The sequence below is a fragment of the Bombyx mori genome, chromosome 20 (genome assembly GCF_030269925.1).
Source record: "Bombyx mori chromosome 20, ASM3026992v2".
NCBI lineage: Eukaryota > Metazoa > Arthropoda > Insecta > Lepidoptera > Bombycidae > Bombyx > Bombyx mori.
This window is the reverse complement of record NC_085126.1, coordinates 5,863,642-6,394,872: the sequence shown is the minus strand read 5'-3', so window position 1 is coordinate 6,394,872 and position 531,231 is coordinate 5,863,642. Positions and strand designations below refer to the sequence as shown.

General features: G+C 37.0%; 22 protein-coding genes and 10 long non-coding RNA genes across 76 annotated transcripts; 13 read left to right on the top strand and 19 right to left on the bottom strand.

Annotated features, from left to right (window-relative positions):
- Positions 1–5,849: 5,849 nt before the first annotated feature.
- LOC134198701 (uncharacterized) lies at positions 5,850–30,763 on the bottom strand. Its single transcript, XM_062674333.1, has 12 exons — positions 30,395–30,763; positions 28,555–28,737; positions 27,589–28,453; positions 24,895–27,502; positions 23,614–23,761; positions 22,976–23,147; positions 22,749–22,888; positions 22,171–22,335; positions 17,550–17,631; positions 14,822–14,867; positions 11,635–12,282; positions 5,850–11,402 (listed from the first exon to the last, which is right to left on the bottom strand). The coding sequence occupies exons 1-12, from the start codon at positions 30,535–30,537 to the stop codon at positions 9,976–9,978; spliced, it is 6,627 nt and encodes a 2,208-aa protein (XP_062530317.1). The 5' UTR covers positions 30,538–30,763; the 3' UTR covers positions 5,850–9,975.
- On the bottom strand, positions 15,622–17,534 carry LOC134200755 (uncharacterized). The gene is made up of 2 exons (XR_009975804.1): positions 16,101–17,534; positions 15,622–15,804 (listed from the first exon to the last, which is right to left on the bottom strand). It is a non-coding gene; the product is annotated as an uncharacterized LOC134200755 (long non-coding RNA).
- A 632-nt stretch (positions 30,764–31,395) lies between the features above and the next one.
- Positions 31,396–34,099, top strand: LOC134200754 (uncharacterized). Its single transcript, XR_009975802.1, has 4 exons — positions 31,396–31,690; positions 31,863–31,934; positions 32,390–32,510; positions 32,602–34,099. It is a non-coding gene; the product is annotated as an uncharacterized LOC134200754 (long non-coding RNA).
- Positions 34,100–34,599: 500 nt separating this feature from the next.
- LOC134200750 (uncharacterized) lies at positions 34,600–37,356 on the top strand. The gene is made up of 2 exons (XR_009975797.1): positions 34,600–35,399; positions 35,880–37,356. It is a non-coding gene; the product is annotated as an uncharacterized LOC134200750 (long non-coding RNA).
- On the bottom strand, positions 37,345–41,553 carry LOC134200751 (uncharacterized). The gene is made up of 2 exons (XR_009975798.1): positions 38,774–41,553; positions 37,345–38,293 (listed from the first exon to the last, which is right to left on the bottom strand). It is a non-coding gene; the product is annotated as an uncharacterized LOC134200751 (long non-coding RNA).
- A 3,500-nt stretch (positions 41,554–45,053) lies between these two features.
- Positions 45,054–72,698, bottom strand: LOC110384711 (uncharacterized). 8 transcript variants are annotated; one of them, XM_062674353.1, is made up of 11 exons: positions 72,370–72,698; positions 67,246–67,952; positions 66,519–66,593; positions 56,869–57,010; positions 55,393–55,549; positions 53,918–54,057; positions 53,074–53,238; positions 50,717–50,798; positions 48,692–48,737; positions 47,670–48,356; positions 45,054–46,963 (listed from the first exon to the last, which is right to left on the bottom strand). In XM_062674353.1, the coding sequence occupies exons 2-11, from the start codon at positions 67,457–67,459 to the stop codon at positions 45,336–45,338; spliced, it is 3,336 nt and encodes a 1,111-aa protein (XP_062530337.1). In that variant the 5' UTR covers positions 67,460–67,952; positions 72,370–72,698; the 3' UTR covers positions 45,054–45,335. The 8 variants fall into 8 exon arrangements, with proteins under 8 accessions (XP_062530337.1, XP_062530338.1, XP_062530335.1 ...); XM_062674354.1 differs by having other exon boundaries at positions 67,246–67,785; XM_062674351.1 differs by having other exon boundaries at positions 67,246–67,714.
- On the top strand, positions 58,840–63,767 carry LOC105841505 (uncharacterized). 2 transcript variants are annotated; one of them, XR_001139603.4, is made up of 3 exons: positions 58,840–58,971; positions 62,942–63,225; positions 63,562–63,767. It is a non-coding gene; the product is annotated as an uncharacterized LOC105841505 (long non-coding RNA). The 2 variants fall into 2 exon arrangements; XR_009975803.1 differs by having other exon boundaries at positions 62,942–63,767.
- Positions 72,699–74,862: 2,164 nt separating the features above from the next.
- On the bottom strand, positions 74,863–94,985 carry LOC101743023 (uncharacterized). The gene is made up of 9 exons (XM_012689691.4): positions 94,602–94,985; positions 88,805–88,949; positions 87,369–87,525; positions 86,265–86,404; positions 84,179–84,346; positions 83,425–83,506; positions 82,725–82,770; positions 81,135–82,073; positions 74,863–80,769 (listed from the first exon to the last, which is right to left on the bottom strand). Exons 1-9 carry the CDS (start codon positions 94,624–94,626, stop codon positions 76,988–76,990), a joined length of 5,484 nt encoding a protein of 1,827 aa, XP_012545145.2. The 5' UTR covers positions 94,627–94,985; the 3' UTR covers positions 74,863–76,987.
- LOC101737437 (uncharacterized) lies at positions 93,848–156,930 on the top strand. 3 transcript variants are annotated; one of them, XM_004925264.5, is made up of 25 exons: positions 93,848–93,918; positions 120,369–120,537; positions 124,069–124,223; positions 125,027–125,167; positions 125,910–125,991; positions 127,107–127,202; positions 127,714–127,931; positions 128,928–129,153; positions 129,820–129,935; positions 130,566–130,814; positions 131,567–131,718; positions 132,320–132,450; positions 133,807–133,892; positions 134,604–134,765; positions 135,371–135,559; positions 136,772–136,887; positions 137,812–137,957; positions 138,315–138,632; positions 139,248–139,384; positions 140,757–140,892; positions 141,680–141,776; positions 143,308–143,391; positions 149,257–149,372; positions 149,567–149,660; positions 156,409–156,930. In XM_004925264.5, exons 2-25 carry the CDS (start codon positions 120,405–120,407, stop codon positions 156,566–156,568), a joined length of 3,540 nt encoding a protein of 1,179 aa, XP_004925321.1. In that variant the 5' UTR covers positions 93,848–93,918; positions 120,369–120,404; the 3' UTR covers positions 156,569–156,930. The 3 variants fall into 3 exon arrangements, with proteins under 3 accessions (XP_004925321.1, XP_062530331.1, XP_062530332.1); XM_062674347.1 differs by lacking the exon at positions 93,848–93,918 and adding an exon at positions 110,962–111,101; XM_062674348.1 differs by lacking the exon at positions 93,848–93,918 and adding an exon at positions 110,964–111,101 and having other exon boundaries at positions 135,437–135,559.
- LOC101742880 (uncharacterized) lies at positions 99,585–107,640 on the bottom strand. 2 transcript variants are annotated; one of them, XM_012689693.4, is made up of 3 exons: positions 107,309–107,640; positions 101,886–104,155; positions 99,585–101,755 (listed from the first exon to the last, which is right to left on the bottom strand). In XM_012689693.4, the coding sequence occupies exons 1-3, from the start codon at positions 107,340–107,342 to the stop codon at positions 101,750–101,752; spliced, it is 2,310 nt and encodes a 769-aa protein (XP_012545147.2). In that variant the 5' UTR covers positions 107,343–107,640; the 3' UTR covers positions 99,585–101,749. The 2 variants fall into 2 exon arrangements, with proteins under 2 accessions (XP_012545147.2, XP_012545146.2); XM_012689692.4 differs by having other exon boundaries at positions 99,585–104,155.
- On the bottom strand, positions 136,155–137,275 carry LOC105841507 (uncharacterized). The gene is made up of 2 exons (XR_009975806.1): positions 137,093–137,275; positions 136,155–136,348 (listed from the first exon to the last, which is right to left on the bottom strand). It is a non-coding gene; the product is annotated as an uncharacterized LOC105841507 (long non-coding RNA).
- On the bottom strand, positions 141,137–150,531 carry LOC134200756 (uncharacterized). Its single transcript, XR_009975805.1, has 3 exons — positions 150,171–150,531; positions 147,893–147,982; positions 141,137–141,404 (listed from the first exon to the last, which is right to left on the bottom strand). It is a non-coding gene; the product is annotated as an uncharacterized LOC134200756 (long non-coding RNA).
- Positions 145,515–147,829, bottom strand: LOC101737294 (uncharacterized). Its single transcript, XM_004925263.5, has 2 exons — positions 146,168–147,829; positions 145,515–145,955 (listed from the first exon to the last, which is right to left on the bottom strand). The coding sequence occupies exons 1-2, from the start codon at positions 146,609–146,611 to the stop codon at positions 145,590–145,592; spliced, it is 810 nt and encodes a 269-aa protein (XP_004925320.1). The 5' UTR covers positions 146,612–147,829; the 3' UTR covers positions 145,515–145,589.
- A 1,167-nt stretch (positions 156,931–158,097) lies between the features above and the next one.
- Positions 158,098–175,246, bottom strand: Psi (P-element somatic inhibitor). Of its 3 annotated transcripts, none has more exons than XM_012689660.4 (15): positions 174,767–175,246; positions 173,773–173,888; positions 173,070–173,215; positions 172,524–172,662; positions 171,699–171,807; positions 171,151–171,285; positions 167,778–167,948; positions 166,743–166,949; positions 165,883–166,042; positions 165,032–165,192; positions 164,275–164,439; positions 162,759–162,951; positions 162,116–162,270; positions 161,614–161,789; positions 158,098–159,310 (listed from the first exon to the last, which is right to left on the bottom strand). In XM_012689660.4, the coding sequence occupies exons 1-14, from the start codon at positions 174,848–174,850 to the stop codon at positions 161,619–161,621; spliced, it is 2,112 nt and encodes a 703-aa protein (XP_012545114.1). In that variant the 5' UTR covers positions 174,851–175,246; the 3' UTR covers positions 158,098–159,310; positions 161,614–161,618.
- Positions 175,247–175,916: 670 nt separating this feature from the next.
- On the top strand, positions 175,917–204,538 carry LOC101736883 (protein DEK). 5 transcript variants are annotated; one of them, XM_021347418.3, is made up of 16 exons: positions 175,917–176,177; positions 177,462–177,615; positions 185,213–185,307; positions 187,162–187,263; positions 187,920–188,032; positions 188,567–188,702; positions 188,946–189,074; positions 189,662–189,824; positions 191,110–191,268; positions 191,631–191,716; positions 192,158–192,316; positions 193,321–193,428; positions 198,907–199,018; positions 199,450–199,637; positions 200,817–200,969; positions 202,260–204,538. In XM_021347418.3, exons 1-16 carry the CDS (start codon positions 176,136–176,138, stop codon positions 202,272–202,274), a joined length of 1,914 nt encoding a protein of 637 aa, XP_021203093.2. In that variant the 5' UTR covers positions 175,917–176,135; the 3' UTR covers positions 202,275–204,538. The 5 variants fall into 5 exon arrangements, with proteins under 5 accessions (XP_021203093.2, XP_021203092.2, XP_062530344.1 ...); XM_021347417.3 differs by having other exon boundaries at positions 193,318–193,428; XM_062674360.1 differs by lacking the exon at positions 202,260–204,538 and adding an exon at positions 201,768–202,111.
- On the bottom strand, positions 200,837–204,900 carry LOC134200752 (uncharacterized). The gene is made up of 2 exons (XR_009975799.1): positions 203,359–204,900; positions 200,837–203,078 (listed from the first exon to the last, which is right to left on the bottom strand). It is a non-coding gene; the product is annotated as an uncharacterized LOC134200752 (long non-coding RNA).
- A 2,730-nt stretch (positions 204,901–207,630) lies between these two features.
- LOC101742588 (uncharacterized) lies at positions 207,631–225,735 on the bottom strand. Its single transcript, XM_012689699.4, has 15 exons — positions 225,448–225,735; positions 220,206–220,439; positions 219,351–219,525; positions 218,967–219,119; positions 218,407–218,552; positions 217,907–217,997; positions 216,653–216,816; positions 215,866–216,008; positions 214,601–214,689; positions 213,224–213,302; positions 212,453–212,597; positions 211,070–211,974; positions 210,087–210,192; positions 209,542–209,644; positions 207,631–208,257 (listed from the first exon to the last, which is right to left on the bottom strand). The coding sequence occupies exons 2-15, from the start codon at positions 220,377–220,379 to the stop codon at positions 208,064–208,066; spliced, it is 2,667 nt and encodes an 888-aa protein (XP_012545153.1). The 5' UTR covers positions 220,380–220,439; positions 225,448–225,735; the 3' UTR covers positions 207,631–208,063.
- LOC101736757 (protein SREK1IP1) lies at positions 220,726–224,460 on the top strand. Its single transcript, XM_004925259.5, has 3 exons — positions 220,726–220,945; positions 221,756–221,925; positions 222,535–224,460. The coding sequence occupies exons 1-3, from the start codon at positions 220,832–220,834 to the stop codon at positions 222,683–222,685; spliced, it is 435 nt and encodes a 144-aa protein (XP_004925316.1). The 5' UTR covers positions 220,726–220,831; the 3' UTR covers positions 222,686–224,460.
- On the bottom strand, positions 225,526–265,911 carry LOC105841503 (uncharacterized). Of its 6 annotated transcripts, none has more exons than XM_062674362.1 (9): positions 265,560–265,911; positions 265,199–265,283; positions 238,488–238,616; positions 237,808–237,967; positions 229,652–229,818; positions 228,420–228,611; positions 227,322–227,483; positions 226,258–226,397; positions 225,526–225,892 (listed from the first exon to the last, which is right to left on the bottom strand). In XM_062674362.1, exons 5-9 carry the CDS (start codon positions 229,763–229,765, stop codon positions 225,775–225,777), a joined length of 726 nt encoding a protein of 241 aa, XP_062530346.1. In that variant the 5' UTR covers positions 229,766–229,818; positions 237,808–237,967; positions 238,488–238,616; positions 265,199–265,283; positions 265,560–265,911; the 3' UTR covers positions 225,526–225,774. The 6 variants fall into 6 exon arrangements, with proteins under 6 accessions (XP_062530346.1, XP_062530348.1, XP_062530347.1 ...); XM_062674364.1 differs by having other exon boundaries at positions 265,684–265,911; XM_062674363.1 differs by having other exon boundaries at positions 265,697–265,911.
- LOC101736613 (coiled-coil domain-containing protein 103) lies at positions 233,654–236,018 on the top strand. Of its 2 annotated transcripts, XM_038018083.2 has the most exons (3): positions 234,509–234,625; positions 234,763–234,910; positions 235,886–236,018. In XM_038018083.2, exons 2-3 carry the CDS (start codon positions 234,768–234,770, stop codon positions 235,995–235,997), a joined length of 255 nt encoding a protein of 84 aa, XP_037874011.1. In that variant the 5' UTR covers positions 234,509–234,625; positions 234,763–234,767; the 3' UTR covers positions 235,998–236,018. The 2 variants fall into 2 exon arrangements, with proteins under 2 accessions (XP_037874012.1, XP_037874011.1); XM_038018084.2 differs by having other exon boundaries at positions 233,654–234,910.
- On the top strand, positions 253,345–324,342 carry LOC100127051 (high-affinity octopamine transporter protein). The gene is made up of 21 exons (XM_038018155.2): positions 253,345–253,709; positions 282,746–282,848; positions 290,255–290,316; positions 291,016–291,129; positions 292,206–292,368; positions 305,141–305,188; positions 306,171–306,248; positions 308,454–308,576; positions 309,068–309,199; positions 309,669–309,731; positions 310,077–310,254; positions 310,933–311,066; positions 312,244–312,383; positions 313,499–313,602; positions 314,475–314,599; positions 314,934–315,046; positions 315,719–315,856; positions 316,175–316,274; positions 316,453–316,553; positions 317,810–317,977; positions 318,721–324,342. Exons 2-21 carry the CDS (start codon positions 282,785–282,787, stop codon positions 318,817–318,819), a joined length of 2,247 nt encoding a protein of 748 aa, XP_037874083.1. The 5' UTR covers positions 253,345–253,709; positions 282,746–282,784; the 3' UTR covers positions 318,820–324,342.
- Positions 324,343–324,825: 483 nt separating this feature from the next.
- Positions 324,826–325,684, bottom strand: LOC134200759 (uncharacterized). The gene is made up of 2 exons (XR_009975808.1): positions 325,232–325,684; positions 324,826–325,151 (listed from the first exon to the last, which is right to left on the bottom strand). It is a non-coding gene; the product is annotated as an uncharacterized LOC134200759 (long non-coding RNA).
- A 222-nt stretch (positions 325,685–325,906) lies between these two features.
- LOC101736356 (dystrobrevin beta) lies at positions 325,907–353,291 on the top strand. Of its 2 annotated transcripts, none has more exons than XM_062674358.1 (21): positions 325,907–326,238; positions 326,532–326,735; positions 327,583–327,799; positions 328,232–328,317; positions 328,950–329,101; positions 329,272–329,380; positions 330,504–330,670; positions 330,744–330,871; positions 331,215–331,318; positions 332,058–332,149; positions 332,457–332,495; positions 333,219–333,331; positions 333,720–333,891; positions 337,133–337,233; positions 337,822–337,937; positions 338,973–339,035; positions 340,417–340,512; positions 341,870–341,920; positions 345,107–345,189; positions 346,506–346,552; positions 347,506–353,291. In XM_062674358.1, exons 2-20 carry the CDS (start codon positions 326,561–326,563, stop codon positions 346,518–346,520), a joined length of 2,079 nt encoding a protein of 692 aa, XP_062530342.1. In that variant the 5' UTR covers positions 325,907–326,238; positions 326,532–326,560; the 3' UTR covers positions 346,521–346,552; positions 347,506–353,291. The 2 variants fall into 2 exon arrangements, with proteins under 2 accessions (XP_062530342.1, XP_004925313.1); XM_004925256.5 differs by having other exon boundaries at positions 325,908–326,238; positions 337,822–337,910.
- Positions 334,439–336,739, bottom strand: LOC134200749 (uncharacterized). The gene is made up of 3 exons (XM_062674365.1): positions 336,499–336,739; positions 335,228–335,416; positions 334,439–334,634 (listed from the first exon to the last, which is right to left on the bottom strand). Exons 1-3 carry the CDS (start codon positions 336,701–336,703, stop codon positions 334,579–334,581), a joined length of 450 nt encoding a protein of 149 aa, XP_062530349.1. The 5' UTR covers positions 336,704–336,739; the 3' UTR covers positions 334,439–334,578.
- An 853-nt stretch (positions 353,292–354,144) lies between the features above and the next one.
- LOC101742153 (facilitated trehalose transporter Tret1) lies at positions 354,145–382,487 on the bottom strand. The gene is made up of 7 exons (XM_038018150.2): positions 382,292–382,487; positions 366,720–366,949; positions 365,499–365,822; positions 364,772–364,907; positions 357,232–357,455; positions 355,677–355,871; positions 354,145–355,200 (listed from the first exon to the last, which is right to left on the bottom strand). Exons 1-7 carry the CDS (start codon positions 382,362–382,364, stop codon positions 354,943–354,945), a joined length of 1,440 nt encoding a protein of 479 aa, XP_037874078.1. The 5' UTR covers positions 382,365–382,487; the 3' UTR covers positions 354,145–354,942.
- Positions 382,488–394,650: 12,163 nt separating this feature from the next.
- Positions 394,651–413,948, top strand: LOC110385458 (disintegrin and metalloproteinase domain-containing protein 10). Its single transcript, XM_021348882.3, has 13 exons — positions 394,651–394,939; positions 395,561–395,755; positions 396,302–396,411; positions 397,592–397,829; positions 398,577–398,772; positions 403,882–404,042; positions 404,917–405,114; positions 406,488–406,596; positions 407,550–407,661; positions 409,033–409,188; positions 410,774–410,936; positions 412,446–412,618; positions 413,841–413,948. The coding sequence occupies exons 1-13, from the start codon at positions 394,768–394,770 to the stop codon at positions 413,937–413,939; spliced, it is 2,082 nt and encodes a 693-aa protein (XP_021204557.1). The 5' UTR covers positions 394,651–394,767; the 3' UTR covers positions 413,940–413,948.
- On the bottom strand, positions 413,947–426,801 carry LOC101736097 (uncharacterized). Its single transcript, XM_004927467.5, has 10 exons — positions 426,450–426,801; positions 425,354–425,659; positions 424,628–424,744; positions 423,787–423,904; positions 422,606–422,815; positions 421,855–421,931; positions 420,118–420,266; positions 418,928–419,094; positions 417,881–418,075; positions 413,947–416,225 (listed from the first exon to the last, which is right to left on the bottom strand). The coding sequence occupies exons 1-10, from the start codon at positions 426,594–426,596 to the stop codon at positions 416,005–416,007; spliced, it is 1,707 nt and encodes a 568-aa protein (XP_004927524.2). The 5' UTR covers positions 426,597–426,801; the 3' UTR covers positions 413,947–416,004.
- Positions 426,802–428,031: 1,230 nt separating this feature from the next.
- On the top strand, positions 428,032–429,770 carry LOC101736232 (splicing factor 3B subunit 5). Of its 2 annotated transcripts, XR_009975796.1 has the most exons (3): positions 428,032–428,195; positions 428,301–428,883; positions 429,518–429,770. XR_009975796.1 is itself a non-coding variant. In XM_004927468.4 (2 exons), exon 2 carries the CDS (start codon positions 428,307–428,309, stop codon positions 428,562–428,564), a length of 258 nt encoding a protein of 85 aa, XP_004927525.1. In that variant the 5' UTR covers positions 428,036–428,195; positions 428,301–428,306; the 3' UTR covers positions 428,565–428,643. The 2 variants fall into 2 exon arrangements, 1 of the variants encoding a protein (XP_004927525.1); XM_004927468.4 differs by lacking the exon at positions 429,518–429,770 and having other exon boundaries at positions 428,036–428,195; positions 428,301–428,643.
- Positions 429,605–452,065, bottom strand: LOC100101185 (mRNA transport regulator 3). 14 transcript variants are annotated; one of them, XM_062674143.1, is made up of 5 exons: positions 451,939–452,065; positions 451,220–451,333; positions 431,369–431,486; positions 430,904–431,063; positions 429,729–430,212 (listed from the first exon to the last, which is right to left on the bottom strand). In XM_062674143.1, exons 3-5 carry the CDS (start codon positions 431,470–431,472, stop codon positions 429,736–429,738), a joined length of 741 nt encoding a protein of 246 aa, XP_062530127.1. In that variant the 5' UTR covers positions 431,473–431,486; positions 451,220–451,333; positions 451,939–452,065; the 3' UTR covers positions 429,729–429,735.
- On the top strand, positions 434,285–488,673 carry LOC101736363 (putative divalent cation/proton antiporter TMEM165). 2 transcript variants are annotated; one of them, XM_038018137.2, is made up of 5 exons: positions 434,285–434,464; positions 437,497–437,634; positions 472,978–473,331; positions 480,314–480,587; positions 481,485–488,673. In XM_038018137.2, the coding sequence occupies exons 2-5, from the start codon at positions 437,506–437,508 to the stop codon at positions 481,553–481,555; spliced, it is 828 nt and encodes a 275-aa protein (XP_037874065.1). In that variant the 5' UTR covers positions 434,285–434,464; positions 437,497–437,505; the 3' UTR covers positions 481,556–488,673. The 2 variants fall into 2 exon arrangements, with proteins under 2 accessions (XP_037874065.1, XP_037874064.1); XM_038018136.2 differs by lacking the exons at positions 434,285–434,464; positions 437,497–437,634 and adding an exon at positions 452,129–452,369.
- Positions 488,674–491,927: 3,254 nt separating this feature from the next.
- Positions 491,928–501,868, bottom strand: LOC101741614 (uncharacterized). 6 transcript variants are annotated; one of them, XR_009975792.1, is made up of 8 exons: positions 501,600–501,868; positions 500,924–501,120; positions 499,900–500,274; positions 499,381–499,525; positions 498,436–498,580; positions 497,283–497,416; positions 496,902–497,029; positions 494,254–494,278 (listed from the first exon to the last, which is right to left on the bottom strand). XR_009975792.1 is itself a non-coding variant. In XM_062674329.1 (7 exons), the coding sequence occupies exons 1-7, from the start codon at positions 501,724–501,726 to the stop codon at positions 497,001–497,003; spliced, it is 1,152 nt and encodes a 383-aa protein (XP_062530313.1). In that variant the 5' UTR covers positions 501,727–501,868; the 3' UTR covers positions 491,928–497,000. The 6 variants fall into 6 exon arrangements, 4 of the variants coding, with proteins under 4 accessions (XP_062530313.1, XP_021207415.1, XP_062530314.1 ...); XR_009975793.1 differs by having other exon boundaries at positions 496,902–497,026; positions 501,600–501,867; XM_062674329.1 differs by having other exon boundaries at positions 491,928–497,029.
- Positions 501,869–520,193: 18,325 nt separating this feature from the next.
- Positions 520,194–531,116, top strand: LOC134200747 (uncharacterized). The gene is made up of 2 exons (XR_009975791.1): positions 520,194–520,702; positions 530,998–531,116. It is a non-coding gene; the product is annotated as an uncharacterized LOC134200747 (long non-coding RNA).
- The last annotated feature ends 115 nt before the right edge of the window (positions 531,117–531,231 follow it).

Sequence of the window (531,231 nt, the reverse complement as noted above, 5' to 3'; positions counted from 1 at the left end):
CAATGGGTACGTCTTTGATGTTATTTTATGTGCTTATAATCGATTAAAATCGATTGATTAATGATAATAGTTAAAATGATTTATTTATATGTTTTATTTATATACTTAAAATGTTTACTTAATACGTAAAAGGTTTTGATGCTGGCAATATTTTTCCCGCAAAAATAAAAATCTTGTTTTTTTCAATAGAGTTACTTTTTTTAAACTACTTATTGTAAACTGTAGTGGCGCTTATTTGGAAGAAAGTAAATGCATATTTATTTATGACAAAATTAATGCACTAAGTATTTTTTCTCTAATCTATTGTCCGCTTTGGGCCTGAAATGGGCATTCCCCTTTCAACAGAAGAAGTTGCGTCTCTGGTTTATTTAACTAAGACTAAGTACTCTCGTCAATAAAGATGTTACTGGAGTCCATAGACATCTACAACGTAAATGCGCCACCCACCTTGAGATATAACTTCTAAGGTTTCAAGTATAGTTACAATAGCTGCCCCACCCTTCAAACCGAAACGCATTACTGCTTCACGGCAGAAATAGGTGGGGTGGTGGTACCTACTCGTGCGGACTCACAAGAGGTCCTACCACCAGTAATTACGCAAATTATTTTACGGGTTTGATTTTTATTACACGATGTTATTCGTTCACCGTGGAAGTCAATTGTGAACATTTGTTAAGTACGTATTTCATTAGAAAAATTGGTACCTGCCTGGGATTCGAACACCCCGTGTATCGCTAAATCAGATACGAATGCAACAGACATCTGTACAACGGACGGCGAAGTGAAATCTGTAAACTGGAATTTGTTTTTACATTTTTACAGATTTAATAACAGAGTAATAAAAGAAAAAAGAAGCGACAATTATTTCAAACCTAATTGCTCCAGTGTGGTTTGTGCAGACCATTTTACCGAATCTGACATGTATTTAATAAATAAAACAATTTGATGAGGATTATGTTGTTGTGATTTAAAAAGCTCTTATCCCTTTTCCCCACCGATGTGCAAGGTACAATATAGCTAACTCAGGTATAATTATCTATAGTTATACAATATTTGTTGTTAATCATAAGGAATTAAATTGAAAAAATTGAATGAATATGAATTAAAAAAACATAATAAAAAATAAATTACTCAAAATATTCTTACAAAAAAAGTATAAAGTGCGACTCCGTAATACTCTGTTCGGAGCAGTAGTCTTAATATCGTAAGTTTAAAAGGGCGTAAGTAAAATGCTATGCGTGTAAATTTTTGATTTATTTTTAAGGAGATAAGGTTAAATTTGGAATAAAAGTTATTGTAAAAGACTATCTTTTTCTGTCATTCATGGCGTAAGGTCGTAAGTGAATGTTAAAATAATCTAAACTGCACTTTATTGCTTGGGGAAAAGGCATAGTTTAGGTTACAATTATTATATTATACATCGTTTTTCTCCACTTGATGGTGTAGTCAGATCAGTTAGTCGATGCCATTTTTGTGTTTGGTTTTTGTATGTGATGCGTTATCTAGTGGTAATATATCGATGCCTCCACCACTCAAGGGGGCAATTAAATTTTTCTTCGCTATTGAAGACCGGCAACATTTCGTCACTTTCACACTTCTTTTATTGCTGTTGACAGTGAAATTCAAACTGAATGTCGTGAGCCAACAATTTCATTTAAAATATTCCAAGAGGAGAAAGGGTCGTTATCAATACGTGATAGCTGGTTTGATGATGATGCTACTGTTTCTTGATTTCCTCTTTCACAAACAAATCTATAAACATTTCTTGAACTCTCTTTTTTCGTAGATTGTACATCGTTTTGGTCGCTAAAAACCGTTAATTTGTAGCGAGGATTTTTTCCACTGCTGCAAACCGAGTTTCCAATTCTTCCTTCAAATCTTTAATGCCCATAAGAGCAGCTGGACAAAACGGTTCGTCGAATAATTTATTACAAGCTGTTAAAAGGCACCTTGTCATAACTATGACAGCGCTGCCGGTTACATACTTTCCCCGCTCATGGTCCTTGTGGCGTCATCAAAGGGCTTGAGAATTTTTTTAGGTCTTCAAACAGCTGCCATTCCTCTACTGTTATTGGCGGGAGATTTTTATTCAGAACTGCAACAGTCGCTCTTATAAATTGTTGAAGTTCAACAAATCTGTCTATCATATGGTAGGTAGAATTCCACCGCGTAAGCACTTTCTTTCCTTTTAGGAATACCACTGGGATTTTCCAATGTTTGCGCCTTCAAAAGCATTTCTAGGGCACTGGTGCTAGTTTTAAAATGTCTGACATTTTTTTTTAGTTTCTCCAAATTACAGGAGACATTGAGAGCATCCTGTACAATAAGGTTCAATGTGTGCCCATAACAACCATAATGCTTCCGGCCGATTTCCGATATAGCTTTCTGTATGTTAGCGGCATTATCAGAAACGACGAAATTAATTTTATGATAAAGGTCCCATTCATTAACAATTGCAAGTAATTTTGATTCAATATTTGCGCTACTATGGGTATCTTCAAAAATTGAATATCAATGACTTTAATTCATATTGCTCTGTTATAAAGTGCCCAGTTACCGCTATGTAACTCTCATTTGCGCGTGAGGTCCGTGGTGTCACAAGTCAGTGGTTAGGAACACTTATAAATAATTAAGCGATCCAAGGTTATTTAGTTCTTCTTGTAATTTTCTTTGGAGTTCTCGTATAGAGCCGGAATCATTATGTTAGAAATTATTTTACGGCTAGGTAATGAGTACCCCGGTATCCAACTTGCAAACTTTTTGAACGCTTGCTCTTCCAACAATGATAATGTTGGGTATCCGTCATAGAATAAATTTTAATAAGTCGCGGTCAATATTTTTTTTTCTTTTTCTTAACAGCTGTTATTTTTCGTGCTGCACCATACCTTTCTATTCTTTGTTGTTGAGACGCAGCTCGCGGTACCAATATAGGTAGACCAGATTAAGGGACTACCGACGGCCCTGTGGCATTGATGGGTAGCTCTACAATTTTGTTTTGCGAACTGCTTGGCTTGGCTGAAGGTTGTATCAATGCAGGCGTTGGCGGTGATAAAGCTGATGACTGTCGTAGCTCCCTCAACGTTGAAATTTGAGTTGAAGTCACCCTTTTATAAGCGTCCAAATGTCGCTTGCGTAAATGACTCTTCAAATTGCCCGTTGTTGTTTTGTAACTGTATAAATCACCAAACAGTGTACACCTCGCCTTTTTCGTCAAGGATCCTTTTTAAAAAAGTCCCAGAGTAAACTAGCATTGCTACATTGTGATTTATTTATATCTACTAAACCTAAATTAAACAAAACTATTTGAAAACACTATGAAATCTAAACTTAATCTATATTAAACAACTATACACTTTATATTTTTAACTATTCAATTGGCAATTAAACTTAAAAGTCTTAAAGCTTAACGTCGCGTCTTTAATACACTTTAATGCTAAACATGTGAGTCGTGAATAACCGGTTCAAGGCCACAAAATTCGACGTCAATTTGCACCCATAATTTAATTTTTTAAATCTTATCTGAAGAGTTTTAAGGGCTAAAGTCAAAGGTCAAATGCATCTCATTCGTGTGCGCGAAAGAGACAAAATGATGATTGTCTATTTCGATCGAACCGATGTTCGCGCTGCGTGCCGCGATAGCTTGCGGCCGAGCGGTACGAAGTTAAACGAATATTGCCGAACGTGGTGTGATTTGTGTTCGTGATCGGGGGAAAACGTGATTGAGGTAGTAAATATTTATAATAGTTATTTATAGGCGAAACTAGCCAACATCTATTTTACTTAAAGATTATTTCAATAACCATTTAAGTTCTGCAACGACCGAGCAATATCACCCGCTCGGTGGAAGATCTTTCTTTCGTCGTCAAGGGCTTATAGATATTGTTTCAAAAAGATATTGATAGAAAATTTTATCGGACGAAGGGCAACAGTATCCAAAATTATACTGTTATAAGTGAGACCTTACAACTCAATCTCATGTCTCGAGGGGGATGGCATCCTTTACGTTTGTAGATGTCTATGGGCTCCGGAAACCACTGCAGGTGGGCCGTAAGCCCATCCACCCATCTAATCAATAAAAAGAAAACAAAAAAATTGAATTGCGAGCTGAGTTTCAACGGTTGAGCTTGAATCGCCTAACAACTGTTGAGAAACTATTATATGATTTTATAAACACAAAGAAATAATGTCAATGTAGACATTTAACTGCCAATGTTCAAGAGCTCACGCAGATCTTCAGCTTGACAAAAAACCTTCATCGTCGAATTTTCTTTTTCTCCGAGACGTGAATGAATGATGAAAACATTGTAGATGGCCACATAATTCGAATGACGGGGCCCATGTCGTTACTCCACAAATGGAACTCAATACACTTTTTTTTCCTATCTAAGCTGATGGTCTAGAGAGACCATATCAGCGTAACATTAACTAGTAGGTGAGCTCACCTCACTTACTAGTTAGGGGCTAACGATATTGCTAACACGAACCCTAGCAAGAGCCGTACTTCGCAGAATCTACCACCGGATCGGAAACGCGATCCACTGAGAAGATCCGACGAGAAACTCAATGGGGTGTGTCTGTGGGTTAATTTACTCGCCGAGCACTTCGTCGCAAGCGACGGATTCGACGAGAACGATGACCGGTGCTTGGGGTACCTAAAAACGCCGTGAGTGGATCGGGAGGATCCGACATAACGTGTTTTGGGCGACGTCGACTGTTTTCGATTTGGTCCGCAGGATCAGTTATGTAATTTCCGGTGGCCACGATGAGAGGATTCTCATGTCATACCGCTTTTCGAAGTAGTCAGTACACAACAACTGGAATCAGTTCAGCTTTCTAAAGTGGGAAAAATATGAACATGTCAAACTAAATTAAATATTTACAATTTCAGTATTATTAAAGGTATTATTATATTAATTATCTACATTTATCCCAACCAATCAATAAATACAATCACGAATTCATTCATGATTTAATTAAATACACACCAGAAGTACAGTCAAGTTGGGTAACTTTTAATTTCCGTATAACTTTACATAAAACCTGTTTGCAAGATTTATATATGTATATACATATTTTTTTCAAGAATTTTTTGTTTGGTTACTTATTTAATTATATGAAACGGAACTTGAGATATTCAAAATTTCAAATTGTCAGTTGTCAATAAGTTTTCAAAACTTTAGCGCCTTTTCTCTTCGTGGTGATCAACAAGAAAAAACAGAAATCTGAATGAAATTAGAAAATGTATGTAAAACACTGTTTTTTTTTTTGTTTCTAGAGGTGAAATATTTATTCAACTTGCCTTTTTTCTTATAATTTTGTGATTTTAAAATATTTTTTGACCAAAATTGATTATATATTGAAAAGAATATTGTAAATTTATTTTAAGTTGGTGTAACTTTGAACGATTCAATGTTATCCAATGCCAATTTTATTTTTAAGGTTAACTTTGTCATATTGAGTTGTAATTTATTATACTTTTCTTCTACTGTTACAGGTTGATAAAATGCCACGAAAAGCAAGTGATTAAGCCCGGTGTGCGTAAATATGCCGTAAAATCAAATTATACCACAGCTATTTTAGAGGAAGCCCTAGATAAAATCCGATCGGGAGCCTCAACTAGGATGAGAGCTTCAGAAAGGTTTAATATACCGCTCGTAACTTTATTTTATAAATTAAAGCAAAAGCATACCAAGGGTGTTGGTAGACCAATTGCACTGTCGAAATCTGCGGAAGAAAGTTTTAAGTCTCATCTGTTAGTCGTGAATGATATTGGAATACCAATAAGTATGTTTGATTTTAGGGTTATTGTAAATAAATATTTGAACGAAACGAAAAAATAAAATAAATACTTTAGAAGAAAATACTACTCTTTATTGGATAATTAAGTGTTGGCAACTCCAAAGATTGGCAGAAAGTGTCCAAACTGGTAACACCAAATTTACGGCAAAGCTTAATAATGGTGCAGAGTGCAACGTCCTTCCAAAATTCATAGTACAGAAAACTCAAGTTTGTACACAACCAAGTTGCACTAAAAATTTAACAAGTTTCTCAAATAACAGAATGTTAGTACCTACTTGGAGAAGTGAAGTTACAATACAAAATAAAAGGGAAAACTGTTAAAATACTATTTAAAGTTGTAGCTGAAAGAGTCACACCAGTCTTAAGACTAAACAGTTGTGAGAAGTTGGGATTAGTCGCACGGGTTGAAACATTGAAAGAAAGTTCAACCAATGATGACATATTTAAAAGGGTACGTTGGTACAAAAAATTTGAGTATGATATTGACCTCATAGAAAACCCTAAATTTGAAATTAAACCGATAAGAAATGTTCCACACGCCATAAGAAATGAAGTAAAACAAGAATTAGATAGAATGGTAAAACTGGATGTCATCAAACCTGAAACAGAACCGACAACAGCAGTGAGTCCAATGGTGGTGATCAGACAAAAATGAATATTGAGAATATGCATAGACCCATCAGATGTGAACAAAAATATTTTAAGAATACATTTCCCACTTTCAACAATAGAAGAGATAGCAGCTGACGTCAAAGGATCAGCACGGCACTAAAGGATTTTGGCAAGTTAAATTATCAAAAATAACACAAAAGATACTGCCTTTTATATACCTTTTCTACATCTGAATGGAAGAGATAATCATTCAAAAGACTCGTTTGGAGTATCGTCAGCACCTGAAAGTTTTCAAGGAATCTTGGCTAATCTTCTTAGCACATTCAAAAATGTAAGAGTATCAATCGAGGATATCTTTATTCATGCCAAAGAGGAGGAAGAGCCACAGAAAACGGTCAAAGAAATAATAAGAGACATTGAAATTTTCTGGTTTCAAACTTAATCAAAGTAAATGCATCTTTTAAGTCACAAGTTTCAACTGGGAATTCTATTAAGATGAAGCACTCAATAAAATTAAAATTTTTTTACAGAATCCATCAGTGTTAAAATTATATGATGTAAACAAACGAGTCACACTAAGAGTGGATGCAAGTTTAAAGAATCTTGGTGCAGCATTCCTTCAGGAAAGGCAGCTTATGGAGCCAGAACATTGACTAAATCTGAACAAAATTATGCTCACATTATGAAGGAGGTATTTGCTATATACTATTTGGGTGCAAAAAGTTCCATGAGTAGGTCTATAGCAAATACTTATTATCGAATCAAATCACAAGCCGCTCGAGACAATATTCAGAAAAAAAATACAGTCAGCCCAAGCTAGACTTCAACGTATAATGCTCAACCTAACACCATATTCACCAAAAATTACTTTTAACAAAATCATATAAATACCATTAGCAGACTTTTTAAGCCGTGATTATGACACTTCAAAACTAACGAGTATTAGGAATAAAACCAAAAGATTTGTTTCTATTCAATTTCATTCATTCATTCAATTACTTCAAAGGTCTAATTTTCAGAGGTCACAAAATTATAGTGCCCAAAATACAAGTACCCCAGATGCTAAAAAACATAAACCAAGGTCAGCTTGGAATTCAGAGCTGCTTGAAAAGAGCACGCCAATTGCTCTATTGGATAGGAATAATCAATCGTTAATAGATATTGCACAAAAATATAAAATCTCCAAATTATTCCTTCATAGACACAATACTTATATCATGAAAAAGCAAGGTGGCCATGCAGCATTAGCTACGGATGTAGGAGAATACCTAATACAATATACAAAATATGTGTGTTCTGAATGGGGATATCCCCTTGAAACAATAGACTTTATATTATTAATAAAGGGATACTTAGACAACTTAGGAGTAGTGATAAAAAGATTCAAAAATAATATGTCAGAGGTCACAAAATTGCAGTGCCCAAAACACAAGTAGCTTAGATGCTAAAAAACATAGACCAAGGTCAGCTTGGAATTCAGAGCTGCTTGAAAGAGCACGCCATTTGCTCTATTGGAGAGAACTAATTAATCGTTAATAGATATTGCATAAAAATATAAAATCTCTAAATCAGTCCTTCATAGACACAATACTTATGTCATGAAAAAGCAAGGTGGCCAAGCAGCATTAGCTCCGGATGTATGGGAATACCTAATACAATATACAAAGGTGTGTTCTGAATGGGGATATCTCCTTGAAACAATAGACTTTAGATTATTAATAAAGGGATACATAGACAATGTAGGAGTAGTGATAAAAAAGATTAAAAAATGTTACGCCTGGCCCTGCCTACACTTGGAGAGCTCTTCCCTTTCCGCACCGATCCGTCGCCGTCGAGCCGGGGGCCGGAGGCGGGAATACGCCCGTACGTCCCGGCCCCTGTAGGTGGCGGCCTCCCCCCGGTGAAGGTCAAGGGGCGACCTGAGGGGGTGAGGCCGCGCGGCGCGCTACCAGCACTCTAGCGCGATGCCGTGGAGTGATTAGAGCGACCGGTCGACGGTGTATCGCGTCCCGACCCGGCAGGCTGGTTCTGGTCCAGCGGGGTATTCCGGGACACCAGCGGCACCGTCTGGGCGGCCCGACGGGCTGCCGTACCGAGACGGCCGACGTTTCAGAGCCTTCGATTCGCCTCGAAGGCTCCGTCGGCTGGGCGTCCTTGGGGTGAGCCGCGCCGTCTGGTTGTAGTGTTGACCGCGGTAGCCCCCCTACCTCATCCTGGTTCTGACCTCGGAGGGGATCGGACGTCGGGTGTAAGAGTGCAGGGGAGTCGTTTAGTGGGTGGGTCCTAAAATCCTTGGGCCCGCGGTCTGCTCACAACACCATGCAGACCGTTGAGTCTCACATACCCCGCGCGCCCCTTTTGCGCGGGGACCTCGTAGGAGGTTCGGCCCTCTACCCGAAAAAAAAAAAAAAAAATGGCCCTACCTACACAAAATTTTTTTGGAAACGACATAAACTTACAATTACCGGTAGATTAAGCCAAAATATAAAACGTTCAAGAGCAGCAGTCTCGCCAGAGATGATAAAGGCATATTTCGATGAACTAGAAGTACCACTACAAAGAATTCCTTGAGATAACATCGTCAACTATGACGAAACTAACTTGGTTGATGTCCTTGCTGCCATATGAGGTAAATAAGGCACAACGTGGAAACAAAATGGGCCATAAGGTTCTCTTTATAATAGTACCAGATCTAGTTGATTTGATGGATTAACATTTGAAGACTAGGGAGGACTATTGTATTCGATTTTTAAAACTGGCACAAAAATTCTTGTAGGCGATAATCTCGCCTCTCACCTTTCAATAGATATAATAAAGGAATGTGAAACACGTAATATTAGGTTCATTTTTTACCTGCCAACTCTAAGCACCTTACTCAACCATTAGACGTAGCTTTCTTCAGGCCGTTGAAAAGTGCTTGGCAGCACATACTTTATAATTGGAAAAAGACCGACGGGAGAATGCAAGCTACTATACCCAAAAACATATTTCCATCGCTTCTTAAAAAACTTATGAAAGAAATAGAATCAAACGTCAGTAAAAAAAATACAGCTAGGTTTTGAAAAGTGCGGCATAAGTTCGGTAAATAGAAATAAGGTTTTAGATAGATTGCCAAGCACAAATCCAGAAGCTAGAAATTAAAACTTCAAAGAAGTAATTGATCAAACGGTTCTTTCTATGCAATGAGGAACACAGGAAGTTTTAAAACATCCTACAAAAAAAAAAATGTTATTCCTGGAAGAAGTGTAGAAAATATAATCTTGACAGAAGAATCAGAATATCCTGATAACACAAATGAATGTGACAATGAGAGTAATACAGAGAAAAATCTGGATAATAATTTAAACATATTAGAAGAAACTGGCCCCAGTAACGTCAAAAAAGCTGATAGAAAGTTTAACGTGGTCAACCAACCCATTGATTTTTTTTGTGTGTGTTACGTGTGTGACCCAATATGCTTCTAGTGTGGGAAGGGTTTGCATTATTAATACTTTTATTAGGTTTTGAGATTGCTTCACGTTTTACTATCCTTCCGGGGCTGTCGTGGTTGTTTTCAATGATAAACTAAGGAGATTTATCTATTTCTTTCCGTTTAACTAACGTTTGTTGAGACGCAAGCGACGCCAAAAACATAAGTTTTTTAGATTTTTCGGTAACATGATTGAAAATTGGCTCTATCACTAGAGTCTTTGCATTAGATGTCGTATTTATAATTTCATGTTTGTCGGTCTGGTATTGTTCCTGTGCGAATACCGGTTCAACGATTTTACTTTCACTGTCGATTACGATGTTGTTTGCCATGATAGGGCTGTCACTCGCAGCGGAATAATTTCGCTCACTCAACAGTTCGACAGCTGACACCATTTTTGTTGTATTTTGTGCAGGAGACCTACAGGGACGGATTTTGATTTCATCACTGGGATTACTTGTGTTTGTGCTTGGCTTCAGTATCCGAGACGATGCACCAAAAGTTACTCTGGAAGGATTATAAAAACGTTCTTCTTCATCCATTTTTACTACCATTTTGTTGAGGATGTCGTGGGTAAGAAAACCATCATTCACAACTGAAAATTCTTTTCTTGGTTTCTTTTTGGACGAAATACCGGTTTCTTTTTCTTTACATGACAGGGTTGAATTGGGTTCTGGAGTTGTTATGCTTTCATTATTAGTTCGCACGGTAAGGGGAGGCACTTCAATTGTCAGCCAACTTTGATTTGAGCAAGGAACTTCTGTTATATTTGGTTGATTGATCTTCCTGTTTATTTCCATCGCATCACCACAACTTTCTTGTGTTAAATTCGATGTGTAACATTTCGATAGCGACATTAAATGATCAGGATTGACTAAACGAATATTTGTAGAGCTCCGGGAAGCGATTGTTGAAGGAACTCGCGTCGCAGTGTCGCTAACGGCGCCGCGGTCTGGAACATTCGAGTTCAGTTGGTCGCAGTCCTTCAAGTACACTGTACCGTTGAACAGTTTGGATTCAATCGCCTTCATTACATCAACAGTGATCGGCCTGCAAGCATTGAGCAGTACCCTGTTACGCGGCGAACTTAAGAATGCATCCGTTAATCTTTTTAACTTCTTGTTAAAGTCCGGATTCTTGCAAAGCTGTGTAGGATCATACGAACGATTTCGGGGTTTATGAAATAAGTAACTAGACATTTTCACTTTCATACTATCGTCTGTTCTAGTTTCACTTTGTGCACCGGATTTACTTTCTAAGAACAAAGTGTTGTTCATTGTATTACTGATGTCAGAATTAATTCGATTCGTAATCTTATTAACATCAGTTTGTATTTCCGAAATGTTCAGTTGTTTTAAACTGTCTTTTAAGTTACAACCCTGCAGCTTGTTTTTTGACATTTTCATTGCATCTTCTTTCAAATCAAAGAGACATTTTAATTCAGAAGTCGATGCACTATTTCCATATTCACAACTTAACCGACTTTGTAAAGTGAAATCGTTTTTGGTCTGAATAACGTGCACTGCAATAGTAAATAATTATTAACTGAAAGACTGCCGTTACATTATGCAATATGCTGAGGAATACATTGAAATTATTAAAAAAAAACTCTTTTCAATATCTTAATATCATAATTATCTGGTAAATCTATTATACTGAGTCATATATAAATGTTAGAATCGCAGAAATGTAACTAATTTGTAAAATAAAATCAAATTTTTCATTTACTAGAAGTGTTGTAAATTAAAACTCACCTGTATTTACATGATCATTTTCAATAGACTGGACTTTGTTATCAGCAAATTCTATTACGTTATCAAAAATATTCAAATGCAATTGTTCTTCCATTTCAGACTTTAATATTATATTTGTCTCTTGCAAGACTTTTTCTTGTATATCTTCTGCATTAGACACATTGTTGGTGTCATCTCGATGACATTTAGTTTCTTCTACAATCATTGGTTCATCTTCACATACTTTTGTAGATGTTAGATCTTTACTATCATGGGTATCATGCACGTTGCCGTAAACACAGACAATTTTCGGAACTATTTCATTTGAATTTTCGACTGTTTCGCGAAGGTAATCAAGAGTTGGGGAAATATTTTGATTTTTTTCAGTCTTCACCACATCTTCACCAAAATCAGTATTGCATGTTTCATTTTTGATCAATTGTTCTGTTTTCCCGGTGTGTAAAAGTAATGGTATTTTAATAGTTTGTAATGGGTCAGCCAGATCTTCAAAATCTCTAGGTTCGGATTTTATTTCAATAATCATCATTCCATTGGTTTCAGTGTTCTCTTCGCTTCTTCTCCCGAGCTTCGTTGTTTCGTTGTCCAAATCTTGGTCCACATCTATCGTTTCTATGAAAGGTTCAATGACTTCTAAGTCTGGTTGAGATTCTGGAAGAGTTAATTACCATGTCAGATGATATTTCAACTTAGAATTTAATGTAGTCATTAATGTTAGTAGTCATTAGTGTTTTACTAATGTTTTTAAGTATTATTGTTTACTAGAGTGTAGACTGTTACAGTACCGTGCAGTTTAATGACCATTGCTGCACACATCCTGAGTTTGAAACTAATTCGCCTGTCCTAATTTTTTGTTTAAGCGAAATTTAAAATCCCATTCCCATTAGACAAAAATATTTAGTGCTACTGAACGTGGATATTTAACTACGCTAGTTGACTAGTCCATACAGTTTAAAAACTCGAAGACAAATTTCCAACTTTGTTACTCAATTTCACCTTTATTGTAAAAACAAAAGAAGCCTTTTGATAAGTCAATATTGTCAGAGCAATATTGCCGCACTGGCGGGGCGTTCTTATGCGTTTGTATTTCGATCAGATCACGTGATCTTTTTGAAGTCTCCCAAATCAGTTAGGCCGGCGACACTATCGCGTTTACTGCGTTTTCGTATAACTTCAGAGTTCCGAAAGCAATCAGAAGTTCTTGGGATCTTTACGATATTTTTTAAAATATTTTATATACGTTTACGGAGATCAATTTTTGTGAAATAAAAATGATTCAAATTATTACACACATAAAGTCGAACTATACACGCGAGCAAAAGTTTGGAATCACTTACTTGAAATGGGTTCCATTCGATCTTGCTTACTAAATAAATTCTTAATTATCATAAATTACATCACTTTAAAGGTTCAACTGTCAACTTTAAATTGATACCAAATTCATTCTAATCAAGCCAGAAGTTAAGGAGCTATCCCGGATTAAGTGAAGGAGGTAGGAAAACAAGGAAATATGGAAAAATAATGAATGAATAAAATAACAAAAATTAGTAAATAATTTTTTTATTTAGCCTTAAAATTAAGTATCAGTAGTTTGTGTTCCCTCCCCTCGCCCTATTAACTGCTCGAAGACCATAATTCAAAGACCTGATCAGCTTCTGAATTGATTCTTGTGGGATACCTTCCCGCTCCTCAATCAACGCCGATTTCAGCTTATTCAGACATGAAGGAGCAGAAGTTCTGGCACGAACCTTCCTCTTCAATTAATTCCACGCGTGCTCAATGGGATTCAAGTCAGGGCTGAGTGCTGGCCAGTCCAATGTAGCGATACCGACTTCTTTGAGGTATTCAGTTGTTACACGGGCACTGTGACAACGAGTGTTATCGTGCATAAGGTGGAAGTCATCACCGATATATCCCGCATAGGGAACGACATGCTTCAGCAGAATATCGGAAATGTACCGGTCCGAAGTTAGACGGCCTCCTCATCCCCCGCCAGGCACGAAAACAAGCTCGGTTTTACGGTCGAAGGAAATGCCGGCCCACATCATACTAGAGCTGCTCCCATAAGCCACTGCTTCAGTGAAACAGCACTGCGCAAATCAATCCCTAGGCCGCCGGTAGACCTGACCTCTTCGGTCACTACCGTGTAAACACATCCTGCTCTCCTCGGAGAACAGGACTTGCCTCCATTGCTCAACTTCCCAATCAAGATGGGTGCGAGCAAATTGAAGGCATGCTTGTTGGTGAGCTACCAACGGGGCTGTGGCAGGCCTTTTTGGAGTCGGATCCAGTTGCTTGAGTCGTCGACAAACTGTTCACTCGCTGGCTGCTTCCCCACATCTCGGAGCTCCTATTGGACGTCGACACCAGGTAAATGCCGATTTTGGAAAGAGGTTGACATGATAAAACGGTCATCCCTCTCCGATGTGCACCGGCGCCGTCCAGATCTTGGTCTCGGAATAAAGCCACCAGTCTCCCAAAAACGCTTGTAAGCTTTCGAAACACAGGACTGGCTTATGTGGAGCCGACGAGCGACAGCCCGCTGGCTGAGCCCTTCTTGCAATAGGGCTACGATTTCAGCTGCTTTTGTAGGTGTTGTCTCCATTGTCGTACAAGGTAAAGGGTCAAAAGTAGCGGAGATGTGTACCGGTCAACAGGTGAAAGTCGACTGATAAAGAAAATCCGACAACAGGTGCTTTTATAGGGGTCAATAGATCGCAACTCGCGACGTATCAAATAATTGAAACACGTCTTTTTCGTTATTCCTTCACTTAATCCGGGATAGATTCTTAAATACTGGCTTGATTTTAATGAAATTGGTATCAGTTTAAAGTTAAGACTTGAACCTATAAAATGGTGTCATTTTTATAATTATTAAAAAAAAATTTAGTACACAAGATCGCGCGGAACCAATTTCGAGTAAGTGATTCCAAACTTTTGCTCGCAAGTGTAGATGATACGGATTTTTATTCCCAGCCTTAGGTAAATTATCCGATATCTACCTCCTCTATTCATAAATACATTGTGCAAAATTTAATTTTAATTATCTACTTGAATGTTCTTGAATCTTGTAATCGGATCTCGTAATTTAAATAACATTTTGTGGTTTTTACTACTCTCTCTCTCTCGTCGTCACTATAGTTACTGTTATTACGTAAACATTAAAGTCTAAGAAAATCAATAAACTTGCCAGTGTCTATAGTAGCTTCCACGTTGTTCATCCATTTCTCCTTTTCCTGTGAATTAAATTTAAACTGATGAAATCTGCATTATTTTCTACTAATACTGTACAGGGTGTCCCACAATGAGCATAATATCAAGTCTAAAACTGAAAACAGTGTTCTATTAGGATAATCGATTCCACCATTTAAAAAAAAGGTCAGTAGTCTTCGATCAACAATAGTAACTAGATAAAGGGATACGTACAAAATTAAAGCAAAAACTGTCCGCGTGAATATATACTTATATAGCTACATTCGTTTACTAACAAACGGAGAAAAAAGTTTTGAAACACTTTTACGTTCAAACTAATTACAACTATGGCACCTAGTAATAAAGTCACAAATCTCTAAAATATTATCTAATACTTACGATTATTCGTCACATAAAACGAGCAAAGCAATAAATTACTCCTGTCACTTACTAATAAAAAGACATATTTTAAACAATTTTTAATGTTAAATCAATCTTAAGCGGCAACAAATAAAGTAACTTTTCCCTTAATTGCTCTGAGAACTAACATCGTTTTGCTTTATTTATTTTTGCTTTTTGAAATGCCGATTTCTATTTACTACAGGAAGTAAGGGAGTCGCGCTGAACACTAAAATAATTTATTAATGAATTAAAGTAAAAGTTTAGTTGTTTACTTTTTATGTTTTGGAAATGTATGTTTGTTAGTATCTATACATTTCTTATTATTTTATTAGCGTTACGTTTTTGTGTAATATATATTTTTAAGTTTTCGCGACCAGTGCACATAATAAAACAACGTTTAAACGGTTTCAAGCGCGGTATTTTTATTACAATGTTTTGGCCACGTTTCAGTAGCCGTGAGCACGGAAGGCAAAGATGTCCAGTGTCAATAAGCGGAGATCTTAGCTGGCTTATAAAAGTCATCTCTTGTTTCTCTGGCGACAATCGAGATCCATTCTGCACACGTGATTGCTAGGAAAGCTAAAATAAAAATGGAAAGCTAAGTATCTAATGAGAGTCCAACAAACAGACACAAAGGCAGCATTAAACAATTTTAACCAACTAATTTTGAAGTACTGCTAACAAATTTTAAAAAATTATTATAACACAAATCTACTCCATGCATTTACTGTTCTGTTAAGCAAAAATTTGTCCATGTGTTGGCCGAGCCTTGGCCAACATTTGTAGCGGTGGTTAAAAATCGGTAATTTTGTTCAAAATTTAATATTATTTATAAGTTTAAAGCTTAAAATATAGTTTATACTTCATGTACTTACCGAAAGTAAGATACTCCGGCCGTTAAATTGCTTTTTCGGGCCTAATTTTTGCAACTTTTAAATACATACTGCGGTATTGTGAGACGGGTTGACATTGGCTGTGTTTGAAGTGAACTAAACAAAATAAGAGCTCACATTTCAAGTGAGCTGTTATTTGACGAGACGGATTTTATGCACCGACCCGAAATCTAGTTAGTATTGTTGATCGAAGTCAGTAGTAATGAAAATAGTTTCATATTAAATAATATTTGAACACAACGAACTAACTATTCTTCTGATGACCCTAGAATTATGTTTTACGTCAGGTGCCGTTATATGAGTCGTATTAAAAATAAGGGCGGCCTTATATCAAGAGATGTAATTTTTAAAACATAATTGATAACATCTATTAATAAATAAAAATTGTAAGAATCCCAGAAATTCTAATATCTTGTTTTCGGAAGGCAGAAGTAATACGAAAAAAAAGTGTAAACGCGATAATTCGGCCAGCCTATAGTAGGTTCTTTGAACTCAAACATTTGAACCATGCGTGTGATGTCAGCCGATGGAAATATGTACTATAAAAATACACACATTAAGACACCGCCACGCCAAACAGCTTATTTTGTCTTTTCAATAAGGATGATATTTAGTAACATTCGCACGGCGAGTTAAAAATTTCTTTTGAGTTTTTGAACCTTATGCACCTAGTGATACGGTTGCATTTTTTTGACGTATTAATTGTTTGAAATGAGTTGAACGAATTCGTTATTGTCTATCTCGTTCTGATGCATTTAATTGCAGAACGGCTAAACAGTATTTTTATTGTGTAAAAATTCAGGGCTGTCATCGAATACTTTAAATAATTACTAAATTATTTTTTATGTCAAATTACATCTTTGATTTTTTTAAACATTTTTAATGTGATCTACATTGTTGATACCACAGCCAGGTTTTTGCTTGACTATCCCATTGTGGCACACGCTGTATACACCCCAGTCAATATAGACGTTTCACTAAATAAAACGTACTATTTTAGATTACTTAGATCTACTTGATACATTACTTAACTATATAAAAATGGTATCGGTAGAGAACATGGTGAATAAATAACATAAATGAAATGGAATTTCTTTACTTCAAATTGCGGTGCACCTTCAAACGTGACAAGTATACAAGTACACAAGTATACAGCATGCAGAAGGCGTCTTCAACATCATGTGGCTTACGGAGTCTTCAGCAGTCAGCGACTTGGCTGTGCTCCTGGCATTGCTGATGTCCATGAGCAACGGTGACTACTTACCATCAGATGAGCCGTACGCAAGCCCGCCTACAAAGCCAATAAAAATAAGTCAATCGAATGGAATGAAAGATAAAGATTCTGATATATACTACAGAATGATCGCAGATGGAAAGAAGAAACAAAATCATACGCATTCAATTCATAAGGTACTATGATTTAAGACTTACGAAGTCTTCAGACATTATGACAAGTCTTTTCTCGATCAGTTCTCGCCATTCCGGAAATGCACTCGTTATTATTGACGGGTATCTGGAATAGAACATTCCATTGATTCGCTCTTTATGTTGAGATAAACGAACCGATATCATCTTGAACAGCCACTCCCGCTGGTGAGCATCGGCAATGCCAAACGACACTTTAGGAATGACGTCGTTTAGGGTCAAAATGTAAGAGGTAGCTATAGATGATAACTAATACATAATAATATAATGACCATTCGTACTGTTTTCGATAGGAAAGTACTCTTTTAAAGGCGAGTTTTTTTTGTTTATTTATTTATACTGTTTTTCAATTAAATTTAAATTATACTGAATTTTAATATTTGAATCTAAAAATATAATATAAATGTATAATGATGAAGTTCACAAATAACCGTTTAGAAAAAAAATTGTGACCATTAACTTTGGACCAACCTTTAGCATAAAACACGACCTGTTTTACCGATAGAGTAAACCTATCCTTTTATCCTATTTAGTCCTTGTTTGATCTTTGTCTTTATTTTTTCATACAAATATATACCTATAGACATCTACAACGTAAATGCGCCACCCACCTTGAGATATAAGTTCTAAGGTCTCAGTATAGTTAAAACGGGTGCCCTACCCTTCAAACCTAAACGCATTACTGCTTCACGGCAGAAATAGGCAGGGCGGTGGTACCTACCCGTGCGGACTCACAGGCGGTCCTACCACCAGTAATAATGGTGCCATTATTACCAGTAATGCCAGTATTACCAGTAATACCAGTAATAATAAAAAAGTTAACGATGCAAGAGATTCATTGCGATTTGGGGGCAACATTAGGAGTCTGCTCCGCCGTATTCCACAGTCGTAAGGTGGGCTTCTCGACTTCGGGTAGGCAGAACGAGCACGGAAGACGAACGTCGTTGCAACCGTCCATCTACGTCAGTTACCCAAGAAAATGTTGCGAAAGTCGAGAAAATTGTATTGAGTGATCGAAGAGTCACCATCCGATACTTAATTCAAGAAACGGGTATTTCATATGGAAGTATTCAATTCATACTGAAACAATCTTTGCATATGACAGAGTCTCTGTAAGATGGGTGCCGAGAATGTTAACCGACAGTCGGACACAAAATCGACTTGACATTTCGAAGATATTGGTAGACAAGTTTCAAGAAGATTCTGGAAACTTTTCGTTTCATTTCGTAACAATGGACGAAACATGGGTCGATCGTTTTGATCCCGAGACAAAACAGCAATCTACGCAATGGAAACGGCCACCATGACCGACCCCGAAGAAGATTCATGCCGTGGCATCGGCTGGCAACGTTATGGCCTCAATATCTTGGGACTCAGGAGGGATATTGTTGATTGCTTACTCGGAGCGTGGAACCACTATTACAAGTCAATATTATGCGGCTTTAATTACCAAGTTGAGGAATGCCATCAAAGAGAAGAGGAGAGGGAAACTTCGAAGGGGCGTGCTGTTTCATCACGACAACGCACCCGAGTACATGTCGGCAGTTGTGATGGCTGCCATTCAGCAAGCTGGCTTCGAATTGGTTGATCAACCCCCTTATTCACCAGATCTGGCGCCTAGCAATTTTTATCTGTTCCTCTAATTGAAAGAATACTTAAGGGGAAACAGGTACGAGGACGATAACGAGGTGATGGATGGAGAGGAGAACTTTTTGCAAGGCCAAGACCAAAGCTTTTTTTTGAAAGGGATAGAAGCCTTTGAAAAGCGCTGACTCGCTGTGTAGATGACTCGGAGACTATGTAGAAAAATAAATTATTAAGTTATCAATAGTCATCATATTCTATCTCATTCTCACTACTTTTTAATCCCCCCTAGTACTAATACACAATGAATAGTTAGATGTCTTGCCAGGATGCCGCGGCATATATACTGCGGTTATGAAAGAGCAACTAAGGAGAACCGTTGACGGTATTTGTTTAAACAGGACCTACTTCTGAACGCGGCGCGCGTAAAGCTTTCAAAGGTGCTGTATAACGATGAAAAGGCAGAGTTGTTGGCCGATGCATTGCAAGAACAGTGCACCACCAATACTCAAACGCGTGAACCCGGAACAGACCGAGTTAGTCATCAGGGAGGTCGAGCGCAGAGCTTCCCAGCCACCCGCGGACGCGTTACCCCCCATTAACATTGACGAAATAAAGTTAGGAATCGCGAACTTACAACCACGGGAAGCGCCCGGATCCGACGGAATCCATAACCACGGTTTAAAATTTTACCCGCCCAACTAATAATCATGTTGGTCTCCGTTTTAAACCTTACGGCATACACAAAGCTGAAAAACCTAAAAATGAGCCCACAAGCTACCGCCCGATCTCCGCCCCTTGCCAATGATAGGCAAGTTATACAAGCGACTATTATGCAAACGCCTCTGGGACTTCATCACCTCGAAAGGCATCCTGATCGACGAACAGTTCAGCTTCCGCGCGGAGCACTCTTTCATTCAGCAAGTCTTAGGGAGCACATCTTAGTAAGGCTAAATATACGTAAATCCTTCCCCACGGAAGCTCTCTTCTCCGATATCACGAAAGCGTTCAACAAAGTCTGGCACAACGGTTTAATTTACAAACTGCATAACATGAACCCATTGAAGACACAGGTTTGCGCGTTCACTGCGAAGAAGGACCCTTTTGTCATGGCGCCGGAATTTCAAGGAGTATCCCTGCAGCTTTCCGCGAGTATCGGGATTCTGGGGGTCGATATTTCGAGCGATGTCCAGTTTCGGAGTCATTTGGAAGGTAAAGCCAAATTGGCCTCTAAAATGTTGGGAGTTCTCAACAGAGCGAAGCGGTATTTCACGCCTGGACAGAGACTTGCGCTTTATAAAGCGCAGGTCCGACCTCGCGTGGAGTACTGCTCTCACCTCTGGGCCGGGGCTCCCAAATACCAGCTACTTCCATTTGACTCCATACAGAAACGGGCTGTTCGGATGGTCGATAGTCCTGCGCTCGCGGATCGCTTGGAACCTCTGGGTCTACGGAGGGACTTCGGTTCTCTCTGTGTTTTATACCGCATGGTCCATGGGGAATGCTCTGAGGAATTATTCGAGATGATTCCCTCATCTCCTTTTTATCATCGCACCTCCCGCCATCGGAGCAGAGTTCATCCATATTATCTGGAACCGCTGCGTTCATCGACAGTGCGTTTCCAAAGATCTTTTTTGCCACGTACCATCCGGCTTTGGAATGAACTCCCCTCCACGGTGTTTTCCGAGCGCTATGACATGTCCTTCTTCAAACGAGGCTTGCGGAGAGTACTTTATGGTAGGCAGCGGCTTGGCTCTGCCCCTGACATTGCTGACGTCCATGAGCGACGGTGACCACTTACCATCAGGTGGGCCGTATGCTCGTCTGCCTACAAAGGCAATAAAAAAAAAATAAAAAAAAATGGACGTCAAAGTTATCGGTGTCAGGAACTGGAAGGAGAAAGCCCTGAACAGAGCAGTCTGAAGAGATATACTGGACCAGTCTAAGGCTCATCCTGGGCTGTAAGGCCTGAGATGATGATAGCATAGTCTTGTGCTCATCATACGAGACTTCTTGTCGAACCGTTCGTTTCGGTACCAAGTCGAGGGAACTTGCTCTCTCACGACATATCTCAGTCGGAGTTCCAAAAGGCTCTTTTCTCTACTTTCTAACCCGCTACTATTAACGAATTACGCCGGTCGCCGGCGACCCGCTTAGCCTTTCTCGCGAATAATACGGCTATCTACTACTCTAGTAGGAAGATGTCGTTCATGCATAGTAAGCTCCAGATCACGGCTATCAACGATCGGACAGTGGTTCCGGAAGTAACGCATCGACATCAACCCCACGAAAAGCACAGCCATGTTCTTCAAAAGGGGTCACCCGAGAGGGAGGGTCCAAGAGAACTACTGCTAGTATCTCGTCACGAGTTAGGCGCGGTAACTCCATACCCACTATTAAAATATTTGGCCAGCCCATGCCGTGGGCTTTGAAGGCTAAACACCTAAGCGTCACCCTCGACAGAAGGTTGATATTCGGGCCTCACATTAAGTCAGTACGCTACCGAGCCGCGTTTCTACTTGGTCGATTCTACCCTATGATCTGCAAGCGAAGTACATTGTCCCTTCGTTACATGGTGACCCTCTGCAAAAACTTGCATACGTTCCGTTATGAGTCATGACCTATGCTAGTATTAACTCTCTGTATGGACCAGTCCTACATACCTCGCGCGCCCCCTAGGCGCGGGGATCTCGTAGGAGGATCGACCCCAGACCGAAAGCCACTGGCTGCTTTGTGATGTTCGTATAGTGCCGCACTCCGCCACTGTCTGCGGGCAGGGTGATAGGCAGTTCGTTAATTAGGGATGTCGCCACTAGCGTTTAAAATTTATATATTCCTTTTTTGGAGTCCGGTCGCTTATTAAACAAATAAGTTGCGTACGTACATACGTTAATCGTACTATTTGTTTAAGTTTAACTTGATGGTCGCTTTCGTTTAGACCCCCGGTAGGCAGCAATGTATGACAAATAAAACCCAACGGTGGGTATTCTTTCTGCAGCTTAATGACAAACATAACTTGAGACCTGTGGAAATGTAAACTTACTTTTGGGCCACAGCTCTCTGTAATTTGGTTGCGCTTTGTATAGACTCGGCCGACGAAGGAGAGTTCTCGCGGGAGGCGTACCAGTACTCATATAGCGATTCCCTGGTCACCTCCTTCAGCTGATACCAACGCTTCTGCAGTAGCATCGGTGAGCACTGACGACCCCTGTAAAAGAACTATTAATTTTAGGAAATACAATATAATGGTGTACTTTACTGGTATACTCTTATGTGTCCCAAGGTTAAGATACCGCCATACCTGTATTTTGGTATTATAAAATCAAGAAATATTTATAAAATTAGGAATGCACTTGTCATAGGGTCTAATGTAACCTTGCGTGAATAGATAACACTATCCTGTTTTATTTTTCCACGAAGCAGGAACACACGTTCCGTTTTGAAGGATGAACAGTCGATCTGCTATAGAATAAAATTGAGACTGCGAACTAATGTCTCAAGATGGGTGGCTATTGACATACCACATCGATAACGACTCTGTCCCTCTTCCGTTGAAGGAGCTCATTAGTGTTAGGACCAGGCTTCGTAGGCGTTTTAACAGAAGGCCGTCATTAAACTTACCTCGAGTTGTAGAGGGCGGTGGCCGCAGTCCAGGCGCCGGCCAGACTGTCTCCGGACCTGTCCTCTATGTCAAACTTCGTCACCAGCTCGAAGAGATCAATCAACGGCTGACGATCCTGAGTTTGACATCTCATACCATCCTGTAAATTAGATATCACGAAGTTCTATTGCATAGTTTCCAAATTTTTATTTTAGTATTTATTGTACTTGATATTCAGCCAACTTACTTTTTCAATTAGATCTATTTTCTCATGGACGAGAGCAAAGTCAAATATAATCCAATCCGTCTGGGACATTCGGTCCTTAGCCAATACATTTTCACTCTTATCGTCTGCCGCATAAAGTGTCTTCAGCTTGTTGAGTACTACAGTTTTCATGTGGTACCTGTTAATCTTATACCTTTAAACGAAAAAGATTTATTGGTAAAATTGCTTTAATATCATTTGACTATGTATGAGAAGTGTGGTTGAAAGACCAGAATCAGTGAAATCATTTGCCGCCTCTGATGAATAGCGATATACTAGAGTCTATTAACTAGACTGTCATATATATCCGATACTGATTTAAAAAAATACTATATGAACTAAATCAAGAGGTTTTTTCACATGACCAATTTAATAACAGTTTTGTGCTATCTGTTTAACAGTTTGTTATGTAATGTTATAAGTTGGGATCAAGAGATTGTTCGCTACCTAATGAACAATAAAAGATAAATAACAGATTACATCAATACAAAGGTTATAAATAGTTATTTCTTATTTCAGTTTTAAATTCTAGAGTTCACCATATATGCATTGAGTAAGTCTACTTATATGTCAACCAGGATAAAATGACCTATATATTATTCTTTTAAACAAATACTTACCACGGGAATCTGTTAGTTTCAAAATGAGTCTTCATATTTCCCCTGAGTTCTTTACTTGATTTCATTTCTTCTAACAGTTGGTTCTCCAAAACCAATAAATGATTCTTTTGATGTTTAGAGCTTTCCAATGCAAGGTTGTGTAGAATATCTAGTTAAAATTGAACAATTTAGTTATACTATGTCTGAGTAAGTTTAACATTGAGATTTAGTTTATTTGTTGAAACATATTCACATACAGTCTTGCACAATGAAAAGTATTTCTGGTCCCCATTTGTGATTTCTGTCTTTCTCTGTGTAATCTGTATCTTATATATTCTATAATTTTTTAAATCAATAAAAAGTCAAATAAAAAAATACATGTGTGCAATTCACACGTGGTAGAAGTGAAACCTTCCAAAATTAAAATACAATTATCCTAAACGTCTTAAGTATATGTAAAATGTTGTCATTAGTAAATAATTGTAAGGTAGCGCCCTCTGTGAATTGATATTTTAATTTCACGTATAATTCTAAATTAAAATTCACTACAACAGCTTTCATACACACGTTAGTATTAAAAAATCTCACAGATGGCGCTGTATTAAATAGTATGTATATTTCTGTCTCATTCTTTGCTAGCTTCATCCTACACATTTTTGTATTTGTGTCTCTTACCTGTCGTTTTTTCCGTTGCATCCGGTTTGAAATCGCAACGATTCTAAAGAAGTTTTCACTTCAAAAAGTTTTATTGAACTATTAAAAAAAAAAAACGTGTGACACTCGGGGACTGCCGCTGTAAAGCTGCAATAACTAATATGCTCTACCTCGTCCAATTTTGGATTGGGAGAAATGTAAATTGCTACCATGACTACGTGTAGGCCATTTCTATGTTTGCATAAGCACGCACAAATATCTCCAACAAATAAGCGCCTAATATTAACATCGCTAACGTGTGCAATATTTATTTTAAACACCCGTCACTCCGCCTACATGTAGCTCGCGTTCAACACATTAACACGTTGCGCTTGTGTAGTGTTTGTGAATAAGCGCGCGGCGTGATGTCGCACTGCATGCGCATCATGAAAAGTCTGCCCATCTCTCTCTCGCGCGGTCTAGCTTATGAGTGTGAAGGGGACAGATGTTTATAGATATAGCGTGGTCTTATTTTATTATTGTTTTAATATTAAATTATTATTGTCTAATTATTATTGCATAAGTTGATAAAAAAAATGCTATGCAATAGCTTTACCGCGCTATTCCCCGAGTGCCACACGTTTTTATTTTGGTAAATAGCTACCCCACCTTTTGGAACAGTATCTCGATTGAATTGAGCAATACAATTGAAATCAGGTATTTCAATCGGATCATCATGCGCCGCTCCTAATAATTCTTCGTCTTCTTGTTCTTCATCGTTTTCTCGGCACAACTGTGTACAAATTTGTAAAGTTTTCTCTATGTCCAAATTTGATTCAAATTCTTTCTTACGTTCTAATATCGTATCTTTGTTGTCCTCGTATATTTGAATAAACTTATTTTCAGCGATAATATCATTTTCTTCACTTTGAAATGGAACATGCAACAGAACCATCTCACGCCTATAATCGTTGTAATTTTCAGCCATATCGTAGTTCTTGTATCTTATTATTCTTGCAGTATCTCTTTTACTGTAAGTCCCCTTTTTATTTATGTAATATTTTGCAACAAATTGTGCTAACGTAACATCGCGGAGCTCTTCAGGTCTTTTCTCGTACTTATCGAACCAATTCTCTTTCCCAACGTTCGTACAGTCATCGTCTAAAGTTTCAAGTTCCTTCATAGATTTTCTAATTCTTGCGCGTTCAGTAGGCAATACCGTTGGAATGTAGACTGTCGCCACCGATGACTTAGCCACAGGTTCTCTTAATAAATACCAAGCAGCTTCTTGTGCCGACATTTCAACAGACTGAAGTATATCAATACTCACTTTGTTCGTGATATCGACAATGTCGAATTCTGGATGCTCGTCCATTATGTCAATTATTTGTCTTTGCAAATTACTAATCCCTCTATTATGCTTATTGGCATATTCAACAACATATGTTGCACAAGCATATTCATCTAGTATAATCTGAAAGTCCATGTTCGATTTAAAATGATGTAATACGAACGGATTGAAAGAGTTGTGCCATTTTTCTGCTGGTGTTCTTTTATAGAATAATTTTGGTCTATTGATACCAGCACGAATAATATTGTAGTAATGATCATCAGAAATAATATAATTATGCGAGTAAAATTCATCAAAATTCGTGTAGTCAAAATATTCGAGATTATTTCTTATAAATTTAAATCGTTTCTTATATTCTTTGAAAAGTGCTTCTGAGTAATCGGGATCAGTGTCTTTCATAGGTATCAAATAAACAGTTTTTTTTGTTGGCATAAATGGTGCGCCAAATCTACATTCTTGCTTTTTATTGGGATTCATTTTTTTATAACACGTGGATGTGTGTTTGTGTGTTACTAGTTTTATATTTCCAGACGCCTCTGACGCTGACACAGAAACCAATTCGTCAATTAATTTAATAACTTCAGGATCATTGCTCAATAAATCTTCAGGAACATTTTCCAACCAAAGAAGAATATGTGCATGTGGGCTACCAAGATGTTGAAATTCTATTCTTTTGAAATAATGTACTACTCTATATTTTCCGAATGGACTTCTTTTCTTTGATTGCAAAACTTTTAATAGACAATTTACCTTTTTATTAAAATAAATAGCACAAGTTACGGCATCTTCATTCACAAGTTGAGCTTTATACATATAACTTATTTCTGCTAAAAACTTATCTGAAATTTCCGCCCCCTCGTTTTTCAATTTGTACAATAATTTCAACAAATTTTCCCAGCCCGTTTCATTGGCGCTTAGACCCATAAAAGCAGTTGGTGGTCCTAATTGCCTGATCATTGCAAAAAGATCTTTTTTGCGATCTGACCAAAACCAAGCGGAATTTGGTATGCAGCGAAGGAATGCGAGATTTGTTTCTAAACAATTATTTATATATTCTTCAGATTCAATGGTGTCTTTCGTAATTGAAGTACCTTGTCCGACATGCTTAAACGCAACGTTGACACATCCACTAACTCGCAACTTCATGATTTTAGCAGCGATGTATAAGAGGTGTTGTGGGTCAGTAGCGCGCCTATCAGTACGCCGGAGTTCGCTGGTAGCTTGCATGAATGGAGTAACAGTAACACCATCTCTATATGTTCGAAACTGACCGCCGTAGATTGTCGGAAAAGATAATTCTTCCGCATGTTCATCTATTAAAATACTGGCTGGCCTGTTATATTCACCGGGTGCTAGACTCAAAAAATAATCATCATTCCACAAAAGAGTTTGTTGCTGCGCAACTAAATTGTCTTCAATTGGCACGTGTTCACTTATTTCATCCATATTCAATTGCGAAGTACGTTCATTGTCGGTAAAAAAAGACTCATCGATTTTAATGTCATGATAAATATAAAGAGGCGTAGATACTAAATACGACAACCACTCTTCAATATGACTCTTATTCACAAGCCCGTGGACATGACTAGTTTTGTGAATCAACTTCTTTTTCAAATGCACATAAAAGCAATGGTCGTCTTGAATTTTTCTTGGCAATTGTTTCACCATTGTATCGACTTCGATAGGAACATTAATTATCTGGGCGTAAATACCATACTGATCATTAACGTGTCTCAGCCTACGAATTTGCATGAACGCTAGTCTCGGTGAAATCAATCGTTGCTCGATAAGGTTTAACGTTGGTAAATGTGATGGAATTTTCGGATATGCAAAACCATTGTAGGTTGACATAAGAGGAATTTTTTCTTTTTCCAAAGATGTATAGCACGTATAGCAGACTTGAACTATTTCACCAGGGGTATAATTCTAAAAAAATCCAATTCATATTATCTAGATATAGAAACAAAATATAAAGTTAATAATTTAAAAAAAAACTATATAATTAAGATTACCTGCAGGATTGTTTTCAAAATACTCTCATGTTTACTGGTCGACATTTTCAAGTCTCTTTTCCACCATAGTCTGTCGCAAATAATACAAGAATGGCCAAATGAATTACTCGTAAAGTCTTTATAAAAATCAATATGACTTGTGCTGTGTTTACGATAATTTGTGTAAACTGGAGTAGTACCATCAACAATAAAATCCATAATATTTTCACCAATTCGATCTTCTCTATCAATCTCAATTTCATTTTCATGATTGTTATGGTTATCTTCGGTAGCATCTTCAACATAATTGTCATGCAATAGTTGAATATTGGCATCAACATGGGCTTCATTTTGGGTAGCATCTTTTATTGGCTTCAATAAATCTGATACTTCATAAAAAGGTGTGAAATGTTGTTCACGAAGATGAAGATGAATCCAGTTTTGTGCATCATTCGCTCTAAAATGCCAAAAGATAGTGTCTTCATTCTTTGTAGTTATGTTGTAAAAACAATAATGTACACAAACATTTTGATTGTACATTTTTGAAAATAAGTACAAACAATCCAAATCTCCGTAATCATTAGTGCTTGATAGAATCTTATATGCTTCTTGCGGATTGTGGCAGGAGTTTAAATAGGGTGAATCGCGTAACTGATTTCTCAATTCACAGCTCTCAATTTGAAGTTGCAAAACACTTATGAGCGAGTGGAATAGGCAATCGCCATCGCCAGGAATTCCCGTGTTCCTGTGTAGAATAACTTCGGGAGTAATGCATTCATTACGCTGTTCATAAATTTGATTTTCCTGTAGCGTTACATTTTCTGTATTTTCAACAGCCCTATCTTGCACGACATTCTCTTCATTACTGCACAATTTTCGTCTTTTCCTGTGAAAAAAATGAGGAAATCGTAAAGTTAAATAAGATTGAGGCATATTACTACTACATATTACTACAACTTGTTTTTACATATTATTAAATCAAATTACATATCCACGTAGGATTTTTCTGCTTTACGTTGACGAAATTCCCTTTGACGTTCAGCATTTGTTTTTGGTACTTTTTTTCTTTTTTTTTTTTCTTCATTTTTCTTCAAATCTTTCTGACGGTGATAATATGCTCTTTGACGTTCACATTTTCTTTTTCTTTTTAGCTCTTTAAGATTTTCTTCTCTATAAAACGAAGATAGCTAGGTATAAATAATTAGGTATAAATAGTGTAATTACTAATTAATTAATTACACACCAAAAAAATTATTCATTAAAAAATTTGAACAAAAAGAACAATATTAAGAGTTTGATTATCGAATTTCACGCGATGTATATTTATATACATATAATATCATACTTAGTCTGGTCATAAATACTGTTACAATTAAAAATAAACAAAATATTACATTTGAATTTGGAATCTGTCATTTTTATATGATTGCTCATTGAGTTCTCTCATTTTGGCGCTAATACATTGTACAATATTTTGCGATATTAAAATGGAGTGGGGTGATAAAGGGAACCGAATCGCTGTGATTGCATTACACAAAGTAGGTATGAAGCCAAATGCAATTTTTAAAACTTTCCATACGTTTGGTATTAGTAATATTTTTGTGTACCGGTCTAATTAATAGGTGCAATGAGACCTCCTGTTTGTGACAGAAAAAGATCTGGCCGTCCACGCAGTGTTCGTACGAAAAAGGTGGCCAAAGCAGTAATGGAAAGAATTCGAAGAAATCCTGTCCGAAAGCAAAAGATTTTATCTCGGGAGATGACGATAGCCCCTAGAACCATGTCGCGTATTTTAAAAGATGACTTAGGACTTGCAACCTATAAGAGACGTACTGTCATTTCTTACCTGATAATTTAAAAGAGAATAGGGTGGTAAAATTGAAACAACTACTGAAGCGGTATGCAAAGGGAAGTCAGAAATATTTTGTTTACGGATGACAACATTTTTACAATTGAGCAACATTTTAACAAATAAAATGACCGTATTTATACTCAAAGCTCTAAGGAAGCTTCCCAATTAGTCTACAGAGTGCAACGTGGGCACTATCCGACTTCAGTGATGGTTTGGTGGGGTATTAGCTATGAAGGAGTGACTGGGCTATACTTTTGTGAAAAAGGTATCAAAACATCGGCACAAGTGTATCAAGATACCATTCTTGAGAAGGTAGTGAAGTCCCTTAACAGCACCATGTTCAATAATCAAGAATGGTCCTTCCAGCAAGACTCGGCGCCAGGTCATAAAGCTCGGTCTACGCAGTCTTGGTTGGAAACGAACGTTTCGGACTTCATCAGAGCTGAAGACAGGCCGTCGTCTAGTCCCGACCTTAATCCGCTGGATTATGATTTATGGTCAGTTTTAGAGAGTATGGCTTGCTCTAAGCGCCATGACAATTTGGAATCCCTAAAGCAATCCATACGATTGGCAGTGCACAATTTTCCCATGGAAAGAGTGCGTGCTTCTATTGATAACTGGCCTTAACTATCAAAGGACTGTATTGCAGCCAATGGAGACCACTTCGCATAAGCTTTTTATACTTTAAATTATTTTATATTTATGTATTAAACTAACACACTTAAATGTTATTTGCCATAGAATTTTTTTTGTTTTCTTTTGTAACAGTATTTATGACCAGACTAAGTATTGATTATCTTTATTATTATTTATCTATACACTGTACGTCTTGCCGAAATCTGTGATTATAGAAATATAATAGACTTTGGCAACAGAATCTTATTAGTTTACAAACTTATAATTTTAATTATCTATAGTCGAATTTCGACTACCAGGGAACCACTAGTAATAATAAAATATATGTAGAGTACTCACTCATTTTCTTTCACAATTTTTTCATCACTTTCTTCATTAATAAATGCACTTTGTATATTCATATTTAAAACACTATAGACACAAATTTTACGCGTACAGCTATAGCCAGGGGGGTGCAACTCCCATACAAAGGCAAATAACATACAACTAGCGTCATCTTACTCCTGTGGCGACGTCATTTTTGTAACTTTTAGGCATTAATGATCTAATAAACTCACTAGATGGCAGATATGAGTTCTGACTCAATAAAAAATGTAGCGTACTTTGAAGCAGTGCTTCCACTTTTAGGGAATTCTCCCTTTTTTAGGGAAAAATAGCTGATATTTTGGATGATAAAGACAATTTAAAAAATACCAGGATTTAGGATATTTCGGGGTGAAAAGCAAAGCCTATACTAGTAACTGTTGTGAATTTTAAAATAAACGATAATTAAAGTAAAACAATGAACATTTTATTTTATGGAGAGAGAATGACATTAAGTCGAGTTGACAAGTAAAAGAATAAAACAGAGTTGTGTATAAAAACTATAAAGGTTTGATTCAACAGTAACCCTCTAGTAAAGTAAATCATAGATTAAGCCACTGCTTTCTCTTAGGGATTCCCCAGAATCCCAATAAGTATAATCCGCCAAATTTTTATTTACCTATTTTCGTTGATGTCACCAGAACTTACTTGTATTGTAATATACAGGTACTTCATGTACCATGAAAGATTATCATGGTAATTTCATTTACGAAAACCTTGTAATTGTCATTTCACTTTTGCTAGCAGTTCCTTCTTCAAAGACTGAGGTGGAAAGATTATTCAGTGTTCTCAAATTTAAAAACTGACAAAAGAAACAGGCTTTCTAATGAAACCCTGAACGGCTTGCTTCATAGAAAGTTCCCAACTTTGCCAGCAAACAATTGCTCAATTTTAGAACCGAACAGTGTTAGGTTGTGCAGCAAAAGAATATAAAAGCAATGCGTCGACTTCCTTGAAAATTCTAATCCTGTAGATCTATGATCTTCTGGGGGCGTTTATATTATATATACCTACATTAAATAATATGCTGTGGTTTATTTTCTGTATTTTATTTACGCTTTCTATATAAAGGATTTATGAAAGTTGTCTAGGAAATTTTAGGGTAAATTCAAAAGAAACTAGGGTAAAATGTGTTAAAAAAAACGTAAGTGGAAACACTGCTTTGAAGTTTTCAAAATTCCAGGGCCGTAAAACAATCTCAAAAAAAAAAAAAAAGTTTTCAAAATGTCGTAACGATTTAATTTTTTAAATCGTTTTTTTTTTGGTCTTGGTGTGAGTTATTTTACGTTGTAGTATTAATTTAGAGCAACTTTTAGCTTTATGAGAATATTAGACGATTAGACATTGAGAAACTCTTGAATTCTCTTTAGACATAACTTGGCTCCAATACTTTTTTCTTCGTTAGCGTTTCGTAAGCCTGTGTCACTATTTTCATTTCTTACAGAATGTTTATTATTAAAAATCAGCATGCCTCGAAGATCGAAAATGAAATGCTATTTCGGATGCCTTGATAACGGTGAGTTTACACTATTTTCCTGGTATTTGCTAACAGAATTATTTATTATTCATAATATAATTAAATGAATTAGCACCAACTAATGGTCCTTCCTATTTCTGCTGCCTAGCTATCATATATGTTAAGTTTTGATCAAAACAGTCGGTATTAAGTCTCGTACTATCACACACACACCTCAGATAATAAAATTGTCTCGAGTGGGTGGAAGTATTTATGTTTTGCAACTCAGCGTATTATATGCTTATTGTCAAGTGGGCCCGAACTAGTTTTTTGGAATGATCAATCAGTCATGCTTTCCTGTTTAAATAAAATACAGCACAATTGATCTCACATCCAAAGTTAGATGATGGCATTCACGTTTTGTTTCCTGGTGTTTGATAACTAAGTTACACCAAGTGGCCTGTGACCATGTTCATCCTTCTACCCAATATAAAATAATGTTTTTATTTTTGTAGACAAAGGTTTGATAAAGACAAAATTTTATGGAAAAATTATAAGGAGCACTGAAATGTCTGAAACATGAAAAGATTGATGCACTATATTTGAACCAGAACGTGTTATGTAATATATTAATTTGTAAGTAAGATTACATTAACACTAAATTTTTCATGGTCGTATTTTTTCAATATTTGTTACATACTTAAGATACTTTGTTTCTCCGTTTCAGAAGAGAAACTGATTCAGCAAGGAACGTGAACTCTCAAGGGATCTTAATATTTTTTAAATATGTTTATAATTGATAAATTAATAATTGAAATAGTTCATAAGAACTAAATTGACGCCAATTTTGTTTTAAAATAGGTTGTTTAGTTCTTATAGTTATAGTATTACGTTTGAATAGTTGTAATTAGTAAGTTAGTAATATATGAAAATACTGATATAAATTTTTGTAAATAACCTTTTGTAAATTCTACGAGAAGATGATTTTAATTAATGATCAAAAGTCAACGGTCTTTAAAAGCATTATTTGCAATTATTTAGATTAACTGTGGAATATATTTGCTAAGTTGTGTTTTCTGTATGAGCAGATATAAATGAAAATGCCCAAACATGATTATGTTTCTTACATTTTCATTATGTGAAATCAATATGCTTGTGACTGAGTATATTAATAATTTATTAAAACTTAAGTGATAGACAGCAACCCCTATGGCACTGCTGAAGTTTATAAGCACTGGTGACCACTTATCATGGGCTGGGTTGCGTGCTCGTCTGCTGTTGAGTGCAATAAAAATTTTCGAAACCCTTTCTATTATTTAGATGTAATATTAGTGTACATTTAATTTGGATTAAAAGATAAATTTACATTTTATGTTTGCATGTGTATGTTTATAATTCATTTGCATGTAACGAACACCAGTTTCTTTTGTAACAAAATGTAAACTAATGGTTTGTAATGAATGTAATTAACTTTAAGATGATTTTCTTTCAATCTGCTGTTTGTTTCATCTAGTATTACCAAAGCTAAAGCATCAGAAACGTCAGAATAGAAATAATTTAGATAGGGAATAAAAGTATAACTAATGTAATCATGTCTAAGATTACTATAAGCGTCATTAAGTACAAACTATCAATATTTAAGAGTACTTTAAATCATCATTACATTTTTTAAACATTTTTTGTTTTTCAAATCATGTAATAAAACGTTTGTGCAGAACAAAATGTCACATGTTATGAACATGATTGTGGGTTAATCGTTTCTTAAATTTCTAAATGTTTATAAGAATGCAAAGAATAATTTAGTATTCACTTTAGTGTGTGTATTATCTCTACAATGCTAGTTTAAATGACAATTATTGTATGACGAAGCATAGGTAGTGTTTATAGATGTAATATTTTCATACAAGGTCATGATCTGTCACGATCAACTTTAAGCAAGAACTGCTATAGTTAAGAAACAAATTTATTAAATTTAATTCAAATTGTCTACTATGTTTGTAATGGAAAGCTGACATGTTTATATTTCGCACAAATGACTTAAGTGACATTGAATGATTTGATTATCTAGACTTAATTAACTTTTTCGATTTAATGTTATTAAGTACTCTAGTAGGATTAATCTAGAGGAGTTATTGTTATTCGAAATTTTATACAATTGTACGTTCATACTATCTTTTAACAGTAAATTGTTTGTAATATAGGGAAATTAAATAGCTTACAGAGAATTACAGCTTTTTATTTAAAAAAACTGTTTTCTCTCTGTATGAAAAGGTCTTATCGATTAGAATGCTGAACACAATCAAACGTTCTTTAATATTTCATAAGTACTACCGGGAATTTCAGCGATTCTAAACGATAAGATTTTTTCATAAAGAGAGTTAATTATAAAAAATATTAAAATTACTAAAAAAGCCACCTGGTGAGGGGTAGGGAGACTAATAATCGACAGCAGCGACGCCTGCTGTCCCGGGCTCTAACTAAAGCAAAAATAAAAATGAGAGTTGCGCATGGGTGAATGAAGTTAGCCCCTCAAAAAAAATTTTTTTTCCTGTTTTCTACTTATTTTCTATTAATTCGTTTGTTCATCATTTGTTCTTGATTGTTCACTGTTAATAATTGTTTCTTCCCCATTTATTTATTTTAAAAAAAATATTAAAAATATATCTAAAAGTTAGCCCCTCGATTGCAATTTTTAATATTTTTTCGTCCTTAATTACTTGTAAATATTCATTTTCGATTGTTCTTATATAAAATACGTTTGTTCTCTTTCGAAATTACTCATTTTTTGTTTAATTAATTGTATTAGTTGAATAAATGTATACAAAATATGTGTACTGCGCATGCCATAAGTGTATAATCTATGGCGCATGCGTCAACTATAATGCCTAAACTTTCTACGCGGTTTTAATCGTGAAAAAAAACAATTATAAATCCTGAAGGATCAATTAATTGGTATACAGTTTAATTAAAAAAATTAAAAACAAAATAAATAAAATAATGTGCATTCGCGTAAAGTTAGCCCAAATACATTTTTTCCATCCTCCTATATACCTATCGCTATGAAGGTATAAAAAAGATAGGTTAAGAGTTCACATAGGTTATATAAACAAATAAGTAAATATGTTCATTATTTATCTTTCAAGAGATAATGTAGGTATACATTATAATAACATTTTGACACAGTCGAAATTATATTCCTAACATTAGTAAAATAACATTTTAATATTTTTTTTATAGGTTATGTATTGAAATTGTTGGAAAATTATTTCATGTTTTAGCTGGAAAACTACATGGAGAATTATATGCAATACAAGATAATGAGCTCCATTAAATGAATTCGAATGAAACCAAACTGTTTACCATCCAAATTCGATTGTCGGGCAGATAGAAAACGAAAATTCACTCATAGTGAACCTCGGCCTGCATTTGTGAAACGGCAAAGACTCACTATTATCAAGGAAATTAAAGAGACAACTAAAAATGAGATGTGTCGTATTATTATACCTTTGCCATCTTGTAGTCAAGGTAGGTGTAACTGTCAATAATTAGTTACACTCACAGATCTCCTAATCAAATAACAATATCAGAAAAAATGAGAATAGTTAGTTAGTTAGTGGAAGTAGCCAAAATGGGCAAGTGGATCTCAGTTCCTATTACATAAGGTACTAGGAAGTTTGTGAAAATGAAAATTTATCACAGTGTAATATCACTTACTTACTTTAACAGTGAAGGAAAACATTGTGATGAAACCTGCACACCTAAATGTTCTTAGGATTTTCTTAGGTGTGTAATCCACCAACCAGCACTAGGCCAGCGTGGTGGACTAAGGCCTAAAAACCCTCTCAATGGTAGTGAAGGCCAGTGTCCAGCAAGGGGATATATTATATGGGCTGATGATGATGACTAGGAAGTTAAATACTACTACTATGACAGTACACATATAATCCTATATATTTACAAACTATACGTTTGTTGGAAATTGCTAACATTATTTCATATTTCCAGATGTCCAGCCACTTGAAAATAGGTGTAGTAATGACAAAGCTATCCAAGTAGCTCCAGCACAGGAACACAAAGGCAAGGCAAGTGTGTATTGCCACATCACCCCTTAATATATCTGAAGCAAGTATAAGTAAACAATCAGAACCAGCAAAAAAAAAAACTGTTGTTCCTGAGGACAAATTTGACAGTGATGAGTCAAATGCACCAGCAACGGAAGGATCAACTGTTGACTATGGGTTATAGAAGAAGAAGATTAATTCATATTTATTTAAATTAATATTAATGAATATTAATTTAAATTATCGTGCAAAATTCGTGGTCAAAACATGTGTATTTTATAAATAAATATTCATTCTCAGTATTAATGTTGTTTTAATCATCGATTGAAAAATTGGTTCTTAATGAATTTAGTTGGAGCTAAATGCTGCTTGGAGCTTAATACTTTCGAATAACATAAACACGTGACTTTAAGCATAAACATATTTTTTAGGTAAATACTTTATTTAGCTTTGCTGGATTTATCCAAGATTTCGACATACCAAAATTTCATACAGGAACGACAGATAGATAGCTATCTGATTGAATACCCTTGTAGAATTGAGCTTCGAAGAAAAGTTTATTCTTATTCTTTATTAGACTTTATTCTAGTTGCAGTGTCGGTTAGAGAAGCTGTGCAAGCTTCTCTAACCGATACTGCATGGAATAAATAGTCATTATAATTATAAAATATATTTCTGTTTACATACCATACAATTTTCATAGTTCAAATATGAATTTGGATTGATATGAATTTATTTCGATTATCAAAATAATTTGTATTAAACATTTATATTTCCTCAAAATTTCTATTTTTATAATAATGACTGTGACCACCCCATAAATCACAAAATTAAAAATATTAAAGATAACTTATTTTTAAATCATATACATATTAAAAATTATAAACAGATCGCGAATTAAAATATTATATTATGCCTATCATTCTTAAATAATTCAGTAATGAATTTTCGCATCGCCGCGCCGTATATAATTAATATGAATAATAGGGTATTGCCCACTGTGCTAAAAAAAACATAAATTATGTTTTTTTGATAGATCTACAAACAAGCAAGTGAGTAATGCTATGTTTCCATAAATAAAAAGGCAAAAAAAAAAATAAAGAAAGATATTATGCACAAGTTCAAATGCATATGTATTGTGCTAAAAGTAAAACTTGCTACTTTTGTGTAGCATCCAGCAACTTTGAAAAAACTAATCAGGTCACTATAATTAGTAGGTATTGATTTTGATTCCGAGTAAGTTGCACAGTTGTTAGATAATGTAGTTTCTTTTTGGAAGAATAACAATTTTCTAATCTTACACAAAAATGTAATGTTAAATATTTAAAAAAAACTTTATACCTATTTTCCTTTTAGGGAGTACAAAATATTGATGTGTACAAAGTGAATGTGATTTAATAAAAATAATATTTCAATTTAAATTATGTTTTATTAAAAATTATTCTTAACATACAGGTACAAAGGTTACATAACATTAATATTTATTCCTTTTCATATATATAAGCCCATATTTAGCACATTTGTGGAAAACAGAATCAAAATAATAATGAGTTGCTAGCCATAGAAGACCAGCATAAAAGTCTTATTAAAATCTGTTCAGTAGTTTTTGAATGAAGAGTGAAAATACTTACAAAACTTCCTATTTATAAGTAAGGATTACTTATTTAATTAAAGAGTTTTGTAGGTGGCAAACTATCTAAAAACTTTCTATTTTCCACCAAGTTGACATCAATTATCCTTCCTGCATATATATTTATTGTATTGTTTTTTTTATAGTCTAACAAGGGGTGATATTACATTTGCAATTTCTGGGAGTTTGTTGAAAAATATATTGCTTGCTTGACTTACAGATAAATCGAAATCATCAGCCAATTGAGAGAATGTTCTATTTAATGTTATTCTCATCAGACATAATATAATATTTTGTTCAGAAACATTTGTATGTTTCTCAATCAAGCCTATTATGAAACATAATTCTTGTGGAAGACCAATATATAAACGTTGTTTATTTTTCACTTTAGATAAAGTTGTTAACACATTCATTTTTTCAACTTTTTAGTCTTCTTGAGAACTATAGTCTGAAGTGCACAAGTCTTTGATGGAGTGGAGATATAGAGAGATAACTCATAGTCAACAGTTGATCCTTCTGTTGCTGGTGCATTTGACTCATCACTGTCAAATTTGTCCTCAGGAACAACATTTTTTTTTTTTTGCTGGTTCTGATTGTTTACTTATACTTGCTTCAGATATATTAAGGGGTGATGTGGCAATACACACTTGCCTTGCCTTTGTGTTCCTGTGCTGGAGCTACTTGGATAGCTTTGTCATTACTACACCTATTTTCAAGTGGCTGGACATCTGGAAATATGAAATAATGTTAGCAATTTCCAACAAACGTATAGTTTGTAAATATATAGGATTATATGTGTACTGTCATAGTAGTAGTATTTAACTTCCTAGTCATCATCATCAGCCCATATAATATATCCCCTTGCTGGACACTGGCCTTCACTACCATTGAGAGGGTTTTTAGGCCTTAGTCCACCACGCTGGCCTAGTGCTGGTTGGTGGATTACACACCTAAGAAAATCCTAAGAACATTTAGGTGTGCAGGTTTCATCACAATGTTTTCCTTCACTGTTAAAGTAAGTAAGTGATATTACACTGTGATAAATTTTCATTTTCACAAACTTCCTAGTACCTTATGTAATAGGAACTGAGATCCACTTGCCCATTTTGGCTACTTCCACTAACTAACTAACTATTCTCATTTTTTCTGATATTGTTATTTGATTAGGAGATCTGTGAGTGTAACTAATTATTGACAGTTACACCTACCTTGACTACAAGATGGCAAAGGTATAATAATACGACACATCTCATTTTTAGTTGTCTCTTTAATTTCCTTGATAATAGTGAGTCTTTGCCGTTTCACAAATGCAGGCCGAGGTTCACTATGAGTGAATTTTCGTTTTCTATCTGCCCGACAATCGAATTTGGATGGTAAACAGTTTGGTTTCATTCGAATTCATTTAATGGAGCTCATTATCTTGTATTGCATATAATTCTCCATGTAGTTTTCCAGCTAAAACATGAAATAATTTTCCAACAATTTCAATACATAACCTATAAAAAAAATATTAAAATGTTATTTTACTAATGTTAGGAATATAATTTCGACTGTGTCAAAATGTTATTATAATGTATACCTACATTATCTCTTGAAAGATAAATAATGAACATATTTACTTATTTGTTTATATTACCTATGTGACCTCTTAACCTATCTTTTTTATACCTTCATAGCGATAGGTCTAAAGGAGGATGGAAAAAATGTATTTGGTCTAACTTTACGCGAATGCACATTATTTTATTTATTTTGTTTTTAATTTTTTTAATTAAACTGTATACCAATTAATTGATCCTTCAGGATTTATAATTGTTTTTTTTCACGATTAAAACCGCGTAGAAAGTTTAGGCATTATAGTTGACGCATGCGCCATAGATTATACACTTATGGCATGCGCAGTACACATATTTTGTATACATTTATTCAACTAATACAATTAATTAAACAAAAAATGAGTAATTTCGAAAGAGAACAAACGTATTTTATATAAGAACAATCGAAAATGAATATTTACGAGTAATTAAGGACGAAAAAATATTAAAAATTGCAATCGAGGGGCTAACTTTTAGATATATTTTTAATAATTTTTTTAAAATAAATAAATGGGGAACAAACAATTATTAACAATGAACAATCAAGAACAAATGATGAACAAACGAATTAATAGAAAATAAGTAGAAAACAGGAAAAAAAATTTTTTTTGAGGGGCTAACTTCATTCACCTGTTGCGCATCTATCTCAAATATATTAAGTGTATAATCTATGGCTATAGCCGGATTTTTTATTAGACGAAGTCAACTGACGTTTACTGTGTTGTCAGTTTTTGATGAAATAAAAATAGTGTTGTGACAAAGTGAACGTATGAAAAAACTCCTGAATTAATGAAATTGCCTCGATTGTCTAGTGAATAGTTGGTGTGCCGAATTGCCGATATCGGGTACGGGGTTCGTATTTTAGGCGTGCTTTGTACATACCAACGAGTTTTCGACGAAATATTATGTTCCTATAGTATCTACCTGTACTGAATACCGAGTGTTTTAAACATTAAGAAAAATATTGCGAGGAAGCTTGTAAGACTGTCCTATTTCCAATACATCATATAGTTGAAATTATAGACGTATAAAATATAACAATTATGGGTAGGTAATGAAAATAAAAAAACTGATACTACTAGTAACATATATTGGAGCACTTTAATACAATTTTATTGTAAAATATAAATAATATTCTTTTATAGTTTGAAATTAATGATTAACTCTTCACACTCATTGTTCATTCATGTGATTGAACGAGAACTGAACGCATCACTATTACTTTAAATATAGCAACATTATTTCACAAAGTGACATTAGCTACTGTCAGCTGGCTTCGTCTAATTAAAAATCCGACTGTATTCACCAGCAACCAACGGGCAGCGCGATCAGATTTCAGTAGTAGTAGTTTTATTTTTCCAAATGGAAAGGCAAAGGCATCACACCATACAACCTAATCTTTTATATAAATTAAATGTATTATATTTTTTTTATGAAATATGACATTAAAAAATGAAATGAAGCTGACTAATTTAATATGAAACATGGCATGGCATAGCATGGCATGGCATGACATGAAATGAGATGATATGATATGGGAGATTTTTATGAAAAATGATAATATGGAGTGAAATGAAATGAAGAATTTGAGACATTAATCAACTGGGATGAAATTAATTGAAATGAGATGAGATGATATGGAATGAAATATAATTTCAGTAAAATGGTGGTCGTATAAAGAGGTTTTTTGGAGGATCCCGAGAAATTACGTCCAACGGCTTTGTTCCATTTTCCCACATTTATGCACTCTCACAGATATTAAACAGTTAATAAACCACCGTTATTACACATTTAAACCTGAAGAAACACTAAATAGACAAAATAAAACAAATCGCTCAACTTCACATCTCGCGCTCCCGCCAAAAGTCCGATCAGATTTCATTTCACGAATCTTTTTTTAAGGGATTCTAGGACCTGGTAACTAAGACCTTTAAGTCCCGTCTTATTTTAATTTATATTCTTATTGTTATGAAAAATGTTAATATGAAATGAAATGAAGATGATTAATTTGAGACGTTAATCAACTAGGATGAACTTAAATGAAATGAGATGAGATGGTATGGGATGAAATATAATCTCAGTAAAATGGTGGTTATTTACTGAGATTTTCTTAGTGGACTTTTTGGAGGATCCCGAGAAGTTACTTCCAGCGGCTTTGTTTAATTTTCCCACATTTATGCACTTTCACAGATATTAAACAGTTAATAAACCACCGTTATTGCACATTTGAACCTGAAGAAACACTAAATAGACAAAATAAAACAAATTTAATACACAACTTCACTCCTCGCGTTCCCGCCAAAAAGTCCCTTTGACGAACCTACTGCTTGACTCAGTGTGACCAGATTTCATTTGACGAATCTACTGCTTGTGGAGGTTAAAATCATGGAGTTAATAAGTACCTACAACTGGAGTGCTGTCTGATGCCGAGAAATCGGTCTCGAAAGAGAATACTTTTTGGTCGCGGTGTCCTTGTCTAATGTGGTGACCATATAAAATTTATTTATAGGATAAAATTATACACATGCATCAGTTTTGAATTTACCTTAAGTAATTCTGTGTAACCCTATGTAAATACAAAACACGTGCTTGCAACGTTTTATTTATGTAAATTCAATTCTAAACATTGCTTCGTCGTCATGGTGCCTTTTTTCGACGTTTTTTTTTGGAAGTTGCTGCGTTGTCGAAAATCTAGCACTGAGTTTTATTACAAACATCATTACCTCAGTGCTATTACTTAAACTTCCTCAAACTCATGTTTAACGTCCGAATACTCAACCGCGACTTAAATATTATGTTGAACTTAATTACGCAATTCCTACTTTAGTGTACTGGCTAAGTGGGCCGTGCAAATTAATATTTGACACACTGAGTGAGACACTGCAACACACATGGTCTGCGCGTATCGGGTGCTCTTTTCCTACATTCACATCTTCAATTGATTTAAAATTACTTGTATTTTTACTTCTGTGCTATTATCATGACACGTGTATATTAAGTCTACTAGTTACATTTTAGGAAATAAAACACAATGGGTAATAAAATGAAATGAACTGAAATTCATTTATTTGTTATATGTAAACAATTAAATAACTCTTAAATGACAAGTCAATACACATAACACAATACACATAGTACTTGATCTCTATTTACAAAATATTGGTTATATTATTATTATTAAGTTCAGTAAATTTTCTGTAATCTTATAATATAACATTTCCTCTATTTATTTTTAAGTAAATTCTTTTTTTTCAACGAAATACATAATTTATTTTAATCAATATCTAAGTGGACCATGAGTATCATTAAAATTTCGCAATTTAAATTTCAATTCAATTAAAAATCGCCATTTTTCTTTAATAAATCTAAAATCGACTTTATATTTACAATCACTATTTCACGACTTTTAAGTTTTTGTTTCAATACCTTAACATCTTGTCGTAATTTTGCTTTTCTCGGGGTATTTTTTTTTTCTTGCGTTTGAGTACTTGATTCTTCTTGTTTGACCTTTTTAAAGGACATTTTCCAGAAATTCCAAAGTCATATTTACTAGAAGATCCTCCTCGTTCGCTTAACGTCAGGCAAATGATATACATGCTTGCGTGCGACGCTATTCAATACAATAAAAAAAGTTCAAGAAATACCACGTGATGGCTCTTATAATATGAAAAATACATTGCAAAATTATAGTTTTCACGATTGTTTTTTCAAATTTAGTATATGACATAGATTAAGTACAATTTACAAGACAAATGGTATTAAATATTATAATGAGAAAATATATCTCACATTTTAAAAATATATGCTCACACTAGTAAAAATTTTATCAATGAATCTGACATATGGAAGGATATTCCACAAACTGGAGAGGATTCTCGCTTAAAACCACTTATATTAAAAGTGTTCACCATGATTACACGGAAACTTTCACGATTTTCGAAAAAAAAACAAGCCACAAGCTGTATCAGTGCCATTTTAACTTCGCACTACAAACGTAAATAGACGCCATTTTTCTTTTAATCCATTCATAGCTCTTTTTCGGTGATGCCAACAATTAATCTGGCTTCCCACCAAATTCAACATGAAAACCATCAGAAATCTACGTACCTACCATAAAATTTTCCATTAAACAGAGTTCTTATTAATATAGAACAATATTTTTTTTGTTAATGAGCTTTATTAATATATGATGTTCTATTAAAAATCAATATATATCATATAATCAATACTTCTTATATAATTTATTTTAATAAATTGTCATCATCAGAAAATAAATTCACCATAACTTTGTACGTTTATGTTGAACCAATTTAATTTTTGACGTTGATGGAAATTCTAAATTGTCGCAATATTTTCTAGTTAAGTTTAAGTCACATCGTTTAAATAATATGTATTTAGATATATTATTGTCATAAAATGTTTAAAATCCTGTAAAGTGGATTGATTTTAACCTTTTCAATAATTTTCAACAACGCCCAAGCTACTAAAAAATCCACTAACCACTAAAAGCCATTTTTGATAACTAAGACGGGGGTCCAAATTCCGAGATTTTATGGAAAATCCTCTAAGCTAGCAACACTGCTTTTTGTTTGTAAAATGTGCGAGAGGGACACCACCACTTAATAATCATTCTCTTTTCAGACCGTTTTTCCTTACATCTTTTGCTATTTAAAAATAAACTTTAAGCCATAGAGATAAAGTATATTTTTAGTTTTTATGTCAAACGAAGTAAGCACTCCAGTTAGAATAGTAACTCTATGGTTAAAATCTACTGAATTCTACCAAAAAAGAACAAGAAATACTAAAAATCTATTTTCTTTTGCTGTCGTGTCACAACGTAAAAACATAAATGTTTCCTTGATTAAACAATCTTAATATATATAAATAACGTGTCATGTTGTTTGTCCGCGATGGTCACCTAAATTACTAAACCGATTCTACTTTTTTTTTAAATATGTATTTTGTTCCAACTTGGGCCATAGTATGGTTTTTATTTCGATTAATGGTCGCAATATTTATTAATAAACAATAAAATGATTCCTTATGGTCCAGGAGCCAAGTACAATTTCGGTGAATTATTTCCTCTCGAGCGAAACTTCGTAAAATGCATTAGGGACCTATACTATGAATACTCGCGACCGTCAGCTGCGACTCCGTGGGTGTGGGCGGGCGGTGGTAAAAATGATTGATTTTCATTGTTATTTTTGAGCAACTCATGACAATAAAAGTTAATTAATTAAAAAAATATGCTACAATACATTATTCATTAATCAATTTACTCTTACCAACATTTCTTTCATTATCAAACTTTCATATTTCTTATCAAAACAGTCAAATCAAGCATACTGAAGAATAACTTAAGAAACGTTATTTCTTCCCGGACGAAAATTTATAAGAGGAGTGTTAACATACTCTAGTAAATAATGAAAGAAATCAGCTAGCTGTAAGTCAAGGGAAAAGTCGTCAGCTGATAAGATTCAGTAGGTGATAGATGCTGCTGCGTTACACCTTTCAAGGTACCAGCTGACAAACTTTCCACTGAGATACAGCAAGCTGACATTAATTTTCATTCATAGTAGAATATAAACGATCACCAGGTAAATTTTTAGTTGAGAGGAAATCATTGAAAATATAATTTTTTTTTCATGTTCAAGCAGCCAGCTGACGTTTAATCCACCATGTTATGGCCAGCTGACTTTTTTTTTCCTTCAAAATACTAGGTTAACTATAATCTGACAAAATTTTAAATGGGAGGAAATGACTGAAAAAACTTTTTTTTTTCTCCATGCGTGGGAGGCTACCACTGCCCGCCCCACGGAGTCGCAGCTGACGGTCGCGAGTATTCATAGTATAGGTCCCTAATGCATTTTACGAAGTTTCGCTCGAAATTTTCACCTTTATTATTTATACTGTCATATATTCATAAATCAAGTTTGGAATAGAGAAAAAGTTTTTCTAATTTCGGTGAGTTGTTACAGTGCCGACTCGACAACAAGTAGTGGGTTGATTTGTTATGTATCCAATTCGACGATCGGCGTGATCTATTGCGTTGATGCACCGTTTATAATTTGTTCTCAGATGGACGTCCGGGATATGTACCATAGCTATTAACTGGTATGTTTACATTATCATCCATCACTGTATTCTGATCAAACACAATGTCAGTCTCGTTAGGGTACTATGTAAGTATATCACTAAATTTTTTTACACGTGGTTTACGTGTTTGACCCAATATGCGTCTACTGTGGGGAGGGTTTGCATTATTTATACTTTTATTTAGATTGAAGTTTCCGTCAACTTTTACGATCTTTCCAGCGATCTCGTAGTTATTTTCTACATTAACGTAAGAAGTTTCATCTATTGCTTTCCGTTTATCCAACGTTTGTTGAGACGCAAGCGACGCCAAAAACATAAGTTTTTTAGATTGTTCGGCAACATGATTGAAGATTGGTTCTATCACTAGAGTCTTTACGTTAGATGTCATATTTATCATTTCATGTTTGTAAGTCTGATATTGTTCCTGCGCGAATACCGGTTCAACGATTTTACATTCACTGTCAGCCACGATGTTGTCTGTAACGTTAGGACTGTCACTCGCAGCGGAATAATTTCGCTCACTCAACAGTTCGACAGCTGACACCATTTTTGTTGTATTTTGTACAGAAGACCTACAGGGACAGATTTGTATTTCAACATTGGGAATACTTTTGTTTTTCTGAAGAATGAATTTTTTTGCGTTTGGCTTCAGTATCTGAGACGATGTACCAAAATTTACTTTGGAAGGATTATAAAAATGTTCATCCTCATCGATTTTCAGTAACATTTTGTTGAGGAGGTCGAGGGTAAGAAAACCATCATTCACAACTGAAAATTCTTTTCTTGGTTTCTTTTTGGACGAAATACCGGTTTCTTTTTCTTTACATGACAGGGTTGAATTGGGTTCTGGAGTTGTTATGCTTTCATTATTAGTTCGCACGGTAAGGGGAGGCACTTCAATTGTCAGCCAACTTTGATTTGAGCAAGGAACTTCTGTTATATCAGGTTGATTGATCTTCCTGTTTATCTCCATCGCATCACCGCAACTTTCTTGTGTTAAATTCGATGTGTAACATTTCGATAGCGACATTAAATGATCAGGATTGACTAAACGAATATTTGTAGAGCTCCGGGAAGCGATTGTTGAAGGAACTCGCGTCGCAGTGTCGCTAACGGCGCCGCGGTCTGGAACATTCGAGTTCAGTTGGTCGCAGTCCTTCAAGTACACTGTACCGTTGAACAGTTTGGATTCAATCGCCTTCATTACATCAACAGTGATCGGCCTGCAAGCATTGAGCAGTACCCTGTTACGCGGCGAACTTAAGAATGCATCCGTTAATCTTTTCAACTTCTTGTTAAAGTCCGGATTCTTGCAAAGCTGTGTAGGATCATACGAACGATTTCGGGGTTTATGAAATAAGTAACTAGACATCTTCACTTTCATACTATCGTCTGTTCTATTCTCATTTTTTTCAGCAGTTTTACTTTCCGCGAACAAGTCGTTGTTTGTTGTATTGTTAATATCAGAATTATTTCCAGTCATCACTTTACTGATTTCAGTCGGTCGTTTAGCAGCGATTTCGGAAACGTTCAGTTGTTTTGAGCTTTTGTTATTTATGTCATTACGATGCGACTCGGTTTTTGACATTTTCTCTTCGCCTTCCTTTAAGACAAATGGTTGCTTGGTAAATTCAGAAGTTTGTGTACTATTTGCATTTTCACAATTTGTATTCGGTAACCTGAATTCATTCTTTATCTGAATAGCGTAAGCTGCAATAGTAAATTATTATGAATTAAAAAAAAGGTTTGTCATTATTTTAAACACTGCCAATATTCGATGAGCTCTGAAAAATGTTTATTAATATTAATAAAAAAGAAAACACCCTTCAAATATTTTGTTTAGAATTGATCTTCCCGATATAACGTCTTGTCCTATTACATAAATAACTTTTTTTATTGCTTAAATGGGTGTGTGGACGAGCCCACAGCCCACCTGGTGTTATGTGGTTACTGGAGCCCATAGACATTTACAACGTAAATGCGACACCCACATTGAGATATAAGTTCTAAGGTCTCAGTATAGTTAAAACGGCTGCCCCACCCTTCAAGTCGAAACGCATTACTGCTTCACGGCAGAAATAGGCGGGGTGGTGGTACCTACCCGCGCGGACTCACATGAGGTCGGTCCTACCACCAGCAATTACGCAAATTATAATTTGGCGGGTTTGATTTTTATTACACGATGTTATTCCTTCACCGCGGAAGTCGATCGTGAAGATTTCTTAAGTACGTATTTTATTAGAAAACTTGGTACCCGCCTGCGAGATTCGAACACCGGTCCATCGCTAGATACGAATGCACCGGACGTCTTATCCTTTAGGCCACGACGACTTCATAGATAATAAAGTTAATCTACTTTGTATGATAAAAACAAAGAAGTGGAATAAATTACAAATGGTGTAAATATAAATATCACCTGTATTTACATGGTCCTTTTCAATAAACTGAATTTTATTATCAGCAAATTCTATTCCATTATCAAAGATATTCAAATGCGATGGGTCTTCTGTTTCACATTTCAACATTATATTTGTGTCTTCCAAGCCTCTGTCTTTTATTGCATTAGAAACATTGCTAGTTGCATCGTCTTGGTGAAATTCAATTTCATTTCCTCTCATTGATTCATCTTCAACTACTTTTGTAGCTGTTGGTTCTGTACTTACTTGAGAATCATGCAAATTTATAATTTTACTTAACATATCGACGTTGCCGTAGACACCAGCAATTTTCGGTACTATATCCATATTCAATTTGGCTTCTGTTTCATTTGAATTTTGGGTCGTGTCGCGAAGGTGATCAAGAATGGGAGAAATATTTCTATATTTTTCGGTCTTTACCACATCTTCACCAGAAACATTATTGCATGTTTCATTTTCGATCATTTTTCCTGTTTTGCCAGTGTGTAATGGTATTTCGGTATTTTGTAATGAGTCAATCAGATCTTCAAAATCTCTAGGTTCGGATTTTATTTCAATAATCATTCCATTGGTTTCAGTGTTCTCTTCGCTTCTTCTCCCGTGCTCCCTTGTTTCGTTGTCCAAATCTTGGTCCACATCTATCGTTTCTATGAAAGGTTCAACGACTTCTAAGTCTGGTTTAGATTCTGGAAGAAAAAATTAGAATGTTAGTTGGTATTTTGTAATTGATTGTTATTTGATTTTAAGAGTCTACAATTTCCCGTGCTTACTGGTCTTTGCCGTCTGGCTTATAGGTCGCGTGTTCGCGAGTCCGAAAACCATAATTTTTATAAATTTACGCAAAAAAATATGGTATATCAAAAAGTTTTAAATTTATTAAGTGTAGAACAGTGTAGCTTTTAATTATGTAGGTAAAAAAAGTGATATGATATTTTATACAAAATATAATAATATTATGTAGGTGATACGAAGTTCACCGAGTCATCTAGTTGAATATATAATGAAGTGTAAATAAACTTGCCAGTGTCTATCGGAGATTCCGCGTTGCTCATCCAATTATTCCTTTCCTGTGAATTAAAATTAAACTAATAAGATCTGTACATGTAGTATTATTTGTTACTAACACCGCTCATGTCTCAGCCAGCCAATACAGAGGTCGCTATGAGTTTAGTTATTAATAAATAAAATGTACCACTTTACCAGATTATTTAGATCTTTGTTATAAGTAGATGCAAAAATTGTGTAGACAGTGAATCCGAGTAAGCAATTTTAAAATTTAGGTTAACAGCAGTGACTGGGCGCGAAAGTCCAATTAAAAGCGAAGTTAAATAATAAATGTTAAATAAGTATACGACGCGGATGTCTTAGAGACTTACTATAACTTAAATAATATTGTTACGCCGGTAAAAGTAACGCCATCTGTCGTCGAATAGTAGTAATGAAGATCAAAAGAACTAGTAATATCGAGAACACTCGAGAAGTGTAATGCTTCTATAATAATTATTTTTTGCTTAGGTGGGTGGACGAGCTCACAGCCCACCTGGTGTTAAGTGGTTACTGGAGCCCATAGACATCTACAATGTAAATGCGCCACCCACCTTGAGATATAAGTTCTAAGGTCTCAGTATAGTTACAACGGCTGCCCCACCCTTCAAACCGAAACGCATTACTGCTTCACGGCAGAAATAGGCGGGGTGGTGGTACCTACCCGTGCGGACTCCCAAGAGGTCCTACCACCAGTGATTACGCAAATTATAATTTTGCGGGTTTGATTTTTATTACACGATGTTATTCCTTCACCGTGGAAGTCAATCGTGAACATTTGTTTACTACGGTATTTCATTAGAAAAATTGGTACCCGCCTGTGGGATTCGAACACCGGTGCATCGCTACATACGAATGCACAGAACTTCTTATCCTTTAGGCCACGACGACTTTCGGTTCCCTCTGTATTTTGTACCGTATGTTCCATGGGGAGTGCTCTGAGGAATTGTTCGAGTTGATACCAGCATCTCGTTTTTACCATCGCACCGCCCGCCGCCGGAGTAGAGTTCATCCATACTACCTGGAGCCACTGCGGTCATCCACAGTGCGTTTCCAGAGATCTTTTTTGCCACGTACCATCCGGCTATGGAATGAGCTCCCCTCCACGGTGTTTCCCGAGCGCTATGACATGTCCTTCTTCAAACGAGGCTTGTGGAGAGTATTAAGCGGTAGGCAGCGGCTTGGCTCTGCCCCTGGCATTGCTGAAGTCCATGGGCGACGGTAACCACTCACCATCAGGTGGGCCGTATGCCCGTCTGCCTAAAAAGACAAAAAAAAAAAAAAAAAGAAAACTATTAAACAGCGGAAATGAATACCGAACCGACCCGTCCCATCTGGAATGTTCTCGATAATTGTAGAGTTGTCGTATCGACAGTAGAAGCGTTGCAAAGATGACACGAAGCAGTTAGTAATCGGTTTTACTCGAAACGGAACAGCGAACGGATCATCTATGTGTTTAGTTCGAGTTTTTTAACGTTCTCGATAGCGTAAGAGTTAACTCAAAATTTTATGGAGCTGGAACGGCTCTAACGGCGCCGCGTGTCTGGTTGAAGTGTTGACCGCGGGGACCCCCCTACTCTGACCGGGTTTTGACCCCGGACGGAGATCGGACGTCGGGTGTAAGAGTGCAGGGGAGTCGTTTAGTAAGTAGGGCCCTAAAATTCCTTGGGCCCGCGGTCTTCTCCCAACACCTTGTAGATCGTTAAGTCCCACATAGTCCCCGCGCGTCCCCTAGGCGCGGGGACTTCGTAGGAGGATCAACCCCGGCCCGAAAAAATAGGCAGCGAAGCGGAAGAAGTGAAGTGCGAATTGTAGTGTCCCTAAGGCGTTTTAATTATTAAAAGTCTATTTAACACTTAAAACGCCTAAAATTATTTGTACTTCGGTGGAAGTTTTATTTATCCCGAACCCCAGCGCGTAACAATATTATGTTTAGTTAGCGTATAAATTAAAGTTAACAGACACAGTTAACAACAGATATGTACTAAGATTTCGGACTTACGAGGTCTTCAGACATTACTACAAGTCTGTTCTCGATCAGTTCCCGCCATTCCGGAAACGCACTCGTTATTATTGACGGGTATCTGGAATAGAACATTCCAGTGATTGCCCGAGGACCACATTATTGCAGTCGTTCCTTAACATAGACAATGCCGGGGACATAGCCAATCCTTGTGGACTCGTTTGAAAATCAACGCATTTGAGGTGAGTTAGCTTCAGAGGTCCATGTATTGGGGCAATAATGAGCACTAGATTCAGTTGCAGGTGTTAGGGATCAACTCTTCTAATAGTGGGATACTAAAGATAAACGGTTCCTTCGAAAACTTATGGAAATTACGGTACAACACATGACATAAACAACATCTCTGTCCACACCTACTGTCCGCGCGCGAGCTCCGAGGATTTTTAAGGAATGTTGACGTAATGAGCTAGTGTTGTAATTAGTCGATATTGCGCTATCGATACTAACACCTCTTAAGCCTCCGTGCGAGTGTAAATTATAAAATAGTTTTATGAGGCTATTATGTACTTGAAATAAATAAAAACAATTGATCACGTATGAATTTCATTTAATGAACTGATTTTAATTGAACAAAATGAATGCGAAATCTTATTAATTACTCTCGCAATCAGTTTAATCAGTAGTTGAAGAATTTGATGTACTTTCCTCTTGATGTCACTCTCCTCACACACTTCAATAATAAATGATTTGACAACCTTTTCCTCTAATGCTAAGACATGTTTATTATGCTAGTGCTCGCCATTCCCTTTTCATCAAATTAAATAGATATTTGTGCAAACAAAAATACTTATAAGTGTAAGACTATGTATATTAGAAATCACACGTAATTAACACTGCTATCGCAAAATTAAAAACAACGAGTCGGTAAGCGTACTCTCACGTTAATGTCAACACTAGTACTGGGAGAGTGCGGGGTATGAAGCGACGGTCGGGCGCGGTGCACGCCCGCCCGCTTCCTCAGCCCCCGAATCCTCGGAGCTCGCGCGCGGAGTATAGGTGTGAGCTACTAATATCTTCAAACGTTATGTGTGATAAGGATCTTTTTTTATTTTATTTTTATTGCTTAGACGGTTGGACGAGCTCACAGCCCACCTGATGTTAAGTGGTTACCGGAGCCCATAGACATCTACAACGTAAATGCGCCACCCACCTTGAGATATAAGTTGTAAGGTCTCAGTATAGTTACAACGGCTGCCCCACCCTTCAAACCGAAACGCATTACTGCTTCACGGCAGAAATAGGCAGGGCGGTGGTACCCACCCGCGCGGACTCACAAGAGGTCCTACCACCAGTAATAAATCGTCAACATATTTCCCTATACATTTAAGAAACACAATAAATAACAATGGCAACATTCCCGCTATCTATTGGCGGGAACGCGAGACTTGAAGTTATGTTAATCACTACATAGTCGTTTTCTCTGTCCCTATATCCCTATGTATGCTTAAATCTTTAAAACTACGCAACGGATTTGGATGTGGTTTTTTTTTTATAGATAGAGTGATTGAAGAGGAAGATTTATATGTATAACTAGCTGATCCGGCAGACTTCGTAGTGCCTCAATCGATAAATAAAAGACAAAAGGAATCCGTCCGATGGTTGGTACATCAAAGGAAAAACAAAATTGTTATTTTTATTTAATTCCGAGCATTTTCATTCATTTATTTACCTTTTAAACCTTCTCTGGACCTCCACAAATAATTCAAGAGCAAAATTAGCCAAATCGGTCGAGCCGTTCTCGAGTTTTAACGAGACTAACGAACAGCAATTCATTTTTATATATAGAGAAGAAGAAGATAACATCCATTAAATAGTGGAGAAATACTGTTATTTTTGAGGTTTCTAATGTGATGTCGTAAATAAACAATAATAAAATTTCATGTTTCCGAAGCGAAGCGAGAGCGGGTCGCTAGTTGTTAATTAATTATTAATTAATTAATTAATAATAAATATAAAGAGGAAAGATTTGTTTGTTTGTTTGTTTCGAATAGGCTCCGAAACTACTGGACCGATTTGAAAAATTCTTTTTGCATTAGAAGCCGACATTGTCCCTGATGAACATAGGCTACTTTTTTTTTGTTTTTTTTTTGTTTCATGTGTGTTTTAATGTTTCCGAAGCGAAGCGAGGGCGGGTCGCTAGTTGTTAATATAATGTTTCTTTTATTCCTTTAGATTACTTTCTTGCTTGCGTATTACTGTCTATTACGCATTTAACTTTAAAATAATACTCACTCAACTCTCATACTCAATATCTTTCAAACCCCCAATCGTTGATGAAGACAAATTCTCCCCTAAATGTTTTAATTTCGAAATGAGCTTTGAAGATGTTTACATACTTCTGGGCCACAGCTCTCTGTAATTTGGTTGGTCTTGGTATAGACTCGGCCGACGAAGGAGAGTTCACGCGGGAGGCGTACCAGTACTCATATAGCGATTCCCTGGTCACCTCCTTCAGCTGATACCAACGCTTCTGCAGTAGCATCGGTGAGCACTGATGACCCCTGTAAAGGAACGATTCATTTAAGGCAATACAATTATACGGTTACAGCGAGCAGGTATGTAAAATGTCAGAAACTGTTATATTTTGGGCACTTTAAGGCATGGTAATATTCGCTAAAAATTCTGCAAGACTCAGTTCCTCAGCTCTGTCTCAGATCACCTGGTCTTTTTTATTTATTGCTTATATGGGTGGACTAGCTCACAGCCCACCTGGTGTTAAGTGGTTACTGAAGCCCATAGACAACTACAACGTGAATGGGCCACCCATCTTGAGATGTAAGTTTTAAGATCTCAAGTATAGTTACAACGGCTGCCCCGCCCTTCAAACCGAAACGCATTACTGCTTCACGGCAGAAATAGGCAGGGTGGTGGTACCTACCCGCGCGGACTCACAAGAGGTCCTACCACCAGTAAACCAGTGGTCTACTCCTATACGAGTGTTGCGACTCACGGTTCAAGGTGAGTGCAGGCATTGCGGTAGACAGCGGCTTGGCTCTGCCCCTGGCATTGCTGAAGTCCATGGGCGACGGTCACCACTCACCATCAGGTGGGCCGTATGCTCGTCTGTCTACAAGGTCAATAAAAAAAAAAATTAACATTCCATCCACGTACTCTGGTTATTTCTTAACGCCACGTGTTTCATGGGCTCGTTCCTTCATCTATGCAATTGAAAATAATTACCTCGAGTTGTAGAGGGCGGTGGCCGCAGTCCAGGCGCCGGCCCGACTGTCTCCGGACCTGTCCTCTATGTCAAACTTCGTCACCAGCTCGAAGAGATCAATCAACGGCTGAAGATCCTGAGTTTGAGATCTCATACCATCCTGAAAGTTAGATATCACGACGTTCTATTGCTTGAATGGGAATGTGTCGTCGAAGCCCATAGACATCACAGCATCAATACCGCTACCCACTTAGAGACACGAGATCGTAGTCTCTATTATATTATTTAACGACTGACCCATCATTCAACTCTGAACGCATGCTTGTGCTTTGAGACACAAATCGGCAGATTTTATTATTATTATTATTGCCCTTGTAGGCAGACGAGCGTACGGCCCACCTGATGATGAGTGGTTACCGTCGCCCATGGACTTCAGCAATGCCAGGGGCAGAGTCAAGCCGCTGCCTACCGCTGATGTTTGGAATGGTGTTGTTACCAACCCGTGCTGGCTCACATTCAGTAAAGGCGGGTAGGTTAGATTTTTGCGCCGAAATACTAATTCAAATTTAAATTCAAAATCATTTATTTCAACTTGGATGTCATCAAAAACACACTTGTTGAATGTCAAAATGTAAAAGAAAATGTTAACTCTACCAAACTCTACTCAAAGAATGTTACTGCAAATTCTCTTATTTCAATACCTAAGGTACACTTTTACAACACGTATTTCTTCAAAGTACCAATAGTACGAATTTAATGGCAAGTAATGGCGCGTTAGTTATTTAAATAAATAAAAAAATGATATTCAAATGTTTTCGATTCAAAACGTTCTTTTTTATAATAATTAATTTTCTACATAAACTCTTAAATCATGACCTAGAATACTATTTACATATTTAACAAATTGAGAAATTACGCAGATGGCATCGAAAATATAACCAATGATCCTCACACTAGGCATAGTCTGTATCGTGAGTAGCAAAATACGATTTACTATGTATATAATCGACCTCAAAACGACATCATTATTATTAATAATTATTACACTCGAAAACATGCGTTACAACTACGATCAACAATAGTAATTACTATTGTTGATCGAAGCGTTACAAGATTTGATATATAATAAAAAAAATTGAATATGGAATTGTATTTATTTTATTTATTTATTTATACTTATTGTACACAAAAAGAAAATACAATAAAAAACAGATTTAAAGAATGTCTAAATACTTTGTACAAAGGCGAGCTTAACTTCATGAGTTTTCTTCCAGCAAACCATTAGTAGAGAGAAATACGATGTATAAGAGGGGAATAGTGTACTATATAAAAGGAATTAAAGCATGATTTTTAAACTAAGGTTTAAAAAAAAAAGAAAAAATCTAATATAAAATGAAAAATACATATAAATAAACATACATAAAACATTAACATTAATTGTAATTATAATTGTAATAGTAATGTAATTTGTTTTTATGATATTCGGCCAACTTACTCTTTCTATAAGGTCTATTTTCTCGTGGACGAGAGCAAAGTCGAATAATAGCCAATCCGCCTGCGACATTCGATCGTTAGCCGGCAAGTTTTCGTTCTTATCTTCTGCCGCGTAAAGCTTCTTCAGTTTGTTCAGTACTACAGTTTTCATGTGGTCCCTGTTAACAAATTGCTAAGAACGTTAGATGTCCGTGGGTGTACCAACCAGATCTACAGTAGGCGTGCGAGTTCATGTCCATCCTGAGGAATGCGGTAGTGCTGTGACCTAGTTAATTATGGTAATGTCGATAATAACTACCGATTTAGACAACAGAGAGAAAAATATTTTTTAAATTCCAATTCAATCACTATCAAATGAAAAGACAACCGACAGATCAGAGTCGAAATCAGTATGTATCTTTTTTCAGTAGGTTTTTTTCTATCTGAACTTGTTGGAAGCGGAGTAGTCATGGTTAAATACACAATAGCGTTAGCGTAAAATTTCGATATCGATAAGCACGCGTGACAACCGTCAAGGACAACACTCAGCGTCAGACAAATGCGGGGAGGCGGGCGAAGGTGGGGGCGAGCTGTCCCCTGCGCGTCGCCTCTGGCCCCGATGGACATCAACTCGTGCGCATACAGTAGACAGGATTCTCTTGCGCAAATACTTTTACGGATCCGGATCTAAATCAATAAGTCAATAAAAGAACAACAAGGCTCGGCAATCTGTTACAGTGTTGTAAGCGAGGTTTTTATTTAAATATATATATTTTTGGTGGTAATTCAAGTACTGTGTGCTTAGTGTAAACAGCGCCCCTATCGGCAAACGTAGGCAAACGTTCCAACTCCATACAAATTCGAGTTAACTTTTACGCTATCGAGAACGTTAACAAACTCGCACTAAGAAAACCGTTTCGTGCCTTGTTCTAATACCGGTCACTCACATTCGCACGAATACGCAAACCCGCAAGTGTAGGACGACATTTGCAAATGATTATGCAAAGTTTTCGCTGCATTCGTGGTTTTCCAAGCTGCGTCGGTTTTTTAACAGACATCAAAGCGCGCGAACCGCGATCCTTCGCGTAGTCTCCCACACATTCGTGTGACCAGTTGCGCCCAGGATTGCGAAGGCAACGGACGTTTCGCTATTTTCATAGATCGTGACGTCTACTGTGTAGCGTATCTTCATCAAAAAGAAATCCCATAAAAACAGCATGGCTGTTAATGATGTCTGGGAAAGAATTCAAAACTCTTTTTCTCTTCAATGTTCTATTGACGAATTAAAAAGGAGGAGAAAATCGTGAGACATTCGTAAACAAGTGTAGGAGGAAGCGCAAACGGGTTCGCAAATTGAGTACCGAACCCATTTGCACAGCCGCTAAGTTTGCGAATGAATGTTTCACGGCCCTTCACATGAGTGGCCGGCATAATGATATCTACCGCGACAGTCGACTGGTACAGCTTTATCACAAGTACACAATCCGCAATCACTTACCACAGCAATTTGTTGCTTTCGAGGTGCGTCTTCATATTCGCCCAGATTTCGCTATCCGGTTTCATTCCGTGTATCAATTCTGAAGCCAACGACCGAATCATTCGACATTTGCAGCTGTCCAATATAGTATTATTCTGGATATCTAATTGAAAATTTATCATTTTAATAACATACTAATGTGGGAAACGGAACGTTTAGAGTGAAAGGGATGAATGTATGAGGAAGAAAGGGACGGAGAACAAAAGAAAATGGCGATCGGGCAATAAGTGTGTGAACATTTTACGTGTGTGATATTAAATTTAGTTACTTTTCAAAAAAACTGTTATTTACTTTGAGCTAACCCCACACTTATTTTTAAATTTACCGTTAAAATTGAAAGATTTCAAATCAAGATCATACAATACGAAAACAATAATAATGCGAAATTACAAATGTCGTTCACACCGCACAAAAAGCGATCTCTTCCAATAAACTATTGATCTATAGTAAAAACGCAGTGAGAAAAGTCTAAGGTGGACTGCTATGCAAGGTGCAATTAACATTAGGTTCAATTATATTTCTTGTAAATTAATGAAATTGTAAGCTAGTAGTTAGTACCTATATCTATAATATAAATATAGGTATGTATCTACTATATAAATACACACAATACATAAATTAATATTATACAAAATACAAATTTTGCAAAATAATTGATTAAATAAACTATGGAATATATAAATATCATGGTTATGTTACAGATCATAATTAATACTTATTATATAGTTTTGTATTTAAAGGTATAATTGAGTCGTCTATTATCAAAGGTGGCAATCTGTGCATTTGGACAAAAACATGTTATTGATATGTCAATACAGATTTATTTGTTATTATTGTTATTTATTTATCTAAGATGTCGTTCAGAAGAGTTTTGTGACTGCCAATGGAATACAAAGTCAATAATTCGTTTTTCTGATTTACCATAATTGTCCAAAAGTCACATTGCCGGCTTTGATAATAGTCGACTCAATTATTGGATGCTTATAAAATTCAGTGTATACACAAGCGAAAAGATACATCTATTCCATTCTATTTCCTATTATATTTCTAATGCCTAACGTATTAATTTAAACTATTGGTAATATCTGGATCCCATACAAAGATGTAATTGGCAGTTCCACGAATATGTTTTATGAACATATTCTGTAAATGACAATGTTAAATACACTGTACGCTTTCTTGACAAAAAAATGCCGCCGCGGCGTAAGGCGTCCGATAAACTCGTATAGTGATGCAAACTCAGAAGTCGTCGTGGCCTAAAAGATAAGACGTCCAGTGCATTCGTTTTGAACGATGCAACGGTGTTCGAATCCCGTAGGCGGGTACCAGTTTTTGTAATTAAATACATACCTAACAAATGTTCACGATTGACTTCCACGGTGAAGGAATAACATCGTGTAATAAAAATCAAACTCGCATAATTATAATTAGCGTAATTAGTAGTATATTAGTAAATGGTGGGACAGTCGTTGTAACTATGAGACCTTAGAAGTTTAGAACTCATATCTCCAGGTGGTTGGCGACATTCACGTTGTAGATGTATATGGGCTCCGGTAACCACTTATCACCAGATGGGCTATGAGCTCGTCCACACATATGAAATAAATAAAAATTGCCGGTGTTGAAATCCCGCCGGCAATAATCAAATTATTCCTATTAAAAAGTACCTAATGCCCTCACGATCGATGAATCTATGATGAAGAATTAACATAGAAAAAAACTCTCAACATTTATAAATTGTTATATTATTATAATTTTTGGCGTATTATAAGTTCAGAAAACCTTGGATAATCACCGACCTGCTTTTTTCTACCGCGACACAGAAGTGCGTCCCACTTTTAAGATTGATTCGGACGATATACAAGGAAATGTTGACTTTGACCTCATTTTTATACAAATCAGACTGTGGCCTTATCTTCCTGCGCCACATGACATCATATTTGGTCACTTGGGCAAGTTTGTGTGGCAATTAACATTATAATACTTGGTATTACAGCGGCGTGGTCAAGGAAAAGTGGCAGTGTAGTTTCTGGTAGGAATGAGATGTCTTTTAAGGGATAAAAGGTAGCTATATAACTCTCCTAGCTTCAAAATCATGTTAATTCGACGTGAAACAAAGAATAAATAAACAAACCGATTTTTAATATTTAAATAAGTTTAAGTAATAAGAGTCTGGATGATATTTATTTTTTAAATGCCGTTGCCTATTAATGTTCTGTTACGTTATTTCCAATGTTTATTGAAAGAATAGTTCTCTGGAGAGGTCACCCCGCGTTCCGCCATGTTCATGTCGGCTTTTTTTTTCCTTCCTAGCTGAGAGCCTTGATAGGCTATTTCAGCGTAACCTTAATTAGTAGGTGAGCTCACGGGGCTCAAACCTGATGACGTTGCTAACACGAACCCTAGCAAGAGCCGTGCTTCGCAGAATCTACCACCGGATCGGAAACGCGACCCACTGAGAAGATCAGGCGAGAAACTCAATGGGCTGTGTCTGAGGGTTAATTTATTCGTCGAGCCCTTCGTCGCAAGCGACGGGTTCGGCGAGAACGATGACCGGTGCTTGAGGTACATAAAAGCACTGTTAGTGGATCGGGAGGATCCGAAATGACGTGTTTGGGGCAACGTCGACTGCTTTCCATTCTGTCCGCAGGATCGGGAATGTAGTTACTGGCGGCGACGATGAGAGGGTTCTCGTGTCGTGCCGCTTTATCGAAGTGGCACATCGACGCCGACTGAAGATACTTACTGATGGACTCTAAGTCCAGGTCTCATGTCGGTGTTTTTTTAGAATAACAAATTCTTACGCCATTGCGCCGTTTATCAAAGACCAGCCAGTTAAAGCTCCTAAAAAGGTTACAGACCGTAGTTTGTGTTCAATTAATTTTCTAAAATATCATTATCAATCTTTCCATGCACTCTTAGTGAAAATGTTTTACATTACATAAATTTACTCTTAAGGAAGAAAAATTCCGATTGTAAAGAGTCAGTACCTTATATGTATAAAGGATAAAGCGCATGGTATATTCACATGAAGTTTTATTTATTTATTTTTATAGCTTAGATGGTTAATCAAAGCAATAAAAAATCAAAGGCCTGGAGAAACACAGTTTTAGAAAGTAAAGTGAAAATAAATGTATTAAAGTATGTAAGAAAGTGTTGCATAGCTTGTTATTTCCATGCAGTAACTCATTTCAGTGCACCATATTTAAATAACTAAATATTTAAAACATTACCCATTAAGAAACTCAAGAGTGAGAAATGCATCCGTTTTATGAGTGAGAAATGCATCCGTTTTATGAGTGAGAAATGCATCCGTTTTATGAGTGCCAGAAACTGACACATTAGACGAGAAAAGTACAGCCAGAAAGCCAAATATCTTGAACAAAGACTTTGATTCTAACGAAGAAATAAATATAAAAAATACAATAAGTACTAATGTAATAAGTACTGATCAAGACCCCTAAGCTCTGAATCTGTACTGAATTACCACCTCAGGTAAAACAAAAATTCTACAGAGTAATGGGACTGTTTAATGATACACAGCAAACTTTATAGAAGTCAGGTAAATGAAGTGTTCATTCTAGAACATAATGGTTGTATGAAAAAAAAATAGTCTCTTGAAATGCATAGAGCAGTTGCAGGTAGTAGTTGAAGTGTTAATTTATCAGTGTGATAGTAATATGGAAATATTGGGATAAAAATTTCCAAAAATCCCTCAATATACTTCCCATGAAAAATCTGTATACTACACAGAGTTTCAAAGTATCTGCCTTAACAAATAGGCTTCAGCATGCGAGCAATGTAGTAAAATGTATTTCTTAAATAGTCTTAAGCTTAGAAAAACATATTGATAGTAGATGTGCTAGATGGTGATAGAAGATATAAAACAATTACAATGACACAAAGCAAAGTCGTTACTACCAGCCATGCTAATCAGAAGTGACAAAGGAAAGCCAGCCTCTGAGGAGTCACATCAGATGGATCCACACCTCTCATCAACAACTAAACTAAAAGTTTATTGAATTAAATGTATTTAAAATACTTATCGAAATAATTGCAAAAAATTCTAAACATTTTAGTCGATGTATCATTGAATTAAATTTGATTTGATTAAGCTTTGATTTACAATAATGAAACACAAAAATCAATCTAAAGTTTCTACAATATTAACTGTGGAACAGCCCAGTTCAATCTTGGAACTCAGATGCCTTTTATTTACTTTGCTTGTTTCGTTGAATTATAGTTTGGGATTTTTATTAATAGCTAATCAACATACTTAAAGATGCAGTTAGCAGACCCCTGACTTTAATTTTTTTTAAAGTACATACGTTTTGTTAATGTTTCAGAATAAATAAGTTCGAGTTTCTATTCAAATAAATACTTACGAACAATTGATTGTTCTTTACTACTCTGCAATTTACTTTCTTCTAGAGCTTCTTGTATTACTGTCAATATTTGGTTTGTGACAGCAGTGATATGAGATGAATATTTTGATGGCTTAGTTTTTACTCTATCAGTTTGACAATGAAATTTCGAAGGAAGACATCCAGGTTTCAGAGTAATTTTTTTTACATAGCCCATTACATGATATCGCATGTAGTTTTCCATGTCGTTTGGCAGCTAAAATACAAATAATTCAGGCACTTGTAATAATAACCTACAAATATCGTACGTAAATATTTATTATTTAGGTCTTGCCGATATATATTTTCATGAACTCAATTGACTACAGCATCAGTGGTCGTAATACTCAAAATTAACAGAGGTCATTCATATGATGAATTCAACACTTACATCGAAGTGATCTTCACAAAAGTAGACAGGTGAAGTCACAGACATATTTTGGTGGTTTCGCCTTGCTAGGTCTAACCATTTTCTTCTTATATCTGCTTTACGCGGTACATCAATGAATAATTTATTTGGAGAAGATTTAGAAGTATTCCTACATTGGGGTACTACACACCAACGATATTTTTTTCGTTGCATTACGATTAATTTACTTTAGTAACTTTATTTACATAATAACTTTCACCGTTTAATATCATTGAATACAGAAATGCTACCCACGAATGACGTCAACACTAACATGTTCCTGCGTCACATTAGATGGGGTTGCCAGAATATTATTTAATATTCGTACACAGCTTAGCACTGAGACAGGCTATCGAGGACAGCAGTGAAGCAGTGCCGTAATGCATGTTAATAATAATACTACTTCAAATTAATGGATATAGCAAATTTTATAGCACTAACAAACTTCACACTGTTGATGTATGTTATGCTACAAAAATAACAATCTTCAACATTTGGTTTTTAACTATTCTAAGAGAATTTATGTCTTGTTTTTTTGACGGAAATGCCTAGAACGAAATTCTGTGATGGTGCTAATTTAGTGTTTCTTCTGGTTCAAACTGGTAGCAATGGTAGTTTATTAGAAGTTTAGCATGTATATCAATGCACAATATGGCAGCTGGATGTGGCTTCTAGGGTTCTTCCAAAAAGCCCAATTCTTAGTAAACTTCTATGATTTTACTAGAACATTAATTCATTTGATCATGTTTCTCATTCCACTCCATTACATTTAATTTCATCCCAAATAATAACAAGTCCAAACAAAGGGATATTTCATTATGCTCCATTTTTCATACAGCAAAGAATATAAATATGTATGTAAAACTGACCAAATAGTAAGTTTTTACTGGTGGTAGGACCTCTTGTGAGTCCGCACGGGTAGGTACCACCGCCTTGCCTATTTCTGCCGTGAAGCAGTTATGCGTTTCGGTTTGAAGGGTGGGGCAGCCGTTGTAACTATACCTAAGACTTTAGAACTTATATCTCAAGGTGGGTGGCGCATTTACGTTGTGGATGTCTATGGGCTCCAGTAACCACTTAACACCAGGTGAGCTGTGAGCTCGTCCACCCATCTAAGCAATAAAAAATAAGAGTAAAAAGGAAATGTATGCATGTAAATTTGCAGATATTTATAAACTTGACGCGGGCAGCAATGACATCTCAAGTTTTTTTTTTTGGTCAGGAGGAAATCTCCGGACTTCCGCCCTCCACTGGGGATGGTGGGCGGTCCATCTCAGAGTCGAACTTACTAAAACCTCCTGTCGCTCAACAACCAGCATCCAAACCTCGCATGAGACAGAACTCATGAAAAGGCAAAGGGGGAAAGTGAAGCGTTTAGTGCGGAGCACATTTCTCCCATCACCCTTCCCCTCAGGACGCCGACGGACCAGCGATCGTCGGCGCCACGACCACCAGCCCTCTCGGTCGGCAGGCTGTCCGAAGCCCGCCTAGATGGCGCCGGTTAAAGTGAGTTATCCTACGGAATACCCCACTGGGCCAGAACAAGCGTGGGTCGAGAATAGCTGGCCTTCCATGCTCTTGCGTAAAACGCGTGGAGATCAGCTTGCACGTCGTCTTCTTAGGCCCCCCTCGCCGGTCCCCAGACCGACATGTGAGGGGGACCCGAAACAGTGGGCCAGGGCTTGGGCGAGATCCGCCTCCCTGGCCCCCGCGCGACGGCGGATCTCAAGAAGCTTAAGGTGTTGTGTAAATAATAATCTCACCCTGGCTTGGTAATGATTTCTGGTACCTTCTTAAAAAGACGAATTTGGCTTGTATCTACAGACATCGATTTGTTTTCAGATTGGATCTCTACTTCAAGTTATTTTGGTTCAGGTAAGCTTTAATAATTTTCTTAAGTACGTTTTAGGCCTTTTCTTAAAGCATAATGTAAACATTTTTAAATATAGAAATTGTATCCGATGAGGATTAAAAATAATTTATTTATGTTTTTGTTTAATTAAAAATAATTGTTCATTGTATTAATAATAAAAGATTTTGTTAGCCTATCTGTATGTTTTTTTTATTTTATTTTAGTCCATAGTTCAAATCCCGGAACTTTTCCCGTTACTTCCCCATTATGGATAAAATGGCAGGTCCATATTATAATATCTTGACGCAAGTATACAAAATCAATCTACCTACTCCGACCACTAGTCATGACAGGGTGTATGCAAGTTTTGTTGATTGTCACCTTATTACGAAAGGACAATTTACTTCGCTTGCAAATCATCGGATAGAGGCGTCCTAGTATGAAAGCGGTACGGGTCCTTCAATTTGGGCTTTAAAAATGTATTAGTAATTTTATATATGTAATAGTTTTGCTCGGGGTGTCGCTCGTATTATAGCGTATATAACTAGTCAGGTCATAAGTATTGTCACACAGTAAAAACTTTTCTTTTAGAATGCTGGCCACAAAAAAGTTTATTAAATTCGAATTTCGAACTGTTCATGAAAATAAAAATGTATAACTTTTAGAATTTTACTCATTTTTAAATATGGAGTGGACGCTTAAAGAAGACCGTGTTGCAGTTATTGCGTTGCATCGTTGCGGTTACGCGTCAATTCAAATTTTTAACATACTGAAAATTTTGAATATAACCAAAAGATTCGTTTATCGTACCACCAAACGATACAATGAAGACTCTAGTGTAGATGACAGGTCAAGAAGTGGTCGCCCTCGGTCTGTTAAGACTCCAGCAGTGATAAAAGCTGTGAAGGTGCGAATTCAAAGAAATCCCAAACGTAAGCAGAAACTGTTGGCCCTTCAGATAGGGTTAAGCAGAACCACGATGAAAAGGGTTTTAAATGAAGACTTAGGGTTTCGGGCATATCGAAGAAAAACAGGACATCGTTTGAATGCTCGTCTAATGGACCTGAGACTGAAGAGATGCCGCGCTTTGTTGAAGCGGTACGCGGGAAAAAAATATCGGGAAATTCTTTTTTCGGATGAAAAATTTTTTACCGTACAAGAGAGCTACAACAAACAAAATGATAAGGTGTACGCACACAGTAGTGAAGAAGCGAGCAACCGTATTCCGCGTGTCCAACGAGGTCATTTTCCATCCTCGCTCATGGTATGGTTGGGAGTTTCTTATTGGGGCTTAACAGAGGTACATTTTTGTGAGAAAGGTGTAAAAACGAATGCAGTTGTGTATCAAAATACAGTCCTGACGAACCTTGTGGAACCTCTTTCTCATACCATGTTCAATAACAGGCACTGGGTATTCCAACAAGATTCGGCGCCAGAGAATTCCATAGAGCGAAGAGCACACAAGACTGGCCGGCGGCGCGTGAAATCGACTTCATCCGGCACGAAGACTGGCCCTCCTCCAGTCCAGATTTGAATCCGTTAAATTATAAGATATGGCAACACTTGGAGGAAAAGGCGTGCTCAAAGCCTCATCCCAATTTGGAGTCACTCAAGACATCCTTGATTAAGGCAGCCGCCGATATTGACATGGACCTCGTTCGTGCTGCGATAGACGACTGGCCGCGCAGATTGAAGGCCTGTATTCAAAATCACGGAGGTCATTTTGAATAAACTTTAGTGTCATAAGAATCTATGTTTTGTTAAGTTCATTTTGGTATATGAATGGTTACATAATGAATAAACTTGTTTCAATTATTTTACATTAAACATGTGACAGAATTTATGACCTGACTAGGTATATATCCCGTTTTCTTTTGTAGAACAAGTATGTTGTTTAGTTTTTACTACTAATTTGGCTTTCCCGGGTGGTGACCGATATGGAAGAAATACACGAATTTATATTATTAACTCTATTAACTAACTTATTATTGACTCATGCCGATCACTATAACCGGCGTTAGCTGAAATTAGTAATAATATTTACCAAAGATTCCCCACCTATCAACAGATTTGAAGCAATTATCATCAGAAGCGTTAAGTAGGATTCATGTCTTGTTATGGCAATTCATTTCTAATAGGCATAATAATTTGAAGTGATCTATTTCACAAATAATGCCACACATTTTAGATATATATTAAATTTTATAGATAATTTTTTTAACTATAACCAACACGTTGATAACGAAGGAATAATTCATGAGAACCGGCTGAAAAACAGCGCCTATACACGATGGGTGATGTGCGCACTGCAGCATGATTCTTCCTGTCAAACACTTTGCAGCGAGGCCTGACGTAGCAAATGGGTTAGAAACTGCCATATTTAGTATTGAAATTTAAATGCTCATTAAAAGTTTTTTTTTAAATAGAAATATTAACTTTCGATTCTTATTAGAAACATTAACACCAAAATGGTATTAAAATTTTAACCCAATTTAAAAAATAAAGAAGAGGGGTTAAACATCTATACAAAACACCACATACATGTTGGAGTTTGAATTACTTTGAATGTTTTTGTAATGGCAGGCAGCACTTGTCACATGTGAAGTGACAGTTTTCGAATATCGGAATGTTTCTTTAAATGTTTTACGTTGACTTGTCTGACTGACTTGACTATAACAGTTGATCGTCTTCTGTAATAACAACTGACTTCTCATCTAGACACGGACAGTGAAACATCCTAGCGTTATCCAAATATAAAATATTGTAAATAGTGCAGTGTTTGTAATATATATTATTATTAACCGTGAAGTCAGTGTTTTAAAATAATCCCTAACCTCCAGAGCTCAGTCCCCTCAATTATAGCCGTCTAAGATTACATTTATCTTGTTATTATAAATGACTTCAATTAATAAAAGTAATGGATATACAAAAATGTTCGGGTACTTACTATCATAACTTTTATTATTATATCCAATTAAGGTACTCTCTTGTACATTATTTATTACATATTTTTGTAAGCCATCTGAAAAAAAAAAAAAAAAATCTTTTATTGCTTAGATGAGTGGACGAGCTCACAGCCCACCTGGTGTTAAGTGGTTACTGGAGCCCATAGACATCTACAACGTAAATGCGCCCATGCCACCATGAGATATAAGTTCTAAGGTCTCGAGTTTAGTTACAACGGCTGCCTCACCCTTCAAACCGAAACGCATCACTGCTTCACGGCAGAAATAAGCGGGGTGGTGGTACCTACCCACGCGGACTCACAAGAGGTCCTACCACCAGTAATTACGCAAATTATAATTTTGCGGGTTTGATTTTTATTACACGATGTTATTCCTTCATCGTGGAAGTTAATCGTGAACACTCGTTAAGTACGTATTTCATTAGGAAAATTGGTACCCGCCTGCGGGATTCGAACACCGGTGCATCGCTACATACGAATGCACCGGACGTCTTATCCGTTAGGCCACGACGACTTCAATCTCGATATGTCGATATATCGATATTTTTTAATAAAAATATCCATATCGATATTGATATTTCAAAAAATATCGATATGATATAATTTATTGCATTTCGGACATCCCTAATATTAATATTATGATGCATGAAGATGATATGATCAGTATTAACGACGAAATTAATTGATTACCAAATGTTCAAATACTTACGATGATCATATTCATGATTTTGTACAGTGGACGCATTATTATGTAGCACATTTAATGTTCGGCGGCGTGCACGAAATTCCCGTACACGTTCCGTTGAACTTTTTGCGACTTTACGAGCATCTGCGACATTCCGAAATTTTGCTATTTTTTTCATATTTTTCTCCTTTTGCCTCTGCCGATATTCACGGCACTTTTCGGCATTCGTTTTCGGCATACTTCCAGAGTTTTGTTGAAACGGTCCAAATGCTTATAAAACGGTTTCAGGTGAAAAATACACCACTGCTATTTTACTTTTTTCCTTTCCTGCTTTCTAATCTTTATTCTCTCGAAAATCCTATGTATGCACATAATATATCTTCTTACTTTTGTTTTTATTTCGTTTAATGCAGTTTTCAATCACATCGGTGAAATGTTTTCATTTCAATAAATTTAAATAAACCTTTTCGTCAATCGACGACTAAATGGCAGTCTTTGGTGAAAAACAAAGTAAAAAACTTTGAGAAGAAACGCTGCTTTGAAATAGATGCGCGACGCAATGAACTGAAACACGCCCGCCTTCTGCTATCGCTTGTAACTATTGTAATAGAGTGCTCACCTGCCCGCAATGTGCACTAACGTTTAAGAATAAGATCGGCTATGTTAGCCACACACGAGCACACCGTGACAATTAGAAACGGAATTGAAGTGGTCGCCGTGGCCGAAATCGGCTAAGAAGAGAGTAGTAGTATGTATAAAAGGCTTATTACACTGGGCTAAATTTAGTCGACTGAATTCAGTGAAGTGTAATATAGCATTCAGTAAGCTGGCATACTAAATTCAGTAGCAAGGATGGTTTCTGACTGACTAAATCATTTAGAAGCCTAATTAGAAACACATTTAGGAAGGTGTAATTGCATTTAGTTACTTAATGATTTCAGTCGTCCCATAGGTCTCCCTGCGTAAGGACGATTTAGTTTGTTTTTTACTTCCGAATAAAAAGTATTTATTTCAGTCACCTTTATTTAATGTGCCAGACATTTATAAATAGCCCGACATGTTTCAGGGATATTTTTTGTCAGCAGGGGTTGGGATATTAGAGAACTAAATTTTAGATCTCGATACGAATTTCCTGTTGCAAGAAATCTTAATGTTACAACCAATCTTTATACTATCGTAGGATTAGATATGTAATAGATATATATACCTATAATAGACTATCGTAGGACTGTATCCTGCTTTTGAACGGTGTCACAAGGTTTAATATTAGGTCAAACGATCTCGAATCCATTCGTAAATAATTTCTGAAGTCTGCTGATTCTAAATCACTCATAATGTTCATATATGCTAACTTTCCGCGCAGCAATAAATATTAATCTTCTTTTTATTTTTATTTTTATTTCAATTGAGCCGACAGCGAGGGTTACGCTAAGACCAATTTTTTGTTGTCTAGACAATACAGGGGCCATCCTCTTACACACACGACACGTCCAACTTCGTCGCGTTTAAACTAACAATTGATTCAGTAACTGAATTAAGAACAGTGAATCAGAAGCTTCTAACTTGCTTCTGAATTCAGTCGACTAAATTTAGCTAAGTGTAATAAGTCTTTTAATATTGCCGCAACAGCACTCTTTGTTAAAAACGTTCCAGATAATTTTGTTATTGTAGTATTCTTTTCAAACATAAAATTTCAATAGTTATTTTACACTCAGGATATTCGCTTCGACACATTCCATAATTAGCCAAATTTCTTCGTTTCGTATTTGCTCTAGGAACCTCTGACATAATTTAACTGAATGTTTGAGGTCATTGTCATATTGGAAAACAACATATTGGCCAATTAAATTAATTAGGAATCGCATTTTACTGTAGCATTTTCAGATAACCTTCTTTATTCAGTTTGCCGTAAACTTTTATCTAATGTTCAGACTTATTGTTACCAAAGCATCCCTAAAGTATTAAGCTACCACCCAGATTCCTAATAGTAAGCACAGTAGCATACATGTCTGTAATATCCAAAAATCTGAAATTTGGACTCATCCGTATAAAGGACTTTTCCAGTCTTCTGCCATCCAATTTTTGTGCCTATTAGCCCATTCCAGTATATTTTACGTGGCCCGCACCAACTTGAAGCCTCTTCAGGTTATTCAATCCCGATTCTGCAGGATAGCCGTCGGAGCACCATGGTTCCTGAGGAACGTAGACCTCAACGATGACCTGGAGCTCGACTCTGTCAGTATCTACAATCAGCATCATTGAGCCACTTCGCGAAGGCGGCACGACATGAGAACCCTCTTGTCGTGGCCGCTGGAAACTACATATCCGATCCTGTAGACCGAATGGTAAACAGTCGACGTCACCCAAAGCACGTCATTACGGATCCTCCCAATCCACTAACGGTGCTTTTAGGCACCAGAAGCACCGGTCACCGTCCTCGTCGAACCCGTCGCTCCCGACGAAGGGCTCGAGGAGCGAATGAAGCCATAGACACAGCCCACTGAGTTTCTCGCCGGATCTTCTCAGTGGGTCGCGTTTCCGATCCGGTAGTAGATTCTGCGAAGCACTGCTCTTGCTAGGGTCAGTGTTAGCAACACTCCGGTTTGAGCCCCGTGAGCTCACCTACACACGTTGGAGCGAAGCTGAAATAGCCTCTCAAGACTATCAGCATAGGTAGGTAAAAAAAAGTCTATTTTTCTTATGAATACTAGTTCGTCTCGGTTTTTTAAACAAAACTGGCTTTTCTCGTGTTTCATTTAATTTAGCGGCAATTTGGGGCGCAGTCGGAAGTCGATTGGGTTTCGATAATGTTTTAACAAAGCATCTTGCTGCTATGTCGTAGATTTGGGACGTCCAGATCTCTTCTGGTCTTAATTTACTCCAGTACTTCGTTTTCGTGCAAGAGTATTTATGTACACCTTTACATGAAACACCAACCATTTTTGCAATTTGGCATATAGAATATCCTTCCTTGGCTAAACTTTGCTTTATGGTCCGTCGATTTGGAAGTTCACAGTTTTTTTGTAGATCATGATGATATACTCATAAATAGAAAGCTTTTGCAAAGTTGCGGACACTCACGGTTTACGAGATATAATTTTTTAAAGTTTCGATAAATATTGGAAAAATCGTCAAGGTAAACGTCACAGCTGACGTTTCATGTTCCATTCACGGTAAACGTGTATTTTATGTCATGTTTTTACCTATATATATTTTTTATTTTAATAAATTCACATAATAAATTTGTTGGAATTAATGTGCACAGTAATTGTTGCTGTAATAAGCAATTATATTGACTTTTTTACACAGAAAGTAACAACCTTTTTATTACACTGTGGAACGGAACGTAAAATGGCGCTTTTTTTTTTATAGCGTCTTTTTATCTGTCTGTAATAAAATATCTTGTTCAATAAGATTAAATAATAATATAAAATTGTAAAATTGCTCGTGTTTTTTGGTAATACAATTGGATAAATATTCGAAAAATATCGAAAACCAAATCAGAGCACCCCACTTTCCACCTGGTCTTGTCTGCCCTACCCCTAGTGTTTAGAACAAACCGGAGGCGCGGAGGGAGAGCAGTCCTCACCCGCTGTGATGGAGCACGGAAACAGTGCGAGGCGGAGCGGCTGAGGCTGGTCGTAGGCGACCATCAAGCCGAAGCTGCGGAGCGGAACACGAGTGACCGTGCTTCGGCACGCAAGGGCGGAAAGGCTGCTCTTCCCGCAGCGCCGGAAATAAGACGAATTCAAACTTAAGCTCCCTTCGAGTTTGATTAAATAATGCAATTTTAATTAAAAAAAAATTACCAGGGGGATCTGCAGCTTGGTGATGGTGCAGTGGTAAGCCCTTACAACCCTCCCTCCTCGACTCAAAAATAATGGACCATAATTGAAATTTTAACGCTTTTTTTTTATTGCTAGATGAGTGGACGAGCCCACCTGGTGTTAAGTGGTTACTGGAGCCCATAGACATTTACGACGTAAATGCGCCACCCACCTTGAGATATAACTTCTAAGGTCTCAGTATAGTTACAACGGCTGCCCCACCCTTCAAACCGAAACGCATTACTGCTTCACGGCAGAAATAGGCAGGGTGGTGATACCCAACCGCGCGGACTCACAAGTGGTCCTACCACCAGTAATTACGCAAATTATAATTTTGCGGGTTTCATTTTTATTACACGACGTTATTCCTTCACAGTGGAAGTCAATCGTGAACATTTGCTGAATACGTATTTCGTTAGAAAAATTGATACCCGCCTGAGATTCAAACACCGACGCATCGCTCAACACGAATGCATCGGACGTCTTATCCGTTAGGCCACGACAACTTTTAAACGACTATGTTGACTAAATAGTGCTATTTTAACTTCAAAACATTAACCGTGGAGATCTTTATAACCATGGAGCTCCGCGGAGTGGGTATAGTGCAGGGGGTTAGCCCTTACTCCCCCCTCCCTCCTTTATTTTGACTAAATAGTGCTATTTTAACCTCAAAACATTAACCGTGAATATCTTCATAACCATGGGGTTCCGCGGGGTGGGAATGATGCAGGGGGTAAACCCAACCCAAAAATCGACAGACCATAGAGGAAAGTTTAACCAAATGATAAACAATATTATATGTTGATGGTGAACTATAATGGTGTTTATAACTTATCATTTGGTATAGATAATAATGACAGTTTAGACAATATTGATAATAATGAAGATGGTAGTTGCTTCTTCAGTAATAGAAAGTAAATGAAAACTAAAAAATCTAAGTCTAGTAACTAAACATTCATTGATGACAAGTCATTGATGTGGTAGAGTAGTATGATGTGATAGAGTTAACATTTTCTTTTACATTTTGACATTCAACAAGTGTGTTTTTGATGACATCCAAGTTGAAATAAATGATTTTGAATTTGAATTTGAATAACATTCAGTTTACTTTCCACGCTCAAATAAATTGATAATGCAATCAAGGATTTCATAATATTGTAATTGTTGCAATCATACAAAGCTATTCTTAGCTACACAAAAAGTAAATTGCGGAAATTGTAAGTTAGGTAGTTTGTTAAATAAGTTGACGATATTCCTACCAATAAAATAGCAATTATGAATTAGTTAAAAGTTTGCAGATACAGAAGAATCCTTCACTCACAATCAAAAATGCCATGAGAACCAGAGGTCTGGTTCATTACAGTCATATATAATACGCCTATTATTTAAGAGTTACAATCATAACTTTGTAAAGAAACCCAGCACTAAACATCAAAGACGTCAATTTCTCACTGATTTAATTTTCACTATGTTTTCACTACATTCGATTCTGACGTTGGATTGCTCGAAACTACATGTTACATTCATAATATACTTATTTCGTAAATATTGCAATTTTATCATGTAAGTAGGTGCATGAAATCGAAATTTTATTAAAAATTGACTTTGTTATTTAATTTTGTTGATCTGACATTTTTTTAAATTTGATTTGAGGCAAAGGGAACATGGCCCATAATACATATCTTTTGAAACAAATATCGATTTTGGTTCATTCTGAGCTCTTTCAGACACTAAGTCCTTAGTAAGATTTACAAACACTGCAAAATTGCATACGTTCCACATGACCTATACAAGTGTAAGATTCACTAATGCGGCCTACACGCACTTGAATTCTCTTCAGGTCAACCAATCGCGCTTTTGCCCGATATCTGTTAGAGCAACATGATACGCCAGGAATAAAGTTTCACGACGATACTGCATTAGTTACACGAGCATCTGAAGACGGCGTCAGAAAGTTTCTTAGAGAAAGCGGCCCTTTGCGATAATCCTCTTAATGTAGTAGTAGTAACCAGTGGATGAGAAACTTAGTGAAGTTTCTTCGCCGGATCTTCTGAGGGTCGCGGAACTGATCCAATGATTGGAGATGATAGATTCAGCGATTTGGCTAGTGGTAGAATGTCCTCCAAGGATTAGCCCCTACCCTAGAGGACCTCACCTACTAGTTAAGGCTACGCTGAAAATTACTGAAGGGTTGAATGATTTTTCCAGAATATGAGTAATGTAGCTTAAAATAACTATGCATTCTCCACTAAAAACACTTGCCTCAACAGGTAATTTATGTAAACTCCAAACTTTAGCAGTTGCATTAAGAAAAGCAGCGCCCACGTTCCTACTCGAATTCAATTTTGATGCATCAGTGTAAAATGTATATACCAGCCAGGCAATTTCTCAGTAACAATTTTATAAGAAATTAGAATTAATATCAAAGTTGTTTTCATTTAAGCCAATATCTTGTACAATTTTAGGGACGTGGTAGAGAGCATTAAGCAGTGTCTCATAAATTGTTAGCATATTAGATTACACAGCTGATGTCGAGAGGAATGTAATTTTTTCCAAGCTTTTAAGAAGGAAGGGCCAATTTTTATTTCTCTAATATTAGTTTATACTGATATTAGTAAAATTTAACAGTGGAGTCTAAAAGTTCGGCGACTTTTGAAATAGCCATATCAGGAGTGGGCGTCAGGAAGATGGTCTTTTTGTAAGAAATAAGGTGGGTATGTATTATCTTGTGTAGTTTGGTCTAACAGGTTTGGATGGGGCGATAAAGGAGTTATTTTACTGCGTTAGCATAAGGTCGTCTGATAGGTGCTAAGCGGTTAGAGGCTTCTTGGAATGATATGTTTTCAGCGGACATAAGTGTTTTGATTTGATATTGTCGCATGTATTCCGGGCTCGTTTTGTCAAGGGCCGAGTGATTAGCATGACAAAAGGCGCAACACATAGCATCGACATAGGCATATCGGCATAGGAGCGACATCGCATGTCTCTGCAGGATGGTCCTCTGAGCACTTGTGGCACCGAGTTTTCGACCTACATTGTACTTGTACATGTCCATACCTACAGCATTTGTAACATTGGACTACCGGGTATTTATAAAATTCGACAACAAGGCTATTATGGAACAGAAAGTTGTTATGAGGCAGTTTTTGACCATTAAAAGTTAAGACAACAGTTTCGCTGGGCCTCCACTCCGTAGTACCTTCTGAGCGAACTTTGTAATTCAGATGTCTTTCCTTGATTAGTTTTCCGTAACCGTGCGATGTTTCAGTAAACTACGTTATTTCTTTATTTGAAAGATCCGTACATATTCTTCTAACAATTCCAAAAAGTGTAATATTAAAAGTCGGTATAAATGCGTTATACAGCTATTTATGCTTTTTTTTAAAAGGGAGTAGTTATGAAAATCATTTGCTCCCTACGGTGTGGAAAATTCTATCGATACACGATTTCTGCCAATCCACTTATTACCACCGTTTTCAGATATTGTATTTTATTTTTATATAAAAATTGTCCGAATTTAACTGGGCGGTAACTCCTCGAACTGTTCTTCGTGATCGACGAATTCGACAAGGAAGGTGACCGGTGCTCGAGGGGCCTAAAAGCACCGAGAATGGATCCGGAGGATCCGACAAGACATGTTTCGGGTGACGGCGCCTTTGCGTTGCCCCTTCACCTAGGTCAGATATGTAAGTTTTTTCATGAAATACGGACTTAACAAATGCTTACGAATAATTTCCACGATGTCGGAGTAACAGCGGGTAACAAAAATCAAATAGCTCAATAAAAAGTTCTGAAAACAATTATAACATGGATATAGTTGGATTTTCATTTATTATTTACATTGAAATTACTTAAAATAGTTATTAAATAAGCCAGTGATGCGCAAACGGAGGGTCGCGACCCCTGTAGGGGCGCCAGAAGATTGTTGGAGTTCGTTATATTTTTTTTCGGTCGATTTAGCAGCCAGTGTTTATCTACGGATCGCCGAAATATTTCTCTCTACTGAAGAGGCCGTAACCAAAAAAAGTTTGCGCACCACTGGATTAAACTCATACATAATAAATAACACAATTTATGTGGCCTCACTCATAGAGTCCAGCACTAAAACTAATTTAATAAAAATAATTATCACAGTAAAAACTACATAGGTACACATTAATTACATTACTTACTTTAAACACGTATTTGTGAAGAATTATTATTATAACAATTTTTCATTTTAGAAACTAAAGTAAAAAAAATTATCGACAGAATGTTCTATCTGGTCCGTACGCATTTTATTGCTTCAACGACAGACGTATACGCAAGTATGGTTCACCTGATGTTATAGTGCCTCCGTCCATGTGAATTGAAAATGCCAGGGGCATCGGCCACGCCCGATGTAAGGTATTTTATTCTGCCATTTAATCTTACAACACTGCTGCAAATAGTAATACAAAAATCCGATAAAGCGGCCGTTAGCTATGATCAAGTGAATAATAATTGCCGGTATGCCCGATATCAATCTCAGATGATTGGAAATGAATCATGAACTCAGACAAATGATGTACATATAAGTGTAAAATCTAGTTTGTTCAAGTATTTTACAGGATTAAAAATTAGAATGGAATCTCAGTAGATATATTAACTTTTGGTACACTGACAGTTCCAAAACTTGTTTAGAAACTGGCGCTAGCGTGTATTCCAATAATTATTACCAATCAATTGTTCAACTAGAAAAAAAGGGCACTGAAAAAGAAATAATTGGACGCGAGCCATGTATATATGTAAATATTAATATAGTTGGTCTCTGGTGCATTGTAGGTGCATCGACAGACTGCGCAAAAACTAAAACCTTGTTAAAATGGAGAAACACTTTGGATCTAAGACACACTAAAAAAATGTAATTATAAGTCACACAGAAAAGGTCAACAGGCTTTGTGAAAATAAGCAAACATTGAGGCGATCGCTGTCCACTTCGGTACCGGAGACCATCTCTGCAAGATGATGCCGAAGATTCTAGCTGTGGACTTAGCATAAAACAGGTAGAAACAATGCATCACAACTCTGTAAATTACACAGCTTAGGAAGAACCACAAATTTTATTTTGGGGGACGGATGCCGGAACTAAGGTTGTATAAGATTCTAACACCCGATGTAATGGCAATATTCAAGCCAGTGATATTTGGGAAAGCGTATTTTATGATCAAGATTAAACACAAGTATCCTAGAGATAAATAACAGAAGATAAATTACTTTTCTTAAACCTGAAGAGGGAAAAGGTACTGAGAGATCACTTCATCGGGGAGTTCATTCTAGACATTGATGGTGAGAGAGAAAGAGATAAATATCTAAGAAGCTCTAGTCCGGATGAACTCCACAACGGCAACAGTTAGTCCTGTGTAAACAGGAAAAAAAAACAACGATTGAGAATTGGGATTGTTGACAATTCTGATGGAATTTGAATATCCCACCAGGGTAAAATCTGTATGAAATTACAATTCCAAATAACAAGGTCTAGAGTAGAAAATTGCTCCTACCTGGACTTTTAAGTAACCACTACTTATTTTTGACTCAATATACATAGATGACAGCAGTTCAGTTTCTCGATACTTAGGATCTCACGAACTTTCAAGAACTTCTGGGTCTACAAACGGTACTTTAATTTTCTAGTTTTGTAATGATGTTCGGTGTGATTGAACATTACTGATGTTCATGAGCAATAAGTAATCACTGACTATCAGGTGATCGTATATCCGTCTGTCGTCAAAGCTAATAAAATAAAAGATTAAGCCAAACGCGGCTCGCCCTTTTTATTCAAATAATATCCAAGGATTAAGACATTAAAAGCAAAATGGAGCCACCAAATTGGACAATTTTGACATGTATGTGAAATATTTCACAATAGACATCTACTATCTCTTACAATTTCGTCATTGTGATGAATAATAGCATGTTCATTAGACTCCTAAAATACAAATTTCATCATCACTACAATCAGATGTGAAGAATTCAGGAGCTGGGTCAACATTATCACTAACTTCTATATTTTTGGTAACTTCTTCAGATAAACAAGAGACTGCTTCTTTTGTATCTGATACAATATTAGTCGATACGTCGATCTGGTGATTTTTAGTTGTTTTTTCATCCATGTATACTGGAACACTACTGCATGATTTATTCAATTTTACTTTTTTACTCAGAGGCTCATCATCAGACGAATCAGTAGCTTCCGAAGTAGTAACATTTTGTTCTTCATCATTATCACTATCTTCAAGATATTCTTCTTCCATCGAATAGTCAGAATCTACTAAATCTATTTTTGCAGGTTCATCGTTTAACTCCTGCTGTTTTAATCTATTATATAGTATATTTTGCTTAAATACATTTTTTTTAGGAATTAATCGTTGTCTTTTCGATCTGTATTGAACCAATGGTTTTATTAGTTTCAATGATTTAAATTTACTATCTTGAACCAGTTGATATTTTGTAATACTATCAGCGGGCTTATGGATTGCATCTGTTATACTATCATCATTCTCGTCTGTTAAGTCAATGATTTCTTTTGTTGCTTTGAGTGGATTTTTTCCTAAGCTAACATTTATTGGTAATATAACACCAGTACTACAATTATATGAAAAGAATGAAGCATTATTTTGAACAGCATATTTTAATTCAACGTATGATGTGACTGGACTGTAATCAGCTGGATCAGTTACAAACAATGGTGTTTCTGAAACGTGAGGCACTAAATCCGGGATCGTATTTATAGCTGAGAGCGGTGGTACTGCGTGTTGTGTTGAATCCGATATAGGTTCAGATGCAGATATCGTGTCTTCTGTGGAAATGCCAGACATTTCCATTAAATCTGATAATAACGAACTTCTTTCTGGTTTTGGAGCGGGAACATCAACATTTTGACTATTGCCAACACTGGTGTTTAAATTTGAAGATTCTGCGCGTTTTTCGAGTTCCTTACAGGAATCATTCGCATCAGATGTAACATAGGATTCAACACCTCTATCAATGCCAGGAAGAGGCCCGATAATACTATCGGTAGTAAGAATGTTATCGTCTGTTTTATCGATTTGAGGCTCTTCTCTGTTTAAAATGACAGTCTCTTCTAATACTTCCGAAGATTGATCCGATACATTTATAGTTGCGTCACTGGTATTTTTACTACTTGCAGTAGATGTGGATGCGGTGTTTGATGTAGTGGGACAGATCCCAATATCGATAAGTTGCTTTTGTATTGACTCCATGATAATGGGTATCGATGATATTTGTTTTGCATCTACTACGGTGCCTGGTTCAACAGACGCTATTAATTCACCATTTGGTAATAAAACAAGTTGTACACCCTCGGGCAATGTCTGGGCAGGACCATCATTTCCTGATTCTTGTTCAGATTTTTCTTGACAAGTAGAATTGTAACTTTTACTTTCTATCGGTAATTTAATATTTGTAACCATAATAGTTTTCTGACCAAGCTTAATGGCTTTACCATTAGGAATATTCAGAAGAAATTTGCGATTCGAAACATGTCTTTTGGGATCAATTGTACATTTACCGTATTTTTTTAAAGTATTAAATTTTTTCGCACTAGCCGCTGGCGGTAACTTTATATTATCTTTTACAATTAAACAGGGTTTTTCATTAGCATTTTTCTGTTTATCTGAAGTTTGTTGAGAGCCAACCGACGCCATCAACATAGGCTTTTGAGACTCATTGGGCATATTATTGATGATTGGTTCAATTACCAGAGTTTTCAAACTGGATTTCGGTTTTCTCACTGTCTCTTCGTTATGAGTTTGTAGAACGATTTTAAAACAATTGTCAGGTTGTTTATGAACATAAGAACCCTTGTCGTCGATAAGGTTAGGAGTAGATTCGTCTGTGGTGGAATAATTGTGCTCGCTCAATAGTGCAACAGATGTTGGTTTATTCTGTTTGTTTGGATTATTCTGGTCGGTATTAATAGATTTAATTTCTTCTTGAGCTGGAACAATACTTTGGATTTCTTTTTCGGCAGAATTAATAGTTTCAATATCTCCGTGATCAGGATCAGCAGCTTGGATGTCTTTTATGGGTGTTTTGTGGTTTTGTTCATCCCTGGGAATTATTCTTGTGATAATTTTTTTGTTTGGAATTGATTCTTGTGATTTTTTTACAGCGCCACCGATATCGTAAACAGTTTTCTTAAGTTTATCGTGTTCGGCTGCCCTTATTGCATCTTCTATTAATAAGTTAAGAGCGCTCTTGCAACAGCAAATGCAGTCGTCTTTCTCACAATGGTGCCTGTTATTACGCCTTGTTTTATTGTTCAACATGGAATCAATGCGATATCGAGCCCAACAACAGAATTTGGGCTTCCAAGGCATTTCGCGGGAATTTGAAATAGCTTTCGGATTATCCGCGCCCTTTTCATTGTTTTGTTTTTTATTTATTTTCACATTATTAGTCGTAGAGTACTTATTAAAAAATTCGCCTTCGTTCATCACAATTAACATTTTGTTAAGGGTATCCAACGTCAATAAAGACTCATAATCTGTTTTAACATAGTTTTTCAGCCAACTCACTCTTGAACTTGTCACGGGCCTCCAAGACTTTGATACTGCAGTGTCTTTTTTTTTTTTTTTCGTCTTCTGCATTTCTTGGCACGTCAATTGTGAATAAGCTTCGACCCGAGTATCAGCAAAAGAGCACTCTTGTTCTTGATTATTAAGAAACATGTTTGTCCCTTCGGGTAGATCAATTACAGGATCTTCGAATTTCTTAATTTTTTCGGTTGGTTTGTCAACCAAAACAACCTCTGAGTTAACCTCAACTTTAATTGAAGTAATTTCTTTAGATATTGCTTCCGTGTTCGGAACAATCTCAGAACCAACACGCATAGTATTGGAAGTTTGTACTCTTATGGGAGGAACTTCGGCTGTGAGCAATCGCTGATTTATACGACGAACCTCTGTTATATCTGGTAGATTTATTATTTTGTTTCTCTCGATTGTATCATCGCAAGCTACTGGAGTAGTATTTGGGGATGAACTTTTAGATTCCGTCATTGAATTATCTATTAAGCTCTGGATGGCCATTGTCGATGGTGCTATTGAAAGTGTTCTGTGATTGGTATCCTCGTTTCTGACATTAGGTATGAATTGATCGCAATCTTTCAAAAACATTGTACCATTGACGAGTTTAGATTCGAACGCCTTCATTACATCAATGGTCATCGGTTTACAAGCTTTGAGCAGTGCTCTGTTACGAGGCGAACTTAAGAAGGCAACGGTTAATCTTTTCAATCGCGTATTAAAATCCGGATTCTTGCATAGTTTTATGGGGTTATAGGAACGATTTCGAGGTTTTTTTAATAAATAGCTTGATATTTTTACTTTGAAACTATCATCTATTTCATCTTCGCTTCCGCTGACTGCGTTCGTTTCCTGTTCGATTAATGAATCGTCATTTATTGCTTCCCGTACAGATGTATTATTTAAGTTAACTTTATTAACATTTTCTATCGGTTTACAAATAGGTTTGCTTTCTGCGATAATCAATTGTATTAAACTTTTGTCCTTCACGGATTGGTAAGATTTGTCCTTTAATGTGTCCATTTCATCTACCCTTGTTGTATAGACGACGGGGTCCATTAATAGTTTGTAATCGAATTTTGTTGTACCATCTTCATCTTCACAATTAGGTGGTTTATTATCAGCCTCGGTCTTGATTGGAATGGATGCAGTAACTGTGGAGTAGATGTTCATAGTGTAGCGTGATTTTTGTGTATTTAAAAATTTGTACCGTATCAAAACCGAGTATTTTTATGCCATTGGAATTTCGACCTGACGTCTTAAGATGACGCGTTCGTATTGGCATCTATGGTTTTAATTACGTTTTGTCTCTTATTTGAGAATTTTGACAGTGCGTCCTGTTTTTGAGGCATTGTATATGATTAGGACAGCCTGTCTGTTGTTAATTGAGTAATATAATCATTACAAAGTGATTACCGCAATCAACCTGAAGATGTAAGGTCGAAGACGCAATATTATTTTATATAGCGTCTTCCAATATCTAAAAATATCATTAATAATATAGATTTCTAAAACTTACCAGTGCTTGTGTGATTTTCTTCAATATACTCTATTCCGTCGTCAACAAGTTCGATTCCGTTTTCAAAAAAATCAAAATGCAATCTGTCATGTATTTCAGGTTTCGATAATACATCCAAACCTTGTACGATTTTTCCTGTAGCGTTCAAATCATTATCATTTTCAATTTTCGGTTCAGAAACTACAACATTATCAAATTTTTGGGATTTTCCATCAACTACTTTCAATGGTTTTAGAGGTTCTTCGCTTTTAAGTTTATCGTCAGCATCTATTCTGATTATGTTTCGACTTTCGTCATTGATATTATCGTCACCGTGCTCTTCTTGCTCTCCTGGCAAATCAATACGTTCTGCAGTACTAATATAAGGTTCTTCACCCGTTTGTGCGTCGATGTCTATTATGGCATCATTCATGTTCAGAATTTGACTAGACAAATCGACGTTACCAAAGACTTGTACAATTTTTGGTGCTCCTTTATCACAGATTTCAATGTCGTTTCGGGCATTAAAATCAACACTTGTATCTGGAGGGTCTTCAATTCTATCAGGAAGTTCTTCAGTAACTTCTGGAGGGTTTACATTTAATTTCAAACGCTGTTCAGTTACTTCAGAGAGATTCACAGTAGCTTCAGGAGGATCATCATAAGTTTGTAAATCATTTTTATACTTCCCAGAATTCTTATCTGAATAGGAATTTTCACTATCTAATAATGTAGTCTCCGTCTCTACACTATGTATGGCTAATGGTAATTTGTGAGTTTCTACTTTAATCACATCTTCCTGTTCAGATTCTTTAGGTTCTAGCTTTACTTCAATTATTTTTTTGTCAGTTTGCACGTTTTCTTCGTCGCGTTTTTTATTATCTGTTTCACTCTCTGAATCTTGGTCCAGTTCTATGGTTTCTATGACAGGCTCAATGATCTCTACATCTTGTATCGATTCTGTAAATATGATAACGATGTAAATGTTTTAAAATATTTTCACGCAATGTTCCAAAATAACTATAATCTGATGAACTATGATGATACTTTAATTTAAGTGATTTTACATTGAATTATGTATTATAGTGATTTTAGTAGTGACTTATCATGAAAAGCTTTATGATCGAAGTATGAAATTTGTTCAATTTGTTTTATTGGACCAATAATACAACTGTGAGTGCCAAATGATTTTCCGGTAGACTCTACAGCATAATGCTTTGCTGCTACGTAATGCTATTAGTTTTTTAATTGCGAGCTCCTTTGTTTTTCTCTGAGTTTAAAAGAGGCTCAACTTTTACAAGTTATTTTAAATACTACATGGACGGGACACGAATGGATTCACGACGTGGAAGGACTCGTAGGAGCTTAAGGAAACTAGGATCGCAGACTCAGCTTTTTTCGAGAAGGCTCACAAAAAATCTTCTGGTCTTAAAAGGTAATTTTCACACCGACATCCGTGATTACTCCGAACAATAACGGGATATTATTACGACGTTTCTTTGATAAATTATATCGTGTTTGTATAAAAGTTCTTTCCGTTTCTGCACTAACTCAGTAGATTCTCTTTGATAGGAATGTTAAAAAAAAAATTCTAAATTAATATGGACCCACCTGGTGCCAATAGAGTCTTTGGACTATTCATCCATTTCTTCGTTTCCTGTTGAATAATATTCATTTATTAAAATCGGTTTTCGTTATAATGTTTTGCTTAATGTTCTACGATAGAGGGCCCACTTAATGTCAAATGTTTACTGGAATCGTTCGATGGAACGAAAAATGTTGATTAACAATCTGATAAAGCCAAACTAGCCAGGTCCCCAGGCCTACCCCTATCCCTACTATATGAACCCATATAAACATGTATATTATACCGAACGACACGATTTGGTTAAGTAAATTTTTTAAAATATGTTGTAATTCAATAATATAACTATTAGATACTTTATCCCTCAGACACAGCCCACTGAGTTTCTCGCCGGATCTTCTCAGTGGGTCGCGTTTCCGATCCGGTGGTAGATTCTGCGAAGCACTGCTCTTGCTAGGGTTCGTGTTAGCAACGTCGTAAGGTTTGAGCCCCGCGAGCTCACCTACTAGTTAAGGTTACGCTGGAATAGCCTCTCAAGGCTATCAGCTTAAGTAGGAAAAAATAATAATTAGATACTACTATCAGATAATAAGGCGGCTTGATTTCTTGGTGATGCTTCCCAGTTGTAACTGTATTTCGAATCGAAGGCGATAAAGACATGATGCTTAAAAAAACTTATTGAATTTTCAGTACAAATGTTTGATATGATTGAGTTATGCTACTTACAAACTCCTCGGATAGTATAATCAATCGTTTCTCGATTAATTCCTGCCACTCCACGAACGGACTCGTTATTATGTTCGGATATCTGAAATAAACGATATCAATTTATTTTTATTTTATTTTTTTATTGCTTAGATGATGGGTGGAAGAGCTCACAGCCCTCCTGGTGTTAAGTGGTTACTGGAGCCCACAGACATCTACAACGTAAATGCGCCACCCACCTTGAGATATAAATTCTAAGGTCTCAAGTTTAGGTATGTGAAACTTCCGACATTTTATAATATTTAATTATTTCTAGATAAATGTCTGTATGAAGAAAGCAATAAGATAAGTCTGCTGATGTGCGCGTCTGCAGAAACCACTTTACAAATCTTAGATCATTAGTTTCTTGAGACTTAATTTTTAGACATCCGATGGTTACTGGTGGTAGGACCTCTTGTGAGTCCGCGCGGGTGGGTACCACCACCCTGCCTATTTCTGTCGTGAAGCAGTAATGCGTTTCGGTTTGAAGGGTGGGGCAGCCGTTGTGACTATACTTGAGACCTTAGAACTTATATCTCAAGGTGGGTGGCGCATTTACGTTGTGGATGTCTATGGACTCCAGTGACCACTTAACACCAGGTGGGCTGTGAGCTCGTCCACCCATCTAAGCAAAAAATAATAATAACAAAACCCGCGCTTGCCCCCCTGGTGGAACTGGGAAGGTCTTCGGGTCCTCAGGAACCCCCAAAAAAAAAAGTTAATCATTTTTACTTACTTCTGTGCTATTTCTCTCAATAACTTGGTCGGCTTATTTTCCTCTGCCTTCGCCAAGAGACGAGAGTTCCCGCGGTAGGCGAACCAGTAGTTATAAAACAGCTGCCGGGTCACCTCCTTTAGCTGATACCAACGTTTCTGTAATAGCATCGGTGAGCACTGGTGACCTCTGTAATGAGGCCGTTTAAGTTAATGTTACAAACAGGATTACGGTTCAATTTCTTAAGCGTTAAGTTAAATTTTACTATTATTAATATACTAACCGTACTCGCCCGCTTCGCTGGGCATTTAAATTTAACATTATTATTTATTGCCATTATTATTAGGGAGTCCAAAACTCATATAAATATTAGCCTATCCATTAAGTACATGTATTTCCTACATGGATACCAAGTTTCAAGTCAATCGGATGCACGGTTCAGTAGTTATAACGGAACAGCCGTAAAAACCACTGTAGATTTATATATTAGTATAGACTAGGTTGCTGTTATAATACTACACTAGCTCGCACGCTAATATACTATATAGTATATCGAATATGAGTCTATTTGGTTTAAGGAACATTTTTGCAACTTTAACAGGGGAGTCAAAGAAAGTTAAAATTTTTGAAAAAATATCATGGCATAAAAAGTTCTTCAGCTATTTCAGTGGAGTAAACTCAAAGTTCAATAAAAAAAACACCCAACTGTTGATGCTAATACCAAATGAAACGGACCTTTAATTACATAGATAAGATAAGATCTATGCGTTCCTAAGCGTATCATTTGATTTTGATGAACTATGAACACTTGGTGCTGCTGTCGTTAGCACTCTACGGCAGATTTCCCTATGCTAATAGCCTTGCGAGGCTATATCAGCGTTACCCAACGAGTAGAAGAGCTCACGGGGCTCAACCCTGGCGAAGTTGCTAACACTGACCCTAGCAAGAGCAGTGCTTCGCAGAATCTACCGCCGGATCTGAAACGCGGCCCACTGAGAAGATCCGGCGAGAAACTCAGTGGGCTAGTAAAAGCTCTATGTTCGCGGGGTCTATACAATATGTCCGTGCACCAGTGTTGGAGACTTAATGGGGTAAAATATGGGGATTTTCATCGATTAATCACTATCCCAATTTTCTCTTGGCCCCTCCATACTAGAACGGCTCTTTCTACCGCTTCACCTAGCCCATGCATCAGCCCGCTGAGTTTCTCGCCGGATCTTCTCAGCGGGTCGCGATTCCGATCCGGTAGTAGATTCATTCGCGAAACAATTGCTCTTGAGTTGTTAGGTCTCCTTTGGAGGCGCTCGGGCAGTTGTTAGCAAATCCCGCCCCTCTTGGCTGAGCCTGTGCTGGAGCTGTCCTGGTGAAACTGGAAAGGCCTTCGGGCCACCAGTAAACTTTCAATCATAAAAAAAAAACTAGAACGGCAGCCATTTTGTTTTTTTTACTTCGCAGCTCAGGCGTCTGCACTGATATAATCATTGCTATCGATGTAGACGTCTTATGAAGACGAAAGATGTGTCATTTGAAAGCTAAGAAAAAAAAGCAATAAAATCATCATCAATGTGTATGTATGTACCGGTTAGATCCGCGAATAATGAAATCGTTAGCCGCTAATATAGGAATCGGGTCGCATTTTTTTTCATCCGCGAATAGTGCATACGCGAATAAAAAGCTTTTACTGTGCTTAAATTAATACAAAACGAAAAGAAAAAAAAATCAATAACATCACTTACGGAAATTAATTTAAGTCATTCAAGTACATATGGCTTTTTTTTATAGCTTAGATGGGTGGACGAGCTCACAGCCCACCTGGTGTTAAGTGGTTACTGGAGCCCATAGACATCTACGACGTAAATGCGCCACCCACCTTGAGATATAAGTTGTAAGGTCTCAGTATAGTTACGACGGCTGCCCCGCCCTTCAAACCGAAACGCATTACTGCTTCACGGCAGAAAAAGGCATGGTGGTGGTACCTACCCGTGCGGACTCACAAGAGGTCCTACCACCAGTAATTACACAAATTATAATTTTGCGGGTTTGATTTGGCTATTAGCCGGTCTGCGAATTTCTTATTAGAGGCTGTAACAGATTGACTCTCACTCACTTCGAGTTGTAGAGCACGGCGGCCGCGGTCCAGGCCTCCGCCAGACTCTCTCCTGATCGATTTTCTATGTCGAACTGCATCACCAGTGCGAAGAGGTCAATCAGGGGCTCGCGATCCTTACTGGGTAACGTCATTTGATCCTGAAACAGAATGTTCGGTTCTCATTACCTAATGAGAATAGACAAGATAACCCTATGCAGTAATATTGCATTGTTATTCCGGTACAGGTAATGCCATCTGACGTCAAATATCAAAAACAGTTATCGAAACCACTAGAACATCTTTTGAATGTTCCAGAACATCGCAGGAATGGTCAACGCGACTATATAATCATGGCTAGGGCCCTGAAACTGTGATACTTTAAGACAAACAATTTTTTTGAATGGAAACTAGCGACATCTTGTAGCGGATGCCTCTAAACTTGTATGTTGTTAAAGCTAAGGCATTTAATTAATGTTTAACTAAACACAGAAACTAAAAAAATAATAAATCATATGTACAAGTCTTTATTTGTTATAGACAAATTGATTAAATTTTATCACATTGTGATTTCTGAAAATTTACAAAATTCCTCATTAAAAATAAAAAGGATAGGTAATAATATGTTACTGCCATCTACAGGAGCAATGACAAACTAATCGAAACGAAGCCATCTAGTGGCCGACGCCCGTAAACATTTTGTTGGATGCTTGACTTGCTTATCTATAACTAATTTACGTGTATTATCTATGAACTTCACTTTTAATTAACATTTTTGTTTATGTTAATAATCTGTCTATATTCTATATTAATATATAAAAATGAATTGCTGTTCGTTAGTCTCGCTAAAACTCGAGAAAGGCTGGATAGATTTGGCTAATTTTGGTCTTGAATTATTTGTGGAAGTCCACAGAAGGTTTAAAAGGTAGATAAATATGAAAATGCTCGGAATTATATAAAAATAACAATTTTGTTTTCTCTTTAATGTAACCCCCCCTGTCGGACGGATTCCTTTTGTTTGTTTTGTGTTATTTAATACAAATGTTTAAGTATTTTAATTATCGATTGGGGACACTACGAAGTCTGCCGGGTCAGCTAGTAATTTACTAAAGAAAAGCGACTCACTTTATCAATGAAGTCTATTTTCTCATGAACGACAATCAAGTCGAAGAGCAGCCAGTCGGTCTGGGTCATCCGCGCCACGGTCGGCACGTTTTTAATCTTATCATCTGCCGCGTAGAGTCTCTTCAGCTTCTTTAAGGTTAATATTCTCATGCGCTGCCTGTTAACAATTTTGTTTACGAATTAACACGAGAAGAGTTGAAAGGTTTATGAAGTGTCAGCATGAAAAGTTTTTAAAATTTTATGAAGTGTCAGCATGGGAAAAGTTGAAAGGTTTTTTTTAGTCTCAAGATTGGAAGAGTTAAAAGAAAAGTTGAATGGTATTTGAAGTTTCAACATGGAAATAATTGAAAAATTTCTAAGCCCTTTTCATCATCTTGACGTGTAACTATGAAACAGAATCTTGCAAACGTAATTTCCAAATTTCAAGGACCAATGTCAATACGATTCGGTAATCATTTTACATCAGATATACTGGTCAGCTCATTCACCCATTACAACATAAAGAGTGTTACTGATACCGGATCTCGCGAAATAAGCATTAACCATTCGAAACGGGTTATTGTGGAAATATTGTAAACTAGCGACCCTTCCTCGCTTCGCTTCGGAAACATTAAAACACACATGAAACCAAAAAAATAAAAATAAAAAAAAGTTAAAAAAGTAGCCTATGTTCATCAGGGACAATGTCGGCTTCTAATGGAAAAAGATTTTTTCAAATCGGTCCAGTAGTTTCGGAGCCTATTCGAAACAAACAAACAAACAAATCTTTCCTCTTTATAATATTAGTATAGATATAGAAAACCCTTTCTTGCTTCAAAGGGAAGAGTTTGCACCGAGCACGCGACGTATTATTGTTCGGTAGGTCATCTGGAGATAATAAAAAGGACTACTGTCCATTCTCAATCATACAAGTAATTCTGCCAAATTGACCAAATTAAGTTTTGTACGCACGCACATTAAGGTTCATTAACTAAATTCCCTAAAAATAAAAAAACCAAATGGAGTTTTGTTGAATTTTTTGTCGGATCAATCTGAAAGTATATTATTTATTTATTTATTTCGTTCTTTCTTTCTGTCTGATCGTGTTTTTTTCTCTTTGCGTACAGCTTGGTTATCCCATGTAACTTTGCGCCATGGATAAGGCTCATTTCTACTGCGACGTATGCAGTCTGGAAGAAAGGGTTGCTATTCCAGAACAATAGGACTTTAATTTTTTAAGATCGGGAGTGTTATCTTAATGCGCCGGCCAGCCCACCTTTAATGATTGCCAGAGCTTATGTAGCCAAGCACTTTGACACAAGACTTTCAAATGTATTGTTCCAAAATTGAAACTAAAGGAAGCATAACTGCTTCATACCACCAGTTCATTTGCATAATTCAACATAATTGTTAGTAACAAAAACCGCTAATATCAACACACGGCCAACATTACTCACCAGAGCATATTACATCCGCAACCTGTCTCCTTCTTCATCATTTCCCAGACTTCATCTTCTGGTTTCTTCTCGTGTATCAAGGACCGAGCCAACGACCGAATCATCCGACGTTTGAACTTGTCTAGTTCATCGACGTTCGAGATATCTGTTCAAAAAAAGGAAAACGTTGTCCAATTAATTGATTGTACACTAAGGCATATTAAATATCCTTAAGGGATGTACTTTCCGAAACGATAACAATAATCACTATTCCAAGTTAAAATAAGCGTAACGTTCTTTTTAGTGGGTTAACATTTCAATATTGTGCTAACATCAATCAGTAGTCTACGACTCGAGAAGCTCAAGATAATACTCCGCAGGGGAGATACACAGATGCGATGACGATCGGTTGGTGTCCTTCAGTGAGATGTGGTAAACTGATTTCTCGATGTGAGAAAACGAGGGGGATCGAGTGCGATGTGTAATAAATGGCAGCCTTTTAGGGGCGGGAATTCTGTCATTCCTAACCATGACAAAATTTGCGATTTTAAGGTCGCGACGTGAGAGCTTAAGGAGAGTTTCCTGAACCAAGAAAAGATAAATTTGATTTTCGCGGAGGAATTTAAAGATTTGGTCGCGTTGTCGCGCGTAGCCATTAGCGTTGAAAAACGCTAACTTAACAGAAAAAAGGTTTTACTCGTGCGTTGTACGTCATTGGGAATTAATTGTTTCTATCGCGAGATCGTGCGAGATACGGCCTCGTACACGTCCTTATGCTCGAACGCGGTGGCGAGTCGTTCTTCCGCAGTTGTCCACTAGCGGATCGCGTCGGCGAACGAACGGAGCCCATCAATGTTGACAGCCGAGATGAAATCACATGCTAGAGCGAAGTTACTTATAGCAGAGGGCTGGAAGGGCGGTAATCGGGCACGATATTGTAGGGGAACTTTCCCCGGCTGCTTTGCATGTGGTGCACGCCGGTTGCTGGGAACTATCGCTCCCTTAAATCTGTTTCGATTATTCGTGAAGATTAAGCGTGTAAGAGTGATATCCTATACGCTCCTTTCGAAAGCATTGAGACAGAGTGCGGTGGTCGTTGGGGGGTGAGGACTTTAATTTGCATCCCACGTGCGAGGTTACGTGCATTGTAGTTAATCTTTAGTGAGAAGAGGGCGCAGGAGACGTGGTCTTACACTGACTTGGAGTATTAGTGGGGCGGGCCTTGTATTTTTAAAGCTAGAACGTTTGGTGGTCCCTCTTGGGCCGAGGTCGACTCGGGGGCTTTAACGGGCGGGCGTGAAGTATTCGCGGCTTTTGAGAATTTTGAAGAGGTGAAGTTATTACGGCACTCCGCGGCGCGAGCACGTATTTGCCCCGTACGGCAATCGTGAAACCATCGAACGAGGCGGTAGCGGGGTCGACGACGACTGTTTACCATTCGGTCTAAAGAATCGGGTTCTGAGCATCATTATTTTATGTAGTAAGCAAAATTTTACATAAAATAATGATGCTCAGAACTCGATCCTGTATGCCGAATGGTAAACAGTCGACGTCGACCAAAGCACGTCATTACGGATCCTCCCGATCCATTAACGGTGCTTTTAGGCACCACAAGCACCGGTCACCGACCCGGTGGTAGATTCAGCGAAGTATAGTCTCCAGCACGTAACTTGGCAAGAGTCGCTAGATGCGCAGAAGTCGTTTTTTAGGTCTCTTTGGTTGTCAAGCGGGACGCGGGGAAAGACGTAGCACCGTTCCGAGCGCGCGATTGGTGAGTCAGTCGACCCTCCCCTCCCGCACCGCGTCCACGTTCCGTTCGCTCCCGGTTACACATGCGCCTACTAAAGTTTTTGTTACGAGTTGTTATTATTGTTTTAAATTTAGTTTTTGTTACGAGTGTTTCAAGTTTGTTTGCAATGCCAGGACCAAATACCAATGACCATATAGTTGATTCAGTCACTGAGCGTCTTATTATTTACGCCAATGACGACAGCGACTCTTCGTTATGTCGACGATGAGGAGCGAACTCCTTCCACCAGCTCAGGTGCTACCATAAATTTAATCCAAGGGGTAGCACTATTAGAAAATGTTAGTGACGACGGCGACACATAATTTTCAATATTAAGTATATTTTTTTACATAAACTTTTAACTTTCAATTGTATTTTATTTATAACACCTAATACACTTCACGAATTCCTCTTTTCTTTGACTTTCTTCTAAACACACTGGCTTAAAAATAAATTATAGCAAATATTTTTTTTTATAAAATTAAATTAAATTATATGCGGGAAATAAAAGTGACCATTTTTTTGTTGCAATGTACACTAGGCGCGACATTACCCCCACTACACCAAAACCTTGCCAACTTACGTGCCGCTTACTATACTGCTTTTGCTAGGGTCAGTGTTAGCAACACTCCGGTTTGAGCCCCGTAAGCTCACCTACACACGTTAGGGTGAAGCTGAAATAGCCTCTCAAGGCTATCAGCATAGGTAGGGAAAAAAAAAACTCAGAAAATGAAAATATTACGGTTATGAAGTGTTCAGGCATTGACAAACGGTGCCATCTAGTGGATGCAGAAAGTAGGTTATTTGTGTACATTCTATCTTCCATAGATACAGTCGATAAATACGGTTGCATTTTTCTCCCGAATCCTTATCGAAGTCAGTGTAGCCAGATCGCGGACGAAAAGTTCCCCCCCTCTTGTACACTAAAGTGTACGTCAAACAAAACGTTTTGAGATATGAAAATCATCGCTTATGCATTGAATAAAAAAAAAATTAGAATTGAATCTATCTAGAATTACTATTGAATCTCAATTATTTGATACAACATACGTTTTGAAAAGTAAAAAATGGATAGTAATATTTAATAATTCCGGACAAACATAGAGATACTCTAATTGTACTTACATATTTATATTACTCTTATCGAAAAAACCTCATAATAATCCAAATAAACGCCCTGAATTTTCGAGAAACAAACAGTATTAGCTAATTCAAATTTGATTACTCTATACACCAAGTCACGTTACTATAGTATGCAATAGCAGCAAGAATAGCGTAGTTATCAATAATAAATTTTTAAATACTTATTTATAAACGGTCTAAGTAATATATAAAAAACTGGTTCTAATGATTATCTTCCAGGTAGCGTTATGAGTTAATGGTATTTTTAACCGTTAAAAGCGTATATTGTCTCAGGGTCTTGAAACTGTGATACTCTATGACAATTTTTTTTTTGTATGGAAACTAGCGACATCTTGTAGCGGATACCCCTAAGCTTATATGTTGTTAAAGCTAAAGCATTTCATTATTGTTTAACTAAACACAGAAACTAAACACTTAATAAATCATACAAGTCTTTGTTTGTTATGGACAACTGATTAAATTTTATCAATTTGTGTTGTCTGAAAATTTACAAAATTCCTCATTTAAAATAAAAAGGATAGGTAATATGTTACTGCCATCTACAGGAGCAATGAGAAACTAATTGAAGCGAGGCCATCTAATGGCCGACGCCCGTAATCATTTTTGCTGAGTGCTTGAGTTGCTTATCTATAACTAATTTATATGTATTATTTATGGATTGTCGTCTACCTTACAGTACGTCTGACCTAAATATACCTATGTTACTAGGTGAAATGTCATACGTGATCTTAGAAATAACTCTACTTAGCAGATGAAAACCCACATTTTCTGAATTTTCCGTTCTATATAGCGATACTAGCCTCCAATAAACTTCCAGTCATGAGTGTCCCAACTCATTATTGTCCTTGTCTTGACTCTACTAGAGCAGAGTGACGTTAATTTTATGACCTTGAATGCCCAATTGAAGAAGAACGTTTACTATCTTGATGTGGATACCGCGATTTTATCTAACTATCTCTGTGTAACGAGGGTGTTACAGGAATAATAATAATCTGATAATTTGCGGTAGAGTAAATAAAGAATGTATGCGCAGCATAGCTGAGCGCTTCAGAGTCTTACCGGACCGGCACATACTCGTATCAACGGACGAGTTTTATTAAGCGCTCGTGTTTTTACTGAAACTAGTAGTCCTGTGGTCGTCGAAATTCGACTATAATTCATTGAAATTAAAGTTTGTACACTCAAATAGTATGCATGCGTGTGTGTGTCAAAATACATGGTAGTGTGTGTAGTATTTTTATTTATTGATTTTTTTTATTGCCTTTGTAGGCAGACGTGCGTACGGCCCACCTGATGGTAAGTGGTTACCGTCGCCCATGGACTTCAGCAATGCCAATTTTATGGATAATTTAAAAAAATATTAACATTCTGCACACTCCGTCTCTATCTTTAATCACAAGGTTATAAAGTTTTTGCTTCACGTATTAGTATATAGATAACCCATCTCTACCTGCCCCATCAAATATTTGAACTGAAAAGCACATAAACAAGTTTCAACTTCTAGTATACTGTAATATAATTTATCATTTTAAAAGCAATAAAATATATACAAATAAAAATATTTCGTCAAATTGTATTATGTACGACGAAGAACTTAAGATCAGCTCAGCTTTTAATTATCACTACATACTCGTCGTAATATAAAACAAAGTCGCTTTCTCTGTCTCTATGTATGCTTAAATCTTGAAAACTCAAAACGGATTTTGATGCGGTTTTTTTAATAGATAGAGTGGTTGAATATATGCATAATAACATCCATTAAATAGTGGAGAACTCAATAATAAATTACAGTTTCCGAAGCGAAGCGAGGGCGGTTTGCTAGTTCGTAATAAAATCACCAGAACAAAGTTTGTAAGAATTAAGATCCACAGGAAATATGTCATATATTTAGCGAGCGGGGCTTGCTTATATTTCACTAATTAATAAAAAACAAAAAAGGGTTTTACCGAACGAATACGGAATAAAACGAAATCGTGGTAATTCTAGAATATGCTAGTGCTCATGGGCCTCATGCATATTATTGATCTAAATAATTGTTTCTTTTTCACATTCCACCATTATGTTAATTCAGAATTCAGATCATCTAGCAAGGAGGTGCGCCATCATTCTATTACGAACTACAAACAAAATGAATCATTATCGAACAACATTGAAGTAGAGCGGTCGTGCTCATGTGACAACATCACGAAAATAATAATATTTAGTAAGTACAAAAAAGTTGTTTAGAATTTAGTTCGTTAAATATGCCAGTGAATGACATGTAACTAGCGTAATATTTTATCTATTGTATTTTAATAAGTCGGCGTGCTCACAATTATCAAATCCAGATGAAACTAAAATGCAACAAAAATTTCATTGTACTTTTGTTAAATAATATATTTTTATTCATTATTATATTGATATATTAATATACTAATATTATTAAGATGTCATAGGACACATTCCATTCCAACGACAGTTATAAAAATAATCTAATTTATTTTTAATATTTGCAAATTACATGTTCACTTTTCTACAATGAAGTTTAAAATAACTTTTTTGCGATAAGCGATGCAATAAATGTACCCTAATATATTTTTTATTCTGGGCTATAATTGGATAAGTTAGAAAAAATAGTTTATCCACAATTTTTATTAAGTTCATTTTTTTTAAAATCGGTATATGGCTATCGATTTTATTTTGCTCAGAAAAAATATATTTAATGTTAAATTATTATTAATTACAAAATATGTAATTTCACAGCATATTGAATTATTCGACTAGATTCAATAATTAGTAAGCGTCGCCGCGCGATTTTATTTGTACACATTTAACTTTGGTGACACGTCCGCCGCGACTCGCCGTCATAAGGAGAATGAAGACTCGGAAAAGTATCGACGTAAATACCTTTTTGATTTTTTGTAGGCGGCATTCTAGTAGAATTACTTCATTAATCACAAATAAATATCTTTAGGTTTCATTAAATTTGTTCAATAACACATTTCACTTAAAATTTACGATCACAATCTGTTCACAGCAAATGCTAACGCGTTCACGGCTGACAACAAAATGGCGTTGTATAGTTTTAGCTTTCGCGGGAAGCTACCGCCGACAGCGCCGGCATTGAGCGCGTCCGCATGAGTGCGACCGAGACAAAATATACGCCAGCTCTCTCGTTTTATTGGGTGAACAAAAAAAAAAAGTAGCTCGTATCAGCTCTTTGAGCTCTTTCATTTCACATTTCTGCTCCATTTGTCGATGTAAGAGGTTGTGTGCTTGTTAATAAATTGAAACAAAAATAATAATACAATTTTTTTCGGCAAGCATGTTTTATGAACTAGTTTATTCCTCAGGAATAGAATTGTGTTTTTATCCAATATGTGCAATTATTGTATTTGCCTAAATGGTTTTAAAAGTTTCATATTTTATAGTTGAAGGGTAATTAATATGTGTATTTCTGAAGTAGACAAAGCTATCTTTAATATGGTTCGTAATACGCGTGCTATTTATTATCATATCTGTTGGCGCCATTGCGCTTTGTAAATCATACATCTTAGATAAAAATCTTAACATTTTCACAAATAGTTGACACGGAATACATGGTTTATTCCTCAGAGCAGAGTAGGTATCTATTAAAGCTATTCCACTTTATAACTTGCAAATCACAACCATTAAGGTCACGATTTAGGTTCAAGGATGTTTGACTTGGTTCTTTGATTTTTTTTAAAGTGTTGTAACCGTGAAATCTTTTGAATTATTAATGGCGCTGTCTTCGAAATGGAGAGTGCTAAGTCTAACATAATGTAAATATAGTAGGTGTTTTTTTTTTTTTCATTGCTTGAAAACAGCAGATTCTTATTTTGTTTTGCAAGTATTTCTATGTGTGAGAATGCAATATTTTATTTCGTATTAAATACGTCGCGTCTCTGGTTTATTTAACTAAGACTACACTCGTCAATAAAGATGCTGGGACTTGTTTTTTTTATTGCTTAGCTGTGTGGACTACTTTACGGCCTATCTAGTGTTAAGTGGTTACTGGTACATATTACTGAAATAAAATAACAATTTACATTAAGACGCGCATGCTGCTACGACTCAAGGCATGAGATCGAAAGTCACAACCGTAAGTGCATTACTGTCCTGTGCTCACAAAACGCCCAATCCCCATTAATTATATAACTATACAAGCATTGCGTTTGATTTTTACTACACGACATTATTCTATCATGAAGGCAATTTTATATTACTTGAATGAGGTTAATTTTATATTGTAATTTTGATATACAGTTTTACAGATGGAAAGTAACTAGCATATTTGAAACTTTCCAAAAATTATAATAAATTTAATTTATAATAAATAATAAATTTGTATGCAAATTTAACAAATTCATGTTTCAGAATAACATTGAGTGTAATAAAACCGGCAAGTATCGTAACGTTTTAAAAAAAATCATCTTGTGAATCAGTAAATCGGTAATTTAGAAGAAAAGCTGTCGATCTCGCCCTCACGTCGCCTGAGACCGTTCACATTTGCGGTGAACTTCGCCTTCTCTTCTCCTCCCTACTAGAAATCTCTCTATACCCGTAACTGTAACGGCATATTATTAAAAAATATGTTCACGTTAATCTGTGATCTGTGGCGGATGAAAGGCGATTGCATGCAGCATAGTTGTGAATGTTGCGATGGATGTGTGGAGTAACGAGAATGGATAGAATACGGAATGAATATGTTAGAGGAAGTCTGAAAGTGGCACCTGTGATAGAGAAGCTGAGAAGTGCGCGTTTGGGATGGTATGGACATGTGATGAGACGAAATGAAAATGAGGTTGGTAAGAGAATATTAACTATGAATATGGAAGGATATAGAGGAAGAGGTAGACCTAAGAAGAAATGGATGGATTGCGTGAAAGACGATATGGGTAAGAGGGGAGTGAGCGAAGAAATGGTATATGACAGAAGAGTATGGAAGGAGAAAACATGTTGCGCCGACCTCAGGTGACTAGGAGAAGGGCAGGATAATGATGTTCACGTTAATCTGTATAAATCATAGACCTATATAATAGGGACACGACATATTGTTCTATACGTACAATTGCTTATATAAATAGCACCCATTTTGAAGGCACATACATAAACATATATCTATCTCGTTCTTACTCAGCACTTTAACTCGCAGGAAAACAATATAACAGTATTTCAGTGCGTACATAAAATGAAACATGAATATACGTAAATATCTCCGTCTCCGTCTAATGAGGCCGAAAATCCGCCATGTTTAGCGCGCCAAATGTCATTGTCACGTCAGTTCGGCCGTCTGTTTTGGGTTGTACATTATTTATTGACTATGATATCGATTTAATATGATTGATTATATAAAATTTCATAATTTATCATGCTTAAAACATACAAAAATAATAATTAAAACGTATTTTATAGGATCTCAAGAAAGTCGATGTCCTAAAACTATTATCTATATGTATTTAGATTCATTATGGAGCCCTCATCCGAAAAATCCATTTTTCGGTCGGAATCTATTGATCATGACACTAATCATAAATACCACTTTAAAATATGTCATCAAAACATATTTAGACATTCTGTTTAGATATTTCGGGAAAAAGGCTACCGACAAAATCTCTTCGGAACTATTTAAATAAAATAGTTTTATTCCGCAGTGAGTAAAACACTATTGTAAATTTGTTAAATTTTTAATAATTAAGTGATTTTAGAGAGGAAGTCACAAGGAATGACGTTTGTAATTAATGAATAAATGTTCTGTAGGTGTTTTTTTTTCACGCAGTCCCTTGATAAGTTTAAAATTTGAATCACTCTCAAGCGAAAGTGATTCAAATGGTGCGGCGCACCTTCCTTGGGGTGCGCTGCGGTAGTATGTTACGGACTTTAGAGTCAGCAAAACAATTAAAATAGATTGTAATAGTCTAAGAAAAACACGTACTCAAAATACGATAACATTTAGCATGCTAGAAATGGGCTGATGGCTTTGAACTACGCCATATCTTTATGTTTTGCGACAAACGACAACTTTATAAAATCAGTGTAGCAACTTTTAAAAATCATCATATCGTTTACTTGGCAAATTCGAAGGACGAACTTGTCTTAGATTTCACCCATCTAAATCATATCATATTTGCACATAGCAATATACCTACTTACTTCCCATTAAAGTATAAATTCTACAAATAAATAATACTCAACAATATTTAAAATAAAATGAGCCAAGAACGTTTATCGATAAAACCTGATAACATTGAAATCTTTTGTACAGCACTAAAGCCGCCATGTTTTGTGGCCAGATGACGTCACAGTGGCACGAAATTTTGGTTGACGTTTCATTTCCATAGCTTTCCTACTTCATTGGTATAAATCAAATGACAGATACTGCAGTTGTATACCTACCGTACTGTTGATTTTAATACTGAATCATTGTTTAAAGTGAACGAAGGTATTCGTAAAACATTTAGTAGTCAAAGTCAGTCATATGAGTCCATATGTAATTGTTTGGGTGAAAATTGCAGTTTTATGTGTCATATCCATCTTGTCAATATTGGAAAAACTACCATCAATAAATATATAGAATAATAGAGGCTTCACTTGTCTCTCTACTGTCGATTATATTGGGCACTGAGTACCCACTAATTTCCTGTTTGTCATGAGTATATTTCCTAATCATTATAATTTACATGACTAATTGTATGTTAATTTACCTAGGTACTACTATCACATACGTAAAGTATTATATTGATGTTTTTTATTATTTGGTATGTCTTCAAATAATTACATATCTGCTTCAGTGAGAAGGTATATATTTTTTCAGAATACCCACTTCTAGCATGCGCACATCGGAAAAACTACTGTATGTGTACTGTACATTTTGTTCATTTAAATTTTGAGACATTTAGAATGCAAACTTGTGATTTAGAAAAGCGTAAGAATAATATTTTTGGTTGTTTATAAGTTATTATTTTTTTTGCATTCAAAATAATTATTCTAAGAGGTGGAGAGGCGCTTTGAATCCCCACGGTGTCACTTTGCTACGAGAATTTTTGATTAATAGTCAGTAGGATATCAACTTAGTGCCCATGCTTAAGGTAAGCAGACCGTTTTAATAACAATGTACCTTTTTATTACCATGGCGTAACAAACCTAATCTAGAAATGGCGAAGCTATATAAATTAACGAATTTCATTTGACAAGGATAATCTTTTAATCGTTTCTTTCTTCCCTCCTTGTATTGCACTATGAAAAAATGTGGTAATGAGATAAAATCAGGACGAAAACCATCACAACGTTCAAAACTAAGGCGAAATTTTGACAAAAACGGAAGTGGGTACAGAACGTCACTTAGATGATTTTAACAGACTGCCGTACGAGTATGTATTTGTCTTATTAATTAGCAGTTCAACAACCAGCCAACTTTCTGGAATTTTCGGAAAAACCGTGATATCTAGTCCAGACACTTTCCAGTTTCGTTTTCCCACACTTGTCATTTCACAAGTCCTTACACAATTAATTAGCCACGATTATTATGAAGATACAATTACTGAAGATTATATACCTACCCGCGTTCCCGGCCAAAAGTTTCGTGTTACATTCCTCTGTACATTGTTTTTCGTTTTGTTTATCCTTGGATAGGTTAAGGGAACACCATCCAAACAGCCAAATCTTGTGTGAAAATATGTAACTTATTGATGTTTTATCAACTACAGATTGCTACAGACCCATATGTAAAAGGTCAAAACGTCAATTGAATTGTCCAAAGGCTGCCTCGTTCTTTAAGTTGGAACTCATATTTCTTTACTCCTGGCATAATTGCTTCGTAGACAAACGGCTAAGACACTATACTACAAATACAAAAGGAAAAAGGTGAAATAAAACAATTCCGTAAATTTTATTTAAAAATTAATCAAGTGGCATATATGTCCACATTTCATATTATGTAACGTTTATTGTATTTACTTATAATAGATTGAAGTAAATCCATCACTCCTCGATCAGTATTATTTAATCGTATTGATTTATGTTTTTGTGAACAAGTATACTAGTTTTTAATATAACATTGGTATTTGCATCACGTACATCAACTTCAATTGAACTAAACAATATTTGACTAGAAAATTAACTCATTTATTTATGTAAACAATAGAGCCAAAGTTATGATTAAAAAATGATGGTCTCTTGAACACACGTGTTTCACACACTCAATTTTGACAGAGTAGACAACCGAACACTAGAAACAAATGAACCTAAAGGTATTTGTAGTCGTTGTTGAATAAATTAGAACGAATAATTGCTATTTATGTGATATTAAATTTATTCATTTTATTTACTTCATAATTTAAATAACCTAACAATTCCAAAACATTAACATTAATTGCGCATTACGTCATAAGTGGCTAATGTTTGTGTTTTAGAGTACGGTGCAGTAATATTGCACACATCGATAACCATTCATCAGCAGAAGCAGGTCGCCGCTCTCGATATCGACATGGAATGCATCATCATTATGTTTAGTTCGTAGTTTGTTCTGGCTTGGAATGGCGTCACACAAAACAAAATTTCGTGCAGTCGCGTTTTGTTCAGTTTTCGCGACAATTTCAAACATTATAAGACTGTCCGGTTTTCTGTGGTACGGGATGTAGAGCCCGTTTTTGATGCAGAAACACGGAAAGAATTTTTTTTTTACTTCACATTACATTATGGAGAGTACTCAACGGTAGGCAGCGGCTTGGCTCTGTCCCTGGCATTGCTAAAGTCCATGAGCGACGGTAACTACTCACCATCAGGTGCTCGTCTGCCTACAAGGGCAATAAAAAAAAACCAGTTTATTAAAAGGTACCCACTGAGTTTCACGCCATATCTTCTCAGGCTAGTGTTTAATTTAGCAAATTCTCTCAGATTGAGCCCGTGAGCTCATCTACTCACCCGCACGTAACTGGAATAGCTTCTTAGCTACCAATGTGTAGATAGGGAAAAAAAAAACTTTAAAAGTTTGCCATCTTTTTACATACTCTACAATGACTGGAAAGCTTGTGTGTTTCCAATCCATACCCATCTTCAATGGCATCTATGCTAAAATGCAAAAGGCATGTACAACCGTGTATAAATATTATAACCAAAGCACAGCCGTCTTTGAGCAATCTCTTACATTTTGAATTTATACGCAGGCCATTAAGTAACTTATACTTGGCTATGATTGGAAACCGCACGCAATGAGGTCAGGCTTGAAGTGACCATAGACAACACTTAAGCACCGCCTGTACATAATTGGTGACAATAGTCACTGATTGAAAAAATCCGCCTATACACGATGGTTCATCTGCGCACTTTCATCACGGAGCTCCGTTTCCTGCGAGACACTGCAGCGATGAATGGGTTTTGGATAAATGGATGGATGGGAATTGGGAATTTCTTTTAGGTAAGTTGTGTCTTGATATCGATGCTAATAGTACTGCACAAGTAGTAAATTGAAGCTATTCGCAAATTGAGTCCGTAATTGAAACGGCCGTTTCAGCCGATTTCTTCAGGAATATATCCTCTCATGCTCTTTATACGTTTACTATTACTATTGGTTCTTTTCACAGGTTTATCTATGATGCCTGCACGAGATCCTAAAGTCTGTTTCTTAATTTTTTCATTTTTATTATTACCATTTAAGTAACTGGGTGAATTAGCATAAATGTCTAAATCCAAACACTCTGCAAAAGACCTTAAATAGTTTTCCCTTTTTTTCTTATGTAAATCAGTACCTATCTTGTAAAAAGTCATAATAGGGTTTATAAACATATTCGAATTTTCAATGATTTTATCAACCTTCCTTTGAGTACGTTCTAAAATTTTATTCAAATGTTGCAGTTCTTCTACTGAAAGGCTACAATTTTCATTATGGAAATTTATGTGGACTTTTTTTTTCTCGTCAATGTGTAAAGAAATATTTCGGAAATTTGGAAGGAATTCACTGGGTAGCCTCTCTGGAGATATTTCCGATAAGTTCGCTGCGACTACTCCTTGTATGACTGGTATGTCAGATGATGTATTTAATTCTGAAATGAAACTAGAGGGTATATTTTCTTGAATCTCATGAGTTGCGTTTGTAGTGGAACTACAGCTTTCCAAAGCGCTACTTTTAATAGTATTAGTAACATCTGTACACTTTTTGAAATTATTATTTACCTCATTAATTAAAAAGGCACCGATTTCGTCTTCAGTGTCAATGGGTTTGTCTACTATGTCATTGGTTTTTATGTCATCTTCAATATTAATGGTTTTTCTTCCGCTTTCAATATCAGTGGCGTCTTCAGTATCAGGAGCTAAGATTTCATCTTTAACATCAACGGCTTTGTTTTCATCTTCAATATGAATAGTCTTATTGTCGTCTTCAATATTAATGATTTCAACTTTAATATCCATAGTTTTGTTTTTATCTTCAGCAGCAGTGGATTTTTTTTCGTTGTCATTAACAATGATTTTATTTTCGTCGTTATCAATATCTATGATTTCAACTTTAATATCAATGGTTTTGTTTTCATTTTCAATATCGATGGTTTTCTTTTCTTTTTCTCTATTTTGTTCAATACCATGCTTAGTTTTAAAACTTGGTGTATTTTTTAAAATACGTCTTTTTTTTGTTACAGGTTCCGCAACGCATTTTCCACTGTGTAGAGAGTTCTCAGGCAAAATAAGTTCTTCTGGTTTGCAACAACACGTACATTTATCAATAGAACAAAAATGTTTCTTCTTTATACATGTCAAGATGCTTGCAGGTTTTTGTTCTTCTTTTAATTTCTTTATGATATTTTCACGTGCATACCAACAGCATACTTTTCCATAATATGAATCTTTTGTTTCGAAATCTCCTCCTTCGAATGTTAGTGATTGTATTACCTCACCATTAATGTCAGTTTCATAATGATTATATTGGTTGTTTTCGTTTAAAAATGAAACTTTGGATGTTTTTGGTCCTGAAACGTTTACATCCTTGTTGTTTGAAAGTTTTTTTAGGAGATAGTCATCAGCATATCTTTTAGACACTAACATTTTTTTTAATATCTCATCGAAGGATATACTTTCTTCTGGTTCTTTTATTGGTTCTTTAACGTTGTTTTCTAAATCATTATCTGTTAAATCAATGTAATCATCTGAAAAAACTGCAACAGAGTTATTTGGTTCACCTTTGGATTGTCCCGGAACACAATTATCTGCATTGCCTATCCTTCTCAAATTTGCAGGATTTAATGTTTTGCAACAACATGTACATTTATCGCTAGGACACAAATGTTTCTCCTTTATGCGTGTCAAGATACTCTCAGGTTTTTGTTCTTTTATTAGTTTTTTTATAATGTTTTCACGTGCATACCAGCAGCATACTTTTCCGTAATATGAATCTTCTGTATCGAAATTTCCTTTACAGTGTGTTTGTGATTGTATAACTTCACCGTTGATGTCAGTTTCATAGCAATTATATTGGTTATTTTCATTTAAAAATGAAACTTTAGAAGTTTTTACCGTTGGAACGTTCGTATCGTTTGGTAGGTTTTGTAGGAGATAATCATCAGGACATTTTTTAGATACCAACATTTTCTTTAATAGATCATCGAAATCAGAATTCGTTTCTGGTTCTTTTGTTGGTTCTTTAACATCATTATCTGTTGGGTCAATATAATCATCAATTGAAAACATGCAATAGTTATTCGAGTTTGGTTTACAACAACACTTGCATTGTCCTGGAATACAAGTGTGTGCATTCTTTATCCTTCTCAAAGTGGTAGGCTTTAATCTTTTGGATAGATGGGCTACGATTTGTTCTCTATTAAACCAGCAACAATAGTTAACTACCAAATTTATCTCTTGCATATTCATTTTCTGTGACTTTTTTTTTTCATGTCTTATAATATTCCCGTCGTCGTCTAAAATGTATAGATCCGTTTCAAAACGTTTTTTGACCATGCATAAGTTACTCGTGTTCTCGTAATCAACTTTTGTCGTGACCGGCCAAACTACTGGATCGATTCGTTTGTCTTCGGATGTTGGCAGTCTTCGATTGTTTTCTGAAGTTTTAAACGTCGTCGATTTTAAAATCGTATTATTTTGTGTAAAGTCGCCAACACTATTCCCAAGCGCAACAGATTCAGCATGTATTTCATCGGTAATATTTCTTTCTTTGAAACGCTTAACTGCATGTTTATTTTTATTTAAAGTAATTATTTTCTTTTTCAAATGTAAATACGATGCAAGACGGTTGTTTCTAAATACTTGCATTTTAGGTTTCTTTGGTAAAGTCGGTTTGCTTTCTTGTTCAATTTTCTGTAATGCATCCACAATGGTTGTCTTCGAAGTGTCATTGCTAAAGACTATCATATCATCAAGTCTTGTCGTATATACTACGAGATTAGGCTTCAATGGACAAACTGGACTTGCAGATAACATTTTTTCAATTGTTGAACCTGTAACAAAATTTATGGTAGATATAATTGAGGTTCGTTTTATTAGAAAAAAATAAGGTAGAAGTAAATAATTCTAAACTATGACCATCACTCGAGCGACTATACATTTACAAACGAAACTAAAATTACTTAGTACTTCAAATGTCGAGTTGATTTGGTAAATATGATTACACCCTAATTGAAGCAGAAAACAATATGAATTTGCAAATTCCCAATATCTCTCGAACAAAATTCGGGGTCAACGTACGCAGAGGTCAATGAAACAGTCCAAGTCCGCTGCTTTTGTAGGTGACACGGGTATTCAATTTAAGTATTTAGCGAAAGTCACAACGTCTGGCCGCAATTCACTAGTGTAATATTTAAACTAATATGATTATGTTTTGTAATTATCTCTCTTACGCCTCTGGAATATCTGTCACGTTCCGCTTTGACGACACAAATTTTTTTTTCGATTTTTTTTTTATGTACTCTGGCATCGCCTGTCGTTCATTTATCCAGGATTTTTTCCCTACCTTTTCACTGGTAGCCCAGGAGGCTATTTCAACTACGCCCGGGTAGATGAGTTCACGGGCTTATCCTGAGAGAATTTTCTAACACTAGCCCTAGCAAGAGTAATGCTTCTCAGAATTTACCACCGGATTGGACTCGGTGAAAGAAAATCAGTGGGCTTTGTCTACGGGATCCATGATTAGATCCTACGATAGAAACCTTCAATGGAATGCCAACAATAACCGTACCCAGTTTAATTAGATTCGGATGAGTAATTTAGGCAATTATAGAGGACATACAAACATTGACTAAAATATTCAAATGTTGACAAATAGCATGTATAAATAATAAATCGTCCATGACTACGAAATCTGTAAAGTATTTGAAACGTCGAAAATACAATAATTTAATAACAATAAATAAATAAAACCGCCAGATTAAATCATAGAAATAGTTTTAATTATACAAACATTGATTTTTGTTTTTATATTATAGCTATGCAGTATTTGGTTTTTTTGTGAGATTTATTTATTCGTCTTTCTGAAAAAACTGTGATTTTAACCGACCGCCGATGGAGGGTAATGTTTTTCGAGCGTATGTGTATTTAATTTGACCACCTACAGCCGAATAAGATTTTGACGGCTTTCGAGATAATATGTATAAATATGGGGTGGCATTACATTGGTTTCAGTAGTGAGAGTGACAACGGGAAAAAGAATAATAATACTTTTTTTTTTTTTTTTTTTTTTTATGATTGAAAGTTTACTGGTGGCCCGAAGGCCTTTCCAGTTTCACCAGGACAGGTGGGCGAGCAAAGGCTCAGCCAAGAGGGGTGGGATTTGCTAACAACTGCCCGAGCGCCTCCGAAGGAGACCTAACAACTCAAGAGCAATTGTTTCGCGAATGAATCTACTACCGGATCGGAATCGCGACCCGCTGAGAAGATCCGGCGAGAAACTCAGCGGGCTGATGCATGGGTTAGGTTGCACGTCGACCTCTTTGTCGAGTTCGACGAGTACGGTTACCGGGGTCCCTAAGCCTGCCCCTAGTATTAGAGCTGAAGGCATCTAATGCAAAGGTTATTGGATCTGATGGATCCGTAAGGACGTGTCTAGGGCGTCGACGGTGACTGGCTCCTGCATGATCAGGATTCGGGGAGTAGTCAGCGGCGGCAACGATAAGGCGATTATCATGACGCATAGCCTTATCGAAGTATCGTTCCGACGCTGACTTCATGTATTTCCGAATTGATTCGAGGCCCAGGTCGTCGTGTAGGTCAACGTTCCTCACGAACCACGGAGCCCCGACAGCTAACCTGCAAAAGCGGGATTGTAGGGAGGGTGTCTATGTGTGTGCGGGCCGCGTGAGCGAACACCACACTCGCGTAAGTCATGACGGGCCTTATGCAAGTTTTGTAAAGTGTCACCTTGTTCCGAAGGGACATTTTACTCCGCTTACAGATCATGGGGTAGAGTCTACCGAGAATAAACGCGGCACGGTCACGGACTGATTTTATATGCGGGCGGAATGTCATCGATAATAATAATACTGATGATTCATTGTATTAAGTAATGTAGAGTAAAAAACGAACTTCTCTTACGTATACCCAAATAACTATTTTTAGTTGTGGAATTAATTTACCAATAAATAATAAAATAAATGATCATTAAAAAAGCAATAAAAAATTTAAAAAAAAGAATGGCGCGAAAATAAGCACGCAAATAGATTCCACTATGTTCGGTGAATGGGGTTAAATACCAGTTTTAATTTCTCTCCGTCGTTTTCATTTAAAATATGTATTTCCGACAATTTGTATAGTGCATATAGTTTAAGTGAAATTGACACATAAATACCTATCGATTAATTGATTAATAACCTTTTTGTAAGTTTACCTCTTTGTTAGTGAATGTTTGTCTATAGTGAATATTAGAATTTATACGTATTTCTGACAGAAACGTCTTCTGTAGACATTGGCTAACATAGAAATCTTTTTCATACAAAACTTAATAAAAACCTTTTAATAACACAATACCGGGATCTCGTAGGCAGGTATCATTTTTTTGTCAAGAAAATACGTATATAGCACGTGTTGACAAACTACGTGTAACAAAAACCGAAAGCACAAAAAGTATGAAATTTAAAAGTGCTTGTGGTAGGGTTTATTGTATGCCCGAATTACCCGAACATGGGTAGTTACGACCATTTCAGATTTTTACTGAAGAACAGTCACCTGACTGTACCTTTGTAAAGGCAGAACCAACGTCATACTGTACAATTGAGAGATCGACCTCATGTTTCAAGACGGACAGTAACTTTCAGATTGTCAAATCAAAGCGCTCAGACAGCGACTTAACACCAGGCGGCCCGTGAAGTCGTTCACCCCTGTATACAAAGAAAATAAAAAACTATCTGCAAAGTTCACCTTATTGTATCTATGGACTTGGGAAACCGCTTAGCATTAAGCGAGCCTTCAGCTCACCCTTCGTTGTAAACAAATAATATGGGTTTACAGTCGCTAATAGGATTACTAGCAATGTAATAAAAATGGGTTAGTATTTGCTTATGCCTGTGACTTAATTTTAAGAACTCCCTTCATAATGTCGTAACTTAACTAGGCAACGCACTAAACCTTATAATTCAACGAATAAAAAACGTCTTAAATACCGTGCTGTTGTTTCAAATTTCTAGTAGTTTCCATTATCTCTCTCTCTCACAAACAATAATCACTATTCATTTCACGTTGTTCACTGATAATTCACGTACAAACACTAGTTAATGTTAGGGTAATCGTAAATGAATCACATGAATGTTGATAAACAGTTGGTAGAATTGTTACAACACGCAACGAACTTCGTCACTTTACTGTTTATAGTGCACTCTCTCAATTTCGACTGAATCATCGGCGGCGGCGGGCTGTGATGTCGCTCGTCTAACGCCGCGCGCGGTGCTGGGGGGATCGTGGAGCGGGCACGTTTGACCCAGTCCCCGCACACTTCGCCTTACCGATACCAAGGTTGCCAACTCAATTGCTTTTCCTTAAATTTCGGTTGAAGAAAGCATGATTGTTTCGCTACAGAACTAAGCCGTACGGATTTTATTAAATAACTAATGTTAGGTTTTTGGTCCTCGCTTAACACCAAATGGGCCCCTTATAGCAGCGTAAAGCATAGCGTAGCATATTTTTACTGTCAGCATCCATTAAGTTTATCCAGAAAGCTTTTGAAAGATATTATAAGCTGTAAAAAGATTTCCATGTTAACGTGAACTCATCACACTATTTTTGATCGTAGTTACATCTCTTTCTTAAAACCAAGTGTTAACAGAGCACATAGTAGTAGACAGTGGTCCTTGATATCGCCAATTTCCATGAGCACTGGCAATGAACACTGAGGTTAAAAAACATATATTTTAAATACTCTCTTCTCAAATACGTAAATCGATCTTAAATGAAATTTAAAAAAACATGTATTATATTTTCTAATTTTAAAACAGCGCTTCGATGAAAATATATAAGAATATAGGAAACTCAGGTAAAATGAAAAAACAATACATGGTAACACAGTCGGCGGCTTGTAACTCGACAAAGCATTGCCCCTTCTCTAGCTCTAACCTCTTCCGTCGCAAACTCGCTACACGGACGGCGGGTAAATGACCTTCGAAATAAGCACGCATGGAAGCGTGGCCAACCATATTATGTCATCATATAGATTTATATATAAAATACATTCAATGGAAATTTTCATTTACGAAGAATAAATAATATAGGGGAACAATGCGTCACTATAATTATTGTAATACGATATGGATCGCAGATTGGTGGCGCAATGTTTGTTACAATGTAATACCGCGCATTGAAATTGCACAGAATGAATTTAGGTATATTGATTTTAGATTCGAAACAAGAAGATAAAAACAAGCGCTGGAAAATCCGGCGAATATTCTTCGTCTTTTATGTCTTCGTTATTAGAGGTTCGGAGGTTTGTGGTTAGTTCATTCCAGACTTTACCACACTTTTCTAATCTGTCGAATACAAGCTCTACTAAAAGATAGTATAACGATATGTAAATATAGTAATACGAAATTATAAAAATAAGCTTATCTCGTGTCACGAAAAAATCTATGAAATCTTAAATCCTTCTTGTATTTTGTTTTCAAAGCATATCTATACAACAGAACAAGTGTGTACCATTATAATGAATGTATTTAATGATTCTCGAGATGTACTTACCCCAGGCGGGTACCAATTTTTCTAATCTTGTGAGTCCGCACGGATAGGTACCACGGGCTCACGGGGCTCAAACCTGATGACGTTGCTAACACGAACCCTAGCAAGAGTCGTGCTTCGCAGAATCTACCACCGGATCGGAAACGCGACCCACTGAGAAGATCCGGCGAGAAACTCAGTGGGCTGTGTCTGGGAGTTAATTTACTCGTCGAGCCCTTCGTCGCAAGCGACGGGTTCGACGAGAACGGTGACCGGTGCTTGAAGTACCTAGAAGCACCGTTAGTGGATCGGGAGGATCCGAGATGACGTGTTTTGGGCGACGTCGACTGCTTTCCATTCTGTTCGCAGGATCGGGAATGTAGTTACCGGCGGCCACGATGAGAGGGTTCTCGTGTCGTGCCGCTTTATCGAAGTGGCGCATCGACGCCGACTGAAAATACTTACTGATGGACTCTAAGTCTAGGTCGTCATGGAGGTCGACGTTCCTGACGAACCACGGGGCTCCGACGGCTATCCTGCAAAAACGGGATTGAATAATTTGGAAGGATTTTAAGTGAGTGCGGGCCGCGTGAGCGAACACTACACTTGCATAGGTCATGACGGGGCGTATGCAAGTTTTGTAGAGTGTCACCTTATTTCTAAGGGACATTTTACTTCGCCTACATATCATCGGGTAGAGACGTCCTAGAATGAAGGCGGCACGGTCGCGTACCGTCTTGATGTGAGGGCGGAATGTCATCCTACTGTCGAGGGTGACGCCTAAATATTTGACCTTCGGGGCCCACGGTATGGGCTGGTCGAACATCGTGATTGGACGAATGGCGGAGGCGGAGGTGTTGACGCGCCTAGTCGGGAGAGGGATGCTCAGCGTGGTGTTCGGAGGGCGACCCCTTTTGAAGAGCACCGCTGTGCTTTTCGTGGGGTTGATGTCGATGCGCCACTTCCGGAACCACTGTCCCATGGTGGTAGCTGCGGTCTGAAGTAATGCATACTTCGTACTATCGTAGACTTCACAACTTAAATGCCGTCACCCAAATAATTTCTAACACTAGGAGCAGGCTTAGGAACCCCGGGAACCGTACTCATCGAACTCAGCAAAGAGTTCGACGTGCAACCTAACTTGAACATCAGCCCGCTGAGTTTTTCGCCGGATCTTCGCAGCGAGTCTTAATTCCGATCCGCTAGTAGATTCATTCGCGAAGCAGCTGCCCTTGGGGTTATTAGGTATTAGGTCTTCTTCGGAGGCGTTCGGGTAGCTGTTAGTAAATCCCTCCCCTGACCAGTTGAGCCCATGCTCTCTCAACTGTCCTGATGAAACTGGAAAGGCCTACGGACCACCAGCAATCCTTTAATCGGATATATTGGATTCTTCTCAATCGTGTCACTCTTGACACAGTGGTCGTGATCGTCTTGTAGTGTTGGAAGGGGCAAACTTGATGCGTCTCACGATGTCCCGCCATCTCTACCTGCTCGAGGCCATTCTACTGCACTCATTTAGGGGACCGCCCACTGCAGTTTGGTCGGTCCACCGCATTGGTGACCTCCCGTATCGTATTTTTATCCGGTACTAGCTGACACAGCAGACTTCGTAGTGCCTCAATCGATAAATAAAAAACCTAAGCTTTTGTATTAAAACTTAAACCAAACAAAAGGTATCCGTCCGACGGGGGACACATAAAAGGAAAAACAAAATTGTTATTCTTATTGAATTCCCAGCATTATCATATTTATTTACCTTTTAAACCTTCTCTGGACTTCCACAAGGGATTCAAGACCAAAATTAGCTAAATCGGTCCAGCCGTTCTCGAGTTTTAGCGAGACTAACGAACAGCAATTCATTTTTATATATATTAGATTATTTAACGGATAGAAATACAATATTTCTACATATGGATAATTTGTAAAACATTTTGTGTATAAATGTTATAGAAAAAATTATAATATTCCGATCGGAAGAGTGGGCACGGCCTGAAACATATAATACTGCTTTAGCCCAAATCTAGTTACCATGACAACGTAACTTGTTTATTACAAACTCACACAGCACGTATTCATTTGTTTTTGTAAATTTAAATAAAAACACGGCCTACAGGGAACTCAACTTGTGTTTAATAACGAATATGTCTAAGTTAGACATTACTTCAACATGGCAGCTTTCAACTAAGAGCTAGTGATTTAACCAACGACTCAAAAATACAAAATAAAAAGAATGTGAAGCCTTCAAATATTACGGTATGTCGATAGTGTGCCTTTCATGAATGCTTCCGCAGAAATATTTCTTTTCGGTTTACTTTTGTATTCACAAAGTTAAACTATAATGGGATAAGTTTTATTTCGCAATGAATTTTAGAATTAATTAACTAAAATAGATACGTTCATATTGATATGTTAAAAGTAAAGATAGACTATAATTTTTTATTATACCTATTCGAAGTGAACTTCATTTCAAAATGTCCTAATTTTAGAGCTTAATAAAATCCATCTAGTGTGGAGAGTTTTTAGCAAACTGTTATGTGTAAATGTATCATGGTTAATAAATAAATTATTATTATTATTATTATTATTGTTATGCGGGAAAACCGTTAAGTTTGTGCTTATGCTTGACTGTGTGGTATCGGATATCGGTAAAAGGTGACAAAAGGATTCACTGGAGAATGGGCAACACTGTTCACTGAGTAACTAGACCAGTGATTCTCAACCTTTTTTTTGTTGCGGCACATATTTAACGATTTCAAAATTTGGCGGCACACAAAGAAAAAGATAAAAATTATATACTTACTACCGAATCACATACATTTGCCAATTTTAACGAAAGAAAAGGTGCAGTAACTACTATGCAACACCTTGTGAATCCCAACTATCACTAAAACAACACGTTTTGTACGCAGAAGTGGCAAGTGCGACTTGAGACATATTTCTATTGCTATGCACGCCGCTTCATCATAATTTGGCACTAAGAAAAACCGCGTTGCAAAGCAAATAATAAAATAATTTATTTTTTTGTGGATTTAAATATGTTCATGTTAAAAATATTTTTCTTTTTAAATGATATATAATGTATTTATTTATTGATATCAAAATACAGTTTAACTTTGTAAAACTATAGCAATTGAGTTGCTCTTATAAAGAGAAACAACATTTAAAGCTATTGCTTCACCATTATTTTTATATCTTTTTATATTTTAATATTGCAAAAATGCTCTTTATATGTCTAATGTTCTAATGTTTTTTTAATCGAAATTCTATTTGTCATCTATAGAAGAATGATATAAAAAACATATTAACCTCTTTAAGGATTAATGGTATAGAGGTTACATCTCCCCCCCTTAAAATTGTAAAGTCTTATTTAATAAACTACTCCATTACTGGAATAAGTTTGGTAATATGAAAGAGATTTGACTCAGACTTTCTATGACCTGTGTTTACTTTATAAATTGTGTTGGATATTTTGTCTACAATTTGATAAGGTCCTATTTTCAATTCATCTAGTTTTTTTCGGTTTAATCGGTTTCCGTTTTCAACAAATACCAAATCACCAACTTTTAGTTCATGTTTTCTGTTTTTATCAAACCTTTCTTTATTATAATTATGAGATTTTATACTATTTTCTAAAGCAATTTTTCTGTCTCGCAATATATAACTATCTGTTATATTCTGTTTCAGTTCATCTGGTAGAATATCAACGTTTTTTCCCTGCAGTAAATATTTTGGATCAATTTCTTTTAATTCCATCTCTAATTCAGAATTGTTAACACTCCTTATTTGGGCTTTTTTTGGCCTATCATCATTTTTAACTTTGAACCAACATTTGGATTCAGGGTGGTAACGTATCCCTTTATTCTGCTTTTCACAAATTTTACACGGACTAACTAAGGGCTTTATATTATTCTCTTTAAGCTTACGTTCGGGAATACTTATCATTTTATCAAACGTTTTTTTCTTTACCCTATGTTCTAAGCTTCTTAAATTATTAAATAAGTCTTCAGTTTCCTTTAAACTATTCCTATCAATCTTATCTGCAATAAAATTTGGTAATCCCGTGGCAATTAGATCAATTAGAGTGAGTTTATCTATGGACTTATTTATCTCTAATAGTAATCTCTCTTTCTTTACCGCATACTCCAGTAATGAACCCTGCCTGTATTTAAATAACATCGCATACCTGATTGGAGACCAACTCTTATCGGCATATGTTCTACAAAAATTATTTTTCCACGTTACCCATTCCGAATTCATTGTATGCTTTATAAGCATGGAACTATACCAGTCTAAACAAGAACCCTCTATAAATAACCTAAAGATTTCAATTTTTTTTTCATCTTCTTCTATTCCTATACGGGCACATTCTGCTTCAAAGGTAGTCATCCACTGGGACACATTAGTAATCTTGCTGTTGAATTTTTCTATGACAATATTTCCTGCCATTCTCCCTGTATTAAATGATTTTGACGAATCTTTTTTTATTTCAGAAATTTTTTCTATAATTCTTGCTAGAGATTCTTCCGAAATTCCGGTTGTTGAAGTTTGTGGTTTTGTTTGTTCCTCCAATAGGTATCCCATAAATTGCTTATTTCCATCTTCATCACAATAAACAGCCTTCATCTGTGGGTTCATGGATATCCACACCTGTCGTTTCTCATGCCGTTTTTGTAATGTAGCCTTTACTTTCTGAAAGATTTCGGTCTGTACTATTTTATCATGTAATTTTACAGGTTGTAACTTATCTGGGATCGTAAAGGTGCGGCCATCGAAATCCGTGATTGTCGTTACACAAATAGTATTTGTTTTTACATCTTCATTGGCTTTAACCATGAACTCGAATTTCAATTTATCCATTTTTCTTGGTAACTAGCTGTAGAAATGTTGTTTTATAATGTATTTATTTATTGATATCAAAATACAGTTTAACTTTGTAAAACTATAGCAATTGAGTTGCTCTTATAAAGAGAAACAACATTTAAAGCTATTGCTTCACCATTATTTTTATATCTTTTTATATTTTAATATTGCAAAAATGCTCTTTATATGTCTAATGTTCTAATGTTTTTTTAATCGAAATTCTATTTGTCATCTATAGAAGAATGATATAAAAAACATATTAACCTCTTTAAGGATTAATGGTATAGAGGTTACAGATATAATTTAATAATACACATTAACATTATTATATATTTGCAAAATTTGGCGGCACACTTTTGAAATTTGGCGGCACACAAAAGTGCCGCGGCACAGTGGTTGAGAATCACTGAACTAGACTTTTTTTTTTTTTTTTTTTTCCTACCTATGCTGATAGCCTTGAGAGGCTATTTCAGCTTCACCCTAACGTTTGTAGGTGAGCTCGCGGGGCTCAACCGGAGAGTTGCTAACACTGACCCTAGCAAGAGCAGTGCTTCGCTGAATCTACCACCGGATCGGAAACGCGACCCACTGAGAAGATCCGGCGAGAAACTCAGTGGGCTGTGTCTATGGGTTAGTTCGCTCGTCGAGCCCTTCGTCGCAAGCGACGGGTTCGACGAGGACGGTGACCGGTGCTTGTGGTGCCTAAGAGCACCGTTAATGGATCAGGAGGATCCGTAATGACGTGCTTTGGGCGACGTCGACGGTTTACCATTCGGTCTACTGGGTCGGGTATGTAATTTCCAGCGGCTACGATGAGAGGGTTCTCATGTCGTGCCGCCTTCTCAAAATGGCGCAGCGATGCCGACTGTAGATACTTACTGACAGAGTCAAGCTCCAGGTCATCGTGGAGATCCACGTTCCTCAGGAACCATGGTGCTCCGACGGCTATCCTGCAGAATCGGGATTGAATAACCTGAAGGGGCTTCAAGTTGGTGCGGGCTGCGTGAGCGAACACTACGCTTGCATACGTCATAACGGGGCGTATGCAAGTTTTGTAGAGAGTTACCTTATTACGGAGGGACAGTTTGCTTCGCTTGCAAAGCATAGGGTAGAGACGTCCTAATATGAAGGCGGCACGGTCGCGTACCGTTTTAATATGGGGACGGAATGTCATCCCTCTGTCGAGGGTGACGCCTAGGTATTTGACCTGCGAGGCCCACGGTATGGGCTGGCCAAAGAGAGTGACGGGGCTAACGGCGGAGGTGTTTGCGCGCCTATTAGGGAGTGGGATGCTCGAAGTGGTATTCGGAGGGCGACCCCTTTTGAAGAGCACCGCTGTGCTTTTCGTGGGGTTGATGTCGATGCGCCACTTCCGGAACCACTGTCCCATGGTGGCTACTGCGATCTGGAGTCGCCGATGAAGCAGCGACATCTTCCTACACGAGTAGTAGATAGCCGTGTCATCGGCGAAGAGCGCTAGATGGGTCTCCGGAGACCGGGGTATATCATTGATATACAAACTAAATAATAACGGGGAGAGCGCGGAGCCTTGCGGGACTCCGGCAGTCAGTTGACGGGGACGAGAACGAGTTCCCTCTACTCGATATCGAAACGAACGGTTCGACAAGAAGTCTCGTATGATGAGCACGAGTCTGTCTGGCACTCCCATGTTGTACAGTTTGTAAATTAAACCGTTGTGCCAGACTTTGTCGAACGCCTTCGCGATGTCGAAGAAGAGGGCGCCGGTCGGGATTTGTTTACGCCTATTTAGTCCTATCAGGATGTGCTCCGTCAGGCGGTGCACTTGTTGTACGCACGAGTGTTTAGAGCGGAATCCGAACTGTTCGTCTATGAGAATTTTGTTCGCGGTAACAAAATCCCAGAGGCGTTTCCTAAGGAGCCGTTCGTAAATTTTTCCTATCGTCGGGAGGAGACTAATCGGACGGTAACTAGAAGTTTCGTTTGTCGGTTTGCCCGGCTTATGTATACCGATAACGTCCGCTTCTTTCCACACCGCGGGAAAGATGCAGTGCGTCATAGCGGCATTTAAAATTGTAGCCAACATTGCTATCAGTTGGACTGGCAAGAGTTTTAGCGCGCGGTTGCGGATGCCGTCGGAGCCGGGTGCCTTCCTAGGTTGGAGGTTGTGGATCGCGTCTCTAACTTCGTCAGTGGTAATGGGGGGTAACGCGTCCGAGGGCGGCAGGGAAGCTCTGCGCTCGACCTCCCTGTCGACTAACTCGGTGTGTTCGGGGTCCGCGTGTTGAGTGCTGGTGGTGCACTGCTCTTGCAGTGCATCGGCCAGCAGCTCAGCCTTGTCATCGTCATCGAATGCCGGTGGTTGGCCTGAAGGGCGTACGAGGGGAGGCATAGTAGCGGTAGTTTCGGATTTGAGAGTCCTAGCTAGTCGCCAGTATGCTTGGTGGGAGGGCGCGAGTTGTTCTAAATAACTATGCCAATTATCGTTACGCGCGTCACTTAGGCGGGAGTGGACTTCGCGTTGTAGACGACGCATCCGAATCCGGTTTGAATGCGTGGGAAGACGATCGTAGGCCCGGATTGCCGCGTTCCTAACTCTTAAGAGATTCCTAAGTTCGGAGGACAGTCTGATGCGGTGGAAGCTGTCCTTCACATCGACTTCTTTTGAAGATCTAATGATCGCGGAAGAGATGTGATCGGTAATGATGTTTATGGATTCGACGGTGTCCTCGGGAGATAGATTCGAATCCGGGCCGTAAGGGAGGATTGGCGGAGCGGCTTCGGCTAGGCACGTGCCCAGCTTATTCCAATCCACCATGGTCCTCGTAACAGTGGCTGGGTTGTGAGGGCGACCGAGCTGCATAAGGACAGGTCGGTGGTCTGAGTCGAGCTCTGACAGTGCTTCGATGGAACGTAAGCGCAGAGTTACGTTCCTAAGCAATGCCAGGTCTATAGTGCTCGGACGGAGCGCGATGTTATACGGATAACATGTTGGAGTTGGGGGACCGACTACTTCAAAAGTGAGGTCGTCTATAAACGCGTCGAGACGCCTACCGTTAACGTTCGTACGATGGCAGTTCCACCTAGTGTGGTGGCAATTTAAATCGCCTGCCAGGATGACGGAGTCTCCCATGCCAAACAGTGACTCGATGTCACTGCTCAGGAGGGGCTTGTCCGGGGGGAGATAAACGGATGCGATGACGATCGGCTGGTGTCCCGTCAGCGAGATACGGCACACTGACGCCTCGATATGTAAGAGCGAGGGAGTATCGAGAGGAACAACGTGCAGAGCCCGCCTATAGTAAATGGCAGTCCCGCCTTTGGAGGCGGTGAGTCTGTCATTCCTAACCATGACGTAATTCGCGACTTTCAGGTCACGACGCGAGGGCTTCAGACAGGTCTCCTGCACTAACAAAATATCTACAAGATTATCGCGGAGGAATTCGAAAATTTGATCGCGTTGCCGCGCGAGTCCGTTAGCATTGTAGAATGCTAACGTAAGGGAATACGGTTTTTCTCTACCTTTTTGCGCCATTGATTACCGGTAAAGAATTTTTATAACGTGCGAGACACGGACTCGTAGACGTCCATGTGATCGAAAGCGGCCGCGAGCCGCTGTTCGGGGGTTACCGACCTACGGATAGCATCTGCGAACGATCGCAGACGGTCAAAGTTTACCGCGGTGACGAAGTCGCGCACGAGCGCGAAGTCGTTGACGACTGAGGGTTGCGGGGGGCGGTACGCGGGCGCGGGGCGAGGTGCGAGCAGGGGCTGAGGCGCGTGACGTGTCGCAGGCGGGAGCTGGGGTACGTTTTGTGTTCCCTCCTTCGTATACGGCAGCGGTTTTTTCCACGCCGAGACGGTGGGAACCGCAGCCGGTACGAAGGCTGGTTTCGGCACTGAAGGCGCCAAAGTCTTTGGGTCGACGGTTCGGGGGGCTGGGTGGTTCAGGCGTTTACGCGGAGCCCTAGGACATCCGCGGTAGTTTGCCGGGTGCCCTTGCTTAAGGCATAGGACACAGCTTGGGGGTTCCGTCGCGGATTCCCTAACACGCGAACATTCTGTGGTTGCGTGATCGCCGAGGCATTTCACGCAGCGGGGGCGCGCGTGGCAATTACGCGCTGAGTGGCCATAGAGCTGGCACCTGTGGCACTGCCCGGGAGTACCACGTTTATGGGGGGCTTCGATGGTGACCCCGGAGAGGCCGCATATCGTTTTGAGACATGAGATTCTTTTCTTTGCCTCCGGGGTTGATTCTAGCGCGACGAGAATCATATTGTACGGCTGTCTGCCGCGTCCGCTGTGCATCCGGTGCACACTAATTATTGGGAGGGACTGACCGATCAGATCCTCCTTTACGTAGTCTATGTCGAGTTCCTTGGGGACTCCACGTATCACTACGCGGAGTTCGCGGTCCTCCTGAAGAGCATAGGTGTGATAACCTATGTTCTCCTTTCGGAGGTAAGCAGAGAGGGCCCTATGGTCGCCCGGCGTTGCGACCTTAATCTGAATCCCATGCGCGACGTTACGCGCATGGGTATAATTAATTTTGTTGGCCTGAAGGGCCTGGGATACGCGATTCCACGCTGACTTCTCCTGGAGTATCAGCGGGGGCGGGACAACTGTTTTAGGCGCGGGCGCGGTTTTTGGGCGCGGCGGTGGGATTACGCGGCGGGCGGAGTCCGACTCCGGCGTTACGACTACCTGCGGTCGGGAGGCGGTCGCGGACTTGGTTTGCTTCGTCATGGAGCTCCGGGACTCCACGACGCGAGTACGCTTTTTACCGCGCGTTACAGTTTGGAACCCATCCGAGGTTCCGGGTTGAGGGCTAGTCGCGGACTCGAAGTCCATCTCCGATTCGGTATCGGAGCCTGAACTAGACGCTATTGAGGTCGCGACGGACGAAACTGACGTGATTGACGCGGGCGCGGGGGTAGCGGGGGCGGGGGCGTTAGACGCTACGGCGGCGGCGTGCGTACGTGCGCTTGAACACGGACCGGCGGCGGGGCACGCGAGGCATGCCTGCGAGGCATGTTTGGCGACGGCGGCGAGAGATGCGGGGGGAGAATAATTACCAAATGAGGCCCTATAGGCTTCGAATTCGGGCGCGATTGACGGATATTTTTCCCGAATGAAGTCGATGAAAAGTTTTTCCTCCATCTTTACGTGATTTTCGCCCGGGGGGGGCGGCCCCGGGACTTAAACACGCGCTCGCCTTGCGGCGAGGCCCCTGCGTCGGTAACACTAAATTGGCCGAAGCGATTCTAGGAATTTTAGAAATTTTAGTGAATAGAATAAGTAGAATAGAATTAGAGTGAATAGAACCACTGCACAGTTCCCGGGCGGCAATGCCTTGCAATTAGGCGCAGGTACAAATTCCGAGAAACACTTGGGCCACAGATGTGCCACGAACAATGATCTATTATCACCGGTAGTCACTTCCGACAAAACAATGAGCACGTCCACGCGCGTCGGTTGCTCAAATCGGAATGATGAACTAGACAATGACCGAGCTTTGCTCGTTTTTTTTTTTTTTTTTTTTTTTTTTTTTTTTTTTTTTTTTTTTTTTTTTTTTTTTTTTTTTTTTTTTTTTTTTTTTTTTTTGATTACACCATCTTGTTGTGTCTCTTTAAAGCGGCTAGTTGCCCTCAATTAAGAAAAATAGTTTTATTATTCGCCAATAGATGTCGGGAAGAGTTGATTAGGTATTGATTATTGAAAACACGAATAAAACAACATTTTCTGAAAATAAATCGTAGCTAGATCGATTTATCGCCCCCGAAATCCCCTGTATACTAAATTTTATGAAAATCGTTGGAACCGTTTCCGAGATTCAGATTATATATATTAATATACAAGAATTGCTCGTTTAAAGGTATAAGATAAGATATAACAACGTACTGTGATCCACATTCAAATTAACGCGGGTAGATTCGAATTCGATTCGATTGTGAAGTCGTCGTGACTGACCTAAGACGTCCGGTGCATTCGTATCTAGCGATGCACCGGTGTTCGAATCCCGCAGGCAGGCACCAATTTTTTCTAATAAAATAGGTACGTACTTGACAAATGTTCACGATTGACTTCCACGGTAAAGGAATAACATCGTGTAGGTAATAAAAATCAAACCCGCAAAATTATAGTTTGCGTAATTACTGGTGGTAGAACCTCTTGTGAGTCCACGCGGGTAGGTACCACCACTACCACCACCCTGTCTATTTCTGCCGTGAAGCAGTAATGCGTTTCGGTTTGAAGGGTGGGGCAGCCGTTGTAACTATAATTGAGACCTTAGAACTTATATCTCAAGGTGGGTGTCACATTTACGTTATAGATGTCTATGGGCTCCAGTAACCACTTAAGACCAGGTGGGCTGTGAGCTCGTCCACACATCTAAACAATTAAAAAAAAATCATCCTACCTGTAAATACCACTATTTCGGCCGCATAGCAGTCATGCATTCCGATTTGAATATTGGGAATTATTATCCAATATGATTGATAGTTTGGCCTCATAGGTCTGGGTAGATGTCAGAATTCACGTTATGATCTCCATGGGCTTTAACTGCTTTACCCATCCTAAAGCCGAGCATATTTTATCGACTGTTATTTAAAACATTCAAAATAATCTTGAATTCTCTTGTTAACTGTCAAAAGGTTATTGACTGCTCTACATTTATTGCAGGATTTTCAGTAGCAACTTCATTATAGTTAACTAGGTATGGGTAATGCCATTGGAAAATTTCTAACTGCGGGCAACGTTCAAGGTGCTGGCTCGGTTCTCGATAGAGTCATATCCCAGCCGAGCAGCGAAGACCACACCGTACTTTACAAATTAGCTGATTATAAGAAAGGTAGGTACTATTAGCATTGACTTTGTAAATTAGGTGAATAGGAATAATACATTCATCATCTTATTTATTTATTTGGGAAACAAACAGTACAATACAAACATATAATATTTTAAAAAAACATAGCCAAAACAATAACCAAATATGTTTCCACAATCAAAATCACATATAAGTAGAATGTGAACAAGAAGAGAAATTTAGAAATTTATAAATTTAAATAGACTTACTAGAGAAACGTGACCTAAAAAGAAATTTTATGCTTATGGTTTGCATGATACTCAGTGTAACATCGTCAAAAGCCATATAACCGCCAAATTTATTTTAATTACTCTTTCATGAAGTAATAACTTCATAAAATAATGACCTACCCAGTATTTATGATTTACTTGGTCAAATATCATTATTCGGCGCTTATCTACCAAACACTTTTGTTATAAATAATGGCTCATTTGCTTCATTCGGCAATTTAACATTCAATACATGATAGGACAACATACAAATTCATTTGTAGCGATATAAACCGGTTTTGCCTACCACTAGCGGCGGCGCGGCGTGCGGCAAAATTCAAACAACTTCCAATTTCCTATATTCAAGCTACGCTCGGACGTAAGCTGAGCGGCCTCTTTGGCGGCACATTTGAAAGCTCTACACGCATCGCGTTCGGTGTCCTTTGAACAAACAGCGCGAACGGTCCCCTTTGTCGGAATTTTTGACGGCCATTCATGTGCTGCGTCGTTCTTGAGGCGGCACAGTTCAAAGACGACTATCACATATTAACTCATGCAACGGACACGAATAGTTTTGTACAGTTCCTTGTAGACGTTATCGGTATATAGGTAAGAGCCGGGCAAACTGAAAAAGGAAACCGCGAGTTACCGACCGATTAGTTCCTCCCAGCAATAGGCAAGATATACAAACATCTCCTTTGAAAACGCCTCTGGGACTTCATTACCGAAAGGAAATTATTAATTGACGAGCAGTTTGGATTCCGTGCCAAACACTCGTGCATACAACAATTGCATCGCCTCACGGAGCATATTAACTTAATAGGGCTAAATAGGCGGAAACCAATTCCGACCGGAGTCCTTTTCTTTGAAGTCGCAAAGGCGTTCTCCGAAATCTGGCTTAACGGTTTGATTTACAAACTGTATAAACCGGGTGTGCCAGACAGACTCATGCTCATCATACGAAACTTCTTGTCGAACCATTCGTTTCGGTATCGAGTAGAAGGAACTCACTCTCGCCCCCGTCATCGGGTGGCCTGAGTAGGTACCACAAGGCTCCGCGCTCTCCCCGTTATTATTTAGTTTGTATATCAACGATATACCCCGGTCCCTGGAGACTCATCTAGCGCTCTTCACCGATGACACGATTATCTACTACGCGTGTAGGAGGAAGTCGTCATTGCATCGGCGACTCCAGATCGCAACAACCACCATGAGACATTATATCCAGAAATGGTTCATTGACATCAACCCCACGAAAAGCATAGCAGTGCTCTTCAAAAGGGGTCGCCCTCCGAATACCACTTCGAGCAGCCCACTCCCTTTTTTTTCCTATCTAAGCTGATAGCCTTGAGAGGCTATAGGTATCAGCGTAACCGAATTCGTAATCGAATCGAAAACCGAACGACTATATGAGCTCACGGCGCTTAAGCCTGGCGGAGTTAATAACACTGACCCTACCAAGAATGCTTCGCAGAATCTACCACCGGATCGGAAACGCGACCCACTAAGAAGATCCGGCGAGAAACTCAGTGGGCTGTGTCTGTAGGTTAGTTTACTCGTCGAGCCCTTCGTCGCAAGCGACGGGTTCGACGAAAACGATGACTAATGCTCGAGGTACCTAAAAGCACCGTTAGTGGATCGGGAGGATACTGTACAGCATAACACGCAAGAGTCCAATGTACAAGATATTCGCGTTTATTTGTTACCGAAAAAATCGGCTGTAGCATTACAAACCCAATTATTTAGAGCTACTCAAGGTCGTAGGACTATAGAAAACTTTGGTTCTGAGATTGAGGAGTTGTTCGTAAATCTCACGATAGCTCAGGCTAACGAGAAGCGCGATGTACATGAGGTGTTGCGTCCTCTCAATGAGAAGACTGCAATTAAAAGGCTTAGTGATGGTTTGGCCGACAAACGGCTCAGCACCATGATTGCTTCGCGACAGTTTGCGTCCTTATCTGAAGTTATTACAGCGGCGGCAGACGAGCAATCTATGTCTTTCCGCCCACAAGAGCAGGTTATGCAATTTAGAGATAACCACAATGTTAAACGTGGAAACTACAGAGGTTTCCGAGGCCGAGGAGATAGCCATTTTATAACAATAAGACAAATTATAATTGTAACTATAATTGTTATGAAAATAGCACAGGTCAAAGAACTTCACATATCGTAAATCGAGGTAAACACTCAGGCAACCAACGCCAGCGTCAGCATTTTCACGGACGTCCGATGCGTTATCAGCGTATACAGTATCACACGCAAGAGTCCAATGTCCAAGACAACTTGCGCAACGATGACGCATCGGAATGCGAAAAAACGTGCTCAAGGGACACGACTGTTTCAGCCGCTACCTGCACCTAGTCGCCCGGAGGGAGCCGACGCCGAAGTGCCACCACCACTGCAGTGGCTGTATCGAGGACACGGCGGAGCACACACTCGCGTACTGTCCTGCTTTCGCGGAGCAGCGCCGCGTCATCGTTACAAAAATAGGACCGGACTTGTCGCTTCCGAACGTCATGGCTACGATGCTCGGCAGCGGCCAGTCCACTATCTCGCAGAAGGAGCCGGCGAAACGGGAGAGGAGGAGCTCTTCTTTTCTCTCGGCGCCGTGCCACCGCCGCCGAATCGGTCGTCAGAGGAGGGTGTTCATCCAGCTCCGGCCATTGTGAGGAGGCAGTCTCCTCCCGGTGATGGTCACGGGGAGACCTGAGAGGTTGAGGCTTCACCGCACGCTACCATCACTTTAGCGCGCTGGCATGACGGATGAAGAGGAACATGTGGAAAAGCAACCCAGTCGTCGGTGTATCGCGTTCCGACCCGGCAGGCTGGTTCTGACCCAGCGGGGTATCCCGTAACACCAGTGGCATCGCCCAGGCAGCCTGGTAGAGCGGCGACCGTCGTCGTTGGTCATTGACCGTCGCCTCGACGACCCGTCGGCCGTGCGTCCTCGGAGAGGCGCTGTGATGTTGTGATGTTGACCGCAGGAACCCCCCTACTTTGACTGGGTTCTGACCCCAGACGGAGATCGGACGTCGGGTATGAGAGTGCAGGGGAGTCGTTTAGTGCGGTAGGTCCCTAAAACTCTTTTGGCCTGCGGTCTGCTCATAACATCTGCAGATCGCCAAGTCCCACATACCCCGTGCGCCCCCTAGGCGCGTGGACCTCGTACGAGGTTCGGCTCAGGCCCAAAAAAAAGGCACGATAAACACGTCATCATTTGCCAATACGTCACTCATACACTATATATCCGCCTGCAAGTCACTTCCGTGCCTATTCCGACACCTCAGACATATTTCAACCATTACAGGCGGTCTACTTTTAGAGACCTACGCGAAAGGTGGCATGACAGCCGCTGAAAAGTTAATGAGAGACGAATTCGCTGCATACATGTACGGCGGAGGGAGGGGCCGGGTCATCAATCGTGCTGAATACTTGAGATGGAAGTTCAGAGACCAAGAACAGGTGAGAAAGAATAAAATATGTATGTATCAATGTTTCTTTTTTTATAATTACAAAGCTAAATTAATGAAATCGTGATCGATGTGGTGTTAAATGGCTGCCGGAACCCGTACATATCACAAAGGACATGGCATTTAGAGGCTGGGCAAACCTTTATCAGATAACAAAATTGTTTTAAACTTTCGGACTTTAAGAGCAAAGCGAGCTAAAAATATTAATTCTAATTATTGAAGTTATACTTCTTTAGGCGCGTTATGAAAAATTGATGAGAGTGAAATTTTACGATGCGCGCGCACCGTGACACAAAATTAACAGAAATGAAGTTGCCCACTAAATCGCTCATTACAATGCGACCGACGTAACTTGGCGAGTCTGAATATAGCCGCAGGTGAACTTTCGCGCATGTACACTCGTAAAAAAAGTGTTATTAGCATTCATTTTTTAGTAATATATAAATGACGAAATTATTTTTTAATATAATTCATACTAAATATTATTAAATTGTTAACGTTAAATATTTATTAATAATTATTTAATATTAAAAAAAAAAGAAATAAATTTAATAAAAATAAAGTATAACTTCTTACGCGCGTGCATAAGTACACGCACCCTTTTATATTCAACTCTGACTATCGCAGTATTATTTGTCGGAAATAATAATATTATTACATCCTCATCGGTTTTCGATATGTGTCCGAATTTTAAAGGTAGTCAAACGTTTTGAAGCAAGTTGAAATTACTTTATAATATTTCTTTACTTAAATAGATGCAGGATAAAGCGTGCTCATAAATAAATGTGTCTTTAGGTTGTACTTCCAATTGAAGCATCGCTCTCACCTTATGACCCGCTCGCCAAATGGGAAGATCACACCGCCTGTTGGCAGATGTGTTATAGAGGAGCTCTCGGCGAATCATTGCTTCATGTACTCATTATTTGTGATACTAAGGTGAACGGTATTCATGTTTATCACTACATACCTACTATAAAACAAAGTCGCTTTCTCTGTCCCTATATCTGTTCCTATGTATGCTTAAATCTTTAAAACTACGCAACGGATTTTGATGCGGTTTTTTTAATAGATAGAGTGATTGAAGAGGAAGGTTTATATGTATAATAACACCCATTAAATAGTGGAGAAATCAATAATAAATTACAGTTTCCGAAGCGAAGCGAGGGCGGGTCGCTAGTATATAAACAAAGAAATACGCTTAAACAGCAAATCGGACTACCAAGTTATTTCATATTTTCTTTTATACGGTTGATATTAGATACTAAAGCGAAGTTTTCAAATTATTGTATTGTCATTGATCCTTGATGCGTGTGCAAATTTTCAATTTAATCTGAGGTTGAACTCTGAATGTGGTGAAAATAACGTTCAAAGATTCCGTTACTTACAATCATTTATACCTACATACACACCAATATTATAAAAACACGTTAAAAATAACACTTTTGATTTGATTTCGAAGGGTGTGTACTTACTTGCCCTTAATAAATACCTAGTTTATAACATATTTAATGTAGAAGATTAGTTTTTGAAATTGATCTGTCCTAAACTAGCACACTGTATGAAAATGCACAAAATGTTTTTGTTTCCTTCGATTTTTCAGCACAATCTCGTGTTTTACAAATATTCCAAATCGATTTCATTGCAGCTACGACTAACTATCTATTGATTGAAATTACAGATTCATACAAGATTAGCTCGAACTCTAGTAAAATGTTTTCCGAAGCTGTCACTAGATGTCGTTGAAGGTGAAGAATATTTAGGTGTGTATTCAGATGAAGTGAAAACTAATTATAGAACAATAAACAAGATTTAATGACATGATTAAAACTGAGTTTGACCTCGCGTTTTCAAAATTTTCAATGTTATTAATATGTTTTTTTTTTTAAACTTAGATGTGTGGACGAGCTCACAGCCCACCCGGTGTTAAGTGGTTACTGGAGCCCATAGACATCTACAACGTAAATGCGCCACCCACCTTGAGATATAAGTTCTAAGGTCTCAAGTATAGTTACAACGGCTGCCCCACCCTTCAAACCGAAACGCATTACTGCTTCACGGCAGAAATAGGCGGGACGGTGGTATCTTTTTTTTTTATAGCTTAGATGGGTGGACGAGCTCATAGCGTACCTGGTGTTAAGTGGTTAATAGAGCCCATAGACATTCACAACGTAAATGCGCCACCCACCTTGAGATATAAGTTCTAAGGTCTCACGTATAGTTACAACGGCTGCTCCACCCTTCAAACCGAAACGCATTACTGCTTCACGGCAGAAATAGGCAGTATAGGTATAGATAGGGTAACCTACCCGTGCGGACCCACAAGAGGTCCTACCACCAGTAATCTTTAGGTCTTGAATTATTTACATAGTACATTCAGCAGAAGCGTTTTGTTTAAGATAGAAGATCTATGAAAGTCTTATGTCCTATTGTGTGATTTTCATGAGTCGTATATCTATCTATATATTAATTTATTTATTATTATTGTTATTACAACCTAAACGTTAAACTTAGTCTTTTTAGTTTGTTCAGAAACAGACTTTCTAACAACGCAGATCAGCGCTAGCTTAGTTATTAACGAATTGTTTTATTTTTATATTTTAGATAAAATAAAATACGAGTAGGTATGGGTAAAGCACAAAGTTCATATGCGCTTCTTTTTTTTTTAACGCTGGATATCCATTTACGGATACCCGGTCGAGGGGAATATCTCTATATAATTATATACCTAAACACACGCGAGGAAAAATATTAGCCCGTAATTTTCATGTGACGTACAGTTACTCAGATTTGTCTAACAGATTAGAGCTAATTGAAAAATTTTACAGAGTAGGTACCTATGGTTATGATGAACTATATCATAAATGAATCATTACAGGGGCAAGCTCTTTACATCTGGCAATAGCGTACAGCAATAACGAACTAGTACAAGATCTAGTTGAGGCCGGAGCTGATGTCAACCAGAGAGCCATTGGTGCGTAATTAACGAAGCAATTTTTATTTTATTTTTATTGCCCTTGTAGGCAGACGAGCATACGGCCCACCTGATGGTGAGTGGTTACCGTCGCCCATGGACTTCAGCAATGCCAGTGGCAAAGCCAAGCCGCTGCCTACCGCTTAATACTCTCCACAAGCCTCGTTTGAAGAAGGACATGTAAATGGACTCATTGTTTTAATATTTTTTGTTACTACCCTCAATCGACAGTTGAGCTCGGGGTCCGTCTGATCTAAGTTTAGTTAATGGAGTCCATGGACATAACTACGTGAAAGTCATTCGCATGAGATATGATGTCAAAGTCTCAAATTGTATTATATACCTAACTACTGTCCAACTATTAAAAAACGAACGCATAACTAGTACGTAGAAATAGGCAGAATGGTGGTTACTACACGTGTGGGCTCACAGTAGGTATTCTCTTCCAGAATATATAGAACATCCAATAGAAATGTTTTGAGAAAATATTAATTCAAAAATGGTAACACAGGTAGCTTTTTCCTACCCCGCGACCAACAAAGAGTTCCGCCAGCGCGACAAACAAATTACGAAGGTCTGGCATACTTGGGCGAATACCCCCTAGCCTGGACGGCTTGTTGCGCGAACGAAGCAGTCTACAACCTCTTACTAGATTCCGGGGCAGATCCCGATGCTCAGGATTCGTTCGGGAACATGATACTACACATGGTGGTCGTTTGTGATAAACTGGTATGCTTACTTCTATTAATTCTGTTCCATTAATTTATAAAAAAAACTCCTAAATTATTTGAATTAACTAACCCAATGAAATCTTTTAACCATTTATGGCAGATATACCCAAAATCAGAACACGTAAGAGACGCAATCGTTCACTGCTGAAATCAACTTATTTAACACTAGCGACCCGCCCTCGCTTCGCTTCGGAAACATTAAAACACATATGAAATCAAAACAAAAAAAAAAAATTTAAAAAAAGTAGCCTATGTTCATCAGGGACAATGTCGGCTTCTAATGGAACAATAATTTTTCAAATCGGTCCAGTACTTTCGGAGCCTATTCGAAACAAACAAACAAACAAATCTTTCCTCTTTATAATATTAAGTATAGATTTGGAGACTATGTTTTATGGTCAATTATATATGCATTTATTCACGTTTAACGTATTAATGATAACGCATTCATGAACAATACGAATTTTGAATATGTAGTAGGTATAATTAATTTGAAATTACTTTTTAATGAGTTCGAAGGCGATCGAACAATAAATAACCTGATGGTGAGTGGTAGGTATCTGTTGTTCACTAATGTCGAACACAGCATAATAGATATGTCGGTGCCAGGAAAAGCATCATGGGAGAATCTGTCAAGTTTTTTTATTTTTTTTTATTGCTTAGATTGGTGGACGAGCTCACAGCCCACCTGGTGCTAAGTGGTTACTGGAGCCCATACAAATCTACTACGTAAATGCGCCACCACCTTGAGATATAAGTTCTAAGCTCTCAGTATAGTTACAACGGCTGCCTCACCCTTCAAACCAAGTGTGTTGCAGAGCCACATGGTATGTGGTAGGTTGCAAGTATAATAGGTTTGGTAACACACTATATTTCAGAATGGTTCTTCCACATACACATCTGTAACACCTTTCGTTCTCTTAGCCCTATATTTACCAGCTTCACATTATAAATCCCTCTATCTTTTTTAACGATTTATTTTCCTATTTCTCAGGACATGTTTGGATATGCCCTGCGTCACCCTAAAGTTCCGGCCAGTAACGGTCGAATGAATAAAGCAGGTTTCACCCCACTAACCTTGGCTTGTCAGTTGGGTCGGGCCTCTGTCTTCAGAGAGATGCTGGAGCTATCAGCCAGAGAGTTCTGGCGCTACTCCAACATTACGTGCTCCGCTTACCCTTTGAACGCTTTAGATACCTTGCTGCCTGATGGGCGAACAAGTAAGCCTTTACTGTTTGTTACATTATCTTAATTAAAACTACTTTGCGGTTTAGCCTTGCATTTTTTACTTCCGTCTTTGTTGTCTTCTATTGATTTTGAATAATGAAAGATCAACGAATAACACCTTAGTTGTCCGTGACCATGAAAACTGTAAGCTGTTCAAAACGTAGGAAATAATAAATATATTGACAGTTAAAGCGCAAGATTAAACATAAAACTTTTATTTATGTCTACGTCTCGCGAAAAGGACGGAAAATTACTTAAGCTTACTTTGATTTTTTTGTTAAGTACAATAGAAAACAGAGACGAATTTTATTCTTAAATTAATAGAATATTTACAAGTTCGCAAAACAAGACGGATTTTCTTCTTTTACTTATTCTATTCTATATTTCTATTACTTAGTTGTTAGTTTAGTATGAGTAAGACATTAGCTGTGCCACTTAATCCACCGACACAACCCGCTGAGTTACTCGCGGGATCTTCTACGTGTGTCGCAATTCCAATCCGGTGGTAGAGGTAACAAAGCTCTGCTCTTGCTAGGGAAGGCGTTATCAAATTCTCTGCGATGCCTAGCCCCGTGAACTCGCTTACCTTTTAGCTGAAGCTGTAATAGCCGCTTGAGTCTAACGAGGCTAATAAAAACAAACATTACCCTAAATTACAGATTGGAATTCGGCTTTATTCATTATACTGAACGGAACAAAGCAAGAACACTTGAACATGTTAGACGGCGGTATCATACAAAGGTTGCTTGAAGAAAAATGGAAGACTTTCGCCAGGGTACACTGTATTACATTAATTTCAATTGTTTTAAAACTTTCAAGGGTAATGTAGATAATTACACACAATGTTGCCAGCGCCCCGAAACGGGTAAACATGGTCATGTTCACTGCGCTTGTAACACGATCGAAATATCAGGAACCTCATGTATCACATACGTTACTCATCGCAGTATGAACAAGTTAAATAACAATATATACGTTAAGTATAATTGGAACGAAGTTCCTTATCGCGCGTTGTGAAAGGGGGCTAGACGGAAAAAATTCTTACGAAAAGTTGTCACGACACTTTTTAGATCCGTCATTCTGACCAATCAACGTGTAGGCGCTTATCGCGTGACATTGCTCGTATCCGATTGGTCCGCGTAATGAGTACAGTTTCTCGAGATAGCGTTTCAACAATAGTAATTTAGTTCATAGTATTGTTTTTTCTTTCTTCATAATGCCGTAATTTATTATTATAACTTAAAAAAAAATTACAATTCCTTCGCTAATTAATCGAAAGGAACTTCGTTCCATCCGGGTGTCCCTTGACACCTCTGAAGTTTTTTTATGATATTATTAAACAATAACATATTAAACTATTGAAATGATGATATGAAAATTGAACATATTAAACTCTTTTTTCTAGACGAAATTCCTCAAACGTCTCCTCATACTGATGCTGCATCTTCTCCTGCTCTCCGTTTCTGTGTACCTACGTCACAGCAGCGCAGAAGCTGATGCCCACCCCAACTGGGGCTTGGAGATCAACGACGCTAGAAGCGGACTGAGACTTGCCAGTGAACTTGGGACTATATTGAGCACATTGTGTTATATTATACTGCAACAAGGCGACGAGCTAAAGAATCAAGGATTGGTCGCTTATTTTAAGCAGTTGGTAAGTTGTACACACACAAACACCTGCAATCGCAGCATTTCGTTGTGTTAACTTATTGAAGTGAAACTTCTAATGCGACTTCCAACAAGGTTGCGTTAAACGTTTAACGCTACCATACTAGAAAGAGACAGAGCGAGAGTGAATGCGTGGCACTCGAACGCATGGGCGTAGTATGCCTGTCACAGGCCAACGCGAGCGTTATCAACGAGTAGCGTCCAATATTCTAATGAAGTATTTAAAATATATATATTATAAATGTTGAGGATCTCTTATACACAGCATTCCGCATTACAACAGCAATCTGATTTAAGGATGAAAAATAAAGAAAACCACAATACTACACATCGAAAAAGAAGTTTCACTTCATTCACGTGCACCAAATTGCACGCGCGCCGTTTTTGTCACAATCTAACAATATCACAAGATTAGTAACAGTATCTTTTAAAAAATATGACAAGAAAGTAAAATAGTTACTAATATTTCTTATCTTTATCGAGTTATCTCTATGTCTCTAGTGAATAAGCTATTCCAGATTATTGCCTTGTATTGCTTGTTTTTTTTTTTTGACAAACAACTATGGCGGTCTTGACTAATGTCCCATTGAGTTAATAAACTAAATTCGTTAGATTCGACCATCAGAGAAAACTAAGTAAAAAGTTTTCTAACTTCACAAAATCAAATTGACAATCAGGTGTGCGAATGCTGTGTGCGAGCTACAAAAGGAGAAATTTTAGCGAATCGTTTATTTTTAGATTCACGAGCCGGCCAAATTTATATTTTTGGCGTCAAACATCCTTGTGTTAGCGTGCATACCGGCCAGACTCCTTAAGGAGACCAACGTGGAGGAAGCCATACTGCTTTTCCTGCTGCCGGGATCGTGGTTTTTGTTGATGTTTTTTGCTGGGTAAGGAGCGGTATACTTGAAATACGCATTGCTTTTTTTATTGCTTAGATGGGTGGACCTACGAGATGGACCGAGGACCTGGTAAGAACCGCTGGGTCACGTTGGATGCAGGTGGCAACGGACCGGCCGCACTGGAGATCACTTGGAGAGGCCTATGTTCAGCAATGGACAGTGGACAGGCTGAGATGATGATGATGATAGATGGGTGGACGAGCTCACAGCCCACCTGGTTTTAAGGGGTTACTGGAGCCCATGGACATTAACAACGTAATATATATAAATAAAGATAAATAACTAGAACGAATATTTTACGCCATACGAACTTTCTCTACCACACACAACATAGTGATTGGTTTTTTATTAATTTTTTTCTTTCATAAAAAACTTAAATACATATGGAAATTAGGAGAGTTACGAAAATTTGCTTAATCATTCAGCTACTCTAGATATAAACATAAGTATTTTTTAGTTCGAGATACAACTATCAACATCGTGACCTATTCAAACACCTTGTCTAGAAACATCTACTTAGTTAATAATTGTTAATTCTTTTCTCTATACGCAAAATACATGATTGAAATTAATGAAAGTTCACTTGCAGCGCGGTGAAATTGACCGGTCCATTCGTGACAATGATCTACAGTATGATAACAGGGGACATGTTCACGTTCGGTATCATCTACTGTATTGTCCTCTTCGGCTTCTCGCAGTCATTCTACTTCTTGTATAGAGGTTGGTGTTTCTTTTAACTATTCTAAATACAGATAATCTATATATTAATACGTGAAGCAAAAACTTTGTAGTACCCCTTTTTACGAAAATTGCGCGGACGGAGGAGTATGAAATTTCACACACTTATAGAGAGTATAGAGAAGGAGTGCAGAATGTTAATATTTTTTTTTAAAACTATGCATAAATATACATTAAATCAATAAAAAAATCATTACACACGCTACCGTGTATTTGACACACACACGCATGCATACTATTTGTTTATTATCAAACTTTTCTTATTGCTTATAGTCTGAGGTCAAACTGAGAATAAATTAAATATTGTTTGTCTTTATTAATATTTGTCTAAAGTGTAGTGTTGGCGAATTCTGTAATTATAGAATTATAAAAATTATAGTCGAATTTCGACTACTGGGAGACCACTAGTACGTGATAAATGGCTTACTCAACGCCATTGACAGTTGATAAGTCGCTCGGTGACTTTTGATTGACGAACAAAGGCTCGCGTTGCTTCGCGAAGCCTTTCTATGTCGCAAACGCAGAACCACTGATCAACAACGATTTCAATTAAAACATGGTTTACTCAAAATTTCAGAGAATTTATAGTGGCATATAATTATTTATTAAAAATATAAAAAATCATTAAAATCTTTGACATACTTGCTGACATACATTTCACTAATAAAGTCATCTTTTAAAGTTTCACAAATTACTTACAAACTTTACTCACTGAGTTTCTCGCTGGATCTTCTCAGTGGGTTGCAATTCCGATGCGACTGGTGAAGATCAGCCAAGAACTGCTCTAGCTAGGGCAGACACTAGCAAACTCTCATATAGAGCCCCGCGAGGTCACCTACCCGTCCGCGCGTAGCTGGAATCGCCCCTTAAACTAAAACAAACTGATTACAAAAAAATCTCCATAATAATATATAAATCTACAGTGGTTTTTACGGATGTTCCGTTATAGCTACTGAACCATGGATCCGATTGACTTGAAACTTGGTATCCATGTAGAAAATACACGCACTTAATGGATAGGTTAATATTTATATGAGTGTTGGACTCCCTAATAATAATGACAATACATAATAATGTTAATTTTAAATGCCCAGCGAAGCCCAGTACGGCTAGTACTCTATAAAAAAGTCTATCCTTATGTCTTTATCAGTTTCGTTACACGGGCGTACTGATTTTATTATATTTTTCAATAATTGAAGACTCATCAAAATTCTGTCCAGCGTTAATATTATAAGTCATAACCTCTTTTCCGAATTGATGACAGAATTTAACGGACACAAAATTGAAAAATCGATGTTTGTATAATTTTTTTTATTTTTATTTTCAAAACGTGCGCAGGTTTTCCAAACGTACAGTCGACTTTGTACTCGAGCTACCCCAGCACGTGGATGGCACTATTCCAAATCACCTTAGGAGATTACAGCGTAAGGAACGTTTAATATATTTTAATACACACCGGTTTTCAAGACGGTTAGGTATTATTAATAGTGTATTGATCTTAAAGTATAAAAGGCAAGATATATGCCGGAATCGTTTCTAAAAAACGGAGAGAATATACAAAACTGAATTCTTAGACTAAAAACAAGGTTTAAATTCAGCAGACAAATAATAACAGAAATTAATAACGCCTTGAAAGACAGTGATTCAAAGCCATGAAGTAAAACGCATGCATGAGTGATGAAAAAGCAATGCTATCGATAAATTATATTATCTAATGCTTAAAGCGTTAGGCGTTGTAATGCGTTTCGGTTTGAAGGGTAGAGCAGCCGTTGTAACTATACTGAGATCTTAGAAATTATATCTCAAAGTGGGTGGCGCATTTACGTTGTAGATGACTATGGGCTCCACTTAACATCACTTAACATCAGGTGGGCTGTTAGCAGCTAGTCCACCCATCTAAGCAATAAAAAAAAGCACTGCACGCAAAGAAGCATGCGCCAGCTACCTTTATATTACATTGCGGGTTCAATTAATTTTGACTCTCTACAACCGTGATTAACTTAGCGTAGCAAAGAGCTATCCATATGCGTTTTATTAACAGGATTTAGCTTCGAAAACAATTCCTATACAGCCTTTATAGCTTTCTCTTACTGAGAATCGACACGAGTCTCAGAACTTCATTGATTTTTTTCCAGTACTCGGATCTCAGTCAGACAACATACCCTAATCTCTCGAAGACTGTGTTCACGGTGTTCATGATATTCGTGCCAATTCTACTATTGAACATGTTGATCGCCATGATGGGGAACACGTACGCCCACGTCATTGAGCAATCCGAGAAGGAATGGGTCAAACAGGTAATTATAGGAATTTTTCCTAGTTCGCGTCTTCCTTTGTATTTTTAACGGGTAGGCCCCCTACATTTTTTCCCAAGACTTAAAGTAAATTAATTGTTAATGAGATGTACATAATAATATATCGAAAGTGAGTTGATTGGGTAATTGGTACATCTAGCTATCTCTCTCGCACGCCCTTTAACAATAGCTATGACGTCATGAATAATTTCGTCGACTACCTACCTACACTGTAAATATTAATTTTATTTTGCTGAAATCTTTTTGCTTTTTTGTTATTTTAACATTTTGTGTAACATAAACATATTTTTTTTATTGCTTAGATGGGTGGACGTGTTCACAGCCCTGGTGTTGAGTGGTTACTGGAGCCCATAGACATCTACAACGCAAATGCGCTACTCACCTTGAGATATAAGTTTTAAGGTCTCAAGTATAGTTACAACGGCTGCCCTACTCTTCAAACCGAAACGCATTACTGCTTCACGGCAGAAATAGGCGGGGTGGTGGTACATACCCGTGCGGACTCACAAGAGGTCCTACCACCAGTAAAAAAAAAACTACTGTGTTATGACCAACGATCCTATGGCATTAAAGTTGAATTATTCCAGTGGGCGAAAATTGTGGTATCACTAGAGCGTTCAGTGGCCCAGGATGACGCACATAAGTACTTGCAGGAGTATTCTATAGGACTTGGGCCTTCCGACGATCCGAGATACGAGCAACGAGCGGTCATGGTCATCAAGAGCAAAGCTAAAACTAGAGCGAAACAGAAGAAAGACGCTTTAACTAATTGGAAGGTTTGTTGGAAAACTTTTTTTGTATTATCTTCGGCTTTCGCAAGCCTTGTTGAATTATAACAACTTTTATAGGCTAATCTCGTAAGTTGACTAATTGCAGACTTGTGTACTCAGTTAATTCGATGTCAGAGTTAAGGAGCACATCGCCCGGTCACCGCCCTCGCCGAACCCGTTGCTTGCGACGAAGGGCTCGACGAGTAAATAAACCAATAGACACGCCCACTGAGTTTCTTCTCAGATCTTTGCAGTGGGTTTCCGATCTGGTGGTAGATTTTGCGAAGCACTGGTCTTGCTAGGGTCAGTGCTAGCAACACTCCGGCTTGAGCCCCATGAGCTTACCTACACGTCAAGGAGAAGCTGAAATAGCCTCTCAAAGCTATCAGCATAGGTAGGTAAAAAAAAAGGAGCACATCGCAGTGTGAAATGAAACGTAAAAGTCTGGATTTTTTTTAAAGAAAATAGACGGTATAAATAGGTCCACAACATTCAGATGTCGACGAATAACATCTACTTACACTACGAACGACTACGAAAATTATAAAATATACGAAACTGCAGAATAATGCCAATAACAATGTCAATGACAAACACGAGATTGAGTCGTAAAAATAGTTTTAATGAAATTAAATTTATAATTGTTTTTTCCTGCTTAATCCTAGATAGATATACATATTTGCTGCAGGAAAATATTATAATATTGCAATTTTTTTATTTGATGCGGGCAACACTTGTAAGTCCTTTTGGTCTAGCTTTAGCATTATTAATTTATACGAACGCAGTACCTAAAATCTACAATGTTTATTTAAATGAAAAATTATTTAAATCGAAATTAGATGAAGTTGATTAATCTTAGACTTTAAGTAATTGGGATGCTATGGGATCAAATTAAGTAAAGAAAAGTCTCAGTTTATCAAACATTTAAACCTGAAGAAACATTATAGGTATTAACCAAATAAAATAATACGCCCATTATGTGCACCGGTTTGGTTTGTCACCACTCAGTCGGGCTCGACACTTCGAAGATATAAGCTTTGGTTGTATTCAGTTTTATTCACAGTTGGCTAGTTGTTTTATTAAAATCTTTGATCAACAATAGTTTATATAGTATAGTAATAGTAATAGTAGGTATATAATATATATAATAGTAGTATAATAATAGTAATAGTAACTATTGTTGATCGAAGATTAAAACACAATGTCACCGTTTTATAGCACGTCGGTAAAGTGACAATAGCAGAGTTGAGAAGACGCGGTATCAGCGGTGAAGAGTTACGTAGATTGATGTGGGGCCGTATTTCAATTTCGACACCAACAAAAGCTCCCTTGCCGTGAGTATTTTAAATGAGGAATAATATCTATCTATCTATCTATCTCTTAGGTTTATGGCGTTTCCTTTTAGATTTCGCCAATTTCAAGTGTATTTAATACTCTGCTTTCTATAGCGGGCTTCGTGAACGAGCAAGGTCACAGATATTCACTAAGAATTAAGTGAGTAGCTAAGAATGTTTGATGACAGGATCTCTGTTGATTTACCTTTAGAAAAACTAGTCTTTTGCCAACAAGAATTAAAATGTCATCAAAGTCCAGGCACAGAAGCTTTTTTGGCCATAACATCAAACTTCATAATTAATAACTAAGCAACGGGATAATGAGATAGCTCTTCAAATAAAAAAAACTCATTGTTTAATTACTACCCATTGACAATACTACCTACGTAATAAATAGACAAAATCTTTCTGTCAAATTTTTTTTTTTTAATGTTGTAATAATTTTTATAGATTATCATTTTAACCGCTTTATACCTTTTTATGATTAAATCATCCTAAAATCACACTGACGTAATATAAAAAATAAGGGTGCGTTGAGAATCCTCAATTTAGAGCAAAAGGTATTTCCGAATTTCTGTTTTGAAGTTGGTTAAAATTGTGAAATAGACCTCAAAGGAAGGCTAGGCTGTGACCATTTTTGTAAATTGATTCAGATAGGCAAACAGCCTATTGCTATGTAGGTAATATGATTCCGCCATCACTTTTATAACTCAACAGACAGCAGATCGCCAGTAACCAAGCCAGGCGCTATCGACCCCTGTCATTATAATATTAGACCTTTGTGGTGGAATTCAGTTTTGAAGGCCACAAATTATGTAAATGAATGATTCATGTCTCAAGGTCAAGTGAAGCTACAGTTACATTACTAGATGATCTTGCCTATCAGGTTTCTGTTATGTCATGCAGTTTGAATCTATTCTATAGGCGAAGAGTCCCAGCCCCGCCTCCAGACTGCGTGGTTTCGTCAGACGTGGGTTTAGCTAGTGACGTAGGGAACGGTGTAGCACCAGCTCTCTCGTCAGCTCTCAACGTCATGGCCTTCACTCACGAATTAGACATTGGCACTACTGGTGAGATTTTTGAACAGATATTTTAGATAAAGATCGATAAATATAATTAATTGTACCTTTTGTAACTTAGGTTCTTTTGTACTCATTAGGCGAAACGATCATGGGTTTCTTTTGTTCCTGCAGACAAATAGACTATCTCACGGCCCACCTGTTAAGAGATTACTAGAACCTTTAGATTTCACTCCACAATTCCCATTTACGCTAAGATATGTTGTGAGCGATTGATTAGACGTTTTGAGTTTAGTAGACGACAATGCATTAAAACTTTAATCTGGTGTCTCGAGGTTACTATTAACATATTTTTCTTTTCACTGTGAAATGGTAAAGAAATTTTCTAGAAATCAAAAATGGTTTTAGGTTCTGATCAAAAACAAACTACACCGGACTTGTTGGTCAACGGCAAAACTTCCAATGCCCCAATCTTAACTACCGGTACCCAAATGCCAAAAGTTTCAAGCAAAACTCTCGGTACACCAGTGGCACGTATTGAAGCATCTTCACTTAAGACGCCTTTGGATGTTAAATTAAACCCAACAACATTGACACAGTCCACGGTTCAGGGTAATATAGGTAATGTCAATATTCCTATAAGTGGAGTGAAAATAACAACAAATGTTGGACAAAACTCCGCGGTAGTACCTGAGATTCAACAGTCGAATGAAAATCAGAAACCTGGTAAGTCTATACGATCGGAAAGCTCCCAAATAATACGATACGATTGACACCTATCTGTAACTACCGTATTTTAACTAAAAATCTAGTGATAAATTAAATAATAGTTTAATAATATAATAAAAATCAAAAAAATAGAAAATAAATTTGAATTAGAAATAGTGTAAAAAAATTGTGAAATAAAAAATTATTTTATTGTAAAAAAACGTGTTGTGCTTTACAGGATATTATCATCTACTCATATCTGTTCATAAAATATTTATAACTACTGATACCATGCACCCCACGCTTTTTTACAATAAAATAATATTTTCTTACACTATTTTTAATTCAAATTTATTAAAATTTATTTTCTATTTTTTAGTTGGATTTTCTATAAAAGCGTATTTTGTTCGTTTTTTTTAAACTACTATTTATTTTTCATTTTTTAGTTGAATAAAAATTTTTTCAAATTTTTTTTTAATTTAAATTGTCATCGGTCCTTAATAAGTATACCAAATTTCGAGCTTAGTTAATCCGACGTTTTGAAGGGGGTCAAAATCATGTTCAAAGATTCCGTTAAAAAGGTACATACGTCTGAAGCTAATAAAAGCGTATTAAAAAATCATAATTTTGTAGAGCAAGTACACCAAGATTATCTGCGTGAACTCATAGTTCTTGCTGAGAAACCTGCAACCACTAATCTTGAACTCAAACAACTTGCTGAGAAAGCGGCTGATCTGAGAGATGTACCGGAAATTGATATTAACATCAATGTGAGTTAGGCTTTTTTTTTTTAATAATTTTGCGCTGAGTGCGCCTCCTTGAGTGAATCCTTTTTATTTATTTTCGCTTTTATTATTTTCCTTTTCAAAATAATCAATTTATATATTACTAGCTGACCCGGAAAACGTTGTTTTGTCATATAAAAGATTTCTTGGGAATTTCTAGGGTAGAAAAAAAACTAACTTATTATGTGTAAGAATGTGGTAAATAAGTGAAAGAGGCATGTAGCGCTGTGAACGATGAGGGAATATAAAAATAACAAAAACTCATTCAACCACATAATGCCTCATTACAACAACAAAAAAATGTCCAAAAAATAAAAAATAAATGTTAGGGGTGGACAACCCTTTACCAGCACTCTAGCGCGCTGCCGTGGAGTGAATAGAGCGACCGGTCGACGGTGTATCGCGTCCCGACCCGGCAGGCTGGTTCTGGTCCAGCGGGGTATTCCGGGACACCAGCGGCACCGTCTGGGCGGCCCGACGGGCTGCCGTACCGAGACGGCCGACGTTTCAGAGCCTTCGATTCGCCTCGAAGGCTCCGTCGGCTGGGCGTCCTTGGGGTGAGCCGCGCCGTCTGGTTGTAGTGTTGACCGCGGTAGCCCCCCTACCTCATCCGGGTTCTGACCTCGGAGGGGATCGGACGTCGGGTGTAAGAGTGCAGGGGAGTCGTTTAGTGGGTGGGCTCTAAAATCCTTGGGCCCGCGGTCTGCTCACAACACCATGCAGATCGTTGAGTCTCACATACCCCGCGCGCCCCATTTGCGCGGGGACCTCGTAGGAGGTTCGGCCCTCTACCCGAAAAAAAAAAAAAAAAAAAAAAAAAAAAAAAAACAACCCTTTTCACTTAGGGGTATGAAAAATAGATAGTAGCCGATTCTCAGACCTACTGAACATGCATACTTATAAAATTTCATAAAAATCGGTCAAATCGTTTCAGAGGAGTATGGTAATTAACATAGTGACACCAGAATTGTATATATAGGTAAAATAAATATATTGCTATTCTATTTGTGCTTGAGATGAAAACAAGTAAACAGTGTAACATTCTTTGATTTTACCTTTATTTGGGAATAAAAATGCAGTTTGCCTTCTAGATATATCCTGGTGGTAGAACCTCTTATGAGTCCGCACGGTAGGTAACATCCACCCTGCCTATTTCTGCCGTGAAGCAGTAATGCGTTTCGGTTTGAAGGGTGGGGCAGCCGTTGTAACTATACTTGAGACCTTAGAACTTACATCTCAAGGTGGGTGGCGCACTTACGTTGTAGATGTCTATGGGCTCCAATAACCACTTAACACCAGGTGGGCTGTGAGCTCATCGACCCATCTAAGCAATCTATGATTTAACTATATAATGTAGATGGCTGCAAAATCTGCGCGTAAAATGGTAGCGGGTGCTGTGTCGGGTTTATTCGGTGTCGCCGCTGACACTCCTGCCCCCGATGCTGGCTGGAGGCGGGATCGTCATGACAACAGCGACAGTGATCCGATATCGGGTACGATTTAAATTATATCACAACTGTCAACATTAAGTTTCCGTAACATAGAATGAATGATCGATTTATTTTCTTGATCACTATTTTAAGGGGACCAATTATTTTTGAAGTGAAACTTCTTTAGAATCGTTGTGATTTCAAACTCGATGAAACGAAAAAATAAGTCCACAGAGACACAAACACATAAATGTATAGGATTCATCCGGCGAGAGAATGAGATAGAACACATTAGACGTACTCAGTGTAGTGTTTTTGAAGTGAAACTTAAAAAAAAGCGATAAAAACTTTATTTTCTTTTAAAAACATATTTTTCTTCGGAGTGAATTTTTTTTTCCAAATGAGGATGTTCGTCTAATAATGTAGCCACATCCGAACAGCTTCCAATTTCCATTCCAGCATATTAAATTTGACTGTTAAGACGGCAGATAATGTTATTACAGAAAGTTGCGACTTCTCACTGCTCCAATAATCATCCCCTAGTGAAAATACCCTTTCAACAGCAGCGTTAGTGCCTGGACAACATAAAAAAATTCTGTTAATTTAACGTTTAAATTTTCATGTGGGATATGTTCTACTCTAAAATGCCGAAAGATTTCAAAAGAAGAAATTATACAAATGAGTACTTTCAGAATGCAGGATTTGAAAAGAGTACGGTTTGCGAAAAAAGAGTACAAAACTCAGTAAAGGAGTATAGTTGGTCACCTTACTATTCGAACCTTAAATACTTAGTGATAATAAAATGTACCGATTTAATATTAAGTTCATTTTTGCCTTAAACCCGAAACAGAGTCAGTGCTGTTAAGTCGAGCATCAAGAGCAAGACGCGCGAGGTCAGCATCGCGACGAGCCGCACCACCGCCCCCACATCTATATGTACCGGCTAGGTAAGTCACGTAGATTAGCCCTCAGAGTGGTATTATTAAGTGTATTATCTATGGTGGTATGTCACGGTTGACTTCACCGGGAGATGTTAGTGTGTCACACCTAGTGCACAGAACACTATTACTTCTAGCGAAGACCTAGTGTGTGCTTAGTGCGAGTTTTTTATAGCGTAAAAGTTAGCTCATATTCGTATAGAATGGGATCGTTTGCCGCTAGGGGCTCTGTTCTAATGCCAGCCACTGACATGCGCGCAAATATTCGTACATTGTACGAATGTTTGCGCGCATGTGAAGGGCCGTCAAACATTCATTCGCAAACCTAGCGGCTGTGCAAATGGGTTCGCATACTCAATTTGCGAACCCGTTTGCGCTTCCTCCTACACTTGTTTACGAATGTCTCACGAATTTCTCCTTCTTTTTAATTCGTCAATAGAACATTGAAGAAAAAAAGAGTTTTTAATTCTTTCCCAGACATCATTAACAGCCATGCTGTTTTTATGGGATTTCTTTTGATGAAAATACGCTACACAGTAGACGTCACGAACTATGAAAATGGCGTATAGTATATACGTCCGTTACCTTCGCAATCGTCGGCGCAACTGGGCAAGCGAATGTGTGGGAGACTACGCGAAGGTTCGAGGTTCGCGCGCTTTGATGTCTGTTAAAAAACCGACACAGCTTGGAAAACCACGAATGCAGCGAAAACTTTGCATAATCATTCGCAAATGTCGTCCTACACTTGTGGGTTTGCGTATTCGTGCGCATGTGAGTGACCGGTGTAACTGCATACAAAATTGGGCTAACTTTTACGCTATCGAGACCGTTAAAAAACTCTCACTAAGCACACAGATCCGTCTCCGTGGTGCGGGGAAGTCTATTCAATTCTTCCAATCATTAGTGTCATGACACAATGCCATAATTATCGACGAATTTGTCTATCCAAATTGAATGAGTGACCATTGCCCAGATAGATCACAAGAACGCTGTTTACAGACATGAAGTCGAAGTTTCAGTTGCACTGCAAAACCGCTGTCTTCTCGGTAGAAGGAAACACGATGGTAGTGCCCTACTGTGTGGGCTCATAATAACTCTACCAGTTCGGTTAACTAGATGTCCCTGAAAATACACCTATAATAGAAATTGCCTAAATGATTAGTAACGGAACATAAACTAAAAACAATGACCACTAGATAAAAATATTTAGAACCTTAATTATGTAATCAAATTTTAGAAGTACCTATTCGGTCAGGTAAAAATGGGAAGACGATCTAAGCATAGATAATTTATGAAGCATAGATTTTACTGGTGCTAGGACCTCTTGTGAGTCTGCACGGGTTGATACCACCACTCTGTCTATTTCTTTAAGCTCGTCCACACATCTAAGCAATAAAAAAAAGTATATGATCAAATCTACTTGTAGCTTTGCTCAGTACAGTTAAATATTTATAATGTCGCAATATTTTCAGCACATTTATTTTCAAATTTGTTTTCTTTAACTCTTTTTACAATTCATACAATCAAAGGACATTTTTAGGTCTATGTACTTAGTGGCATCTGAGAGCAGTGCTATAGAAAGTGATGCACCTTGGGATGATCAACCCAGTTCAGAGAACAATTCGTAAGTACCAAATATGTTTATACGAAATCAAGTAAATTTTACGCATATTATTACTGGTGGTAGGATCTCTTGTGAGTCCGCACGGGTAGGTACCACCGTCCCGCCTGTTTCTGCCGTGAAGCAGTAATGCGTTTCGGTTTGAAGGGTGGGGCAGCCGTTGTGACTATACTGAGACCTTAGAACTATATCTCAAGGTGTGTGGCGCATTTACGTTGTAGATGTCTATGGGCTCCAGTAACCACTTAACACCAGGTGGGCTGTGAGCTCGTCTACACATATAAGCAATAAAAAAAAAGCAGTATTTTGAAAGCTTAGCTTCTTCTACGAGGGCGGCGCTGAAAATTTCGGGAATTAACGAAGTGACACAACATTACTATTTAAAAATGTATTTATTGCTTTTCGAAGTATTCTCCGCGAAATTTGACACATATTTCCATACGATGGAACCAATCATTGAAGCAACCATTCCATTCGGAAGTTGGGGTCTCCAAAATGGCCGTTTTGTAGGCGTCCACAGCTTCTTCAGGTGATGAAAATCTCTGTCCACGCAATTTATTCTTTATTTTAGGGAAAGTATAGAAATCATTAGGGCTTAGGTCGGGGCTGTACGGCGGATGGTCTAATAATTCTATGTTTTCTTGCTCTAAAAACTCTTTTATTCTGTGCGCGGTGTGAGAACTCGCATTGTCGTGATGGAGGATGATGCGGCGGTTGCAGTTCTCTTTACGGAGTTCAGAAACGACCTGTGGCAAACAAATGCTAGCATACCATTCTGCATTAACCGTTCTTTGTCCCTCAAGAGGAATAGTCGTAACATGGCCGGTTTTGGAGACAAACGTGGCCACCATTTTTTTTGCAACACTCCGTGACCGAAACAATTTTTGTTGGCTTTAACTCATTTTCGAACACCCAAACTCGTGACTGGTTTTTTGTTTCGGGTTCGTACGCGTATATCCAGGATTCGTCACCTGATACAATGTTGTATACAGCATTTGAGGATCCTGCGTGGAATCTTTCGAGAGTTCTGACGCACCAAGTAACGCGAGCCGCTTTTTGCTCTTCACAGAGCGAATGCGGTATCCATCGGGAAAATAACTTTTTTACACCTAATTGTTCATGCAAGATTATTTGTATTTGACTCATGCCAATGTCTAAAGTTGCCTGAATTTCGCGGTATGTCACATGACGATCTTCCTCAATCAGCTTACGCACAGCATCAACGTTTTCTTGGGTGACTGCAATTTTTGGACGACCTTGACGGGGATCATCACTGAGCTTGACACGTCCACGTTGAAACTCAGCAAACCAGCGATAAATTGTGGTTTTGGATGGGGCTTCATCACCAAATGCAGTAATCATCCGGTCAACACACTGTTTTTGTGTTAAACCACTTCGAAAGTCATAATAAATCATCGCTCTTGAATTTTCTCGAGTCAATTCCATTTTCTCAATGACGAAACAAGTTTGACAAAACCTCGTGACAAGACCGAGAATCTTTTTTTAAATAAATAAATGGTATTCGATTTTTAAAACCAAGCAGTTTTCAATTAAAAAGATTTTAATATGACAGGAACAGTGGAAATATTCCATTCCCGATACTTTTAGTGCAGCCTAGTAAATGTTGAATAGCTTCTTCTAAAAACTATAATTTTGCATATATGTACACTATTTTACATTTCTACCATCATTAATGTTCGATTTTGTTCTGCTTTAATCAGTAGTGACCAAACAACACCTATCTATTCATACTGTAATGTGAGAACTGCCCTCATAATTTGACTTATTGACATAGGCAGAGGTTACAACGTGACAAGATTTTAAAATATCATGTGTATTGTAAAAGCATCTGATAGGTGACTTATCCTAGACAGCAGCATGGGGCTATGTGCCTGACATCTGAACATGAACGACAACCACCATTGAGGGGGTCACATCATCTGTAGTGGCAATAAGAAAATCTACCCATCAAACTAGAATACAGTAGACCCATGCAGAATTACAATATTTCAGATAGTATATGATAGTAGTACATACACTAAATCTTTCATTGAAATTAAATTCAAATTAACGCCTATTTTATTTCATTATAAAAATGTTGATCAAGAAAAGAAAAAACCAGCATATTAAATAAAAAAAATATTAATTTATTATTTACAATTTCAAACAAATTTCTAATTAAGAAATTTGCTTCTCTAGTGCTATACATTCCACACATCAGTTATATCTGAGTCATCCGTTAAACTATCCTTTAACCCTTTTATTAATACTTTGTTTATGAGCAGTTCCGCATGATACCTCTGTTGCTGATTCATTCTTTTCAGTTTACATGCAACATTAGCACCAATTGCATTAAATTCTCTGTCTAAAGGCTCCTCCTTGTCTGGTGGATAGTATCCTTCTTTATTTAACTCTAATTTTATTCTTTTATGACTGCTTTTCCGTATATATGTTTTGTCTTCAAATGTTTTTAATGACTCTAAACTTAGGTCAGGATCAGTTTCTATATCATGGCACTCTTGTCCAGATGACTCCTCACTTCTTTGGTTGCTATTGTTGCTGTTATCCTAAAAATGTAATTTATATAAAAATCTAAGTAGTTGTAAGACAATAAGTATCTAAAACCAACAGCAATTGAAGTAATGAATAATAAAACTTGATTTTTCATGAAAGAATAATTTAATTTTTATATTATATCTGTTTAAAGTATTTAAAGATTTTCGTTAGGATTGAGGACACAAGCTTCATAAATTTAAATTAATATAATATATGTACTTACATGATATTCACTGTCTTGAATGTTAACCTGTGTAATTTCGTTTTTGTATTCCTCAGTATTATTATCATTTCCGTCAAGAAATCTCAGTTTATGAAATTTCCAAGACGTAGGAATATGTTCGTAAGAAACTTCTCCGTCTGCGCCTATAACTTTCGATGCCAAATGTCTTCGCAAATCTTTTCTATAACAAGATCTTAATATGTTTATTTTCTGCCGCACATTATATCTTGTGGCGAGATGATTCAATTGTTTCAAAACAATTAATAATTTATCCAAAGCTGCATTTCTCTTGTATTTGTTGTTGTAGTCCGGATGTTTCGCATCCCACAGTAATGGAAGTTTATGATACAGTTTTATAAATTCATGCTCTATTTTTTGGCCTTCTGCTTCGTGTGACAAGCTTCTTCGACCAGCTGTTAAGTCAGTATCGTCGTCATAGTTCATTTTCACAAAAACAAAAACTGATAAATTTAGACTGACGACAAGTTTGAAACGATATTGATCTCACTTTTGCGAACCCATGATTAGGTTTATACCATGGAGTTAATAAAATAGTAACTCTATGGTTTATACGAACAAAATGGTGCATTTGAAGTTGACGTTGACTGACGTATTGAATCATTTAGAGATGGACATGTTTGAAGACATGTCGGCTCGGAGCACGACGTGCGCCTGCTACTCAACGTCATTGCATCTTCCAAGGTTGTCTAGGCACTCAGAGAATAATAATATCATTAGATATAAGAAAACGTGTTCTATGTGATTACAATTATTATATACCAGCAAATTGTCGCATATGTGATGAACATATGAATGCGTCACTTTGGCATCTATTATCTGAACCTGAAAATTCTACACAAACCTTTTTGCCTGAACATATAGAGGAAATGATAAAATGGTTTCAGTCAAGTCATCTATCAGGAGGTCTAGATTTCAAAGACAGACAAATTAAATGATGATCATTTTCATTATTGGATTGGATTGTCAAGAGAAAAATTTAATGTTATTGTGTCTGAAGTGCCTCTAATAAATAAAATGCCCAAGGGGCAAATTGCACTTTTTGCTTATCTAGTAAAATTAAGGACCGGAGACAGTGATGCACGCTTATCACAACTTTTTAATATACCTAGAAAAACTCTTGAGCGCAATATAAATAAAGTTAGAACACTTCTTAGCTAATATTTTTTTCCTCGACATTTGGAGCTAAATCACATAACCCATCAAGAGGTAGCAAGGCGAAATCTAATTATACCAAATGGATTATTTGGTTCTAAAGACTTTTCCAAGGCAATAGCCATTTTTGATGGCACATAGGTATATATTCAGAAAAGCAGTAACTACAGATACTAAAAAGAAACATACTCTCTACATAAATATAGAAAGCTATTGACGTACTTAGGCCATATCCTTTTTTTTAGACGGGATGCCAGTTCTTCAGTTGCTAAGTGATACTAATGCCCAAACACTACTTCCGATCACACTTAAACTAGATTTGCTACCATCGAGTTGTGTGCATACAAAACTAATTGGTGTTCTGCAATAGATGTCTATTAGCATCCTATTAATTAAAGAGGTGAGAATGTATGTAAGGATCATAGTGATCACACAAAATATGGGAATACCACTACCATTGAAGAATAGTTTACGCAAATAAAGAAATGACGAAATGACTGATTCAATTATTATTGACTTACCTACTACATCTACGTATGATTTTTTTATTACCTTTTTAAATCTTTAATTAAACATTTATTTACACATTTTTTTAATGGCCCATCCAATAATATTTGTCAACTCTGTTCCAGAGCTCTGTCCCTATAAAATAAGAGTGTAAAACTTTTTCAGTATTGAATTTAATGTACCCAAAGCATAAAATTCTACGTAATATTATGAGCAAATACTTTTCTATGATCGTCATCAAAGTTAAATGTCGGTGTATTGACAGCGAAATCATATGATTTAACCTAAAATTATTCTTATTTATTTGAACAATATTGATTTTAATTTGTTTATAATAAAGGGGATATTATAGTCTGTTATTTAAACTTAATTTCATTACTGTCCTTGAACTTAAATGAAGTGGGCCGTGCAATGTATGGAGAGTGGCCCATGCCCTTTCAGGTATATATCTACCTATAGCGGCATAGCTGATACTACTAGGGTTAGGTTTGGTTCGAAAAAAAAACGATCGTCCTAGCGGACGAAGTTACTTTACTAACTCTGCTTTTTTTTTTCTACCTAAGCTGGTAGCCTTGAGAGGCTATTCCAGCGTAACCTTAACTAGTAGCTGAGCTCACGGAGCTCAAACCTGACGACGTTGCTAACACGAACCCTAGCAAGAGCCGTGCATCGCAGAATCTACCACCGGATCGGAAACGCGACCCACTGAGAAGATCCGGCGAGAAACTCAGTGGGCCGTGTTTGAGGGTTAATTTACTCGTAGAGCCCTTCGTCGCAAGCGACGGGTTCGACGAGAACGTTGACCGGTGCTTGAAGTACCTAAAAACACCGTTAGTGGATCGGGAGGATCCGAAATGACGTGTGCTAACTCTGCTTAGTGTGCCCCGCTTTAAGTAAGCTTAAGCCATAGGTTAGGTTATAAACTAGCTTAGACGAATGTTTTTAGAAAAACAGAACCCACATAAAAATCATTTAGTGCGTAGGTATATAGCAATACAATCGTTTCATCAATTTTAGTCATCTTGATAACTTTTGATCAGTAATGCTTGATAGAAACGTATACCAGTTTTGGCTGTCTTTTTCTTTTCTTTATTACTTAGATGGGTGGACGAGCTCACAGCCCACCTGGTCATAAGTGGTTACTGGAGCCCATAGACATCCACAACGTAAATGCGCCACCCACCCATAAGTTCTAAGATCTCAAGTGTAGTTACAACGGCTGCCCCACCCTTCAAACGGAAACGCATTACTGCTTCACGGCGGAAATAGGCAGGGTGGTGGTACCCATCCGCGCGGACTCGCAAGAGGTCCTACCACCAGTATTTTTTTTGTGTTAAATTTATATTAGTAATGTACTTGATGTTTGATGATGTTTTGATGAATGAAAAGAAATTGTGCTTCGTGTTTAGAGCTGTAGGTGGTCGTAGAGAAGAGATCGCCCACATTAAAGCTGCAAGACCCTTGTGTATTCAACATGCTGCGTCAGGGAGAACGGCTCAAGTAGAACACTCATTATTTGTTGTAGGTAAGGATCTAAAGTTAACTTTCCCCTTACACGCTTCTAATTATCCTGTTACTACTGTAAAATAAAGACGAATGATTTTATTCTGATCGTCAAAGAATACTGAAAAGTTCATAAAATTTCAGTAATGACCTACCCACCAAGTCTACAAAGCAATTGCGGTTAGTTGCAATAATTTATCATATTATATCAATCAGGTCCTGGAACCGGAGCCGAAGTTGAAAGTACTCCTACTGTACAAAAATCCGAAAAAAAGGCTAGACCTAAAACAACGCGATCTAGACGAAACAGGTAACTAACTATACCAAACGATTTTAGTTTTATAATTCAACAGTGATAGGGTCATTTTTTTTTCTTTATTACTAAACAGGAATCCACTAAGTTTCTCGGCGGACCTTCTCAGTGGGTCGCGATTCCGATCCGGTGGTAGATTCTGTAAAGCACCGCTGTTGCTGTGGCCAGTGTTAGCACTCTCTGATGGAACCTATTAGCTCACCTATCGGACCGAGAACATTTTGAAAAGCCCCCTAGGCAACCAATGATTAAGTAGGAAAAAAGCTAGATAGGTGGACGAACTCGCGCCTCATTTGAGCTCTAATAAGTACCGGAGACATGAGATTCAAGTCTTAATTCAATCTTATAGCAGTTGACCCCATCATTTATAGTCGGGATGGTGTACGTCTGCGGGTTAACGTTACGCTGTGTAGTTGCACAACTATAGAAACTTAGCGATTTGATGACACACTCCGATAAAGTTTAAGTACTAGGTATAGTAGTAGTAGTAGTACCAGTAGTTATTACCTTTATACATTACTAGCTGACCCGGCAAACGTTGTTTTGCCATAATATATAAGATTTCTGGGGAATTTCTATAATAGAAAAAAAACCTCATTCAACCACATAATAAAAATTATCCAAAAAATAAAATAAAAAATTAATATTAGAGGTGGGCAACCCTTATCACTTAGGGGTATGAAAAATAGATAGTAGCCGATTCTCAGAACTACTGAACATACATATAAAATTTCATAAAAATCGGTCGAAGCGTTTCAGAGGAGTATGGTAACTAACATTGTGACACAATAATTTTATTTAAAAGATTTAGCATAAAAATATGGCTCTACCATGGTTTCAACCGGCTCTGTCCGTAAGCATATTTCGTTTATTTTTACTTTTCTGTACGTTATCAAATTGGACATCCGTTTATTTTAAGTAGGTGTTAAATTAAGATCAAAATATAATGGCTATTTTAAAATAAAATTAAACGGCAGTACCAACCTCATCATTAGATTGTAATTTCTCTTGTCTTTTTGTGGTTCTAAATGTTTTTTAGGTACCTAATAAGAATCTTGTGCCTTTTTGCAGAGCCAAGACAGAAGATGTGTATTTATGTACATCAACGAAAATTGAATTAAGACTACATAGTTACCAGTTATGTTATTGTTGCAATATTTTGCTAATGATGAGTTTTTGTTAAAGTTCCATTTTTGTTTTTCGCGCGTCGACACTTCTTTATTTAAGTATGGCAATTGACTTCTTGTAGGCATTATCACGTTTATAAAAATCCATGGAGTTACTATTCTAACTGGAGTGCTTACTTGGTTTGACATAAAAACTAAAAATATACTTTATCTCTATGGCTTAAAGTTTATTTTTAAATAGCAAAAGATGTTAGGAAAAACGGTCTGAAAAGAGAATGATTATTAAGTGGTGGTGTCCCTCTCGCACATTTTACAAACAAAAAGCAGTGTAGCTAGCTTAGAGGATTTTCCACGAATTCTCGTAATTTGGACCCCTGTCTTAGTTATCAAAAATGGCTTTTAATGGTTAGTGGATTTTTTAGTACCGTGAAACCTGGCGACTTTGCCAAAGGTTGTTAAATTTGCCATGACCCGACTTATAAGACAAAATAATTTATAACGTCAAAACTTTATGTTTCTTAACGTTTGCAATAACTTTGAAATAATTTTGAATATTTTGTTGGCAACATCTTATTTTTTTTGACAACCCAGATTTGAAAAATTGACATTTTTGGCCGTTACATTTTTCAACTGCTAAGTTCGTGGTAACTACGTGCTCCAGAACTTCAGTGTAAATAAGTGAGTTTTATGTTTTGTAGGTAAGTTAAATTTTAAAATAACATTCTTAATAGTGTTTTTTTATCAAAGTTATGGTAATTTACGTTCTATAAATTAATTTAGTCTTAAAATCACTGTTGGCAAATTTGCTAACCAGATACAAAGTTTTGGTGATGTAAACTTTGCCATGTTTTCTATGAGGCTAGGGCTGTCACAAAAATATTTAAAAAAAAATACTTTTATTGTTACTTAATTTCAAATCCAAATTATCATACTTCTATTATTTATATGGATGGATAAGTATTTGTTACTCTTTCAAGTAAAGACTACTTAACGGATTTTGCTCAAACGTAGATAACTATATCCTATATATTATTCTGATCTATAAAATAGTATCACATTAAGAGCTATTTTTTGGTCCCTTAAAAAGAAAATGGCGCGATATTTTGACCCAATATAAAATACATAATCTAGCAGAACCTCAAATTAACAAAGCCCACTTCCCCATGTTGTTAAAATCTCTATTAGAGGCTATAGAAATAAATAGTAAAGCAAATATCTGCGCTGGATTTAAGGCAACAGGCATAGTGCCTTTTAATCCCCAAACAATATTACGAAAGATACCCGATTATGAAGAGCAAAACAATTATACAATCGATACCGCGCTCTTAGATTATTTGAAAGCCAATCGTACAGCGAACCCTCTACAAAAATTAAGAAACAAAAAATTTAATATTACTCCAGGTAAGTCTATTTCCTCTCAAGAAGTTCAGTTATTCATGACGAAAAAGAAATCTAAGTTATCTAGAGAAACAAATCGAAGTAACATTAAGGAAGCTCAACAAACTTTTCTTGATCTAGAAACGAATCTTGATGCAGAGCCAGTGATCGATGAGCCTAATTCAAAAACCCGACCAAAGGTTACTATTCTTTCAGAAGTCAGATTTAGTCCATATAATTGCGCCTATGCAGATTTGACAAAGATGCTTCCACAGAATCTTAAAAAGGTAGATAAAAGCTACAACATATTCAAATCTGAAAGTAAGGAGAATCTGCCCGTAATTCAACCTGAAGAAGAATTTTTAGAGTACATAGATTACGAAAACCAAATGCCATCAACGTCTGCAGATAATAAAAGGTTGATACTTAAAAAACCGGAGTCATGTAATGCAAAAAAGAAGATAAAGAGAGACAATAGTGACGACAATAGCGAAAATAGTGACAGTTATTCCTTAAGAGATACTTCTGAAGATGAATGTTTTATACCATCGGAATCAGAGTCATGTGAAGATTTTGAAGAACAAAATGCACAAAATACAGTGAAAAAATGTGAAACTCTTCGGATTGATAGTTACGTTTTAGTTAAATTTTGTGGGCCAAAAACCAACAAATACTATGTTGGAAAAGTATTGGATATTATTGATGATTCTGGTATGTATGTTAAATTTATGAGGAACAGAAAGGAAGAATTTTATTGGCCACATATCGATGACATTAGTTATACAGTAAAAAGTGACATCGAAATTATCCTAGGAATCCCTCACGAGGGTCGAAGAGGTACTTTAAGATTTGACTGTATCGACTTTTCAAAGTATAATGTTCAATAATATGGTTATGTGCCCATCGGTATGTCATTTATGATGATTCCTAAATGATTGATGAATGGTGAATGATTTTATAATTAGGTACATTAAGTATTTTCATATTTAATGATAACTTAAAAAAATTTAACCCCAAATTTTGTCTTATGCTTGATTATGTTTCTTGTTACAACTGATTAACAAAGTCTTTGCTTTATCTTGAACACTAAATATTTTTTTTAAATTTCTTGGGCTCTTATCATTTTAGTCTTTGGTTTTACAAAATTATCAAGTTTACCTTACAAAAAAAAATTGATACTTTCCTTTATGTTATTGTGATTTATGTCGATCTCATATCCTCGTTAAGGGTTTATTTATTTATTGATAAGTTCAAAGATTTTAAGTTCCTAAACACTATCATAAGATTGGATAAGTTTATCATTGTAACTGATTACCAAAAGTACTATTTAATTTATCCTATCTTTATTAAAGCGTATTTTATAACCTATATATTTTAATAAGATAATTTACTGATAGACTTAAAGATTTTATGCTCCTAAGCATTATTTTATACTTGTTTGAATATATGGTTAAAATAACTGATTATACTATGTAGGTACCCTATATTTATTAAAGTTTTTTTAAAACCTTAATATTTTTTAATCTTGTGACAACCCTGACTCTCATTTCTATTTTGTTTGAAAAAATCTAAAAAGGGCGGCTAAATTTGCCACATTGTAGATATTTCCATTACTAGCCGAGAATATGATAAAATTTTAGTATAATTTTACTGTGACCAAGCCTGTGGCAATGACAACAGTGGCATTTTACAATAATTCCATTTATTTCATTTAAAATTTGGGTATGGCAATCTTACCAAAAGTGACGGTTAACTTTGCCATTTTTGTTTTTGCACTTAAATATCAATTATATTTAAGAAAACAATAGATATTTGGTTACATTTCAACTATGCATAAAATGCACTATCAAGCTGATTGATTGCTTTTTTATATTCTCATAGAGATTTTTTGAGAAAAACCTTTCCAAACTTTTTTATCCGCCAAAAAGTGGCAAAGTTGCCAGGTTTCACGGTAGCTTGGGCGTTGTTGAAAATTATCGAAAAGGTTAAAATCAATCTACTTTACAGGATTATAAACATTTTATGACTTAACTAGAAAATTTTGCGACAATTTAGAATTTCCATCAACGTCAAAAATTAAATTGGTTCAAAAGAAACGTACAAAGTTATGGTGAAATTAGTTTCTAATGATGACAATTTATTAAAATAAATTATATAAGAAGTATTGATTATATGATATATGTTGATTTTTAATAGAGCATCATATATTAATAAAGCTCATTAACAAAATAATTATTGTTCTATAATAATAAGAAATCTGTTTAATGGAAAATTTCATGGTAGGTACGTAGATTTCTGATGGTTTACATGTTGAATTTGGTGGGAAGCCAGATTAATTGTTGGCATCACCGAAAAAGAGCTATGAATGGATATAAGAAAAATGGCGTCTATTTACGTTTGTAGTTCGAAGTTAAAAGGGCACTGATACAGCTTGTGGCTTGTTTTTTTCGAAAATCGTGAAAGTTTCCGTGTAATCATGGTGAACACTTGTATTGTAAGTGGTTGTAAGCGAGAATCATCTCCAGTTTGTGGAATATCCTTCCATATGTCACATTCATTGATAAATTTTTACTAGTGTGAGTATATATTTTTAAAATGTGAGATATTTTTTCTCATTATAATATTTAATACCATTTGTCTTATAAATTGTACTTAATCTATGTCATATACTAAATTTGAAAAAACAATCGTGAAAAACTATAATTTTGCAATGTATTTTTTAAATTACAAGAGCCACCACGTGGTATTTTTTGAACTTTTTTTATTGTATTGAATAACGTCGCACGCAAGCATGTATATCATTTGCCTGACGTTAAGCGAACGAGGAGTATCTTCTAGTAAATATGACGTTGGAATTTCTGGAAAATGTCCTATATAAAGGTCAAACAAGAGGAATCAAGTACTCAAACGCAAGAAATAAAAAATACCCCGAGAAAAGCAAAATTACGACAAGATGTTAAGGTTTTGAAACAAAAACTTAAAAGTCGCGAAATAGTGATTGTAAATATAAAGTCGATTTTAGATTTATTAAAGAAAAATGGCGATTTTTAATTGAATTTAAATTTAAATTGCGAAATTTTAATGATACTCATGGTTCACTTAGATGTTGATTAAAATAAATTATGTATTTCGGTGAAAAAAAAAGAATTAACATAAAATAGAGGAAATATTATATTATAAGACTACAGAAAATTAACTGAACTTAATAATAATAATATAACCAATATTTTGTAAATAGAGATCAAGTACTGTGTGTATTGTGTTATGTGTATTGACTTGTCATTTAAGAGTTATTTAATTGTCTACATATAACAAATAAATGAATTTCAGTTCATTTCATTTTATTACCCATTGTGTTTTATTTCCTAAAATGTAACTAGTAGACTTAATATACACGTGTCATGAAAATAGCACTAAGTAAAAATACAAGCAATTTTAATTCAATTGAAGATGTGAATGTAGGAAAAGAGCATCCGATACGCGCAGACCATGTGTGTTGCAGTGTCAAATATTAATTTGCACGGCCTACTTAGCCAGTACATTAAAGTAGGAATTGCGTAATTAAGTTCAACATAATATTTAAGTCGCGGTTGAGTATTCGGACGTTAAACATGAGTTTGAGGAAGTTTAAGTAATAGAACTGAGGTAATGATGTTTGTAATAAAACTCAGTGCTAGATTTTCGACAACGCAGCAATTTCCAAAAAAAACGTCGAAAAAAAGTCACCATGACGACGAAGCAATGTTTAGAATTAAATTTACATAAATAAACTGTTGCAAGCACGTGTTTTGTATTTACATAGGGCTACACAGAATTACTTAAGGTAAATTCAAAACTGATGCATGTGTATAATTTTGTCCTATAAATAAATTTTATATGGTCACCACATTAGACAAGGACACCGCGACCAAAAAGTATTCTCTTTCGAGACCGATTTCTCGGCATTAGACAGCACTCCAGTTGTAGGTACTTATTAACTCCATGTAAAAATCTTGTTAATAAATGGAATAAAATTAGTACATAGACTACCGTCACATTCTTAGATAATCGGTCATGTCGACCTGTACAGGAAACTACTACTATTGGCTTTTCAATCATATAAGCTCAATTAAACAATTATGAATAATCGTTTTACCAAACTTGTAAGTTTAAAGAGTTTTAACTAATCTATATTGCTTCAAAAACCAATTTCTAATGAGATAGTATTTCGTAGACATCGGAATCAATGTTTATATTTTCAGAATATCTCCAACACCGGTACAAGAAGCGGGCAGCCCTTTGGAGCCCTGGGCCACAGCACAACTATCGAAGCTATCACGTCTCATACGCTATTCCAGCTCATCAGCAGCTTCTATCACCTCGCAGACGTCCACGGAACAGGAGCAATCGCCAAGATACTGAACTCACCAATGAACATTCAACAAATACACCTATAGGTTTCATAGACAGGGGTTCCTACATTAAAATACTTGTTATAATCAGTTTCAAGACGTCAACTACTTCTTGAAATGAAAATAGCGACTCTTTCTTTGTGATGACAATGTTATGTACCCTATCCCTAATTCACTTGTCGTTGAAATAAATAAAACAACAAACTGATTTTGCAATATTTATTAGCAACGGCGAATGTGAAAAATCTAGGGGGAAAAACAAGCGATGATAATGCAAATCATAAATGTATATACCAGAGATAAATACAAAATAATAATGATGCATAATTACACATAACAGAAGATTTGTTAATAAATTTTCAAGCAAGTATATATATGTTTTTTTAATTTCTATTTTTATCTAGCGAGTTGTGTTCTAAATGTCTAACATTTCATTTATGAATTAAAACCTTGCTATCGACCATTTAGTTGGAAAAACTATTAGTTTAATTAGGTTGTAAGAAAAACATCAAAGTACGGCACTAGCGCTCATCATTATGGCCAATTTGCATTCTCACAGCATATTTCTATAAAATTGTAAGGGACACTTTAACTATCATTTGAAAAAAAAGGTTTTAGGTAGGCGATTTAACGCAATGGTTGTTAAGGGATATCTTTAAGCAAATTCTCGGAGACCCTACACATCGTTGTTCAAAAGGGGTCACTTTCAAACAACATTGTATTTTCAAACTAAACATTTAAAAAATACGAAATGTTGATGCACCCTAACAATACTTATATAGCAAAATTTTAATTTTCAGATATAACTAAAATTACGAATATAAAATATTCCTCTTATTTATATTCTAGAAAATAATAATAGTGTAGGTTTGAAAATGACCCTGTAAATATTTTTCTGATTTTATGTATTGCAAACTTACCGAATTTATAGCATACCACCTTTAAAAACTCCACTTTCGTGTTTGCCGCCATTTTGTCTAACTCAAGCCACCATTTTACTTTGCTAAGTCCACCATTTCGTGTTTCCAATCATCCACAGCACTCATTTTTATTTTAAATTGTCTGTTTTTGTTTAGGAAATGACTGTTGTACCTTTAACAAGATCGACAAAAATCGATAACATTTAAATACAATAGACAATATGTATAAAGACAATATTGAGGCACAGTACATATTTGGTACACAGTATAACAATAACATATAATACATTCGAGTGACAATGCATATAAAACATATGTCCACATATTGTGTAGAAGTATTTGTACCGATGTCCGGTGCAAGTTCGGTCGGGGGTCCCGTGTTGCCTCTTCATTATGCTGTGGAGGGCACACAGGAAACACGGAAAAAAACGACATAGGCATTTTTTACATCATCGGAAGACGCTACTATCACGTAAAATGGTGCTACTTATAGGCTATCGTTACAAACATTAAACATTTAACAAAACACATCATGGCATAAATCAGACCTTCGGTTTTAGGGTCACTTACCTGCGGGACTGCGGAGAGAAAAATACGTTAAAATAAATGAACACACAAGTCAATCAACATACACTTTATATCTTAAAAAATAATACAAGACTCGGGATCGACGCCCTTCAAACCTCGAGCGGAAACTTGCGAAGATAAGTTTTCTTTTATTTACCCATAATTGAACAATTTTTTTTTATAGGAATGTAGATCGATTTACATTACCTCTTGTTTGTCTATACACTAAAAAAATTACATTATAATTTTATTTGTAACAAGATTTAAATTTTCAAATACATATTGTGTTTTTAAAAACTGCGGTCGATTACTACCTAAAGGAGCTGAGTCAAGAGAGATGTCGCGTAAACTTTATAAAACTAGTCGCTAACTTAAAAACTAGATACGAGTTCGTTACGCACATTCCGAGAGTTTCCTCCCTCGCACTGATATCATAGTTTCGATAAATATAAAAAACATTCAGAGTGGCGTAAATCCACTAAAACGTTAACGCGTCCTAACGACAATCGTGTAATGTGCTAAGTCACTCAATACATTTACCTCGGCTCCTCGGCGAAGTATGTCTCGCTCTCATTACGCTTTCATTCAGTGTCTCTCTCTCTCTCTCAAGCCCGGGTGGTACGCCGTTGCATTTTTTGACTTTTAAAGGCAGTGTGGCTATATTTTTAACCTGGACAGACTGGCACAACATACATGAATATTGGCACGGAAAATCAAAAAAAGTTTACACACATTTTTTTTTAAACAATACAAAAGTAGTACAGTTGTTGTTATAAAGAGTAAAAAAAAAACATATATAATAATAGACCACACAGCCACGTTTGAAATATAAATTTGATAATTGTCAGTCATAAAGATTATATACTTTAAACAGTGTATTGATAAAGTAAATGAAGTAGGATCCACAAGAAATAAAATGCTGTCTCAAACAAGTGAATTTGTGAGAAACTAGAGGTCTTACGAGAACTTACGAGGTCAGATTAAATTGTGAATCAACAATTCGTTACTTATGTTAATTGAATTTATTACTAAAACTATGAAACGTTGTTCGTTAATTATTTTCTCTTAGCATTGTTTTTACGCGTACAGAGACGTATTTTCTTTTAAATTGTTAATTAATTTATTTATTTATTGTGGATGTCTCATCTATAGCTCGCACTGTGAAGAAATGTAGAAACGTTTTTACTTATTTATAATTTTTTTTTTAATTATTAAATCTACAAGACGTGTCGCGTCGTGACAGCCCGCGCTCGACCCGTTCATTTCTGCAAACAAACGTACATGGCAACAATGGTGGAAAATATATATATTTTAGTAGTTTTACGTAGAGAGCTGGCAGCCCTGGCGCTGGTGACCCTATCTGCAACACTACATACACAATACCAAAATATCATTCACTCAGTTCTTTAAGATTTAAATGTAAAAGAAACAAGAATGCATACGTAAATTTTATATACAACAGCATACTTTTTTTAATCAAAACATGCATGTTTAATTATGAAGGCCTGCAAAATAAAATATATTATTGAAATACAATAAAAAAACTTGAAATAAAATACATGAACAATAAAATAAAAAGCATTATCTACTCTAGTTAAAACTATCACCCCATCACCTCTAAATATATAACCAGAAAGCTCTCATTTTTTTAAATATCCGCGCACACTTTCAATTGTGAATCCTAAATGCAACTGTATTAATTGGAACTCGAGAAATCGTTTGAAGTCAACATAGATGAAGAGTACACTAATACCTATTAGCCAATGAAATCATACTTTGTGATTCATTTTTAAGTCGGTGTAAACTAATTTTAGATTTACTAGAGTTTATTTAAATAAGTTAACGCGTCCCGTGTTTTCACTAGCGTATTATTCAGAAAGAATAAAACGCGTCACTTTTCTTCGGAAATAAAGAACTGTTTGTTGATCACTAGTCTTCGATAAATTACCTGTGATATACAAACTAGATAAGATTTGTCTAAAATCCGTTCATAGTGAAAATAAAAATACATGCCAAATTTACGGTTTAAAGTGCAGTTTAGAAGATCTTATGTTGAAGGCTATTTGGTTTAAGCTATATTTTTGAAACTTTACAGGAGTAAAGTTTAAAATTTGTAAAAAATATCATTATAAAAAACTTCTTCAGCTATTTTAATGAAGTAACTTATGTAATTGAAGTTCAATTAAAAACATCGAACTGTTGATGCTAATACCAGATAAAACGCACCTTTAATTACAAAGATAAATGTCGCTTAAATAAACCAGATAGTCTTTCACCCGTCGATATATAGATTTATCAAATCTACAGACGTTACACAAAAACAAAAAAAACGTTTAAACTACATTATGAATTTTTATAACAATTTTTTACACTGTTAGTGGTGCCGCTGCCTATTAAATAAATATATATATACAGAACGACAAATATATAAAAAAAGAATATAGGTAAGCCAAGCCTAATACCAAATGTTTACTGCATGCTATGTTTTATGGGAATCACATTTTTAACAGCATCTCAATCGTACCTTTACATTGTTGTGAACAAAAAATAACCCATATCATTTTTTATTAATAGAGCGGTAGTCAGTGAGACCGGGGGCAATGCTAGATATAGATTATGAATTAACCTCGTGAATTGAGATTTCGACCTTTATGTTCCAAGCTGGGTAGCAGTATTTACGTTGGGATGCACGTGAGCCGCTGTAGCCGCCCTACCCTCATCCGTTCACCCATACAGATGGGTTAAGATGGGATCGCTTAGGCAATAATTAAAAACAAGACCGCGTAACGTTACGTAGTCACAGAGGCCATTAGAATGGCCGGTCCACTCCGCAGACCGTAACACTAGCTTACTAACTTACAGCACGGTGATAGTAACAAGCTTACAGTTTAATTAGTCTATACTAATATTATAAAGAGGAAAGATTTGTTTGTTTGTTTGTTTCGAATAGGCTCCGAAACTACTGGACCGATTTGAAAAATTCTTTTTCTATTAGAAGCCGACATTGTCCCTGATGAACATAGGCTACTTTTTTTAATTTTTTTGGTTTTATGTGTGTTTTAATGTTTCCAAAGCGAAGCGAGGGCGGGTCGCTAGTTATGTGTAAACTCATAAAATAAATAATAGTTTAAAAAAACTAACAAAATACGCTTTTATAGAAAATCCAACTAAAAACAAGAAAATAAATTTTAATAAATTTGAATTTACAAATAGTGTAAGAAAAAATGATTTTATTGTAAAAAAGCGGGACGTTTTGATGGGGGGGTCAAAATCATGTTCAAAGATTCTGTTACATACTAACATACATACGTCTGAAGCTAATAATAAAAGCGTATTAAAAATACTTATAATTTGTTAACACGACGTAAACATATAGAATTATTTTTATACACGGATTACGAAAATGCCATGAGTAAATCACGTGATTAAAAAAAAACTAAACCATGCATCTGTTACTTACTGTAGGGCTGTACGTCCATTGGCCCGCGCCAGACGCACCGCACGCAACGGATTTTATTTTGCTTTGTATGTTTTTGCTCGTAAATAATAATCACTTTAAAGTACTCACTGAGTTCACTGCTGGTGGTCGGAGCCGGCCGGGTACCCGTAGGCGGAGTAGCCGGGGTACATGGCGCCCTGGTACATGGAGTACTGCGCGTACTGCGCCGCGGGCCCGGGCGGCGTGGACTCCTCGCCCGGGAGCTCCGCCTGCGACATCTGCTGCGGCTGTTGGTTTTGCTGCTGCTAAACAGTCAAACGTTTCGTTAATTTACTTTCACCTACTAGTGGTAGGACCTCCTGTGAGTCCGCGCGGGTAGGTACCACCACCCCGCCTGTTTCTGCCGTGAAGCAGTAATGCGTTTCAGTTTGAAGGGTGGGGCAGCCGTTGTGATTATACTTGAGACCTTAGAACTTATATCTCAAGGTGGGTGGCGCATTTACGTCGTAGATGTCTATGGGCTTCAGTAACCACTTAACACCAGGTGGGCTGTGAGCTCGTCCACCCATCTAAACAATAAAAAAAAAGTTTTAAAACAGGTAAGTGATCAATTTAAGATCCTAATGTGCACCTTAATTTTGATCTGTGCCTCTATGGCCTCAGCCTCCTTGACCTTCCCGATGCTGCGGTAGTACTCCGCCCACTGCACGCTGTAGTCCTGCGTGGGCTGCGGGGTGGAGGGACCGCCGCTGTCGTTACCGCCCAATGACTGATTACTCGCTTCTTCTGTAAAAAAAAAAAATCTTTAGTGTAACCTTTAAACTTTTCGTCCACCTTTACTGCTTAGTAAATACACAAGAGAAAAAAGAATAGACAAATGAAAAAATATTTATGTCCAATTAAACATGAAAGAGTTTGTTTGGAATGAACAGACATGTCTTGGTAGTCTGGAACTTTAGAAACACGAAAAATATATTACAGGACAAAAGTTGTAAAATTAAATTTTTAATAAAAATGTAAACCATAAAAATAAATCATATTTTGACTTGGTTTTTTAAATGTGTGTCCTAAATACATATAGATTTTTTTTTAAATATCATTCCTTAAAAAAAGCTATTTTCTCATTCTTAACTATATAGTATAGAGAGAAGGTCATATATAATAGTATATATACTCTCTATGTACTATTCTAAGTAAGTATTCTAAGTAATACAGAACAATTCTAAGTAATTTTTTCACAATTTATCAGTAATTTTTGTTAGTGTGGAAATGACCTTGTTGCTGATGCTGTTGTTGTTGTTGTTGCTGTTGTTGCTGCTGCTGTTGTTGTTGTTGCTGCTGCTGCTGCTGCATTTTAGCCTGTTCAATGGCTTCGGCCTCCCGGACAAGGCCCACAGAGCGGTAGTAGTCGATCCATTGTTGTGAATAATCCAGTTGACCCGTCGCTGGGTTTATTGACACTTGTTGCTGATAAAATTTAAATAACCATTAATTTTATCGTTCAATGTGGATGAGACAAATTTCAAAGGAATGCTTATGTATCTGAACAACAAATGATGCTAATGAACTTGTGTATATGTATATGTTGTAACAGTAACAAGAGTCCATAGTCACAACAATTAATGTCAAATCTTTAAGTAGCTGATTGGTAGCCTAGAATAGCATCCATCTCATCCTATCAGTGTCACGAAGAGATTAAATGGAGAATGGGCATCTGAGTATTAGCATTGTATTGCATTCACAAACCATTATTTAATTGCGGCAGGGAGTAATAAAACTTATTTAATGTAAGTGCACTAGCACCCTGTCTATTTCTGCCGTTAACAGTTATGCATTCCAGTTGTAGGCTGAGTCAGCCCATATATTATTACACAATAGAGATTTCGACTTGTTGCTTTAAGGTGAGTGATGGCCTGTAATGTCCACAGGATCTGGGAACTACATTACACCAGATGGGCTGTGACCTCATTTACACGTTTATGAAATAAATAAAAAAAACAAAAATTAAAGTAGATCCAAAGCCCTTCTGTTTTGGTACAACAGATATTCTTCACCTATAAAATAAATCACAACAAAGATTCTTCTAGTAATCGGTTCTATCTACATTTTGTCCCCACTATGAATGGAACCAAATGTTATTACACTTTGTGTTATCATGTGGGATTATGTTCATTACATAATTACTCAGTAAAATAATATCGGCATCAGGATGGGACCAATGTAAGTCCAGTGCAGTGCATATACTAAGCTAACTGTTTTGTTAATATTTGCTTGAAAACATAACATCATACATTATTTATATATTTTGTGGTAATGGATTTAGATTTAAGCATTTATTTATAATATTATTTAATAATATTAAACAATATTCTTTATTGTTTCCTTCACAGTGAATAAGAATGAAAATATTTAGAACTATTAAAAGGTGGTGCTTGATCAAATGAGTCGTTCGCTGCCGATCTCCTCTGACTATAAGTGCGGAGGCGTAGAGACGGTTAGACTCGATCTATTAACGGTGCTTTTAGGTACCACAAGTACCGACGAAGGGCTCGACGAGCGAATTAACCAACAGACACAGCCTACTGAGTTTCTCGCCGGATCTGCTCAGTGGGTCGCGTTTCCAATCCGGCGGTAGATTCTGCGAAGCACTGTTCTTGCTAGGGCCAGTGTTAGCCACACTCCGGTTTGAGCCCCGTGAGCTCACCTACACATTAGGGCGAAGCTGATATAGCCTCTCAAGGTTATTAGCATAGGTAGGAAAAACAAAAAAAAACCGGGTAGCCGTAGTACCTGCGGTCCCTGTGAGGCGGCCGGCTGGTGCCAGTGCGGGTTGTACCCCCAGGCGGCGGGGGTGCCGCCCGTGTAGTACTCGGGGCCGGGGGTGCCGCCGCCGCTGCCGGACCCGTTACCGTTGCCGTTGCCGTTACCGTTGCCTTCCGGGATAAAGTTGACAGGCTAACGACGAACAACAAAAAACATAATAAAGTTACTACAGGCTTCAAAATCTGTAAACTCGGCATGAGAAATATTTATGTAGTCGTACAGTTTTTTACATATCGACGCTTGAAAGGCAAAAGTGACTAAGCGACAATGCGTGAACTTTACAGTAGACTAATTTAAAGTTCAAATACCTGAAAACAAAATTTATTTTAACGAATCTAGCTGTAGTAGAATCTAGCTAGTAGCTGTAGGATTGAAATGATTTTAATAGACCTAGAAATATATATTTTTTGCGCATCGATTATGGTTATTGCCTATCATTTATGTACAAATCAGTGATTGTCGCTTAGTCACGTTTGCCTTTCAAACGTCGATATGTATAAATCAATTAATTTCCACTTGTACAAATACAATAAATGTCTATTTTTTTGTATTAATTTGTTCGATCACACTAAAACAAAACCTATTAGTATTTGAAAAGTGTATATTTCGAGAGGTTTCATTAACTTTTTTCCAAAACTTGTGAATTTTAATTTTTTTGATTCCATTAAAATATAAGTTTGGTCAATCAAATTAAAATTACTGGTACTTAATTAATCATACTAACCCCACCAACTTTCTCCATGATAATTCGTTTACAAGTCTCAACTGCTTCTGGATGTCCTCTGATTATAAACGTCCTTGTGTTCCTGTCATTACTCTGGCATCTCCTGTCTAGTTCGCAGTGGGCTCCGGACTGAGCGTTTATTTGCTTTATGATTTCACCACCTGTGTTCAGCAAGCAGTTTGAAAATGTCAGTTTATCACCTCTACACCAAGAAATTTATTCAAAGCATAATCGTTAGCAAATCGTCCCAGAACAACTTGGCGTCACTCGGTGGAGCAGGAGCTAGGCGTCTTGGGGATGACGTGGGGGGAGCTAGAACAGACTTGTGGCGAGTGAGCAAGTCAACTCGCACATCTCAACACAGCATCGAAATCATACTATTTTACGTCACATCAGGTGATCCGAGTGCCGTGTGCAAAGCTAGTTAAACCACACCCCCTGCAACATGTCGCCGGCGCATCTTATTTGTCGAAGTGGTAAAGACACAAGATGGCCACGCTTTGATCTATTGTTCTTCAGGCGGAGAACATGTTGAAAGGGACGGCAACTCCTGCGCAAAATTATTATTGACTAGTTTTAATTTTTACTATAAATACGATTGTGCCGTAATTGTGATACAGACTATCTGGAATACTTCAGACTGTCCAAGACTGATGTAAACGGAGGGATTTGATTCGAGCCCTACACCCCAGCAGAGGGCAATAGGAAAGAAAGAAGAGAAGAAGAAGACAATCGTTTGTGACCACGAAAACGGCAAAATATTGAAAACGTCGGAAATTATATAACCATAAAATATAAGAGAGCAATAATCTACCAATGACCCGCCCGCAATAAAAGATAAGCACACTGACCTCTGCCAATGACCAGGCCGCACTTGGGTCCGTGGATGGTGAAGGTGACGCGCATCTCTGGTCGGTCGGGCCACTGCTGCCCGTACTCCATGCCGCCCCTGTCGCCGTTCTGCTGGCCCTGACCGCGTACTGCACGGCTCCGACTGTCCTCCTCACATCTCTACTCATTAAAAACATGTTTTTTTCTTTTTATTGCTTAGATGGGTGGACGAGCTCATAGCCCACCTGGTGTTAAGTGGTTACTGGAGCCCATAGACATTTACAACGTAAATGCACCACCCACCTTGAGGTATAAGTTGTAAGGTCTCAGTATAGTTACAACAGCTGCCTCACCCTTCAAGCCGAAACGCATTACTGCTTCACGGCAGAAATAGGCCGGTGGTGGTACCTAGCCGTGCGGACTCACATGAGGTCCTACCACCAGTAACATGTTATATAAACGGGTGTTTAGATCGTTCTTGTTATGTAAAAATATATAAAAAACTATCTGTACCCGCCCGCTTCGCTGGACATTTAAAATGAACATTATTATTTATTGCCATTATTACAGTTTGACAGTACTATGTCGATTTCTCTCTTTGTTCTTCTTACTAAGGCGCCGGAATATCTAGTAGACTCTGGGAAAGACGAATCCGGACGATACTGACAATTAATCTATTTCCAAGAGACCTAAAAGGCCTATGTTTTTCATACATTATCAATAAAAAGAAGGCAAAGTTAGGCAATCCAGGCGCTTAGTAACAGAAATCGACGTAATTACTTCAGTGCGCCGCGTAGGGCACCGGTGACCTATACGGCAGTGAATGTGTTAATTAAGGATATCGTATTAATAAAGCAACTTATGTTCTTAGAACACTTACTTTGACACTAGATATAAGATCTTCGATCATCTGACGAGCTTGATCTAGCTGATGGGGTTTCCCCTGCAAGTAGCATAGTTTATCCCCTGGTTCCTCATCATGCTCTTGATTGAACTGGACCCTACATCCGGTGTCCGCTTGTATCTTCTTTATCATTTTACCCTTATGGCCGATTACAACACCAATAGCCACTTTTGGGACTAAAACCTGCATTGTTAACAAAGTGACATTGTATAATTTAATTACAAGGAATTCTTGTTTGTCTAATTATTAATAACAAGATACATGTAAACATGGATTATATAAATAGTATTTTGATCGGTATTTCTTTACGCTAGTAATGTTTGAAAATTAAAAATAATAGTTTAAAAAAACCAACAACATACGCTTTTATAGAAAATCACACTAAAAATAGAAAATAAATCTTAATGGTTTCAGTAGTTATAAATATTTTATGAACAGATATGAGAGTAGAAGGGATATTTTGATAATATCCTGAAAAGCACCCCACGCTTTTTTTACAATAAAAAAGATTTACTTTCTATTTTTTAGTGGGATTTTCTATAAAATCGTATTTCGTTAGTTTTTTTAAACTATTATTTATTTTTTAGTTGAATTTCAATTTTTTCAATTTTTTTTTTAATATTGAATAGTCATCGGTCCTTTAATAAATATGCCAAATTTCGAGTTAATCCGACGTTTTGAAGGGGGGTCAAAATCGTGTTCAAAGATTCCGTTACATACTAACATACGCACGTCTGAAGCTAATAAAAGCGTATTAAAAAAAACATTGTGGCGCATCAATAATCACAGTTGATTGTCCCGTTTGAACAGACAAAGTCTAACTTTTTTTGCTTAGGTGGGTGGACGAGCTCACAGCCCACCTGGTGTTAAGTGGTTACTGGAGCCCATAGACATCTACAATGTAATTGCGCCACCCACCTTGAGATATAAGTTCTAAGGCCTCAGTATAGTTACAACGGCTACCCCACCCTTCAAACCGAAACGCATAACTAAGTAATAGAAGCGAGGTACCTCAGCGGAAGTGGTGGCGAGTCCGTTCCCGGGGTCGGAGCCGCCGTAGCCGTCGTCGTAGGGGCGCGGCGGCTCCTGCATGTCCTTGTTGGCGAGGAGCTCGAACACGAGCTGCTTCGCGTGCTCAACCTTGGCCGGATCGCCGGATATACGCAAAGGCTTCTCCTGCGGCTGTGGCAGAAAATTGCAATACAATCACCTGTTTTGATGTTTTTCAAGTGATATTGTAACACTTACTTAACGCTTGGATTTTATTATGTTGTAACTAGCTAACCCGGCAGACTTCGTAGTGCTTCAATCGATAAATAAAAGACCAAAATTTTTGTATAAAATAAACTTAAAACAAACAAAAGGAATTCGTCCGACGGGGGACACATCAAAGGAAAAACAAAATTGTTATTTTTATTTAATTCCAAGCATTTTCATATTTATCTACCTTTTAAACCTCCTCTGGACTTCCACAAATAATTCAAGACCAAAATTAGCCGTTTTCGAGTTTTAACGAGACTAACGAACAGCACGAGTGGACAAAACAAATACCTATCATTATTTGTTTTATTATGCTTTTTCATAAAGATTTATTTATCATGAACTTTCTAATAAATACAACAAACACTGCTATTCAAACAGCTTTAAAAATATAAATACACAACAAAAAATTTACTTCTCTGATTTTTTATAACAATGAATGAACAATATATTCACGGCAGAAATAGGCAAATAGGCAGGGTACCCCCACCCTGCCTATTCCTGCCGTGAAGCAGTAATGCGTTTCGGTTTGAAGGGTGGGGCAGCCGTTGTAACTATACTTGAGACCTTAGAACTTGTATTTCAAGGTGGGTGGCGCATTTACGTTGTGGATGTCTATGGGCTCCAGTAACCACTTAACACCAGGTGGGCTGTGAGCTCGTCCACCCATCTAAGCAATAAAAACATAACAAACAGTTCGTTACTTATTTGTTGCACAGACATGTGAAGACGCTCACAGCCCACTGGATGTTAAGTATTCTATGTGTAATTACAACTTGAATGCCGCCCACCAATATCAATAAACTCGTACGCATAATTTGCATGTTGGCATAACCAAGCAGAACGGTAGTAAGTACCCGTGAAACCTTACAATACCATCAGTAATTACGTTAATTTATATGAATTGCCACCTGCCTGCAGGATCTGAACACCGGCACAATCATATCATTCTACAAAGGTAGACTGAGTGCATATCTGTTAGACCACAACAACTTACAATTTATGCTTCAATTCACATACCTACTGAGAAATAACCAGTTTTAACATTACATAACTTGATAAAAGCAATTAAGTGAACCATACCTATAATTTATTTTAAACATATTGATTTACAAATCAGTCAGTTTTTGTTTTTATTGGTTGAGTTTTATTGGATAGCCTAAACTTAGGCCAACCAGACGAGATATAGTAACCGGCAAACTTCTTGAGCAAATGACCTTGACTGCGCAGAACCGAATTTTAGATCACTTTGGTGGTGAGGATGAGGCGCGACGGCAGGGGAAATCGTATCGAGCGCGTTATTGGTAGATCAGTCGAACCTTGCGTCCCGCACCGCGCCCTCGTTCCGCTTGCTCCCAAAAGTACGCTTGCGTACAGTGGAAAGTCTATCGTTACTAATCGTTAAGTTATTTGTTATAATTGCTTGTTGACTTTGTTGCCATTGCTATTTGTTGAGTGTTTGTTGATTTTTTATAAAAAATACACTATGCCGCGACAAACTGGTGTAGTATTCATAAGAAAGGGTAGAAAAATTGTGTACGACGTATATTGCTTCATTATAAAACAGGGGAAGAATGATATGGAAAAAGTAAAACAGACTTCGGAAGCAACAAAAACATCCGTGAGTACTGTTAGGTGCATTATTAACGAAGCTAAAGGCTCTGACTTGCTCGCCGTGTTTCAGACTCCGGGTAAGAAAAGATCAGGGAAGAAGAAAGTTACCGGAATGGATAGTTTCGTTCAATTTGTAATAAAAAGATGTAATCATAATAACTACATAACAAGCAGCGAAACTCCGTACCGTAGAAAGGCTTCGAAAAATTTAAAGAAGATATAAATTTTAATGGCTCGGTATGAAGTTTACGACGAATTATGAAAGAGCTAGGTTTCAGATGAAAAAAAAACAGAAAATAATCGGAAGCTGGTAATTGAAAAAAGTTACATTCGATTACTACGAATCGAATAACTTCAAAAAATAATTAATTATAGACAAAAAAGTAGACCGAACCGACCGAGTTGCAAACTACACCGATGATCCCTATGTTGACTCATCACGATGATAGCAACTCGGGTGATAAAAACAGTGATGATGATAGTCAAGATTATGATAACGAAAAAAAAAATACAAATACCAGCTTCGCTTCAACTGAACCAAGACCTGGCAACAGCTCTAGTTTTGATTTAATAGAAGGAATATCTATTTTACCCCAAGATTAAATTATTACAATTATTAACCTATATTTTTTGTTGATGTTCTCATAAATATATAAATAAATACATATGTTGATTTTAATAATTTAATTGCATTATGACGCAGAGTAAATAATGTTTTTGTACGTGAGTGTACCATGCGCAAACTTACCCCCACTACGTCAACAAATGCTCAAGAAGTTTGCCGGCTATTATAATAAACGTAAACAAGCGGACCGTTACTGAGTTACATTGCGATAGCGAGGGATTATTATCTCTGTCCTTATCACTCGTTCGCGCAGTTATGGCGTCAGTTGGTCGACAACAGCTGTCGTTATGTGTTTCGTGGTACAGGAAAGCACTGAGTACCGCAGTTGTCAACGTTTGGTCCGCCATTTTGTGAACAAGTTCATTCCTGTTTGGATTGCGTTCGAAGTGATACATATTTTTTCGTTTCCGTATTTACTTGGTTTGTTGTTGTTATTATTCCGTTTTTGTTAGTTTCATTTTTGATTTTTGCTGTTATTGTGAGTACTTAGTTGTTGATTTTAATTATGGAATCACAGCCTGGCGGCTCTAAAATGAATTCACCACGCAAAAAGCGTCAAAAGGTAAGTTAATTTATTAATTCAATTGTACTTGAACCACTACCATAATTTTGATTTTTAAAGTTCCGTACCAAAAAAGATTCTTTTTTATATAATAAGTAATAAGAAAATAGTCTAAAATTTACCATTCCTCACCACAGCGATTAAAATTCGTACTTTGTAATAATTTATTTAAATAAAAATGTTTTTTACTCCTGAAACTTTGTTTACATTTTTTATCTCGTCTGGTTGGCCTTACTTTAGATTAATCCAGATGACGAAAAATCCTCTGCTAACTCATAATTTAATAAAAAAATATATAGATATAAGACGTAATTTAAACCAACTTTAAATGAATTTTCATTAGGTCCATCCTGTATTACGACCATCTTGGCTCCAGTTTGTTCTTGGAGTTGTTTTATTGTTTTGCCATTCTTGCCAATGATCAGGCCAACTTTGGCGCCGGGGATCATGATCTCTTCCTGTGAAAAAATATCATTTTTTTAATGCTTACTTACTCACAACAAACTAGCGGCTCACCTGCTGTTAAGTGGATACCGAAGCCCAATGATAACATAACGCGAATGCCGCCATCACACGTAATACATGAAGTTAATTGAATTGTATAATAGTATCCTTCTAAGCACATAGCTGTTTCGCGGTAGAAACAGGCAGGATGGTTACACACACTTTACCTATACAGACTTACCAAATCACTAGTAAAATGTGATTGATTTATTTATGTAAACAATAAATTAAAAACTTGGCAATTTTAAAGAACTTCAAAGCTGAATATTTTTATTTTTCAACTCTATACTGATTTGAAATACATTATCATTACCTATACTATCATACAAAAACAATTTAATTCATTTTTAGGCGCAAAAAGCCTTACCATTGCATTAGGGCCTGGCCTGCTCATGTTCATTCCAGGTTCTGAAGGGTCTTGATGTTGTGGAGCGTTCTCCCTTCCTCGATGATTCACAATTTGGTTCACTAATTCTCTAAAAATGTAAGTTTAATTAAAACATTATCATTACTGGTGATGGGCTGAGTTTCTGGGGCCTAAACATATAGATACAACCCTAGTCTGTTTCGGTTGAAACACTAGAATAACAATTATACAAAACAAATGAGGCTCATACCCCATGTATCAAGGGAGTGACAAAATTTATGTGGCAATGCCTATTGGCTTCGATAACCCCTTAGCACCAAGCGAGCCGAGAAGTCATAAACTGTTTGCCTATGCTTTAAAAATCAATGTTAAGTTGATCAAAACCTAAAATGGCAAAATTTATATATTGAACCGTTGAAATAATCTGATGGAGTTTACAAAATTACAGGAAAAGAAGACTGATAGTTGTTTATCACGATTCTTGGACTGCACGGGCATACAAAACAATGATATTTGTGACAATCTTTTACAAACCATTACAATCTTAATAATTTGAAATAATATTTTGAATCTAATTTTCTTTACTTTGTTGTAGGAACTGTATTGTAAAAACATCTTTAATTTGGTAAAAAATTATTACATACGTTTTTTTCTTCAGTTGCAATTTATTATTTATTTATAACCTGTATAATTTTTTCATATTTTTTTCAGAAAACCTGTTGTCAGTCAACAAAGTCCCTGGTATTCCTCATGTTCACAAGACGAAGACCACTCACTGCCAGGTCAGCTCTATGCAATAATAGGTAATTAAAATAGGTAACTTACTTAGCTCTCTGTATAGCATCTCTAGAACCAGTAAGCGTGCATAGCCTATCAGGATTTCCATCAGTGGGTGGTGCCATTTGTATCTTGCAACCGGATTCTGCTTGCAGTCTGGTGATTTGTTCTCCACCACGTCCAATTACTATAAATACAAACTGATATTATAATCATAGAAAACCAGAAGACATTCTACATTTAATGAGTTGTACACAAATCATTATGTACCATCTATTCATACATACATACCCTGCAACAGATAAGCTTAGTATTATGTCAATAAAATACAAACTCAGTCACATGAGTAGATATTAGACTTTGAATGTTGTGCTTCCCAACCTCATTTCCGGTATGCCCCAACTGGACAGTATCCATATTCTTAGATCAAACATTTTACATCATTTACATTAATTGAACTTGGTTTCTCAAATAAATCGAGAATGTCATTTGGAACACATTGAAAATGAGTATTGATTTTAATAGATATTTTTAAACTATCCTTAATGAATAAATAAACATACTATTATTACAAAGTTCAGAAGACCAACTTACTTAGTCCAACCATACGATCAGGTACTCTGATGTATTCATTGATGCTCTGATCGGGCAATAAATTTGTTGGTCCACTGCCAGGGCCCGCACCTGCTATCATACGTCCGCCACCACCAACCGCAACTGGCGATACACTGTCAACAAAACTGAAACACATTTTTATGATTATATTGTTTTATTTAATAATTTGATTTATATTTAGACTTCAAAATCCTAGCATATTAATGAATTTAGCTATGTTTTTATTTATTTTCTGTCTGTATATATCTGCATATTTCTCTCATCATAGAACATATCTTATGTTACACTACTCTTCTTGTGTTACATGTTGCATGCAACTGAGTTTTTATATTTATAGTTTATCCATCTATGAATCAGCAAGTTCTTACTGTAATACAATAATCTCACATCACAAGTGAGCAACAGAATTTATGTTCTTTAGGCTCCCGTGACCTCATATTGTATACTAATAGAAAAAAGTAATTAATAAAATACATAAAGTATTAAATATAATACAGTTATTTAAAGATTATTTAAAACAATTTTATGTCTAAACATGGTATAGGATTATCTAGTAATAAATTTCAGGATGTTCAGTTCAGCTACAGGATATTCACTGCTGTATATGTATAGTAGTAGCACAGTACAAGTAGTGTCTAAATCATCTGAATGAAAAATGTGGAAAAAAAGCTTTATCCCTTACTTCATAACTGGAGGTTGTGGTGTATAAACCGGCTCAACTGGTGCTAATTTCTTTGGTGTTGGTTCTGGTCCGTCTTCCAATGGCCTCTTGCTACCACCACCAATCTTAGCAGCTACCTGTCATGCAAACAAATGTCATGGACAGAATTTATTATATTACGTCATAATTTAATTGTATTCTTAATATTTTCATTGGTATTATTACACATACAATCAAAATTATCTAATGCTTGATAGCTGGATCTTTTTCTATTTCTTAAGATACCTTTGATTTTTAACATTTAGATCTAAAATAGCCAACTGAAGATATAAAATATTTATATTCAACATGTTTAATAACATGTAAACATGTTTGTATTAATCTATTATGTATACTTGGTGTTTTTGAAACACTTCACTTTCGGTTTATTTGTATATGTACTAGGATTAGGTACACATCCAATCAATATTTGTAACAAAACAAAATGACTAGGTAATCACTACTATTATTTTGAAAAAAATACTCCAAAAGCAACAATGCAAGCTAAAATTCGTATTGTATGATAACAACGCCAGCAAACAGTCATTGTAGATTGGTCAATTGAATCAATCGTTTCAAAAGTTAAAAACTGATTAATTAAAATCATTGCTGTTTGACAATAATTAGTGATCATTTGCGCATTTCATTTCTGACGTGTTGAAAGTACGTTGCGCTTAGAAACCTGAAAGTGGTTATGAAATTTCGTATTGAATTTAAGAGGAAAGAAATACAATCAAATGAATAACTTACAAATCTTATTCTAATGAGTAAACACAGAGCGAAAATAAAATTTCTAAGTAAGTAGGTTAAGTAAAAGTCTATGGCTGTAGTAATAGTCGATCGAGAAGCAGAAATTAGGGTAGATGAAAGTACGAATATCAACTTGTGAGGTTATAGAGGGTAATTTTAAAGATTAATCAACTGATACGGTGCGGGTAATAGCTAAGAAGCATTGTAAGCTGAAACGTAGAATTACCTGTCTCGCACGTTGTACAGCAGTCGCGTATCCCGCCGTTTGACTATTATTTTGGAGCGTAGCCATAGAAGAATAATCACTCATGTTTGGAACAATCTGCACTTTCAACCGCGTTTTTACGCAGCCATGAAAAAAAAAAGGTCAAAAAGACCTAAAACTATAAATTGAAACAAATTTACTCGCAATCTTGCGAGCCCAAAGAACGACGCGAACCATAGACATAAAAGATTGCGTTTCAAGATGTCGTCGCCCGGCCTTTTGTTGTAAATCAGAGATAATCTATGAGCTAATTTAATACTTTTTACGGTACCATAGACTAGTTCCTACTTATCAGTGCGCGTCAGGACCTGTCCTGTTGGTCACAAATTTTACCTTCTTACTACTTTAAGAAAATTTTAACATGTGAGAAACTCTGCTGATAGTTAACTCTTTCACCATGAGTGGATACGTAACTGGCCAAAGAATAGTGAAGTCGTCCTTTAATTATAATCTGTAAGTTGAAATCGGTGTCTATGGAAAAACTGGAGCGTTTTGTTTTAACAAAAGTATCAGTATCAATTTGAGTAGCAGTCCAAAACATTTCAAAAAAAAAGATTGTTTGAATATTTCCCGTCCCGGAAAATCATACGATTGCAATCGACCGTACAATTTTAATATAAATCATTTACTAAAACGCAGCCCTTAAACATTACCTAACATTTTTCACAATTTTTTTTTATATTGGAGTCTTATTTTAATAATTTTACATTACATCTCAAATGAAATTTTGATTCATATAAGTACAGATTACAATATTTGCTCAATAAAATTTAATCGGCATATGTACTTAAATTTCAACTTAATGGATTAAAGGCTATATGAGATTATTGATACATTAATGTAAATGCTAAAAAAATAATTATGTTAAGCAATGAGTTTTTAGAAATATCACTAGAACAAAAAAGGAATACAAACACTAGGATTAAAATATTTAATAAAATCAATATCGATCTATTTTGTTTTTTCATTTTAGATTATTTAAAGTTAAATGCTCTAAGAGTTGAAATTGTGATCGTTATGACGTCTTTTATATTTAAACTTAATGTAATTGAATCATAACCCATCGTAATAATTAAATATGAAAAGGATTTTTTTTAAACTGCTCGAATTGCGCAACTGCATTTAGTAGTGTTTATTTTACTAAATAATGAAAATAAATCGATTTTAAATTTTACTTCGCACAAGAAGCCACTCGATAACTGTTGCCTTAAGCCGCTGCAAATCTGAAAACGAAACGTGCAAGTTTTTTTTTTTCTATGTTGTGCGTGCATTTGTGTTGTCCGGTGTTTGAAGACGCTTGGAATTCGCTTTCAATTTCTTCGTAGGAAAAATGTCGGGTGATACCGATAAAGCAAAAATCAGTGACAATCAGGTATAATTGTGAAATATGTTTCAACACTTATTTTCTTTGTATTAGTGCGCGTCTATTGAGAGCTTTTAAACCAGTGAAGTGATGTTATTTCCGTGTTATATCACTAATGTTTGCCTGCGTCTCAACATGGCTGACAGAACATTCGCTTCCCGCTAAAAGCGGGAACTACGCCACGAAGGGTTGTGATCAAAGTTGAAATTTCGCAATAAAAACTGTATATGCCAACGTGATCGGTTCTTGAAACTGATTCTAATGGAATAAATTTAATGTTTTGTTATATTTCGACCACCCCCGCCCCTTAGCATTTCGTTGCAGGGCCTTTGTTAATGTGCACGATGTTGCCTATATGACATTGATGTGAATTCCGCCTGACCTTGATATTTAGTTTCTTGCGATTATTCAAATTTTTAGGCGGCGTGAGATGTTTTTGTTCCACCGATTGGCGGGCTCGCTATTCAGTATTCACGCTCGGTGCTCGAGCGGCGATGTAAATAAAAGTAGCATGCGAGGCCTTTATTGCTGACCTCCTTAAATATTTTTTCCGATGAAATTGATATATTATTCTCAGCTAATCTTAAACAGGTCATTGCGTATACCGTGTTTCGCAGATCCGGAAACGTTATTTTGCGTATTGGGCAATAAGTATATATAGCTAAGCACCTATATTTGGTGCAACATGCACGATTCTTCCTTTCTATGATCGCACATACATCTATCTATATGTACACAGCTGTATAACTTCAGTAGTGTAGGCAAATTTGAATAGAAAGTATTTCTTGATACTGTAGATATAAGGTTGAAATTGTCATGGCACAAAAGTAACAACGCCAAGCGATAGAATAGTGTAGAATTGCAGTTTTTGGCATTGTGTTATTGCTAATATTCACAACATTTCTAAGTATTTAATTTTGTTGTTTGAAAGTAGAATATTATTTAAATGTAATTAAAGTAATATAGCACAAAATATATTTGACCTTTTAATAGTTTTAGTATTGAAACTGGCTTAAAACATTGGCTTCCAAATATTGAGCTAACCATAACTTCGAATTATATTTTAAATATTCTACCAATATAAAAATAAAAACTAATATCACGAAATGAATTTCATATGAAATGTTATATATTTCACATGAAATGTTTTTTTTTGCGTAGTTCTGTTTAATTTAAGAGTTCAAAAGCCTCTCTTTATTCATTGACTTTAATATATTTGACCGAAGACTATAAAAATAAATCTTAGTTTTCTTCAAAAATAAAATTGCTTCTTAAGTAAGATTTCTTAAACAGGATGAAGACAAGAAATCCAGTACTGGCGATGGTCAAACAACTGAAGACGAGTCATCCCAGGACTCGAAGGGTGAGTCGCTGCGGTTTCAAGATTCTGAGGCCCAAGGTAACGCTGATGTAGATCAACCAGATGCAAAAGAAGAGAATCTAGAAGGTACCCCAAAAAGTCTTAAAGACCGTTCAGTGTTTTTGCATATCAGTGTTCATCTACATGGCAACTAACCTAAATCAGGCTCGAATGATTCATTTTTGTCATATTTCATTAATGTATAGATTCATGAGCATTTTGAAAAAAAAAAAGGACCAGTTTTAACATGTATCCAACTTTATTTAAAAAAATAAAGTAATTCTTATTTAAAAGAGATGAAAATATGGTTAAATTAAACCATTTTTTGCCTTTCATTGTTGCAAAAATAATATCTATTCGCACAAACAGACTGTAGATGTTGCAATATCTATATAAATAATATAGACTATAGGACTATAAACCACCCTACTTGTCCCTCAGAGACTGGTTCAGTTTTTTAAATGCTGGTGTTCCATAGAAATGCTAAGTGTATGGATGTTAAGCGGATTCAGCACTACATATGATTGAGGTTTTTATTCTGGGTCATTAAACTAAATTATAGATATACGGATACTGGAGTTTTTGTCAATGTTAAAGTAAAAAGCACAAAGATAAGACAAAAAAAAAGAAAAGCCCACTGATAGGGGTTTTCTAGCTTCCCTCAGAACTGGCTCATTTTGGACTGGTGGTGGTGGGAGTATACAGTGACATTCAACAAGTGTTTGTCTCTTCTAGTTTATAAATTGTCAAAAGTGTTTTTCTATCAACATCCATGTCTGAGTACTAGGGAAAACCAAACGGTTACTAAAACAGCCAGTTAATAAAAACTGGGCTCTGAAATGGTTTTATTGTGGACTTAAAGTGTAACGTCTGGTATCCCCTAATAACAATGAGGCCTGTTCAAAGTGTACTCAATTTTCGTGGTTATTACTTAGTTAAGGAAGACGCTGATTCATTTTTTTAAATCTCGTTTTGTGCATTTTATGATGGAACTTACAGGATTTTTTGAAAAAAAAGAAGGCTAAATTTAGTTCTAAAATAATATACAAAATAGGATCCTCCATTTTGTGGAGGACGGTGTGTCAATCATATATATTTTAGGTCGTCGTGGCCTAAAGGATAAGACGTCCGGTGCATTCGTATCTAGCGATGCACCGGTGTTCGAATCTCGCAGGCGGGTACCAATTTTTCTAATGAAATACGTACTTACTGGTGATAGGACCTCATGTGAGTCCGCGCGGGTTGGTACCACCACCCTGCCTATTTCTGCCGTGAAGCAGTAATGCGTTTCGGTTTGAAGGGTGGGGCGGCCCTTGTAACTATACTTGGGTCCTAGGTGGGTGACACATTTGCGTTGTAGATGTCTATGGGCTCCAGTTACCCCTTTAACACCAGGTGGGTTGTGAGCTCGTCCATCCATCTAAGCAATAAATAAAAAAAAATCAAAGAATACGCATCATGCTACTCTGTCCCGTAGTACTATCAAACAGAAGCAATAAGAGATGCTAAAGACATTGTTCACTATTAAATAAAAGGGTGAAGATAAGTACATTGTCAGTCAGATCACCAGATCGGAAGGGGTTACCGGAGCATTGCGAATTATGGCATCTTCATTCCGCAAATTCAAAGGAGCTGTAGTAAATATTTAGAAAGAAAATATTGTGTTCGAATAACAACATTTCGAACGCACGATTTTTTTTTGTAAATAAAAATAAGTATGATTGTACCCTCACAAATTCACAATAAGTTCCTATTTATAATCTTAATATACGAAACACACAATTACCAAATTTTATTATTAGCCCTATTTCCCTAAATGCATACTAAGTTGAATGCATAATAAGTAAAATCTAATGTCTAATAAGTAAACACATATTTATAAGCCACCGGTTCTCAAAATTAGATATAGCCTATTTATATAAAATACGTTGGCGTTTGAAGGATCCCATGTCTTGAAATTATCACTAATTTGAGATTCAAATCCAAATGTCGATTGTTTTGAAATTGTCGTGGCTTAAGGGATAAGAGGTCCAGTGAGCTCGTATCTAAAGACACAATTATGTCGTAGTTCAAATCCCCAAACAGTAAAAACTTTTCTCACTAAATATATACTTACCTAACAAATGTTGCCTAATGACATTCACGATAAAGTAAATGACATTGTGTAATGAATAAAAATGCGTAATCATGATCGGGCCGTTTTGTGAGCCCGCACGAGTAGGCCTCCACTACCTTTCCTATTTTCTTCCCGAAACAGTAATACGTTCTAATTTTAAGGTACAGCAATTACACTATACGATTTTGATTTAAAGCTCATGTCTCAAGGCGGGTGGCACCGTTTATGTAGTGATATCTATGACCTTGGTAGCCGCTTAACAGCAGGTGGGCCGTGTGCTCGTTCACCCGTCTAAAACAGATATAAATGTCTATATTAATAACTAAAAATGTCCTGTTCGCTTTGTAATGCCATTGCATACACGAAAGTTGTGTGTACGTAGTGTGAATATTATAGTAATTTTCCCGGTTTTCTCACAGTTGTAGACATAATTAAAACTTCGATTCTTTTATAATATTTTTCGTCTAACTAAGGGCTAGAAAGGAAACGAAATTAATAAAATGATAAAAATAAAAATGAGATTAAACAAACCATAAAAGTAGTTTTAATTATGTTCAAGCGTGTTCACCGTTTGTGCGACTTGTTCGCTATATTTATAGAAAAGTTTTGGGTGTTTTGTGAAGTCCTTACTAATTCATTATTGTGTACTAATGTGGTTAATGCTTATGTCGTCCGCTTGCTAATCATGGCTGGGGGGTTGCTTTCGTGGGTTCGGAATAGTAATAGATTATATTTATTTGGAAAATGTCGATGGATGTTATTAAATAATAAGGATAATTTACTTTATAAGGGAATCTTCGATTAACTTTCTGCGTATCCCGATTAAAATTTAGTAATATCATCGTGGCTTCACAATTTTCAAAGTAAACAGCTAAAAAGTCGAAAGATTTCTTATTAATAGTGCTGACGAGCTTACGGCCGGCTCGCGTAGTTACCGATCAGTCATATGCGACCCATAGCGATTACAGCGTAAGTACTACAATACAGTGTAATAGTTGTGATGCGCAAGTTCAATCTCAATTGGATGGTACAAAGACTGTCTTACTTTTCAAATACGTGGTAGGTACTACCACCCTGCCTATTTCTGCCGCGAAGCAGTAATGCGTTTCGGTTTGAAGGGTGGGGCAGCCGTTGTAACTATATTTGAGACCTTAGAACTTGTATCTCAAGGTGGGTGGCGCATTTACGTCGTAGATGTCTATGGGCTCCAGTAACTACTTAACACCAGCTAGCTCGTCCACCCATCTAAGCAATAAAAAATAAAAGAAACGCAATCCATGACTAATCCATGGCAGGATATTCATACTTACCAATGCGTAGCCTATCACTACGTTAGAAACACTTATGTGAACTTTCACCATATTATATGTTCTACCGTCTTTAGTTATTTTCTACCCTACTCGGCATTGAGGATTGTCGTAGCCGTTTGAGTCAAATCTATTCGAAGATATCACGGAACTCGTATGCTATTTTTGAACTCTTCTTATTTGACTAGTAAGACTTATATGAAAATGTGCCCACCAACAATGTTAAAATAAAAATCTGCGATTGAGCTACTAATGAATTCAGACAGATGAGCTTGAAAAATACAATGTGACTCATGTGTAGCAACAAGGACACGACGTAGTGTTTGAAACTAAAATATTTGATTATATTAAACGTTTATGTTTTTAATGATATTGTATTATATTCTAATTTAAAGTTTTGATTATTTTTTCTTACCTTATCGTTGGTAGCCTACTGGGCTATTATAAATAACTACGCGCGGACGGATAGGAGAGTTCACGGGCTGAAACTAAGATAATTTGCTAACACTAGCTCTAACAAAGAGAAATGCTTCTAGTGCAAAGAAAATACGACGATAAACGCAGTTCGTTGTGTCCAGTGGTGGATTTACACTGGGGGCAGTCGGGGCAAGTGTCCAGGGCGGCAAATTTTTGAGTGATAATATTTTTTTAAGAGTTATCAAGATTGCTCAATATAATTAATTAATAATTTTCTGTTTAATTGACAATTAAACAAATTCAATCATCCATTATTTGTGAATTATAAGTTTGGTGCTTTTGGTAAAAAATTGTAATCAAAATGACTTAATCAATTTATTTCCTTGGACATTTAAAATAATGATCGATTTTTCTATTTTCTGGAATTAAATAAATTTAATTTGTTTTTTTTTTATGTAATATAATTATGAGTGACCCTTAGTGCAAAATTTATAATTGTTAGAACAAAAAAAAAAACAAATATTTATGTTTTTGGAATATATAAGATATGATAACGTTTCTGCAATCAATTAGTTGTTTTAATTTTGAAAAACAAAACATAAACTTTAAGTTGAAGTAAAATTCCAGTATTGGGGCGGATTTTTTTCCTGTGCCCAGGAGCGGCATAACGTTTAAATCCGGCATTGGTTGTGTCTATGACATGGTTGCACGTCGAAACTTTGTCGTATTCGTTTGACGAGAATTAACAGTGCTTCAAGACCCTAAAAGCACCGAGAGTGATCCTGGAGGGTCCGATAAGACATGGTTTGAGTGACGGTGGCTCTCTGCATTTCCCTGTCGTATGGCTCTGTTCGATTTCAATGATGTAAATTGCAATAAAAGTATGTACCTATTAAACAATTTACGAAAATAAAAGCTGTGCAAACACTATCTATAAAAATGATTATTAATTCCTGGGATTAAATTGAAGTGTGCTGTTTATACGCACATCCATAACCATTATCTTTTTTTTAGTATTATTCCTATCTTAAATGTTCTATCTGCAATCGTTCATTGAAATATTATTGCGCGAGTCTATGACATATAATAAATACATGAAATACTAGCTGACCCGGTAGACTTCGTAGTGCCTCAATCGATAAATTAAAGACACATCAAAGGAAAAACAAAATTGTTTGTTTTTATATAATTCCGAGCTTTTTTTATTTTTTCTCACCTTTTAAACCTTCCCTGGACTTCTACGAATAATTCAAGACCAAAATTAGCCAAATCGGTCCAGCCGTTCTCGAGTTTTAGCGAGAATAACGAATAGCAATTCATTTTTATATATAGAGATATGTATCCCATGTTTAAAATCCAAGATACATTGTAAAGTAATTTAATTTTTTATTGGTATTACGTCTACCTAAGATGAGGTCAAGGAATGATACATAATGAATATAATAGCGAACCGAGTATTACCGCCGTCATGTATAAAAGCTCCAAGCTTCAAATTCATAAACGCAATAAACACGAAATATGTTCCAGGAAGAATGATAAATTCAGTTTGTTCGTCACACAAGTCCTGCACAGTTCTCGTGCATTGTGCGCTCTCCGTTCGCGATTTAATTTGTCTTTCGCGGATGTGCCTGCCATCGGTCCGCATAATTCAATATTTCCGCTGAAGTGTCCAGAACCCTTATAGTTGTTTGCATCAATAAAATCAAGCATTAAATGTCTTGCCTACTATAAATTCAACAATTAATTAATCTACAAATAATTGAGGCCTATAAAATCATAGGCAGCTAAATCCAAGTCTGTCAAATATTCAGGTAAACTACAAAAATCGGCCCTAAACACGTCATTACGAATCCTCCCGATCCATCGAAGTACTGCTCTTGCTAAGGCAAGTGTTAGAAACACTCCCGGTTTGAGAAGCTGAAATAACTTTGTTCGGATAGCTACGACATTCTTTATTTTAAAGCAGATTTATAAAGAATGAGAATATGTATTACTAATAATCTGAATTTTAAATGATAAAACTTCGTTTATTAGTACTTAGTACAGAGTAAAAATAAAATTTTTGAACTGAATTTGTTAAAGATTTAGCTGCATTTGTTATAACATGAAAACACTAAAGCGTGTCCAACTAACTAAACATGATAGCTCCATTGTTAATCTATTTTACGACATTAAGGCGTTTAGCTGCCTTTGATTTTATAGGCCTCAATTACCAAAAAAAATCTAAATAAGCTTTGCTAAGGATGAATATAATCGTATTTGTTAGATAAACTCTCTCAGTTGCCTATTTAACTGTTAGCATGTCCAGTTAATATAATACCAGGAACTTTATTATTAGCAGTTCGAGGTAAACATGCAATAAATGTAACATTGATGTATGAAAGCTCTATCGAACGGCTGCTTTCATCTAATATTAACGCGCAAAGAATTTCGTCACTAGTGAAAGTCCATTAAAGTTTGTTCAATGTCAGAACCGTCTATTATATAATTTAAAATTCTTTTGTCATAATACCGAAATCTTATTGGGCTTAAATTAACTGAAATGCATCATATGAACGTTGGGTTTTTTTTTATTTATTTTTTATTACGGTTACCGTAATTGTATGAATTTGGCTAACTAGGAAAAATATGTTTTCCTACTTCGACAAATTCGTGGTAAAAGATAGTGGTAAATCACCACTGTGCCCAGTTTTGCTGTGAAACCTCCATGCGTTAACAGTCGTTATATAATTCAATTTAGACTTAAAACCTCATGTTTCGAGGTGGGTGGCGGCATTCATGTAGGCACTGTCTATGGGCTCCGGATATCAAAACCAGATGAGCGGTAAGCTCGTGCACCCATCTTAGCAATCGGAGAACATCAAATTCTTAAACAGTATGTAGTTTGAGAACTTATCAGTAAGAGCATCAGAACTGAAATTATGATTATTATTATTTTATTAACAAAAAAAAAAACATATTTCTTTAAATCAAAACAAGCAAATTTTAGGTGTCGAATAAGATAGGTCGTTATCATATGTGACTAAATAACGGAGCGAGATCGAATATGCTTATCTCACGTGCTTATTAATTATCATTAAATTATATTATGTACAGTATATATGTGTATGTATGTATGTATAACCTCAGATACCGCTTATCGACTTTTGACAATTATCGGTGAAATAAAATCGTGAAATCATATGCTATTTATGCACTAATAACAGAGAGTAGAACGGGCTATAGTTTATGTAATTAATTGTAATTTTCGTATGTAATATTTTATAAATTATCACAATCGCGAAGCGTATCATCAAATGTGTAGGGGAATGTAATAAGAAAATGCATTTAACCATTGCATTTTTTTCACTACATATTATTATATAATATAGTAGTAACTATTTTATCGTAATGTACATTAAATAGTTTTCACTTAAATTTATTGTATTGTATAGAAGTCTGAATTAAATTTACAAGAATTCGGCACGATACATAAAAAACGCTAAAATTTATGATAAATCAAAACCAAATACATATATTCTGTTTCTTTACAATTCTTGGTTTTCTGTCATGGTAAATGTAATAAATAAATATAAAATTTAAAATAGATAAATAGATTTATTTTCAAATTATATTTTATATTTGATACTTTTTTGTAATTAGTTTACAGATAAGTTCAAGATTCAATTACGCTCGTGTAGTATTAAACATGTATGCGCCGCTTAAGTACCTAGGGTATTTTTACACCAAATATATTCAATATAAGCAATTAAAATACTAATGTTTATGTACGTATTAGTATGTAAAAAGTAAATTTTACAAAGTTTTGTTCTTGTCCTGACAAAATGTTGTCTTTCTTACGCAGGTGACGTAAAGACGACAGCCAACGGTAAGGATGACGAGACCGGCGGTGATGACTCCAAAGATGAAAAGGATAAAACCGATAGTGATACTAAAAAGGTAAACAAAAGTCTCAAAAACGATTTTTTTTTATCCTACCTAAGCTGATAGCATTGAGAGGCTATATCAGCTTCGCCTTAACTAGTAGGTGAGTTCACGGGGCTCAAATCTGATGACTTTGCTAACACGAACCCTAGCAAGAGCCGTGCTTCGCAGAATCTACCACCGGATCGGAAACGCGACCCACTGAGAAGATCCGGGGAGAAACTCACGAACATTAACCGCAAATGACCAATAATGAGGTTGCTGCTTTACAGGAGGATCTTGTTTTTCTTCTAATTTTCTAAGACGGACATTTATTATTAAATAACTAATTAATTATTCAATATTAATTGATTACTGGAGTCAAGTGTGACTCAAAAATATCAAACTCTATTCCCACTTAACTATAAGATGGTAAACAGTCAATATTGCTTACTTGCCTTTAATGTTTTCAATCCATTATTTAGGACATTCACACTTTCGTTCTATGAACATTATATGATTATTAAACATAAAAAAGTATAAATTGAGCTAGGTAATAATATTTGGTCAAGTAATAAATGTGTACCGGCGAAATTCTTTAAGAGACAACTTTCACTAAAGAAATGTGAATGAGGAAGTAACAAGCATCAAATGTTGTTATGAACCGGATGCAGTGAATATTTAGTAATACGTTAATGTTATGCAAAATGTATATACAAATATTATTTTTGATTGAAAAATGTAAAAATGGATATGTCGGACATTTTAGGTATGATACTTGACACAGGTTGTGGAGCAAATGAAGTGAATGCACAGTATGCAAAAATCAAAATTGATTGTAATTGGAAAATTGTTGTAACAATGATTTTTGCATTCCACAAAACCAGCTGATGTCAGCTGGCTTAAAATTGGGGCTTACGAAATATAAAGTACTAGCTTTTGCCAGCGACTTCGTCCGCGTGGAATAATTCACAAATAATGCTTTATTTTAGAACAAATTTGTTTAGCATAAAAAACGTTATAGTGAGCCAGCCCATATGCTGTGGCGGTTTTTTTTTAGATCTTTTAAAGGGAAACAATTCTGTCATATATTATTTTAGCGAAACTTTAACCGTTTCTAAACCCGATTTTGAAACATTCTTTATTGGTGCTCCGCTTGTATTAGTCTTAGCCTGAAGTTATATAGCCTATGGCCTTCCTCAATAAATGGGCTTATCTAACACTGAAAGAATTTCAAATCGGACCAGTAGTTCCTGAGATTAGCGCGTTCAAACAAACAAACTCTTCAGCTTTATAGTTATTTAAAATGTTACAACACTATTTATACCTAGTTCAGCAAATGTACATATATCGTTTTACGCTTACTAGTGTTAAGTGGGTAGTGTTTGACCACTGGTCGAAATCCGACAAGTCACTGACATCAGACACGTCAAGAGATTCATTTTATACTAATTATTATACATTTCCTCTTTCATTTTGTTATTGACATTTCGTTTTTTAAAGGTGGAAAGAAATGGTAACTGTTTCCAATTTTTTCATTGATAACACCAACAACTCGTGTATAGCCACTACAAAAAAAGAAAATAGGTTGACAGACAGAGAAGAATCTGAAACAGAACTGTTGTGTCTTCCTTTTTATGTATACATATATAAGTTACAGGATCACATTGTTCCTTTTTAGGTTTCGGGAATTGTAGAATAAATACGCATTTGCATAAGCATATTTGTTGGCTTTTGATATAATATTAACAAAAATAATTGGTAGAGCTGAATATTAGCGTTTGAGTATAGGAGTTAGGTAAGATCTGCATACATCATAACGGCAACTAATCTCAGCCAGTAACTGCTAGCGTAGATTATTTTGATTAAAATTTAAAAAATTGTGTTTAGGAGGAGAATGGTGAGACACACGATGAAGATGAAAAAGACGATGTGAAGAGTAATGATAAGGGCGCAAAGAAAGCGCCCCCTAAGAAGAAACCTAAGAAAGAGGTACATTATTCACGATCACTCAACTTTGTCGAATAGTGCATTTTAATCCGTAGTGATAGTAATGTTGTCTTATGGGAACAGAACGGACAGAGCCTAGAACTCGTATGGAATACGGCTTTGATTGAATTGATAAAGGACATTTTCACAGAATCCTCCGTTTTCTATGAACGCTATAAAATTATGAGATATCTAGAATATCCATAAATTTATTTTTTATCTTTTTTTTTATCTTTTTTTAGATTTTTATCAGCAATAAAATGAAGCTAATGTTAGTAGTTCCTCTTTTTTTTTTATTGCTTAAATGGGTAAATGAGCTCACAGCCCACCTGGTGTTAAGTGGTTACTGGAGCTCATAGACATCTACAACGCAAATGCGCCACCCACCTTGAGATATATATACGTTCTAAGGTCTCGGTATAGTCACAACGGCTGCCCCACCCTTCAAGCCGAAACGCATTACTGCTTCACGGCAGAAATAAGCAGTGTGGTGGTTCCTATCCGTGCGAACTCACAAGAGGTCCTGCCACTAGTAAAAGGTGGTATCTCTATCACAATGTTTAAAAACTCATAATTGGAACATGCAGTTTTCTGCAATAAATTGATTTTGTAATTTTGCTTGCTACTAAGAATTTAATTAATGAAATTCGTATGAGTAGGATACTGAGGAAGAAGACGAGGATGACGAAGAAGAGGAAGAGGAAGAGGAGGAGGAGGAGCCAGAGGAAGGAGATGAAGATGATGAAAAGGAGGACAAGAAAACCAAGGATAAGTGAGTACTTTGTATTAAACGAATGTATATTGATTGACAAGAGACATATTAATTAGCAAAATGTACTGATGATCGATCCATGTGAAAGTTATGAAAACAAAAGAAATTGTCAAATAAATAAATACTGCTCTACTGTAGTGTTCATATAGTTGTAGTATAGTAAGACTTACTGGTCACAGAGCTGGTCTTATAACATTGAGGCGTGTGATGTTTCTTATTCCATTATTCAAATTACTGTATACACTAAAGCAAATACTATTAAGAACTGTTGTATGACAAAGCTCACTGTTGAAGTATGGAGTGTGTACAGAGCAGAGAAAGTCTATCCAGTATCCAGCTCGGAAGTTCCAACAAAAATGTCAGTGATATCATTTTCTTTATGTTTGATTCGACAGTTAATCCCATCCTACATCAAAAAGTTTTCAATTTACCAGTACTGTTATCATACTTAAAAAATTGAATTATTCATGCATACTTTAATATATATTTTTGCAATATTCAAGAAAAATTTAGTCAATGTCTTTTTTGTTGCAGAGTGAAGAAGCCGGCAAAAAAAGCAAAGGGCGATGACGATGAAGGTGATGATGATGAAGGTGAAGAGGACGAAGAAGAGGAGGAGGAAGAGGAAGAAGAGGAGGAGGAAGCTCCTAAACCCAAGCCCAAGAGAGAGGTTCGTGTGCATTCTCTATACATTTGTATCATCTCATTTCAAGAACTCATTACCTGCCTAAATGGTTAAAATAGTTAACAGCATATTTTGGTAGTAGATACAGAATAAACTTTAGTACAGCTTTCCTAAATTCATCTGTTGAAATGGTAAAACAAATATACTTTATCTGTTTTGGCATGTTACATATTAAAAGTTGAATTAGTTGTGATTTAGGCTTGTACAAATTGTTAAAAATGTTATTAGCCTACGGAGCCGCCGGTACCGCTACCCGCTGGAAAAGGTATCCCGCTCGGGCACATCAGCAATGTGGAAGTATCGTTGTCGCGATTCAAGACCCAAGATCAGAAACTACTACATCAGTATTTGTATGGGGTGAGCTGTCATTTTTAATACGCTTTTATTAGCTTCAGACGTGTGTATGCTAGTATGTAACGGAATCTTTGAACATGATTTTGTCCCCGTTCAAAACGTCAGATTAACTCGAAATTTGGTATACTTATTAAGGACCGATGTCAATTCAATATTTAATTCAACTAAAACATGAAAAATAAATAATAGTTTAAAAAAACTAAGAAAATACGCTTTTATAGAAAATCCAACTAAAAAATAGAAAATAAATTTTAATAAATATGAAATAAAAATAGTTAAGAAAAAATGATTTTATTGTAAAAAAGCGTGGGGGGTGCTTTTCATGATATTATTAAAATAACCCTTCTGCTCATATCTGTTCATAAAATATTTATAATTATTGATATTATGCACCCCACGCTTTTTTTACAAAATAGTTTTTAATTCAAATTTACCAAAAGAAAAATATTGTTGAACACTGTTGTTGAATCGAAACATAATAATATGATTACTGAATTAAACACATTGTGTGTCAAAGCTTATATACTTACATAGAAATGCTAATTACATTAATTAATGTTAGTTAAATTAATGAGTAACTTTCTGTGCAGCAACTTTGCCTGGATCGTAATGTTAAACGCAACATCAAGAAGTTCAAAGGCTACGAATGGGCAATCGGCTCGTCCGACTACAAGGCTAAACTGGAGGAGACCACCAAGATGGAACCCAAACAGTTGCGTACAATGTGCGAAATGCTTGATTTGGATAAAAAAGGTTAGTTTTTTTGATAACACATGAAACAAATGATGATTATAAAGATAGTTTTCCAAGGAAGCCTTATATATAATCTTATTATTCGCTGAGAACGAAAAGTGATTCTAGTAAATAGTAAACTAGAATTATACAAGTTTTGATTCTAATCAGAATTGTAATTTTGTATATTATTTCGTTTGTGATTGTTGAGAATAAATGTTTGCTTTGTACAAAATGGAATGTTGTAACATTAAGATATTATGAGTATTATCCTAAAAACGAAGACGCGACAAGAAGACAAGAAGTATTTGTGTTTGATAAGTCAATAATAATAAAATGTTTTTGCACTTCATTCAATGCTTCTTCTACCACAGTGAGATTTCCGATTGCGGGTCACGAAACGAATGAATTTTCTAAATCTATAACTTGTAAGACCGAGTCGCACTACGATCAAAATCGGTTTAGATACGCACAGAGGACAATAATTAGTTTTTATTAGAAATCATACGTCTGTTGCTATAAAGTAGTTGACGCGATTTTATAAACGGTAATCTTTTCGAATTGCGAAACGGTTTCCTTAAACCTTCCGTAAAACTGGTACTATTTACAACAAAGGGCTGGTAAAATGTATGTGCTTTGATATCAAGTTTGACCTTACCTACATCTTGTAGTTCATTGTTTTGGTAGGTTTGTAGATCGTCCTTTATCTTATAGGTAACGACCTACGATAAATAGTGATCTCTGCTCGCATTGACCATTGTTGTGACATGTCATGACAGGGAAATCTTTTCATGATTAAAACTACTTTTACTGTTTAATTTAGCGTTTTTATTGTCATTACGTTTTAAATATTTTACAGTTATCGTGGTCGCGGACGTCTAAGTATTAAATATTTCTAGATCTTTACGTTTCATTTTTAACTGAAATAATAAGAAAATAATGTAATGCACTAAAAACCCTAAATTAAATAGTAAGAGTAGTTTTAATTATGTCTACGAAACGCGAAAACCGACGTTTTTTTTGCAGTTGCATTATAAATTCTACGAATTTAAAATTTATTTTCTATTATTGGTAAATAGGAAAATTACAAAAAAGGAATCTTGAAGTAATTAAAAAAAATAAAAAGATAATAAAAAAACTGTTTCTTGAAGGTCTTCATGTTCTTGATAGATGTGTGAAGAATTCTGATATTAAATTAATAATAATAGGTGTCTTCCAATTGGTTTCATCAAACGAGTGAATGGATTTGGCGTCGTTATTTACTGACGATAGTCGTACATGTAGTATATGCCGAGTGTGTGCACAGGGTCGGCGTCGGAGCTGGCGGGGCGGCTGGTGGGGTTCCTGCAGCAGCCCACCGCCAACAGTCCGCACGCGCGCGGCGTGGCGCGGCCCCCGCCCGCCCCCACCTCCACGCCCGGCGGCCGGCCCCGGAGGTCCGCCGCCGTCAAGGTGCATAACAGAGGTAACTAATCCTATCTATCTATGTCTCTGTGAAGTGAAACGCGCGATAAATTTTTTAGGCTATATATTTATGTTACCTATGAATGTGGAAGGATATAGCGGAAGAAGTAGACCTAAGAAGAAATGGATGGATTGCGTGAAAGACGATATGGGTAAGAGCGATGAAATGGTATATGATAGAAGAGTATGGAAGGAAAAAACATGTTGCGCCAACCCCAGGTGACTGGAAGAAGGGCAGGATAATAATGATGATGATGATGATGATTTGTAATGAAGACTACATAACTTGTTCATTATTTTGCAAAATGTAATCTATTTTTTTTATTTATAAGCTACACATTGTAATGAAAATTGTATTTTTAGGTTACTCTGATGAAGAATATGAAACTGATCCAGAACCGAAAGTCAAAGGGCCGAAGCCCACTAAAGAAGGTTCCGAAGATTCAGACGTAAGTTTAATACATTTTATAGTACTCATTGATTGGTATATTTAATTTACAGATGCAAGAATCGTTCATTGTGACTAAAAACAATTATATTACTATTTCAAAATAATTATTTTGACTATAACTACTATTATATATTGATATTACTATTTCAAAATAATTATTTTGACTATAACTACTATTATATATTGATATTACTATTTCAAAATAATTATTTTGAAATAGTAATATAATTATATTGTGCTTAAGATAAGTTGTTCAAGTTATTTTGTCAAAATATTAAGTTTTTACAAGCAAAAATACTGATAACTTCACTATATCTATATATCGGGAGGACATTCATAATACTGCTGAATGTGTAATCAGATAATTGGTATGTTATCATACCTTAATCTTTTGTCTTAGATAGTTTTGATATAATTAAAAAAAAACTTATGTATGTAGGGTTCATTCAACCCGAGTGGCTCGGAGGAGGCGGATTCGGACTTTGATCCTGAAGCCGGTGAGGGTGTCGCGAAGAAACGTGCGCCGCGGAGACGATCCGCCGGGAAACCCACCAAACGGTCCTCCAAGAAGGGCAGCAGCAAGGGGAAGAAAGGAAAGGTTAGCCTCTCTAGTCAGGACTCTCTTTGGTACAGGATCCATTAGTGTTTTAGGAAGTAAAACAAGTGTTAACTTGACGTGAGAACTCAGTCGATTACTTCTTCTTTTTTTAACTATGGCAATTCGCTTCTTGTACCACATATATAAACGCCGGTATATGAAAAATTAAATGAAGCGAAATGAAAGGAAGTTGATTAATTTGATACTTTAATCAATTCGGATGAAATTTTCATTTTTCATTTAGAAACGAGATGGGATGAAAAACTTTCAGCAAAATAATGGTTATTTACTAGATTCCATTGAATTTTTTAAGAAGCAATGTCCAGCGTCTTTGTTTCATTTTACCACATTTGTGCACTTCCAAAAATGATAAGGGTCAATTAACCACCATTATTACACGTTGAAACCTGAAGAAACAGTAAATTTACAAAATAAATAATTCATAAAACTTTGCTCCTCGCATTCCCGCCAAAAGGTCAGTCGACTTCTTCGGTTTCAGCAAGCCAAAAAAATTATAATAATTTAATATAATATTTTTTTATTTCGTTTAGTTATATTCATTTTAAGAATTCCGATAGTTCGAATACTTAACAGCTTATGTTATTTGTCGGAATTTTAATACTGTGCAATTTACCGCTAAATCAATTAATGACATGAATTAAAAAAAAATTAAAATACACATTTAGAAAACTTGTCGAAAAAAACAATTTATAAATAAATAAATTATAAATGTGAACTTAAACCGAAAAACTTCACTCAATCATAAAAAGATAATTTCATTCAGTATAGATAACATAATAGTTGTTAACTATAAGTGGAATCAGTTGTGATCTGACGGAAAACTTCTTCACCCAATCTATATTATATGCTCTTGACGCCATCCGTACTTTGTATAACTAACTCTCTAACATAGTAAGTGGTACCATTTCTTCGCTTTCGAAAACAAGGCGTTTTTAATACACACTTATAATTTTTTAACAATTAAATTTGTTTATAAGCAGCAGGCTAAACCGAGTCGCGGCAGACGAGCAAAGTCCGAAAGCGACGAGGAAAGTGAAAAATCTGAGAGTGAAAGCGACGCAGAGTCCGGTAGCGACGGAGAGGAATCAGATGTAAGGGGCTTTTGTATATGTTTATCAGCACTATACGATCAGAAAGATAACTTTGCAGGCGGAATTCTATAATTATGCCCATAAATCCATATTATGTGTTCCGTTTGACGTCCGAAGTCCATTATGAGAGTACATCGTATGATTTCCACTGCAGGTCGCTAAATTTGACTACTTCCGTTTCCTAAGTCCCGCCTACAGCGCCCTCTATAACGTCTGGAACCGAACCAACAAGCAAAGACAAGCCGCCATATTTGTCATTGTTGCGTCGTTTTTTCCCACGTGCAGTCGTTAATATTTTAAGAAGTTAATAATTTAAAATGTTATAAGCAACTTTCGAGATTTGAAGTAGAAAGTTTGTTTCAAACAAGTGTTATGATTATCTTCCGTTTCGTGAAACTTCCAAGGCTCTACAATGAGTGACGAGGTTATCGTGCCTTTTCAAAGTAAAATTTAAGTGAGGATAGTTCTTCGATTTCTTCGGATATTTTTTCGGGTTCGTCGGAAAATAAAATGAGGGACCAGCAAGAAAACTTCGAAAGCGTGACTGGTTGCGAGATCTGAATAAAAGGTTTGACTTACTGTCGCAATAATGGGTGAGTCATGTGAATAATATTTTAACTTCGAATCATGCTATTGCTGGTCGTGCACCAGTGGTCCCGCCTTTACACTTACAAATACCAACATCTTATAATAATAATGTCTGATCTGGTTTCAACTTCTAATCGAAATTAGACAACGACGATTTACGTCCACCACCAGACCGTCCGTTACCAGAAGCGGGTAGGTTTTGAAATTTGAGCGTTTCTATAAAAGAACTAGATATGCAAAGATTTGACTAGCCGACTTGGAACGCGGTGCGCTAATCAGAGGTTCAAAAAAAAAAAAAAAAATATTTTTTTCCTGCGTTATCTAATGCTCTTTTAGCACAGAACGAATGCGTTATACTGCCATACAAAACCTTGCCGACTGGTCAAATTCAGCGAATGTTCAGCTTAATCATTTACGAAAAGCTTAAACCGCTATTCGGTAACGATTTCGCCTATAAAAGTTTCTAACGATATCCTTCAAATAATTTTCGGTAAGCGAGCCGAGGTTATACGATAGCGTCGTAGATACCTCTTAAAGAAATTGAAGGATAGATATATCAGGGAAGATGTAGAGAAAATATCTTCTTGTGATTATATGTTTAACCCCAACTTATTATTGGCATATATACAGAAAATTGGTGGTATTGATAAATTACAAAAGCGGCACCATCTGCTACTCGCATCCGGCCCGCATCGCCGGAACCCTCGGCTTGTACTGCCAATGCAAAGCCATGTCGAGCTAGGCCACATTCCAATACATCTAAAGAGGCCGAAAACAGATATTCTGAGCGATGTTATCCAAATAATTCCTCAGCAAGAAAAACGGGGGGAGGGGGGAACAAGTACAAAGTGGAACGAAAATCAGGAAATAAAAATAAATTACTTAACAGCATTTTCAGGTGGATGTCTAAACTATATCGAAACACCTGGACTCGATCCACCAAACGTAATATTGAAATTAATAATAACTTGATGTCAATCAAAATCCTAAATTTAATTCAATAGAGTTTTAGAACCGGCACCCCCGACACCGTCTTTCATATTTCCTCTTTTCATACTTCCCAAGACCAATAAAAAATCGAACAATTTTCAACCTCAAGGCATTGAACAAGTACATAAAACAGTCGTTTTCACCTTTTCCACCATAAAAGAGTTCCCAATGTTTATAACAGATTGGAATGTCAAACTGGATTTGAGCCAGGCCTATTATCATCTATCAATGAGGTTTCTCGAGATCAGTTATCAGGGTCGTCTACTTTAGATGATATGTCTGTCGGGATCAGTTATCAGGGTCGTCTACTTTAGATGATATGGCTTAGCTGCACCACCGCGGATTTTTGCTTCAATCACAAACTGAATAGCCGAAATACTTCGCCAGAAGGGTCTGCGATTAGTGGTTATCTGCTTATACACCAGGGCAGAACACCTCCCGCCATCGGAGCAGAGCTCATCCATATTATCTGGAACCGCTGCGTTCATTGACAGTGCGTTTCCAGAGGTCTTTTTTGCCACGTACCATCTGGCTATGGAACGAGCTCCCTCCACGGTGTTTCCCGAGCACTGTGACATGTCCTTCTCCAAACGAGGCTTGTGGAGAGAATTAAGCAGTAGACAGCGGCTTGGCTCTGCCCCTGGCGTTGCTGAAGTCCATGGGCGACTGTATCTACTCACCTTCAGGTGAGCCGTATGCTCGTCTGCCTACAAGGGCAAAAGACTTGTTGAAATCTCAAGTAACTATACTGAGACCTTAGAACTCATATCTCAAGGTTGGTGGCGGCATTTACGCTGTAGATGTATATGGCCTCCAGTAACCACTTAGCACCAGGTAAGCTGTGAACTCTTCGACCCATCTCAGCAACCGGTTATGACACAGCTTGATAGACTTTCTGGGAATCGTATGGGACACCAAATCCAAGACATAGTCCCTGCCCAAGAATTTGCTCGTGCGATTTGCTGCCGGCGGTTGGAACCTAAAGCAGGCGCAAAGCCTCTTAGGATATCTCAACTTTGCGACTTTCATCACCCACCGGGGAAAGTTGCTTTGCCGAGTCCTTGCAGTACCACAGCAACAAGCTCAGGAGGTATCCTCATTTACCAAAGCAGTATTCGGACGAGGTACGTACAGAGCTGGATTGGTGGTTAGAGAAAGTCAGTCAGAGGACACCAATTCATCCACAGAGAATGGCCACGAACCACGTCATCACCGACGCGTCGGACATTCAGTGGGGAGCCCTTGTAAATAAAGAACAGAATTTTCCTACATAAAGAACGAGGGAGGAACCCGGTCACGATAATTGCTAGATCTGACTGGAAAATTGCTAAACTTAATAGACCACCTCAAAGTTGTACTTCTCCCTCACCACCTACCGGGACTGTACAACACTGAAGCCGACCACCTCTTACGCAATCGCGGCGGCTTGGAGTGGTATCTCACAGAAAAATCAACCACTAGGCTATTCTTAGCCTGTGGGGAACTTGTTCGCGTCTCGGACCACTCACGGGCAACAAACTGTTACTCAAGACTTATTGAAACTCGTGGTAGGACCTCTTGTGAGTCCGCGCGAGTAGGTATTTTGCCCTGAAGCAGTGGTGCGTCTCGGTTTGAAGGGTGGGGCAGCTGTTGTAACTATACTTGAGACCTTAGATCTTATATCTCAAGGTGGATGGCGCATTTACGTTCTAGACGTCTATAGGCTCCAGTGACCACTTAATACCAGGTGAGCTGTGAGCTCGTCTACCCATCAAAGCAAAACTCGAACGCCCGCCTCTACAACGCGTTCAGCAGATCTTGGCATTACTGACTAGGATGGCCGTTTCCGCCGCTGTCTGATATCCAGAGTGCTGGATCACCTCAACTCAACCTCAGGTCGGTACATACTAGTGGTACCCAAGTGCAAGAAGCCCCTGTGGAGGCCACACCTGAAATCACCTGCCCTCAAGCGACTCAAGAAGCTCAGAGATCTGAACATCAGTCTGGTGGACACTGACAATGCTACCGCCAGGCCAAGTCAGCAATCTACACCTGGAAGCTTGGCTCATTTTGGGTGGAACACGCTGACAGGGACATGGACATCGGCAGGAGAGAAACTTACTATTATCGTGCTGGAGAGAGTCTACGATAAGAACATACGCCCCTATTTGGAATAAGGGGTAAGGTTTTGTCAAGAAAATGTATTAATTCTCGTGTACCCGAATTAGCAAATGTAGCTAAATTTTTCTGTTATCTGTATTTATCTCATGGTCTCTCCTACCGGACCATACTAGTTTATAAGTCTGTTATACAGCGTCCGTTTGTGAAACTATATCGGATATAAAAATAGCTTCGAGCCCGACAGTGAAACATACTGAAATCTATTTCCTTGACAAAGCCTGCACCGTCTAAATTACCGATATTTGGGTCGAAAACTAATTGATCTTCACACCAACAGTCCAGTTGGACATTCGTGGCTGCTCCTGACCAATCGATCATCGATGCAGTATACTGGCTACGCAATCTAGTGAATATGACACAGCAAACCAGTGGGAATATTAGTAATCTATTCTTAGCAACTAAAGGCTCCACTAAGCCAGCTACTGCAGCGAGGATTAGTAGTTGGCTAAAAGTCTTTTAGGAGACTCAGGTATTCAGGCCTCAGTTGGAAGCTGTAGAGCGGTGGTGAAAACTTTAAACTGGGTAGGAAATTACCAAATTAATGATATTTTGCTAACTGACAACATGAGCATACTTTTAGAAAGTTTTATCAAAAACTTATTATTAATGCATCAAACACTGATATAAATTCTGAGAAATCTTTCTCAGTATTTTCGTCCTAAATCTTATTAGGTCGATTTGAATTAAGTGGGTAATATTATACGGTTACTTTCAATTAATTTAAATTATGTGTTTAATTTAAGCTTTGCTTAATTAAACACAATAAGTCACATTGTTGCTTTTTAAATAAATATTATTTTATTTCAAATACAAGCCACCAGGAGATAACAAACAGTCTCTCATAATGGACTTCGGACGTCAAACGGAACACATAATATAGAAATTTTACCTTCCAATAAAATTTGTATTATGTTTCCTAAGACGTCCGAAGTCCAGATAATGTCTTCCTGGGGCTACATCCATCATTATGAGCCGAACAATGACAAATATGGCGGCTTGTCTTTGCTTGTTGGTTCGGTTCCAGACGTTATAGAGGGCGCTGTAGGCGGGACTTAGGAAACGGAAGTAGTCAAATTTAGCGACCTGCAGTGGAAATCATACGATGTACTCTCATAATGGACTTCGGACGTCTTAGGAAACATAATACAAATTTTATTGGAAGGTAAAATTTCTATATTATATTAGGTACTTGTGGTAGGACGTGCTTTAAACTCTACGGCTAAGGTAATCGCTTTATTTTTATTTATTTTTTATTGCTTTGTTACTTGGGCGAGCTCACGGCCCACCTGATGTTAAGTGGTTACTGGAACCCATTGACCTATAACGTAAACCTTGAGGCATGAGTTATAAAGTCTCCGTTTTTACAGTACAATAACTGCCCCACCCTTCAAACCGAAACGCATTACTACTTCACGGCAGAAATAGGCAGGGTGGTGGTACCGACCCGTGCGAATTCACAATACGTCCTACCGCCACCAGTAAAATTAAATTCAGGTGGGGTCGTACTACAAGCAAAATCTCACCAGCTGTACATTGTAGGGAAGTTCCTTTAATACTTCGGAACTCATGTCAAAATAACCTGAAGTAATTAATATAATATAGTCAATAAGTTTGAACCAACATTTAATACACTGATCAGTGAATTTACTATATTTAATATGGATTTCAACGGGTGTCCTGTCTTAGACGTATTAAGCGACAGAATAAGGAAAGGTAATATAGATTTGTTTTGTTTTGTAGGAGCCTAAAGCGAAGCGAGGACGGCCATCGGTGGTAGCTAAGGGACGCAAGGGTCCGGTCGCAAAGAATTCTAAAGCAACGCCCGTAAAACGGAAAGCACCTACGCCACCTGGTAATGAGTTTATATAAATATTAGAATACTATATTAAAAATACTTCTTTTTTTACACGCTTTATATTAGCTTCACTTGAATGTATGTTTGTAACTGACTCCTTTAGACGCGATTTTGACCCACTTTAAACGACCAGATTTTATTCAAACTTTGTAGATTTATCGAGGACCGATGACAAATCAATATTAAAAAAAATAATGAAAAAATTGAAATTCAACTAAAACATGAAAAATAAATAAATACTAAAAAAAAAACGCTTTACCGCTTCACGCGATCATACTTTTCTAAAGTCGCCTGCCCCTATTAGTAGCGGTCGTGTTAGTACTTTTAAATTTCACATACGTTTTATTATTTACAACATATGAATTGTTAGAAGAATAATATAGTTCAATCTTTCTTAATTATAACCACAATAAAAATACTTAATTTAGCTAAAAAGAAGGCGGTAGCTGGTAAAGCCGCAGCAGGTCGACCGGCCAAGAAGGGGAAGAAGGCTTCGTCCGACGAAGAGTCTGGCGACGGAAGCGAGGAGGATGACGACGAGGAGGAGGCCAGCGACGACGAGAGCGGAGACGACTCGGACGCGCCGACCGACAAGAAGGCTAAACGACCGCCTACTGTAAGATTTTATTTCTGTGTTTATCGTAATCTGAAAATAACATTTTTTTATTATTATTTTATTGTTTAGATGAGTGGACGAGCTCACAGCCCACCTGATCTTAAGTGGTTATTAGAGCTTGTGTACAACGTAAATGCGCCACGCACCTTGAGATATAACTTATATGGTCTCAGTATAGTTACAACGGCTGCCCCACCCTTCAAACCTAAACGCATTACTGCTTCACGGCAGAAATAGGCGGGTGGTGGTACCTACCCGCGCGCGCTCACAAGATGTCCTACCGCCAGTCATTGCGCAAACTATAATTTTGCGGGTTTGATTTTTATTACACGTTATTCCTTCACTGTGGAAGTCAATCGTAAACACTTGTCGAGTACTTATTTCATTAGAAAAATTGGTACAAATTTTACGTACTAGTTTACAATAAGTCATATTAGATAGTCCGTATTTTATCACTAGTGCTGGTAACTAGTGTACTAAATCTTCCAGTCTAGCTGGAGCAATTTTAGATCAAAGCTTCAGTGAATACGAGGTTCCTGTAAAACTACAAATGGGGCCGTCAGCGCAAAAGTGGCCTAACCCACAATTTTTCATATTCGCGCTTTTATATTGCAATTTATTTAAAACCTAAAATTTTGATGGAAAACCGGCCTATCCCCAGTTTTACCCATAGACAACAGATTGTAAACATTATTTTCCGAGTATCATTACTGCTTACGAAGCAGTGTAAGAGTAAATTCAAACCTCTTTATCTCCATACTAACTATGATATTTTAACAAGTCATCGTAGTTTAAAGGATAAGTCGCCTGGTGCATTCGTATGTAGCGATGCAACGGTGTTCGAATCCCGCAGGCGGGTACCAATTTTTCTAATGATATCCGTACTTACTGGTAGGACCTCATGTGAGTCCGTGCGGGTATGTACCACCACCCTGCCTATCTCTGCCGTGAAGCAGTAATGCGTTTCGGTTTGAAGGCTGGGGCAGCCGTTGTAACTATACTGAGACCTTGGAACTTATATCTTAAGGTGGGTGGCGCATTTACGTTGTGGATGTCCATGAGCTCCAGCAGTAACCACTTAAAACCAGGTGGGCTGTGAGCTCGTCCATCCATCCAAGCAATAAAAAAAATATGCTTAGGCCACTTTTACGCTGACGGCCTCAAATATGACGTTTACAGGATGAAGAAATAAAGAAGTACGTGAAGCAGATCCTGGAGGGCGCGAACCTCGAGCAGATCACTATGAAGACTGTTTGCAAGCAGGTCTACAGCCACTACCCGGACTTTGACCTCGCGCACAAGAAGGACTTCATCAAGGCCACGGTCAAGTCGGTCAGTACAGAATTTAATGCTGAAGTTTCCGGCTCACGGGACGTCGTCACTTTATGACCATTCCTTTACGGTTGAAGCAGTCCGTTTATGGAATGCACTATCTTTAAGCATCAAACAATCGTCCTCGCCGGAAATTTTCAAGTTCAGATTAAAATCACACTAACTTGCACAATAATATGACTCCTACGATATAACTACAAGTTGCTACTTCTTTTGTATTTACTTGCATATTTTTAGTATTTATTTGTATTTAATCGATGTAAGTCTATCTTATATTGTATTTATTTTTCACATGTGTATACATATAAGTATATATTTTTATCTAAGTTTATTATGATATAGCACCGTCCAGTTCGCTAATTCCTCTCCCTGCAAGGTTGCCTGGAGGAGATCGCTTTTAGCGATAAGGCCGCCAATATATGTCACCGTTGATTATTTGTTTTTAAGTTTTTTCTGTACATGTGGTGTTAAATAAAGAGTTATATTATTATATATATTACACGACCTCTGTAACACGCACGGCACACATGCTTTATTGTCGACCGTTCAAACTTTGTCAAATTATTATTGTTTTGCATGTTTATATCATAAACGTACAGTGCTGGGTCAGAGCTATTGCAGTTACAATAGGTTTCTATGGTAACCGAACAAGGTTTACTCATTGTCTTTTGAATTATAGCTAAACATATAAATCTATATTTAATTTAATTGTTCCATATGACCTAGATGTCATTCGCTACCACATAATATGCATGTTTGAAAACTTTATTTATTTTTATTTTGTTTTGTTTGTTGCAGTGTATTTAAGATGTTAGGAGTTAAGGGAGCAGTGTAGATGTCTACATAGTATACCTATAGTTTATAAAGGACATAGTTATATATTATTACAATAATAATATATTATGAAAATAAAAGTTTAATTAAAAATAATAATAAAAAAAAAAAAACAATAAAATGAAGTGGAACGGATAGACACCCGCTTTACTTTACAAGGTAGACTTTTTTGCTTATTTTATTTTGCATGTTTTCCTCAAGTTTTTGTTTTACAAATACATTTATAAATTGAATACTGTTTTTCATGTACCAATAACACTTTAAATTGGATTTTATTTACAATAAATTAAAATATATATAGTTTCAAATTGTTTTATTGGATTATGAGTATTGATTGGCCCATATATTGTAACTTGTGCTCGATATATTGATGAAACAAAATTTCGAAATTGAGATCTGTATTTAATTAATTTTATAACATGATTATTGAGGATTCTTAAAGACTGTTATTTTCAGCTTATATCATCGTGAGCGACGAGCCCGGCCGCATCCTACACATCTAGTAAGAAACACCACTCCAAACGAAAATTAGATTAATTGATCCCGTACTGGCGTCGACGCAGTTTTTACACATTATAATTCTAAACGTTCTTTTTTGTTGATACGAACTTTAATTTTTTTTAATACAATACTTTTTATGTATTCAGTTCGACGCAGCATGGGTTGTAATTTTATGTTATAGGTATATAATTCCCTTAGACTAAGTTTAAAATTAAACAATTTTAGATGTGTAAGGGATGCTTTATTTTTAACTGTGCCTGTTTTTTTTTTTTAATTTGTTGAAAAGTAATTGTTTTTCTAAAATTTTTTTTTTTGTAAAATTAACATGACGTAAACGACAAAAAATGGTTTTTTTTTTCTTCGTTATTACGAATAAAATATCAGTAACTGTACGTCATTATAAAGAATATGTATAAGACATAAAATAATCCACTACATAATTAAATAAAAAGTAGAAATTATAATAATGTAATTTACACGATAAAGTGATATTTTTCAAAATTGTACTAAATGTAAAAGTTGTATTTTCTTATTACGGTCTGATTTTAATGATAAACATTGCGTTTTATCTTTTAATCTGTTTGTAATTTCGGAAGTAACTTTGGTTTCCTTTTCATCGTATTTAGAATATTTCACGCAGTCTGACACTATCGCGAGAGGTCTGTCTAGCTATCGAATTAAGATGTAAATTTAAGATGTGTAAATAAATACACATAATTTGCATGGTTATCATAATAGGGCTGTTTGTAAATTCACATTAAAATAAACAGGACTCTATTTGAGTCGTGTATTATCAAAGGTGGCAATCTGTGCATTTGGACAAAAAAATGTTATTGATATGTCAATACAGATTGATTTGAATATAATCGTCTCCTTCAAAGAATACGGTTCAAAACCTGCATTAAATAAAGGTTAATAGTTAACCTGTTATTTATCTAAGATGTCGTTCAGAAGAGTTTTGTGAATGCCAATAGAATACAAAGTCAATAATTCGTTTTTCTGATTTACCAATAATTGTCCAAAAGTCACATTGCCGGCTTTGATAATAGTCGACTCATTTGAAGCTTGTTAATATTGGTAACACGGAATGTTATGGCTCAGACTTTGTTTCCTGTGTGCATCTCGAATTTGTGGGAAAGTATTAAGTATTTGCCAAATAAACGCATTTTTGATTATTTGATTATTAAAATGATTTTTCTAAATTGTACATTTTTGTTGGTATAAGTTAGCATAACTAAGCATTGTGTTCAAATGAGCCTTGTTAATTGAATGAAGAAAATAGTGCAATAGAATAGTAAAGTAATGTAAGTAAAAAATTTACCAGAAGTAGTATCGTTTCAGAAAGACAACAAATAATTTTCTCACAAAAATTGTTATGTTCATTCATAGAGTAACACCGGATACCCTCAAGTTGGAACTTGTGTCCCTAGAGTGGGGATGGGGCATTCGATTGTGGTGACTATGAACTCCACCTAGAATCGGGTGGTGGTAGGCAGCGGCTTGGCTCTGCCCCTGGCATTGCTGGAGTCCATGGGCGACGGTGACCACTCACCATCAGGTGGGCCGTATGCTCGTTTGCCTACAAGGGCAATAAAAAAAAACATCTTTCCGAGTACAATAGAAACGAGCCGAATGACAGTTGAATTATTTAAATTTCGAATACGATCGTGTAACTGTCAGATCATTAGTTTTCAAAACAGCCCTTTGTTCCGCTTCAACAGTAAGTAGGTGCTCTCACTGCATTTTTATATTTGTGGCCGTCGCATTGCCGTGGATGAGCAGTAACGTATAAGTCGGGTTTGAGCACAACGAGACGCTAATAAATGCGTTTACAAACACAGATCTTTCCGTTCGACCATCTCTGTTTTAAAACGCATTGAAAACAACGATTTCTATCAATGTTTTGTATCGTCAAGACATACATTGGTATGAATCGCGTACGGTCCTTATTCTATCGCCAATACTATCGTTATTATGAAGAAAAAACGTCCAAACATGTTGTTTTGACGTGATGACGCCTCCCGTTTTGTTCAAACCGAATAGTGTTTAAGTTAGTTTGTAATCAACATTAAATGTGTATTTGTGAATTTTTAAACGTAATTTCGGTTGATGTTTTTTCTTTATAAATGTGTAAATGGCTGAGATCTGTAGCTACGTAGTGACACGGAGTGATAGAGTGACTGGTTCCCCCTTTTACAATTGGATATAGATAATAAAAATAAATAAAAGTTTGATATTGTTTCTTTTATTCCATAAACCGCCTGTGTATTAAAAAAAAAATTCGATGCTGGCAAACTTGATGTAATTACGTAGTTATGTTTTATTGGGTGTGCAAACTAATTTTTAACCCTTGGACTGCCATGTTGGTCACCGGTGCCCTACGTGGCGCATTTCTCGTCATCAATTAGGTGCAGTAACTTCATTCCCGCCATAAAAATCTTTAGCCAGCCCATACCGCGGGCTTCTAAGGGTATGTGCTTAAGCAGGGCGATGACATTCGAGCCTCACATTAGGTAAGTACGCGACCGAAGCCGCGTTCATACTTGGTCGACTCTACCCTATGATCTGCAAGCAAAGTAAATTGTACCTTCGTAACAAGGTGATGCTTTATAAAACTTAATACGTTTTGTCATGACCTATGCAAGTGTGTTCGCTCACGCGGCCCGTACACATCAATTTTTTCCAGGTCAATGAGGGAACTTTCAGATATTAAGCTGAAAAGAGATACTACATTTTCTCGCCGGATCTTCCCAGTGGGTCGCGATTCCGATCCGGTGGTAGATTCTGCGAAGCATTATTTCTCGTCATCAATTAGGTGCAGTAACTTCATTCCCGCCATAAAAATCTTTAGCCAGCCCATACCGCGGGCTTCTAAGGGTATGTGCTTAAGCAGGGCGATGACATTCGAGCCTCACATTAGGTAAGTACGCGACCGAAGCCGCGTTCATACTTGGTCGACTCTACCCTATGATCTGCAAGCAAAGTAAATTGTACCTTCGTAACAAGGTGATGCTTTATAAAACTTAATACGTTTTGTCATGACCTATGCAAGTGTGTTCGCTCACGCGGCCCGTACACATCAATTTTTTCCAGGTCAATGAGGGAACTTTCAGATATTAAGCTGAAAAGAGATACTACATTTTCTCGCCGGATCTTCCCAGTGGGTCGCGATTCCGATCCGGTGGTAGATTCTGCGAAGCATTGCTCTTGTGAGGGTCAGTGTTAGCAACACTTCGGTTTGAGTCCCGTGAGCTCACGCGTTAGGGCGAAGCTGAAATAGGCTCTCAAGGCTATCAGCATAGGTAGGAAAAAAATATCCAGGTCAACCAATCCCGTTTCTGCAGGATAGCCGTCGGAGCACCGTGGTATGTGAGGAATGTAGATCTTCACGACGACCTAAATGTAGTACAGATACGTTAGTATCTTAAGGACCGAGTCACACCGGAATGGCAGCGTCCGGCAGCGGCCGGCGGCGATGCCAGCTGCCTCCAGACTGCACGCGCTTAGTCTCCTCTTGACTAGTTTAGTTTCTTCATTCGGAAATGATCGTGTAATAAAAATGAAACCCGCAAAATTATAATTTGTGTAAATTGCTGGTGGTAGGACCTCTTGTGAGTCCGCGCGGGTAGGTATCACCGCCCTGCCTATTACTGCCGTGAAACAGTAATGCGTTTCGGTTTGAAGGGTGGGGCAGCCGTTGTAACTATACTTTAGACCTTAGAACTTATGGGTGGGTGGCGCATTTACGTTGTGGATGTCTATGGGCTCCAGTAACCACTTAACACCAGGTGGACTATGAGCTCGTCCACTCATCTAAGCTATAAAAGAAAGAGCTCTTCCACCCATTTATGCAATAAAAAAACGTATGTTTGGAGTGAACATGACGGAATTGGTTATTATATATGAGGGCGGCGCCGCGAGCGACCTCGTGTCGCCGTTGGCAGCCGCGGGCAGAACTACCGACAAGACGCACGTGGCGCGCGGCTGATCGCTTCACCGCGGGCGGGCGGCGGCTGTGTCGCGACCTTTTCTAGCTTTTCAAGCGATACTGATCTTTTAAGTATATAGATAAAGTTTAAAAAATTATTTCACAGTGAAAGTGCTCGCCGCGGCGCTGCCGGCCGCTGCCATTCCGGTGTGACTCGGCTCTAAGGAAGTGGCGGAACGCTACTTCGACAAAGCAGCGCGTCACGAAAACCCTCTTAACAAGGCCACCGCTAATTACTTATCCGACCGCGACGGGGTAACACAAAGCCGCCTTCACCCGAAACATGTCTTATCGGATCCCCCGAATACACGTGTTTTTAGACCTCTCAAGCAACAGTTACCATTCTCGTGGAACTAGTCGACTACGACGAAGGGAGCGAACTAACCCATAGACAACCCACTGAGTTTCTCGCCAGATCTTCTCAGTGGGTTGAGATTCCGATTCAGTGATGGATTCTGCGCAGCACTGCTCTTGCTAGGGCAATTTTTTTTATTGCTTAGATAGGTGCACCAGCTCACAGCCCACCTGATGTTAAGCGGTTACCGGAGCCCATAGACCTCTACAACGTAAATGCCGCCATCCACCTTGAGACATGAGTTGTGAGGTCTCACTTTTAACAGTACAACGGCTACCCCGCCCTTCAAACCGAAACGCATTACTGCTTCACGACAGAAATGGAGGGGTGGTGGCACTTAGCCTTGCGGACTCACAAGAGGTCCTACCACTAGTAATTACGCAAATTATAATTTATTGATTTTTATTACACGATGTTATTCCTTCACGGCGAAAGTCAATGTTAGCAAATTCTCTTAGATTGAGCCCGTCAGCTCTGGTAAAGCCTCTTAGGCTACCAGCGAATAGGTAGGAAAAAAAGTGGCGTACTGAAGTATATTTATATCGATTTCTGATACTAAGCGCCTGGATTATAAAACTTTGATAGCAGTAGTGACACGACAATACTCTTAGTTTCTCGCATTTATAGAGGAATGGGTTATGGAAAGCATCAAATTGAAAAATAATTTCCGAAATGTGAGTCGACTATTATCAAAGCCGGCAATCTGACTTTTGGACAATTATTGGTAAATCAGAAAAACGAATTATTGACTTTGTATTCCATTGGCAGTCACAAAACTCTTCGGAACGACATCTTAGATAAATAACAGGTTAAGTATTAACCTTTATTTAATGCAGGTTTTGAACCGTATTCTTTGAAGGAGACGATTATATTCAAATCAATCTGTATTGACATATCAATAACATTTTTTTGTCCAAATGCACAGATTGCCGCCTTTGATAATAGACGACTCATGTATAGTCGTTATAAAAGATACAAAAATATAATTTCATTGTCATTTATTAGTTGTTCAATATACAGTATCGTACAAAGGTACAAATATACAATTATATAAAATAATGTTTAGTATACTTACATGGCATTTCGTTAATAAAGATAATTACAACTAGAAAGGTTTTTGAGAGATCCAATTTGGATGGTTAAGTTTATTTACAATTTAAAAAAGTGCACGTCAATTATTGTTATCGGTTGTTCTTACTTGATTCCCCTCGTACTTTAAGTACTGGCAACTTCGATAATATGTCTCAAAAAATGTACTGGAAGCGACTTGTATCACGAAAATAAATACAAGAAAATAAACTTTTTTTTAAAAAAATTTTTTTATATATCAAACAGTTTGTGGACAAGGTAATAAAGACTATATTATGCTTATTTTTTTAAACAATGACTGATTGTGATCTATACTAGAAGTGTCAACTATAACTTTGTCTCTGGTTTAGGCACTTGTTTCCTGTATCCGTGCGTCCGTCTGGTACGGGGCGGACATGCCCCGTACAGGTCCGGGCGGGGTTGGTACTGGTACGCCTCACCGTAAGTTGGACTTTGGATCTGTGAAGTCGCCGAACAATTCGAACGACGATCGCTGTCGTTATCTGCGCTGTCCACGTCTCCTAAAGGAACAATAATATATTTAGATTAATACGTGAAGCAAAAACTTGTACCCCTTTTTACGAAGAATGCGCGGACGGAGAAGTATGAAATTTCGCACACTTATAGAGAATATAGAGAAGGAGTGCACAATGCTAATATTTTTTAAAAATAATGCATAAAAGATACATTAAATCAATAAAGAAAACACACACAAACTACCAAACTGTATTTGACACACACACACATATGTATATTTAAACTTTTTGTTTATTGTCAAACTTTATTTAATGCTTAAAGTCTGTGGTCAAATTGAAAACAGGTTAATATTGTTTATCTTTAATATTATTTGTCTATAGTGTAGTCTTGGCGAAATCTGTGATTAGTTTAATAGTCTTTGACAATATAACATAATAATAATGTTCAAACTTATAATTTCAATTAACTATAGTCGAGTTTCGACTACAGAGGGATCACTAGTATTTTTAAAAACGCTTTCTTTTAGCTGGACCTGTATCTTTTTGTGTGTAACCACGTGATCTTCAGGATTAGCTTGAATGTTAGTACACGTATAAACGAATGATGATAATATAATATATATCTACATATTTATTGCATAGATGAGTGGACGAGCTCACAGCCCACCTGGTGTTAAGTGGTTACTAGATATCCAATAGCCATCTAGGCCAATAGACATCTACAACGTAAATAACGCTACCCACCCTTCAAACCAAAACGCATTACTGCTTCACGGCAGAAATAGGCAGAGTAGTGGTACCTACCCGTGCGGACTCACAAGAGGTCGTATTACCAGTTCAACTAACAGTTTAACGTTTGAAAGATAAGATTATTTAATGATTTAAATTTATCAAATTTTATGTAACTTTTCTTAATCTATAGGAACATTTTTATTTTTTTATAACTATTAAATATTAGAACGAACAATATTAACTGATTCATCTGAAGCGATTTCATGACTGTACGTACACACGCGCCATCTGTTATTCGTAATGGTACACACATGTGTGAATTTCGATTTTAAATGAGTAGATCATATTTAACTTTCAAAGCAGCATTACGAGATTACAACTACATACCGATTATGTTAATACCTATAATAAAAATAATAATTATGCATGTAAAAGTAAGCAGATTAAACAACAACAAAACTAAGTTTTTTTTTGTTGTTTATGTCACAGATAACTAAACTATATAACAATCTATATACACGAATGAAACAAAAGTTAGATATTATGAAGATTTTTTTTGTCGATAATGTAACGCGATAGAAGCGTGCAAGTGCTCACCGTCACTGCTGTTGTTGCTGGGCACGTGCGCGTCCCTGAGGCGGGGCCTTCTGCGCCAGTAACGAAACTCCCTCGGCAAGGTATACGATCGTGGTAAAGATATCTAAAACCATGTCAGAATGTTAAAAAAAAACAGGAAATAACACTCTGTACCGTTTTGTGTTTTGGCTGACTGAAAAATAAGAATATAAATTAAAATAAGACTTGACCTAAAGGTCTTAGTTACCAGGTCATAAAATCCGATAAAAAAATCTATCTGACTGCAGTCCCGGGGCAGCTGTTTGGGATCGCGATCTCATGTTAAAAATGGGTTATAGATAGCCGGTGAGACCTGTACGGAACAGCGCCCCTAGCGGCAAACGTAGGCAAACGTTCCAACTCCATACAAATTTGAGTTAACTTTTACGAGATCGAGAATTTAAAAAACTCGCACTAAGCAAACTGCTCCGTATTACTTTTATAGCTAATGGTCTCCGTTAAATTTCAAGGACAAACGCTATAATAATGCAGCTTGTAAGACGTAAACAGAGAAATATTGCGAGAACCTGACTATCGATGTCGCTGGGCGGCCGCGGCGTCTCCCGGTTCTGTCCGTCGGGACTGGACTCCTCCCCGCTACTGGCCGGAGCACCGTCCTCTTTCTTCCTGTTACTACAAAAAAACAAAATGTGTGCAATTCACACGCGGTAGAAGTGAAACCTTCCAAAATTAAAATACAATTATCCTAAACGTCTTAAGTATATGTAAAATTTTGTCATTAGTAAATAATTGTAAGGTAGCGCCCTCTGTGAATTGATATTTTAATTTCACGTATAATCCTAAATTAAAATTCACTACAAGAGCTTTCATACACACGTTAGTATTAAAAAATCTCACAGATGGCGCTGTATTAAATAGTATGTATATTTCTGTCTCATTCTTTGCTGGCTTCATCCTACACATTTTTGTATTTGTGTCTCTTACCTGTCGTTTTTTCCGTTGCATCCGGTTTGAAATCACAACGATTCTAAAGAAGTTTTCACTTCAAAAAAATAAAAAAATAAAAAGTTTTCGAAAAGCCTAGAGCGGCGTACTCTTTCTGTTACTAAAAAAAAATTAGTTTTCGAAAAGCCTCACTTCCTTTGATGACGAAATAGGTTTTAATCCTTTGACTGCCATGTAGGTCACCGGTGCCCTACGCGGCGCACTGATATAATTATGTCTGTTACTAAGACTCCTGGATTGCCTAACCCTTTGCCTTCTTTTGTTGGTTAATGTATGCCTTAGTCTTTTAGGTGTGATAAAATAGTATTCTCAGTATTGATTCGGATTTATCTTTCCCAGTTCTACTAGATATTCCGGCGCTTTAGTAACAGAAATCGACATGATTACTTCAGGGCGCCGCGTAGGGCACCCGTGGCCTACACAGCAATCAAATGGTTAATTTAAATAATACTATTTTGCAATTGGCCACAGATAACATATTAATTTAAAAAGTAGTTTGTTAAACGGAAGGGAATATAAATATTTTTTTAAGTACAAAACTTACCCATACGGGGGTCCCCATTGACAGCACACTTGTCTATTGCAGCCCTCCAAATAATGGGGCGCCAATAATATCTCAGGAGTCCTGCACCTCTGCATTTTCCTGATCTGTTCCATTTTCTTTCCGGGCAACCCTGAATACACGAACCTTTCACAGTTCTGGCCATACTGCGCACCGCTCTCGTTATAACTCCGCATATTATCTATGGTCTGGACGTTCGATAAAGCGTTATGCAAGGCGGACGCGTACTCGTCTTTCCCTTCGTACTTGTACTGATTGTTTTCGCAGTAACCGGAATATTCTCCTAATTGTCTATGCTCCTCGCTGTACAGGCCGTTTCGGGGTTTGTCTATGGCGTCGTAGTTAGTACTGGCGACGTCGGCTATGTAGTTCCCGGGACTATTGAGGGTCCTGGGACTGGCGCAGTTGCTGTCGTAGGTCCTGTTGTCGATATAGTTCGGTGAACGCAGCGGCGGTCTGCCCTCGCTCCTGGCACCGGCCGGACTCTCATAGAACGTTCTGTTTTCGTATCGATTCTGTATCCTCCTCATCTTTAGATCGTTCGCGTCCTCATTGTTCTGTGCGCCGAAGTCTTGTTTATCCGTGTAGGCAGGGTAGAGGCCGCAGTTGTGAGGCAGCACCGGGTAGTTCTGGTAGGAGTGCGTGAGTTCTATGGAGGGCCAGGGCGGGGGCTCGGCGTGCGTCTTCGCCCTCGGTATCGGTTGCCTCTGGAGGCTGCTGTAGATCTCCTCGGCGGCGACGGGCGTCGTCTTGGCGAGCTTGCCCTGTTTGATCTCCTCCTCTATGACGCGCAGTTCGGCGAGCTGCTTTTGTTTCTTCTCCTGTAACTTTTGCTGTATGTTGACGCGGGATCCGACGCTTGATCCCTCGTTCTCCGACGAGCCTCCCTGTTAGGAAAGCACGTTATACTGTGTTACTATATCAAAAAAATTATTTACATGTATCGATTACATGTGTCGATTTTTGTTTGTCAATTTGTTTTTATTTATCGATCTAAATATGAATAAGGACCCCGCCGGTTATTCGCGGTAGAAATAAACAGGACATTGTAGCAATGGCGGTGGAGGAGCATGATGATGATGCTTACGTATGATGAAGATTACGATGTCTGTACTAAAACATTCCGATCTGCTGCTGAATGTGTTGGTAGAGTATTTTTTTTGGGTGGATTTGTATGTAATTAATCATTAATATTGTTTGTTTTTAATATTATTTATCTATAGTGCAGCTTTGGCGAACACTGTGATTATATTATCGAATTATAATAGTGTTTGACAATAGAACCATAATATTACTTGACGCTGGCTAATGCACAAACCGTGCCGGAGCTAAAAAATAAAGAAGAAGAAACTGTGGTGTACTGACGTGATGTGGATGTGCGCCGGCCAGCGGGCGTCTCCAGAAGGCGGCAGAGGAGTGCGCGGGGAGGGGCGCGGGGTGAGCCGCGGGGGGGTGCGCGGGGGGAGGCACGAACGACGTCGGCTTCTTCTTCTTACGGCCGTTTGCTGCACTAAACCAACACGCGCCATTATAGTCGTCTTCGGCGACGGAACCCAACAAACATTCAAAGATATCAGAAAGAAAAGGTTGTATCTCCACTATTTTAAATTTGTCCTTATCAATCAATATGTTGAAAAGATACTTCGAATATTGTATAGTTTTTGTCATGAAAGGAACAAAAATTAAATTAAAATTTAAAACATGTGTTAATATATGTTTTTTTGAATTTAAAATTAAAACCTAAAAAAAAAATCTTTTAATCATATTCACAGTCGCCGGACATAACAGAAAATGTTATTATTTATAGTGCCGATGAAGTTCTATTGTATTAATTACATTATAACAAATTATTAATTAACGAATCAATAATTTTACATTACATTGACGGGTTCACTTAATACCGTCAAATTTCCATTGCGTAATCAATTTATTTGATATGAACTAATGTGATTGTAACTATACTGAGACCTTAGAACTTATATCGCAATATGGGTGGCGCATTTACGTTGTAGATGTCTATGGGCTCCAGTAACCACTTCACACTAGGTGAGCTTTGAGCTCATTCACCCATCTAAGCAATAAGAAAAAACTTGTTAAATTTGCAAAAATTGTTTTAATCTAGGCAAATTTACTTACCTATTATTAACTGGGTTGGTAAAACGGCAGTTAAAAACACCTGGTATCGCCACATTGTCTCCGGGACTGGACGGTTTACCTGACAAGTAATGAAACAAAAACAAAGAATTGTTTTAGTGAAACTGACCTTTAAAAGCACTTTACAGTGTAATTAAAACTAATTTTACAATTTATTATCTTGCGTTTTTTATTATCAATAAATTATTTCGAACGCTTCGTTTACGTTACAGTACCCGACGATAAATACTGCACATCGGTTTTTGGAAAGAGACAATCGGCTAATTTCGTCTTCGTAGCGTGTTGTCTCTGTCTCGCAAGACATTTCAATAGTACAACTTTACATTACCGCATTCGAACAACGACTGAAAAAGGTAATAAGTAGTGTGCGACAGAGATAGTGCGCCTCTTTCTGTCTCGGTGGACATGGACGGACAATAAAAAAAAAGCGAGATTAAAATGTTTGAGTGACTCGGTGGTGTATGTAGTAATTAGCAGACATGAATGTTGCGGCGAGGGTCGTGGGTTCGATTCCCACATCGAGCAAACATTGTATGATTGATATTATTGCTTGTTTGTTTGATCTTTGTCAGGGTATTCATTATCTATATATCGACGCTTGAAAGGCAAAAGTGACTAAGCGACAATGCGTGAACTTTACAGTAGACTAATTTAAAGTTGAAATACCTGAAAACAAAATTTATTTTAACGAATCCAGCTGTAGCAGAATCTGGCTAGTAGCTGTAGGATTGAAATTATTTTAATAGACCTAGAAATATATATTTTTTGCGCATCGAATATGGTTATTGCCTATCATTTATGTACAAAGCAGTTATTGTCGCTTAGTTACTTTTGCCTTTCAAACGTCGATATGTATATATTTAACTGTATATAATTATGTTTGTCAGTCTGGTATCCATAAAACAGGGAATTCTATATTAGGGACCGGATGACCGTGCGTAATTTGTTCCCAGCTATTAATATTTATTATTATTAAAATTAGTTTTAATAACCACTGCGTTGTAATGGCTTGTACATTGCGGCGTCGTAACAAAACATTTTGATAGATAAATAAAGGAAAATGTGGATAAGCCGTAACGCGTGTATATGCTGTAAGGACACTTGTTTTTTAGTGCTTAGATGGGTGGTCGAGCCCACGGCCCACCTGGTTTTAAGTGGTTACCGGAACCCATAGACACCTATAATGTAAATGCCGCCACTCACCTTGAGATATGAGTTCTAAAGTGTCGGTTTTAACAGTACAACGGCTGTCCCCGCCCAATCGAAACGCATTACTGCTTCACGGCAGAAATAGGCATAGTGGTGGTACCTACGTGTCGACACTTATTTTCTAAAAAATAACTTGAGTGTAACTAATACCGTTTTTGCTTTGCGTCGATGCGTTAGTGCTGTTTGTGCCTTGCTGGTTCTCACCCAGCATGTACCCCAGCCTCCTCACGTGGAAATACCTGGACCCAAGACACATTAATTTATACATTTGCAAATGGAAGCTGAGGGTACAAAGAGCCACGAAGCAACGGCGGATCCAGGGGGGGGTCATGGGGGTCATGACCCCCCCTGAGCTAGTTCCAGGACTTGAACTAACTTGGACTAATTGAAGTACATCATTATTTATTTATTATCCAACTTTTGTACGCTTTACATGGCGGTTCCGTGAAATGCGACATTAATGATAACGCACCCTTACAATTGAAGTAAGTGGCTTAACTAAAAAAAAAATTAAGGAAATATGTTTTACAGTTTGAACATTTTTTTTATTCGTTTATAAAATTGGGCTCTTGTTAGGGCCAGCGTTACCAACACCGTCAGGCTTGAGTCCCGCGAGCTCACCTACTAGTCCGGTGACGCTGAAATGGGCTCTCTAGACCATAAGCTTAGGTAGAAAAAAAAAAGGCACTTTTGTCGGTCAGTGGCACAGCGAAGTGCGTCGCTCAGTCTCGCGCAGGTGCTCAGACAGACTTGATCACTCCATCTTTTCTGGCTCCGTGTTGGGGTTTGAATGTGTAAGTAATGGCAGACAACACTTGACGCATGTGAAGTGACAGTTTTCGTTTATCGGAATGTTTATTTAAATGTTATAACAGTTATTTGTCTTCTGTTATGACAATTGACAATATACTTCTCATCTAAAGACTGTCCAGTGAAACATCCTAGGGTTATATAAAAATAAAAATATTGTAAATATGTAATAGTGTAGGGTTTGTAATATATATTAACCATGAAGTCAGTGTTTTAAAATAGCCCCTAACCTCCAGAGCCCAGTCCCCTCAAATAGAACCACGTCTGACACTCCGACCTCTTCATAGTCTTCCATTCACTTTACCAATTATTATTAGCAATGGATAGATAAATATTTAATGCATGTTACTACTGTTGGTAGGACCTCTTGTGAGTCCGCGCGGGTGGGTACCACCACCCTGCCTGTTTCTGCCGTGAAGCAGTAATGCGTTTCGGTTTGAAGGGTGGAGCAGCCGTTGTAACTATACTTGAGACCTTAGAACTTATATCTCAAGGTGGGTGGCGTATTTACGATGTGGATGTCTATGGACTCTAGTAACCACTTAACATCAGGTGGGCTGTGAGCTCGTCCACCCATGTAAGCAATAATAAAAAAAAAAGCATACCTATAGTAGAGGAGCATGAATCCGATCCCAGCGATGAAGGATCCCGCGGCTCCCGCCACCAGAGAGCCCGCGCCTCTCCCTGACCACCACCACGACACCACCAGCAGTGTATTCTCTATGCACATCACACTGTAGAACGTCACCTGTACAGACACGTCTATAAAATAATAGAATTTGTGTACTCGTATTTAGCGATGAGGCCATGTTCACCTTTACCGAAAAAAAGAGAAAAAAAAACTACAATCAAAATATTCTGCGTGCGTTAAATCTGAGTAATAAATAAACATGATAATTAAGATGGTATGGAGAGAAGAGAAGCTGAGAAGTGCGCGTTTGGGATGGTATGGACATGTGATGAGAAGAAATGAAAATGAGGTTGGTAAGAGAATATTAACTATGAATGTGGAGGTCTAGGAAATAGGAAACTGATAGACTTAATTCTTTCTGCGCGCAAAGAAATATACACTTCAATAAAAAAAATTGTAGAATATTTCGAGGGTAGTTACAATAAATACCCTAGTCCTCCCTGACCGCGAAAACTTATGTATTTCAAGCGTTGCAAATAAAAAAATAAAAAAATATTAAACGAGAGAAGACAAAGCCGTGAAAGTCGTTTTAATTATGATAGAAAACACTTTTGAAATAAGATGACATTAAGTTAATTTGTCCTTTTTGTTTTTTTTACAGTTTTGTTTAAATTTTATTTAATACGCAAAATATTGTAATTGCTGTGAATGGGATCTCTTTTATGACAGGTCAAAATTAATTAAATAAAAAAATTACTCACCATTTTTTGTCTATGGTTGTGCTCATGCAGATTAACGTAAGCGAAGACGTAGAGGAACGCTATGAGGGCCGAGAGACAGGCCTTCCTCGGTCGGCTTATCCTCTCACCGTGGAACACGTTCTTTGGCGATATCAACCACAGAAACATCGATAGCCAATGGAGACCTATGTAAATGAAAGGCATTGTAAAGCTTGAGACGTGAAAATAGATTAAGAAAGTGTAATTAAAAAAATACAATAAACAGTAGATACATTTTAGGTAATTGAACTTTTTTTTCCTACCTAAGCTGATAGCCTAACAAGTAGGTGAGCTCACGGAGTTCAAACCTGACGACGTTACTAACACTAACCCTAGTAAGAGCAGTACTTTGCAGAATCCACCATCGGATCGGAAACGCGGCCCACTGAGAAGATCCGGCGAGAAACTCAGTGGGCTGTGTCTGTGGGTTAATTTACCGAGCCCTTCATCGGACGCGAGCATTGAACTATAAAAATATTGACTGACTCGATAGCGCAGCTGTTACTAACGCTGATTGCCGCGCCGGGCCGAATTTATAAAAAATAAATAATAATCATTTATAAAACGGGGTAGTTTTATAACACCCTGTATATGTATAACAGTCTCCGGTTGCGTAATATAAGGAAAACTTGGTTTGACCGTGTGTAAATAGTTATAAATTATATATTATTATGTATATAGATAATATATCCATATTAAAAAAATATATTATTTACGTGAACACCGGCTGCATGAACGAAAAAGTGTCATGTTCCGCCTGAACCTGAGCGTGCAAGCGAGAGCGCGGAACAAACGATAGAGAGGCACGTTCGGCGTTGGCTTGTGACACATTTAGTTCTCTTCTCGCGTGACGTCAGAGCTAGACGTTCAAATAGTTCTGCTACTGAGGTTAACACATAAAAATATCGTCCGTAAACCGATTCTACAGACAAACAATTTTTTTTTCAATCTGTTCGTTAGTCTCGCTAAAACTCGAAAACGTCTAGATCGATTTGGCTAATTTTGGTCTTGAATTATTTGTGGAAGTCCAGGGAAGGTTTAAAAGGTAGATAATTAAGAAAATGCTCGGAATTAAATAAAAATAACAATTTTGTTTTCGCTTTGATGTGGCCCCCGTCGGACGGATTTTTTTGTTTTATTTTAAGTTTATTTTATACAAAAGTTTAGGTATTTTATTTATCGTTTGAGGCACTACGAAGTCTGCCGGGTCAGCTAGTCATTAATAATAATACTCACCTATAACTAAGAATACCCAATATTCATAGACTAGAGCGTAGACTGTTAGCGCGCAAATTCGTGCCGATACCGTTCCCAAACGCCATAGGAACTGAAAATGAAATGAGTTTTAGTTTTGTTATTAATAAACGTTTATTTTTGTTAATATATTATCTGAAAAACTAATCAATAAGCTATATAATTAACTGAGGATGAAAGGTAATGTATTCCGAATTTTTTGTGGGAGTGACATTATTTGAATATTCGGTAAAAAAATAATCTAATGACATAAGTGTCAATTAAAACAATATAACGAAAAACGAAGATGAGGACAAGCAAATAAAAAAATAGTCTAGACGTTCTAGTATTTTATTGCAGCATCATTGGTATGTAATTAATAAGTAGCTTTTTTGTATTTTTTAGTTTTATAATATATTTTTTCTAGTACGAATAAGCAAAGGGTTTATACTCCATACAGCTTAAAATAGCCGTTGCATTTGTAATGTATCTATGTAACTAACCTGAAATATAACTCCGAGCCATGTCAATACGAGTCGGTGTACATTTTGCAGGCGCACATTTTTACTGAAGCTAGCTAAAGCCCAGCACACGGAGAACAATGACAACGATGCTGATATCACGTTTAATTCTGCGAATGCCTTGTTTGCTGAAAAGGAGCAATTTATTTAATGGGCAATATATGTATTACATCTAATAAATCTATGTATATATTATTATTTATATATATAAAAATGAATTCGTTAGTCTCGCTAAAACTCGAGAACGGCTGGAACGATTTGGCTAATTTTGGTCTTGAATTATTTGTGGAAGCCCAGGGAAGGTTTAAAAGGTAGATAAATATGAAAATGCTTGGAATTAAATAAAAATAACAATTAAAAACAAAATTGATGTGTTCCCCGTTGGACGGTTTTCTTTGTTTTGTTTTAAGTTTATTTTATACAAAAGTTTAGGTCTTTTATTTATCGATTGAGGCACTACGAAGTCTGCCGGGTCAGCTAGTTTTTAATATATTAAATGGCAAAAGTTAATAACATTAAAGCAAACTTTGGTGACCTCTTACCTGCAGGTTCATCTATGCTAGGTTCTGGAGTTATTCCTAGCTCGTTGGCGGTCTCCTGAAGATCCTGGTAGGCAGTGTCTTTGAACAGGATGTGAAGTTGGAGCAATAGCATAGGGGCCGCCTCGCAAAAGGCGTGGACTAGCCGCAGCATACCTTCATATCAGAAAACAGTAATCAGATAGTAAAATAACTAATGAAGTCTAATGCGCTGGTCGTGCCAGATACGCTCTACTTAAATTAAAAAAAATACATATTATGATAGACTTAGGAAAATCGAATAAAGAGATATCGAATTAGGAACCTTCAATTGACCCTTGATTGACCTTGTTTCAAATATTTATTATATTTTTAAGTACAAATTATAGTTACAAAAATTTTACTCACACAAATCCCTGACCTGATGTTTGACCCTTCTGAGTTCGACTGGCACTAGCAGGCGAGCATATCTCCATAGGACACCCAGTTGCAAGCAATGCAATAGGATGGGAAGCCAAGGAGGTCGGTCTTTCCTACCTTCACTTGCCCACCAAACATGCAGGTACCAACGAAGAGAGAGAACCTAATCAAATGTTCAAGAAAAAATTTTACACTGTTTTTGAGGAAGGATAATTTTTATGGTTAAGTTTTAGCATGAAAGTGTAGGAAATTTGAAATTTTTCTATATTATCATTACATATTTGCCAATTTTTTGTATCTACCAATTATAATGCCGTCCAGTTTGAAAAATACAGTAGCCGTTATACAAAACCCTATTGACAGCGTGCGTCAGATTTCTAAATGGCTAATACCATGTCTATTGTGTGTCTACCAACCCCTGAAATATGTGAGGGAAAACGTAGTTTTTGCATTATTAATCATTTGATTGAGATGTTTTCAAATACTTTAAGAATGTATTTTTATTATATATATATATATATATCTATATATCGACGCTTGAAAGGCAAACGTGACTAAGCGACAATAACTGCTTTGTACATAAATGATAGGCAATAACCATATTCGATGCGCAAAAAAAAATTATTTCTAGGTCTATTAAAATCATTTCAATCCTACAGCTACTAGCTAGATTCTACTACAGCTAAATTCGTTAAAATAAATTTTGTTTTCAGGTATTTCAACTTTAAATTAGTCTACTGTAAAGTTCACGCATTGTCGCTTAGTCATGTTTGCCTTTCAAGCGTCGATATATATATATATATATATATATATATATATATATATATATAGTTTGAAACAAACCTGTGATATTAAAAGTGAGGTGATGACTATTGATATGGCAGCCGCGAAGGTGCCCTTGTATCCTCGTTCAAGCAATGCGTAACCCATTACAACGTCGAATACAACATCGCAGAAATATCCCGCAAGGGAGATAACATTGAAGAGGACATCACACAGAGGCAGGAACTCAGCCATTTCGGTACATTTCTCGTTAGTTTTTGTAGCGGCATAGAATAAATTTTCGCCTTTTCATTACTGAAAGGAGTTACAAAATATCTTTAGTATTCGTCACTAAATTAAACGCAAACGCTTTTATTAAAGAACTAATTGAGATACATTATTTTTTTAACTTATAACCTTATATTAAAATTTAATAACTATAGTCAGTTCATTAAATACCTATCTTTGTGTATAATTTTGTTACTTTGTATTTTCAAAATATTGTTTGCGTTAAACGAAACGTTTTACCTTGTTTTAAGGCTCACGAGACAATAGACGTTAGTTCAAGGCGGTAATAGATAATAAAGTTTAAAAAAATGATACCGCTGTCAAGTGTCAAGTGTCAGTAATTGTTTGTAAAGTTGGCTGATGAAAGTTTGCTTCGTGAAATTTTTCACGCGTTTTATAAGATAAAACCTTGTTCGATAATGTCAAATTATCCTGATATCGTTAATAAAATTGGAAAAGATTCGTCGAGGGCTGCTTGCAAGAAGTGTGGTTATGCGGGACATTTAACATTTCAATGTCGAAATTTTATTAAAGTAAGTTACGATATCATTATTGTTTATTTAATTTTCCTTTTCTAATAGCCACCTCACTATATTCGTGGCCGAATCAAGTTTGAACAACTAATTGAAACAACAACTCATTTCGGTTTAATATGACGCTTAACATTTTCATTTTACAACTTACAATAAATATCAGCGTGTGAGTACGTAACTCGCGAAGTATAAAGAAGATAGCATTTAAAACAAACGGTGTTTTTCATACCAAAATGAAGTAAAGACATATATCTTGCTTAAGGTTATGTGCTTTTTTTGGATAAAAATGTAATTTATATAGCCAAATTACAAGGGTGACCATAAAGAAAAATTACAAAAAAAAATCTTGTGGTTATTAACAGTCATAGATATAGGTCACATAAATTGCAGCTTGAGCATGTTATGTGAGTGAGCACTTGTATTTGTATTTCTTGTATTTGTGTATGTCTCTTGCATTGTTGATCTATGGGTGATGGCCTTAACCACATAAGTCAGGCAATTTTAACTGTAGAAAAACTTTGATTAAATAAAAAAATGGGATTAACCTATCTATAACATTTACAATATATGTAAAGAAAGAGGACTTCCTTAAGTGCTCTAATATACAAGTGTTTTGACATACGAACCACAGAGCGTGCAATATTTTGCTTTGAGATGAAAGCAAAGTTTGCGATACGAGGATCTCATTCTACACTGCTGCATACTGTCACTGTATATACCGATGCATGCGCCCCACATGTTGAGATTGTGTTCAGTGCAACTAACGACTTTAGTAGTTATCTTTGATTTGTTAAATTATCTAATTTTCAGATAGATCCAAATAAAGAGATAGTATTGGATGTGAGTAGTACAAGCAGTGACAGTGATGATTATGCAACACCACTTCAGTCACTAAGAGAAGCAGAACTGAAACAGAAACTAGCGGAGAAACTTAAGAAAGCTAAGCAGAAAAAAAGTACTAAGAAAAGAAAGAGATCTACGTAAGAATGTTGGATTATTTTTATTCTTTATAGTTTTTTTGTGTGTCCAATAGCATAATTTGGAACAATTGATATTTCTCACCACCCCATACATCTGCTATTTGGTTTTAGACTTTGCAGATGGACTTGCAAAGCTAAATGCTATTTTTAAACAGCAACATAATGTTGTTCTGCAATATCAATCAATATTTAACTGAATGTTGAGGTTTCTATTAAGATATATGAAAAATATTCCTCTTTATTTGAATTGATTAGAGAAATAGAACAAAAATACAAAGTAGCTTGTGGTATTTGAGATATTTTCCGTTCTCTTCTGTTTAAGCTATGAAAACAATAAACCATTTTGAATTTCATCTTTCAAAATCTTTCATCTCAATAATTATAATTGTATGATCTTTTTGACTTGTGATAATTGAGTTGATAAACTCGCAGCTGGCTCGGGCTGATGTTAATCAGTTAGGACCTTGAGACTTGGAGTCAAAGTATTGATAACTACAAAATAATTGATAACTTAAGACTTCTAACTGAAATAGATTTATGTTTGAAATACTGTACTATTTCGGTTTTTTTTAGCAAATAAATAAATTGCTCAATCGTTCCTTGTGACAGATCATCAAGTTCCTCCTCCAGTAGTGATAGCAGTTCATCATCAGATTCATCCGATAGCAGTTCAGAAGAAGATATAAAAAAGAAAAGAAAGGAAAAGAAATCTAAGAAAACAAAGAAGAAATCTCATAAAAAAAAGAAAAGCAAGAAATGATTGCAAATTTACATTTTAAGTTTACATTTGTATTTAGGATTTCTTATTATTTTAAAAATAATTTCTAATGTATCGAAAACAGCTTACTGCTATCCCATGTATAAACTGCTAGATTTTTGATAGCCTTGAACTATCCTTATTTTTAAATAGTATTCAATAAATCTCATTATCTAAATAAAATCCTAGTATTCAGTTAAAATATTAAAAGTTATAGTTCATAGAAGACTGATAATGTTTAATCATCTAATTATTATTTGTGGTAAAATTTAATAAATACTTATATAGTATAGTAATAACCTTATAATATTGTGACATTTTTAATACCCTGATTTAACAAATTTCTGGGAAGTTACATTATATTTTGTATGAACATAGTTTTATATTTTAATAAATACTTCAATATCAGATTAATTAATAGTAATTTAGGTAATAAACATAAATAATCGTTGATTCTTATCATATTTTATCTCTTACCATTGATCACACTCATGCACACCAGTCATTAAACCAATACTCTGTTGTCAAAGTTAGTGCCTGAATACAGGTTAATCTAAATATAGTGTTCAAATCATGAAATTGAATTTTATCTTTTTAGTTACTTTTTTAATCAAAGATGCATTAGTATAAACTTAATCTATAATAGGCAATGATAAACGTAAAAATTAGAAAGTGTTCGATTTTTACTAGTATATAAATGTTATGCGGACATGATACTGAAAAGTAATAGAGTGCAGTTACATATTACTATTTATTAATATAGTATATATAATAGGAAAGCTGTGTCTATAGATCAAATCTTTTTTGATAACTAATGGGTAAACTAGAATGTTACATACTAGTAAACTAGATATAAACAAAATACTAATCCATAAACTTTTTGTCTGTGCACATATTATGCAAAAACTGTTTGATGGATTTTGATGGAATTTGTTATGATGAGAACTGATTACTGAGGTACAATACATAGGATACTCTTACAGCAATACTGTCTCATTCCCACGGGAAAATACAATCTGTCTACCAAGATGGTTAATGCATAGCCAATTGTACATAGTTCTTTCATGTTAGTGATTCCAACAGCATGTGCTTATATAGTTTACAAGAAGGCTACACAAATATAAAATGTTACTAATATTGTATTTCTCCTTATTCATTGGCTATTTTTCTCCATTGATAATTGCTAATATACAAGATTTTTAAATTAAGAAACATATATTTTTAGGTATTAGTTTTTTTGGAACATGCTATGCTTTTATTAGATTGTTTGATATAAAAATATGTAATATACTAAAATATTATGTTCTATGTTATATAAGAATATTTTTAATGTAAAACTGTATTTCTAAGCCTTTTAATTACAAGCAGACAAAGTTGCCGGGACAGGGATTTTATCTTATGACTATACTATGTAACTAAATGTTTATGTTATATTAATGTATTCAAAAACAGGGTTCAATGTTAGTAACCTAGGCGAATGGAATGTGTGCTAAAGTACTTGAAAGTAAAATTTATCTGAAAAAATAATCAAGTCAAAGAGTCAGAGTGGAAAGGGTTATGGTAATATGATTTGCACGAGCGTTCCTATTTTCTAATTGCAGAAGGCTCCTGAAAATGATATTGTCCAATTGGGGACCTTAAAAAGAAATTCTAGAAATGCAAATGGCTAATATATAAAACAATAAAGGTAATAAAATGATGAAATGTGTTAAAGGTTTATTACCACTTTTGTAAGGAATCGTGAATGTTATTTGAAATAAATTCTGAATTTCAGTAAATTGTTTTCTTTTTAACAATCTAAGTTTGTTGATAAAGTTACTAAAACTATTAAAGAGCTTATCATACATACACATAATGAAAATTATATTTTGTGCTGAAATCTGTCATGTACACAGCCCTGAAAATGTTTCAGAATTTCAATTAGTAGGCACTGAAGTTTTAAATAAGGTACAAAATTAGTGTTGACTTATGCTTAATACATAAATGGAACACTTTGTACCCAACATAGAATACACTGGTTATTACCATAATTTTCCATTACTGGTTTTCACCAAGGTAGAACTAGAAAAGCTATGTTTATTAAATTTTACTCGAACAGTTGAACTTATGACTCTTTATTCTCATTTAGCTAACATGACGGTGATAATTTTTGTTTTCGATCACTTTAAAATTACAATGACCATTTCTTTTTCTAATCCGTAACATATACCTAAGGGTGTACTTCAATAAATTCAACACATTCATCAGTATTTCTTCTAAATTGGCTCAATATTTACAAATGAGAATCTGTAAACTGAATTATTTTAGACTCCTTAGTATGTTGCAAATTATTTTTATTAAGTTTCATTGAATATTTTTTTGTTGTGAAGGATATACTGGAAGGAATACTGGGCTATTTAAACATTTTATAATGTATTCTCAATTGCACTCAAATTTTTTAAATGGCCAGTAAGGTGAAATAAATTAAATTAAAAATAGTAGTTAACTGGCAGGTACTGAGTTTTTTAACAGAATAATACTCATTTTTGCGTTAAAAATAAACGGGACATGCTTTAGGCACAGATTTGTAAGATCTGATAACACTTAGTGTCTGCTTACATTTCTCGGACGTGACTTCAAAAATTGACGTATGAAAAGTGGGCTAAACTTTTTCAAATTTAACCAACTTTTTAATGTTATCAGTAACTATACTGACCTAAACACGAAGAATTATAAATTTATCATGGTACATATGGGATATAAACGTATATAATATCAAGACTCACCGTTTTGAACATATTTTTGAACATTTCGTTAGACAAAAACCAGGATATGGTTAAAACTGTCTAAAACAAACACTAATGTTTCGCACACATTGTATTTAAATACATCAAGTAGGAGAGCGAGTTCTCACGGCGGTTGTTATTCACATCACATAAAAAGCTTAGAGTATTTTGGTTAAGTTATTCAAGTTACGATTAAGTTCATGTCAAAAGTTCATTGACAGTGGTGACATCTAGTTGCTGGTACGCGAAATTCTTGAAGTTCGATCGATCGCTTTGGATACGTCCATTCGTAATGAATGCTAAGAATGCGTCCTTCTTTTTTGTCATTTATTCTGTCCCTTTTATGAGTTGAATGTATGTCTTTTTGGTTAGAAAATGCTTTACGACGAGGTCTTGGTCTGTCATGTGTCGGAGTGGCTTTTTAAGTGCTGTTGTATTTGGAGACCTACAGTGAAAGAAAAGTGTGATATAAGTATTTTATAGTAATTTTAAAAGCCTATAATTACAATTTACTACTTTATATCATTAGTCTTTGACTGTAATATTTATATCACAAATAATTTCAAAAAGTGTCAGGACACGACGGACAAATCATTAGAATTTTAACAAAACCTAAATAACAGCTAGTGTGTTTCTGACATCAGATTTAAAACAAATAAGTAGGTAGGTACATATACGTTCGTGGACATCAGGTCTCAGATTGAGATGACATCGATGATGCCCACCATTTATTATTAGTCTCATAGTCTAATTTTGTCAATGCTTGCATTAAATTCTTGAAACATTAATTCATTTTTAATATCAACATACTCATCACAGTATCTGGAACATGCGTTTAATAATCTTAAGAAACCGGGCAGAGCGAAACTCAATGATGCGTCTTCCATCGCAATGATCTTGATTAATTTTAATGGATCCATTTTTAATGCTGCAATATTGCATACGGTAGCCTGTTGATTTCAATGGAACGTTAGTGATGAAATTGAATTTATTTCTTCTCCCTTTTTATTGCTAATATGGTGGACGAGCTCATGGCTAATTTGGTGTTAAGTAGTTATCGGAGACTATGGACATCAACAACGTAAATGCCACCACCTAACTTGAGATATGAGTTTAAAGTTTCAGTTTTAGAATAAATCAGCTGCCCTACCCTTCAAACCGAAAGGCATTATTGCTTCACGATAGGAATAGATAGGGTGGTAATACCTGCGTGCAGGCTAGCAAGACGCCCTACCACCAGTCGATATCGATACCAGATTTTGTCGACATTGTAGCTTTTTTCTTTTTTTTAAATCCGTGACAATATGTTTTGACATCTAAAAAGTATGATTTATTGACATTGAAATCGAAGTATAATTTGAATTTTAAAATCACTGAATCACATGATTGATGGAAGATAATTTACACTCTAGACACAGCGGTATATTGCCTGCCACTTCTTATACGACAGATAGCAGGATCGATTTACTTATAAGATACATTATAAATAAACACCATACAAAATCCAGTAATAATGTTCAAGATGCTTAGAAACGTTGAATAATATTCAAAATCACTAAATTGTATATAAAGTTTTGATCTCATTTTGACGTTTATAAATGACAATATTAATATTTCGATGGTCATATGGTTAATACTGTAACAATGATAGGGCATATCGCGAGAATGCACGAGTAGATATTAGCATCGGATATTTTTGGCGTGAAGCAAACTTGTATTCCTGCTTGAAGAGTGGTATAATCATTTTACAAAACAAATAAAGTTTTATATTTATAATAACTATAAATGGATTGGGCAATATTCACGCAGTAATAAGGTCAATCATCTGACATCATGTCGCCCAGCTAGATTAATAAAAAAATATGAATTAAAACCTCATTGAACGACGTCACATCTTCCCTTTGCTTCTCTATTGTAGTGACGAATGTTTTCGTGATCGTTTCGCACTTTTTGCCGACGCGTTTTACGCAGTTTCGATACGATTCTCGTTGTTTGACGTGGCACTTCTGTTCGATTTCGGTTGTAGCTTTTGTAGCCTGGATATTATAAATTTGTTTCACATATTTTAGGTTAAATAGCCCAAATTTATGTACGGTTAGGACGGATTATTAATGGCCAATTACACGTTTCAAATTAACTATTGTCACATGTTTAGGTTTGAACGTTGCGTTGTGTTACTTTATACTATTATTTAATTAGATTTAAATTTATATTATTTTTATGAGAAAGTTATATTCAGCTGTAGTCAATTGGCTGAAAATAACGAACAAAACTTACTTTTAAAAAATACTCAGGCGCCACTTGAAGTGCCTTGATAAGAAGTATCCCTTGCGTAACTGTACCCAACTGTACAAAGTTCAAAAATAATTGGGTAACAGCTACACGAGAACTATAATAGGTCATGAACAATAAATACACAATTGAAATTAATATCCATTGTACAATTCACTGTCCAATATATTAATGCCAAAAATATACGAGACGAAAACAGAGATATTATTAAAATTTAGGCAGAATACCTTTATCTTTGACAATCTTGCCTGCCTGTCCGCACGTAGTGGAATAATCCCTTAGTCTACCGTTGGTCGGAGAAAAAAAAACAAAGACATTGGTTCCTCGACTGGTACCTACTGTACCACATATCTATTAATTACACCAACAAGGCGATGAACATTTTCACATTTTTTTTTAAATATTTATTTATTTATTGCTTAGATGGGTGGACGAGCTCACAGCCCACCTGGTGTTAAGTGCTTACTGGAGCCCATAGACATCTACAACGTAAATGCGCCACCCACCTTGAGATACAAGTTCTAAGGTCTCAAGTATAGTTACAACGGCTGCCCCACCCTTCAAACCGAAACGCATCACTGCTTCACGGCAGAAATAAGCAGGGCGGTGGTACCTACCCGCGCGGACTCACAAGAGGTCCTACCACCTGTAAAAATATAGGTACATTGTGTTAAATTAACCTCTTTAATGTCTTTCAGCAGCAACAACGCCTTCTGGTGGTATTCGTTGTACATCCTCACTAGTGTATCTTTAATATAAAATACGATGTCCCTTTGAGTGGGTACTTCGTACGGTCCTATATTTGACGGCTTCTCGTTTTCAGGACATTTAGGTTTTATTTTCGAAACCCTTTTCGGTGTTACGGTCACGTTCTGAAATACGTAACACATCTTTAAATCGTTTCGTAGCCAGGAGTGTTTTTCTTTAAATTAACAAGAAAATAGTACTGTTATTTTAATTGAAACTTGACCTAGGTTTCATAGCGTCGGCACTGTCGCCATTTCGCTGATGGTAGAATATTCTGTTGAATACGCACTAATCTGGTATGTCGTCCTGCTTATTTTCGTCACATTGCTGTCATTTGGGCAGTCGTTAAACCATCATGTCTCGAGTTTTTTTTTGTTTTTTGCCTACCTAAGCTGAGAGCCTTGAGAGGCTATATCAGCGTAACCTTAACTAGTAGGTGAGCTCACGGGGCTCAAACCTGACGACGTTGCTAATACGAACCCTAGCAAGAGCCGTGCTTTGCAGAATGAAGATCCGGCGAGAAACTCGTGGGCTGTGTCTGAGGGTTAATTTACTCGTCGAGCCCTTCGTCGCAAGCGACGGGTTCGACGAGATGTCTCGAGGTGAGGGTGTCAATGTATGATAGGCTCCGGTACTCACTTACCGCAGGCCACGAGCTCGTTAACAGAAATAGTGAATTAAAACGGCTAGATGTAATTTCGCTTAGTTTAAATAGATCAGTCGGTACGACAAAGCCAAATGGTGCAAACTCTTGTGTGTGCAAGTCATTTGAGATAAGGTAACAAAAAATAAATATTTACGTTTAGTAATAGAATATAGTGCAACAATGATCTTTAAGAAGATTTTTTAACATTTATTATAATACTAGCTGACCCGGCAGACTTCGTAGTGCCTCAATCGATAAATAAAAGACCTAAATTTTTGAATAAGGAATCCGTCCGATTTGTCCCCCACATCAAAGGAAAAACAAAATTGTTATTTTTATTTAATTCCGATATTTTATTTATTTCTCTGGACTTCCACAAATAATTCAAGACCAAAATTAGACAAATCGGTCCAGCCGTTCTCGAGTTTTAGCGAGACTAACGAACAGCAATTCATTTTTATTTAAATAGATTATTAAGGATGCTTATCATACGATCATAAGATTTTAATTTCCACTCACCTCGTACAGAACGATGTTATCATTCTCTGTAAAGTATACATTGCCGGTTGTTGAAAGATTCGATTTCGTTGTATTCGTCTTAACTGATTCTGTTACTTCGAAGCCTTCAAACATTTCGTAGGCCACGTAACCGAGACATCGGGCGATATAAGTGATGAAAAATATCGCTGCAAATCAATTAATGAATTAGATTGGCCCCAGGGCCTTGAAGCTGCGATACTTTAAGACAAACATTTTTTGTGTATGGAAATTAGCGACATCTGTTAGCGGATGCCCCTAAACTTACATGCTGTTAAAGTTAAGGCTCTTAATAATAATTATTGTTTATCTAAACGCAGAAAATAAAAAAATAATAAATCTTACAAGTATTTTGTTGTTATAGACAAATTGATTAAATTTTATCAATTTGTGGTTTCTGAAAATTTACAAAATCCTTCATTAAAAATAAAATAAAGGATAGGTAATATGTTACTGCCATGCCGGGAGCAATGAGAAACTAATCGAAGCGAAGCCGTCTAGTGGCCAACGCCCGTAAATATTTTTGTTGAGTGCTTGAGTTACTTGTCTACATGGAGTTAATAAGTCTTGTCTATGACTAATGTATGTGTATTATCTATGATTTGTTCGTTTCATTTTGTATTCCGGATTTTTATCTACAATACCACGCGAAAAATGCACACCGTTGCGTTGTGTGTTTACCTACATTTGTTTATCAACTTGTTTTTAGTATGTTAAAATATAAAACTTTTGAAGGTAAAATCTATTTTGAAAAAATATCAAAAAGCACTACGCATATTCAATCGTTTACAAAATTGAATCACCCAAAATTTATTCATTAAGATTTATCGCTGTGAATCGCTAAAACTAAAACAGAACATAAAATTATAATACTTACCGAGCATCATATTGTAATCAAATTCTAAGTTGGAGTATAATAACTACGTATAATATTGCTTGTCGGCATTCAACTATTCAAATCCATTCGCTCATTGTTTAGGCACGTTTACGTTTATAGCGAGATAGCTTTGTTTTCATCGCTCGATTGTTGGGTAACTACTGCCTGAAGTTAGCCGTGTTTACGAACTGCTAGTCGAGAGCATTTACGATGCCTCCATATTTTTTTTTTACCTAAGCTGAGAGCCTTGAGAGGCTATTTCAGCGTAACCCTAACGTTTGTAAGTGAGCTCACGGGGCTCAAACCTGATGACGTTGCTAACACGAACCCTAGCAAGAGTCGTGCTTCGCAGAATCTACCACCGGATCGGAAACGCGACCCACTGAGAAGATCCGGCGAGAAACTCAGTGGGCTGTGTCTGAGAGTTAATTTACTCGTCGAGCCCTTCGTCGCAAGCGACGGGTTCGACGAGAACGGTGACCGGTGCTTGAAGTACCTAGAAGCACCGTTATTGGATCGGGAGGATCCGAGATGACGTGTTTTGGGCGACGTCGACTGCTTTCCATTCTGTCCGCAGGATCGGGAATGTAGTTACCGGCGGCCACGATGAGAGGGTTCTCGTATTGTGCCGCTTTATCGAAGTGGACGATGCCTCCAATGAACACTACGCTAACTCCAAATTCGTAAATTTACAGGAGGAGCGTTTAAATGAAAAAAGTTGATAAAATCTTTATTATTGCAGATATGTTTATGGTTTATGGCTTGTGTAACTAGCTGATTTACTCTTTCTTCGAACCCCATCAATAGTGATTAATTGTAATACTTTTAACATGGTGAAGCGATTTGAGTGAAAAAACAAAATTTCAAAATTTTGAGTTAGAGTAGTGTTCGTTGGAGGCATCGAAATGTGGTTCACTTTAAAAATAGTAATATTCTTTCTCGCTGAAACAATACTCTGATACTGTGCACTGGTGGTAGGGCCTCTTGTGAGTCCGCACGGGTAGGTACCATGACCCTGCCTATTTCTGCCGTGAAACAGTAATGCGTTTCGGTTTGAAGGGCTGGGCAGACGTTGTAACTGTACTGAGACCTTAGAACTTATATCTCAAGGTCGGTGGCGCATTTACGTTGGGTAATTTACGTCGGTGGGCTGTGAGCTCGTCCACCCATTTAAGCAATAAAAAAAAAGATAAGATGCTTAAATTTTTTTAACTGAATCAGATAGATGTCGTTAATAATGAGAGAGAGAGAGAGAGTTAATAATGAGAATGCTTTATTGTAGACGGTTACTGTTAAGAGCAATCTCTTCCAGACAACCATCAAGTGGACGAGCACCACTATAGGAAACAAATTACGGGTGGTTGTACCTATCGATTGAAATATAAGTACATATGAATGTATGTATTACGTGTATAATTATAGGATACGATTTCTTAAATCTCAAAGACAAAGAGAAGAACTTTTGCAATTCAGTTTTTTTTTTTATTTCCTACTATCAATTTATTTCTAATTTAAAGGGAAATTTAAAAAACTTTTATTTTTCATTTATTTTACGCAAGGCTATTTATTTACATGAGATATGACGTTCGTGGGTTAGATAATTTTTGCATTGGCAAAGGAAGACTTGAATTACTGAAAGCAACAAGATCGAATTGGAGTGCGGAGTCCTGTATTAAAAATATACTGCGAATAGATAATGGAGGCAAATTATGGTTTAAAGGTAAATGACCGGAATTAATTACCGGTATAATAAAAATAAGCGAACTAAAAATAAGCGAACAACTAATTATAATGAAATGTCAATGTGAAATTTAGTAATTGTTTCCGATATTTAAAATAGAGTTTCCGAGATTTGCTTTGCTCCCAGAAGCGACTACTTTTGAGTCGTCAAGTTATTGTTTGCACTAAAGTGCGTGTACTTGTTTAATAATACTCCTATTATGCTCCAATTTGTATAGCTTACGTATCGCATTATTGCATTACTTATTTGGATATATTTTACGATACATTTGTGAGGTTAGGAATAGGTTAGGCATAGTGTTAGGAATACCTACATTTTGTAACTTAAGGGCTATTCCAACTACGCCCGGATTGGTAGATGAGCTCACAGGGTTTAATTTGGAATTAATTGCTAAAACGAAGGCAGCGTTTTACTGAATCTGACGATCCGGCCAGAAACTCAGTCGGTTGTGTATGTGAGCTAGTTTGTACATCGCATTCGATGTGTTTGACGAGAACGGTGACCGGTGCTTTGCGTGCCTAAAAGCACCGAGAGTGGATCAGGAGGATCCGATAGGATGTGCTTAAGGCGACAGCGACTTTGCGTTGCCCCGCCCTCTAGGTCAGCCATGATCAGAGTTTATTGGTGGAAAAGTTGCCCTAGAAAAATCGGGAAAACTATTCGCACAACCAAAGATGTTGCCACTGCATCTATATATTAATACGCGAAGCAAAAACTTTGTATCCCTTTTTACGAAAATTGCGCGGACGGAGGAGTATGAAATTTTCCACACTTATAGAGAATATAGAGAAGAAGTGCACAATGCTAATATTTTTTTTAAATAATGCTTAAAAGATACATTAAATCAATAAAGAAAACATCACACACACTACATACCATGTATTTGACGCACACACGCATGCATACTATTTATTGTCAAACTTTTGTTCTTGACGTCTGTTGTTAAATTGAGAATAGAATATGGTTTGTCTTTGTTAATATTTTTTATAGTGTAGTCTTGGCGAAATTTGTGATTATAGAAGTATAAAATACAATCATAATAGTGTACAAACTTACAATTCCAATTATTTATAGTCGAATTTCGTCTACTGCGGGATCTCTAGTTCTATTAAAACAGCCATAGTGCCCAAATTACACACAAATGATATTGTAGTGTCCAAATGCCTACAACTTGCGTATTATTGCGTGCAAATAGTGTACAGCTGTTGCGATCTTCAATGAAATCAAATCAAATCAAATCAAAAAAGTTTTATTCAACATAAATGAAAGTACATACTTGTTGAACGTCAAAAGAACTACCGCCAATTCACAAGAACTAGCCTCCGTCCTGAGAAGAATTGGCAAGAAACTCAGCGGGCATGTCTTTTTTTTTTTTTTTTAATAAATTATTATTTGTTAATTTTTTAATATTACATTATTTTTTTTAAATATGAGTTTTTTACAATGAGTATTATAACGTAACAATTACTACAATATTGAAATGCCCGGAGCGAGCAATTCATTCCCACTTTGTGCAATCTTCTAGATAATCATTGACTTTATAGTAAGCTTTATTGCACAGATGTTCTTTAACAGTTTTCTTAAACCTATGTATATGTAGGTTCTGAACATCTTCTGGGATTTTGTTGTACAGGCGCACAGACAAACACCCGAATGAATTTCGTATCTTATGTAACCTACTCATCGGCACAACAAGCTTGTGTTTGTTCCTAGTATTTCTATTATGTATGTCCGACTTTTTAGGAAACTCCTCAATATGTTTACGAACATACATCAAATTTTCAAAAATGTACTGGGATGGCATAGTGAGAACTTTAATTTCTTTGGCGGATGGATTGGAAATGATTGGCGGATTGGTGATGAAGTAATGTCTATCACATAATTTCGGTTTACGACTATGTTTATCCAGCGCCTTCGTTTAATATTAATAGTTGCTATTAGTATCCTGTATTTAGTGGAAATTTTGAATTTTGCCTAATTCATGCTTATTTGGAATATTGCGAGTGCACAAAATTTTTTTGTGGCGCTGCCGGTTTTGTGCTATAACAACCATTATATAACCCAAATGGGATTTCGATTTAATACTCAATCGTCTCAAGTTCATCTTCTAAGACGTAATGCTTGGACCCTAGTAGTCATTACCGGGCTGCCGCCGCGCCATGCCGCAGGGTAACAATGATGAAGTGAACATATATGTAGGTACGTTGATAAATTGTATTATCTATGACCAAGGTTCTGTTACCATGACAACCGCTTGTATTTTTGAGTTCAATTTTTCACAACATTTATTTGACAAAGCAACATATAACAAAAGTGGTTTGTCATCAATATAAAGAAAGTAAGGTTTAAAAGTTGTTTTGTCAAAAGTTGTGTTGTTTTGTTATATGATTCAAACAAAAGTCCTTTTTGTCCTAATATCCTTGACAGCCCGGTTCCGGAAAACGTATTTTTAATAATCGTATTTTCAATCGATAGTTGCAATGAACAAGCCCCTGAACCAGGAAGACATTGCAGCGATGGAGAATCAGCTCCGGAATTGCGTAGAAGACGACAGAAAATACTGGCAAGTTAATGACGTGAAATGCGACGCTATACACACCGCCAAAACCTATGAGGAATTTGCGTAAGTATTAAAAGCAAGGTTTTACGATTATTTTTTTGTTGCTCTGGATGTGTGGATGAGATGGGACGCCTAGTGATAGTAGATAAATAGATAGTAGATAGATGAATGATAGATGTATGATACCGGTAGATAAATGATACCGCAGATCAGGGTTGTCCAGACGACGGCTTGTTGTCATGCGGCCCGCGACGAATGTTTGAATCAGAAAATAGTTTTGGATATAAATAGTTTGGATAATAGATTTTTTCGTCAAAACATATAATCAATATTTGGTATGATTCATCTTTATTCTTCTCATAACTCATCTTTATCTTTAGTGAAGCTATATTTTACTATTATTTTTTTGAAAGTATTCTTGTCTGAAAAGTGGATATTTTGTTTTTGAGTAATTTTTTTTCTGCCGCCCTTCAAACTTCGTAGTAAAGCTAATTAGCCCGCAAAAGTATGTCGTTTGAACAGCCCAACTGTAGATCAAAGACTTCATTCACTACGTGTGTACGGCCACGCTCTTTCACATAGATAATACAATTAAATTATTTTTTTTTATTAATTTGGCACCAACATGTTATACATCAGCGCAGAACATTACAGGTAACATATAATACATTGATTTCACACTAAATGTTAACACAATTTCAAGTACCGACTGCTTACATTGGTAAAAAAAGCGGTTCATTGCATAACATTAGAGAGAAAAAAATCTGTATATATAACATTGCATGAAAATTTAACATTATTACACATTTACTACCAAATACGCTATTACATAACTGATATGCTTAACTTATTATTACACTTAATATTTAAGATCGTACTCTTTCAGACCGTAGAAGATTGCAAAGAATTTTTGGTGTGGACAAATGTAATGAGCATACCTTGATATCATCAGCACCCATAGGATAATTGGCATGAAATTATAGTTCTTCTTTTGAAGACAGAGCTTCGACAGATATTTTTAAATGATTTTTATTACAGTGATCGTGTCTCTGCCGCTCACTTGAGGCCTTTAGAGAAATCCGACTACAAACAAAAGATTCGACGGACTTGGAACCAGTGCGCTACGAACACGAAAAATGTCGAAGAATAAAAATTTATAATTGGTGTTCGATTTTGAGTTGTATGATTTCCTTTATACAGGCTGTGGATAGAACTAAGTTCGTTTAGGACAAATCTCATGTTGTCCGGTTCTAACAAAATAGGTGAACCATCAGGGATTTAAGAGTAATTCTAGATAAGCTGCACGCAGATACGACTCGGAAATCTCATATGCGATACCCCAAAAAGAACAGAAAAGTTGCTCCCAATAGTCGAGGCCATTCTATATCCCGGTATGGATACCACTAACATTTTTAATTTCTGCGTTCCTCTAAAGTTCTTTTCCAAAAACCTTTTTTTGCTAGGTATCATCCATTTTGGAAATGAATTTTCGGTGTTCTATGAAAGTGGAGTGAAAAAGGAGTGATTTCAAAGTCTACATTTACCCGAGCTATGTATTATAAGTATTATTCAAGGCCAACATTAATGAACCAGTTTTGATAAGAATAACAAAGCGATTAATTCAGCATTGGATCAGCCCAATGAAGTCTAGTCTTGCGAGTACAACCTTGTACAACGGCCCTACTTATTCCAGTTGCGAAGCAATAATGCCTTTCATTTTGAAGGGAAGCGGGCGAGCCTTTATACTATAAAATAGAGACTTAGACCTCATGCCTCAAGGTGGTTGTTAATGCCTATGGGCTCAAACGTCAAATTTCGTAATGATACAATAAGTTGAAAATAAATTGTTTTTTTCGTTTATTATAAACAAGTTTAATTATAAGCAGGTGTGAGTGTTTATTGAAGTGTCATTTAGATTTTTTAGACTTGGGATTAGACATTAGGATAACTATTTCGATTTTGGTGTTTTCGCTTTCCTTCTTCGGCTGGTAGAAACGTTTATCGCTCCTGTTCATTTTGACGAGCGGTGTGGTGTACCAGCCGTACCTGAAGAGGTTATGTTTGTATCAGTCACACAGATTTCTCCATTTTGATCCACACAGAATTGCCTTTAATCTCGTATTCACTGATCGTTTGGAACCTCTGAGTGTGTTTTGTACCGAATGTATAGCGATGAGTGCTGTAGCGACGCGACAATGCCGGCGATCAAATCCTACCGTCAGGTGCCCATTTTTCTAATCAAACAAATACTTCACACATGTTCATGAATGATTACCACGATGGAGCCAAACATCATATAGTAAAAATAAAGGCTGAGAAAATTATTATTTGCAAAATTATTGGTGGTTCGGCTTATTGTAAGTGCCCACTGCGGGTTATCGCGCTAAAGCGTTCATTCTGTTTTGGACAGTCTTTCACGTCTTAAAGATCGGCATACCTTTTGTGGCGCCTAAGGGCTCCAGTGGCCATTAGCTCCAAAAAAGGGAACAAGTAATATTGTGGGAACAAATCAAGTGAAAAGAATTATTTTATATTACACTAAAAAAATGTTTAAAAATGCCTTTGTTGAATAGTACGTATGGTTAGTATTCTCTGCTTCAAGTGAGTCGTGGACAGAAAACTATTCTTACGGTTATTTTATTTACGTTTCTTTTTACGGTTTAATCTTTATTTTTGATTTAATTATTTACGACTTTGCGAACAGATACAAAAATCTTAAAAAGACACGTAAAGATAGTGATTTTTTTTGGATAATTGATATATTGTATTTAATACAATATTCAAATGTCGACGAACAATATACTAAGAATGTGTGATCACGAAAACCGTAGTGTTCATTATATTAGTTTGATTGATCTCAACGTTGCGACGTGATGACAAATAAATTACATATTAGGAACAGAATTCATTTGAAAAACGGCTTGTGAAAGAAAAAAAAAACAAACGAATGAAAATCTAACTCTTGGTTCTCAGTGGCCGGCGACGGATATTTGCTTTGTGGTCCCTTCGCCCTGGTCTGGGCGACGTTGTGATAGTAATCGTCCACTTTTTTCGTTTGCTCCTCGGATTCGGCTTTTAGCTGATCATGAGCGGCGTAGAATTTACCAGTAACAGGGATTGCTGTACGAGTTTCGTGTGGAGAGAAATTTATGTGAACAATAAGTAACGAATATTAAAAGGCTACGCTTCAAGTAATTGTATATAAAATGTAATAGACATGTTTTCACACACTTTTTTTTATTGCTTAAATGAGTGGACGAGCTCACAGCCAACCTGGTGTTAAGTGGTTACTGGAGCCCATAGACATCTACAACGTAAATGCGCCACACACCTTGAGACATAAGTTCTAAGGTCTCAGTATAGTTACGACGGCTGCGCCACCCTTCAAACCGAAACGCATTACTGCTTCACGGCAGAAATAGACAGGGCTGCGGACTCACAAGAGGTCCTACCACCAGTAAATCGCACGCGTTCGTTTTATCTAGAATTTAGAAAAGTTTAGCAGTTGATACCTTGTGATTGATACGAATATGATAATTGTTGAATTAATTAAACTATTAATCAATGCAAAGGCATTCTAAAGAAGCATTCAAAGTCTGACCAAGTCAATATAAATATGTATAAAACAAAAACAACTAACATCCGAAATTGGGTCTGTAAATTTTATAGTTCCTGAAATGTTTGACTTCCCTGTATATGATCTCGTTAAGCATGTGTATGTCGATGGCCATACGTGTGCCGAACGTGCATTTCGCGTCACCGCCCATCGCTGTAAAAGAAGAAAAAATCTCAGTTTTTAATACGCTTTTATTAGCTTCAGACGTATGTGTGTTAGTATGTAACGGAATCTTTGAATATAATTTTGACCCTCTTCAAAACGTCGGCTTTACTCGAAATGATTATTCTAAATAAAATAAAAAAAGGAAAAAATATAATTGAACAAATTTAAATTCAATTAAAAAACGAAAAATAAATAATAGTTTAAAAAAACAAAAAAAATACGCTCTTATAGAAAATCCAACTAAAAAATAATATTATTATAAAAAAAGCGAATTATGAACAGATATTATTATTTATTTATGAACAGATAGATATGAGTAGAAGGGTTATTTTGATAATATCCTGAAAAGCACCCCACGCTTTTTTATAATAAAATCATTTTTTCTTACACTATTTTTTTTCTATTTTTTAGTTGGATTTTCTATAAAAGTGTATTTTGTTAGTTTTTTTAAACTATTATTTATTTAATTAAGCCGCAATCTTAAGAAATTTCGACTGAATGTAAGTTCATGTGACATCTTTTGGACCAAAGTAAGCACTGAGCTAGAAGTTTTGACCATACTATAAGTGTATGAAAAACTATCTGTCAAAAAGCGTCGAAATTGAGCGGCGCCACCGTAGCAAGTGATGTAATTTCAAAGTTAACGCCAAAAGTTATCATATTAAAATTTCAACTCAGCAAATCGTTCCCTGATGAATCTATTTGATCAATCTATACCTAAACTATAAGCATAAATAAGTCTACTTAAAGCTAATAACTTAAGCTTAAAGTTACTATCATAAAACGGTCTACACGTGATCATAAATAAAACTCACGGTAAGAACCCGCAAAGTTTGAGACAATTTGTGAGCTTGAAATCTTTTATCCAAGAATATTATGAATACGTAACGAAATCCTAGTATTACAATTTAGATTATTCTTGTTGTGTTCATATAATAAAGTATATCATCTTGTACTGCTATCAAACCAATAATAAGATCAACGAATACACAATGTCGATTAGCATGCTTTCTAGTAGGAGGTTGTCATTGTCATTAACATGAGACAAAATGAGATTACAGCCCAAGGTATATACCACTATTTGGTAAATTGAGAAAAATCGTGTATGAAGATATGAAAGTAGTTGAAATACTAAAAGCTTAAATGACATAACCCGATATTTACCTGATTTATATCTGTTCTAAAGTAAAAATAAAAACGAAAACTATTTCCAAAAGTATGATTGATTACTGATTGATTAATTCGAATACTTCAAAGAATAGACATGATTTTATTTTGCGAACATAATTTGTCAAGATTGATTAGACGTTAAGTGATAGTTAAGAATGCAGTGAAATAGAGGTCAGTCAATATGATCTGTAATTCGAGCCATTAAATAAAAAATAAATAATAATAGGTCTAACTATAATTTTTTTTCTATTTTATTGATAATTTTTGAATACGAAATGATAAACAAATAAACATGGAATAATTTCATTTATTTTATAGCAATAAATAGAAAGCTGCCTGGCTTTAAACATAGCACAGCCTGTGCTCTTTGTGTATTTTAGTTTTTTGGCTTGTACATGTTGTTCATTGATCATAATTAGAAATTCTTCTTTATTCAAAATACAAATAACGTACAAAATACAACACATTTCATTACAGCACTTAATATATTCTTAACTTATTTGCCACATAAATGTGGACACGGTGTACGAGTTATTAGTATGAAATTAATAGGAGGCCATACTGAAATAACCCGTCTCGACAGGACGGCGCGTTGTTGTGGTTGTAATCAACAGGTGCAGATGTTAATTTTAATGGGTCGGTTAACTTTGTTATGTCCGCACTGGCTTCAATTTAGTTTTAGTTGGCGGATAGATTAGTTACCAGGTCGTAACGGTTAATATTGGCTTTGCGGACAGAGCTCTTCTAGTGACTATTAATATCCCTACACTTCGTCTTTTGGTCTGATGGTGAGTGGTTACCGCCGTTCATGGACATCAGCAATGGGGGGGGGGGGCAGAGCCAAGCCACTGCCTACCACTAAGTACCCTCTGCAAGACTCCGCAAGGACATGTCATAGTGCTCGGGAAACATCGTGGAGGGAAGTTCATTCCAAAGTCAAATGGTACGTGGCAAAAAAGATCTCTGGAAACTGTGCTGGAAACGCACTGTGGATGACCGCAGTGGCTCTAGGTAGTATGTATGAACTTTACACCAGTGGCGAACGTTGCGATGCTCATTTGTTTTGTCTATGTATTTTGTGTAAATGTATGCTCTATGTAAATATTTTAAACAAACATTAAAACTTTTAAAATTTATTTAAATAAGTGCTTATAATTCGACTAGTTTCAATTATTATTCCTGATATTTTTTTACTAAAATCTTAAGCAGCCTTTTAAGAAAAACCGTCATGACCTGTACGCAGTACCTATAGGATATTTGGTGTACTCGTATTGATCGATGTAATTACGCGGACGTTAAAATCAGAATCAAGACAGAACCGAAGTCCTGTTACTTATGGCTCATATACGATGTAAATGCCAGTATTACCATTCCAGGACAAGGGTTTAACTGAATAGTGGAATAAACAAAGAAGAAAAGGCGGCAAATCCGTTTCTCAATAAATATTAAAGTTGAAAAGAATTCCACAGTGAAATTAATATGAAAGCAATATTAAAATTAAAAAAAGAAAATCTAATAACTGAGTCTCGTCCTTATACAGATCCCTGAACCGAATTTAAAACCTCGATCGACTATACGGCTCATTCTCCGAGCGATGAGAACGCAGAAGACTTTTCAGGGTGTTAGCTGTGTAATAGTCGAAGCGGAATAAGCTTTTTTATTGTTTTAATTGATCAACGGGCTTGCGACCTACCTTGTATTAAGTAGTTATCGGAATCCATAAACATTATAACGTAAATACCACCTTTAGACTTGAGATATAAGTCTCAATATAGTTCAGCGGATATCTCACCATTTAAAACAAGAACGAACGATTGCTTTGCGTAAAAAATAGGCATAGTTACAACTAACCATTACGCGAACTACTATTGGGGTTTGTAATTATTTTTTCATGTGTTATACCTTTTTAATGAACAAGCGCCCCGCTCCGGATCCGCTCGGTTCTTTAAGAAAAATTTCAACGACCTTGTTTTATTTTTTTAAATAAAAGAACACTTATTGCGGAATAACAATAATACAGTCAAACCTGGGTAAGTGAGAACTGGATAAGTGAGAAAACTCTATAAGTGAGAGTAATAGCCAGGACCCGTCATTTTAAGCTCCCAAAACCTCTATTAGCGAGATACAGAAACCTCTGTAAGAGAGAGTCGTTTTTCCCTCATGGACCTCTGTAAGTGAGACTGCTACTTATCTATACCTCTATAAGCGACAGTCAAGCTTTATTTATCTATATTATTAGGAGGAACAAATGACAAAATAAATTACAAATTTAACATCTGCTATTTTATGACTCTTTCTTAACTTTCGTAGAACTTCCTATCATTGTTTTAGTATTGTTTTCTCGTCAATATTAAACCTATTCTATTTCGTGGAACTAAATGACGTTGTTATTTTATCGCATTCTTTTCAAATGGACACGTGTGCCTGTGTACCGTCCTGTTTGTCGGACTTACTCAATCGTTAATCAATTGCGAAAGGGAGTTCTGTTCTGCATCACGTCAAAACGGAAAATTAAAGTACTGTCATTAAGTGATAAACTTAAAATAGTGAATGCATCCGGAAAATCGCGAAATGAAATTCAGAGGGAGCATTAGTGAGAAATTCGGATTAGTGAGAAACCTCTATAAGCGAGAATGAGATTGTGCTCCCTTGAACTCTCGCTTATCCAGGTTTGACTGTAGTTAGAAAAATGCTGTCGCGACCCTTTTTTTGAATAATAATGTGTTCTACAAAGTCGTAGTACATTATTTTATTCTATCATCCATATTTTTCGCAGGGCACGCGATGTAAAGAACATTTTAGGAAACTTTTGAAATTGCAAGATCTTGGAAAGTAGGGTGTGTGTTATCGCTATATCACGAATGCAATCGATAATTTTTTTTCGCAACGTTATAATAACCCGCTTCGCTCCACACTGTGTGTACATCACAACAAAAATTCCGATCATCTATCGCGTCCCATCGATATTGCGGGCATCCGCGACACCCGACGAGACAACTATTTCATAAGACGTATAATTGGAATAGCCGCGAGATACCTGGCCTGCCTCACCCCACACCATCACGCTCGGCCGCATAAGGTGATTAGCACACGGCTTTAAATTAAAATTGCGACTTCCGTGTTCTCTAAGACTAAAGTCGCAGAGTCGCAATCCTTTTTTGTTGGGTACAATGAAGCCGCTGCCTACCGCTAAGGACTATTTTCGAACCTTATTTGGAGAATACTGGTGGAAGGACCTCTTGTGAGTCCGCACGGGTAGGTACCACCACCCCGCCTATTTCTGCCGTGATGCGTTTCGGTTTGAAGGCTGGGGCAACCGTTGTAACTATACTGAGACCTAAGAACTTATATCTCAAGGTGGGTGGCGTATTTACGTTGTAGATGTCTATGGGCTCCAGTAACCACTTAACACCAGGTGGGCTGCGAGCTCGTTCATCCATATAAGCAATAAAAAAAAGAAAAAAAAAGAATAGCACTCGGGAAAGATCGGGAAGGGTGTTCATTTCAGAGCTGAGTGGCACGGACTACTCCGCTGACCCAAAACCAGTCTGTTGAATCAGAAGCACGATACACCGCCAACCAGTTGCTCGTCAGGGACACACCGGAATGCTGGTAGCGCACCGTGCCGTTTCAATCCCGTTCGGTCGCCCCATCTTCTTCTACAGGGGTATGCCGTCTTCTACAGGAGCCGGAGTAAGACCAAACTCCTCCTCCAGCCCTAATGCATAGTTAACTTATTCATACCGATGGTGGTGCGATGACCTCCGAACGGTGGTCGGCAAGAAGTGGATGAGGAGAGCCATAGACCTGGCTCAGTGGTGTGGATTGGGAGAGGCCTATGTCCATCAGTGGACGACTGTGGGCTGATTATGATGATGATTAAGTTTATTTGATGTGGACGCATATTTAAAATAAAAAATCATAAAAATAAGAAGTAAATATTTACTTAATGATAGATACTTATACCCTGATGGTGTTCCACATTTATGCTTTTTATTTATTACCTAAGTATTCGCAATCTCTAAGAACCTGTTTTATATCAGGTCATTTACATATACGCGGACTGTAACTTCATAATTGTGAATTGATTTTGGTAAATCGATTTCTTTTTTTTCCTTTTTAGTACCTAATAAAATTTAACGGCCGTCTGGTGTAGTGGTAAGTGACATGGTCACTACACAAGGGGGTCGCGGGTTCGAATCCCGCCAAAGGAAGATATTTGTATGATAAATATAAATGTCTTTTCCAGGGTTATGGATGTATATTAAATATATGTACGTGTATAATAAAAATCTTACATTTATTTCCTTTATCTGGTACCTGTAACACAAGTTCTTTAAGAACTTAGCACGGGACCAGTTAACGTGACGTGATTGTTATTAAATATTTATTTATTTAATATATTTAGTCAGATAGGAACAGTGGTATTGAAATATAAATATACCGGTCGCAAATTTACACAGACGGTATAAAGGAGGCCTTACTTATTAAGTTCATTAAGCTTTGAAATGCAACGTTCTATTGAATCAAGTTCAATTATTGTGTTTGGATTAAAATCCTTCCAGTGATATCTTCATAATTAAAATGTATGGCGGCATTTTTAACACGGAATCCTCTTTTGGAACGAGCTCTACCAAGGGGAAGTCAAACAAACCGCCAGAATCTGTTAAATCTTTCTGTGTGCAAAGAAACGTTGATAAGTCGAAATGTCATTGAATGTTTTTCAAGAAATTTAGGTGACCATAGATAATAATAATTTAAGTAGGCGATTCTTAGCACAATATTAAAATATCAATGAATAAATACGATACCTTGGGCATTAGTGATCATAATAACCATGAAGTACCTATTTGAAAGGAAAACAATAAAATCAAAATTATAAACGTTCAAATAATTATAATTTATATTCACGACTCGCGGGAACCAAAGACCATTACAAAAAATGTTTTTTTTTTTTTAAATACAGTTTTGCACAGAAACTATTTAAGTTCATAAGATGTTGTTCAAACTTCATTAAAGCTGTTTCTTAAACTGTGAATTCGTTTGAAGGTTTTAATCGCTGTTTTGTTAGTTAGCGAAATTGTTTATCGCGTTGTGGAAAGAGCTCTCAAACAAAACGAATTTCGTTGAGATGAGTTGGTTGTTTAACAAACAAATTACCATTATTTATTTTGACTGACTCGCTAGTGCAGTGGTTAGCGCCTCTGACTGTTGCGCCGTGGTTCTTGGGTTCGATTCCTACATCAGGCAAACATTTTGTAACAAACAGTTTCTTTTTTTTTATTGCTTAGGTGGGTGTTAAGTTCCTACCGGAGCCAATAGAGCCACCTATACCTACAACGTAAATGCCGCCATCCACCTCGAGACATAAGTTCTAAGTCTCAGTTTTAACAGTACAACGGCTGCCCTACCCTTCAAACCGAAATGCATTACTGCTGCACGGTAGAAATAGGCAGGGTGGTGGTACCTATCCGTGCGGATGTTCTTGAGTCCGCGTGGGTTCTTGAGTGAAGATCGGCAAGAAACGTATGAGGAGAATCACATCAGCATCATCATCATCACCATCAGCCTTTATCTGCCCACTGCTTAACATAGGCCTTCCCCAATGCCTCCCACAGAATGCGGTCCTCCGCCTTCCGCATCCAACGACTTCCCGCCGTGCGCACTAATGGCATCGCTGGCGTTAATTGATAAGAAGCTTATGTCCAACAGTGGACGACTAAAGGCTGATGATTGATATTCACGAGGATTTTTACTACTAAACGATTTTCCTTCATCGTAGAAGTCATTTGTGAGTACATGTAATGAGGTATATCCTTAGAAAAATAATAATCACTTGAGGCATTTGAACACTGGAATAATCGCATTGCTTTATATGAGTACACAGGGCGTCTTACCCGTTAGACCACGACGAACTCAGCAATAGGAAAATTTACCTATGGTATGGAGATCTGCAAAATAGGTTGTGAAAATCTACGAAAATAAAATGTAATTTTTTCTGTAATTTTTTTTTATTGCTTAGATGGGTGGACGAGCCCACCTAGTGTTAAGTGGTTACTGGAGCCCATAGACATCTACAACGTAAGTGTGCCAGCCACCTTGAGATATGAGTTCTACGGTTTCAGTACACTTACAACGGCTGCCGCACGTTTCAAACCGAAACGCATTACTGCTTCACGGCAGAAATAGGCGGGCTTGTGGTACTTACCCGTGCGGACTCACAAGAGGTCCTACCACCAGTAAAAAAAGTTTTCACCAGTTTTCTTTAAATAAATCGATTAATTAAAAAAAACAATAAAGATATTTAGTGGCGTCGTTCCGTTAGATACCAGGGAGTCATAAATCGTTTGTCGTTCTTTTGTTTAGCTTAATTGCTTGTTCGGGTGTAAAATTGCTGTGATTTTCTCAAACGCGAAAGGATAACTTAAGTTTCAAGCCTTTTCATCGAAGATATTTCTTTTCAGGAGTTTGTAGATGGTAATGATTTGAACAGGCTCTGATTGTCTTGACGGAGCGCAACTTCAGGGGTCTGCACCACTGGGTATCACTGCGTTATCAATGTATTCGAGTGACTGACAACATCATCACGCTCGTGGCCACTCACTGTGAGCTCAATGCTCAATTGATCACAACACAATTTTCTTTTCCCTACCTAATCATTGGAAGCCAAAGGGGTAATTCCAGCTATTTACGAACTGGTAGGTGAGCTCACGGTTGATTCCAGTTTTATTTGCGCTGTGCTATTTGCATATATATTTTTAACTATACGTATGTATTTTATTGGCACTCCCTGCTGGATTAGAGCTCTCCAAAGCGAATCGTGTTCTATAGAATCAAATGCTTTACTATAGTCCACAAATGCGATGTACAAGGCTTTACCGTATTCTTGACATTTTTCTATTAGCTGTTTGATGACATGCATGTGATCAGTAGTTGAAAACCCCGCTCTGAAACCAGCTTGTTCTATAGGTTGTTGTTCGTCCATTATTCCTGTTATTCTGTTCAATAACAATTTGGAGAACACTTTATAAATATTCGACATAAGGCTTATAGGCCTGTAGTTTTCTATAATATTCCTATCCCCTTTTTTGTGTAATAGTATAATTGTGCTCTTGGTCCATTGCGATGGTATACATTCTGAGCTTAAAATAGAATTGTATATTTCCGTGAGTTTTCTTAGCTTTTCTGGTACTCTAATTGAGATTTTGATCATTTCGTTTGAAATTTGATCTGGTCCAAAGACCGCAAAAGAGCAGCAGACATTAGATGTACAACAAAGGTGGAAGATGTACTAAAGAAGATAAGACAGTTAAAATGGCGATGGACAGGACATATGACAAGGGAAAGCAGAATGAAATGGACTAAAATTATAACAGAATGGCAGCCACGTGATGGTAAAAGAAAAAGAGGTAGGCAAGCTAGAAGATGGACAGATGATATAAAGATGATTGGAGGGACAATTTGGTCCAGAAAAGCTAGCAATAGAGAAGAATGGAAGCAGCTGGAAGAGGCCTATGTGTCACAGGACACGCTGATCACTGAACCGGGAAACCCGATGTATTAGATTAGATTTAAGTTAAAACAATTTGCTATTATGTGTAAATATCGTTGTTTAGTATCAGCAATAAAGGCAATACAGGTGAGCTCACGAGCTCAACTTGAGAAAGTTTTCTAGCAATGGCCTAGCCAGAGTAGTACTTCGCAGAATCTACCACCAATACCGTCTTTACCATAAGGGCACACGGGGCCCGTGCCCAGGGCCCCCATTCTCAGGGGGCCCCGAAAGACCGACAATTTCTCTCACAGGTTTATTCTCAAAACATTTTTTCGGGCACATTACACTTTTTTCACAAATCAGTAATCAGAAGGTATTTACAAGGCATATACTATGACTATAATATAAGATTTTGCTCAACAGAAATCCCGAAAGAAACCGTTATCGAAATCGTAACCAAAAAACCAGCAGCATTCTAATATCATTAATGACATATTACATCATACTGTATTTGATTATCTACAATAAATGGTCATACTCAGTAAAAAAATGTTATTATTTCGCTTTTTTTACTTTCCAAAAGGGCCTCAAATTCTTGTGTGCCCAAAGGCCCCATCCTAGTTTAAGACGTCCCTGTCTACCACCGAATCTACTGAGAAGATCCGACGAGAAACTCAGTGAATTGAATCTATGGGCACGACACTCAACGCAGTTTCTCATTTAAGTACCCACTACTAATAATAGTAGGGCATAGGTAGTCTGTTTGCACTTTTATTTAACTCTGTATACATTTGTGTCACGTTGAAATGTTTCACAGTAATTTCATACGTTTGTATAAAAGAAGTTGTAGTTGCTATAGCCATCACAAAATGGCTAATTATGTAAAAAATAAGACGTGGCTTTTTGTAATGAACGAGTAATGATAACGCTTTATGGAATCGTATTGTATTTTCAAGGTAATAGATCTTATGAGTGAAAGCCCTGGCTTAATGCTGACATATACCAGTCGTAAGAATCGAACAAGATTACAGTGGCAAAACTCATATCATTTCTTTTTTGGATTAAAATAATTCTATTCTTTAATGAACCACAATGAAAGATCTTCCAACAAGCTTTGTTGTTACTTGATGGAAGCGACGTTCCGATAACACAATCCGATTCATTAGTGCCCAGTGTTGTTGGTAATATAGTCAAGTATTATAGTTCAATAGGATAAGTAAGTAAATTGGTTGATTTCAATATTTAGGTACGCTAAAAAAGTTTGATTATTCTGCAGTAAAGAGTAATATTTGTTGTAACAATGTTTTGCTTGATGATTTTCATTTTACACAATACCTATCTAACTTTACCACAGATTATTAGTAACTTAACTTGCCTGTACAATATTACAAGTTGTGTGGTTTTGCGGAATATATTTATTAGTGCCAAATTCCTGGATTTCGGGTCAACGGGAAATCGAGTAAGCCATAGACACAGATTAGTTAGTGAGATTCAAATATGGATGTGCTAATAATAAAAAGACGTGCTTAATTTTGTTTTTCAATTATTAATATTACTTTTTTTTCGGAAAAGTTAATTGTATATTTATACTAGCTGACCCGGCAGACTTCGTAGTGCCTCAATCGATAAATTTAAACCTGAAGAAACACTATATAGACAAAATAAAACAAATCACAATTATTCACTGGTGGTAGGACCTCTTGTGAGTCCGCACGGGTAGGTACCACCACCCTGCCTATTTCCACTGTGAAGCAGTAATGCGTTTCGGTTCGAAGGGCGGGGCAGCCGTTGTAACTATACTGAGACCGTAGAACTTATATCTCGAGGTGGGTGGCGCATTTACGTTGTAGATGTCTATGGGTTCCAGTAACCACTTAACATCAGGTGGGCTGTGAGCTCGTCCATCCATCTAAGCAATAAAAAAAAAAGAGACTTCAAGGGGACGTATCAAAGGAAAAACAAAATTATTTGTTATTATATAATTCCGAGCTTTTTTATATTTTCTCACCTTTTAAGCCTTCCCTGGACTTCCACGAATAATTCAAGACCAAAATTAGCCAAATCGGTCCAGCCGTTCTCGAGTTTTAGCGAGACTAACGAACAGCAATTCATTTCATATATAGAGATTTAAGTCCAGGTCTTTAAGTTTTTCATGAAATGAAACAAGCCACGATAACTGCTTTGTATGTTTCTGTATTATATCTGTTTGATGTCTTAGAATACCTAGGCGGCACTGAAAATTTCGGGAATTAACGAAGTGACACAACATTACTATTTAAAAATATATTTATTGCTTTTCGAAGTATTCTCCGCGAAATTTGACACATTTTTCCATACGATGGAACCAATCATTGAAGCAACCATTCCATTCGGAAGTTGGGGTCTCCAAAATGGCCGTTTTGTAGGCGTCCACAGCTTCTTCAGGTGATGAAAATCTCTGTCCACGTAATTTATTCTTTATTTTAGGGAAAGTATAGAAATCATTAGGGCTTAGGTCGGGGCTGTACGGCGGATGGTCTAATAATTCTATGTTTTCTTGCTCTAAAAACTCTTTTGTTCTGTGCGCGGTGTGAGAACTCGCATTGTCGTGATGGAGGATGATGCGGCGGTTGCAGTTCTCTTTACGGAGTTCAGAAACGACCTGTGGCAAACAAATGCTAGCATACCATTCTGCATTAACCGTTCTTTGTCCCTCAAGAGGAATAGTCGTAACATGGCCGATTTTGGAGACAAACGTGGCCACCATTTTTTTTGCAACACTCCGTGAACTAACAATTTTTGTTGGCTTTAACCATTTTCGAACACCCAAACTCGTGACTGGTTTTTTGTTTCGGGTTCGTACGCGTATATCCAGGATTCGTCACCTGATACAATGCTGTATACAGCATTTGAGGATCCTGCGTGGAATCTTTCGAGAGTTCTGACGCACCAAGTAACGCGAGCCGCTTTTTGCTCTTCACAGAGCGAATGCGGTATCCATCGGGAAAACAACTTTTTTACACCTAATTGTTCATGCAAGATTATTTGTATTTGACTCATGCCAATGTCTAAAGTTGCCTGAATTTCGCGGTATATCACATGTCGATCTTCTTCAATCAGCTTACGCACAGCATCAACGTTTTCTTGGGTGACTGCAGTTTTTGGACGGCCTTGACGGGGATCATCACTGAGCTTGACACGTCCACGTTGAAACTCAGCAAACCAGCGATAAATTGTGGTTTTGGATGGGGCTTCATCACCAAATGCAGAAATCATCCGGTCAACACACTGTTTTTGTGTTAAACCACTTCGAAAGTCATAATAAATCATCGCTCTTGAATTTTCTCGAGTCAATTCCATTTTCTCAACGACTAAACAAGTTTGACAAAACTTCGTGACAAGACCGAGAAACTTTTTTTAAATAAATAAATGGTATTCGATTTTTAAAACCAAGGAGTTTTCAATTAAAAAGATTTTAATATGACAGGAACAGTGGAAATATTCCATTCCCGATACTTTTAGTGCAGCCCTCGTAGCACCACCCCATGTTCCTGATTCATTGGAAAATAGACAGTTGCATTCTCTGAATATTGACCATTATCTTGTGATGTCAATGAGCTCTTCTGACCACAAATAGCTTACTGTAAACGTTTCCTACAACAGCAATATCGATTGCTGTTTAGCTGTTTCAAGTATTCTAGTTTAAAATTTGTTACGACTGTAAGGTGATTATTGCACCTTGGTTTCGGTCCAGTTTTGTATCTCAGGAGTAGGTATTGGTAGTACTGTTTAGATGGAGTTTGAACGAGTTCTGCTATGATTTGCCCTACCTATTCGCTGGTAGCCTAAGAGGCTATAACGCCCAGACGGGTGGGTGAGCTCATGGGCTCAACCTGAGAGAATTTGCTAACACTAGCCCCAGCAGCATGAGGTTGTAGTCGCTTCAACACCGACCTACAACCCCAACGCGTACATGGAAGTCCGGCGATTTCTTCTTTAACCAAAAAAGGTATGTACTTTTTGAAACCATTATAATATTATAAATCATTTCTGTTAAAGAATCAACGTCGCGTCATACATTAATGGCTGTGATTGGCCAACGATGACGTCATATCGGACGAACCAATCACAAATCAGGAAACGCAATAGTGGCACCAATTGTCAAAATTAAAAAAAAATTATGACCCGAAGAAAAAAGATGGACGCGCATATCAATTCTATTTTGTAAAATAATTAAAAACTAGAGGTCTTGCAGTAGTCGAAATTCGACTATAATTAATTGGAATTATAGGTTTGTACACTATTATGATTGTATTTTATACTTCTATAATCACAAATTTGGCCAAGACTACACTATAAAAAATATTAATAAAGACAAACCATATTCTATTCTCAATTTGACCACAGACGTCAAGAACAAAAGTTTGACAATAAATAATATGCATGCGTGTGTGCGTCAAATACATGGTATGTAGTGTGTGTAATGTTTTCTTTATTGATTTTATGTATCTTTTATGTATATAGATAATATAATGAGAGATTATTTGAAGAAGTAAACGCATTTATTCATCTTCTTGGCTACCTCAAGATACCTCTAAAAAATAGACGGAACAATCTCATTTTGCACTGTGCACACAGGTGTTAACTACGGAGGACATTACTAAAAGCGTTCACTTCGTGAAGATCGATAATATTCTGTCTAATGGTTTGAGCAAAATTTTCTTATTCGACGATTCATATCCTGTCTTATATTAATTTTGTATCGAAACTTCTGAACTTAGTGATTTGATAAAATTAAATTACTTTTATACACAGTGTGTTCTTTAATTAAGATATTGTATTTCATAAATTTCATATGTATTATCTCGTTTCTCTAGAGGTCAGGTCTAAATGTTACTAATGCACCACGTTACCCAGCTGATTGTAAAACTCCTGCCAAATCCTTATGTGGCATGATGAGAGGAAATGCTGCGATGACCGTGGGGTAATAAGAGATAAGGTCAGGATCAGTATCTTCGAGCTGGTATGCGGGGTTTCCTGATTGGGTTTTTAAGCAAAAGGATTTTTGAAAGAGACTTTTATTAGTTCTATTTCACAAACAATTGGATTTTGGCGGATGACTGAATACGATTGACTTCACTCTCAGTCGGTAACCAATACCAAGATATTTCTTACTCTGCTTACTCAACATCGGTGGTAGTTAAATCCCTTTTAATTATCATGGGGAGTCTGTAAAAGAGCGATATCTGTCGATATACTTTTTCTTATTTATTTTATTTTATTTATTTATTTAATATATTTTATACACACAGCTGTTAGAAGAAACACGACAATAAGGATACAGAGTACAAGGGCACTACTTATTTCGTGTTGAAATCTTTTCCAGTAGGTCCGCAGAAGGAAAGAAGAATTAGGTACACAAACCTAGTGCATACAGTAAACATTACATATTTTATAATAATACATACTTTTTTTTTATTGCTTAGTTGAGTGGACGAGCTCACAGCCCACCTGGTGTTAATTGGTTACTGGAGCCCATAGACATCTACGACGTAAATGCGCCACCCACCTTGAGATATAAGTTCTAAGGTCTCAAGTATAGTTACAACGGCTGCCCCACCCTTCAAACCGAAGCGCATTACTACTTCACGGCAGAAATAGGCAGGGTGGTGGTACCCACCCGCGCGGACTCACAAGAGGTCCTACCACCAGTAAAAGCTGCCTCGCAACCTGAATGTTGCTACCTGCCTTGAGACAGCATTGAAGACTGCCTTCTTCCCCTTCGAGACGGAACACATAATTGCGTCGTTGCCAAAACATCAGTAATACTAGAGGTGTTACGAGCGCAAGGATATCATTTCGTAGAGGAAATAAAGTGCCGTTTATTTAATTCCAAAGTCTTATATGGAGCAGAGATGGTCTATCAAACTTCATTGATGGTCACAACAAAGGTACCGATTTTCTGATTATTTGCCCGCTAAAAAAGTCCTGCACGTCTGCTTCAAAGGTAAAATATCCTTTATTTCAATACAACCGAAACTTCGACTTAATTTATGAAGGTAAATGACAGTACTAAGCTAGGTTTAAGTTCTTTTGCCTATTTAAAAATTAAAAGAAAACTTTTTGCACTGCTTCAATATCGCTTCATACTTTCACTTGTAAATTAAAAGCCGTAAGGTACAATACACGTTGTATTTTCCCTTGAAGCTATCGTGTGTACACAATGCATGTCTAGTCACACCGTGAAAGCCATCCTCCAGTGTGACTCCGACTTCGGGGTGGGACGCACGCTTCTCAAGCCGGAAAAGTTGTCGGGAAAATACGATCAGCTTATTTGATTAGTAATTCGATTTGAAGTGAAAAGACTCTCGATATTTTTGTGTCCTCGCGAGATTTCAGTTTTCGGCTGTACGCCGAGTTTTCTTTTGCTATGGAAGGTGAGTTTCATTTTATTTAACACAGGTCAAGTAATAAAAAAAACACTTTTGAAAATAAGAATGAAACTTTTGGCTTGCCCGTCATGGTGAATCTATATAAAGGCTTCGGGCAAATAGAAATCCTTGCACCCTGATAAAAATTAAAAAGCTTTTTGAAGTCGTCGTGGCCTAAAGTATAAGACGTCCGGCGCATTCGTATGTAGCGATGCACCGGTGTTCGAATCCCGCAGGCGGGTACCAATTTTTCTAATGAAATACGTACATAACAAATGTTCACGATTTACTTCCACGATGAAGGAATAACATCCTTGTAATAAAAATCAAACCCGCAAAATTATAATTTGCGTAATTACTGGTGGTAGGACCTCTTGTGAGTCCGCACGGGTAGGTACCACCTCCCTGTCTATTTCAGCCGTGAAGCAGTAATGCGTTTCGGTTTGAAGGTTGGGGCAGCCGTTGTAACTGTACTGAGACCTTAGAACCTATATCTCAAGGTGCGTGGCGCATTTACGTTGTAGATGTCTATGGGCTGCAGTAACCACTTAACATCAGGTGGGCTGTGAGCTGGTCCACTCATCTAAGATATAAAAAAATACAGCAAATAAAATTTAATTGTTATGATTCTGTGCTGAATAGCTTCTAGATCTTAGGTTACTGATGAATTTCAGATAACGACAGCAACGCATTGCGTGGGGTGGGATCGCAGAAAATACGGCTTTGAAAATAGCCATACGTAGAATTAAATTTAAAAAAAAAAAAGAATTAATCTTACCCATGGCTTAAATCAAAGTGGACAGAAGAAACGGGTTTTTAGCGCTTTTTTAGGTTGCTCATATAAATAATAGCATAGTTTTAGTATTCATTTTTGAATTGATTGCCTGAAGATAGAATTGATGACCAACAGAGATGGTTAGGAATGCTTCCTTATTTCATTAACACAAAACTTCTACACTATTTTCGCTCTCTAATGTAAGGAATATTTCTTTCAATATCTTTGTCTCGTAGGTAGCCTCTGCTGGCCGACATCTTTACACGGAAATACCGACAAGACAAGTGACAGGGAGGTACTAAAAATGTCTTGACAGAAAGTGTAAAATGGAGTCAAGAAAAAAATCGATTTTCACTACGAATACTGCTATCTAAATTGTAGCCTTAAATGGTAGATTTCCTGCCAGTCAATACAGTACGTACTATTTTATAGATATAGAAGAAGATCGATCTACAAAAATGTATTGTTGTCAACGCGGGGAAATTGTGAATTTCCTATGGCAATTACCCAAATGGGTGTTTTGGGGGGTTAAACGGAGAATTTGCGGAGAACATACAAACTACTATAGTTAATTCAAAGTAACTTCAATTAAGTGCTAGTAATGTTTGGTAATCATATCACCATTAGATGGGTCGACTATATGGGAAACTTTGGTTTTGTAAGGTAATCTATGTGTAGAGCGTGGACTGTAATTAGTACTGGTCGCTTCAATAATTCGATATAGTCAGAGAGAAGGTTATTTTTATTTTATTTTAATGTAGTTACAACACGTGCACGTACGACCTGAATTTTTTATTGACTTATAATGACCGTGTTGCCAAAGTTATTATTCTGTTTCAAAATTCAAAAAACATTCTTACAAACTGCAGATTTAGAATTGCTCTAAGCAATTTACTTTTTCTTATACTAGATAACTGGACAAGCACATCGCCGACCTAGTGTTAAGTGGTTACAGCGCACATAGACATGAAAATATATCGCCACTGACCTTAACAAATCTGTACGAACTTTCAATTGTGTTATGGTTGTCTAGTTTGTTTCTTCAAGCCGGAATGCTAGACTATTTTGTAGCAGAAATAAACAAGAGTCATTAGCAAGATTCATATCATACCACCAGTAAGAGCGGAAGATTTTTCATTTCTTATTATTACCATTGTAGGCAAAACAGAAAAAGGACCTATAACGTGATGGTGTGTGGTTACCGTCGTATATGGATTTCGACAATGTCAGAGGACACAGACAAAGCCCTCCTACCGCTAAATCATCTCATTTTTATTACACAATGTTATTCCTCTATCGTGAGCTTCAGAGAGCACGTGTCAAATACGTATTTCCTTAGATAAATTGGTATTTGCCTGCGGGATTTGAACCTTGACATAGTCTCGTCGTTTGATACGAATTTACCGAGCATCTTACCCTTGAGTTACTGATGACATTTTACATCTGATTACAACTGCTCAGCATCAAGCAAGCCAGGAGCTTCTCTCTAGTCTTTTCGTCTCTACCTATCTAATCGTTGGTAGTCAAAGGAGCTATTCCCATTATGCGCGTACTAGTAGGTGACCTAATGGAGATCAACCTGGGAGAGGTTGGTAATACTAGCGCAAGCAGAAATATTGTTTCGCTGAACCTACTACCGGATCGGAATCGCGACGAATTTGAGGTCGTCGTGATCTAAAGGATAAGATGTCGGGTGCATTTGTATCTAGCGATGCATCGGTGTTCGAATCCCGCAGGCGGGTACCAATTTTTCTAATTAAATACGTACTTAACAAATGTTCACGATTGACTTCCATGGTGAAGGAATAACATCGTGTAATAAAAATCAAATCCGCAAAAAAATTATAATTTGTGTAATTACTGGTGGTAGGACCTCTTGTGAGTCCGCACGGGTAGGTACCACCACCCTGCCTATTTCTGCCGTGAAACAGTAGTGCGTTTCGGTTTGAAGGGTGAGGCAGCCGTCGTAACTATACTGAGACCTTAGAACTTATATCTCAAGGTGGGTGGCGCATTTACGTCATAGATGTCTATGGGCTCCAGTAACCACTTAACACCAGGTGGGCTGTGAGCTCGTCAACTCATCTAAGCAATAAAAAAATATACAAACGCTAGCAAAAGCAATGCTTCGCTGACCCTACTACCGGATTGGAATCGGGACCCTCTGAAAAGATCTGGCGAGAAACTCAGTGGGTTATATCTGTGGGGTTAAATAAACACTTATGTTTAAAAAAAAGGTACGTACTTACGGGTGTAGTTCCGACACATTCTTTGAATGTCAATACCAATGAATCTTGCGGCTCTTTTGGTCTTTCTCCAGATAACAATTACCCTTTTAAATAGTCAAAACCAAAAGTATTATTACACAAAGGCAATGTTAGTTAATAAGAATAGATTTATAAGCCAAAACAGATTTGTTTCGTCTAAAATATCAGAAAGAGCTCAGCCCAAAGATATAATTGTTCGATAAAGAATTTCAATTAAAAGTTTCAAAGGTTGATAGATTCAGATCTACGCGAGGTCTTCATAACCTTTGGCGACGGCTTTTGATTGTGTTTGGTTGATTTTATAAATATCTAATCACCGTTTTTGTAGAAGTGAGCAAGTAGATTTGCTTTTTCTGTAGTCGGTGTGACCGAAACGATGATTTTTTTTTTTAAATGATTTTCGTTTTATTTATTTATTGCTTACATGAGTGGACGAGCTCACAACCCACCTGGTGTTAAGTGGTTACTGGAGCCCATAGACATCCACAACGTAAATGCGCCACCCATCTTGAGATATAAGTTATAAGGTCTCACTCTAGTTACAACGGCTACCCCACCCTTCAAACCGAATCGCATTACTGCCTCACGGCAGAAATCGGTGGGGTGGAGGTACCTACGCGTGCGGGCTCCCAAGAGGTCCTACCAACAGTAAGCAGATAAAAATGTATTGAAAGATCAATACTAATAAGAATAATTTTTTGTTTCCCCTTTTGATTCAACTTGTTTTTAATGGTCCTCACCATTATCGGCTTTTTGTTTCTATTTGTTTTTATGTTATTCTTTAAAGTTCAGATAAGCTGTAATAAATAAACATATTGTTGCAACTAATACAAAATAAGACTTCAATACGTCTGATTAACTTAAAAATTTGCACGAGGATCGAGGACTGCTATCTTATTTTTGTTGTGAAGCAGTTAAATGTTCTGGATTCCTTGGTAAGGCGGTTGTTATGGATGTTAAAATACCCCGGGCTACGCTAGTAACTTCAGTGGTCGGGATGTAAGCCTTTCTGCCGATTTATTTAAAGAGGATTAAAAACGTGGCCGTATTTTTTGTTTATTTATCGATTTAATATTAAATGGTATCCTGATTATGTTTATTGATGGTGAAAATTCGTTAACTATTTTGCTTTGCTTGACACGATGGTATCCTAGAGAAAGTAAAAGGAAAAAGGGTAGATCGTAAAAAAGATGGGACGACGACATAAGAGAAGTGGCAGGCGTCACATGGAACAGAGTGGCTCAAGAAAGACATGAGTGGAAAAGGTTGGAGGAGGCCTTTGAAGATTGGCAAACAGGTCTGCAGAAAATTGGTAAAATTCAAATGAGAGACTAGATTAAGGTTTACATTAAATTTAAGTTTTCTACATAATATATCTATACTAATATATAAATCTACAGTGGTTTTTACGGATGTTCCGTTATAACTACTGAACCACACATCCAATTGACTTGAAACTTGGTATCCATGAAGAAAATACACGTACTTAATGGATAGGCTAATATTTATATGAGTGTTGGCCTCCCTACACCAGCTGCGGGGGCGTTAATGATGAGAATCTTTGTGGGGGTGAGAAATAATAATGTTAATTTTAAATGCTCAGCGAAGCGGACGGCTACAGCTAGTTTAGTCATATAATTGTAATATGGATCTGAATAAAAGGCTATTCAATTCAATTCAATTCAATTTTGCTTTGCAATTGACATGATATTTATTACAAACAAAAATTCATACTGTTCTGTTTGGATTCCACCAGAAAGCGACATTTTCAATACGTTCTTGTTTATCACTCAAATGGATATACTGTATTGAATTAAACATGGTCACGTCGAAGTTCCGCGACGGAAACAAATGAATTTATTGAATAACGTTAAAATAAAATGGATGGGTAGTTTGATGCGTAACACTTTTGGGTAGTGTTGTGTGCATCGAAACCCCAACGTAATCTGTTTCTGTGTATATCTGTGAAAAAGCGGTTTGGGTGTGCCCCTGGCATTGATGGGAGTTATGTTTTTTTAATTGCTTAGATGGGTGGACGATCTTACAGCCCATTTGGTGTTAAGTGGTTACTGGAGCCTATAGACATCTACAACGTAAATGCGCCACCCATCTTGAGATAAAAGCTCTAAGGTGTCAGTATAGTTACAATGGCTCCACCCTTCAAACCGTAACGGATTATTGCTTCACGGCAGAAATAAGTGAGGTAGTGGTCTGTGCGGATTCACAAGAGGTCCTACCACCAGTCAACCATGAGCGACGGTATCTACTTACCATCATACAGGCCGTACGCTCAACTGCTTAAAAAGGCAATAATACAAAATCGGGAAGTTCTCTAAGAATTGGTCAGCATGAGTATTTTTTATTTATTAGCAATCTACAATCGCTTACCGGGATTAACTGGTGGTAAAACGTAGTGATATCCCACACGTCTACGGTCTTTGAACGATTAAGTTTTTTTCTACCGGGAACCGGAAGGAATAAAGAAGTTCGGAAGTATTAAGTAAAGCTCTGACAACCATTTAACATCAGCTAGTTGTGGGTAGGCCTTAAGCTCGATCACGTATTTACGCAATAAAAAAAGTCGAGACAAAAACTTTTTCTTAATAACTTGAACCTTAGTACTGGATGTGAGAAGTTTGTGTGTGAGAATGCTATTAGTACGTCTACGGTCTTTGTCTGATTAAGCTTATTTCTACCGGGAACTGGAAGGAATAAAGAAGTTCGGAAGTATTAAGTAAAGCTCTGGCAACCATTTAACATCAGCTAGTTGTGGGTAGGCCCTAAGCTCGATCACGTATCTACGCAATAAAAAAAGTCGAGACAATAACGTTTTTTTAATAACTTGAACCTTAGTACTGGATGTAAGAAGTTTGTGTGTGAGAATGCTATTAGTACGTCTACGGTCTTTGAATGATTAAGCTTATTTCTACCAGGCACCGGAAGCAATAAAGAAGTTCGGAAGTATTAAGTAAAGCTCTGACAACCATTTAACATCAGCTAGTTGTGGGTAGGCCCTAAGCTCGATCACGTATCTACGCAATAAAAAAAGTCGAGACAATAACGTTTTCTTAATAACTTGAACCTTAGTACTGGATGTAAGAAGTTTGTGTGTGAGAATGCTATTAGTAATGTATACAGTGCCTCCGAAGGCTGAGTGACCACTCAGGGCTAGCGTACTTAGATTATGTTACAGATTTCTCTCGTGCACCGGAATATTGACGTGATTGTTATTTTGTTAAGGATGGCTATGATGTTGACTTGTTGACATCTGCTCAACGACAAAAGAAAGTTTAATAAAAAAACTAAATAAAGTAAAACTGAAAGTAGTTTAAAAAGCAAACGGAACTAATTACTAGTTTATCTTTTTTTTGTTCCATTGTAACTGTTCAGGGTATTAGAGCGAAGTTGTAAAAATATTGTAATGTCCACAGTTCTTGATGAGTGTCTAATTTTTCAATTTAATCTGACTTCCTGAAATCGATGAGAATGACGTTCCAATATTCTGTTATTAACAAAAATATAATACTCGTATATACCAATGAAGCTAATAAAAGCGTGTTAAATAACGAATGTTTTTCTAAGTTTGAGCTTATGATTCTGACAACATCGCAATCTACAGCAAGATGTCACCATACCTGTCTAAAAACATGTAGCCAAATGAAGAGTTAAGATTGTGAATTTAGCGTGGAAGATAAGAAATTATTAAAGTTAAAATGCGACTGTCCGGGTTTAATTAATTTAGTTTCCCGATCCTAGATCCTAGTTATTAGATCCCCGATACTATATTTGTGTGAATACACATATATTTTTACACATATCATATACACATATCATTTTGTAATAGCGACTCATGAATATGATTTTTGCTGGCTGGCTGATAGCGTCTCATGAATATGAGTAATTTTTTTCGACTGAGTTTCTCGCCGGATCTTCTCAGTGGGTCGCGGTTCCGATCCGGTGGTAGATTCTGCGAAGCACTGCTCTTGCTAGAGCCAGTGTTAGCATCACTCCGGTTTGAGCCCCGTGAGCTCACCTACTAGTTAAGGTTACGCTGAAATAGCCTCTCAAGGCTATCAGCTTAGGTAGGAAAAAAAAGTCATTTTTTTGAGTTTGGAGAGAATACTTAAACAAAGTTCGCGTCTTTTAATATATTACTCAACTAGTTATTGTTAAAACTGTCGCATTGTAAAATGTTATTTATCTATAGTACATAGAAAATATACATATATTTACTTATACGAGCGTAGGAGTCCACGGCCCACTTGGTGTTAAGTGTTTACAGCACATAACAAAGCCTGATGACATGAGTTCTAAGTGTCCGTTCTATAATACAACTATAGAACGGATACATTGGATTAGATGTTTGTTTGGAATCACAGTGTTTGAGAAGCACTGGTAGAGCAAGATACCACTGGTAGATACCACAATCCTCCCTATTTCCGGAGTTAAGCATCATACATTTCGGTTTCAAGGATAAGGCAATAAAAATTCCAAAATTGGAACTAACATTACGGGATAATCGCTCATTTAATTTATTGTCTCCGACGTTTCAAATGCTCTACTAGTTTTCCTTTAATTCTATCTACAAATCGAGAAAACCAAAGAAAACCCTGTACCGATGCAATGTAGATTTCAATATTATGTCTAATTCTTAGAGCTAATGGTCCCGCAGTAGTCGAAATTCGACTATAAATAATTGAAATTATAAGTTTGAACATTATTCTGGTTCTATTGTCAAAGACTATTTATATTTCTATAGTGACAGATTTCGCCAAGAAAGATAAACAATATTAACTTAAGCAATAACAAATAATTGACAATAAATAAAGAGTATGTGTGTGTGTGTCAAATACATGGTAGTGTGTGTAATGTTTTCTTTATCGATATAATGTATTTTTATAGATTTTTATGCATAATTTTAAAAAAAAATTAACATTCTGCAATCCTTCTCTATATTCTCTATAAGTGTGGGAAATTTCATACACCTCCGTCCGCGCAATTTTCGTAGTAAAAAGTTTTTGCTTCACGTATTAATATATAAATTAGTATTCAATTTATAATGTGTATTGGCTCTGTTAATCTCTAAACATCGGATGAGGCATAAGCTCTTCTGGGTCTTAAGCAAGAAAAAAAACACTCCAAAATATCGAATTATCACTGGCGTCGTAACTTAGAAGGTGTCAGAATAAATATTAACCAAATTATAGGCGACTGAGAATTCAAAGAACGAGGGATAATCCTAAGTTAGAGGATCAAAGTGGAACTCGCGGAGAAGGGAAGTAGTCAGAAAACTGCTTAATGGACGAAAGATAAAACGTAACAAGGTCATTCTGTGTCTATCTGACATTATCCGTGTCATATAATTTGACGCATTCATTTTATTGCTGCGAAAATAGGAGGTTGGCTTGGTATGTGTGGAATGGAATCTTTGAAAGTCATTTTCTTCGACTTCAAAATAATTTGCACACTATCTCTATTATTTGTTAAAAATATTTTTAAAATTCTTTTTGTTAGGTTTGTTATTTAAGCGTGTGATTTTTTAGTTTGCAAACTATACCGCGACCGTGAGCTCATCCATCTACCATTACTGGTGGTAGTAATCCAGGCGGGTAGCTACCACCACCCTGCCTATTTCTGCTGTGAGGCAGTAATGTGTTTCAGTTTGAAGGGTGGGGTCGGTGGGGCAGCCGTTGTAACTATAGTTGAGACCTGAGAACTTACATTATGTTTCATGGTGGGTGGCGCATTTACGTTGTAGATGTCTGTGGGCTCCAGTAACCACCTAACATCAGGTAGGCTGTGAGCACGTCCATTCATCTAAGCAATAAAAAAAAAAAAAACAAAGAAAAAAACATTTATCTTAAATTAAGTAATCTTTAAATCATCGATATTTTAGTATATTAACTGTTACAATACATAAACTCTTCATTATTGTTAAAACTAAACATAGAACAACTGTTATACTGATTAAGACATCAAAATAAATGCAAGATAGGTTGATGAAGATTTAGTGAGTATGACTGTTCATTATTGTACGACCTTTGTTGAACTCTCAAAATACCTTTTGTTTCAATAACTGTGCACACTACACGTACTATACAGAAGCGATAATGTTAGTTGTAAAGGCTGGAATAACTATATTAAACTTTCTTAATAGTGGTCTGGATCGGTACTATCATCTTGTCTGAAGCGGCTTTCGATCTCATCTCATTAGGGGTTTTCATGTTATGGCTACTGGAGCCCTAAAAACTATGATTTTGTCAATGCACTCTCTCAAACCTTTTGCACACGAGAGTCAATTGTAAAAAAACACAGCCCACTGAGTTTCTCGCCGGATCTTCTCAATGGGTCGCGTTTCCGATCTGTTGTTAGATTCTGCGAAGCACGGCTCCTGCTAGGGTTCGTGTTAGCAACATCGTCAGGTTTGAGCCCCGTGAGCTCACCTATTAGCTCAGTGACGCTGATATAGTCTCTCTAGACCATCAGCTTAGGTCGGAACAAAAAGAAGTAGAAAAGTAATCTAAGATGAATTAAATTAAGGACAATACAGGCTTCCGGCCTACTTGTTGTCTTTTAAAGCGTAATGAGCAAACATTCCACTTGATTTCTCTCTCTCTCTCTCTCTCTCTTCGTCAACCCATGTCCACTCAATGCTGAGTGTAGGTCTCTTCATATGCACTCCATTCTTTTCGGTTTCTTGCATCCTGTCCATACCCGCTATTTTGACCACCTATAATTTCCCCGTCGCAACCTTTACCCACGAATATCGGAGTACTTCCAACCGGCCTCCGAAGCTGTCCAGTCATAGAGGACCAGCAAAATGTTTAATTGTGCACAATCGGCACTATCGTCGTATCTAGTTCTGCATTAGACCAATAATGTCTTTAGGTCTGAACTAGTTTCTGAACACATCAAAACGTAGGCTGTGGAATTTACGTTCTGATATCTATGGACTCGTAACGAACAATCACCGGATGACCTCTGAACTTAATCTTATCTTAAACCAAGTCGGACGTCGAATAGTGTGAATTAGTATCCCATAGCGTGAATTAACCTCGCCTCCGCTTTAACATATAAAGAAATGCAAATTCATATAAAAAAATTAGCTGTAGATATCTTAACTCCATCACTGCAAGCAGAGGTTTATCAAAAGTAACCGCATTCGGTCTTGGAGTTCGCAACTTTGAGCGATATTACGAAGTTAAAGACACTACAGACGTAAACTGCGCGTGTTAATGAGCTAGTGTGCATGCTTCAATGGAATTTGTACACGTTAATGACTTCATCTATGTAATTTTACTGGTAGGACCTCTTGTGAGTACTGGCAGGTACCACTATCCTTTCCATTTCTGCCGTGAAGCAGTAATGCGTTTCAGTTTGAAGGGTGAGGCAGCCGTTGTAACTATACTGAGACCTTAGAACTTATATCTCAAGATGGGTGGCGCATTTACGTTGTGATGTGTGTGGGCTCCAGTAACCACTTAAAACCGGGTGAGCTGTGAGCTTGTCCACGCATCTAAGGAATAAATAAAAAAAACAATGTGAAGACGTTCATGAGCGACGGTAGCCACTTACCATCAGGTGGGCCGTGTGCTCATCTGCCTAGAAAGGCAATAAAAAAATAGGTAACGAGGTATGTATAAAATATCACAATAAACTTGAACGGTAGTTAAGTAAAATACAATAACATTTATGCCGCCGGCGCCGGGTCGTTACCTACTACGCTTTTAGTGAGTAAAACGGCCATTAATAAATACCCTTTCGTAAATATATTTTTTAAACATGGACAAGTTTTTTTTTTATTGCCCTTGTAGGCAGACGAGCATACGGCCCACCTGATGGTGAGTGGTTACCGTCACCCATGGACTTCAGCAATGTCAGTGGCAGAGCCAAGCCGCTGCCTACCGCTTAATACACTCCACAAGCCTCGTTTGAAGAAGGACATGTCATAGCGCTCGGGAAACACCGTGGAGGGGAGCTCATTCCATAGCCGGATGGTACATGGCAAAAAAGACCTCTGGAAACGCACTGTGGATGACCGCAGTGGCTCCAGGTAGTATGGATGAACTCTACTCCGGTGGCGGGCGGTGCGATGGTAAAAACGAGATGCCGGTATCATCTCGAGCAATTCCTCAGAGCACGTTGCGTGCAGATAAAAAAAACTTTTATGGTTTTTAAGAATCACTGACTTCTTATACGCAAACGATTCTTTTCGATACAGGATAGATAATTTGAGATTGCAGTCGCTCATTTTGACACACGGCATTGAAGTTCAACTCCATTTTTCTTCTTAGTCTTATATTTTGCATAATCTGTTGTTAATTGTAGTCGTCAGCGATTTGGATTATGCTCCTGTCATTGCCGATGTCCATGTATTTAAGACCCATTGTCGATTAGATGTACAGTAGACCTTCATTGTCTAACAACATTGTCTAATACAAAATAAAACTTACCAGTAATTATGGAGGGAAGTTGTATTACAACTGTTTTGATGTTTGGGATTGTGACGCGTTTTCTTTAAATGAAGTCATCCAAATTCTGAAACTCGGATATTTCTGATTACAATAGGCTCTTAGTAATGTATTATGGTTGGTAATATAGAATTTCGACGCTATTTCATATGAACATCGATTTTTAATGTTAAATAACTTTAAACGAGCAATTCTTGTATATAAAATTTAGTATACAGGGGATTTCGGGGGCGATAAATCGATCTAGCTACGATTTATTTTTATTCGTGTTATCAATAATCAACTCTTCCCGACATCTATTGGCGAATAATAATGCTATTTTTCTTAATTGAGGGCAACTAACCGCTTTAAAGACACAACAAGATGGCGTTATCAAAAAAAAAAAAACGAGCAAAACTCGGTCATCGTCTAGTGTTAATTGCTGCTGTAACATATGGAATATCGAGGAAATTAAACATGAAACGAACACTACAAACTAACGGCCGTGTGTTTTTTAAATTTCAATTGTTTTTCCTATTTTACAATCGTTTCCATGTTCTTCGCGGAATAATGTTTATAACACTTGGTTAAACTGAATGCATGAGCTGTTTTTATCTCTATAACAGTCGAATTGGCAGCCACGGGCCTTTAATATGACAACAAAGCGAGATATATAAATTTACAGAGAACAAGTATTAGCATTATGAAATGTATAAATGTCAAATTTCAGTAAAGTCAGACGAATGTGGCCAAACTTTTTCTGATATATTCAAACCTTCGACTATGATATTTAAATGTAATTTTTTTTTAAGAACTGATTTACGAATTGATGAAGTTTTTTTCCTAAGATTTGAATTTAAACGTATTTAACGTATGTACGAAATAAGCATTAATGTAACAGAATGAATAAGTTATTATAATGAATTTTATTATTAGATAATTAATAAAAACTAATCTAAGTTTAATAGGTACTTTTGAATCTTGTTTTTTACTTTAAAGATTTTTTCGTGCATTTTTCGGAAATGTTGGTCAAAAGAACCTTATGAAATAACCTGACTAAAAGTGGACTGAACTTTTTTTTGTTAGCCTTCAAGAGAGCTAATTAAAAAAGAAAAAAAAAACAACACACACTAACTACTTTTAAGGAACTGTTTGTATTTCCAGAAAATCATTATATTGCAAAAAAATAAGTTTATTAACTGAAATATTTTACGTGTAAATGTTTCAGAATCATTTCATTACATCGAAGCCATGAAATTTTAGTTCATTTGTACATACATACACACATACATACTTTGACGATCACATTTTCACACATCATTTCCTCACCCTACTTTCGCACAAAAAGACACAGATTTTTATGTGTTTCAAGGTCAACCCTACGGTCACTTCACGGACAATTAAACAATATCTCGGTGACAACCTTATCTCTTGTAAGCTCGAATTTTTCGTGTTACGTGACGTTATTACTTTCTCTTGTTTCTCAAATTGTGTTATACTTATGTCGTGTAAAACATGAATTCATTTAAGGCATCTTAAGAGTTGAAGTGGCTAAATCCAAAATTCTGTTTTTTTGGTAAATGGCAAAATTGTATTTTTTTAAATTTTCGATTTTAATGCTTTAAGGTGTGCACTTAATTTTAAAGAGACGAAAAGAGAACTTTGTTCTTTTCTAGACTAAAAGAGACTGTTTAAATTTATAAACTGATAGAATAAATTTTTATAAGACGTTCTATGTAGTATAAAACTCACTTTCTTAAATTTTTTTGTTAAGCCACTTAAATTTTAAATCGATATAATCTACAGTCGATGCCAGGCGAAGTCTGACTTAAATTTTATGGGCGGTGAATCCAAACATCTAATAAGATTAGGCAAAGGGTTCTAATCTATTGATGTTGCACTTTTATTTGCGCGGGTGAGCCGACGAGCTATCGGACCATCAGGTGCACAGACTATATAAATTAAATTTGAGTTCCAGAGCCTAAATCGAGGTAGATGCTCAAAGTTTCACTCAGTGTGGAATTATGGCTATCCCGCTCTCACATTAGGACAGTCGACTGGTTAGCAATAGAAATAGGATAATGAAATCGACGCACGTGGGCCCATAACGTGTCCTTCATTTATTAAACAATGCTGTCTCGTCATCGTTAAAAGATAAGCTTTCATAATTAATTAAAAACGATACCAACACATGAGTGAAAATAAATAATAAATGTTTGACTATATACCGTGCGTATTAATTACCCACTAGTACAGAGGGTAACACGGTGTTAAGTAGTTACCGGAGCCAATAGACCTCTATAACCTAAATGCTGCCACCCACCTTGAGACATGAGTTCCACGTCTCTATTTTAAAGTAAAACCTTATCATAGTCCTCAACGAGGAAGATCGTGATTTTCCCACCAAATCCTCATTCAGTCATTAATCATATAAAAACCAGTTAAATGCAGTGTTTAAATGTAGGTAAACTAATAATTTAATTTATTATTTGTAGGTATTAGTAGATTATATAAGCGGTTTTATTGTACATTTTATATCTGCTTTTTGACTGTTTTTGAATGTAAATTGTGTTTTGGTGTGCAATAAAGTGTATTCTCTCTCTCTCTCTCTCTCTTGTGATCGAGACTGTTCAAGGCATGAAATTGTGATGCGGAAAACGATCAAGTTTAATTTCCTGTTTCGGAGATGTTTTTTTTTTTATTATTTTTAAAGTAGGCCTTTAATAGGGTATCCATCAATTTCAATTACTGGCATTGATGGCTCAGGCAGTTTACATTTTTATTTCGTTTACGTCACAAACGTCTTTCTTTGTGATGAGAGAAAACCTTATTGATTACATGAATTTCCCGTAACAATTTTCAATTACTGTAATCTGTAAACTTCTATTTAATGTTCTTAATCTTAAGCCATCATTCTTTGGAATGTTTTATCAAGGAACTACTTGAAGTTTTCATGCCCTTCTATTTCAGTTATAGATTTTTTTTTAAACTCGGCAAATATAATGGTATAAATATATAATGGTATAAAATGTATATAATGATAGTTATGTGTTAGATTTTTTTTTTTTTTTTTAAGTTACTAACATAGATTATAAGTAATTATTACTAACAAAATGTTATGGTTTTAAAAAAAAAAAAAACTGAAATAAAGTGTTAATAATAATAATAAATAAATGTTTTCTTAGATTTTGAGTTCCGCTGTTTTCTTATGTCATCGGATACATGAAGAATGGACAAATATTAGAAACGGGGCTATGACAGACAGACGCTCTCCACACGGATTTCCTCCCGGATTAGGAGGAGGAATCTCACACCCCCGATTACTCTCTTTAGACAACCCATACCCTGGGCCAGGAAGGTCAAGTACCTGGGCGTTACCCTGGATGCATCGATGACATTCCGCCCGCATATAAAATCAGTCCGTGACCGTGCCGCGTTTATTCTCGGTAGACTCTACCCCATGATCTGTAAGCGGAGTAAAATGTCCCTTCGGAACAAGGTGACACTTTACAAAACTTGCATAAGGCCCGTCATGACTTACGCGAGTGTGGTGTTCGCTCACGCGGCCCGCACACACATAGACACCCTCCAATCCCTACAATCCCGCTTTTGCAGGTTAGCTGTCGGGGCTCCGTGGTTCGTGAGGAACGTTGACCTACACGACGACCTGGGCCTCGAATCAATTCGGAAATACATGAAGTCAGCGTCGGAACGATACTTCGATAAGGCTATGCGTCATGATAATCGCCTTATCGTTGCCGCCGCTGACTACTCCCCGAATCCTGATCATGCAGGAGCCAGTCACCGTCGACGCCCTAGACACGTCCTTACGGATCCATCAGATCCAATAACCTTTGCATTAGATGCCTTCAGCTCTAATACTAGGGGCAGGCTTAGGGACCCCGGTAACCGTACTCGTCGAACTCGACAAAGAGGTCGACGTGCAACCTAACCCATGCATCAGCCCGCTGAGTTTCTCGCCGGATCTTCTCAGCGGGTCGCGATTCCGATCCGGTAGTAGATTCATTCGCGAAACAATTGCTCTTGAGTTGTTAGGTCTCCTTCGGAGGCGCTCGGGCAGTTGTTAGCAAATCCCACCCCTCTTGGCTGAGCCTTGCTCGCCCACCTGTCCTGGTGAAACTGGAAAGGCCTTCGGGCCACCAGTAAACTTTCAATCATAAAAAAAAAAAAAAAAAAGACAGACGCTGTCCAGTTGAAATTTTAATAGTATTTTTGTGTTTCGTTTTGCGAGTATCCCGTTTGTCTGGGAAATTCTTCCAATTTTTCTTTTTCCAAAACCTTATTTAGACTTCAAGAAAAATAGCCTCATGTATATAATATGTATTAGTTAGCACGAAGTGAAGACAAGAAGACTACAAATAAGGTTCCAGTACATACAGAGATCGTACTGTTAATACTCTCAGACACAGCCCACTGAGTTTCTCGCCGGATTTTCTCAGTGGGTTGCGTTTCCGATCCGGTGGTAGATTCTGCGAAGCACGGTTCTTGCTAGGGTTCGTGTCAGCAACGTCGTCAGGTTTGAGGCCCGTGAGCTCACCTACTAATTAAGGTTACGCTGAAATAGCCTCTCAAGGCTCTCAGCTAGGTAGAAAAAACTATCAATAATTCACTAAAATCCACGGATTAATTCACGCTGACCACGGCAAATCATCTGGATGATCAGCAAGTATGATAGCGCTTTGTATATAACGGATTTTAGTTGGTTAAATACGTATAAAACAATTCTAAACGCAACAATATTTACAATCGTAAACAAATTCGCAAAATTTTATCTTTGAACAATGTAGTGAATAATAGCGAATATTTCAATTGGAAGTAGATTAATTACTAATATAGCGTTTTATGCTTATGCATTTCACGCTGAAATTACTGAATGTCATTTACAGTAATGTTACGACGAATTCAGACGTCTCTAACACGAACTGGCAATTGCTTATCACGTTGCGCTGTGTTTGTCAGGAAACTTAATTATAATTGTTACAAATGAACAGCATTGAGATGACTTAAATGATTAATCTTAATTAATTCTTTTATTAGGTGTCTTTTTATTGAAGATGAAAGGTTGCTTGTTATTAACGGATAATAATTTTACAAACTTTACACTTCTTCTTCTTGTCATTATCGCACTCTCTCTCTTCTCTTCTCTTTTTCGACTCAGGCCTATCATACATCATCTCCGCACTTACACCCTTCACTCGCGTATTCTCTTTCATACGGGCCTTCCAATTCTTTAAAGGCCTTAACTATCTAAACCAGACATGAGTTATTTATGAAAAAAAATATATAGGGTCCCAAAACTCAATGCTAGTCGTATAACGGGCCAGAGGCTAAGTTGTACTCGATCTTGGTAAAGGAAAAAATTAAATAAAAACTTTTTTTTTTAAAGTAAAAAATCCACATCTTTTGTGTTTTTAACTACTCTGATCACAAATTAAATCCAAAATATTAATCTATACTAATATATAAATCTACAGTGGTTTTTACGGATGTTCCGTTATAACTACTGAACCGTGCATCCGATTGAATTTAAACTTGGTATCCATGTAGAAAATACATGTACTTAATGGATAGGCTAAAATTTATGTGAGTGTTGGACTCCCTAATAATAATAACAATAAATAATAACGTTAATTTTAAATGCCCAGCGAAGCGGGTGTGTACGGCTGGTTTTTAATAAATTTAAAGAACACAAAAAATAATCATGAAGAAGAGAATCTCAAAAAAGTGTTGATAGTGCTAGGTATAGCAGGGTTATGTTATGAAATTATTGCAATATCATCGTTCTTTGATGCGAGTGAATTTTTATCAAGTGAATCGGACAATTTCAAGTCGGAAAAATGACGTTTAAAGATTCCGTTGCTTAATACACTAAATATGTACATACCAAGCTTATAAGAGCGCGTAGAAAAGACTGCATTCTTTGCCCGAGTCCGATTATCAACAGCGAGAAGGAAATAAATAAAAATCAAAATGGCACTTGTACATTTATGTTGTCCTCATGAATAGTTTTCCAATAGGCGTCATAAAATAAGGAATTAATCCTGAAACGACACGACAGCCGGTCGGGATATAAACTCACAGGGGTTGTGTTGACCGTAAACTCTAATATCTTATATACAAAAGAATTTCTCAGACGAGCTTCTTTTCGAAAAATGCAATTTACCATTTTTCCAACTACCAAGAAGTGTTATTCCAACTATGAATAATTGGTCATTAAGTAATACGGATCGGAGTTTTTCTCTTACATTCAAGCTTAAGAGGTATCTTCGACCGGGCCAATAAGATCCTTAAAATTATTTTCCGTCACCGCTGGCATGACATTTGTTAGCTTGTAAGCATCCAGATTCCATAGATGCATGTCCTTGCTGAACCTTTGGCGTCACAAAATTTTAGATGGTCGGTCTACTTCTTTATATTTTTTTTATTTATTGCCCTTGTAGGCAGTCGAGCATACGGCCCACCTGATGGTGAGTGGTTACCGTCGCCCATGGACTTCAGCAATGCCAGGGGCAGAGCCAAGCCGCTGCCTACCGCTTAATACTCTCCACAAGCCTCGTTTGAAGAAGGACATGTCATAGCGCTCGGGAAACACCGTGAAGGGGAGCTCATTCCATAGCCATATAGTCTGAAAGCTAATTGGTAGATTAGCTAGATTTTTATAAGTGTCATGCGAAGATCGGAACCTGTTGTCTTAACTGATGTAATGAAAAAAATTGTCAACAAAAATATTGACTTAGAAACTTTTCACATTCATATAGATGTTGTTTTTTTCTTCTGCATGTTCTTTTAATGTTAGTTGTGGAGTTGAGTGGCTACCTCAGACCATAGACATTACGACGAGAATGGCGCAACCTATTTTAAGACTTGGGACTGAAGTTACATATTGAATAACGGATGTCTCAATCTCCAAACCGGAAAGAATGATGGCTTTGTCCCACTAATAGGCAGGCTATGATACCTACTCTTGGGGGTTTATATTTACTCCTACCACTAATAGTACTCAGGAAAAGGAGAGTTTAGTGTTTGATAGGAAAATATGTAAAGATTGAGCTATTAATTTAGGCAGTAGGAAAGTGCTAGTGATAATTTGAATAGACCGACATTTGACAAACTACGGCTGCAATTAATCTCATCCGTCGACTTATCTATATATTAATACGTGAAGCAAAAACTTTGTATCCCTTTTTACGAAAATTGCGTGGACGGAGGAGTATGAAATTTTCCACACTTATAGAGAATATAGATGAGAAGTGCACAATGCTAATATTTTTTTAAAATAATGCATAAAAGATACATTAAATCAAAAAAGAAAACATTACACACACTACATACCATGTATTTGACGCACACACGCATGCATACTATTTATTGTCAAACTTTTGTTCTTGACGTCTGTTGTCAAATTGAGAATAGAATATGGTTTGTCTTTGTTAATATTTTTTATAGTGTAGTCTTGGCCAAATTTGTGATTATAGAAGTATAAAATACAATCATAATAGTGTACAAACTATTCCAATTAATTATAGTCGAATTTCGACTACCGCGGGACCTCTAGTATTTCTAAATAAACCTGACAAAACAAACACAGGCCATTCGCTTTCCACATTTAAACGTTAAATTAATTTATCCTCCTTATTTCATTCCGGGAAGGTTATTCTTAATCGCTGTCACTTAATAAATATCATTGTTTATGAAGTATATTTTTGTTTGGGACAATGGCGTTTGCGAATGCTTTTTATTTTGGGGTTTTTTTTTTATTGCTTAGATGGGTGGACGAGGTCACAGTCCACCTGGTGTTAAGTGGTTACTGGAGCCCATAGACATCTACAACGAAATGCGCCACCCACCTTGAGATATAAGTTCTAAGGTCTTAAGTATAGTTATAGCGGCTACCCCACCCTTCAAACCGAAATGCATTACTGCTTCACGGCAGAAATAGGCAGGGTGGTGGTACCCACCCGCACGGACTCACTAGAGGTCCTTCCACCAGTAAAAACCGATTCGAAACCGCTTCGTTGGTTTAGAAGTAAGTAATTCACGCCGACGGCTACGGGTTATCGTAATGTGAATGTCTGTTACTGTCTTGAAACACCATGTATCGGTCATCAATGCCTGTACATTGAAGAAGATTTAAATAGAAAAGAGGGTAAACTAAACAATTTAAAAAACTAGAGATTATTAGAATTATTTTCTCTCAGTCGATTTGTTTACTCACACACATCTCCTGCGCTACTGAACGATCTCTCGTGTAGGTTTCAAAGGCAGACATAGATTGATTTGAGGCAGAATATAGGCTGATTTTATAAAAAATCGAAAGTTACCACCAGAGCTACAAAAGCTATCATCATTAGCCCACAGATGTCTACTGCTGGACATAGGCCTGCCACAACACCAAACAACACACCAACACAAATCAAGGTTCGCCAGGATAACCTGTCCTGCACAGCCCGCATTTGTCGTATTCTCGTGACTTTTAGCAGGTTTTCAATCCATCTCGTGGAAAGCCTATCCACGCTACATTTTCCGGTGCACGGTCGCCAATTGAGAATTTTATGGTCGCAGCAGTCTTTTAGCTATGTGCCTTGCCCATTACCACTTCAACCTCACCATCCCTTGGGCTATTTCGGTTATCCTGGGTCATTTGCGAATTACCTCATTCATGTATCGGTCTAGCAGAGAAACATTAAATAATAGCCTTCCTGTTTACGGTTTGTGGAGAAAAGAGCATGACGGTGGTCTCTTCTCGGGCTAGCTCAGGAAACACCCAAACATTGGCCATGTTTGTGTTGTTCTTATCATTTGAATTAATCTCACTTTTAAGCCGCTTACAAAAACTACATGCTTATACAAATTCGTTTAGAGCAATTTCATATTTTCCATACCTAGTGTTGACAAGCGAGTATCAATGATTTCCACCTGAAAACACAATTTATGCATTAATTTCATATAGTTCGGTTCCACACAGCCCTGTTCAAGTAGGGTGTGAACATAATTAATTACTCGCTGAGTAAGAGCACCCTTGAGGGCGCATTTTATTAAATAGCTTTAGATTTCAAAACGCCATTTTAGCTCAATTACACCTTCGGCCTTTCTGCTAATTTCCTCAAAAATTAATTGAATTAAAATGCTTAGTGATATTCAATTAACGTATTTAGTGTAACACAACTGTATGTGCTATGAAAATATGGATAAAATTGTCGTCATATATCTCATTTCCTGGCTGTTAATGCTATGCTAGCTTGCTGCAGATTAAAGGAATCTTTTTTATCATATTAGGTATCGGTGAAAATTATTTATTTATGGTTAAAACTAATTTCTTGGTGACATAATTCATTATAGTAATTTTTCCCACAATTTCTGGAGATTCTCTCCAAAGTACAACTTAAAAGTTTATTTGTCAATTAGAACACTTCACAAACACTTTAAAATTCTCAATTCGCTTCTTCCGCTTCGCTTCTGGTGATCCGTTTGCTGTTTCGCTTCGAGTAGTTCCGATTACTAACTGACTGCGTGCCATCTCTGCAACGCTTTTATCGCCGATACCAGATCTCTAGAATTATCGAGAATATTCCACACAAATCAAGTATTGTGTTTCCGCTATCTAACAATGGATGGCGTTGTACTTCTCGAGCATTCTAGATGCTACTAGATTCTTCGATATTCGTTCGACTATTCGGCGATACATAACGTTACTCTTACCGGCGTAACAATATCTAAAATGCGACTCTAGGGAACTTAAGTAAATTTCAAATCATTAAGATGGTAGGCAGCTTACCGATGGTCATCTTGGGAGTTCGCAAGGATAGGTATCATCACTTGGCCCATGTCTGTAGCGAAGCAATAATGTGTCCCGGTTCAAAGGGTAGGGCAGCTGTTGTACTATAAAACAGTGACCTTTTTTTTTTTTTATAACCGCATTTACACTGTTGATATCTATGGGCTCCGGTAACCATATAATAATACCAGGCAGGTGGTAAATTCGTTCATTCAACAGACGAACGAAAAGAAGTAGTTCCGCGAATGTCCCAATGGGGATGTTAGTAAAGACGCACTTTGTGATACATTGACCTTGGTCAATTGTAATTCCTTTAGCGACCTTCGCTGTGATGTCGTGAGTTCGGGTAATTAATAAGAATCCTTGACTGGCCGTGTACAAAGCAGACAGTATTCTGAAGCGTTAATATTTTTATAGGGTACGTTGATTTTAAACAAACACCACAACTAAATGTTAGTTGTACGTGTCTCAATGCCTAGAAAAAGTATATTGACACGTAATTTTCACGTCAATATCTACATATATAAAAATGAATTGCTGTTAGTTAGTCACGCTAAAACTCGAGAACGGCAGGACCGATTTGGCTAATTTTGGTCTTGAATTATTTGTGGAAGTCCAGGGAAGGTTTAAAAGATAGATAAATATGAAAATGCTCGGAATTAAATAAAAATAACAATTTTGTTTTTCCTTTGATGTGTCCCACGTCGGACGGATTCCTTTTGTTTGTTTTAAGTTTATTTTATACAAAAGTTTAGGTCTTTTATTTATCGATTGAGGCACTACTCAGGGCTAGCTGAGGCTGAGGGGTTAGCTAGTATTAGGAAATAATCGATCACAGACTACGCGGCAATTGAACTGATTGTTAAGATACGCAATAAAAGCTTTGTCACTATTTCACGTGTTTACCTAAATCAAAAGTTATAAAATAACTAGCTGACCCGGCAAACGCTGTGTTGCCTTAAATAAGATTTCTAGGGAAATTCTACTGTAGAAAAAAAACCTCATTTAACCACATAATACCTCATTATAAACAAAAAAAAACCAAAAAATTAAAATAAAAAATAAATGTTTGGGGTGGACAACCCTTTTCACTTAGGGGTATGAAAAATAGATAGTAGCCGATTCTCAGACCTACTGAACATACTATTGATACACAAATAAAACCAAAAAAACATGGCTGAAAAATGTATAGTATTGTATAGCTCTCAAATATATTAAGTGTATAATCTATGATGTATAGTGAGTAAGTAAGACAGGAGACCGGCTTCGTCCTTATCCCTACTACGTGATGTTTGCTGGATGAGTGGTGATACCTGGCGGGGATAACTGATCGATTGATAGTTGATCAGTAGTCGACCGGCGAGGGCGGGAGATCAAATACAATTTAAAAAAAAAATTCGTAATTAAAGGAACTTGAAATTATAAACTCTGAATAAGAATTTATCGTACTACAATTATAATATTTGATTACCATCTTGCAACCTTATTATATACCTATATATCTGTGCATAGAATAAAAAAAAGATGTGTGGTGTCGTGGGACACCGGATAGGAACGAAGTTCCCAATTATAAAAATATTAATTTAAAGTTCTATTCGAGGTATGAAGAAAGAGAGAGAGAGACAGAGAGAGAGAGAGACAGACAGACAGACAGAGAAACATGCGACGCCGCACAGCTTACAATAGCTTACTATAGCAAAAAGTGTCGTGACAACTTTTCGTAAGAATTTATAGCAAAAAGTGTCGTGACAACTTTTCATTAGAATTTATAGCAAAAAGTGTCGTGACAACTTTTCGTAAGAATTTTTTCCGTCTAGCCCCCTTTCACAACGCGCGATAAGGAACTTCGTTCCAAAATATTAATCGGGTTGGAAAAATAGGGGTTGATCGTATAAGAGTGAAAATTGAGAGTAATATGATTTTTTATTATTTTAAGTCCTGACAAAACAACATAAAAAACTTGCCAAAAAAATTAAAGTTTATAATTAACAAATAAAAAATAGGGGTTGATCATAGAGGGATGAAAGATGAAGAGTAACATTAGATTTTTTATTTTAATTCATGACAAAATAAAAATAAAAATGAAAATCTTGCCAAAAAAATTAAAGTTTATAATTAAGAAATAAAAATAAGGGTTAATCGTAGAGGGGTGAAAATTTCAGAGTAATATGAATTTTTTTATTCTACGTCATGACAAAATAAAAACAAAATTCTCGCAAAAAATTTTAAAGTTTTTAATTAGCAAATAAAAAATAAGGGTTGATCGTAGAGGAGTGAAAATTGAGGATTGTATGTATTTTTGTATGTTGTATCATAAAAAAATAGAAATTAAAAATTTTGTCTAAAAAATAAAAATAAAAATTTAGGGGTGGACTACCCCTAACATTTAGGGGGATGAAAAATAGATGTTGGCTGATTCTCATAGATACTGGATAAGCACAAAAAATTTCATCAAAATCGGTCAAGCCGTTTCGGAGGAGTATGGCAACGAAAACTGTGACACGAGAATTTTATATATTAGATAATAATACAATTGATTTTTCAATATCACGTCTCAAGCTGGACCGTGTTATTGAGGTTGTGATGCCTATGGGCTCGAGTAATCTAACACAAGGTGGATTGTAGAACAAAATAAGTATCATTAGGACTTCTTTGCTCTAATTATTCCGCGAAGTTAATATTAGTTCCTGTTAAGACATTTTTTTTATTGCTTAGATGGGTTAACGAGCTCACGGCCCACCTGGTGTTAATTGGTTCCCGCGACATCTACAACGTAAATAGCGAGACATGAATTCGAAGGTCTCACTTTTAACAGTGCAACGGCTGCCCCGCTTTTTAAACCGAAACGCATTACTGCTTCTCGGCAGAAACAGGCAGTACTTGCCTGTACGGACTCACAAGACGCCCTACCACCAGTAAAAGTCTTTAGCGTAACTGTAATTTTGTCCATAATAAGAGCAGAGGGTACGCTATGCTGACTATAGGTTCCAAATAATAACTTTTAATGTCCGAGAATGCTTTGTTAGATTAAATATTAAACACATTGTATCTCATCGTTAATATCAAATTGTGTTATAAAATGAAATTTCAGCACTACACAGAGGCACTTTACATTCTTGCTAAGTTGTTAATGGGTAATATTTATAATTTTATAGTTGTTTCGATTTTGTTTTATAGTATTATACTGGTGGTAGGTCCTCTTTTTACTGGTGGTAGGACCTCTTGTTACTGGTAGTAGGACCTCTTGCTACTGGTGGTGGGACCTCTTGTGAGTCCGCACGGGTAGGTACCACCACCCCGCCTATTTCTGCCGTGAAGCAGTAATGCGTTTCGGTTTGAAGGGTGGGGCAGCCGTTGTAACTATACTGAGACCTTAGAACTTATCTCAAGGTGGGTGGCGACATTTACGTTGTAGATGTCTGTGGGTTCCGGTAACTTCTTAACAGCAGGTGGGCTGTGAGGCCATCCACCCATCTAAGCAATAAAAAAAAGAGTTAATTTTTTTATGGAAAATTAAATTTTCGTGTGTAATAAACAAAAATAGAAATTGACTTTGTACATTTAGCATCCTAAAGTCGTCATTTATTTCATCTAATTTTATGACACGTTATGGGGTACTAGAAGACCAACTGGGAGACCAAAATACAGAATAATAAAAGACAATCATCATCGGTCCACAGACGTCCACTTCTGGGTACTTCATAGATTTGTCATATTGACCGGTCCTGTGCTACTCGCAATCAGCGGACTTTCAATTCTCATAATACTACTCACGTAACATGTAGTCGAAAAATCAGAACTAAAATCTCTCCGTAGACGTTGGCGAAACTAAATTAAATCTAGATCTGTACGTAAAGGCTGTACCGTAAATTTGTACACATAATATACTTATGCAGTTAATTAAAAACCACTCACACATGCACAGCTGCCACAAAGTTGCACACGCATCTCATAAACTTTAATAAAAATTCGAATTTTCCGGAGTCTTTTGTCAAGTCTATAATATCGTAGAGCGTCGTAGCACGTAGCATTCGTGGACGGCTCTACGAAGCTACGTAACTGTATTCAATTATTATTAGATTGAATTGTTAAGAATTTAGTCTATACTTAATATTATAAAGAGGAAAGATTTGTTTGTTTGTTTGTTTCGAATAGGCTCCGAAACTACTGGACCGATTTGAAAAATTCTTTTTCCATTAGAAGCCGACATTGTCCCTGATGAACATAGGCTACTTTTTTTTATTTTTTTTTTATTTTTTTTTTTTGTTTCATGTGTGTTTTAATGTTTCCGAAGCGAAGCGAGGGCGGGTCGCTAGTTTTCAAATAAATTAGAATCAAATTGAAACAGTCATATTGTCCAGTTTGTCTGTTTAAATGTCATAGCTATTTTAGTCAAGGAAATTTACGATAGATAATATGAGTCTATAGTTATTGTAGTCCTAAAAGTGTGTCAGTCAGTATCAGGCATAAGTTAAAAAGTATTTCTAAATATTTGCTACTAATCGTAATAACTGCTAATAGTCTTTATATTTAATTAAATAAACTAAAGTATCTGAATAAGGGCTACTTGCAGTACATTTGTATAATAATTAATCATTTAATAATATTGTGTAGGCTTTGACCTTTTCGAGTTTCGTCTCCTTGTTTTAATGGAATATTAATGACTTATAAAATTTTAGATGAGAAATATTCTATCTAATTACTTTATTTTTCTTCCCACACACTACTACTAATTACTAGGGCTTTCATTTGAGAGGTTTCTTTGACCTAAAATCTAAAGCGTAGCCGGTAATGTATTTAGGTAGATAATAATAATAATGCCTTTATTTCCCGATCATTTTACCTTTTTGACTGACGATTTAAAGTAGACTAAAAAACAATATCTACTCGGGTGCAATGAAATCGCACATCTGTACATTTTTTGAAAAATATTATTTACTTCTTTTTATTTAAAAAAATACATATATTTTTTTACATAAGGTTAAAGGATAGTTCAATGCCTATTCAATGATACCACATAAGACATGATAAGTTTACCTGCCTGCTGAAACAAAACGACAACAGCAAACTCCAAAAATTGCTCCCTCAACTCACTGCAGTTTGCAAGACCAACTGCAGGTATAAAAAGGCATGTTTTGTGTAAAACGACATCAGTTGCAAGCCAACGCTTAACCTGATAAGACCTCTAGTGACTCCAATTGCATTTGTCTGAAAAAGATGGATACTACTCCGGAAAAAGCCGCTCAAGTCGTCGCTCTAATTGAAGCGGGTCAGAACCAGAGTGCTGTAGCTCGACAACTGAATATCAGGCGATATTCAGTTCGTCGTGTGTACCAGCGCTATCGGGAGACTGGTGGCTTTGAAAGGGGACGAGGATCTAGTCGAGCAAGAGCTACAACACAGTGCGACAACAGATTTCTTGTAACGACAGCGTTGCGAAATCGTCGTTTGACTGCCGTTGAAATTGCACAGCAGCTTCAACAGGTGCGTGAAGTGGTATTCAGCAGGTGGACAGTCAGAAGGAGACTTGCCGAAGGTGGTTTGACTGCGCATAGGCCAGCAAATGGCCCTAAATTGACGCCAGCTCACCGCCGGGCTCGTTTTCGATTTGCACAAGAACACGTCAACTGGACAGCCGACCAGTGGAAAGCAGTCCTGTTCTCAGACGAGTCCAGAATGTGTCTTCATGATAATGATGGACGTGGAAGGGTCTACAGAAGGCACTCAGAGCGATTTTTCCCAATGTTGCATCACAGAACGTGTAGCATACGGTGCGGCGGCGGTGGTTCGTGTATGTTCTGGGGAGGTACCTCACTCGAACGAAAAACAGAGCTTGTCTTCATCGTTGGGGCCAATATTAGGCGACAAACAAGAGGTCTAACATCTCAACGATACATAGAGGAAGTTCTACAAGAACATGTCGTACCATTTGGCCGTTTAATTGGAAGTAACTTCCTTTTTATGCATGACAATGCAAGACCTCATACCGCTGCGATAGTGAGACAATACTTACAAGAAGTAAATGTACCCGTGATGGAGTGGCCAGCTCGGAACCCGGACCTTAATCCGATTGAATATTTGTGGGACGAATTAAAAAGAAAAATTAAAAGTCGAAATAGTGCTCCAGCTAATCTCCAGGAGCTACAAAATGCGCTCAAAGAGGAATGGGACGCCATGCCACAAGACTTTATCAGAAACTTGATAGAGTCGATGGGGAATCGGTGTGAAGCTGTAATTCGGGCAAGAGGGGGCAATACTTGTTACTAATAAATGATTTTTCAGTATTTTTTGTTTTTTTTTTTTATTAATCCCCAAATTTTAAACGGTTTAGTTGAGTAATCGTTTTGTAATAAAGATTAAATTGTTGTTGTATTTTATTTTCCTCAAGAAAGTAACCTTATCTCCACTTATATGTTATCATTGAACAGGTATTGAACTAACCTTTAACCCTATGTTAAAAAATATATGTATTTTTTTAAATTAAAAGAAGTAAATAATATTTTTCAAAAAATGTACAGATGTGCGATTTCATTGCACCCGAGTGTATATATATATAAATGAATTGCTGTTCGTTAGTCTCGCTAAAACTCGAGAACAGCTAGACCGATTTGGCTGATTTTGGTCTTGAATTATTTGTGGAAGTCCAGAGAAGGTTTAAAAGGTAGATAGAAATATGAAAATGCTCTTAATTAAATAAAAATAACAATTTTGTTTTTCCATTGATGTGTTCCCCGTCGGACGGATTCCTTTTGTTTTTTTTAGTTTATTTTATACAAAAGTTTAGGTCTTTTATTTATCGATTGAGGCACTACGAAGTCTGCCGGGTCAGCTAGTATTTTATAAAAATAAGATTTAAAAGTAAAATCTACATTTATATTACAAAAGTTTTATAAATATTTATACTACATAGTCTCTGGTCTCGGTGTGACTTTCGGCAAAGGCCTTCTCCAACTCTTCACACTGCTTTCTTTTTGCTGCTACTTTTATCCAAAGAGGTCCAGAGGTAATTTTCAGTTCATCATCCCATCTTCTTGCCTTGTGACCTTAGCTCCTTGAACCATTTCGTGGGTACCAAACAGTCACCTGTTTGTTTCTTACTACACGTAAATAGTAAATAACGGGATTTTGACGCAATTTTTTTTAATGATTATTTATTCTTATGCTAAATCGAAAACCGGATGTTTTTAAAAAACCCGTTGAAAGTATATATATACTGTTTGAATGTACTCATTTGTGTGGTAATTCACAACGTTAACAAAAGACACGCATAACGTTTCATGACGTCATCGCTTAAAGTAGGTGTGTGCGAGAGAGACAGCGAGATGTTCTCTAATTTCTTTATACCACACATCTTTCGTGGTATTTTCTTCTGCATACAAACGAATGCATAAATTGTGATACCTATGAGCTTAGCTAAGGTGCGTGTTAGGATCTTCCATCTAGATTATTATAATATAATAAAGCTATAATATATTTTTTTTGGAGCGAAGTTTCTAATTGGACGATGCGGAGGGGTACCCTAACCGGGAAAAAACGTCCGTAACGTAAGATTTTTATTAGTAATGCACAGTGTACGACTTAACTTTGTAATAAAGTACAAAAAATATAATTTTTTTTTTATCATTCATTGAACTTTAAATTAATATTTTTATAATAAGGAACTTCGTTCCTATCCGGTGTCCCACGACACCACACGTCTTTGTTTTACAAACATGCAGTATAGTTAATATGAAATATATTAATGTTTTATGTAGGTCTGGAGCAATGAGAGTATAGCAAGCGTAGTGGCCGGGATGGCGGCCATGCCTGGACAAGGGAACAGCGTGAGTGCTGGTGAAATGAAGAACACAACGCCAGGCGAGTAAATTTTCCTTTCGGTTTTTTTTTGAAAGGTTGAGGGCAAGCCGGCAGGGGCAGCCGTTGAAACTATACTTCTCAGTATAGTAAATTAAACTTATTACAATATTAAATTGTGAATATAAATCATTCTAGAACCCACTGGAACACACAACATTTTGATCAAAATCAATCCAGCCGTTTCGGAGGAGTTCACTAACACGGACAGAAGAATAATGTACATACATTAAGATCATATTACTAAACCTTGTTTTAATTTAATTAAGGAGTACAATTTCAGTATCTGTCGACTCTCAGAGCTGAGAAAACGAAAATAAACAAAATTTGAGCACTTCTTTTTATTGCTCAGGTATGTGGACGAGCTCACAGCCCACCAGGTGGTGGTGTTAAATGGTTACCGGAGCCCATAGGCATCTACAATGTAAATGCGCCACCCACCTTGAGATATGAGTTCTAAGGTCTCAGTTTAGTTACAACGGCTGCCCCACCCTTCAAACCGAAACGCATTACTGCTTGACGGCAGGAATACGTGTGGTGGTGGTACCTACCCGCGCGGACTCACAAGAGGTCCTACCACCAGTAAATGTAAATAATGTAATCAAAATAAGTCCACCGGTAAAACAACACATCAATCACACGGGGCAGTACTACTAATTATCAGGGTTTTCATTTCAGAAAGTAGACTAAAAAACAATATCTATACTAATATACTTATATAAATCTACAATGGTTTTTACCCATGTTCCGTTATAACTACTGAACCATGCATCCGATTGACTTGAAACTTGGTATCCATGAAGAAAATACACGTACTTAATGGATAGGCTAATATTTATATGCGTGTTGGGCTGCCTACACCAGTTGCGGGGGCGTAAATGATGAGAATCTTTGTGGGGGTGAAAAATAATAATGTTAATTTCAAATGCCCAGCGAAGCGGGCGGGTACAGCTAGTATTTTATAAAAATAAAATTTAAAAGTAAATTCGACATTTATACTACAAAATGTCTTTGGTCTTGGTGAAACTTTCGGCAAAGGTCTCCTCTAACTCTTCACACTGCTTTCTGTCTGGTGCTACTTTTATCCAAAGGAATCTAGAGGCAATTTTCAGTTCGTCCTTCCAACTTCTGATAATTTTCAACAGAACTCTAATTTTCATTTTTGGGCTTAAAATATTTTACGTTTTGATTGTACCACGATGCGTGGCTGCGATGATGTAGTGCTCTCGAGTGGAACACGGATCGCGGCTATCTCGCCTACCTACGGCTACCAGTAATGGCGGTTCGATATAGTGTACGTCTGTAGCATAACTTTATTAGTACAAGTTCAGTCGCTCGATTCAATTATACCTATAGGCGGATATCAAACGGTTTTAGGAATTTCTTGAGGCTGAATAAGTAATTCGTAATTCGTTTAGGTATTTACTGATTTACGATTGATACTATTTATTAGTTCCGGATAGTATTATTTTCACGGTCACTGGTCAATGTAACATTTTAAGATAGATTAAAAAAATGTTTCGTAATTATTTATAAGATTACTTATTATTTAGAGGTTTTTAAATTAAAATTGTAAGAATTTTTACCTAAAAAAAGTAAAGAGGCGAAGCGTAAGCCTTTTTTCTCCACCTTATCCCACTAGGTGATCTTGTAGCGTGCAACATTCGGTTGCACTCGGGCGTCATCGGTCGCGATCGGAGTTCCCGAACGCGCAGGTGTCCCGTGACGTCACACTGCGAGATTCGCGCGCGTCGATTTAAGTGGATTGTAAAAACGTATTGAAGTGAAACTTCTTTATCGGCGTTGGAAAAAAATTTACCGTCACATTTTTCGGTTACGCGTCACATTTTTCCGTTACGCGCCATCTTTTTTGTATTCATGTCTATGATAATAAAATCCTTTTGTTTAAACTTTATCTAATTTAACTTTTTTGTATTCATGTCTATGATAATAAAATCCTTTTGTTTAAACTTTATCTAATTTAACTTTATTTAACCAATTTCTAGAAAGTTGCATGTAGATCATTTTTCGAAAAATAAGGCCATAAAGAAGTTTCACTTCTTACGTGTGTACACTAGTACACGCACACATTTTTTTTTTATAATTTTAGTTTTAATTTGTGCCTTGTAGTGCCTAGCGACTTGTTTACTCCTTTTACGTTATAATAGAACATTGTACACATATTACATTATATATATTGTTTAATTGGTGTGTTTGACTTTTATGTGCATAATATCCCGAGAATACGAATAACTAACCACAGTGGTGACCCCGACATGATTCAGTGTACAAGTTATAAATATATTAAATCGTTGTATTAACAAGAAAGACTTAGTGATGACTTCAAATAGTGACAAGATGGAAAATGCGAGCGAGGTTTGTCGTGTTGGCGTTAAAGTCCCGCCATTTTGGCCTAACGAGCCCGCGTTGTGGTTCGTACAATTGGAAGGACAGTTCGCGCTTTCAAATATCACGGTTGATGCGACAAAATTTTACCACGTCTTGGCAAATCTAGATTATAAATACGTGTGTGAAGTTAAAGACATTATAACTAATCCGCCAACGGAAAACAAATACGAGAAGATAAAAACGGAGTTGATTTCGCGGTTATCTGCGTCCCAAGAACAACGAGTGAGACAGCTTCTTACACATGAAGAACTGGGCGACAGAAAACCGTCACAATTTTTGCGACACTTACGAAATCTAGCTGGATCAGATGTACCTGACGAGTTCATTCGGTCATTGTGGACGAGTCGTTTACCTAGTCACGTACAAGCGATTATAGCAGCGCAAGTCGATCTCCCTCTAGACTCAGTCGCTCAAATTGTTGATAAAATTCATGAGATTACGCTCCAACCTCAGAATCAAGTGGCTGCAATGTCTACGGCAGTTCCCACAACCGAAGTTTCTTCTTCTACGTTTACTATGGAACAACTGACACGCCGCATTGATGATCTCGCAAAGAAGATGGATGAGCTGTCGGCTATTTCCCATTCGCGCTCGAGAACTCGAGCACAGTCCCCGCGCTGGCGTCAACGATCCCGAAGCCGCTCCAGCGTAGATACAAGGCTCTGCTGGTACCATCGACGTTTTGGTAACAAATCTACGAAGTGCCGGGAGCCGTGTTCCTTCAGAGAGGGAAACGAAACAAGCAGTCAGTGAAGACGGCGACTCCTGACTGCGGTAGAGTGACAGCTGGCCGTGTTTTTGTAACCGATCGTAAGACAAAAGTGCAATATTTAGTTGACACCGGTTCAGACTTATGTGTTTACCCGTATAAGTGCGTACAAAATCGACAATGTGTGAAAACAGACTATAAACTGTATGCAGCAAACGGTTCAACCATAAACACGTTCGGTTGGATAAACATTTCTTTAGATTTTGGACTTAGACGTGCATTCTTTTGGCGTTTCGTTATAGCGGACGTCGGCAAGCCTATTATAGGCATAGATTTTTTGTCGCATTATAACTTATTAGTGGATGCTAGACATCACCGTTTGATAGACAATATAACGTCGCTCAGTGCTCACGCTCAGCCTGCGTCAACCGATTTGTATCAAATTAAGTCTGTTACAGGTACTTCACGCTATCATGATTTGCTTTCTCAGTTTCCGGACATCACTCGTCCGGCTGGGGACCTGTCTAAGCGTAAAATTAAACATAATACGTTTCACCACATCCGTACCACTCCAGGGCCACCAGTATTCAGTCGTCCTCGTCGTCTAGCACCGGATCGACTCCGAATAGCCACCCGTGAGTTCGAGGATATGGTAAGAGCAGGTATTGCAGTAAGATCAGACAGTCCATGGTCATCGCCATTACACTTAGTTCCGAAGAAAAATAATGAGTGGCGCGTGTGTGGCGACTATCGGGCATTAAATGCGCGTACAATACCTGACCGATACCCGGTCCGCCATATGGGCGACTTTTCACATAACCTTTTTGGGTGTACCGTCTACAGCAAAATCGATTTGATCCGAGCTTATAATCAATTACCAGTAAACCCAGCAGATATAGCGAAAACAGCTGTTACGACTCCTTTCGGATTATTTGAATTTCCGTTTATGAGCTTCGGTCTTTGCAACGCAGCTCAAACATTTCAACGCTTCATGGATGAAATCTTGAGAGACCTTGACTTTTGTTATCCTTATATCGATGATATTTTAATAGGGAGCCAGAATGAGACATTGCACCTGGAACATTTGAAGAAAGTATTTCAACGTCTCCAGGACCACGGCGTTGTTATTAATGTTTCGAAATGCGTGTTTGGTGAGCCCCAGGTAGATTTTTTAGGCTACGCCGTATCATCTTCGGGCACCAGACCGCTTCTTCAGAAAGTGGAGGCGATCCAGAACTTCCCGCAGCCGAAAACTATTAAAGAATTACGAAGATTTATGGGTATGGTTAATTTCTATAGACGTTTCATGCCTAAAGCTGCAAATATCCAAGCTCCGCTCCATAATGTTTTATCCGGCCCAGCTTTAAAACCCCGTACGCCTATTACCTGGTCAGCTGAACTGCTGGAAGCCTTTATCGCTTGTAAGAAAAGTTTAGCTGAAGCGACATTGCTAGCTCATCCTAACCCATCGGCAGCTTTGATACTCTGTACGGATGCTTCTGATAATGCAATCGGTGCCGTACTACAGCAAAAGACAGATGAAGGACAGCAACCACTCGGATTCTTTTCAAAAAAATTGAATAAAGCTCAAAGAAAGTATAGCCCATTCGATAGAGAGTTGTTAGCTATCTATGAAGCAGTAAAGCACTTTAGACATATGGTGGAAGGCAGAGTTTTCACTGTGCTTACCGATCACAAACCAATAGTCTCAGCATTCAAAAAAGCATCAGAAAACTGTTCTCCGCGGCAATTTCGCTATTTTGATTTTGTGTCACAATTTACAACCGATGTACGACATATTTCAGGAGACGATAACGTAGTGGCAGACGCTCTTTCCCGCACAGAAGCAATTACGAGTGAGCTTGATATGCATGCTTTAGCATCTTCGCAAAAAGACGACCAAGAACTACAAAAACTGCTAGAATGCGGCTCTTCACTTGACCTACAGAAAATCAACATTTCTGGTTCGGGTGAGAGCTTATATTGTGATACTCGTAGCCCTTCTCCTCGACTTTATCTGACGTCACAGTTTCGTAAACAAGCGTTCGATAATATTCACGGGTTGAGTCATCCAGGAGTAAAAGCTACTGTAAGATTGATGACACATAAATATGTCTGGCCTAGCATTAAGAAGGACTGCAGCAACTGGGTACGCACATGTCTCCCATGCCAGCGCGCGAAAATCACACGGCATATACAGTCTCCGGTACATGCGTTTATTCCTCCATCTAATAGATTTAGTCACGTACATATAGATCTCATTGGACCTCTGCCAGCTTCACACGATTTTAAATACTGTCTTACAGTAGTGGACAGATTTACACGTTGGCCAGAGGTTATGCCGCTCTATGATATCAAAGCTGAGACAGTGGCAAGAGCTTTCGTTACGGGCTGGATATCACGTTTTGGCTTCCCAGAGAAAATTACGACGGACAGAGGTAAACAGTTCGATGCACATTTGTTTAAAGAACTTTCTAGATTAACAGGAACCCATCATATTCAAACAACAGCGTACCATCCAGCCGCAAATGGTATGGTCGAAAGATTCCACCGCCAGCTCAAATCGGCAATTATGTGCCACGAGAACGATGAATGGTATGAGGTTCTACCTTGGGTACTTCTCGGAATACGTTCGGCATGGAAGGAAGATGTTGGTTCGTCATCTGCAGAGTTGGTGTATGGAGAGCCCCTACGATTACCGGGTACATTTTTCAACACCTCGACAACAGAAGTCGTAGACCATAATGATTTTCTTTCCCGTCTAAGAGCCTACATCCGAAAGATCAAACCAACGCCTGTGATACATCATGGTACTTCTCCAGTTTTCATAAGTAAACAGTTATCATCTTCAAATCAAGTTTTTCTCCGCCAAGACGCTATTAGAAAACCTCTGCAGCCGCCATACACAGGACCCTATACGGTACTAGAACGTCGAGATAAATATTACAAAATAGATATCAAAGGAAAGCCTGCCACGGTGTCATTAGACAGATTGAAGCCGGCGTACATCTTAAGCGACTCGGAATCTCACTTTGCTGATTCATCTCCAAGCATTTCACGTTCAGTGCAAAGAACGAAATCTGGACGTCAAGTACGCTTTCCCGATTTTTATCGACCGTAACGGTCTCCGGGGGGGGCTGATGTAGCGTGCAACATTCGGTTGCACTCGGGCGTCATCGGTCGCGATCGGAGTTCCCGAACGCGCAGGTGTCCCGTGACGTCACACTGCGAGATTCGCGCGCGTCGATTTAAGTGGATTGTAAAAACGTATTATAATTTTAGTTTTAATTTGTGCCTTGTAGTGCCTAGCGACTTGTTTACTCCTTTTACGTTATAATAGAACATTGTACACATATTACATTATATATATTGTTTAATTGGTGTGTTTGACTTTTATGTGCATAATATCCCGAGAATACGAATAACTAACCACAATCTAGATCGGCACAGCTAATTTTTCTCTTCCATTCTCTTCTATCAGCCGTCATCTCAACACTCACTCCTCTCTCTCTCATATTGTCATTCACACACTCCAACCATGTCTTCTTCGGTCGACCTCTTCCCCCTCTACCTTGCACTACCATTTCCATACATCTCCTAAGCGAAGCGTAAGTCGTTCATGAATTTTTTTTCAGAAAATCATAAAATAAGAACTAAAAGAATACTTTTAGGCTACCATTGATTTACTTATACTTTAGCTATAACCGTTAATGTATGGTTACAACGGCTGCCCCACCCTTCAAACCGAAACGCATTACTTCTTCACGGCAGAAATAGGTAGGGTGGTGGTACCTACCCGTGCGGACTCACAAGAGGTCCTACCACCACTAATAATTCCCACATCGAGCAAACATGTGATTCATAGCTACGAATACAAATTAAAATTAAACTAATTATTTCCCTGACAGTCCCGGCTTCTTAGATCAAAGTTGATTGCTCGGTTTTTTTTAATAACGCCATCTTGTTGTGTCTTTAAAGCGGTTAGTTGCCCTCAATTAAGAAAAATAGTATTATTATTCGCCAATAGATGTCGGGAAGAGTTGATTATTGAAAACACGAATAAAACAACATTTTCTGAAAATAAATCGTAACTAGATCGATTTATCGCGCCCGAAGTCCCCTTTAAACTAAATTTTATGAAAATCGTTGGAACCGTTTCCGAGATTCAGATTATATATATTAATATAAAAGAATGGCTCGTTTAATGGTATAAGATAAGATAAAGATTACATAGATACATACATACCGGTTGGGCCACTAAAACCGTGTTAATAACATTGTTTGTAAACAGCGGCAAGCAACAGGTCTTCAAGTAGTGGCTCGCGTCGGGGGTCGTCTCCGCGCAACGAAGATGTAAGTGTTGGATCATTTATTATTTATAAGGCACTATTTCACTATAATACTGTAGTATTGTACGTCATAAGTTATATAGAGACAGTTAAAATTTATTTGTTTTGGTTGTTATAGTTAATTTGTTTTTAAGAAACGAAAATAAATCGTATTTTCATCGGGTTTCGCAAGTCAGAGACAATTAAAGTGACTTTTACGATTTATTTTCGCGTTTTTTTTTGTCATTATATTGTTTCCGAGGTTTCAAATACTTGTTACACACATACAATACTTGTACAATGTTATTTTGGTCACTGAAGACTTAGATCCTTGACCTATAAAATTGCCGTTTAGTATACAGAAAGTTAAAGTTTTTTTTTATTTTCTTTTATTTTGTGCCAAACAAAATATCGATGTATCTCTGCCAGCGCAGTAGTGATTTTTCAATGTCCTTCTTGAAGAGGTCAAGTATACGAGCCCAGAAACTCTTCAAAGCTTCATAAAACTATATGCGTAGTAGTATCCTTCTTGGCTACTTCATTTCTCTGTTGTAAATATGTTATTCTTTAAATATTTTCAAGAACAAATAGATAAATATATGGCAAATTACAATGGAAATGTACGTACTGTGATCGAATATTAATTAGCAACCATTTTAAAAACAATACTATATGTAAGTTAAATGTTGTCCTCTTTTAAACAACTTTATATTTTATTTAACAGCAGCAGGAGACGTGTGACGCGACAATACACAAGCCGGACTCCACAAGCCCGCTTCCGCCAAGACCTCGCCCCGTCAGCTACGACAGAGACCACAGTGAAAAAGTCAATACCATAGTATGTATTGTTTTTTTTTTATAACGCATATTTCGGTCATGAAATCATAATCAAACTGTTTTTGGTATTAATATTTTTGAAGCATCCGTACACGTCCGTCTTTATCATTTTCACGCATGACTCCCGCAATCGGTGTAGGTATATTAAAATTAAATGCGCAAAATTTATACGTGCTTATCGGTTTTAGGGTGACTCCATGGGTAAATTCGCGTTACAATTGAGTCGTCTATTATCAAAGGTGGCATTCTGTGCATTTGGACAAAAAAATGTTATTAATATGTCAATACAGATTGATTTGAATATAATCGTCTCCTTCAAAGAATACGGTTCAAAACCTGCATTAAATAAAGGTTAATAGTTAACCTGTTATTTATCTAAGATGTCGTTCCGAAGAGTTTTGTGACCGCCAATGGAATACAAAGTCAATAATTCGTTTTTCTGATTTACCAATAATTGTCCAAAAGTCAGATTGCCGGCTTTAATAATAGTCGACTCAATTACCCTGTTTGTTTCTGATGGTAATCAATGCGTTCCTTTTGAAGGCATTCTTGTTGAAATGTCCACCGCTAGCAATAAGTGTAGGTAGGATAGGTAGCTAGCAATAGGCGTACTCTACCAGCACTAAGCTAGTTAATAATAGTTTGATGATGAGAAAAATTATAACCTGCCTACTTCTGCCTCGAAGCAATAACGCGTTCTGATGGAAGGGCGGGGTGGCCGTTGCGAATGGAGACTTAGAATTAATGTCTCAAATGGGTGACAGCATCTATAATCTTCGGTAACCACGGAACGGAAAGGATTTAACGGTAGGCAGTGGCTTGGCTCTACCCTTGGCATTGCTGAAGTCCATGGGCGACGGTAACCACTCACCATGAGGTGGGCCGTATGCTCGTCTGCCTACAAAGGCAATAAAAAAAAGAACAATAGGTGGGTCGTAATACATGCTGCCTGAGCAACAAAAATATTTATGCTACCTGTCTCATTTCAATTCAGGGTATACTGTAGCTAAGACTACATAATATGTCTTACCTAGAACACAGGTACTTGTTATTAGTTTCGTCTTATTTTTGTTATAGGCTAGTTTAACTGGGGCGGGCGTGCTGACACACACAGCACCTTCGTATGAGGAGCAACGCGCCAGTCCAGCGTTGCTTAGTCGAGGGGCTGGTGGTACTCCGGGAGGACGCAGCGCACGCGATGATGGCTATTGTTCAGCCAGTAGCACTCCAAGGGCTCTTGGTACGTTTTTTTTTTTTATTGCTTAGATCGGTGGACGAGCTCACAGCCCATCTGGTGTTAAGTGGTTACTGGAGCCCATAGACATCTACAACGAAATGCGCCACCCACCTTGAGATATAAGTTCTAAGGTCTCAAGTATAGTTACAACGGCTGCCCTACCCTTCAAACCGAAACGCATTACTGCTTCACGGCAGAAATAGGCAGGGTGGTGGTACCTACCCGCGCGCACTCACAAGAGGCCCTACCACCAGTAAACATGCATAGCCCACTAAGTTTCTCGCTGGATCTTCACGATTCCGATCCGGTGGTAGATTCAACGACGTTCCGCTCTTGCTAGAGCAGATGTTAGCCCGTTCTATCAAGTTAAGCTTCTTCAGTTCGCCCTCAATTCACGCTGAAGCCAGATTAGCCCATCGAAACTACTGACAAATAGATAGGAAAAAGAAAAGAAAAGGTGCTTTCTAAATAAGGCTGAGTACTTTTTAATCGGACAAGATTCAAATTGTTTGAATAAATGGATTGTTTAACTTAAGTTATCGATATTCATGGAATTAATTTACTTTTTGTTGTTTTCGTAATTGTCAGAAAAAAGTTTTGTATGAAAGAAAATTTTAAGAAAAATCCTACTATAAAAGTCGTAAGTTCTACTATCTCAGAGATAGCGTGAGAATGTATCCTATTTTCACTAGTCTATATATATAAAAGAAAGTCGTGTTAGTTACACTATTTATAACTCAAGAACGATTGAACTGATTTGGCTGAAAATTGGTGAGGAGGTAGCTTAGAACCAAGAGAAGGACATAGGATTCTTTTTATCACATTCCCGTGGGACGCGACATAAAACGTGGTAACTATAACAAAACGCAACTGACAGCTAAACGTAATTTATTCTATGGTTAATTGTGTTAATTATAGTACAGGGTGGCCCATAAGTCCTTTGAAAAGTAAAATTTGAATAAAATGAACAGGGCGCGCGTGAGCGGTGCAGGGGAAGCGGGGGGAGTAACTTCGGTTTCTGGGAATTTAGTCGCGATGGAGCGTTTTACCGGAACAGACCGTGCGTTTTGTGTGCGCGAGTTTTATAAAAACGACAATTCGGCAACCATTGCGCGGCGTAAATTTCGAGAACACAAAGGTTTACACAACTTTGACGACACTCCAACTCTTCAAACGATTAAGAACTGGGTTGCTAAGTTCGAGGAGACCGGTTCGACGTTAGATAAACCGCGGTTGGGTCGCCCAAGGACGTCACGTACGGAACAAAACATAGACACAGGGACACAGTCTATTCGCGAAAATCCGACACAGTCAACTCGTAAGCGATATGTGGCTATGATCGAAGAGTTTTTCATACCAGAATTGCAAAACTTTTCAGGCTTTAATGCCAGGACGTGGTTTCAACAGGATGGGGCCACTTCTCACACCTCTAACACTGCTATGCCCGTTATCCGTCAACTTTTTCCTGGCAAAGTTATCTCTAAGAGTGGAGACATTTCCTGGCCTCCACGTAGTCCAGATCTGACCCCGATGGATTTTTTTTTGTGGGGCTACCTTAAGGCTAAAGTATACGACACAAACCCGCGGTCAATTGAGGCCCTAAAAGAAAACATCCGCAGAGAAATGACAAGCATTTCAGCAGCGACGTGCCGCGCAGTCATCGACAATTTTAGACGTCGTTTGCAAGAGTGCCGTGATCGCAACGGATTACATTTAGGAGATGTTATTTTCAAAAAATAATTCCCGTTTTTTAAGCTTTTTATGTAAATAAAAATTTAATTCATAATGTAATTAGTTTTATTTTAATAAATTTTTTTTCATATCAAAGGACTTATGGGCCACCCTGTAGAATTTTGAAGTTGACCGGTTGATGTGTTTGAAACAAACCGTGTGGCGGAACAAAGTTCGCTGGGTCCGCTAGTAGAGAATAAAAATAAACAAACTAAAAGCAAAACTTTCAAAACATAAAACAACAAGCCGTATAAATTGAATCTAAGAATTCGCGTGCACTCACCGCCGACTGCTCTGTCGTATCCGGATATCATAAGATTTAATTTTACAATAAAGAAAACCACTTAAGGTCGTAATAAACGAACAATAAACAAAGTTTTCCAGTCGGCCGGACATGAGAGCGCAAATACAGGAAACAGGCAATAAGGCAAAGGATTGAAGAGCCCGTACACTTCTATAAGTTTTTTAATATATTTTCTGTTTAGACGATTGCAACATGACTTTTGTTAAAAAAGTAAGAAACGAAGCCGTATTTGTTCAGCATTGCGGAAACTTGTTTTGAATAAAAAAAATCTATTAAACGGGCTTATTGTGAAGTAACTATTTCTGTTTATTCAGTCTTTTATTTGGTCTTTAAAAATGCAGAAAAACGTATCATGTCGGGTACGTTTAAAATTAACATTATTATTTCTCACCCCCACAAACGCCCCCGCAACTGGTGTAGGGAGTCCAACACTCATATAAATATTAGCCTATCCATTAAGTACATGTATTTTCTACATGGATACCAAAGTTTAAGTCAATCGGATGCACGGTTCAGTAGTTATAACGGAACATCCGTAAAAACCACTGTAGATTTATATATTAGTATAGACACCTGTTCCTTATTTATTCGTATATATAAATAGGTGCGTAGCAAAATATCACGTACGTATCGTACATATCACGATTTGATGTTTCGGTATTATATAAAATGAAAAAAAGTCGGCACTACCTCAGCAGACAATAATGGAATATCCACATATTGGGTTAGGGCTGTCAATATCACTTTTTAAATGTTTAAGTAAGCTCTTCATTGGACTACAGGTAACTTTATGGAGATGATTTTAATTACACTTAATTTCCATGCTTCCATGTTCAGTATTTTCGGAATATTTCATTGTTTTAAAAAAATATCCTGAGGTACTATCGAGCCCAATTTCGAATGAGCTTAGATTCATTTTTTTAGTGTACTTAAAACAGAAAATATTGGAGACACAGTTACTTTTCCGATGTAATGTTCCAAATGTACCTAATTATTCGGTCGATTGGAAAATATCCCCAGGGCTACACGATCCCGGCTACCTATTGATTACCTTTTGATGAGCCTACAAAAAGAAACTGACAGCTTTTTTAATGTCCGTACTCTTTTATTTTAAACTAAAGAAGAACGTACGGTTTTTTAATATTTTTCTATTAATAAGATTAGTGCTTTTGTCGTTTGTCTTAGTAGACATGTATAGATATAGTGAGAAAAAATTTTCCTTCGTATGTTTTCGGAAAAGTTCGTATTTATCGTGCTGTCTCAAATAGCTTCAGTACAATGACATTATTCATTTTGACATTTGACACTAAACAATAAAGTTCCATATTAATTGATATGAAATTGTCACTTATTTAATACGAATAAAGATTAGATAAAGATCCGAGTTTTCCCGAAGGAAAATAATTTCTCATTACATCTATATGGTAAGAAATGTTTGGCGATTTTTTTTTTTCATTAAAATGATGAATTCGGTCATATCGGTAATTTCGTACCCAATCACATGTAAAGGGGTAGCGCAGCACATAGAAACTCAAATCTGATTGTCATCAACTACCTTGTATTGTCTTACAAGTGTTTCTTGAAGACCGGAATGCATAAATACTTTTTTGGTACAAAAAATTTACATACAGAGACGAAAGTTAATAATAACAGTTTAATAATTCGGTATTACACGGTCAATTTTGGCTTGTAACTGACAATAATTTTAAATTCCATGTGACGTAACACTAAAACAGTTTTTAAACAACTTGCAAACATCTATATATTAATACGTGAAGCAAAAACTTTGTATCCCTTTTTACGAAAATTGCGTGGACAGAGGAGTATGAAATTTTCCACACTTATAGAGAATATAGAGAAGAAGTGCACAATGCTATTTTTTTTTAAATAATGCATAAAATATACAAGAAATCAATAAAGAAAACATTACACACACTATATTATTATACCATGTATTTGACGCACACACGCATGCATACTATTTATTGTCAAACTTTTGTTCTTGACGTCTGTGGTCAAATTGAGAATAGATTAAATATTGTTTGTCTTTATTTATATTTTTTTATAGTGTAGCCTTGGCGAAATTTGTGATTATAGAAGTATAAATTACAATCATAATAGTGTACAAACTTACAATTTCAATTAATTATAATCAAATTTCGACTACTGCGGGACCACTAGTAATAATAATATGTTCGATGCATTGTTTTATGATAAACGAAAATCATACGAATATATAATATTCTGCACGTATAAATAATAACGAATTTAATTTAGCGTCACGATATCATTAAGTCATTCGTAATAGTAGGTATGATTTAAAAACCCGATCGACAAGGACACCACTCTATCGGCATTATAAAGCCTTCAATTATTGGAATACCGATTCCGAGGCATTCCTGTGCGGCGGGTGCTTTTTGAATTCCAATCGAGTTGGCACCTCGATGCGGAATTACAGCGGAATTTTTCCGCGTCCACATCCCTATTATGAGGGCCGTAGCTCGAATGCTTAAGACATTATTGCGGAGCGGAATGAGGATGCGACTCGGAGACCAGGTGGATAATCGTTTTGCGGACACGATCTTGAATTTATTACATTTGAGCGTTCAATTCTTTGCGGCTCTCGAGGCGAATGCTTTGCAAAACAGACGAGAATCTGAAAGTGGTTTTGTGTCATTTATTTTCGTTTAGCTTAAAGAAACGATTATGCATCTAATGATAATTTTCATTAAGCTCATTTTGAATATTAGTAATTTGATTTAGATCAATTATTTTGGATTTTCAATCAATGCATGTATTAAAAAGCTGTAGAATATGGTATTATACATTGGATAAGAAAGGATAACTTTTTTTTTTTTTTATTGCTTAGTTGGGTGGACTAGCTCACAGTCCACCTGGTATTAAGTGGCCCATAGACATCACAACGTAAATGTGCCACCTTCCTTGAGATATAAGTTCTGAAATCTCAGTATAGTTACAATGTCTGCCCTACCCTTCAAACCGAAACGCATTACTGCTTCACGGCAGAAATAGGTAGGGTGGTGGTACCTATCCGCGCGGACTCACAAAAGGTCCTACCACTGGTAATTACGCAAATTATAATTTTGCGGGTTTGATTTTTATTACACGGTGTTATTCCTTCACCGTGGAAGTCGATCGTGAACATTTGTTAGGTACGTATTTCATTAGAAAAATTGGTACCCGCCTGCGGGATTCGAACACCGGTGCATCGCTCCACACGAATACATCGGACGTCTTATCCTTTAGGCCACGACGACTTAATAACTAAAGAAGATTAATCGGAATTTCATGTAATTTTCACAGGTGGACAGATTAAATAGTAAAAGAATGAGTAGTAAATAAATATAATAACAAAGGTTCACAAATGGCTTCCACAATTAAGGTTTAACATCAAGTAAAAAAAAGTGTAACCAGGTGATACGAAATGCTAAACGCCGCTACTTTCTACATAATATATCGTCTTCTTCAGTTGCTAATATCTGGAAGTTCCTCGGAACTCTAGGTATTGGCAAACAACGTCAATACAGCTTTCAGTCCACAATTGGACTGGATGATATCAATGCGCACTTTACTACTAGTATCCCGTTGGATCACCAGTCTACGCGCCGTACTGTGGAGTTTCTGGAAGGACTATCCCCTCCAAATATCGACCCCTTTAAATTTTCCACGGTATCTATGGGTGAGATCAAAAAGATAATCCTCTCTATAAGATCCAATGCTGTGGGTCATGACGGAGTGAGCCGCCAGATGATAGTGCTCATTCTCGATTGTCTTCTTCCATCGTTACAACAATTAATCAATTCATCTTTGTCCTCTGATACTTTTCCTGTACAGTGGCGCAAAGCATTTGTGATTCCCTTACCCAAAGTCTCTAATCCGACTCTTCCTACTCATTTCCGTCCCATATCGATTCTCCCTTTTCTGTCCAAGGTGTTGGAGGCCTGTGTACATAACCAACTGTCCCAGTTTGTTCATAAGAATGGTTTAATAAACTCTCTACAGTCTGGCTTCAGACCGGGCCACAGCACCATCTCCGCTCTCGTCAAAGTGACAGGCGATGTTAGGGCTGGAATGGAGGATACTAAAGTCACATTGTTGGCTTTGGTCGACTTCTCTAATGCCTTTAATACCGTCAGTCACGAAATCCTTTTATCTATCCTGTCCTATCTTATGATTTCGCCCTGAAATGGTTTACATCATATCTTCGAGGGCGCCAGCAATCGGTCCGCATTGATGAGTCTTCGTCTTCATGGCGTGATCTAGATACTGGTGTCCCTTAAGGCGGAATTCTCTCCCCTTTGCTTTTCTCTCTCTTTATCAATCTCATAACTCAGTCCCTTCAGTGTTCGTATCACCTGTACGCTGACGACCTACAGCTGTACTCGCAGGCTACTGTGGACTGTGTGTCTGAAGCGGTTCGCAGAGTGAATGGGGATCTAGAGGCTATATGCGATTGGTCTGGTAGGTTTGGTTTGACGGTCAACCCAACCAAATGTCAGGCGATTATTATTGGTAGTCCCCGTTTGTTGGGACGATTAGATTTTAGCTCACTCCCACCCGTAACTTATAATGGAGCAATTATACCTTTGAGCCCATCAGTCAAAAACCTTGGACTGTATATGGATTCTAGACTTGATTGCGCGGTACAGGTGTTGAATGTTAGTCGGAAGGTTACTGGATCTCTGCGTGCCCTTTATCGCTTCAAGAACTTTCTCCCTTTCAAGATAAAGTTGATGCTTGTTCAAGCTTTAATCCTGCCCATAATTGACTATGGCGATGTATGCTATCTTGACCTGAATGCAGACCTTTTGAACAAACTCGACCGTCTTCTCAACAACTGCATTCGTTTCATTTTTAATCTTCGCAAGTATGACCACGTGTCTACTTACCGCTCCGAAATAAATTTTCTTCCTATACGCGAGCGCCGCAATCTACATGCTGTTACTGCGCTTCATTCTATACTAACATGCCCAACTCCTCCCTCCTATCTGACTCAGTACTTTAAATATGTACATTCTTCGCACGATAAGGACTTGTGTTCCTCTAATAATTTACTCCTTCACTGTCCCACGCACAACTCTAGTTTAGTCCGTTCGTCTTTCGTAGTTCAATCTGTTCAACTTTGGAATTCACTTCCTCTTAATGTTAGGATGATCACTGATCGCCTAACTTTCAAAATAAAGGTACGCCAACTTTTTCTGGAGAAACTTAAAAACTTAACAATTTGACTTGCAATGTGTGTTCTGTGCAATATACTATTTTCTTGTACTATATATATATGTATATGTGGTTCTATTTCTTTGTTATATTTTTAAGTTATGTTTAAGTGTGTATATGAATATGTATGTGAATATGTGAGTATATGATAGAGATTATATATAGATATATGTGTAAATTTTATATTATTATCATGATATAAAATTGAGTACGTTGTTTATATATATATATATATATATAAAATAACAACATATATATATATATATATATGTTGTTACTAACCTTATACTCTTTGCTAATTACTATATTTTTACTTGTCAAAAGTGAAGTCAGTCGCACAATAAATGTCGTTGCAACCACACACAGTTTTTCTTTACGGATAGTACGCAAACCAAATTGAACCTTAATTACATCATTCATATTGGTCCTTCGAGCGGATTTTTTTGAACATACAAGCTATCGAAGATGGACGCCGGTCAGTGAAAATATTGTTTTCCAGTAAGCCGTAAACCACATTCCAGTGATTTAAAGACAAATAATTTATACATAATTTATAAATATTACAATTTTATTCCGTTTTCTGGTTGGACGGTACTATGGATGAACTGTTGAACGTTTTAGAAGATACCGCTGCGCTCTTAAACAAAACTCAAATTAATTTGAAGAAATGTCCAAAAGCTAGATTGACAAGAGGTTATGTAGAAGCAAGAATTAAATGTATCGAAGAATATTGGACTACATTTAAGCAAACGCATCTACTATTGGTAAAAATAACACCGAAAGAACAAAGACAAGAGTTACCATATTTTCAAAATGAAGATTACTTCGTGTTCGAAGATTTGTATCTCGTTTTGTTAGCCGATTTAAAAGATCTTTTGCAATCTTTCACACAAGCAGCCGCGCCGAGTACTTTAACGTCCTCACCAAATAATTCTAAGATTATTGCGGATACCGAAAACCTTGTTCGGTTACCGAGAATCGAATTACCTAAATTCACTGGAAACTATGAAGATTGGCCTACGTTTCAAGACCTATTTACCTCCTTAGTGGATAAGAACCCGGCTTTAAGTAACGTACAAAAGTTACATTATCTTAAGAGTACAGTCAGCTGCGAGGCAGAAACATTATTAAAACCTATTCAAGTCACGGAAAACAATTAAAAAAAAGCATGGAATATTTTGAAGTCAAGGTATGGAAATAAACGATTAATAATTAACTCAGTTTTGAAGAAATTATTTAATCAGAAGAAAATTAGTTCTCAGTCTGCAAATCAATTAAAAAATTTATTAGACGTCACGACAGATTGTTTGAATAATTTAGAAAATTTAAACATACCTACGACCTCCTGGGATCCTATAATTATATTCCTTGTGATACAGAAGTTGGACCCGGAGTCTCACAAAGAATGGGAGCAGACAGCTTATTCAAAATCAGAGGACGAACTACCAACTTGGGAGAATTTAAAAGATTTCCTGCAGTCAAGATACCGTACCTTAGAACTTGTATTGTCCGTGTCAGGGACTTGTAGCAGCCGTGACAAACCTGTAAGAGAACGTTCACACTTAGTAACTGCCACAGCCACCACGTCACAGCCAAATGAAAGAACTTGCGTGCTCTGTAAAGAAAAACATACATTATGTCATTGTAAGAATTTTACCAAACTGCAACCTAAAGAAAGAGCTGATTATGTCAAGACCAACAATCTGTGTTTTAACTGTTTGGTGCCTGGGCATTCTGCTTACCAGTGTAAGTTACAAATGTCCTGTCGCTTATGTAGAAGACGGCATCACACTCTTCTCCACCGCCATCAAGACTCGGTACAAACTGAGGAAAGGAATCAACCGAATGCATCTCACCACGGGGTAGAAGAGAAAGAAGAGGTTATAAATAGCATGGTGGCGTCACATCACAATACTAAACAAAGCACAGCACTACTAGCCACAGCGATGGTTTTAGCGAGGAACGAGCATAACCAAACCGTTGTCCTTCGTGCGCTAGTAGACCAAGGTTCGCAGGCTTCATTTTTAAGCGAGAAGGCGGCTCAAATGCTCAAACTTACCAGGCAATCAGCGAGAGGAAGTATCATCGGGGTGGGATCTACTAGGACTAACGTTGATCACGTGGTTCAACTTAAGATTGGCTCCCACTGGAATCCAAGCTTCGAAATCAACATACAAGCATATGTTATGAGTAAACAGTTGACCACGAAGATCCCCTCCAAAGCTGTAACTGTCACACATTGGCCACATCTAGAAGGACTCAACCTGGCAGATCCAGACTACTTTCAACCAGGTTCTATAGACTTACTTCTTGGTGTTAAAGAGTATGCACAGATTGTGCAACCAACACTTATTAAGGGCCCTCCAGGTTCTCCATGTGCCCAAGAAACCAACCTGGGGTGGATCCTCTTCGGAGAAATCGATAATAACCGTGAAAATGAATCATTTCTGGTCCTTCATCATCAAGTCCATATAGATCATATGTTGAAATCCCTCTGGGAAATTGACAATGATAAAAAGAGAATATTAACAAAGGAAGAAAAGCTATGTGAAACAATATATGAAAGCACACATACGAGAAATAGTGAAGGAAGATATCTAGTAAGGCTGCCATTTAATACAAAGAATCCAATTTCGACTGAAGGAAATACGAAAGAAATAGCTAGAAAGAGGCTACTTCAGCTAGAAAGAAGATTTAAGAAAGAAACTAAACTGAAAGAAGATTATACAAAGGTCATGCAAGAATACATAAAAGCTAACTACATGGAAGAAATATCTAAGAATGAAATAAATGAGAGAAAATCAGTATACTTACCTCATCGCGCCGTGGTACACGCAGACAGAGAAACTTCTAAGACACGCGTAGTATTTGATGCTTCCGCGAAGGGCTCCAACTGCGTTTCTCTAAACGATGAATTGCTTGTAGGTCCGCAACTGCAAGAGGACTTAAGGAACATACTTATGAGATCGAGATTACATCGTGTTTGCTATGCAAGTGATATATAAAAGATGTACCTGCAAATATTACTTTATGAAGAAGACGCCGATCGATATCAACGCCTTTTGTGGAGAGAGAATGAATTAGACCCGATTAAAGAATATCGTATGCTTCGTGTTACATTTGGCACAGCGGCGGCCCCTCACCTGGCTGTAAGAACGCTTCACCAGGTGGCGGACGATGAAGGTCGAAATCATCCAATGGCTGTTCGAATTATTAAAGAAGATTTTTACATGGACGAACTAATGTCGGGGGAGAGCAGTGCTCCTGAAGCCATAAAGAGAGCACAAGAAGTAGATAATATTCTACAGAAAGGTGGATTTGTATTATAAAAAGGGTCATCCAATTCTGCTGAATTTTTGAAATCTATCGAACCAAACAAACGTACATCTCGAGCACAGTTGGATTTTAAATTGGATGGAAAAGTACAAGCCCTAGGTTTGATATGGAACCTGGGCACGGATCAATTTCAGTACAAGGTTAACTTACCAGCAAGGTCAAGCAGTATTACAAAGAGAGGCATACTATCTGATATTCAAAGACTTTTTGACCCACTGGGATGGATCGCCCCGAGCCTAATTTTGGCTAAGATACTCATACAAAGGCTATGGCTAGAACCGATTGGCTGGGATGACGAGATTAACCAATCGCTGTTACACGATTGGTTGACAATTAGAGAAGACTTTGAACATGTAAAAGAGATAGGTATTCCAAGATGGCTAAACACAGTAAGCACACAGATGGAAAACATCGAGGTTCATGGTTTCAGCGATGCTTCCATGAAAGCCTATGCTGCGGTAGCTTACATTCGTGTGAAGAGGGAAGATGGTTCAGTATTCACCAATCTATTAGCTGCCCGTACTAGAGTGGCACCACTCCGTACCGTGTCTCTACCACGCCTGGAGTTATGTGGGGCACTGTTATTAGCAAGGTTACTTAAGCAAATAGAAAATGCAATGCGTATACCTACTTCTAACATCTATGCATGGACAGATTCATCAATTGTTCTTGCATGGCTATCTGGTGATCCTCATAGATGGAAGACATTCGTGGCAAACCGGGTCGTAGAAATTGTAGAGAATGTAAACACACATCGATGGTTCCATGTAGCTTCGGAAGAGAATCCTGCAGACATCGGGTCGCGAGGCATGCTGCTGGCGGACTTGAAACAGAAAGAGTTGTGGTGGACAGGGCCCAAGTGGTTATGCAAAAAAGAAATAATATACAGTAAGCCAGGAATAACAGAAACAGAATTAGAAATGAAACCAATAAAATTAAATACTTACCACAATGCAGAAGAACTAAAACCTTTAACCGCTCAGTTTGAAGATTTTGATACGTTACCAGAATTACTAAAAACTATTATTTACTGTAAAAGATTTTTAAGATACAAAAGTAATTTATGTACGAGCAAGGAAATAACTACACAAGAATTTGAAGAGGCGCTTATCACATGCATTAAGTTAGTACAACAAGAATTCAAAGAAGAAATAGATCGGCTAAGAGATAAGAAACAAGTTAAAAAAAAAAGTAAATTACGATCGCTAAACGCATACCTGGATGAGAATCATATCCTCAGGGTGGGCGGTCGCCTTAAACATACTAACTTACCTGATGACCGAAAACACCCAATTATTCTTGGAAATAAGAACACCCTAGTACACTTGATCGTTGCTGACGCCCATATCAAGACACTACATGAAGGGGTTCAGTTAATGCTATGTTATCTCAGATCAAAATATTGGATCCTAAGGGCAAAATCAATAACAAAATTATGTCGTTTGCCGGTGGATTCCACTCGGTGAAAGGTCATCTTGTAATTTTGTAATTTTTGTAATTTTTAATATATATATATATATATATATATATATATATATATATATATATATATATATATATATATATATATATATATATATATATATATATATATATATATATATACTGTGTATGTGTTTGTATATTGTATAATGTAGTTTGGTTGTTTCACATTAAGTTATGCACCTACCACAGGATTCTCTACACCACCCTTGGTTGACTGGTAGAGAATGCCTCAGGCATTAAGTCCGCCATTGTACTTATGTGCATTAAGTTGAATAAATAAATAATAAATAAAAAATTTATTTGCGAAATAGTTGGTTTTTGGCCGTCTTGTAATCCCATGTATATGGGTGTCACGGCTCTAAATATTTTTACCAATGTTTTACCAATAATGCATTCTGGCTTGAAGAGTTGACAGTCTTTATTCTATATAATTAGCGGTCGCGGCTTGGCTCTGCCCTTGGTATTGGTGACGTCAGTGAGCGATGGTAACCAATTACCATAAGGTATGCTCATGGTTCGTACCAGATTGGTCATGTGCTAGTCTACCTACAAGGGCAATTTAAAAAAAATTGACTTATACCTTATATTTATGTCCGGGAGCTCATTCATATATTAGACTATAATATTATTTTCAATAACCTTGTATTTTTAGGATGACTTATTGTTTTGTATTTGTTTCAGACCACAAGCCAACGAAGGGATCTGTCGTAACCTTATCGTGCTACAAAAGTAAGTAAATTAAATCATAGAGGAGAGTTAATATAAAAACGCTTTAGGTATTTAAATATTTGTACTAAAAATATTAAAGCTATTATTACCACACACCGATGTATGTGGAAAGTTATCGAAAACAAAAAATCGTGACGGCTAATACAACATAACATTTTTGAATCTATTATTTTATTGCGTAGTTTGCAATGTAATTAAATTTAAAGTTTAATGACGTATAAAATCTACGGTTTCGCTGGAAAACGTAGGGCGGTTCCTAGTATTTGTTAGCTGTGTGCTTTTTCCATGCGTTTGTCGCTAGGGGCGCTGTTCCAATTCCATATGTAAATCTGAGATAGCTTTTACGCGAACGAGAAGTTAAAAGACTCGCACTAAGCACACTTATATTACCGGTTCACGAGATATGGCTTCATTAAATTAAGTACATTAAGTAAATTAGTAATCGTAGGTAGGGGCTTGGCTCTGCCCCCTGGCATTGCTTACGTCCATGGGCGAAGGTAACCACTCACCATCAGGTATGCTCGTCTAGTTAAAACAAAAAAAAATGTTTTTGGTGTTTTTTTTTTTTATTGCTTTGATGGGTGGACGAGCTCACAGCCCACCTAGTGTTATGTGGTTACTGGAGCTTATAGACATCTACAACGTAAATGCGCCACCCACCTTGAGATATAAGATCTAAGGCCTCAAGTATAGTTACAACGGCTGCCCCACCCTTCAAACCGAAACGCATTACTGCTTCACGGCAGAAATAAGCAAGGCGGTGGTATCTACCCGTGCGGACTCACAAGAGGTCCTACCACCAGTAAAAGGTAATTATCCAATCCTACCGTGACTACGATTTCATGTCTCAAGATTCAAATTATGTCTATGGGCTTTATAAACGTTTTTGAAAGTGCAAATATCTTCCAAAACTATTCTTTTTTTCTAATTTACTGGAGTTCTTGAATGAAACTAAACCGGAACTTCGTTGTTTTTTTTTCAGAAGAGCCTAAAGTACAAATAGAGGAAGAGTATTTTTATACCGAAGGCAGCAAACGACTTAGAGCGAACAGCAAGCCTGGTCAGTAATTTTACAATGTTAATAAACTAAATAAGATACTATTAATTGGGTACAAGTGGCATAAGTTCATCTAGGCCTAACTTAGGATTCCCTATGGTTACCAAAGATTGATATACATACTTATCAAATCAAATCAAAAAAATTTTATTCAACATAAATGAAAGTACATACTTGTTGAACGTCAAAAGAACTACCGCCAATTCACAAGAACTAGCCTCCGTCCTGAGAAGAATTGGCAAGAAACTCAGCGGGCATGTCTTTTTTTTTTTACATATAAAATTATTATTTATTTATTTTTAATATTATTATTTTTTAAATATTATTTTTTTACACTGAGTATTATAACGTAACAATTACTACAATATTGAAATGCCTGGAGCGAGCAACTCATTCCCACTTTGTGCAATCTTCTAGATAATCATTGACTTTATAGTAAGCTTTATTGCACAGATGTTCTTTAATAGTTTTCTTAAACCTATGTATATGTAGGTTCTGAACATCATGTGGGATTTTGTTGTACAGGCGCACAGACAAACACCCGAATGAATTTCGTATCTTATGTAACCTACTCATCGGCACAACAAGCTTGTGTTTGTTCCTAGTATTTCTATTATGTATGTCCGACTGTTTAGGAAACTCCTCAATATGTTTACGAACATACATCAAATTTTCAAAAATGTACTGGGATGGCATAGTGAGAACTTTAATTTCTTTAAATTTCTCCCTCAGGGATTCCCTTGAGTGCATGTTATAAATAGCACGTATAGCTCTTTTCTGCAGAATAAATATCATTTCTACATCGGCCGCATTGCCCCATAGCAAAATGCCATAGGACATGAAATATTATGTATATACGTTTGAATATATAGGTAGTAAAAACTCAGACTAAAGCCTTGTTCGGACTAGGCGAGTATTTTAGTCGAGTACCGAGTTATTTAGTAGCTAAATGTGTCTGAGCACCAAAAATTTAGTCGAGTAGGTTAGTAAATAATTTAGTCAAGTCAATCCATTTTGTTCTATTTTTTCGGGCGAGTAGCGCCTCTCACCACGCGTCCTTGCTCACTGGCTCACTGACTAAACAAGTCCGAACCTGTTGATTAGTCGAGTTCATTAGTGGCGCTTCCCAAGTGGGTATCTTTGCGCTGAATTTGAGAGTGTATTTTCGTTAACAGAAAATTCACACAACTTTCGGACATTCTCAAACTATCGAAGTACTCTTTGGGATCTCTTCCAATGCTAATTCATTCAGAAGACATTTAGTAGCTCCTAGTTTATCTCTTCTATCGATCCATTTTCGTACCCATAACTTATTTTTCTTAATCACAGAAATTTCCTCTTGTACCTCTTCTAAAATAGCCATTACGATTAGCTTAATCAGTTTATTCACTCTATTGCGTTGCAGCCTGTTCATCTTGCAAAACACCGCTCACTTGTGTACTCTACTGGACCGTAATGCGAACGATTTCTGTGCAGTAGCTAGTAGTTTAGCCACTAAATTACTCGGTACTCGACTAAAATACTCGCCTGGTCCGAACAAGGCTTAAGAGCAGACAAACTTGTTTATCATGCGAATATTGAAAGTAATAATAATAATAATAATAATAATAATAACCCACGACCAGCAGTTAAGTGCGCTAACTAGTGCATCGCCCAGTCAGTTGGATTATATATCAAACCTCTAGTATGATGGCGGTACGTGTACTGAGTGTACACGTACAGCCACAAATAGAGAAAGATGGAGAAGTCTCTCAAAAGCCGCAACCAAACATTAAGACTTACGTAACCACGACCACTCCGCCAGGACTGAACGAATGAGAAGAAGAATGATGGCGGACGAAATAAAATAACATTTATAATATACTGAAGAGTTTTGACTTGAATTCAGCCTAAATCTTCTAGATAACTTTACATACCGGTTCGTAAGATGTGCTTTGAACTGAATGAATATCTTTATTTTTGTTTAGACCTTTTTAGCTTAATGTTTTTTATTGTTTTTTATAATATTATATATTGAAAGTAATACATACATGTACATAATCATTTTTTTAAATACTATAAACATTATTCGCCATTTTAGATTTTGATGTCCAAGTGTTGTACATATGAGTTAACTGTAGTACTACTTCAAATGTCCTGTAGATATATTTTTTTCTAATTAAAGAATTGACGTGGACAAGAAAATCTGTACTGAAACTGTTATTGCAGAAACATCAGATGGCCGAGAGACATGGGGCACCGGGGCAGACTTCCTTCTGTCCATCATTGGTTTCGCGGTTGATCTGGCCAACGTCTGGAGATTTCCGTATCTTTGCTATAGGAATGGCGGTGGTAAAATATACAATTTTCTTTTATTGCTTAGATGTGTGGACGAGCTCACAGCGCACCCGGTGTTAAGTGGTTACTGGAGCCCATAGTAATCTACAACGTAAATGCGCCACCACCTAAAGATCTAAGTTCTAAGATCTCAGTATAATTACAACGGCCCGCCCTTCAAACCGAAACACATTACTACTTCAGGACAGAAATAGGTAGGGTGGTGATACCTACTCGTGCGGACTCGCAAGAGATCCTACCACCAGTAAAAGTATATATGTACCACCAGTATATATGTATGGAATATTCTGCGTGAAATAATCCTTTAATTGGCATCAGATTGTTGAATATTTATTTCTTCGATATAATTATGTGTTTTTTATGTTGTGTTATGGTGGATCGAGCTTAAATCTGATATCAGGCGGTTTCCAGAGCCGATCACAGGACAACTTTGTGCGTTTTTAATTTTACTTTTGCCGACTGTACATTTTTTGCAATTGCTTCAGGGGCCTTCTTGATACCCTACACTCTGATGCTGGTTTTCGGAGCAGTTCCTCTGTTCTACATGGAGTTGATCCTAGGGCAGTATAACCGACAAGGACCTATCACTCTATGGAAAATATGTCCATTGTTTAAAGGTATGAGAAAAATAAAGCAACGGCGCTGATATATTTATGACTAGCTTTATCCCGCGACTTCGTCCGCGTGGAATAGTTACTTTGGCATAACGCTAAATTTTACCTCCACTTCATTTACGTAGAAAGTGAAAATATTTTTGAATTATAGAATGTTAAGGAGCTATTTATACCCCTATTTTGAAACATTATTTATTGGTGCTCCACTTGTATGGGTCTTAGAGTGATGTTATATAGCCTATAGCCTTCCTCAACAAATGGGCTATCTAACACTGAAAGAATTATTCAAATCGGACCAGTAGTTCCTAAGATTAGCGTGTTCAAACAAACAAACTCTTCCGCTTTATAATATTAATATAGATACAGATGTAGTAGTTTAATTTAACCAAATTCTGAGATTCGTAGAAGTCGGTTTTGTTGTTTTTATAATTTTGTATATTATTATTTACTAATCAAAACATAACTATTTCAGGTGTTGGATTCTGCGCAGTCATGGTTGCGTTTTATGTTTCCTTCTATTATAATGTAATAATTGGTAAGAAAAACCTTATCCTTTTCTTTATTTTTGCTGAAACTTTTACTTTGGATCATAAACTCTAGTCAAATAGTTATATGACAAAGGACTCTAAATATCGACTCATTTATAGTGAGTTCTATTTTGGAGTTTATGTCTTTAATTTTTAAAGGCTAAAGCTTAGCCCACATAGGCTAGTTTCTACAAGCAAAAACTTTCAAAACACAAGCAAATTTCTGTCACATACTCGTATAGTAAGGCATCATAATTCGACGAACTGTATAATTCAAATACAGCAGTTAAAATCGACTTTCATGTTTTGTTTTGGTTGTTAAATGAATAAAAACATTTTCTACCGCGTTTCAGGCTGGGCTTTCTACTTCTTGATGTCGTCAGCTCGATCAGAACTGCCCTGGGTGCATTGCGATAATTCTTGGAACACGGAACAATGTTGGGACTCGGCTCGGTTGAATGGTACCAATCGCACGGATGTTAAATACCAAGGACCACTGTCGCATTTCACGCCCGCTTCAGAATTCTTTCAGTAAGTCTGCACAAAATACCCATACCCGATCCTGTGGACCGAATGGTAAACAGTCGACGTCGCCCTAAACACGTCATTACGGATCTTTCCGATCCATTAACGGTGCTTTTAGGTAACACAAGCACCGGCTATCGTTCTCGTCGAACCCGTCGCTTGCGACGAAGGGCTCGGCGAGTAAATTAAGCCCACTGAGTTTCTCTCGCCTGATCTTCTCAGTGAGTCGCGTTTCCGATCTGGTGGCAGATTCTGCGAAACACTGCTCTTGTTAGGGCCAGTGCTAGCAACACTCTCGGTTAGAGCCCCGTGAGCTCACCTACACGTCAAGGAGAAGCTGAAATAGCCTCTCAAGGCTAGCATAGGTAGAAAAAAGAAAAAAGAAATTAACTACTAAAGATCTTTAATTCAATCATCATATCACGTTATTTACATCTACTGACTTTGTGAACAAAACCTTAATCTTTATGCCGATTCTTCTCAATCGTGAACTGCGTTCATAATACGTGGTATAGCTACGTATATTTGTAAGGTCCATAAAGGTACTATTTTTAAATTTTGTTTGTAGGTAATTTTCATGACTTTGATTTAGATATGAACACTGATTTCATTTATATTATTGTAAAGGAATTTTTTTATCGTGTTTGTTTTATCATAGATTTTATCTAAACATGTTTTTTCTAGTCGAGCAGTCCTGGAAATGCAGCATTCGGAAGGTTTGAATGATCTAGGTTTGCCGAAATGGCAATTGGCTGCTTGTCTCGGTTTGGTCTATGTAACTTTATACCTTTCATTATTCAAAGGCGTTAAAAGCTCCGGTGAGTAATTTTTATGTAAATGAATTCCCAGAACGAGCTAAAATATTTGTTAAGGACATTTGGCGTTTGGTGCCACTCACTGTGCTTGTCTCTTATGTATGATTCACAGCTATGGCATTAGAGAAATTCTAACTAGTTTCGAATTTTTATTCTTTGTTATTTTTTTATACCTATTTAGACTAGTAAACAAGCTCATGTCCCATCTCGTGTTCAGTGGTTATTAGTGTCCATAGACATCAGCCTAAGTGTCCACTTCATCTTGCCGTTTTGAGACATGATGTTGAAGATTCAACTGTATAGTTTAATGATTTTCGGTTAAGGTGATTTAAATGTTTTTTTATTTATTTATTGCTTAGCTGGGTGGACGAGCTCACAGTCCACCTGGTGTTAAGTGGTTACTGGAGCCCATAGACATCTACAACGTAAATGCGCCACCCACCTTGAGATAAGTTCTAAGGTCTCAGTATAGTTACAACGGCTGCCCCACCTTTCAAACCGAAACGCATTACTGCTTCACGGCTGAAATAGGCAGGGTGGTGGTACCTACCCGCGCGGACTCACAAGAGGTCCTACCACCAGTACAAGTATTCTTGAGCTTATGAGCTTGATTCGTCTGTGACATTAAGCATTTAACATCATTCAAAAGCTGTCAACTGTATGTCATAGTGAACACACGTTATGAAACAAATTGTTCTTTACTGGTGGTAGGGCGTCTTGTGAGCCCGTATGGGTAGGTATCACCACCCTGCCTTTTTCTGCCGTGAAGCAGTAATACGTTTCGATTTGAATGGAAGGCAGTCGTTGTACTGCAGAAACTGAGATTTAGAGCTCGTGTTTCAAGCTGGGCGGCGGCATTACCGTATCTAGTTGATTTTTATGGGCTCCAGTGACTATCACTACATAGTATAAAACAAAGTCGCTTTCTCTGTCCCTATATCTGTCTGTCCCTATGTATGCTTAAATCTTTAAAACTACGCAACGGATTTTGATGCGGTTTTTTTAATAGACAGAGTGATTGAAGAGGAAGGTTTATATGCATAATAACATCCATTAATTAGTGGAGAAATAAATAATAAATTACAATTTCCGAAGCGAAGCGAGGGCGGGTCGCTAGTTTCATCGATAAAATTCAATTATTCAGATGTCGTTGAGCTTAAAGTTGAGCGTAATGTTTTAGGAAAAGTGGTATGGATGACAGCAACAATGCCGTACGTTGTCCTGTCGATCCTCCTGGCCCGTGGATTACTTCTGCCGGGAGCAACACGGGGCATCGCCTACTATTTGCAGCCGGAACTTACTAGGCTCAAGGATACGCAGGCGAGTTTGGTGATCATTACAGAAGCATTCATATATGTAATTGCAAAAAAAAGTAATCTGGCTCTGGATATTTTAAGCTGAAGTAAATAGTAGGTATAATAAGTCGATAGCGGCCCTTGATACGTGAACAAAATTGTAAAGTAAAGTATGTGTTTAATGTATTTGCTTTGTCTATTAGAATCTAACTGTATGTTTAGTTTATATTTGAATGCATATTAGTTACAAATATTTACTTTATACTACCTTTGGGGGACTGCTAGAGATTGCCTTAAGCATTAAGTCCGCCAATGTAAATAAAAGAATGCGAAGCGTACTAAATAAATAAAATAAAAATAAACTTCCAATAGCCCCAAGGTAGGAGCTTTTCATAATGTTCAGAAACAGCACACGAGATAAGAGCTAGAATAATCATAGCCCGAATACCCACCAATTATTTTTAATAAAAATATTGATTTCGCTTCTGTGGTTTCTGTATAACAGCTTGGCCAAGAAAGCGATAACTTTGGTACAATACCTATACATCACATTTTTCAATTAGTGAGAAGTTGTTACAATGGCCTAAATTAGCCCCACGCTACCTCTTCCCGTAGGTGTCGCAAAGGAGACTAACTAACCTCAGAATGGATTTCAGTATTCTCTGAATATGATACCAGCGCATCGCTACCACCAACCGACACTTAATGGTAGGACGTATCACAAACCTCAACGAGTACATATCACCATCATGTCAACGAGAATGCAATTTTTTTTTATTGTCCTCGTAGGCAGACGAGCACTCGGCTCACCTGATGGTGAGTGGTTACCGTCGCCCATGGACTTCAGCAATGCCAGGGGCAGAGTCAAGCCGCTGTCTACCGCTTAATACTCTCTACAAACCTCGTTTGAAGAAGGACATGTCATAGCGCTCGGAAAACACCGTGGAGGGAAGCTCATTCCATAGCTGGATGGTACGTGGCAAAAAGACCTCTGGAAACGCACTGTGGATGAACGCAGTAGCTCCAGGTAGTATGGATGAACTCTACTCCGGTGGCAGGCGGTGCGCTGGTAAAAATGGGATGACGGAATTTATGTTTGTTATATACAAACATTTTAATTTGTAATGCGTTGCTTAACAGGTTTGGGTGGATGCAGCGGTGCAGATATTTTATTCCGTTGGTGCTGGTTTCGGCGTTCATCTTTCATATGCAAGTTACAACACTTTTCACAACAATTGCTACAGGTAATTTGTTATAGCCGTCATCATTGATGCTACATAATGTTACGCCCTGGGGTTCGGGATAAAATTTTACGGAAGCGCAAAGTAGAACTGTATTAACACTTAGAACACTTAATGAACACTTAAAAATTCTTAATTCACTTCTTCCGCTTCGTGCTTCGTTCGCTGTTTCGCTTCGAGTAGTTCCGATTACCAACCGACTCGTACCATCTCTGCAACGCTTTTATAGTCGAGACGACATCCCTAGATTTATCGAGAACATTCTGGGCAAGTCGAATAGCTTCGATGTGTGTTTCCGCTATTTGACAATAGATGGCGGTGTACTTCTCGTGATTTCTCGACGTTAATAGTTCCTTTGATATTCGTTTCTGCTATTCAGCGATAGATGGCGTTACTCTTACCGGCGTAAGTAATAGTAATAGCAAAAACGCATCAGATGGAATTGAAATACAACGTAACTTGGTAATAACCACGTGGGCCCAGCAAACCCCACCGACAGCCTGTTGCTCTGCTTCGTAAACTAGCAGTCGATTTCTTCGTAAAATCAGACCAACGAGCACACTGTTGTATTACAGCATATATTGCATCGTCATCATGCATTGAAACATTTAAATTCGTAAAATCAGTATAGTGTAAGGGTTAAGTTACACACGTAATAACACACAATAATACATAATACAAGCTACATACATAATAAGTCACAATAATCAGCCAAGGTTGGTTCATATCGTTATTGAATAAATAATTAAATAATACAAACATTTTTAAAAGTGTGTGTCATTAAATTTCCTGCTTCCTTTAAATTTATTTTTAATTATTACTTTTAAATTTCCACATTATTTTATTGTTATTTACGTGCTTTCTTTTATTTTCAGGGATTGCTTGGTTACAACTCTAGTGAATTGTTTCACGTCATTCTTCTCCGGGTTCGTGATCTTCACGTACCTCGGGTTCATGTCGTACAAACAGGGTGTACCCATTTCCTCCGTGGCTACTGAAGGTTGGCGAAAGATTTGTAACGTAGGAATTAATTTAATTATTAGTAATTTTTTTTGGTTTCGCGAATCATAGACATTACTGATATGAAACGTAATAACCTACAAATAAGTTTAATGAAAAAATCGACGGTAGTTCGCACAGTATCGACGAATAATCCCAAAGCTATTCATGACCACGCAACTTGCAAAGTATTCGAAATGGCAGATAAAAATATTGACAATATTAAACGCGAGACTTAAAGTTTGTTTCGCAATAAAAGATGTAATGTAGCCTTAATAATTCTATGATGATGATCACGATATAATTCGTTATTTATCATTATTTGCGCATTTTAGGACCAGGATTGGTATTCCAAGTATACCCCGAGGCTGTTGCTACTCTACCGGGGGCGAGCTTATGGGCGATGTTGTTCTTCTTTATGCTGATCATGCTTGGACTGGACTCGGGGGTGAAGCTTTCAAATATTTTCATATTCTAGTATTCTAGTTTAGATATAGAAGTACAGACAAAAGTGATATTTCGTTAACTGTCGTAAAAGTTAACAAAGTAAAATTATGTATAGTCGTGTGGTTTAATTTAATTGCTAAAACCATTGAATTCATTTAATCAGCTTACTGTGGCTTTTTTTCTACATATTATTTTGTGGCCTTCGTCAAATAGTACAAAATACGTACTTAGCACAGTGTCCACTTGTATACCGATTAAAATGATGGGACAGCCGATTAATAATACAGTTGATGTTTCAATGTAATGTTCTATGGTGTGTAGCAACATTAATATTGTTATGTTTATTGATTATTTTTATTAGATTTGCGTATGAGCTTACTTTTCTTTTTCTCCACCTTATCCCATTAGGTGGAGTCGGCACAGCTAATTTTTCTATTCCATTCTCTTCTATCAGCCGTCATCTCAACACTCACTCCTCTCTCTCTCTCTCTCATTTAGTCATTCACACACTCCATCCATGACTTCTTCGGTCGACCTCTTCCCCCTCTACCTTGCACAACTAGGTGACTATGTATCTTCTCTCTACGCATCACATGTCCATACCACGCTAACCGTCCGCTCTTGCGTATGAGCTTACGGCTAACCTAATATTGAAATGTTGGAATTGTAACAGATGGGTGGTCTCGAGTGTGTGATCACCGGTCTTTTGGACCAGGCGCGTGCGAGCGGTGCACACTGGCTCCGCCGGGAGCACTTCACGCTGCTGGTCGTCTGTGTGTCCTTCTGTATCGCTTGCATCAATGTAACACCGGTAAATTCATACGCTGACGCCAAAAGTCTGGAGAGCCGACGTATCAGAAACTCATTAATGCAACAGAATAGGATAAGTGTATTTGTCCGGTAATAGAAACACGAAATAAATATCTTCGTTAAGTACGTATTATGTCAGTTTAAGGATCAATGAATGACCGCACGATTAGTTCGAAGGGAAGTTATTTCGACTAATCTTCAATATCCAATATTACACCAGTTTGGTTGCCAAAAAATACTTTGTATATTTTTTAATTATGGTGCAAAAATTTGTTCTACTTTTATAACAATTGAATCACATAGTATATTTAAATTCCAGGGTGGAATTTACATGTTTCATCTTTTGGACACCTACGCTGCCGGCATATCACTGTTGTGCTCGGCGTTGTTCGAAGCCGTTGCTGTCTCGTGGTTTTATGGTAACCCATGTACATTTTTAACATAAACGTTTTTTCCTTTTAAAATAAAATGATCGATAGTGAGGTAATCATACATGCTAACTGGTATTAGGATTATATAAAGAAATTAAATGAAATAAATAAATTAATGAAGCATGAGCACAATAGAGGTTCAGTCTACTTCTTAAATTGGTTTTAGGTCTGAAAAGGTTCTCTGACGATGTTGAAGAAATGCTCGGCTTCAGGCCCGGTATTTACTGGAGGATATGCTGGAAATTTGTCAGCCCAATATTCATTATCGTAAGAATATAAATTAATTTTTTATTAATTTGTGTATATATGTGTATATTTAAATTAGTCCGGTGTGTGGGTGACTCACATGTATTTATTTATTTTATAATATTTTATTATAATTACACTACACATGTTCGTCTATGCACCGATGTACTAGCGAAATATTATCGCCGCCGCTATACTGCAGTTATCGCCTGACTTTGCTTGTGAATTTTATTTAGTTTAGTGTAAATAATGTTTTGTATGATTGTGTGATAAATGAATGTGTTGATATAAAATAAAGTATGTTGTGTAGTGTAATTATAATAAAATATTATAAATAAATAAATACGTGTGAGTCACCCACACGGTGAATTTCTACTTTGCTTATATTGCTTCTTGCTGGATGATTGTTTTTAATTTCTTTGTTGCAATTATTTTTTGTTTCTCTAGTAGGTATTTTAATTTGTTTATATTGGTAGTGTACCTTTAATAATTGGTTTTTTGTTTCTATTATTTGTTATATTATTATACTATGTTCATTGGCTGTTAGTTCTTCTTTTAGTAAATAAACAAAATAATTTAATAAATAAATTTCTTTCTTTAAATTTAAACTTCTTTAATTTAAAAATAGATGAATAATATAGACTCACCACCGGTCACATACGAGCTCATAAAGCGCCCGACGTACTAGGACATATCAATGATCGTTGAAAATAGTTGATCGTCATGAACAAAAGTGAATACCTAGATATGATCAGTTGTACCGTATGGTATTCTGTCCTCTTGGGCAATAAACATTTAACGACTTGCATATGTTGTGTTGTAGTGAGCACAATTTATAGTATTAATAAGTTTAGGACACACAGTTTGTTGACATTATGTGCTACCGATCGGCCACTAATTATAATAGGCACCATATTTAAAATTATCTGAAGAACCAACAATTATTTTTTAAATAAGTCGGTAGAGGTGTAAGGAGCAGAATCTCTATATAGTGACCAATTAGAGATCTGCCAATCAAGCGGTCAGGTTATTTTTCAATTCAGTTTACGTAACGCTAGCGCAGTTTTAGTGGATTTTTGAGTTGTAATTTGTTGCTTACAGTTGAATATTTTTTAAATTTGTCCACATTTAAGACAGTTTTTTTTACACCTACCCTCCAACGTTGTATTAAGTTTCAACTCAATGGCATAAAATCTCGAAGGCATAGATTACAGAAAAACACTACATTAATTATAATAACTTATATACATCGTAATTATTATGTTACATTTTTACAGGGAGTAGTAGTTTTCGGCTTATTGTACCAGCAGCCTCTTCAGTATCAGCAATACACGTATCCGCAGTGGGCCGTGGTGTTGGGCTGGGGTCTGGCCTGCTCCTCCATATTAATGATACCTATCGTAGCTATATACAAACTGGCCACAACTCCCGGAACATTTAGACAGGTAACATCAATATGTACTTGTCATGCAGATATTGATAGTCAACTTGAATTTACGAATAACACACTGCAAACTTGAATACTTACTTGGTTATTCTTGATATCACCGAAGTCACATTGATAACACATTTCTGCAGTTTGTTAACGTGCTCTGGACAGTGGTACGACCCATTTTATAAGATTTAATAAAATCCAAATACTCGCTAGAGAAAACAAGTTAATTCCACGCTGCCGGGTCATTAACAAAAAGATATACCCTAATTTTTAATAGAGAATACGGTTAGCGCTTATATAATGAGGGGGAGAGTGATGGAAGAGATGTGCTCCGCATTAAACGCTTCACTTTCCCCCCTTTTGCCTTTTCATGAGTTCTGTCTCATGTGAGGTTTGGATGTTGGTTGTTGTGCAACAGGAGGTTTTGGTCACTTCGACTCTGACATACCCCGCCCGCCATTCCCAGCGGAGGGCGAAAGTCCGACGATTTCAACATGACCAAAAAAAAGCGCTTGTATAACGCCCGGGATCATCTTATCATGAAAAAGCCCAAGTCAAACAAACTATCAGCCTCAAAATTGTTTTATAGAAAATTAAATGGTATTCAGTACAATATTCAAATATCGACGGATAACCATTCGCCGTTCATTACCACGAACTATAAAGTAGTCGAAATGCCCTTATTTAAGCAAGATCAGACCGTAAGAGTATTACTAATTATCAAATATGTATCTATATCTATTTCATTTACAGCGTCTTGCTTGCTGCATTTCTCCTGAATCCGAACACGAAGCCATCCGAGGTGGGGCTCCCGTCAGTCGCTTCACGTGGCGACATTGGTTATATGTATAAATGCTTAGCAAGTGACCATGAATCCTTGTGTAGTTCGTCGGTTAAAGAAATAACTAGAGATCTTTTCTAGAACAATCTTCGTCACATTACACTATTTACAAGTAAAATTTAAATGTAAAGTTTTGCAGTTCATTTGGTTAAGTATAAAACGCCAATTCTCTTCTTCTTCTATATCGTTCCCTCACTACTGAGGATCGCGACCACACGCGACGTACTTCCAATGTGCTCGATCATGGGTGGCATGGACTCCATGGTACAGACTACCACCGAGTGCTTCTCTTGCCAGATCTGACCATCTGGCTGGTGTTCTGCCCACGGCACGCTTGCCTTCTATTCGACCCGTAATTTTGAGCTTCTCTAATTCATGTCTGGGAGACCGCATGATGTGTCCGAAGAAGCTCATAACACGTTCCCGAAACGCCAACTAGATTGTTAATATTTTACGTGGCATACGTACGTAATGATAAGTTAAATATTTACAAACCATGATAAGATATTGTGATGCTAAAATAAACACTTATCTGACTGAGTGTGCTTGCAAAGCGCAATGATTGTATTGTCCATGTGAAAAATGCTCTGCATTAGTTTATCATTGATTGAATAATAAAACTAATGAAATGAAAGTCGTTACGTGTAAAAACGGCTTTCTAATATTTCAAAACTTTCAATATTGTGAGCTGAGAAAGTTTCATTCAACACCGAGGGACAAAATATAGCTTCAAAATAAAATTATTTAAACTACAGCTAAACTTTATCGGTACTTTTCATTATTAGAGCAGTAATGTGTTTAAAAACCAATTTTTTTATTCAAGGACATGTATCTTAGGTATAGAAAATCTGTACTCGAAACCCAAGAGAATTGGTTTGGTCATGATAATCGCCTTATCGTTGCCGCCGCTGACTACTCTCCGAATCCTGATCACACAGTAGCCAGTTACCGTCGTCGCTCTAGATACGTCCTTACGGATCCATCAGATTCGATAACCCTTGAATTAGACGCCTTTAGCTCTAACACTAGGAGCAGGCCTAAGGACCCCGGTAACCGTACTCGTCGAACTCGGCAAAGAATTCAACGTGCAACCTTACCTAAACATCAGCTTACCTAACCTACTCTTGAGTTGATAGGTCTCCTTTGGGGCGCTCTGGTAGCTGTTAGCAAATCCCAACCCTCCTGGCTGAGCCCTTGCTCGTCCACCGATCCTCGTAAAACTGGAAAGGTCTCCGGGCCACCAGTAATCCCTCAGTCTTAAAAAAGGAATTGGTTTTAGATACCAAGGTTTTTTTTTACTGCACGCAATGAAGTATAAATTCAAATAGGTTGAAATGCGGGGTCGTTATCTCAGTCTTTGGCGACGGGGAAAAAAATGGTTCCCAAAATATGAAAGTGTTTGAGTAAATAACAAGTTTAATACATATATATTGTTACTGTTTCCTCTTCGGAAACTACTCATTTTCTATTTATTATAAGACACATATTAACGCCACATAATAAACATACAATAGGGTCTAAATCACAGTCCGATGATTTAAAAAAAGTAGGAAATCAGCTTACTTCACGATAGTCGAAATCAACGATAAAGTAAGTAAAACTACATACATAGCTTAGTACGTAGAGACCTAATATTTTTATAACTATTGTAATATTTAATTAAGTACATAGTCAAGGTCAAGTAGTTTTTTGTAGTAAGTTGTTTATTGTAGTAATTAAAATAGTTCATCAGAGTATGTTAAAAGCTTGATAGGGTTTTTGCATTTAAATTTCTTGTTTAAAACGGAAATTTATGATTGTATTAAAATTTAATATAGGCTTCACTGGTGGTAGGACCTCTTGTGAGTCCGCACGGGTAGGTACCACCACCCTGCCTATTTCCACCGTGAAGCAGTAATGCGTTTCGGTTCGAAGGGCGGGGCAGCCGTTGTAACTATACTGAGACCGTAGAACTTATATCTCGAGGTGGGTGGCGCATTTACGTTGTAGATGTCTATGGATTCCAGTAACCACTTAACATCAGGTGGGCTGTGAGCTCGTCCATCCAAGAAATAAAAAATAAAAAAAAAAACTTAATAAAAAGCTTTTTTCAGCATCCACCACGCATTATAAAATCATTGGTGGTTGTAACATGCTATAATAGAAAGTATGACGAATAAATTTATACTATTTATATATAAATATTACCTTTAACGGGAGCGTAGACGGACTCAGTGAAACGAATATCAAAATGAATTAAATTCTATTAGTGTTTTATTTGAATTTGTTAATAATTATTATAGAAGATCTAGATAGAAGATCTACTAGTGGTAGGACCTATTGTGAGTCCGCGCGGGTAGGTACCACCGCCCCGCCTATTTCTGCCGTGAAGCAGTAATGCGTTTCGGTTTGAAGGGTGGGGCAGCCGTTGTAACTATACTTGAGACCTTAGAACTTATATCTCAAGGTGGGTGGCGCATTTACGTCGTAGATGTCTATGGGCTCCAGTAATCACTTAACACCAGGTGGGCTGTGAACTAGTTCACCCATCTAGCAATAAAAAAAAACTAGAAAATACATTAATAAAAATATTGTAATTAAAATTAAAATCTGTGACGTACACAATAACTTTGTATAAAGTATCTCTTCTTAATCGGTGTATACTTTGTATCCTTTAACCTGTAATCAATGCCTGAATAATGTACACAAAATAATAGTGAATTAGAAAGATGTAGGTAATGTTAATATTAATTAGTTTTTAATGCTATTGTATACGCATGCCTTCAGTTTTTGTTTTTTGTTTTTGTGATAGTACTTATGTGTGTACAACTTCTAAAATATTCGGAAAGCTAAAATCTCTAAACTGAAAAAGAACATAAAATCAAACAAAAATTATATATCTAACACAGAATTTCGGTTCAAAATACCGTAGGTACTTTAGCGTAATAATAATGTTAACTATTTCAAGTTGCTTAATGTCGTATTAGCTGAACCTTAAGTAGAAAATTATGCCGTACTAGCGGACCCGACAGACTTACTACTACTTACTTACTAGACTGAAAATTATTTGAAGTCGATCCAGCCGTTTAGTTGTAGTATAGATAAATAACCTATAAACCGACTGCAGCGCCATCTGCTGGGCTGATTTGTGAATCTCAACCATTCAGGGTGCCACCCAAACGCATACAAAAAAATCATTCAAATCGGTCCAGCCGTTTAGGAGTTCCACTGATAACTACAAACACACGCACAGAAGAAATATATAATACCTAGCTGACCCGGCAGACTTCGTAGTGCCTCAATCGATAAATAAAATACCTAAGCTTTTCATCGCATGGACACATCAAAGGAAAAACAAAATTGTTATTTTTATTTAATTCCAAGCATTTTCTTATTTATTTATTTATTTATTAAGTTGCACCAACAAAGTGATCATCAATACAAAACATTGACAAATGGATAAAAGTTCATGGCAGATGTCACCTCAATTATAGGTGCAATCGACAGTGCATTAACATCAAAAATAAAAAAATATATACAGCCAAGATTTGAATACATTTCATTCATTGCTTAAGATTAATTTAATTGGGAGATGATCCGCGACAGATTTTTCCTGTAAGTAGTGAGACAATCAGAAAAAACATCTATTTCACTTAAAAAAAGTTCAGCGCAACCGGACAACTCCGAAGGAACATTGACGGAGACCACGCTACCGTGGACATTATTGTAGTCCCAAAGGATTCTATTTAAGGGAGAGTAAGCACCTAAATTCGAACGAGCGGGCTTTCTTATAAACGGTTTATATTTCTTCGTTCTTGGTAGGTACTTAGGGGCTGATATTTTTATCTGGGTTAATAGATTAGGTGTGTCGGTTATTCCATGAATTAATTTGTACAGAAATATACACCCCATTAGTTTTCTCCGGTTTAGAAGAGAGTCTAAATTAAAGTGGCAAAGTCTGTCTTCATAGCTGGGTAACTTCCTACCCAGATTGTAGTTGTAAGACAAGTACCATAGAAACCGTTTCTGGACACTTTCCAATCGTTTCTTGTATATTTCATAGTAAGGATTCCACACAATGCAGCAATATTCCAAGGTACTGCGTACGAGAGCATTATAAATTGTGATCTTAGTGTTTGGTTTTTTGAAATCTTTGCAATTGCGAAATATAAATCCCAATGTTTTAAAGCTCTTTCTGGTAATATTCTGAATATGTGTGCTGAATTGCAGCTTACTATCAATGGTCACACCCAGATCCCTAATAGAGTCTACCTTTTAAACCTGCTCTGGACTTCCACAAATAATTCACTACCAAAATTTGCCAAATCGATCCAGCCGTTCTCGAGTTTTAGCGAGACTAACGAACAGCAATTCATTTTTATACATACAGACTATATTAGAGATATAAAGATTAAAGTATAGTAAAAAGTGTAGCCTTAATTAAATAGCTGCACTACGTTACTGATAATGCTTATTTCAATAAACCAGTCCGGCCTAACGCGTCGCAAATTCAAGTGCAGAATAACCGGCGGTTAATCCGGTGATTCCAATTCAATTGAGAATTTGAAACCCCGTTTCTTGGTGCGGAAATGATCTAGTTTTGTGTCTAGTCCAGTGATCGCTCATCAACGAATGAAGCTTGAAAAGAAATACTTTTTGATTTAATTTTAACGAAGTAAATTTTCGATAGTAACATTATTCTAGAACTGTAGTTTTAGTTTATCGAGAGCAGAGGTAAGGAGCAGACTATTAGTGTATGTAAGAATGCGACCAATTAAGGCGGCCAAACAATAGCAAGTTATTAAATTTTTAAATGCGGCCGACTTCAATACGTTTGCAGCTGCTATATTCATATCAAACCGCTTTCTATACTAGCGCTATTTTAGTTGGATTTGGATTAACGAGAAAAAAACAATAAGCAAATACTTTGCCAAAAAACTTCCGCCTTAGTTAGAAATGATGCCGTTTAAATTAGGTTCTGGAAGTTTTTTTTAGGTAGGCAATTCATTTATAAATTTAATGATAATTTACAAAGATCGCTATGCATACTCAAAATGTTGATTGATACGCCTACGCTACTAAACTGGTTCAATCTGTAAGTAAGTGAGTGGGTATTTTGGCATAACAAAACAAAGAATTTATTCTGAATTTATCCTAAAAGAAATATCCTGTATGAAAATCATAAAATGCTTACAAAGCTCTGCGTCACACAAAGCTTTTTTCCACGATCACTTTAGTAGAAATTAATCCTTAAATTAATCACTTGTATTTATGTAATCAATTGTAAAACAATGTTAAAATAAAATATATTATGTACCTATATTTACGTAATTGTTAAAGTAGCAAAATGTAGGAAATGATTAGTTGAAAACAAATTAAACATTTGTGTCTAGTGGCAATGCTCCAGGCGAGTAAAAATATGTAAAATAAACGAAATCTTTGAATGTTGAAAATGTATATAATATAATTGAATACTCATTTATTGTATTTGGAAAAATTATGTTTAATGTAAATTTGTTGTGTTCAGTCATAAGTTAATAAATGTATTAGATAAATTCATGCGTTTTTATTTTAAACTAGCTGAACCCCGCGGTGTTAACCGCGGTTAATGCTACAGGGCGAAGTTAATCTAAAAAAGTAGCCTAAGTTATTCCTTATATTATCAGCTACCTATCAGTGAAAATCCCGTCAAAATTGGTCCAGCCGTTCCAGAGATTAGCTGGAACAAACAGACCGACAGACCGACAGACAGACGAATTTTTTATTATTGCTTTTTTAGTGTATGTACCGTGTATACATACATATGCATTTATTAAAAAGCGATTATTTAATTTTACACACAGATACTCCAACTTTATTTATTTGTATAGATAGTGGATTGGGTCACAGTGGAATGTAGTAAGAAAGTAAAGTTTTTAATTGACAAAAATCGTCAACGGTTTTTTACGATTGGGATTACGTTTTCTCTTTTTGCTACTGTTTCTTCATTAGAAATTGCCAATTAGAGACTTTTATGCAATTTGTAGAGAAAGAACAACTTTTATTTATTGTGACATATTTTAATATGAAACTCAGTTTGTTTTTGTAAGCTTTTACATCTAATTACGCAATCGATTTTATTAAAAAAAATCTTAGCTGAACTATTTACATCCTCTACATTCTACACTAATCCGAGTGAAGTCGCGAGTATATACCAGTAGTAAAGTAAATTGTTCATTTTGACTAAGTACACCAGCTTCACGGAAGAAATAGGCAGGGCGGTGGTCCCTGCGCGTGCGAGCTCACAAGATGCCCCAGAACCAGTAATTACGAACATCATAATTTTGCAGGTTTGATTTTGTTGACATAATGTTATTCTTTCACCCTGGAAGTTATTTGTGAAAATTTTTGTTACCTATGGGTATTGCATTAAAAAAATTGATACCTGCCTGCGAAATCGAATACCCGCAGAGTCGCATCGCTCGATACGAATGCACCGGCCGTCTTGGCGTTTCAAGATGGACAGCGCCACACAGTGTGATATCTTAGTCTTCTATTTACAGTTTGGCAACCGGCTCGATGCCATCGTTGCTGGTAGCAATGGAGTTTAGATAGTCATCGATTAGTATAAAATTACTTGGACTGTGTTATATGAAAACTGAAATGTAGTGAAGTTCGTGTATTAAAAACCATAATCCATTGGGGTGAAACTGAATAAATGTCCCAGTAATTGTTGAAATTTAGTGTCTTCAGTGGGTTGTTTGAATGAGCCCGAAAAGCCGCATCCAGTTATTTTGTTTCTTTTTGCCCACACTTTAAACGTTAAACGATTAATAAAGTAATATATTCCACGCTTAGTCACAAAATTAACCAAAATATTAAAACAGTTCACATTAATTCATAGCTCGTGTTCCCGCCAAAAAACCGTTTGTTGTTTCGTTTCATTTAAAATATTTTTTTGGTTGTATGGCCTGGTAATGGGACCTTTAAGCCAAGTCTTTTATTTGATTCTTACATTCTGTTGTAATAGGAAAAATGGTATGGAGCTAAATGAGATGAAGCTGAATAATTAAAGACCTCGGTCAACTGGGATGAAATTTAAAAAAACGAAAGTAAATTTTTCTTAGATTTTTGAAATACGTAAAATGAAACGTAACTATGATGGCAGGAGCTTGTCATTTCGTTGATTTCGATACATAATTCCTTAATTTATTAGCTCTTATGAATTATTAAATTGTAAAGCATTAATAATTATTCTAAGTAGGATTAAGAATAGTGCATGATATCTTTATACTGAACACACAAATTTTACTACGACTAACATAAGTAAGTGATTTACTCCCAAAGAATATTGCAAGAAAAAGCCAAGTTACTAATATTATCTTTGAATCGATCTATGAAACAAACCAGCGGTTCGTTGTGAATATATTATCGTTATGTCAACAAAATTATGAGCTAACCGATAAGCAAAGGTAAGATTTCTCAATTTTCGTTAATTTATTACAAAATTGTAATTTCGAAATACACATGAATAAGTGCGCAAATAATTTAACTTGTAAGTGGTACAGTTTCTGGAAATCTTATACAAAGAATTAATAGTAAGACGCTATTGAAAAATAGTTTATAATATTGTCATTTGGGATAATAAACAGCTTATTAATTTTAATCCAATGAATCATACAATTTTAACACCACATTTTATTATTTATATATGGTCGGTTACCTGCGCTAACATATTGTAATAAATAACGAGTTTATATTTCAGGTATTAGCAGTATTAAAACTCCTATCAAGATGTCTTTGGATCGTGAAAGTATAGGAGGTATACCTCCAGTCACCAATGTTGTTGCAGCCGCAGATCCTCGCTCACAACTTCTACAAGAAATGCGAGAACAAAACTTTGATCTAATCAGATTTGCATCATACAGAACAGCTTGTAAACTGCGCTTTGTACAAAAGAAGTGCAACTGTGAGTAATGTATAGTTAGAACAATAACAATCTATTTATTTAATAACTTATTTTCAATAATATGAACTTTTCAACATGAATGTATATAAGGGTCTCTTTTTGCGATAGTGGTTATTAGACCCTTTAGTGTTGTAAATTGATTTACATAATATATAATAACTTGGCGTCGCTTGGTGGAGTAGGAGCTAGGGGTCTTGGGCATGACGTGGGAGGAGCTAGAACAGACTGCCTAAGACTGATGTAAATGGAAAATTTTTTTGAGCCCTATTCCCCAGCAGAGGGTAATACGAAAGAATGATGATGATGATTAATATATTGATTGGCCAAAGAAATATATTAGTGACAAATACATATGGCAACATTTACTTTCAGTAAACTGAAGTCTTATTGTCCTTAATTGCATAAATACTGCGGCAATACAGAGTTAATTAATGTAATATGATTAAAAGTTCTACCTAATTCCTATAAAGCAGTCTCAAAGTTGTTCTACTTTTAATGTAAATTTAAGTGCCAGATAGAAACTAGTATCAGAGTAAACAATGTAATGCTGGAAGATATATTTTTAACATCTACTGCTGAATTTGTTTATGAATAAGCAAGCTAAACTATTTACTACAATCTTAGTTTTGAATTTGTAGTTGTTTTGTCATTTATCTTCCCCTTTCCTTGAACTTTGAGTGATGGTGAAGAACGTAATGGTTTATGGTATATGGTTAAGGTTTTAATTTTCTTCTTCCACCTGTGTCTACCCAATTGTCCCTTCACATAGAGTCCATTCCCTTACTTAATATGGTTATAACTTATTGATGTCAATTTGCAAGTTCAATTAAGGATATTTGTATTTCAGTACATGTCATAGACATATGGAATGTGATAGAAGCATTTCGTGAGAACGCACTCAACACATTAGAGCCAACGGCCTGTGTAAACGTCACAAGATTAGAAACTTTAGTGTCATCTCTATATCATAATCTGAATAAACGCTTACCGCCTGCACACCAAGTTTCAGTAGAAGCATGCTCAGCGTTACTCTTAAACTGGCTATTGTCAGCATACAGTACTGGGTGAGTGATTTATTTTTATATCTACATATATTCCTGATAGAAGTTTATAGAAGAATATTAGAATTGAAGAGATAGGCGGTAGGCAGCGGCTTGGCTCTGCCCCTGGCATTGCTGAAGTCCATGGGCGACGGTAACTACTCACCATCAGGTGGGCCGTATGCTGGTTTGCCTACAAGGACAACAAAAATAGTATTTGATAGACTATCTTAAATTAAACACCCAAAAAAGAAAATCTGTGACCTATAGTTTGATGACTCATAAATTTTTATGTTACATACATTTCAGAGGAACAAAACAAAGCATCATTTTATGCTTACATTTACATTTTCAACTTAAATACTAGTCATATCTTTGTCTTTACTCTGATTATGTCACAAACATTATGTCTTGCAATTTTTTTGTATAATCAATTATTTAAAATTATTATTTCAGTGAGAATGTGGGAAAAATCAGAGTATTCTCAATTAAAGTGGCATTAGCTACAATGTGCGCCGGTAAACTAATGGATAAACTACGATGTGAGTATTTATTAGAAAAATTAAGTAATAAATAAACGACCGCAGATAAATTAACCAATAATGTATTATAAAATTATCTATGGGAATTACTGGTGGTATGTGATGTTTTTTAATCTAATACTTGTTCGTGTAAGTGATTTTAGTGTTAGACTGTAGCCCTCATTTAACATATTTAAGCAACAGGTAATAAATACATTCCTAAACCTATGTTGGTAATTTTTAGATTATTTGAAATTTTGGGCTGAAACATTATTATGTAAATTTAGATGTATGGAAGCAGAAATATATACCATACAAAACATATTTTGTAAATGCATACACATATACACATTGTATAATGTTTTCTTCATTGAAAACTTTTAAATTTGTGTAATAAATAATGCCAATCCAGACGGGGATGGTATTTGTTATTTCAATGCTCTATTATATTTATAGTGTTTCAATAAAGAGTAATTTATCTACCTTGTTTGGTTATGTCTTATATATGTATCAAGTATATCATAAAGTTAAAATATTACAGAATTATTAACAAAACATAAACAAAATAAAGTACACCATTTTAATAAAGTAGATATTAAATAGATATCTGCTTTCTTAAATCTTTTAGTTAGTTGAGTTTATATTTTCCACAGATATATTTTCGCAATTATCAGATGGTAATGGTCATTTATTGATGAAGAGACTGTCTGACTATCTACGTGAAGTACTGGCCTTGCCTGCAGCTGTGTATGAGTCACCATCGTTTAGTTATAATGATACATTGGCACTAACTATTTTTAATCAGGTATGTAAAAAAATTGGATCCTTTTTTTGTTAAACTTGAACTAATATATATAGCATTTTTTTTAAATATTATAGTACTTCTACTGTGGTTGTGTGTTGGTAGAAAAAAAAATTCATTTCAATTATTCTAGAACTTGAATTTGACTAATACTATGTTATATATTTTTTCAGAATGGAAAGATAACAGTGAATGACTTCCTAGACACATTAATGTCTGATCCTGGTCCTCCATGCCTGGTCTGGCTACCATTATTGCATCGCCTTGCCAGTGTTGAAAATGGTAAGTAACTTATAACTAGAAATAAGTACTGAAACAATTTTTGCTATCATCAAAATGAAGCCTAAATGCATTATCTTTTATTGTGTAGAGTTGTATGAGTTCACAGCCTATCTGGTGTTAAGTGATTATCGGGTTCACATCACATAGAATGCAGTCTCCAACCTAGACATAGATGCGGGTGTGATATATATTGGAATAACTCTTATACTACCATTCAAATTCAAGCTCATAAAATATTCTTGTTTTGTAATGAATGTTATCTGAAACCAAAACAGTTAACACTCGTTATAAATATAAATAAGATTATATCAAAAGTATTCTATTTCATTTTCTTATATGCTAAACCTTAAAAAACTCGATTTAGAGTCGCTTTTTTAATGCCACGAATTTTAAACATATTGAGGAGTAAGACAGACTTATTGGGAGTGTAGATAAAATTGAATGTATATGTTACGGTAAATGTACACTCTTGGGAAATGTACACTTTTACCGGTAAATGTGCACATTTGCCAAAAATGTTAGGTATATGTGAACTGAATATAATGTATATGTACCCATATGTGTATGTTTCCCAGTAAATGTGTACTCTTGCCTTCACGTTTTGGTAAATGTATACTCTTACCTTCGTGTTTTAAGAAAAGTTACAGTAAATACAAATAAATTTGTTGTAGCAGTAAAAATATATTTAAATAAACATAATACAAAAGGCTTTAATAACGAAAATTATTTTAATTAAAAAATGTAAATGACAAACAAAACATACATTTCTTTGCATATTATATAATATGTCGTAGGTTAGGTGAGGTGCCATGCTCACATTTACCAAAACGACATGGTCATTGTGAATTCAATGTACATTTACCTTCTTTGAATTTGTAAATGTTAGATGAATGCACATTACGATAAGAAATATTTGAGAAAATATCTCTAGATTAAGTTAATGTTACCTTAAGAATTTTTTCCTTCAGAATAAGAATAATCTGGAATAAACCTCGAGTGTTATGACTTGGAATTGCTTTTTTTTTATTACTTAGATGGGTGGACGAGCTCACAGCCCATCTTGTGTTAAGTGGTGTATCAATGTTCAGATGGAAATAACAAAGTTCGTTTTTGCATTCCCCAGTGGTGCACCCGATGTCGTGCAGCGCGTGCCGGCGCGGCTCGCTCACCGGCTTCCGGTACCGCTGCACGCGCTGCGCCAGCTGCACGCTCTGCCAGGACTGCTTCTGGCGGGGCCGCCCGGCGCCGCCGCACGCCGACGACCACGAGGTCAAGGAGTACGCCTCATACGTAAGTACCGCCGGACTGCTTGACGGCGACGCGGAGAGCGAAGTTATGTGAATTGTTGAATGAATTGTTCCAGAAATCGCCGTCGAAGCAGATCGGCGCTACGTTACGGAAGTCGTTCCGCTGCGTTCCCGAACGGGCCCGAGCCCAGCTGCCGCGGTACCCCGACCAACCGGAGAGGACGCTCAACCTCAGCCATATTGTGTTAGTGCATCAAACTATTTTTTATATATATTATTATATTATATCTGTGAAAGTGCACAAATGTGGGAAAATGAAAGCCGCTGGACGTAACTTCTCGGGATCGTCCGAAAAGTGCACTGAAAAAAATCTCAGTAAATGACCACCATTTTACTGAGATTATATTTCATCCCATATCATCTCATTTCATTTCATTTAATATCATTTCACTCCATATTATCATTTTTCATAAAAATTATGAGTATATATTAAAATAAGACTTTACCTAAAGGTCTTAGTTACCAGGTCATAAAAACCCTTTAAAAAAAAGTATTTGCAATATATTATATGAGAAGTGTGTTATCAGGCCTCCGTCCCCAGTGCCGGCCCACAACGGCTTCCCGGAGTACGTGGGTGGCTACGTCAACACGGGCTCTTTGGATTCGCGTTCGTCCCGATCCACACATCGCAGTACGTATCTATATTTATCTGTACTAGTGTTCGTTCGACGAACGAAATTCGACCGTAATGACTGATACCTCAAGACTTAGATTCATTTTATACATTACATAGGCTATGTAGCTTTTACATTTTGAAAAAAAAAAAAAAATTTTTTTACTGGTGGTAGGACCTATTGTGAGTCCGCCCTGCCTATTTCTGCCGTGAAGCAGTAATGCGTTTCGGTTCGAAGGGTGGGGCAGTCGTTGTAACTATACTTGAGACCTTAGAACTTATATTTCAAGGTGGGTGGCGCATTTACGTTGTATATGTCTATGGGCTCCAGTAACCACTTAACATCAGGTGGGCTATGAGCTCGTCCACCCATCTAAGCAATAAAAAAATAAAATTAAAAAAAATACCAAATATTTTATTATTAGTAATACTAGTCTATTTCTCATCTCGTTCATATTTCCATTGGTATTGGCTTCATTTATTGTATAGACGGGTGAACGAATTCACGGTCTACCTGGTGTTAAGTGGTTATTGAAGCAAATACAAATCATACCACGGAAGTCGCCGTTTATCCTTCTTGGCTACTCACACCCGTATTCTTAAGACATTACTTTGTAACTACCTCGAACTCACTCAAAGAAATTAGTATTTTTATTTCCAAGAATAATTTAAATCAATTTGGCAGCATTTATGACATGGAACTCTATAATAAGCCATTTATTAGAATTGAGAATTAAATAATACATTTATGCTGCAGGTATAGCAGAGCATCTATCGCGTGGAGTGGACGACGAGCACCGCCTCATAGCGCGGTACGCGGCTAGACTGGCCCAGGAAAACCGGACTATGGTAGGACGTGTGAATTAGAACACATCGACGCTTGAAAGGCAAAAGTGACTAAGCGACAATGCGTAAACTTTACATGAGAAATACATGAAAAAAAAAATTTTTAACGAATCTAGCTGTAGGATTGAAATGATTTTAATAGACCTAGAAATATATATTTTTTGCACATTGAATATGGTTATTGCCTATCATTTATGTACAAATCAGTTATTGTCGCTTAGTCACGTTTGGCTTTCAAGCGTCGATATTATATTTAAAATGTACTAAAATCCGTATCTCTACTCACAATTATATGTTTTTCATTTCATAGCCTCGTGCTGGAAGATCAGCCTCCTTGACCCCTGAGTTGGTACGTAGACGTTTTGTACAAAATATAGTGATAATTCAATATTTTTGAAGTGAAACTTCTAATGCGACTTCCAACAAGGTAGCGTTAAACGTTTAACGCAGCCATGAAATAGAAAGAGACAGAGCGAGAATGAATGCGCGGCACTCGAGCGCACGCGCGTAGTATACCTGTTACAGGCCAGCGCGAGCGTTAGCAACGAGTTGCGTCCAATAGTCTAATGAAGTATTTAAAATATATATATATATTTATTTTTCTAGCTATAATTTAAAATATATATAAAATAAATGTTGAAGTTGTCGCATCGCTTATACACAGCATTCCCTATTACAAGAGCAATCTCATGTTAGGATGAAAAATGAAGAAAACCACAATACTTCACATCGAAAAAGAAGTTTCACTTCATTCAGGTGCATCAAAAATTGGTGGTAGGACCTCTTGTGAGTCCGCGTGGGTGGGTACCACCGCCCTGCCTATTTCTGTCGTGAAGCAGTAATGCGTTTCGGTTTGAAGGGTGGGGCAGCCATTGTAACTATACTGAGACCTTGGAACTTATATCTCAAGGTGGGTGGCGCATTTACATTGTGGACGTCTATGGGCTCCAGTAACCACTTAACACCAGGTGGGCTGTGAGCTCGTCCACCCATCTAAGCAATAAAAAAAAATCAAGTTGGGCGCGCACCGTTTTTTATGACCGTTTTACTAATTAAATTATGTACGTTCTAGGGTCGTTCGTCGTCCGAAGGTTCGGAAGTGGACGCGGCTCGACAACAGCGCGAGCTCATCTCACAGCTGGAGGCTAAGAATCGAGAAATTATGAGGGAAATAGCGAGACTCAGGTGGGACCTCCCGAAACTCTACATAGTTGATGTACTGAATTCAGACTATAGATTCAAACATCGTTCGTCTGATTGAATTCGATGTCTAGTACAATTAATTTTCGTTTAGTGAGTTGATATAATTTTTGCTTTGTCCATCGGGAGGGTTATGTCAGTAGTCACAAATGGCAATGGGCAGACGTGTTCTGGACTGGAGACCACGTACCGGTAAACGCAGCGTTGGGCGTCCCCTTGCCCATTGGACCGATGACTTGCGGCGATATGCTGGGAAAGATTGGATGCGGAAGGCGGAGGATCGTTAATTGTGGTGGACCATGGGAGAGGTCTACATCAAGCAGTGCAGAGATACAGGCTGATGATGATGAGTTGATATAATGTGTTGCTACAGACGCCAACAGGAAGCCGAAGCCGGTGCTGGTTCGACGTCGGCCCCGCCGCTGGTGTCGGAGCTGAGAGCCCTCAGACAACGGAAGGACGAACTCGAAGGACATCTCTCCTCGCTTCAGGACTCCAGGAAACACCTAATGCAGCAGCTCGAGGGACTCATGAGGATGCTGAAGGTAAATATTGGTTTAATAGATATTGGTTTTCAAATGTATTATTAAAATATCACGCTGTATAGTGGGTTACGTACAGAGTACAGGGTGTGGTTTTTTATAATAGGAATTCTTACATAGTGGCATATAGACCTAAAAATGTAACAAGTGTGAACATAAGTGATCTTAATCAATAGTGAATTATCTGTGCGTCATAAGTCCGTTATAAGTAACTATAAAAACATGTCTTATCTATATATATAAAAATGAATTGCTGTTCGTTAGTCTCGCTAAAACTCGAGAACGACTGGACCGATTTGGCTAATTTTGGTCTTGAATTATTTGTGGAAGTCCACAGAAGGTTTAAAAGGTTTAGGTAAATATGAAAATGCTCGGAATTATATAAAAATAATAATTTTGTTTTCCTTTTGATGTGTATCCCCCGTCGGATGGATTCCTTTGGTTTGTTTTAAGTTTATTTTATACAAAAGTTTGGGTCTTTTATTTATCGATTGAGGCACTACGAAGTCTGCCGAGTCAAATAGCTTATAATAAATAAAATATTACCACATTTAATTTAGTCGTATAATTTATTCAAATCAAATCAAAAAAAAATTATTCAACATAAATGAAAGTACAAAATGAAAGTATACAATTATTAAGAAAAAAGAAAGAGAAAAATATTTTTTCCTGTTAATTTTGTATAAATTATTATTCGGAATGTTTATTACAATATTTCTTCTTAGCGTGTCCGGGTTTGTGGAATTCTGTAAAAAGAGCAGAATTTTTTAATATTAGACATTTAATTATACTACGTTTGGAATATATTATATAACGGCCGTCTGGTGCTGTGGTAATTGAAATGGTCACTAGACAAGGGGGTCGCGAGTTCGAATCCCGCCAAGGGAAGATATTTGTATGATAAATATAAATATCTTTTCCAGGGTTATGGATGTATATTAAATATATGTATTTGTATAATAGAAAATCTTACATTTATTTCCGTTATCTGGTACCTGTAACACAAGTTCTTTACGAACTTAGCACGGGACCAGTTAACGTGGCGTGATTGTTAGTAAATATTTATTTATTATTATTTATTATATTTTATGCTTTCAAATAGAACACCTAGAATTGTCAGCATCACCACTATCGACTCGCATTGTGATACCTAATAGCTCTTATAACATAATTACTTATGTAACTGCACTTTTTTTATTGCTTATATGGCTGGACGAGCTCACGGCCCGCCTAGTGTTAAATGGTTACCGGACGTGCTTAGGGCGATGTGAACTAACTTCAGTATCAGGATAGTGTTCATAAATATAAATATTGTAACCAAAATCTAATGTATACAAACTGGATTGCGTCCATTGCGCGTCGTGGTCATTCGGTGTAATCGGAAACAGCTTGAACGGGTGATCTAGAGATCTTTCTTCTTCAGACGATTTTTCTTCGCTTATGTGTTCATTCCAATGCGGCTCGTTCTCCATACATAGTTTGAATACTCGCGCCAAATCTTGTAAACACTCATATGTGTTGCCGCCCTCTGAAATAAAATTAAAATCAGGCTTCGAATATAGATGTGTTATTTTAGAAATGAGTTTTGTATGAAATTCTGATTTTCTAACTTTAGTGAATGAATTAAAAATAAAATTCAGTATACAACCGTAATGAGTTTATTAACAATTTGAACGTGAACCGTCGATAGATAGACTCTCTATTAATGCGTATAAAATGTGGAGCGTCAGAATATCGACTATTTGCGCAGTTTGATTATAGGTATTAGATATCGGTACGTGTATCGGACGTGTCTTAACGCGAGCGTTAAGAACACATTGTTTTAAACCAAAACAATGTGTTTGCATTAATAATTTACAAGAGCAATATATTATATTATAATATTACCCGAATGTCTCGCATCTATAATGAACTGGCAAAGTCGTCAAAAGAGTTGCACATTTTTACTTATAGGTTAGGCCTTAAGCACGAAATTACGGATCCTCCCGATCAATTAACGCTGCTCTTAGGTACCTCAAGCACCGGTCACCGTCCTCGCCGAACCCGTCGCTTGCGACGAAGGGCTCGACGAGGAAGTTAACCCATAGACACAGCCCACTGAGTTTCTCGCCGGATCTTCTCAGTGAGTCGCGTTGCCGATCCGGTGGTAGATTCTGCGAAGCACTGCTCTTGCTAGGGCCAGTGTTAGCAACACTCCCGGTTTGAGCCCCGTGAGCTCACCTACACGTTAGGGTGACGCTGATATAGCCTCTTAAGGCTATCAGCATAGGTAGGAAAAAAAGTAGGCTAGTGACATTTATAAAATTTTTCAAGGGCATCCTCTATGTTAATGTTAAGAGTAGATTAAGTAGTCTAATTGTTTAATGTATATTGTGAGTGAAATTATTTTCTTATATTATAAGTTAGATTAGTTCTCGTTATCATAATTGTAAGGGACTTTGTAAACACACTCAGCACATTTGTTTGGTCGGCTTATGCTACAAGCCCGATTTTTTACTTGTTATCACTTATTGTGTATCTTTTAAGCTTATGATGTGTATTGTGTGTCTAATAAATAAATAATTATATGGTGACAAAAAATAATCGCCTCCGAAGCTAAAACGGACTCACCTCTCGAAGTAGAATCACTCAAGCCGTCATCGTGTCGCATGTCGTCATTAAAGCAGTCCGTAAATGATTTCAAATAATTTGAAGTACATTTTATTTGTTTTTCTGAAGTCACATTTCTTGCGTCCGAAATACGTGCGTCTTTCGTTTGAGGAAGACTAGTGACGTAGAACAAACCGGTAACAAAGATATAAATCGGATAGTACATCCCGATGGCACTCCGCTAAGAGGTTTGGGTTAGAATAAAAATGCTCTTTAATTTATAGTATGTACGGTTTTATGGTTAACTTTGTTATTTTTTGTTATCATTTTGTTATTGGAATTCTTGTGATTGTTGAAAAGTCATAGAATTTGTTATGCTTTAACTAAATTCTTTAGCGTCATTAAAATTCTTATTATAGTTTTATGTTGCGCCTCTTGTAAATAACGAATGCCAAAGTTTACGATTTAAATGCTTTTTTCGTGTCACACTATTTCGTATGTTATGTAGAGTATATTGTTTTTTCGCGACAAATTCTTTTGTTTATATACAGTGTGTGTTTTTTCATCATCTTCATAAAAAAAATTATAAATTCTTTTGACAATCGTCATCTTTATTACAAATCTACAGATTACATTTTTTTTGTTGTTGTTTCAGACACAACAATCATCACCGCGTTCGACGCCCAATTCGTCTCCTAGATCCACCAAAAGTCCACCTTTGCCGGGAGCTCAAACTCAACCATCTGCACCGGAAAGGTAAATAGCTAAGTAACATACTTGTATAATAAATAAATATAGCATATTTTTAATTTAGCCACCTTATTGTGAGATTATTTGTGGATATTACTCGTATTATTAAATGGTAAAAGTAGTGAACGAAACGTTTCAATGTCAAATAAATTAAACACTTATTTTGGAGGAAAAAACTTTTGAAGTGAAACTTCTTTAGAATCGTTTTGATTTCAAACTCGATGAAACGAAAAAATAAGTCCATAGTGTTTTTTTTTTAATACAGCGCCATCTATGAGATTTTTTAATACTAACGTGTGTATAATACCTCTTGTGTAGTGAATTTTAATTTAGGATTATACGTGAAGTTAAAATATCAATTCACAGAGGGTGCTAACTCATACTATAAAAGGTGATTTACCATTATTTACTAATGACAAAATTTTACATATACTTAGACATTTAGGATAATTGTTTTTTAATTTTTGAAGGTTTCACTTCTACCACGTGTGAATTGCACACATGTTTTTTTTTTTTTTTCAATATTCATCTTCCAAATTGTTAAACTGTAGACTTGGTAAATTGTATTAAAGTAATGAAAATGTTATTGAACAGAGACACGAGCGGCCGCGGCAATGTGAGAAGCGCGCCGCAAACGCCATCTCTCGGCGAGAGAGAGCGGATCGACATGACGCACAGTCTCGGTAGGCGGTCCGCTAGTTATATACAGGGTGTGACGTAAACTTGTTTAAAAATTTATCTTATAATAACTTATCTATCTATATATTGTTGCTTAGATGGGTGAACGAGCTCACGGCCCACCTAGTGTTAAGCGGTTACCGGACCCCATAAACATCTATAACGTAAATGCCGCCACCCAATTGGAAATAAAGAGTTCTAAGATATTAGTATAGTTACAACGGCTGTCCCACCCTTCAAGTCGAAACTTATTACTGTTTCACGGCAGAAATAGGCAGGGCGGTGGTATCTACCCGTGCGGACTCACAACAGGTCCTACCACCAGTAAAAATATCTTATAATTAAAAATCTTTGAATTAATGATTTATCGAAATAGAATTTGGCAACCTGAAGCAATGTAAAGGTGCAGAGAAATAAGAGTCACTATTGTCAATACCAAATGTGTCGGAAATAAATCGGCTGGATCTAGTTTTTGTTGTTGTTGAAGCAGTCATGATTTGAATACGTCTACGTAATGAGTACATGTCTTAACTCATAGACACAGCCCACTGAGTTTCTCGCCGGATCTTCTCAGAGGGTCGCGTTTCCGATCCGGTGGTAGATTCTGCGCAGCACTACTCTTGCCTGGGGCCAGTGTTACTGGTGGCAGGACCTCTTGTGAATCTGCACGTGTAGGAACCACCACCCTGCCTATTTCTGCCGTGAAGCAGTAATGCGTTTCGGTTTGAAGGGTGGGGCAGTCGTTGTAACTATACTGGGACCTTAGAACTTATATCTCAAGGTGGGTGGTGCATTTGTAGATGTTGTAGTTGTAGACGTCTATGGGCTCCAGTAACCACTTAACACCAACTTGACTGTGAGCTCGTTCATCCATCTAAGCAATAAAAAAAACTTCCGGTTTGAGCTCCGTGAGCTCACCTACACGTTGGGTGAGGCTGAAAGAGCCTCTCAAGGCTATCAGCATATAGGTAGGAGAAAAAAAACACGTCTTGATTTTAAATTGTAGAATGTCGAACATTTTTCTTATCATATTTGGTGATAAAAGTATAATTTGTAATTCGTTTTAGGTGCAATGGAGAGCATGTCCAATGAAACGAGATGTTTCCCTCAGAACCAAAGGCCTACGACAAGTAAGCTTTATTTATTGCATTTCACAAATATGTATTACTAACTATGCGAAAATTTATTGAAATTTAAAAAATACATTATGGATGTATATAAGCTACTATTTATTAATAGGCAGAACGTTGTGCCAGATAACGTAGCTTAATTCTGATGTGAAGCAGCAATGCGTTTCGGTTTGAAGGGCGGGGCAGCCGCTGTAACTATACTTGAGACCCTAGAACTTAGATCTCAAGGTGGGTGGCGGCATTTACGTTGTAGATGTCTGTGGGCTACAGTAACCACTTAACACCAGGTGGGCTGTGAGCTCGTCCACCCATCTAAGCATAAAAAAATCAGATGAACCCTTTACTGGTAACCTCAGCGGTATCCAGCTGTTGGGTTGTATCCCTGGTGTTGCCAACATCCAGGTATAGTAACCAGATTTTATCCGGTGCGCTACATTAAAAGACAAATTTATCATGATCTGAAAGATATAGAATGAAAGATAGAAGATATATCGTGATATAAAACTTCATCATCATCAAACGTAAATTAGCGTTTGCTACTATTGTGCCACGGTTACCGGGTTCGATTCCCATTCTGAGTCAGCATCGTTCTTAAGGTTGATAAGGTCTTCTATTACTCTTAATAATGAGGTAAGGCGTGTGTTTGTCGGTGTAGGGGAATGATACCCCGCCCCCCTTAGCTTACTATGCATTTATAGTAATGAGCAGCAGACGTTAGTCAGACAGTGGTTAGCGTGCAGCGAACCACCGCGGTCGCTGACGCGAATAAGCATGTAATTCTACGTAGTGTTTTATTGACCGCTCCGATGAGGTTTCCGGAGGGCAACACGCAACGGAAGCATACGCCTCCTCCTCCTTCATCACCCTAAAACATATTTTTTTTATTGCTTAGATGGGTGGACGCGCTCACAGCCCACCTGGTGTTAAGTGGTTACTGGAGCCCATAGACATCTACAACGTAAATGCGCCACCCACCTTGAGATACAAGTTCTAAGGTCTCAAGTATAGTTACAACAGCTGCCCCACCCTTCAAACCGAAACGCATTACTGCTTCACGGCAGAAATATGCAGGGTGGTGGTACCTACCCGCGCGAACTCACAAGAGGTCCTACCACTAGTAATTACGCAAATTATAATTTTGCGGGTTTCATTTTTATTACACGATGTTATTCCTTCACCGTGGAAGTCAATCGTGAACATTTGTTGAGTACGTATTTCATTAGAAAAATTGGTACCCACCAGCGGGATTCAAACACCGGTGCATCGCTTCAACACGAATGCACCGGACGTCTTATCCGTTAGGCCACGACGACTACATCATTCCCCTACATCGGTACATCTCATAATATAAAAACTATAATTTTTTTTTTGTGTGATGCAGTGGGCATAGACAATCGTAGTCTAAGGAGCGACCTTCTGTACGCTGCGGATTCTGTGACGAACGCCATGTCCACTCTGGTCAGAGAACTCAATTCAGGTCAGTTTCGATTTCATGTAGTAAATTATGTTATGTGTGTACCTAAACCTACCCTCGAATTGTGAATTATTTTTATTGTAGTTACATTAATGTTAAAAATGAAACAATAATTTGGGAACTATATTATTAAATGCAAAAGTAAAATAATGTAAAATCCAAGTTTTACAACAATTACATTATTTGTTAAAAAAGTTGCGAGGTAAACAAAAAAAAACAGTCACTACGATAAAACTGATTCTATTCCCAAATCAACAAATCTAATAATATATTATTTATATTTACCTAAACAGGAAGCATGTTCAGAAATATGATTAGGTAAAATAATTTTAAAAGTGCATTGGGCATGACATTCTTCAAAATATCTTTGTCTATTTTCTAAGCTCTATAATATTTTCGTTGTAACTTATTCCTGATGTTGCAGTCTTTTCGACAATGGATGTATATTGAATGCGCACTGCATGCTTAAAATTATTTTCAACTTTTCGAACTCCCTGTATGTAAGAGTGATACTTATTGTTCACCAGATGTAAAACCTCTTGTTATAATTAAGCATAGAATATTGTTAGTAATATTAATACAGAGCAAGCAAATAACACTAAGAAATCGTGATTGAAAAACACTTACGGCTTGAAGTATGGTTTGGTTAAGATCATGTTATTAGTATACAGGGTGTTTTGGGATCGGACACCTCAAAAACTAAATTCTACTCATGTATATTAAATTGTCGCTTTTGTTTCCAATTCCTTATTGGAAATATGAGTAAAATTTATTTCAAATTTTGTTTTATGTGTCAGTAAATGGCAACCGGCAAAACATATGCGGAAAAATACTGAACTATTGTGCCTATTTATACTATATAGGATACGCGAGATAGTAACTCTACAGTTACAAATCACACCCTTTACTTGTGAAAGCCCTTATTTTGAAATTATTGTTATAATAAGTAGATCTTCAAAACCGATTAAAATAAATAAAAAATATTAACATTTTTCTAAATTGTGTTTCCAATTAAGAAACAATAAAAAAACATGCTATGTAGGTTTAAGGTCATTTAAAGTACAGAAGTACATTAAGCTGGACCGGAAAAGCGATGTCTAAGATGAACACGTTGAGGCATTTATGAGCCTCAGTTATCACTCAATCAAGTGTTGCGTGAGCATGTCTGTCCACTCAGAGCAACCAAAAAAAGCCTTAAATAATTAGATTATGTGGAAGGGGCAGTCTCCAAAGGCACCTTCCTAGAAAACACCTCTGCATTGAATTGGCTATGTTCATAAAGGGTTTTAAAGTTAAAGTTTGAAAAGTTGTCCGTTCCGGTCTAGCTTTCAGTCACGTCAAATTGGTAAATGTTTTACAGAGGGCTCAGACACCGAAGATACGGTTAAAGGCGATTCGAGAAAGCAAAGAGGTAGGTGCCAATAGTTTGTTTAAGCTTAATGAATATTGTGTGTCCGTATATAACAAAAAATAATTACAAGGCGAATTTACATTGCGAAATTAGTGGCGTGAAATTAATTTCGTGACATATTTATATAATTACATAATTAGTAAATTATATAATAATAGTAATATTTTCGTAATGCATGCAATAATTTCATGAATGTAAATAAGTTTCGTGCCCTGCTCGATTTTTTGGTGAAATTAGTGTCATGCAACTAATTTTATAGTGTAGACGCGACGTGAAAGTAATGTCGCGAAAGGGCCTGCGCTGTGCGGACGTGTGTGTTTTGAGTTCGCGCGCGCTTCGAGCGTTGAAAATGGCAAACCAACGATGGAGTACAGATAAAAATATTGATTTCATTAATGAATATCAGCAGCAAGGGTGTCTCCGGGACCCGAAACACCTACAGTAAAAAAATCAAAATTATCTTCACTCATTCGAAAATAGTTTTTATAGCTCACAGGATCGTCATCGGCTAATTCATTGACTAACTTATCCTTAGTTAACCATCCTCGAATCTATCAACCAACGTCTTTCTTTTTTCCTGATAGTCTTTTTTTTTGAGTTTATAGGTATACTAGCTGACCCGGCAAACGTTGTGTTGCCTTAAATAAGATTTCTAGGGAAATTCTACTGAGAAAAAAAAACCTCATTTAACCACATAATACCTCATAAACAAAAAAAATATCAAAAAAAATAAAATAAAAAATTAATGTTTGGTGTGGACAACCCTTTTCAATTAGGGGTATGAAAAATAGATAGTAGCCGATTCTCAGACCTACTGAACATACTATTGATACACAAATAAAACCAAAAAAACATGGCCGAAATATGTATAGTATTGTATAGCTCTCAAATATATTAAGTGTATAATATATGATGTATAGTAAGTAAGACAGGAGACCGGCTTCGTCCTGATGAGTGGTGACACCTGGCGGGGATAGCTGATCGATTGATAGTTGATCAGTAGTCGGGCGGCGAGGGCGGGAGATCAAATTCAATTTAAAAAAAATCATAACCAAAGGAACTTAAAATTATAAACTCTGAATAAGAATTTATCGTACTACAATTATAATATTTGATTGCCATCTTGCAACCTTATTGCGGATCTGTGCATAGAATAAAAATAATAATAATCGGGATGGAAAAATAGGGGTTGATCGTATAAGAGTGAAAATTGAGAGTAATATGATTTTATTTTTATTTTAAGTCATGACAAAACAAAATAAAAAATTTGCCAAAAAAATTAAAGTTTATAATTAACAAATAAAAAATAGGGGTTGATCATAAAGGGATGAAAAATTGAGAGTAACATCAGATTTTTTATTTTAATTCATGACAAAATAAAAATAAACATGAAAATCTTGCCAAAAAAATTAAAATTTATAACTAACAAATAAAAAATAGGGGTTGATCGTAGAGGGGTGAAAATTTCAGAGTAATATGAATTTTTTTATTCTACGTCATGACCAAATAAAAACAAAATTCTCGCAAAAAATTTTAAAATTTTTAAATAGCAAATAAAAAATAAGGGTTGATCGTAGAGGGGTGAAAATTTAGGGTTGTATGTATTTTTGTATGCTGTATCATAAAAAAACAGATATTAAAAATTTTGTCTAAAAAATAAATAAATAAATTTAGGGGTGGACTACCCCTAACATTTAGGGGGACGAAAAATAGATGTTGGCCGATTCTCATAGATACCGGATAAGCACAAAAAATTTCATCAAAATCGGTCAAGCCGTTTCGGAGGAGTATGGCAACGAAAACTGTGACACGAGAATTTTATATATTAAGATAAGCATTTCTTTAGCTACATTGAATATAGCAAAATATAGCTTTGATGCTGAAGGTGCCATGGTTATTGCGATACTGTAGATTTCGCGACACAAATTTTTTAACGAAATTACTTTCGCATATTATATCGAAACTACTTTCGTGAAACTGAGCTCAACATGCATGACACTAATTTCGTAATGTAAATTCCGCATTAGAATCACGTTTAAATTCACCTCGAGTTCGAATTTGACATAAAAAATAATAATTATAGAATAACCCGCAATGTATTAATATTGATTACATTGTGACGTCACCGCTGAACTAAGGTATCTTTGGAATTGAAGACATGAGTGGATGAAGGGGATATGAAACAATCTGTTAATTTTAAGAAAACGGGCATCAATCTTTTCTTACTTATACTTTTTCTTACATAACTCCTTCATCACATGCAATCTCTAAAAATAGCCTTTAAACCCGGCGTTTTAAGGTCTAATATGTTTTATAGGCACATAACACCCTCATTCAATGTAAAAACTCAAAAATCTTAAAAATGGTATTTAACCCCTTCATCCACTCATGTCTTCAATCAATGAAACCTCCTATTAGGCTGGGACTACATTTTGAATACTGAATTGTATTGGAAATAAAATTTCTAACTAAGCAACCTTTTGAATGTTCTGTTTTCTTGAAAATTGTATAACTTCAACTCAATTTGAGGAAAAAAAACGCAAAACTTGTCAATGTTTTGGAAACTGATTCCTAACTCAGTCCTGCATGGATTTGCATGTCTTCTGAATGTGATTTCGTCCATTTTGTTCTGTATTTAGAAGTTTGCGTAACTTAGAAATCTTTTATTCGGATATGTGTGACCAAAACATTGAATGGAAAATACATACTAAGAAATAACATGAACATCACTTTGTAATATGTTTTTTGTATTTCATTAATTTTTTTGCAACTTAAAAATCCAAAGCAATTTTCAATCGAAATAAAATAACGTTTGTCATTTAGGGATATAATTTTTATTAATGAAAGAAGTTTAAAATGATTTCCGGAGTTTTAGATATTGGATCTCAAGGCTATCAGCATAGGTAGGAAAAAAACTTTGTTCATAGAAAAAAGTCTAATTATTATCACAGTTCTGTTAACAGTGGAAATTTTCATTAAAAAATTTACCTTCTTCAAAATTTACTTGAATATTTTAACACAGATCAAGGACTTAAGGATCGATGACTCGTACTAGATTTTCACTAGTTTATTACAATAGCCTAACCAGCATTCCCGGTATTTAAAAAAAAAAAACTTAGTTTTTAGTTTGGCTTGTGTCAAAAGTGGAATTTATTTTTATGTTTTAAAACTACGTTCACCATATAGATTTTGAAGAGGACGACGATAGCGACGAGCCAATGCCTAGACCTCAACCGCCGAGACACTATCTACACGATACTAATGTACAAGTAAGTTTTCTTGTAAGCTTCATAACTATAAAGCTTTTATGACACACGATTGTGAATACAAAACCCACTCACGCCATGTTTTGATTCATTTCATTCAAATTCATATATTTCACATTTCATTCTACTTGGAATTCTGTTTATGTGATCTACTGAATTATTTTTAAATTATGTAGAAAGTTACTGTGAAATCTATTAAAAAAATACTATTATTTCGTTCCTAAGCCTTAGTAGTGGTATATTCACATATTATCCTATTTAATTAATATTCCTATTTAATATAATTCCTTATCTAGTTGAATTTCAGTCTTAAGCGCTAGCTTTAAGGTATATTACCATTTCGCACGGTACGAGTTCATCAACCTTCATATTTCTGATGTTAAGCTATAATATACATTCCGAATTGAATAAATCATACTTTATTAAAGTAAATGCTCTATGATCCAGGTTTCCGATTTAGGTAGGTTTTGGGGAAACAATTAAGAGAAGATCTTTGTCGTAGCCCTGTAGTCCTGTTGTCATTCGGAACTTGCAATGAAGATGTCGCTAGTACTAGTCTACTAGTACTGATCTTGGATAATTAAAATAAAATATGGTCACACTGCTTAAAGTAAAACGTCAAAAGTCAAAAGGCCAAAGGGTCTTACGTCAATTTAATGTAATATGTTGACCGGGTAAAGTGAAATTAAATTACATAATCCTTTAAATATCTCCTAATGCGAACTTGTAGCGTGTTTTAGCTTTGCTAAATAAATCAGATCCTGTATATAGGTTGTTACATGGTTTGTTATATAGTTTGTTACAAGTCTATTAGTTTAACAAATGTTATTACGCGTAAATCATGTGAAAATGCCAATACATATATTATATCAATCGATAAACATCGTGACCAAGGATGGCGCTATCCGAGGCGGGTGGTATCAAATGTATTTCATAACGGCTATCCCAGACTTCGGACCAGAACCCAGAGTTACTTCGAAGTAGATTTAGACAGAATGGTGGTATACATGAGCGGTCAGCTCACCCACCACCAGTAAATGCGGGTTGATGATTGTGTAGATGCAGTTTGCCACAATTGTCGCCACAATTGTAATGGGCAATGTAGTACTCAAAGAACGCTGCTATTCATTCTCCTGTGAACTCCTCAGTCGATATTTACGACATTGACAGGAATAAATAGGGGTGCTGTCCTAGGTGCTATTACATTTTGCAAATTGTATATTTAGTGCACTTGACAGTATATTTATTTCATCCCTATTTTTTTTTTTTCTGCTATGTTATTTTGTCAGTCATGGTTTTGTTTTTCTTTTTATTTCCAGAGCATAAGCACCTAGTCACGAAACGTATTTTGCAATTATTTTTTGAGGTTTGTTTTATTTTTTTTCGCTTGCTTGCTTTTATGTTTTCTTTTTTTTTCATCAAAGCTTATTTATTTTAAGTTTCGACATGTTAATAGCTATGCATTTTTACAGATGATTATTTACCTATTAAAAATAATATATTAAGATAATGTTTTGCCGGTACGAGTAACGCCATCTGTCGCACTGGCAACTGGTTGAAAAATAGGTACTAAACTCCCAAATACGGGCCTGGAAATTGCAAAAACCACATCAGGCGGTTCAGATTTTTTAAAACCAAATGCCGTAAATAACCATGTTAATAAAAACACGAGTTGTTGAAGTAGTTTTAATTGTTTAATGGTGGTAGAGCCTCCTGTGAACCCGCACGGGTAGATACCACAAGTCCGCCTGTTTCTGCCTTAAGCTAATAATGCGTTTCGATTTGAAGGTAGGGACAGCCGTTGTACTGTAAAAACAGAGTTAGAACCTACGTCTTAAGGTGGGCGGGGGCATTTAGATTGCAGATGTCTATGGGCTTTTTTATTTTTATTGCTTAGATGGGTGGACGAGCTCACAGCCCACCTGATGTTAAGTGGTTACTGGAGCCCATAGACATCTACAACGTAAATGCGCCACCCACCTTGAGATATAAGTTCTAAGGTCTCAGTATAGTTACAACGGCTGCCCCGCCCTTCAAGCCGAAACGCATTACTGCTTCACGGCAGAAATAGGCGGGGTGATGTTACCTACCCGTGCGGACTCACAAGAGGTCCTACCACCAGTAATAGGTCCTGCCACCAGTAATCTCCGGCTAATAAGGGCTCCGGCGACCACTTAACATGAGATGGGTCGTGAGCTCATCCACCCGTCTAAGCAATAAGTATAAAATTTATATGACTAAGACTAACAAGACTTACTAACTAAGGCTAACAAACTTACTAAGACTAAAACTTAATAAGACTTATTTTGTACTTTTCAGGATACGCCTCCTCCGCTGCCGGCTCGCACGGGACATTACTATCCTCGGACATAACCGCACGTACTCGAACCTACTAAGCACTATGTACTATATGACTATTATATACTTAACTAGTTTTAATATATAAATACTATATACTGCAGAAGTACCGACCCTCAAAAAATCACGAACACTAGCGCCATCTATGTATCGCGGAGTAAATATTAATAGTTTGAACGATTAATTATTAAAGATAAAATTAATTCGTTTTCTCCTATTATGTGTAATAAATAAATATATATTTTGTGTTGTAGTCTGTGTATGTCCAATGAGAATGACTGCGCATATTTTGTTTTGTTGGTTCGATGATTTTTTCATAATAGATGTCGTTGTATTAGAGTTAATCCCCTGTATTCGTCGCTGTATAAAAAATAAAATGAAGATAGTATACGCGAAATTAAAAGATGCGTTCTCATATACCGACTTAAAATAAAATTTAGTTATGTGAGCTCAGATTGGAACTAATGTCCGTGATGTACATTTGAGAACAAAAATTTGGTATATTTTGTGCATCTCTATAAGGAAAATATTAATGCAAAAAAAAAAACTATTTTCTCGTAATAATATTAAAACCGACCGACTCAACTGAAGTGTAATTATTGAAAAATTTTTAAATTTATTCTATTTGAAAAATTCATTATCATTAAAAATATATATGTATACATATTTCGAAGATAGCTTTATGTTATTTGTTTTCTGTAAATATGAGTACTTAAGCTGGTACAGGCAACTTATCTAACTACTCGTCTTCTAATGTACTTAATCTACGTTCAAGTTGCGTTGCTGCCCCTGGTCCACTGCTCCAAATCAACTTGCGTCAGTTTAGGCAGTGCTTCAATACGAAATACATTTGTTGTACCATACATAGTTTTAGAATCGTCAAATTAATCTGTTAGGCTAGCAAATGCACTATTAGATTCCTTTGATACTGTTTTTTGAGTGATGTGATTGATTTAATTAATGTTTAGAAGTCAGAAAAAAATTGATGTCGATATAAACATTGTTTGAAAAAAAAAAAACATTTTTAAATGTGAGTAAAATTAATAACCAGTCTACATAATTTTAGACCCCCTATAGTACATTATTTTTTATGTTTAAACATTATGATTACGTATTTATTTTGATTTAATTGCGGTATGTGTTTGAAGAGCATATAACAAATACTACTAAAGTACTAATAAAGGATAGAAGTGAAAAAATAATATTTTCATGAATATTTTATAGTAAAGAAATTGGTTTCTGATACTAAACTACTGCTGCAATTGGCAGCTTTGCAATATACAAAGAGAGAAGCTTTAATTTGAAAGAATGGAAACATTTACTTAGTGTTTGCTTTATGTGTTTGGTAAGTCTATAGGAATACGCCGTGTCTACATTTTCGATTGCAGACCAGTTAGGGTTGTCACATCACGTTTTTAATACAATCATATGTAATTTTAAAAAATATTCAAAAATTATGTCTTTCACTCTTAGGTTGGAATGTTCAAAAACTAATTTATAAACTGAATGTCTGTGAGAGAGATTGTGCTCCTCCGGGCTCCGCTTTTGATAGTGAGAAGACATTTTTTTTTAATCATAATTTTACAAATGTATTTCTATTTATTTATCTATTCCTTCATATCAGTATATTTACATACTTCTTGTTTCGTCTTCCATTGGTCAATTCCTTCCATTTTATGTACAAATAAGTCAATTTAAACTTCCCTTCCAATGCAATTATATTAAAATTCGGTTCGTTTAAAATACGAGAGGATTGGTTGTAATATTTTAAATCTTTTTACTTATTCTGAATTCAATGCGTACGATTGCAGTCACTTTGATTAATAAATTTCCGATTTTATGCAATCAAAGAATGAATAATGAATATCCCGTAACCTTAAAAAAAAAAAAAAAATTGGCCTGCGGTACAACCCTGTTAGGCTCTACAAGTTTTTATTTTATTTATTTACTTGATACGTATGTACTTAAATGTTATACTCCGTTATATAAAAATAAATCTTTTGATTTAATTTTATAATTTTACACATGTATGGTTTTTCAAAAAGCTTTATTCAAAAGTTTTTGAAATAAAGTACTTAGGTAACGTTATTACCTTTTAAACCTATTAAATAAAATATATATTTGGTATATATATTATATTTTTAAGAATGAATAGCTAAAACTCAACGAACTTTGTTTGACGTCTGGAATACAGAACATTTAAAATCGCAATGTAGATATTTGCTAACACTAATGTAAGCTCAAATTTTGAATACCAAATTTTTTACATTACAAAAACATCACTAAAAATTAATTAAAGACTGAGGATTTGTTTTTTTTTTGACATTGACCACCGACCGTGGAAACCAAATTAACGCAACCAAATCAAATTACTTTTATTATTATTATATTATAATTATTTTTTGAAAATTTAATTTAAGTTCACACGAAAATCGATACTCCCCGATGTAAAAAATGATTCAAATAAAATCGATGCTTAAAATCGAAATGTTTCATAGACAGCCTAACCAATATCGGTACGTCTCTGGTGACACAAAATTATTGTATAAGAAAAGTTAATTACATAGTCGCTTATATATATAAAAAAATTATTGGAGTTATTTTGGAAAAAAAATTGAGAAAACTAATTCACCTTTTAAAGGTTTACAATTTGCATATCACATTGAACCGCCATAAATAAAACTAAATAAAGTAAAAAATATTTTAATAATTTTGAAGACAATGCAACATAACATGAAATGCATTATGCCTGAACTAAACCGTGAGCTAAGAGATATTCACGGAAAACAGTCTTTGTTATTTGAACCGTATTCCTATACTGTTAGATGCGCTTTTGCATACCTAACCTGTTCGGCATTACCTCGTTTTATTTTTGACACTTGAAATAAAATGGCTGCCGTATTTTGCACCTTTTTTTTTCAACTTTCGAATGTACATATAAACGTACATTGCAATATTAGTGCAATATTGTTAAAATGATTGGAATTTAGAGATTGTCTTGCCTATTTGTGATGATTTTTATTTGTTAAGTTAACACGAAGATCTGTTGTGTTCTTGGTAACGGATGGTTTTTTTTTTTGGTTTTTTTTTGTACTTTTAGGTTATGTTCCAAAGCGTTCTAGAATTTATTTAGTTTGTAATTTGTTTTTTTTTTTATAAATGGTGTATACAGTTTATGAGTAAACATGTTCAAACATAAAATTACAAAAAACATAAAATTATTTATGTATTTTAAATAGGTATATATTTTTAAAATTGAAATTTTTATATTGCTGTTCTTATATGAGTCGACTATTATCAAAGCCGGCAATGTGACTTTTGGACAATTATTGGTAAATCAGAAAAACGAATTATTGACTTTGTATTCCATTGGCAGTCACAAAACTCTTCTGATCGACATCTTAGATAAATAACAGGTTAAGTATTAACCTTTATTTAATGCAGGTTTTGAACCGTATTCTTTGAAGGAGACGATTATATTCAAATCAATCTGTATCGACATATCAATAAAAAAATTTTGTCCAAATGCACAGATTGCCACCTTTGATAATAGACGACTCATATATGAATAATTGTTGATCGAAGAAAACGAGTTTTATGGACATGTTTTATTGTGTTTACGTCTAAAACTATTTAATCTACATTTTTTACCTAATCTGTGCTCGTTCTGAACTGTGTACGCCAAAATTTTTGTATTTAAGTATATTTTGCTTAAATATGATATATATATGATAATGATAATATTTTCACAAAACTAGATAGAAACCTCGTGATACTAATGCAAAGTTTACAACTAACTGTAATATTTAATATGTAAACAACATAATTAATTTTACTTTGATCAGTAATTTGAACTATACTGAAAAGTACTTACTTGTTTTTGGATTATATTCCATCAATTTATACCTATTGCTTTTTCTTCTACAAAAAATTTAGGGTCTGCGTTTAATGTGATACATGTCATGTCATGAGTAGTTATTAGAGAAAATAAATACCTAATGAACGTTTGTTATGTATACATGCTTTCAGAAAATGTTCCGAAGCTCTAAGTGATAATGGATATTGGTTCCGATTTAAAATTATGATAAATGAGTATTATGCGAATTGCAGTCACCAATTTTCTGGTTGTTTTTTCAGTTTTTTTCTATTTATTGCTTAGATGGGTGGACGAGCTCACAGCCCACCTGGTGTTAAGTGGTTACTGGAGCCCATAGGGAGCCACCCACCTTGAGATGTTTTCTAAGGTCTCAGTATAGTTACAACGGCTGCTCAACCCTTCAAACCGAAACGCATTACCGTTTCACGGCTGAAATTGGCAGAGTGGTGGTACCTACCCGTGCGGACTCACAAGATGTCTTACCACCAGTTTGTATTTACTTACCTACTTTTATTTTAGGCAACAGTTTCAAGAAGCTAGTTATAATTCCGTTGTAGTAACTAATGGGAGGCTTTGTTTCGAAGTTTCTTCAAGTACACATCGATCCTGAATGACAATTTTTATCTTATTAAATTAAATATTAAATGCAATAATACTTAATATGAGCCCGAACTACATAAAAGACCATGTGATGTCACGTTAAATTACTGATCAAATTACCAGTACATACATACATTGTTACTCTTTAATTATATATAAAAAACCACTTACTAAATTTATTATAGGCTTATAAATACGTACATAATCTTTTATACTATAGATTTTATAGATTAAGACGTTTAGATTATTATATGTCTTAGATTTTAATTAAATAGAGGAGTGATCTTTGTTTTAGTGATGCGCCAGTAAAATTGTTTTCGTCAATCGTATATATTTTTGGGGAATTAAATAAAATAATTTATAATTTATCAGTACTGTAACGAGTATTATAACTATGTTGTGGTAAGTAGAAGGTGTTTTTCATTCGGTAATTTATTTAATCACTCCTCAGATTTAAATATTCAATTGAGTTGTAAAGAGAGCACAATTAATGTCTTTCAAAACACATTTTCTAAATTGTAATTGTGTACGTCTTCTGGTGAAAAAAAAAACTTCCATATTTGTGCGTTAAGATCACACTTGTAAGTAAGTACCTATGTAAAGAATATTTTACATTCTAATATTATATAAATTTCTGGACTGATTCTGAAAGATTGTCTGATCTGTAGAAGTCATATTGAATGATACTTTTAGATTGGTTATATTGTCTATCCTTCTAACTTGAATGAAGATAATCCATGATTGATATGTTAATGACATGGCCATTTTGCTATGTCAAATGAAAAGAAAAACTATATAAATATTTATAGAGAAGTTTTATGTAAAAACATCAAGAAACTATAAAGTAAGATGGCGTTATTATTCCATAAACGTTTTGAATTTTAAAATTTACATTTATTAGTTAAAGAATGTTTACATACTTAAAGTTTTATTGATTTATTTAACTAATTAATTCAGTATACTACTCGCAATATAGTCCCTGAAGTCACACTAGCGCCATCTTCACTTATTCAATTGCAGTTTAATATTTTGAGATACAACTTTTCTATTTGAACCACCTCAAAAATGACTCTCATCTACCTTTCATCCTTAGTAGGTACATATTAGGATACTAAAAATACATCCTAAATATGAAACGCACTATAGAAAAATGTTAATGTTTGATTATAATCGAGTGAGACAATCTTTCATACTTAAATCGTATAAGTACTTATATATTTATATATTTAAGAATATTGTCATTAAAATGTAAACATTCCATTGCTTGTGAGTTTTGTGTTTTATTTAATCGATACGATTCCATATTTGAAAAAAAAATTTAAACTAATTTTTTTTTACCTACCTTAGCTGGTAACCTATGGGTTTATGCCAGCGTCATCGTACAAGTAGGTGAGCTCACGGGGCTCTAACCTGAAAACGTTACTAACACTAGCCCTAATAAGAGCAGTGCTGCGCAGAATCTACTATCGGATGGGAAACGCGACCCACTGACAAGATTCGGCGAGAAACTTGTGCACTTTGTCTGAGGGTGACTGCGTTATTGCAGTATTGCAGTGTATTGGCTCGCACGGCATGTTTTGGAGCAAGGGACTACTGCCAGAATTTCGAATGTGGTAAACATAGATAATTCACATAAATTAGTTATAGATTTGCGGTAGGCAGCGGCTTGGCTCTGCCCCTGGCATTGCTGAAGTCCATGGGCGACGGTAACCACTCACCATCAGGTGGGCTGTATGCTCGTCTGCCTACAAGGGCAATAAAAAAAAACCGATAGGCAACTCAAACACTCAACAAAAAATGTTTACGGGCATCAGCCACTAGATGGCTTCGCTTCAATTAGTTTCTCATAGCAATATCATATTACCTATCCTATATTTTATTTTTAATGAAGGATTTTGTAAATTTTCTGAAACCACATATTCAATTTCAATTTGTCTATAACAAAGAGACTTGTATGATTTTTTATTTTGTTATTTCTGTGTTTAGTTAAACATTAATGAAATACCTTAACTTTAACAACATATAAGTTTAGGAGCATCCGCTACAGGAGGTCGCTAGTCTCCATATAAAAAAATTAAAGTATCTCAGTTTCATGGCCCTGGTGGTAAAATTAAACAAAGAAATAAGCGTGTTTCATTTATTGAGTTTAATTAAATCTTCACATTTTTTGAAAAACAAAAAAGAGTACATTGCGGCTTTTGGTTATTTGACCTTTTAGTCTGACGTAGTCTAGTAACTCAGTAAAATGGGGGGAATCCACAGATACGTAAATTGACTTAAGAATCAAGTACAGTTACATTCTTATTACACGATCAAGGCTGAAGAAACATTAAAGTGGTAAATTCAAACAATTCAGACATTATCAGATCACTCTTTGTTCCCGCTAAAATGGCCGAAATATTTCATACTAGGAACGTTTTTAAACTATTTACTTAAAAGAGGAGTAAGATACTTTAGATGAGACATTCGGAAATAAAATTAAAATAACTATAAATAGTATTTAAATCAATATAACAATACAATTCTAACCTAAAATCTGTGAAGTCAATAATATAAATAAAAATAATAATTTAATAAATTTCTAACAAGTACACAATTTAACAATAATCAATTTATGATTAAACTACGGAACGTAAATGTCAAAAAAAAAAAATAATAAAAAGGAAAATGTTGGTCTAAAATTGTCAATTTTTATAAATACCTATTCTTATAGACAGCAATACTCATAGTATATGTACCTACCTACAGCTTTATAAAAATAATTCCATGTTGTTACGAAAAATATACGAATTTATATTTTATAATTTATTAGCCTAGATCTAGAACAGTCCAATATTTATATGGAACTGAACAATAAAGTTGATTACGTACTGAAAATAATATCTTACATTAATTTTTAACAGAGCAAAGGAAATATCTGATTACAATTTAGTGACGTCTGCCTCGCAATCCTTCTGTTTCTTGCCACCTATTTCAGTGTAGATCTCGTCCAGGGTTCGCATTTTTGTCTCCGGCACCATGCAAGCTATGTACACTGTGCTGATGATGCAGACAGCCGAGAACAGCCAGAACACCATATGGAGACCCATTGAGGCCGCCAGGGGTTGGAACACGCGGAGCTCAACCGATACTAGAGCACACGCGAACGATATCACTATTGAAGTGACTGTACCGCGGAGCTAAAACAAGGAACTCTAGTTCTTATATCTAAATCTGAAGTCACCTTAAATATTACATAATAGATTTATCAAGAAAATATTTCGTAGGTATTCTTGAACTAATTTAATGAAATCATATATATAATTTCATACTTTACATTTTTACTGGTGGTAGGACCTCTTGTGAGTCCGCACGGGTAGGTACCACCACCCTGCGTATTTCTGCCGTGAAGCAGTAATGCGTTTCGGTTTGAAGGGCGAGGTAGCCGCTGTAACTATACGGAGACTTTAGAACTTATGTCTCAAGGTGGGTAGCGCAATTACGTTGTAGATGTCTATGGGTTCCAGTAACCACTTAACACCAGGTGGGCTGTGAGCTCGTCCACCCATCTAAGCAATAAAAAAAAAACACTTATTTATTACGCAATTTGTGACTTTTATAGCACATTCATGTGCCTACAAACAGATGACTAGAGATAAGACAAATGTCTAGTTACCTGGAAAGAGAACATTTCGGTCATGATAACGAAAGGCACGGGTTGCAGTCCGGCCGCATCACAATAGATGCACAAACATAACGCCGCTATCGGCAGCCACGACACGCCGGTGGCGCTGACGCTCTGCGCGTAGAACCACGCTCCTAACGCGCACATCGATATACCAGACACTAAACACGTCGTGCCGAGTAGAGGCTGAAAGTAAACACACGATACTCTTCATAACACTAATCGAGGCAATAAAGTATCTGCTAAGTTAATGTAATCCATAGACCAGTGTGCTTAGTGCGAGTTTTTTAACGTTCTCGATAGCGTAATAGTTAGCCCAATTTTATATGCAGTTGGAACAGCGTCCCTAGCGGCAAACGTAGGCAAACGATCCCATTCCATACAAATATGAGCTAAGTTTTACGCTATCGAAAACGTTAAAAAATTCGCACTAAGCACACTGAAGTCACCTTAAATATTACTTAATAGATTTATCGAGAAAATATTTCGTAGGTATTCTTGAACTAATTTAATGAAATCATATATATAATTTCATACTTTCATACTTTACACAGACTGTGGGCACAGAGCCCTGAAACTGCGATACTTTAAGACAAATATTTTTTTGTATCGAAACTAGCGACATCTTGTAGCGGATGCCACTAAACTTATATAATTTGACCTCAAATGAATTCGAGGTGGCACGCCTAACTCTATTTGGATCAATAGTACTCGTATCTTTTTCTACGTCAATATTATTTTTGTCTTGAATAATAATTTAATTATTTACCACGCGTGATTGTCACACAGGCGATCAGGGGATTCCCCGCAGCTGTGTTCTGGGTTCTTTGAGTATTACCTATACCTTCGTGCTGTGATGGTAAACAAGTATGAACAGGTGGTAAGTATTTTAAGCGAGTAGTTACTGTTATCCTGCCTATTTCCTTTGCGAAGCCTTCCTGTTTGAAGGTGGACAAACTTTACATAACGCGCTAGTGGCGTCCCCTTAGTGATCAATAGTCGTTTTTGTGTTCCATTAATCACCATACTCTCTTCAAGAAAGAATAATCAAACCCCAAATAATAATAAGAAACTTAACAGATAAAGCAATAGCACTTAGTATGGTAATGTTTGGTTGCGATTTATATCCGTTATATCAAACACAACTGAGTATTATCATGTGACGTCACACTAAGGTCTGCGCTTAATTAGCACGGGGTAACTCACGAGATCGTACAACCTAAAGCGCTATAAAAGAAAAAAAAATCGAACAACAATCATATATATTCTAATTGAGGAACTAGAGCCCCCTGAGTTTCTCGCCGGATCTTCTCAGTGGGTCGCGTTTCCGATCCGGTGGTAGATTCTGCTAAGCACTGCTCTTGCTAGACTCCTGGTTTGAGCCCCGTGAGCTCAGATACTCGCCCGGTTACGCTGACATAGCCTCTTAAGGCTAGCAGCTTAGGTAGAAAAAAAAGAGATGTACCTACCGATTACCTATTAGTCCGGGCCAGCCTTTACTAAAACTTAGCCTCGGTATAACATATCTATGTGAATAAATACTCACCTTTCTACCAGTCCTTTCGACTAGAGTCGATGCGGTGCACGAGCCGATCAGTTGCACGACGCCCAGCACCACGGCCTGCTGGTTCGCAGTCAACACCCAGCCCGAGCTGGCCTTGCTGAATATCAGCGAAGCGAAGTGTAGCACGGCTAGGCAACCGCAAAGCTCTCGAGCCAGAGTTATCACGAGGGTTATACGAAAAGCCCGGAACGTATTTCTGTCTGATACTGTAATGATATGAACAAAACATATGAGGCCGTTAGCGCAAAAGTGGCCTAAGCTTACCATAGTTATTACGGAGCAATGAGGTTTAAATTTTCATGAATTTGAAATTGAGTAGGTAGTAGGCAAAAAAACAACACGCGCAAAAAATAATGTTTACAAAGCCATCCGTTATCTATGGGTGAAACTATGCGGGTTATGCCGGTTTTGCATCAAAATTTATTATTTTTAAATAAATAACAATATACATAATTATAAGCATGATTATGAAAAATTGTGGGTTAGGTCACTTTTGCGCTGACGGCCTCATATATGCTTAGTGTGTGTTAATTGAAATAAAACCTGTGTTTCTCTTTGCACTTGGTTTCCGTCTAGAATAGTCCCAAGTAGCGACTAAGGAGTTCACCGGATAAGGGGCAGCAGCAAAAAAAGGAAAATAAGTTCCTTTTTTATCGTATCAATCGGTGAACCTCACTCACAACGCTTTACACCTGATGTTAAGTGATTACCGGAGCCGGTAAAAAAGGCTAGTAAAAGCACTCGTGTGCACAACATCCCCGATTTCCAATAATAACACAAATTTATAAATTGATAAATTCAAGTCCGTAACATGTTATCTTTGGATAGTATTAGCCGTGATATTGTTATTAGCCATTTCTTTGACGTTGCGAATACTGTGGACAAGGATCATCATTAAACAACTTTAGGCGTTTAAAATTAATTATATTCCAAAAACGATCTTGTTTACCCTTTTAAAAATACAATAGGTATTCGAACATCGCTTAATAATTACGCGATGAAAATTAAAATAATCATTCAAGATACTTATTTGACTTTGAAGTCGTGCAAATATTTCTGGAACAACTTAAGCTCCGACCTAAAACAATTCCGAAATCAAACACAACATTTGCATTTTAACGCGGACGACATAGAGCTGTGCTGTAGTTATCGATGAAGAAAAAAAAAACAAAACGTGTGCAATTCACACGTGGTAGAAGTGAAACCTTCCAAAATTAAAATACAATTATCCTAAACGTCTTAAGTATATGTAAAATTTTGTCATTAGTAAATAATTGTAAGGTAGCGCCTTCTGTGAATTGATATTTTAATTTCACGTATAATCCTAAATTAAAATTCACTACAAGAGCTTTCATACACACGTTAGTATTAAACAATCTCACAGATGGCGCTGTATTAAATAGTATGTATATTTCTGTCTCATTCTTTGCTGCCTTCATCTTACACATTTTTGTATTTGTGTCTCTTACCTGTCGTTTTTTCCGTTGCATCCGGTTTGAAATCACAACGATTCTAAAGAAGTTTTCACTTCAAAAACAACAACTAAATCGCAGATTACCGTTAAAATAACAAGAAAAATCTAACTGTGTGGCCAGCAACGTGTTTCATTGCGCAACCCAAACCCGTCTATCAACTGAACGATGACATAAATCATACTTATTTGTGTGGACAGTGGTGATTTCGGTGGAGCCAGTTCTTTAATAGGGCTCAACGTCGCTCGTATGCTCAACGTCCCACGCGAAACGATCGTGGATAAACAATTAGTTTGACACCGGCAGCTTTTCATATCAGCGTCAAAAGCTCGGATCAATTTACTTGCAAAAAACCAATTTTAACCGATTCCAATGAAGTGTATAGCATAGCATTTAGTATATAACATAATTAACAGTTGTAATCACGTATGTCTCCCTAATAAGGCGGACCACCCAGAAACATAGGCTTCTTCATAATTGTAAACTAGGATTAATAATTATTAAACATGGAATACACGCAAGAAGACGTTTTCCTTTAACACCTCCCAAAGTACAACATTACATGGCGATGGCATTTTGGTGCGTGTTACCTTAGAACTTTTTTCTAGTTAGGCTCGATTTTCAATAAGCAACTAGAATTCACTACATAGTAACTTCTAACATTTTCATTAGGCATAAATGTAAATTCGATTATGTAATCTTACGTACATTGTTTTATTTTTTATTGCATAGTTGGGTGGACGAGCTCACAGTCCACCTGGTGTTAAGTGGTTACCGGAGCTCATGGACATCTACAACGGAAATGCCGCCACCCACCTGTCTTTGTAAATTAGTTTCAAATTCATTTGAACGTTCGTCGACGATACTGTTTGAAAACTTTAACACAAACGTTGCGTGTTTGTAAACTGCGTCACTTTCATTCGTTACAATAAAAAATTTAGTTTTTTCTTTTTATTGCCTTTGTAGGCAGACGAGCATACGGCCCACGTCGCTCACGGACGTCAGCAATGGCAGAGCCAAGCCACTGCCTACCATAAAACCTACCTACCTACCTACTTTGTCGAAGTTTTTCAATGTTAAGTTCGCATTACCCCCAGGTACTAGACGCAAAATGTGGGCATATTTTGAGCTCCCGTACTATTTTGTATCTACCGTGAAACAGTAATGCGCTAAATGGTAGAATGTCCGTTTTTTGAGTTTTAATGAAATTTCCACTACCTACAGGTTACCCTCCTTCCTATAAGCACGGTATTTTACAAAACGGTTCCACTCTAACACGAAAAGAAAAAAATCCATAAAACTCTCTTAAAACGCGACACTCCTAACAATATGGTAACGAGATTTTTGTTTAAAATTATTTAGAAAATTATGAACACACAATATATGAGAATTGCCGAAATTATAATGCTTATTTTTATGTGTAATAGATAACATAATACATACAGGCATAGTTGAGATGTTTCATTTAGAAATATTACTCTCCTTTTTGTACTGACTTCGAGTCTTATATGTATAACACGGTTTCAAACAACACGGGACTTTGCAGGAATGTATCTACCGTGTTATAAGGAGGTTACCTGTACTTGTCTCGATCACTCAACATAAGTTGCGCTATAAGCTATTTTTCCTACATCCTAACAAATCTAGTATCTAGTGTGATCGGTACTACCATCTTGCCTATTTCAACTCCTAAACATCCATCCATTCTGAATAGGAAAACCGTAATACAATCCTATTAATACTTCGAACTCATGTATCTATTTACTTTTGTAATGTCTATAGATTTCGGTAAACATTAAACATTAGCAGGAGTATAAGCAAGTTTGTAAATATAAAAAGCTTAAAAATCATAGTCTTTAGTAGCTTCCTTTTGGACTTAATTTTTGTATAAAAAGATGTTAAACTTTCAAAATACTTTAATCCGGTCTCGATATATATGTACATATAAAATCAACCATCCAACTTTAGACATAGATTAACCTAACTTACCGAACTTAAAACGCACACTGTGTAGTGAGTCGGTATGGGAACAACACGAAAAGGGCAATAAATATAAATCAAAAATATTAATGTAAAAAAAATAATCTCAAATAATAATAAAAAATAATATAATAAAATAAAAATAATAGGTGTATATGTAACCTCTATACGATTAATCTTTAAAGAGGTTAACATAATATAAAGATGACATAAATAGATTTTCGAATATTGAAACATAAAAACATTAGAAAGAACATAAGAAATATTAAAATATAAAAAGATATAAAAATAGTGGTGAAGCAATACCTTTAAATGTTGTTTCTCTTTATAAGAGCAACTCAATTTGTGCTATAGTTTCAACTAAGATAAACTGTATTTTGATGTTAATAAAAAAATATATTATATTATTATATAGCTATATAATTTTAAGTAAATAAAAAATAAATATAAGAAATATAATCTCAAATATATAATAATAAATTTAGTATTCAATACCTATTCGTTAATTATTTTAATTGTCAAATCTGTATTAACATTCAGATCACGTTTACGGAAGTAAAACTAAGCGAATTATTCAAAAATATTATTGAGTTCATCATCGGCAATATTTGCTCAAATAGGTACGTTTAAAATGGATATGTCAAATACTTTATTTTAAATCTATACTAATATATAAATCTACAGTAGTTTTTACGGATGTTCCGTTTTAACTACTGAACCGTGCATCCGATTGACTTGAAACTTGGTATCCATGTAGAAAATACATGTACTTAATGGATAGGCTAGTATGTTTATGAGTGTTGGATTCCCTACACCAGTTGCGGGGGCGTTAATGATGAGAATCTTTGAGAATTTTTAATGCCCAGCGAAGCGGACGGGTACAGCTAGTATTTCATAAAATGATTAGAATAATAGTTTCAGACATTTCACGATTAAGTTAGTGAAATACTAATACATCCGTTTAATAAAAAACGGTACTAAAACATTTATGGATGCTCAAGTTAATTTGTATATTTGACAACCTACCCATAGAAATGTTCACGATTGACTTCCACGGTGAAGGAATAACATCGTGTAATAGAAATCAAACCCGCAAAATTATAATTTGCGTAATCACTGGTGTTAGGACCTCTTGTGAGTCCGCGCGGGTAGGTACCACCACCCCGCCTATTTCTAACTATACTGAGACCTTAGAACTTATATCTCAAGGTGGGTGGCGCATTTACATTGTAGATGTCTATGGGCTCCAGTAACCACTTAACACTAGGTGGGCTGTGAGCTCGTCCACCTATCTAAGCAATAAAAAAAAAGAAGTCTCAACCCTAATCTATATATATAAAAGAAAGTCGTGTTAGTTACACTATTTATAACTCAAGAACGGCTGAACTGATTTGGCTGAAAATTGGTGAGGAGGTAGCTTAGAACTAGGAGAAGGACATAGGATACTTTTTATCACGCTCCCGTGGGACGCGACATAAAACGTGGTATAAAAAAACGCAACTGATATGGAATAACAAAACGCAACTGACAGCTAAACGTAATGTAGTCTATGGCTAATTAATAAATAATAATAATAATAAATAAATAAATATTTACTAACAATCACGCCACGTTAACTGGTCCCGTGATAAGTTCGTAAAGAACTTGTGTTACAGGTACCAGATAACGGATATAAATGTAAGATTTTTATTATAAACATACATATATTTAATATACATCCATAACCCTGGAAAAGACATTTATATTTATCATACAAATATCTTCCTTTGGCGGGATTCGAACCCGCGACCCCCTTGTGTAGTGACCATGTCACTTACCACTACACCAGACGGCCGTCTATAGTAGAATTTTGAAGTTGACCGGTTGATGTGTTTGTTTCGAATTTCTATTTATTGTGCCGAGATAGGTAATCATTTAGAAAGCCATGCCGCGACCAGCACTATCAAATCTTTCCCGACGAAGCCGTAATGCAACTAGGATTCGAAACATTGCGAGTGAAAGGACTGAAGAAGAACAAGAAAATACAATAATAATACCAGCTAAAATACACGGCCAATAAAGTATCATTAAAATACTTGCTATTTTGATTTATATTAATTATCCAAATAAGAAATTGACCATGATAAAATCAAATGTCTGCTCATTTATTGCCTCTAAGGCGGAACAAAGTTTGCCGGGTCACCTAGTATAAAATAAAAGTTAAAAGTAAAAAATAAAAAAAATAAAAATATAAAATCTACCTAACGCTTGAAACTAGAACGCGATACCGTTTCGGAGCAGAATAATTATCCTAGTACCGCCGGCTCAGAAAGGAAAATACAAGAGCCTTCTAAAATATTTTGAATATCTATATTTATACTAATATTATAAAGAGGAAAGATTTGTTTGTTTGTTTGTTTCGAATAGGCTCCGAAACTACTGGACCGATTTGAAAAATTATTTTTCCATTAGAAGCCGACATTGTCCCTGATGAACATAGGCTACTTTTAAAAAAAAAAATTTAATTTATTTTTTTGGTTTCATGTGTGTTTTAATGTTTCCGAAGCGAAGCGAGGGCGGGTCGCTAGTGGAAAAATAATTTTATGAATAAAAATACATAAATAAAAAAATAATCCTTTATATAATTCTATCTAACGGTAGGCAGCGACTAAGCAACGGTAGACAGTGGCTAAGCTCTGCCCCTGGCATTGCCGACTTCCATGAGCGACGGTAACCATCCACCATCAGGCGAGCCGTATGCTCGTCCCGCTACAAGGGCAATAAAAATATACATATCAATCAATATTTCACTGTCAATTTTATTATTTGAGAAGCATCGCTTGTGCAAACATTAACGTTAGCCTCGCTACCGGCCCGAGAACCGATCGTGTTTGGAGAGCACTCTCCACATCCCTTTAACACGTCCTCTGTTTGCATACGATTAATGAAATGTTGCGTCAAGGGAACACGTGCAAACTTGACTATGATTCAATCGAAGGCAAAATATATAAAAAAATATTATTGCATAGATTGGTGGACTAACTCACAGCCCACCTGGTCTTAAGTGGTTAGTTTAGCCCATAGACATCTACAACGTAAATACCGCCACAGGCCTTGAGATATGAGTTCTAGGGTCTCAGTATAGTTACAACGGCTGCCCCGACCTTCAAACCGAAACGCATTACTGCTTCACGGCAGAAACAGACAGGGCGGTGGTACCTACCCGTGCGGACTCACAAGAGGTCCTACACCAGTAAAAATATAAAAATATAAAAAATATATAAGCATGTATCAAAGTTTATCTATCTACAAAGATATGAGTCGACTATTATCAAAGCCGGCAATGTGACTTTTGGACAATTATTGGTAAATCAGAAAAACGAATTATTGACTTTGTATTCCATTGGCAGTCACAAAACTCTTCTGAACGACATCTTAGATAAATAACAGGTTAACTATTAACCTTTATTTAATGCAGGTTTTGAACCGTATTCTTTGAAGGAGACGATTATATTCAAATCAATCTGTATTGACATATCAATACTTTTTTTTTGTCCAAATGCACAGATTTCCACCTTTGATAATAGACGACTCATATATCTCCCATCTTGAAACATGAAATGAACCCTGCAAATCGGTAATCATCAATGCTCCGCTGCGGAAATGATACCTAATCGTCCGGGTTTATGATACGCCCAACACCAGTATTTTTTTTCTTCTTGGGTCGATTGCCGAATCTCATACGAAATTCCCGGATATGTGGAACTCGGTGACCTACCGACTAACTGAATCTCCTGCACTCTCGTCCGACGTCCTACTCTAGACCGGGAAATTTAGCGTGAATTCCGCAGTAAAACCTACAATCAGACACACAGCTCTCCCTAAGAGAGTCTAAGACTGAGACCTTAGAACTTATATCTCAAGGTGGGTCGCGTATTTACGTTGTATATGTCTATGGGCTTCAGTAACCACTTAACACCAGGTGGACTGTGAGCTCGTCCACCTATTAAGGCAATAAAAAAAGAAGCTAGTATTATGTTTGTAAACCTTATGAAAAATACGACAAGACTTATAACTAAGTTACCACTTACTTAGAGTTTTGACAGCGCTGACAAATTTTCCAGATTTGCTTTGTTCCAGCTCAACTAACAGCTTCTGCAGCTCGCTGTCCACTTCGGCTTCGGAGCTATCGCGGCATCGCAGCCAGGCCAGAGCATCGCGAGCTTCCTAAGACACATATTCACCAATTTTCATTACTGTTATAATTGTTAAGTTTTTTAATATTATTAATATATTTAATATTTTTAATTTTAATATAATTCGAGATTAAAGACTAAAGTATTTTCAATCAATATGTGTTTTATTTCATTCCATTTTATTTCAATCCATCCAGCTTAGTTATGACCAACAACGAAAAGCAATCTCCATAAATTTTAACCTCATTAAAACATTCTCATAATGTCATAGTTCAAACAAAACTTCTCCCTAAAGGTCACGACACTCAGCACCGAGAAACACGATGCAAGCAGAAGAAAAATATATTTTTTATTGCTTCGATGGGCGGAAAAGCTCACGGCCCATCTGGTGTTAAGTGGTTACCTGAGCCCATAGACATCTACAACGTAAATGCTGCCACCCACCTTGAGACATGAGTTCTAAGGTCTCAGTATAGTTACAACGGCTGCCCCACCCTTCAAATCGAAACGCATTACTGCTTCACGACAGAAATAGGCAGGGTGGTGGTACCTACCCGTGCGGACTCACAAGCCGTCCTACCACCAGTAATGATTCTCTAGTAAACGTTCTCAAAAAACTCACCTCAACTTTACCACTTTTCAGTAAGTACGACGGAGTGTCGGGCATCGTCGTGAACACAAGCATGTGCAAAAGCGGCACTGCCAAACATATCCACAGGGTCGTGTAATAGCTCAGGTATTCGCCTAATATATAAACGGCTAGGTTGCCTAGGTTTTGCGATAAGACCACGAGACTTCCGAGGGTCCCCCTGATGGAATCTTCACTTATTTCCTTGATGTAGAGAGGCGTGACGACATACGAGCCGCTGACCCCTAAGCCGATGATCGCACGTGCCGTGATTAGAGCCCAGGTCTCCGTGGAATACAGCTTTAAAGCCCAACATGCCTAAAAACAAGATTATATCTAATTAAAGCTATTTGTAGCGTGCAACATTCGGTTGCACTCGGGCGTCATCGGAGTTTCCGAACGCGCAGGGTCCCGTGACGTCATGCAACAAGATTCGCGCGCGTCGATTTAAGTTGAATGTAAAAACGTAATCTATATATTAATACGTGAAGCAAAAACTTTGTATCCCTTTTTACGAAAATTGCGCGGACGGAGGAGTATGAAATTTTCCACACTTACAGAGAATATAGAGAAGAAGTGCACAATGCAATATATTTTTTAAATAATGCATAAAAGATACATTAAATCAATAAAGAAAACATTACACACACTACATGCCATGTATTTGACGCACACACGCATGCATACTATTTATTGTCAAACTTTTGTTCTTGGCGTCTGTTGTCAAATTGAGAATAGATTAAATATTGTTTGCCTTTGTTAATATTTTTTAAAGTGTAGTCTTAGCGAAATTTGTGACTATAGAAGTATTAACTACAATCATAATAGTGTACAATTCCAATTAATTATAGTCGAATTTCGACTACTGTGGGACCTCTAGTTTTAGTTTTAATTTGTGTCTTCTAGTGCCTAGCGTTGTTTTCTCTTTTTTTAGTTTATATTTTAATATTGATATATGACATATTATAGATATTGTTGAAATGGTGTGTTTATCTTTTGTATATTCGGAGTGAAAATATCCCGCGAATACGAACAACAAATAACAAACCACATTAAAAAGAATAAATAGGGACGTAACTATAGCCTTCAATTTAGAGTGTTTTATGTATGAATAATAAAACGATTATTAGCTCAAATTTATAAGACAATTTTTTATTGAAATTAATTATGAAAGAAAGAAACGTAAGACCTTTATTAGAACTATATTCAACTTACAGCCATTGAAAACGAGGTCAGCATCAGAGCCTTCTTTCTCCCATAGTTGTCAACGATGTATCCGAACAGGAAAACCGCAGGTGTACCAACCAGATAAACCACGGAAGCCATCCAGGATATTACGTCAGCGTGAACGGGTTCCGAGGCAGGGGTGTCGGAGGCCATCAGCCGGGGTCCCATGGGGGACAACCATCCCACCGCTGCACCATACGAGAATACCGGAAGAACCACTGAGGACAAAACATTAAAATCAACATTCTTATTTAGAATCTTTTGACACCAAAAGGTCGGGAATCCATGAATTTCGGTATTCCAGTTTCAATTTGAAAATGTTCAATACATATTATATTTAAATTATATTTTAACTCTTATGAAATCTATTTTTTTCTATCCAAAAACATTTAAATAGTTGAAACGGCGGAGTAAAAAGCTGAAAAACGAATTACGAATTCATTCAAGTGAAAAATTGTAATTTTTTGAATTGGATCATGTGAAATGCGTATTGTTATCAGATTATTGACGATATTAAGATTATCTTCCCGTTTTTTTCGCATTACACCCAAAACCCTCCCTCGAGCACAATGGACAAGACTTATTGTTTTTGAGCAAAAATAGTTCTAGATTAAACTTTTACGAAAACAAACAGTCAAAATCAAGCCAATCAATATCGCAATTCATAGCGCTATTCTATTTATGGCAGGATATAAATAAAAAAAAGGAAATTGACGCATCTCAATTGACTGCAAGTATAAATTAATTTCAATCTGATCTTGTCAAGAAGCAGATAACAATGAAACAATTTATCCAACAAGCTTTATCGGCAATCACCTTTTATTCAAGGGTTAATGATGATAGATTGAGCAAAACATATGTTTTCTATAATGAATAATTACGTACTAGTTATTCACGATGCATTGCAAAGTTTGTGACTGAACTTTTCTCTGCCTTTTACTTAGATTTCACAGTATAATATAGCCACTGTACAATAATGAGACAGCTCCTCACCAGACAGATAGACCTCTGTTGAATTCTCATTATGATGTCATTTGGGGCCAAAATGTACGATATCCTAATCAGATTATAGATCAACTCACGATTGGGCTGGTCCACAAGTTTAAAGTCGCTCAGCGCACTATGGAGAGAGCTATGCTTGGGGTTTCTCTGAAGGATCGAATCCGGAACGAGGTGATCCGACGGAGAACCAAAGTTATTGACATAGCACAGAGGATGATTAAGCTGAAGTGGCAATGGTCTGGACATATTAGCCGGAGAGCCGATAGGTGTTGGGGGTTAACGTGTTCCTGAGTGGAGTCCGCGAATTGGCAAACATAGTGGAGGATGCCCTCAGATTCGGTGGAGTGATGATCTATGCAGGGTGGCTGGCAAGAGTTATATGAGAGAAGCCGAGGACCGTGTTCAGTGGCGTGCATTTGAAGAGGTCTATGTCCAGAAGTGGACTGCTATAGGCCGATGACTACATAAGTTTTTTTTTTATTGCTTAGATGCGTGGACGAGCTCACAGCCCACCTGGTGTAAAGTGGTTACTGGAGCCCATGGACATCTACAACGTAAATGCGCCACCAACCTTGAGATATAAGTTCTAAGATCTCAGTATAGTTACAACGGCTGCCCCACCCTTCAAACCGAAACACATTACTGCTTCACGGCAGAAAGAGGCAGGGTGGTGGTACCTACCCGCGCGGACTCACAAGAGGTCCTACAAAGGTACAAAGACTAGTCAAATGTAACAGTGTGTAGTGTCAGATGTGACTAGCACTAACATCGTTATTGGTGATAATCTTCAAAACTCACTCAAAATACAAAACAATCACAAAAGTTATGGCCATGTGATTGTTTTAGCTTTTTTTTAGACTTCTGAACGAACTCACGGTCCACCTGATGTTAAGTTGTTACCGGAGCCCATGGAGATCAACAACGTATAAGTTCTATAGTACAACAGTTGGCCTGTCCTTCAAATTGGCCTCAACCCATGGCTTCAACTCACGTCGCGACAAAAATAGACGGAGTGGCGGTACCTACCCGTGCGTGCTCAAAAGACACCCTAACATCAATAATTCTGAGAATTAAAATTTTTGCGGGTATATTCTTTTTACAAGACGCTCATCGCGGAAAACATTCGTGAAAGTGTATTAAATACATATTCCATTAGAAAAATTAGTACTTTCCTGCAGGATTCGTACATCATCAATACAGTTGCATGGCTCTATACAAGCACACCGAGCGTCTTATACTCGACGACTTCAATTACGATACAATAAAAATAGTATTTTAGAATTACAATCAACAAAGATTTCTACTTCAAATTCTACTTCTTTTAGTCCATTAAAATTTCATAACATTAACGGCAGTAACAATAACACAAATCTAAGAATGAACCTTAATTTATTTGTTTACGAAAAGGCCTCCGCACAACAAGGCTCTGAATTGGCATTCCTGCACTTTCAATTGAGAAGGGTCGCCGTCTACACGGATTCAAGATTCAGCCGCCTGATTGAAATATTGGTTTGCAAGCAGATGTTTCTAGATAACTGTGAATTAACAACGTTAGCTTCTACATTGCTTTGAAGACGTTTGATTACTGATTTGTTTTGATGTGGAATGAGATTTTATTACGCTATGGAAAAAATATGAAGTCATTTACATTTCTTTTTTTTTTACAAGACTTCTCAGATACTGTCTTTTATTAAAATAAATTGGTCGCGTCTGGCCTTACTTCGTACTTACTAACGTTATAAATGAAGTAATAATATAAGATAAATGGAATGATGATTAATTTTATATAATACATGGAATAATAAATGGCATTCACACATTTTAAAAATATTAAAATGCGCGCCGCTCCTGCTAAAGTAATCCTGGATTATTTACGAGGAGTCGGTCCTCGTGAATAATGCAGGATTGCTACAATGTTGCGGCTTTTTAACCACAGAGAAGGTCCGACGAGAAAATCAGTAGGTCGCTTTATAGAGAGAGACAGAGATAATTTTTTTATGGCCCTTGTAGGGAGACTAGCATACGGCCCACCTGATGGTGAATGTTACCGTCGCCCATGAACTTCGGCAATCCCAGGGGCAGACACAAGCCGCATCCTACCGCTTAAGAATACACTTTATAGCACACCAAAACACAATTTACATTCAAAAAATAGTCAAAAAGCAGACATATTTGTACAATAGGCGGCCTTATCGCTAAAAGCGATCTTTTCCAGACAACCGTTTAATTTACAGAAATTCTGGAAAATAGAAAAATATTGCAGGTATATTGCGGTGTACTATAGACAATACATTACTATAGAAAACATATACATACAATAAACATATATAATATACCGTTTACATATAATATGAAATATATAGCTTCCACTATGAAATATAAAATATATGCTTTGTAGTGCTTTGTTAGAAATTTACTTTGAAATGCCGCTAACCAAGTCGAGTTTAGTGTCCTAACTATTTAGCTATTTAGATTAAAAATAAAATATTAAGCACATAATATATCTAATATTGATATCATCTTACAGCTAAAACGTGTGCTAAATATTTTATTTTTTAATAATAATAAAGTTTAATATAGATCCATATCCCAGAAACCTCAAGGTTGATAACGTTGTGGTTCTTTTTTCTTAAGAGTTTTAAAAGGATTTACCTTCCCAGTCTGTATTTCCCATGAGCCACAGCGTAGCTCAACTAGTATCAACTAAATTTTACTCTGCTCAACACAACAAAATAATCTGAACAACTCTCCTATACTTCCAACTGCTACTAGAGGGGTCTATAATGTTAAACGCATTTTAAATATAACATTTGAAGTATAAGAATCAAAATGATAAAAACATCAATTTTTATTGACTGTAATTTTTTATAACAAATTACAATTCAATTTTTCTTTTCTTTCAGTTTGCAATTAAGCTGCATTTACGGAATCTACAAATGGCGACCGACGATTTCAAGCCTACAATTAGGTATTTTTCTTTGTTTTATAAAAGCCTTTATGACGTGTCTCCAGTCACATTTTCGTTAATGAACCCATTGTTACATTAATATATTTTATATTGTATTTTATTTGCAGTTCAATAATCTCGTGTTTTGTTCGAAATAAAACAATCTATATAACGAAAAAGCAAATTGTCATAGCTGTGTGTTAATAATGATGATGAATAAAAACATTACTAAAACTTAATAGGTAACATATACTACATATTATTATAGTAAAAACACGTGTGACACTCGGGGACTGCCGCGGTAAAGCTATTACATAGCATTCTTATCAACTTATTTAATTATAATTAGACAATAATAATTTAATATTAAAACAGTAATAAAATAAGAACACGATATATTTATAAACATTAACAAAAGCAAAACATTAGGTGTACCCTTCACACTCATAAGCTAGACCGCGCGAGAGAGAGATGGGCAGACTTTTCATGATGCGCATGCAGTGCGACATTACGCCGCGCGCTTATTCACAAACACTACACAAGCGCAACGTGTGAATATGTTGAACGCGAGTTACATGGTAGGCGGAGTAGGGGTGTTAGGTTTTATTTTCGTTACAAAATTTCTTGATTTGGTCGCCGCGCTCAAAGACCGCGATAAAAGCTAGCCTATACAGATTTGAATATCTCGAGAAATATTTGGAAAGTTTCGACACTGGAATCAAGTATGACTTCCACTATGAATGTAATGCCATTAAAACCCACTGCAGAGCTCCTCAGTGGCTGACGATTCCGAACCATCTGTAGATGCACTCGCGTTAGAAGCTACACTTGAGCTGCTAGAATTCTTCTTGGGGCGGTCGGGCAATTATTAGCAAGCCTTTCCCGTATGACTGAGCCTTTGAGCCCACCTGTCGCAATTAGGTCATTCGCGATCCATTCCAGAGTAACAATAAAAATTTCCCAATTTATTACTGGTAGGATATTGTGAAGTCCCTTTCCGAACGGTGAGAGAGGTATACAATGACACGGTGAGAGAGGTATACAATGACGTGCTGAATAAACTATCGATCGAACTATCGCCGGTTATGCTCGATCGGCGTTTGGGTAACAGTTACTAATACATTTCACAGATGACGGTTTAGCACTTCAAAGACGAAAGGAGCAATCAGTTGCTTCCCCTTATAACTCAACAATCATTAGCCAAAAGTACGAAAATTGAACGCCCCTTTAAGAAACAACAATGGTTCGAATTTTACACAATGTTAAACAAGGTTCAAGAATGAAAGAAGAATAAGCGACTTCAGCTGTTTTGTCTAGTGTCATGAGCATACCTGGCCACTTAAGAGCACACAGTATTTACACAAGTGTTAAGCATTTTTAAAACTTTAAGCATACCAAAGCACTACAATAATCACTTAAGATAGGTAGGCTATGTCCTTGTAATCATCATCATCGCACCACTAACTAGTGGAGCAGACTTCATCCATGCTACATGGAGACACCGCGCTCATCGTGAGCTCGCTTCCAATATTGCCACGTATTATTCGACTCAGAGAGACCCGCGAAGTCGTCGTGGCCTAAAGGATAAGACGTCCGGTGCATTCATACCTAACGATGCACCGGTGTTCGAATCCCACAGGCGTGTACCAATTTTTCTAATGAAATACTTAACAAATATTCACGACTGACTTCCACAATGAAGGAATAGCATCGTGTAATAAAAATCAAACCCGTAAAATTATAATTTTCGTAATTAATTACGGGTGGTAGGACCTCTTGTGAGTCTGCACGGGTGGGTACCACCGTCCTGCCTGTTACTGCAGCCGTTGTAACTATACTGAGACCTTAGAATTAAAATATCTCAAGGTTGGTGGCAGCATTTACGTTGTAGATGTCTATGTGATCCAGTAACCACTTAACACCAGGTGGGCTGTAATCTCGTCCACCTATCTAAGCAATAAAAAAAAATGAACTACGGTGTTCGAAGAGCTATGACATATCCTTCACACAAATGAGGTTTGAAGATATTTCTGGGCGGTATAGAGCGACACATCTGTGTAGTCCTGGTATTTCTCGGCTATCCATGAACAAGAAAACAAATCCATTTCTAGTAAAACACTGTGTAAACGTTGTCAATAAACAAGACAATCAGTTCACACTTCCAAGTCCCAGAAACCTCATTCCTCCCTATTATTTCACTATTAATATTTACTCAGTGCCATAATACAAACGTCCTCGACCTTTCTATGTCTATGTGTTGCCAAAATCCGCACCGCGTAACTGGGAATTTCCGCTGTTCCAATGTTAATGTGTATTCTATTTGAAGTTTGTTTGCGGTCTCCCAGACGTGAATTAGAGAAGCTCATAATTTCGGGTCGCATAGAGGGCAAGCGCGCCGTGGGCAGAACACCAACCAATGATCAGATCTGGTAAAGAAAGCGGTTGGTGATTGTCTATACCAACGGGCCATGCCATCCATGATCGAACACTGTGAAAGAAAGTCCCATGTGGTCGCAATCCTCAGCAGTGAGGGAACGACCTGGTGGTAGGACCTCTTGTGAGTCCGCGCGAGTACGTACCACCACCCTGCCTATTTCTGCCGTGAAGCAGTAATACGTTTCGGTTTGAAGGGTGGGGGCAGCCGTTGTAACTATACTTGAGACCTTAGAACTTATATCTCATGGTGGGTGGCGCATTTACGTTGTAGATGTCTATGGGCTCCGGTAACCACTTAACACCAGGTGGGCTGTGTGCTCCTCCACTCAACTAAGCAATAAAAAAACAAGATGAAGAAGAATTTGAAGTTTTATTTAATTTCGAGTTACAATGCTTAAATATATTATAAAATGCAATAAAAGCTTCTTTTTTGCGCTTCCAATGTTCGCTAAATGAGTCGTCTATTATCAAAGGTGGCAATCTGTGCATTTGGACAAAAAAATGTTATTGATATGTCAATACAGATTGATTTGAATATAATCGTCTCCTTCAAAGAATACGGTTCAAAACCTGCATGAAATAAAGGTTAATACTTAACCTGTTATTTATCTAAGATGTCGTTCAGAAGAGTTTTGTGACTGCCAATGGAATACAAAGTCAATAATTCGTTTTTCTGATTTACCAATAATTGTCCAAAAGTCACATTGCCGGCTTTGATAATAGTCGACTCAAATGCGGATTAAATCAATGCGATCCAGTTCCTAAATTCGATTGACTTTCACGGTGAAGGCATAAGATCGTGTAATAAAAACTTAACCCGCAAATTTATTAATTTGCGTAATTTCTGGTGGTAGGACGTCTTGTAAGTCCGCACGGGTAGGCACCACCACCCTACCTATGTCTGCCGTTAATTAATTACTACTACTACACTGACACGCACTTGCATTTCTTGATTTAATTAAGGAATATTTTATGGTTTATTCAGGAACATGAATGCGAGCTCCCACATCGTGGATCATCCAATTTAGTTTTGCAAAAGCAGAGACCAGACAATTAATTATCATTGTTATTGTATCAACGTGTCGTCGTGTATGTAAAAGGGCCGTACTTAAAATCGAAGCGGTAATAAACAACTATATTAACTTCTTTTTTTATTATTGCTTATATGGGTGGACGAGCCCACAGCCCACCTGGTGTTAAGTGGTTACTGGAGCCCATAGGCATTTACCACCTTGAGATAGAAGTTCTATGATCTCAGTATAGTTACAACGGCTGCCATATCCTTCAAACCGAAACGCATTACTGCTTCACGGCAGAAATGGGCAAGGCGGTGGTACCTACCCGCGCGGACTCACAAGAAGTCCTACCACCAGTAAAGAACTTAGATGAAGAAAAAAAAGTTAATTTACTTACTCAAGCACTTGCCGTTTGAATAAAGGCGCTCTTGAACACGCATTCTAAATCGAACAGAGCCAGTGCAAATCAAGGCCTCAACTGATTTTTGATTGCATTGCGTGTAATTTCAAAAACCCAATAAAACAGTTTTCAACTGGTGGTAGGACCTCTTGTGAGTCCGCACGGGTAGGTACCACCACCCTGCCTACTTCTGCCGTGAAGCAGTAATGCGTTTCGGTTTGAAGGGTGGGGCAGCCGTTGTAACTATACCGAGACCTCAGAACTTTATCTCAAGGTGGGTGGCGCATTTACGATGTAGATGTCTATGGGCTCCAGTGACCACTTAACACCAGGTGGGCTGTGGGCTCGTCCACCCATCTAAGCGATAAAAAAATAATAAAAATACAATTCCTTGATCATAGTTCCTTCAGTATTATGGTAATCTTCTTCCTATTCGTACACTCTTGACAGAGTGGTCGTGGTCATGCATCAGTCGGATCCTGCGATACCGATGCTCTCGCGATTATATTATATTATGGTAATACGGATCACCATTTCGATATGTCTTCGGTTTTTGATTATTGTTTTAATACACACTGTATACGAAAGTATTTTGTATTACTTTACATGTGCATACGCCGTTCAGGATATAAAGGTACCTACTCTCATTGGATATCTCAATCCTACTTAACTCCGTGGAGAGTACTCAACGGTAGGCAGCGGCTTGGCTCTGCCCCTGGCATTGCTGAAGTCCATGGGCGACGGTAACCACTCACCATCAGGTGGGCCGTATGGTCGTCTGCCTACAAGGGCAATAAAAAAAAAATATTACTCCCTTTGAACCGGGAGAGCGTCGGTCCTCATCTACCAGCAAAAACAAAATAACTATAAAACAGTTTTCTAAAAATAGAAATGAGTTTACAACTGTATTCATATTTTAATTAGTCTACACTAATGAACGTTGTTACTATCGTAAAGAAAACAATTAGATAAATAATTTTAAAACGTTTTGGTTTATTGGCTACACTAAATTACAGTCGATCTTAAGAGGTTATCAGCGCCAAAAGATGCCGTAGTCCCGATGCTGCCGATCTTTGGACAAAAGATAAAAAGATTCCACGAAAAAAGAAATTATTTTAATGGCATCGCACAGCATAGGGTCAATGCTCTTCGAAGACGATGTAAGGAGAGTAAATTAAGGTATATGAAAACAAAATGCATTTTGATTAATAATTTCACATTGCCCGACAGAATTCTTCTAGGTTCTTGTCAGTTCGAATTTTTTGTGTAAGCAATGTCATTTCGGTCTATTGACGTAATTTCTCGTAACTTTGAGGTGAACAATTAGTTAATTGAAGGCCATCACTTAGCTCAGTAGATATGGGTGCACCTTACTCTTACTGGTAATACTGGAGTGGGTGGAATCGAGACATAACAACACATAAAATATCATAGACCTTTGTTCACAATTAATTAATATCTGTCGCTGGGGACTCATAAAATAGGCTAGGCTAAATAATCTTATTGAAAACATTTGATTGGACTACTCAGAAAATAGAATACAATCTGATTTGACTATTATTGTATTTTCATAATGCTTCCGCAGTATTAACATTTTCGTCTTTATTTCCTTCATCCTATGATCGCCACCCGGATTTACTGGTGATAGAACGAGCTATTAGACCGCAGGGGTGGTGCCTCATGCCTCGAGAAATTTGAAGAGGAGGACCTCAATCTTCCTCTTCTTCTTTGGAAGCGCCGGAGTCTGGCGGAAGCCCGGTTTGTTAACCCCTAGATCGGGAATCCCCAGCGTTAAAAAAGGGGGTAGTCTATTACATCTTGTCTATTTATTTATGCCGCGAACCAATCATCGATTTCGGTTTGAAGATAAGGAGCATTTTTATATTAATTCGTCATAATGGCGACTGAATATCAAACATGAAATTATACACTACAAAAAAAATGGTCAACGCTATCGTTCAAACATTTTAATTTTTAAGATAATCATAAATATTTAAGAGCATAGGAACGCTATCATTTGCTTACGTGTAATGGATTGACAAGAAAACCAAACAATCTCTAGTGTTTGCACCAAAAACATTGTGTCTTCAAAGAATACCGCGAAACACGAATTACTTTCAATGAACATCATGGGCGCAAAAACCATAGAGTAAGTATTTTAATGAAAATGACAAGATGCTTTGAATTATATATATTGGTTTCAGTTCTATATTGCACTGAGTAGGTAATAACTATATTTAGTTCTTCAATCTTGAATTGAAATGATTATAATTTGGTGTTAATTTGAATTTTATAAATCGTTGTGCGTATCAGACAGAAATAATAGGTACGTGCGCGACAGAAGTATATTTAATGGTGCTTACTGTGTGAGCTCAGAATCCGCTTTGTAGTAAAGGACAATTTCAAAATGCCAAAAACGAATTTTTAGTGGCAAAACTGTCTCTATGGGTTTTCGAGTATTTTCTATGGCGGTAAACTTAAATTGAGTTTAAACAATCGAAGTTAAGCCACCACGTCAGTCCCGTCAAATCAGTCGGGGAACGAGTTATTCGTAGCTTGATTGTAATTTTGCACTAATTGTGATTTTTTCGATTGTTGCAATATATCGAACACGCTAATCGTTACAGACTTTTTGGCGGGAACACGAGGAATGAAGTTGTGTGATTTGTTTTATTTTGTCTATTTAGTGTTTCTTCAAGTTTAAATGTATAATAACGGTGGCTTATTAACTGTTTAATATCTATGAAAGTGCACAAATGTGGGAAAATGAAACAAAGCTGCTGGACGTAACTTTTCGGGATCCTCCAAAAAGTCTACTGAAAAAATCTCAGTAAATGACCACCATTTTACTGAGATTATAATATATGTCATCCCATATCATCTCATCTTATTTCATTTAATTTCATCCCAGTTGATTAATGTCTCAAATTAATCATCTTCATTTAATTTCATTTCACTCCATACATTATTCATAAAAATAAGAATATGAATTAAAATAAGACATGACTTAAAGGTCTTAGTTACCAGGTCATAAAACCCCTTGAAAAAAAGCTGATCGTTACGCCTTGACCAAAGGTAAAGTGTATGCTTAGTGTATACGTGTGTGTGTGTGCATGTGTGCAAACAGTGTTGCTAGCATTTATTAGTGTTGTGCTCAAATAACTAACAAATTCTAAGTGAAGTCTCCAGCAAAAGCTCAGCAGCAGACATCATTTCAATTGAAGTAATTGGCGCATTGACACATCACAATCACTCAAAGTGGTCATAATTTTATAATTGCTTATGAATTACGCAACATACATATTTGAAAATAGCTTTATTATTTAAAAATGATAATTCATTTTTTGGTACCATTTGCATTCTATGCCATGCAATAGATTGTATTTCACGCAAATATTAAAAATGATCACTCGATTGGAACATAGGCGATTTTATGGTTTTTTTTGAAAGCTTATTTTTCCCCCTTTCCTATTCGTTAATAGTCTCGAAGGACTATTCCGGCTTCGTTGGACATCAGCGGGGGGATCAGCGTGAACGCGTTAGTATCTGCCTTAGCAAGAGAAGCGCTTCGGCGAATCTACCACCGGATACTAATCGCGACCCATTTAGAAGATCCGGCAAGAAACTTAGTGGGCTATGCCTATGGGAGGAACAATATTCAATGCTACATTGCTTAAATTGTGAAATTGCATACGTAAATACATACATACATATAGATTGTACATATATTTGGGTTAATTATATTGAATGGCCTAAACTAGTTCGCAGAAACATATGATATTTGTTCAGATGTTCCTAGTAGCCTTTTTGTGATCGTTTCTCTCTATTTTTTTTCTGTTTCCTACTAGATTACGAAGGAGATCTATAATAGTCGATTCTTATAGTAACAGAATATTTGCAATAGTAGGAGAGTGGTCACGGTGTAGCTCTTAAGTATTTCCGGAAATCGTAAATCACCAATTAATACGAAGCATGAAGGCTCCAAAAGTACCTTGTTTACTACCTTTTATATGATGTAGTCTACCTGATTGAGGTTGGTCTCCGTCACTAATGGCCGTTTCAGAAGCATTTTCACACCAATTTTGACAAATAAAGAGTCGCAAGGCGCAGAAATTGTGCTGTTAAGGTAAATTCAGTTTGGGTAAGTGGAATGGTTTCAGGTCCCAACTCAGATGGTTGGACTGCGTCGTACAAGACACAAAAAACTCAGGGTGAACAGTTATTATTATTATTTATTATTTATATATTAAGTTGCACCAACAAAGTGATCATCAATACAAAATATTGAGAAATTGACAAAAGATCATGGCATATTTCACCTCAATTATAAATGCAATCGACAGTGCATTAAGAACAAAAATAAAATAATTATATAACTAAGATTTGATTACATTTGATTGATTGCTTAAGATTATTTTATATTTAATTGGGAAATATTCCGCGACAGATTTTTACTGTAAGTTGTGAGACAATTGAGTTCGTGAAGAAAACCCAACGAGTAAATCGGGCCGGAAAAATTACTGGACCAGGCTAGGTGGCTACGGCTGTGATGCCTCAGATGTTGGTGATGATGAATGGTAACTTCATAGTAATAAAGGTGAAATCTGTATCGGTGTGTGGAAGATTCATTATTCAATTTTTCCGCTAAAACCCTTGCGAAGGTCCGCCAAATTCAGACATACATCGCGAATGGCGCCTCCTAAAGCTATTAGACATTCTAATTGAAATTAAGCTTAATGTCGAGAGGTTTAGTCGGTAATTTGAAAGTAGGGTTATAGATTAGGTAATTAAATTTCTTAAGTCTCAGGTGAATTACCTCTAAAGTCTAATTGCTATTGATATTAATCTAATGTAAATTAAATAAATAAAAATACAAAATTTTTCTCCCGTTCCGTTAAGAATAAATATTGCGATAGTAAATAAGCCGAGAATAAACCGTACAAATAGTTTTAACAAACTAATATCCATATTCCGTAAAGCTTTTACCAGCAATGCATTTAAATATGCATCGCCTTTCTACGAACTTTGTTGTATATTAACTGTTCTTAGGCCGCTAATTTATTGCAGCAAATGACAGATAATTCAGAACATACGTGCGTGCGGACTACAGTGCAGACGATACCGGTTATAACTAACAGACTAACTGCGTTTTACACTTAGCAACAAACAGTAATTTATCTTGACAAAGTTGCTTTGACACACTCAATACATTGTAGTATGCTTTTACTGGCCAAAGGATCGACAGTAGCGTCAAACGAAATACTAAAGAGACCAAACAAAAAAAAGGTTTTAAATGAATTTGAACGGTATTACAAACGTAAAATTAATGATTTTTTAATCGATTTGTTTTTTGTTTGATGACCTTAGAGAAATTAAATTAGGTAGGTATTTCAGATCCATTGCGAACTTTTAATTGCATTTAATTACATATACAGAAACATATAGAAGAAAATAGTGTAAAGTGATAATGAGTCGCCATTATGTATTTATGTGTTAGATTATGTTTATTACATTATGTGCCTACTATTTTTACTTTTGTTCGTTGGTTCACGGCTCAGGAGACTATAGACAACAGAATTTGTGAATGCCGCGACTTATCTTGAGATTTCAACCGAAGATATGAAGTTTGAAGCAGAATAACTATACTGAGACCGTAGAACTTATATCTCAAGGTGGGTGGCGCATTTACGTTGTAGATGTCTATGGGCTCCAGTAACCACTTAACACCAGGTGGGCTGTGAGCTCGTCCACCCATCTAAGCAATAAAAAAAAAATAAAAAAATGGCCAATAGTTTAGGTATTTTCGAGACTCACGTGAGTTGTAGACCTAATTAAAACTACTTTTACTTGAACGACTTTAAAGTGTTCGTGTAAAGTTTATCGTCCGTGACCATGAAACCGTAAAGTACCGATTAGAAACACCACAAAAAATATTATGACAGTAAAAAAGGCGATACCAAACCGTAAAAGTAGTTTTAGTTAATTGAAGTCGTCGCGGCCTAAAAGGATAATAACGTCGACGCGATAAACGACATTTGAGTCGATATTTGAGTCAAAGCCGGCAATGTGACTTTTGGACAATTATTGGTTAATCAGAAAAACGAATTATTGACTTTGTATTCCATTGGCAGTCACAAAACTCTTCTGAACGACATCTTAGATAAATAACAGGTTAAGTATTAACCTTTATTTAATGCGGGGTTTGAACCGTATTCTTTGAAGGAAACGATTATATTCAAATTAATCTGTATTGACATATCAATAACATTTTTTTGTCCAAATGCACAGATTGCCACCTTTGATAATAGACGATTCATTTGTATGTAGCGACGCAACGGTGTTCGAATCCCGCAGGCGGGTATCAATTTTTCTAATAAAATACGTACTTCATAAATGTTCACGATTGGCTTCCACATTGAAGGAATAACATCGGTAATAAAAATCAAACCCGCAAAATTATTATTTGCGTAATTACTGGTGGCAGGACCTCTTGTGAATACGCACGGGTGAAGCACTAGCTGCCGTGAAGCAGTAATGCGTTTCGGTTTGAAGCGTGGGGCAGCCTTTGTAACTATAAGACTAAGACCTTAGAATATATATCTCAAGGTGGGTGGCGCATTTACATTGTAGATGTCTATGGCCTCCAGTAACCACTTAACATCAGGTGGGCTGTGAGCTCGTCCACACATCTAAGCAATAAAAAAGAAGATTTAGTTACCTCTCTAACCAAATTCATTAGTATCGTATAGTCGAAGCACTATAGGTACTGTAACGGTCTAATTTTATTATATATTATACTTTCCTAGTAGTCTCTAATTGTATGAACCGTATTTTATGTAATTTTTATAATCAATTTTATAATCAAACATATCATTTTCTGGGACACGATACTATAATACGTCACAATCCATAACAGAACACAAAACGCAAATATACGTATATAATAATTAGTAACTTTTGCATCTGCAGCGAATACGGACGAAAGAATAACCTAACAATCACTACATTTGGGCCCACAAACTCTGTGATAACTTTGCAAAAAAAACATTTTGCTATAATGTTGTGTGAAAGAAGAATAAACTAAGAAAGGCAATTCGCATTTGAACTCTTACGATAGTCTAATTATGATATTCGGTGATGAAAGAAAAGCGTTATTAAATCAGAGACAACTTAATCGAAAAACAATTAGATTAAGTTAGATTTTAATGTCAACTTTATGTTCTTTCTTTTTTTCTACCTAAGCTGATGGTCTAGATAGACCATATCAGCGTCACTTATCAGCAGCAATCCAATCCTAACCCAGCAATCCTACCAAGAGCCGTGCTTCGCAGAATCTACCACCGGATCGGAAACACGACCCGCTGAGAAGATCCGGCGAGAAACTCAGTGGGCTCAATGTTAACATAAGCTGCGTTCAAATCATTGTTAAAATACAATTTACACTAACTAAAAAAAAACGGTCGATTTTGACGCAAAGGGTGAAATGTACATAAATATTTAATTTAAAAATACACATTATAAGGCTGCGGTGATGATGACCTATTATGATTTCTTACAATTCAGATTCGTTTCCGTTATTAATATTAATTGTTGATATTTTCCTAAAAATACCCTAGAGAAAACCATCAGACTACCTTTTAAAATGACATTTTTAGATTTCTCAAAATCAATTTAAATAATAATTCTAAAACGGACTATTAATATAATTGTCAAGACAATATCGAACGACAAAAATAAAATATATAAAAAAAATACTCACTTAAAATCGAAATCAGAACTTGATTGATCTTGCTGCCTTGAGCGCAATATTTTTTCGCGGTATATTTCAACATGGCTGTTTTTTAATTTTTTTTTTTTTTCGGTAAAAGGCTTAGGAGGAGACGCGCGCGCTCGCCTGTCGCGCTTTGGTCAAATGGACGTCTGTAGCGCGTTTTCCGTTCCGAGTATGACATACGAAAACAATATCGTTAATTGACAGCTGTGTAACTGAAATTGGACCTTTCTTTTTAATGCCGAGCTAGATGTGCCGCGCGATGTTACTCGCGTTATAAATGTAAAACATAAAAACTTTCTAACGCTAAGAAGCTTCAAGGAGACTGTATTCGAAACAACTATAAAGTACCATGAAATTGGCATTGCTGATGTCCACGGGCGAATGTAACCAGTCACGATCATGTGCGCCCTACGCTCGTTTGCCTACTAGGGAAATTAAAAAAATATAATTAAATCTTATCACAAAAGTAATAAATCAGCATTTATGAAAACATGAATTAAATCGTCCACTGAACGCATAACGGTTGTTGCTATTACTCGTAGTAAAAATCTTGTTATTGCAGGTACGCGGTAAATTGCCTCTACCCGATGATTTGCAGGCGAAGTAAATTGTCCCTTAGAAATAAGGTGACACACTACAAAACTTGCATACGCCCCGTCATGACCTATGCAAGTGTAGTGTTCGCTCACGCGGCCCACACTACCTTAAAACCACTACAAGCCATTCAATCCCGTTTTTGCAGCATAGCCGTCGGAGCCCCGTGGTTCGTCAGGAACGTCTACCTCCATGATGACCTGGACTTAGAGTCCATCAGTAAGTATTTACAGTCGGCATCGATGCGCCACTTCGACAAAGCCGTACGACACGAGAACCCTCTCATCGTGGCCGCCAGTAACTACACTCCCGATCCTGCCGACAGAATGGAAAGCAGTCGACGTCACCCAAAACACGTCATTTCGCATCCTCCCGATCCACTAACGGTGCTTTTAGGTACCTCAAGCACCGGTCATCATTCTCGTTGAACCCGGCGCTTGCGACGAAGGGCTCGACGAGTAAATTAACCCACTGAGTTTCTCGCCGGATCTTCCCAGTGGGTCGCGTTTCCGATCCAGCGGTAGATTCTGCGAAGTACGGTTCTTGCTAGGGTTCGTGTTAGCAACGTCGTCAGGTTTATGAGCTCGTCCACCCATCTGAGCAATAAACAAAAAACACTATTGGTGTGCTCGTCCACCTTTCTAAGCATTAAGAAAAAGAGCGGCCATTTCAATTTTGCAACATAAATGAGACTACGACCTTATGTTTCGCGGAGTAAGGTTCACATTTTCTCCATTTAATGCCAGTTTAGCTGCACGACTACTATACCACCGAGTCAGTCAGTTAAATGGTTACGAATTAAAATTTTCCGCTTGGGCCAGACGTAGACACAATTAAAACTATTATTACGGATTAATATCGCGTTTTTTACTGTCATTATAGACGATAAATAAACAAAATAGACGGTAGTCAGCAAATTTTCACTGGTGGTAGGACCTCTTGGGAATCCGCACGGGTAGGTACCACCACCCCGCCTATTTCCGCCGTGAAGCAGTAATGCGTTTCGGTTCGAAGGGTGGGGTAGCCGTCGTAACTATACTGAGACCTTAGAACTTATATCTCGAGATGGGTGGCGCATTTACGTTGTAGATGTCTATGGGCTCCAGTAACCACTTAACATCAGGTGGGCTGTGAGCTCGTCCATCGATCTAAGCAATAAAAAAAAAAAAATTTTTTTTTCGGATGACTATAAATACCTTTGTGGTTCGTGACCACGAAAACTATGAAGGATTCGAAACTGTCCAAGTGATGTGATAACAATGACAAAAAACTCCATATTAAATCGTAAAAGTAGTCCTAATTGTACAAATTAGTTTTGCGTGAGGAACGTCTGAATTTGTTTTGCTGGAATAATAGTATCTAATAGGTAGTCAAAAAATTTCCACTGCGGCCGTCACAAATTCGATCGCAAAAAGCAACCTTTAATGAAGAGGTTTTAAATTTTATACATAACATTTTTTTTATACGGCTAGATATATATAAATTTCAAACATTTTTATTCAACAACACTAAATATAAAGCCTATGATTGTGTAGTGTCGTATCTATAGTACCTACAATATACATATAGCTGTATTTCTTTGAGTTTTTATATCGACTTATACGTCATATTTTTAATCAACTTAAAAAAAGAAGGAGATTGTGAATTTTTTCCTTTCACCTTTGTACGTCGAAATTTTCTTTAAATGAACCCATTTCGATATTACATAATTTTGTTTCAAAGATGCTGCTTCCCAATCTGACCAGTGGTGCATTTAGCAATTACTTTACGATGAAGCTTAAGTTGAAATAAACTTGATTTTTATTTGAATAACGATTCAATTAGATGATGGTAAGGAACGATAATTAAACGATACAATAGCCGGAATTGTCACGATCCAAGGTATAAATACCTGTCCGACAGCTAGAGCCCACGATTCGCTGTAGTTAACCACTTGTGAATACATCACGTGCGTTAATTATCTTATATTTAGAGCCTCCCTACTCAAGAGTGCATTTCCTAAGCTACTAATAGACACTGTTAGTCACATAGTTGTACAGGAACTGGTAAAGATTGTGAGGTTAAAGATTGAGATGTTAGGTTTTTTTTTATTGCCCTTGTAGGCAGACGAGCATACGGCCCACCTGATGGCGAGTGGTTACTATCGCCCATGGACTTCAGCAATGCCAGGGGCAGAGCCAAGCCGCTGCCTACCGCTTAATACTCTCCACAAGCCTCGTTTGAAAAAGGACATGTCATAGCGCTCGGGAAACACCGTGGAGGGGAGCTCGTTCCATAGCCGGATGGTAAGTGGCAAAAAAGACCTCTCGCACTGTGGATGACCGCAGTGGTTCCAGGTAGTATGGATGAACTTTACTTCGGTGGCGGGCGGTGCGATGGTAAAAACGAGATGCCGGTATCATCTCGAACAATTCCTCAGAGGTTTGATAGTGCCGATCTTTGACCACACATTCTAGGGTAAGATGTGGTAAACATGTAATGTCCGTATTGTCCACTTATCTTATAGGTCATTAGGATAGATTTTGAGTCAAAAAAAGAGCGTGACAGATCCGATATAATACTCAGCTCTTTTTAGACTCTGGTTTCTCCTATTTAAGGATTTATTTAAGGTTTGGCTAACGTATACTTGTTGTAACTTTACAACCCGCCAACTTCCTAAAGCTTAGTTTCCTCGCGATTGACTAGCAAATAAACAGAGGATATAGGTGATTTAGGACGGAAAATCAGCTAATGAAAGTTACTACGAATAGATGATGCGGATTTTTCTAATGTAGTTCAAGATGCCGATAGCGACATATTCTATCTTTACCTAATTTTAAATAGACACACGTATTAAAAAAAAAACACGGTTCTTAAATAAAAAATAATTCACACAATTCGTATGAACGCTTCACCCTACAAATAAACAAAATAATATTTTCATCTTAACTATAGGCATAATACTAGATCGTATTTTGCGATATCACCTTAATTAACTTTGAAATGAGAAGTAAGCCGTTATTTTTGTTTATCGTTTTAAAAAAAAGTAATCTAATCATTCTAAATAATTGTTCTTTCCAAAATTTGAATAACTTAATTACTTAGAGGCTAGAAAAATCTCGCTGTCTGAAGATTCTAAAGTAGTTCCATTTTGGTAATTGAGCCATTTCATTAAAAGTAAATTTGTTTAAGTAAGTGAATCTGTCGGTATCGGCATTCCTCAGACTTACGGTACTATTTACCTACAGGTATGTATACTAGTGAATACCGCTTCGTTTTGACTTGTGATAATCTCTATATATAAAAATGAATTGCTGTTCGTTAGTCTCGCTAAAACTCGAGAACGGCTGGACCGATTTGGCTAATTTTGGTCTTGAATTATTTGTGGAAGTCCAGGAAAGGTTGAAAAAATATAAAAAAACCTCGGAATTATATAAAAACAAACAATTTTATTTTTCCTTTGATGTGGGCCCTTGATGTGTCTTTTATTTATCGATTGAGGCACTACGAAGCCTGCCGGGTCAGCTAGTGTTAAATGATATATAAACGTACTGGTTGACCATGTTTTATGTTAAGACATTTCTTTTATGGCGAGAAGGAATCGCCTGATTTCCGGACACGAGTAATGGCGCTCATCAGAGCCTTTTCGAGTTACACCAACTAAAACTGTAACTAACATTCGAACTTCGGCAGAGCCAAAACTAGGTGGTGCATTTAGGGCGCTGTGCATCTCTTCCCATACCTTCCCATAACTTTACTGCATAAATCGCTTGTCCCCCCTACACTGCTTCGAGGGTACCATGCTGGCCATCCGATGTCGAGTAGAGATCGACTGTGGATTCAGCAGTGTCCTCGCAAAAGAAAGGAAACATTCCCTGAAGTGACATCATTTCGAATCCTCCCGATCCACTAACGGTGCTTTTAGGTACCTCAAGCACCGGTCATCGTTCTCGTCGAACCCGTTGCTTGCGACGAAGGGCTCGACGAGTAAATTAACTCCCAGACACAGCCCACTGAGTTTCTCGCCGGATCTTCTCAGTGGGTCGCGTTTCCGATCCGGTGGTAGATTCTGCGAAGCACGGCTCTTGCTAGGGTTCGTGTTAGCAACGTCGTCAGGTTTGAGCCCCGCGAGCTCACCTACAAACGTTAGGGTTACGCTGAAATAGCCTCTCAAGGCTCTCAGCTTAGGTAGGGAAAAAAAAAAAAAAGCTAAGCTTAGGAAGAAAAAAACCGTCCGTACCGTCGAGGCGGTCCGCCCGGTTCTCGCGGACTGGGTGGGCCGCGACCGCGGATGCCTCACCTTCCGGCTGACGCAGATGCTTACCGGCCATGGATGTTTCGGCCGGTACTTGCACAAGATAGCCGGAAGGGAACCGACGGCGCAGTGCCACCACTGCGCTGACCGCGACGAGGATGACACAGCGGAACATACATTGGCGCGTTGCTCTGGATTCGACGAGCAACGCGCCGCCCTCATCGCGGTCATAGGAGAGGACCTATCGCTGCCGCGCGTCGTGGCTACGATGCTCGGCAGCGACGCGTCCTGGAAGGCGATGCTCGACTTCTGCGAGTCCACCATCTCGCAGAAGGAGGCGGCGGAGCGAGAGAGGGAGAGCTCTTCCCTTTCCGCACCGGTCCGTCGCCGTCGAGCCGGGGGCCGGAGGCGGGAATACGCCCGTACGTCCCGGCCCCTGTAGGTAGCGGCCTCCCCCCGGTGAAGGTCAAGGGGCGACCTGAGGGGGTGAGGCCGCGCGGCGCGCTACCAGCACTCTAGCGCGCTGCCGTGGAGTGAATAGAGCGACCGGTCGACGGTGTATCGCGTCCCGACCCGGCAGGCTGGTTCTGGTCCAGCGGGGTATTCTGGGACACCAGCGGCACCGTCTGGGCGGCCCGACGGGCTGCCGTACCGAGACGGCCGACGTTTCAGAGCCTTCGATTCGCCTCGAAGGCTCCGTCGGCTGGGCGTCCTTGGGGTGAGCCGCGCCGTCTGGTTGTGGTGTTGACCGCGGTAGCCCCCCTACCTCATCCGGGTTCTGACCTCGGAGGGGATCGGACGTCGGGTGTAAGAGTGTAGGGGAGTCGTTTAGTGGGTGGGTCCTAAAATCCTTGGGCCCGCGGTCTGCTCACAACACCATGCAGATCGTTGAGTGTCACATACCCCGCGCGCCCCTCTTGCGCGGGGACCTCGTAGGAGGTTCGGCCCTCTACCCGAAAAAAAAAAAAAAAAGGAAGAAAAAAAACCTAAAGTGACAGAATCGGATAAAATTTCGAATCAATCGTCGGGCGCTAAGAGGACACACACAACAGAGAAAAGTAAAAAATTGAGTGTTTTTATATTTCACAAGAAGATGCGTAACATCAACGATGAACTATCGTCTTAAGGAATTAATTTTGATTACGTTGACAAAAAAAAGCCTTAATAAAAAATTAGCGATGCTAAATCATTATTTTGTATGCGAAACTAAGTGTCTACATTTATTGTCAACGATCGGCTATAAATAGAACTTCAACCACGATATTATTAAGGTTTTCGCCTTCCAGTGAATACATTTTCTGAGCTTAAAATAGAAGAAATTATTCAAATAAACTGGATTCAAGGTACTTTTGCCGCGAGCAATTCTCGTAAATACTAATTAAAGTTCTAAAGAGTTATGTTTATGGGTAGGCTAGTACTGCGTACTTATCTTTGCTTATTTTTACTTATATTTTATTTTTATTTCTTACTAAATCTCTACATTGCTTAACGCAGCAGAATTGTAGTACAAGATACGAAATGTAACGAAAATTAAGGTATCCACATTATCTACATTATATACTAGCTGACCCGGCAGACTTCGTAGTGCCTCAATCGATAAATAAAAGACCTAAACTGTTGTATAAAATAAACTTAAAACAAACAAAAGAAATCCGTCCGATACATCAAAAGGGAAAACAAAATTGTTATTTTTATTTAATTCCGAGCATTTTCATATTTATCTACCTTTTAAACCTTCTCTGGACTTCCACAAATAATTCAAGACGAAAATTAGCCAAATCGGTCTAGCCATTCTCTAGTTTTAGCGAGACTAACGAACAGCAATTTATTTATATATATATATATATATATATATATATAGATTATTTTTACTTACATTTTATTTTTATTTCTCACTAAATCTCTACATTGCTTAACGCAGCAGACTTGTAGTACAAGATACGGAATGTAACGAAAATTAAGGTATCTACATTATCTATATTATATATTTTCTAATGAAATACGTACTCAACAAATGATCACGATTGACTTCCACGGTGAAGGTTTAACATCGTGTAATAAAAATCATACCTGCAAAATTATAATTTGCGTAATTACTGGTAGTAGGACCTCTTGTGAGTCCGCCAGCACCTTGCCTATTTCTGCCGTGAAGCAGTAATGCGCTTCGGTTTGAAGGGTGGGGCAGCCGTTGTAACTATACTTGAGACCTTAGAACTTATATCTCAAGGTGGGTGGCGCATTTACGTTGTAGATGTCTATGGGCTCCAGTAACCACTTAACACCAGGTGGGCTGTGAGCTCGTCCACCCACAAGAGCAATAAAAAAATCTATGACGTACACATTAATTGTAATATCTATGTTTGTTGTATGTACATTAATTGTATTAAATTGAATCGAACTCAATAAAATTATGAGATACTAGCGGACCCGGCAGACTTCGTAGTGCCTCAATCGATAAATGTTGTAACCTTCTTTTCTATATTCCATTATTTGAAATATACTTCGAACACATTGTCATTTTTACCACCTATCATTATTATATTTTATGCTATGTCTTGAAAACATTGTTTTATTATATTGGCGACGAGTTAAAAAAAAAAATAAGATGAACGATGAACAATTCGCATTATTTTTACATGCACAACAAAATCAGCAAGAACAGATTTTACAAATTTTGAAGTTGTCGGTACCAGCAGCTTGCAATACAACAGCCAAGACCGTGACGAACGACTCTTTTACAAAACATGACACGGATAACAAGATAAGTATAATCAAACATTTCAATATGGATAAATACATTTCAGATACATTCAGAATTGACGATTACATTGATTTTTTCGAAAATAAATGCAAAATTCTTGATATCGATAACAGCGACTTACAGAAAGATTTGCTTCTGAATTTACTAACACCAGAGATATTCCACGAATTAAAAGTAGCTTTAACGCCTGATTTCGATATAGCTACATACAGCGAAATTTGTAACAAATTATTAGATCTCTATCGCATAAAAACGACGAGGTATAGAGCCTTAACAGAATTTTGGAATTGCACTAGAGAACAAAATGAAACGCTGGAACACTATGCAAACAGATTAAAATGTCTTAGTCGGGATTGTGGCTACACTAATGACTTCCTGGAACGACAATTACGTGACCGCTTTGCCACTGGATTGAATCATCCAGATTTAGAAACCGACTTGAAACAAAAATGGCCTGATTTAGTTCAAATGGTAGACGGAATACCAAGAGAAGTAACCTTCCAACAAATTTTTACAATCTCTCAATCAAGAGAACAAGCAGAACAAGACACACCACGAACAAGTATTAAAAAAAAAAATAGGAGCAAAACCAAAACCATACCATTACATCAAAATACAACACGAAAATTAAATCCAATCCATTGTTTACGCTGTGGAAAGAAAGAACGGCACAGCCTATCACAGTGTTCAGCCAAGGACCATATTTGTAAAGAATGTAACACGAAAGCACACTTTGAGAGTTGTTGCATTAAGTCTGGACGGGCATACATCAGCTATTCAGAAGGGAGCCGAAAATCAATTAAAAAAATAACAAGACCTCATAAGTCCTCAACATCATCATCATCTATCAGTAATAACGAGGAAGAAAGCGATGATGAAGTTATCTGCAGCGTCTTGGGTACACGTAAGAGAGAATGCAAACAAATCGATGTACGCATCAATGATATACCTTGCACTATGGATTGGGACCCCGGCTCTGCGTATTCAATAATAAACACGACATTATGGAAAAAAATTAGGATCACCATTTTTACAACCCGCCCCGAAACTTAAGGCCTACGGTAACACAAACTTAAAAACAAAGGGAATTACAAAAGTAACAGTCGAAGTCGACGGACTGCAAAAACTTCTACCTGTGGTCGTAATGAAAAATGCCAAACCAATGTTATTTGGTTTACATTGGAGTGAAGTTTTCGAAATGGAATTTCCAAAACCAGTATACTCCATCAAAACATCAACACCGATTACTCTTAAACAAATACTGGATAAACATTCACAACTCTTTGATGGAAAACTAGGAAAAGTTAACAATTATTACGTAAACATACATGTCAAACCAGAAGCTGAACCGATCCACCTTCCTGCACGGCCTATAAAATTCAGCATGAAAAAGAATATAGAAAGGGAGATAGATCGTCTGATCTCAGAAGGGATAGTGGAAAAAGTAGATCCTAATATTACACCTATTGAATGGGCTACACCCACAGTTAACATTCTGAAATCTACAGGGGACGTTAGGATATGTGGAGACTACAGAACTACACTTAATCCAGTACTTATTAAACATCTACACCCAGTTCCAATTTTCGATCAACTACGCCAAAATCTCGCAAACGGTAAATTGTTTTCAAAAATAGACCTTAAAGACGCATACTTACAATTTGAAATAGCACCGGATTCGAAAAAGTACTTGACGTTGTCAACACATAAAGGGTATTTCCAATACAATAGAATGCCTTTTGGAATATCGACTGCTCCTTCAATTTTCCAACATTTTCTAGATCAACTGCTAGGCTATATCACCAATGTAGCTGTATATTTTGACGACATAGCTATAGCAAGGAAAGATCTTTCAGAACATTTACAAACTTTATCTATTGTATTCGATCGCTTACAAAACGCTGGCCTAAAAGTTAATTTAAAGAAATGTAATTTCTTACAGAATCAGATTGAATACCTAGGTCACATAATAGATAAACATGGCATCCACCCAACCAAATCCAAAATTGATGCCATAACTAAGGCCCCAGCACCTAGTAATGCAAAAGAACTACGATCATTTTTAGGACTAGTTAACTTTTACGAACGGTTTTGTACCACATCTTCACGGGATTTGTTCGGATCTTCATGATCTAACTAGTAAAAAAAAAATAGATGGCGTTGGACTGATCACGAAAACAGAATATTTGAAGATACAAAGAAATGCATAACGTCTTCACAACCATTAATTGCATTTGACGAGAAACGTCCCCTTTATTTAGCATGTGACGCTTCCGAAAAGGGATTGGGTGCAGTATTATTCCACAAGAACTCGAACATAGAACAACCAATTGCTTTTTCTTCAAGGAAACTACGACCAGCGGAAATGAAATATTCCGTTATTGATCGTGAAGCTTTAGCAATAGTATTTGGTATAAAAAAATTTGATCAGTACTTGAGAGGAACGAAATTTAATCTAGTTACGGACCATAAGCCTCTTATACATATTATGGGTGCACGCCGCAACCTTCCTAAACTAGCCAATAACCGATTGGTAAGATGGGCTCTAGTAGTGCGAAGTTATCAATATGACATTTACTACAGGAAAGGTGAAAATAACACATTAGCTGATTGCCTTTCCAGATTACCAAACCCTGAAACGGAACCCTCCGAGACAGAAGGGCTTGTACATAAAATAGAACTACGTCTTTTGAGCACTCGAATGACTGACCTTAACCTATTAGAACAGTTACTTATGAAAACAACTGCAAAGGATCATATACTCACAAAAGTTTGTCAAAATTTAAAAACCGGCTGGAGAGAATCAGAATACAATCCAGAAATGAAACCATTCTACAGAAACCGGGTTGAATTATCTGTTGAGAATAAGATACTTATGAGGCAAGGACGCATCGTTATACCTACAGCACTCCGAAAAGCCATTCTTACATACCTTCATCGAGGACATCCTGGCATTTCTGCTATGAAAGCACTTTCACGTTACTATGTTTGGTGGCCTAACCTTGACGAAGACATAAAATTATTTGTCAAGAAATGTACCAGATGCCAACAGAACCGCCCTTGTAATCCTGAACTTCCTGTATTTTCCTGGTCCATACCAGAAGAAGTATGGGAGAGAATCCATATCGATTTTGCTGGACCGTTCGAAGGATCGTATTGGTTGGTATTGTGCGACGCTCTCTCCAAATGGGTGGAAATACGACCGATGAAACACATCAACACCAGATCACTTTGTCTTACATTAGATAACATATTTTGTACATTTGGCTTACCAAAAATGATTATATCCGATAATGGACCTCAATTTACATCTTATGAATTTAAAGAATATTGCACAAAACAGTCTATTTTACATGTCACATCATCTCCATATCATCCTCGGACAAATGGGCTGGCAGAACGTTTAGTCAGAACATTCAAAAATAGAATGGCATCGGTAGACAACACAAATCTCGAGCGCCGACTATTAGAATTTTTGTTTACATACAGAAACACTCCGCACTCGTCCACTGGTAAATCTCCAGCTGAGATGATGTTTGGAAGACAATTGAATTGCATACTTTCCAACATTCGGCCAGACAAAAGAAGATTAATGCAGTATTTACAAGTAAAAGAAAATATTCGTACCACATCACCGAGTTACCGACCAAGTGACCAAGTATATATTAAAACACGCAATGATAAAATATGGGAATCAGCGGTAATTACATCCCGAAAACATAAATATTCATATATTGTTTCAACACCAGGAGGACTAGAAAAACGAAGACATGCTGATCACATCAGGCCACGCGAGTCCTCCACCTCAGAAACCCCGAGGAATGAAAGGGCGCATTCTTCTATGCTGTCGGCGACTGCTTCTCCAGACATTGGAATGGAAACAATAATTAGCGAAAGGCTAACTAAAAACAAGAATTCGGCAGCAGTACCATTACCTACACCGCAGTCGCCTACAAATGTACAAATTTCTCCAAATTCACCTTTACAGCTCCGCGTCGAAGTAATCGACGTATACAGGCACCCCGCCGTCTGATCAACGAGATGTAGATGGGGAGGAATGTTGTATCCTTCTTTTCTATATTCCATTATTTGAAATATACTTCGAACACATTGTCATTTTTACTACCTATCATTATTATATTTTATGCTATGTCTTGAAAACATTGTTTTATTATAATAAATAAAAGACCTAACTTTTGTATAAAATAAACTTAAAACAAACAAAAGGAATCCGTTCGACGGGGGACACATCTATGGAAAAACAAAATTGTTATTTTTATTTAATTCCGAGCATTTTTATATTTATTTACCTTTTAAACCTTCTCTGGACTTCCACAAATAATTCAAGACCAAAATTAGCCAAATCGATCCAGCCGTTCTCGAGTTTTAGCGAGACTAACGAACAGCAATTCATTTTTATATATATAGATAATATTATAACATTACTGTTCTTCCTCATACTTCACGTTCAGTGAGAACTGCCAGTTTATTTTGAAGGTTTTCTTTTGTTTATTTATAGACGTGTTGACGAGCTGACGGCTCACTTGGCATTAAATGGCTACAAAAGTCTTTGGACATCACAGTGTGGATTCCACCACTCAGCTTAACACATACACTAGCTACTAGGTTTACTTGTACTTGACAATCACATGGCAATGGTTAAAGATTCGCCTGTTTCTCAAACCTCTTTCGATATAGAAAGAATATTTCTCACGCTGAAATCGTCAAAGTCGTAAATTCTTTCAAGAAGATGACAGACGTCTAATAACAAATATCACTCAAAATTATTAAAGCGTCTTCATTAAATTTCGTATTATTAAATACTTCGCTGTTGTTCATAGATAAAAAAAATCATTTATAATACCGTTCGTCATGATAACAAATAGTTTCCTTCAGTGGTTTTTCATTTCAGAAGTGCTATGCATGGATTTATTAGATCAATATGAAATTGGGCAACAAATCTGCAGCGCGTATGGTCACATGTTGATATTAGGAAAATTTGTAAACGAAAGTCACTTCTTATGCTTGAAGAATGGAGCTATAGGTCTATTTTTGTTACTAATAGTAGAAGTGTTTAATTAAAAGCGAATTAGCGAGGAAAAAAATAGCAATTGTGATTTTAAGGTTTATAGAAATCATAATTTTATTCCGGAACATTAATTGGATATGAACAATAGATATACATAATTTATTTTGTGTTTTGTCAGTACCGCAAAACTGTCCTCACTTCCGTATATACTACCACCAATAATGAATTCGACAAGATCCTTCTTTCATTGCAGTGGACAAAGAAAGTGAATTTTAGAAAAGCTCGGATTAAGAATATTTTTTTACTGTCATTATTTTCCCATAGAACTTTGATTTTGGCTTCGACTTATTGTGGGCATCATGCACGCTGTGGTATATCTATTTTAAATGAGTTGATTGAATATCTAATTGGACCATGAGCGCTTTAATAAGACAGAATGGAAGTACTGCCTACCAGGGCGCACTCACAAACAGCTCTCTCAAATCTATTTATCTTAAAATGTATTTTCAAATGTGTTTGATTTCCACAGATCGTGGCTTTAATTGCCTGTAATAATAGCCTACAGATAACTAAATCGTATTATATAAACGAAATAATGGTGCGAATTGACGAATGAATAATTTAATAAATTTTCAGATTCTTTCATCTTGACAAATGAAAATGCTGCAGTGCTTCTCGATCCCGACATTCCAGAAGACAAGAATATTATCAGAGCATTTCCACTTAATAACTTCAGCATGGCTTATGGTTTTCCCATCGAGGATCCGGCCACGGGTTCTGCCGAGGGATACGTCGGTGAGGACCACGAGTTCTATGGAGTCCTTCATTTGGGTATGGATGGTTCTGTTCATAGTAATTTGAATTAAAATGTGTGATTATTTTGTTTTCAACCAATACAACCAATTTTTCTAATGAAATACGTACTTAACAAATGTTTACGATTGCCTTCCACGGTCAAGGATTAACATCGTGTAATAAAAAACAAACCCGCAAAATTATAATTTGCGTAATTACTGGTGGTAGGACCTCTTGTGAGTCCGCGCGGGTGGGTACCGCCACCCTGCCTATTTCTGCCGTGAAGCAGTAATGCGTTTCGGTTTGAAGGGTGAGGCAGCCGTTGTAACTATACTTGAGACCTTAGAACTTATATCTCAAGGTGGGTGGTGCATTTATGTTATAGATATCTATGGGCTCCAGTAACCACTTAACACCAGGTGTGCTGTGAGCTCGTCCACCCATCTAAGCAATAAAAAAAAAACCAAAGTTTTTTTATTGCCTTTGTAGGGAGGACGAGCATACGACCCACTTAATGGTCAGTGTCAGTAATTAGTCCATTTGGTTGTTTGTTGTCTTTGTAAATAAATAAATAAACTTTAGGTAATAAGACCCTCCACGCTGATCCATATGGCGCAGATGACGTTTCTAAAGCGTTTGGTGCGTTTGAGAACGACAGTATGCCAGCCCCCAGGATCCGACGTTACTCACAGGTGATGAACAGGTGAATATTTATACTCCGTAGTTTTCTAGTTGTTTAGGAACGAAAAAGAGGAAGTTTGAAAGAAAATGATGTGTAAAAAGTTTTGAAAAAAAAAATTTTTTTTTTAAAGCAATATCATTGTTTTTCTTATGTTAATTTTTTCTTAAATGGATTTGACAACTCAGAAGACACTCAGACAGTTTATTGTTAGGCTGAATTTTCTGAACCGTTTAAGGTTATATGAGTCGACCATTAACAAAGCCGGCAATGTGACTTTTGGACAATTATTGGTAAATCAGAAAAACGAATTATTGACTTTGTATTCCATTGGCAGTCACAAAACTCTTCTGAACGACATCTTAGACAGGTTTTGAACCGTATTCTTTGAAGGAGACGATTATATTCAAATCAATCTGTATTGATATCAATAACATTTTTTTGTCCAAATGCACAGATTGCCACCTTTGATAATAGACGACTCATATGCAAATAAATATTTAGGTGTTGAAAATGGACGAAAGCAATAAATTTGAGTTTAAAGGCATTTGGAAAGATTTATATACGACAAGCGACTGTCGATGAATATATCTCTATATATAAAAATGAATTGCTGTTCGTTAGTCTCGCTAAAACTCGAGAACGGCTGGACCGATTTGGCTAATTTTGGTCTTGATTTATTTGTGGAAGTCCAGGGAAGGTTTAAAAGGTAGATAAATATGAAAATGCTCGGAATTAAATAAAAATAATAATTTTGTTTTTCCTTTGATGTGTCCCCCGTCGGACGGATTCCTTTTGTTTGTTTTAAGTTTATTTTATACAAAAGTTTGTCTTTTATTTATCGATTGAGGCACTACGAAGTCTGCTGGGTCAGCTAGTTATGAATATTTTTGAAATATTATCATTATCACATAATAATTAAAATAATTATATTATTTTATTTTTGTAATTTAATTTTAAAGTTTTAAGTACAAATCTTCAGTTTGTAATCTGCGGAGAATGCGCAAAATAAGTTTTTTTTTTTTTTTTCGGAGAGTTTCATACGTATTGTTTGCTTATTATGACCGGTTCGAAAGTATTAGTGCTACTTTTACTGTATATTTTCCCTTTTATTATTTTCAGTTTTTCCGTTTCGAATGTCTTCCAGTCTTCGTGGACGACCAAGGCGTAACTTAACTTTCCTTTTTTTCCAGATGGACATGAATCTCTTTCCGTATTTTCCATTTAAAATAGAGGAGCACAAGCGTTCTCCTGGCATCGCTACTGCCAGAATCTGCGATTTATTGCTATTAGCCGATATAGAGTATTTTGAAAAGGACGCGAACTCAAGTCTTCGGCATGCCGTGATGAAAATGATGCACGCCATAGCTCAGGCCGATCTTATATTCAGAAATGCTGATTTTGATGAAGACGGAATGCCTGATAATATAGGTGCGACAGAAAAAATTCTAATAAAATATTTTAAGCTAGCGACCCGCCCTCGCTTCGCTTCGGAAACTGTAATTTATTATTGATTTCTCCACTATTTAATGGATGTTATTATACATATAAACCTTCCTCTTCAATCACTCTATCTATTAAAAAACCGCATCAAAATCCGTTGCGTAGTTTTAAAGATTTAAGCATACATAGGCATATAGGGACAGAGAAAGCGACTTTGTTTTATATTATGTAGTGATGGTATTCATCTTGGGCATGTGGGAGGGGGTAGAACAGAATGCCCAAGATCGATGCAAATGGAAGAATTTGATTCGACCCTAGACCCCAGCAGAGATACCCTTTGAGTAGATCAAGACAGGATGGCATTACATCGTGATGACGAAAGTCACGGATAGAAGTCACTACCCTCAGACGAAAACAACACGATTAAAGGAGAGAGAATGGCTATCCCACCCTTCAAATCGAGAACACTTTTATTTATTTATTTTTTATTGCTCGATGGGTGGACGAGCCCACCTGGTGTTAAGTGGTTACTGGAGCCCATAGACATTTATGACGTAAATGCGCCACCCACCTTGAGATATAAGGTCTAAGGACTCAAGTATAGTTACAACGGCTGCCGCACCCTTCAAACCGAAACGCATCACGGCTTCACCGCAGAAATAGGCAGGACGGTGGTACCCACCCGCGCGGACTCCAGGTCCTACCACCAGTAAAAGTATTTAATGTTTGCTTCAGGTTTTTCGGTTAAGTACATCTTAGTGCTGACTTCGAACGAGACAAACATGCGCGTGTTCGGTGATCTGAGGACCGGACCAGCGGTGGACGGTCGCGCATATCTGACGCGATTCGCGCGACTACGCCGGCTGTCCGAAGTGTGCCTTGGTGTCGCCTTCTCGGGGTACACGTTCCAGAACAAAACACTTGGATTGAGGTAAAGCTTCTGATAATAGAAACGGTAAGTGTTAGACGGTTATATTTGAGGGAACTGGGTTCAGGAAGTGAGGGGCGATTTTAAAACACTGATCTTATCTTTTAAATAACACTTTTATCTTATCTTATCTTTATAATAAAATGAATTGCTGTTCGTTAGTCTCGCTAAAACTCGAGAGCGGCTGGACCGATTTGACTAATTTTGGTCTTGAATTACTTGTGGGAGTCCAGAGAAAGTTTAAAAGGTAGATAAATATGAAAATGCTCGAAATGAAATAAAAATAACAATTTTGTTTTTCCTTTGATGTGTCCCCCGTCGGACGGATTCCTTTTGTTTGTTTTAAGTTTCTTTTATACAAGAGTTTAGGTATTTTATTTATCGTTTGAGGCACTACGATGTCTGCTGGGTCAGCTAGTAATTAATATATATATATGTCGGAGACGGTAGCTAAACGAAACGCAGCGCGATTCCCGAGAGATTGCAGCACGATTGCGGTATCGTCAAACTCGGCTAACTTCGTGCTACGACAGAGCCTAGCCGATGGAGGCGCGTAGACGCCATCACAATATATTAAGTGTATAATTATATGTTAATATAATATTATGTTAATAATTATTATGTCATGACACAATCAGAAAATATATTTTATACTATTGACATTAATTGCATGATAAAGAATAAATGTATTATTATGACAAAACCTAACAAATTCTATTTAGGTAGGTAGCTACAATTTTAGACAAGTAGCAAACTCGCTACATTATTTTTTACACATTTATCTAGCCATGAATTTGGCTAATCAACCTACTGCTTCTTTTGAGCAGAAAAAAAATATGACATCTATTAATTTGGAATACGTTCCAAGTAATTTAAATTAATTACTAAGACAACAGAGTTTACCTCTTGCAGTAAATATGATTTATTTGGACACAGCCCATCAACAAATAATATTTCTTTGAAAACAACTGTGATCAACCTGGTGCATCAGAACTTACAAGGTTTGATGGGTAAAGAACTTGAAATTGATTTGTTCCTAGATTATAATAAAGTCAATGTTCTATGTGTTACTGAACATTGGCTTAAAAAATATGAATTAAATTGTAATTTTAAAAATCACCAGGTTGTAAGTTCCTTCTGCAGAGAGAATGCTATACGAGGTGGCTCACTGATCATTGTTAATAAAGATTATAAATGTAAGGAACGTAGAGACATTGTGAGCCTCTCTGTGGAACGGATTATTGAAATGGCATGTGTAGAGCTTGAGCGATTCATTGTTGTAAGTGTGTACAGGCCCCCGAATTCGTTATATGATTTTTTTGAAAATATAATGGAACGTGTTTTATTAAAGCTTTCTGTTTCTAATAAACATGTTTTTATTTGTGGTGATTTTAATATAAATTTATTAGAAAATACAAATGCCACTATTAGACTCAGAACATTGTTAAAATCATATAACCTTAGCAATCTATTTTCAGAGCCCACAAGAATAACTAGCACATCGGCAACCTGTATAGATAATATTTTCACAAATGTAAAACCTTTACATAAATGCATTATTAATCATTTAAGTTCAGACCACAGTGGACAATTCTTATCTTTTAAAATTAAATCTGTTTCAGATGTTAATAGTACAAGAAAGCTACCGTTTGTTCCTATTAATATTAGACGTTTGGAGAAGCTTAGAGGTAAAGTTTTGGCAAAAATTCCGAATGTTTGTTATAGTGAAGATCCTAATGTTCATTACATGGATTTATTTAATGTTATTAATTCTGAATTTAGTGCCATCTTTACTTCTAAAACTCTGATCTTACATAATAAAAGATCATTCAATGAATGGGCGACTGTTGGAATTCACAAAAGTAGGCAGAGATTATACGATCTCTATCATGAAAAATCATATAATCATAATAAGTCATTTCATGAATATGTCTCTAAATATTCCAAGCTGTTTAAAAAAGTCTGTACATTGGCCAAGTCATTGCACTTAGGCAATCTTATAAAAAATGCACCTGACAAAATTAAAATGACTTGGAATATCATTAATAGGGAGACTGGGAATGTCAGAAACAGCAATGCTGAATTAACTTTAAAAATCAATAATCGAATAATAACTTCTCATCAAGAAGTGGCCAGTGCCTTTGAGCACTACTTTGCTGATATCCCAGCTTCTACCACAAAATCTTTAATTTCATCTCCTACCGTCGCCGAATCATTACTGCAAAATCATGTTGATAAATGCAGTGTTAACTTTAAGTTCACAAATATTGATATAAAGGACATAATTGATACTTTCAAGCTCATTAATATTAAGAAAACTGGTGATTTATGGGGAATTTCAATTAATGTTATAAAATCCATTATTGATATAATTGCACCTTACCTTGCTACAATATTTAATGACTGTATTGATGGTGGTGTGTTTCCTGATCTAATGAAATATAGTAAAATAATACCTTTATTTAAATCTGGTAGTACTTTTGACCCCTCTAACTTTAGGCCCATTTCAGTACTACCTACATTGAGTAAAATTTTTGAAAAAATTATTCTGGAACAACTTTTGAACCACTTCAATTCCAATAACCTGCTTCATAACAAACAATATGGATTCACTAGAGGTCGGTCAACTATTGATGCAGGTGTAGATCTCATTAAAAATATTTTTCAGGCTTTGGAAGAGTCGCATAATGCCCTTGGGGTTTTCTGCGACTTATCTAAAGCTTTTGATTGTGTTGAGCATAATACATTGTTGAGGAAATTACACCATTATGGTATTAGGGGCGTTTCATTAGAACTTATTAAATCTTATTTATCCGGAAGAATCCAAAAAGTAGACGTTAAAGGAACCAGATCTTCCGGTGTCTTACTTAATATGGGTGTTCCTCAGGGTTCCATATTGGGTCCCTTCCTATTTCTTGTATATATCAATGATTTACCTAAGTTTATTGAAACCCGTCACGAGGTCGTATTATTCGCTGATGATACATCATTATTGTTTAAAATTAAACGACATTTGGAAGATTATGACGATGTGAATGATGCTATCTCGCGCGTGGTACATTGGTTTAGTGTTAATAATCTGTTATTAAATAACAAAAAAACAAAATGTATAAAATTTACCACACCTAATGTTAGACAAGTTGACACTAATATTACTGTAAGTGGAGAGACACTGGAGCTTGTGGATTCGACAGTTTTTCTTGGTATAACAGTTGATTCCATTACATTCCATTCCAACTCGTCTTATCTTCTATCGTTGTTATGTTTAAGGGTGCCCCCGAGACCCATAATGCGCGAGAGCCGTCAATCATCTCGTCTCGGAGTACCTCGTGGTGGTACAAATTACAGACGTAATGCATTCTTTATAAGAGCTGCTAGCAGTTTCAATGCTCTAGCTGACTTCCCTGAACTGGACATTTTCAATACTTCTACTAAGAGTATTAGGAGAACATTAGTCAGTCGATGGTTGAATGCAAATATTTAATTAATTATTTTCTATTTACTACGTTTTTCTGTTTTTTTTTTTTTTTTCTTTTCTCAAACTGTTTTATTTTTGTTTTTGTTTTACGTTTTACGTTAATTATTTAATTCTAGGCGATGCGACGCCACAATCGTTTATAGTTATTTAAATGCGGAGACATTTAAATGGTGTTTAGTTGTAAGTTTAGAGTTTATATAGTTTAAGTTCACTGTTTGTCTTCCTAATAAAATAAAAATAAAATAAAAATAAAGAATAAAAAAAATTCCAAGCTGCAGTGGGGTCCTCACATATGCAAGTTAGCGAGTAGGCTTAGTTCTGCAGCGTTTGCGGTAAAAAAAATACGAATGTATATTAATGAAGATACGGCACGCCTGGTTTATTTTAGTTATTTTCATAGTGTTATGTCCTATGGCATTTTGCTATGGGGCAATGCTGCCGATGTCGAAACGATTTTCATCCTGCAGAAGAGGGCTATTCGTGCTATTTATAATATGCACCCGAGGGAATCCTTGAGGGACAAGTTTAAGGAAATCAAAATTCTAACTTTAGCGTCCCAATACATTTTTGAAAATTTATTGTACGTGCGTAAAAACATTGAAGAATTCCCCAGAGTCTGCGATTTGCACAATGTGAACACTAGGAACAAACATAGGCTTGCGTTGCCGGCGGCTCGAATTAAGAAAATATGCAACTCTTTTAGGGGGCTGGGTGTACAGCTTTTCAACAAGATCCCACTAAACGTTCAACTACTACCTGTTCATAGATTTAAGAAAACTGTTAAGGAACGTTTGTGCAACAAGGCATATTATAAAGTTAAGGATTATTTACTAGATGGCACTACGTGGGAATGAGGCGCTCGCTCCTGGCCTTTTCATTTTTCATTATTATTATTATTATTATTTTTAATTGTATTTTTTTTACTTGTTTTTTCTTTTATTGTGAATATTTCTATTTATTTAAAAAAAAAGAAAATATTTGAGAAAAAACAAAAAAAAAAAGCCCGCTGAGTTTGTTTCGCCGGTTCTTCTCAGGACTGTGGCTTTTTTTGGAACCGGTGGTAGAGTTAACATTGTTATTTGTATTTTGACATTCAACAAGTGTGTCATACTGACATCTAAGTTGAAATAAATGATTTTGAATTGAATTTGAATCTATGCCATCACACTTACCAACCAACCTTCTTGAAGAGCGGTGCCTCCGTCCTAAGAGCTGTCATTCGTTTTTGTTTGCTAACGTCAAGAGAAGATTTCTAAATTGTTCTAAGACAACAAACGTGATTGGTGTACTCAATATTTCTCTTAGCTCGATCACCCTATTCGCCCCTATGATGTCTGTACGATGGTGTTAATAATTGTGGCTTCTCCGACATATATTACAAACACTACACTATTACACATTTACAATATTTTTATGTTTATATGACGTCATGGTAATCGCCCTATCGTTGCCGCCGCTGACTACTCTCCGAATCCTGATGACGCAGTAGTCAGTCACCGTCGTCGCCCTAGACACGTCCTTACGGATTCATCAGATCCAATAACCCTTGCATTAGACGCTTTCCGAGAGCAATAAGTAATATATATATAATACGAACGATAATACGAATAATACAAATATAATTTATCTTGTAGCTTCACATCGCTCGGGGGTGGCATGGGCGGTGCCGCAGGGGGTCTATGCGATAGACGCGCGTACGGTCGGTCCTTCAACACGCTCGCTATATCCCACTGCACCGAAGAGTCTGGACGCATTCCTGAACGAATTGTAGCTTTGACGCTGGCTCATGAGATGGGTGAGGGATGACGTGCACAGAGAGTATTAGAGGGTTTTTATAAAACTGGCACTAACAATCAAGTCAAATGAAGATTTAACAAATCGTAAGAATCACCACAAGAACCACCATGTCGAAGAAACCACCGCTGCTATATATATTTTGATTGGTGTCATACTTAGATGAATAAGTTCTCGGCTCATCTGCTGTTAATGGGTTATTGCAAGCCGTAGACCGATAGAATGTGGCCTCTAATATGGATTACCATCAGAAAACTGCATATACATTTTAAAAAAATACTTTTGATTACATCTCTTGAATTGTGTTAAATAAGTTTTTAATTTATTATTCTTGCATATTTTAATAGTCGTTGTCTAACGGCTGCCTTACTCTTCAAACCGAAACGCATTACTGCTTCACGGCAGAAATATGCAGGGTGGTGGTACCTACCCGCGCGGACTCACAATAGGTCCTACCACCACTCTCTCGCTTGTGTAATGCCAATATGCTTTCCCTCCTTGTTAATAAAATTGACGGGAAGGCTTTAATCTCCGTTTATTATACTGCTTATCAAATAAGCCAATGTTTGCATTGCACGCAATGTAATACAAACAATAAAAACACATCTTGTACGATCAGGGGTTTCGTGTGCGGAGCTTTTTTCGCCATAGAATGCGGCTTCGATAAAACTTTTAAAACGATAATTGTTTATACCTAGTTTAATAAGTAATTATTATTTTCTATTGACATTAGTGAAGAAGTATGTTGATTTATATTATGTGATGCTGAATTTGTTTTTTGTTTTTATGACAATAAGGCGTGTAGTTGTTTTGCGTTGGCAAATGGCCTCTCATGTGGTATTAGTCAATTGAAGTAATTCGCTTTCAACGTCCAGGCCATAGTTTCGGCGCACATCACGACGACAACTTCCCGAATCCGGAATGCCGCGGTTACCTCATGGGCTCGCAGTCGACGGCCGGTGACGACGGAAGAAACTTTGAATTCTCCCTCTGCAGTAAACGACTCATAGCGTCTACTTTAAGTGGAATGAGTTATTGCTTGGTAGAGGAAGATAGGCCGTTTTGTGGTAATGGTAAGTGAGCGTGTCCTTCTTCAAACGAGGCTTGCGGAGAGTACTTAGCGGTAGGCAGTGACTTCCCTGTACGGCTGAGATGGCGGACATTGCAATTTGACAACAGATAGCTTCACTTGTACCGATATAACAGTACATAACGTGGAATCCATCATGAATCATGTGAGGACAAATTTGGCGGGATATTCGAAGCTTATTGTAGACCGACTACTTACATCGTTAACGGACATAACGCAAAATACTATAGGTCTTGTCTCGAAGCAATCCCTTTCAAGAAACCGACAAAATGCATAAATATGTCTAAAGCTGGTGGTCGTAATGTGAGCCCGCACTAAGGTACAACTGTTCTTGGGTTGTTGACTGCGAAATTCCCCCTACTTTGCCAGAGTGTGAATTGGGCGTCGGACGTGAGTGCAGATGAGTCAATTAGAGGGTGGGCATATAAGAGCTTTGGCCGCCGAGTACCACATACCTCGCGCATCACCTAAAAGATATCAAAAAAGGTACCAAAAAGATCTACAGGCTATCAAGTCCCACATAACCAGCACGCCCCCTAGACGCGAACACCCCGTTCGGTTCAATTGCCCGATCAGAAAAACTGCTAAACAGTAACGTGTTTCGATTTGAACCACGGAACGGACATGTTTCTCACGGTTAGTGACGGCTCACAAGTCGTGATGTCTATGGACTCTAGTAGTTACTTGAGTCGTGAGATCGTACGCCCCCTGCAATATCTATCTATACCTACTAATATATAAATCTACAGTGGTTTTTACGGATGTTCCGTTATAACTACTGAACCATGCATCCGATTGACTTGAAACTTGGTATGCATGTAGAAAATACCTGTACTTAATGGATAGGCTAATATTTGTATGAGTGTTGGAATCCCTACACCAGTTACGGGGGCGTTAATGATGAGAATCTTTGTGGAGGTGACAAATAATAATGTTAATTTTAAATGCCCAGCGAAGCGGACGGGTACAGCTAGTATATATATAAAAATAATAAATAATAATAATAAAATGAATTGCTGTTCGTTAGTCTCTCTAAAACTCGAGAGCGGCTGGACCGATTTGGCTAATTTTGGTCTTGAATTATTTGTAGAAGTCCGGAGAAGGTTTAAAAGGTAGATAAATATAAAAATGCTCGGAATTAAATAAAAATAGCATTTTTGTTTTTCCTTTGATGTGTCCCCTGTCGGACGGGTTCCTTTTGTTTCATTTAAGTTTATTTTATACAAAAGTTTTTGTATAAAATAAACTTAAAACAGCCTCAGAAGGTCTTTTATTTATTGATTGAGGCACTAGGAAGTCTGCCAGGTCAGCTAGTAGATTAAATAAAAACCTTATAGGGTTTTAATGTTCTATCAGGCATAGTCGAGGATGGAGAAGCTTGCGACTGCGGTCTACCGTCTCGGTGTAGTCTAAAAGACCCGTGCTGCACGTCAAGGGCAGGAGCCGCTCTAGTATACAATGAAGGGTCTGTTGTTTTAGTTCTTTAAATTCTGTGTATTAGTTTGACGGACATCCGATGTTATTTTGACGGATCAGATTTCCGTGAGATATGAGAGAGAGGGAGAGAGAGAGAGAGACTGACAGAGAGAGAGAGAGAGACAGAGAGAGAAAGAGAAAGAGAGAGAGGCAGACAGAGAGAGAGAGAGGAGTGGGTGTTGAGATGACGGCTGATAGAAGAGAATGGAATAGAAGAATTCGGTGTTCCGACCCCACCTCGTGGGTTAAGGTGGAGACAAAGAAGAAGGATCAAATTTCCGTGCTGACGTATGCAGTTATTACGTAGAATGGGAATCGATTTTTATTTTGCGACACCACGAAATATAAACGAAGGGAACGAACCAAATATGTTTAGCAAATGATTTTTTTTATGAATGTTCAGCAAAACTTACGTTAAAAATCTTTTCAGAACGAATATTTAAAATTAATAACGATTAAATTATCTTTTAATTTAAAGACTTTTTTCACGCGTCTTAATATTTCTGATTGAAATTATAGAAAAAATATGGTTAATATATGCTTACCTCTGGGAAAATATGAACGGGTGACTAGCATCGCCCTGCCTGTTTCTGTCGTGAAGCATTGCCGTACATGTGAGGGCTCACAAAATTCCCTACCACCAGTAGTTTTTTTTTTTTTTGTTGTTGCTTAGATGTGTTGACCAGCTCACAGCTCACCTGGTGTTAAGTGGTTACTGGAGCCCATAGACATCTACAACGTAAATGCGCCACCCACCTTGAGATATAAGTTCTAAGATCTCAGTATAGTTACAACGGCTACCCTATCCTTCAAACCGAAACACATTACTGCTTCACGGCAGAAATAGGCAGGGCGGTGGTACGTACCCGCGCGGACTCACAAGAGGTCCTACCACCAGTAGTAGTAGTATAGTAGTATAAAATAATAAATGATATTCCTTAGTGTTCTACACAAGGAAGGGTGTTCTGTAGCGCCCACTGCATCATGTCATCCGTCGCAGGGTTTGTGTTGCACACCGAAATGTGAATACGCAGACCTAACTGCTAGTGGGATTGTTAGTATGACTTAATACGTCTTATGATATGCTATGCTAATGACGTTTCAAAATAAACTAGCGTAAATACAAATCAAAAAGGTATATCCGTCCGGTGCACTCGTGTTGAGCGATGCGCCGGTGTTCGTATCCCAGGCGGGTACCAATTTTTCTAATGAAATACGTACCCAACAAATGTTCACGATTGACTTCCACGGTGAAGGAATAGCATCGTGTAATAAAAATCAAACCCACATAATTATAATTTGCGTAATTACTGGTGGTAGGACCTCTTGTGAGTCCGCACGTACCTACCCGTACCACCACCCTGCCTATTTCTGCCGTGAAGCAGTATTGCGTTTCTGTTTGAAGGGTGAAGGGGCAGCCGTTGTAACTATACTCAGACCTTAGAACTTATATCATCAGGTGGGTGGCGCATTTACGTTAAGATGTCTATGGGCTCCAGTAACTACTTAACACCAGGTGGGATGTGAGATCGTCCACCCATCTAAGCAATAAAAAAAAAGAAAACAAAACCTGCTAAGTAAGATGCTCGGTGGAAGGTTTTCCCCTACGTAGTTGTCATTGCAAGTTGGTGACCTGCTATGGAATATTCTCAATCATAATTCCTGTTTTGGAGGGTGCAATATTCACTTTTAGGAAATATTTGGTGTCTATAGACTTAATTGGCTAGGGAGGATAAGCTTTGTTGGTGTTGAGAGCAGAATTGAGTAGGCTACCTGTTTCCAATCCGAGCGTAAGTCATATGATATCTGTGGGCTTCAATACGTGCTTATATGTGTGCTTAGTGCGAGTTTCTTAACGTTCTCGATAGCGTAAAAGTTAAGCCAATTTTGTATGCATTTGGAACAGCGCCCCTAGCGGCAAACGTACGCAAACGATCCCACTCCATACAAATATGAGCTAACTTTTACGCTATCGAGAGCGTTAAAAGACTCGCACTAAGCACACTGCTATCAGTAAGCTATGGAATGGTTGAGTTCCGGACTTAATTGATTTCGAAACCAATCAAGAATTTGTATTGAAAGCTTTAATGGTTGTCTTTGATATATGAGTCGACTATTATCAAAGCCGGCAATCTGGACCTTTTGGACAATGATTGGTAAATCAGAAAAACGAATTATTGACTTTGTATTCCATTGGCAGTCACAAAACTCTTCGGAACGACATCTTAGATAAATAACAGGTTAACTATTAACCTTTATTTAATGCAGGTTTTGAACCGTATTCTTTGAAGGAGACGATTATATTCAAATCAATCTGTATTGACATATCAATAAAATTTTTTTGTCCAAATGCACAGATTGCCACCTTTGATAATAGACGACTCATTTGTGTATATATGTTTTTTTTTCATCCATATTTTTCCAGAACTGCAAAACCCTAGACCAAGAGTGTGCATGTGCGAACATAACGACGAACTGTCGTTGTGGTCTAGGAGGCAGATGCCTCTCGGACGGAACATGCCACGCTTCAGAATGCGCTCTGTTGGGCTTGAAGGAGTGTCAATGCTCGCCGAAAGGGACGGTAAAATAAATTTTGAATATGTTCTGTTTAATTTTAACCTATACTAATGTTATAAAGCTGAAGAGTTTGTTTGGTTGAACGCGCTAATCTCAGGAACTACTATTTCAAATTTTCATTTTTTTTATTGGCCTTGTAGGCAGACGATCACGCGGCCCACCTGATGGTGAGTGGTTACCGTCGCCCATGGACATCAGCAATGCTAGGGGCAGAGCCAAGCCGCTGCCTACCATGTACAAGTTTTCAGTGTTAAATAGCCCATTTATTAAAGGCTATAAGTATAGGCTATATAACATCACGCTAAGACCAATACATGGTAGATGGCAAACGTCCCAGAGGACGCAGTCCTACGAGATGGTCGGACCAAATACGATCTTCTCTGGACATCAACTTCCACAATGCCCTTCACAAAGCTAAGGATCGTAGAAGATGGAGGGAAATCGTACGGGAGAAACTGATGCAACGGGGGAGTCACGACCCTCAGTGATGAGGAAAACGACGCGAGGAGGAGGGAAGACCAACACAAACGGAGCACCAATAAAGAACGTTTCAAAACAGGGGTTTTTTTCTTTCCGCTGCATGCGCTGAGGAAACGGTTAAAGTTTCGCTAAAATAATGTAAAACAGAATTGTTCCCCTTTAAAAGTTCTAACAGAAATCCGCGACAGCATATGTCTATATTTTAAGGTTGGCTCACTATAACCTTTCTTGTGCTAATCAAATTTGTTCTAAAATAAAGTATTCTTTGTGAAGGTGTTTTTATAATGATGATATTAATCCTTATCCAAATACATACGTTGTTCATTATAAGTATTTAATTTAAAAGAAATTTGCCTTTTACATCATTTCGCACACATCGCAGTTTTAAAATAACATCGCAGAAAAATAATGATCAAGCGCGTAATAATAATATACAAGGCGCCGGCGTTTAACTATTTAACGCGGACGAAATCGCGGGCAAAAGTTAGCGTACCTATGTATACAATCATCACAATCCTCCACTATGAGTACCGCTTGGCCAATTTTATGATTGATTGTCTTAAATTGAAATAAACTGTACCACAAAATGGACTAGGTAAGTCTTGTCATTGAAGTAATTCAAAAAATACTTGATTATCTTTCAAATTATTTTTTTGGTATCACGACAACTATTCAGCAGCTAATTGAAAAATAAAATTGTTTGGAAAAAATGTACTGTTTTGTTTTTGCCAATTCATAAAAAATTGCCAATTCATATTAAAGAACATCTGTGCAATAAAGCTTACTATAAAGTCAATGATTATCTAGAAGATTGCACAAAGTGGGAATGTGTTGCTCGCTCCGGGCATTTCAATATTGTAATAATTGTTATATTATAATTACTTATTGTAAAATAGAATATTTAAAAAATCTAATATTAAAAACTAATAATCTAATATAACAAAAAAAAAAGTTATGCCCGCTGAGTTTCTTGCCAATTCTTCTCAGGACGGAGGCTAGTTCTTGTGAATTGGCGGTAGTTCTTTTGACGTTCAACAAGTATGTAATTTCATTTATGTTGAATAAATCTTTTTTGATTTGATTTGATAAATCGATTTTATTTTGTACAGGGCGGAACGGTATACAAATGTAAGATGTGCGGTGTATGCTGCAAATTACCAAGAAAAGGAGACAGACCGGAGAAATGCATTGGAGCGGAGCTAGCAGCACTAGAGACGCTGACCGAAACGTCTAGTTTGGTTGACGAATGGCCTCATGATGATTACACAGGACGTATGAAGCAACTTGTAACTTAGGTTGACCAGAATAATGTTGGGTTCTCGTTTTAATATTAACCAGCCGGCTTAGATTACGACGGCCTTTGTAAACGGTGTGCTTAGTTACGTTTTTTAACGTTCTCGATCGCGTAAAAGTTAACTTAACACGTTGACTGCCACATAGGTTACCGGTGCCCTACGCGGCGCACTGAAGTAATTATGACGATTTCTCTCAACGATCTACATACTAAGGCCTGTGGTGTAGTGTAGTGTAGTACTAAGGACTGTAATGTCTAGTAGACTCTGGCGAATGACGAATCCGCAGATACTAAGAATAAATCTATTTTTTAAAAGACCTAAAAATCTAAAACATTAACAAATAAAAACACAAAACAAAGTTAGGTAATCCAGGCACTTAGTAACAGAAATCGACGTGATGACTTACTTCAGTGCGCCGCGTAGGTCATCGGTGATCTACCCGGCGGTCAAGGGGTTAAATTTGTATGGAATTGGAACAACTTCTCTGCGTTTGCCGCCAGGAGCGCTGTTCCAACTGCATACTTGAGTTAACTTTTACGCGATCGAGAAGTTAGAAAACTCGCACTAAGCTCAAGGTTCTAGGAGTCTTTTAACGCTTGTCTAAAGATGAGTGGCGACATTTACAATTTGGGGGAGCTCGTCTGGTAAACAAAATGGTCCACATTGTTACCAAAACCCGCATAAGGACTACATATTATTGCAAGAAAAAATACAATATAATTCTTGATGAGGCCACATTAGCAAATTACACATTGATATAAACGCTATAAGCGGAGCGCCTATCTGTGACGAGTCTGTGTGTTATTTTTCGCCGTTTGAATATTATGCTAATTAAAGTAAATTTTCCTGTGAAAAGATGTTTACAGCCTTGGAACAGCGAACTTGCAGTTGGAACAGCACCCCTAACGGCAAACGTTCCAACTCCATACAAATTTGAGTTAGCTTTTACGCTACACTTTGAGAAGGCGGCACGACATGAGAACCCTCTTGTCGTGGCCGCTGGAAACTACATACTCGATCCTGTAGACCGAATGGTAAACAGTCGACGTCGCCCAAAACACGTCATTACGGATCCTCCCGATCTATTAACGGTGCTTTTAGGGACCACAAGCACCGGTCATCGTCCTCGTCGAACCCGTCGCTTGCGACGAAGGGCTCGACAAGCGAATTAACCTATAGACACGGCCAACGAAGTTTCTCGCCGGATCTTCTCAGTGGGTCGCGTTTCCGATCCGGTGGTAAATTCAGCGAAGCACTGCTCTTGCTAGGGCCAGTGTTAGCATCACTCCGGTTTGAGCCCCGTGAGCTCACCTACACGTTAGGGTGAAGCTGAAATAGCCTCTCAAGGCTATCGGCATAGGTAGGAAAATTATTATTTTTATGCTATCGTGAACGTTGAAAAACTCGCACTAAGCGCACTGAAGACTTCACTCTCAACGCGCGTGAGTTACGCTATGGTTTTTTAACTGTTTTTTTTTTAATTCAGCAAATGTCACAATAAGACTATGCCACAAAGGTGCGTGCACTAAGAGAGAATTACGCGCTTGGCCGACCGGCAGTGTTTGCGTCAGCCTCAATGAGGTGGGTGTCTGTTCGCCGCGGGGTGTCTGCAAGAAGAGTTACTTGTTCCCGAGATCTAACATATATCCGGACGTTATGGTTCGTAAGAAATAATGTTTTTCATAGTAAAAATTTAGGTCTTCATATCCGAAAGAGTGTATGAAGGTAAATGGATCGATGTTAGTTTATAAATTAGGTCATAATTAGTTTATGGTTTTGTTAATTATTTTTTTTATGATTGAAAGATTACTGGTGGCCCTGAGGCCTTTCCAGTTTCACCAGGACAGGTGGGCGAGCAAAGGCTCAGCCAGGAGGCGTGGGATTTGCTAACAGCCCGAGCGCCTCCGAAGGAGACCTAACAACTCAAGAGCAATTGCTTCGCGAATGTATCTACTACCGGATCAGAATCGCGACCCGATGAGCAGATCCGGCGAGAAACTCAGCGGGCTGATGCATGGGTTAGGTTGCACGCCCTGCCATCATGTGGTACTGGTATTATGTGCCCAAAATAAGACCAATGCTCTTCCTGTTGGGTGTCCTTAAGAAATGAACCGGAGTATGGACAGTAGTGTTCTTTGAGTGCTATAGCACACAATAGGCTTAGATTAGATAAGGCGCATAGTAAGTTCGCATGATTAGCTTTCGATAAACAATAGAGGATTCGACCTCATTTCGTGACCTTTTGATTTCTGTGAGCACCGGTGAGCAAGCCGAACCAGGTTGGCGATGAGTTCGAAGCATCCATGTATTTTAAAAAAAGTCAAAATAAAATATCCACAATAACTTTTGGACATTACGTGTTAAGGTGTATATTGTGAGCCTCCACGGGTACACTAAATTCACGTATTGCTGACGTAAAACAGTTTTGCTTCCACTTTAAAGGGTGGGGCTGTTATGTCCTTATAATACAATCTGGATTACAATCAAGCGAATCACATAGGGTGCCTTGTGAGTCCGCACGAGTAGGCACCACCACCCTGCCTATTTCTGCCGTGAAGCAGTATGCGTTTCGGTTTGAAGCGTGAGGCAGTCGTTGTACTGTGAAAATGGGACTCAGAACTCATGCCTTAAGGTGAGCGGCGGTATGTCGTTGTAGATGTCTATGCGATTCGGTAACCACTTAACAACAGGCAAATCCACGCACTTAAGCTATAAAACCCCCCCTTCAAATTGTTAAGATACTTGGGACACACTGTAATACACATAGGGTATATTATGTAAATGCCTAAAGATGCATAGATTACTGTTCTGTATTTTTTTTATTTGATTTTAAAATGTTAAGATTTTTTATGTTTATATTTTTTTGTTATATACCTTCTAGAACATTCAGCTGATGGAAAATTCGACTTCCAGAGCGTTCATTGAATGGATATACAAATTATTATTAGTCGTATTTTGTTATTTACAAATAAAGGAATAAAACACTGTAGTTGACAATTATTTTATTAAAATGTTTTTTTTTCTACTTTTAATTAGTTCAAAAGATGGAAGCAAACGGTTAGGTACATACAAAATGACTAGAATACCTACTAGCTTTCACATTTTTTTTTATTTATTCCATAAGTTTCCCCCTCTTCTTAGTGATAATAATGAATAAAAATTGCACGTACATTACGATTTATAATTATATTACTTATTGATAAATCTAACTTATGGTATTACTTTAGTATATTATTATAGTAAATAACTACATACTATACTGTACGATTAAAAAAGTATCAATAGTACATTTTGCACCAAGGGAGAAAAGTAGGACATTTCCTCCCGCGTGTAAAATTGCAAACACGCGGGATGAGATGTCCTACTTTATTCCCGCGGTGCACATACTATTTTTTCTTCTACCAGGCCGAAAGTTCGTGGAGTAACGAGCCGGGGTCCAGGAGCGAAGCCCTGGCCGGGGTAGGGGGGCGGAGCCCCCCATACTCATAAAAAACCATTTTACTGTTTTTTAATTTTTAAATAAACTACTACTAATTGAAAAAATGTGTGCGTGTACTAGTGTACACACGTAAGAAGTGAAACTTGTTTATGGCCTTATTTTTCGAAAAATGATCTACATGCAACTTTCTAGAAATTGGTTAAATAAAGTTAAATTAGATAAAGTTTAAACAAAAGGATTTTATTATCATAGACATGAATACAAATAATACAATTATTTCACTTTACCTTTTTGCTACTAAGATTATTACAGCATTTCATTAATTGTAATAGAATTATTACTATCATTGTCATTGTCATTATATATTTTTGTAATTAATGGCTTATGGTAACTGAAATATGAAATATATGGTTTACATTCCACAAAATTTAGTGACCGAGTAAAAACTCCATCAATTGTAGTGCCAGATCTTGTTGTTGACGTTTGAGGACTGTTTTTCATGGATAAATTCAATTTATCTTTCAGAAATTCAACTAGCTTCAAAGAATTTTCCGATGCAAAATTTACATTAAAATCTCCACTTAAAATCATCGGTATTTTATAATTATTGTTACCGAGTAAAGAGGCACCTTCACTTGTGTACGGCAACAATGAATGGTGAAGAAAAAGATGGCGCGTAACGGAAAAATGTGACGCGTAACCGAAAAATGTGACGGTAAATTTTTTTCCAACGCCGATAAAGAAGTTTCACTTCAATAAGAACTGTCTGATGAACTCATCTTTGCTTAATACTTCACTATTAAATTTTATTGCCTTTTGTTTATTTCACTTTTACACTAAACACAATATTGCAAATTACCCGAGCACAACAATGGCGGAGAATTTTAGATGCGTGAGGGCTGACACTTGTCAGTACCCAGGGAGGAAAAGTTAGACTTTCTTCCCTGTACAGCGGGAGGAAAACCGAACTTTCGGCGTAGGTAGGAGAAAAAATTAGGTTTTTTTTTTGTGTGGCTACGAATGTATTTTCATCTCGCTGCTCTGGCGGTAACCGTATCACGTGCCTATATATCACGACTGCCATTTAATAATTCTCACTTGATACACTTTTTTTAATGACATTGCCACAGGACTATGATCTCATTTCGTTTCGAACATAGTTTCCGTACAGCCTTACTATGTTCTGTTTGTGATGACAAAACCATAGTTTTCACGTTTACCGAAAAAAAAAAAACTAATCAAAATGTTCAAAAAATCAAAACATTTGATTTCATGACTTTTGCTTCTTTTTTTTGCTTAGATGGGTGGGCGATATCTCAGCCCACCTGGTGTTAAGTGGTTACTGGAGCCCATAGACATCCACAACGTAAATGCGCCACTCACCTTGAGATATGAGTTCTAAGGTCTCAAGTATAGTTACAACGGCTGCCCCACCCATCAAACCGAAACCCATTACTGCTTCACGGCAGAAGTAGGCGGGGCGGTGGTGCCTACCCACGCGGACTCACAAGAGGTCCTACCACCAGTACCAATTATAGCTGCGGTATAATACAAAAAAAAAAGTTTTTAATATGAAGTCGGTGGCTGAGATAAAAAAAAAACAGGTTTAATACTTGGCGCACAATGTCTCCAGCATTTTGAAGTAACAATATTTGACGTCGAACTCCATGTCGTACCAGTAGTTGACCGCGATGCAGCCGTGGCTCTGCCTGACGTGGTGGAACCAGAGGCTGGGCAAGTACAAGGAGTCGCCCTTGTACAGCCGGACTTTGAACATATGGGCTTTTTTGAACTCGGGATATTGGTCGTAGTCCGGGTCCATTGGATCTGTAACGTTATGTAATAATATAATAAAGCCTTTTATTTGCCATCACCTAAGTATTACATATATAAATATTCTTCAATATTTTATATTATTAAATTATATATATATATTTATTATATTATTAAATTATATATATATATATTTATGATATTATTTTATATTATATATTATTAATTATTTTACTTTTTGAAGTGAAACTTCTTTATCGGCGTTGGAAAAAAATTTACCGTCACATTTTTCGGTTACGCGTCACATTTTTCGGTTACGCGCCATCTGTTTTGTATTCATGTCTATGATAATAAAATCCTTTTGTTTAAACTTTATCTAATTTAACTTTTTTGTATTCATGTCTATGATAATAAAATCCTTTTGTTTAAACTTTATCTAATTTAACTTTATTTAACCAATTTCTAGAAAGTTGCATGTAGATCATTTTTCGAAAAATAAGGCCATAAACAAGTTTCACTTCTTACGTGTGTACACTAGTACACGCACACATTTTTTTTCTTTATTGTTGTTTGTTTGATTTTCCTACATCAAACTTTTTCTTCGATAGGAAAACCCCTATTAGTTTTCAAAAACTAAGCTAAATAACATTTTTCTCCTATCTACGCCGAAAGTTCGTACTATTTTTTATGTCCTGATAAGAGAATTCTTAGAATTTTTTCAAATGTTGTATTAGTTTTGCACCATTTTTGAATTGTGATGAGTTGCGCTAACTTTTGTAATAACATGCCATAGTATATTTCATACATTTTTTTTACACAGTAGCATGTCAAAGTTAATTAAAAGTAAAAATATTCCCAAAATTTCAAGAAAAAAGATTGGTTATTTTATTATTTATTATATTTTTTATTATTATTATTTTAAAAATTACGAATGTTTTGGTCCTATTTGGAACCGCAATTAATAGTTATGTTACTAGGCAGCTAATACAAAAAAAATGTGGGGATAAGACCACATTTGTAACGACAGTATCTAATCATAGGGTATAGGGTATTAAATTACAACATTTTTCACAAAAGTTAATTTAAAGATTTTTTTTTATCGTCGTGGCCTAAGGGATAAGACGTCCGGTGCATTCGTGTTGAGCGATGCACCGGTGTTCGAATCCCGCAGGCGGGTACCAATTTTTCTAATGAAATACGTACTCAACAAATGTTCACGATTGACTTCCACGGTGAAGGAATAACATCGTGTAATAAAAATCAAACCCGTAAAATTATAATTTGCGTAATTACTGGTGGTAGGACCTCTTGTAAATATATATATATAAACCTTTATAATTTAACTCTTTAGTTTTTAAAAAGGATTTTTTTTTAGTGTCATGGAGTATTTTTTTTTTATTGCTTAGATGGGTGGACGAGCTCATAGCCCACCTGGTGTTAAGTGGTCACTGGAGCCCATAGACATCCACAACGTAAATACGCCACCCACCTTGAGATATAAGTTCTAAGGTCTCAAGTATAGTTACAACGGCTGCCCTACCCTTCAGACCGAAACGCATTACTGCCTCACGGCAGAAATAGGCAGGACGGTGGTACCTACCCGCGCGGACACACAAGAGGTCCTACCACCAGTAAGTATAGTAAGTATTTGTGTTGTTGTAACCACAGGCTATGCTGTACTGATATAGTTGTTTGTTCAGAATACTTACCAATACACACCCAAGGCAGGTCATAGTTCACACCGTCATTAAGAGGAACTATATCCCAATCAGAGCCGTTCCTTTTGAACTCTGCCTGTTTATACTTTTTGTACGGTACGAAAGGTAGGTCTGTCGGTGGAATCAATATGAAGTCTTTGTATCCATCTATCACGCAGTAAATATTCTCATACGGATCTTTGTGCACTGAAATATTGAAGTTAAATAATTTGATACAGAAGTATAAACATTAAGTTGTTTTGGAGTCTTCAATTTTGTAACAGAGAGGGTGATCTTAGACAGTAATAGTCATATGTGTATTCTATTAATGACGCTCATTATATGGAACAGAAAATTCCCTGACACGAATCAATAGTGAACACAGTTGTAATCATGTACCCTGCTAGGACATGTATATTGAGCATACAATGTAATGTTGTAATGTAGAATTTAAATTTTAATGTACAAGTATTGTTTCATAGAATTGACAGTGTAGTTAGCCCCCTTGATACTATGAGTTGAATAGCTAAGGCATGGCATCTATAGTCGTTTAGTGGGTGGGCCCTAAATTCCTTGGGCCCGCGGTCTGCTCTCAACACCTGCAGATCGTTGAGTCTCACACACCCCGCGCGCCCGCTAGGCGCGGGGACCTCGTAGGAGGTTCGGCCCTCGGCCCGGAAAAAAAAAAAAAAAAAAAAAAAAAAGGCATCTATAATGTATAATATGTTATATCAGCACACCCTCATGGTTACTTCAGGAGAAATTTCCATCGCCTGAGAAATTGTGTCAATATAGACATTGTCAATATATTGTGACAATATAGACATATCACTAGATCTTCTTGTCCTTTATCCCACAGCGAGGGGCTGTACAAAATAATTTCAAGCTATATCTTGCTTACAATTTTCCAGTTACGTGCCTCACAAAGATGTCGATTAGTGGCAGTATAAGTTTTAAATAAGTTGTAGATATTACCTACCATGGAGGAAGAATAGGAAGTCTTGGTTTGCTTATTGCATTACGATTATTATGACTATGTCAATGTCAAGTAATACTAACTGGAAGTAACAGCTCTTTTATCGCCCATCCAAAAGTTGACAGCGTCAGGTCTCTTGTTGAATGCTTTAGTCGCAAACGGTATTTCACGATTTACATCAACCAGCAATTCAGAGAAATCTTCAGTCAAATTTGAATTTTGTTTTTGTATATACGTAATGAAGTTTGACCTGAAAGACTTTTCATATAAACAACATCATTCAACAACATTGAAAGGAAGAGTAATTGCTTGCCCTTGTATCCCAACAAATTGCTCAGTAAGGTTAGTTATGAGGTTTATTTCAGTCTTTTCCACTAAATAAAGTTAGTATTATCTTTACAGATTACTATATGTATCAGTATACATATGTGTATGATACAGTTATAATAATAAATATGTTAATGAGCTTGATTAAGCACATGAAACTAATTTCCATTATACCTATGTCATCTTGACATCTGGAACAGATCTCCCACAGTATACTTATAATTAAATCATCTTTTTGGCAAGTTGTATATAGTATGTTCTCTGCAACTTAACATCTCAATGTGATTTTTGCTTATGTGAGAAACTGATCTATAAGATCCATTTCAGTTCTTCTAAGAAATCCACTAGCTTATTTGTGTTGCCTTGTTGACCTTGATTATGAAAACTGTAGCCACACATGCACATTTATGATTACAGCATATATGATCGATCCATTGATATCATAACATATTTAAGATATTTCTTATGCCCATGATAAGATACCTTGTTATTCTTGCCCTTATCTAACCGTGTGAAGTCGGAACTGCATGCCCAGGGTCTCATTGGTCACATGATCATCCCTCTACCATTTATTTCCTACCAGTCATAAAATACCATCTTTTTTTATTGCTTAGATGGGTGGACAAGCTCATAGCGCACCTGGTGTTAAGTGGTTACTGGAGCCCATATACGTCTACAATGTAAATGCGCCACCTACTTTGAGATATAAGTTCTAAGGTCTCGAGCATAGTTACAACAGCTGCCCCACCCTTCAAACTGAAATGCATTACTGCTTCACTGCAGAAATAAGCAGGTTTGTGGTACCTACCCATACGGACTCACAAGAGGTCCTACCACCATCTTGAAATGCTTATTGAGCTTGTACTGCCAGATACTTAATTACAAGAAATAATGTTTTAGGGTTCTTAAGCAGTTTCTAAATAATATTATTTGATCAATAAAATACCTCTTATTTTCCAAAGTAGCCAAAAACTCACTCATTGTCATTTCTTCCTCACACGGCATCACAAAATATTCAACTCCAGACTGACTTGTGATACCGTCTGCTAAGCCATTTGGTGTTATTGAAACTGTCACTTTTTTCTCTGGAATTATCTCTCTGAAAATTTTATAATTATGTTGTACTATTTAGTCTGCAGACAGGTTTTTCACCAATATTTCATTTTAACAATTTGTATCCTAAACAATGCCACAAGCCATTAAAATAATATGATTATTTAAATTTAGTGTGTTAGTTAAAGTGTGACAAATGTTTAAGTAATTGTCCATTTACGAATGAACCATAGTCTCTCTGATTTAAAATATGTTAGCGAACCTTGAAGTGGCATTTTTGATAAAATCCTTTAAATTAAATTGTTTGTAATGCAACTGTGAGCTGGTTCAACAGTTGAACTACGGGTAACAAATATAAATATTTAAATATTTACCTAAAATATTGAACATCCCATTTCGAAACTGCAGGCCAATCGGCGCACCCTCCTCTTATAATAAGGGGTAAATTCTTCGACACATAATCCCTATGAAACTCTAACGGCTCTATTAATGTCTTTTCAGCTATATGCGTGCCAAGATATAACTCTAAAGTAAAAAAAAAGAATTTAGTAAGAGCTACAATTTATATTTCGCGAAAATGTATGTGATATTGAACACAGTACCGAATGTTTCAGTGTTCAAAACGTTACAAGCCTTAGTAATACGATTCTCCATTGTAATTATAGGTAAATTGTTTAATTAAAAAGAGTTTTAAATTTTATTTTTGTAGCTAAACATTTTACATTTCAAAAACCTACGATACATAAATATTTTAAATTGACGTTTGACATTAAAAAATCGATGTTACGGACTTCAGCACAACAAATGGGCATACCAGACTAGGCTGTACAGGCTACGCTCTTTGCCTGCTTATTGGCGAATTTAAAAACAACAACAACAATATCGTTGTCGGCTTCCGGATTTTCATTTCATTTTATTATTATTATGAGGATATAATAATAATAAAATGTACGTAAGGACTTATTCCTAGCAACATTAACCACAATTAACTCAATACTGTAAAATATAATGATGAAAGCGATTATTGATTTCGAAAAAAACAATTAACAACTTAATGTTAGCTGCAGAAAAAAACAGATTTCTCTTAAACCTGGGTGAGAATATAAAAATAGTTTTCTGAATATGAAACGATATTCCTTTGTCTATCAAAATAAGTTAAAACCATCATGACGCGACAACTTTTTTAGGGGCCCAAACGCCCATAGAAAATGGGCATTGTCCTTTGCTGTCTTTCCCGGGATCGATATCCTGCATCTGCATATTACATTACTAATGACTTTAACCGGCGTTACACTAGAAGAGCAAAACATAATTATTGTTTTAGACCGTAACGCTCTTGAACGTACGGACGCCACTAGTTGTGCAAAGTATGATATTTTTCAAATTCATCGTGAGTGAAACTATATTATTAGTTCACTGCATGATATAAGTTCATCCTTTAAAAACTAATAAATAAATGAAATCACTTCCCGATACAAAAAAAAAACAAAATTTTATTTTAAAAAAACACAAACTAAATATATTTCATGGGCATAGGCTTCTTTAAGATTCCTTTTACTGGTGGACCATCAGATTTTGATGACGAAGGCTGTTTCGGCAAAGGAGGCGGTTCCATGTGTTGTAGGTTGGCATCGAAAGGCACTGGCGCAGGACGTGACCGCCAAAAAGCTCGTGGCATAAACGTGTAGGTCGAATCTATTGCCGTAACTAAAAATACGTTTAATTAAGTTAATAAAAACATTACTAACAGAAAAAAACTCGTGAATTATTAATCTAAAGCTACACCTTTATCAAAATGTTTTTTTTTTTAAAGATTTTAAGACCTTTTAACTTTTAAGTCTGCCAGTATTTTAATGTTACAGAATATGTATTGATACGTTTTTTTAAATGCGTGTCAAGATAAACTTGAGAATATTTTATCAATATTTCTGCATTGTACTGTTTAGGTATACTGTACTACCATTGTTTGTGGACGGTTAAATCTATTTCTAAACAACGGGGTTCGATTCATAAAACCTGTCAACTTATCAAAGTTCCCATGATACCAAGAAAATGGAATTTCAAAACGAATTTTAACAAGACAATCTCATAATTTCTAGATCACAGGAATATTTAAAACAGATTAACGGAAAAATGAGATTTATTACTTTGTGATATTAACAGATTTTTAAATGTGTTAATTTTTTTTTTATAATTTTAAAAGTATTCAAAGCTAGATAGATAATTTAAATTTTACATATTGGTCTTGAAAAAAGTTATTTTAGGTATAAGTTGTCTACATTTCAGGTATAAGTAGAAGAAATTTTGGTATAATATTTCGAATACAGCACTAAGTATACAAAATTATATTATATTTTGTTTATATTATATTATATTATTACCTTTAGGCTTCTGATTCGAATACTCAGAAATAGACAGAGCACTTTGCGCCCTTGGTCCCGGAAGCATGTTCAAGTCGAAGAACTGATCTACGCCCTCCTTACTCATGCTGATTCTGTTGCGTTCGTTTAGTTGTCGCAGGCGAATAATTTTGTCGAAATTCTCGAGGAATGTCTTTGCTTTCGTATGAATTATGACAGTGTCTAATATACCTGTGATTTTACAATTAAGTTTTTAATTCTTTTTTTTTATCGTATAATTCGTATCGTAAATTCACTTTCGTATAATCAAAAAGGAAGAAGGGCCACTATTTTTTATTTATTTATTGCTTAGCTTGGTGGACGAGCTCACAACCCACCTGGAGTTAAGTACTTACCGGAGCCCATAGACATCTACAACGTAAATGCGCCACCCACCTTGAGATATAAGTTCTAAGGTCTCAGTATAGTTACAACGGCTGCTCCGCCCTTCAAACCGAAACGCATTACTGCTTCACTATAGTTCACTACAGCTCATTTCAGATTACGAACCATAAACATAGTTTTTAAAAGCAAATATATAAAGGCGAGTGATAGGCGAATTAACTGGTCAACTGTATTCAGATGCCTTTTATTGGAACTGAGAGATTAATAGTCCTTGTCGTTTAACAACTTCCAGAGTCTTTAACTGAAGAAGACAGGAGCAAGGTGGGAGTAATTCATGGCAGCCGCGACTTTCCCTACTACCCTATCACACGAGACGCTGCACTGGCAGTCATCACAGCTTTAGCCACTGGAGCTTTTCGTCGGTATGGTACTTTGAGACCTAGTGGTATAAAGCCCACTGAGTTTCTCGCCGGATCTTCTCAGTGGGTCGCGTTTCCGATCCGGTGGTAGATTCTGCGAAGCACGGCTCTTGCTAGGGTTCGTGTTAGCAACATCGTCAGGTTTGAGCCCCGTGAGCTCACCTACTAAAGTTAGGGTTACGCTGACATAGCCGCTAGGGCTATCAGCTTAGGTAGGAAAAAAAAAAATAAGTGGTATAACGGTGGTAAAAAGTCGAAGTACAATTTACCTCAGAAACACAAAGATTAAACGATTATAATTACTATCCATGTAAATCTTGAGGAATTTCGTTAATAGTCATGCTATACAAAAAGCTACATAATAATATATTCTATCGAATGACCTTAATTTCTACTCACGTAATTGAGCGCATCTAGCGATTAAAGTCTCTTTATATCTATGTTTCTTCGTTAAGGGATTTCCAATAAAATTTACGTCGACCAATGAGGTCAGTGTGCACAAATCATCAGCTACTGTCTGTAACACAAAATGCTTTTATTAACATAGGTATACAAGCAATTCCCTCAAAGGGTGATCAAAATCTTTGCATACTTATTAAATACCTAGCGTTTTACCCCTTTTAATTTGGGCCGAGGACCGAGTCTTCCACGAGGTTTCTGGATGGCGAGTAGGGTGTGTAGAACCGATGGCCCAAGCGTCCGATTCTCCGAAGTAAGAACTTGGGCGGGGTACCGCGTGTCTGGTTACCGTGGTTAACACAGCAACCAGACACGCGGCCGGGACGCGATACACCGCCAACTGGTAGATCTTTAAACGATGATAGTGTCCCCCTTGGCGTCGCGCTAGAGTGCTATAGCGCACCGCGCGGTCTCGACCCTCTCAGGTCGCCCCGTGGAGGATGCTTTTCAGCGCCCTACGCAATGAAATGAAAAAAAAGATCTAAGGGTACCTATTGTTACGATACCATGAGGTGACATGAACAAATAATCAATTGCCACTTTACTGTCGATGCTGCGTGTATTTCGACGGTGCACTATCGTTATACTAGACAGGATGGCACTGGGGATACATATTTTCAAGCCAAACGATGTTGTTAACCTGGTGTAAATGCTTTAATAAAGTAGAATAGCATTTGGGTTGTAAAAGTATTCTTAATTAACGTAATATTGATAGAAGAGGATAAAATCGAATACTTCAACAACATCCTTAAAACTACATAAGGAAATCAAGCGTACTTACTTTAACATCATCGAGTTTGTTGTTTTTAGCGATCAGCACCTCGAGACGTCGCAGTGGCTTCACCCACGCTACGTCGGTTAATTTATTCTCTGATACATTTAAAACCTTTAGAGAAGCCTACAAAAAAATATGGTAAAATTAAAAACATTAAATTATTTGTGAGTAATGCTCATAATTTTGAGAAATACGTTTCACAAGTAAATTCAAGCCCGAATGATAAATAAAAAATGTTTTTATGATGGTTGCGCGAAAGCTCCCTTGGTCAGTCAATCTTCGATTCATTTCTCTGTTTATTAATTTTTCGTATTTAGAAAAGCCTAAATATGTAGTCGGATCATTGGCATGTACTGCGTGTAAAGAAATACCGTATAACATAAATACCAACTTCTAACCTATACCAAGTCGAAGGGCCGCACAATGTGAGAATCTGTGTATCCAAATCTCTTTATTACTATCTAGGAACAATTTATCAAACTTTTTTCAGGTCGAGCTAAACAGCAAAAACAACGTATGATTTCAAATGTGGCTGACATTTGTTTAAGATGGTTAGTTCTCTATTTTGGCCCCGAATGACGTAATGAATATAAACACGCTAATGAAGATCTCATCAGTCAAGTTTTACATGCATATCGTACGCGGCAATTTAGAAAAATTCAAATCTGTTGAATTTCGTTCCTGCTACCAAGGCTTAAATATTGTTTGTTATTTTATAATTTTAATACATACGCCAATAGATAAAGTAGTCCTCGGATCGAAACACAATCCATCAAATCCTTCTGGATTTTGCTTCTCAACGTGTAGTTCTTCTAAATATTTTAAATTCTCCAAATTCTCAACAACATTAATCCGATTGTTGCCTAAATACAATTTTTTTAATTTATAAAGGCACTGTAAGCCTTCAATTTTGCTTATTCTGTTACATTGTAGATGTAAATGCGTCAGATTGTATAAGAGTTCGATGTTTTCAATTTTTTCAATTTTATTGTTGTGATAATAAGCGTAGATTATGTTACTTGGATGTTTTGGTTCGGGCTAAAAAGTAGGTAATGTTATCGATTTTAACGTGAAATCATTGAAATGAGTATGTACTACAAGTTGAGCTGTTTATTAGTAAATAATATGCCTGTGACACTAGAGGTGTTATATATCAGCTAATTTCTAAAATTTTAGTCACGAAAAAGCATCGTCTCTCAAAGAATATGTTCGGTACTCTGCCCGTCGAATTCGAATGTTGTAGTTTTAATTTTGCAAGGCGAATTTTTTTTCCGAGAATAGATTTTACTTTAAGAACATATGCCGCAAAGAAATTCGAAAAAGAAGAAATAACATGTCATAATAAAATTTGACTCCGAAAAAATAATTAACTTACAAAACTTACTTACTTACTTACTGATGGTAGGACCTCTTGTGAGTCCGCGCGGGTGGGTACCACCACCCTACCTATTTCTGCCGTGAAGCAGTAATGCGTTTCGGTTTGAAGGGTGGGGCAGCCGTTGTAACTATACCTGAGACCTTAGAACTTATATCTCAAGGTGGGTGGCGCATTTACGTCGTGGATGTCTATGGGCTCCAGTAACCACTTAACACCAGATGGGCTGTGAGCTCGTCCACCCATCTAAGCAATAAAAAAATAAAAAAACTTACTCATTGCATGGATTATTCGGTATATTCGAAACCCACATTTGTAGGTATAATCAATCTACCTATTCCTGCCGTGAACAATCAGTCCCAATTATTATTATTGTCTTATTTAATACCTATCACTCATGGCACTATGCACATAAAAACACAAACACAGGGCAGAAAATCAAGAAATACTTACGATATTGGAGATGTTTTTTTCGTGCATGAATAAATGTGTTGGTCTTTTGAAAACATTTGAATATTTTCGCTCTACAATTTGCTTTGCTTGTTTGCGAATATTTTTTTCACTTTCTTTAAGCTCTGTTTCTTTCGGTAATTTGCTCATAACTTGTCAGAAATAACAATAATTCTGAATAGAGAATATTTAAAGGCGAACAGAATTACGAAATGTATATCTTGATAAAAACAACTCTCTCAGTAATGACTGGCTTCTGGTTATTAAGTTTATCAAAAATATTGAATAAACACGGTAGTGTATTTTCTATGGCAACTGGTTTTAAATTGATCAATTAATCAACATAACAACATACCAAAGAGTTTAGAAATACGACGATATCAACGTACCCTAGAGTGTACTTTGTAAGTACTCTAAGTTGATATGTAACTGTGAGCATAGAAAATACACTTAATTAAAATACCTGTGAGCTTAAGATAAGTGGATGAGGAGAACCGCAGACCGGGCTCAGTGGTGTGGATTGGGAGAGGCTTATGTCCAGCAGTGGACGACTGTGGGCTGTTGATGATGATGATGATGATGATGATGAGCTTAAGATTCCATGATAGATGCAGCTGATCTAGCGTGGTTGTAATTATGTATATCTCACGGGTTTTTTTTTATTGCTTTGGTGGGTGGACGAGCTCACAGCCCACCTGGTGTTAAGTGGTTACTGGAGCCCATAGACATCCACAACGTAAATGCGCCACCCACCTTGAGATATAGTAAGTTCTAAGGTCTCAAGTTTAGTTACAACGGCTGCCCCACCCTTCAAACCGAAACGCATTACTGCTTCACGGCAGAAATAGGCAGGGTGGTGGTCCCCACCCGCGCGGACTCACAAGAGGTCCTGCCACCAGTAATTACGCAAAATATAATTTTGCGGGGTTCATTTTTATTACACGATGTTATTCCTTCACCGTGGAAGTCAATCGTGAACATTTGTTTAGTATGTATTTCATTAGAAAAATTGGTACCCTCCTGAGATTCGAACACCGGTGCATCGCTCAACACGAATGCACTGGACGTCCTATCCGTTAGACCACGACGACTTCTATCCTTCCTTTACCTTTTTTTACTTTTTATTTTATCTTTTATTAACCTCTTTGCTTTAATAACTTTGTTGCGTGAGCTGTAGAAGTGTAGTTAATAGTTAATTTTGTTAACTTACTGTTTTTTTGTTTGTTGAAACGTGCTATTAATGAAAAATTGTAACCGTTTAGTATCTCTAAAAGTCCACAAGTATAGGAAAATGTGACAACACAGCTGTACTCAACTGTTTTGGTCAGCATTATCGGCAAACGAGTATCTGTCCCACTTAATAATAAGTGGCGATCGTCTCTGATGAACGTCAACGTCAGAAGCATAGACTAAGACTAATTCCACTGCCGGGGCTCTTCCCAAGCTTCGTTAAAAGATGAAAGCTTATTTCAAAACCAGATGATATGTAAACAGATCTAAGAACTTACTGTGAAAGATGCAGTGAAAGAAATAATAAAAAAAACTGTGCACAACCTTTGGTGTTTAGATTTCAACGTTAAGTATTGTATCTATGGTTTAGATACGCCGTGTCTGCAGTAATCTGCACTGCAATTTATGTATTGTCTATGAATACTCTTTGTTTTGGGCTGCTACGTGATATCAATATTAGCTGAATTAGAATATAAACTTTAGAGTCTATACGATTTCAACAAGCATCTTGCCTTTAAAGTAAGTGTGTATATTTTATTAGAAACGTTTTATTTATTTTATAACCATTTAATTTTACATTAATGACATTACTAACTCGAACTATAACCTTAAAATAATTTACAGAATAAAATGGGTGAAAGATACAACATTCACAGTCAACTTGAACATCTACAGAGCAAATATATAGGCACAGGCCACGCCGACACTACAAAATATGAATGGCTTATGAACCAACATCGCGACTCTTGCTGCAGTTACATGGGTCATCCGGATTTGTTGAGTTACTTTGCGATCGTAGAAAATGAATCTAAAGCGCGCGTAAAATTCAATTTGATGGAACGAATGCTTCAACCATGCGGCCCACCGCCAGAAAAGCCTGAAGATTAAACGCTTCGATTTTAAAAATAGAATTAAGCTAATTTACTTATTATTTGACTTTGAATCCCTTATCATGACATAAATTCGAGCAGTTTGTTTTCATTTCTATAACCTTTAACAAACACAATTAGTCTATTCAAATAGTACCACCAAAAACTCAACTATTATCAATAAAAACTACAAATTTTAATAACAGGTATAGTTTATAGTTTAGAATTGGTTCAATGGTCAAATGTTTGACAATCTTATTTTTATATACAAACTTGTTTCATATTGTTTTATCTCAAAGAAATCAGTTTTGATTTCCATTTAGCCTTATATATATACAGTCAAAATCTGTTATAACGACATCGAAGGGACTGCTCATATTCAGTCGTAAAAACCGATAGTCGTAACAACCGGTAATGTTTAATGTGTATCGTGCAAGTACAAACAAATCGATAGGGAATTATTGGAAAAATATATTTACAAAATACGTGATTTTTCTTCAATATTAATTTGTTTTCTTTTTCTTTGCGACATTTTCAAAGTTTCACGAATAACTCCACAAAGTTTTGGTGCGTTTTATGTATAGATAAGTAATAAACTAACTGAAGAGATATGAAGAAGCGGTCTTTGACTCTACTGCATGCACGTGTTTTGTTTCTAAGAATTAGAAAAGACCCTACACTAAACTAAATCCTATTGTTTTCTTTCCTGATTTTAATAGCCATTGAAGACAAATGTGGATACCTATTCAAATTGTTTACAATATAGCTTAGCCGGTCGTTCTAACAGATCTAATTCTCCAAAATATTAGTTAAATGTGGTCGTTTTATGAGGTATGTCGTTATTACCAATGTCGTAGAAAGCAATATTTTTAATAAGGCGGTCATATGGCATTCAGCCGGGACCTTTGTTCTAGGTTGTTATAACCGGCATGTTGTTCTAAACGATGTCGCAGTAAACGGTTTTGACTGTAGTTTAAATATAAAGTAATTTAAGAGATTCTTTAAATAACCTGGGAGTATTTTAATCATGCATATGCTTATTAAAATATTGAAAGCTTCTTTTTGATATTTTTATTATGTATGTCTAAAATTGTTAAATAGGTTACATTACAATGAACCACCAAAACTGTAAAATTTAGGAAATACATTCATCTTTCAAAGGGGAAGCCAAGTAAAATGCAAATTAGTATTCATTGACCATTTAATAAAGATCTCCATTCGTCCATTTTCTTTTTCAAAATCTCTTCCCGTTTCTTTGTTTCTGCTTCTAAGTGTTTTTTCAATTCAAAATTCTTTACAACATCCACAACTAGAACTCTTTGTATATTCGGAACTATTATTTCACATTCTTTTAATAAAACTTCCATTACTTTTGTGACACACTCAACATCCATAGAACCGATTTGTGTGAAATCTGAAATCTGTTTTAACTGTGATAACACTGACATTGTTATAATTCCGTGGTTTACTTCTGTGCTGTTCTTTGCTATATGTTCTTCTATTTCAGTGGGGTCAATGAACATTTTGTTGCCTATGACTGCTACAGAGCATGATGTGATTATATCAAACATTGGAACGGCGGCATTAGCTAGAGCAAGTCCTGCTGCATTGATAGCAGCTGCTAAACATGACCCGTCATGTTCTAAGATGTATATTAAAACATCAATCTAAAATAGTAAGAAAATGAAGAAATGAATTATTTCATTTTTACAGTCAATCATTATGAGTACATTGGATGGAATATAAATTAATGATGAATTAACAATAATACTTAAAAAAAATTTAACTAGTTAGTAAAAGTAGTCTATATTACAACAGACAAAAATATGAGCTTTGGAGAAACTGTAACAACACTATTCTCTTTCAAAAAACTCTAAATTCATATTTTCAATTATGTTTTAAGTTGTGGCATAAGTTGATGGAATATATTATGTTAAGTGCTTATATTATTGTCCTCAGCTTCTCGAATGGCGGTTGCGACTGGCAGCCCAGTTAGGGAGGTTATTTGATCACACCAATGGTTAGGTAATCGGTCGTGGGGTCTCTTTCCATTTACTCTGCCCGTCACAATCACTTTGTCCAAGTTATATGACTGTCGGTGGGCAATATGACCGAAGTAGCTGAGGATCCTCTTGTAACAAATTGTTGAGAGCCAGACGAGATGGAAACAGCTCACGACACAGGCCACGATCAAGTTTCAGGGACACAATCTTCAGCGACGAAGAAGAAATTATTGTCACTTAACTGTGACTGATCATCAATGAGGTTTTAGTATTTTATTTTTTGAAAGACTAGATAGTATTGTCCTGAAAATTGCAGTCCCTTATTGCTTTGGATATAACGGAATTATTATTTTACCTGATAGTTTGGGAAGAAGTGCCTACAGACAGCCGGTTCAAGAGCCTGCCGTAAAGCAACAGACAAGGCTTTCTCTTCTACATCAGGAACATATGGTCGACGTTTCCTCGGGCATGAAAACGGTGCAAATTTCACTTCACAATATAACTGGCCAAGCTGACTGAAAGTTAAAAATGGAAACAAAAGAATAAAAAAAGATTTATTATATGGCATTAGGATTAGGATTTATTTAAAGCTATTATAGATATAGTATATGGTGGCCCAATGTATTTTTTAAAGCTCATGTTCAATTAGTTTAATCTGTGGGGAAGAAGAATAATTTCATTTAAATGCCTAAATGTAAGCTTTTTATATATATAGCTGAAATATTGTTAAATGAAGTATCTATGTGAAGTTAAGGTGAAAGAACATACATTAGCTCTAATAGAAATTATTTATTTAATTTCTATACATAATTCTACATACCGGAATTCATTTTGATGTGGTATCTCCCTAGGATCAAATACAGAGCATACAACTTTAGTTTTCCTTAACTCCACATATGCTGAACCCTTTGCTTGTGAAACCATGTCAGTTCTGGCAACTAAAAAAAAAAGTAGATTTGATATATTATTATGTGGAAACTGAAAAGTTTACAAAATTATTTGTAAATTTTCACTAAAACGAAAATAAGAAAAGTAGTATTGCTGCAAGCTGCAAGAATGTTTTGGAAATATTCTTGAAAACAAATAATTGATTCGTGAGATAATACATTAATATTCAATATCTTGTAATGGAGCTATTTCCAGTTGTGTTATCAAGAGACCGAAGCTAGCGATGCAAGCGTCCCAAAAAGAAACAACGATTCAATTGTTGAAAAACACTAAACCAAACATGAAACTAACACATACAAAACATACACATGCTGCGAGCTTCATTTAGCTCACGTCCATCTTTTCTTTTCCCGTTTTCATCATACAGATCTTTTAATTGTTCGTCGTATGTTTTCAAGTAGTCTTTAGTATATATTTTATATGATACACTATCTTCTGGACCATTAAATCTTCGAAAATCTAGCGGCATGATTATTTACTTGTTTGATACTAATTTATAATGTCACAACATAACCTCAATAAATAAGTAGTTTGTTTTTCCATCTGGAAATGCAAAGGTATTATACCATGCGACCTAATCTTTTATATATTTTTTATATAAGAAATATTATACCTATTATGAAATGAAATGAAGTTGATCAATATGAAACATGATATAAAATGAAATGAAATGAAAACGAAATGGAATGAAATGGAATGGAATGGAATGAAATGAAATGAGATGAGATGATAAAATATGGGATGAAATATAATCTCAGTAAAATGGCGGTCATTTACTGAGATTTTTTCAGGTGACTTTGTGGAGGATCCCGAGAAGTCAAGTCCAGTGGCTTTGTTTCATTTTCCCACACTTCTGCACTTTCACAGATATTAAACAGTTAATAAACCACCGTTATTACACATTTAAACATGAAGAAACACTAAATAGACAAAATAAAACAAATCACACAACTTCACTCCTCGCGTTCCCGCCAAAAAGTCTCTAAACGCAATTGACAAATGGTCAGTATTAGTAGTTCCAGTTTCCAACAGGACAGGTGAAGATGTCGATCATACAGCCTATTGTACTTTAATCTGGTAGATAAAAATTATATTGAGTGAAAAATTATAGGTATGGATAAAATGAGGTGAAGTTAATTTGTGATGACACGAGATTAGACGGGATGAAATAAATCCTTAGTAAAATAATATTTATTTACTGAGACTTTTTCAGTGATTTTTTTAGAATATCCCACAATGCCACGAAAAGCGTCTTTAGTTTCATTTTCCCACATTTGTACACTTTCACAGATACTAAACAGTTAATAAATCGCCGTTATTACATATTTAAGCCTAAAGAAACACTGAATTAATAAAATAAAACAATTCACACAACTTCGCTTACCGCCCTCCAGCCAAAAACCTGAATGACCAACCTGAATGGTCAACGAATTTTTTTAGAAAAGTTCGATTCCGATTCTATTGGCAAAGGGTAAAAGCTCATTGAATTAAATTTTATTTATAGGTGAAGTTGTAGGATCTGAACGGCATGGGAGTAGTTTGAAGTCGTCGTGGCCTAACGAAGTCGTCGTGGCCTAACAGATAAGACGTCCGGTGCATTCGTGTTGAAGCGATGCACCGGTGTTTGAATCCCGCAGGCGGGTACCAATTTTTCTAATGATATACGTACTCAACAAATGTTCACGATTGACTTCCACGGTGAAGGAATAACATCGTGTAATAAAAATGAAACCCGCAATATTATAATTTGCGTAATTACTGGTGGTAGGACCTCTTGTGAGTCCGCGCGGGTGGGTACCACTACCCTGCCTATTTCTGCCGTGAAGCAGTAATGCGTTTTGGTTTGATGGGTGGGGCAGCCGTTGTAACTATACTTGAGCCTTAGAACTTGTATCTCAAGGTGGGTGGCGCATTTACGTTGTGGATGTCTATGGGCTCCAGTAACCACTTAACACCAGGTGGGCTGTGAGCTCGTCCAGCCATCTGAGCAATAAAAAAAAAAGAGTAGATAATTTCAAAACTCACAATTAATATTGCCTTTTTTTTCGTTTTTTCATTATAAACATACAATGAAATGAAGGACAGCCAGATAAGTAATCATCGTTGATCTTGGATATCAATAATTCCCAAGACGCAATATAGCTAAGGCCTCTGCTTAAATTTCATAGAAGGGAATGGAATAGAGCTAGTAAAACTCCTTGGTAAGGAGTTTATTTTACAGCCACATGATAAGTAATCAAACACATAATAATATCTAGGAAAACACTGTGTAGTTTTAGAAAGTACGGATGAATATTTCTCCAGAGGGGAACGGTGCGATAGTAGAAAAGCGACCTCGAACAATTGCTTGAGTTCTATAAAGTCTAAGTTTTACGCCAGGTGTGAAATACTTCGCTCTGCTGACGCTTCTCAACATTTTGGAAATTTCGCTTTACCTGATAAAGAACCACAATACTGAACACTGCTCGAACTGTTGGGTTTAACCATCCTTAATATTCTTGGGAGGTTGCAAGGATACTAAGGATCTTGAGAGATAAGCAATAATAACTGGCTAAACATTTTGGATAGCAAGGATGCTATCGCAATGGGTCTGCTAATGAAAGAGTCACGTCACGACACTTTTCTTAGAGGTATTTTGGCAATCTGTCAACACTTTCAGGAATTTCTGCCAGTGTTGTGTATATCTATCTATCTCTTAGGTTTATGGCGTTTCCTTTTAGATTTAGTGTTGTGTATACGTAAATGATACGTCACAATGTTTCAACTGTTAGAAATGTCAACTGTCATGTAAACCGAGCCGCACGGTATGATTGGTTTGGTGTTTGGGGTTTAGTGGCGAAAAATGTGGAATTTAAGATAGGAAAAGTGGGCATTTGTGTTTATACAGTGTACCTAGTAATGAAATAAAACAGTGATCTGAAGTCTAACATTATTTAAAAAAACAATTAACTGAAGCATCCTTGATACGGTAAGTTCAAAACGAATTTTGACTGAGCTGACGTTTCAAATTTACCAGTACTGAATAAATGAAATTAAGTTTATGCAATGATTTGTTTAAAGTTATTATGATAAAGTTAAAATTATGTTTATTTAACGATAACACAAAACAATGATAATGCAGAGTATGTGATCTGAAAAGGAAAACTGTATAACCAAATTAAATTTATGATACATTTACTGTCACTAAATCATAGCATGTAGAAACGATATTTTTGACATGATAACTGAAATCCAAGCGGGACTATTATTCGGATAAGAACTACAAACAAATCATGATACCATTGTTCCATGATTAACAGATTTCTCTTGAATACGTTAATATATTTTCGATAGGTGACTGATCCTACAGCATCACTGTCACCAACCTTGAATCACAATCAACAGTCAAATTACTGATTTTGAGAGTTCCACAAATTTTTAATTATGTTTTAACAACGTAAAATTATGTTTTAAAACAAGTTTATGCTTAAATAAAGTTAAATGTGATTTTCCGAAATATCTACTATTGTCTGTCTGTATGTAATTAATATTTGAATAAGATTGTCTCACTTATGACATATCCTTCTTCCACTGACACTTGCTGACAGTACTTAGTGTAGGCAGTATGTTGGATGTGCCCCTGACATTGCTGACATCTATAAGCAATGGTAACCAACTACCGGCAGTTGGGCCGTGTGCATGTCTGCCTACAAGGGCAATAAAAATATTTTAGGACATTGTTATAATTTAAGGATGTGAGATCTTGATGACCTATGTGATTATCTATTTGTGGCGGGTAGCCATCATATAACACAAGATAATTGACAGATGCCTGAATCTCGCTTATGACATTTTCAAGATAAAGCGCATATATACAAGTTCTGAACAACAACATTTGGACTGTCGGTCTACCAAGCAATATCACCCGCTCGGTGGAAGATCTTCCTTTCGTCGTAAACCCCTACACTATTATAGCTATAATTTTTCATAATTATAGGTTTTTCACCTTATTTTTTTATACAAAGTACAAAGTAGTTAATAAGTATAAATTAATTCAGAAAATTCAAAAATGATTTCTTAAAATAATCAATTGTTGATATACAAACAAATAATTATAAAAGACTTCATATTGTTTGTCTTACAATTGAATTTCTACTTAATTTAAATTGAAAATAAATTTGCATTACTTATAATATTAATTAATGTGTGTTTCAAAATCTCTTATCTACAGTGATAATACAGTGTTGAGTGGGTATAACATTATGACCCTTAAAAATAGATTAATGACAAAGATATCTTGTAAGTTAGTCTGCTCAAAATTAAATGTTTATTGTCAATATCATTCAATTCTACATATTTAAATGATAATAAGATATGAATAAATTACTCATCATATTTATTTTATCTCTGAAGTATATATTGATGCTTGAAAGGCAAACGAGACTAAGCGACAATGCGTGAACTTTACAGTAGACTAATTTAAAGTTGAAATACCTGAAAAAAAATTTTTTAATGAATCTAGCTGTAGAATTGAAATGATTTTAATAGACCTAGAAATATTTTTTTTGCGCATCGTATATGTTTATTAAGGTGACTAAGCGACAATAACTGCTTTATATCATTTATGTATAAAGCAGTTATTGTCGCTTAGTCACCTTTGCCTTTCAAGCCTCGATATGATTATACAGTTTTCGTGAGTTATAGACATGATTAGAACTACTGTTTAATCTCATGTTCTCACTGAAGTCAAAGAAACTGCCACAACATAATATATCCATTAGTTCCATTCCACTGTTCTGTTTATAAAATAATAGACAGTAAATTGCACAATAATGAAATGTTCACAATTTATACCTTAGTCATCCGTGGCCACAAAAACTGTTATATTACTTCATACATTGAAAATAACATAATGATAAAACATGACATTAAACTGTATAAGTAATTTTTTAAGTACTATTATTTCACATGACTAAAAACAGTTTTACCTCATGCTTCTCTTGTTATTCCTTGTTATTGATGTTTTAAATAAATCTTATTTATTTACAATAAATTGTACTACTAATTTTGTGGCTCGGTAAACACTGACTCAGAGTTGAGTTAAAAATGAAAGTAGTATGGGAGACGTATTTTTGTATTGAACTTCTACAAAGTTGTACCAGTGTTATTTATTTTGCTCAGTGTGTCTCAATATATTTATATATGTATGTATTTATTTATTGATTATTGAAAATGATAGTGTGTATAGAACTATGTAATGTTTACGTCATAGAAGTTTAATGTACACAATGCAGATAAAAAAATTAGCTGAAACTCATTATCTCTTGTCTGTGTTTGATAAAAACCAAATATTTTAGATTTATCTGTACCACTGTGTGCATACTAAAATTCTAGCTATGACTCAAAAAATATAAGAAAGTGAAGCATTAGTATTTATTTTCTAAGCATTCTTGTTGTGTTAGTTTGATGTAAGCTGATCTTAAGGGCTAAATTCATCAAAGGCTGAAAAAAAAAATATTTAAAAAATATAGGAAACAGAATGACATTACATTATTTTGTGCACATCAGCTAATTACATTATATTGAATTCAGCAAATGTCAAAATCACTTCAAAGCTTAAAGTTCGCTTTTAGTTAACATGTACACAAAATTGAAAATTACTACCGTAAACCGTTTTGCAATGTCAGTAATTTTAATAAATTGAAATGAAATAATGGCATAACTAGATAATTTTTTATTTTTTTTTCTCTTGGGTGGACGAGCTCACAGCGCCCAACTGGTGTTAAGTGGTTACTGGAGCCCATAGACATCCACAATGTAAATGCGCTACCCATCTTGAGATATAAGTTCTAAGGTCTCAAGTATAGTTACAACGGCTGCCCCACCCTTCAAACCGAAACGCATTACTGCTTCACGGCAGAAATAGGCAGGGTGGTACCCACCCGCGCGGACTCACAAGAGCTCCTACCGCCAGGAATTACGCAAATTATAATTTGTAAATCAAATTCAATTCTACTACAGATATCCAAGATGTTGAAAAGAAGGAGTATATGCCTAGCTGCCGGTGTCTTCGCAGCGACATGGGTAATTTCTGTCGCTCAAGAGCACGGGCCGCTGCCCCCTTCGCCGTCCCCGCCACTGCATATAACGACCACAGAGGTTAGTTTCTGGATGTAAATATCACTACGTTGTATAAAACAAAGTCGCTTTCTCTGTCCCTATATCCCTATGTATGCTTAAATCTTTAAAACTACGCAACGGATTTTGATGCGGTTTTTCTAAATAGATAGAGTGATTGAAGAGGAAGGTTTATATGTATAATAACATCAATAATAAATTACAGTTTCCGAAGCGAAGCGAGGGCGGGTCGCTAGTTTTTTGATATATCGAACACTAGTTGTACCGATGAAAAACAGCCTTACAGAAGACATTACTAGTTGTAATTTTAAAACCTAAACCACTTAATCGATTTTGACGATTTCATTTATTTCATTTCATTTTCTTTTGTAATGGCGGTCCTTTTTGATTTCGCCAAAGTCAAGTTTTATAGTCTGTGGTTTTGATTATGCTCAGCTGATGTCTTTTGGTGAAGTTTGGATTCTTTTTTGTTGGGTGGGCTTCGTGATTGCACAAGGTCACATCAATTTTAATTATTATTATTTTACAAAGTAATCAACTGTTGAATTACTAACCTAAAACAGGACAAACAATATATGTATATATACATATACATACATATATATATATATGTTACAGAAAAGATTGTCAGAAGATTAGTAAGGACAAACAACTTATAGTCTAATGTTATTCTGGTGAACATATTCACATAAAATATTTACAAAAGTTGTATGTACAAGGCTCAACAAAGATTTGAAATTCGTCGGTCTGGGGATAATGTCCGGTAGAACTTCGTAAAGGGAAGGTCTTCTAGGGCAGTTAAAGAAAATGTGTTCTGCTGATCCCTCGTCGAGCCCACACTCACATAGGGAGCTATCCTTGACCCTTATTTTAGCTAGGTGAACCGGGGTACAAGCATGACCTAATCTTAACCTACATATTGTGGACGTGACTCTCTTGTTGGCTTTCCTGTATTTAAAAAACCAAGGCCGAACGAGCAACGAGTCTTGAACATCCGCGTAATGTTTGCCTTTAATGCGCTTCGAAAGGTTCCACGCTTCATTCCAGCGCGATATGAGATCGGCCTTGGCTAGAGACGTTAGATCTTGTGCATAGGTTGTGTAATGAATATCACTACCTATTGTCGTGGCATCCTTAGAACACTGATCAGCACCCTCATTACCCACTATACCGCTATGTCCCGGGATCCAAGCTAGGGTGATTTTTATGCCAGACACGTGACACCGAAAAAGAATTTCTTTAATTTTCAGAACAAAAGGGAGTTTTGACTTGGATCTGAGTTGGTTTGCAAGGATTGCCTGTAGACAGCTTCTAGAGTCGGTGAATATCACCGTGTTGTGTAGCTTATGTGATTCTATATACATCAGGGCTTCAAGGATAGCTAGCGCCTCTCCTGTAAAAACCGAGGCTTGAGGGGGACACTTAAAGTTTAAAATGATTTTGTACTCCGGTATCCAGACAGCGAAGCCTACACAGCCGTCAGCTTTTATTTTTGATGCGTCAGTGAACATAGTATGCCAACCGTTCCATTTACTATTGACGACAGAGTTAAATTTGGCGTTTGCACCGGGGTCATCTTTATTTATTCCGATATTTAGAACAATGTCCGGACGGTATAGAATTGCATTATAAGGTGTGAGGAATAATGGATTTAACCTACATTGATAGACGGGACAGGGGAGGCTGATAAACTTAACAAAACTGGTGAAGAGGCATGGGTGGGACTTATGATTCCAGTAACTGTTGAAATAGATGTGTTCCGAAAGAGTATGTAACTTTGAAATAAGGGGGTGGTTAGAAAGCTGAAAATTTTTGTAAATGAATCTGTCCGATAAGTATTGTCTCCTCAAGTGCAAGGGGGGTTCTGCACATTCAACCTGAAGGGCGTTAATGGGGGAAGACTTCATTGCTCCGATTATGATACGTAGGCACTTTGATTGGATCCTGTCCAAGGAGGTTAAGGCAGACTTATTGCAAGGTTCTAGAATGTGAGTGCCATAATCAAAATGGCTGCGAATCAAGGCGTTATATAACAGTTTTTGAGTGTAGGGGTGTGATCCCCACCATACGCCTGACAGGGAGCGAAGAATATGGATGTTCTTTTCGCACTTTTTGATGATGTGGTTAATGTGTTGGACACCAGTCATACGCGAGTCAAGAACGACTCCGAGAAATTTTACTGAGTTTCGCACTGGGAATATTTTGCCATCAAACGAGACAATGACGTCGGGAATAGATCGCATGCGAGAAAATGTCACTACACTGCTCTTCTCAACTGAAAGGGATAGACCATGATTACCTAACCAGTCATGGAGATAGTTAATAGCGGAGTTGAGGCGAGCAGAGGCATCCCCTAAGTCCCTGACTGAGACGTATAGAGCCAAATCATCCGCATATTGTAGTACGTTGCAGAATGAATTTACCGAAAGTTCTAGGTCGTAGGTATACAAGTTGTATAATAGAGGGCTTAAAACTGATCCCTGAGGGAGGCCCTTCCATAGAAGTCTAGGAGGAAGTAAAGAATTTTGGCAAGAAATTAAAATGGCTCTAGATGAAAATAGATTAGATATGAAGTTAACCATCTTCTCTGGGATACTCAGCTGGAGCATTTTTTGCCTGAGTACAGGAAGAAGGACATTATCGTATGCGGATGCAATGTCAAGAAAAACCCCGACCAAGGACTCTCTTTTAGAGAGAGCAATGCGTATATCCGTTGCAAGGCAACCTACGCTATCCATAGTGCTCAATCCCTTCCTAAAGCCAAATTGACTTGCAGGGAGGATGCCTCTACTCTCCACAAACCACTCCAATCTATTTTTAACAAGATGTTCTAAAATTTTGCTCATGGTACATGATAGGGCGATGGGACGGTAGCTACTTGACTCGTTATTAGGTTTTGCTGGCTTGAGGATAGGGACGATTATTTGGGTTTTCCATTCATCTGGAGGGATTCCTAAAGAATAAATATTATTTAATATGTTTAGAAATATTAATTTGGACGTAAAGCTACATTTGACAATGAATGAATAAGGTATTCCATCGATTCCCGGGGACGAGTCCTTAAGAGACTCCAAAACTGCAGTTAGTTCGTCCAGAGAAAAAGGGGCCACAAGAGTATCAGGAGTAGGTGAATGCGGAGGGGGAAGGGAAGAGGACTCAGCTAAGGTGGGAACGTAAGGGGGAGCAAGTCGACATGAGAATGAATCGATCCAAACCGATGGGTCGTTCGAAGAAGAATTGTGGTCTACAGATACGGATCCGCGAAATCTCCTGACATTATTCCAGACCAAAGAAGGGCGGGAACTGGGAGAAAGAGACTCACAAAACATGTTCCAGCCCAGTCTCTTTCGTTCAGATAGTGTTCTGACTGTCCTTGCAGCTACTTCTTTATAACTTATGTATTTAGCTGGAGACATGTGTAACGCGTACTCCATCTCGGCTTCTTTACGTTGTTTACATAGATCAGAGCAGTCAGAGTCCCACCAGGGAAGTGATGGGATTTTACCCCTAGAAGCGTTTTTAGTAGGAATCGCTGTCTCTGCTGCTGAAAGTAAAGCATTCCTAAAGATGGAGTAAGCAGCATGGGTGTTCTCATGGGGGACTGGGGAAAGATGAACCAAAAGAGCGTCAACAGACTGAGAGAACAGGGTCCAGTCCGCCTTCGACAAATTAAATTTAAGTCGAGGGTTGCGAGGAGGGAGTATATAATTAGAGGAGTCAGGAAAGGACATAAGGATGGGGAAATGATCACTACCATGCGTATTGCACAGCGTAAGCCATGTGAGGCGCGAAGAGGTGGCTGGAGTGCATAGAGAAAGGTCTACAGCGGATTTTGGGTTCTGGCCAGGAAGAACTCTACGTGTGGGGGAGCCGTCATTGAGGATGCAGAGGTTGTGGTCATCAACTAGGTCAAGGAAGGCGGAGGATAGGGAATCATTCTGATAACAACCCCATGAACTGTGGTGGATGTTAAAGTCACCCAATACAGCAACAGGAGGGGGGAGGGCACCAATGATTGAGAATAGATTTGTTAGGATGGACATGTTAGGATCAGGTATATAAACGGATAAAAAAGATATATCTAAGGCTCTAACAGCCACTACATTGAAGCAGTTACTGTCATGTGGAGGGAGGGTGATCTGGGAATATGGGATGGATCTCGAAACTAAAATGCAGCTACCGCATTTTCCGTTGTTCTTATCATCCCGGAGGCACGCAAAACCGGGAACCCTGAAGCGGGAGCCCGGGAGTAGGCGTGACTCCTGGACAGCAAAAATCAAGGGGTTATGCTTATTTATGAGAAAAATCAGTTCAGCTTTTTTTAATCTAATGCTGCGACAATTCCACTGTAGGATTGTTGGGAACATTGTTGAAAATCGAAATCAGCTGAGTCAGTTTTTGATAGACGTTGTTCGGTAGGGCTACATCATTCATTTTCGAAATGATGTTGATGAGGGTGGACAAGAGAAGTTCTAGTAGATTTTCTTGTTGAGGGGGGTTGGGAGATAACAGAGCGCATCCGTTGGGGGTGGTGGAGGCTGGAGTATCTACAATACGACAGTGGGCTTCTCTATCGTAGCCTGGGCTTAGAGCAGCAGAATATGGGCGTCGGGCTATATTAACAGTCTTCTTATAAGAAGAGGACTGAGAATTGGGATGGAGTGGCTGAGAGAGATCAGTGTGGATTGTCGGAGGATACGTGGACGGAAATGATTGAGTCATTCGGGCAGTATCTGCAAATGATCTTCTCACCTGTGGGAACCTAGCCGATGCTTCTAAATATGAGATGCTTTCCTGTGACATAACTAATTTGATCGATTTTTGTCGACTGTGCTCTGGGCAGGATGTGTCAGTGGCAGAGTGGGGGCCGGAACAGAACAGGCATAGAGGGGATGACTTCGAGCAGGTAATTCCTTCGTGGGGTTGGGAGCAAATAAAGCAACGAGGGGCTGATCGGCACTGCGTTGAAATATGGCCGAATCGGCAGCACTTGTTGCACTGGATAATGGGAAGGACATAAACTTCAACTGGGAGAGAAGTAAAAAAGCAGAAAATCCGATTTGGAAGTTTTTGACCAGAGAAAGTTAAAACTACAGATTGGGTAGGTATCCAGGTAGGGACATTATTTTCTATTTTCTTCCTATTCAAGCGGCGTGCTTTAATGACTGCACCGCAGCCAGCAGGAACTTCTACCGATTGGACCAGCTCCTCTAAAGTCCATTCTACTGGAACATCACGCACAATTCCCATTCGTGTAACATTATAAGATGGGATGTTCGCTTCAAATTTAGCCGGCTGAAGTGCTGGGTGTTCTAGAAAAGCGTTAGCCGCAGCAGCAGATTTAAATTCCACTGAAACCCTGTTGCGGCCAATGCGTTTCACACCATCCTGTATTACATTTTTTATGCTGTTTCTGAATAGAAAGTGTCCGAATTTGATGGGTTTCAAGGTGGGACCAGCAGACACATCTGTTACCGTCTTATTAACGTGGACTAAAAAAGGGGCAATGTCATCTTCACAGTATCGGGTCTTACGTTCAACAAAATCGGGATGTGTGTACGTGGACTGAATCGACGGCGAAGTTTGTGAAAGATTAGTAATCGTTTTTTTAGGGGGAATGTTTTCCTCAGACTGTGGTGGTCGTTTTCTGGAATTGGGTGGATCTATATCCATCTGAGAAGAAAAGTTTTGTGAGTGGGGCGCACGTGGTCCTTTATAACCTCCCCCGGGATCGTGCGGGTCATCCATGATTCTTACCTTTTAATAATATAACAAACACAATATATTTACACTCACGGCACAACAGATATATACCAACACCAACACGAATCAGTAGCGCAAGTCAACAGCAATTTAAACAAATAATATTAATTAAAACACCGGGAAACTTCGAAGACACTTGTGTTCACACTCGACGTCACCCGAAGCTCCCAATTCCATGTCCGATTTTGACGAAATTCGACTTGGAAATAGTTTAACCCTTTAGAAATAATATAGGTTACGATTCATCCTACTTTGCGCGCAAATCTTCGCCCACGCGATATCAAGATAAGTTTATGCGGGCGAATGTACAGGTGGACGGATAGTAAAGATAAAAAGAAGTTTTTTCACTGATGACCTAATCTAGTATTCTCATTTAGATTTTGTGTAGTGGGAACAAACACAAAACAATTGAAAGTGCAACCCAGGCAAGTGCAGGCCCCGAATAACAAATATAGTTACCAAATGTATTAACTCCGGTTGGGTGTTGGACACTCTAGTACAATAATGACAACCACTAACCACTGGACTTTCAAGGCGAAAGATAAATTGTATTGTACTTAAGCATAGTCCTTAAGTTTTGCAAGTACTTGACTGTCGTAATAGATCTTTAACTAAATGGTAATAATATATGAATAATCTTATTCCTTTCCGACTGTCTTTTTCGAAAGTTTGATTAATAAAGATCATTGTAGTAAAATTCACAATCTGAAAGTAATTACTATGAAAAAAAAAAAAATCATTTTACGATTTAGATTTATTAAGAGATGTTGATAGCAGATGTATTTTGAATGACATGCGGTAGGTATCACGATCTTTAACGGGTGTAAGAAGAAACTATAAAAAAATCTATCAAGTACGTGACGCATAATGTATAGTGAAGGGTTCCGTAGGCGAAATTTTGTGATTGTATGGATTAGTGCACGAGCGCACGTCCCCGGGGTACCTGGTGTACCGCGGTTTCATCACACCGTGAACACCGCCATATATGAACTCGAAGGCTCATTTTTATTGTACAACAGCTGCCCCACCTTACAAGTTGGAACGTATGGTCGTTCTTCTTCTTCTTCTCAGTCGGACACTCTTGTCAGAGTGGTCGTGGTTGCGTTGACGCTTTATGTGCAGTAGGACCTGTTAGGTCGCCCATGCTCCCGACAACCGCCCTCCAGGCAATGCGCTTCCAGGTCTGGCGGCTCGAAGCGTTACGAGTACATTCGACCATAGTGGACTCAGTTGCCTTCTTTATTAGGTCAGTCCAGCGGGTCGGTGAGCGGCCGCGTGATCTTCTGCCTTCCACCCGGCCCTGGACTACCAGTCTCTCCATCGAGTGCTCTTTTCTGGAGATGTGACCAAAGAATTTTAAAACCTTCAGTTGCACTGTTGACGAAAGTCGGTCTTTGATACCGAGTTCTTTGAGGATGGATGCATTGGTGCGGAATGCCATCCATGGGATCTTTAGGAGGCGTCTCCAGCACCACCTCTACGTATGGTCGTTAAGCGGCAGAAATAAGCCGGATGATGGTAGCTTATGGTAGTACGAACTTACGTTACGACCTGCCACCAGTATATGTCAGTTGGCGATCGCAGTACGCTGGTATAACGCTCTGAAAACGCTCTGAACGCTCTGAAACGTTAGTCTCGCTAAAACTCGAGAACGGCTAGACCGATTTGGCTAATTTTGGTCTTGAATTATTTGCGGACGTCCAGAGAAGGTTTAAAAGGTAAATAAATATGAAAATGCTCGGAATTAAATAAAAATGACAATTTTGTTTTTCCTTTGATGTCCCCCCCGTCGGACGGATTCCTTTTGTTTGTTTTAAGTTTATTTTATACAAAACTTTAGGTCTTTTATTTACTGAGACACTACGAAGTCTGCCGGGACAGCTAGTATACAAATATAAGTTGATTAAATAAAAATCAAACTATTTGCGTAATAACTAGACAATTGAGACACACGCCTAAAGGTCTGGTTTTCGGTAGGCAGCGGCTTGGCTCTGCCCCTGGCATTGCTGAAGTCCATGGGCGACGGTAACCACTCACCATCAGGTGGGCCGTATGCTCGTCTGCCTACAAGGGCAATAAAATAAAAAGTTTCGAGCTCGGGCATTCTGCCTTTAACATTTTTTTTTTATTCCTTCGATGGGTGGACGAGCTCACAGCCCACCTGGTGTTAAGTGGTTACTGGAGCCCATAGACATCTATAACGTAAATGCGCCACCCACTTTGAGATATAAGTTCTAAGGTCTCAGTATAGTTACAACGGCTGCCTCGCCCTTCAAACCGAAATACATTACTGCTTCACGGCAGAAATAGGCAGGGTGGTGGTATCTACCCGTGCGGACTCACAAGAGGTCCTACCACCAGTAAAATACATATAAAATACATAGTACGAATTTTGTCAGAAAAATTATACCCGACTGCGGGATTCGAACACTGGCATCATCGGAATACTTGAAATGAATACACCGGGTATCTTATCAATTAGGCCACTACATCTTCTGAAACATTAGCAAATAATGTATAATACCACAAATCAACAAACTACGCTTTAATAAAAATAAACAAATCCAATCCGTTGACAAACAGCGGAATTATGATACACATTGTTTTGTGTGCAACTATGTATATAAATTCATATCTATATATTAAATATGTGAAGCAAAAACTTTGTATCCCTTTTTACGAAAATTGCGCGGACGGAGGAGTATGAAATTTTCCACACTAATGGAGACTATAGAGAGGAAGTGCACAATGCTAATATATTTTATAAATAATGCATAAAAGATACATTAAATCAATAAAGAAAACATTACACACACTACCATGTATTTGACACACACACGTATGCATACTATTTATTTATTGTCAAACTTTTGTTCTTGACGTCTGTGGTCTAATTGAGAATAGATTAAATATTGTTTGTCTTTATTAATATTTTTCTATAGTGTAATCTTGGCGTTGAAAATATAATCATAATAGTGTACAAACTTACAATTCCAATTAATTATAGTCGAATTTCGACTACTGCGGGACCTCTAGTCTGTAGTAAAAGTAGCCAATTTTATATTTATTTTGAAAACTGTTTACTATATAGCAGGTACGTACCCGATCAGTTCAAAAAAGTTTTAACTAGCAAAACCGGTTTCTTTGTTTACTCAATATCATTGATTTCATAATGTATCTAGTCCTTCGGTTTCCCCGACGGTGTAAAGCCGGCGACCTCAAACTATATAAATATTTTATTTTTAGTGATGTAATAGTTTCTAAATAACATTTTCGCAAAAACAAATGTTTGTGAGTCAATAAAATTTATGTAAATGGAGCACTTTCCAAATATACGGCAGTCGGTAATCGTGGTGAAGCCCTAGACACGTCCTTATGGATCCATCAGATCCAATAACCTTTGCTTTGGACGCCTTCAGCTCTAATGCTAGGAGCAAGCTTAGGGACCCCGGTAATCGTACTCGTCGAACTCGGCAAAGAGTTCGACGTGCAACCAAACCCATGCATCAGCCCGCTGAGTTTCTCACCAGATCTTCTCAGTGGGTCGCGATTCCGATCCGGTAGTAGATTCATTCGCGAAGCAGTTGTTAGGTCTCCTTTGGAGGCGCTCGGGCAACTATTAGCTAATCCTACCCCTCCTGGCTGAGCCTTTGCTCGCCCACCTGTCCTGGTGAAACTCGAAAGGCCTCTGGGCCACCAGTAATCCCTTATTCATAAAAAAGTCGTGGTGAAAAAAATGTCGATTGTACTAAAATTTTTTAATAAGCTTTGTAATACAAACCAGCTGACGCGTGGGGTTAATGACCTTATGTGTGAGGCCGTTGCTTAAATATGGCGAAATACTAACTTCCTAAAATGTATTACGGCCTGGCCACGGGGATCGGCGGTGCGAACAGCGAAGCGGTGGGCGAGGCGACCATTCGCGCAGCACCGTTTGCAGGCCACGGGTACTCACGTTCGCCGCCGCGACTAGTAAGGAAGTCCGACAGCGAAATGTCTATATCGAAATTATCTCGATATTGCTTACAAATTAATAGTTTTTTGGTTCAGGACCTATTATTTGGAAAAGATTGTGAAGTACATGATTTGAATAAGAATCGGAGTATACCTATAGATGGAGAATTCCACAAGAAGTACGAGAAATACTTTGGGTGGCTAGACTTCCAAATAGCTGGTCTAGCTAGTATTTCAGCTATTTTATTTTTTTATTGCTTAGATGGGTGGACGAGCTCACAGCCCACCTTGTGTTAAGTGGTTACTGGAGCCCATAGACATCCACAACGTAAATGCGCCACCCACCTTGAGATATAAGTTCTAAGGTCTCAAGTATAGTTATAATGGCTGCCTCACCCTTCAAACCGAAACGCATTACTACTTCACGGCAGAAATAGGCAGGGTGGTAGTACCCACCCGTGTAGACTCACAAGAGGTCCTACCACCAGTAATTACGCAAATTATTATTTTGAAGATTTCATTTTTATCACACGATGTTATTCCTTCACCGTGGAAATCAATCGTGAACGTTGAGTGTTGTTGAGTACGTATTTCATTACAAAAATTGGTACCCGCCTGATATTCGAACACCGGTGCATCGCTCAACACGATTGCACCGGACGTCCGTTAGGCCACGACGACTTTAAAAATATAAAATAAAAAATAAATAAAAAATATAAAAATTTCGGCGTTAATTTTTCGCGGCGAAAACAACTAAACTCATTTAATCACTGTACTATTCGCCGCGACTACCGCTCGACTCCGTGGCTCGCGCCGTCCGTATTCATGCATTTGTTTTGCTCGCCCGCCGCATCGCGCGATTCGCTCGGTACATTTCGCCGGTCGCTTCGCCGGTCGCCGGTGCGCGTGGCTTGTTAGGTACATTTCTATGCGCTTGTTTTAGTCGCTAGACGCTTCGCCGTTCGCACCGCGCGAATATTCGCATCGGCGAATGTCCCGTGGCCAGGCTGTTAAATAAGTTTTTACGTTACTTAGTAATGAATTACTACTATTTCAATGTTGAGGTATATAATCGTACGAGATTAATACTATCGCGATACAAAACTAGTATATTTCCGGAAATTCAGAAGCTATTTTTTTTTTTTTTTTTATGTGTACATCTCACCTTGAAAGCCATAGACATTACATCGCGAATGCCATCACTCATCTTGAGTCATGAGATTTAAGTTTAAACTGGAACGAATTAGTACTTGGCAGTAAAAGCAGGTGCGTTGGTGGTACCTATCCGTGCGGGATCAGAAAATGCATTACCACCAGTAATTACGCAATTTTTTGTTGTTGCGGGTATTATTTTTGTTATAAAATGTTATGTTTACCTTCATCGTAAGTCCTTTGTGAACATGTGCTTATTTATTTAGATAAATATGGACTTTTTGGCGGGAACGCGAAGAGTTGTGTGATTTGTTTTATTTTGTCTATTCAGTGTTTCTTCGGTTTTACATGTGTAATAATGGTGGTTTATTAACTGTTTAATATCTGTGAAAGTGCACAAATGTGGGAAAATGAAACAAAGCCGCTGGACGTAACTTCTCGGGATCCTCCAAAAAGTCCAATGAAAAAATCTTAGTAAATGACCACCATTTTACTGAGATTATATTTCATCCCATATCATCTCATTTAATTTCATTTCATCCCAGTTGATTAGTGTCTCAAATTAATCGTCTTCATTTCATTTCACTCCATAATATCATTTTTCATAAAAATATTAATAATATAAATTAAAATAAGACATGACTTAAAGGTCTCAGTTACCAGGTCATAAAATCTCTTAAAAAATTAGATAAATATTACTGCTTGCGGGATTTGAACATCGGCACAGTTGCATAAGCTCGATACGAGTAGTACACCGTCTTATCGTTTAGGTCACGACGATTTCGGATATCTTATAAAATTCCTATAGAATAGCGTATCAGCAGTAGTAATGGTTGTCGGTAGTTGATTTAAAGTTTATCTAAAATTTATCGTATCGCAGTTGGATCGGTATAGAGTGACGTGTCGGCGCCCCACATTAACTTGTCATGTGGAGCTCCAAAATTGATTTTATCTTAACATCTATTAGTAATACGGTGCTGGCACGCTTTGTAAGATTCGCTTAGTAACTCGATACAGGCTCTCGTTTAGTATGTAATAAGCTCTAAATTGTCCAAACGGTTTTTGGTTTGTTTCGTTGCTAAGTAAGCTCGTGTGTGGTCTTCTTAAGTGGTCAGAGCCAATTGTGTCCTACCGGTGGGGGGCTTCAGGACGAACTGTCACCACGCCCATCAGCAATGACGCAAATTTACAAATTATGCTGGTTTTTTTTTTCATTTCTTAGACGTGTGGATGAGCTCACAGCCCACCTGGTATTAAGTGGTTACTGGAGCCCATAGACATCTACAACGTAAATGCTCCACCCACCTTGAGATATAAGTTCTAAGGTCTCAGTATAGTTACCTATTCTCTGTTCTTTGCACTTTGTACTACAGTACGTAATGTAACTCAAACTAAGCAGAAATGGGGTGTAGCGTCTACCGTCTCGTGTGTCTTAGCGTGTCGCCGTGCACTTTAGATTAAGCCAATTTACATTACGAAATTAGTGGCGTGAAATTAATTTCGTGACATTAGTTTTACTAACAGTTTCACGTGTAATTTAATACTTTCGTAATGCATGCATTAATTTCATGCATGGAAATTAGTTTCGTGCCCTGCGCGATTTTTTGGTGAAATTAATGTCATGCAACTAATTTCATAGTGTAAACGCGACGTGAAACTAATGTCGCGAAAGGGCCTGCGCTGTGCGGACGTGTGTATTGTTAGTTCGGACGCGCTTCAAGCGTTGAAAATGGCAAACCAATGATGGAGTACAGAAAAAAATATAGATCTTATTAATGAATATCAATGACAAGGGTCCCGAAACACCTATAGTAAAAAATCAAAATTATCTTCACTCATTCGAAAATAGTTTTTATAACTCTCAGGATCTTCATCTGCTAATTCAGAGACTAACTTCATTGCACCTAAATGCCTTCTTGTTGACCATCCTCGAATCTACCAACTTTTTTTTCTTGATAGTCTTTTTTTAAGTTTATAGGTATATAAGCATTTCTTTAGCTACATTGAATATAGCAAATTATAGCTTTGATGCTAACGGCGCCATGGTTACTGCGATACTGTGGATTTCGCGACACTAATTTTTTAACGAAATTACTTTCGCGTATATCGAAACTACTTTCGTGAAACTGAGCTCAACATGCAAGACACTAATTTCGTAATGTAAACTCGGCATTACGCACTCATTAATTTTGAACTGACTAAAACGATAAGTGTTAACGTTTCTTATCAAATGAATCATTATTTTTCGTTTCCGATATTTTATTTGAACACATTTCAAAAAATTCATAACGTCCTTTAAATTTGGCTTTTGCTTTAGTAATTGAGTAGGCAGCGGCTTGGCTGGTAGGCAGCGGCTTGGCTGGTAGGCAGCGGCTTGGCTGGTAGGCAGCGGCTTGGCTGGTAGGCAGCGGCTTGGCTGGTAGGCAGCGGCTTGGCTGGTAGGCAGCGGCTTGGCTGGTAGGCAGCGGCTTGGCTGGTAGGCAGCGGCTTGGCTGGTAGGCTGCGGCTTGGCTGGTAGGCAGCGGCTTGGCTCTGCCCCTCGCATTGCTGAAGTCCATGGGCGACGGTAACTACTCACCATGAGGTGGGCCGTATGCTCGTCTGCCTACAAGGGCAATAAAACAAATAAAAAAATTAATGTGTGTATTCATGTCTATGGGCTCCGGTAACCACTTATCACCAGGTGGGCTGTGAGCTTGTCCACCCATCTAAGCAATAAAAAAAAACAGACTGTTACTTATCTATCTGGATCGGCGTTCCGTAGTGTATCTTAGCCTCCGAAATGAAAACCTCTCAGACATCTGGCCAAACATGGATCGCAAGGATGAGACTGCACCGCATCATACCAGCCCTGCAAAGATCATCATTAAAATATACATTTCTAATTTATTTTTTACCCTTTGTCGCTTCGGGTTTTAGAACTAAGTCGTAATCGTAATATGATGGAATTAACTGTGCATTCAAAGGTTTTTAAGTAGAAGCCAAATATAAATATTAAACAGTCTTAAATAATCTGAAATTATTGCATGTTTAAAACGGACTAAATGCTAAATTAATAGAACAATACTATATTAAACTCTTACTTAAGCTCCTCATATTCCTACTAAGAAGTCCAAATAAGAAATAATTAATTTCATGTCAACCGCATTCGAATAGAAAAGGATTACATGTGCTTAAAGACTTTAAAGTAAAATATTTGTGCTGAAATAAGACAAGACTTATTTTAGTCTGTAAATAATGCCGAGATAACAGTTTTAAAAACACGATTAAAAAAATTAGTTTGAATAACCCTTGCTTGTAGTAGAATTGTAATAAATAAATAAATAAAATAATGTTGCCTACCATTGACCCCGACTACTTTTGTTACGGAAAATGTCTCGCTAGGCTTCAGCTTCAGCTTCCATTCGATTTTGTTTACAGAAGCTAAAAAAGAAGCGATTAGTAAGATTCACTTACCGTGTTGAGTTTTCAAAACAATTAATATGGATGCAAGTCGGACAGTCAGCGCGCGTACAACACCACGCGCGGTCGCGTCTCTACAAATCTAAACGAACTTCAAAGAAAATTTTAAACGAAATAAAACCTTATCTGATATTTAAATGTTATCTTCGTCGAGTTTTCGAACGCGCTCATGTGCTAATCTGACAGTTTACATTTTTCTGCGGTGAAGTTGTGAAGTGTCAAAAAAAGGAGGGAAATAATATTTCTTTTTTTTTTTTTTTTTCAAAATGAACGTCACCGGTTTTTATGACGTGATGCCTACTACTGCGCCAGCTATGGATTTATTTAATAGGACATCAATCGACATGTTTAATAGCACGGTGTTCAATGAAACAAGTACGGAAGCTCCCGATTTTCGTACGTGGTTAACGGATATCGTAATGAAGGTTTGTTTTTCTTTTTGTTTTGTTTAATAATTAAAATTAAAGCGTGAAGTATCAAGAAAACATCGGCGTTTATTTATAACGCAACCTTGAGAACGGAATATTAGTATCGGAGTATCAGTATTAGTAAATAACTTAACCAAAATTAATGGCGAAAAGGCCTATTTTTGAGCCAACGTGACCAACCATCACCCTGTATGTTTCTTATGGGGTAACTGAAATTTCGACCTCATGTCTCAAAGTGGGTGATGCCCACTAACCAATTAGCAGTAAACACAAAAGTGACATACTAGTGCGGGCATGCACATCGGTGCAATGTATAATAAAAAAAGTAAACAACAACTACATAGAATACATAACAAAACAAACATAAATTATATGTTTAATGTAGGCGTAAGAGGCACATACATTTTTGTTTCTTTTGAAAGTATAAATTTCTTGAAAAAAATTCGTACAAAAAAGATGTGTAAATAATTTATGTTAACATGCTTCAGTAAAAGACACGTATTTTATTTTTTAAATCTGTCGTAACGTTTTTGACAACACACTTTTATACAACATTCAAAGTAATTATAAAATTAGTTGTAACAATGTTCGAGATTTTCGACATCTTAACTTTTTTTAATTTATTGCTTAGGCGGGTGGACGAGCTTACAGCCCACCTGGTGTTTTGTGGTTACCGGAGCCCATAGACATCTACCACGTAAATGCCGCCACCCACCTTGAGATATGAGTTCTAAGGTCTCAGTATAGTTACAACGGCTCTCCATCTTTCAAACCAAAACACATTAATGCTTCACGGCAGAAATAGGCAGGGTGGTGGTATCTGCCCGTGCAGACTAACAAGAGGTCCGCAAGCAAATTATAATTTGGCGGGTTTGATTTTTATTACACGATGTTATTCCTTCACCGTGGAAGACAATCGTGAACATTTGTTAAGTACGTATTTCATTAGGAAAATTTATACTTACCAGAGGGATTCGAACACCGGTGCATCGCTAAATACGAACGCACCGGCGAAATATGAAAACTTCAGAAAAAAATTGTTTAAATTATGCATAAAGTATCTCTCTTTCACTATAAATTTATCGTAGACTAGCTGACCCGGCAGACTTCGTAGTGCCTCAATCGATAAATAAAAGACCTAAGCTTTTGTATAAAATAAACACATATCAAACAAAAGGAATCCGTCCGACTGGGGAAACATCAAAGGGAAAACAAAATTGTTATTCTTATTTAATTCCGAGCATTTTCTTAATTATCTACCTTTTAAACCTTCTCTGGATTTCCACAAATAATTCCAAGACCAAAATTAGCCAAATCGGTCCAGCCGTTCTCGAGTTTTAGCGAGACTAACGAACATCAATTCATTTTTATAATATAGAGATTAGGAGAACATGAGTTCATGTAAAATTTATAGTAAAATAACGTGTTTCTATTACTGCAAATGTGAAAATTATCTTAGGCCTAATTGGGATTATGTGTATGTGAGTCGCGCCCGCCACTGCTTCACATCAGTTAGTTGTGTGTCTATGAGTGAGCTGTGTTGATCTTGATCCTATCTTCGTTTGCAACGGAATCTTTGAACGTTTGATTAACTTGACGCGAATCAAGGACCGATGACAGTAGAATCATTTTATAACTTCGCTCTAATATCCTGATAATTATCAATAGGATTAAAGAAACACGAAGTAATTGTTAGTTCCGTTTGCTGTTTAAGCGAATGTTTTTTTTTGTTTGTTTTTAAAAATCAAACCCGCAAAATAATAATTTGCGTAATTACTGGTGGTAGGACCACTTGTGAGTCCGCGCGGGTAGGTACCACCGCCCTGCCTATTTCTGCCGTGAAGCAGTAATGCGTTTCGGTTTGAAGGGTGGGGCAGCCGTTGTAACTATACTGAGACCTTAGAACTTGTATCTCAAGGTGGGTGGCGCATTTACGTTGTGGATGTCTATGGGCTCCAGTAACCACTTAACACCAGGTGGGCTGTGAGCTCGTCCACCCATCCAAGCAATAAAAAAAAAAAAGTTTTATTTGTGTTTACTTTTTTGCCTGCCTATTGTCAGTAACCTCGACGGGTTCTTTTGCTCGTTTCACCGGACGTCTTATGTTTTCGACTCCCTAAAACCGAATAAGATATGTACTAAGAGTGCTCTGTCAGTATTTTAGCTTTATCAGGGCATCGTTTTTCGGCTTGGATATCGACGTCCAGACAGGACAAGGAACTTTATTTGCTAAATAGTAATTATGTACGTGTTTGTTTGTTTGTACAGTCGTTGTTGGCACTTCGGCGTGGATTTTTAGCATATTAACGTCAGCCAGATACGTGACTTGTTAGAGACGTCAAAATGATGTTGCGCTTGGCACGGTCACTAGTCTACGGTGATGAAGATGATCGTGTTGTAACTCTAATGTTTCCGTGTTTTACCCACGTATGGGTTGGGCCTTAAATTGACAAACCAAAAAGGCTACGTAGGCAAATTAAAAAAAAACTCCTTAGTGCCAAATTCTAGAAAATTGAAATATTTAATTTATAGTTCGAAAAAGAAAACTGTTTTTTTTCGATTCCAGGGTCCCTTTTTGTTAGTTAAGGAAAGATTACTGGTGGCCCGAAGGCCTTTCCAGTTTCTCCAGGTTATGTGGGCGAGCAAAGGCTCAGCCAGGGGAGATGGGATTTGCTAAAAGCTGCCCGAGCGCCTCCAAAGGCGACCTAACAACTCAAGAGCAGCTGTTTCGCGAATGAATCTACTGAAGTGATTCCGGTACCTCTGAAACAAGTTAATAGGGGTTTCTTGAAATTGGAGGAAAGTACCTTGGAATACTTCGTTACATAAAGTTTTGAAGTCGTCGTGGTCTAAAGGATAAGGCGTCCGGTGCATTCGTATATAGCGATGCACCGGTGTTCGAATCCCGCAGGCGGATACCAATTTTTCTAATGAAATACGTACTTAACAATTGTTCACGATTGACTTCCACGGTGAAGGAATAACATCGTGTAATAAAAATCAAACCCGCAAAATTACAATTTGCATAATTACTGGTGGTAGGACCTCTTGTAAGTCCGCACGGGTAGGTACCACCGCCCCGCTTATTTCTGCCGTCAAGCAGTAATGCGTTTCGGTTTGAAGGGTGGGGCAGCCGTTGTAACTATACTGAGACCTTAGAACTTATATCTCAAGGTGTGTAGCGCATTTATGTTGTAGATGACTATGAGTTCCAGTAACTACTTAAAACCAGGTGGGCTGTGAGCTCGTCCACACATCTAGGCAATAAAAAAAACATAAATAAACAGATACAGCTAAAACAGTAGTAGGTATTTAGAAACTTGCGTCATTTAAAACAAAAAAAAACATGCTCCGACAAACACTGAATTAAAATGAAAAACATACATATGACCGGAATTAAAAAAAATTGATAAGCATTTAGAGACTGCTCTGCTCTAAGGAATTGTTCGAGATGATACCGTGATCTCGTTTTTACCATCGCACCGCCTGCCACCGGAGTAGAGTTCATCCATACTACCTGGAGTCACTGCGGTCATCCACAGTGCGTTTCCAGAGGTCTTTTTTGGGACGTACCATCCGGCTATGGAATGAGCTCCCCTCCACGGTGTTTCCCGAGCGCTATGACATGTCCTTCTTTAAACGAGGCTTGTGGAGAGTATTAAGCGGTAGGCAACGGCTTGGCTCTGCCCCTGGCATTGCTGAAGTCCATGGGCGACGGTAACCACTCACCATCAGGTGGGCCGTATGCTAGTATGCCTATACGGCAATAATAAAACAAGATACAATATAAAAACAGTAGTAGGGATTTAGAAACTTGCGTCCTTTAAAACAACAAAAAAACATGCTCCGACAAACACTGAATTAAAATAAAAAACATACATATGACCGGAATTAAAAAAAATTATAAGCATTTAGAGACTTGTTTTTAAACCATAAAATGTATAATTTGTATACGAAGTACCATGTTTTACCGCAGATCATAATTAAATTGCTATTGACATACTTTGAATGCTGTCGGCATTTGCAATTGAGATTTTGTTTTAACGTAAAAGTAAAATGTATAAATAAAGGATGTCTAGAGATGCGAATATTTTAAGCTCTTGAAATAAAAATCAACTTATTTATTGTATACTAGCTGACCCGGCAGACTTCGTAGTGCCTCAATCGAGAAATAAAAGACCTAATATTTTGTATAAAATGAACTTAAAACAAACAAAAGGAATCCGTCCGACGGGGGAACACATCAAAGGAAAAACAAAATTGTCATTTTTATTTAATTCCGAGGATTTTCATGTTTATCTACCTTATAAACCTTCTCTGGACTTCCACAAATAATTCAAGACCAAAATTAGCCACATCGGTCCAGTCGTTCTCAAGTTTTAGCGAGACTAACGAACAGCAATTCATTTATATATATAGAAGATAAAGTGGTATTGAGGTCGCATTCGAAAGTTTTCATGTCCGATACGTACTTGTGGAGTTGACAAAGTTACTGAATGTGCATAAATAAAACGGTACTTTTTATTTCAATAAAGCAGGTAAATAAGTTTGGGAGCCCAAACTTATTTTGTCTACTGCCCACTTGAGAATAAATTATTTTTCAGCGCCCCCATTTTTTCACTTACTTAAAAACCACTATAACGAGAGCTCAGTCGATGTCTAAGCGTTCTCCTAGATGAAATTACAAATCGCCTCCCAAGCCTCTCACAACGCCCACATTTTTTTCTGGGTCTCGTTTCCGCCCCCCTTTAGGCCCGCAGCGCCCACAAGGGGGCATTATAGCTTACTTTGGGAAAGGCTGCAACAAAGTATCATGTTCGCTGTATCAAGTATTCTAAAGAAACAAAAAAAAAACCTTATTCCACGCGGGTTGGAATTTGTTTCAAGACGTCACACCTCCAAAGATTGTGAGACCATCTTGATTTTTCTACTACATCACGCTACATCAGCCTTCCATCTGCACACCTGACTTTAAATTAACATGGTATTTAGTTTTTGGAAGTGTGAAAGTAGCCGCGGTGATTGACAAATTAAAGAGCGGACGGTTAGCGTGGTATGGACATGTGATGCGCAGAGAGAAGATGCATGTGACTAGGAGATGTATGGAAACGGTAGTGCAAGGTAGAGGGGGAGAGAGAGACGAGTGAGTGTTGAGATGAAGGCTGATAGAAGAGAATTGAATAGAAAAATTCGCTGTCCCGATCCCACCTAATGGGTTAAGGAAACAAAGCATAAGGATCGCATTGAAATTATATATTCAAAAAAGTATTGCGAATCACGGTCTTTTGGCCTTGAGTATCAATCACTTCTTAGATCAATAACCAAGAAACTATTGTATCTTTCTGATAGAAGGAAAACGAGCGATTTAAACTCTCTGTCTACAAGCCGCTGCACGACATCCTTGGTAACCCTGAACCGTTGAGTCAGCGTTCCATAAATATCCTCGGTAAAAAACCTCATCTTGCACGTTTATTCATAAGACGCTACAAAACTAACTTAAACTTCCTCTCCCTGAGAAAATTTTAGCAAATTTACAATATATTAGCACTGGTCTCAGACCAAACTGATATAGATTCATAAGATACTATCCGTACTCGGCCGCTTCGCTGCGCATTTAAAATTAACATTATTATTTATTGTCATTATTAGGGAGTCCAACACTCATATAAATATTCTTCTTCTTCTTCTTCCAGTGCCTCTTCAATCCTGAAGGTTGGCCGTTAGCTTTCTATATTCGTTTTTCTGCAGCCAGCCGGAACAGCTGTTCGACGGAGGCAATACCGGTCCACTCCCGGATATTCCGGAGCCATGATTTCTTTCTTCGCCCAGCACGTCTCTTTCTCTATAAATATTAGCCGATCCATTAAGTACATGTATTTTCTACATGGCTACCAAGTTTCAAGTCAATCGGATGAATGGTTCAGTAGTTATAACGGAACATCCGTAAAAATCTCTGTAGATTTATATACTAGTATAGATTATTGACACTTCTGTACGCATATAAATCCTTCACTCTACAATAGTTGTACACTTACGTACATAAACCTTTCGTTTCTTATAATAAATAATGGTGGTAGGACCTCTTGGGAGTCCGCACGGGTAGGTACCACCACTCCGCCTATTTCCGCCGTGAAGCAGTAATGCGTTTCGGTTCGAAGGGTGGGGTAGCCGTTGTAACTATACTGAGACCTCAGAACTTATATCTCAAGGTGGGTGGCGCGTTTACGTTGTAGATGTCTATGGGCTCCAGTAACCACTTAACATCAGGTGGGCTGTGAGCTCGACGATCCATCCAAGCAATAAAAAAAAATAAAAATGGAAACCCAACATAGATCACAGGCTTCAATTCCTTTTATGATTGGATGGTTCATTTTTTCCCTACCTAATCACTGGTAGCCCAAGAGGCTTAATACACTTACGCTCAGACAACTCGGACTGTGAGCAACATTGCATCGAACTTCAAATGTTTTTATACTATGACGATAAAATAAAATCGGTATCTTTAAATAACAAATGTGTTTGATATATGTTTTGAAACGTAATTAATCTTGAATGTCCAATTGAGTAATAGTTCAGTGACACGAAATCTCTATAATATTACGTGTAATAGATAACGATGTACACACACACACGAACATAAGGATTGAACTAATTTTTTTGCAAATACAGTCTGGATACGAATCGATGTTTTTTTCGTCTTTTTCTTTTCTCAACTGTCGGGTTTTTAAATATCCTTCTTAAAAATATATTTTAAAAATAACACCACTTAGTGGCCTGGATTCTATAGATTCTATATAAAATCATCTAGCATCTATATAAAAATAATAATAATTGAATTGAATAACCTTTTATTCAGATCTATATTACAATTATTACAAAATATCATATATAAAAAAAACTTAAATTTAATGTAAACCTTAAACTAGACTCTTATTTGAATTTTACCTATTTTCTGCAGATCTGTTTGCTAATCGAGAAATAATAATGGGTAGGTAATATTTTTTGGTAATGCCATTCGATAATGTATTGTAATGCTAACATTCAGTATTTGTTGCTATTGTACTACACGTACCTTAAACATTGACGAGACGTTAGTTAAAAGTGCGGCAGCGCGTTTTATTTTAACAAATCCATAGAGATAAATTAAAAAAAATCAAACCCTATCTAAATGTAAAATTGTATCGATTATCTAAATCGATTATCCAAATCGTTAGGACCGTGCCCGAGTAGCACGAATTATTTTTAAATAGCCAAGAATCTCTCGTTATAGATATCATGTAGAGGTATATTTGAAATTATTCTGTTTATTTGACGCGATAGTTAAGATCACATAGTATATATGCATAAGTTTGAGAATTCTTAAGGAAATAGTTTTTGATTACGACGTCTGTTTGTCCGCATGACATCTATTTTACTTGGAGATATTAAGTGTTAGTAATCGAAAATTGATTTTAATTACCTACATAATTATTTATCTCCATCCCCCTGGTTTTGAAAACATTAAGAGGAAAATTTCGAACTCTTTAGATTACAGTACTGAAAATTACATTTTATTTGAAAATGATATTATGTAGTAATTTTTTCGTTCGATTTTCGAATTACGAACAACAACATTAGGACCGTCGCTCTATCGAGTAACTTCACCCGTTCGATGGAAGATCTTCATTTTGTCGATACCTCTAAACTGGCGACCCCGAAGTGATTTTATCACGCAACCTTCACAACTTGCAAATTTGGGACGACCACCCCCCAAATTTGGGGTGTCCACGTCAATCTTTAATAAACAACATAATGATAATCATGCAGTTTGTATTTAAAGTGAATCAGCAATCCTTAATACAGAATTTTTACAGTTGAAATATTGGTATGCGTTTTGTCTCTACCGCAGACTATGACTATACCAATGGCGATATGATCTCTAAGCACCGGCCACAGTCCTCGTCGCATACGACGAAGAGTTCGACGTGCAACTTAGCCTATAGACAACCCACTGAGTTTCTTGCTGGATATTCTCAGAAGGACGGGATTTCGCTCCGGTGGTATATTCGGCGAAGCACTGCTGTTGCTAGGGCTAGTGTTTTTTTTTTTTTATTGCTTAGATGTGTGGACGAGCTCACAGCCCACCTGGTGTTAAGTGGTTACTGGAGTCCATAGACATCTACAACGTAAATGCGCCACACACCTTGAGATATAGTTCTAAGGTCCTCAGTATAGTCACAACGGCTGCCTCACCCTTCAAACCGAAACGCATTACTGCTTCACGGCAGAAATAGGCGGGGCGGTGGTACCTACCCGTGCGGACTTACAAGAGGTCTTACCACCAGTAGTGTTAGCAAATTCTCTCAGGTTGTGCCCGTGAGCTCACTTACCCGTCTGTGAGAAGCTAGAATAGTCCCTTAGGCCACCAGCGGGCAGCGAACAAGTGGGGAAATAAATAGCTTAAAGATGAAAATGGTGTTAGCGGCGTATTGGTGTAAATGTACTGATAATCTCATTTGATCGGCAGTCATATAGGTACCTGCTACATTTGTAGATAATGTTTGACGTTCAAACAAAGCCTGACGTTTAGAAACTCTTGGCGGATCTTGCATGATAACAGTATTTCTAGATATCAGTCAGAAGATATTAGGAATGACACAAAAACTGACACATGATATCAGTCAGCTTTTAAAGAATTTATTTATTATAAAAAAAAGCACACAATATTCCTAACCCAAAAGTACATGTTATTATCCGCAAATTATTAGGAAATATTAGGAATTGTGTCTCATATACAGGACAAATCGTCTTCTCGCATTAAAACTGTATAATCTCAAAACTTATAATTTTACAGGAGAGTGTTTTAAAGGTTAAACCATGTGATATTTTTAATATTAATCATCTTTCCAAAGTTTATTTTTTATTTTTTACCAGTTACATTATCTGTCTTTTAAAGTAAGATAAAATTATGTATTAATTTTGTTAATAGTAGTCAAAATATAGGAAAATTAAAACTAAACTACGCTCTTTTGACAGTATTTATGAGAAAAATACTAGTGATCAATGCCAAATGATTCCGCATATTAACTAAATTTCAAATATTTTTGGAAATTATACACTTTTAATGCGAAAAGACGTAGTGTTCTTGGAGAAATATATGTGTGTGTGTATGTAAATAAATTAAAAAAATCACACCTTAATAGCAACTTCTACCGCATTTAGGTTTGAAGGTCGGGTCAGCCGTTATACTGTAAAACTGAGACCTTAGAACACAAGCCTCAAGGTGGGTGGTGGCATATGCATTGTCGATGTTTCTGGGATCCGTAACTACTTTACAACAGATGAGCCATATCGTCTACCTATCACAGAAATAAACGAACAACCGAAATAAAAAAAATGTAAATAATCATTTTTATCTTGTTAATGATATTAGGCGAAAGTAATAAACTTATTGCAAATCTTATCAGTCCTTGACACAGTCGCAAATTTTCATTGAATTTCAACGTCGTTATATTTATATTTATCTTTTATATATGTAAATAAATGTGTGTATAATCAAACTAAAAAAAAAGTTGTAATTAAGTCAAAGTCAAAGTCATCTAAATTTTCTCTTTTATTGCACTATGCTTAGTGCGTGTTTTTAAATGTCTCGATCGCATAGAAGTCAACTCTTGTATGGGGTTAGAACGTCAAGTTAGAAAGTCATTCTCACTTTCTTCGGGCATGTGTCGCGGCGAGGTGACGACTCAGTTGAGCGCCTTGTGGTGCAGGGCATGATAGAGGGTACAAGACCGCGCGGCAGATCACCGTTACGATGGACCGATCAAATAAAGGCAGCTCTAAACGGTCCCGTTAACGAGTGCACAAGAAGGGCCGCGGTACGCGAGGAATGGCGACGTCTGGTGAATCGCACCACCAACCGAAGTGATGACCACGACCACTCTGCCAAGAGTGCATACGACTGAGAAGAAGAAGAAGAACGTCAAGTCGTCGTGGCCTAAAGGATAAGACGTTCGGCGCATTCGTATGTAGCGATGCATCGGTGTTCGAATCCCGCAGGCAGGTGCCGTTTTTCTAATGAAATACCTACTTAAGAAATGTTTACGATTGACTTCCACGGTGAAGGAATAACATCGTGCAATAAAAATCAAACCCGCAAAATTATAGTTTGCGTAATTACTGGTGGTTGGACGTCTTGTCAGTCCGCACGGGTAGGGTACCACCACCCTACCTATGTCTGCCGTGAAGCAGTAATGCGTTTCGGTTTGAAGGGCGGGGCAGCCGTTCTAGTCTTAAAAGTGAGACCTTACAACTCATGTCTCAAGGTGGGTGGCGGCATTTACGTTGTAGATGTCTATTGGCTCCCGTAAACACTTAACACCGTGGACCGTGAGCTCGTCCATCCATCGGACCGTGGACGAATTCACGGCAAGCCTAACACTATGAAGTACTTATTGGAACCCAGACACGTAACATGTTATTGGGATGTAAGTATATACAGCACAATTTGAAGACCACCGGTCACTTTTATTTTTTTTTTTTTTTTTTTTTTTTCTTCCACTGAGAAGATCCGGCGAGAAACTCAGTGGGCTGTGTCTATGGGTTAGTTCGCTCGTCGAGCCCTTCGTCGCAAGCGACGGGTTCGACGAGCACGGTGACCGGAGCACCGGTCACCTTAATACATTAAATGATCGAAATCTAAATTGTACTGTACAATATCTATACCACCATCCCACCTTCGGAATGCAACGTAAAATTTTAACAAGAATGTTGTTTATTAGAATTGTTATTGTTAAGTACAATACGTTACAAAGTTAATAATGTATACATGAACGTATTGTATGTATTTATCGCTTTATTTATCGGCTATTATATTATGTGTGTCTTATATTTAAACAAATGTATGTATGTTAAATGTGCCCACAACAAATACATATATCGATGTAATTCTCTGCATGATATTTGTTTAAATCGCTCGATAATGCCTTCGACGTCAATTTCGCCAATGTAATTTTTAAAGTTTCAAGAAATACGATTATATTTCTGTCTCCACGCTTATGTCATTTTGTATAATATGCCTATTAACAGTGAATACGCGATCATATATATTAAATTATATAATTGATTGAGACTGACCTCATGCGTTGAGGTGACGACATTCGCGTTCTTGACAGCAGCTTGGCCGTGAGATCGTTGATCCATCTATGATCTGGCAAAAACATTAATCGCGCTAATATTTTTTTTAAATCTTTCACATTTTGTTTCAAACGAAGAAATTCGAATTCTCGATTTTTGCAGAACATCGCAACAACTTCTCCGATAAACTGTTGATTGTTCCGATGCGATGGACCTGAACTTAACGTATGTCTCAAGTCACCCGGTCGGCGGTGTATCGCGTTCCTACCCGGCAGGCTGGTTCTGGCCCAGCGGGGTATCCCGGAACACCAGCGGCACCGCCCGGGCGGCCTGCTAGGGCCGCCGTACCGCGAAGACCGACGTCGTTGGTCGTCGACTATCGCCTCGACGACCCGTCGGTCGGGCGTCCTCGGGGTGGCGCCGCGTGTCTGGTTGTAGTGTTGACCGCGGGAACCCCCCTACTCTGTCCAGGTTCTGACCCCGGACGGAGATCGGACGTCGGGTGTAAGAGTGCAGGGGAGTCGTTTAGTGGGTGGGCCCGCGATCTGCTCTCAACACCTGCAGATCGTTAAGTTCTCACATACCCCGCGCGCCCCCTAGGCGCGGGGACCTCGTAGGAGGTTCAGCCCTCGGCCCGGAAAAAAAATTGTCTCAAGTTGAGTGTGCACCTAGATACGTCCTTATGGATCCATGAGATCCAATAACCCTTGCATTAGACGCCTTCAGCTCTAACAAAAGGAGTAGGGACCCCGGTAACCTTACTCGTCGAACTCGACAAAGAGTTCGCCGTGCAACCTAACCTAAACATCAGCCCGCTGAGTTTCTCGCCGGATCTTCTCAGCGGGTCGCGATTCCGATCCGGTAGTAGATTCATTCGCGAAGCAGCTACTCTTGAATTGTTAGGTCTTCTTTGGAGGCGCTCTGGTAGCTATTAGCGAATCCCACCCCTCCTGGCGAGTCCTTGTTCGTCCACCTGTCCTTGTGAAACTGGAAATTTATCCGGGCCACAAGTAATCCCTCAATCATGAAAAAGTAGAGTTGCGGCGTTCACGTTGTCGTATCCTACTGCCCCATTGATTTTCTCGCCAGCCCGTTTCAGCAGGTCGCGATTGCCAGGGTCAGCGTTAGTAATCCTCTCAGGCTGAGTCCATGAGCTCACCTCCCGGTGGTTGGAATAGCCCCTTAGGCTATCAACGATTAGGGAGGGAGAAAAAAATCCCTAAGGTCCGATATTGGAATAAGAGCTGTTTAATCGGCCTTTTTTTTTTTGCTTAGATGGGTAGACGAGCTCACAGCCCACCTGGTGTTAAGTGGTTACTGGAGCCCATAGACATCCACAACGTAAATGCGCCACCCACCTTGAGATATAAGTTCTAAGGTCTCAAGTAAGTTACAACGGCTGCCCCACCCTTCAAACCGAAACGCATTACTGCTTCACGGCAGAAATAGGCAGGGTGGTGGTACCCACCCGTGCGGACTCACAAGAGGCCCTACCCCCAGTAATTACGCAAATTATAAGGTCTTACAATGTTGGACACATCCTCGGTGAATTCAAGAAGCAAATACATATAATTTAAGCCTGAGCGTTAGTGCTACGTGCAAAAATCATAATCTCTGAAGTTCTTGTCGAGCGATTGACGATAAAAAAAGGCTTGTTTATTTTGAGATCACGTCTACGTAAAATAAATTAAGTCATCACAATAGTTTTTCCTCGATGATGGCAGCGAAACATGAAAAAACAAAAACAAAAAGTTTCAAGTTTGTTAAGATTGATTTAACATAATTATTTTTTTTACTTTAATAGACAAAAAATACCAGAAGTAAACTTTTTAATTTTATATTATTGGTCATCAAAGGATTATGTTGCTGATGTTTGGAATATTAATTATATTATATACTAGCGACCCGCCCTCGCTTCGCTTCGGAAACATTAAATTTTATTATTGATAGCTGAGTCCCGCGATGTAACCCGCGGTTATTGTCGTACCGCGGGTGACGCCGCGAGGCGAAGCTAGTCTAAAAATGTTATGTTACTACTTATATCATCAGCTACCTATCAGTGAAAATCCCGTCAAAATCGGTGCAGCCGTTCCAGAGATTAGCCGGAACAAACAGACAGACAGACAAAAATTGTAAAAAAATTTTATTTTAGTGTATGTACCGTACATATATTCATATGCATGTAGTAAAAAGCGGCTATTTCAATATTACAAACAGACACACCAATTTTATTTATATGTATAGATAGATTTTTAATAATTACTGCTAGTTTTTTTTTAAGTGTTAGTGACAATTTTAGTATAATATATTTGAGACTGGCATCATGTTTCAAGATTGGTCGCGGCATTCACGTTACGATAGCTCCGATAACCACTTCATATCCACTATATCAGTTGAGCTGTAAGCTTTCTGTGTGCAACGAAAAATCCTTTGTGTGATAGAAAAGACTAATGAAAAAAAATTTGTATGAAAAAAAAAATACAGTGCGCATTTTCACCTTGTACGTTCTTAGATAAATAAATAAACCTATAAATAATTAAAAAAAAAAAAAAAAACACGAAACGAATACTCTCGGTTTTACGTATGTTTACTTTAAGAAAATTATAAATGAAAATTTATTCAGAATGTAATGCGCGCGCGAATGGTGACAAGGCTGCTGGCTGGATTTTTAATTAAACGTTCGAAGCGTCGCGTGCTAAACTTTATACAACTACTGGTTACACTTAATACAGCTACTGGTTTTATACACTTACTGGTGGTAGGACCTCTTGTGAGTCCGCGCGGGTAGGTACCACCGCCCTGCCTATTTCTGCCGTGAAGCAGTAATGCGTTTCGGTTTGAAGGGTGGGGCAGCCGTTGTAACTATACTGAGACCTTAGAACTTGTATTTCAAGGTGGGTGGCGCGTCTACGTTGTAGATGTCTATGAGCTCCAGTAACCACTTAACACCAGGTGGGCTGTGAGCTCGTCCAACCATCTAAGCAAAAAAAAAGCATATATATTCATACACTGTTTCAGAACTATTATCTACTCGGGTCGCGTTATACGAGTGGTTAATAAGATTTCTCAAAAAAAAAAAACCGTCCGTGCGATAAAATTTAAATTTAAAATTAATTTTACCATTTAATTGATATATTTCATTTATATTTAAAACCGTAAAGTATTTGTAACGAATATGTATAAGGAAACGACAAGAACAAAAGCGAGCTTAAACCGTTGAAGGGTGCGGCAACCGTTGTAACTATACTGAGACCTAGAACTTATATCTCAAGGTGGGTGGCGCATTTACGTTGTGGATGTCTATGGGCTCCAGTAACCACTTAACACCAGGTGGGCTGTGAGCTCGTCCACCCATCTAAGCAATAAAAAAAATAAAAAAAACTACCCGCCTAATTGACTCGTCTACTATATATGGTCGGTTAGCTGTGATAATGTTGTACGTGGCTCTGTCGCGCGTATTCTGATGTCTATAGGCTTTAAAAAATTGATTTCGGTCAAAGGGTTTTGCACAATAACGCCATGTACTCTGTGTACTAGTGGTAGAGCGTCTTTTGAGCCGGCACAGCTTGATGCCACCTCCCTCTCTGTTGCCGCCGTGAAGCAGTAGTAGCAGTGGGACAGCCGTTGTACTATAAAACTGAGACCTAGAACTTATGTCTCGAAGTGGGTGTCGGCAATTACGTTGTTTATATGAATGGATTCTGATAACCGCCTAATATCGTGTGGGCCGTGAGCTGATTCATTTGTGTAAGCAATAAAAATATTCTTAATAATTCGTTTAGGAGTAGTATACCCAATTTCATCTACTTCTCTTTCTAATTATATCTTGATGGTAGAGTTGAGCCCGCTCAGTTTGGCGTTAACCTCTGTCAATATCAATGAATAGTTGGGCTTTGATATTCACGGTGTGGTATTAACCGGTTCTCATAACCGCTTCGACCCGGATAGATCGTTCGAACGGCGATGTGGTCATCATTGCTCATGGACGTCGCGTTTCCAGGCTCACGGTCAAGTGGCTAATCTATGTCAAACTTAATTTATCGTCGAGCAATAATTACTCATCATGTACTCATTCACACTTCTAAGTGGGATAGTGTGAGTTCAATATAGAAATAGATTAGATTAAATACTCTAAGGACCTTCCTCTTTCGTATTTTTTTTTTAAATTAGGTTACAAAAAAAACAAAAAGAACCGAGAAACATTATTACATTTTCCTTTCAACATCAAGGTTTTCCGTTTGCAATCGAGCATTACATGGCGTAGCGGAGTTAGCGTGAACCTTTATACAATTTAATAAAAACAGAAGTGTAAAAAAAAAATTTTAAACGTATAACAATAATATTTGTATTTAATTATTTTTATTATATTATCTAGTATAACACATTTTTTATTGTATACTAGCTGACCCGGCAGACTTCGTTGTAGTGCCTTAATCGACACATAAAAGACCTAAAATTTTGGTATAAAATAAACTTAAAACAAACAAAATGATTCCTCCTACGGGGGGGACACATCAAAGGAAAAACAAAATTATTATTTTTATTTAATTTCGAGCATTTTCATATTTATCTACCTTTTAAACCTTCTCTGGACTTGCACAAATAATTCAAGACCAAAATTAGCCAAATCGGTCCAGCCGTTCTCGAGTTTTAGCGAGACTAACGAACAGCAATTCATTTATATATATTTTTCATTTTATTTTTAGTATAAACCACGCATTCCGCTTACGGTATGTTTTTGGTACTGTGTACAGTATCAGTAACCTTCTCTGGAGTGACGATACTATTATAGAGTTTCATTGCAATCCGATGAATGATTTGGAAACGCATACGACAAACGTACAAACATTCATTCTTATTTATAACGAGGGGAGAAAGGTTATTTGGTTAAAGCGACATTCATTTCTGCAACTTTACAGGAGATTACAATTTATAAAAAATATATTATAATCAAAACAAATTCCTCATTTCTTTGAATGGGGTAAACTTAATTAAAATTCAATTAAAAACATCGAATTGTTGATGCTAATACCAAATAAAACGGACCTTTAATTACACAGATAAATGTCGCGTATTAAATCAAATAGCGTTTCTGCCCTTGGTATGTATGTTTCTGGTCCGTGTGACCGTGTGTGTCCGTGTCCTTGTCTCGCGTGAGTTTCCAGTGCCCTATTATAAAGAAAAATATAGTCTCAGTTTGAAAATGTTCAATGTTGATACTTGACTGAAAATATTCAATTAGCTTTGGTAATACAAATTCTAAATTATCTATAAACTAGTCAATAATATAGAAACGAAATATTCGAAAAAAATTATAAAAAAACAGGAAGTCATTTGTATATAAATAATTAAAAAATATACCGGTTCACGTTAAAAAAAAAAGTTCAATTTTAGACCCTACGGCGATGTCACTAAGTTATTATTTTAAATGAAGTACATATTAGATGTTCACGCGTCGTAAACACGACATATAATTTCCGGATCTTACTAAATTGTATATTGACATATTTTTTTCATATTAAATCGAATCTAAACGAATTAATCGAAGCGTTAGACTACGCTACCAATTTAATTATTTTTTTCTACCATTTCTAGTGACCTCGAAGGGTCATGCTAGATTCACAGAACGAGTAGATGAGCTCACGGGGCTCTAATCTGGTGACATTGCTAACAATAGCCCTAGCAGTGCTTCGCAGAATCTGCCGCCGTACCAGAAATGCAACTCACTGAGAACATCCGGCGAGAAACTCAGTAGGCTAATCTCACCTGCCGACCGAGAGGGCTGGTGGTCGTGGCGCCGACGACCGCTAGTCCGGCGTCCCGAGGGGGAGGGTGAGGGGAGAGATGTGCTTTGCACTAAACACTTCACTTCCCCCCTTTACCTTTTCATGAGTTCTGTGTCTCATGCGAGCTTTGGACGTTGGCTGTTGAGCGACAGGAGGTTTGAGTCGGTTCGACTCTCGACTCCGACATACTCCGCCTGCCGTCCCCGGTGGAGGGCGGAAGTCCGGCGATTTCCACTTGACAAAAAAATAAAACAAAAAAAAGGCTAATCTTACGTTAATAGCCAAACACTATGACAAGAATCCCCAAAAACCTTACAATAGTAGATCTAAGTGTGTGCTTGGTTGGGAAGAACGCAAATATTAGCCAAGATTATTTCAATAATCCCGCAACGCATATCCAGATTCGTTAAGACTATGATGATATGGCTCTCAAATTTACGGAAAAAATAATGAAAGGTTACAGTTTATACACAGAAACGACAATGATGTTAACAAACAAAAAAAAAATACAGTAAAGCTTTATCGAACTCATCCGGATCGATAAATATTTATGTCAATGAACTTTTGGTTTTCTTTTGATGCGCCATGCAATAATATCGAGATAAGAAAAGAAAAAAATAGTTTTTCCATATAGGTAATTGAAAATCCAACGTTTTATTTGTTTTATTAATGTTTGAAATAATTGATCATAATCCAATCGCATTCAATCGAATGGTAGTAAAGCAAGTACTAAAGCCAGGATCGGTCTTTGTGGCGAGTCTTGGGGGAGGCCTATGTCCAGCAGTGAACGTCTGTGGGCTGATAAGAAAGCAATTACAACAAACAGTATATACCGCCATAGCCGAATCAATCATGTTTTATAGCAGGGAAGTAGACAGAACGAGAGAAGCCCTAAAGTGTATCTATAGTTGCAGTAGTAGTAAAAATACTAAAAAAAACTTCAGAGGTGTCAAGGGACACCCGGATGGAACGAAGTTCCTTTCGATTAATTAGTGTAGGAATTCTAATTTTTTTTTAAGTTATAATAATAAATTACGGCATTATGAAGAAGAAAAAAACAATACTATGAACTAAATTACTATTGTTGAAACGCTATCTCGAGAAACTGTACTCATTACGCGGACCAATCGGATACGAGCAATGTCACGCGATAAGCGCCTACACGTTGATTGGTCAGAATGACGGATCTAAAAAGTGTCGTGACAACTTTTCGTAACAATTTATAGCAAAAAGTGTCGTGACAACTTTTCGTAAGAATTTATAGCAAAAAGTGTCGTGACAACTTTTCGTAAGAATTTATAGCAAAAAGTGTCGTGACAACTTTTCGTAAGAATTTATAGCAAAAAGTGGTGTGACAACTTTTCGTAAGAATTTATAGCAAAAAGTGTCGTGACAACTTTCCGTAAGAATTTTTTCCGTCTAGCCCCCTTTCACAACGCGCGATAAGGAACTTCGTTCCAATAATTAAATGTATTAGTATTTGCAGCGTTTCGTAATAATATTATTACGTCGCCCTTTACGTACGAGACAATAGTGTTATCTAAACACGCGAACGTAATTCGGTGTTTAACCAAATAATGTATACGTGTTTATTTAATTTTAAGTCTGTCCTCTAGCTGGTCTTCGAACCGCTCAAATGTCTTTGTCCCTTCTTTGTAGTGTTTATGGCCAACTAATATTCAATAACAATGAAAGGTTACAAGAACAAAAAAACTATAAAAAATGGTAATGTGCCAACTGGTTGATTGATTAGTGGCGATAACATTTTTTGTCACATAAACTGAAAACACTAAATTAGCGAAATAGTTTCGGTTACGTAGAAAAGTTTTAACGACCGCGAATACGTTCGTCCGTGACCACACATGTCATCTCGGATCCTCCCGATCCATTAACGGTGCCTTTAGGTACCCCAAGCACCGGTCATCGCTTTCGTCGAATCCGTCGCTTGTGACGAAGGGCTCGGCGAGTAAATTAATCCACAGACACAGCCCACTGAGTTTCTCGCCGGATCTTCTCAGTGGCTCGCGTTTCCGATCCGGTGGTAGATTCTGCGAAGCACGGCTCTTGCTAGGGTTTGTGTTAGCAACATCGTCAGGTTTGAGCTCCGCGACCTCACCCACTAGTCCGGCGACGCTCACATGGTCTCTCTAGATCATCAGCTTAGGTAGAAAAAAAAGACGTGGCCACATAAACTAAACGTAAAGTATTTGTAGAAATAATAATAATTTAATAATGATAATAATAAGAAATCTTTATTTCAGAAAGACTATAAGAATTACTCGTAATCTATGTTAGTAACTTAAAACATTACATAATTAATAATATCGGACTTTATATGTTTTTTTTTTTTGAGTATTTTCTAAGTGTCAGCTGCAATGGCTATTGACCAGCAGTCCTTCCAGTCCAGTCCAGCAGCAGAATACAGTGGTCCGAGTGCCATAATAAACACGAGATTACATCCTAAAAGCAGTCTTAATTGTGTCTATGATTCAGGAAAACTGAAGAAAATAGCTCTTAGAAGACACGTCTAGTTCGCGTGATAATCTCAGAAATTCTCCATCCAATTACATACTTACAATGTTTGGTTCTCAGATTTCTATATGTAAACGTTAGACCACAGAGTAGATAGATATAACATGGCGTTTTGGCATCGACACGAATTACCGGATGTGAATGCGTCATCGAGTTATTAATACATGCAAGCGTCTCTAAATTATTTCAGAAAATTATATATATTTTTACTATTAATCCTCTGTAAGCTCAGTACAAGGATACTTAATGACGTAAATTAGAATCTATTATTGACGAAGTCTGAGTTACTTTAGACTATGTAATACTTTTTAAATATTAGTACATTGGTGCTTTTCGAAATTTGAGATATGAAAATACTTGAAAATGCTAATTTTTAGATCTATTTTCATTTAAATTATAAGCTCAATATCCCAAAATCACCAGAGACCAGTCTATATGATGGATACCTGTAGCGTTTCTGTCTATTATGCAAACCTGTAGCGTTTCTATCATACAATGTAGGAAAGCCAACAAAAGTCGCATTAATGTAACAGATGTTTCAAGATAAAGATAAATTTACATGGTTCTGAACTATTGCATTTGGAATTTTGCGTCAGTCTACCGAACAAATTCGAAAATCTTCCCTTTATTTTTCCCCAAATACCTACCCATAGTCTGTATTTCTCTAGTACCGACGTACTGTGGTTCGAACAAACTCGAAGGCCATCATAAATGGCGGGTAATTAATGCAGATCTGCATTACTTGTTTATCTATTAGCAGCTGGAGCGTGCACATGCCAATGAAATGTAAAGAAAAACCGCAACAATTGTCTATACAGCAACAATGTTGCAGTGATCGTTGGAATCTACATGTGTTGCTGGCGAATGATAACGTACAATCCTCAAACAATGTCTTTTGAAGACGGCAAACATCTCATTATATTTTATGTTTACTTTGTTACGTCATGGAATGATTTTAAATATATCTCGTTCGATATTCGGCCCAATTACTGCATCATAATAATGTAAAAGATTTGTTTTTAATGATTAATAATTGGATTATCCGCTAACAATAATTGGGATCTTTATGCATGAGTCGAATTTGGATAATTTTACTATGGTATTTATTGAAAACCTTTCAATTAAACTCGAAGGATTTGTCTACCCAATTATAAAATAATCTATCTTTACAGAGAACGGCGTTACAAGGCAACTTCTGGCAAGGATTCCTCGCTTCGTTGTCAGTCGTCATCGTCTCAGAACTAGGAGACAAAACGTTCTTCATAGCAGCGATAATGGCGATGAAACATCCAAGAATCATAGTTTTCGCTGGAGCTATTTCGGCCCTTGTGTTCATGACGATACTATCGGCTGCTTTCGGCTGGATTGCCACCGTTATCCCAAGAGTGTACACGTACTACGTCAGCGCGGCCTTGTTCGCGATATTCGGCATCAAAATGTTGAGGGACGGCTGGAAAATGGACCCAAACGAAGGTCAGGAGGAGTTGGAGGAGGTGCAGAGTGAATTAAAAAGAAGAGAGGATCAGGTTAGTAGTGAAGTTGTTGTTAAAATTAACAGAATTAATCAAGGTATGATGGCAATGGGTATTAATCAAGGTATTATGGCAATGAGTACTTTTGAAAACGGCGCTTAAGATGTTGCGGGCCAAAGTTTTGTGTAAAATATCTGGTCTGTTTGGTAAATATCTGGTATCTTCATAGAGGACCTCGTGGTGATTTTTTTTTTTTTTTTTTTTTTTTTTTTTTTTTTTTTTTTTTTATTAGGCTCACAACACACATCACAAGCTAAAGATACACAAAAAACACAAATAAAAAGAAACAAAATCTGGCTTGCAACATAAGACATGTGCGCACGACAAAACAAGACATATAGTGCTAAATTTGTATAACAATGTTCCTTACAATTATGACAAAACAACACAATATACGTAAACATATACTTATTGTATAAACATATTATTATATGTCTAAGATTGTAGACCATTCGTGATTAAATACCGCTAATTAAGACATTTGGATGCCCATTGTTTGAAATTTAAGTCACTTGTCGATATTGATTCAATATACCTACTTACCTAATGTAAATGATAATCTGCTTGCAAGTTTGTGTATGTTTTCAAGGATTTTTCTGTTGGTTTTTATGATCAGTTGAGGCATGACAATGTGAACCGCGGAGACCGACGTCGTTGGTCGTCGACTATTGCCTCGACGACCCGTCGGTCGGGCGTCCTTGGGGTGGCGCCGCGTGTCTGGTAGTGTTGACTGCGAGAACCTCCCTACTCTGACCGGGTTCTGACCCCGGACGGAGATCGGACGTCGGGTGTAAGAGTGCAGGGGAGTCGTTTAGGGCCCTAAAAGTCCCTGGGCCCGCGGTTTCCTCCCAAGACTTGTAGATAGTCCAGTCCCACATAACCCGCGCGCCCCCTAGACCTGGGACCTTGTAGGAGGATCGGTCCCCAGGCCGCAAAAATAAAAAAAATGACAATATGAAACGCCAGCTATATTTACCCGTGTGGTCCCCTACCAAGGTGAGAGAGAGAGAGAGAGAAAGAGTATTCTTTATTGTACACCAAAAAACAAACAGTGCGATACATTAAAAACAAAAAGTAAGGTGTCAATTATTTTGTAAATAACTGTTCCCCCGTTAAAATAAAAAAGCATCACTGCTTTGCGTTTGATACATCCAGGATGGTGATACATATCGGTGCAAGATTAGTACACTCATACATACATATAATATAATATTATATAATATGTGGGTATATATCGGCGATACGCCACGGTTTTCACACATAAGATCTATTACAATGAAAACACAATACAATTCTATGAAACATTAACATTGCTTGTTTATTACAAAAAGCCACGTCTTAGTTTTACAAAATTAGTCATTTTGTGCTGGTCATAGCAATCAGAACTCCTTTTAAGCAAAGAAATGGTACATACACAAACAAACTGCAAAACAATTCATAAAATGTAGCTTAATATTCACGATAAATGTTTTAGTGATTTTTACATGACTGACATGAATTTAGCTTACATAAATTACTTTTTAATACGTATAAGCTAACATTATTAATATCCAGCCTAATAATGAATGACGCCAACAACATGATTTGCATAAACTTAATCAAATTATTACGGGGCTACAGTATGAAATTGCCGATAAGTACTGAAAAATTGTTTTTTTTTTCATTTAACATATTTATTTAATCAAAATATCTAACATTAATAATTATATTATATATATTACCATAAATTGCTGCCATCTAATAGGAAGGTCATTTATGTCTTTGCGATAGAACTCTGGTGTTCTAGATTCTACAAACTGTGTGAAAGCATTTTGTACTGCGTCCTGGAAAGAACAAATTTTATCACGTAGAAAATAATTGTCCAACTCATGAAAAAAATGGTAGTCCGTTGGAGCAAGGTCCGGCGAATACGGAGGGTGACGAATGGTTTCTAATTGCAGTTCCTGTAGAGTTAAAACGGTTTCTTGTCCTGTATGAGGTCTCGCGTTATCATGGAGCAATAATGGTGAAGATCGATTCACGAGTCGGGGCCGTTTTACTGCAAGTTTTGCTATCATGTTCGGAGTTAGACACAGTAGACATCTGTCGTTATTGCTTGACCAGATCGGAGAAAGCTATAGTGAATAACACCATGCTGAGACCGCCAAACAGTTATCGTTATCTTTTTATTGGTGAGCTTTGCTTTAGGACACTGTTGCGGCGTTTGACCTGGGGTCAGCCATTGCATTTTTCGCTTACGGTTATCGTAAAGAATCCACTTTTCATCACATGTCACAATTCGATCTAATATTCCTTCATTTCTGTATCATTCGATCCAATATTCCTTCATTTCTGTATCGATTCAACAAGGCAACACAAGTTTCAACACGCGTTTTTTTCTGCAGATCAGTCAAATCATGAGGCACCCATTTTTCATATTTTTTTATTTTATTGATTTGACGCAAATGAGTCAATATTGTTGGTTACGTTGATACGTTAAACCATGTCGCTAATTCCTGGGTAGTTTGGCTCGGATCGGCTTCCACCATCTCTTTCAATTCATTGTTATTCACATATATGGGAGGTCTTCCACGTGGTTCGTTCTTCAAATCAAAATTTCCATCACGAAAGCGTTAAACCAAAATCGCACTGCGCGTTCATTAGCAGTCCCCTCTCCAAACGCAACATTGATATTGCGAGTTGTTTCTGCAGCGTTAGTTCCGGGTCGGGTCGGAAAAATCACACGACTTTTCGAAGTCTTCTTTCTTTTTCTCCACCTTATCCCACTATGTGGGGTCGGCACAGCTAATTTTTCTCTTCCATTCTCTTCTATCAGCCGTCATCTCAACACTCACTCCTCTCTCTCTCATATCATCATTCACACACTCCATCCATGTCTTCTTCGGTCGACCTCTTCCCCCTCTACCTTGCACTACCATTTCCATACATCTCCAATCTCATCTCCATACACGACTTTTCGAAGTATCCATCTTTATTGTCTAAGCTGAATAAAAAAAAACATCTGTGAGTCGATAATCGAATGTTGCACATTTTTTAAAAGAAGAACCTCGTGGGCACCATTTGAAAAAAGTTTCACTCAAAAATCTCAAACCATGACGATTCTATGTCAATTCGAAGTACCTATTACAATAAAACGGCAATTTCATACTTTAACCTCTATTAATAATGTTAATTATAACAATTTATAATTAACATTTATGATTATTACTCGTAATATTTGAGTATTTTGACAGTCATTTGTGTTTTTAAAACAATAAAATAAACATTAAAAACCTTCTGAACATCAAAACAGTGTCTACTAAATATTAATTACGGTTAGAATAATAGTTTCATGGTACTAATAACAAATAAATAATAACATAGAATAATGTAAACTATAAATCATGTTAATTATTGTCAATAGTGTGACTGTTTGTGCCCATACATGTGTACTAAGAGAATACTTTTCGATCGTACTTTTTATTATTTCGATTTTAATTAATTTAAATTATGTTAATTTTTCGTTTCGACGAGACGAGGGGATATCCTTAAATAGCCTGTGTAGTTTTTTTTGTGTGTGTAGTTTTGAAGTCGCCGGAAAATACGCGATGTCGCTCAGTCTACAATCTAAACACTTCAGCCGTGCAAGATTTCTTTCTAGAACATTGTTCTAAATTGAAACATAAGTAGATCGTTTTACAGATACATTGTACAATTTTTGTTATGAGTAATAATAATATATGCAAAATAACTATCATTATTATGTTGTGGTATTTTTATGACCATTACGTAGGTTGTTAGTTTATTCTTTGAATCTTAAAATAGATATATATTTTTTGGTATCAATCGTTGCTTTCATGGCGATTAAGTCTGTGACTTACCAGAGACGGCACTTTGAACAAAAAATTCGAAGTGTATTAAATTGGAAAGGCATCAGTGTACCCTCGCCTTATTCACACACTTTATAAGGTGTTAACCTGTTTATTTTATTGCTTAGATGGGTGGACGAACTCACAGCCCACCTGGTGTTAAGTGGTTACCGGAGCCCATAGACATCTAAAGTAAAAGCGCCACCCACCTTGAGATATAAGTTCTAAGGTCTAAGTATAATTACAACGGATGCCCCACCCTTCAAACTGAAACGCCTTACTACTTCACGGCAGAAATAGGCAGGGCATTGATACCTACCCGTGCGGACTCACAAGAGGTCCTACCACCAGTAATTACGCAAATTATAATTTTGCGAGCTCGATTTTTATTACACGGTGTTATTCCTTCACCGTGGAAGTCAATCGTGAACGTTTGTTAGGTACGCATTTCATTAGAAAAATTGGTACCTGCCTGCGAGATTCGAACACCGTTGCACCGCTCGATACGAATGCACCGGACGTCTTATCTTTTAGGCCCCGACGACTACAAAACCCCTTTTTGTGTATAAAAAGTACAAGACATTCTGTCTGCCCCGAGGATAAATTTGCCGAAGGACTGAAACTGCAATAACCACCACCACCATCGTACAACGGTCCAACAAATAAATTGCCGATTGGTCAAATTTTCCTAAAAAAATATGGCAATTAGATTTTGTACCTTTTTTTAATACCTATGATGGGTAAACTACCTCACGGTATACCGGTTACCTCACGTTACGTTAGTACGCGAACGAGCTGCGTTCCTACTCGGTCTACTCTACCCCATGATCTGCAAGAAATAAATTGTCCCTTCGTAACAAGAGGACACTACAAAACTTACATACGTTCCGTCATGACCTATACAAGTGTAGTGTTCGCTCACGCAGCCCGCATATACATAAATTATCTCCGGGTCAACCAATCCCGTTTCTGCAGGATAACCGTTGGAGCACCGTGGTGCGAGGGAAATGTCGACTTTACGACAATCTAAATTTAGAACCGAAACGTATCTTGAGGTAGCGTCAGAACGCTACTTCGACAAAGCGGAACGTCACAATAGCCTTATGTGGCCGTGGCTTATTACTTATCCGTTCCGGCGACGGGGAAACGCAAAACCGCTGTTGCCCGATACCTGTCTTGTCGGATCCCCTGAATTCAATCTCGGTGCTTTTAGGCCTTTCTAGCAAGAAGAGTTCGGCGAGCGAACTGACCCATTGACGCATCCCACTGAATTTCTCGCCGGATTTTCTCAATGGGTCGTGATTCCGATCCAATGATAGATTCAGCGAAGCACTGCTTTTACTAGGGCAGTATTAGCGAATTCCCACAAATGGCCGAAATAGCCCCTTACTCTTCCAGTAAATAGGTAGGGAAAAAATAAGATACTTGGTGATGATTAAAGCATTGTTAAGTCTGTAAATAACCAAACTCTTATTTTTACCTTACCGTTTACGTGGACACGGACGAATGAACGACTGTGTCTGTGTGAAACGAAAATTTGTAAACTATTCTAAACTTCCGAAATAATAGGGCGACAATAGAAATTGCGATATTAAATCGTCAAAGTAGTTTTAATTATATGTCTACCCACGGCTCGCGAATACCGAAGACAATATTTAACTTTGATTTTAAAATTTTCGCCACAAAAATGGTAGTGTTCTGAAACTATTTTAATTAAGCGGTTGCATCAGTTATCAGTATTCTTCACTGTAGCCAAGTCGAGGGCGTACCGAAGGATTTAAATAATCTTTGTATTTATATCTGCCGAGTTGCAAATGTTGAATTCCTTTCTTTGTTGTTTCTTCTCAATAAATCTGGCTTATGAATATCTGTGGGATGGTTTTCGTATAGTATTAGAAGAGAAGGGGATGTTATTTATCGACAAAATAACCGCGATTTTTTTTATTTTTTTTTTATTGCTTTGATGGGTGGACAAGCTCACATAACCATCTGGTGTTAAATGGTTACTGGAGCCCATAGACATTTACAGCGTAAATGCGCCATCCACCTTGAGATATAAGTTCTAAAGTCTCAAGTATATTTACAACGGCTGCCCGAACCTTCAAGCCGAAACGCATTACTGCTTCACGGCAGCAATAGGAAGGGTGGTAGTGGTACCTACCCGCGCGGACAGAATCCGATCGCATCCAACCAAATTCTAAATTTAAATACAGGGTTCTCCGAAAGAGAGATCAAGATCTCCTGACGCGACCTCGGTCACGTCGACCATCTCGAAACGGAGTAACGAAACGGAACCGCCTCCTGAGGTCGTTACAGCTCCCGAGCTGCCCGAGGAGCCCGAAGCAGGGCCCTCGACGCGAAACGAACCGCCCACGGTGAACTTACGTGATTATGTCTGGCAGTACGATTGACACCATAGAGTTTTTTTTTTTTTGTTTGTTCCTTTAGCCTGAGCTTCTTTGCGTTTTGTTCTTGCACCGACCATATCATGTTTTCGTGCTTTCCGTATTGAATGTAAAGGAATTCAGCATTTGAGTCATTAAGTCGTGCTGTAGGCGTTTACACGTTCGTGTCGATTAATTTCATTATGAACTTTAGTGTTTACCATGTATGATTGTATGCACATGCCTTGATTTAAATTAAAAAGTTAAAGTATGATTAGGTTAGACCTAAAAACATTTTCGACTGTGTCAATCAATTAGCTTCTTGCATCGACGAGAAAAATGATGATTTACACCGAAACAAACAGAGACAAATGCAAAATTCCGTGTTCGTTATAAATATTCATTATTATTGTTATCTGCGTTTCGTCTGAGCGTGAAGGTGTAAGTCGGTCATAAAACAATATATCATTAGCCTTTTAAATCGTGCCTAGTATGTACTATGAATTTATTATATACTCCTTAATATTATGTATTTAATGTGCACCGAATGCTTAATTAGTCTTTTGAAAGATAACCTCTTTATTGAATTAATCTGCTTATATAAAAAAAACCCTTGATGTTATAATCAGAAACTAAAAAAAAAAAAAAAACATTCGAACAGAATTTCAAAATTTTGACGTTATTCAAATTGAATCGTTAATTTTGTAGAAGAGGTTTTATTCAATGAGAAAACGAAAATTTCAGGAAGAGAAAGAGGAGACCCTTGACATGCTGGAGCAAGGTCAAGCGGAGAACAAGCGGAGGAAACGTAATGCGATACTGAAAGTGCTGCTACAAGCCGCCACATTGACTTTCTTGGCTGAATGGGGAGACAGGTCGCAGCTAGCCACGGTTGTGCTGGCGACAAGAGAAGACGCTGTTGGCGTTGTAGTCGGGGGGTCGCTCGGACACGCGCTGTGCACGGGCTTGGCTGTGATAGGAGGAAGAATGGTGGCGCAGAAGATATCTGTGAGGACTGGTGAGTAATCAGACAGGTTTTTTTTTAATTATTATTATTATTTTTTTGGTGTTAAGTGGTTACGTAAATGCGCCACCCATCTTGAGATATAAGTTCTAAGGTCTCAAGTACAGTTACAACGGCTGCCCCGCCCTTCAAACCGAAACGCATAACTGCTTCACGGCAGAAATAGGCGGGGTGGTGGTACCTACCCGTGCGGACTCAAGAGGTCCTACCATTATGTTCAGGGTCAGAGGAGCTTACAGGATAGCTTATTTATTAGAATTAACGAGGATGTGTGATCGCCTACCTAGATGTCTTATGAGTAAGTGGAGCGCAAGTCACGGGTTGATGACATCGTTGTAGCTGATGCAGATACTAAGAGAGGTACTCACTATTCCAATGAAACTGGAATTCCGCGTCATGTCTCAATACTTCGTGTCTAGGTGCAAAATTACCTTAATCAAGTGTGGCTTTAATAAAATTGTTTACGTATTCTAACGAATTGCATATGTTTCCTTGCTTATTCTCATAATCCGTGCTCTTCAATAAAACTCATTGAAGTAAAAATCAACCTTATTCGTTTCTATTATTAAAGCATATTTCTAAAATTTTCATTCAATTCAATTCGGCTATGGAATGAGCTCCCCTACACGGTGCTTTCCGAGCGCTATGACATGTCCTTCTTCAAACGAGGCTTGCGGAGAGTATTAAGCGGTAGGCAGCGGCTTGGCTCTGCTCCTGGCATTGCTGAAGTCCATGGGCGACGGTAACCACTCACCATCAGCTGGGCCGTACGATCGTCGGCCAACAAGGGCAATAATAAAAAAATCATTCATTCGTTTGTAATAGTCATAAATGGTAGTTTTTTTTTACCCTGTGTTGCCTGTTAACTAATAAAGTTTTCCTCTTTTACAGTTACAATAATTGGTGGTATTGTGTTCCTGTTCTTTGCAGTGAGTGCTCTTTTCGTTGGTCCCGGCGAATAATAAAACATTGTGTGTAAAAAAACACATGTGCGTGACAATATATACGTTTTAATAATAATAATAATATTATAATAGGTATTTATACCTTTGCTAATCTCATTCGTTTTTGTGCACAGTACAACAGTGTGTTTATTTCGAATACGGCAACATCGGTTAATGTCAGATTTTTGACAGCGACATGTGTTTGATAGGTTTTACAAAAAAAAAAAAAAAATACAGCCTTCGAACGTTTGAAAAAAGATGTGTGATATAGACATATATGGGAATGTTGGTAATGTAGATTTTAGACTAAAGCGAATCGAGAGTGCTGTCAGTGAAACTGTTGATCTGACGGATTGCAGTAATGAGACGACGGATATCTAACTGGAAACTCGTCATTTTGCGGAGCTGATGAGCTTTATTAAGTGGGGAAGAGTGGGGCTTAGTCAGTCAGCTACTTTAAGCTTTATCTTCAGTGTTCCGATTAGATTACATCTATTAGATTATGTGTACGAAATGTATGGCTTATGAAAAGAAAGAAATCATTTAAAATTGTACACGTCTTACTCAAGGGCGGATCCAGCTTTGGCGCCAGGAGGGGGTCACATAGTCGTGGGCAAGTTAAGAACTTATAATTTAATTTTGTTAACAATAGATAATAAATAGATCATGATGTTCTTCACTTAGTCCAAGTTAGTTCAAGTCCTGGAACTAGCTCAGGGGGGGGGTCATGACCCCCATGACCCCTCCCCCCTGGATCCGCCGTTGGTCTTACTAAAACCACTATTCAGAGTTTAATCTTGCGTTTTTAATTGTCATTGTATTATTAAAAAAATAAAATAGAGGGTAGTTAATAAAATATTTAAATAGCGACGAATAATATACAGTAATGAATTGGAAACGTCAGAAATGATATAGAATGGCAATAAAAAATGCAAGATTAAATCGTAAATGCAGTTTTCATTGTGCCTCCAACTACACAACAAAAATACTATGATGTGGAAATGAATAATATCAAAAATCTTCAAAACCGTCGACTTTGCTGGGTTGGGCAATGCGTTTCGTCGGATGGCCACCCTCATTACGTATGATTACCCTCATGTGACGTCACTAGTGGCTATTCAGCTTTCCGTGATTTCACTGCATCACGATTCACATATTAATTTAGCTAAAAAGCCTTTAGAACTACTCATAAATTGCTTTGTTATAAGTGTGTACGTTTCTCATCTATATCTTTGTTATTCGAATTTAATCATTACGGTGCCGTTGACATTGTTAATGTACAAGTAAAAACGAAGATAGTCGTAGAACAAAACTCCATTAACATATATTAGAAAGAAAAAACGAAAACCGGTTTCGTGGTGATTAAGTTTAATTAAAAGAGCATACCGTCTTGAAAACTGGACGAATTCGGCAAAAGGACAAATTCGATATGCAAAACTTTTATCTTTCGTGTCGGTACAATTTAGATAATACGTTTCGATAAAGGCGCCTGAAGTGTGTCGCCTCTTTAGGAACAAGATGTAGGTACTCTTGTAAACGATTGTGAAAAGATAATAATTTAAGTACGTTGTTCACGTGCGTATCGTCGTGACGTCACCGCAGGCGTGCGAACGAGACAGCGCTCTACAATTCCGAACGGGAGCCGATCATGGCCGAACGCCCTTTTGTCGTATAACGAAGCGTGTCACTTTTTCACTGTAATAATCAGAATTGATCAAATAAGCAAATCGCGGAAAGTGTCCCAAATTATTTTGAAGCTATCCTATCTATACGTGTTACCAGCTTGTTTAGAAGTGAAATTCAATAACGCTAAATTTGCCTCCCATCTATTTTAATGTATTGGACCGATGATCGATCCTATTCTTGACATGGGCACGTACGGTACCTCGTGACAAACAGACAGGATAGTAGTACCTAATCGTGCGAGCACTTATGCTTAAGTACAGAATCCGGCGATAAATATTTCACATCGACATTTGGAAAGAGACAATTGGCTAATTGTAGCTTCGTAGAGCGCTGTCTTTGTCGCACGAAACACTAACAAACAGTTCGGTGTCTATTAGGGTCGCACACTGCCTTACTTGAAGAACGACTGACAAACGTCAAATAGGTATTGTGCGAAAGAGATGCATAAATTAGCAGTTTGTCTCTTTCCAAAAGCCGATGAGTAACATTTATCGCCGGGTACAGTAATGATTGATCATACTATTGTTGGCTCGTCTTTTGTAAATCTGTTGTAAAATCAACGATTTATTGCTGAAAGAATTATTTTACGGTGGAAAATAACATGTAAAACGACTTTAAAATACAATTTGGCGATAGCGAGTTTTGAGTGTTGCTATATTCGTCGGTCTTCGTCAGATCTGCCCAATTTTTCGGGACTTTATTTCCCTACACATATCTATGTAAAGTCTCTGGTAAATAAACTGTGTTGAGTATGAGATCATGTTAAAATATATAATGCTTATATCTGTGATGTTTTTATCAATAGTTTTAATACTAAAATAATATGTATACGTATTTTTTTTTATTATTATTTGTATAACTGTTTGTTGTATATACGAACTATTCTGCTTACTCTGGGCTACCTTCGCCAAGAATGACGCTACCTGTAGGCATTATCGAGAAGAAAATACTTTTTCAGACATAAACTCTTTACGCCTATACGTAATTTTATTCTGGCGGTAAGCGAACACTACGCGAGTGTTACACGTTAAATTGATAACAACATTTAATTAAGAAAAGATAAATATATCGCACCTTTAAAATCGAAATGGCTTAATCAATAATTTTAAGAAAATGAGTTTTATACTTTGAGCGACTTATAAATATGTATTTTCTATCAGATTATAAAATTGAATTTTAATTTTAGTCTAGAAAAGACAAACTACACTTTTCGCCCCCTTCTAAATCAAGCGCATACTTTAAGCTTTAAGGTGTGAATTTTAAGGGTTAAAGTATTAAAATCAAAATTGGAAAAGACTACAATTCTTCAATTACATTTTTGGCGTTTACCAAAAAACAAGAATTTTGGATTAAAGCACTTTAATTCTAAAGGTGATATATATAAATAAATATATGTATAGTATAGTCTTAGTACGTTCATTTCTTTAACCCGCAATGAATGATAAAGTCAGTGGTCAACCGCGCGTTTCTTTGTGACCGTTATATGTCGCGCATCAGCTGATTTTGCTGATACATTATAATTAATGCAAGTAATTTTATCTTACTCATACCAGATCATTTAAAAATCATTACGATCGGAAATAACTTTTTATGTTAAGTAACGCGATCATATAATTATGGATTCTTAAACCCTTTGACTGCCCTGCGGTGCTGTACTGAAGTAATGATGTCGATTTCTGTTACTAGAGGCCCTATTATATTTGCCTATTTTTGCCTTATTTTATTGTTTAATGTATGTTTTAGTCTTTTAGGTCTATTATATATAGATTTATTCTAAGTACCTTTGGATTCGTCTTTCTCAGATTCTACTAGATATTCCGGCGTCTTTTTTTTTCTCCTACCTATGCTGATAGCCTTTAGAGGCTACTTCAGCTTCGCCCTAACGTATAGGTGAGCTCGCAGGGGCTCAAACCTGATGACGTTGCTAACACCGGCCCTAGCAAGCTGAAGTGCTTCGCAGAATCTACCACCGGATCGGAAACGCGACCCACTGAGAAGATCCGGCCAGAAACTCAGTGGGCTGTGTTTGTGGGTTAATTTACTCGTCGAGTCCTTCGTCGCAAGCGGCGTCTTAGTAAGAAGAGCGAAGAAAGAAATCGACATAATTCCTTTAGTGCGTCACGTAGGACACCAGTTACGTACATGGCAGTCGAAGGGTAAAGACGTAAATGAGAATTAAAAAAAAAAGAGATTGAAGTGTTTTTTTTTTCTGGAAATATACGCAGGACTGCGTGTAATTATTGTAGTAATCGAGTGACTCGACAAGGAGTATCGAATGTGTGCGTTTTTAACGTTCTCGATAGCGTAAAAGTTAACTCAAATTCGTATGCAGTTGGAACAGCGCCCCTAGCCGCAAACGTAGGCAAACGTTCCAACTCCACTGAGTTAACTTTTACGCTATCGAGAACGTTAAAAAACTCGCACTAAGCACACTGATGTATTTTTAAATGATAACCAAATCCGTGTTTGACGAATCGAGAAAAATTTGTCTCTCACGAATGCGAGGCGACTGTACAGTTTTGAATTTGACCTTTTAAAACAGCTCCTAATTCATATATCGCACACACAGTGCCATAACGTCACTTATGCAAATTATATAATTTTTGAGGTGAAGAATTTGAAAATTCAACATCTTATTACAGTTATAAATAGTTCTTCTTGACTAAAGAATTTTTATTTTTATTGCATAGGTTGGGGGAAGAGAATCAGTAGAAACAAACACGTCACTAATCTATATATATAAAAGAAAGTCGTGTTAGTTACACTGTTTATAACTCAGGAACGGCTGAACTGATTTGGCTGAAAATTGGTGAGGAGGTAGCGTAAAACCAGGAGAAGGACATAGGATACTTTTTATAACGTTCCCGTGGGACGCGACATAAAACGTGGTATAACAAAACGCAACTGATATGGAATAACAAAACGCAACTGACAGCTAAACGTAATATATTCTATGGTTTAATTATAGTAGAATTTTGAAGTGACTTTTTGGCGGGAACGCGAGCAGTGAAGTTGTGTGATTTGTTTTATTTTGTCTATTTAGTGTTTCTTCAGGTTTAAATGTGTAATAACGGTGGTTTATTAACCGTTTAATATCTGTGAAAGTCCACAAATGTGGGAAAATGAAACAAAGCTGCTGAACGTAACTTCTCGGGTTCCTCCAAAAAGTCCACTGAAAAAATCTCAGTAAATGACCACCATTTTACTGCGATTATATTTCATCCCATATCATTTCATTTCATTAAATTTCATCCCAGTTGATTAATGTCTCAAATTAATCATCTTCATTTCATTTCACTCCATATTATCATTTTTCATAAAATTAAGAATATAAAGTAAAATAAGACATGACTTAAGGTCTAAGTTACCAGGTCATAAAATCTCTTAAAAAAAAAAAGAATTTTGAAGTTGACCGGTTGATGTGTTTGAAACAAACCGTGTGGCGGAACAAAGTTCGCCGGGTCCACTAGTAACTATTAAAAATGGATTTTCATTTTAACAAGAATCGTATAAGTGTATAATTGTATAGCTCTGTATGTGCGATATGTCAAAATATTTTATGTTACATAGATGCTGTTAGTTCTAATTTTATGCTAAATATTATTTGATTTTTAGATATAAGCCTTGTGTAGTGGACCTCAAGGATAGATTTAATTTGCTATTTTTGTACCAATAGTGGAGTTTTAATATGTTTGTTGGTTCATGTCGAATACTTTTGACTTTGATTAGTTGAATTGTCCGGTGTTATTGTCACAACACGAATAAATGGGAAACCCGGAAGGTTCTAATTTTTCAAAAGTACCGCGTTGATTTACGAAAACCCGACTGTAGTTCGCGTTGAGTGACGTCAGATGTGGTCAATATTTGCGGCCAGCCAACCACAGATCATACACAACGATAAGTCTCGTGACGTCATACGTTTGTTTTTTATTTAGTTCGTTGTGGATTAAAGTTCGAATTATTAGAATATTTATATCAGTGATATATCAATTAATGTTCCACAAAAAGTGATTGAATCATTGTTTTAATTTCGATGCCTCCAATGAACACTACTCTAACTAAAAATTTCGAAATTTTCGTTTTTCTTGCAAATCGCTTAACTATGTTAAAAGTATTACAATTAATCATTATTGATGGAGTTCGAAGCAAGAGTAAATCAGCTAGTTACACAAAAAAAACATAAATATATCTGCAATAATAAATATTTTATCAACTTTTTTCGTTTAAACGCTCCTCCTGTAAATCTACGAATTTGGAGTTAGCGTAGTGTTCATTGGAGGCATCGATTTAATAAAGCCTATATTACTTTAAGTTAACATTTTATTCAAAATTACATGATCTATAATTTTTCCACGGAACCCTAGAACTACATTTCTAAAATAAAAGTAGCCTAAGTTATTCTTTATACAATCTGCTAGTTAATACCTATCTGTCGAATTTGTTTTAGCCGTTTCCCGGGATTTGTAGGAACAAACAGACAGAAATATTATAAGTACGTACCGTATTTACTTTAGATGCATTTGTTGAAGAGCTGTTCTTTTGATATTACAATTAGTAAACATTTCAATTTTATTTCTTTGTAATACAGATCGTTATTGTCTGATTGCCTATTTTATTAGCGAAAAGATTAGAAAAGTTTTAATATATTAAAATAAGCAATAACATTTTTTGTTTATGTTATCTTCAAATGACGAGTGATTTAAACTAGATTGCATTGTGCCTAATACCAGTGAAATTTTATTTAGAATCATTATTATTGAAAGAAACAAAAAAAACACTTATTATTGTGACGTCATCTTTGAACCATTTGGTGATTTTTTTTTGTTTATTGCCCATGTAATCAGACGAGCATACGGCCTGATGGTGAATGGTTACCATCGCTAATAAACATTAGCAATGCCAGTGCCAACCAAGCCACTGCCTACATCTGATTGCATTCCGTAAGCCTCGTTTGAAGGTGTTAAGCAGTTACCATACATAGCCCAGTTTTAGGCAGCGGCTTGGCTCTGCCCCTGGCATTGCTGACGTCCATGAGCGACGGTGACCACTTACCATCAGGTGGGCCGTATGCTCGTCTGCCTACAAAGGCAATAAAAAAAAATAAATAAAATAATATCACAGTGTGAATACATCTTAAGATCATCTAATTTTTCGTGCTGGAATTGAGGATTGCTTCGCGACAAGAATAGGATGGTGAAACATTCCACTGTGATCATGCATTGTCATTGTCAAGATAAAATTTATTATCATGACAATGACATGGCGATAACTTTACGTTACCGAACGATGTACAGTTTTTAAATGTATTGTTTTTTTTTTAACTTAAGTACAATAATATCATGTATCACAATGACAGATAAGTTTAGTATGCTTTTGCGAAATGTTGTTGTTATAAAAATGTAAAAAGTATTATTTTTTATTAAGTGATGAATAAAATTGTCTAAATTTAATCGGTTTGTTTAAATTATTATTTCTAACGACTGAATGTGTTGGTCCATTAATAGGAAAGACAGTTTTGAAATTTGTTGGTCATAAGTGATGTTCACGAGTGCTCACGCTCGTCAGTGCGCACGGCTAACGGAACTCATATACGTATCATCGTTTTACCCCCGCATCCCAATCTCAATTACGTTGGAGTAATGTTCAATGACCGCAGGACCGGTCTTTGTGGCGAGGCTTGAGGGAAGCCTATGTCCAGCCGTGGACGTCTGTGGGCTGATAAGAAGAAGAAGAAGAATGTTCCTTTCTTCCGTCAAGCCAGACTTTATGTCTCGATACACATATAAAATAAGGCCATCGCGGAAGGCTGGCAGTTGTGATTGACATTATTTTGTACAAGCATAAAAGCATAGTTTATGATATGAAATTCATATTGCATAAAAAAAAATATTTATTTATTTATTGCTTAGATGTGTGGACGAGTTCACAGTCCCCCTGGTGTGAAGTGGTTACTGGAGCATGGGCCGTTGTAACTATACTTTTTTTTTTTTATCCTACCTAAGCTGATAGCCTTGAGAGGCTATGTCAGCGTAACCCTAACTTTAGTAGGTGAGCTCACGGGGCTCAACCTGACGATGTTGCTAACACGAACCCTAGCAAGAGCCGTGCTTCGCAGAATCTACCACCGGATCGGAAACGCGACCCACTGAGAAGTTCCGGCGAGAAACTCAGTGGGCTGTGTCTGAGAGTTAATTTACTCGTCGAGCCCTTCGTCGCAAGCGACGGGTTCGACGAGAACGGTGACCGGTGCTTGAAGTACCTAAAAGCACCGTTAGTGGATCGGGAGGATCCGAGATGACGTGTTTTGGGCGACGTCGACTGCTTTCCATTCTGTCCGCAGGATCGGGAATGTAGTTACCGGCGGCCACGATGAGAGGGTTCTCGTGTCGTGCCGCTTTATCGAAGTGGCGCATGGACGCCGACTGAAGATACTTACTGATGGACTCTAAGTCCAGGTCGTCATGAAGGTCGACGTTCCTGACGAACCACGGGGCTCCGACGGCTATCCTGCAAAAACGGGATTGAATGATTTGGAATGATTTTAAGTGTATGCGGGCCGCGTGAGCGAACACTACACTTGCATAGGTCATGACGGGGCGTATGCAAGTTTTGTAGAGTGTCACCTTATTTCTAAGGGACATTTTACTTAGCCTACATATCATCGGGTAGAGACGTCCTAGAATGAAGGCGGCACGGTCGCTTACCGTCTTGATGTGAGGGCGGAATGTCATCCTACTGTCGAGGGTGACGCCTAAATATTTGACCTTCGGGGCCCACGGTATGGGCTGGTCGAACATCGTGATTGGGCGAATGGCGGGGGCGGGGGTGTTGACGCGCCTAGTCGGGAGGGGGATGCTCAGCGTGGTGTTCGGAGGGCGACCCCTTTTGAAGAGCACCGCTGTGCTCTTCGTGGGGTTGATGTCGATGCGCCACTTCCGTAACCACTGTCCCATGGTGGTGGCTGCGGTCTGAAGTCGTCGATGAAGCAACGCCTTCTTCCTACACGAGTAGTAGATGGCGGTGTCATCGGCGAAGAGCGCCAGATGGGTCTCCGGAGACCGGGGTATATCATTGATATACAAACTAAATAGTAACGGGGAGAGGGCGGAGCCTTGCGGGACTCCGGCTGTAACGTGACGGGGCCGGGAACGCGTTCCCTCGACTCGATATCGGAACGGTAACTATACTTGAGAGACCTTAAAACTTATATCTCAAGGTGGGCGGCGCATTTATGCCGTAGATGTCCCAATGGGACGTCCCAATGCCGCCCCGCCCTTCAAACCGAAACGCATTACTGCTTCACGGCAGAAATAGGCGGGGTGGTGGTACCTAGCCGCGCGGACTCACAAGAGGTTCTACCACCAGTAGATATTTACCATTTATATAATATAATATTTTAATAGTTACCCTTTGAATGCCATGTAGATCACACCGGTTCCCTACGTGGCGCACTGAAGTAATGATGTCGATTTCTAATACTAAAGTGCCTAAATATCTAATAGACTCTGAGAAATCCGAAGATACTGCGAATGAATATCGCACATACGGTGCTATAATGTCACTTATGTCCTGTTAAAACTGAACAGAGTTTGAGATAATCCATTTATTCATACTAGAGGTCCCGCAGTAGTCGAAATTCGACTATAATTAATTGGAATTGTAAGTTTTTACACTATTATGATTGTCTTTTATACTTCTATAATCACAAATTTCGCCAAGACTACACTAAAGAAAAATATTAATAAAGACAAACAATATTTAATCTATTCTCAATTTGACCACAGACGTCAAGAACAAAAGTTAGACAATAAATAGTATGCATGCGTGTGTGCGTCAAATACATGGTATGTAGTGTGTATAATGTTTTCTTTATTGATTTAATGTACCTATCTTTTATGCATTGTTTTAAAAAAATATTAGCATTGTGCACTTCTTCTCTATATTCTGTATAAGTGTGGAAAATTTCATACTCCTCCGTCCACGCAATTTTCGTAAAAAGGGATACAAAGATTTTGCTTCACGTATTAATTATATAGATTTAATTGTGGAATGTTTGCTTTTAATAATATAAAGTGTAAAGTTGTAGTTTAAATATTATCATTTCATTTCTTTAGTCGAGTAAAACTTTAAAATTGTATTAAGATGTTGAATTTTCCAAAGCTTCTCCTGAAAAATTACATATTTTGCATACGTGATGTTATAGCACCGTATGTGCGATATATTTGTAAGAGACCCAAAAGACTAAAACATTAACAAGAGAAGGCAAAGAAGAAGACAAGAAAAAATAAGTTTAGGCCAGCCTTTCCCAAAGTGGGCGATAACGCCCCTTGTGGGCACTGCAGCCCTTGAGGGGGGCGGTAACAACCCAGAAAAAAAAAGGGAGCGTTGTGAAGAAGCTTGGGAGGCGATTTGTAATTTCATCCAAAAGGACTCTTAGGTACCGACTAACTCTCACTATAGTGGTTTTTAGGTATGTGAAAAAATGGGGGCGATAAAAAAAATAATTTATTTTCAAAGTGGGCAGTAGACAAAAGAGGTTTGGGAACCCCTGGTTTAGGCGGAGATTTAACTTCTATCGCGTATGAAGTGTACAAGGACCATTCCAATTTGAAGTTCAATTTGAATGGTTGAAGTCGTGTATATAAAATTTTATGCCTTTATTATCCAAAAATAAGGTTGCGAGATGTTAATAAAAATACATTGCTACATTTTTGTAAACATTTTATTAAAAACTGATTAATTTAATTTAAAATAAAAGTTTCTTGTTCTTAAGATATCTAATACAGATGTTTGAGTAAACCAATTTAATTGTTGCATTTTCATATTAAGTCACATTGTAATTATCTTGTGGATAACTTTTATCTAAATGAAAAGTTAGCACTAAGTCAATTTAAATCAAAATATTGATATAATCCTTTTGATAAAAGGCTTATTGCCATATATTTAATAGCGTATTTAAAAAAAAACACTTTTAATCGATTATTAAAAGGTTTATTCGATATTCAAATGATTTTTTAAGATTTAAACGCAAATGAACAACAAAATAACTAACTTTTATAGTTAACAAAATGCTCAACGCCATTTAGTTTATTATTTTAATTAGGTACCTTGGATTCTTTAATAAATACAAGTAGGTATGTTATGAGTAGGTAAGTTCTAATGACTACAGAACTTAAACCCATACAGCATTTGGCAGCGGATCGTGTGTATGTACGTATTTAATTAGCATACAACTGAATATTAATTATATCGAGGGGTGACGGGTTATTTGGTTTTTTATTGGCGACATTTTTTCATATTTACAGCAGAGTCATTTCCTAAAGTTTAAAATTTGAAAAAAATATAATAAAAAAATAAAAATCTTCATCTATTTGAATGGAGTAAACTTAATTGAAGTTCAATTAGAAACATCGAACTGTTGATGCTATTACCAAATAAAACCTTTCGTTACAATGATAAATGTCGCGTAATTCGCGAAATGTCGCTTGAACCAAATGGTTTTTCACGCCTCGATCTAATCACAATTTAGATTTAGAACTACAATAATATTTCTCGTCTTTATTTAGGTACTTCCAAAGATAATTTTTGTAAGGATCTTTATTAAATGTACGTATTATATGAGCTGTGGTTTGATGAATAAGTCACGTGCTTGGTATGTACCTACCCAAAATAAGCACCTCTTCAATAAGTACTTACTTACTCGATAAAAACAACAAAATAATCTTGGTGATAAAAATACTTTGATCTTAAAATTATCATGGGTAGTCGACCGGCTATTGTGATTGAAGTCACGTATTGATAAAAAAATGATAAGTAGTTCTTTTATTCTTTGTTTATAGCGTTATCCTAATTGTTTTACAGCAGTCATAAATGCGAGTATAATTTGGATTTAATAAATAAATATATTGTAAATTTGTAAATTAAAAGAATTCGTTCCAATATTTAAAAAAAAAAACAAAATTTTTTTGCATTCTGCAAATGTATTGGTTAGAATAAAATTTAGTTTTCTGTGATATTCGTAGTTCCAATGTAATTCAGACATGCAGAAACAATAAGAGATCAAATATTAAAAAAAAAAAAAACAAAAACAAAAAGAAAATCGTATGACATTCCAAATTTTCCCATAAAATCCTCTTGACTTTCTAGTTAATTCGTTTCTTCTTTCGTGATGAGAAATCAAATGTTACTTTCGCAAGCAACAATCGCCGTAAGATCATCTCAACATAATGATCTTGAACATAAAGACGAGAAATAACAAATCTGAGACTGCAAAACCATTCTGGCTTACTGGCTGGAGTTCAAGATTTGTGAAATACGGTCTCACGTGTCACGTGACATCCCTATGTGAGTTTCGCACGATTGAACCGTTTTGTGTTCAATTATTAAGTTCCGTCTACACCAGGGGTCGGCAACCTGCGATAATACGACTCTTTAGTTCCATACGCAAATATTATTTATCTTACAAAAAAAAAAAAAATTTTTTTAAATCGACTCACTAGGATTGGCCACCCTTTCTATCTCTCAGCCCATTGTTGTAAAAAGTAAATGTTTGTTTTCATTTTTTACTTTAATAATAGGTGATTATCTAATAATACCATATGTATTATCTAATTTTATTAAATGTATTGATTTTTTGTAAAAAACACTACTTATATAAAAATAAATATTTTTCATATTAACAATTAGATTAGTTTTTTTTATAAAAAAAATTATTTATGCAAGCACTATTTAATGTTGCCAAGAAAACATTTTGTGACTCTTTAAAAACTTTGATATATTGAAAATTTAAATTTTTGGCTTATCCGACTCAAAAGGTTGCCGACCCCTGGTCTACACGGAGATGTTCAATATTGAATCGCATACTGTTAGGACGAGAGGCTGCGTGTAAAGGCCCCAAGCTGATCATATTTTAAGTGAGGTACACAGAAATGTAATCATCGCACGCGTCGAGGACTGCTTGACGCAAATCTTGCTGTTGCGAGTCCAATGCCGCAGTGTGACCCGGCAGGAAGAGGCACATGCGCGACGCGTCCCCCCACGAGTAGTTCTCAGTGCCTAGAGTGCATAACCCATTATAGTCGGTATTCGAGGGAATTTGCAACTAACAATCCACCCATTGATAAGGAGATATCCCGTGGACACTCAAATGTGAGCCTTGGGACGTGTCGCCAAAGCTTCATTTGCATTTTAATAGCACACACATTAAAATCAAAGCAGTTTTCTTTTTCTAGTAGTCTCCTCTGTGCCCACACTTGTAAATTATCATGACTTAACAAAATACCATTTAAATTAGAACTCTAGGTTTTTTGATGTGGAGCTCTTTAGGCGCGTTGAGAGTAAAAGGGGAATGCCCATTTCAGGCCCAAAGCGGACAATAGATTAGAGAAAAAATACTTAGTGCATTAATTTTGTCATAAATAAATACGCGTTTATTTTCTTCCAAATGAGCGCCACTACAGTTTACAATAAGTAGTTTAAAAAAAGTAACCCTATTGAAAAAACAAGGATTTTGATTTTTGCGGGAAAAATATTGCCAGCTTCAAAACCTTTTACGTATGAAGTAAATATTTTAAGTATATAAATAAAACACATAAATAAATCATTTTAAGTATTATCATTAATCAATCGATTTTATGCGCATAAAATAACATCGAAGACATACCCATTGGACTTTAACTTGTAACTATACTTGAGACCTTAGAACTTATATCTCAAGGTGGGTGGCGCATTTACATTGTAGATGTCTGTGGGCTCGAGTAACTACTTAACAACACCAGGGTGGCTGTGAGCTCGTCCACCCATCTAAGCAATAAATAAAAACTTTACTAGTATTGTTATTTAAATATGGACAACTAAAACAAAAACATAAAAAATAATGTGTACTCGTAAAAAAAAGATTAAAGATATAAATAAATTATCGGTTATTTTAAAAAAAATCGATATATGAATTTCATGTAATTATTTTTCTTTATACTGACAACACTGAATTAAATCTGACTGACTGACACTTCGCTTGCTGCTTGTGGTGTTGTGCTTGCGTTCAAAATGGATGTGTTTTGATTTTTCTTCGATTTATTTTACTTTTATCAATAATGTTTCATACTACGACTAAAAAACATTGTGTGAATTGTCGTTTTACCCTGACCGAGATTTAAAACCGTGTATATGCTCTCCTTTGCTATTTTTAGATTATTTACTAATTGTGTATGAAGATGAAGAAAATATAGATATTTAAAGAAGTACATATGAGTGTGTTTTTTATACCCTATTGGATAAAAATACATTAGGAACATCTTAAACATTAAGAAAAGAAAAGTTCTTGAAGTATCTCACAATCCGACACTTATTTATATAGAAAATTAACCTCAAAACGAGTTTTTATTTTTATTATATTTTTAATAATAGTGGCGTCAATTTCAATATATTTTTTAGATATCCAATACATTTAAGAATTTGAATCAGTCCATTTTTATAGAAATATTTGATGTCCATCTTGGGCCTAGCACATTATGGAGAGTGGGCATTCCCCTATAACACCCGACAGATTCGTTACGGTTAGAGAGAAAAGATACAATTTAGGGACGAGCGAGAGTGAGAAAATAGACAGAGCGTCTCGCGAACCACTCGACCGAGGAGAGAAGGAAACGACAAAGCGAGCTAGTTCGCTTCTCTTATAGGTACAAGCATTTGCTATTACAAGAGAAATTTGGTTTATGGAGAAGAAATAAAGAAAACCACAACACTACACACCGCAAAAGAAGTTTGACTTCTTTCACGTGCGCCAAGTTTCATGCGCACCATTTTTTTTCCAGCCTCACACTTGCTGCTAACACTAACCCTAGATAGAGCTCTTCGCTGAATGTACCATCGGATTAGAATCGTGACCCACTCAGTGACTTGTGTCTGTAAGTCAAGTAAGATGCACGGTAACCGGTTCTTGGAATGCCTAAAAATGCCAAGAGTGCACCGGGAAGATCCGTAATGAACTTTATGTGTTCATTTTTGTGAGCCCATAAACATGCACAACGTAAATGCCGCCACCCACCTTGAGAGATGAGTTCTAGGTCTCAATTTTACAGTACAACGACTGCCCCACCCTCAAAATCGGAGCGTGTTACTGTTTCGCGCCAGAAATAGGCAGGGTGAGACGGAGACGCTTTTATACTGGTGGTAGGACCTCTTCCGCACGGGTAGGCACTACCACCTACCGCTATTACTACTGATATTTCTACCCTGAAGCAGCAATGCGTTTCGGCTTGAAGGATGGGGTAGTCGTAACTATACCGAGATATTAGAACATATCTCAAGGGCGCATTTACGTTGTAGATGTCTATGGGCTTCAGTGACCACTTAAGACCAGGTGGGCTGTGAGCTCGTCCTCCCATCTAAGCAATAAAAAAAAGCGCCAACCAAAGACGGCCGTATCTGTCATGGAATTCAGGGAATATCGCAGTCTGAATCAGGCCAACGACATATCCAATGCTAGTCCCAAATAGCAACATCTCTCTCCTTATGCTGATGTACCAAGCAAGCACACAAGCTCGGTACATATTCTCTTTGTTTACCCCAATTTAACTTTGAACCTTATTAGCTTAGCAATAAAGAAGAAACAGCGAGCAATTCAAATTTAACTACTAACATTCCCACCACCAAGTCGTAGTCAATGATTCTCCCTTACCTCTACTGTCCATTGTCAAGTTGCTGTGAAAGTGGATTGACGTGTTATTAATCGTTTTCAAACATGCCAATGGCGCTGTCTTGACATTGGCAATGTTTTTCACGAGCAGACCTCTATAGCCGCATCTGCTATGGACACTTCAATTATTTAGTTTGTTTGTGGGTAGCCAATAAAATTTTACGGACAAATGATCGGGCTTGAGTGTAAGTAGTTGATGTACCAGCAGCATCTTGCCTCTCAGTATTCCAGTTTGATGAGTGGGACTTAAAGAGACTGTCTCACAGTTGACCTTTCTATTGTTGTTTATGCTGACAGTGGTGGTAACATCAGATGAGTTCATATTGAGCTACGCAACCTGTTTGATCTGTAGATTAAACTTACCGTAGTATCTGAGAGGCCACTGGTGTGGGGTGTGACTGCGAGAGAGGAGACAGGAGGGTGTCGAGCCTGGAGTCAAGACGCGGGCTGGCCACCACGGACATGACCCCAGTTTGTGCCACACTACATCATCATAACTGCGAAGGAGCATAGATGAAGAGATGATGGAACACCCTCTTTCCACAGTTGTCGTAAACAGCAAATAAGGGATCCATCAGAGAATGAGCAATTGTTTTCTCTGGGTATCATACCAGCACACTACGATCGCTAACTGTCATTTAGTGGTGCTAGATCATATTTTGAGCTTTATTATCTTTTTGAAGTGAAACTTCTTTATCGGCGTTGGAAAAAAATTTACCGTCACATTTTTCGGTTACGCGTCACATTTTTCCGTTACGCGCCATCTTTTTTGTATTCATGTCTATGATAATAAAATCCTTTTGTTTAAACTTTATCTAATTTAACTTTTTTGTATTCATGTCTATGATAATAAAATCCTTTTGTTTAAACTTTATCTAATTTAACTTTATTTAACCAATTTCTAGAAAGTTGCATGTAGATCATTTTTCGAAAAATAAGGCCATAAACAAGTTTCACTTCTTACGTGTGTACACTAGTACACGCACACATTTTTTTTTATTATTTTTAAATCTAACTATTTTGTGTTTGTATTGAAAATAATAAAATGCAAATAATGAAACCAAAACTACCAAGACAGAAATAAAAAAAACTATAAGAAGAAACAGAAAACGACCCTACTAACGGTATGTTGCAATGTACTATTACAGATATGACCCAAGGAGGATTGACTTCAGGCAAGCGACCGGTCCTAAATATGGTGCCAAGTCCCTATGCAGCACAATAAAAAGATATATAAGAGCATATTTACTGGTGGTAGGATCTCTTGTGAGTCCGTAGGGGTAGGTACCACAACCCTGCCTATTTCTGCCGTGAAGCAGTAATGCGTTTCGGTTTGAAGGGTGGGGCAGCCGTTGTAACTATACTGAGATCTTAGAACTTATATCTCAAGTTGGGTGGCGCATTTACGTTGTCTATGGGCTACAGTAACCACTTAATACCAGGTGGGCTGTGAGCTCGTTAACCCATCTAAACAATTAAAAAAAAAAAACATACTAGGTAAAAAAAATCCACTTACCCAACCCGTGGCCCCCACATGCAACTAGGGCACAGTTCGGTATTTTCCTTCTCTTTCTTAACAGTACATATTGTGCGAGTACTCGACAAAATCTTTTCAACCAATGTCGTTTGCTTTGAGGGCTTTTGTGGTGGGTTCTTCCGATCTGTGTGTTTAACATTCATAATGTAATTAAATTTTTTTTTAATGGATAAAAGCCTTCTGACGTGATTAGTTGAAGCTATAGAGAGCATATTGGTGGGAGGTACTAATATGCTATCCACCACAGATATGTATACTAAGTGTAGTAAAAAAAAACATAAAAAATACTTCTATATACAGTCGTCGTGGCCTAAAGGATAAGACGTCCGGTGCATTCGTGTTCGAATCCCGCAGGCGGGTACCAATTTTTCTAAAGAAATACGTACTCAACAAATGTTAACGATTGACTTCCACGGTGAAGGAATAACATCGTGTAATAAAAATCAAACCCGCAAAATTATAATTTGCGTAGTTACTGGTGGTAGGACCTCTTGTGAGCCCGTGCGGGTAAGTACCACCGCCCCGCCTATTTCTGCCGCAAAGCAGTAATGCGTTTCGGTTTGAAGGGTGGGGCAGCCGTTGTAACTACACTAAGACCTTAGAACTTATATCTCAAGGTGGGTGGCGCATTTACGTTGTAGATGTCTATGGGTTCCAGTAACCACTTAACACCAGGTGGGCTGTGAGTTCGTCCATCCATCTAAGCAAAAAAAAAAAATAAAAAAACTTCTATACTTTTTTTAACAATTATTTTAAATTAAATATTTCTGTTCAAATATGCAATTTATTCCTGTCTTTCTTTCTTACTCTTTTAAAAATATAATATACAATCAGCATTATTAGAAATGGAATGTACAATTCATAATTCTGCAGAAATAAGCGGTTTAACGGTCATTACAGTTGTAAACTTCACTTAATACATACGTAGTATATTAACCAGCCACTCCCTCCTGCACGGCATGTGGAAGGACGAAGGGCAGTTAGGACACTCACGTAGCTTCTCCTTCTTCCCGCAAACCAGGCACCATGATATATGAATCGTTATTTGAGGTTTTGTTGGAGATGTATGCTGTGAATATATATTGACGAACTTTAACATGCAGCTTTGTTTGTGTCAGACAGCAGTGGTTACTGACTGATTCCAAATTGTAAGGATCTGAGAATCTATGCTCTATCTATGTAAAAGAATAGATTTTAAGAAAGCTATTATCACTATAAAATATTATTTAAAAATGCAACTTCTTTACATCATTTGGGACCGAATTAAACAATATGCTAACTATAAATTTTATAACTAATAACCACACGACAGCATAGAATTTTTTTGGTTATTCGATTCAATTTGTTTGAGACTCAAATAGCATACTACTAATACATACAAGGTTTTTCTTCATTTCAGAATTATCATAATAAGTAATAAAATGAATTGTAATATATACTTACAGTACTTTCAATAACTTCTTTACTTTCTGATTTACGTACGTAATTGTACCTCCAGCACTGATGTAAGTAGTTCTCGATCTCTTTCTCCGTAGCTACATTTTTCAGTACCGTCTCAAATTTATCCTCTGTACTAGCATCAATGTTCAACAAATAATCTAACGTGTCTCTATCAGTACGATTGTTACTTTGCAAAATGTAAAAATATTCATCAAAAATCATTTCTTTTCCTCTCCGCACAAATTCCTTAAAAGCGTTCTCGCATTTTCCTTGCTTTAGTGGTACATGTGTGATGTCATATGTTGTGTTCAAATCCGGTTCTTTTAGTTTGTGAGGTCTGACTCCGAGGGGCAATGTATGGTCTTCCTTTGGCTTTCTCTGGAATATACAATAATAATAATTCATAAAAAAACATTGCAAAAATGATAGTTTGTAGATGGTCCAGTAGTTTATCGTCCGAGCTTTCAGGTTCAAAACTTAGCATTTCTATTTTCTAAGTTGCCAGATAGTCAGTGTTGATGAAATGACAATTCATGGAGTAAGGCAGTGAAGGAAAAGCAGCCAAGATTAGGTGTAGAGATGTCGAAAGTTTTATGGCATGCAGGACTAATGACATAGACAAGACGGAGGGTCAGATATGAATGAGAATGATGGGCGATCGAAAAAGGCGAGGTCTATTTCAAGCAGTAGATATTAAAGGGCTGTAGATAATGATTATGATAAGCATAGCATTAAGTATTCCAAAACTGCTCACACAAGCTAGCTTCTTCATTATGATATGTAATTTTTAATAATGTTATTAAATCTGACTTAAATTGCTTAAGCATTGTAATGTTAATACATATTGATGTGTTACAATGGGTTTATTATAATAGTATTATGGTTTACTTCTAAACAGCCTTGCCAATATTTTAATTGGATAGTTCAGAATAATACAGGGTAATCATTTTATTAACATTTACAACTATACAATTCCTAAGGTAAGCTTTAATTGGCTAGCAGAAAATCTGTTACATTTAATTTTTACCTTTCTAGGGGGCTTCTCAGGAGATATCTTCTTTGGTGTTTTATCAGCAGGTCCATAGAAAGGTCTTGAACGCTCAGCGAGAAACATACATGTGTATGGTAACCATAGTCTTTGCTTAGTTGTACAAGTCTCCACATAGTAACAGAGTTCCCAATTCACGGTAATATTACCATCTTCATTTCCGAAGATTCCTAACGCTGTAAATTATGTATTTAATTCTAAATTATATGACGAATAAAAAAATGTTTTTTTCCTAATAAATATGATATAAGTAGTACAGACGTAAGAAGATACATTTTTCTTGTGCTTAACAATAAGATAGTATTTACGTAAATTGAAAACATAATATAGATTTAAACAGTAAAAACTGCTATTGTTTTAATAGTTTACTACTGAATGTGGCAGATGGCGCTAGTTGTCGCATATATTATTAATTTTACAAATAGACAATTTTTTTATTTATTTAATTTTGCGCTTTGAGTATCCGAATGCAATTTTGTATTCTGAAATAATTTGTTACCTACATAATTGTTGTTCAGACAATTTTGTAACAAATTATCATATTAGCTACAAAATTGTAAGAACTGAACATTGTAACTTATTTGTAAAATTGTACTTTGCGAGCGTCGATATATTACCACTTTGCGAGCAATAAAAAAGTAAAAAATAATTTTACCTTTATCGTCATAAAATAATCCTTTATGATCTTTGATAACTTTCACTCTGGTGTAAACTTTTCTGCACATTCTTGCTAGAGCAACATCGCCAAGTTTCCAATGATAAATTCCAATTTCTGTGGTCATTTTGTATAGTAGATGCCAGTGCAAATTATTCTTAATCTAAAATATAAATATATTCACTACCTACTTATGTGGTAAATATGGTTAGTAACTGTTTACTTTGAAAGTGCAATTAAATTTGATAACTGAATGCGATTATTCGGGATATATTTAATTGAATATGTACTAATAATAAAAGCGTTTATAATTGAACGAATGATATAAATTACATGTACATATTAAATTACTAGATGTTCCTAAATTTGATTGAAAGATTGCTTACCACCGCCATCTGTTGCCAAGTAGAAATACTAAACTAATTGTCTTAATTTTTTTATTTTACACATTATTTATTTCAATTATTACTTCTACTTTATGGGTACTGCTATTATTATTATTTTACTTACTATATTCGTTTTCAATAAAAAAGGCTTTGTTGTTTGACGTTTCACAAAATGAAAAACCATAATGTAATAACTATCCAGTAGATGGCGTATTTTAACTCAAGGGAATTTTGCGATCAATAGTGGTTGGCAGTTTGTATGATTCAACGTATATGTCGGCGTTAAGCCGGGGTTTTCACACATAAGTTCTTTTACAATGAAAATACAATACAATTCTATAAAACTTTAACATTACTTGTTTACAATAAAAAGCCACGTCTTAGTTATTCAGTGGTTCTTACACAATTATTAGCCATTTTGTGATGGTTATAGTAACTACATCTTCTTTTATACAAACGAATGTAATTACTGCGAAACAATTCACAAAATATAGCTTAATATTCACAATACATATTTTAGTGATTTTTAAATGACTGACATTAATTTATTTTACATAAATTACTTTTAACTAATATAAACTACCATTGTTATTATCCAGCCTAATAATAGATGGCGCTAACATCATTTGCAGAACAATTACAATACTTAATTAATTAATTACTCTTAATTATAATATTAATTATTATTAATATTGATGCTTTATTATTTTTTATTAATATTGATTTGTGTTTTTAAACAATAATATAAACAATAATCATATTCTGAACATTTTCACATCAAAACAGTGTCTGCTAAACATTAAATATGCTAGAATAACAGTTTTATCTTGTTAATAATAAATTAATGATAACATAGAATAAACTAAACTATATATTATTATGTTAATTATTGCCAATAGTGGCGTTTGCGCCCATATATGAGGCCTATAAAATCAAAGGCAGCTAAACGCCTTAATGCACTTCGATAAAGCGGCACGACACGAGAACCCTCTCATCGTGGCCGCCGGTAACTACATTCCCGATCCTGCGGACAGAATTTAAAGCAGTCGACGTCGCCCAAAACACGTCATCTCGGATCCTCCCGATCCACTAACGGTGCTTTTAGGTACTTCAAGCACCGGTCACCGTTCTCGTCGAACCCGTCGCTTGCGACGAAGGGCTCGACGAGTAAATTAACTCTCAGACACAGCCCACTGAGTTTCTCGCCGGATCTTCTTAGTGGGTCGCGTTTCCGATCCGGTGGTAGATTCTGCGAAGCACGGCTCTTGCTAGGGTTCGTGTTAGCATCGTCGTCAGGTTTGAGCCCCGTGGGCTCACCTACTAGCCACGGTTACGCTGAAATAGCCTCTCAAAGCTATCAGCTTAGGCAGGGAAAAAAAAAAAAAAACGCCTTAATGTCGTAAAATGGATTAACAATGGCGCTATCTTGTTTAGGTAGTTGGATATGCTTTAGTGTTTTCATGTTATAACAAATGCAGCTAAATCTCTAACAAATTCAGTTCAAAAAATTTATTTTTACTCTGTAATAAGTACTAATAAACGAAGTTTTATCATTTAAAATTAGTAATATTCTCATTCTTTATAAATCTGCTTTAAAATAAAGAATGTCGTAGCTATCCGAACAGTTATTTTAGCTTCTCAAACCGGGAGTGTTGCTAACACTGGCCCTAGCAAGAGCAGTACTTCGATGGGTCGGTAGGATCCGTAATGACGTGTTTAGGGCCGATTTTTGTAGTTTATCTAAATATTTGACAGACTTGGATTTAGCTGCCTTTGATTTTATAGACCTCATATAGGTATTATGTTACTTATTAGGGCATAGTGCGTATTTTACAATAATATTTTTTACGTATTTTTTTAGTTCTTAAATGATTGATTACGAATGGTTACCGGAGCCTACCCAACTTGAGACATGAAGTCAAATTCATATTGCACGGGTAAATAAATCCACTCTGCCTATTTCTGCTGCGAAGCAGTTACCAACCCAATTTGAAGGAGGGAGGGAGGATAAGTAATATAAAACACAATTAAGACTTCACCCGTGTCTCTCAAGGTGGATCACGGCATTGACCTTGTGATGTGTACGGACCACATGTATGTCAATTTTCAATGATAAGACTTCATTAAACAATTCGATCAGGGCCAGTAAATGATAAACACATACTATTACATCTACTGTATAAAATTTTTAATATAATAACTTTAACTAGTCTAACATAAAAAACCCGTAAGAATTTCATGCTACATATTATTATATCTGTGTGCTACCTACTTATGAACTTTCACCTGGAACAAACTGGGTACTTTTCAGTAAGTTTATTAAATCTTATTATTATATATTTATTATATCGTAAATGTTAACCCTCGTCGTACCTAAAATACCTAACACGTCCCCCTCATAAATCTGATCTCTCAATATGTTTGGAATACTCTCGAATTACAAGATGGCGGCCGCGGATTGGCGGCAAAATTTAAGGCGTGGCGCGCGCGGTACAGCGCAGCATCCAATCGTTACGTACGAGATAAACGGGGTCTGGAGATTATGACGATTATGTACACGGAGATCGTTTGTGCTGTGATTTTTGGATTGACGTTTTTCGATAATGATTAAAAACTTTTTTCATGTATCGATCTCACGTTTATTACCTACCCGATACATTGTTTATATCGAAGGGTGAAAGGCTTAAGCGACATTTTCAACTTTACAGGAGAGCCATTTAGAGTTTAAAACTTGGTTAAAATATCATAACAAAAAAAAACTTTAGCTATTCGAATGGAGTAAACTTAATTGAAGTTCAATTAAAAACATCGAACTGTCGATGCTAATACCAAATAAAACGCAACTTTAACATAAAGTCAAAATGTCGCGTGTTAAGCGAAGGGTCGCATAAACCAAATAGCCGTTTATAGTCGTCGTAGCCTAAAGGATAAGACGTCCGGTGCATTCGTATGTAGCGATGCACCGGTGTTCGAATCCCGCAGGCGGGTACCAATTTTTCTAATGAAATACGTACTTAACAAATGTTCACGATTGACTTCCACGGTGAAAGAATAACATCGTTTAATAAAAATCAAACCCGCAAAATTATAATTTACGTAATTACTGGTGGTACTATGACCCCGCCTATTTCTGCCGCGAAGCAATAATTCGTTTCGGTTTGAAGGGTGCGGGGCAGCCGTTGTAACTATACTGAGACCTTAGAACTTATATCTCAAGGTGAGTGGCGCATTTACGTTATAGATGTCTATGGGCTCCAGTAACCACTTAACACCAGATGGGCTATGAGCTCGTCCATCCAAGTAATAAGGTATATATAATAATGTATATAACAAATAATATATAGCAAGTGGCATAAGTAAGCCACTGCATATTTTGGCTTCACCATAACTGGTGGACGAGCTTAGTGGGCTTAGATTGTGAGAATCTACCACCGAATCGGAAGATCTTCTTGATTGACGATCCACTTAAAAGACTTCAGATAGAAACTCGTGAGGAAACTAATGAATAAATTAGAATTAGCTTAATTAGATTTTAATTAAATTTTATATTATATTAAATTAATAAATTAATTTTATATTAAATTAGAATTAGAATAATAAATCAGAATAGACCTTAGAACTTAGGTATATCTCAAGGTGGGTGGCGCATTTATGTTATAGATGTCTATGGGTTCCAGTAACCACTTAACACCAGGTGGGCTGTGAGCTCGTCCACACAACTAGGCAATAAAAAAAAAAAACATTTATAATCTAACGCTTACAACAAACTTACTAATTATACACTAGTGTCCTATATATTGGAATGGTGTAAATGATTATTAATTCTTTTGCTGCTGAGGCGGGTGAATGAGCTTACGGTGTTAGTGTGGTTAACTTTTACGCTATCGATAACGTTAAAACACTCTCACTAAGTACGTACACTGAACGTGATCGCGACCACGAAAACCGAAAAGAATTCGAAGCGTTACAATTAATTTAATTGATTGATGACAATAAAAATCGCGAGAGATTAAATCGTCAAAGCGGTTTTAATTATATTTAGGACTCGTAAAACCCGATGAAAACACTAGACGAACGTACCTAAGCCTGTTTCGGTGATGTCCACAAACTGCTGAAGTTAAAAAAAGATAATCTATACTTCTATACTATACTATTATAAAGAGGAAAGATTTTGTTTGTTTGTTTGTATTGAATAGGCTCCGAAACTACTGAACCGATTTGAAAGATTCTTTTTCCATTAGAAGCCGACATTGTCCCTGATGAACATAGGCTACTTTTTTTTTTTTTTTTTTTCATGTGTGTTTTAATGTTTCCGAAGCGAAGCGAAGGCGGGTCGCTAGTACTATTATAAAGAGGAAAGATTTATTTTGTATTGACTAGGCTCCGAAACTACTGAACCGATTTGAAAGATTCTTTCACTGTTTGGAAGCTACACTATTCCCGAGTGACATAGGGTATAATCATTTTTGAAAAAAAATTAGGGATCCTTACTAAAATCCAATAATGTAACCCAAGGTGAAAAAAATTACCTAAAATATTCTTTACATCGCGTGCCCTGCGAAAACTATTGATGATAGAATAAAATAATGTACTACGACTTTGTAGAACGCATTATTATTTACAAAAAATGTCGGAACAGCATACGTCTAACTATTATAGTTATGCCGCAAAACAACGTCTAAAATATCGTTGAAGTTTTTGTTAAAGATCCGAGCGAAGCCGGAGCGGACCGCTAGTAAATCGATGTAACCGATATAGCGCTTACCTGTACTATCTTTTGTCAGAATCTGTCTTCAGTTGTTTTTGTGGGGCACCCGTTAATTCGTACCTACGACTTTTTTTTGTATCTCATTGTTCCGTGCAGGTAGACAGTGGTGACGGCTCGGCATGCCAGGATCATGACCCGGATGTAATAGCCTCGGGCATTTACCCGCCATTCCCAACACTAAAATACAGCCATGATTCGATGAGCTAATTTGAATGTGCGTTTCCAGAGGTCTTTTTTGCCACGTACCATCCGGCTTTGGAATGAGCTCTCCCCTCCACGGTGTTTCCCGAGTGCTATGACATGTCCTTCTTCAAACGAGGCTCACGGTAGGCAGCGGCTTGAGTACCATCCGGGTATGGAATGAGCTCTCATCCACGGTGTTTCCCGAGCGCTATGACATGTCCTTTTTCAAACGAGGCTTGTGGAGAAAGTACTTTATGGTAGGCAGCGGCCTGACTCTGCCCCTGGAATTGCTGAAGTCCATGGGTGACGGTAACCACTCACCATCAGATGGGCCGTATGCTCGTCTACCCATAAGGACAATAAAAAAAAACCTGCCTGAGTTACTGTACGTTTGCCAACATAAAACGCAACAACGCTTAGTCATAAAAAGGACTGCTTTTAGTATTTATTTTTATGAAGCGTATTTTATTACAGGTCATTGAACCCGAACCGAGTTTCCGTCGAAGACACGAACCAAGAAGTCATTTCATACAGTTTTTAGGCGTCTACGTTAGCTTGAAACTACACTTTTAATCGCATCTCACAGCATCACAACGATTTATAAGAATTCGATCATGATTTATTAGTGAGTTGCTGATCCGATCGAATTGGATTCAATCACACGACAACATTGGACTCAATCAACATTGCAGTGCTCTTCATTTCATTTCACTCCATATTATCATTTTTCATAAAAATAAGGATACTTGAAATTAAAATAAGACTTGACCTAAAGGTCTTAGTTACCAGGTCATAAAATCCCTAAAAAAAAAATACATTGCAGGGCCAAAAAACTGCGATAGTTTAAGACAAAAAAAAATTGTATAGAAACTAGCTACATCTTGTAGCGGATGCCCCTAAACTTATATGTTGTTAAATTTAAGGCATTTAATTATTGTACAACTAAACACAGAAAATAAAAAAAATCATACAAATCTTTATTTGTTAAATTGATTAAATTTTATAAATTTGTGGTTTCTGAAATATGTATTTATAAAATCCTTCATTAAAAATAAAATATAGGATAAGTGATATGTTACTGGCATGTAAAGAAGCAATGAGAAACTAATCAAAGCGAAGCCATCTAGTGGCCGACGCCCGTAAACAGTTTTGTTGAATGCTTGAGTTGCTTATCTATCACTAATTAACGTGTATTATCTATGTAACATTGGAAGCAGCATCATTGTCGCTATCCACTGCGCAGGGGACAGGAGGGAATGGAGGAACATAGTCCACGACCCTCAGCACTGAGGAACACGATGGAGTAAGAGTGATGGAGAGAAGAATAGAAAGAGATGAAGTAACGAGGAACAAGGAGGAAGTAAGGTGCTGTCTATTGTAATATTTGCAATGAGACTATTTATGATCCAGTACCAAGGTATCAATTTAAGATAGAAAATAATATTCATTTATTTATTTGCGAAATTAATGAAAAGAGTTGGACGGCGGTGTTCTTAGGAGACACCCGGATCAAACCACAGGTGTGTTTATGCCATGTTATGCAGTGGCAATCTGCGACTATCTATTGGCGACTATAACCAGTGCGTAGAATCCTCCTCCTTAGTCAGTCTCTTCATTACTTAATGGCTCACCATGCCATCACCATGGCTCTCCACGTCTTAATGTCCACGGCGTTCTTTATAGACTCAGTTATTGGCATGCCCGGCTCCACTTCGATAAAGCGGCACGACACGAGAACCCTCTCATCGTGGCCGCCGGTAACTACATTCCCGATCCTGCGGACAGAATGGAAAGCAGTCGACGTCGCCCAAAACACGTCATCTCGGATCCTCCCGATCCACTAACGGTGCTTTTAGGTACTTCAAGCACCGGTCACCGTTCTCGTCGAACCCGTCGCTTGCGACGAAAGGCTCGACGAGTAAATTAACTCTCAGACACAGCCCACTGAGTTTCTCGCCGGATCTTCTCAGTGGGTCGCGTTTCCGATCCGGTGGTAGATTCTGCGAAGCACGGCTCTTGCTAGGGTTCGTGTTAGCAACATCATCAGGTTTGAGCCCCGTGAGCTCACCTACAAAAGTTAGGGTTACGCTGAAATAGCCTCTCAAGGCTCTCAGCTTAGGTAGGAAAAAAAAAAAAGGCATGCCCGTGAGCGTCTTTATCAGATCTGACTATGACTAGTGCGTAGAATAGGTACTTACAAACAGTAATTTAAATTGTTAGCATAATTAAACTCTATAGTCAATTTAAGTACTTAATATAATGGGTTGGGGAAAAAGTTTCTTCGCATTTTTTTAAGAAAATTCATAACATTTTTTAATATACTTTATTTATATTTAACTAAAGTAAGTAGGTACCATTTTGTTCGATAATTTTTTGCTATCTTGTAGGTAGGGACATGATCCCGTTGCTATAGAAATTTTAGGGCTTCTGGTCAAAATACCGTGACAATTGGTTTTGGCAGTTCTCTCGTGATGTTAGCCTGACACTGCCTAAAGAATTCTGAAGAGACCGAAACAGGTGGAAATCTGAAGGTGTAAGATCAGGACTATACGGCGGATGCATTAACACCTCCCAGCCAAGCTCTCTCATTTTTTGCTGAGTGGCTAAAACAACAAGCTCTCGAATTTTATTAATCGAACTAGCGACTCGCCCTCGCTTCGCTTCGGAACCATTAAAACACACATGAAACCAAAAAAATAATATAAAAAATAAAATAAAAAAGTAGCCTATGTTCATCAGGGACAATGTCGGCTTCTAATGGAAAAATATTTTTTTCAAATCGGTCCAGTAGTTTCGGAGCCTATTCGAAACAAACAAACAAACAAATCTTTCCTCTTTATAATATTATTATTAGTATTAGTATTAGTATTAGTATAGAGTATAGATGTTGGTAAACAATTTTAAAGAGCGAAATAAATGTGAATTACGTAATACTAAAAAAAATAGCCTATTGTTAATTTATTCACGGCAGCTTTAATTAAAGTTGTTACGTAAGTGACGGTGTGTTTTAGGTCGTCTGCTTGAGATGTTCGAGTCTCGGAGACTGCGGTCAATGTCGTTATGACTCACTTGATTGAGTCGTGGATTAAGTTATAAGATTTAGCGAGGTTGGTAGATAATGCCTTTACATACTTCGTGTTGTTAAAACGGTAGCGCTTTAGCGAGTGTAGTTAATTATTTAGATAAACATTTTATTGATCGCATTTGTAATGTCTCAAAAACGGTTCTCTTGCAGAAGATTATAATATCCGTATTAAAAGAGTAAAACCTATAATGGCGACAGATCTCTCTTTGTGGGAACATATAGGAATTGATAATGGTCTAAACTTTAAGACGCTTGGTGTACTCATGCCACTACCGCCCTGTGTGCTAAGTGCGAGTTTTTTAAACGATCGCGTAAAAGTTAATTCAAATTTGTATGGAGTTGGAACAGCGCCCCTAGCGGCAAACGTGGTGCCTATTTCTACTGCTAAGCAGTAAAGCGATGGGGCAGCTGTGATTCACCGGACAACTTAGATCCTATCATTAAAAGCGTGGTTAGCGGTATTTACATTGTGATGTCCAGTAACTTTCTTTTACTACCTATGCTGGTAGCCTTGAGAAGCTATTTCAGCTTTTCCTTGACGTGTAGGTGAGCTCACGGGGCTCAAACTGAGAGTGTTGCTAACACTGGCCCTAGCAAGAGCAGTGCTTCGTAGAATCTACCACCGGATCAGAAACGCGACCCACTGAGAAAATCCGGCGAGAAACTCAGTGGGCTGTGTTTACGGGTTATTTCACGAGCCCTTCGTCACGAGCCCTTCGTCACGAGCCCTTCGTCGCAAGCGACGGGTTCGACGAGGACGGTGACCGGAGCAATAACGCTAGCTAGGCCATGATCTCAATCACGTATCTATGCAATACTAAATAACAACGATTAGGTATTATACATCCCTATTATATTGAATTTTAACTGAACACTATTAAATAACTTAGAGAGTGCTTAAAATTCGTCGTAGATACACTACTTATGGTAAATGGATAAAGCTATTTTTACGGTTTCAGCACATCATTTCCGAAGTTACGAACACTTTACAGTTTTCGTCGAAATTAGAATATTGCCTTAACCTAAACTCTCTATTTTTCTATAAAATATCTCTAAGCTACATATTACCGGCGATATAGATGTAATATGCTCTGCGTAAACCCTGTCCCGCCGTCTCAATAACTCCGACTGGGCTCCGGCCCGGTCCGGGGCAGGGCGCCGGCTGTGAGCGGCAGAAGTTTTTAGTGAGGTTCAACTCCCACATACCCCACCCGCTGCGCGGATGGAGATCCGGCGATTTTGTCCTGTGGAAAAAAACTACATATTACGTTTTAATTGGTAATGATGACAATGAGAAACGCTTGAATAAACTAATTAAAATTTATTTTTAATTGATTCGCATCTCTTTCGTTTGTACCACACCCGTCTCGTTACAGTGACGGGGGCACACAGGCACGCGGGCGCGAGATGTGCACGCGCCGCCGAGCAGCTGACCACCGCATACCAAGACATAACATGTTTGATACTTTATTTTATTGTTTTTTTTATATAGTATTTTTTATACGATAAAATAGGCGTTTTTGTGTTGTTTTATTTGTGTGCTATGTGTACAGTAAAAGTTCCTTTCAAATAAAAAAAATGCGACCCAATTCCTGAATTCGCGTCCAAAAATCTCCTTTTTTGCGGATCTTACATCGGCCCATTCGTTGGTTCATAAACATTTATAAAAAGGTTTCCAATATATACACAGGGTTGGCATCCAACAGAATATCTTTTGTAAATGCGTCGTCAAATCGACAAATAAAATATAAAATAGACCTTATTACAACTATGTCTAAGTAAGTTTCTATTTTGTCACCTAGAAACGTTTTTTTTATTGCTTCGATGGCCGGACGAGCTCACAGCCCACCTGGTGTTAAGTGGTTACCGGAGTCCATAGATATTTACAACGTAAATGCGCCACCCACCTTAAGATATAAGTTCTAAGGTCTCAGTATAGTTACAACGGCTACCCCACCCTTCACGGCAGAAATAGACGGGGTGGTGGTACCTACCCGTGCGGACTCACAAGAGGTCCTACCACCAGTAGACGTATCCCATATATGTAAATTACCATTCCAGATTCACGATTTCTGTATTCGCGGTCTATTTACGGAACATGTACCCCGCAAATAAAGAGTTTTTACTGACCAGGAAAATGAGGGGATAGCGTGAAAAAAAAAATTGACTTGACGTAATGTCAGTTAAATTAGAATAGATTTCACAGTTCCGGACTCATAAGACTGAGTGATAAGCTTGATTGAATAAGCTATTCTCCTTATTGGCAACCGATTCTTAGAGTAACAATGCGAATTGTTTTAACCGATAATAACAGTCTTAAGAGCTAGAGTTCCGTTATTGTAACACGGCTTTTGTCATTTTTTTTTTTTTATTTTTTTTTTTTATTTTTTTTTATTAGGCTCACAATACACATCACAAGCTAAAGATACATAAAAAACACGAATAAAAAGAAACAAAATCTGGCTTGCAACATAAGTTATGTGCGCACGACAAAACAAGACATATAGTGCTGAATTTGTATAACAATGTTCCTTACAATTATGACAAAACAACACAATAACAAAAACTAATCTATCGAATAATGTAAGGAAAAAAATCACAATATAATACATTAAACAATTACATTAACCTACCTATTAATAAAGTGGAGGATGCCCTTGAACATTTTTCTAAACGAAACTAACCTACAAGTAAAAATATCTAACTCAGGTGACGACCTTGCCAGTTCGTTATAGGTACGACACATTCGGGTAATGGGATTATAGTATTTAAAGAAAACGACTTTTTTTAAAGTTGAAGTCGTGAACTACTCTCCGAGATGTTGATGTTTTAAATCACACACGAATGTAGTTATAGATACAAATAATCTCAAATTTTCTATTGTCATTATATTAATTTCGTTATTTTGAATATGTATACATTAATTTTTTAAAGTAATTATAGTTTTCTTTTTTATTGCTTAGATGGGTGGACGAGCTCACAGCCCACCTGGTGTTAAGTGGTTACTGAAGCCTATAGACATCTACAATGTAAATGCGCCACCCACCTTGAGATATAAGTTCTAAGGTCTCAGTATAGTTACAACGGCTACCCCACCCTTCAAACCGAAACGCATTACTGCTTCACGGCAGAAATAGATGGGGTGGTGGTACCTACCCGTGCGGACTCACAAGAGGTCCTACCACCAGTGAAAAGTAGTTATACGACTCGTGGAAACCGTAGATAATACTGTTATTGTTCACAATGGATCTGTAAAACAAAGCTAAAGTTTGACGCTCTTTCTGTATTTGTTTGATTTCGTAATTGAAAAATACTCCAAGATGATGAAGACGGCAACTTCATAGCGATTATCGGGATATTTTTGTCGAACAAAGAAGACAATAAATTAATATCTATATATTAATACGTGAAGCAAAAACTTTGTATCCCTTTTTACGAAAATTGCGCGGACGAAGGAGTATGAAATTTTCCACACTTATAGAGAACATAGAGAAGCAGTAAACAATGCTAATATTTTTTTTAAATAATGCTTAAAAGATACATTAAATCAATAAAGAAAATCTTACATACACTACCATGTATTTGACACACACACAGGCATGCATACTATTTGTTTATTGTCAAACTTTGTTATTGTTTAAAGCGCGTGGTCAAATTGAGAATAGGTTAATATTGTTTATCTTTAATATTATTTGCCTATAAGGTAGTTGGCGAAATCTGTGATTACAGAAGTATTATTAATCTTTGACAATAGAACCTTAATAATGTTCAAACTTATAATTTTAATTAATTATAGTCGCGTTTCGACTACCGGAGGAACACTAGTTTAAATAATTCAGTCAATACTTTAGGTATAGATTAGGTCATAAAACCAACAACAGATAATGAGAAAGGCAATTCTTACTAGAATAAATGAACGTGAAATATATCTAATTCGATAGTAAAAATGTTTCAATACCAACTCGAATGAACATTTAAAGTCAGTTTGAAATAGAAGATTAGTTTTTTATTCCTCCTACCTATGCTGATAGCCTTGAGAGGCTATTTCAGCTTCTCCTTGACGTGTAGGTGAGCTAACGGGGCTCAAGCCGGCAGTGTTGCTAACACTGGCCCTAGCAAGAGCAGTGCTTCGCAGAATCTACCACCGGATCGGAAACGCGACCCACTGAGAAGATCCGGCGAGAAACTCAGTGGGTTGTGTGTATGGGTTAATATACTCGTCAAGCCCTTCGTCGCAAGCGACGGGTTCGGTGAGGACGGTAACCGGTGCTTGAGGTACCTAAGCACCGTCTATGGATCGGGAGGATCCGTAATGCCTTGTAGATTAGTAGTCGTAGAAACTAAGCATTACAAATCTAATAGTTCGAATTTTAAAATTTAGAAGTAATCTAATAGGACGGGCTTAAAGTATCAAGATTGTTTACTAGCGCACGCGCCGCGGCAGATGTGTACAGCATCTGTTCCCGCACACACTCATCTCGTACAACCTGTCGCACAGCTGATCGGGGAAACTTTCTTTTTTATCTGTGCACACGTTTCTGAGCGAATTTCATTTATAGATCCATCGATTAAAGAATTGTTTTTTTTTTTTTTGAATTTGCCCCTCAAAGAGCGTTCGGTGACTTTTGCTGTTATACACATGTTGGTATGTAACATAATTAATTATATGCTGTGATCAACTTTTGTCGTTTATTTTACATAGTTACGCAATACACATTGTAGAGATATATGACAAAGGGAAGATCTTCCACCGAGCGGGTGATATTAAATCTATATATATAAAAATGTATTGCTGTTCGTTAGTCTCGCTAAAACTCGAGAACGGCTGGACCGATTTGGCTAATTTTGGTCTTGAATTATTTGTGGAAGTTCAGAGAAGGTTTAAAAGGTAGATGAATATAAAAATGCTCGGAATGAAATAAAAATAACAATTTTGTTTTCCCTTTGATGTGTCCCTCGTCCGAGGGATTCCTTTTGTTTGTTTTAAGTTTATTTTATACAAAACTCAAGGTTTTTTATTTATCGATTGAGGCACTACGAAGTCTGCCGAGTCAGCTAATTAATTAATAAAACACTTTGAGCATTTCCAATAAGAAAAGCATGTACTACCAAAACATTTTTTTTGTGTAGAGCAGACAAATCAATAAACTTCATATTATGATCGTTCCTACACAAACCGTACCGATCGATAGTGTAGGGACAAATAATTTAACATAAAGCTATTATAAAAACAAATCGACTGATTAATGTTTCTAATTTATAAGAGTGACGTTATCAGAATCGCTAGAGTGGCTAGATTAATTCACCTAGAGGACAATTGTATGTCTTTAAACATTTGTAATTTTGTAACGTAATTGAAACAAGTGCTAACAATTGGAGTGAGAATAAGAGAGAAAGAGACAGATTACACATTGTTGCACACTAAAATATGATTTATAATAGGCAGGTATAATTTGTGCAACGGCCTCACCGCTAAAAGCGATATCTTCCAATTATCTAAATCTACATAATTTTCTTTAATTTGATTCCCATTATTTTTATCACCACGAAAGCTGTTTGTTAATTTCTAAAAGCCTTTTACTTTATACTTTTTATCCAGAAAGGTGTTCGAAGGTTCAATTCTACTACAAGATATTTTGTATTTAGCTCCAATCTTACCTCGTATGTGTGGACCGTGTCAACTTATTAGACGATTTACTTGATGACAGAAACATTTTGTATAAGATATTTCGATCCGGGTTCAGTATCCGAGTCCTTTGCGAGTTGGCTTCTAAAATGTCGTCAGTCATCACCCGAGCGAAGCAACAGTCTCATAAGGGCTTTGGAAAGAACTACCCGGTCTTTCCTGGTTGTGTATAGTTCAGTGGTCGGTTTATAAAAAGTTTAAAAATCTTCAAGTTAGACTACAAAAGTTTTAAGTCTTGCTGGGATTATTTAGCGGGACTTGACGTTATTTCCTGGGTAGATTATCCTTAATGCTGACGGTCGTGGCCCTTTGAATAACTTTCTTATGGACTGTCATCTTACACCAGCTCATTATATCATCGGCTTCGCAAATGGTACCGTGATTAATAGCTAACAACGTCTCAAATACGATCATTCCAATCTAAATACACTTAGAAAAGAGTCAGGACTGTTGTTGAGTTGTCCGGAGGCCTTAGACTCGATGTGATTTGTCACGGCTTGGGATAGTGAGCCGAGTTGCCGGCATAGACACTTGAATAGGATGTATGCAGCAGCACTAGTTAAATATCTATATATTAATACGTGAAGCAAAAACTTTGTATCCATTTTTACGAATATTGCGCGGACGGAGGAGTATGAAATTTTCCACACTTATAGAGAATATTGTATTGTGTTTTCAATAGCCAAAGCTATGTACCTACATTAAAATGGATTTGCTGAGTGCACATACTATTCAGATTGCAATCCAGATTAGATCTAGGTACTACTTGTACGATTTAGCTAATATATACTGTAATGATTGTAATTTGTTTTGTGCATCAATAAATTAAATTAAAAAAACAAAAAAATTCTTACCTTAGCGCCATGAGATATCCTGACCTAAACGAGGCTTGAAAGGCATTGATTCTATCCATAAGTGAGCGCAGCTGCACCACAAGCGCGTCTGCCTTCGAAAGCAATAAAAGCTCACAAAATCTACATACAAATATCGAATACCATACGAACAAAACGTGTTGAGGAGTCAATGATTATCATATTTTATTGGATACATATTGAATAACAACGTCCAATTAATATTTTATCGAAAAAAAAAAACGGCGATCGCGTTAATTAAGGTGAAATCGGGGTCACTCGGTCAAACGGGAGTAGTTTTGACAAAACAACAGGTGCAGCTTACGGCTGTCCGGCTCTTCAGCTGTGCTTGTAACAGGATTTTTGCGAATAAATTACGTACTTTTTTTTTATTTGGGATTCCAAATCCAAACTGCGATTGCGATGTATCAGCTACTGAATTCCAGTAAAAAAGATTTCTCTCAACAGGCGCTAAGGATGGATGCCTAGTGTCGTCGTGGCCTAACGGATAAGACGTCCGATGCATTCGTGTTGACCGATGCACTGGTGTTCGAATCTCAGGCGGCTACCAATTTTTCTAATGCAATACGTACTCAACAAATGTTCACGATTGACTTCCACGGTGAATGAATAACATTGTGTAATAAAAATGAAACCCGCAAAATTATAATTTGCGTAATTACTGGTGGTAGGACCTCTTGTGAGTCCGCGCGGGTAGGTACCACCACTCTGGCTATTTCTGCCGTGAAGCAGTAATGCGTTTCGGTTTGAAGGGTGGGGCAGCCTTTGTAACTATACTTGAGACCTTAGAACTTATATCTCAAGGTGGGTGGCGCATTTACGTCGTAAATGTCTATGGGCTCCAGTAACCACTTAACACCAGGTGGGCTGTGAGCTCGTCCACCCATCTAGCAATAAAAAAAATAAAAAACATAGTTTTGACGGGATCAGCTCCGGTGGCGGGCGTTGTGTTAATACAAAAAATACAGAGTGATAATCGAATAATTCCTCAGAGCGCTCCCTATGGTATGTGTTGCTACAAAACACACGGCGGACCGAAGTCTCTCCGTAGACTTTCAAACGTTTTTGCTTTGTTACTCATATCAAAATAAAGGCGAGGAAAGAAAAAAACGGGAACCTGCGTTCACTAAAATTAAACATCATAATATAATATTACTAGCGACCCGCCCTCGCTTCGCTTCGGAAACATTAAATTTTATTATTGATAGTCGAGTCCCGCGATGCTATCCAAATTGTCAAAAATGACAGTATTTCTCCACTATTTAATGGATGTTATTATACATATAAACCTTCCTCTTCAATCACTCTGTCTATTAAAAAACACCGCATCAAAATCTGTAGTATTTTGTTAGTAAATTGCTTAGTTTTCAAGATTTAAGCATACATAGGGATATAGTGACAGAGTAAGCGACTTTGTTTTATACTATGTAGTGATAATCATATTAAAATAACAATTTGATATCAAACGTCCAAGTCCAAGTTGTATTTTACTCACACCAACATGTTGCGTTTTGGATACAAAATATCTATACAAAATATCATAATCCAGGAATACTACACATGACTGAAAGCTGTTCTAATTTAAAATTGAGACTTAGAACTCATCAAGGTGGATGGCGGCTTTAGTGAGCCTTTGCTCGCCCACCTGTACTGGTGAAACTGGAAAGGCCTCCGGGTCTAATGTTGTTGTTATCTACTGGCACTAGTGGGCCGTAAGCTTGGGCAACGATCTAAGCGTTTTTTTTCTTCTTTATTGTTACATTCTTGTGAGAGTAGTCGTGATCGTCATATAGGATTGGAGGGGGCGGTTTTTCGTCTCACGATGTACTGCCATCTCCCTCTCTTGAGGCCATTATGCCGCGCTCATTTTAGGAACCTTCGACAATGGTAATTGATTTGGTCTGTTCACCACATGGGAAACTTCCCGAACGGTTTTACCACACTACACCACACAACGAGACAAAAATGACCTCAAAATCCCAAATGTCTAGCAGCAGAATTAAGTCTTCAACCTGATTTCCCACGATTGTCGTGACCATATTCGTGATGAGCAGAAGCTAGTGTGTTTTCTTAGCGGAATAAAAAATCTTTCAACAAATAACAGATTTAAATAATTGCTATTATTAAAAATAGCATGCTATAAAATATTTGCGTGTTACATAAAATAACGTATTAAATTGTTACATATCGCAGAACGCGTTCAAAGATAGTTCTCGATTGTTCAGGGTCAGCGACCTGCAATACCCTAGGCAGGTGGGCGGCAGATGTGTGATTTCAACCCTATCCCTACCTAACATATCTGGAGAACTGGCGATGTAAAAGGTCTTTGTGTCTGTTTTTTTTTTCTCTCACTATCTCATACGAGAATCGGTCATTAACATTTAGTTGAGTTCACGCGTGACATCCAATACGATGGAATAGCACTAGTGTATTTAGTTAGTGCTATATTTGGTCCGAAAATCGCTGGGATATCATTCTAGTTCTGCATCCGCAGTTTTTACTGGCGGTAGGACCTCTTGTGAGTCCGCACGGGTAGGTACCATCACCCTGCCTATTTCTGCCGTGAAGCAGTAATGCGTCTCGGTTGAAAGGGTGGAGCAGCCGTTGTAACTATACTGAGACCTTAGAACTTATACCTCAAGGTGGGTGGCGCATTTACTTCGTAGATGTCTATGGGCTCGAGTAACCACTTAACACCAAGTTGGCTGTGAGCTCGTCCAGCCATCTAAGCAATAAAAAAAAGGTATAAATACGAAAAAAAAAAATTGGTTAATTCTATAGAACTCTAGAACGCCACAGGGTCAAAAATCTGATGGATTGTTTCACGTTGGTACCTACTGCCGGTTATGTGATCACCAAAAATAGTAATCAAATTATTCGAATTTACTATTTACTGTTATTATACTCAAACAATATAATAACATTAAAAAACGCAGTAAAAATATACTATTAATTAATTATAATTGTTTTTTTTTTGTTTTTAGGCCTAGCAACATTCCATTTTTTTTAATGCGTTGTCGTCAACGTACAACAATGTTAGGACGTGCATAATTAGAAACAGCTTAGATAGGCTAATATTTTATAATTTTTGAATTAACATTATAGCTTGACAGCGTAACTAAGGACTCGCGACGTAATAGTTCCCATAGACAATCATAGAGAAGTTGCTAAACAGACCTTTACCTTATTAACAAACAATTCTATGTTTGCTCCCCTATTTTTCTTGCTAAAATTAGAGTCCGTGACCATTCTCTTTGTGAGTGTGGATTAGATGAGGGTACCCTGGATCACATTTTCTTCGACTGCCCCAATATCGTATCCCCTCTTTATGATATCCTTCCCAATGACATTCCCCGGCCTATTAATATTAATTGTTTATTAACTTTAGTCTATTCTAAACATGTAAATATTCTGTGTAAATTTTTATCTGCTAATAATATTTATCTCTAAAGTAGTTAGTCTAACATATATATTTGTTTGTGCTGTTCTTAAAACCACAGATTCGCGTATGGAAAAACCGACCAAATTTATTTGTATTTAGACTTAGTAATTTTTTCTTTCTCTAAGCAACTGTCATTTTTGAGTAAATACTTTGACATTGGCAAAATCAATGCCAAAGGCGTTGGAGCCAAATTATTTAAAAAAAAAAAACCAGTTTCATTCTAAATTACTTTTGAAGCGGGAAAATGAATCCAGACGGTAAATGAATCAGCGTGACTCACTGTCTGTGCCGAGTGTTTTTATATTGTCCCCCTCTGACTCACGTGTCGCGAAACAAAATCGCATGCTACATACAACTGAAAGCTTCGATAGAAACAATAGTTACAGCTATAATTGGAATTATTTGTGTTACCGTGATATACTGAACATGAGATCATAGAAGGAAGCCTAAATTTCATTCATACACAAGGACTGAAGATTCAGTTTGATGATAAACATAAGTCACCAACTCAAGTACCAGCAATTTGCCCTTTAACATAGTTGTAATATTATTGTGAAGAAAAAAATCGCCTAGAAATACTTTTTTAAATTACTACAGTAGCAAGCATACTTGATGTCTTGAACTAGCTAAGAAGGCTACGAAGAACTAACTAAGAACCAGAAAGGCAAAGGATTCTGTCGTGTAAGTCATAATGAAATTAAGTTTTGTAGAGATTTTTTTTTCGGGAGCTATGGCTTGCTTGTTACTCTGAGGCACCCAGTTTTACCCAAAATAGGTAGGCGAGCACGGACTCAAACCCGAAGGGCGGGATTATCTAACAGTTGATTGCTAGTTACTAGAGCTGCAAGCGCTGTGTTAGTGCAAAACGTGTCTAAGGCGTCGACGGTGACTGCCTTTTGAGTGAGCCGGATTTGGAGAGTAATCTCCGACGGCCACGAGACGATTGTCATGCAACATTTCCTTATCGAAGTACAGAGCAAATATGTATATATTTATTAAGATATTCTACCTATAAGAAGCATTTAAGGATAAATAGTTCCGTTTAAAAATAACTTTACTAACGAACTATCGGATACTTTAATTGTACTTAGTTGAATGAGAACAATAATCATTTCATTCGCACACAACAATCGTGTATCGATTACGGAGTAAAACACGGCATTACGCTCGTGATCCCTCTGCCGTAGGGTTTTCGCGCCTTTATGTGTAATATGCTACGAAAAAAAAAATGTACACGCGGCAAAAAGGAACAATTGCTAATTTCTTTTTAGTTTCAATTTTCTGAATAAAATCACGGTTTTTTTTTTATTTTTACGTACGGACTCACAAGAGGTCCTACCACGAGTAATTGCGCACATTATAATTTTACGGGTTTGGTTTGTTAATATTAAGTGTTTTATTTACTATCCCACTTTTTTCTTTACTTTTTTTCTATATTTTTTAAAGCAACACACGCTAGATACTTTAATACGCCTCTGAAGTACACGCAGGCAGCACAGAGTAGATACAACTTTATAATAATGTTCATATTAAAATTGAAAGTATTTTTATATTGACTTGAAAAAATCACAAAAATTCAGAAGCGGTTGAATTATATTAATGTTATTTACGGAAGCACTAAGGTCTCCTCGTCTTTAGCTCATCTTACAATGCACTTTTCGAAGTATGTTTTCGCGCGAATTTAGCCCACTGATTTTCTCGCCAGATCTGTCTTTCGCGTTTCCGATCCGGCAATAGATTCTGCGAAGCACTGTTCTTGCTATGGGGTAGTTTTAGCAACGCCCCTAGGTTAGAGCCCCGAGAGCTCACCTACTCGCTCGGTTACCCTCGGTTAACCTCTCAAGGCTACCAAGGCTCTCTGCTGGTAGGACTTCTTGTGAGTCCGCACGGGTAGGTACCACCACTCCCGGCTCTGCTGCTCAGAGCTCAGCGGGCGCTCGCGGTGAGGGTCATCAGGGGGTACCGCACCATCTTTCAGGATGTGGCCTGTGCTCTCGCTGGATCCTTACCGTGGGACCTCGAGGCCGAAATCTTGGCCACGACATACCGTCGGAGAACACAGTCCTCGACTCGGGAACGGACACCCGGCCCGTCGGTTGTCGATCGATGGAGGCGTGCTGCGCGTGGTCTGGCGTATGCCAAATGGAGAGAGCGCTTGCTGGAGGAGTTCGGCCGAACTTCGGCCACTCGTCAGCGCACGCTCGAGGCACTGGTGCCTGTGCTGGAGGCATGGTCGGACCGGCGACACGGTGAGCTCTCCTTTCGCCTCACCCAGGTCCTCTCAGGGCATGGATGCTTCGGGAGGTATCTGTGGAGAGTCTGCGGAAGGGAGCCACATCCGGGCTGCCACCAGTGCGGGCACCCGAACGATGACGCTCAGCACGCGCTAGAAGCGTGCCCACGGTGGGAGCACCCGCGGCGAAACCTCGTCGCGGTGTTGGGGCAGGACCTCTCTTTGCGGGCTATCGTCGCCCGTATGGTAGAGGACCGGAGTTCGTGGGAGGCCATGGCTGGGTTCTGTGACTTGGTCATGGCGCTTCGTGAGGCTGAGGAGCGCGAAAGGGAACGGGATCCCTCTTCGGCTCCTCAGCGCAGAAGGCGGGGTGGACGGCGCGTGCGAGAGGCCGCCGCTCAGCCCTCGTAGGGACTATCGAGTGCCGGGTGCGGGGGCGCTCGGCACTCGACTGTTGGTCCGGTGGTGAAGCGGTGCAAGGTGGCTCCTGTGCGCCGCTCAGGGTGTGTCTCCCGAGACGAGGTTCTACGGGATTTTCCCGGGGATGAAATCCCGTCTTAACATTAGTACGGGTACCGCCTAAGGCGAGACTTTCGGCGCGCATCGCGGTACCGTAAGTTTCGTGTAGTCGGTGTGGTGGAGCTCGATGGGGTTTAGTCGGTAGTCGTTCTGCGGGGCAAGTGCTTCGCGCGCCTTTTTCAAGGCGTAGTCTCCTGTGAGGAATTGGGGGAGGTGAAGGACCTCGGCCCTTCTCTTCTCCCCTTCTTCCTCTCAGGAGGCGCCGGAGTCCGACATAACCCGGTCCGTTACCCCCCTCGACCGGGTATCCGTAAATAGATTCCCCAGCGTTAATAAAAAAAAAAAAAAAAAAAGGTACCACCACTCCGCCAGTTTCTGTCGTGAAGCAGTAATGCGTTTTGGTTTGAAAGGTGGGGCAGTCGTTGTAAGTATACTGGGACCTTAGAACTCATATCTCAAGGTGGGTGGCGGCATTTACGTTGTAGATGTCTATGGGTTCCGGTAACCACTTAACAGCAGGTGGGCTGTGAGCTCGTCGAGTCTTATAAGCAATAAAAAAAAGCAGCTTAAGTAGGATTAAAAAAAAAGCGCGAATTCCACGTAACGTTTAAACGATCAACGATACAACACTGACAGCTTCAAAACTCTAATATTAGAGCCGAACAACTCTTTTAGTACATAATTCGACTTTTCGCATTAAAAGTGTACAATTTCCAAAGATATTCGAAATTGAGTTAATATGCGTAAACATTTTGTATCACCAGTATTTTTCTCTTAAATACATAATGTCAAAAGAGCGTAGTTTAGTTTTAGTTTTTAGTTTTTTGGTTTACTTATATTTCGACTACTATTAACAAAATTAATACATAATTTTATACTACTTTAAAATACAGATAATGTAATTAGTAAAAAATAAAACATTAATATTGCAAAGATGATTAGTATTAAAAATATCATATTATGTTAAACCTTTAAAACACTCTCCCGTAAAATTAGTAAGTTTTGATATTATACAGTTTTAATGCGAGAAGACGAATATGTGAACTAGTTGAATATAAAATATCTGTATTTGATAGCCCCTGTGTGTGTGAGGGCGCTCGCTCGCAAGGTGCCCGCGCACGCGCCGCACCTGCGGTGTCAACGCACTCCCGATTCATAATATATTATATTGATTGCTGCACTTTGTTCCTACCGACTGACAGCGATTCATGTGTAATTGCTGTGTTTTCCATCTTGAGCCTCTCAACCGTTGGATTTCATCTTGAGGAACAAATGATATTGCTAAGGCTAAAGGCTAAGGCAACTTTTTTATTTATTTATTGCGTAGATGGGTGGACGAGCACACAGCTCATCTGGTGTTCAATGGTTACTGGAGCCCATAGACATCTACAACGTAAATTCCGCCACCCACCTTGAGATACGAGTTCTAAGGTGTCAGTAAAGTTACAACGGCTGCATCACGGCAGAAATAGGCAGGGCGGTGGTACCTACTCGTGCAGACTCACAAGAGGTCCTACCACCAGTAATTACGCACATTTAAATTTTGCTGGTTTGAGTTTGGGTTCTTGTCTCAATTTTGAATTCGTATTGGTTTCTGAATAGGTAAGGGCTTAGCAGTAAATTGGCCACCATAAAATGGTCTTCGCTATTGAAATTATCAACGAAGATCGAAAATAAGATTTATGTTCTCGTGAACACACCACGTATTACGTAGTGATGGCGTACGTAATAGAATACGCATGTTGATTGATGCCAACCTTTATATATTTGACATTAGGGATGTTTACAGACTATCCTTGATTCGACCAAAAAAAATAGTGTTGTATTTGATCTATGTATCTATCTATGATCAAAGGACTTTTTGGCGGGAACGCGAGGAGTGAAGTTGTGTGATTTGTTTTACTTTGTCTATTTAGTCTTCGGGTTTAAATGTGTAATAATGGTGGTTTATTAACTGTTTAATATCTGTGAGAGTGCACAAATGTGGGAAAATCAAACAAAGCCGCTGGACATAATTTCTCGGGATCCTCCAAAAAGTCCACTGAAAAAATCTTAGTAAATGACTACCATTTTACTGAGATTATATTTCATCCCATTTCATTTAATTTAATTTCATCCCAGTTGATTAATGTTTCAAATTAATCATCTTCATTTCATTTCACTCCATAATATCATTTTTCATAAAAATATGAATATAAATTAAAATAAGACAAGACTTAAAGGTCTCAATTCACCAGGTTATAAAATCCCTTAAAAAATCTATGATCAAATCTTTGAAGTTTAATTTAGAATCTTGATCGCGATATTTTTAATTAAACTTACGACACCATCATAATCAACCACCATAACAACAACAACCGATAAAGATCGTGATATTTTTGACTATCAATCCCTATTTCTGGATAAATATTTGCCTTCTTTCTTTTAAAGATTTTAGGGCTTGCTAACGCAAAATATCCCACTTTATTTATTTATCGTATGGCATTCGTTTATAACTAACACTATGTAGTATTAAAATAATCAATTAAAAGTTTATTCTATTTGACATTTCGCTTTTTATTTGACATAACTTTAAAAGAAATATATCAAGTCCTTACTTATTGAGAACCCATTACATTAGTTTCACAACCAAAAAAAAACATTGAATAAAATTGAAAAAAAACAAACACTATCCACTGATTGAAATCGTGTTTCCGGTTTTTTGTGGTGAAGTCTTAACTTGTTTTAATATTCGTATTACGTGAAAAAGATGGTAATGCGTCGGTCGTCTGTTTTGTTTGTTGATTTGCCGTATCTTTTTTATACGATTTACATATAAATTGAAAGACATGAGTTTGAATGGATAATGTTTTCGCTGAACTAAACTTTATTGGTTTATTTACGAATGTATCGGTATACTTTTGAACTATTATCGAGAGTTCGACAAAATACTTTTGTTTTTGACCAAAAAAAGGCCGGTGTCGTGACGAAAACATATTTTTAAGGCGTCTTACGAGCCCACCACCCCGCCTATTTCTGCCTCAAAGTAGTAACATGCTCCAGTCTAAAGAATGGAACACAGCCTTTATACTATAGAATTGAGACTCAGACCTCAATGACAGTGACAGCATATACACGGTTAATGTCTATGGGCTGTGATGGCTATCGAATATATTAAGTGTATAATCTATGATGGCTATGGTAAATTAATACAAAGGTCCGTGAGCTTGTTACTTGTTTAAACACTTTAAAAAAAAAGAACTTGTCTATGGATAAATTACATAACCACTAAGACTTCCTGTCACCGTTAAAATGTCGCAAAACGAACGTCGAACGATCATCGTAACTGAATCACTCCAACTCTGGATCCAATATAGGTATTTAGTTCTTCTTTGAAGCGTGTCAGATTGCACGGAGACCTGGCGATAAATTGGCAGTTCCATATTGCTGATTGGCGAGAGCTGGAGACTCGCATCTCACTTAAATCGTTCAGCGTTAGGAAACGAACTGTCCACTAATTATTGTGCGTTGCGAAACGGACCGCTGTTTCTAATGTGCCGTTGTGTGTCCTACGTTTTTGAAGCCTCATTGAATGAAGACGCTCCGAAAACACGAGTAATGACGGCGCTGCCAACAGAATAATGTAAATGAAATATCAACGAAATCTATATATTAATAAGTGAAGTAAAAACTTTGTATCCCTTTTTACGAAAATTGCGCGGACGGAGGCGTATGAAATTTCCCACATTTATAGAGAATATAGAGAAGAAGTGCACAATGCTATTTTTTTTTTAAATAATGCATAAAAGATACATTAAATCAAAAAAGAAAACATTACACACACTACCATGTATTTGACGCACACACGCAAGCATACTACATATTTATTTATTGTCAAACTTTTGTTCTTGACGTCTGTAGTGTGGTGAGAATAGATTAAATAATGTTTGCCTTTATTAATATTTTTCTGTGGTGTAGTCTTGACGAAATTTGTGATTTATGAAATAGTCTTTGAAAATATAATCATAACAGTGTACAAGCTTACAATTTCAATTAAATATAGTCGAATTTCGACTAATGCGGGACCACTAGTAATAATAAAAGCGCACATCGGCTTGTGTATAGGATAAATTCGTTGTGCAATAAAATCGAGACACGAAATCTCAATATAGGTGACATACCTACAGCGCTCATATTCTGATGTTCACTAAATCTACTCCAAAACTAAAACTAGACTAGATCTTTTTAGAACTAGATGTTTTACTCTAAAACTAAAAAAAAAAAAAACTAAAGACCACGCGTGACATCTCATAAGCTCTGACTGACTTTGACATTTTTTTGACATTTCTTCTTTTAAAATAAATCTAGTGTGCCAGTGTGAACCCAATTAACAAATGCCGATATTCCCACATACATATATAGTATATATTTTATTACTAACAGAGTGTGTCCCCTCTTTGCTAGCTTCATATGGGCTGGATTACACAACAGCTCTTCTCCATCAACTCGTAGGTACTAGTTGTCAAAATTTGTGATGTTGGCACAGAAATATATGTATATCTTTGTTCTGATAAAATATTGAATAATAACAAACGAATGAAACTTACTAAAGCGCAAAGCAAACTTGATGACAAAACTTATCGTTAATGTGCATTAATGAATTGGATAAGTTGAACATTAGCCGTAGTGATTTCGTAAAAAGTGAATAGCCTGCTTTCTTTTAGATTCCGAAACGGCTGGACCAATTTCGATCTGATTCTTGGGAAATCTTCAGATCCGTGTAGCGCGTGATCCTGCAATGTTTGGTGGTTTGACCGGATCATGTCAAATCGGGTTAACGAAGTGCGTTTCTGTTGGCTAGTACCTACATTATAGTAACATAAATGTAAGTCAAGTGCCCATCTGACTATAGAACTAGTTGTCCAAGCCGCAGCTGACCTATCATTTGTTTCCACGGAGCCTCAGATTTAAAGTGGTTGTAGGACTTCACGGGCAGTACCAGACTCTCTTCTTCAACCCGTGTCAACCCAATGCTGAGTGTAGGTCTCTTCGAATGCACCCCATTCTCTTCGGTTTCCTGCCTTTCGCGTTCAGTCCCTACCGACCACTTTGACCAGGTCATCGGTACGCCTCGTTGGCTATCTGCTCACGTTACGAAGTCTCCACTCCAGTACGTTTGTGCCCCACCGATTGTCAGTGCGACGGCATATGTGGCCGACTCACTTCCACTTTTTCCGAACAATCACTTTGGCTATGTCAGCCAAACCAGTTCTTCTGCGAATTTCGATATTGCGCACTCTATTCCGTAGAGAAATATGCCTAAGATAGCCCATTCCGTGGCTCTTTGCATGACTTGCATTTTGGTCATAATTTGCTTATATTACGTCAATTATATTCAGCTAGGCTCCCAAAAGCCACTGAAGAGTCCAGCACAGCGCGTCCCTTTCAGCATCTCTTGTGGAGAGGAGAACATGATTAAGACGTATTCCCGATTTCGTATTAATTTAATCCAAACAAGCTCGTTATGAAAGATTAGTTTGTAAAAACGAACGTTTTATCTGAATTAAGCGTGGATACCGCAGCTTCCCGCCACACGTCCGCCGTGACCTCAGCCGGATGCTGCGAGGTTAAGGGCTAGAATACACAACGATGGCGACGCTAACGATATGCGCTTTGAAGTCTAAATGTAAAAATAATTATTGGTTCCTCGTAATTATCCTCAACGTAGACCATGATTCAATATTCAGAGGTATTTGTCGCCTCGATCGAGCACATAATTAATATGGAATTCAACTGGCACTAAATAGTATATTATACGGATAAATGAAGTTGTCGTATTGTGAGATCACAGGGGTAGGTTTCAGTTTATTACCTATTTCTGCCAAGAAGCAGTCGTGAGTTCCAATTTGAAGGGTGCGATAGACATTGTACAATACAACAGAGACTTCGATCTTGTGTGGTGCGTGGTTACATTCACACCATGTTCTATACACTTATAGCAGGCCCCATGGTCTACCTCATCATCATCATCAGCCAACAGTCCTCCGTTGCCGGACTAGTCCTCTCTAATCCATACCACTTAGTCCGGTCTTCGGCTCTCCCCATCCACTTTTTACCGTCCTCCCTTCCAAGGTCATCCCACCACCTAGCCAGGGGCGTTCCTCGATACTCTCAAGAACCTATCTACTCCAGCGATCAGTAGATATGGCCAGTCCACTGTCACTTCATCTTGCCGACTCTCTGAGATACGTCGAATACTTTAGTTTCCTGTCGAATAACCTCATTCCTCGTTTTTCATCATAAAATGAGCTTTCCATGAGCTTTCCGTGAGTGACCTAGAGCTGATGATGCAGCCGCACTGTGAGTGCAAGCAAACCGATGTATATACTAGCTGTCACACGCAACTTCGTCTGTGTGGTCAAGCAAAAGAGTTAGAGTCGTTTTCCGCGGGAATGATGAGAAGGTGTTTGTTCAGGATAATACTGATCGTGATAATATCACTCTCCTGATTGAATACTATCACCTTAAAATCACGTCATACCGTTGCATCGTTTCGACGTGAAAGAAGGACAAACAAACAAACATTCAGATTTATAATATTAGTGTGGACTTAATAAATAAATAAAAATTACAGCAATGTTAGTGTACACGAATCTTTTGAATTAAGTAGCTTAATCTTATCTTGCGGACGTTAAAATTGTATTTCGTGTTTGTTCCATCGGATATCAAAGCGTGTAAAACCACGTGACTCTGTAACAATTATATAGTTTAAATAGGACTAGCAGTACCTACACTGTTTGTAGTGCAGGGCTGCAGTTAAAATAATAAGTCTACGCCTATGAAGTGGCCGTTTAGCAATACTGGCCATTTCAAAACGTTTATTTATGTGTAACTGGCAACGAATAATAAATAAAAATGAAATTTAATTTATTGATTAGTGTCTTGTTTTCACTATGTACATTTGTGTATTTTTCTTTTTTTACTTATAATAAATCTAATTATGCGATTTATAATGAATGAATAACATTTTTTTTTAAATATTAATCATTTAGTTCAGACATTAAATAATATTATTATGTTTGTGTTTTATTATACGTATCTTAACATTTTTAATTCAACCTTCTTATTATTCTGCTCAATATGGCGATTGGCTTCTTGCGATGTCATTATTGCCAGAGTCGTGTTGATAAAATCTTCCGTTACTATTATATATTGACATCATTTATAATTTTATCAACAGTAATGCAATATAATAACATTGATTTTTATAACAAACAGACATAATTCAGAGGAAAATTTTCAAAACCTATGAATTTGTATTTAAAATCAGAAAATCGTCAATATAACATTTTAGGATCAATAATTACTTAGTCAACAATCAAATTTTGAAATATCAGAGCGGTTTGGCGCCTACCAAATATTGAATAGAAAGTCTTTGTCGTATTTGAATAAATTAAAAAAAAACATAACCAATTCATTTCTAAATTAACTCTAATATTAATAATTAGTTATTTAAATCAATAAAACATCAGATGGTCCATGAATTCGTCTACACAAGCAGATAGTATCAGGTGACTGGTACTGAAATTGCCAGAGCCCATTGGCATCATTGACACCACCCAGTTTGACATATGAGGTTCAAATCTCATTATACAACATATACTCGTAATGTACAACGCTTGTCCTCTCTGTAAAGCGAATTATCTAAGCCTTACTTTAGAACATAGATAAATAATTCTACCCTACTTATCTGTAGATTTCATTGTCATGCTTGCCCGATCTCTAGTTAATAGGTCCAAAAAAAAAACAGCCGGATGTGATCCTAATTACATTGAAATTCATGAATCCTTTGTATTAATTATTTAAATCAAAAACTAACCTACCGGAAATGTGAACAGTTATTCTAAATAATGCAGATTTTTGGAAAAAAAAACAAGAGAGACGAAATCTTTCCATTTAATTTAGACCTATCATTAGATCTAACATAATGAAAACGGCGGATTGAGTTTTGTTGGATGAACGCGAAAAATACCAATTAAATTAGAGCTTATTTTGTATGACATTCTGTGCGAACACGGGTCGAGCTATAATGGCTTTTATACAAGATTTTAAACCTCTTTAATGCACTAGTTCCGTCAGTAAATATACTATTTAGTATAATGAAGGTCAATTGAAGACTGATGCATTAAGAATTTGTTTTTTTTGTTGTTGTTTAAAACGTTACACAAAAACATTTAATCCTTAGAGTGCGAGCCGTCGATAGATCACTGTCTACTGAAGCGTAAAAAATGCGGAACATCGGAATATCAACTATAGCGCAGTTTATTTTTTTTTAATTAAATAAATACAGTTATAGAAAAAAAATGTTTCATTTTAGTATTAATAATTTTATATGTCCCTTAAACAACAGAAATAATTACAAAAAACCATTTTCATTTGAGGAAAATAATAAAGATTCTGTACACATTTATAAAGGTTT

Coding starts and splice junctions, on each gene's coding strand:
- LOC134198701 (XM_062674333.1), bottom strand. CDS start 30,537: ATGTTATTTGCCTTTGTATGGGAGTTGCACCCCCCTGGCTATAGCTGT. Junction 23,762..24,894: donor TCGAGATACTGTTCCAAAAG/GTGGGGTAGCTA, acceptor AATTTTAACTAG/ATATTCTACACAACCTTGCA. Junction 11,403..11,634: donor AAATGATCATGTAAATACAG/GTGAGTTTTAAT, acceptor TTACTATTGCAG/TGCACGTTATTCAGACCAAA.
- LOC110384711 (XM_062674349.1), bottom strand. CDS start 61,893: ATGCAACGAAAAAAATATCGTTGGTGTGTAGTACCCCAATGTAGGAAT. Junction 61,528..61,701: donor TTTGTGAAGATCACTTCGAT/GTAAGTGTTGAA, acceptor TTTGTATTTTAG/CTGCCAAACGACATGGAAAA. Junction 50,799..53,073: donor CAGAGAGCTGTGGCCCAGAA/GTATGTAAACAT, acceptor GTTCTATTCCAG/ATACCCGTCAATAATAACGA.
- LOC101743023 (XM_012689691.4), bottom strand. CDS start 94,626: ATGCCGCCTACAAAAAATCAAAAAG. Junction 83,507..84,178: donor TTGAGAGAAATAGCACAGAA/GTAAGTAAAAAT, acceptor CGTTTATTTCAG/ATATCCGAACATAATAACGA. Junction 82,771..83,424: donor TTATACTATCCGAGGAGTTT/GTAAGTAGCATA, acceptor ATTATTCAACAG/GAAACGAAGAAATGGATGAA.
- LOC101742880 (XM_012689692.4), bottom strand. CDS start 107,342: ATGGAAACTACTAGAAATTTGAAACAACAGCACG. Junction 104,156..107,308: donor AAATTTGAAACAACAGCACG/GTATTTAAGACG, acceptor ATTTTGTTACAG/GTTCAACAATTGAAAAAATG.
- LOC101737437 (XM_004925264.5), top strand. CDS start 120,405: ATGGGTAATGCCATTGGAAAATTTCTAACTGCGGGCAACGTTCAAGGT. Junction 125,992..127,106: donor TGAAGGTGAAGAATATTTAG/GTGTGTATTCAG, acceptor GAATCATTACAG/GGGCAAGCTCTTTACATCTG. Junction 138,633..139,247: donor GAATGAAAATCAGAAACCTG/GTAAGTCTATAC, acceptor ATAATTTTGTAG/AGCAAGTACACCAAGATTAT.
- LOC101737294 (XM_004925263.5), bottom strand. CDS start 146,611: ATGAACTATGACGACGATACTGACTTAACAGCTGGTCGAAGAAGCTTG. Junction 145,956..146,167: donor TTCAAGACAGTGAATATCAT/GTAAGTACATAT, acceptor TTACATTTTTAG/GATAACAGCAACAATAGCAA.
- Psi (XM_012689660.4), bottom strand. CDS start 174,850: ATGAGTGATTATTCTTCTATGGCTACGCTCCAAAATAATAGTCAAACG. Junction 173,889..174,766: donor CTGTACAACGTGCGAGACAG/GTAATTCTACGT, acceptor TTTGCATGACAG/GTAGCTGCTAAGATTGGTGG. Junction 166,950..167,777: donor TCGCCACCACTTCCGCTGAG/GTACCTCGCTTC, acceptor TTAACAATGCAG/GTTTTAGTCCCAAAAGTGGC.
- LOC101736883 (XM_021347417.3), top strand. CDS start 176,136: ATGTCGGGTGATACCGATAAAGCAAAAATCAGTGACAATCAG. Junction 191,717..192,157: donor AAGGTTCCGAAGATTCAGAC/GTAAGTTTAATA, acceptor TTATGTATGTAG/GGTTCATTCAACCCGAGTGG. Junction 199,019..199,449: donor GAAAGCACCTACGCCACCTG/GTAATGAGTTTA, acceptor TACTTAATTTAG/CTAAAAAGAAGGCGGTAGCT.
- LOC101742588 (XM_012689699.4), bottom strand. CDS start 220,379: ATGGCTGAGTTCCTGCCTCTGTGTGATGTCCTCTTCAATGTTATCTCC. Junction 219,526..220,205: donor CCTCACTTTTAATATCACAG/GTTTGTTTCAAA, acceptor ACATTTGATTAG/GTTCTCTCTCTTCGTTGGTA. Junction 209,645..210,086: donor CCAGCGACATCGATAGTCAG/GTTCTCGCAATA, acceptor ACATGGTTTTAG/ATATCTTTACCACGATCGTA.
- LOC101736757 (XM_004925259.5), top strand. CDS start 220,832: ATGTCAAATTATCCTGATATCGTTAATAAAATTGGAAAAGATTCGTCG. Junction 220,946..221,755: donor AATGTCGAAATTTTATTAAA/GTAAGTTACGAT, acceptor TCTAATTTTCAG/ATAGATCCAAATAAAGAGAT. Junction 221,926..222,534: donor AAGAAAAGAAAGAGATCTAC/GTAAGAATGTTG, acceptor TCCTTGTGACAG/ATCATCAAGTTCCTCCTCCA.
- LOC105841503 (XM_012689676.4), bottom strand. Junction 228,612..229,651: donor ATAACATCGTTCTGTACGAG/GTGAGTGGAAAT, acceptor TACGTATTTCAG/AACGTGACCGTAACACCGAA. Junction 226,398..227,321: donor ATGTGACGTCGTTCAATGAG/GTTTTAATTCAT, acceptor TGAAATCAACAG/GCTACCGTATGCAATATTGC.
- LOC101736613 (XM_038018084.2), top strand. CDS start 234,768: ATGAACAAGCCCCTGAACCAGGAAGACATTGCAGCGATGGAGAATCAG. Junction 234,911..235,885: donor AAAACCTATGAGGAATTTGC/GTAAGTATTAAA, acceptor TTTTTATTACAG/TGATCGTGTCTCTGCCGCTC.
- LOC100127051 (XM_038018155.2), top strand. CDS start 282,785: ATGGCGGCCATGCCTGGACAAGGGAACAGCGTGAGTGCTGGTGAAATG. Junction 292,369..305,140: donor TAGCACTCCAAGGGCTCTTG/GTACGTTTTTTT, acceptor TATTTGTTTCAG/ACCACAAGCCAACGAAGGGA. Junction 312,384..313,498: donor CTAGGCTCAAGGATACGCAG/GCGAGTTTGGTG, acceptor GTTGCTTAACAG/GTTTGGGTGGATGCAGCGGT.
- LOC101736356 (XM_062674358.1), top strand. CDS start 326,561: ATGTCTTTGGATCGTGAAAGTATAGGAGGTATACCTCCAGTCACCAAT. Junction 332,496..333,218: donor CCTCCTTGACCCCTGAGTTG/GTACGTAGACGT, acceptor TGTACGTTCTAG/GGTCGTTCGTCGTCCGAAGG. Junction 333,892..337,132: donor GACTCATGAGGATGCTGAAG/GTAAATATTGGT, acceptor TTGTTGTTTCAG/ACACAACAATCATCACCGCG.
- LOC134200749 (XM_062674365.1), bottom strand. CDS start 336,703: ATGTACTATCCGATTTATATCTTTGTTACCGGTTTGTTCTACGTCACT. Junction 335,417..336,498: donor GAGTGATTCTACTTCGAGAG/GTGAGTCCGTTT, acceptor ATTTTATTTCAG/AGGGCGGCAACACATATGAG. Junction 334,635..335,227: donor CGCGCAATGGACGCAATCCA/GTTTGTATACAT, acceptor CTCTTTTTACAG/AATTCCACAAACCCGGACAC.
- LOC101742153 (XM_038018150.2), bottom strand. CDS start 382,364: ATGTTGAAATATACCGCGAAAAAATATTGCGCTCAAGGCAGCAAGATC. Junction 357,456..364,771: donor CAGCGCTGTCAAAACTCTAA/GTAAGTGGTAAC, acceptor ATATCATTACAG/TATCAGACAGAAATACGTTC. Junction 355,872..357,231: donor TCGAAAGGACTGGTAGAAAG/GTGAGTATTTAT, acceptor GTTTACTTTCAG/CCTCTACTCGGCACGACGTG.
- LOC110385458 (XM_021348882.3), top strand. CDS start 394,768: ATGATAACAAATAGTTTCCTTCAGTGGTTTTTCATTTCAGAAGTGCTA. Junction 397,830..398,576: donor CGGAATGCCTGATAATATAG/GTGCGACAGAAA, acceptor TGTTTGCTTCAG/GTTTTTCGGTTAAGTACATC. Junction 405,115..406,487: donor TAGGCCGTTTTGTGGTAATG/GTAAGTGAGCGT, acceptor ATGTTCTATCAG/GCATAGTCGAGGATGGAGAA.
- LOC101736097 (XM_004927467.5), bottom strand. CDS start 426,596: ATGAGCAAATTACCGAAAGAAACAGAGCTTAAAGAAAGTGAAAAAAAT. Junction 421,932..422,605: donor TTCGAATCAGAAGCCTAAAG/GTAATAATATAA, acceptor ACGTATTTTTAG/TTACGGCAATAGATTCGACC. Junction 420,267..421,854: donor CTGCGCCAGTGCCTTTCGAT/GCCAACCTACAA, acceptor ATTTTCAGAGAG/ATAATTCCAGAGAAAAAAGT.
- LOC101736232 (XM_004927468.4), top strand. CDS start 428,307: ATGGGTGAAAGATACAACATTCACAGTCAACTTGAACATCTACAGAGC.
- LOC100101185 (XM_062674137.1), bottom strand. CDS start 441,980: ATGTTCCCAACAATCCTACAGTGGAATTGTCGCAGCATTAGATTAAAA.
- LOC101736363 (XM_038018136.2), top strand. CDS start 452,211: ATGAACGTCACCGGTTTTTATGACGTGATGCCTACTACTGCGCCAGCT. Junction 473,332..480,313: donor TAAAAAGAAGAGAGGATCAG/GTTAGTAGTGAA, acceptor CGAAAATTTCAG/GAAGAGAAAGAGGAGACCCT. Junction 480,588..481,484: donor GAAGATATCTGTGAGGACTG/GTGAGTAATCAG, acceptor CCTCTTTTACAG/TTACAATAATTGGTGGTATT.
- LOC101741614 (XM_021351740.3), bottom strand. CDS start 501,726: ATGACCACAGAAATTGGAATTTATCATTGGAAACTTGGCGATGTTGCT. Junction 500,275..500,923: donor CTGAGAAGCCCCCTAGAAAG/GTAAAAATTAAA, acceptor TGTATATTCCAG/AGAAAGCCAAAGGAAGACCA. Junction 497,417..498,435: donor ATGTGGGGGCCACGGGTTGG/GTAAGTGGATTT, acceptor GCTCCTTCGCAG/TTATGATGATGTAGTGTGGC.